Source organism: Odontesthes bonariensis, chromosome 3 (assembly GCF_027942865.1).
Source record: "Odontesthes bonariensis isolate fOdoBon6 chromosome 3, fOdoBon6.hap1, whole genome shotgun sequence".
In the NCBI taxonomy this organism is placed as follows: Eukaryota; Metazoa; Chordata; class Actinopteri; order Atheriniformes; family Atherinopsidae; genus Odontesthes; species Odontesthes bonariensis.
Window position 1 is genome coordinate 7,843,439 of NC_134508.1, and position 576,716 is coordinate 8,420,154.

The following is a 576,716-nucleotide window of genomic DNA, read 5'->3' on the forward strand; positions in this document are numbered from 1 at the left end:
CAATGGGAATTACATCATCTACTGCATGATTTACCAAGTTGTGACATAATACGTACATCAGAGCTGCGATGAATGCTGTGGAGACGGTATTTCACAAAAATGTCATACTTGTAAATAAGAATGACCAAAAGTAAGTAAACAAAACTATCAAATGCATTTATTTCTGTGTTATTAGGGTTAGGATTAGCTGGATACTGAGTCATATAAGAAAACAGTCTAGTTTTCAGCAGAGTTTTAACATTCTATGGAGAAGATGACTAATGTTTAACAACTGTGAATGTTCTCATTGGGTGTTTGGCCAAAATATGCTGTTTAAAGCTGCAGTCTGCAACTCTTTTTCAAGCATAATGCCTGGAACTGTCCGGGGATTCTGAAAGTAGTACATTAAATACCCCAATAAAAAAAAAGAGTTCTCTAGGTCACCTATATGTCCGCTAGGTCCCTCCAAAGCCAGCAGGTTTGTTTACAAAATTGCAGACCAGACCGGTAAAAGGTAACCAATCAGGTTACGAGCTGGGCTCTGCTGCCTGTCAATCACCGATTGTGCACGCGCGATACAAGGTAGGCTCGTCCCCACGCTTATTTATCTGGACTATTGAACTTCATTACGGGCTACTGTACTTACTGTGTCTTCCATGATCGCAAATGACAGGTGAGTTGATGAACGAGGAGTCGTGTACGCGCATCTGGCGTGCACGTAGACGTGCACGAGTTCTCATGTGTTTTGATGGGGCGGGACAGGAAGTTGAATAACTTTTTATTTTTCGGTTTAAAAATAAGCATTTCTTGCATTTTGGGACTACGGAGGTCACCGTTTTCAACTTCAAGCGTTCTGATAGATCATGTAAACCCTTAAAATGCCAAAAATTAGGACTTTACGTATGACAACAACAAATCCAGCAGACTGCAGCTTTAACTGGGACAACAATCTTGTTCCTGATGTGGCTTGTGTACCCCCAGTCTTTTATCCAAAGTGTGGCAGTGATCCATCTTTACCTTCAAGCTTTGGGAGATGTTTCTAACAATGCATCAAACACATCTCTCTTTCATATCATTGCACTGTGAAGATGGTATTTCACAAAAATGTCATACTTGTAAATAAGAATGACCAAAAGTAATTAAACAAAACTATCAAATGCATTTATTCCTGTGTTATTATGTAACAAAAATCCTCTCGTCTTTCATAAAAATATCTTAGAGACAGGGGCTGTATTACAGCTCACCAATGCCACATTTAGAGAAATGGTCTCCTTTGATTTAGAATAGAAATATCACATCTTACCTAAACAATTGTTAAAAAGCAAATCAGACAACATTGAATCATACCGAATCATCCATCCATCCATTTTCTATACCCGCTTAATCCGTCGGTCGGGTCGCGGGGGAGCTGGAGTCTATCCCAGCGGTCATCGGGCGAGAGGCGTGATGCACCCTGGACAGGTCGCCAGTCAATCACAGGGCCACTCAACCACACTCACACTCACTCCTAGGGATAATTTTAGAGACACCAATTAACCCAACATACATGTGACAGTGGGAGGAAGATAACCCACGTACACACGGGGAGAACATAGAAAGGCGTCACAGAAAGGCCCCAGCCGGGAGTTGAACCTGAAACCCTCTCATACCGAATCATTTTGTTTTAGAATGTGTTGTCTCAAATCATACAGCAGCACACTTAAATTCATCCGAACAGTTTCTTTATCCAAACCAGACCACTGGTTAATCCCACATTTGGGATTAAATGAGCAAGGTAATGTGTTTCTGTGTGTCTTTTGGTTTGTTTTGGTTGGTTTGTGACGGCTAATGTCAAAATATTGCGGCCCAAATGACCACCGTCCATGTGCATAAACAGAAACCTGTGGTCACCAGCAGTTTCATGAGCTACAAAGATGTTTTATATATCGAGGACACATAAAACTTTGGCAGCCCTTTAATTTAGCTGTGCTTAAACATGTTAAACTGACTCTGAATCTCAGAGGGATTACTGTGCAGTGTGCATGTTATGCATTGATGGTTTATAACCCATCACAGTGTCTTTTTCAATATGTTGACACGGTGATGAGTCTGCAGAGAAAGCTCATGTAAGATTCAAATTATTCAGATTCGTGTTAGCTCCCAAAAGCTGTTTTCAGCTCGCAACCCATGCTGGAGGGTCGCAGTTTTACTTCCACACAAAACACTGGGAGCACAACTGTGAGTTTTCTGTGCACATTTGCCTGCAGTCTTTGAGTTTTTAACGTAAAAAAAAAGTATTTATCACAGGGATCCAAGGTCATGACGTACTCTTGTTGTAAAGATAACAGATAGAGGAAGGAAGGAATGAGATATAACATGCAGAGTAGGAGATGTACTCCAAACTGCAAGCTGTTAATGCAAACATATTGCATATAACAGTCAAAATATGGCTACATATAATCATATTCTGCAGGAGTCAGGGGTAAACCAGAAAGAACAGAATGTGACTGAGACAGAAAAACAAGCAAATGAGGACCGATAAGCTGGATACTGAGTCATAGGTAAGAAAACAGTCTAATGTTTAACAACTGCGAATGTTCTCATTGGGTCTTTGGCCAAAATATGCTGTTTAACTGGGACAACAATGTTGTTCCTGATGTGGCTCGTGTACCCCAGTCTTTTATGCAAAGTATGGCAGGGATTCATCTTTACCTTCAAGCTTTGGGATACCTTTCTAACAATGCATCAAACACATCTCTCTTTCGTATCATTGCACTCTGTTAGAATGTGTCCGCTCTGCATAAGGTCAATGGGTTCATCGTTCTGTGGTGGAGGTGGTATGTCCCCACTGATTGGCTGAGATATACTGTGCTTAAATGACACAGCTTGGTGCAAGAAGGTGTGAAAAATCTGGGCTTTGCCCCAACATTCAAACAAGCAACAACTTATTTCATTAAAAAGTAACTAAAATACCAATATTCTGTATATTTTTGGTTACTTTAATACGTATTATGAAATATTTTTGCATTTGTACAAAACAGTAAAAGAGAAACCTTCGTCCTTATCTCCACCAAGTTGCTTTGACCTGTTGAGCCAGATTCCCGGGTAACTTTATCAACACATGGACGCTGCACATATGCTCTGAACAGATAAAGAACCATCATGGCACAGAGTGCGTGTCGTGCCACAAAGCATTAGTAGGTAGCAGTAGGCGTCGCCACATTAAACAACCCGATCTGGCCACGTCTATCGTTGATTGGTTGTTCACCTTCCGGCTCTGTTCCACTCCTCACAGTGAACGATGGCGACCGAGAGAGAAAGACTGTTGTTGGAGTTGGAGCTTGTTGATTTTGAAATGCAAATAATTTTGACCACCTACGGCATCGGCCAAAATTCCTACCTATCTATCCATCGAGGCGACGTAGACCGCAAGAGTTGTGATTGGTCGGCTAACATTTGGTCAAAATTATTTGCATTTCAAAATCAACAAGCTCCGACTCCAACAACAGTCTTTCTCTCTCGGTCGCCATCGTTCACTGTGAGGAGTGGAACGGAGCCGGAAGGTGAACAACCAATCAACCACTTTCACGATAGACGTCGCGAGATTGAAAGAGAGATCGTTTAACGTAGAGACGCCTACTGATCGGGAGGTGAATTGCCTTGCGTATCCAACATCCCGACGGAGAACTTTGAAAGGACGGAGAGTCTCTCCGTGACTACAGAGAACCATACCGAGGCCTATAGATAGGAATTTTGGCCGACGCACGCAAGCGACGGAGAGCGTCTCCGGGAGCGTCTCCGTAGCCTTTCCTGGTCGACCATAAATCAGGCTTAAATCACTGAATAATAATGGCATGGCAATGATTGTCTCGTCTTTTTTCTCTGATTCCTCTGAAGGATTCTGTGACCGTCCACTGAAACTATCAGTAAATTCCACATCCTAAACATTCAGATTTGCTTCCTCTTTCAGGTGTATGCTACAGCATGCCTCTGTATGCCTGAAGCTGTTATTCTCTGCCAGTCCCATGTATTGACCTCACTTTCTTCTTTGTGCCTCTCCAGACCACAGCACGCATCCGGGATGTTACTATCAGTCATTCCATAAAGCCAAGGTAAACAAAGTAGTAAGATAGGGTTTGAAAAAAGTGACGGGGGGATGTACCAGTCAAGGGCTCGTGATAAGAAGTTGGTATGAAGAGCTTTTGGGACAGAGGTTAACTCTTCTTAGGAATAATGATTTGCCTGTGCTTAAACACAACATTTCCTGTTATTGAGTATAATGCCTCGGCACAGAAAAGAAACATTTGCACATCTGTGTCACACTTCTGAGTAAATTTGGAAAACACCCACAATATCTGTACACATGACAAAGATTGGGTGACTGAGACAGTTTCTACTTCTGTAACACAATGAACAATAGAGCATTTGGGTTGTAAGGTAGTCGTTTTCCAGTATTTTGAATGTAGTTTCAGATATGTAAACAAGCCTCTGTCATTGTGCTTTGCTCTTCCCATCATCCGACATACTCTCAGTATTACTCAGTATTACTACTTTTGCCAGGTATTAAACCATTTTGATTGTTGTTTTCAATGGGTTATTTCGTTTTGACGTTTCCTTCTCCCGCTCTGTGACGTTTCCTTCTCCCGCTCTGTGACGTTTCCTTCTCCCGCTCTGTGACGTTTCCTTCTCCCGCTCTTTGACGTTTCCTTCTTCCGCCCCCTTCTCCCACTGTGACGTTTCCTTTTCCCACTCTGTAACGTTTCCTTCTTCCGCCCCCTTCTCCCACTGTGACGTTTCCTTCTCCCGCTCTGTAACGTTTCCTTCTCCCGCTCTGTGACGTTTCCTTCTCCCGCTCTGTGACGTTTCCTTCTCCCGCTCTGTGACGTTTCCTTCTCCCGCTCTGTGACGTTTCCTTCTCCCGCTCTGTGACGTTTCCTTCTTCCGCCCCCTTCTCCCACTGTGACGTTTCCTTCTCCCACTCTGTAACGTTTCCTTCTTCCGCCCCCTTCTCCCACTGTGACGTTTCCTTCTCCCGCTCTGTAACGTTTCCTTCTCCCGCTCTGTGACGTTTCCTTCTCCCGCTCTGTGACGTTTCCTTCTCCCGCTCTGTAACGTTTCCTTTTCCCACTCTGTAACGTTTCCTTCTTCCGCCCCCTTCTCCCACTGTGACGTTTCCTTCTCCCGCTCTGTAACGTTTCCTTCTCCCGCTCTGTGACGTTTCCTTCTCCCGCTCTGTGACGTTTCCTTCTCCCGCTCTGTGACGTTTCCTTCTTCCGCCCCCTTCTCCCACTGTGACGTTTCCTTCTCCCACTCTGTAACGTTTCCTTCTTCCGCCCCCTTCTCCCACTGTGACGTTTCCTTCTCCCGCTCTGTAACGTTTCCTTCTCCCGCTCTGTGACGTTTCCTTCTCCCGCTCTGTAACGTTTCCTTCTCCCGCTCTGTGACGTTTCCTTCTCCCGCTCTGTGACGTTTCCTTCTCCCGCTCTGTGACGTTTCCTTCTCCCGCTCTGTGACGTTTCCTTCTTCCGCCCCCTTCTCCCACTGTGACGTTTCCTTCTCCCACTCTGTAACGTTTCCTTCTCCCGCTCTGTGACGTTTCCTTCTCCCGCTCTGTGACGTTTCCTTCTCCCGCTCTGTGACGTTTCCTTCTCCCACTCTGTAACGTTTCCTTCTCCCGCTCTGTGACGTTTCCTTCTCCCACTGTGACGTTTCCTTCTCCCGCTCTGTGACGTTTCCTTCTCCCGCTCTGTAACGTTTCCTTCTCCCGCTCTGTGACGTTTCCTTCTCCCGCTCTGTGACGTTTCCTTCTCCCGCTCTGTGACGTTTCCTTCTCCCGCTCTGTGACGTTTCCTTCTCCCGCTCTGTGACGTTTCCTTCTTCCGCCCCCTTCTCCCACTGTGACGTTTCCTTCTCCCACTCTGTAACGTTTCCTTCTCCCGCTCTGTGACGTTTCCTTCTTCCGCCCCCTTCTCCCACTGTGACGTTTCCTTCTCCCACTCTGTAACGTTTCCTTCTCCCGCTCTGTGACGTTTCCTTCTTCCGCCCCCTTCTCCCACTGTGACGTTTCCTTCTCCCACTCTGTAACGTTTCCTTCTCCCACTCTGTAACGTTTCCTTCTCCCGCTCTGTGACGTTTCCTTCTCCCGCTCTGTGACGTTTCCTTCTCCCGCTCTGTGACGTTTCCTTCTCCCGCTCTGTGACGTTTCCTTCTCCCGCTCTGTGACGTTTCCTTCTCCCACTCTGTAACGTTTCCTTCTCCCGCTCTGTGACGTTTCCTTCTCCCACTGTGACGTTTCCTTCTCCCGCTCTGTGACGTTTCCTTCTCCCACTCTGTAACGTTTCCTTCTCCCGCTCTGTGACGTTTCCTTCTCCCACTGTGACGTTTCCTTCTCCCGCTCTGTGACGTTTCCTTCTCCCGCTCTGTGACGTTTCCTTCTCCCGCTCTGTGACGTTTCCTTCTCTCGCTCTGTGACGTTTCCTATGAAAATCATTAAGTCCATGAAGCAACATAAACAGAGTCTGCATAAGGATCCAAGATCAGCTACGCTCTACAGTCTCTACAGAAAAATATGAGCATTATGAGCAAACATCTCCACTTTGGTCTGGTCTGTCCAAAGGACATTGTTCCAGAAGTCTTGTGGTTTGTTCAGATGCAGCTTTGCAAACCTAAGCTGTGCTGCCATGTTCTTTTTAGAGAGAAGAGGCTTTCTCCTGCAGCCCTTCCACACAAGCCATACTTGTATACTTGTCCAGTCTGTTTCTAACTGTGCTGTCATGAACTTTAACCTTTAACATGCTAGCTGAGGCCTGCAGAGTCTGAGATGTAGCTCTTGGGTTTCTGACCTTGGGGTGACCTTGCTGGGACGTCCACTCCTGGGAAGATTGACAGCTGTCCTGAATGTTTTCCACTTGTGAATAATCTTTCTCTCTGTAGAACGATGGACTCCAGATAGTTTGGAAACGGCCTTATAACCCTTCCCAGATCGATGGGCAGCAACAGCTGCTTCTCTGAGATCATTGCTGATGTCTTTCCTCCTTGGCATCGTGTTAACACACACCTGAATGCTGCAGAGCAGCAAACTGACAAAAATCTGCTTTTATAGAGCTGCTCACACTGACTGATGATCAGTTAATCAGAGCATTAATCAGCAGCACCTGGCTGCTACTTACCTCTCTGGATTCCTATGGAAGCAGTCAGAGGAGTTAGCTGTTTTCACCCACTGCTCCTGCATTTTGGCTCACTTTTTGTTGAATAAAATACAAAGTTTAGTACATATTTTGTTGTTGTTCACCCAAGGTTTATTTTCCCAGTTTTAACACCTCATAAGGACAAAATGTGTTCTACGTTCTGATACATAAAACCATTTTTTGCACAACTGTATAACCAGAAGAGTCCACAAGGGGTGGATAAAAATAAATAAGAATAGATACCTGCATTCCAATAAGAACAAACTCTACTGATACTCTCAGGCATTTATCATGTTTTGGATTGCAGTGAGGTTGTGGAGTTGGAAATCATTTCGGAGCTTCTGAAGTGTTTTTGTTTTAATCTGTGGGTGTTAAAGGCAGTTGTTAAAGAATCTGACTGACAAAGAAAAAGAAAAAAAAGTCATTTCACGGTCTCTGTTTACTGTCACTGAGTCGTTGCCTTCATTCCATCAGCTTCCTGCGTGCTCTCCAACGCCTGCTGTCACGCGCATCAAGGGGGGCGTGGCCATATTTTTGGAGCGCGCCTGAGAATATGAGCGTGTGCACGCAGATAAGATGCTAACTGGGGGGGGGCGGGGGGGGGGGGGGGGGGGGCAGCCACTTTAATGCTCCTTAATGCTGCGTTCAGGTGCAGCTAGTAAATCTCGGACACTTTTTTTTGAAAATTGAAAAAAAAAAAAAAGGGATACCCGCGTGGCTTAGTTGGAGCCTTTAAGAGATTGTTGTTGGGGGATTAATGATCAAATGGCTCCCGGATTAGAGCTACGTGATGAGTGGAAAACGTGCACACGTAGCTTATTTCTGTTTCGGGGTTAAAAAATCGACATCAGATGATTTTAATGGATTTGACGCAAAGTTACGTCTTTGTATCTGTGCTGGAATAGAGCATTTCAATTAAAAACATGTCACTTTAGTGCGCATTTCTCCTATAAGCGCACACTTTTTTTTTTTTTTTTTTTTGAAGGTAAATATTCCGAGGTTACCGCCGCGTCCTGAAGGCATCAGAAACACAGCTCTCCTGTTGCTCTGAGAGGAGGCAGGCCGGTGATTTTCCACTGCCGCTGATGTCTCTGGTCCCCCCGTTTCAAGAGACAAAGGTCAGAAAGAGAAGCTTATAAATAGGCTAAAATATAGGCTCCCGACGCGTCCAGTCTTCAGTCGCTCACACGGACACCGGAGGACACGGACAAGGGACCGCGCGCAAAGGACATTAAAGGACAAAAATTAATATCAAAAATCACACCAACATAGCAGGTAAAGGAAAAACGACATCACATTTAAATGGGGCTCGTGGGGGGGATGGCTGTGCTGCTTTCATTCATTTTCTCCTGATGATTTCCTTCTTTAGAATTCTGATTTTTTTTTTTCTGCGTTTATTTGTATCTTAATGGTGTAAATGAGAATAGTTTCTTTGCGCTGAAACAAAAAGTTTATTTGCATGACTTTGTGGAATATCGGTGTTTTGTTGCGGGCTGTTTTAACGTGTGTTTTACTGCGTTTTGGATGTTTGAGTGCAGGATGTGTTTCCTTGTGAAAGCTTGATGGAGAAGCTGCGATGTAGATTTGGGTAAAGGTTGCTCCCTGTGGGCAATGATTCGTGCGCTCAGGAAGGATCCAGTGGATTTTGCATTTTCCTGGTGGCTTTATATTTAACTCTTATCAATTTTTAATCCTACAGCCTCTTATTTCTTCTCGTCTTTTGCATCTTTGTTCAGCATGGATGAGCGCGTTTGGTCGTCTTAAATCCTTTTAAGGATTTTCTTAAAAAAAAAACAAGAAAACATCAAGTTCTTTATTTGCCTCCTATCTAAAACGTTGCTTCTCAGTCTTATTAAGGACAACAACAACACAAAAACAGCCTTTTCCTAAGATTATTACATCTCCAGTTGCTCTTTTTTCTTTATGTCGTCCATGGCTGTTTTTTTTTAATTCATTTGGCTCGTCTTCCATCTGTTTGAATGTGTACGTTGTCCAAACAGAAAGGGGAGAGTGGTGTAGTTGCGCAGTTTTTGCTTCACTTGGATGACTTTGTTAAGTTTATTTCCGCTGGTGAGCCGCATCAGAAAGGGGAAGTGAGGCGCTCGGAGCGGTGAGAAGGCGGAGATGCTCGCCCGTCGCTCTGAAAGCATCGCGCGCTGCCTCTCCTCTCCTCACCTCCCTCTCTCTGTTTTCAGCCTCTCTACCTTTGTCTGCTTCCTGCTTTCTTTTAACTCCTTTCCTTTTTTTTGCGATGAGCTTTTTAAAAAGAGTACATTTTGCCAGTATTTGGGTACTTTTTACGCAACATACTCTTTGTTCTATGGTGGAACTTGGTGTGTGAATCGTCCTTTTTCACTATTTAGAACACATTAAACAAGTGGCTTATGATTTAATTGTTGCTATAATGGCTATTTAGCTACTCTTTGGTCTTTTAATGTTCATTGAGTGTGCAGGTATAGCTCCCAGATGTCTTGTAATGCCTGACAGAGAAGAAGGTAAAAAAAAAAGGTATAATGAGTGCCTCGAGACGGGTTGGGTTCCGATAGCAGGCAGTCTGCTCCATTTTGGATCAGTTTCAGTGTTGGAAAATTACCCGGAGTGTTTATCATTTGTGATGCATTTCTTTCACTTGCAAAGAAAAACGTGTACAAACATTCAGACAGACTTATTGAAATTAGAAAAAAATAGAGAATGATATTCAATCCTAAACGGGTTCAATGACCCAGTCCTGCTCAATGACAGAGTTTCAAGGTTATTATGGGCTTTTCAATAATTACACTTCGATTCTCATGCTCTTGTCACTTTTTGTTATTTTGTCCAAGGATTGGCAAAGGTTCAAGGATTTTCTCCCGCTGTTCTTTTTTGGCAGCAACATAGCTCCTAATTTGGTATTTGGACCAAAAAACGGTGAAGAATTGTCTTCCCAACACAGTCTGAAGAAGTTAACGTTGTGTCAGGATAGGATTTACAACCACGCTTTGAGAAAATAAAGAGAAACTAAATACAGGAATGAATCTCTGTTGTTGACAGCTGGGTGAAAAACTGCTACATAGGTGTGTCGCTCGGGACGCCGACTTCTCCCAGTTGGTGTGTGCGTTTGCTCTTGGCCCCCACATTTTAATCTAATCTCGACTGCTGTGGAGTCCTGGTCGGAATAACGTGTGCCACTCATTTGAATGGCTCAGAGAATAAGAGCCAACACATGCACAGAGGCACCTCACAGGACAGTGTGGTCTCTGTCCCTGTTTCCTGGGTGTTTATCTAACCTGAATACCGGAACACGTTTCTCTTCCCATCCTGACAAACGGAGTAAATATGTGATAGATTTCTGTCTGGCATCGACACACTTCCAAGACTCAAGCGATCCTTTGTGTTTGCGTCTCTTGTGACGTGCCCTGGGGCTGTTCAAGGGAAAAGTTTTTTAGCTGCACGCTCACAGATGCAAATGTTTCGGCTTTCATTTTGCACGATCGTGTTGTTCTGAACAGTCGCTGAAAACATACAGAAAGTCTAGTTTTTGAGTCGTTCCTGTTTGAGTTCCTGTTGGTCCGTCAAACCGGCTCTGAAAGCTTCCGTATTAACTGGAGACTTGCTGGCTGTTAAATGATTTATTAAGTCTGTAACCTGAGGTTTCTGGAGAGAGTGTGTGTGTGTGTGTGTGTGTGTGTGTGTGTGTGTGTGTGTGTTGGTCAAAACTCAACTATGAGCATGACAGCATTCCCGGAGTAGTTTCTACAAATGAAAGCTGAGAAATGTGGAGGGAACATTGCGCTGACACGGTGGATAAAAATGTCACTCAGTTGATTTGCATTGGATGCTGTTAAAACCTTTATCTCCATCCTTGGCTTGAGATCAGGCTGCACCTTAACTGCTGCTGTGTTTATCAACCAGCATGAACCACTGATCAACATAGACTTTCACTCACATATTAGAGCTGCGCCATTAATCTTGTACGATTTTGAATAACTGCGTTGTAGTTTGAACCACTATTTAACGCAGCTTGCATCTTTCATAGATTTTGTTTAACTTGGCAGCCGAACGTGGAAGCAGTAAAGATAGAAATTAACACCCAGAGTAAAGCATATTGTTGGAATCAGTTACTCTTGCAGCCTGATGTCAAGTGTGCTGCATTTGTATGCATCGATAGAATAAAGGAAGTCGTACAGTCTCTACGGGATGAGTGACGGACCAGCTCTCCCTTGTGGCCGGTGGGGCGAACATTCGATTTAAACATTTTGTGTGAAACAAATACAAAGTAATCAAATGTGCAGAAGCGTTTCTTCAGTGGCAGATTCCATTAAAAGCTGGAATGAATCATGATGGAATAATCAACTGGGGAAAAGAAAGTCTTTGTTTTGACAACTTGAAATTCAACATTAGGCTGTTAGTGGCAGTCAGCTGTGAAGTAGGAGCAGATCGGGTCTGTGTTCCCATCCTCCATTTCTCACTCCTGGATGTGTTGAGTTGCAGCTTTCCATTGCTTTTTCTGGGTTCTGACACAAACTTTTGAACATGTAGCTAAAAGTTTAAATGGCATTTAAAGGAAAGATTTCATCAGAAGTTTAAACGCCTAGATCCCACTCGGTTTGCTGGTGAGGACTTCTGCGATATGATGAATTTATTCAAGTCATCGTGGGAAAAAAATGCAAGAAATGTTTAGAAACATTGGAAATATCCATCCATCCATTATCATCTGCTTATTCGAGGTCGGGTCGCGGAGGCAACAGGTCCAGGAGAAAAACCCAGACATCCCTCTCCCCAGCGACTCTCCCCACCTCGCCCTGATTGGTCCAGAGGCGTTCCCAGGCCAGAAGGGATATATAATCCCTCCAGCGAGTTCTGGGTGTGCCCTGGGGCCACCTCCCACTTGGACATGCCCAAAAAACCTCCAAAGGTAGGCGCCAAAGTAGCATCCTAACAAGATGCCCAAACCACCTCAGCCGACTCCGTTCTATGCAGAGGAGCAGCGGCTCTACCTCCGAGCTCCCTTCAGATGGTCGATCTCTAAGGCCGAGCCCAGCCACCCTTCGAAGGAATCCTATTACTTATTTACTTGTTTCTTTACTTGTCTCAACAGCCTCATTCTTTCGGTCACTACCCAGATCTCATGACAACAGTTGAACGGTGGAATAAAGATGGACCAGTACTTTCATCTTCATCACAACTAACCAGAGCAGCGTCCTCATTACTGCTGACGAAGCCCCAATCCATCTGTCCATCTCTCGCTCCAACCCTCTGCTGTGAACCGCTCCAGTACATACCGAAGGTCATGGCTGGAAGAAGCCAACAGAACCACATCATCTGCAAAAAAGCAGAGCTGTAACGCCGAGCTTCCCAAACCAGATGCCCTCCGCTAGCCGATCCCGTCCATGAAAATCACAGACGGGATCGTTGACGAGGGGCAGCCCTGGAGGAGTCCAGCATGCTCTGTACAGGAGTGCAACCAAAGTGCCATGAATTGCTTTGGTTTTAAAGGGACCAAAAAGCCAGCAAAAGCGACTCCGGTACCTCATATTCCCACAGCACCCCACACAGAATCCCAGTGAGACACGGTCGTAAGCCTTCTCCAACTCCACAAAACACACAGACTGGATGGTCAAACAACGTGGGACTTTTGATTGAAAATCATCCCATTAAGACTACGCGTCAACTCAGACACTTAAATACTTTCCTGTCTGTCTCTCTGCTCTAATAAAATCCTGATTTTATAACCACAGCATCTTCTCAGGAGAGTAGTCCAATTAAATGGCCAGATCAAACTCTAACTGCAGCTTGGGGCAGACACACTTCGGCCAGCACATCAACTGCTCTCTCGTGTCTGTATTCTGGGATCAGTGGTCCAGGGAAACAGCTTAACTCAGTTAAAGCCGGAACTCAACCTAACTGTCCATGGAAACGTCCCCAATTAACCTAATAACCATGTGGGGGTGAAATGGTGAACAATTTTGCTGTATTGCTTTAAAAGATGACACCCAAAATGAAGGATTTTTGATTTTAGGATATGCTTTAAACGACATCTTGATTGCATCCCACCAACTTCCTGTTTCTACTTAAACACTCGATGTTTTTAATCCCTGTAGCAGCAAACAGGAGACGAAATATGTACGACTTCTGAAATGCTCCTGATTCGCCTGAAGCAAGGTCCAGATTTTTATTTTAAATTTATTTCTTGACATTGTGAGGAAATGCATTAGCTTGATGGCTGCCTGTTGGCTAGCCTCAAACAAAGGGCAGCTGTCAGCGAAGGTGGCAAGTTGTGCAGCAGAATGCACGGCATGAGGGAAATATTGTTACTTTAACATTCTGTTAACCGGAACCTCAAACTAAGATTTTAAATGTCTAATTCATCTTTCATCGTCGTTGCTGCGTATTCTCTGATTTGATTTGACTTTTCGCCGTGTGAGATTCCCAGTCGGCAGTCGGTCCTCCCCACATATTTGCCATGACATGAATGCAGGGCTTAGGTTAAAACCTGGTGCGCTGTTGCAACAAGTAAACAGCTTCTGGATAAGCAAAATGAAACTTGGCGATACTGCGGAATTGTATCTCTAAGTTGCAGATATGTGAATAAAAACATGCAAAGTCTAATAACAAACTTACCAAGAATCCACATTGATTGTTGACTCTGGTTAGATAACAGAGAAAGGCATGCACCTCCCTGTTCTGTGTTCATTTTTATACTTTTTTACTTCTTCGCAGTGTTTTCTTTCACACGCTTGCTGTGTTACTTGTAGTTACATTTGACTTTTTATTGTGTATGCTTGACATATATTTTTTAACACTTTCTGTATGCGCCTCACATTTTTTTCACCCTCTCTGGCGTGTTTACTCGCCAGAAACCAAAGCCTGCACGCACTTCCCTTTTTTCTTTCCTGCCTCTCTTTTAGTTCTCTCTTTTCTCTTTCTCCTTCTAAATTAATATTTAACAGCATTCTTACACTATTATCCATCTATTTCTTTTTCTCCCTTTCTGTTTTTTTCTTTTTGCAACTTTTACCCGACAGTTTCTATTAGGATTTTAGAAAAAAGGGCAGAATAAAGTCAGACAATAGGGTGCAAAGTGTGGTAGAAGGAAATAAAAAGAACAAAGGAGAAAATGGGAGGTAGAAAGAAAAGAGCAAGGGGAGGAAGGAGTTCTACCTTTGTGCACATCATGAATCATTATACTATAAGTTAAACTATGAAATATCAAAGATTATTTTCAGTCAACTCCAAATTTGCACGTCTGTCATCCTTAAGACTTGATTCCTGTGGTTCCGATCATTGCCTTTTAACCGACAAGATGGAGGGTCTGAAAGGCCCGTGTGCAACAATGAAATACACAACATTGATATGTGATTAAAACAAAAAAAGAGAGGAAAATAGAAAGATTGAAAGAGAAGGACAATAAATATGACAAGAAAAGGGGGGAAATATGGAACAAATCAGAGGAGGTGTGAAAGAAATGAAAAGCAGAAGTGAGGCGATAGATGATTGCATTTAATAGGCGGCCAGTCCAGTGGAAATGTACATGGTCTTAAAATAGGAAAGTGAGTTATGCAAGTGGTTAGAGAGTGAAGTAAGTATGTGTGGTTCTGCCTGTGTTGGTGAGAGACTCTTACGTTAACTGACTTTAGAGCCCAGAGAACAGCGAGTCTCTGTCCAACCTGCCCATTCTCACTGTGACGCTCACTGCAGGTCTATTTTTTTATTTTTAATTATGCAAATAAATCCAAAGGGAAGCCTCGAGCATCAGTTTTCTGAGATCTGGGTAAATGTCATCATGCTTTTCACCGAATAAAATTTTTTTTAAAGATTTCCTGAACCTAACCAAGTAGCTTTGGTGCCGAACCCCAAACCAAACCGAGTGAAATGGAAAACAAAGAAGTTAAAGAATGAAACGTTTCAAACTATTCTTTTTTTTTCATTTATCTTGCCCTGTCATGGGAACCATCATAAAAGTACACCCTTGGGAAGTATTCTAAATGTATATGTAGTGGCATGTGGCAGCTCATATGTGTTGCTCCCATATTAATTATCCATCTCTTTTTTGGGGGGTCTAAGAGCTTTCCAAAGTCAGACAGGATAAATATCCCCTTCAACACTTTCTTAGTCTAACCCAGGATTTCTAACCAGTTTATGTCCAGGAAGCATCCGCTTCTCAACAGTTTCTACTATGAACAACAGTCTCTGCTATGGATGTCTGAGCAAACCAGCCCATTTTGTGTTGTATCTGCAATCTCATTCGAGTTGCCACTGAAAAGAAGGCACTGCAAGAAACATTGTGACCTATGACTCTTCATGCATGCCCAGCTCAACCACAATTTGAACATACAAGAGGGCACATCTGGACTTGGTCCAGAACCGTCACTCCATGAACATACTCATTCCTCTTTCTCTGCATCATAAAACTGTGGTTTCATGATTAAAGCCAGTTGTCATTAAAGGCAGGGCTGATGCTGACAGTCCTGTCCAACAGTGTGACACCACAGGGAGATTTTAAAGTCTTCGCATTTCATGCCCATAGAGGAAGTCGCCCAGCCGTCTTTACTTTTTCTAAATCTCTGGCAAAACAGGTATGTTATGTACATACATTTGTCTCTAGTAATTGGTTTTAGACAATCAAACCCCCATGGAAACTGGTTTTGCGAAACTTGAGCCCTTTAAAGGCAAACATCCCAGTTTTACAAACAAGAAGCAGAGTCTTTGTCTAATGGACAGAATGGCAGTGTTTGCACGATTGTAGAGCATTATATGAACTCACGGTTCACTCAACAATACTTATAATTTGTCAACCTACGACTCAAATTTCCAGAAGAATAGGTAATAAAACAGAAAATACTTCCTCGTATGCTAATAGCTTAACTGATAGTGGAGAGTTAATGTGTCACACGGTTGTTAAAGGTTTTGCCAACTCAATAGATATTTACATGCATCTGTATCAGCGGTGGATCCTTTTGTTGAGGCACATTGACTCTTGAATATACTACTTTGGTCTGTCTCTTGTTCATTTTTACATTCACGTATATGCTGATGACATCCAGATGTATAGAGAAGACATTCTGTGTTCTTAACAGTTCAATTTACAAAAAGATTGTTCGGATTTTTGAGCAAAGCAATTACACTACATATATATAAATCTTTAACACATTATCAGAAATCCAATAATCTCATTGGGTCTAAAATTGATTAGAAATTCAATGCTTTTAATGATTTATTTAATTTAAGTGTTATTATGAATATTTGTTTTGTTGTCAGAGCATATTGAGAGTTAAGAGATTCCCTCTCGCATCTCAAATTTAGTAGCTAGTGTTCTTATTTTTATGAGTAAATTAGCTCATTAACAGCAGCCATATTGGAGTCCATCACCTCTTGAAGCAGGAAACACTTGTCTGGATCGCGAGCGTTTGTACACACATGCACACTTTCATTTTTCTTCATCAAGAAGTAAGCCACAGAAACGTGTGCATCACATACTATGAGATGGAAGGTTTGTACAGGATGCAGATTCTGCATCACACAGTTATACAATGGACCCAACTCTTCTTGGAAAAAGCTAATGTTATTGGAACTTAACTTCACTGAAATATACAAAAACCTTTTAATTTAATCAAACAGACCATTTGGACCAGGGAAGCATCTGAAACGTGGACGCAAAGAGAGGAGTTTAGGGCGCAGCAGTCTGGCAGATGGAAAGAGATAAGGACATGACATTTTCCACAGTCACAGACATGTGCTGACTGCTAAGTATGTCTGTCTCTCCTGCGGACTATCTCTCTGTCACGGTCATTGTCGGGTGGAAATTTACAGCTCTGGTTGTGTCACTGTGACCATGATCACTTTGCTTCTTACACGACCAATCGCAGAGTCAGGCTTGGGTTAACGAGGAAACGGGGAAGGAGGAAGAAGAGGGGTAGAAGTGAAAATGTCTTACTCACGTAAACAGAACTGCAGCTGCAGCTTCACTATAAACCAGTAAATGTTTTTTTCTAAAATGAGTTTAGTTTTTTTATTATCTCCCAAAGTAATTAAAACATTCGCTTAAAATTGTTACTGTTATTATTACGGTTTTTACCTTTCACAATAAAGGAAACTCTCACCCAATCAAGATTTCAATTCTAATCTTCTGCTATACTCCAACTGACATTCGGTTATCACCGTCTTAGCTCGATAACTTCCCCTTTGAATTTGTTTTTACGGATGACCACAGAAGAGAGGATTTTCAGATCCGTGCGCTCTGTAAAACTCAGAAGTGGCAGCGGAGAGCAGCAGGAGCCGATCTGGACTGATTCACAACCACAAAACAAGAACTCAAGCGCTTCCTAATTTCTGAAGAACACCGCAGAGGTCATTCATTTGTGCTCGTCTCGAAGCAAAGCAGAATAAGACTCATTGGGTTCAACTCAGTCACGCAAAGGAACAATGCATTAAGCTGCTTAATGTTCGGAAAGAAGACGAATACTAAAATCAAACCAAATTAAGATTTTAAAATGCAGTTTTACCAAATTCCAGTGCTGGTTCTAGAGCTGAGTTGATTCTATAAAGAGCCCGCTAAGAGGTTTCCCACTGCTACAGATGCACCACTTCCAGCTCATATTTAAACCTCCCACTGGAGTATTCTTCATTTCTACGGACGACCACAGTGCAGGAAAACATCAGTGTTTGTCTTGTTTTCTGCGTAAGCTTCATTTCACCAGCTTTAAACACTCCAACAACTGTTTTTCTGTTCAGCTGAAAAATGATCAATGCACCTCTGTGCGGCACATTGGCTGCACGTTAAGACATTAGAAAGCAGGAAAAAACTGTTTCAACTTCACAAACGTGTTAAAGCTCACTTTTTTTTTGTATGTTCTCTCTTCAAGTTAACATTTTCTGCACCTGGACCCGGAGTCTCCCCCTCAAATACAGACCATATTAAGTGTAATAAGAGTGGAATCATTTGAAGATAAACTAATGTCTTGGTTAAGTTTTACTTGTAGTTTCAGCCTTGGGGATGTTTTGTAATAACGATGACAAAAAAATGTATCTGTTCATCACTTTTGATTACAGATCGTATCGGTTTGTTTTGATGAAAAAGTCCCTGCAATGAGGCCAACAGTGTGGCTGCGTGTTCGGGTAATGACATGCAGTGTTATGACTCAAACTTTATCAGAATGAATCTGCGACTGTCAAAGAAGCCACGAGTCGAGAAGCTGATGGAGGGCTGACGGTGAAAAGGGAAATGATAAAACATGACACCATTTTCCAAACAAAGCATTTGGAGATACAAAATGGTCGTATAATTTTATGATGCGTCTCAGTCGGGGTGAAACAAACTACTACTGTTTTGGACCTGGTTTTGCATCAGTCCCACTGCCACGCTGCGCTTTCTGTCTATCTGCTGGAGAGCTCTGCAGTAGCAGGGATTTAAAAGATGAATAATTAAGTTACTTTGGCAACTCGTCACCACCAGGTGACTCGGTCAGAATTGGAAAATCCATGTAACTGTTCATTTATGGAACAGATTTTTGGGTTCTGTCATATAGCTACGGTACACCACCTTCCTGGACAAAAGACTCCAGGATGTGTTCATGTACAAACGTTTCATTTAAGGAATAAAATGGTTGCTTATGAAATCTCTGAGATATCCTTCTCAGTGCAAAGCAGTGTAAGTTCTGCCAAAGATGCAGCATATGTGCCATGACAACAAAGCAGTCTTTATACTTTCTTCTTCTTCTTTATTGTGTGTGTTTTATGTAACGTCTGTTTTGGAAGCCATGAAGAAATTCTTGTTATCCCAAATGCAGCCAAACAAAGTGTTGATTTAATTCCTGCTCGTTTCTTTCTCTGTTTCTCTGTTTCTTGTACAGAATGGCTCAAAAAGAGAAGCTCCAGTGTCTGAAGGACTTCCATAAGGACACTCTGAAGCCGTCTCCTGGTAAGAGCCCCGGTACTCGGCCCGAAGACGAGGCGGAGGGCAAACACCCCCAGCGGGAGAAGTGGGCCAGCAAGTTGGACTTTGTTCTGTCCGTGGCTGGTGGCTTTGTTGGTTTAGGGAACGTCTGGCGTTTCCCGTACCTCTGCTATAAGAATGGTGGAGGTAAGGCAGTCAATAATGCTCTATTCCGTTTCATTGTTCTACTTAGAATCCCTTCAAACTATAATGTCATGCCTATATTTCATCTTCCGTCTCCCGTTTAGGTGCGTTTCTCATCCCCTACTTCATTTTCCTGTTTGGCGGAGGTCTGCCAGTCTTCTTCCTGGAGGTCGCACTGGGCCAGTTCACCTCTGAGGGTGGCATCACCTGTTGGGAGAAGCTCTGCCCCATCTTTACTGGTGCGTTGCCTTTCATCAGACCCTTTATTGCTGAAATATCCAACTTGTTCTTGGGGAGGACTACATTTAAGACGTAAAATGTTAAATTGAAATTAGGTTTCGAGGCACTGGATGGAGTATTTACCCTACATATGTGTTGTCCCATGAGGGCTCTTTGCTTCTGGAAACTTACAACGTACCACCATGATAGCAGCTTAAAATGAGCTGAATTGATCTCTTTATTCTCTCTTCACCAAAGTTAAACTCACTACATTACATTACATTACGGTCATTTTGCAGACGCTTTCAACCAAAGCGACTTACAATAAGTGTCGATGGATGAAGATTTAAACTGACTAGTTTTAATTGTGGTAAAGCTGTACATATTTAGTGCACAGACATTTTGAGTGCTCAATTTCTCAGTCTATTTTAGGATTTTGAATCCAGAATTTATGTGCATTTATAAAATAAAACCATTTTGTTTGCCTTTGTGCGTGCATGTAGTACCACTAAAGCTTTATAATCAAAAGCCTTACTGGGTTCTGGTCACACGATCAGTATTATATACACATTTACATATAATCTTACACCTCAGAATCAGAATCAGAAAAGGTTTTATTGCCAAGAAATTTTTACATCACGAGGAATTTGGCCTGGTCTGTTTGGTGCCATAAAAACAAAAAAATATAATAATGTAAAAATATATGTACAAAGTGTTAGAAAGCTGAGGGCAGAAGAGATGCAGAAGATATCCAGTGTTGGTAATAACTGCGTTAGTAACGACATTATTTTTTTCAGTAACGAGTAATCTAATTAATTACTTTTCCCATCGTTGCCATTACTGAGAATGTGAAGTTGCGCATTACTAGTGTTGGTCATCTTACTTTAAAAAAGTAATTAGTTACAGTTACAAAAAAGTAATTGATTAGATTACTCGTTACTGAAAAAAATAATGCCTTTAGTAACGCCTTTATTACCAACACTGCGCGTTACTACAGTTTGGTTGAATGAAGCGCAAGCTGTCAGGTTTTGGCCACACATCAGCTGCCTGGAGAGAGCAGGATTCGGGATGATGACACCGATATAACAGTGATACTCACTATTGTTTTCACAAGAGCCACATTGGCAGAGCAAATTCAAAGGAAGAGCTACTTTTACGACAACATACTAAGTCAAGGTCTACATATAAAACGTCCCACAAAAAAAGAAACATCACAGCCAATACATTTTCAATTAAGACCAAATTTAACTTAATACTGGGATGAGCGGATGCTGGCGTGCATGTCCTTGACTTTCTTCATGTTGTATTTGTAGTTTGTTGTTGTAATCATAGTGAGACATTCAGGATGAGCATGGTTTTTGTGCTGGTTTTTGCCCTTTTTTAATCAAAAACCGATCCATTGTGCCTGCATCTCGCGCTGGCTAAAGGAGCTAGCATGCTCTGCGGTCAGGTGTGAGGGTGGTTTAAGCGGGCTGTGTTGCCAGGTTTAACAGAGCCCCCTTTAGGAAACACCGTTAAGCCTTAGTTAATACTAAATAAAAATGCTTAATACTGTGCAGTATTCGCTGTATGTTATTTGAAAAAATGTATTGTTATTGTTACCATATTGTTATAAGCTACTGTGCGAGCCGCCAACTAAAGCTTGAGGAGCCACACAATGAGTATCTCTGCTATTGAACGTAATAGCGGATAGAACATGAAAAATAGCGTCACAGTAACTAATTACTCTTACAATGAGATAACTGAGTTATTAAGTCCTTTGTAACTGTAACTAATTACCTTTTTAAACTAAAGCCAACACTGCCTGTATCATTTAAAGAACACATTTTCTATCTTTTGCAGTCAGCTCAACCAATAGCTTCACCCATAGCCCCACCCGTCGCCCCGCCCTTGTGAAATCTTGCTCATCTCCCAGAGCACAGCCTCATCACCGGGCCTTTTGTTGTCACATTAAAGGGTTTGAATTTTTCCAGACCTCTGCTGTTTTTCACAGAGGAATGGCTGCGTAACATAGGGCTGAGTCACAATAGACTCTCCTCCAATCACACGGCTGAGACCTTGCCCAGCAGCCGTTACCAGGCAACCGAGCCTGCGCTGGTACACCAACACACTGAGACCTCTATTCTGCTTTAACCTTCTCGAGCGCTCACCTTGTGTCCTTTAAAAAACCTCCTTTCATCCAAGAAAGCCCATTTAGAGTCGTTGGGTGTCTTTTCTGACATTCAGGTCGTTTTTGTCATCCATACTTCCACCACTCCTCCTTTTTTTGTACATCTTCCCGTCCTTCCTTTCTTCTCCGCCTGTTCACTACCAGCCGAATAAGGTTAATGTATTCATCCTGTTCCCAATAGGAATGTTTTCTTTCAGTTTTTTTCTTTTTTTAATATTTATGCTGGCTCTTCATCCTCAGCTATGCCATTTAATTTAGCTCTGTAATTTCATAATCACAACTGTATCTGGTCTCGGGATCTTGATTTAATTATTAACTTGTGATACCATTCTCGGTCTCGCATATACCGACGTCGTCTTTTTTCCTTTCAGACATATTATCCTCTTTCTGTCTGTCTTGCGCGCACACACACACACACATGCCGTCTCATCGGCATACAGAGTGTCCCAAATTGCACGTTGCTATGGCAACAGTGCACCAACACATCAGAAAAGGGAGACAGCGTGGATGAAAAAAAAGGCAGAGAGTAGTGAGATCGTTGGAACTGACAGATGGATTGATAAAGACGGGGGGGGGGGGGGATAAGAACGTGTGAATTTAGGTAAAGAAATGGAGCAGGGGGAAGAGGAAGAAGGAAATAAGTCAAAGAAGGATGGATAAAGATAAAAGAGAAGTCGGCGAGAGAGAAGAGGGGGAGTGAATTGTTGGACGGAGATGAAACGAGGAGAGAATGAAAGAATTGGAGCAAAGAGAGATGTGAGCAACGCTGTCTGTTTTTTGAGGTAGAAGCAGATACTTTGGGTGAGCTACTGTCATGAGACGAGAAAAGAAAATGCCGATTCGTCGCGTTATGGAACATCGAAACCGATGGCCACCTCCACCTTTTTGTCTTTCAAGAAAAAAAAACAAAGGTTTGTTCTGAAATCAGCCAAGCCACCCAGAGCTGTGTCGGTGGGATTATGAAAGGGCCGTATCTCTTTCTCGTGTTGGAGCCAGAATCCACTCCAAAGGAGGGGAAAAAGCACATAGTGCACTTTTGCTACAGGTTGAGCTGACCTGCACAAATAAAAACCCCAGCTCGTGTTTCAACTAAAGAGACTGACGCGCCGTGGTGGCCATCGCTGACTTTGTCAGGGCCGAGTCGAAGGAACGCAACGTGTGATTTAACGCTGAGACCTAAAATAAAATAAATTAGACAGAAAAACAGAAAAAATTACCCCGAAAAACAAACCAAAAAATAAATTAGAAAGAAAAACAGTTTTGTTTTTTTTAAGTGAATGCAATACGCTTCCGTAGAAAACACGAGGCAATAACGAAACTGAGGAAAAATGCTGAATTTAAACAGGATGGAAACATGAGATGACAAAGAGCTGTTCAGCAGCAGCAGTCGGTGACACCAACTGGCAGTAGCAAAAACCTCATCACTCTGACAGTAATTAATATCACAGATTCCTCCTTCTGCCAAGAGTCCCAGCAGATATCCGACATGTCACAACAGGAGAAGCATCACTGACGGGAAGCCGTCCGGCCCGCTTTTCTGGATGTGCAAAGTCAATAAATCTTTTATGAAAAGGATCTTTTTTTTGTTTTCAAATTGTTTCGTGTAACTGAGTCCATCTGGGGACAGGCTGGCTAAACACGTGACTGTTTTTACAAATAAACATTAGATGAACACATAAAAAAACAATCCTTTTGGAAGAGAAAAGTTTGCATATGCAAAACGAACTGAGCAGGGTCAGCCGGGGTCGGCAGATGAGCACAAGAAGTGACATCATGGAGGAGGACGCATCTGTTTGTTTGATCAGCACTGTACCATGTGATTTGGAGCGAGTGTGTTTAGAGATGCGCTTACAGTGTGTGGCAGCTGCTAATTAACCGAGTGATCAAAAGGACGCGAGGTGACGGTGGAACGGTTCACACGTTTATATGCGCGCTGAAGACGCACCGAGGGCGAAGGGAGCTGAGGAAGTTTCAGATCCATGCAGACAGTTCTGCACAGATGGCCGGTGACGCTGAAGGACATTCATTTGGATGAGTGGCTTCTGTCAGCTGTGCCCGCGCACACACACACACACACACACACAAAGCTCGGTGCAATATAATTATGATGGCCGCCAGTGGCAGCAGTCATTACGGGACCTCCAACACTCAAATCTAATCCGCTGTGATCCAAATCTCGGTTCCTACACCTGCTCTCATTTTGAGAGGGATTTTGTTGTGTGTTTATTTGCTGTGTAGAAGAAGAAGAACAGAAACGCACACAAAACGGCCTCGAACTTTATTACCACCGGTTCTGTGTCCATTTTGTTGTGTTTATTTGCTGTGCCGAAGAAGAAGAAGAAGAACAGAAACGCACACAAAACGGCCTCGAACTTTATTACCACCGGTTCTGTGTCCATTTTGTTGTGTTTATTTGCTGTGCCGAAGAAGAAGAAGAAGAACAGAAACGCACACAAAACGGCCTCGAACTTTATTACCACCGGTTCTGTGTCCATTTTGTTGTGTTTATTTGCTGTGCCGAAGAAGAAGAAGAAGAACAGAAACGCACACAAAACGGCCTCGAACTTTATTACCACCGGTTCTGTGTCCATTTTGTTGTGTTTATTTGCTGTGCCGAAGAAGAAGAAGAAGAACAGAAACGCACACAAAACGGCCTTGAACTTTATTACCACCAGTTCTGTGTCCAGACGAGAAACTCAGCTGATGGTTCTCTTAGACGGGTTAGACAAAGTTTTACGTCACTGAAGGTTAAAAAAAACTAAATCATAGCTCCTTTTTTATCTTTAACAGACTAAGATATACTGTACATTTTGATATTTATGAAGACAAACATTGGATACCACTGACCCTTCGCCATAAAAGCGAAACTGTGAGGAGTGATAAAGCAGAATGTCTGTTTGCCTCACCGTTTGACCCCATTTCTCATTTTTTTCATGCTGATACAAAGAGTAAGTCATCCCACCGCTCTCAGGGCTCAAGGGCTTAGTGTCTGAAAGTTTAGATTACCGTCCTCCCCCTCGATCAACAGCATGTACAACTGAAGGGTAGGAGGAAGAGCTGCTTTTGGGACTGGACATTCTAGCTAGCTTACAGTTTGTTCTCTATGTCAAGAGAATACTTTCTCTGACCATTTTAAGATAAAATAATAAATAGATGAATAACATTCGTACATTTCTGGGCACAAAATATTTGAACTGATGGCTCAATACACCAATTATATCTCCCGGTAGTTCAAATAAAGCCATGTTTTGTGGCTGCACCATTTTATCCACATTTATTTGATTTGTTTAAGAATTTTAAGCAAACTTAAAATAAACATTTGAATCAATAGACATAACCTAAACCTTAAGTTTCCATGTCAGAAATAATTTGATAATTGCTACTCAGTCTTTATCTCCTGCAAATCTGTGTGGACTTTGACTTTATTGAGATGTGACACTGTTTTCTGGCATTTACCACCTTCTTCTTACTCAAAATGTGGTGAAAACTCAAAGCTGGAGCAACAGAGACTGTGTTTAGGATTGAAAACAGATTTTAGTTTGTTGGTTCTCATATCATTAAATTCAAATTTTCCTCTCCAGGTATTGGTTACGCCTCCATTGTGATTGTGTCCCTGCTGAATATCTACTACATTGTCATCCTGGCCTGGGGCCTCTACTACCTATTCCAGGTAGGTTTTAAAGATGTTCATCACATAGGAAAAAAGAGGAATGTCTGTTTAGTAAGAGCTCCAGATTCTCGGGTAAACGGTTCAGCATTTGCCATTGACAAAACTGAACCAGTTTTTCTTACACATACATTAAAACGATGTCAGCCAACCTTGCTTTAAGTTCTGTTTAAAGTTGCATAAAGACTAGAAGATTTATGGAATACGGAGTTTTGAACTGCGTTAGCCTTGTGCCCTAACATAACTCTTTTTTAATCCATTTTTTTTTTTTTACCTCTCAGTGCTTTCAGCCGGAGCTCCCCTGGGCCAAGTGCAAGCAGCCCTGGAACACTGATCGCTGCATCGAGGACACCTACCGCAAGAACAAATCTCTTTGGGTGGCTGCCAACATCTCCAACTTCACCTCCCCCGTCACCGAGTTCTGGGAGTAAGTTACATAAAAACTGCTCTCTTACATAAGCGCACACACATTTGATGTCATTTGTTCGGTGAAATGTTCTTTTTTGATGCACATCTGACAGTTGAGATGGTAGCCTCCTAATTTCTGCAGGACAGATGAACACAGAGTCTTTTTTTTCTGTCGCAGACATAATGTACTGGGTATTACCAGTGGGATTGAGGACATCGGCCCTGTTAAATGGGACCTGGCCCTCTGTTTGCTGCTCGTCTGGGTCATCTGCTTCTTTTGCATCTGGAAGGGCGTCAAATCCACTGGAAAGGTAAAAAGATCTATGTGCTTGTTCTCCTTAATGGTTCCTCTGTTTTCTCAGAGGAAGAAGACTCTGTTCCCCCCTCAACTTGGTGGACTAAAAGAAAGACAATAATTGAATTGTCTTTTTTTAATTTATCATTGTTTTTGTACTGCATCACAGTCACAACTTAAAAAAACACGACAGGATGATGCTCATATGATTTTTTTATTATTTTTTTTTATCTCTGGTCTGACCTAGAGAACAATGCGGTCTGTGTCCTTTTCTGAAGGCCTGGGTGGGATTGAAAAATGAAGGCAGAACTTCGTAACTTGAATAATAATAACTTTTCTCCACATTTCCTCAAACTATACCCTGTAATACTGAAGACTTTATCGAAAAATCCAGTTCCTATTGGCTCATCCGAGTTGTTTTAATGAGGTTTTTAGTAATAATGAACAAGTCAGCAGAGATGGGACAAAGTCACACATGTGCAAGTCTCAAGTAAGTCCCAAGTCATTTTTTTTTGGGCAAGTCAAGTCAAAGTCAAAGTCCAGTCACCTTATTATTGCAATTTTACCCGCAGAATCTGCTCTTAATAAAGTGAAAAGACAAGATATAAGTAACTGTCCCCCACCCCCACCCCGTATCATATCAAACTAACATTAGCTAACTACCGACTAGGCTAACAGGATAATATTAGCTAATTTGACAAGCAATTACTGGTCAGAATGGATCTTCAAATGACGAACAAAGTTTGAAGTTGTATAGAAATTAAATAAAAGTTAACTGAATAACTGAAGAGAGACAGAAATCTGCAAAGTAACATTTTACTGCAGTACTGACGGCATTCCTGAGCCGTATGAGCTGTGCTTCAACGCCCGAAGAAAGACTCCAACACTATCCTCATCGTATTTAGCCGCTGTCGATTGCCTCTGCACTTTGCAACACGAATCCCTTAAATGTGTATTCTTTAAATAAAATATGTACAAAGGAGGATCTCGGCTCTACGTTTGCCATATTTGCATTATGCATGTGGCCTTTGTTAAATGCACAAATGCAACATTTCAGACCATTTTAAATTGTGTCTACAGTGGCAACGAAAACAGCTTAACCGAAGACCAGAGGTGATCAATCCCAGACTACTCTTTGCGTGGCCTCAACACTCAGTATTGATTGGTCTGGTCTGATATATGCTTTCTAGCTGTTCCAAGTTGTAATAAAATCACTCCGACAAGGCCATGTGTGGTCACCGCTCTCCGCAAAGCAGATGGTAATACACTGCTATTGATTTAAGGGGACAGCCTGTGGTCTGTCCCCTAAATCCGTCTCTATCTGTGTTAGTAATGATGCTAAAGTGCATTCCAGAGTTTGTTTATCTGTATTATTAGCTAAAGGGGTGAGAAAAAATGATGAGAAATGTTGAAACTGAAGCATGATGATCCATATATTGTGCTGTACATGACCTTGGTTCCCTGGTTCTGCTCTTTCCCTAGGTGGTCTACATCACAGCCACGTTCCCGTTTATCATGCTCATTGTACTGTTGATCCGTGGTGTAACACTGCCAGGTGCTTCTGAGGGCATCAAGTTCTACCTATATCCTGACCTCGAACGCCTGAAGGATCCAGAGGTAGGCAACACCCTGTGCTTCGGAAAAGGAAGCCTCTTCACCTCCACCAGCTTCGTCACATATCTGTTCAACCTCTGTGCTCAACATGTCGGGTCATACTAGCTGCTTAGAAAGCGTCCAAAGATTCAATTGGAACTTGCAAAAAAAAAGAATATCTAATTAGAACTAAACCTGGCCCAAAAGGTTAAAGAGAATTTGGTGACTTGAAGTTCCAAGTTTCAAGTCTTTTATTGTCAGATGCACAGAACAACAGAGTCGGACTGGGCACTGAAATTCTTAGGACAGGACACCGTACAGCAACTACCATAACAAGACATAACATGCCGTAACATGACATGACATAAGTACTCTAACAATAACAATAAATAGGCAATATGGATACTACAAAATATACATTTTACGCTAATTACTAGAGCTATACTGAACATATAATACACATAATAGCCTATGCTAATCTAAGACCTAGAGTATACTAACCTAGAAACATAAGATAAAAATACAATGTAGAAATAACGTATTCTCAGATCGGCTGAAATTGTGCCCCTCAAACATAAGACCGTCTAAGATTAAAATCAGGTTGCTCTAGGTCCTCTTTCTAATGAGAGTTTGCAGTAATCCACCATGTCTCTCTGAAAGCAACTAGTAAGAGCCACAAGGACTCCCTAAACAGTTGCGTAGGTCACTACATTTGCCAGCGCTGCTACTAGCTTGCATGTCGGCCTCTGCTGCAGCACAGCGGAGCGGGAGGATTTCGACACATTTTAAGCTCAAGTCCATCGTCTTCTCAAGGTCACCAAGTTCAGCTTTGAGTTAAAAAGTATTGCAAGAACAAACTCGTTATGTTTTTAAAGAGGTTTAGGACCTAAGATGGAAGCGAAAAAAGCAGCACAGTGAAAAAGGTTTAAGCTTCCCCTCATCAGCAGGCCTCAGCCTTTCTGTCCCCCACTCTTTTCCCCCCCAACTCGGCAGGTATGGATTGATGCAGGCACTCAGATCTTCTTCTCCTATGCCATCTGTTTGGGCGCCATGACATCCTTGGGGAGCTACAACAAGTACAAATACAACTGCTACAGGTGAGGCATCAGTTTTCAGGGAGGGGGTTAGCCGTAGGGGAGAGAGGGGGGTGAAGGGATCCTTGTGTGTTCATTAACAAATCCTCCTCATGACATATGTGTGACATAGGGACTGTTTGCTGCTGGGAGCCCTCAACAGTGGTACCAGTTTTGTGTCTGGCTTCGCAATATTTTCCGTCCTGGGCTTCATGGCACAAGAGCAAGGGGTGGACATTGCTGATGTGGCAGAGTCAGGTACGAGGGTTATGTAAAGGCAGCAGTGATGGTGGGCGCTGCTTCCTGGTTAATAAATTAAAAAGTAATTTCAAAGAAAAACAGCAACGAAACCCAAAAAAAAAAAAAGAGCCTTTATGTTCAATTTCGAACTGAGTTGTAATTTAGAACTGAATGGATCCCCTGATTTAAATGCAAATGACGGCATCAGAATATGGAAACTTCCGCAATCAAACACTCCTTGACAAAAGCAGAATCTGAGAAAATACGAACACAGTTGGTCGGTTTGTTTGCAATTTGAATAAAGCAGTTCGGCGCTAAGGGAGAGACCTCGAAAAATTGGACGGTTCTGCCGAAAAATGTATTTACGGTATGCAGTGCATCTTGTGCCAGTGTGGCTCCAAAATGCTATGATTTTTTTTGTTCTGAGATGTTCCCTTTTTGTACTTGACAACCTGACGTCACCATTGTTGTGGTTTCTACAAGTTGAGAGGCATTTGTAGTGAGGGATTGTTTCTGTTTTTTTTTAGAGTGTGATAGTTTTGGACACAACCTACAGATTCCACAGCTATCAGAATAACTAAATGATGACAATATTCACTTTTGCATCTAAAGGAAAAACAGGCTCTACCCAAGAGTTGTTGCATTTGTTTAGATAGCCATATTTTATTGGTCTTATGGAAAAAGTTTTAAGTGCCAACATCTTTTCCATGGACTTCACACAGTAGCCTGTACAGCATTGGTTGAGCCTCGTGGAAATAAGGAAGCCTAGTTTACTGAAGAAGTCAGGTCTGGTTTTCTGGCAGAATTGCACAAGGATTTTTATTTATGCTTGTTTTTTTTTTTTATCCCAAAGCAGATAAGCAATGATTGATGATTCATTCTGTGAACATGATGTGCTATCCTCAAACACCAGCCGCAAAGCGAGAGACATTTTCTCTAAGAATTGCCTTCGGAACTTGTTTAGAAAGGCTGATTTTTTTTTCCTATTTTCCGTCATAAAACCCTACAGTTACTTGCATAGGAAATACGCTCTCCTGTTTGACCTAAAAATGAGAAATGAACATGAATAAGGTCGTTTTCAGCATAAACAGCTTTTGTGAAACCAAAGCTTCATCCAACGTCCAAGATCAGTTGATTGCCCTGAAGCTAATCTAGTTTAGCACGATCTGCTAACTTCATAAACAGTCCTGCTGCCAGCCCAGTCGATGCAAGTATTGCACAATTCTGCAGCACGAACTTAATGGTGGAATTTGCAGAATTGGCCAATATCTGTGTTGTTTGGCGAGTGGGCTGATGATCCACAGGTAACTAGGACGGAAGTGTTGGTCAGAGGTGCTTTGACGGAGCCCAGCACAGCAGGTGATAAACATAGAGCTCAGTTACTAATGTAGAAGTAGAGTTATTCAGCCTGAAAATGTGTGTCTATGTGCTGTAACTCCTGTAAGAGAGTGCATTAAGTAGACAGCAGAATACAGTAAGTATTCAAACTCAAACTTTCAAGCCCAGCCAGGAAGGCAAGTTATTAAAAGGTCAGGAACAACAATTATGACCTTGGTGGCCTCTGATGTACACTATGGATCAGTGAACGGCTTCTATAGTGCAATGTCCGCACTCATGCTGTAGCTTTGGTTGACTGAAGAATGTGCTTAAAGAAAAAGTAATTCTTAAAATGTAATGTGTGTACAGTCAAGTCATTCTTAACACCCTGTTTTGATGAGTTTACATACTCTAGGTTTGCTTAATGCTCTGCGCATACGCTTCCTCTCAGGGATGGGAGGTCGGTGCTATTTTTGAGTCAACGTGGTGTTTGGTTGGATGCCTTGTCATAACTTGCTACAAAAATGGAACATAATCACATATTTTGCTATCAGCTGCAATGCTGTTATTGCTGTTGTGGCTGCTTTCTTGTTCCTTGATTTCTGTTTTCCCAGTTCCCAACGTAGCATCAGTGTCGAATCAGACCAGATTTAAAAACAAACAAAAAAGCCTTTGTTTTCTATTTGACCACTCAGTTTGCATCTGCTGCTGTTTTGAAAATGGTCATTTTGCATTCCTCGTAGAAAATGGGGCATGCTTTTCTCAGTCGGGGATGCAAAATGGCTCGAGTGATGTAGGCATTGATACACTGAAATCATTTGACAAACCGTGATGTGCCTGATTTAGCTTTTTTTTTTTTTGTAGCATTTGGAAGTTAGCTTAGCACACCCGAAGCAGGTTAGATATTCTTAATGCAGTGTATTCGCTGGTGTTTTTTTGGTAACACACATACTGAACACGCATCCATTTACAGAATGTTTCGCTCATAACTGACTTGCTTCCACAGAGATGCACAGAAAAACACATTTGATAACATGTTCTCTACTGAGCTTCCATTTTCCTGTTCCTATTACATTCTGAGATATCTCTGTCACATGCTTGTGTAAATGACATAAAACTGGGTCATGTGTGGAGTGCATACAGTTAGTAGTGTGCCATAAAATGTGCAACAACAAAGAGGTAAGTGAAGATGTGTAACACATAGAGTCGATAAGATTTAAAGACAGCACCTATCTTTATCCAAAAAATGTGTGACACATACAAACATATGTTCCCAGTGTTATTGCCAGTAGTTGATTATTTATTCACATCCTGTTCTGCGTCTCTATTATTTGTGGCTTGTTCCCCCACCACAGGGATGCAGATCAGATGATCTTATCATATGATTCTAACGTCGCTCCTCCCCGCACCCTTCTGTCTGCTCCCTCCCCACCTCCCTACTCCTCTGCAGGTCCAGGCCTGGCCTTCATCGCCTACCCCAAGGCTGTTACCATGATGCCTTTTCCGACAGTCTGGGCAATTCTCTTCTTCATTATGCTGCTGCTGCTTGGCCTCGACAGTCAGGTCAGCAGAGAAAGACGCATTTTTACACTCGGGTAGCCGCAGGAAGATAAAGCATTTGCAAGTGTTTTTTTGTACATCGGCCCGTTGGAAACCACAGTTTGACAGTTAACTGTTCGTTGGCCAAATGTAGAAGCATGTGATATGCCTGTGCACAATGTAAGGGATGTAAAAAAAAGAGTTATTGCAGCATATCTAACTGCTGAAGGTTTAAGTTTTAAGTTTAAGTTGAGCAAAGATTAGCCCCACCCCTAATCTACAGCTACAGACGTGTGCAGTCCTGAAAATGGGCACAGATCCCGACACAGCTGTGTGTAAAAGCAAAAGCACATGTCCTTAAAGCAGGCAAATAAAGCTCCCACAGCCAACTTCTCCAGGCAGTGCCAAAGAGTTGCACATTGTTCCTCAATGTGGAGGATTTCTAAGAACAATGAAATTCATCTGTTTAACAGCACAGGAGGGCTGCAATGTTGTTTCTAAATGAAATTAAAGGGATGGTGTCTAAGTCATGTTAACAGTGGACTGTGCCTCTGTGTCCCTCTGCAGTTTGTGGAGGTGGAAGGGCAGATCACATCACTGGTGGATCTGTATCCGTCCTTCCTAAGGAAGGGTTACCGCAGAGAGATCTTCATCGCTATCATCTGCTGCATCAGCTACCTGTTTGGACTGACTATGGTTACCAAGGTGACGACAACATAAACATAAACCTCACATTTACAGATTTTTCTCTAGTTAAAAATACAGTTCATTTTTGATTGTTTCATGTGTACACTATATACATATGCTGACCTTATTCCACACTGGAAAAAATGCCCCTCCAAAAATAAGTAAGAAAAACAACAAATAGGCCTACAAGACGGTTTTGCTTGAAATAAGCAAAAAAAATCTGCCAATGGAACTAGTGAAAATCGGCTTGTCGAGATTTCTTGAAATAAGATGTGATATTTGGGACTTTTGAGATAAAAGTGATCTTGAAATTAGCTTAAAAACCTCTTCAAATGTAAAAAAAAGCTTGTTTCATATGATGTGTGACTCAAAACAATTTGTTTTCAAGACTTTTTCATTTAACAAGATATTCCAGATGTATTGTCTTCAAACAAGTCCCTATATCTGGCTGAAATAGTGCTTGTTTGGCAGTTGTGTCTTATATTAAGTGTAATGAGATATTTTGACTAGAAATGAGAAAAATATACATGTTAAGACTTAGATTTTTTTCCAGTGCAGGCTCCACACACCAGGAAAAACAGTGCTCAGACAGCTATTAGTGACAATCCCATGAGAGATGATGGGGGGGCTATTTATACTGTCAAGTCATGAGAACTTCCCTTCCATCCTCTGGTATTTATAGTTGCAGTACAGTAGACCTGATTTAGATTTTCCAAATCATTTTGCTGCGCCTCCTTTTCCGTTTCAGTTTCCCTGCTGTTTATCGTGCCTCACTTTTTCTTTCTGCCTCCATCTCTGTTTGGGTGTTTTTGCAACTTCCAAGTTAAGCTAACTTAAGCTAACGACTAAAATGTCACATAGACGGACACAAGCAGGCGTCTTAAACACAGATTTTTCCAGAATGTTTCACCTAAAACGAGAAATAATGACTCGCTCAGTCACTTTACGTTAGAAATGCTGAGATATACGAAGCAGTTGGCATCAAAACTACCTTTTTATGAAATATCCGTAAGTCATTAGCTATGTTTACATGTGCAAATATTTCTTCAGTGTGATCAAAATCCGATTAAAGACTCAAAAGATCCCCCCCACCATGACTGTCTGTGCACTACTATGCAATTTGCACACTTAGCCATTACCAAACAGAACTGTTTTGCACCATTCCACTGCCTTCTTAATCCTCCATCCTACAATGCACTCTACTTACTTTAGATGCCTATTTAATGTTTAGCTTACATTACATTACATTACGGTCATTTTGCTGACGCTTTTATCTAAAGCGACTTACTGCGACTTAATGTGTTCCACATTGGTAGCTATGTGTAATTTTTTTAGCATATGTCTTTGTCTTCACCGTGGGATGGTGGGAAACGTAATTCCGATTGCTTCGTATGTCTTCTATGTAAAGAATTGACAATAAAGCTGAATTGAATTGAACTGAAATTGAAAAAATGCAGCTATTTTTCACTAGGATCCTCAATAAAAAGACGAGATAAATGTTGCACAAATTCATTAATCAGAATGAAACTCTAATCTAATCACTAATCTTTGAGAAATATGATAGAAGAATGAGAAAACAAAATATTTTTCTAGCTTTGTTGATAAAATTGCATTCACTTAGCAAAAGAAGGTGAGTATGGAGACGCACAGGTTCCAGCTAGTGATTTCTGCTCCTCCTACAGTAGCACATACATACAGCTGGCTTGTTTCTCCTGCCATCTGTAGAGGAATTAAAGGTGCATCATGCCCGGTTGCATGCTGGGATGAGGGCACTATCTTTTGAGGAGCACATTCACATTCATTCGTAATGTGTGCCTGCAGACGTTGTTACCTGGTTAGCTTTGGTTTAAAAGTGGGTAAAAATGGTCGGATTTGGCGAATAAGAGGAGAGATGAATACAAGGATGAGAGAATAAATTAACAAGGAACAAGATAAACAACACAGATCTATACACAGGAAGGGATTACTAACCATGGGGCTCTGTGTTTTTTTTGATTGAGTGGATGCACTTTGCGCGAGTTAAAATCAATGAAACTCAAAACCAGTTTTACTGTAACTGTGTGTAAGAAACGTGATTCCCTGCTAAATTCCAACCCCCCTTTTTGGACCATTAACATAATCAAAATAAACATGCATTCCCCTGTTTGTCTCATTATCGCCTGTTTATCTTCATTATCCACAAGCAGGCACTAAAAGTGGAGCTTTACAGCCTTTAAAGGTCACTCTGTTCTCCTGTAAGGAGCAGAAAGAGACTGTGGCTGAAAGGTTGAGCACTGGAAAAAATTGCCCTCCAAATATAAGTAAGAAAAACAACAAATAAAAGACGTGTTTGCTTGAAATAAGCAAATAAATCTGCCAATGGAACTAGTGAAAATCGGCTTGTCAAGATTTCTTGAAATAAGATGTGATATTTAGGACTTTTGGGATAAAAGTGATCTTGAAATTAGCTTAAAAACCTCTTCAAATGTTAAAAAAAAAGCTTGTTTCAATGTGATGTGTGACTCAAAACAATTTGTTTTCAAGACTTTTTCATTTAACAAGATATTCCAGATGTACTGTCTTCAAACAAGTACCTATATCTGGCTGAAATAGCACTTGTTAGGCAGTTGTGTCTTATATTAAGTGTGATGAGATATTTTGACTAGAAATGAGACAAATATACTTGGTAAGACTTTGATTTTTTCCAGTGAGGCCATGACTTATGATAGGGAAATTTATGAAAGATGTTTCTGAAAGGTTTAGCATGCGCCCATGTGGTCCGAACATGCACAAAAAGAACAACAATGTCGTGCTGATCAGATTTCTTCATCTTATTAAAAATGTATTCTGGTTGAGCCTTATGAGCCCGATCCGATGAGGTTTTCACTATAAATCTAATTATAAGCGGCCCCTTTAAATGCATCTTTTGTTGTCAAAATTCTTGTTATTTACGGCGAAGACAGTTTTCAGATCATCCGTTTTGTCATACGTCTCCACTTACTCTCACAACTCTCCCACTCTATGACTTCCACCTCCCATCGTCCCTCTTTCCGTCCTCCACGCTCACCCTCTCACCCTTCCATTCTTCTCTCACACAGCGTACAGCCATATCTCTGTTGTTCCCATGACAACATCTTTTTATGGCTGCTGTGGCCTGATTCAACTTTCAGATTCCCATGATTGCTAACAGTTTTAACACCGGGCTCCCGTGTGAGCACGAAGGCCAACGTACTGCACACTCGGAGTAGCCTTCTCACGTGTGAACATGTCAGATGCCCACGTTTAGGATTCTGAGTGAATATTTAAGGCGACTTAAAGAAAAAAAGCATCTGGTAGAAAGCTGTTACTTTGAAACCTAACTGTCTGTGTCTGTGTGTGTGTGTGTGTGTGTGTGTTTCTGCAGGGTGGCATGTTTGTTTTCCAGCTGTTCGACTTCTATGCAGCTAGCGGTGTGTGCCTTCTGTGGGTGGCATTCTTTGAATGTATAGCTGTTGCCTGGGTTTATGGTGAGTATCAAACAGCATAAATACAAATGCTAACAAAACGTTGTGTAAAGAACTCCTCAGGGCAACGTCACTGTGTGCTGGGCTGTAGATATGTTGTATTTGGACTAGGGCTGGGCAACGATTAAAATCTTAGTCTAATCTTAATCTAATCTAATCTTACAGCTGAATTTAATTTAATTTATTTATTTACTTAGTTTGTTTTGGTTTAGTTTACTTTTATCTATTCATCCATCATTTAAAATTATTATTATATACTTATATAAATTTTTATTCTAATTAATCACATGATTTCCCTGATTAATCACGATTAATCGCATTTGTACGCAAAATCCAAAAAATAATTCAAAAGTAGCGCATAGCTTTTAGCATTTAGTTTTATTTTAAATGTGCTGCCATATGAATGAAAGTGCCATAACATTTGTTGTGCAAACACACTTTTAACATCAGCATCTTTCTGTAGTTTTTATGTAGAAGCCTCGCTCCACTGTCTGTTTCCTTGAATGACTTGCTGCTATCAGTTGTGTGTTTTGCCTTTAAGTGATATTTTAGACTGGAACTACTACGCTGAGAAGACAATTCAACTTGGCTGTAAATGCAGGAGTTTTTTTATAAATTTATTTTGAAATACTTGCTTTTATGTTAAAACAAGTAAAACAGGAAGTAGCGCCGGTTAGCTCAGTGAGCTTCACACAGAGACCGAGGAGCACCTGTAGCTGTGATGTTACCTGCTAGTTTATTTTATTTTATTACTCCATGCTTCGAGGTGTTTGCTGTAACTGTGTGAATGTGATGCATTCAACAGACTTTTACAATAATAAAACCTGCGTTAATGCGGGATAAAATATTTATCGGCGTTAAATAATTAACAAATTAACGCAATGATAACGAGTTAACACAAGAGGAAGGGCAAGTGACCTGAAACGAAAGGGAGAGTTAATATTTCAAAATAAAACAGGAAGTGACGAGACAAAAAAAACCTACAGAATTCTGTTTTTTACGTGACATGGTACGGTCGGTACTGTAGCTTTTAGTTGTAGGCACACACACTTACACCAAGGAATAAAACTTTATGGCTCCAGTCATTCTGATCAGGGAGGAGATGTTTTAGTCGAGCATATGCATGGAGGAGGGATTTGACCCCCAATTGCATTGCTGTTTTTTTCATTATTTCAGTCAGATTAACATGTTTTGTGCATTTTTAAAGTTCAGTTTTGGTCAAACCAACAGAATATTCAGTTTTTTTTCTCATGGAAACATCCAGTCAGCAGGCAGCCATGGTCAGAGGTAGCTGTGTAGCCACAGCTTCACGCCAGCTGTCCAGGGGTTACCATTAACTGTACCGCACCATGTGATGGAAAAATGCCACGTGAGGGTCGTGCTGTCCGTTCAGTGATTTTTATTTTTATTTATTTATTTTTATCCCCCCCCCCCCCCCCCCCCCCTCATTTTTCTTCATCTTTTTTACGAATAATTGAATTCCGTTTTAATCATGTTTCTGTGTAACAAACTGAAACACACAGAATCCTGCCTTGCTTTTTGCTGCTGTGGGGAAGTACAGGCAGACTCTCTGAGATGTTTGCATCTTCTCTGTCTCTGCAGGCGTTGATAATTTTTATGATGCTATTGAGGACATGATTGGCTACAGACCAAATCCTTGGATGAAATGGAGTTGGACTGTTATCACTCCTTTACTGTGCATGGTAAGAGCTTCGTTGTGCTTTAGCGCACCTCAGGCTGCAGATTTACCCGCTTCCTGTTTTAAGTTTTCTGGTGTTACGTGCAACAGCTAAGCTGGAGGCGTCTTTCTCATCCACCGCAGGGCTGCTTTATCTTCTCGTTGGTCAAATACAAGCCATTGACGTACAACAAGGTGTACCGGTATCCCGACTGGGCCATTGGAATAGGCTGGACTTTGGCCTTGGCCTCCATGATCTGCATCCCCATGATGGTTGTGATCAAGATCATCCGATCTGATGGGCCCCTCATTGAGGTGGGTGGATTAGCCTTCTGGTTCTTTTGTTTTTTTAATTTACTGAAGCCAGTGTCTCATTCTACACTGGAAAAAATGCCCCTCCAAAAATAAGTAAGAAAAACAACAAATACAAGATGTTTTTGCTTGAAATATGCAGAAGAATCTGCCAATGGAACTAGTGAAAATCTTCTTGTCAAGATTTCTTGGAATAAGATGTGATATTTAGGACTTTTGAGATTAAAGTTATCTTGAAATTAGCTTAAAAACCTCTTCAAATGTCAAAAAATGTGAAATCCGACTCAAAACAAGATGTTTTCAAGACTTTTTCACTTAACAAGATATTCCAGATGCACTGGAAAAATCTAAATCTATGTATATTTTTCTCATTGAGTATCTTATTACACTTGATATAAGAAACAATTGCCTAACAAGTACTATTTCAGCCAGATATAGGGACTTATTTTAATACAATACATCTTGAATATCTTGTTAAGTGAAAAAGTCTTGAAAACAAATTGTTTTGAGTCGGATTTCACATGAAACAAGCTTTTTTTGACATTTGAAGAGGTTTTTAAGCTAATTTCAAGATCACTTTTATCTCAAAAGTCCTAAATATCAAATTTTATTCCAAGAAATCTTGACAAGCTGATTTTCACTAGTTCCATTGGCAGATTTCTTTGCTTATTTCAAGCAAAAACGTCTTGTATTTGTTTATTTTTGGAGGGGCATTTTTTTTCCAGTGTGTATTGTCTACAAACAAGTCCCTATATCTGGCTGAAATGGTACTTGTTAGGCAGTTGTGTCTTATATTAAGTGTAATGAGATATTTTGACTAGAAATGAGACGAATATACTTGGTAAGACTTTGATTTTTCCATCTTTATCTACCCCGTCCTGCAGAGGATTAAGGCGGTGGCAGCCCCGGTTCGTGGTGGGGCCAGCTCCCGTCCTGCGGACCACCGTGGCCCTCTCGCCTACCCGATGGACCCCAACGGGAACAAGGGTCTCCTGATGAAGGCCCCCACCCACACCATCGTAGAAACCATGATGTAAAGGAATGAGGCGGAGGCTCTCCATGAGATCGCTCTCCTCCCCTCTCGCGTCCTCTGAAAATGCTTCTAAAGCTAGCTTTAGCTTTACGTCTGTCTGTCTGTCTGTCTGTCTGTGTCTTTCTGGTGGACTGATAAGGGTTTTAAGGAAAAAAAAAAAAAAGTTCACATTTCAAATCTTTCAGGAATACTTTGGAAGTAGTTTGCTGTGGATGGGATTCTGAAGAGGGCAGTAATCACATTTCGAATTTATATCTGAACTACTCGCAAGCTGTTTTTCTTGTTCTCTATTAATAGTTTTCATGTGACTTCACGTCCCCGCGGTGCGATAGATTAGCAGCGGTCTCCGGTCATATGCTGGTAGCTGTCCTCTCATTCCACCAGCTACTTTTTTATAGATAATGAGTCATTGTTCTCAAATACGGAAAAAAGTTTTGGAATCAAACAGTTTTTTGTAGCGATGACATTAAAAAAAAAGAAGAAGAAGTTTTTTTAAGGAATATACTTTGAAGAGGTCGCACATTTCTGAAGGCGAGTGCCAAAGGGTTCAGCCTTGGCTTATAGCGTTCCACTGTGGAAAGGACGCTCGGGGACTACCGGTGATATTGGCTTTTATGTTTTTATTAGCTGCACTAAGCATTGCTTTAACAGCGAAATGTGACCAAATTCAATTTCTGGCTATAACTTGAAATATTTACCGACGATACAAATTTTAACATGCTGAATCTGGTCAAATCTTACTCCACTGTCAGGCTTGGGCAAAATGAACAAGCTAAAACTTGCTAAAAGTTTTGCCAGGCTGCAGCCACTACAGCCAAAGGCTCATTCCGCCGCTGCCTCCTCATCTCAGACTATCACGGATCCGCCAGACTGGTAACAATGAGGATGCTGAAAATTGGACAAAAACCTTACAATAAAAAAAAAAAAATCAGAGAAAAGTCGTTAACGCAAACCCCTTAACAAAACTAGAATAATGGTTTTTGAACGCACCTTAGGACAAACTATTCCCATCCTTCCTTATCATAGACTCTGGTCAAAGATAACGAGCACTGAGATGGCGCCGGGGGAACCCGTCCCGCCACCAACAGAGAGGTATCTGAAAGGATTTGAAGTGTGGAGGTTGAACCCTTGAGTGTGTTGTCTGTGGCGTACTGTACAGTAGTAGCTATCAGTCTATCTATATCTATCTCTTTATCTATCTTTCTCTGTCCTAGACCAGTTTACAGTACATTAGTGACTGCACTAGGCACTCTCGGCTTAAAGTTTTTTGGATTGAATTTGTTTTATTTTCTGCAGAGGAAGTTACATTATTATTATTAGTTTTTTCCTCTGTCAGTGTTTAGATTTTTTATTATTGTTATTGGTATTCACTATTGAATTGCTGTAGTTTTACAATAGAAGAAGGAACACTTCTTTCATCTTGTGAAAATACTAAGCTATTATACAAATCATACATTTTTACGGTGGCAGCCATTGTAGTACAGCCTTCATCGTGCAGTTCTTCATTCTTTGGTCCGACAAGTTTCACCATCAGTGTCACACGAGCAAACGATGCAACTGAATTACGCTTTTTTTTTCTCCACATATTATCTCGGAGGTGTGGGTCAATTCTTTCAGTGAGCAGTTTGATGTAAAAAGCCAAAAAATGGGAATTCTGCAGTGGCTCCATGTTTGCAGGTGTTGGGGTTTTATAGCTTTTTCCTCTTTTGTAAATAGCATTACGATTTGGTCACATTCAGCCAGACAGGGCAGTTAAAGCCAGTAGCTAACCATCACGTCACTAACTGTCGACTCATTTGAGTGTCAGACTGCTTTTCCAGACACTGTGAAATGTGGCATCTGGCTGCAGACGGATCGGTCGGGGGGGGGGGGCTGAAAGAGTTTGGTTTTTTCCACAGTCACCATGTTGCTTCTTCTTCTCTTAAAATGAGCACTGAAGGGAGCTCGAATATTGACCGCACAAATGAGTAGGTACAGGTTAAAAAAAAAAGATTCCAAAAATGTCTGTAATCGTGTAGGATTAGCGTAAGAATTGTCTGTCATAGCAGCAGTGAATAAAATGTCTATTTACAGCTTTCAAATACATTTTGCTTAAAGTCAAACTGAGGCTGTGTTCAAAACCGCTTACTACATACTTCCATACTGCATACACATCGATCAGACAGTATGCAGAGCGTTTACCCACAATGCATTTCACTCCCGCCCGAGCCGAAATCAGCCGACCTGAAGCTGATTTCGCTTAAGCTCTAAACTCTGTAAACTTTAGCAACATTTGAAATATTTTCAGGCGAGAAAGTAGTCGTTTAGATCCCCAACGTGTTGAAAATCTGACAAAATACCGGCTGTTTACAATTTTGTTCCCACGAATTCGGCACTACTAAAGCTAGCCGTAGTGAGCAACGCACTTCCGGTTATTTTCACAAAATAAAATACCCGTTGCCTTTTATCATAGGGAAAGCCATTACGATACAATTGGTGCTTTTGTTTTGAAAACAGGAAGTGAACCTACCCTCGTTGCAGCTAGCTTGAAACTGCCGTTTTGACAGGAAATGACGATCGGCGACGTCACGTTACGTTGCATCTTGGGTAGTTTGAGTGAGTAGTAACCTCATGATGCATACCCAACATTTCGGCGAATCTAGTATGCATCCGGGAAAAAAGTCAGTATGAGTAGTAGGAGTAGTAGGAGAAGTATGCGTTTTCGAACACAGCTTGAGACTTTGGAAGAACTAAAAAAAAAATGCTGCTCAGAGTTCAAATCAAATCCATCCAAAACCAAAAAATAAAAAGATCAGAAGTAAATTTAATGCACTTATAGCTTTGATTAAGTATAAGCTAACTTGTCATTTTTATTTATATATGCGTTTCTGAATTGGACATCTTGCCTTTTTTTTTTTTTATAGGTGGATATGATGGAACTTCCAAACTCTGTTAACGTAGTGTCAAGAGGTGCCGTGCGACGTGTTGGCTGTGTCCTCAACTCTGGCTGATTTTTAGCAGTCGTGACAAGAAAACTACGTTACATTCATAACAGTAACAAGGGGCCATAATACTGATGATGTGAACGGTTAACAACTGAGCGCGGTAGTCATTTTAAAACGTTTAAAACAAAGCGTTACCCGTGTGTGTGTGTGTGTGTGTGTGTGTGTGTGTGTGTGTGTGTGTGTGTGTGTGTTTGTGTGTCACCAGCGACCATCTGCTCAGGACCTTCCTTGTGCTGCTTTCGTCGGCTGCAAAGCTGCATGAAACCAGCGTCCAAAAAGATTCCCTTTCGATGTGTGAGGGACAAAGAGCTAAAACGTTTTCATCCGGCCATTGCAGATTGGGAAAAATCGCACCTAATCTGTCGATTCTACTTACAATCGAAGGCAAAAGTACAAAGAGAGAATCAAAGCTAGGATTTGTTTCGTAGTTATTTGTAAAAATTTGGATTTCTTTGTCCATCAAATGGGCCAAATGGGAAAACTTTTGACGGCTTCAGTCGAGGTTCTTGAGACCTTTTCCCAAAAAGATATATATTGATATATTCCATAGATCAAGGCCATTCATGCACACAAGTACACACAATTTGCAGTAATTTGACCAACGACTTCCCACAGGAGGTGGCATTGAGGTCAGGACCACATTTTACATTTAAGCTTTGATCATTTTTTAATTTAGTTTTTTTTTTTTTTCAAGTAGAATAAAGTAGATAATATCATTAAAAGGGATTTGCAAAACCAAATCCACAGCAGACATCTATTTTCATACAACTTTTCCTATACAGGTCGTGTTTGTACAGCTAAGCTGCCATTTAAATGCCGATATAAAGCTTCATTTTATTTGTTAACTTTTTGTACAGATCTATGGTTCTTGGTTCCGCTGAAGAATCTTTGCGCAAAGTCGAAAAGGAAAAAAAAAAGTGTCGGACTAGAACGTCTCTAAATTTGTGGCTCGTTGCAGATCGTTTCAAAGATTGCGAACGTAGCTCATCTTTTAAAAAAAAAAAACGTGTGTAGAAATAACTGTTTAGAAATACACGACGTCATCAGAGAGTCGAGACTTTACGTCTTTTTCCTTCTGCTGAGATCCTTCTTCTGTCAGGAACACACGAACCAGAGATGATATCTAATGCAGTCATTTATCAGTTTATTCAGCCTCTCATTGTGTATTTGCAGTATGTACCAGCCCCTCTGCCTTCTTACACTCCCTCTGTCGGTTAGCCTACGTAGTAAACCTTCCGTTGACTTCAGCTAACCAATTTTTATCAGAGATAATGAATTTGCAAGAGAACTGAAGCATTAGCAAATGCACAAGTTTTTACCGCCGAATGTTAAAATGTGAAAGTCACCTGCGGGTGAATGTTAAAAAAAAAAAAAAAAAAAGTTCTGAAGATTTATTTTTTAGCACAAATAAAAATGATTTGTTTCTTTTTACTTTTCTTGATCTTGTTTTAAGTTCAGCATTTTTATTTTTTATTTTTTTGCTTGTTTTTCTTTTGATTGTGTTTGTCACATTTGCCTTTTTGTATTTGAAACCTCTGTCATTGGAGTGACATGTAAAACTAACAATCAAAACACGAGAAGAAAAAAAAAAGCTAAGATTTGTCGCGTGCAATACTTTGTAGAAAACTTTCATTTTGTCTTTTTTTTTTCGAAGAGGTGGTACCAACTTTGGAATCGAGAAAACAACCTGTGAATTTTTTTTGAAGAAGGAACATTTCAGGGTCCAGATAAAATTTAAAAACCCGCCTCAAAATTCACTGTAATGTGGAAACGAAACCAAACTAAACCACTGTTCCATCAAAGATTGTGTGGTTTAAAATGCACTGAGAATTAATTGATTATTAAACTTTGTAAAACTGAATCAAAATGCTTTTTTTTTTTTTTTCTTTTGTGTCACAATAACACTGCCAGAAAGCCCACTGTTTAATCTGCTCAGCTTTTATTATTCTCTGCACAGCGGATTCAGATCAGGCAGCCAACCAAAACACCACAACCAAAGTTCTCATTTCTAACAAACCTCAATATCTGCTAAATCTAACTGGTACATTTCTAAGTTTTGTGAGTCCGATTCGATTGTTTTTAATGGAACAAATACTGTGGAAAGATCATTTTTGGGTGCTTTTGGCAAAGCTGTACCTCTTAAAAAGCCGCAAATCCAATAAAAAAGTATGTATCATATCAGATGCGGGCTTTTTTTAGACTGACTACATTAAAACTTCTGCGTCCTGCTTAACAAGACATTCTATTCTATCTAAATCACTCTGATTTATGCCAAAACCCTGGTGCATTAGCAAAGAAACTGAAACGTCTATACAGGAACAAAGAGCCTGTTGTCGACCTGTTAAAAACACCCAACATATCTGCAGGATTCACAATTATTAGACCAACACATGTGACTTTTAGGTGAGTTAAAGGTAAAGAAACATCTGTTTCATCACTAACTTCCTTCCTTTTGCTGGGCCCAAGTCCTGGTAACATCTGTAATGTAAGCAAATAGCTAAAAAATATCAAAATCCTCCTAAGATTTTCACCTCCAGCTCTCTAATCATATCAAAATGAATGTGATCTCTGTGCAGAGGTGTTCCGGAAACTGAGTCCGTCCCTCCTCCTCCGTCACCAGACTCATGTTCTCCAACTCTTTCTTTCATCGCACTGTATACCAGCCCTTCCTTTTTAAGAATGTACACGGGGGTAAAATGTCTTTTTAATTCTTGATTGAGAAAAAAAAAACGTTTTTAAAAGAATTTGAAAGGTTTTTATCTTTTATTTCTATCGCCAACCTGTAGGCTAGAAGAAGTAAAAAAACAAAAACAAATTGTGTGTGTGTTTGAACAGGTTTTACGAAGGTGTAAAACTTTTTTTTATTTCTTAATAAAAAATTTGTCTTCAGAAAATGAAGCCTGAGTTTCATTTGTCTGTCTGACAAAGTGCTCTCACACGCATGCACAGATCATTCCATCCGAGTGCAATTTCCCGACCCGTGGGGCCCGAGTGCCTAAATCCCCATGACAGCATAATGAATTATAATCCCTTAAAGTCTGTAATACAAGATTTGAGGTATTCAAGCCAACGCAGGAGGATGCATTCCAGCACTTTCACCTCTGCTAGTGTGCCTTAGCATATGAAAGCAATCGATGGCTTGGAAGGCTCTTTGTTGCAACAACAGCTCACCTTTAATCTAACTCGAATGAAAGTGTTCGTCATTCTTCTGTTCCCTTTTCACCGGTTCATCCTTTTCAGGCTCGGGGCTGGCAACTATGTGTGCGTTTCAGGGTCGACCCGAGAACCTACAGGCCTGAAAGCTGAGGAAAGGTTCCAGCCAGGAGACGCTTTCACGAGGAACAGCGTTACTGCACCATCGCACAACAAATCCCTTCGTTTTAAACGGCACGTCATATTTTGCAAGCTTGAAGTCTTGTTGTGCCATTATAAGCTGGATTCACGTAGAATCCCAGCCAGCATGTCCATGTGGGGCCCATAGGGTTTAAATTTGGGCTGCAAATAAGGGTCCCAAGAGGGTTTGTCCGCTGTTTCCACGGTGGCCTCACCTGTGTTTGACCATATGGGTTTCAAGTCTTTGTATGGCTTTGGTTGAACTTTGCATTTAGCCAATTTACTTTGTGTGATTGTGTTTATCTGTATTGCCTTTGGAATAATTTAAGGCTTAGGGTAACCCTAACCCCTAACCCTTCAAATTGCACTTTTGAAACCCATACGGGCAAACACAGGTGAGCCCACTGTGGAAACTGCGGACAAACCCACTTGGGACCCTTATCTGCAGCCCAAATTGAAACCCTATGGGCCCCACATGGACATGCTGGCTGGGATGCAGGTCAAATACATTTCATTTAAAGTGATTCAGATGACATTCGTTCATTGGAAACGATGAGTAATCACACATTACTTCATGTTCGTGCACAACATGTGAATACATTACATGTCCAAAGTCGGTCCTCGAGGGCCGCTGTCCTGCAGGTTTTAGATGTTTCCCTGCTTCAGCACACCTGATTCAGATGAAATGGATCTCTTCAAAAGATTGTTAAGTTCTGCACAAGCCTGCTAATGACGTATTGACCTGAAAGGAGGAAAATTATGTATAAAATACATAATATCCAGTGTCAACATATTTACATCAATGACAGTGGACAAACATGCTGAATGAGATATATTAAATCACTGGAAGATTGGAAGGGGATAAAGTCTTTTTGATCTTTTGGGATTTTGTTCATTTTTAGGGCTGGGCAATGATTAAAATTTTAATCTAATTAATCACATGATTTCCCTGATTAATCACATTTGTACGCAAAATCCAAAAATGAATCCAAAAGTAGTGTATAGCTTTTAGCGTTTAGTTTTATTTTAAATGTGCTGCCATATGAATGAAAGTGCCATAACATTTGTTGTGCAAACACACTTTTAACATCAGCATCTTTCTGTAGTTTTTATGTAGAAGCCTGGCTCCACTGTCTGTTTCCTTGAATGTCTTGCTGCTATCAGTTGTGTGTTTTGCCTTTAAGTGATATTTTAGACTGGAACTACTACGCTGAGAAGACAATTCAACTTGGCAGTGTTTACAGATGACTTTGGTTCTGTCGACTCCGCCGTCTGGAAGAACTTTAAAATGAAAATGGCCGAGTAAAAGTTCCGTACCATTCTCCATGTTTGGTGGATCCACCGATTACTTTCTTTTCCGGTTCAGCAGCAGACAGCAACAGACTTTTACAAAATAAAAGCCTGTGAGCAACAGACTTTTACAAAATAAAAGACTGTGAGCAACAGACTTTTACAATAATAGAATTAAATGAAATGTGAGAAATGCTAATGTTTTATTTGGTCACTTAGGCGCCACTGATGACATTAAAGGGGGACATACAGGATTATAAATAGGCGTGACTGAGGTCACCGACAACTAAAGAAATCCCCTTTGGTTCAGATTTGGCACACTCAGCTCAGAGTAGAAATATCAAACCTCTCCATCTTTGTCTGCGCCCAACTTCAACTGCAAATGTGCTGCAGTCGCTGTACCTTGGAAGTTGGAACTCTTCATTCACATCAGTAGTTATGCAGTCAAATCAAGGGAAAAATTAGCTAATAATGCCGTTGAGCACCTTATTCAACGTTTCATATCCTGGCCAGGAAATCTGGCTTCTGATTGTCATTCTTGATTCTTTTATTTAACTGGTAAAACTTTGTCAGTGTTACTAACCGGTAACACTTCATAATGTTCAGCCTCTGTTACATCCCAGCTCGGACATCTGGTGAGAGATGCGACATTAATAATCCCAGACAGTTTTGATGGTGATAAAGAAAAGGGGTTTATTTTGTTGGATTAAAAATTGGGCAGAAAACAAAGATAACGTCCTCCAAACAGGAGTGTGGCACATGAGAAACAACAAAAACTAATGAAAAACAAACTCCATACAAAACAAAACTGGGACTCAACTTAAAGCGAGGCCAAATGGCTCTGGAACACAAAAAAAAACTAATACTGAGAAAATCTAAATGCAACACAAAAATACCCAAAAAGGTAACAAGCCTAGCAAAAGCTACACAGCAACAAAGCTTAGAATCTGTGTCAAACCAACAGCAAGTGGGCAAACTGTTCACAGCTGCAGCAAGCAAAAGGAAGTGAGGGTTTAAATATGGCAGTCCTTCTCAGGGATAGGTGGAGCACTCAATTGCCCAGCCAGTCACAAAGTCCGTGGGCGACACCCAGGAAGGAGAGACGGGAAGGGCTGCATCCAATGGAGCCTGCTGGCGACTCAAGGGGACTGCATGATGAAGAGGGGGGAAGAAGAGAAACACACACACACCATAAGGCCACTGGCCGTAACAGCCTCTAACACGTGACCCACAGAGGTGTGGAACACAGTGAGACCCAAGGATTATGAAGACCATATGTGATGAAGAAATCCCGACATGACTTTCATTGAGTATAAATCTGCCGGCTTGTTCTTCCACTCTGTGATGCCGTTCCTAAATGAGGCATCGGCGCCAGCTGTCTGTGACCGAACTGCAGACATTTCAGAATAAAATCTTATTGATTAAAGTGTTTCTGATCTTCTGATCTCAATATAAAATCTACCGTATAGGTTGTTAACTTTTGTAAATGCTCCAGGTTGCCATGTGTTAGTGGCAAATAAAACCTTATTTCCTTTGAGTAATTTTGTTCCTCCTCTTGTAGACCTGTCAGACATGCTTGCTGTGATTTTGTATGATGTGTTCCTGTTCCTGCTCCTGGTTGGCTCCTGGTTGGCTCCTGGATGGCTCCTGGTTGGCTCAAGGTTGGCTCCTGGTTGGCTCCTGGTTGGGTCCTGGTTGGCTGCTGGTTGGCTCCTGGTTGGGTTCTGGTTGGGTCCTGGTTTGCTCCTGGTTGGGTCCTGGTTGGCTGCTGGTTGGGGCTGGTTGGCTCCTGGTTGGGTCCTGGTTGGCTGCTGGTTGGCTCCTGGTTGGCTCCTGGTTGGCTGCTGGTTGGCTGCTGGTTGGCTGCTGGTTGGCTCCTGGTTGGCTCCTGGTTGGGTGCTGGTTGGCTGCTGATTGCCTTCTGGTTGGGTCCTGGTTGGGTCCTGGTTGGGTCCTGGTTGGGTCCTGGTTGGGTCCTGGTTGGGTCCTGGTTGGGTCCTGGTTGGGTGCTGGTTAGCTGCTGGTTGGGTGCTGGTTGGCTGCTAGTTGGGTCCTGGTTGGGTCCTGGTTGGGTCCTGGTTGGCTGCTGGTTGGCTGCTGGTTGGCTCCTGGTTGGCTGCTGGTTGGCTGCTGATTGGCTCCTGGTTGGCTGCTGGTTGGGTCCTGGTTGGGTCCTGGTTGGCTCCTTGTTGGGTGCTGGTTGGGTCCTGGTTGGGTCCTGGTTGGGTCCTGATTGGCGGCTGGTTGGGTCCTGGTTGGCTGCTGGTTGGGTCCTGGTTGGGTCCTGGTTGGGTCCTGGTTGGTTCCTGGTTGGGTCCTGGTTGGGTCCTGGTTGGGTTCTGGTTGGCTCCTGGTTGGGTCCTGGTTGGGTCCTGGTTGGGTTCTGGTTGGGTCCTGGTTGGCTGCTGGTTGGCTCCTGGTTGGCTGCTGGTTGGCTGCTGGTTGGCTCCTGGTTGGCTCCTGGTTGGCTCCTGGTTGGCTCCTGGTTGGCTGCTGGTAGGCTCAAGGTTGGCTCCTGGTTGGCTCCTGGTTGGTTCCTCGTTGGCTCCTGGTTGGCTCCTGGTTGGCTCCTGGTTGGTTCCTCGTTGGCTCCTGGTTGGCTCCTGGTTGGCTCCTGGTTGGTTCCTCGTTGGCTGCTGGTTGGCTCCTGGTTGGTTCCTGGTTGGTTCCTGGTTGGCTGCTGGTTGGCTCCTGGTTGGCAGCTGCCAGCCTTAACTTCAGATTCAACAATTCAGCCTTTGTTGTCACTTTCAAGTTGTTATGCGGTAAATAATCTGATGAGAAGGTCTTTGAGAACCTGGAAACTGAGGTGAGTAATTGTCTTCACCACATAAAGAAGGTTTTTAGTCAAACTTAAAGGCTTGTTGTTAGCTCTACTGAGGCCACCCACACAAACGAATCAACCTTGTCTGTGATTACCCAACAAATACAGACCGAAACACTTAAATAAGCTTATTACTGATTACTACAAATAGGGGCAGAACAGTAGGAAAAAAAGCTAAAGCCCTCCAAAAGCTGAAGCTTGCTCTGAAACATTTGCAGAAAGCGCTGCTGTGGTGCTACAGGAAGCGGCTTCAGTTTATGGAATATTCTGACCCAAACATCCGCTGCTCTGCAGGGGGTAAAGACTCAGGCAGGCTGATGCTTAACAGAGGCTGGGTACTGAGCTCAGCTAATTTTCCCAGACTGTCATTTTTCCCTCAGTCTTTGTGGTTACATGAGTTTTTTTTTTTTTCCCCCCTGTTTTCTGCTTGTTATTGTTCTTAAAAAAATCAACCGACTATTCCCAGGGGATTTATATGAGGGCTATATAAAGCACAACTTTGAAATGTTTATGCTAAACAAGTAGTCTCTGATGAGAAAATACTGTTTCCGGGACAGTTTGGTTCCAACCACTGCTGCTCCATATTTCATATTGATGAATGTGATTGTTATGTTTTACTCCTCTCCTGTGACCCAACACAAGCACATCCATGCTTCTGAGCTTTTATATGTATATATAAACCAAAAAAAAAAACACACGCTCACATTTCAGCCAAACAGCTCGAGGAATAGATTCTTCTGTTGAGAATTTGTCTCCATTTCATCCTCAAAACGATTTGTTGGCATTCACGCTGAGACAAATCTGTGTTTTTTAAGAAAAGTGTTTCATGTTTCTTTAGCCTTTTGCTCCACAGTTTAAAAATAGACAGACAGGAAGTGGTGTGGCGGAGAAAGTTGGACGATGTGGAACATCAAATGCAGGCAGCTCTGATCCCAGGATAACGCAGCAGTTTGCTGTGAGACATGGAGACCTTGTCCATGTTCTTCTGCATTTGTTTTGGCAAACAGATTGATGATTTTTTCCAGCTGCAGCTCCTGTGAAGCACGTCTTATTATTAGTTGTATAAAATATACTTTAAATCTATCTTGGTTAGCTTTTTGGTGTATTTATTAAAGACTCATGTTTGTTATTGTTAGGGCTGGGCAACGATTAAAATGTTTAATCTAATTAATCACATGATTTCCCTGATTAATCACAATTAATCGCATTTGTACGCAAAATCCAAAAATGAATTCAAAAGTAGTGTATAGCTTTTAGCATTTAGTTTTATTTTAAATGTGCTGCCATATGAATGAAAGTGCCATAACATTTGTTGTGCAAACACACTTTTAACATCAGCATCTTTCTGTAGTTTTTCTGTAGAAGCCTCGCTCCACTGTCTGTTTCCTTGAATGACTTGCTGCTATCAGTTGTGTGTTTTGCCTTTAAGTGATATTTTAGACTGGAACTACTACGCTGAGAAGACAATTCAACTTGGCTGTGTTTACAGATGACTTTGGTTCTGTCGACTCCGCCGTCTGGAAGAACTTTAAAATGAAAATGGCCGAGTAAAAGTTCCGTACCCTTCTCCATGTTTAGTGGATCCGCCGATTACTTTCTTTTCCGGTTCCGCAGCAGACAGCAACAGACTTTTACAATAATAAAATAAATAATAACACAGGGGTGGTCCATGGCATAGTGGGTTGAGCAGGCGCCCCATGTACCAGAGGCTATAGTCCTCGCTGCAGCTGGCCGCGGCTGAGTCCCACATCGGACGGCCCTGTGCTGAGTGTCGTTAAATAATTAATGAGATAACGAGTTAACTCACCCAGTCCAAGTTATTGTGTAAATTATTGTTCATACGTGATGTAAGCGTCAGCGTTTAAATGGTGTATGACTGCAACAAAACCTTTTATAAGACGGTCACAAGGGATTTGATTTTACAAAAGGGTCAAATGTGAAATGGCAAAGTAATCAATAATTTGATTTGATTTAACAAGCAGAACAGCACTTTATACCGAGCCTTTGAGTTATCTGAGGTGGGCCTGTGTGCTGTAGGTTGATTTTATTCTTTTTAGGAAGACACAAAGATGCAAAACCTTTCCTGCTCTATGAAGGACACCAAACCTGCTCTTATTTTCACAGTTGCGGTAAGATGTGCATCATGTGTCTTTGGATCCAAACTCTTTATCTGCAGAAGTATCCTGCTAATGACCAAGAATGTTCAAGGTTTTCTCTCGGATCCTGAAACTAGATAAAAAAGCAGATTAAATAAATGCAAGGTTGCGTAATTGTTGGGGAAACTTAACCAGAATTGCATATAATGAGTATGAGTATGAGTGTCTTGAAATGAATTCAGTGAGCAGAAATGAGCATTTCCAGTGTCTGTTGAACATCAGCTTGGAGGAGTTTTGTCAGCACAGAGCTCCTTCCTTCCTTGAGCTGCTTGCTTGATGTTGCTTGCCAACATTTCTGGTGCATAGAGGTCAAGACTTTGGCTTAATCAAAGCCTTGTGTTCTCAGTGTTTGTTGCACGTTAGTCTTGTTCAGACAGATGGATGCTGGGATATTTTCCTTTGGAACACTTTGTCCCATCAAAGATGATGAGCTGTCCTGGCCCACATCTAGTAAAACGGGCTCAAACCATGATACGACCACTGCGTCTCAGATGCGATATGGCTCTCATGCTGGAATACAGTTCTTCTTTTTCTCAAAGTATTTAAATCATGAAGTTTAGACACATTTGTCCACAAAGTCCTCTTCCACTTACCTTCTGGACTGTCCGTATATTTTTTTAAACAACTGTGTATGGGCACAGAAGAGACCTGGAGCATCTCCACCATATAGGGATAAATTAACACCCATAAAAAGGACTTTCACCCTCTGAAAGGAGAGAGATTTCATTCGAACGACTGGGCTCATCTCTCCAGACTTGATGCATCTTTTCTGTAAATTCGAGACGGACCTGATGGATGCAATAAAGGTTTCTATGTTCGATTAAGTCCATGTCATCACTCATCTCCACATCTCCACATCGGCTCGGCGATCATCCCTGATTTTTATACTACACTGGCCTTTGTGCAGTGAAGCTGAGTTGCAAAAGGACGGCGGCAGGAGAGGTGAAGTGTCATCTACTGGACTGGCTTATTTATAGATTCCCCATTCATTAACCAAAACTGCCATTACTTGTAACGGCTTGCCCCGCTAAAAGGGGAAGAAAAAGATCCGAAGGGCCTTTAAAGCGATGCAGAGGTTGCTCTCTCTCTGTTGGACAGCTAATTATTTGTTTTGGATTTGTTATTTTCATGAAATATGTACAGGTTTGCCAACTTGGCTACTTTTGTAGCTCGCATTAGCCCAATGCTAACATTAGCTTCTTCTACGTGTTGTTTTTAGCCATGAGAAAGCGCTATCAACTTCCACGCCGTCGAAACACAGATTGATGAGACCTCTTCTTCCACCAACTAGTGTTTGCGCGTTCAAGTTTTGGGGGGGGGGGGGGGCTTTCGATGGTGCACTGACGGGGTGGGGGTGGAGCTTAGCGGAGGTGCCACTTTCAAATCTTGCTCGCTCTCCAGGATTACCAACCATGCCTTTAACTGAGGAAAGACACTTTGGGGCGGCTGTAGCTCAGGAAGAAGAGCAGTCAGAGAGGTCGGTGGTTCCACTCCGGCTTCCCCGGGTCATTTGTCGAAGCGTCCTTTGGCAAGATGCTGAACCTCATGTTGCCTACCGATGCATCCATCGGTGTGTGAATGTAGTAGGAAGCTGTATGAATGTGGCTTTGAGTGGTCAGCTAGACTAGAAAAGCTTTTGAAGTTGGACATTTTGATTTCCCATTTGTCACTGACTGCATGATCAGCACTAGTCACTGCCCTTATTAAAAATGCAAACATTGGTGAAATATTGGCCATAAAATCAACATTTCTTCTATTTCTTTTTAAATAAATCTAAGTATTTCTCTGTTTGTATGGTGTGTGGTAGTCTGAGCTCTCATATATCAACTTTCTCAAAGGGTTACTGAGTACGACAGATGTTGAAAGAGGCAGACTCTGAGGAAGAGTCGAGTCCAGTGGGTCACTCCAAAGCTCTAAAATGATCCTCCTGAATAGAGGTGGAAATCAATGGAAGAAAAAGCTGTACTGTTATTTTTTTTACCAACACTTCATTGAGACCTCGTAAAATTGTAAGTTTATTGGTGGAAAAAAGTTATGACTCCTTTTTAAGGAGTTTAAAACTTATGAGTTGCATCTTAAAGCTATGGTAGGTAATCCTAGAGAGCTAGCAAGAGAGCTAGCAAGATTCGAAAGTGTCCACTCCTCTAAGCTCCACCCCCCCCTCCCCATTCCGTCAGTGCTTCATCCAAAGCCGGTGGAACCGCATGCGCACATGGAGCAGGGAGCCGGCAGAGGGGGGCGTAGGCAGAAAGCAGAGGCATCTGATTGGTTTTTTGTAGGCGTCCCGCTGATCTCGGATTGGTCAGCTTTTTCTCAGTCCTGCAGCTGCCACAGAGGTCTGATTATTTTCGTCCCTTTTTCTAAATACATCTTGTATAGATTTCTCTCAGGATAGACGGACCATTTCACCCAGTATTACAAAATGTGTTTCTGAACAGGATTACCTACCATGTCTTTAAAGCTATGGTAGGTAATCCTAGAGAGCTAGCAAGAGAGCTAGCAAGATTCGAAAGTGTCCACTCCTCTAAGCTCCACCCCCCCCTCCCCATTCCGTCAGTGCTTCATCCAAAGCCGGTGGAACCGCATGCGCACATGGAGCAGGGAGCCGGCAGAGGGGGGCGTAGGCAGAAAGCAGAGGCATCTGATTGGTTTTTTGTAGGCGTCCCGCTGATCTCGGATTGGTCAGCTTTTTCTCAGTCCTGCAGCTGCCACAGAGGTCTGATTATTTTCGTCCCTTTTTCTAAATACATCTTGTATAGATTTCTCTCAGGATAGACGGACCATTTCACCCAGTATTACAAAATGTGTTTCTGAACAGGATTACCTACCATGTCTTTAAAGCTATGGTAGGTAATCCTAGAGAGCTAGCAAGAGAGCTAGCAAGATTCGAAAGTGTCCACTCCTCTAAGCTCCACCCCCCCCTCCCCATTCCGTCAGTGCTTCATCCAAAGCCGGTGGAACCGCATGCGCACATGGAGCAGGGAGCCGGCAAAGGGGGGCGTAGGCAGAAAGCAGAGGCATCTGATTGGTTTTTTGTAGGCGACCAATCCGAGATCAGCGTCCCGCTGATCTCGGATTGGTCAGCTTTTTCTCAGTCCTGCAGCTGCCACAGAGGTCTGATTATTTTCGTCCCTTTTTCTAAATACATCTTGTATAGATTTCTCTCAGGATAGACGGACCATTTCACCCAGTATTACAAAATGTGTTTCTGATCAGGATTACCTACTATGTCTTTAACTTGTTTTGTATGTCAAAGCCTGTAAAACTGCATTCAAGCACACTTTGAATGGCCAAAAAAAATCCTATTTTAAAATGGCTTTCAGAATTTTTCTTTATTCAAATAAATGTTACTTTTTCTTCTGTCATGTAGACATCAAATATTAAAGCAGGGTTTAAAATAAGCACAAATGTATTTGATGTGACAGTGTTGCTATAAAAGCAGAGAAGAAGTGATATTTAAACCAATTAAAAGAAGAAAGATGAGCTTCCAGGGGGTGCGGTGTGTGTAATTGAAAAAATGTGGGGATTTTTTCAGTCGCAGTGACGCTTGTTAAGAAAGCGTCTCACATGCACAGTCACGTGCACAGTCACATGGACAGCCGCTGCTGCTGGTGGTGTCGGATGTTATGATTGGAGCATCTGTTTTGATGCATAGTTCAGCTCGTGTGTGTTCTGGCCTCAACTCTTTAAAGGACACTCAAATACTTGAAAAATGTCAACCTTTGAATGTTCTTGGTGACTATTTAAAGACTTTTATTTACTTTCTACTGTGGATTTCTTACTTTGACTGCTTCTGGCTCATTCCTGATTGGTCAGAACCTGTGACATCACCTATTGTGAAGTAGTCTGACCCTTCCTGCTTGACTTGAGAAAGTCACGCGACTCTCCAGTGTGGAACCCTTAAGTGACAAAATGCACTTCAGGGTAAGACTTCAGAGCATCCAGTTTGGTCTGTTTTTCAGATGAATATTCCTTTCAGTTCTACACTGGAAAAAAATGCCCCTCCAAAAATAAGTAAAAAAACAACAAATACAAGACGTTTTTGCTTGAAATAAGCAAAAAAAAAATCTGCCAATGGAACTAGTGAAAATCGGCTTGTCGAGATTTCTTGACATAAAATGTGATATTTAGGATTTTTGAGTTAAAAGTGATCTTGAAATTAGCTTAAAAACCTCTTCAAATGAAAGAAAAAGCTTGTTTCATGTGAAATATGACTCAAAACAAGATGTTTTCAAGACTTTTTCACTTAACAAGATATTCAAAATGTATTGAATTATCTTGCTGAAATGGTACTTGTTAGGCAGTGGTGTCTTATATGAAGTGTAATGAGATACTCATTGAGAAAAATATACTTGGTAAGACTTAGATTTTTTTCCAGTGTACACATGAACTCTGTAACTAAACAGCTTAAATGATGCTTCCTCCACCTGCAGCTTGTGCCATAATCTGTTCAGATGTTTAACACTTTCTTCTGCTGCTGAGGAGACACAAAGGGGGAGAAAAACCATCTTTAACGCCAGTCATTTAGAGGTGTGTCCAGGCTTGTTCGGGTTATTTTCCACCACTGTGTTATGTTTCCATCACTTCCATTAGCGTCCATGTACGCGTGACTGATTCTCTTGACAGAATTTCAAGTTTCATATTAGATTTATTTGTGTACATACAGTCCTGTGAGCGGGGTTTTAAAGTAACTCCACATGTGTGACTGCATTGGCTGTTTGTGAGGGTGTGAGATTTATACGTGCCGTGTGTGTCGGACTTGTTGCATAACGGTATACTCACGGGGATAATTAAGTCTGCAGCAGCTAAATGTACAGTACACACACACACCAAAAATAGACTTATTTGGCAAAGTCGACGGGGGAAAAAAAAGATCACATGTACACACTTGCACAAATGCAGTACAGGAAAATACATGTAGTACTCAGAAACATTTATAAGCTGCCCTCCCTGCTCAACACCTCCATTTTTATTGTCCCACTTTCAGTATTTTACGGCTCTCTCTGCTATGTTTTGTTGCAAACAGCCTTCCTGTTTACTTGTGCAGCTATCTTTTTGAGCACCAGGTTTCATTTTGGCTCTCGTGAAGTCATTTTTGAAAATGTAGGAGGTTTTTGGTCGGTCTCTGCTCGCATTTGCTTTCAGGGTAAAAGTAAGAGCTGGGGTTGGGTGTTTGAACACCTTTAGTGTTCAAGCTATCATCTTCTCAAATTGAGCCAAATGATTGTAAATAATGTAAAAATGGCTGCAGTGCTTACCACGACCATAGTTTGGCACTTCTGCACTGGAAAAAATCTAAATCTTACCAAGTATATTTGTCTCATTGAGTATCTCATTACACTTAATATCAGACACAATTGCCTAACAAATACCATTTCATGCAGCCAGATATAGGGACTTGTTTTAATACAATACATCTTGAATATCTTGTTAAGTAAAAAAGTCTTGAAAACATCTTGTTTTGAGTCATATTTCACATGAAACAAGCTTTTTTTTTCATTTGAAGAGGTTTTTAAGCTAATTTCAAGATCACTTTTAACCCATAAGTCCTAAATATCACATTTATCATATATCATATCACTAGTTCCATTGGCAGATTTTTTTGCTTATTTCAAGCAAAATGTCTTGTATTTGTTGTTTTTTTTTCTTATTTTTGGAGGGGCATTTTTTCCAGTGTGGGCAAAGTTTCTCTCCTCAAATCAGAAGAGCTAGCATTGCATCCAGACCAACAATTATTTCCTTCTGCTATTGAAGAAGTTTCAGACCTTTTTAATTTGACAAAACTGGACAGCAAAACCCTATTTACATTGGTATTCAAAGTAAAATCAAATCAAATCAAATTTATTTGTATAGCACATTTCATGTACAAACAGTTCAAAGTGCTTTACATAAAATAAAAGCATTGCAGCAGGGAGTGCAAAAAGCATTAAAAATACATAAAAGAATATACAAAGAAAAAAATAAAATCATTTAAATGAATTTAAAAACAGGCAACAGTCTAGATAAGTTAAAAGATATTTCATGCATAGACACATGAGAACAGAAATGTCTTTAAGCTGGATTTAAAATGTCTCCATTTGGTGAAAGTTTAATCTCCACTGGCAGTTTGTTCCACTTGTTTGCAGCATAACAGCTAAATGCTGCTTCTCCATGTTTAGTCTGGACTCTGGACTGGACCAGTCCAGAGAAAAGGACTTTTCCAGTACTTGCATCTCTGAGTATTCCTGGAAATGCTCCTAAAAACTGGATTTCCCTTCCTTTTTTTACATAATTTTCTCAAATTCTCACAAACATTCAAGCTTTATCAGCTTCGATGAGGAGTATCACTTTATGGTATGGGAATTTTACAGTTTGCCTAAGAGATGCTGTTCTGGATTCTAACTTAAATATGTAAAAAATAGGGCTGGGCGAGTTAACTCATTGTTATCGCGTTAACTCAATTATTTAACGCCGATAAATATTTTATCGCGCATTAGCGCAGGTTTTATTATTTCTTTTATTATTGTAAAAGTTTGTTGCTCAGAGGCTTTTATTTTGTAAAAGTCTGTTGCTGTCTGCTGCAGAACCGGAAAAGAAAGTAATCGGCGGATCCACTAAACATGGAGAAGGGTACGGAACTTTTACTCAGCCATTTTCATTTTAAAGTTCTTCCAGACGGCGGAGTCGACAGAACCAAAGTCATCTGTAAACACTGCCAAGTTGAATTGTCTTCTCAGCGTAGTAGTTCCAGTCTAAAATATCACTTAAAGGCAAAACACACAACTGATAGCAGCAAGTCATTCAAGGAAACAGACAGTGGAGCGAGGCTTCTACATAAAAACTACAGAAAGATGCTGATGTTAAAAGTGTGTTTGCACAACAAATGTTATGGCACTTTCATTCATATGGCAGCACATTTAAAGTAAAACTAAATGCTAAAAGCTATACAATACTTTTGGATTAATTTTTGGATTCTGCGTACAAATGCGATTAATCGCGATTAATCAGGGAAATCATGTGATTAATTAGATTAAAAATTTGAATCGTTGCCCAGCCCTAGTAAAAACCCATTCTCCTTCACACAAACTGATATTCATTAAGGGAGGCTGTGCACACCTCACGCTCAGGAGACCGTCAGAACTGATGCCTCGTATGAAAAAATGTGACCATTTAAAATAAAACCTTTCCTACACAATGGCAACTTTAGTTTGAGTTTTTCCTGATATATTATTTAATCATGGGTGCAATGAAGCAGCTGTGTGTTATGTTGTTACTTAATGATCGTGGAAGACCTTGCAAATAACACTTTTAAAGGAGACGATATGACCTTATGACCCACTGTTCTCCGCTCTTTCCAGATCTGTAGTGCTTAAACTCCTGGAGCTCATTATTATGCTATGAGAGAATAAAGTAAACAACCTGAGAGCTCGGACCACAAAACAAACTGTTTGACTTTTTCATTCTTAAATACTTACAATTCCCTTGTCTGCAGTTGGACCATGGACAGCTGGCTGGCTTCTAATCATCTTTTAGGTACATCTCTTTGCGAGTTGAGTTGAAGTGGCCCAAAGTGGTTCAAACCCAGAATGCTAATATTTGCAGGCTGGTTAATGATACTGTTGAGAACTGGAGTCATAACTCCTCCGTTGCATATCTGCCTCCCTGTTGTGGGTTAGGGTTACTGTTCAATGTATGGCCAATATTTAACCAAAGTTTTTTTTGGTAACTTTGCTGTTACTGACGTTGCATTCAGAGGTGAATGGGGAAAATCGGAATTTCCATCTTCTGACTCACTTAGAAAAAGAAAAAAAAAGTCAGTTGGAAGTCAGTTTGTTGTTGGTGTATAAAACATTAAAGTGCAGGTCCAGCTGTATTGCCTCATTTATTTCTTAATTTCAGTGAACTATATCCCTACTGATGAGATTTAATGTTGATATCAAAGCAGGAATCAAGATTAAAAGGATTTCAACTTCACTTTAAAGGTACAGTGAATGTAGGATTGTCTGCAGTTGAGCAGAGATGCACAGGGAGGAGGTTGATTGACCTTGTAAAGCTTCCCCTGTATCTAATCTAATTTAGCAGTTGTGTTCTAATCATGAAGCTACAGTGTTATACATCTGGCCTAAGGAGCTTTTTTTTCCCCCAAAGGCATTCTTGCAGTGTTAGTTTATACCTGTAAGCTATAAGTTGTAACTGTTGGGTTCTTTATCACTTCTCTGATGTCGTCATGACTTGGATTGGCTGGGCAGCCAGATTTAGGAACTCTGCTGTTTGTTCCAAACCTCATTGATTTTTAGCATGATGGAGATTATTGTGATTTTGGGCTCTTAAAATGCTGTAGACATCTTCTTGCCTTAATGAAATCCTGTCTTGAAGACCCAGAGACCACTCTTTGATCCTCCGATCCAAAATCTACTTTCTTTTTTGTAGTCTTATTAAAAATTGTTCCCCACAGACTTTCTACAAAGGATGCACTCTATGTGAATTTCTGGGCCAGTAATGGTGTAATAATTTGGCCGATGACTGATACAGATTGCTTTCTTCATTTTATTTTTCCTTTAATGTCAGAAAAATGATTAAATATGTGTTATGATAATAGAACTCCCAGCCCTTTGTCAAACTATCTTTGAGCACAAATATGCCAGTGTTTTTCTCTCTTGTAAGATCTTTGTGAAGCCGGAGTGGTAAGTCGACCGGAGTGGTAAGTCGATCTTCCTTGACCCAAGGTGTTTATTCACAAATGCATGTTCCAACACACAAAAAAAACTTAAAAAACATCTTAACTGAAAGCTTAATTTAGTCAACGAAATATAATTAGATTCTAACCACATGCACATGGTAACAGTCCCTCTTATGACCAATAGTCCAGCCTTAAATACCCCTCTACTTGGTCTCTTCCATGATGTCATTAAAGGGGAAGTTTATTTTTTTTAAACCTGGACCTTATTTCTGGCATAAAATATGTTCATCTACTCACCGATAACAGTTTGGTGAAAGTCGGCGTCCTTCGGAAGATATTTAGATCACTGTAGATCTGCGTATATCCATACAACGGGAGAGAACATGCAGGGCAGAGACAATACAGCCTCTAAATAAGGCATCTGTCTTTATTTCACCAATACGTTATCGACGCGCGCCGCCGCTGCAGCAGCATCTTCACACAGAATTTGCTACTGCTGCTGGTAACATGGTTCGTTATTGCGTATTTCCAAATTGCTGTGTTGCACAAAACTAGCAGCAGCAAACTCTGTGTGAAGTTAGCCGACCGTCTCAGAGCACGGAGTAAATGAGCTGTGCTGCAGCGGTGCGCGTCGATGACGTCATCCCAGTAGACGCGTGTGTCGAAAGCGCGCGATAGCAACAACACGGCAGCTCTGAGCTAACAGTGCAATAGTACGCGTTCATGCATTCATTCATCTCAAAGTATTGGTGAAATAAAGACAGATAATGTCTTATTTAGAGGCTGTCTTGTCTCTGCCCTGCTCTATCCCGTTATATGGATATACGCGGATATCGAATGATCGAAATATCGTCCGAAGGACGCCGACTTTCACCAAACTGTTATCGGTGAGTAGATGAACATATATTAATGCCAGAAATAAGGTCCAGGTTTAAAAAAAAAAACTAACTTCCACTTTAAATCAAGACAGACTTAGGTTTAATGCCTTTGGTGACAAATGGTGCCACTCCCTGCTGCTGTCATACTGTGGATTTCCCCACCGTGGGACTAATGAAAGCCTATCTTATAAGTTTATCTAAACCCTTATTATAACCTTTAACAGAACAGGATCCCATCAGCTTAAAAACAAAACAAAAAACCGTCTTTAAAGATGAGACAAAATTCTACCATCAGAGTTGTTGTGAAAACTGAGGAACAACTTTTAAAAGTTTAAATGCCTCCGTAAATGCAATCCTGTTGCCTTGTTCTGTCATTTTCCTGCGGTATTCATGTTTAATGTCACTTTTTAAAAAACTTTTTGTTCGTATTTAGCTATAGAAGAGTTTCTTTTTTGCTGGTTGAAAACATAAAGTCCCCTGATATGCATGCATGAATAAAACAGGCCACTCATCCAACGTAAAGTTAAACGTTTTATTTTTCTTGCTTTTAATCTTTCCCTCTCTCAAAAAGAGAAGCATAGCAGTACACTCATTTAATAGAAAATGAGAATGACAACAACAAAGTATACACTTCATGTTTCTGTTCTTTTTATTTATTTTTTTTTTCTTCCCATCTTCCGGAAGAGTAATGTTGTCATACAAAAATACTATATTACATAGAATATACCTTTACACAATTTGAAAAAAATACACAATATCAACACATGTACCATTAACAGCCCAATCCGGAATCGCATCAAGAATTTACATGTAAACTTGTTAAAAACAGAAAACATAGAAATGTTACGAGCTTTATACAAAAAGTTACCATGTAATCATAGGAAACGTGTAGAATGATTAGACGTGCTGCTTTAAAATAATTTCCCCACGTAGAGTCACAGCTACAGCTGGCTAGAAATCCAGAGATGAGTGTTTTCATGTTTACAGGAATGGCGACAGGCTTGTAAGATATCTGAAGCACGAGTTAAATCAATAGCTGGCAAGCTGCTGACATTATGCAGCAATTCTGCTAGTGTGCAACAAACTGAATGGAAATACAAAGAAGCAGCAAGCTAGCTAACTAGCTGAACTAGCTAACAGTTAGCTAACAGAGGAATTCTGACTTTGTTTGACTTAATGTTTATTCACCATTAGCTTCATTGTGGATCAGTAGCTTTTGGTGCAAAATACAGGTACTTTATTTGTTAACCTGACTGTTTGTTCTCTGAAATACAGATTTAGACTTTAATAGTATTGCTTCCTACAGAGGGTGTGCTCCCATGTCATTGTATCTAGAAACTCTTAAGAGTGCTTGAACTGATGAATATTCTGAATATTCAACATGGGTAAAAGGGGGGAAAAAGCTAATTCTCGGCTGCGATAATGTGACAGAAAGTGAGCCCCCAAAACTCTCACAACTGTGCTAACATGGGTTTTCTATTACAAATGTGTCCATATACAACCAGAAGGTTCATTTAGGATTTTTACCACTTTAATTGTTTTTATTTATTTCCCCTTCGAGGAGGATGATGAATGGTTTACTGGTTGTGGGCTTGTGAGTAAATATAAAATAACATAGACCTTGGTTAAATAGTTGCTTCATAAATGTACATCTGTGATGCAGAAAGCGTGCTTTTGAGACACAGATGAGCAAAGACGATTTTGTCTTATCGGTCTGGAGAAAAACCCACAAAAAAAGTTCACTTTAACGCAGCTAATGTTGTGATAAATATGATTTAGATGTCAATGTAATGTATTTCACTGATTTAAGGTGGGTAATGACGACCAGCCAGTGCAATAAAACACAGTATACTGTCATAAAAGCTGAAGACTTTGTAATTGTAACATTTCTACCCCTCCCCAAAGAAAATCCTTCTATTGTAACTTGGATATGAATTACAAGATCGGAGACATCAGTGTCACAGTTCTGAATCACCTGTAAAAGTGCAATAAATAACGCATCGCTGGGATGATAAATGTACATTTGTAAACTTCACCTAACCAGTGGACTCACGGTTCTGGATTGGGCTTTAAACAAACCCAGAATGCATAGGGAGGATGGATGACCACACACGCATAAATCAAAATAAAAAACAAAACACATTTCTGGGAGGCTTTTCTCAGCATCATTTTTTTTTTCTTGCTTTACAAAAGTTTTTCTTTGTTTTCTTTTGGCTACTTGCATTTAAAAAGCACTCAGACAAGTTTGTTCAGTCGTACATGAAAAATATTACAGTGTATGATATTCAACAGTGTGCTTCTTATTTTGTCCTCAGTGCTTGTAGAGAAATGAGTCTTCTTCTTTTTTTTCTCGATTATTTTTTTTTTTTCATGTGCATTGAACTCATCTGGGTTTCAGACAGGAGTGAAACCATCCTGAAAACATCACCACTGTACAATGAAATGTACACCACCTAAATCTCTTCCACACACACACACCGGAAAAAAGAAAAGAAAACGAAAACTTTAGGCCCATACATTGCCTCACAGAAATACAAATCACTTCAGCAGAGTTGCATACACTCTGCTTTTCTCACCCATTTTTTTCCCTCAAAGGGAGCAACTGTATTCAAACTCTATTATGTAACATCAGGAAAAAGTGAGACTGTGAAGGGAACAGAGGTTGTAATTGTTCCTTTTTAAACCCTCTAATCCTTCACAGAACAAAGATCGCTCTGTCATCTCCAACACAAATATTCTTACATTATTCATGCGTTGTATGAATCAAAACTCACCATTGTGGTATCTATAGTGTTCACACACTACTGTGTAAAAGCTTTATTAGCTTTAAACATTTATCTCGGATGGATCTTATACGTGGATAAAGTTTTCCATTGAGATGTTGGCATGTTAAATATAATGTCTGCTCTGAAAGGGAGACACTTGGACGTATCGTAAGAAGCTGCCCAAAGGCTATTGACAATGGTGGCTCTCCACAACACAGTACTGACAGTTAATGTCTCGGGACGAGCAGCTAAAGTTTCCAGTACACATTGCATAGCAAGGCTGAGACTGAAAACTGCCAAAGAGACTGAGAGCAGCAGAGGACGGATACATGAAGCTAGATAATTCTTTAAAGCTGGAAGATGTCCAGTAGAAGGCAGGTAAGCCTGTGTGACTGTAGCAGAAGCCTCAAGAAGCCTGTTCAAAAGCTGCTAAAATAGTTTTTTTTTTGTTTGTTTTTCTGTGACGATGAAGCCAAGCGACAGAATTTTCAGGAGCAAAAACTGAGATCTGCCTCGTAGTTTTTTCTATCTGACGGTAACGCTTGCCAGCAAAGATGGATTAGGTTCTTATTCCTGCACCAATCGACCTTTAGTCAATCGACAACCCTGTACTTTTTGGTGGAGGTAATTTACTTGCGACACGCCTCTTCTAGTCATGAGTTTCACGCAGGTGGGATTCAGATCTGACCTGCAAGATTCTTTTGATCTTTCACAAATGGAGACTGTCCTCCCACGAGCCCGTGGATTGTTTGTTCGTGCAGGCGATTTCGGCGTATCATGCGACATCTAGTGGCAGCGAGAGTAACTGCATGTGAAGTGTAAAGGGTGATTTATGGTCGGCTACGGAGAGCCCTCCCGGAGACGCTCTCCGTCGGCCAAAGTTCCTATCTATCTATCCGTCGAGGCAACGAAGACTCGCGGAGACCGCAAGGGTAGTGATTGGTCGGCTAACAACATAATTTCCGGAATCACTTTTCCGGTTTAGCTCCTTCCTCTCAGAACAACAACACCGCCATTTTTGAAAGAGTTTACTGTGTGCCGGTCAACATTTGGTCAAAATTATTTGCATTTCAAAATCAATAAGCTGCAACAGTCTGTCTCTCTCGGTCGCCATCGTTCACTGTGAGGAGTGGAACGGAGCCGGAAGGTGAACAATCAATCAACGACTTTCACGATAGATGTGGCGAGATTAGGTCGTCTAACGTAGCGACGCCTACTGATCGGGAGGTGAACTGCCTTGCGTATCCGACATCCCGACGGAGAACTTCGAAAGGACGGAGAGCCTCTCCGTGACCACGGAGACGGATTAACGGATAGTGACGGAGAAGCATACTGAGGCCTAACGGGTATCTACTATGGTGGCATAGAACAAATGGCACATCTTAGTCCTAACCAGGTTTAATCCTCTAGTAAATTTTGATTTCTTACCCTAAACAAGTGTTACTGCCTAATTCAGAAGATGAAGCGTGGCCGTAACGTGTTACGAGGATGGGTCATCGAAGCAATATGACATCCATTATGATGAGGGTGGCAATGTAAAAAAAAGAACGTACTATAGTAGAGAGCATTGTTTTCAAAACCTAAAAGTGTTGCTTATGTATTTCTCTTCATGACTTTCAAGATTAGTGCTTCCTGTGAAGAGGGAATATGGGCTGAAGTGTTGGCTAATAAAGCGGCCCGTGAGCTCCTATTGGTCGTATTTAGGCATATGAACAATCTGTGGTGGTTTTTGACAAATGTCAGTGATAGTGTTGTGATCATGGTGGAAGTAGCATGCTGAGAACAGAAGGCTGTAGTCCACAAAGGAGCTGTTGTACAGTCTCATAGGGGATTTGGAATAAAACTCAGACTTGGACAAAACTGGTGCAGTTCGGAGAGAAAATGGTGGCATCATCAAGCACTGATTTAGGTTTTATTTTTCCCATTTGTTGAACCGCGTATTATATAAGTATGTAGGTAAAAACCTTTTGGCATCCTTTCATTTCGGCATTTTTGCACAGTACATGAATATATAAAAATATTGCCTTCTGCTCTGTACACACTTCTTCACTTTGTCACACTCAGACTTTTGCCAAGTACAACAGCCAGTTTCTTTTTGGCTTATCCGAGACTACTTGAGCAAAGACATTTTGGCAGGAATCTGAGAAAAATCATGAAAAACAGGAGGTGAAGGAAGTGGAAGGAATGTCTGCTGTTATAAAACAGGAGATGAGTTTCAAGCTTGTATGCCGTAAAGTTGAAAGATCTATGCGAGGAGCTTTAAATAGTCTGACAGAAATTTCCATGAAAGACTGTCTGCATTGGTTTAGAAGTGTGTATTTGTGGCTCACTTTGCGGCCTCATCTATCTTGTTTGCATTAGCTTTGAGGCGATGTGTACCCAAAGAGTTTTAAAGTTTATACAGTTCTTTGCTACCACCAGGCTTCAGCGGTTTGTTTGCCAGATTGAAAGGCTAACTCCCCATGTTAGATGCACGCTCATGGTTAGACCTGTTCATAGTCTGCATCCTGACATTAGAGGTCATTAACCTCCATTTATACTCTTTGTGCCGTCTTTCCCTACAAAAACCGCACAGAAGCAGCGATCCATCAATGTTATAAAAAGGTTCTGTGTGTGGCGTTACAGCTGCCAACTCATTAGTCATAAGTTGTTGCAAATGAACTGGTTTCAACACCAGATGCCTTCTGACTACTTCCATTTATGCGTTAAATCTCAACAGAGATGGCAAATGTGGTGAAGTGCAGGGAACCCTCAACAGAACGTGCTTTTCTCCAGTCTACGCGGCCAACTTTCCATTTAAGTTCAACGCTGCACGTTTAATGGCAAAGCTAGGTGTAGGTGATCGTGCTGAACTTTAAAGCTAATCGTGGTTTCTTTGTTAAAGGCATTCAATACAGTAGGCGCTACAACTCTGACCCTGCAGGCCAGAATGAGCCGAGATGACGGGATCCCAGGGCTCTTCAAGTACAGCTCCCTGCAAAATGGATTCAGGCATTTCTTTTTTTTTTTTTTTTAAATCAGTGGGTGTTTGATTGGAAAATGTGACTGCCAAACTGGACCTGAAGGTTACATGTGCTGCTCAGACTCCCTCAACAGCTTGTTTTTCCAAAGCTCTGGTGACAAATCACTGCAAATATGTTGTGCTTAACTCGGCGAGCAGTGCTTTTGTCAGCTGTGCTTAAAGAAAAAGTCTGGATTTAATAAAGCAGAAGCCTCGCAGTATTTTAAAAGTGACTGTTGGTGGCGAGCTAATCTTATCGGGCAATCACAACTTCACTGGTTTAGCTGTCTGGCGACAGACAAATATGTGACTGAAAGCAGCTTTAATGGAAATAGATTTCTATCGAAATACACAATCTGTAATCTGAGAGTAGGAAAGCTGCAAAGAAATGCAAATTAATAATTAGTGCATTAAGTCATGTAGCAACATTTTAGCTTCTATTCACACCTTATAGAAGCCGGTCCAGTAACAGTTTTATTCTCTGTATAGGTTTGCAAAGGCTCTATCTGAGAAAGAGGAGAAGCTTTGCTGTGTGCCAGTTCCCATGCAGAGAAGTTAGATCAAGCAATGAGTGATTTTTGGCCAATCACGACCTGCGATTGAAAAACGCCCCCCACCTTCTGCAGACCCCTTACTCGGGCTCTTGAGCAGCTATAAATGACCAATTTGGCAACATCTCGGCATTTGGCACGAAAAAAAAAAATGGAAACTGGTCATTAACTTCTCAATGTTGTAGGTAGATGTTTTTATGTTGGCAGCATAATTTTACTCTGATGTAACATGCACACTTGCCCGTTCTGTTTCAGCCCAAAATCAACTCAATTTAAAATGCCCTTCAAAAATAGAAAGTATAAAAAAAATAAATAAATCACACCCATGCCTCCTTTTTCCCCCTTTTTCATTGTATAAAACAAACACGGTTGTGATGACATCATTCTTCTGATGTGATGATGGCACTTATTTTCTTCATTGTGATTTACTAACCAACATAAGTCTGCATTTTAACAGCTGAACAAAAAAAAAAAACTGGACTCCATCTGTACAAACCATAATCAGACATCTTCTTTACAAACTGAGCAAGACAATTTTCCCCTTTTGTAATATCTTACATTTCCTAAATTCACTTGCATTGTTTAATAAGGCAGATCAGTCTGGTTACACAAACATTTTAGATTCATGTGAACCTATGTTCTTCAGCTGAAACTACCTTATTTATTTTTATTTTTTTATTTTTTTAGGTTTTCATTGAATTCCTTAAAAATCAGAATCGGTAGAAATGACTCCTTGCAATGCCACTAAAGTGTGTGCTGATGTTGGAACAACAGTGAGACCACCATGCAAATTGGCAGGAGAGTTTTTGGTGTTTTTTTCCCCGCTTTGTGGTAATGTTTCCATAAAGAATAAACTGTATAACAGCAGTACAACTCTGTGTAATAGGGATGAGGTGACTGTGCATGCAAATGTTAGGATGTGTGTGTATATTTGGGCCAGTTCCACTCATTATGTATACAATTCATAACTTGACACGTCTCCTGCCTTTAACAAGACTGAATGTGCATGGGTAGAGATTCATCTGTCTGTGTGTGAGGGTTACAGATCCAATGGATGGTCTAAGGTGTTGTTGTTGTCTTCTGGATCATCGTTGGCCAGCGGGTTGCGGCTGATGACCAGCTCCAGTCTGTCTCCGGCCTCTGTGATGAGGGGAACCGCCAGGCAGCAGTCAAAGTCCCTTGTCCGTACATGGTTCACCTGAACAGAGAGAAAGGTAATGGCTGCTCTAATTCATGGTAATTCTAAGAGCTTGAATAAGGGCAACTGGACGTCTTTACGTCTGAAGTAATAGGTGAGGAGTGTACGCACAGTGGAGGGGTTGGTCATTATGGTCGTATGTCACTCAGATAATTGGTTAAATTTCAATAAGACTGAGTTATTAAGTGCATGTAGACACCTTAATCTGACAAGAAATTGGGTCGAATCGAGTTACTCGCGATCGGATTAAGACCCCGAGATAACTCGGTTGAAAGTCAAAATAAGCCTGCTTTTACACGCTGAAGCACGTGGTGAATTAGACTTTGCGTTCTGCGCATGCTTGAGATTTTTTCCCGGGGTTGTGAACCAGAAGTCAAAGGAGACGATATTACTGCTGTTGTCGCCGTCAGAAAGAAAGAAACAACGCGATGGAGAATGCTCCGTTGTGCATCGAGTTTGTGCAACAAGCAGCTCATCACAGACCGAATGTAGAGGGACGTAGCTTCATCTTGCTCTTCGTTCTCCGTCTTTCTCCAATGCCTGAGTTTGTTGTTGTTGTTGGTGGTGAAGAGGTCAACAGGAATTTGCTCTATTAGCAATAGTTAAAATGGGTACAGCGCCACCTATCATACCGGGGTATGACACGCTTTGTGCCTATGATCCGATTCATTCACCGCCATATATTCAAGGAGAATTACCCTTGCTCAACTCATTCTTATTGTAATTTAGCCAATAATCCGATCCTTTCTGTGCCATGTGACCCCACTGAGTGTGGCGAAGCACTGAGCTCATACAAAGGAACAATACCAAGCTACTGGTTCAGTGGAGGCTTTCATTGAGCACATCAACTTGGTGGACAGCTTCTGTGCACAGTGAGGTGAAGGGAAGTCTCAAAACTGAGGTTTACCTGAAACCTACACACAGATCAGTACCTGTTTTTTAAAATCCCATCATCCACTAGAAGACGAACTAGCTGTCATCAGAACATGAGATCACCGGGCTGAGAGTGTACCCACCAAGGCCGAGGGAACACAAAAGAAAAGCCAACACCTCAAGAAAGCACTTCAAACCTCCACAGGAGGTTTGACACCTTGGATCCTGAGACCAAAACATGCCCTCTACTACTTAAGGCTCTAGCATGGTTGCCGCGTCTGCTAGCGCGAGCGGTGTTGATGACGTCACAATTTCGTGCCCGCAATATATAGTGGCGCAAATCGATGCGCCAGTAATTGCAATTTTCTCCGTCACAGAGGTGTCGCTGCTACGTGAAGGTTACCGCTACTCTACAACCACGAAAGTGGAGAAGAAAACAATGACGAGCAGGAACACTGTCATTAAAGCGGCACAATGCAACTTTTTCATGGTCATAAAATTGCTTGGCAATCATCAGATTGCTTGGCTGACCCGTTCTGATGAAAACGGTGACATTTCCATCTCCATCTGGTGGCCCTAGACCGAAACAGCGCTTGCAACTTGCCTGTGGCGCCGCGTGCTTTGTTTACCTCTGGAAGTCTTGCGACACACGAGAGCCGAGAACTACTGCTTCACGGCACATCGTAAAGGGCTCTGAGCCGAGCCAGGGAGCCTGATAAGACACACCCCCTCTCCATTAGCTGTCGACGGCTCTCCAACTCTCTGCCAGTGTCTTGAAAAATAAACCGTAAATTGCCTCTGGTGGGTTTACGACAGTCTGGCTAGACTGTCGCCTTATTTTCTACGGAGCTCCCCCTACAGCTTTGGGGTGTGTATCGCATGGTAAACAAACCCCGTGTTACTGAAAGTTGCATAGCGCCGCTTTAATTATACTGCTGCTGCTCGGATAATTTGAATTTTTTAATTCAGTTAAAAGAGGTGAAGATCTGAAGCCCCCGGCATCACCACTTGGAGTCTCTGCCCTCTTCTTTGCCTTCACGTATCTGTCCCGTAGCTTCTGCCACACATTCTTACAGAACTCTCCCTTTTTCCCCAAAGTTCTGCCAATCTCTGTCCACCAGTTTTGGGAGTTTACGTGCTCCCTGTGCTGTTTCACTGCAGTTTTGTACAGGTGCCTGTACAAACGCACCTCCTGACTGAGCCTGCTCTCACATTGGTCCATCCGGTTTGTCGTTCTCGGCGCAGCCAAGTTACAAAAATTGACTGGTGCACGACAACGCGCTGCGCCGTCTTTTCAAGACAAGCGCCAGGCCTGAAACTTCATTTTGACGTCACGGTCCACCACCGCCGTGAGCGACGAGTCAACTGTAAATCCAGCTTAAGCCAATACTCCACCAACTAGTTCAGACCTGAAGATGCCTTTTGGAACATCTTCAAGAAGTTCAGTTGCCCTTATTCAACCTGTTAGCATTGAAACAAACAGTTGTTTAAGATTGATATAACTCCTAATTACAACTTTAAATCTAATCTCTACTTCAATAATAACACTGTAATATACAGATCAATGGTGGCAGTGTAGACTGTAAATAAAAGCTGAATGCAATGATTAATAAATCTCAAACATATCAAATATTAAAAGTGAGACTTTCTTATAACAAATATTAGCTCATCTTGAATTGAAAACATGAAAACATGAAAACACTAAGTGGGCAAAGCTCTACTTTCAAAGACCAACAAAGGTCTAATTTCCTCGGGCATGTCCTACAGTCTGCACATGTGTACTGGCTAGTCCATCTTTAAAGGGTGTACAACATCCTGGCAGAGCAGTTGCACAGCACAACCCTGCAACCCCAGCAATTCAGGACATTTACACAACGGGGTGACTTAGAAAAGACAAAGCCTCAACAAATCTCACTGGTGCTTTTAGCCTTTCTGCCCTCTGGTTAGCTGCAGAATAATCTGCACACAAACAAGCATGTCCCAGTTTCTCTTTAGGGAGCCCTAAGGACTATCGGTTTCCATCTGTCTGCAGTTTATTAGTCATATTTTTCTACACTAGTTATACATGATCACCTGTAGGATCCGGTCGAATGGTCTGAGCCCAGCTCGGTCCGCTGGCCCATCGGACCGAATCATGTTCACATAAACGCCTTTCTCCAAGAAACCGTCTGATACGCTGAAGCCAAAGTCATCGCACTCTGGGTCCTTTACGACTGTTACCTGTAAAAGGACAACACAATGATGTAAGACTGGTTTACGTTTCTGTAAAACGATGGTTGTAGCTTGTGCTCCTAATGCAGAAAACATGGCTAAGAGACACAAGTTTACCCCTCAGTTGTGTTAGTGTTGATGGACCCAACGTGTATTTTTACCACATGCTTACATGTAAAAGTGTTTGCCAAAATTTGAACTAAACTCAGATTCTGCACATGAAGCCCTACATAACTCTTCTGTTACTTCCACATCTTCCGGCCTAATGTACCTAACTTTAAAGGGATAGTTTGCCTCTTTTGACATGAAGCTGTATGACATCCCATATTAGCAATATCATTTATTAAATTTGATTTACCCCCTGCTGCGTTCTATGAGCCGAGTTCCAGCCTCGTTTTGGCGTTGACGAAGGTAGCGCCAAGCGATTGTGAGGTCTGACTTTTTTTGGTGGACGATTTTGTGATGCAAATGTATTACTCTTTTGAACGCATATTGTTTTGAGAAGCAAAACGCTTTATTTTTTAAGCCCCAGCCAACTAGCCGGACTACCTTTGTCAACGCCAAAACGAGGTTGGAACTCGGCTCACAGGACGCAGCAGGGGGTAAGAAAATGTTCATAAATAATATTGCTAGTATGGGATGTCATACAGCTTCATGTGAAAAGAGGCAAACTATGCCTTTAATACATCCTGGCTCAGAGCAGACCCTGAACTTCGACAGAATTCTAAGAAAAAAGGGTTTGAGCTCACTTTGTGCAGCTCCAGAGGCGTCGGGGATAAGATTCCCTGCATCTCCTCTTTGATCCGGCGGGACTCCCACGTTCTTTCCGATACTCTCAATGACGCCTTGGACTTGGACTCGTGGTGCAGAAGAGGGGACTGGCCGTCATGGTGAATATGGGCCCCCTGGTGCAGGTGCGCCTCCTGGTTGAAATGGGCCTCCTCGTTCAGGTGGGTGTCTGGATGCAGGTTTTACAGATTTTTAAACAAACAACCCCTTTTTACATGCTAACAAATTAATTTAAATCCATTCAAATTAAAGAGGCACTCCATTAAATGTTGCCAACTCAGCAAGTGAAACTTTAAGAGAGCCAGCCCTAGTTCTGTTCCATTTGGCCCCGACCTTGGTGGTGGTGGTGGGCCTCCTCGTGTAGATGGGCCTCCTCGTGCAGGTGGACGCCCTGATGGAGGTGTGCACTCTGGTGGAGCAGGTTTCCCTGATGGAGGAGGGAATTTCTCCTCAACGGGCTCATCCTGCTGTGGCTCAGCATGGACTCGGGTGGAGGCTTGTTGACACCATCGACACCCAGACTGATGGCTGTGCCCGTCATGATGGATGCCTGGAAAAGAGTTTAACATCTGTCCCGTCTTTGTGTATCTTTAAATATAAAGTTTTAATAGTTACGGTGGTGTCACAGTTCTTCTGATAATGCTGGATTTATCCTTCCATGACGAGGTTAAGGTGTAAATTCATAGTTGCAGCTTCATCATATGTGGTCTGCTTTAGGATCGCTCTACATCCCAAAGTAAAAGAACTGAGATATTCTGGCTGATGGAGCCTAAAACATCTCACCAACACATGGGTGAGATACAATTACTAATAAACTATGGCAAGACTGTTGTGCATCACATAATACTCCAATTGAATAAATAATATAGATCTGGGCATGTCTGCATCATTTTTACTGGATCTTTAACTTAAACATTCACTTTATCCTTCCCTGACCATTTTTCAGAAGAACGACTTTGGATTATTTTCTCTTTAGATTCCGTTCAAACACATTTATTAAACTTTTCCTGCAGAATTGATTGTGTAATCAATGACTGCAAGCATTCCCGGCCCAGGCCCACACCAGAACAGTACCATGACCATGCTGCGTGGATGGGGGGTGGGTCTTCCTGTCTCCAAACCTAACACATTGAATTCGATTCTACCCTCGTTAAAACTTGCTCACGTTCTCTTAAAAGTGTAGACGGGCTGCAGTGTTCTTTTTGGGCAGTGACCTGTTCGGTGCTCTCCTGATGCTGGGTTCCTTTGTCACTATGAGGGCGATTACTGATCTTTGTTGGTCGATTACTCCTGATCAACTTCAACTTCATCAGGAAATTTGTTGTGCAGGCAGATAAAACATTAAAAACTTACAGAAATTAAAACACAATCACACACGTACAGGGGCAACACTGGAAAGGGGGGGTAAAAGCACTATAGGACCATAAAACATGAGGGGCAACTATTTCAAATTCTGGTTTAGCTGGCTGATGGCTTGTGGTACACATGAGTTCTTCATCCTGTTTATTTTGGTCCTTGGCACATCTCCTGCCTCGGCACATCTCCTGCCTGAGGACAGGAGCTCAAACTCACGATAGAGTGGATGGTGAGGACACTGTATGATGTCCTGGGCTTTGGAGTATAGTCTCCTACCAAAGGTCGTTGAGAGAATTGGTAAATTCACTCCGACAATCTTACTTGAGACTTTTACAATGTGTTCTAACCTTTTTTTGTCACCTATTGTAAGGCTGCCGAACCAGGTGATGATGGCAAAGGTCAAGATGGATCCAATCAAGGAGTAATAAAACATTTCCATGAGTTTTTTGCACACTCCAAACCGGTTGAGCATCCGGAGGAAGTGCAGTCGCTGCTGAGATTTTTTTATACACTGCATCAGTGTTGTCACTGAAAGACAATTTGTCATGTATAACCACACCCAAATAAGAGTGATCTGGAATTTCCTCTATTTGTCCACAATCTAACGGTCAGTGGGGTTACATGGCACTGAAAGGATCAGATAATTGGCTAAATTACAATAAGACTGAGTTATTAAGTTCATGTAGACACCTTAATCTGACAAGAAATTGTATCGGATCGGGTTACTCGCGATCGGATTAAGACCCCGAGATAACTCGGTTCAAAGTCACACTAAACCTGCTTGTAGACGTTGAAGCACGTGGTGAATTGGACTTTGCGTTCTGCTTATGCTCAAGATTTTTTCCCGGGTTCGTGACCCTGAAGTCAAAGGAGACGATATTACTGTTGTTGTCGCCGTCAGAAAGAAAGAAACAATGCGATGGAGAATGCTCCGTTGGGCATCGAGTTTGTGCAACAAGCAGCTCATCACAGACCAAATGTAGAGGGACGTAGCTTCATCTTGCTCTGCGTTCGTCATCTTTCTCCAATGCCTGAGTTTGTTGTTGTTGTTGGTGGTGAAGAGGTCAACAGGAAGTGGCTCTATTAGCAACAGTTGGAATGGGTACAGTGCCACTTATCATACCGGGGTATGACATGCTTTGTGCCTATGATCCGATTCATTCACCGCCATATATCCAAGGAGAATTACCCTTGCTCAAATAAGGAGCATAACCCAACTATAGCTATGATCGAATTAATCTCATCATGTAGACCCACTGAGTGAAATGGTGAAATCCAAACCTGTTAAATATGGCTTTTTAAACCGGCCTGATTATTATACCCAGTAACTTTTTCTCAGGTTGTCAAAAACCTCATCATACACTTCTATAAAACCTGTGCTGTGATAACTCTGACAGGTCCCTGTTATATAAATACACCAGCACCCACTTACACCCCGCTGTCGTCCCATTTAATGACACCTGACTCTAATTACACCTTCAAATGAACTAATTGCATACATTTGCTCCACACGTATGATGCTGTACCATGTTTTTGGACCTGTCATCTATGCAGAAAGAAACATTTTCAAGCACCACGTGCATTCGTAGGCTGCTTAATGCTAACGACCTGCGCTTCGAGTTAGACGCTCACTGACCTCTATCTCTCGGAGTAGTTCAGACTGTCCACAGGTCTCCAGGTCCTCCAGTGCCTGACACCAGTAGCTGTCGTCGGGATCCAACAGAATACCGTCTGGCTGCTGGCTGATAAATCTGTCACAGACACAAAAGAGAACTATTCTCATCTACTTCCATCTGTGTTCATCACTGAATGAATAAATAAATTTTTAAGCCACCGAACAAGGCAAGATATTTGGGTTCCATCTCAGTAGATCTTCCTCATAGTTACAGATGGTAAAGCCATAATATTGTGTCATCTGTGTGAGGAGAGGAGCAGGGAAACATGCGTTGTGCCCCAGTAAAAATTCCCACATACATCCTTCAGACTACTACAACTGATGTGCCAAGGAAGGATAACATAGGCAAGATTTTCCCTATTTCAACCACGTAACCTACTTTATGCTGCACAGGTCTACCAAAGAGTGAAGTGAAGAGGTTGTATTCGCAGGCGTTGGGTGCGTCTGTGTCTGTTCAGCGAATGGAAGGCACGATACTGCGGCCCGCACGTCATATTTATCAGCGGATAGTAGCCCACACATTTTACATTACATTACATTACATTACGGTCATTTTGCAGACGCTTTTATCCAAAGCGGCTTACAAGAAGTGGGTTCCACATCGGTAGACAAAAGAACTTCAGGTCACAAGAAATCACAAGTGCATTTCCTTCCAAAACCAAACAGCTAAGAGCATAACTAGTGCTAGAGTAAGTGCGGTAAGTTAGGTACCGAGACAAATAGGAAGACAATTTAGAAAACAAAGACCATTTAGGAAACAAATAAGTGTGTAAGGAGCTGGGACGAAACAGGTGATGTCCTAAGAGGGCGGATCAGGGTAGTGTTTCCTGAAGAGATGGGTTTCAGCCTGCGGCGAAAGATGGGCAGCGACTCAGCTGTCCTGACATCAGTCGGGAATTTTACCAATCGAAGTGTAGTAGGCTACATGAACATCTACACATTGATGGATTGCCGTCATCGTGGTCGTGGACATAAGGAAATTCTCACAGAGGAGAGTCAGAAGCAACAAGGAAACTGAGAGTGAAGTGGAGGGAGGTGAGAGATTTGTTTTCTCTGTTGTGTGGACGCTCATGCCTACCTGTAGGCCACTGTCATTTCTTACGCCAAATACACAACGTTTGCATTTAGGCTGAAACAGTGTCTGGTTCCATGGCAGATGAAAAACGGGAGAGAATATCCTATTCTTCCTTTTATAGCCTATTTACTAAACTACCTTAGGCATAATAAATGGATAAAATGTGGGTAGGCTAGTTTAAAAGGCAACTCAATCAGTGGAATAACTTATAGGAACACATCAGGTACTCTTAATTTAAGATTTTGACTTTTTATTTTGCAATATTCCCTCTTGTAAAAGTATTTATTGACTGTGCTACAGCAAGATTAAAAAATGTTCAGTACCTGGACTGAAATATTGTTCATTATTTTGTATCTGTAATGTTTTTTGTTAATTTTGCCTCTTGTAAAAGACTTATTTGATTATGTTTGATGAGCTACAGAAGGAGGATTTGAAAAGCTAATGGCTGAACTCAAAAGTGTTTTTATTTGCTTATTTGCTTAGATAGCCTCTAGCTCTGTTAAACCTGTTGAGGTTCATGAAAAATTTTAATAAATGTTCTTATACATCCAGTACAGGCTCATTTTCTGCATATGTACAGCTGGATGCCGAGCAACGTCCCTGCCGAGGAGAGCGAGATGGAGTTCAGTTCAGCATGAAGAGAAGATGTTACATCCTGATGGAAACTTATTGTGAAAAGGCCATCGGTATAAAGGTCTCCCCACCTCATCTGTCATGGTTCATTCAATAGTTAAACATTTTACTCAGTTTTACAAGGGCACAAATAAGAAATTAGAGACACCAGTATCAGATTAATTCATCCATCTTTAAAATTCAGTATTCATTTCTCTTTCTAACAACAACAAACCAACAAAACATCCAGAATTTCTTCTTTTATGGTAGTTCAGCCGGTAAAAGGGTTGTTAGCAGGAGAAGTTATTGGGCTTATTTACTTAGTATACAACACACTCATGGTTTTGCATGTAGTCCTCGTACAGACATGATGGAATTAATGATGAATTGCATCATGAAGCCAGATTTAAATTTGAGAATCGGCTGATAAACCATTTGCAGGCCTCCTCTCTGTTTATAGAACCAGGTTTAACCTTTTGGTTGGATCTTAGATGTTTTTCTTTCTTTCTAAGCAGCATGTGTATTATATCCATAGCTCCTTATAGCTGTCCTTTAGTCTGTAAAGTCAATATATCCACTGAGCATTTATTTTTATTTCATTTTTTAATCTAAAAAGACATGAATAAGACATCCAGGCTAAAATTAGGCTAAATTAAGTTCAAAGGTGAAAGTTTTTTCAGTGTTTTATGAAGACATTGACTGATGGTTTCCAGCATTGGCAGTTTAAATAAACTTGAGCCCTTTACCTTTACCCTTTAACTGCTGATCGCTAGAAGCACACCGAAATATGGAACCATACAAGATAACATCAACACATTTGGTGTTGATAACATCTTCCTGTAGACCCCGCTTTATAAAATATCTCCAAATGAATTAATCCTGTAAAAACAAAATGTGTTTTCACACATTGATGCTCTAACCGACGTTTCAGCGACTGTAAAGTGGGCGATTAAAAGGTCTTAGATGTTCAGACTGAGAGTTGAACGATTTTCAGCTAAAAATCAATGTTGGAGTCTAGGTTGGTGTTCACTAGGATTTTAGCATGATCCACAGACTTAACTTGCACAGTTTGTGTATTTATATTTGTTTGAGTGATATTACAAGTAATACATAAGGAGTGAACTGCTTGAGCTAAATTAATGGGTGATATTCATGGCTAAATGAGGGTTAGGATCAGAGGTGGGTTGTAACGAGTTACATTTACTCCGTTACATTTAGTAAGTTTTTTAAAACATTGTACTTCTAGGAGTCGTTTTAAATCCCTATACTTTTTACTTTTACTTGAGTAGATGTGTGCAGCAGAAACTGTCCTCTTACTCCGCTACATTAGGCTACAATGAGCTGGTTACTTTTCTTCTTACCTCTTTGGTATTCTACGCCTCATTATTTTTACCCCCCCGCGTACGCCTCATTTTAATGTTTTATTCTGACAGAGAGAGAGACTTCCGCCAAAGGCTCTACCACCTGACTGTGTTTCACCAATCAGACGCAGCCGTGCAGTCTGGTCACGTGACCATACTCAATCTCAGCGGCGGGACGGGTTAGCTTTACAGTTTACAGTCGTAGCAAATAAACAAAGAAACAGATGAAAAATGTCAGAATCAACGGTGGGAAATGAAGACGCAGACGAGGCCTCATACTGAAAGCATGTTTACCTTACAAAGAGTGAGAAACAGCAGCTACATTATGTGTCTTCTGTGTCAACCAAAACAAACGCACATTTCAGCAGAAACTCAACATCTAACTTGAGGAAACATGTAGCGGTAAGTTTCCTAAATTGGTTTTTATTTCCCCATGGATAGATGAACGTTTGTTTTTTAGGTTACATATGGGTTACATGTTATAAACATTTCCTAAGTCTCTTTTATTTTTTATTGAAGTTCTTGAATTTACCTGGATTATTTCAATTTAAGCTATTTTGTAATTAATTCATTCATTTTAATTTATTTTATCGATTGGATGAACTCTAATTTGCCTAAAGATGATTATTTAGTATTTTTGTCTGTCTGATTGAATGCTTGTGTTAACAAATAAATCAGACATTACTCAACAGTTACTCAGTACTTGAGTAGTTTTTTCACCGAGCACTTTTTTACTCTTACTCAAGTAATTATTTGGATGACTATTTTTAACTTTTACTTGAGTCATATTATTCTGAAGTAACAGTACTTTTAATTGAGTACAATTTTTGGCTGCTCTACCCACCTCTGGTTAGCACGAGATGCAATGCTGAAATGTCTCGTGCTATAAGATTTCCTCCACAACTGATCAGCTGCATATGAGCAGTTTAAAGAGCATCAGTAAATTGTAGAATCTACTTGTACCCTAATCACATACCATTAAACTCCAGCCACAGAAAATAACTTTGGTTGCACTCTCCATCAATAAAGCCGATAAAGCCGTGCCGCAGAGTCTGTACGGGACAAGGCTATTTGTTCTGGTTAAATCCAACATGAGTAATCTTTTAACACCGAATGTTCCTGACTGACAAGATTAATTCACTTTAACTGTACAGTTTATTTATTTATTATCTCCCTCCTGTGTTTCTCTCCACCCCCAGCAGTGTTATATAACCCCAGTGAACGTTACTATCCTCACAAGGCTTAACCTCCTGACTCACCGCTATAAACACACAGAGGCTCCAGATACTCGGCTCATCGCACTTTATGACTCAACCTCCGCACAGAAACGTGCGCTTCGCCGGCTCTTGGTTCTGACACTGGCAGAGCCAATCTGAGAATAAAATGATGAGATACCTGCTCGCAGAATGTCACACAGATATGCAGTTAGAAGTGAAACATAGAGCGTAGAAACCCTATCGTTCATTAACAGAGCGACGGGAGCCACGTTCGGCCTAAATTTAGAGCAGTGGTCCCCAGACTTTTTCTAAAGAGGGCCGGAGGATGGAGATTTTCCATGTAAATTACAGTAAATATGCCTGCTGCAGATCTATCTTAGCTGAATTTTAGCCCAGTCAATGTAGATTATTGTTATTATTTATGTCAGGCTGCTATCATGTTAAATTGATACAGCATAGTCTCAAATGGAAATGGCTGAAATAAGAAAATAAGAATAATAACATTAATAATGTTAGATAAAAGCCTGTTTAAGCATTTTTAAAAATCCTATTTCATTCCAACATTTTTGAACTCACACAGTTCTGTTTGGCATAAAAAACTTCCAAGAGTGAAGAACAATGAAGAACATTTTAATGCCAAATAAAACCACGGCTTCTTTCACATTGTTAATCAATAAATCAATAGGGCTACATATTGCAAAACTTATTTGGCAAATAATAAGTCTAATTCACTATTACTCAGCCTATTTAAAAACACAATGCATTCAAACATTTTGCAATGTATGTTATAATAAAAATCTTTTTTTTAAAAAAGCTTTTATTTTGACTCTGTGAGGAGGATATTCTTGACACACAATACTGAGGTGAGAGCAGTGTGAACGTTATGTAATAATGACTGCATAGGGTTCTGAATATGGTGGCCTTAAGAGGACAAAAATGTGTTTATGTTATTACATTTGCAGCATTCGATAAATGGGCCAGTCTCTGAAAAAGGCTGTGCAACAGCGCCAAAACATACCAGTGGCCAAAAAAGGGATTACACATGCACTCGCCATAGAGAATGAACAGGGAGAAATAAGATTGACGGTGTTGAAGGGAGGGATGGAATACATTACGGACATATTTTGGAGGGGCTATAAAAAATGACGAGGTGGGTAGTTTAGGGACCATGGATTTAGAGCAACATGGAGGCAAACGGCTTCAAACTGTATATAGAACCAATTCAGGACTGTGTCATAATAAGGTATGAATTTCTGGCTATTAACATAAAATTTTTTGACGTTTAAAACGCTGCATTCAGTCCATTGAGCCTCGTTATAAAACATACAATTGTCAAATCTACTCTACAAGCCAACTGGCTGTAATTAACTCATTTCAGTGAGATACAGTAATAGACTTGTGTTGATCTATTTAGCAGATGTTCAGCCAAGGTGACTTATAGGTGAGGAGCACACTGAGTGCAGGGGTTCAGTATATGTCCCAAAGACACTTTGATATGTGAGATTTCTACTTCCTGATCCAGCCTACCTAAACCTGCCCCGTCAATGATAATTAAACAAACTGTGTAATCATCGTACATACCTTTAGGAAGCTCATTTACACCTGTATATAACTGTTATAAACACACGAGACGACCTCTGAGAGGGAGGAAGAAATTGATCATTTAAGACCAAATGTTGTCATTGAGAAGGCTGGAAACATTCCCAGGTGGATTTTGATTTCCAAACTTTACCCAAAGATAAATGTGGTTACATTTGTGTGCACCTTAAGGTGTGTTATGCTTTATAACGATAGCTTTTTCAGCATTTTATATCACCTTAAAGAGGTACGTCAGTGCATACACCTTTCAAACTGATCTTCAAAAAGCCAAAGCAGATTTGATGTTCAGTGATGGATTATCTGAAGGAAATTTGGATCATCAGATTTTTGTGGAACACGACATTAACCGCAGCCGGTGAAACTCTAATTTCTAATCGTAGAGAATGCACTAAAACGACTCGCCGCGAACATGAAGAAGATATAATATGGAGATAAAAAAAGATGGAGGAAAGTTCAAGTCCTACCCCGGAGGTTTGTCCCAGTCGTCCTCGCTGAAGCCTCCATCACTGAACGGGTAGTTCTTCCGTCGTCCAGGAGGAGGCGTGGTGCTGCGCTGCTGCTTGGTGCTGCGCCACTCGTGCGGGTGGAGGGCGATACCCACTGCCTGATGGCTGTATGTGCCTACGGCAGAGAAACCATTACAGGTCACCACAGAGCTTCAATCTATGCACCTAGAAACTACCAACCGGGCCAGAAATCTGGGCGTAGAGATGGACTCAGACCTAAGGTTGGAAAAACACATTAAGGCAATAACAAAGTCAGCCTACTACAGTGATACTCACTGTTTTTTTCACAAGAGCCACATTGGCAGAGCAAAATCAAGGGAAGAGCCACTTTTACGACAACGTACTAAGTCCCCTTTTGCAAATATGCATTTCTACATATAAAACATCCCACAAAAAAAGAAACAACACAGCCAATACATTTTTAATTAAAACCATATTTACCTTAATACTGGGATGAGCGGAAGCTGGCATGCATGTCCTTGACTTTCTTCATGTTGTATTTGTAGTTTGTTGTTGTAATCATAGTGAGACATTCAGGATGAGCATGGTTTTTGTGCTGGTTTTTGCCCTTTTTTAATTAAAAACCGATCCATTGTGCCTGCATCTCGTGCTGGCTAAAGGAGCTAGCATGCTCTGCGGTCAAGTGTGACGGTGGTTTAAGTTTTTTAGTAAACACCATTAAGCCTTAATTAATACTTAATAAAAATACTTAATACTACAAAAACCCAAACTTAATAAAAATACTTAATACTGTGCAGTATTCGCTGCATGTTATTTGAAAAAATGTATTGTTATTGTTACCATATTGTTATAAGCTACTATGCGAGTGCGAGCCGCCAATTAAAGCTTGAGGAGCCGCGCAATGAGTATCTCTGGCCTACTATCAGTTTAAGAATATATCAAGGTTAAATGATCTGATGTCAGCAGGACCTGGAAAAACTAGTCCATGCATTCATCTTCAGTCGGCTTGATTACTGTAACAGCATCTTTACAGGTCTACCTAAAAAGACAACTGCAGCTCATTCACAACTCTGCTGCTCGAGTCCTCACTGAGACCAAAGAAGTGGAGCACATCAGTCCAGCTCTGAGGTCTTTACACCGGCTGCCTGTCCATCAGAGGATAGACTTTAAAGTTCTGATGCTGCTCTATAAAGCTCTGAATGGTCCAGGACCAGAACACATCAGTGACCTCCTGACCCAGTATGAACCTTCCAGACCCCTCAGGTCATCTGGATCCGGTCTTCTATCAGTTCCCAGAGTCAGAACCAGACATGGAGAAGCTGCATTCAGCTTCTATGCTCCACATGTCTGGAACAAACTCCCAGAAAGCCTCAGATCAGCTGAAACACTCAGTGTGTTTAGGTCCAGGCTGAAGACACACCTATTTTCAGCTGCGTTTGAATAAAGCTCCAAATCTGAAGCTTGAGTTTCAAAAAACTTAATCACATTTTAAATACCGATTTATCTATTGTTCTTATTTCTTTCGTTTTTGTTTAAAATTTAAATCATGCTTTTTATTTCTACTGTTTTAATGTAACTGTAAATCACTTTGAATCACCTTGCTGTTGAATTGTGCTGTACAAATAAACTTGTCTTGAAAACCACATTAAACCATTCTGAAAAAGGGTTTCCAACAGACACAACAATATGAATTATGTCCAGTTTTTTGGTGAAAGATCACAATGAAAATGTTTTTGTGAAGTGGGCAGCCATGCACATCCTCCACCTGAGAGCTTACCCTGGCTGCCGTAGCCTGCATCCAGCCCGGAGCCGTCCCAGGACTCCATGGCAGAGTCCACGCTGGGTATAGTTGTGGAGTAAAGTTCTGAGAGCTTATTGGTCTGTTGGCTGTCCGTCAAATCGTCCTCCTCAGGGTCGCTGATCTCGTTCTCCGTCGTGTCCTCTCCTTCTCCTGCCTTCCTCTCCTCTAAATCTTGAAGAGAAAAAAAAAAAGGTTTTAATCAACAACGGGCATCTTCAGACGAGTCTTCTCGCTTGTTTGGTAAAATCCAGCTTGCCTATGTCGCACCGAGAGACGTACAAAGACATGGCAAAGTGCGGTGATTCCATCAAAGAATAAAATCTAGTTTTCATGATTTGTTTGTATGAGGTGTCCTCCAAACAACAGCAGCCTAAGAATCAGAGTATCAGATATTATAGTAAAAGCATTTCTTCATGTCTACACTGGAGGAGATATTCACCAAATTGGCATCTGACCATAATAGAATACCTTTAATATTTGCGAGAGCCCCAAGAACTTCACGAAATAAGTTTTCTGGGGATTTCGTGTCTTTTTTTAATTCGTTTTTTCTTGTTTCTGTGTTTTACGGTCAGTCAAACAGTCCACGGTCACGGAGCCAGCTGTGTCTTGGGTGTGCTTTTGAATGGCCATTGTGTTGCAAGTAGTGTTGTGAGCAATTTCCTCCAAGGTCTTCCCAAGTTTTCTGATTCGTGTGTATTTCTGCATCGTTTACCCTTGGCCTGTGTGTCTTATGTTTGGTTTTATTTGTGCGGCACTTTGTCAGCCTTGCTGTTGTTTTGAAAGTGATTTATAATTAAAGGTGTTTTGATATTCTGATGACCTGGGGGCAGTTTAAAGCAAGACTTATGACATGATTGTGCCTAAAAGTGGGATTGCTTCCAACTGTCAAAACTGTTTTCTACCAGTTTGATGTGCGAGTTCTCAGGCTGGATACTGTATGCTCTCTCACATAACAATCTGTTTTTAAGCTTATCAAGTTGGATTTGTGTCAAAATGTATGGATGGATGGTCAACTATAGCTCCTGATCTCTCCCAACTAACCACTAAAACTGAATGCTATGAACACAGCTGTAAACTCAAGGCAGAAAGAGAGCTGTTGTACTGTCTCTCTGTGGTATGTTGACTGAAACTTATCACACTTTTCATTAGGACCAGTGTTGGTCAAGTTACTTTGAAATAGTAATTTGTTACTGATTACTTCTCAAAGAAAGTAATCCAGCTACTTTACTGATTACTTAGTTACTTTTCAAAAACATGATGCACAACCCGAGTACGCTATAAAGCAGTAGACTTTTAGGCCTAATTCTATTCTTTCTACATATTCCATCACATAGAATTGAATCAAATGAAACACCTGTCGCTCTTAAGGCAGCAGTCATGTCAGTGGGGGGGTTTCTCAATGAGTTTCACATTCCTGTGCCGGCTCGCTAGGTGCTTGCTCAGATTTGAGGCGGAATTTTTCGCTGTAGATAAAAATTTTCTCCCCATGCAGAGTGTACAGCGCACGCTAATGTTTTTGTCACTTTTTACCAAGTCAAACTCAAAGTAATGTCGGTACTGCAACGCACTGACGTCGCAGCGCTCACACGTGATCATCATGAGATCTCGCAAACAAAATCATGGTTTAGTAACACAGTCTGCTTGCGGGAAAGTAACGGTAATCTAATTACTGTTTATGCAATTGTAATCCCTTACTTTACTCGTTACTTGAAAAAAAAAGGTCACCGTATTAACACGTTACTGCCCATCACTGTTTAGGACATCATTAAATTTCACATAAAGGGCATAAAATGGCATCAACAAAACAGGTTGTCCATCCCAAGATAGTCATGTCACAAAGCGTAGCTCATGAAAAAATGATGTGATTGAATTCTGTGAGTGCCACGAGATATTTATACTCACTGTCGAGCTGTTTTTTGATCTTGAGGGTGACCGTCTCTCCGGCCATCTGCAGCAGGTGGATGGCTTCGCTCAGCGGCTTTCCTTTCAGACTGACACTGTTGATGGCCAAGATTCGATCCCCGACATGAATAGCCCCTGTCCTGGAGACGTATAAAAGCACACAAACATGTAGCCCTCAGAGCACTTATATACATACAGAAAAATATTGTGCCTAAACTTAGGGATGGGAATTGTTAAGAATTAAGCAATTTTGGTTCCATTATCGATATATCGCTTATAAATTCGGTTCCTTGACGGTTCTGTTATCGATTCTCATCCAGTTATATATATTTCAAATATAGTACAAATGACTTTGGTTGCAGTAACACTTTTATTTCAAGTATTCACCAACATTTTATCTAATTTCTCCTCAGGCAGTTTACTTTTTCCTGCCTCGATAAAAGGGGGAGCTGCAGGTATGCGGGAGCCTGCCTCTGCCTCTGCCTCTGCCTCTGCCTCTGCCTCTGACTCTGCCTCTGCCTCTGACTCTGCCTCTGCCTCTGACTCTGCCTCTGACTCTGCCTCTGACTCTGCCTCTGACTCTGCCTCTGACTCTGCCTCTGACTCTGCCTCTGACTCTGCCTCTGACTCTGCCTCTGACTCTGACTCTGACTCTGACTCTGCCTCTGCCTCTGACTCTGCCTCTGACTCTGCCTCTGACTCTGACTCTGACTCTGCCTCTGCCTCTGACTCTGAGCCTGCCCCTGAACCTGCCTCTGAACCTGCCTCTGATCCTGCCCCTGAGCCTGCCTCTGAGCCTGCCTCTGAGCCTGCCTCTGAGCCTGCCCCTGAGCCTGCCTCTGAGCCTGCCTCTGAGCCTGCATGTTGGAGGTATTTGATGTGATCACAGCTCTGCACGTGTTGCAACTGGCCCTAATATTGGCGCAAATGCGTCAGCAGAACCTGTGAACGGGATCATTAGGCAGGCGGATTAACGATTCCACGGAATCGAACTACCGGGAGCCGGTTCTCGATTTCCATCCCTACCTAAACTAGAAATGAGAGATATCATTTTGAGTTGAGATAATTATAAATGTCATTACCTTTTTAATGAGTAGATTAACAAAGCGTTAGAGAGCACAGACATAATATAAAATGATTGTGCTGCAGTGCCATTTAACTTCATTCATATTCAAACATCCTCGTAACAAACCTAAGGTCCCAACAGAGTGACTGAGAAGGGAAACAGCTGTTCCTTTTCATTTCACTATCACTGACCACAGTATTAAAGCAGTTATGAAATGCAAAACAACCCTTTATTGCTGTCAGTGTGACACAAGATATCATTCAGTACCAAGTGTTGTCTGACATGCGCGCATATATCACATTTGTTTGAGTTTAAATGTACGAATACAGGCAATTAAAGTTGGATATCTGTGTGTCTGAGACAGCAGCTTTGGGTTTCTGCACTCTTTATAGGATTTGTTTCCATGGTTCAACAAAATAAAAGCACTGAAAAAGGCTTAAAGAAAAAAAAGAGAAATAATAATCGGGTCAGCGTGAACTTTTCCCACCGGTCACAGATGCATTGATGTTGATCTAATCTGTTCTCCCACATTTTCTTCTGTGTCAAGCTGCTCCGAGTTTATTCATAGAGTGCTTTTAGAAAACAGGTCTGAGGCAAAGTGCTTCATTGACAACCGTTTTGAGTTTAGATATGGAACAATTACATCACAAACTCCAAAAAAATGGGTCACAATGTGTGTGTGAGCAGGTCAAACAGCCGCCCACTGTGTCTCTGTATGTAAGATGACATTTTATAGTGAAGCAGGTGTGTGTGGTCGCCTGCATGTAAGTAGAATTCATTCAGCTCTGTGGTTGTTTATGACTCAGGGAAGCCATTATGTCATTGTCTGCTCAGTGTTGCCGCGGACACTGGCTGCTAACCCAGCTCACATTTCTCTTTATCTCATCTGTCATCCCAACGTGTCAAATGGCACCTGCTGCACACCCGGCTGCTAATGGGAATCAGGGCCACAGAAGAATCAATCTTCTCCATTTAAAATGACTAAAACTTTGAAAATTTCACAGTGGTTTAAGGAAGCCTACATACTGTGAACTATAAACCAATGTTTGCAGCATACAGTGGAAAAATGCATGTGATACACAGTGAAACAACACTGCATGCATGGTGGCTGTGTAGCTTTCTGCTGATCAGCTGAGTCCATCAGGAGGAGGCAGACTTGGTGGATAGCTTAGTGCTGGTCATTAGATTTTAAAAATGGTATTTTCAGACTTTTCATTCATTTTTACTGTCTTGTAGTTGATATTTAGGGCTGGGTGAGTTAACTCGTTATTATCGCGTTAACTCGCTAATTATTTAACGCCGATAAATATTTTATCACGCATTAACGCTTTTTTTTGGGGGGGGGGGCTTTTGTGCCTTTAATGGATAGGAAAGTTCAGAGAGACAGGAAGCAGGGAGCAGAGAGAGGGGGAACAACACGCAGCACAGGGCCGTCCGATCACACCACCACCTATCACACCGGGGTATGACATGCTTTGTGCCTCTGATTCTATTCATTCACCGCCATATATCCAAGGAGAATTACCCTTGCTCAACTCATTCTTATTGTAATGTAGCCAACTATCCGATCCTTTCAGTGCCATGTGAATCCACTGAGTGTGTTAGAAAAACAAAATGGGCACCTAGATTTTCAAGCAGAGTATATGTGTGTGTGTGTGTGTGTGTGTGTGTGATCATGTACCTCTCTGCAAGCCCTCTCTTGGTCAGACCGGATATGGTGATGGGGTCAAAAGGCTCCTCGGTGCCCGAGATGGTGATACCCAGGGGGCCTCCATACCGCTTCAGTTCTACTGTGTAGATGATGCTGCCCGACGTCTCCTGCTCATCTGAGACACACACACACACACACACACACACACACACACACACACACACACACACACACACACACAAACACACACAGGTCATTCTAAAGTTTCAGCTCAGAGGATGCTGTCGGATGTACGTTCCTCGTCTGTTACACAAACAAACACCTCAGGTTCACTGGGTGTCACGTTACTTGCTCACTTGAAACGTGCACACACACACACACACACACACACACACACACACACACACACACACACACACACACACACAAACACACACACACTTCAGAAGTAGGTCAAAACTCTTCTAAGAACCACACTGGCAATGAAGATTCAGTTTCCATGGGAACCAGGGAAAAGACTGCCTTGTCATCACACATCAGCTGTGCGCATTAATCCCTGAATTCTGTGAGTTCAGCCTCAGTGTGTGAGTGTGCACTTGTGTGTTGTTGCCTCCGCCAAACAAAGCGATGTGTTTGGCACAGTTGATCTGTTTGTTGTTGGGATCTATCAGATGGTGGTGGGGACTCACCCAACTTCAAACACGATGGGCAGCTGCACGATGGGTAACACTGAACTCACCGTCTGTTCTTTATGTCCTACTGTGTGATATCCTTCTCCTGTTTTTCACTGGATGAACTGTTTCAGCAGGTTCTGCTTCCTAATTGATCGGTCTCTCTGTTTGTTCGGTGGAACCGTTTCACAGTCACAGCAAGCGGCGATCAACAGCTCCACCCTGTGGTCAGACACTGGTAGCGCAGCTCTCTTTACATTTATGTTGAATGAATAAATCAAATCGATGCAAACTCCCATTTCTGGAGATGTGTAATTTGTTCTTTTCTTTAAACCTTTATCTATTTATTTCTAGCCTCTTCACTGAAACCAAATCCAAATTCTGATGCAGCAACACACTCGGGAAAGCTGTTCTGTAGTCATGTTTCCCATCGTGTTCCATCAGCTTCCTTTTTACGACACTTTTTAACGCTTTGGGAACTGAGGATACTGATTGTTGCGGTTTTTCAGAGGAATCTGGGTCCATTCCTGCTGAATCCAAGATTCCAGCTGCTCAGCAGTTGTTGTTGCATGATTCTCATCTTCACGATGCTCCATACGACCTGTCCTCTATGACTAAGTTTGGCCCAAAGTGCTGAGCCATGACTTGTCCCTGTTTGTAAAGACCAAGCATTGGATTGATATCCAATCCCAACGCCCAAATCTGCTGATTGTGGAATCTTCAAGAATGCCGTTATTTTTCATTTTCTATAAACCTTTCTGTCTTTCTTTGCCTCTATCCCAACTTATTGGGGTGAGTCGCTGGCAACAAGTTTCAGATTTGTTTATATTTACTAAGTAAATGAAGTTGGTCAGTGAAAACTGTCAAATAACAGCCTCAAACACATTTACAGACTTTGGATTTTTTTTCTTCTTCTCAGGAAATAGGGGTAACTAATCACAGAAGTCACAGAATAGATTTTAAAAGCCTGCTGATGGTTAACAAATCCCAGAACGGTTTAGGCCCAAAATACATCTGTGATATGTTCAGAGAATATAAAGCCAGCAGAGCTCTTAGATCCAAGGACTCAGGTCAGCTGGTCCAGTCCAGAGTCCAGACTAAACATGGAGAAGCAGCATTTAGCTGTTATGCTGCAAACAAGTGGAACAAACTGCCAGTGGAGATTAAACTTTCACCAAATGGAGACATTTTTAAATCCAGGTTAAAAACATTTCTTTTCTCATGTGTCTATGCATGAAATCTGCACGATATCTTTGAATTTATCTAAACTTTTAATCATTTTAATTATTTAATTTGTTTCTCTTTATATTCTTTTATGTATTTTTAATGCTTCTCCCGCTCCCTGCTGCAATGCTTTTATTTTATGGAAAGCACTTTGAACTGTTTTGTACATGAAATGTGCTATACAAATAAATTTGACTTGACCCAACTGGAAAGAAAACCCGAAAAATTAACTGTGGTGGATCGCCAAAAAAAAAGGGAAAATGGTGAAATTTGCTTTTTTTCTTTGGAAATATGTAAAAATATGTAAAATATGTAAAGCACTTTGAATTGTTTTGTACATGAAATGTGCTACACAAATAAATTTGATTTGATTTGAAGTAGCTCAGGTTCATGACTCCATTCACATAAATACCCGAGTTGTCTTCGTCTTTGCGGATCTTTAGTTTGACCAGCTCCTCACACTGCTGAAGGATCTGATCTGCGTCATCTTTAGAACAATTCTCCAGCCGGATGTTGTCGATGGCCAGCAGCTTATCACCAGGCTCCAGTGTTCCTGTTCTGAATGAGAGTGACGGGGAGACGGAGAACAAAGCAGAAGATCAAACCGGCTCCGTCGTGGTCGTACTGCTGCTTCACATTTCTTCCAGGAAAGAAAACTGACCAACTGAGTGAATTTCAACTACATAAAAAAAGAGGATCACGCCAAATATGTGGCGGCACCTCAATTTAGCAAGTATACAAGTAAACAACATTGTGAGGTTTGTTCTAAAGTGTTCAGTATATGACGTGTTCTTAACCTCCAGAGATTAACTTTCATTAATAATTACCGTATTCCAGACTATAAGCCGCTACTTTTTTCCCAGGCTTTGAGCACCCCGGCTTATAATACGGTGCAGCTAATATATGTTTTTGTTTCTTTTTTTTTTTTCATGCCGCCAGAAACATTTTGCCTCGTAACATTAGACCAATAAAATTAACGAATAGTCCACAGTGGTCCAATGAAACTGTACGATAAATCACACACACTTACACTACTAAATTATTGTAAATCAGTCATTTGTACACACAAATTAAAGGCAATCAATCTGGCTGAACAAGATGAAGATTTTTTTTTTTTACCAGCCATGTTACAGGCACTGTTCAAAAAAAAAAAAAAAAACATTTACGTGTTTGTGCGTTACCAATAGGTATTTAAGTTAAAACCATCGGTGTTACAGGCACTGTTCGGGGAAAAAAAGCAATTGCAGTATGTATTTTTTCATGTTACCTTTAGCATTTAATTAAATGTTTAAAAATCCTCATGTGTCACATCTTTCTGTGTAAATATCTCACATTACAATGTGGACACCCGCGGCTTATAATCCAGTGTGGCCTATATAAGCACAAAAATGGATTTTCTTTTTAAAAATTAGAGGGTGCGGCTTATATTCAGGTGCGCTCTATAGTTCGGAATTTACGGTACAAGAGAGAGAGATGACTGTGTGAGATACCTGTGAGCCATGCTGCCCTTTTTTATGTCCGAAATGATGAGGGGCTCTCCTGACTTCTTACTGGCTGTGGACGAAAATGACATCACAAAAACAATGAGCAGCAACCACAGCAAAGTTCAACACCGCTGTAGCACAGACCTGCTGTCACCGATCAATTGGAATCATGGGAATCTGTAGTTGGAACTGTGACGTAGCCCGACAGGTGGTGCTGCTTCAATACCATCAACACTGGCAAAAATAAAATGATTTCAATGGAAGAAAGTCAGAAATGATTCTTAATGATAAATAATTCGTACTCATCGTAAAATAAATGCATGGAAAGGCTAAAAATGGTCACAATGAGGAATGAATTGATGAAAAAAATGCTTTTATTGCTCAGCAGATGGCAGCATTGCTCCATTTCTCCGTCTCAGAGACTAATACAGAACAACTTGTCATATATTACAGTGCAGAGGTTTCCAATGAATGAGAAAGTTTGGAAAACAGGCCCCATACTAACCTTTTTGCTTAGTTTTGCTATAATTTATGAGTTCCTTCTGTTTCTCCAAGAACTATTGTATCCGAACTTTCACGTCCCATCCCAAACATTTATATCTTCTTGTAATTACTAATGACGTATTTCCTGGCTTCCATTCATTGAGCCCCTTTAAAACTCCTCCCACTTTAAAGGCCACTGGTTTGCTAATATACAGTAACAACGCTCGTCGTCCATCATGTGCTCTCTGACTCACACACCTGCCATTCCTCACTCGGAGTAGCGAGGAAATTACGCGCCCATTTAAGATGATTAACAAACTTTCCTTTGCATAGAGCCATCCATTATGCAGGGCACCGCTGCATAATCAGACAATGCAGAATCAGGGGATTGATGAAGCAGGTGAGGGCGCTTAATCTGTTACATGACAGTTCTTCAATAATCAGACAAATGGCTCCAGGGAAGGTGTTCATCTTACAAAAGGTGGTTAAATGAGTTTTCCCGCATTTTGCTGCAAACAGCTTAACCACAAGGGACGCGCTGCAGGGAAGTTCTGGTCTTGAGTGTGAAACCTTTCTTTGTGAAGTAGGGGTGCCGCAAAATACCAATACTAAAAATAATAAAGCATTAAATATCAATACAGTGTTAAAAATATACATGTGAAAACATTCCAACTTGATCTCATTGGGTGTTTACCTCCCAATCAAAAAGGTTCATTTGTGTGACAGAAACATCTTTACTTTCAAGGTTTCTATGAATATGTCCATGAATACTGTTAATATGCGAGTGTAACAAGGGTTAATTTGACACGTTTATAATTCCACAAAATTATTGTTTTTAACCTGACATTTATAAGACTAGTCAGGTGGAACTTTTGTTTTATTTTTCTGTTTCTGTACATTCTTTTATGGGGGAGCAACATCCGCGACACAAGACACGGGCTGTGTTCGAAACCGCCTACTTCTCCTACTTCTCCTACTAACTTTTAGAGTTAGTATGCGAGTTTGAGTGAGTGAGAAGTTCCCGGATGCAGACTAGATTCTCCGAAATGTTGGGTATGCATCATGAGGTTACTACTCACTCAAACTACCCAAGATGCAACGTAACGTGACGTCGCCGATCGTCATTTCCTGTCAAAACGGCAGTTTCAAGCTAGCTACAACGAGGGTAGGTTCACTTCCTGTTTTCAAAACAAAAGCACCAATTGTATCGTAATGGCTTTCCCTTTGATAAAAGGCAACGGGTATTTTATTTTGTGAAAATAACCGGATGTGCGTTGCTCACTGCGGCTAGCTTTAGTAGCGCCGAATTCGTCGGAACAAAATTGTAAATAGCCGGTATTTTGTCAGGTTTTCAACACATTGGCGATCTAAACGACTACTTTCTCACCTGAAAACGTTTCAAATGTTGCTAAAGTTTACAGAGTTTAGAGCTTAAGCGAAATCAGCTTCAGGCCGGCTGATTTCGGCTCGGGCAGGAGCGAAATGCATTGTGGGTAAACGCTCTGCATACTGTCTGATCGATGAGTATGCAGTATGCAGTACGGAAGTATGCAGTTTGCAAGTATGTAGTATGCGGTTTCGAACACAGCCACGGTCCCGCCTAAAGTCTTCTTCTTTTTTCTAATGTTCGGTGAGGAAAGGTTGAGGAAAATAAAGACCTTCGAAAGAGCAGCAGTGTGGTCTCCATTCGTACAACAGTTAACACAACGCAGAGGTTTCATGCCAGTTACACGAGCACACACGTCTCTTAGTTTTAGCACTCAAGGGGAAGTTTTAAGGAGTTTTTTTTTTTAAACCTGTACCTTATTTCTGGCATAAAATACGTTCATCTACTCGCTGATAACAGTTTGGTGAAAGTCGGTGTCCTTCGGTAAGATATTTCGATCACTGGAGATCGGTGTATATCCATATAACGGGAGACAATACAGCCTCTAAATAAGACATTATTTGTCTTTATTTCACCAATACTTTGAGACGAATGAATGAATGAACGCGTACTATTGCACTGTTAGCTCAGAGCTGCTGTGTTGTTGTTATCAGGCGCTTTCTACACACGCGTCTACTGGGATGACGTCATCAACCCGCGCCGCTGCAGCACAGCTCATTTACTCTGTGCTCTGAGACGGTCGGCTAACTTCACACGGAGTTTGCTACTGCTAGTTTTGTGCAACATGGCAGGATATTTATCAGATTTTGACGACGTGGACGATGACTTTGAGTATGATGGACGTCCTTACCGTTTTGAGCCAGAGTATACGGATGAGGAGCTCCTGGAAAGGAGGTTGCAGAGGCGGCGCGCATTGATGAACACCAAACTGTTATCGGTGAGTAGATGAACGTATTTTATGCCAGAAATATGGTCCAGGTTTTAAAAAAAAAAAAACAACTTCCCCTTTAAATGCTTTGAAGAAACTGTGCGAGTGATCTCAGGCAGCCGGAGGATTCTGCTGGTCTTTAACATTATTTGTTGATCTTTGAATTCTTACTCAGGTATTTTCTTTTTAACGTTTGGATTCTACTGCATTGTAAGTTTAACAAGCAAATAAATTTGCAATATGACGTGTTTGTTGACAGGAAATGTCAAAAAGGTCCTGAAAAGCAGACAGGAACGCTCACGCCGGATGTTTACCTTCTTTTATTAATATGATGGAGAAATAGAGAAACACCATTTACTGCAACTAACAGTCCCATTTCCTTAAAAACATTTCCTCCTTGGATTCTAATAGAAATGAGTCTTCTTTTGAATGCAGAGTAAACAACTGAATGTTCGAGCTAAGAGCATTGAAACTCTGAAACCAGCATTTAGAAAGAGCTTTTCACTTATGAGACCGAAGAAAAAAAAATGGCTGACACCCCCCCTTACTGAATTTGTCAATAAAAATGCAATGAAGCAAATGTCACCAAGATATTAATAGTTTGGATTCTAGACACTGAACGTATCACACCCTCCTGAAAAGGTTAAATAAAAAAAACACGCAGTCTGCTTGTGCCAACCCAAACTCCCTGGTTCCAATGGGGAATTGGCTTTAAGAGTTTTCTTCCAAATATTAAGAAAAAGATGTCAGATTTAACAGCGACCTGTCACTGGGAAGATGCTCGTTGAAGTGATAAAGTACACTGGGGCACAGGATTAAATACACATTTCAGAATAAGGATAAACAATGAATGTGGGTCGTTCCCACGGAGGAGCATGTGATGGATTCCTTAAATTAACTTCTGCTGGAACAGCCTCCACTGTTAGGATTTGAAACTTGGCTGTAGGGATTTAATCCGAATCTCAGCAGAAGACCTGTAATAGATGTTTGGTCACATGTCTGAAACGTATTAATGACACAATCCAAGATTAAAAACTTTGTAAGGTGGCATCGTATCGCAAGGTTGTTGTTTCCTGCAGGGCATCGCCCACATGACAAGACTGAGCTGGGGAAGGGCTGCCCGTTCCGAGACCTGGCCATCACCATGGAGGACTCCCTGGTGACGTCAACACGGACTGCGAGGAATCTCGCCGATTCCACCTCTATAACATCCGGAGGATTCGCCCCTTCCTTACTGACAAGGCAGCGCAGGTGCTCATCCAGGCTCTGGTCATCTCCCGCCTGGACTACTGCAACTCCCTCCTTGCTGGCGCCCCGGCTTCTGCCATCAAACCTCTGGAGCTCGTTCAGAAAGCTGCTGCTCGTCTGGTGTTCAACCTCCCCAAGTTCTCCCACACGACTCCCCTTCTCCGCTCTCTACACCGGCTCCCTGTAGCTGCTCACATCCAGTTTAAGACTCTGGTGCTGGCCTACAGGGCAGTGGAAGAAACAGCTCCTTCATACCTCCAGGCTGTGGTCGAGCCCTACACCCCCGCCCGACCGCTTCGCTCTGCGGCCTCCAGGCGGCCGGCTGCCCTGTCACTCAAGGGTCACTGCGCACCATCGACACGGTCATGGCTTTTCTCTGTTCTGGCACCCCGATGGTGGAACGATCTCCCGACTGATATCAGGACAGCTGAGTCGCTGCCCATCTTGGCCGCAGGCTGAAACCCATCTCTTCAGGAAACACTACCCAGATCCGCCCTCTTAGGACATCACCTGTTTCGTTCCAGCTCCTTACACACTTATTTGTTTCCTAAATTGTCTTCGTTTTCTAAATTGTCTTCCCATTTGTCTCGGTACCTAACTTACCGCACTTACTCTAGCACTAGTGATGCTCTTAGCTGTTTGATTTTGGAAGGAAATGCACTTATGATTTCTTGTGACCTGAAGTTCTTTCGCCTACCGATGTGGAACACAATTATTGTGAGTCGCTTTGGATAAAAGCGTCTGCAAAATGACCGTGATGTAATGTAACGTAATGACACACAGGGAAATGCAACCAATGAGCACCAAAACGTGTGACCCCCGAATCCTGTGTCTTTATTCTAACCCTGACCATGTGCTCTGAACTCCTCATGTTTAAACAAAGAGAGAAATAAAAGGTGAAAGAACCGTGAAATAACTTGAACTTGCTGCGTCTTTGTGCTCAAATCAACTGTGTTGAACATGTAGCAAGAAGATCAACAAACATCTTTTATGAAGACGTTAAAGGTGAACATGATGACATACTGAGACCTAAAAAAACATATCTGTATGGAGCAGTGTCAGGAAAACATAATGAATGTATAATTTTGGGAGCCCTATGTGGACCAGTGCTGCTATCGAGTGTTCGTTCATGGGACTGGGTCGGGCCAATATATTATTAATTGTGCACTGATGTAGGAAATATGGGACAGCTGATGGAAAGCGTTCTCATAGTGGTGGGGTAGAAGTTTTCCCCCGACAAACAAGCAAAGCATTTTTCACTATTTATTTAGGGTACATTGCTGAGAAAAGAAATCTCCAAACTGCTGCCACAAAGTTTGAAGCTTTGTATTGTCAGAGAAAGTGACGCTGCATAGTTTTCTTTTCCTGCTTTGACCATGCGATGCTAAAACAGACTGAAAGCTAACTAAGAAAACACAGCTGCCCTCATACTGTACAGCCAGTGGCATCAGAATGAAAAACTGTGACCATAACACTTCATAAACACAGGCCACGTTTGAAGCTGAGCTTCCCTGCAGGATGGGGGACCATGAAGAAGATATGTGCGTGTCTAAGATGAAGCACAGGAAGTTCTGCTGGGATGTAAACACTCTGCCAGCAGCAGCTCTAAACAAAAAATAGATCACATGTTTGGAAGAATGTGTCTCTTTGTACCACTGATGGTGAGTCCCAGCTCCACTCCTCTTTTCTTCGGCAACTTGACATGAAAAGTACCACTGCTAGGCACCACCGACTCTGAAACAGAAACACAGACGCAGTGTTAAACATAGAAATGTGAAGCTGGATGGAAGTGCTTATTTGTTGCTTTTTATATTGTGTTTTATATTGCTAATTACAATGCATTTAGCTCTTGCTCATATCTGCTGTGAAATGCTGTCCTCTGGGGCAAACAATGCTCACTGTTCGCCTGCAAAACCAATAATGCTGATAATAAGCTTTAATTGTAATGCCATTTTTTGAAAAACAAGTTAAAAAAGGGACTTTGTATATAGAAAGAGAAACAATATGCATTCCATAAAATAGAGTAAAAACAAAGGAAAAAAACAACAGCAATTAATTGCAATGTGCAAGAACCAACTGTAATAAAACCCATCCAAAATGTGAAACAAAAAAAAGATTAGAAGGTGGAAGCTTTGGTAATTCTTAGTGGAAGATTATTCTACAGTTTTGGGGCTCTAACAGCAAATGCTTTACCACCCTCTGTCTCCAGCCTCGCCCTGGGGACAGAGAGCAGCAGCTGGTCTGCAGATGTAAGAGCACAAACTGGGGTGTAATGGGTGAGAAGGTCAAAAGGGTAGAATGGGGGCACGGCCGGTTAATGGCTTAAAAATGAGCCATCAAATAAGTCTTAATACCACTGGTAACCAATGCAGTGAGGGTGAAATATGAGAAATATCTGAATATTTTCAGCTGACAGTAATCTAAACGAGTGAAGAAGCTGAAAAAGATCAATTATCTGTCAGAAGGTAGCAGTTTTGGTCGTGTGACTGAAATGTAGGGATAAATTAAGGTTGGAATCAAACAAAATACGCACGTTTTTTTGCCAAGAGACGTCCAAAGACCATCATTTTGATCTCATCAGCATTTAACAATTAAAAGATTTTATGTCGATAAAAACATGCTGAGAAAAAACGAGGTAATGTCAGTTGTATTTACTGATAAATCTGTGTCATCTGCATATAATTTAACATTTTCTTTTTGCTGTTACCCCGACCAAGTGTTAACGTGTATATGGAAAATAATAGGAACATTAAAGTAACATTAAAGGTAAATGTTTGCCAAACTGGAGCTGGAATCCCCAACAGAAACAGTAGAAGCTCTGTAGCTCAAATAAGACGATCCCATTCACACTTACAGAGTTTTCCAGCCTTTATATTAGAATACCACGACTGACTGTATCAAATTCTGCAGAGAGATCCAATAGCATGAGGACAGCCGGCATCAGAATTCATCCCAATATCATTTATGACATTTAATAGTTCAGTTTCTGTACGACTTCTGAAGTCAGACTAAGACTTTTCAAAAAGTGAGAGGTATTTATCCATAAATAAACTACTTTCTCATATCCTCTCACAGAGCCGGCTTTCTAAATAAACTGAATATTAGCTGTCAACAGATTCTCTTAAAAAAAAAAAAAAAACACTGCACCAACTCTGCTTTTCCATCATAGGAAAAAAAACTTAATCAGGTTATGAGTTTAGCTTTTTTCAGACTTTCCTCATACACAGAAATCAGGGGAGAAGAAAATAATACACTCATAATTCCACAGGGTTAAAAGCATGTTGATGGGGCTACTGCCCTGCAAGGGAAAAGCCGCAATTATGCTGTCCACCCCTGCCCCCTGCAGCCGAGTACGACCCGGTTATCCAAACCCTGCAAATACATTTACAGTGTAGGTGAATAGAACCCCAAGCACATGTTTCCAACCTTCGTAGATGGACAGGAAGCTTGAATCAAGTCAGATACATGCAGAATGGAGTAAACTTTGTTTATTCTACAAACCTGCGACATCGAATTCTATCTCCAGCGAGACCTTATTGGTCAGTGCCGCATCTCGGAGAAGCTGATTGGCTTCCTCAAGCGTTCCGTCTTCTGTAGGGATTCCGTTGATTGACAGGAGGCGGTCTCCAACCTGCAGCAGGCCACACCTGCAACAACAGTTACCACGGTGACGTCAGCAACGCTGGAAGTAAAACAAAATCTAGTGAAGGGTAAAGTGCTGGAGGCCTGATGCCCAAACCGTCCTTCTCTGTTTGTGTAACTACGGTCTGTACATCGTCATGAAGGGTTGAATAAACCATGTCACTTCGTGTAAATATGTTCCCTGTCTGTGGTTAGTTCTTAGTATTAGTAAGTTTTATTTGTCAAAACCTCTTTGCTGGCTCAGCTGTGATCACGTTTGCCCCAACATCAGGGTACAAAAATGCAGACTAAAGCATGAGCTTTTGAAATGAGAACGATAACCGTAGAGAAAGAGCAGGTTTACTGTAAATCATCGCGCTATCAGGGTTTATGGATCCATGATGGAGCAGTTCAACATTCTGAGCTTCGTTGGTGAGTAGTGAAAGGAAGGGGGTTTCAACAAATGTCCAAACAGGATCATCAGTTTTCCCAAACGTGTTCATGTGCACTTAGTATCCTGTACACACCCCTCATACCTCGCTCCTATCGGAGGTATATTGGTCTGTGTGGCGGTTTGCGGCGCCTCATAAGAGATGTTTTATTAGTTCTGCTTTCCTAACCTAAAGTTGGAGTGCAGGACTCTCTCTGTATATATAAATGATAATCTGTTTTACACAATGCTAAATTAGCCAATTGGTATCAGGTAAATCTGTTTCATGTTTCATTAAGTCAAGGGCTGTGTTCGAAACCGCATACTTCTCCTACTACTCATACTAACTTTTTGAGTTAGTATGTGAGTTTGAGTAAGCGAGAAGTTCCCGGATGCATACTAGATTCACTGAAATGTTGGGTATGCATCACAAGGTTACTACTCATACTCAAACTACCCAAGATGCAACGTAACATGACGTCGCCGATCGTCATTTCCTGTCAAAACGGCAGTTTCAAGCTAGCTACAACGAGGGTAGGTTCACTTCCTGTTTTCAAAACAAAAGCACCAATTGTATCGTAATGGCTTTCCCTTTGATAAAAGGCAACGGGTATTTTATTTTGTGAAAATAACCAGCAGGAGCTTTAGTCGCGCCGAAGTCGTCGGAACAAAATTGTAAATAGCCGGTATTTTGTCAGGTTTTCACACGTTGGGGATCTAAACGACTACTTTCTCGCCTGAAAATGTTTCAAATGTTGCTAAAGTTTATAGAGTTTAGAGCTTAAGCGAAATCAGCCGGCCTGAAGCAGATTTCGGCTCGGGCAGGAGCGAAATGCATTGTGGGTAAACGCTCTGCATACTGTCTGATCGATGAGTATGCAGTATGGAAGTATGCAGTATGCGTTTTTGAACACAGCCATGATCTGTCTTCATAAGATTAGACGAATAAAACGTTTGGTAAAGATTTTGATTGGCTCAGGTGACCAGATGCCTGTGGAGGCTCACCAATGATGCACCAAAGCCCTTTCTTCTCCTCTCCTCTCCACTCTACTGTGATTTAAAGCCACCATCTTAGTCTTTCCCTCCCCTTTAGGCTGCATATTTCTAATCTGTGGTTGCTGGCCAGGCCATTTTATTAAGTGTTTGTTTCATGTTCACGTCCTTCTCATGTCGTCGTCCATTCACCACACAAGACCAGATGCACAAAAACATTCTCGTCTTTAAAGGATAAGACCGTTTTTTTTACATTGGGCCCTTGATTTCACATTATAACATGATGTTCTACTCACCCCTGCTTGTTGTTGGTCATTTGGAGCTGTTCCGAAGATATTCGCGAGGCGTCTGGCTGCTCTCTTGAGATATTCGGCCATGAAACGGTTTCCTATGGGCAAGCTTATACAGGCACAAACTATGCTGTTTATAATTTATTAATTACTGTACATTAGCACTGATAACGTGGAGGTGCGTCGCTTACTTAAAAAAATCCGGGTTACTAATTTTGAATTTTAGCCGAATGAATAAATAGGCAGCAGGTCTGTGGGCTGTCTGTGGCAGTAGCACGACGATGACGTCAGTAACACCCACTTTACGACAAAAAAATCAAAATTACAATAACCCGGATTTTTTTAAGTAAGCGACGCACCTCCACGTTATCAGTGCTAATGTACAGTAATTAATAAATTATAAACAGCATAGTTTGTGCCTGTATAAGCTTGCCCATAGGAAACCGTTTCATGGCCGAATATCTCAAGAGAGCAGCCAGACGCCTCGCGAATATCTTCGGAACAGCTCCAAATGACCAACAACAAGCAGGGGTGAGTAGAACATCATGTTATAATGTGAAATCAAGGGCCCAATGTCAAAAAACCGATCTTATCCTTTAAGGCAAACAACACTTCAGTGATTCACTGAACTGAAATACAAGCCTTGTTACTCTCTGGTACTGAATAATCAGAGTAGTGCTCCTCTTGCTCAAAAGAGACATCTGCCGGGAGAAATTAAGGATGAAGCAATTTGTCTGCCTCTGAACGAGTCCTCACCAACATGCAGTTATTGTCCCTGGATTATCGCTTGTTTTAAAACAAACACATAACTGCTGAAGCTTCCGTTAAGTTATGAGTGGGTGATCTGCATCAATGTACAGTCAGACATCTTCATTTTGAGCCACTGAGGAATAAAAGGCCTGCCAAGGCTCTATTCTCCATCTCTTTCCTTTCTTTTGCAATATTTCTTTGGTAATCAAGAGTTCTACTTTTTCCTTATTATCTCAATCTGTTCTTTTTAAAAACATATTTGCTTTTTTGTGCTTTATTCAAGATTGTGCCATGCGTGGGGTGGTCGGTAGCGTAGTTGGTTGTGCATTAATATTCATTCAATATTCACAACAAGGCACAATGTGTAATTAGGACAAGTGTTATGGCTCTGCTCTCCCACAGCGGCCCATATACAGAGGCTACAATCCTCGCTGGTTCCAGTCCCAAATTGGACGGCTCTTTGCTGCATATTGTTCCCCCTCTCTGCTCCCTGCTTCCTGTCTCTCTTCAACTGTCCTAACCATTAAAGGCATAAAATCCCCAAAAAATAATTAAAAAAAGATTGTGCCATGTGGTTTTGCAGTTTGAACTTTGACAAATTTAACTAGTAGCTAGGGATGGGAATTGTTAAGAATTTAGTAATTCCGGTTCCATTATCGATTCAGTTCCTTATCGATTCTCTTTTCGATTCTCATCTTGTTATTTATAGTTAAAATGGCTTTAGTTGCATAACACTTAGATTTCAAGTAAGCACCAAATTTTATCTATTTACCTCATTTTACTTTTCCCTGCCTCGATGAAATGGGGAGCTACAGGTATGCGGTAGCCCGACTCTGAGGCCGACTCTGAGCCTGCATCACTCTTGCAGTCCTCATCAACTAAATGTTAATATCAGATGGGAATTATTCATACAGCATGTCGCTAACATTATAACAATCAACAGGACCTGGAAGTTTTACGTTACCTGGGACTTTAGAGACTGAAGACGCTGCGCCACAAGCTCCCCCGCGAGAGTCGCTGCCATCGCTTAGCAGCGTGTCAAAGGCTGTGTTCGAAACCGCCTACTACATACTACATACTTGAAAACGGCATACTGATCGATCAGACAGCATGCAGAGCGTTTACACACAGTGCACTTCACTCCTGCCCGAGCCGAAATCAGCAGGCCTGAAAAGCTGATTTCGCTTAAGCTCTAAACTCTGTAAATATATAACTTTAGCAGCATAGGAAACATTTTCAGGCGAGAAAGTAGTCATTTAGACCCACAAGGTGTTGAAAATCTGACAAAATACCGGCTATTTACAATTTTGTTCCCGCGAATTCGGCGCTAAAGCTAGCCGCAGTGAGCAACGCACTTCCGGTTATGCCGTTTTGACTGCTCTCGTCCCGTTAACGGAATTTGACCGTTCAAATGGCGATGGGCGACGTCACGTTACGTTGCATCTTGGGTAGTTTGAGTGTGACAAGTAACCTTATGATGAATACTCAACATTTCGGCGAATTTAGTATGCATCTAGTGTACATCCGGGAACTTAAAAAAGTATGACTAGTAGGAATAGTAGGAGAAGTAGGCGGTTTCGAACACAGCCAAAGACTTTACATTTGTGCAAAGTAACTGCATGCTGTGTGGTCACATGTTTCAGCATGTTGGAGGTATTTCCCCCTTTGATGTGATCACAGCTCTGCACGTGTTGCAACTGGCCCTAGTTTTGTTCCTTTTTGGTGAAATATAACCAAACTTTGGAGCGCTTCTGCCTCGAGCCATGTTGGAAACATTCTGAGCCAAAATACGGAGCGTGCACATGACATCATCGCGCAGAAGCGTCAGGCGTTAGCAGAACCTATAAACGGGATCGTTAGGCAGCCGGATTAACAATTCCACGTGAATAAATTAGTGGGAGCCGGTTCTCCATTCCCATCCCTACTAGTGGCACATATATTTGTACTTTGTAAAGGGTTGGTTTCATCCCTGCTCACATTTGGCAAACCTTGGTGTTGCAGGGGACATTTGTGTCATCTGCGCAGGAAGATATACACAGGTTTAAGGGTAACATACGGTCCCATCCAGATAACATGTTTTTTTTTTAGAGAAGGCCTTGCATATTTCAGCAATACAATGCACAATGCATGGCTTTTAAGTAGAAGACAGAAGTTCTGAGTTTTCACTAATTGAAAACACAAAATACAACAAAGAAGACCCAGGACTGCTGAGCAGCTGGAATCCAACGTCAGACAAGAATGGAACAACATTCCTCTCCCAGAGGTCCGGCTACTGCTATCTTCAATTTCCAGATGTTTACAGACCGTTGTCAAAAGAAAAGCGGATGAAGCACAGTGTCCCAACTTTTCAGACATGCCGCTGCCGTACATGGTAATTCACACTCTCACACTCATAGGGCATATTTTAACCCTTTCCTCACATGTAGAAAAGAACATCTCTGACCAAAGATCACCTGATGGAGTCATGCAGTTTTTCCTATCCCACCATGAGCATTTCTTCTGTTACTTTGCTGTATTTCTGATCATATGACAAAGAACTGAATGAAGAAAACAAAGAACACTCTCAATATTTTCTTTTTTCTAAGTAGCGCCACAGAAAAATGTGTTTAAATTACACTAAATGCTGTAAGTTGTACTGGAAGCAAATTCAGTGCAGCGTGATGGTGATAATTTGGATTCAAACTGTCGAGCAGAGAGAAAAGTATGCACTGATTCCTCTGTAGTGGGCGAGGGGGAAGCTAATTAATCAGTGTTGTTAGTGTGGGCGCTAATGGTAAAAGGAGGGTGGCCTCAGGGCGCAGAAACACACCTAGCACTCAGAAAAGCTGTTAATATGATGGAGACGTCAGGCAGTGGACACATGAACATACACACATGATGCACACACAATTAACGATTTACACAATGAGGCTTAGATGAAGTTTTGAGGAACAGAGTAATAAGTGACTTTAACAGGCAGATGCACTTGGACATCAATATTTAGAAAACCCTTTCTAAACTTAGGCACATGCTCATGCACCCATGCATGACGCAGAGCCAGGGAAAGCTGTTCATACACCGAAACATCAGCATAGCTGCAGAACAAGAGCCAAATACGTCACTCAGACACAATAATTCTGTCTATCAGTTAGCACACATACAGCTACTACACTGCAGTTGTGATGTTCTCTGCCTGCCACCACAGAGACATCACAAGGGGTCCGGAATCCCCCCATTTCCAGGGATAAAGACTGAATCCCCCCTCAACATTTCATCAAAAACAGTACGCATATATAATTTGACACAATATGCACTGAAAGTTTTTCTGTTTTCCATGCAAATCAAAGCCTTTGAGAATTTTGCAAACTTCATCTGGCTCTGCTATAAAAACCAAACGATTTTCAGAAATCATTCAGTTCGCTTGATAGAATAAAAGAAACTAGCAAAAGTCTTCTAAATGAATCTTGTCTAAGCTGCCTTTTAGGTCAGTTAAAGTTTAGCGTTTCAGTCCGAGTTTGGAAAAATGTAAAGGGAATGTACCTTTAAATACCTTTAAATACAGTGGAAACTCACCGGCAAAGCATTTCCATGTTTATCAGAGTCAACTCGGCACAAATAAAGCAACACCAGAGAAGTCTGTGAACCTTAAGCCATGTGCTTCTGACTGGTTTGGAAGTACAATGACCTTTGTTGTGCACACTGACCGGCCTGAATTGCCCTGGAGCACTCTTGTGCTGAGAGACAACAATTCATTACTTTGGTTTCCACTCCTGCACCACACTTTTTGGCCTCTTTAAGGTGACAACAAATTCATGCGTATGGCTGTGCATGTGCAGGGCTCACAGGGAGATTTGCTTTTATGACAGTAATGTTTCATCATGCAACTGTAGGAGCAGCTGAAGAGCAATGTTAGATTAGACGCATAGTAGCTTATAACAATATGGTAACAATAAAAATCATTTTGCACGCTAGCTCCTTTAGCCAGCGTGAGGTGCAGGCACCATGTTTCGGTTTTTAATTAAAAAAGGGCAAAAACCAGCACAAAAAACAAACAAAAATTTGCATGAAGACGCCAGAGAGGGGACGAGCAGGCAAAAACCATGCTCATCTTGAATGTCTCACTATGATTAAAACAACAAACTACAAATACAACATAAAGAAAGTCAAGGACATGCATGCCAGCTTCCGCTCATCCCAGTATTAAGGTAAATGTGGTCTTAATTGAAAATGTATTGGCTGCGTTGTTTCTTTTTTTGTGGGATGTTTTATATGTAGAAATGCATATTTGCAAAAGGAGACTTTAGTATGTTGTGGTAAAAGTGGCTCTTTCCTGGATTTTGCTCTGCCAATGTGGCTCTTGTGAAATAAATAGTGAGTATCACTGATCTAATCTATCACTTTTATGTTTTCTTATTTAAATTACTAATCCCATCCAACTTCTGAGTGACATTTCTGCTTCCAGCTGCCAACCTTGAACTATAGTCTGGCTTCTGTTCTCCAATTTAAGCACCATTTATTTGCAAACGTCCCATAGCGTCCTATACTGTCGGATTATGTAAGATTTTAATTGAATTTCCAAAACATGTGTACGACTTCAACATTTTTAATTAAGGATCTTATTTTTTTAACCCAACTGCAGCGTTTGCTTAAGAACATTAAGGGAGAAAACAAGCAAAGCTCTGAAGAAGCCGACGTGTTTTGGAATTGAAGAACCAAAAAATTAAAACTTCTGTAAAAATGTAAAAAGCTTGCATCCTTTTTTTTTAACTGTCAATATTGTAAATCAAATCAAATCAAATTTATTTGTAGCACATTTCATGTACAAAACAGTTCAAAGTGCTTTACATAAAATAAAAGCATTGCAGCAGGGAGTGGAAGAAGCATTAAAAATACATAAAAGAATAGAAAGAGAAACAAATAAAATAATTTAAATGAATTTAAAAACAAGCAACAGTCCAGATAAATGAAAAGATATCGTGCAGATTTCATGCATAGACACATGAGAAAAGAAATGTTTTTAACCTGGATTTAAAAATGCAATTGTAGTGAAAAGACTACACATTAAACACACGTTTTATAGATTTAATGCATCCATAAGAGTACAAATGTGTCTCTGTGAGCTCACCTCTCTGCTGAGCTGTCGGGCTCTATGAATCGGATAAGTGGCGGTGCGGAGAGTGTTTCTGTAGCGAATATTCCTCCTTGCAGCTGCACACCAAAGCCATTAAGTGGATCTCCGTTTAAGACGACCTCGCTGGTCTCCACGTGAACCACCTGACCACCCGGACCAACCGAACTGGACGCCAGGGACACTGAACACAGACATAAGCACATTTATCAGGCTGATTGCCATCCCCTCAGAGAAATGTGCAGATTTCCACTGAACTCACAGGAACTCTTGTGCTCTTTCTTCCTCTGCCGTCGCTTGAGCAGCGAGTTTCGAGGACTCATGGGAACTGTGGGCCTGGGCAGCGTGCTGGAGCTCTGACTGCTGGGGCCTGACGTGGTGGTAGAGCCCGGAGAGAAACTGGCAGATACTAGGGCTGCAAAAAGAGAAAAATATAATGTTTGTGGTTCCAACACAGCAATGAGTAGAAAGAAAAAGAGTGATGTCACTGCAGGTGTGAAAAGGGAAAAAAATAAAAGGCTCATACGGCACGAGATGAATGCAACAAACATAAGTATGACTGTAAAAAAACTAGGGCTGGGCAACGATTAAAATTTTTAATCTAATTAATCACATGATTTCCCTGATTAATCACGATTAATCGCATTTGTACGCAAAATCCAAAAATGAATTCAAAGGTAGTGTATAGCTTTTAGCATTTAGTTTTATTTTAAATGTGCTGCCATATGAATGAAAGTGCCATAACATTTGTTGTGCAATCACACTTTTAACATCAGCATCTTTCTGTAGTTTTTATGTAGAAGCCTCGCTCCACTGTCTGTTTCCTTGAATGACTTGCTGCTATCAGTTGTGTGTTTTGCCTTTAAGTGATATTTTAGACTGGAACTACTACGCTGAGAAGACAATTCAACTTGGCAGTGTTTACAGATGACTTTGGTTCTGTCGACTCCGCCGTCTGAAAGAACTTTAAAATGAAAATGGCCGAGTAAAAGTTCCGTACCCTTCTCCATGTTTGGTGGATCCGCCGATTACTTTCTTTTCCGGTTCCGACAGCAGATAGCAACAGACTTTTACAATAATAAAATAAGTAATAAAATGTACAGAGGCTATAGTCCTCGCTGCAGCTGGCCCCGGTTCAAGTCTTGCATCGGACGGCCCTGTGCTGCGTGTTGTTCCCCCTCTCTCTAACCCTGAACTTTCCTATACATTAAAGGCACAAAAGCTCCCCCCAAAAAATATTTTTAAAAATTATTATTTTTTTAAAATAAATAAATATAACCTGTGCGATAAAATATTTATCGGCATTAAATAATTAACGAGTTAACGCGATAATAACGAGTTAACTCACCCAGCCCTAAAAGAAAAGATTTACCACTTTTCCCATTTACTGGCAACTTTGAAGGATTTTACCCTGCTGGCTGGCTGACAGGATTATGCTCTTACACTTGCAGTAGTCCAGACTGTTGATTGTGTTGTTGTTGGAGGCGGCCCACGATTTGTTGAGCGTGGAACTTGTGTTGCACTGGGTGGAGTTTGGAGGGTGACAGTAGTTCACACAGGGGTCCCAGGAGTGGGGATGGTCTGACTTCTGGACCTTCACTGGAACACACACAAGTCAATTTGTTAATTAGGTCCTTGCCACGCTTGGATTAAGCTCTTAACCCTGAGGAGTTAGACATGTCCCTTACTGCTATATCTGCTTATAATCACCTTTTAAGGCACTTCATATTATGATGTGTTGCATATCAAAATGTGCAGAATGAACCAAAGATCCGTCCAAGTTGGTGCATGCTGACTTTGCGGACCGATTAATTTCAGTAAATCTCAAAACCCACCGCATACACGACAGACTTATTTTACACGAAAAGAAATACGTGACTTGATGTGAAAATTTATTCTGTGCGTGACGGCACAGACTCCTAAGAGTTAAAGGTGCAATGTACGACTCCAGAAGACCACCAGGTGTCACTGTAGAGCAGCAGCGTTGGTCCAAAACAGACCTAAGCAAGGTTCAAGATTCAAGATAGTTTTGTTTGTCACATACACAATCGTACACAGTACAATGTGCAGTTTGCAGATTTAGTTTTCCTCGGGAAACCGTCCACTTTAAGGAATCTCATCTGAGGGCATTCTTCAGACAAAAACATTCTTTCAGTGAATATACATCCTCTAATATCTTGACAAACAATTGCTTCTCTACTGGACTGAGGTTTAAAACATTGTATATTCAACCCTTGCCTACCTAAATCTAACCCAGTTATAATTCTAACCTTAATCATAAAAAAGAATGCATTCAAAATGAATGGTCAGCTAATATACTGTGAAAGTAACCAATAGGACACGAGTATGATACGATGCATAACTGGATCTTCATGACTTTCTTCACAGTTAAATGTATCAAGAAAGATGTTAAAGTATCTTTATATGATCATTTTGTAAGTGTTCTGTGGGGTATTTTGGAAATTGTAACCCCATGTAATTCATTCTAAATGCTTCTGGCTTCTCCTGCACTCAGAAGCATGTACCAACTTGTACCAACTCTGTATCCAATGGAGTGGTCCATGGCATGGTGGGTTGAGCAGGCGCCCCATGTACAGAGGCTACAGTCCTCGCTGCAGCTGGCCCCGGTTCAAGTCCCGCATTGGACAGCCCTTTGCTGCATGTCTTTCCCCCTCTCTCTGCTTCCTGTCTCTCTTGAACTGTCCTGCCCTTTAAAGGTAGGGTAGAAGATCCTGGATTTTGAGTCCAGCGAAGCTGCATTTTGAAAATACACAGGTAAAAAGTCCCAACCCTTTTCTTCACTTTCCCCCCGAAGGCACGCCTCTAGAGTACATGAACACGCACGAGCACGAATGTGCACGAGCGCTGTTCTGACAGCAAGCATCGATCGTTGCCGTATTTAGTATATGATAACTATACGTTTAATAATGCTAGGTGCTAGCCAAGCTGGCTCTAGTTTAGCTTCCTGCCAAGCTTCTGGACGCGTAATTCGTTCATGGAGCAGGGTACGCGCACAGGGGGGGAGGAGGGGGAGGGAGGGAGGGGGAGGGAGGAGCAGATTGCAGTTTGATAGACGGCATCAGAATCCAATCATTATGAACGGACCGTTCACAATGATTGGATAGTGTTTTTCCTAGATTGTACGTTCTAGAGGCCACTAAAACTTTTCATATTTGTGTCAAAACTTTTAATTAATTGGTTGGAATGAGGGTGTGAAGAGTATTTCAAGCAATATGTAAAAAAATGTAAAAAAAAAGATCCCCTACCCCACCTTTAAAGGCATAAAAGTCCCAAAAAATGATTAACAAAAACTTCTGAATGAAACTTTTGCTCAAGCAAAACGGTGCGTGGAGCCTTATCAGGCCGCTAGAGCTGACCAGTCAGAGCAGACTGTGACTTTCTGTTTACCACATGTTTCCATGCATGGTTCAGTTGAACTACGGTTACAGCTCAACTACGTCATCTAACTGGGCAACTGTCCTCGTTCCAGCTTTAAAGCAGCTGAATTTATTTATCGACTAAAGTAAGTCCGGCTCCGCTAAAACAGAATGTGGCGATATGCACCTTTCAGTTTGTTGATGTTGGGCTTGCTCTGGCTGTCCTATTACATTCTGGACAAAACCAATTTAGCTAGTGGCAAGGTATTACCAAGCTGACAGGTAATACATGGTTTATCTGTATGCTTTATGCATTTATTCATTTATTCATTACAAATCAGATGCACACTACTGTCCTTATTCTCTGTTTCATCTTCTTCCTTCTTCTGTTGCTTACAGGTCAAAGCCCAGGGCAGGAAGAGTGGCGCATTATCCGAACATCCAGCAGGTTTAGTTTCACTTCCAATCGCATTGTTGGGGTGTGTCAGTCAGAATTTGGAAAATTTGATTTGGTATGATTTCGTCTGACTAACATGGTTCCACGTACTTTAAAAGTCTGGTTTCAGTCAGATATAGACTCATAATTCCTGTAAAACTGACAGGAATCATGAAAATATGCTGAAGCAAATTCATGGGATTTCTGTAATAGCTGATAAGCTTTCATCATTCTACCATTGTAAGACACTAACACTAATTCAGAGTTCACATTAAGTGCACTTATCGTCACCAATGGTCATTTAAACCACAGTCTGAACAGAACTGTACTGAGGTCCAGCCTGCTGCTTGGCCTAACGATAATCTCTATTATCGGCTCTATTTAGTTCCAGACGCTTATAGCGTGCCGTCTCTTTGGGGAACAATTTTATTTGTAACTGTTAGTTGTCTTGCAGGCTACAAAGTGGTGTGTTGTTAAGCACCATCACCTCACAGCAAGAGAGTTCCCGGTTCAAATCTCGACTGGGGCCCTTTCTGCCTTGAGTTTGCATTTTACTCAACCTCTGACAGATGGTACCACTGCTGCTAAATATTTATATGTACCTAATAAAGCAGGTCCCTTCGGAGATCATTACTGAAGTTTATTGGAGTCTTTCTCTAATTAAAGTTGATGGATTTGTATTGATAATACTTGATTCAAGTAACAGTTTCATTTCTCCAGTTTTAGCAGAGCACTTCGCTCTCAGGCTGCAGGTTTACTTGAGGTTCCCAGAGTTTCTAAAAGCAAAATGGGAGGCAGAGCCTTCAGTTATCAGGCCCCTCTCTGTGGAGCCAGCTGCCAGTTTGGGAGGCAGAGCCTTCAGTTATCCGGCCCCTCTATGTGGAGCCAGCTGCCAGTTTGGGAGGCAGAGCCTTCAGTTATCAGGCCCCTCTCTGTGGAACCAGCTGCCAGTTTGGGAGGCAGAGCCTTCAGTTATCAGGCCCCTCTCTGTGGAACCAGCTGCCAGTTTGGCTTCAGGAAGCAGACACCCTCTCTACCTTTAAGATCAGGCTTAAAACTTTCCTTCCTCTTTTTCAGCAGGTATCCCTGGCCTGGTGTTATAGTGCTTGTTGTCCCCTCTTTCCTGTCCTTTCAACCCCCAGCCGGTCGCGGCAGATGGCCGCATGTTTGAGACAGGTGGTTGAATCGAAGAAAAAATTCAATTCAATCCATTTGTTTCCTAAGCCAAGCAACTTTGTATCAATTGGCATTATATGAATTGTAGTGGTTTGGATTTATATAAATTGATTTAATTGGATTATCCAGAATTTAACTGAATGAAATTAAAAAAACAACGAAAAAAAAAACTTTGAGGTTATTATTTCATTACTTATCAAATAGATTTGTAATAAGATCAGTCATCCTTTTGTGACTTATCTGCAACAGAGTGGCTACAAATGCAACCCTGGAAGAAGAAAAACTGTGCTGGGCTGTGCCATCTGTTAAAAAGTCGCATTTCCTCAGATGTTGGGGGAGAACATCCTCTGGGGAAACTCCCACTGAGAGCATCAGTATACAATCAAGGCTGCAGTCTGGCAACCTACACAGCTCCATGTGTAATTCCTCACCACACATACCCCTCTGAACTCTGAAGCTGATCCAAAGCTGCAATGTGTTGCTGCTCCCATCCAGCCGAGACTTATCCAAACCACCGTGGTGGAGGGAAGTCTGAGGGGCAGAACTGTTGGGCAACTTCAGGGTGAATTCTGAGAAATGTGGGAACAATGTCCCATCTAATCCTTACCGAGTAGAAAAAAACAGAGTTATGATCAGGTGTGGAGAAGCAGATCTGCTGACAGCAAACGGCTGCAGAGCCGCACTGTGGCAGACAAGGATGCACAAAAGAAAGTCATTTGCAGACTTACACGTGATGAATGGATGTGAGAAGACACGGACTGATCAAGCCACTATGTGCATCGCTAACACACACAAACACACAACGGCAAAACCTTTAATCAAAGCGTCTATTAATAAAGCAGCGGCGAGCTGGCTGCAGGGTCTGCTGGAAGGCCATCAGTATCCTAATGAGCCATGTTCGTCTCTCAACATACAAACGCTGGAACGGCAGGCACACAAACACGATTACAAGGAAGAAAAGCGTGAATTATGCTTCCACGGGACAAACGAAGGAGATTTCAGACGAGATGGAGGGCAGCTTTTAAATGTGCGCGATTGCTCACATGAATAACTTCAAGGCCTTCATTCAAATTGTAGCTTTTTGCCTCTCTAAAAAAAAAAATATATATATAAATATATATAATAAAAGAGAGCAGAGAAGAAGGAAAATAAAAGGAGTATAATAAGAAAATAAATCAAGGTGAAAAAGGAATTTTCTGTGAAGGAAGGAGGAGAGGAGATTAAAAAAAGGACGGCGGAGAGGACAAAGCAGCAGGCTGGAAGCAGTTTCTGACAGCTGTAAGAGAGGTACAGTGACTTTAATTAAATACCATCCTGCTTCTACATTACCTGTCACTCCACTGGATTACTCAGCTGCCCATCACTTCACCCAACACAGCCTCGTCCTGGTCTTTTAATGCTGCGAATAAAGTCCTATCCCACACATTTGGGCTGAATTCAACTGAAGAAGAGGTTTAAGTTCAGTTCAAAGGAGACGTGAGGAAAAGGAAAAGTGTTGCTTTGTTTGGGGCCTCGTTGGTGTGACATTTTTTTCATATTTTCAATCCCTAAACTGTTCAGATTTCTACGTCACCCTTCCAGCTCAGAGCAGAATAATCCAGCCTTTATTCTTTATTTCCAACAAACGTTTAAATCAGGCTGCATTCACCGTACCTTGGAAATATGAAGTTGAAACTCTGATTACTTTGATATCAGCAATGAATTAGCAGTTATACAGTTCATCTAAAAAGTAATAATAATCTCCAATACCTTATATCCCAATGAGGAAATCTGATTTGTAATTGGTGTTTTCATTGATTGGAAGCTGGATATTCATTTTCCTTTTGTCCCTGAATGCACCAACAGGAGCAAAACTATTGTCAGTATAAATAATAGATGACAGGTTTCTGCTTCCTCTTACTGTCTTTGGGGAAAAATTCATTTGAAGTGCACTTTAATATTGTGTGAGTCTGTTCCATCCATTGATATGGGGGGGGGTTATTAACTATACTGCAGCCAGTAAGGGAGGGCAATCTACATGTTTTGGTTTTTTTTTTTTTTTTATTTGGCTTGGTTTCAAATCCATTAGAAAAAAAAGAAAACACTGATGAAAAGTTACCCTGAGAACGATTAAAATTTTTAATCTAATTAATCACATGATTTCCCTGATTAATCATGATTAATCGCATTTGTACGCAAAATCCAAAAATGAATCCAAAAGTAGCGTATAGCTTTTAGCATTTAGCTTTATTTTAAATGTGCTGCCATATGAATGAAAGTGACATAACATTTGTTGTGCAAACACACTTTTAATATCAGCATCTTTCTGTAGTTTTTATGTAGAAGCCTCGCTCCACTGTCTGTTTCCTTGAATGACTTGCTGCTATCAGTTGTGTGTTTTGGCTTTAAGTGATATTTTAGATTGGAACTACTACGCTGAGAAGACAATTCAACTTGGCAGTGTTTACAGATGACTTTGGTTCTGTCGACTCCGCCGTCTGGAAGAATTTTAAAAGGAAAATGGCCGAGTAAAAGTTCCGTACCCTTCTCCATGTTTGGTGGATCCGCCGATTACTTTCTTTTCCGGTTCCGCAGCAGACGGCAACAGACTTTTATAAAATAAAAGCCTGTGAGCAACAGAGTTTTACAATAATAAAATAAATAATAAAACAGGTGGTCCGTGGCGTAGTGGGTAGAGCAGGCGAGTCCCACATCGGACAGCCCTGTGCTGCGTGTCGTTCCCCCTCTCTCTGCTTCCTGCTTCCTGTCTCTCTGAAATTTCCTATCCATTAAAGGCCCAAAAGCCCTCAATTTTTTATTTTTTATTTTTTATAAAAAAAAAAAAACATGCGTTAATGTGCGATAAAATATCTATTGGCGTTAAATAATTAATGCGTTAACGCGATAATAATTAATTCGCACAGCCCTACATATAAGCAATAATGTTTTCAGTCTGATGTATGCTAGTTTGAGTTCTCAGTGTGCTTACTGCATGCACTCTCATATGGTAGTAAATATGGTAGCTTCAGGGGTTATTAAGTGTAACTGTATTCAGATTTAAGTTTGCATGGTCATACAAAACTGTATGACCACTATTAAATAAAGCCCACCCTAAGGAGGCGAGTCGAATAGCTCCATCCACCCTCAAAAACCTGCTGCTGTGAACGGAGCTGTGAAGATGTGATGAGAAGAGAGCTGTGGACCTATTTTGACAAAGTAGTGTCAGACATTTTATCAAAACCTTAAAAAAAAAAAGGGGGGGGGATAATTGGTGTAGAATTCCTCATTTTTATTTGTAGCGTTTTAGCCCTCGTTGCCTCATCTCTCTCATCCTCTCTGATGTGCGTCTTAATCAGGTCAACAGAAATGCAGTGCAGAATATTCCCACCAAACCCAAAGAAAAGAGTAGGTGTGGGCACATTTACATGCCTGAGAGGAAAAGACAAAATAAATTCATGCGTTTTAAAGCTTAACGCTACTGCACTGGAGGCTTTATCACAGGCTCTGTGTGAGTGATTATCTGCCTTTCCACTTGCGTACATGTCTCATTTATGAATGTGCACATTTGTCTCACTTGAGCCCCTCAGCTTTAAGCATTAACCCAGGATAATAAAGCAGTGTCTGGAATCAGCATTCTCCTTGTAAACCAGAGGGCATTAATTCTGTAACAGACGAAAGGCCATCGTCTGGCCACGGGTGAAAAAAAAAAAAAAAGCTCCTCCAACTCATTAGGCAAAGAGTTGCCACCGAAGATGAAAACATTCCTTTGTGTTGAAGAGTGGGTTGAAAGACACGAGAGGAAGGTGACTGTGTTTTACTGGGATCTGCCAGATTAGGGCGACCTAATCGACTCTAAATAAATCTTTTTTGCCATTTTAACTCTTCTTTGATTCCACATTCCTGTAAAAAGTGATCAGGAACTCAGCACAAAAACATGCAACTGTAACTGCTGACCACATGTTCTCTAATAAAGGTAGGAGGTCCTGATGCTGTGCACCATCCACCCATCCATTTTCTATACCCGCTGAGGCTGGAGCCTATACCAGCTGTCATTGGGCGAGAGACCGGTACCGGCCCGTGGGTCGTTTGGTACCAGGCCGCACAGAAAGAATAAATAACTTACATTATTTCCGTTTTATTTATTATCCGAGTCTGAACTATCATTTATTTTGAAAAATGAGCGAATTCTCTCTGTTACATCCGTCTATGACTCACTCTTGACACGTGTCAAGATGCTTGTCTCGGTCACGTGATACATTAACGCTAATATTAAACCCACAAGCCAGCAAACTAAGTAAAAACGATTCCAAAGTACACGATAAGTCCTAATATGGTGATGAATTTTGTCTAAAATCTCCCAAAAATCGATTTCTGAAGTCTATTTTCCCCGTTGTGGGATGAATAAAGTATAATCTAAACTAATCTATAAGGTTATCTTCACTAAAGTGAAGCCGATCTGTGCGCTGAAATGTGATGCAGAGGAGGTCCTGACCAGAAGTGCACAAGTTCTAAGTCTAGATGAAGGTTTTGAAACAGATTACTGAGGAGCCTCTATTTCACGCCACATGGCAGTGGCTCAAACTTCATGCACACTAAAGTAGCCACATAATAAAAGCTAAAAAAAAAACAACTAAAAAGTCTCTGTGTAGGTTTAGTTAATGGTTCGTTTAAGAATCCTGTTAGTTTTGAGGTAAACAGCAGTGCAAATGGAAAAATATAGCCATTATAAATTTAAATGGCAGCTTGCTTTACACAGCAATAAACAGTATCTGAAAGGGGCAAAGAGGTTGTTGAGTCAGTGACAGTATGTGGGCAGATAAGCTGTGGGTTTTATGATCTAAAAAAAATGCAGGTTCCATTTACATTTCATTATACTTTATATATATATATATATATATATATATATATATATATATATATATATATATATATACATATATACATACATGTATATCTATAAAGAAAATGTCCATTTGTCTGTGCTTGTATGCATATATTTTACCACCTATATGTGACTTCCATCTGGAAAACTGTGACAGTGTAACACAACCTTCGTACTTCGTCAGGGCTGTTTAAGACCGTAAATATGTCAGTGAGCTGTTCAAATTAGCGGCCAGCTCAGACTTCCCTGTCCGGTCAGAGTGATGGAGCGAGCTTTGATTAGAACTACTCTGTTGTCACCTGCAGAGCAGCACCCATCATAGCAGCAACCCCCAGCTTCGGAGTGTATGACAGGCCTGTGGAGAGACTATTTTTCAGGGCAATGTTCAGCAACGGTCAGCAAAAAACTGTTTTTTTTTTTAAATTCATAGCCTGACTTATTCTTTTTTTAACCAAATTTCTTTAATAAAAAAAAAAAAAACGAGGACACCGCCTAAATTAATGCTAAAGCAAAGGTGCAGATGTTGATAATTAACTGTGTTTCCAATCCTGTGTCGATGATACCTCCAGAAAGGTTCAGCAAGGATAGTTCTTTTAAAGGAAAATGAGAACCTTCCATGTTTCCTCTGAGATGATGACTCTTTTACAGAAGTTTTATCGAATCTGTTTTAACCTTTTGTATTGTTGCATGCTTTGGAAACCTGAACTTGTCTGATAAGAATCCGTCTTGTTAAAACTGCTGGAAAAATCTCGGTGTCATGCCCATTTATAGCAGACAGGTCCTGAGGAAGGCTGATGCTGTTCTGGATTGTCCTAATCATCCGCTTCTAAACGAGTTTGACCTTTTGCCCTCAGGTCGTCGTTTTCCTATAAGCAGGATTAAAAGACTTCAGCTTTCATTCATTTACTTAATGCTCATGTTTGCACTGGTGTGGCTTATTTGCACACCTGTACATTTGCACTTTTCATAATTCTTGGTAGTAATTCCCATTTTTGGTAGAAGCTCTGGACTGAACATTTGCTGGTGATTTTCTATATGTGTATGGTGCTCCTTATATTGTGTTGTTTCTATTATGACTTTTATTATTGACTTTTAATTGGGTTTTATTCATATTGCCGGTACTATCAATGTGTACCTTGTCTTTTGTGTGCTCCTGCTGCAACACTAATTTCCCTTCGTGGGACAATAAAGAGAGAAAAAAACAGCTTTAAATGAGAGAAATGTTGAGAAATTGGGCTTTTTTGATGTATAAATTACAGGCTACAAAATATCCAAGCCTGAATGAGAACAGCTTTATATTTATATATCTTTTGTTGACTGTTGCATTTGTATTCATACAAACATTTTTTAAGATTCCTGTATGAGTACTAATGATGAAAAGTGGAGGGTTTCTATTGTTGGAAGTCCACTAGAAAACGACAAATACATCTGTTTACTCCCTGAGCACAGCTTGCATGCTGAGATGCGTCAGAGCTTTACAGATCAATACGACGCCATGATGCTGTGCAAAGAAATGCATTTTAAGTTGGTTAAAAAGAGGACGAGATTCAAGATGTCCAAGCTTGTGCACGTACCATCCAAAGTGCACCTCAAACATGTTTGAGCTTATGTTGACGCTTATGATACTAGACTCGTAGACTGTAAAAAAACGACACAGAATCACTTGTAAAATCAACAATCATTGCTGGATTCAGTAATTATGAAAGTGATATCACAAAAGGCTCATGACAACAAATTGAGCAGTTTTTACTCAGATTAAACTGCCAGAATGTTTTTATTCGCTGCCTTGTGAAGTTCTGTTACATGCAACTAGACAATGCCACATTCTTCAAATCTAAAAACTTACTTATTTAGGATTGCTTTTAATACCCAGTAGTATGATGACACTTTTATCTTATTTTATCTTATTTGATTTTGTTGTATTCTCTTTATTTATTACCTGCTGTAAAGCACTTTGGTACATCGTAATGATTGTCTGTAAAAGGCTGTATAAATAAAATACATTTACATACGGATTGTTAATCTTGGGGGATTTGACCCACCTGTGTCGTGCTGTTTCCCAGTTAGCCTTGTTTGATGTGAGGGAAGTATTTCTAACTTGACCAGTTCAGTTGTGCTGGCCAGCAGCTGAGTCGCCTCCAGGACTGTACAGTGCTCTGTCGATGTCCCGTCTATGGACAGCAGGTGATCCCCAGTGTGCAACGCTCCACATCTGCTTCATCAGGAAGAAAGGAAGAAGAAGAAGAAGAAGAAGGACTGAATGATAACAGTACAGATTCTGCTGATGGCCTTCTTTTTGTTACTTTGCCATCCAAAGCTGAGGTCAGATTAAAAAAATTCAGCTAACCTGTTCAGCTGACCGAGTTTATTCTAGTTCAAATGCTTTATGCATATTTTATAGCCGGACTGAGGCTCAGCTCGGGGAAACATCCTCTCTCTACCGTCTGTGTCAGCTATATGGCTGGACACCGGCTTTGTGTCTTTCTGGGTGTTTTTGTGTGTGTGCAAGCGGATGTAAAGTACATAAATGCAACCCCTGCATATCTGTAACCCTGCAGTGTAGGACTGGCTTCAGAGCAGGGTGTAATGTGATGTTCATAGATGTTTATACAAGTCGTATCTGCCAGCAGAAAGTACATCCTCATTCAAATTCAAGGTTTAATGTATCAGGATATAATAAAAAAGGAATAAAAAAAATTTGTTTGAAACATATTATACCATGTCACGTTTTACAAATATTAAGCCAGAAGTCCATCCTTACACCTTCCGTAGGATTTAAAAGGTTAAAAGGATAGTTCGCCTCTTTTGACATGAAGCTGTATAACATCCCATACTAGCAATATCATTTATGAACATTTTCTTACCCCCTGCTGCGTCCTGTGAGCCGAGTTCCAGCTGAGTTTTGGCGTTGATGAAGGTATGCAAATGTATTACTCTTTTTAAGGCATATTGTTTTGAGAAGCAAAACACTTTATTTTTTAAACCCCAGCCAACTAGCCGGACTACCTTCATCAAAGCCAAAACGAGGCTGGAACTCGTCTCACAGGACGCAGCAGGGGGTAAGAAAATGTTCATAAATAATATTGCTAGTATGGGATGTCATACAGCTTCATGTCAAAAGAGGCGAACTATCCCTTTAAGAAGCAGCCGGGTGCAGTAAGCAACTCTATAAAGGCAGAAGGTTTGTCAGTTTGCAAAGTGTTCTAGAGTCAGATGTGAGGCCGTCTGTCCGACAGCTGAAGCTGGGCTGAAACTGGCTCATCAACAGGACAATGATCCCAAACACAGCAGCAGATCTACAGCAGAATGTGTGAAGAAGAGAAGAATCGAGGTGTTGCAACGGTCCAGTCAGAGTCCAGACCTCAGCCTGACTGAGATGCTGGAAAGAAGAGTGGACCAAGATTCCTCCAGAACCATGAGAGAGACTGATAACGTCCCACAGGAAATGATAACTTAAAAGTCTTTCCTGCGATAGGTGATTCTATAAGCTGCTGAATCACGGGGTGGACTTTATTTCATTTCTTTATTTTGGATTAGTTTAAAGACACAATGTAATACGTCATGTGCTTTTGTTCATCCGAGGTTGTATTTACCTGGAAAAGACCAGATGATTCAGTGTAAACCAGGATAAAGATAAAGCCATGACACGCATGTAGCTTTGACAGTATGTTCATGTTTGATGACACAGACACTGTTTCCAGGTAAAGCTGAGTGTGTGAGACTGTGCGTACACACCTGTCCACCACGCTGCCAGGTTTAACCCGGTCGAGGACAATAACCTGCTTGTTTCGATGACTGGCTGATGTCAGCGTGATCCCCAGCGTTGCCCCTGGTGACTTGGCGATCTCCACCAATAGTGGACCAGAGGCATTCGTCACTGTGTCTGATTTGGAAAAAAAAAAAAGGACTTTAGTTTTTATTTTTGCTCTTTCATGCAACGACACAGCAAAGGACCTTTCCTTTCTTTATAGTTTTAACAAACACTGGGAGATAAGTCTGAGATATAAATGTACTTGAAATATAAGCCGACAGATTTTTTGGTGATTACAAACTAATCACTTTGTTTCACTTCAGTTGCATTTGAGAGAAATCGAAGTCAGTTTTGCTGCAGGCTTATATGTTTCGTGTGTATGTGTGGCGTCTCACCCATGATAGTGACATCATATTCGATCTGGAACAGGGCTTCCTGGCCACACTGAGCCAGCACACTGAGGGCGTCACTGTGGTTGGCGCTGTGCAGCGGCACACCATCCACACTCAGGAGACGATCACCGGGACGCAGCGTGCCTTCTCTGAGTACACAAACAGGTAAAAAACAGATGTAGAGGATTTGTTGCAAAGTCTGTTGTCTCATTGCTGGGTGTAAGCAGACAGAGTGTGAGGAAAATAGTGAAGGAAGTGTCAGATGAGGCAGTAAAGTCCAGTCAGTGGATTTGGATTAGAAGAAACAATAGCAGCTGGGGGCCCAGCAGGGGAAGCACTTAGGGTAAACAGACTTTTGGGAGAAGCAAAGAAGAAGTTCAAGATATTTAAGTGGAGGGTGTGGCCCATGTGAGCCTTTTGAAACCAGGCGGCCATTTTAGGTGAGTTGGCTTTGAGTGAGTTGTATGCTTTGTATTTGCTGGCATTTTTAGTGATTGTAGGACTGTTTAGGTGAGTTTGTCTGCTGAATCTGCTAGTGTGTCATGTCCTGCCTCCACCTCTGGCACCCTCTATACTTTCATTACCCCCTACCCGAACCAGGGTTTGAATCCCATTCCTACTTATCTTTAACTCTTCTATCGCTACCCCCTACCCGAACCAGGGTTTGTATCCCCACCCCACTGTGACTGGTGTGCAGTGGCTCTAAAAAAAAGATGGTTGTTGTGGTGGGAGGAGCAGTGTTGGCTGGCATTAGGGGAGTGACTCTGGGACAGTGATCACTGTCTAGCCTCCTGGAGGTGTCGTGGTTCCCACCTGATGACCCCAATGACATGTTAGTCAGCACTGCTCACTGATCTATAGGGAGTTATTCACTGAGTCTGGTCCATTTTTATTTTTATTTTTTTTCCTTTAGCACAAGTTTCTTGTGTTTACCTTGAAAAAACATGGCATCAGGTGGCCAAACTGTTGACCCTTGGGTCACACTGGTTCTCCAGTGCGATTATTTGATAAATAACCACTAATACGACATATAAAACATGAGTGAAGCTGAAGACTTTTTCATTGCATCCGTTTTTTTCCTCTGTGGTGAATATCGGCTACAACATGCCTATTAAGTTAGTCACTTCTGCTTTTCCACGCTTGTCAAAAAAAATGACATCCTGCATTTCCACATCACTGATCTCTTCTAATATTTTTGCAGTTTCTTGGCCCCGATCAGCTCACAGTCTTGTTCTTTAAATATCACTGCAATCTCGTCCCTCTTCCTCCTGATTTTCTCTCTCACTACGATTCTCAACCATCTGTAATTTCTTAAATCCAGCACCATCAATGTCTAGATTTGGGGGCATCTTCAGTTCTGTGATGGACTGGTGGCCTGTCCAGGGAGTACCCAGCTTCTCACCCGACGGTAACTGGGATAGGTTCCAGCCCCCCCCCCCATGACCCTGAATTGGATTAAGTGGGTATAGACAATGGATCCTTTACGATACATATCAGTGACTTTTTTTCTGCTTCATCATCCAACTTAAATGCAACATTGTTTTCAAATTGAAATGGGCAAAAATCCTTCTAAACTCTGGAATCTAACCTTGGAAGCTACTCGTTATCACTCCACTTTCTGAAGCCAGTGTTGCAGAAGTTAAGCTTTTCCTAAAAAGGTTCAGAATGCAGCAGCTCGTCTTTTAACTGGCCAGAAAAGGCTTGAAGGCATAACTCGAATACCGGCATCTCCTCACTGGCTGCCTGTCCGTTTCAGGATTGATTTTAAATGGACTGGCACCATCTTATTTAATAGATCTCCTTCACATACACACTTCTGAAAGTGCACTGCGGTCACCCAGCCTGATGTTCTGATATCCAGACTGAAACGTAGAGGAGATTGAGCTCCTTTCCTGACCCTGTGGCAGTCTACTTCCCCAGCAATCTACCACTCATATTTAAATGACTTCTTCTCCTTGGTTTCTGACTGAAATAATACTGCGCTACTTTTATCTTTAATTGCTGACATGTTCTAATTCATCATGATTTTATATTTTAGTGCCTCTTATTGCTGTTATTTTAGTAAATTTATCTGGATGCAAAGCATTTGGGTCACCTCTGTTGTTTTCAAATGTGCCCTAGAAATAAATTTCACATTGATTGGAATCAAGGTTGCTCTACAGCCTCTCAAGCGTCTCCTCAGGAGAGGAGCACTTCTTTTTTTTAATTTATTTTTTAATCTATACACCTGTGTTAGAAAGGAGATTGACAGAGACCCACTTCAGCCAGGGCGGCGATGTCAAACTGTCCTCAAGGGCCGCCGTGCTGCAAGTTTTAAGACGTTTCCCTGCTTCAACACACCTGATTCAGATTAAATGGAGCTCTTCAAAGGATTGTTCAATTCTGCACAAACCAGCTAATGAGCCATCGACCTAAATCACTGAGCTAGGGTGCGAGTGAGTGAGCGTTTGTGAAAAGTAGCTTTTGAAAAATTGTTATTTTAACCAGATAATTTACAGTTATTTACTACTTTTTTAAGGTAGTTAATAGTCGTTGAAAGAAAGTGCTAAAGATAAAAAAAAAAGGACCACACTCTGTCCACGTACACCCAGCTCCCTCAACAATGAGACAACAGATTTTGCAACAAATCCTCTACATCCTATTTCCACAAGACAGATCCTAACTTTCCATCCTTGCTGCTCCTCTTCTGCATACTCTACATACCTAAGCTTTTTCATATGCTTCTGTTACTAATTCCTCCCAAGGAACAGTCAGCTCTATGAAATATACTCTCATTCTACTCCTAGACCACAAAACTATATCAGGCCTTAGATTTGTAGAGGCTATTTCCTGGGGAACAACAAGCTTATTTCCTAAATCTACCTGCATCTCCCAATCACAAGCGTCCTCCAAGCTGCCTTTCCTCCTTATCGTCTTATTAACCCCCCCCCCATGAACAAACTGAATTGCCATTAATATAGAAAGATACTGTCTTAAATCTACCAATGGCTTATCCCCCCCCTTTCCTCTCCCCCCAAATCTTTCTGAGACTTACAGTTAAATTTCACACTGATTTCAACCTGCAGACTCAGTGGAAACCTCTAAGATTTCAGGCTTTTCAGCTGCGTTTCCCAGTATTGAAAATGTCAGTCAGTGTTTTTACAGACAGAACCTCTAAATGTTTTCAGTTTTAGGTAGTTATCCATTTCCACAAACATTTTTAATGCAGCGTCCTGCGTTAGAGAGCTGATAGACGCTTTACGCAGGCAGCCAGAACGGGGGGGGATACAGAGCTGTCACCATCTCAGCCTGAAGTTTTAAAATATGACGCTCACAGTCCTGAAGCCTTTTAACAACACGATGCAAGCTCAGCTGAGACCAAGGGGCCTTTTTACAGCAGGAACTGGGTCACATAATGGAAGTATTTTGAGAGTTTTACATTTCTTCCTGGTGTGCAGTGATGTCTCCACATACAGGACCAGCAGAAACCAGTTTTCCACACACTTATTAAGAAAGCGCATTAAAATCACATCGAATGTACACCACCCACAGCGGTAAATCTAAGAGCCTGGGAGGATTTAAACTGTGTTTACACTTAAGTGTGGGAGATTGCTCTAATACAAATGACCGGATGAAACGCACACTCTTAAGGACGGCACTGACATGTTGGGTGCTTCAGGACCTGCAGGCTCTCTGTTTCTGATGATGCAGTGAAAACTGCTTCTTTGTGGCCCCGAGTAAAAGCTCTGTGGTACTCAGAGGCTCTCAGTCGGTGCTTTAATTCCCACCGGGTAATGCTAAAAAAAATGTAGGGATTCCTGGGACTGTATGGTGTTGTGGATTAAGTTTCTGCACTTGGCATATAATTGGTATATAAAGTGGCATGAATATCTCATCGGTTTCCCTGGACTGACCCACATTTTGCAGATGAGCCTCTGAGCAAAACAAATCAGAATTAAGAATGTGAAAGAAGTGTATAAATACGAGTGGTTTCATTACTGGAAATTAGGACATCTAAAGATGATAATTCATAAAAGCTAATCGCTAATAGGCCTGCAATTCACCTTAAGAAGGCTGGATTCTACTTGAAAGTCCTCTCACAGGCCCTGAAAATGTTCAAGGAGGTATTAAATCACCTCATCAGAGAGGAAATAATAAAGTAGTTACTTTCATGAAGTTAATCTGCATCTGCCTCATTGCTGCTCTCTTCTCACAAATAGATGTCGGCAGATAACATTTTCTGGCTCTGAAGTCTAGCATGAAATGACTGAAGCTGCTGAGTGACCAGGGGGTTACATTTCGTTTCTCCAGTCTCTTTCTGTCTCAGCTGTGGATAAAGTGCAGGAAAAGCTGAGTCGAGCATGTTCTACAAGCTGGCTTTTCTGAACACAGAGATCTGTGTTACAAAGGATAGGAAACCGCCACTTAATAATCTCTCACTTTACCACAGGTTTGTAGGCCAGTTCACAAAAAAATGAGATGCATTTTTAATCCCATATTCGTTATTTTTCAAAGACTGAGGTACACTGAACCAAAGTCTCAGTCATACATACTTGCTGAACTTAATTTTTAAGGTGATTTCATAAAAGAAAAGTTCAAAATCAAAAACTTTATTTGGTAAAAACTAGGGCTGGGCGAGTTAACTCGTTATTATCGCATTAACTTGTTAATTATTTAACGCTGATAAATATTTTATTGCGCATTAACGCAGATTTTATTATTGTAAAAGTCTGTTGAATGCATCACATTCACACAGTTACAGCAAACATCTCGAAGCATGGAGGAATAAAATAAAAATAAACTAGCAGGTAACATCACTGTTACAGGTGCTCCTCGGTCTCTGTGTGAAGCTCACGGAGCTAACCGGCGCTACTTCCTGTTTTACTTGTTTCAACATAAAAGCACGTATTTCAAGAAAAAACTCCTGCATTTACAGCCAAGTTGAATTGTCTTCTCAGCGTAGTAGTTCCAGTCTAAAATATCACTTAAAGGCAAAACACACAACTGATAGCAGCAAGTCATTCAAGGAAACAGACAGTGGAGCGAGGCTTCTACATAAAAACTACAGAAAGATGCTGATGTTAAAAGTGTGTTTACACAACAAATGTTATGGCACTTTCATTCATATGGCAGCACATTTAAAATAAAACTAAATGCTAAAGGCTATACACTACTTTTGGATTCATTTTTGGGATTTTGCGTACAAATGCGATTAATCACGATTAATCAGGGAAGTCACGCGATTAATTCGATTAAAAATTTTAATCGTTGCCCAGCCCTTGTAAAAACTACACAGAGTTTACATCTTCCACACCCTGTTTACAATATCCGACTTGCTGCTAATGGCACATTTTTTCTCTGGAAATGTAAACTGGACAAGAAAAACATCAATTTCTAAAGCTTTGTTCTCATTCCAGGATGATATTTCCACTGGAGAACCTCACGGTTTGTGAGTCTGAGAGACTTCCTGCGCGGGATGTGTTGAATCATCACTGGATTACAGCAGTGCAACCATTGGAAAAACCTGACGTTTATATGAAAATGTCAGGGATTATTACTTGAACTTGAAGGCAGAGGCAGACACATGATGACAGCATTAAAGTGATACAGGTGATTCATGCTGGTGCAGCTGTGAGTGACGCATAACTGTCAAGATGCCAGTGATGGTCACAGGAAATGACACCATAATCTTTGGGTTTATTCCTCTGAAGGCACAGTCAAATCGACCAGACTGGAAATGTAATACTTGACAGAAGCAACTGCTTTCATGGCTTATTTTTCCTGTAGACATCAGATTTCTTTGGGAAGATTTTGCCCCTTTAACCCACAACCACTACCAGCAAAAAAAGGAAAAATAATCCCCGTCTCAGGCTGCTCAAAATGCTCAAATGTCTCAGAATAATAAGTGTTAAAGCATGTATGGATATGGGAGTTCTACCTGTCTGCAGGGCCTCCTGGCCTGACATAGGTGACAACGAGGGGCCGTGACTTGTGCCAGTCTTCATGGGTACCACCTTAAAGGGGAGCAGAAAGAAGATGTTCACACTAAATCTTTGACAGAAATTAGCAGAATGAACACTCAAACAGACAAAAAGACAAAACATTATCTGTGCTTCGTGTTTTAAGAACCATATGTTCCACCCCAACATTGAACAAAGTAGTTTAAAACAATTGTCACATATTTTAAGTAGAATCTTATAAAATGTTCATTTTTACATTGCTTATACTCCACCTGTGTTCTTTTAGGTATTTATAAAAATCTCCATCTTGCTCCATTTTTTGCCATTTATCCCACAAATGTATCATTTTAATTTTGAAAATATTAATTTGACACGACAGGCCACTTTCAACTCCGTCTTATTCCCACAACTAGTCTGATAATTTGAGCCAAATTAACCAAATTACCTTGAGCCTTGTGGACCAAAAAACACACGCCTTGCATAAGCAAAATGCAACTTTAAAAAGGTGACATATTGCACACTTTTTTTCACAAGTTTACACAATTTTCTTCTTTTTTTAATGAAATGACTGTGACATGCTTTGGTTTAAGATGTCACACAGGGCGGTATCACAGCACTCTTCTCAACCATTTCTATACAGCTCTTTTCATAGTCGATGCTTTAATACTCCATTCCTGTCTTCTTGGCAATGTGCCTCATTTATAGAGTTCCACACAACCATGAAAAAAGAAAATCTGGACATATATCCTGTAACATAGCTATCAAAGCGTGTTATTAGTGTACAGTATGAGTGAGCATACAGTAGCCTAAAAGCTCACACTAGCACACATCAAACAGAAAATTTAGATTTCTCTCGTCTGAAGTTTGATTTGCAGACGATTTACACATTTATCTACCATTGAAGCCAAATAGTAACAGTGCACAATGTTCTTTGTTTAATTGTATTGCTGATATTAACCAGTGGTTGGCCCAAAATTTTCTTCTTTTAAATGACAAAACTGAATTCATTGTGTTTGGGGACACTGTGACGGCTGGCTTTGGCACCTTGTCTTCAAAGCTTAGTTCAACTGTCAGAAATCTGGGAGTGACCTTTGACCTTTGACAGTCATCTGAGGTTGGACAAACAAATTAACAATGTTGTCAGGACTAGTTTTTTCCAGTTACGTCTCCTGGCCAAAGTTAAAATGTTTTTAAGTCGTCATGACCTTGAGAAAGCCATCCATGCCCTAATAAGTTCAAGGTCAGACTATTACAATGCGCTTTATGTCGGCGTCTCCCAGTGTTCTCTCAGTCGCCTTCAGCTGGTGCAGAACGCTGCTGCCCGTCTTTTAACCAACACCAACAGACGTGTGCACATCACTCCTGTTCTTAACTCCCTCCATTGGCTTCCTGTCCTTCATAGAACTGATTTTAAACTTTTAATGTTTGTTTTTAAAGCTCTTAACGGCCTCGCCCCGTCGTATTTATCTGAGCTTTTAACAGTCCTGGTAGAACTCTGAGGTCAACAGATCGGTTTCTGCTGGAAGTGCCCAGGTCAGAATACAAACCCTGGGGTGAGCGAGCCTTTTCCCAAAGCTGCCCCCAGGCTCTGGAATAAGCCCCCCGTCCAGCTGTGTCTTATTTCTGACCTGGGCCTCTTCAGATCTAGGCTAAAAACCTACTTATTTAGGATGGCTTTTAATACCCGGTAGCATGATGACATTTATCTTATTTGATTTTGTTGTATTTTATTACTTTCCATGTTCTTTTATTGTTTTTATTTGTTTTTACTTATTCTTCTCTTTATTTATTACCTGCTGTAAAGCACTTTGGTACATCGTAAGGATTGTCTGTAAAGGGCTGTATAAATAAAGTACATTTACATTTACACAGAAAGCGGAAACCAATCCACCTCTTGGGCAAGATTGAAGCAAGTCATGCACTGAACTGGCTCATGCTGGTAAAACTTAAGAGTTAAGTTATATACCAGTCAACCGGCATAACACACCTATCCTAAATCTGAAACTACCACACTGACGACCACTGGAATACACCAAAGCAAAGACATTTATCCCCAACAACAACGCAATTATCAAAAGGTTTCGTAAACAACAACAACCCAGAACAGGCAGCATACCGACATGAATCCCTGCTGTGAGATATCTTTAAATGAAATTTACATTTATGCATTTACCTCTCATGACGAAACCAAAGCTGGTCCCTTCTTTGTGCAAACAGATATCGATTGTCTTTGATATAACCCCTGAGGTGCTGTCTGGTGCTTTGAGAGGGAGGAGATACACAGGACATGTGTGAGAAACGGGCAGAAAGAGGTATAAATCTACAGTAATGTGCTTCTGTGGCTGCCGCAATGAAGCACGAGTAATAACTGGACATGCGATCTAAAAAACTGTTTGGGTAAAGGATCCACAAGTTTCAAGATCACAGCAACAGTCATTTATCCCTTTATGATTGAAAGGAACAGAGTCAGGAGTTCCCATCATGCAGTGCAGTGCTATGTTTTTCTTCCCCAGCCCTATGCATCGACCCCCCCACTGTGCCTGCAGCTGTATTACTGAAATGAAAATGAGTTTGCATTTTCCCATGGAAATACATTCATTTCTGAATGATTCTGCATGTCGTGATTTATATTCAGAAGCAATTTCCCGTACTGAAGATGTAACATCCAACATATATATATATATATATATATGGAAAGTAAGTGTGTGGAGATTTTTTCCAATAATATGACTCCAGAGTTGATGTGCCTCATGCACAGATACTGTATTGCAGTAATTTGATATCAGATGTAAGAAAAAAAAGCCCACATTCTCAGCGAATGCAAGCTTACTGGAGCTACGTGGAGCTGAACCATTATGTACCTGTAGGCGGCAGCTCATACTCCACCTCCAGCAGAACTCGCTCCCCTACGTTCTTCAATAAGCTGATGATCTCTTCGTGCCGCAGTTTGGTCAAATTGATGCCATTCACCGACTTGATGTAGTCGCCGACGTTCAGCTGGTCGCTCCTGCACAGAGAAGGAATCCGAACATGTCAAAGCATAAACGAGAAGGATTTCAAATACAGGAAACTAGGGCTGGGCGAGTTAACTCGTTATTATCGCGTTAACTCGTCGATAATTTAACGGCATTTAATATTTTATCGCGCATTAGCGCAGGTTTTATGTTATTTTTATTTATTTAAAAAAAATAAATAAATAAATTTAAAAAAAAAATTTAGGGGCTTTTGTGCCTTTAATGGATAAGAAAGTTCAGAGGGACAGGAAGCAGGGGGCAGAGAGAGGGGGAACAACACGCAGCACAGGGCCGTCCAATACGGGACTTGAACCGGGGCCAGCTAAACCCACTATGCCAAGGACCACCCCTGATTTATTATTTATTTTATTATTGTAAAAGTCTGTTGGTGTCTGATGCGGAACCGGAAAAAGAAAGTAATCGGCGGATCCACCAAACATGGAGAAGGGTACGGAACCTTTACTCGGCCATTTTCATTTTAAAGTTCTTCCAGACGGCGGAGTCGACAGAACCAAAGTCATCTGTAAACACTGCCAAGTTGAATTGTCTTCTCAGCGTAGTAGTTCCAGTCTAAAATATCACTTAAAGGCAACTGATAGCAGCAAGTCATTCAAGGAAACAGACAGTGGAGCGAGGCTTCTACATAAAGTCAGATCTGAGTCTATCAACACAGCTACAGCTACAATTTCTACTGACTTTACAGAGTTTTAGCCTCGTTTACTGCTACCTTCTGGCAACAGCCAAGTTAATTCCTTTCAAACAACGTGTCTGATTCACATTTCTTTTGCATGGCTTCTCAAAAGATAGCTCTGGATTTGCTTTTCTAATGAACGGAGACTCAGTTATGAAAGACTTTTATTTTTTTAGAGCTAGTAAATAAACACCAACCATGCCCTCTAATTGGATACTTTGATTTAAGACAGAGTTGTCACTGTTCGGTTTGTTTTGCACAGTGTGCAAACTTTAGGTGCTAAGTGTTATATTCAGTTTTATGCTTTTTATCTGTGTTGCTTTTATAATCTTCTTCTTATCTTTGCAACAACTCAAGTTATTTTTGACACACACAAAGTGTTCCCCCTCTCTCTGCAGGGGGCAGAGAGAGGGGGAACGACATGCAGCACAGGGCTGTTCGATGCAGGACTAGAACCGGGGACAGAATCAGAATCAGCTTTATTGGCCAGGTTTGTGTAAACAAACAAGTAATTTGACTCCAGTTAAACTTCACTCTCAAAGTACAACACTCAACAAAAACATAAAAGAATAAAATTAGAAATAGAAATAAGCTGCAGTGAGGACTATAGCCTCTTGTACATGGGGCCCCTGCTCAACCCACTACGCCACGGACCACCTGTTTTTTTTTTATCGTAAAAGTCTGTTGCTCACAGGCTTTTATTTTGTAAAAGTCTGTTGCTGTCTGCTGCGGAACCGGAAAAAGAAAGTAATCGGCGGATCCACCAAACATGGAGAAGGATACGGAACTTTTACTCGGCCATTTTCATTTTAAAGTTCTTCCAGACGGCGGAGTCGACAGAACCAAAGTCATCTGTAAACACTGCCAAGTTGAATTGTCTTCTCAGCGTAGTAGTTCCAGTCTAAAATATCACTTAAAGGCAAAACACACAACTGATAGCAGCAAGTCATTCAAGGAAACAGACAGTGGAGCGAGGCTTCTACATAAAAACTACAGAAAGATGCTGATGTTAAAAGTGTGTTTGCACAACAAATGTTATGGCATTTTCATTCATATGGCAGCACATTTAAAATAAAACTAAATGCTAAAAGCTATACACTACTTTTGAATTAATTTTGGGATTTTGCGTACAAATGCGATTAATCGTGATTAATTAAATTATACATTTTAATCGTTGCCCACCCCTGGTTTTTTTTACAGTCATACTTATGTTTGTTACATTCATCTTGTGCCGTCTGAAACTTTTATTTCTCTTCCCTTTTCACACCTGCAGTAACATCACTCTTTTTCTTTCTACTCATTGCTGTGTTGGAACCACAAACATTATATTTTTCTCTTTTTGCAGCCCTAGTATCTGCCAGTTTCTCTCCGGGCTCTACCACCACGTCAGGCCCCAGCAGTCAGAGCTCCAGCACGCTGCCCAGGCCCACAGTTCCCATGAGTCCTCGAAACTCGCTGCTCAAGCGACGGCAGAGGAAGAAAGAGCACAAGAGTTCCTGTGAGTTCAGTGGAAATCTGCACATTTCTCTGAGGGGATGGCAGTCAGCCTGATAATCGTGATTAATTAGATAAAAAATTTGATTCGTTGCCCAGCCCTACAGAAAATCAGATTCTTTTGAATGCGTTTTCTTCCTGAGCTTCACCCACCTGGCTGCCAGTCCTCCGGGCCGTAGGTTTGATACCCGCGGTTTCCCATCCTTGTCGGTTCCTCCTGAGATGGTGAGTCCGAGCGTGCTGCCTTCTTTCTTCACCAGCTCCACCATGGTCACCCCCCGCAGAGCTTCTAACCAAAAACATACAAGACACACACACAGATCACGACAATACGCACACAAAGAAACGGACACAAAGACACAAAATGCAGCAGTTAAACAGGTTGTTAATGGCTGCTGTGTTCACTCCCATTTCCAGATTAAAGCAAAGCTGAGACTCTGATCTCCTGACACGACCAGATATAAGATTCAAATAAGATAAGCCTTAACTACTGAGAATGAACACCTTTTTTCATCCAGGGGAGGAGTTTCTGACAAGGGCAAAGATTTCTATGAAAGTTAAAACAAATAATGTGTAAAAGCAATTCTATACGTAGAAGTCAACATTTTTTAGAGCAAACCGTGACGTTCTGTGACAGGTGAGGCAGAAAGAAAACAACATACAGCAAAAGTTTTAGACCAAATACTGAGGAAATGAGAGGCGGTCTGAGCTCCTTTATTCTCCAACACAGCCTGAAGCCTCTCAGACGAGCTTTCTGTCCTTTCTTTAAGGAGTCTTCAGGAATAGTTCTCCAGGCTTCTTGAAGGACATCCCAAAGCTCTTCTTTGGATATTGGCTCCCTTTTGTTCCGTTCTCTGCCAACATGACCCCACACTGCTTCAGTAATGTTGAGCTCCGGGCTCTGGGGAGGATTCATCCCTCCATCAGACCTGCTGCCACTGATTTTCAGTCCACTTCTTGTGTCATTTCAACCCAGTCTCACAGCAAAACGTGTAATAGCTACGTTGGTCCACAAGGGAAAAAATGGTATTGTCACAATTTGGCCCCCAAAAATTGAGACAATACCACATTTTATTTGGCCTATTCATTTACATTGCTCCATAGCAACCACCTTAACAACGGTACAAAACATTTTATTGTTACGTTTTTTTCTAGGAGATACTAAAATCTTTGGCGAAACTAATAAACGAAAGATCATCTACATTCTCTGAACGAATATCATGAAAATATTATGCATAGTTCTCGCTAGAAATGCCATCAAAATGCATACAGATGCTTTCTTAAAATGTTATGTCGACAGTCGGCCATTTTTTTTTTTTTAGTTGAGGGAAACTTGATAGTCAAGTGACCTGGTTGCGAAGCGATGTAAATGAATAGGCCAAATAAAACGTGGTATTGTCCCAATTTTAGGGGCAAAATTGGGACAATACCACGTTTTGCTGTGAGACTGAGTTGGTCATTTGGCACAGCTCAGCCTTTTCTCCCTGTTTCCCTTCCTTAAGAACGGCTTCCTGACAGCCACCCTTCCATGGAGCCCATTTCTGATGAGGCTTGGGCCAACAGCAGATGGATCAGCTGAAGGTCCAGATGCATCTCTCAGCTCCTGTGTCAGGGCTTTGCTGGATTTTTTCCTCTTTCTTAAGGACATCACTTTGAGATCCTGTTCATCTGCTGTAGATAGTTCTTTAGGCCTGACACTTCTTCTTCTGTCCTCCACTTGTCCAGTTTCCTCAAATGTTTTAAGGACACACTGCACACCATGCTGAGATATGCCAAGCTTTCAGCTAACAGCTCTTTGGGAATCACCTTGTTGCTGCAGAAATCCTGTTTTCTGTCTGTCACACTGTGTTATTTTTGCTGTTTTTCATAGATGCAGCTGAACAAAAGGAAAGAGAAGTATGCACCTAAAGATACAATTTGAGATTGCAATGATGCATGTTGTACAGTATATCTTAACGGGTAGTTACTGTAGTCACTGTATTAACAGTGAATTTTGAAGTGAAATGACAGTATGTGGAAGTATTTGATGTGGATTTGCTATTGTACTCAGGGAGGGATGACATTTGAGTGCATGTTGGCCTTTACTCCACTTGACTGCAGAATGATGCTTAATACAAAGTACCTCTGGAGGGTGAAAGTTGAACTCTGGATGAAGTCATTTTCAAGTTGAAAATGAGTTTTTCCCTTTACTGCGTTAGCCGTCCTTTTTCGGAGACCCGAGTTACAGACCACGAAATCGACCGTCTTCGTGGAGTTTTATTGGATTTTTTTCAGTGTGAGATTGGAAACTCAGAGTTCCCGGCTGCCATCAAATGCTACATAACTGTGGGTTTTTTCAAGGGAGCGAGAGAAATGTTGTAGTTTTGTTGTAATCTGCAGATTTTATGAGAAAGTCTGTGTGTGTGTGAAGCCATTTTATTGTGTACACAACAGTCCTCACATTTTGGAGAGATGTCCCGGGAGGGGCAGCATGTAAGAACCAAAATGTCCACAACCTTTGCTCTGGACTGTCGGGCCCCCCAGTAAAAATCTCAGCACATCAAATTTACCCCTGAAAGTGCCACATACCTGGTATACTGTGTCTTCTCAAAGCCATGGTGTGTTCTGGTCCAGAGATGTCCTTAGTTTTTCCATATGGCCCATCATCTAGGACGACAAGAAAAGAAAAACTTAATAAACCTTCAGTGTTCTTTATGGTGTTCGTTTGTTTCTGTTTGTCTGGCTGTGTTGTCCTTCCGGTTCAAAGGTTGGAACCAGTTGAAGTTTTTTTAAAAATAGAACATTTCTGAAGAAATTTTGATGGGTGCCAATCTACTGCCCGCCCTATCAACAAACCCTCTAGTTCAGTTGAAGTTGAGAGTCTCCTGTCACATATAAACTTTGAATGAGGCCTCTGGGATGTCGTATGGCTGAGTTATGAGGCCTCCAAAATAAGGCAGTTTTTGGCATTTTTGGCTCGTTAAGTGCTTTTCAATCGATTTTCCCATAAGACAAGTCTGCTAAAGACAGTTATATCATTTTTTTCAAGGTCCTGTTTAAAATACAGCTTTTATGGCATTTTCAAAATGCAATTTTTTGGCTCGTTAAGTGCTTTTCAATCGATTTTCCCATTGAAATCTAAATCTAAATTTTCTATTTGAACCAGTCCAATCAGCGACGATCCATCTCAAATCACAATGTCCCTTTTTTTCCCCCAGAAAATGATGTAAGTGTATCCAACCGTATAGTGAGATTAGTGTATTGCTACAGCCCTAAATTACATACAATGTCGACATTCCTTTTACAGTATTTTTCATTGCTTTTTGGACACAACTGGGAAGGGGGGGAGTGATAACTCTAAAGTTTACTTAAAGAGAGCAGTTTGAATTCTATGGGAACATTCAGGGTGTCAGTCCTGCTGTTTTGGTGCTTCTTCTTCTTTGGTTATATAAACACTGTTAAATGAGTTTAAAAAATATCCACGGTACACCGATAATGTTCACACTAACATGGGTGGAGGGTGGATGACGGCGCACAGAAGGTAAATAAAAAGGTGAGTTCTGACACGTTGGAAGACAGTTTCAGGGCATTTTCCTCTGTAGGACAGTAATAACGACGGGTTGAAAAGTTTCTCTTGATGTTGCACTCCTTGAACACAGTGACACACACCTTCCCATAGCAAATGTAGCTGCTGTCCTCACTAACGTTAGTGAGGACAGCAGCTCTGATGGAAAGTTATTTAGTTTTCACTTGAAGCCGTTAGGGGATTGCAGTGATCTACAGGCTGCTACTGGATGGCCCACAGGCCATATGTTTATGTTTATGTTGATGCATTTAGCAGACGTTTTCATCCAAAGCGACTCACAGACAAGGATATAACATTACAGCTAATGTCTAATCTAAGTGTTCCAGAAGCATCTTCTGATGCACAACCTCGGGACACGTCATCAGTGTTGTTTCCTGGATTCACCGGATGTTTCGGGTCTTACAACAGACACCCCACCGAGGCTGATCAGACCCCAGCCTGTGTCCAAGTGGCATTCTTCAACCAGAGCCGTCTGGATGCTTTTTCTGCTGCCTCCACGTTGTTTATGTTTATGCATTTGGCAGACGCTTTTATCCAAAGCGACTTACAGGTAGGCAGGTAGGGTAACGGGGGTCTTGCCTGAGGACCCCCACCCCTACTGGAGGTACTACCTTTCACGCAGGGGATTTGAACCCAGGTCACCCACATGAAAGGTGGCAATCTTACCACTACACTATCCAGACGTTGTTGCTTATGGTTGGCACCTGTAATGCCCAGTGTGCCACAGGCCTTATTCAGAGAATGGCGGGCAAATCCCCGACAGCCCACTTCCACTGGCATCCGCCTGGTCATCCACCTGCTCTTGGTATTTCTCCCCCTTTCCCTCCCGAGCCTCCTCCATCCTTTCCTCCCGGGGCACTGTTAGCTCCAGCAAGATTGTCTTGTGGCCTCCGGGACCAAGATGATGTCAGGTCTTATACTGGACCGGGTGATGTGGGGTGGATGTGGGTTTCAGCTGCCTTTCCAGGTCAACTGTCATCGCCCAGTGTCGTGCCATGGAGAGCAAACCAACAGAGCAGTTCTTCAGTGCCCTCTCTGGCCTTTGTCCTTCCTCAACGAAGTGAATGGCCTTGGCCGAAGCTTGGTAGTATCGGCCGTCCTAGATCCATTAAAAAGGAACGGCGAAGAAACAGATCCAGGATGTCCCTGATTTTCTAAAATTTTATTCACCTTATTTTATCATTTAACACTTGTAAAACTTATAAAAGTGCCACAGTGTTATAAAGTAAGGCCAGTAATGTGCTTTAACTGCACTCCTAATTCTTACTCTCCTCCTCTGGCTTCACAGAAGGAAATGTACGTTTTTCTTGATGAAAACCAACATCTCTACCTTGTCAGGTTTCAGCCTGTTCCTGTTCTCATCAAGGATGTTAGCCATGTCCTCGCCACTTCTTGAGATCCCAAGTTTGCATTCCTCACAGTTTGCAATCGCAGCGTTTTTTTCGTCCACTTTAAAATACCTCCACACCGCGGACATTCGGCCCCAAGCTTCAAGCTGCTGCCGTGTTCTGCTTCGCTTTACGGCAGCAAAGTGACGTCATGCCGCATGCATTGTTTCTGTGTGGAGTTGAGACCATAGATGTAAAAATTCTGAGAGTTATGATTATTGTAGTTGGGGATATACACCTTCCTCAGTCGAAATAAATGTAATGTGGAGGTATTGGAGACCCATCCAAGATGGCGGCCTCGCTGATACGTCAGCTCCAATAGGCAGCGTCAGTCTATGAGGCGTCTACGTATATTATTTCTATGATTGAGGTCTGACTCTGTACCACCACATAACAGTAAATACTAAGCTATTATCACGTGATCGGATCGGGACATCTCTAGCAAGCATAGAGGGAAGTACAGGGTAGGTGCTAAGATAGGAGATGCTCTCTGAAGATCTGGGTCTTTGATAGACTGTAGCTTATCTGAACTCCCTGGCTTTAGATGCTGTGTTATTTTTGGCTGAACTCTATCAGCTGCTGCAACACACCATAAAACTGCTTAGTTAAGGATGATCATAAAAACTTTGATCTGGACTTTGCTCATAAGGGTAGATACTGTTGCATAAATTAGTGTATCCAGGAAGTGCTTGGGGCCAACGCACAGTCAGTCATTTTCACCCTTTGATGACACGAACGTATTACTTTGTTCTTCTGTGGCCACTAATCTGTAACCCACCAGCTTAAAAGTTAGAGGAAAACGTCAGGCTTGGGTTTGCAGCCTGACAAACTCCTGATGTTACATTTCAGTGATCCGTGTCAGACAATATATGGATCATATTTTACACCCAATAAGTTTTCTCGAAAAGCTTTCTTACATGACTTTTTCCTCCTCTCACTCATTCATAATATACTTACAACACATGCAATTGCATCCGTTTTGTACTTACACCCACGTAAGAAGATTTTCCTGGTACCTACAGTGTTATTGTACTCCCAGAAGGTTGATACTCTGGTAAATACCCACAGAGGGAGTTTGTGAAGAGTTGATGAGGGAAGCTTCTCGCTAGTTTGGAATAATGAAACAGAGGCCATCACTGATGCAGGCCACTTACACGGGGACAGATGCCCCTGCTTTATAGTCTCTGGCAAAGACGTACAAAGGTTTTAAAAATTTGATAGGTTATCATTTCCCATCTGTTACAATTACCCCCACGTGTGTAAAGCTGGAGTTTTAAGCTGCTGAATCAATGCACACGATGGAGAGCAACATTTCACTACTTTAATCCGCCACTGTTACATCACCCACAACAAATCAATGAGCAAAGCAATTAATTAATCAATCTGGGACAGTTTGGAAGATGGACAGAGGCACGTTAGATAAGTAAAATGGTTGGTGGAATACAAACTTTAAAGGATATCAAAGCAAATAGCAGCACAGATATGGATATCATATCTAATATTATATTTCAGGGATGTCACTTTTTCCCTGAAGTTTGATTTTACTAAATTTCTATGTGTGTTGGTAAGTGTTTCAGATCATAAGCTGCATGGACTGATGCATAAAAATATTTTTTTTCTGGTATCTGCCTGACCGAATGCCACATGAGGTGACCTCACGATAAAATGTTTGCCATGTTGCTACAAAAAAGGAAGAAAATTAACCAGCAAAAGCCATCCTAAGATCACAATCACAAAACCAATTTATGTGAAAAGCGGTATTTGAAAGTAGTTCGGATTCAACACCATAAACAGCAAAGGAAAAACGAGGTAATTTTTAAATTTTGTGCACAGCACCTGTCTTTTTCTACACTCACATGCTAGCTTTACACCTAAGTGAGGCAACAGAGGCAAATAAGCTAGTCAGCATTGGGTGTTCAACATCATTCGACTGCCTGCTGTTTGGCACAGCCAGCTACAGTCAAAGGCTTTTAAAACCATCACCAATGAGACAGCAGGAGTTATATGCAAAGATACCATACCCATTGGGATTGTTTAGGGAGAGGATTTTCAGGAAGTTATTATGGAACTGTTTATGTTTATGCATTTAGCAGACGCTTTTATCCAAAGCGACTTACAATTGGAAAAATATATTAAAGCTGCAAACAGCCTTGAGCCATTTTACTCCGCGCCCACACACGATACCCTTTACATAAGTACGAGGTCGTCAGACTGGACGTGTGTGCCAAGGTTCATGACATTGCGATGATGATAAGGCTTTTAAACCACAAACGCCATCACATGATTTCCACTGCCTGGCCACGCCCACACCGTTCAGAGTTTGGAAAAGTTTCTCCATGATTTTTTTCCCCCCATGTCTTAAGAGTAACCTGGCCACGTTTGGAGCTGTTACCATTAAATATGTAGGAAGAGTTTGTTCAAATGCGAGGTGTGAAAAAAAAAAGCCGTTTCCAACCACCAGTAGGTGGCGCTATAGGTGGATCTCACTATTATATGTGCGCGTTCAGGCTGGGTCCAGAATTCACCGTATGAAGTTTGGGACTGATTGGATAATGTATGTGGGAGTTATAAGCGTCTTCATTTTTGTGGCGAGTGATGGCGAGTCATCGAACTTTGAGGCATCGCCACGGCCACGCCCTTTGAGGTTTGAAAAAGTTTCTCCATGATTCCCCCCCCCATGTCTTAAGAGTAACCTGGCCAAGTTTGAAGCCTGTAGCATTAAATCTGTAGGACCAGTTTGATCATATGCAAGGCGTGGAATCGATCAAAAATGGCACCAAAACGCACTTTCCATCCAAAATGACCGCCTTCCTGTGGACGTGGGACCATGGCGGCACGAGACTTTTTTGTGCGTCTGGGCATGATGAAGGAGAGTACCGAATTTCGTCGTCCCACGCGAAACTAATCCTATTGCGGGGATCATTTTAAAGCATTGTAGGGGGCGCTACAGAGTCAAGCAGTGACTCCCAAAAAAAGGAAGTCCATACAGTGTAGAGATAGAGTGCAGGCATAGAGGGAGGTACAGAAAGCCAGAACTGGAGGCATGATAGAAAATTCCAAGTGCAAATTTATTTCACAAATCACAGCCATAAGACGCACACCTGTTCACATCTGTTCATGTTGCAAAAAGCACTGGCAGCTTTGACTGGATGAATGTCACACAACCCGTGACATGGTGTTGGTCATCATCACAAACTACGTGGGACACGTTCAAACACACTTTGCATGCTCTTTGAAACTTTTGGAATAAGTGACAACCATGTGGCTCAAATATTTGGGATTTCTTCAACTGACAACATGAAATCTGAGGTGGTGAAATTCCATTTTAATATGGCTGAAATGACAAAATAACACAAATTATTAAGGATTATTCAAAGGAAACACGAACAACGGGCGCAGACTACATTCGTTTACAGAGGCTGAATAAGAAAAAGCAAACCCTGGATCCATATGTTGACGTATGGGATAAACCTCTGCATGAACTTCCAGTTCATTTCCCACAGCAGGTGAATGTGGAAATATGGAAAACTGCTCTGGTGTTTTTAGGTTTTAGGTGTCCAGTTTTAGTTTTAAAGGAGTTTATCGATGATCACATTGTGATTGATGTACACATTATAAGCTCATCAATGATACATGAAGGATATTAAGTATTTTGCTCTTTCCCCGAGTTCGACAGCCGTAACGGGAGCTGAGGCTATTGTTGAGACTCTGAGGGGAAAGGACTTAACAACTCTACTTTACAACCTCTGCTTCATCAGAGGGGTGAGATAACTTTAACAATGCATAAGCCACTTCTCATCAACTTCCACACCAAGCTCCAGGAGTGTCATTAAGGGATGTTACAATCATCTCTGCTAAACTTGCTGAGTAAATTGATATATTTTACATGAATTTTCAGCCCGTAAAGCAACATTTTAAACCAGCTTACAAACACAAAGACAGAAAAAGGCCCCTCGCTACTTTAAAGAAACTGAAAAAGTTAGCAGAAGATAGCTTTGTGCACTGCTGACATAATGTTTGATTCTGTCAAAGGGTTTTAATTTGTATTTACACTGACATAGTTGTCCCTTCTGTAAATGCGTTATCAAATAATATTGCTGATGAATATTTCCATCTTGAAAAAGAGCCGTTACTGGACACCGGAGAGGTGTTGAATGGAGCTGGAATAAATTAGCCGATCCAGTTTAGGGCAACAGAATCCTTTGGTAGGGTGAGAAACGGATCGGGGCTGGTGTTAGACTTCACTCCACATGCTTAAAAACTCGATTAATGAAGTCATTTTCCTCTCAGGTTTTACAGGTGTGTGCTGCATGTTCTATCCAAGGACTTAAAGCAATTCTATGTAACTTCTCAAAAAGCCCATTATGGAGCTCCCCCTACAGGCTTGGAGGTAATGTATGGTTAAGACACTGTCGTAAATCTCTTTTTATCTTCCTTGTTTCATCAGTCAACGTCTTCTTCTGTTTCTTCGGTGCCTCTGCCATGATGATCGTACTGACAATGTTGCGCTAGCTTAGCCTTATACCTGGGAGCGTGAGAGGGGTCCATTTGTTTTTGCGGTAGGTGTGCCAGAAAGCAAGTCGAAGTACTTCCGCTCAGCTCCCGGGCCGGTCCAGCAAAGTTACATAGCGCAGTTTTTCCAACTCAGACCCCCGAAGGGCATAGGAGACAGGCCAATCGTAATATTAAAACTCATTCTAGCCGCATAATTTTTTTCAAGCTGTTATTTTAAGGAAGAAATGGTACATAGTATTGCTTTAAATCTGTGGGGATGGATCTGGCCTCTTTTCCAGGTGGGCACCCAGTCCCACCCAGAGAGGATAAAGTGGGTCCAGCTAACTGGCAGAAAAACTAGACAAGCCGTTTTACGGATGCAGGTCACTGCCACACTCGCTGAACTTTCGGATCTTTGAGAACTCTGAACTTGAGAGTTCTGAGCAGGTGGAGAACGATGAAACAGTTTTCTTCCATGCAGACTGTGGTGGAAACATTTTTAAGCGTTGACTCAGAGTTTTTTCACTGTGCTAATCAAGAGTGGATTTGGCAACTAAAGCAGAATTTAATCTTTGATCAAATACATTTAAGAGCAACTCAGGTCAGAGGAAAGCACCTCTGTAAAATTTATTGAGTATTTCTAGTGACTCTTTAATGCAGTGGTCCCCAAACCTTTTCTAAAGAGGGCCGGCTCGCTCTGCTTGGCTTTACATGGAGATTTTTCCATGTAAATTACAGTAAACGTGCCTACTGTATACAGCAGATCTATCTTAGCTGAATTTTAGCCCATTCATTGTAGGCTATTGTTATTATTTAAAATGATACAGCATAGTCTTAAATGGAAATAGCTGAAATCACAAAATAAGAATAATAACATTAATAATGTTAGATAAAAGCATGTTTAAGCATTTTTAAAAAATTATATTTCATTCCGACATTTTTGAACTCACACAATTCTGTTTGGTATAAAAAACTTCCGAGGGTGAAGAACAATAAAGAACATTTTAATGCCAAATAAAACCACGGCTTAGATTTGGGGGGAAATTTTACTCGGTGAGGAGGATATTCTTGACACACAAATCTGAGGTGAGAGCAGTGTGAGCGTTATGTAATGATGAGTACATACGGTTCTGAATATGGTGGCCATAAGAGGACAAAAATGCGTTTATGTTATTACATTTGCAGCATTCGATAAATAGACCAGAGAAAAAGGCTGCACAACAGCGCCAAAACTGCCAGTGGCCAAAAACGGAATTACACATGCACTCGCCATAGAGAATGAACAGGGAGAAATAAGACATGATGGTGTTGAAGTCCAGTGTGGGAGGGATTGAAATTGAATACATTACGGACATATTTTGGAGGACCATAAAAAAATGACGAGGCGGGCGGTAGTTTGGGGACCATTGCTTTAATGTGTTTAGATGAAATAGTTAAATAATATCACAATGTAAAGCTTTTTCCTGCCGCATACTTTCATACAAAGGGTTTCACCATTAAAAATTTCCAATCGTGACATATTTTTCTGCCCTCTAAAATATACATCACTTCCCCAGTGGTAATATTTCGAAATCAGGTCTTTTCCCCAGAGGTGACGGCGGTAAAAGAGGCCATTGTTGTTGTGTCTCAGAGTTTAGCGATCTCCTCAGAGGTGTAATAAGTTCAATAATTCACACGTTGTGGATTCCGTTTGGCTTCAAACCACATTCATAAGTTATCTGGATGACTGCTTTCCTGCTGTGGGGCTGTCGCAGTCGAAATGGACCCCAGAGGATGCTCATCAGCACACAAACACATAGTCTGGCTCAAACTGACAGCGATGCTAACACAAAAAGGAGCACCACTTGTACACCTGCATACACTGAAAAAAAGAACTTCCACAGATACTCACACAGACATTAAGGATGCTTCAGGCAGATTTGTCATCTCTGTCCTGCTGACTGGATGCGAGACAAACGCTTTTATTCACACATCTTTCCTCTAAGCAGTATGAATCCTCAATTCTCATCCTTCAAACCCACAAATCTTTCACGTCAGCTTTTCTAACTCGGGTGTTATTCATCACAACAAGCATTTGAAAGCGTTGCACTGGATCAGTTAGTACAACTAGTCTTCTATCATCCTCACAGTGATCCTTAAGTTGTCCTTCCACTGCCTTCCCTCTCGGTTCCCATCTCTGTCTGATAAATGAATGTGTCCTCGTGAATAATTTGAATGCGATTAGGCTAATGACTGCTGGCACTGTCAGGTTACCGAGCAGGTTGAGCTACAGAGGAAGCGTCAGGCCAGATTTCGTTCCTGTGGCAGGCATAATACTTACGGCACGTGCATATTTTCAGGCTGAGACAGTAATGGCTTTAGCTCGGACAGTCTCACAGATTAAACGATGCATGTTATCAGAAAAAATGTGGAAAAATGTAGATAATTTTCTCTACAACAGGAACGATTCTGTTGCCGAGTAATTTTTCAGAGTGCAGTAAAACATATCTGCTGTACAAATATACCGCATTGCTAAAAATGTGACAAATCCACCGTTTCACATCATAAGTTGTACTTACATGAACGTTTGATCCATTTTCAATGATCTAGAAATGGATCGGGATTTGGTTTATTTCTTAATTTGCTGTAATATCTAAACTGGCATTCTTAACAGCTCGATGAGAATAAAAACTTTTCAAAAAGATAATCAGATGATTATCTTATCAGATTATCAGATTCTGATGATTGCCTGCGGTGTGCAGCAAGAAAAACTGAATACACAAATATTCAAGGCAAAGTTAAGAAAAATACTTCTATGACCATCTATGAATATGTACTGTATCTCTTGAAGTCTGAGTAAAGCAGAACTAAATGTGTTCTGGGCAGAGGTGGGTAGTAACGAGTTACATTTACTTGAGTAAGTTTTTGAAAAAATTATACTTCTCGGAGTAGTTTTAAATCACTATACTTTTTACTTTTACTTGAGTAGATGTGTGCAGCAGAAACTGTCCTCTTACTCCGCTACATTAGGCTACAATGAGCTGGTTACTTTTCTTCTTACCTCTTTGGTATTCTACGCCTCATTATTTTTACCCCCCGCGTACGCCTCATTTTAATGTTTTATTCTGACAGAGAGAGAGACTTCCGCCAAAGGCTCTACCACCTGACTGTGTTCCACCAATCAGACGTAGCCGTGCAGTCTGGTCACGTGACCATACTCAATCTCAGCGGCGGGACGGGTTAGCTTTACAGTTTACAGTCGTAGCAAACAAACAAAGAAACAGATGAAAAATGTCAGAACCAACGGTGGGAAATGAAGACGCAGACGAGGCCTCATACTGAAAGCATGTTTACCTTACAAAGAGTGAGAAACAGCAGCTACATTATGTGTCTTCTGTGTCAACCAAAACAAACGCACATTTCAGCAGAAACTCAACATCTAACTTGAGGAAACATGTAGCGGTAAGTTTCCTAAATTAGTTTTTTTCCCCCATGGATAGGTGAATGTTTGTTTTTTAGGTTACATATGGGTTACATATGTTTTAAACATTTCCTAAGTCCCTCTTATTTTTTATTGAAGTACTTGAATTTACCTGGATTATTTTAAGCTATTTTGTAATTTATTTATTTATTCATTAATTTTAATTTATTTTATCACTTGGATGAACTCTAATTTGCCTAAAGATGATTATTTAGTATTTTTGTCCGTCTGATTGAATGCTTGTGTTAACAAATAAATCAGACGTTACTCAACAGTTACTCAGTACTTGAGTAGTTTTTTACTCTTACTCAAGTAATTATTTGGATGACTACTTTTTACTTTTACTTGAGTCATATTATTCTGAAGTAACAGTACTTTTACTTGAGTAAACTTTTTGGCTACTCTACCCACCTCTGCACACAGCACCAAAGTGTCACCAAATACAAATGCGATGTCTGGAAGTCTTTTGGTCTGCAAATCGAGGTAGTTTGCGCATCAAAATGCTGAATTTGAATCTGCAAGCAGTACTGTGAGAGCCATCAGCGCCACATGAATCAAGCTGTGGACTGGTGTGAAAAAACCTGGGAATAAGGCATTAGGCTTCAAAAAGTTTTGGGTAAAACAACACTCCAATATTCTTCTAACCTGACAACGCAGAAAGGCAATGTTTAGATTTTTTGACAACCATGAACAGAAACATAAAATAGAACAAGTAAATTTCCCAAAAAGATGGAATAATCTTTGTTTTTCCCTTCAGGTCCACAGCACATTTACCTAAAAAGTTCTCTTCAGCTTCATCTGAGTTTGTTCGAACACTCATAAACAGAAACATCGACTTGCATATTTATAAAGTTATTTCACATCCCACCTCAAGGTTACCAAAAAGCTATTAGACAAGGAATGGCTCAGACAGACAGACGGACCTCGAGGTCGTCAACAATATGCCCAAACATGAACATCCTTTCGCACACAAAACACAGCAGAGAGTTTTTGTTTCCGTTTTTCTCCTGAAACAATCACACACACACAAAAACACTTGTATTAATTAGTTTGCCAGAAGGCCCTGCGGTGCTCGAAGCTCCTGCTGTGACATTACCTACGAGGACTCAAATACATCTTCATGCAAAAGTATGCAAAGTATATACAGAGGCCATCTCAGCTGGTGGAATGCAATCATTACTTCACAGGTGCAAACACATACGCAGGCACACACATGTTGAACTGTGAAGACTGTTGATTTAAAAAGAGGCTGCCTACCTTTTTAGTTTAGCTTACAGCTGAATTTTATTTCATTTATTTATTTACTTTGTTTTAGGGCTGGGCAACGATTAAAATTTTTAATCTAATTAATCACATGATTTCCCTGATTAATCACGATTAATCGCATTTGTACGCAAAATCCAAAAATGAATTCAAAAGTAGTGTATAGCTTTTAGCATTTAGTTTTATTTTAAATGTGCTGCCATATGAATGAAAGTGCCATAACATTTGTTGTGCAAACACACTTTTAACGTCAGCATCTTTCTGTAGTTTTTATGTAGAAGCCTCGCTCCACTGTCTGTTTCCTTGAATGACTTGCTGCTATCAGTTGTGTGTTTTGCCTTTAAGTGATATTTTAGAAAGGAACTACAACGGTGATAACGGCCCTGTGCTGTGTGTCATTCCCCCTCTCTCTTTGTTTGATATTGGATTTTCGACAGATATTCACAATGAGGAAATAAGTCTTTTTTTTCAAACCAATATCAAACCAACTTGAGCACGGTCTTAAAGGGGAACTCCGGGGCATTTGAAGCGTGTTTCCATTGCTAGAGGTTGTCAAATAATGATAGTAGGACACAGAGAGGACAACAATACATGCCCAGTAATATTCTTGTAATGTTTTAAATACTTGAACGTAGTTTTTCTAGAGGATATAATTGTTTTGTATATGGGATTATTCTCCATCGACTATTTTGGGCTTTCACATGCGCGAGCCTACAACCAGCCGGTGAGTTACATGCTGTTTATAAAGTTGTTTTGTAACGTCCCCATGCCAGTAATGTGAGAACCATGCATATGGTTTTGATGGTAAGGCTTGTGACTTTATTGTCAGATGGTTTATAAAGTGGTGTGACGTTTCTGCAGTGTGCAAGTTGTTGTTTTACGTGGAAGGGTTAGCGCTTGCCCCTTAGCCACCACGTATTAGCCTCGCATGACATGCTGTGCGGACAGAGCGATCTCCACACAGGGAGCGCAGATACGCACCTCTCTGTGTCCTACTATCAGTATTTGACAACCTCTAGCAATGGAAACACGCTTCAAATGCCCCGGAGTTCCCCTTTAAGCGGCAGCTGCAGCAGCAACATTTCCGGAAAGGTCCTGGCTTGATTAAATTCATTCTGGACTCTATATCCGACCACATGAAGACCTCGGGACACTTTGGTTTGGCTTTAGGGACCCTCTACTCACTACCACGTAAGTGTTATGTTGTGTGGAGCTGTAGAAGAGGTATAAAAATAGCGTTTTGTAGCGGCGATACTCGATACCCTCATCACTTCCAGGCTAACGACTTTTGGCTAACAACGGTCAAATCGAAATTCTCAAAACACATCCGAATGACATGATTTTGATGTCAACTCAACGTATGTACTCCCAACATCCCGTAAATTCATCTAAAGTGCATTTTACGCCGGATTATCCCTTTAATGCGCGATAAAATATTTATCGGCGTTAAATAATTAACGAGTTAACGTGATAATAACGCGTCAACTTTCCCAGCCCTAATGCTCATTTATCCATTATGTGTGCAGTGTGGTTGTCGGTGTGAGTTTATGCATGAATTGATTTCATTATTGATTTTATTATGTAAAGCACTTTGTGCTGCTTTTTTGTATGAAAAGTGCTTTATAAATAAAGTTTTGAAGTTGAAGAGATTTCTCCTAATCTGTCAGGGATGTAAATATATATACACGGGGAAACCTGCATGATGATCAAAGTTTCAGCTCGTTGTGTTAAATGTCTCACACACACACCAGAAGTTCTAGTGGGAGTAAGTCAGTGCCACTCTGGATTAGCCCTGTGTGCGTGTTTGGGAACATGAATTTGGCAGAGCCATGTGTGATGCTGCAGAGAAGTCACGGTAGAGGTTTTATAATCTTCCAGAGCTCTGCGAAATGTTAACCTGGAAGTCCTTCAACAGGGCTTCCAGAGCGGTGCGATATGAGGAGCAGCACTGAAATCCTGATTATCAGGTGAGGTTTGAGTTTTCATTTAAAGAAATAACTTTCTGTCTCCGTTTAAGTGAGCAAGTCATCTAAAACCATGCATTTAATGACTTTCAAGTAGCTCCCAACAGTAACCATAGCAAATAACCAGTTAAATAATGGAGTGTGTTGAGGTTCAAGCTGAAGAACATAATTACGAAGCCTTGTCACAGTCGCATTATTTTACAATTTGTAGGAGAGACGGTAACAAGCAAGGTTTTTAAAAGATGTCACTTTAAACAAACAGCATCTGGTGTTTGTTTAAAGTGGCCTGTAGGCCACTGTCATTTCTAATTTCTTCAATATCCTTTTCTGCCTATTATAGCCTATTTACTAAACTACCTCAGGCATAATAAATGGATAAAATGTGGGTAGGCTAGTTTAAAAGGCAACTCAATCAGGAGAATAACCTATCAGAACATATCAGGTACTCTTAATTTAAGATTTTGACTTTTTACTTTGCAATATTCCCTTATGTAGACGTATTTATTGACTGTGCTGCAGTTAGATTAAAACATGTTCAGTACCTGGACTTAAATATTGTTCATTATTTTGTATCTGTAATGTTTTTTAGTAATAAGACTTATTTGATTATGTTTGATGAGCTACAGAAGGAGGAATTGAAAAGCTAAATGGCTGAACTCAAAGTGTTTTTATTTGCTTAGATAAACCTCTGTTAAACCTCTGTTAAACCTCTGTTAAACCTGTTGAGGTTCATGCAAATTTCAATAAATGTAGCAGTTTGTCACCCAGATAAGATCAGATATCTATTTTTCACATGCACAGTTCCGTGTACAGTGAAATGTCTTTTATATCTGCAACCAACAGCAATGAGAGAAGACAGAATAAAATAAAATAAATATATAAAGAGATAAAAATATCCGCATCGAGAGGAGCCAGATGAGGTGGCTCGGGCATCTGGTTAGGATGCCTCCCTGGTGCGGTGTTCCGGGCCCGTCCCACTGGGAGGAGACCCCGGGGGAGACACAGGACACGTTGGAGAGACTATGGCTGTGTTCAAAACCGCATACTCCTCCTACTACTCATACTAACTTTTTGAGTTAGTATGCGAGAAGTTCCCGGATGCATACTAGATTCTCCGAAATGTTGGGTATGCATCATGAGGTTACTACTCATACTCAAACTACCCAAGATGCAACGTAACGTGACGTCGCCGATCGTCAGTTCCTGTCAAAACGGCAGTTTCAAGCTAGCTACAACGAGGGTAGGTCCACTTCCTGTTTTCAAAACAAAAGCACCAATTGTATCGTAATGGCTTTCCCTATGATAAAAGGCAACGGGTATTTTATTTTGTGAAAATAACCGGAAGTGCGTTGCTCACTGCGGCTAGCTTTAGTAGCGCCGAATTCATGGGAACAAAATTGTAAATAGCCGGTATTTTTTCAGGTTTTCAACACTTTGAGGATCTAAACGACTACTTTCTCGCCTGAAAATGTTTGAAATGTTGCTAAAGTTTACAGAGTTTAGAGCTTAAGTGAAATTAGCTTCAGGTCGGCTGAAGCGGTAGATGATGGATGGATGGATGGATGGAAAATCAGAATAAGGACAGTGCAAACCAGCACATTTCTGAACATAGGAAGCCAAGACTGCATCCCAGATAAGTTGGAAGAAATGTTTTAACAGCTGACTTGAAAATGCAGGATAGTGAAAACTATTTAAAAGGATTTCAAACTGCAGTTTTGAGCAAAGTGTCTCCCAGGCTGTTTTTTTTTTCTTCTCTGTCGTAGAAACACTGATGCAACAACAAGACTCCTTCCATACTCATGAGAATTTAGAAGTGTGATTCATCTTTGAGAAAAACATGCCTTGAACTACTATGAAAATTATTCATGAAAACAGAACACTGAATGAAACTATTCCCACGTGTGGAAGAGCTAATGAATGTCCAGAATGCACACACACACACACTGTATACATCTATTTATGATATGTCATTGCCTCATTTAATAGGAAAAATACACTTGAATGAGCTATAATTACACGCGTGTTCTGTTTGTGCAATGAGCAGCGAAGAGGTGCCAATGATTGTAACGCAACTGAAACGGGCAGCTGCAGAGATAGAGCAACAATAATCAGCAAAGCTTCGCAGAGGACATAAAAGAAAGAAAAGATGATGCAGTTGAAAAGAACCAAACCAAACACAGTAACCCATTCAGCCTATTCTTTCTTTTTATTTATTAGAATGAGGCTTTTAAGCCTACACGCCATTATAATCAAGTCGCTATTCACCAAACCACCAAGTAGGTGTGACAGAACAAAGGAGCCGGTGTGCCGGTGTGCTTCAGATAAAGGCAGACAACTGTCCACACGGCACAGCAACAACACGTCACTTCGGGAGATTTTCTCTGACTTTATTGCCAAATTTCACCTGTGATAAACAGCAACTTTCAGCTTCTATAAATGTTCTAATATTTCCAAAATGGACACCTTCAATAGAGCCAGATCTGCAGGTAATTACTGTTTGTTGTGCATCTAATCGTTATTCCTTTTTAGCAGCAATAGCAGACACATTGTGGAGCTGTTTCCACCAAACCTATTACCCTGTCAAAGTGACCAAATAAGCAGGTTACTTTGACCTTCCTGTTGACCACCAATTTCTTTGAAGCATTATGCAAATGCCTGTACGGCGCCTGGTTTTTAAATTACCCAATTAAACTGTCTTTCATACCAGTTCCCTCCTCTAACATGTAATTAAAACTCAAACAAAGTTGGCCCAAGAAAACGCCACTTAGTTTTTAAGATGTGCAGATTTTTTATGGTCACACTAAATTCTTTTCAGAAGTTAAGAGTAAACATTTGCCACCATTGTAGGTCAGAGTTCCTTAAGATATAGATGTATTATTTTCTCAGATAATATTAGTGTACTCTCTAGTTATTTGTTTGCTTCTGATTCCTATCAGTCGATATCGATATATATTGGGTCCATAACTTGTAGCATCTGCTTGAACCCCTTGTTTTCCTCTGTGCTTATTGGCAGCATGTCTTTAGCAACACAATAAGCTGCATTTGTCTCTCAGACTTTTTTGTCATACGGCGCTGGATAAAGCAGACTCTGTGGTCTTCTGCTGCTGCACAGGCGCTGTTATCGGGGAAAGATTAGAACTGGTTCCGGACTGTGTTGGTAAAAGTTTGCATTTTCCGTGCTCAAATGGGTGGCGCTGCTTCAGGTGATGAAACAGATTACCATATTTTCCAGACTATAAGTATGTATAGATGTATAGGTGTATAGATGTATAGATAGATAGATGTATAGATAGATGTATAGATAGATGTATAGATGTATAGATAGATAGATAGATAGATAGATAGATAGATAGATAGATAGATAGATAGATAGATAGATAGATAGATAGAGCGGATATTCAGAGACAACACGGGACGCCGGACAGCCTCTCCCATTCTCTGGCGAAATTGCTACGTCTTCAATGTTAAATTGACAATAAAACAGTTATTCACAAAACACAAGATATGCCCAATACTGCATTTACTTTCATAGCTACAACATGTTGTCCTGTAGCTTAATGAAGTGATTTGTTCTGAAATCGCCGCCGTTCACTGAGGAAATCATGTTATGAAGCCGGCACTAACAGCCGGGCTTCCGAGCCGAGGGCTGCCCGGCTTCAGGAGGGAGCGGGAGAGTCAAGTTTTTTTCTACAAATCTAAGTCATCATTGGCTAAATCGACAAAAACTCATCACTTCCGAGGCTGCTCGGCGTCTCTGGGGGTAGATTAGACCTGGGCGTGTCAATATGAGGGGCCGTCTCGTGATGATTGGCATTAGTGTTTGTCCATCATGAGAGATTCTTTGGCAGCCGAATTTTTAAGCGGGGAGAAGCACGCTGGAACTTCAGTCCCAAAGCGGATACGAAAGAGACTGGTTGTCTGTGAAAGTGCTGTCGAAGTTTCACTCATTTCCCATCGTTTCCATTTCCATCCTCACACACATACACTTTTGTAAATATTACACTGTAAATAATAATAATGTAATAATGTAATACTTACCACCACCATCAAACTCTAAGTTTTCATTATGACAGGGAAAAATGCTCCACAGATTCTGATCCAGCCACAGATCCAGCCATTTACAGGCCTTAGATTCGATCATACTTGATTTCGGCCTTGCTGTGTGAATTTTCAAAGTCTATACCTTCTTTCTGTGTATTTGCTGGGCATACTTGTCATACTAGACGCAGCTATGTTATACCTAATTCTTTTGAACTTTGCTATCTTCTGCTTTGGGATGGCACGAGCCTGGGGCTGGGCGATATATCGATATTTAAGATATATCGATATATTTTTAAATAAGATATGGAATTAGACCATATCGCATATATCGATATAGTTCAAATATCGGAAACAGGTAATCTCAAGCTGATGTTTAAAAACGTTTTTCTTAAACTGAGCACTTTATTATGTTATCTCTTTATATATAAATGCTGCCCTCAGAAAAAGATTTACCTATTTCATTTTATAGGCCAATTTTATTTAGGATATTTCTTTTATTTAAATGTGCACCTTACGGAGCTTTGTTATACAGTGTTTATGTTTACATTTTAAAGTGAGTTTTCAATAAATCTACTCATATTTGGCTTTGACTTTGACTGAGAATTTCATTTCACAGCTCTCACTTCGCATAAAAAATATTGGGATATATATCGTATATCGATATTCAACCTAAATATATCGGGATATGACTTTTGGTCCATATCGCCCAGCCCTACGCGAGCCACTACAACCCTGAACGCGTAATATGGGCTTCCCCTGTTTTAAAAGTCAGCAGCTGCCACTGATAGATAGATATATAAACATATATAAGTCGGAGGACCAGCTAAACTATGAAAAAAAGTGCGACTTATACTCCAGAAAATACGGTAGCAGTGTGTGAGATTGGACCGAAAAACAAAAAGTTTTCAGTGCAATCTGTTGGTTTTCTTAGCTAGGAAATTGTTTTTGAATTGGCTCTATATGAACGAATTGGATTATTTTATGAATTATGATTATTATTAATTAATTGAATTCCAATTGGCTTGAATTGGACTTACTATCTAAGTGCCTTGAGATGACATTTGTTGTTTTTGGCGCTATATAAATAAAAATGAATTGAATTGAAATTCCCCGTCTTTGTCGGAACATGTGCTCGACATAATTAGCAGTGCACGCTTCTTTGTTTTGTGTCGGACTTCAAAAAACCAAAATACCTCCACACCACCGAACTTTTCGGGCCCTTCTTATCAATGATGTCATCAACGATGTCATCCCTTCAGCTTTGGCTGCGTCTTCTGTCGTTTCTTCCGAGGGAGCACTCATTTTCTGTCTTTATACGGCTGCAGCAGCACAAACAAACGCGCCACGGCCAGCTGCTGGCATAGCTCTATTCCAGCCACGTGATTGGTTCAGCGCGACGCAACTCTCGTTGTCATTGGCTGTTGGTATCGTCTGTCAAAAGATGAACCAATGAAATCTATGGAAAAGTATATTGACCGTGTTTCATATCTCTTTCGAGGAAAAGTTATGCTCATCACAGCAAATCAAGGTAAAATGAAGGGTGGCTGCAAATCTTCCTGAGCAGTGAAGTGAGTGGAGTAAACACAACCGTTTCGCCCCTTCCTCACCGACAAGGCAGCACAGGTGCTCATCCAGGCTCTTGTCATCTCCCGCCTGGACTACTGCAACTCCCTCCTTGCTGGCGCCCCAGCTTCTGCCATCAGACCTCTGGAGCTGGTTCAGAAAGCTGCTGCTCGTCTGGTGTTCAACCTCCCCAAGTTCTCCCACACCACTCCCCTTCTCCGCTCTCTACACTGGCTCCCTGTAGCTGCTCGCATCCAGTTTAAGACTCTGGTGCTGGCCTACAGGGCAGTGGAAGGAACAGCTCCTTCATACCTCCAGGCTGTGGTCGAGCCCTACACCCCCGCCCGACCACTTTGCTCTGCGGCCACCAGGCGGCCGGCTGCCCCGTCACTCAGGGGTCCCTGCGCACGATCGACACGGTCACGGCTTTTCTCTGTTCTGGCACCCCGATGGTGGAACGATCTCCCGACTGATATCAGGACAGCTGAGTCGCTGCCCATCTTTCACCGCAGGCTGAAAACCCACCTCTTCAGGAAACACTACCCTGATCCGCCCTCTTAGGACATCACCTGCTCCGTCCTAGTTCCTTACGCACTTATTGTTTCCTCCACTACTGGCACCCTCTATATTTTCATTACCCCCTACCCGAACCAGGGTTTGAATCCCATTCCTGCTTTTCTTACCTCTTTTATTTCTTCCCCTACCCGAACCAGGGTTTGCATCCCCACCCCGCTGTGACTGGTGTGCAGTTGGTGAGAGGCTGAGGTAGATTATGGTGGTTGTGGTGTTGGCTGGCATTAGGGGGTGACTCTGGGACGCCAGTGATCACTGTCTAGCCTCCTGGAGGTGTCGTGGGCCCAACTAGACGAAACACTGATGGAAGGAGGTTCCCACCTGATGACCCCAATGATATGTTGGACAGCACTGCTCACTGATCTATATAATAGGGAGTGTAGGGAATTATTCACTGAGTCTGGTCCTTTATTTTATTTTATTATTTTTTTTCTTTAGCACAAGTTTCTTGTGTTTATATTGAATCCTAAATTGTCTTTGTTTTCTAAATTGTCTTCCCATCTGTCTAGGTACCTGACTTATCGCACTTACTCTAGCACTAGTTTTGCTCTTAGCTGTTTGGTTTTGGAAGGAAATGCACTTATGATTTCTTGTGACCTGAAGTTCTTTTGCCTACCGATGTTGAACGCACTTATTGTAAGTCGCTTTGGTTAAAAGCGTCTGCAAAATGACCGTAATGTAATGTAATGTCAGCCGGCACGCTGATTTTTCCCAGTGGTCACTCGTGGTATTGCAACAAAAAAATCCCCTGTGGCCCAAAAAGCATTTTTCCCCATAGACGGCGATAGTAAACGAGATGCCTGTAAAACTGTTCACAGGACGCCTCCAGCTGTAACCGCTCTTATTTTCCAATCTTTGTATTCTATATTTTTAAGTCATGGACTTTTTAATTCGTCACAAAGTTTTCTAACGGCCAGAAAAGGCCCAGAAATGTCTCTTTTCCCAGCGTGACGTCACAGCTGTGTACGTGCACTGTGATGTGTACGTACGTGCACGTCCTCATCGTGCATGATGGGAGGCCCAAAAGCATCTACTGCGCATGCTCTATGGGCTCTATGGGCGGCTGAGGCTCAGTGGTTAGAGTCGGTCATCCAATAACCGGAAGGTTGGTGATTCGATTCCCACTCTCGCAACTCAAAAAAGATTGGTGGAACTGATAGCTGGAGGGGTGAGGTCACAGCTGAGGTGCCCTTGAGCAAGGCACTGTACCCCCCCATGCTCCCTGGGCGCTTCATGGCTGCCCACCGCTCCAGGTTGGCATCTGTCTCTGAGTGTGTGACCCTGTGCATGTGCATGTGTGTGTCAACCTGGATGGGTTAAAAGCAGATGACAAATTTTGTGTGTATGCATGACCAATAAATCAGATCTTAATAATGCGGAGGTAAACCCGTCAGAAACTTTTTCGGCGAGCAACTCCATTGAAATCCACGGCGGCCATTTTGTGGTCCCTTATCCAGTTAACATTATACATCAGTGGTTCTGCACGATGGCAGATCCAGGCCTAGGGCTGGAAGGATAGTGGGCGACCCATCACACCCAGTTTACTCCCTGTTTACAACCCTCCCATCAGGCCACAGGTTCAGGTCCACCAAGACCAAAACCACCAGACAACCTGAACAGTTTTTTCCCCTCAGGCCATCACCCTCCTAAACAAACCATCCGAGTCTGAATATTAAACACAAGAACGTAGACTCACAGCTCATTTTCTCAATGTTGTCTTGTGAGTTGACACAGAGAGCACACACTAACAGGCAGGACGGATCATTAACTGTGTTTCTCTGAATGTGGTTGAAAATTACAGACTCTTTGTCCATCACTCCGACACATCGAAGCAGATTCACTAAGCCGGAGAAAGGAGAATGTAGTCGTAAATCATAAAAAGTGCCGATGGGAGGGTCCATTTCTACAAAACACAGAAGCAACAGGCTCATTTTAATCCCCAACCGGTATTTAAATGTTGTCTAAACATAGCCCTCATTGATCCATGAAGACGTCTGATTAAATCTGACTAAACCCAGGCAGTTTAGTCCTTATGTTTTAATTAACTGAGGTCTGTAAATCCAGCTAAAATCCCAGAGAAAACCCCAACTGGGGTTTCTATGTTGAGTTTTCTTTCAAATTGGTTAACCCTTTACCTCCACACACTTTTCAGTTACCGAACATGTAGTTTTAACACAATCACTTTGTTCAGTTGAGAGGTGAAAGAGGGACAATATATGTTAATATGGAGATATTTTTCCATTCTCATTGGTCACTGCTGGATAAAACGCATTTAATATGTTAAGTGTTTTAAAAATGGAATTATTCAAGCTGCCAACAAGATTCCCACTGCGCCTTTTTGACAACAACAAAACAAGCTCTGTGGCAGGTGCAAAGACACACTGAAAACTGGGCCATTATCTTTAGAGCTGTGCATTAAACAAAGCCGTTGGTTTAAGTTAAAGTAGTCTAAAGTAGTCTGTCTTTTCAAGTTATTATTCATTTCTGTCTGACATTTCTAATACACCAGATAGAAGTGCTATGGCTACAAACTGGTGGGACTGCAAATAGACGTGGCAAGGCAATCTTATCCATTAAGTAAATGTTTGGTACTTTGTTGGAATTGTTCAATTTTAATGATTACATTCAGAGAATTGTGAATAGCAATCATCATGCTTAATGAGCAAAATTCATGGCATTCAGGCGTTTACTGGCGACCAATGTAGGGTGTACTCCGCTTCTTACTTTATAGCTTTTTACCATCTAAAAAACTTTGCCAGAATCAAAGGAATAGTGTCTAAACCAGACTTAGAGAGACTAATCCATGCGTTTGTCTCCAGCAGGTTAGACTGCTGTAACGGCCTGCTCACTGGGCTCTAAACGGGCTGTAAGACAGCTGCAGTACATCCAGAACGCTGCTGCTCGAGTCCTGACTAGAACCAGGAAATACGACCATATTAGTCCAGTGCTCAGGTCTCTGCACTGGCTTCCTGTCCCTCGGAGAATAGACTTTAAAACAGCTCTGCTTGTGTACAAGTCTCTTCATGGTCTAGCGCCAAAGTACATCTCTGACATGTTAGAGCCATATGAACCAACTCGGGCTCTGAGAACCTCAGGGAGGGGTCTCCTGCTGGTGCCCAGAGTCAGGACGAAACAAGGTGAGGCTGCGTTTCAGTTTTATGCTCCTAAAATCTGGAACAGTCTTCCAGAAGATGCTAGACAGGCCTCAGCTCTGACAATGTTTAAATCCAGGCTGAAAACAGTTCTATTTAGCTGTGCATATGGCACCTGAAAGTATTTTATCTGCACTCTTTGCTTTTAATTTAATTAATTAATGATTAATTTGATGTTTTAATTAGGGCTGGGCAACGATTCAAATTTTTTAATCTAATTAATCACATGATTTCCCTGATTAATCGCATTTGTACACAAAATCCAAAAATTAGTTTTATTTTTAATGTGCTGCCATATGAATGAAAGTGCCATAACATTTGTTGTGTAAACACACTTTTAACATCAGCATCTTTCTGTAGTTTTTATGTAGAAGCCTCGCTCCACTGTCTGTTTCCTTGAATGACTTGCTGCTATCAGTTGTGTGTTTTGCCTTTAAGTGATATTTTAGACTGGAACTACTACGCTGAGAAGACAATTCAACTTGGCTGTAAATGCAGGATTTTTTTCTTAGATTTATTTTTTAAATACGTGCTTTTATGTTGAAACAAGTAAAACAGGAAGTAGCGCCGGTTAGCTCTGTGAGCTTCACACAGAGACCGAGGAGCACCTGTAGCAGTGATGTTACCTGCTAGTTTATCTTTATTTTATTACTCCATGCTTTGTGGTGTTTGCTGTAACTGTGTGAATTTGATGCATTCAACAGACTTTTACAATAATAAAAGCTGCGTTAATGCACAATAAAATATTTATCGGCGTTAAATAATTTACAAGTTAACGCAATAATAACGAGTTAACTCGCCCAGCCCTAGTTTTAATGATTTAATTTGCCTTCTTGTGATTTTATGTAGCTGTAAAGCACTTTGAATTGTGCTCTACAAATGAACCTGCCTTGCCTATTGCAGCTCCGACAGGCTTCATCACCTCCGTGACCCTGAACAGATACAGAAGATGGATGGATATTTAAAATACTTCCTGATTTTTCTTTAGTCTAGATGATCATGTCGAGCCATTCCTGTGGTTTTATTTTCCTGCCCTGATCCATTTAATTGATGCACACTATTCATGAAAAACAGAGACCCCTGCTAATTATGCATCTTTCCATATTTTCTAGCCCCCATACCTGTGTGTGTGTGTGTGGCAACTTAAACACAATGTATATGAGTAACTAAAAACCAAGGCGTATGATTGCAGCCATTATGATGCTGCAGCTGCTGAAGAAGTATAATTAGCCATTGTGTGCAATGGTGCTGGAGAACAGTTTGACTGTAGCTATCCAACATAGGATGTGAAGAATACATGCTCATCCTGATCCATACACGTACAAAACCCATCCACACTTTTTTTAAACATCCTCCCCCACCAACCACACATACAGATCTCACCCACACATTCTGAGCATCTATGGAAGGAACAAGCAGTAATTAGGATGGTTAATGGCTTGTCTGTTGTGGTTAATTGCAGCCTGTATAGATCTGTTTTGAGGGTGAGAAAGGGGGTGGACGGCGGACAGAAGACGGGCCTGATCACCGCTTCAGTTCGAATGATCTCATGTTTTAGTTTTCTCTGCATCAGCCCCTTTCTTTCCAAGCAGTAGACTTTGTTTGTGCAAAACTTTTTCAAACTCAAGACAGAAAGAACGGACACTTGGGCGTACGATTAAATGGCTTTTTCCTGCCTGCCCAATGGCTCGAAAAATGTGAATAATTTTCTGACTAAATGTCCAGTATTATGCACTCTGACGCCAGTGTTTGGTCACTCATCAAGGAGGTTGCAGCTGTTGGCACCACCTGTAATCTGGAGCCTCTGATTCCCAGTCTGTGGAACTGCAGATGTGGTGGATGTAGAGGTGAAGTTACCTTTTCCCTGTGATGGATTATTAACACCACCACGTCATTTGTTTGCATACTTCAGGGAGGATCAATTTGTTAAGAAAGTCAACCGTTTTTTTTTTTCACTGGAATGCAGGCTACCTCCGCTATCACCACCGTAGACACATTTTCTCCAGACAAATTGGAATAAGAGGGCATTTAACTGTTAAATTATAGCATAGACTGTATGCTAGATAAGAAAGTGTAAGCGTGAAATGCACCAGTCGACATTGAGAAATGTGTGCATCCCCAATCTAAAAAGATACAAATTAGCCAACTAGAAAAATCGAACTATATCAAACTTTTGCATCTTTCAGACCAAGTTAAATTGCTTTCATGGATTTTTAAAACATTTGATCAAATAGCCAAATGCAGACGAGTCTCTGCCTTAAGAAAACTCAAACGCATTGTGGGACAAGACGACAAGAGCAGCTCCATTATGATCCATGTTGGGGAACAGTTGTGGAGCTGCTGGGTTGGGAAAGACTATTGGTAACATTTAGAAAATGGCAAACAGAGTTCTAACAGGAAGCAAAAACCTGTCCTCCTGCATCCAATCAGATGGTTAACATTCATTCAACCCTCTAAAATCCATTCATTCCACTATTTTCTTGCACTAGGATTGAATGTCGACATTGGGTGTTAACAATAACTGGATTGAAATGCCTGCTAGTAACACTACAGACATTACATAAAGTGTTGTCCAGTCCAAGGTTTGATTTTACCATCACAAGAAAAAAAAAAGAAGCTCTATTTTTATCTGAAAGAGAAGAAATACTCAAATCCTCAGAAAATATTGACTGGGCATCATTCGGTCATTCAGTCCAATGACAAAAAGTACAGAAAGATTCAGTTTTTCTGATGAATTTAGCTTTTTTTTTTTTTTTTTTTTAAGTGTTGGAGGCAAAGCTTTGCTGAAACACACCAAAAGGAGAGCTGGTTCGTCTCAGAAACAAAGAAGCATCTCTCAGCTGCAGAGAAGCGCGTGAAGCAAAAAGATTGGCAGTAGTAGGTCAGGGAAAAAACACAAAACAAATCATCAAAAACTCCTGTGCAGCTGCACTTTACTTTCTTCCTGCCAACGTGTCTATGCCACATATCCGACATGACGCCCTGTTAACTCTGCTGACGGGTTCACGAGAGGGCCGGCGACAGGATACCAAAGAAGAATGAAAAATATAAAAAGAGGTACAGAAAGCAGTGCATCATTAATAATCTGCATGGTTTGATGCCAACACACTCTGCTGTGTTGTGCCTGCAATGGTTGTAAGCTTGTTGAGGTAAGAACACCATCTAACTGCTTAAAAATGTAAATTACCCACACACTCAATGGGGTCACATGGCACTGAAAGGATCAGATTTTTGGCTAAATTACAATAAGAATGAGTTGGGCAAGGGTAATTATCCTTGGCTATATTGCTAATAGAGCCACTTCCTGTTGCCCTCTTCAACAGCATACTCAGGCATTCAAGAAAATGGCGAACGAAGAGCCAGATGAAGCTACGTCCCTCTACATTTGGTCTGTGATGAGCTGCTTGTTGCACAAACGCGATGCACAACGGCGCATTCTCCATCGCGTTGTTTGTTTCTTTCTGACGGCGACAACAACAGGAATATCGTCAGAGATAGGAACAAATCACACATGTGCAAGTCTCAAGTAATTTTTTCTTAGGCAAGTCAAGTCACCTTATTATTCTAATTTTACCTGCAGAATCTGATCTTAATAAAGTGAAAAGACAAGATATAAGTAACTGTCAGTAAACATCATTGGCCAATGTGTCCAACTTGTCCTTTCCGTATCAAATCTAGCTAACGTTAGCTAACTACCGACTAGGCTAACAGGATAATATTAGCCAATTTGACAAGCACTTACTGGTCAGAATGGATCTTCAAATGACGAACAAAGTTCGAAGTTATGTTAGATGCTTAACACTCAAGTCATTCAAGTCATCGTGTCTCAAGTCAAGTCAAGTGCCGAGTCTTTAACTTCCAAGTCCGAGTCGAGTATCAAGTCTTTTATTTTTTGTCAAGTCAAGTCACAAGTCATCAAAACAGCAACTCGAATCGACTTGAGTCCAAGTCACAGTGACTTGAGTCCCCATCTCTGAATATCGTCTCTTCCGACTTCCGGTTCCCGACCCCGGCAACAAATATCTCGAGCATGCGCAGATGCAAAGTCCAATTCACCGTCTACAAGCACATTTAAGTTATCTCGGGGTACTAATCCGACTGCGAGTAACCCGATCCGATCCAGCTTCTTTTCAGATTAAGGTGTCTACATGCAGTTAATAACTCAGTCTTATTGTAATTTAGCCAATAATCTGATCCTTTCAGTGCCATGTGACCCCACACTGTCACCAGGGACATTCAAGAATCTGTCAATGAGCACAATGTAGTATATAGTCAAGTGTAACCTACTGTTTAAATATAAACAATCCTAGGTTGTCATCATGGATGCACAATGAGCCCCCATCTTTGTACGTTATGAGGCTGCATCCTCATCGAGCTCACAGAACAGACGCCCTGCTGAAAGATTACAGTTGCAACAAGCTGAGGAAAATGGAGTTTGCAGGGAACAGCAGAGAAAACTGCACGCATCATGCACAGCTGACGATAACACCCGGCACGCTCAGTGCCTCGCAGACCCCCGCTAGATTTTTGGTTCGGTCAGCTCTGTAATGCTCGGAAAATGAAGTGGATCAACCGGAGCAGTCGGCAGAAAGCCAAAGCAGTGATAAACCTCTCATCACTCATTTATTGTCCATTTCTCCTCCATTGGCATTTTATGTGCTCATCTCTTCAGCAGTAATGAACAGATTAAATCAATCCCCCAAAAAATACTGCAAGCAGCACGATTCATCCATCGAGTTAACGGCAAACTACATAAACAGAAGGAGAAGCGGGGGGAGAAAATGACATGTTCTTTAAAATAATCCTCCCAACTTTTCCTTTTCAATCCCTCATAACAATGAAGACAAATTAAAGAGGTTCGACAAGGCATGTGCTGAAATGTGAAACCTCTGAAGTGCATGTATCTACATAAAATTACAAATAAAATGAAAACAGCTTCGTCGGGCTCCAGCATCCCCACACTGTTATCAGCTAAGTCTCTGAGGCCACTGCAGAGAACATCGTCCCCACTATGCTCATCGGTGCATGAAATAGGATGGCGCTCACCTTATTAATATCCCTGATGCATGTGGTTAACTCTATCGTAGTAATGCACTCTGTATCAGGAAGACTTGAAAGAGTGCAATCATGTTTGCTAGTTTTGGATCTTGGCCATGATAGGGTGTGTAATTCAGTGAGTGCTGTGCAAATGTTCGACCTACGGACATCATTTGCTGCTTGGTGCCAATGGGGACTGTAGTGGCGATTGTTTGTCAAACCAAACATCCTATAAGTTCAAACAAGCCACCACTGAACTGGGGTTGGGTTTCGTACGCAGGCAAAAAAGAAGTCCAATGACCAATACCTGAAGATTGCATTTTGACGGTATATTTTTACAGCTGGCAAGCAAATAATACAGATCCAACTTTTCTTTGTTGGATTGTTGCTGCTTCTCCTGCTCTGGTAAAAAAAAACCATAGGCCCCACCCCGATCCATCCTGGTCCTATACCAGTCCCTATATTTATAAGAAATGGACCCACAGTTCTTCCTGTCTAACTTAAAACAAAGAAACAAAAATGAACAATTATTAACCTACAAATAAACTCTGTAAATAACCCCCTAAAATATAAAGTAACCCAAGAATAAATCTGAACAAAATTCAAAGTAATGAAGATAAGGAATAAAAAGCTCCAACAGTGCCAATGGTGACACTTCAACTTCAGCAAACCTTCCCCATCTTCCCAAAGTCCAGTCCAATGAGGTGACAATTCTGGGCATTTCAAACTCACTTCAACAGTTTAATTGCTCAGCCCAACATCTTTGTGGGTGGCAACAAAAACAAAACCAGAATTTATTTGGTTGAAATATGTAGGCTGCAGGTAAGTGCATTCATTCATCTACGGTGGGTTTGAACAGCTGATCTCTATCAATAAGTATTCTGTTCATTTCTATTTAACTCAGTCTGATATATTCAGGTCTGTCGTGGAGTTGACAGCAGATCACCCAGAGTACTCCTCTGGGGGTGTTAGGGGGGCATTATGGACCAACATGCTCTAACGCCTAACTCGTCACAAACTGGACCAGTGTCAAGACCCTTGGTGTCACATTTCAATGTCAAATGTAGTTCAACAGGACTCAGAAGTTACTAAAGCCCCGTTTCCACTATGCAGTCCGGTATGGGTCGGTTCAGAACGGTTCGCTTATTTCAGTGTTTTCACTACCATGAAAGCGTACCGGTCCCATGGAACCCGTTCCCATGTCTGTAGTCCTTCTGCTTGGGGTACCGAGCACACAGGACCGGTTCCAGGCTCTGCTCTCCGTTGTTGGTGAGGAGGCTGTGCAGCGGGAGCTCGATGTGCCAAACCAAAAAGTTTTCCAGCTGATTGCCGCAAAAATGGCAGAGAGTGGTTTCAACCGGACCGCGAGCCAGTGTCGCATTAAGCTGAAGAAGCTTGGAGGTGGTTCCAAATTATGGATGCTTTTTAGTAAATAGTATTTACGCTTCGGCACGCACTCCGTACACCCCTGAGGGTCCCCTTTGTACAGTGGGAACGCAAAGCTGACCCCAAAGAGACCCGACCCGTATCGATACGAAGTGACCTGAACCGTACTGACAGTGGAAACGAGACATATACATCTGAAATCGATACCAGCAGACCATCTAAATTAGTTCCGCTAAGGAATAGAATATAAGGACTTTGGGAGATAATCATTTTCTGCACATTAACAAGTCATTTTGTTGCCTAAACCAAAACAAACAGCCAGTCCAATCCTAAAGTAATTGTTTTTGAGCAGCAATATTCAATGTTCAAGGCTCTACATCTTTCATTCTCTCAAGCCTGCACATCTGCTTGTGTTGTTAGCAGCTGAGGTGGGATATCACAACATGGGAAGCTAGAAAATATTTCGAGCATGCTCTAGCACCCCTTAATACTTTAAGGGGTTTAGTTTTATTTAAACCTAAATGTGTCTTATATGCACAAGTTAAAAACTATTAGAAAAAATACAATAACTTTTCATTGCCATGATGCTCAAGTAAATCACCATCTTGTTGCTGAAAAGTATCTTCGAAAGTTGTAGCAGATATACTTAAACTGCTATAAGAAGGGTTATTAGCCGAGTTTCAGTGCACAACGAGCTGGGAGATGGAACAGATGGCTGTTGGGGCACGATTAATCTCGACGAAATGTTTTGTTGCCCTTTTTTGTTTGCTTTTTTACTGGAAGCTTTAAGATCTGCTGTAATTGTGTGTTAGCTGGTAAACTAAAGCATGTTTTACACGTGCATCGCAGCCGACGACATAACCGAATGGTGGTGCACGAAAAAGAAAATGTCCGCAACATTTTTCTGGATTTCTTGGACAGATATTTCCAAAATCTGTGAAAGACCGCTTATTGAATGTAGCAGTTTATCTTCCAGACATATGTAGCCCTCAAGTCACTCAAATATATCGTGGATATGTTCAAATTTCAGTAGCATTAGACAAATAAACATGCAAAAGTAGTCTCCTATTTTTAGATCAGAGATTTGGACAACAGTTTGCCCTAAACAGAGATGTTCTAATGAAAAATTGTACGTAAAAGTACAAAATTAATACGCAAAGTAACACCATAACACCTTTCCCAAGAAAAATAAAACAAAAATCTTAAACAAGACATTACTGGTTTGTATTAAGAAAAATTAATAAATAAATAAAAATAAAAAATAAATAAATCAGACAAAGAAAACAGCACCACCTGCAGGACATTAACCATATTGCATGAACATCCCAAGCAATTTTTGAATGGCACAGGAGTTCTGAGAAAAGTAGTTTAAAAAAAAAAGAATAAATCCCAACAACACTGGCCCCAAATAATTTAACACAATGCCTCTCTCTTTAGTTACCAACTCACCAACGCTGGCTGCCCCAACGTCCCTTCTCAAACCGCAAAACATGACCGCAGACATCGACTTTCCCTTATTAGAGTAACATCCACAGCAGAGCAGAGAGAGACACTGACGGGGAAGAGGAGGAGAAGGGAAGAGACAGAGGGAGAGATGTGGACTGCCGAGCGCTCGGGGAACACAGTGGCGATGATAAGAGATGACTGGCGCTTACGTTACAACCACTCAACCCCCAAGAGAGAGAAGGGGGAGGAGGGAGGGTAGGCTGAGGCTTGAAGAGAGAAAGTGTGTAGTAATTGGTGAAAAGAAAAATGGAGATGTGGGAGTGAGAGCAACAAAGAGATAAAATGAGAAGGATGAAACAGAGAGGAAAAGCAGTGTTCATTTTTAGAAGAGAAGCAACATAGAAAGGATGTTCAGTCATTTTTGTTTGCCAATTCATCCATGTCTATTTTAAAGAGGGTTGATGGAAAAATCCTGTTTCAGACCCATTTCTCTCAGTTTGTGTGTTTCCATGTATCACATTTTATAGGAAAAGCTGAATTTCACATGCAGGGATGGATAGTATCCGATTATAGACTGCAAAGCTGGTGGACCGCCACTTTAAAAATCATGAGTTTGATATTTTGGCTTTTTTTTTCTATCTTTATGATATTTAAACTGGAAAAATCATCAGAAAAGCATCAGCTAAATGACCAAATGGGAATGTTCATGTAAACCAGGCAAGAATCGGGGAAAAAAAACAGTGGAAACCACACACAATAATAAGGTGGGAACCTTTTAACGCAATCTCCCGACCAAAAGCAAAGCTTGCTTTGTCATGTTTTACAATAAATGGCACCAAAATGAAGAGCTTAGCATTTTATAGAAGAGAGAATCGAGCCCTTGAGCTGTCACCTTACCGTGGTGGGGGGGTTTGCGTGCCCCAATGAGTCTGGGAGCTATGTTGTCTGGGGCTTTAAGCCCCTGGTAGGGTCACCCATGGCAAACAGATCCTAGATGAGGGACCAGACAAAGAACAGCTCACAAGAACCCTTATGATGAGTGATACTTTTGGACGCCGTGTTCCCTTGCCCGGACGCGGGTCACCGGGGCCTCCCCCTGGAGCCAGGCCCAGGGGTGGGGCCCGCCGGCGAGCGCCTGGTGGCCGGGTCTGTGCCCGTGGGGCTCGGTCGGGCACAGCCCGAAGAAACGACACGGGTCCCCCTTCCTACGGGCTCACCACCCGTGGGAGGGGCCATGGGGGTCGGGTGCAGTGTGAGCTGGGCGGCAGCCGAAGGCAGGGACCTTGGCGGTCTGATCCTCGGCTACTGAAGCTGGCTCTTGGGACGTGGAACGTCACCTCTCTGCTGGGGAAGGAGCCTGAGCTGGTGCGCGAGGCTGAGCGGTTCCGGCTAGATATAGTCGGACTCACCTCGACGCATGGCTTGGGCTCCGGAACCAGCCTCCTCGAGAGGGGTTGGACTCTCTTCCACTCTGGAGTTGCCCGCGGTGAGAGGCGTAGAGCAGGTGTGGGCATACTTATTGCCCCCCGGCTGTGCGCCTGTACATTGGGGTTCACCCCGGTAGACGAGAGGGTAGCCTCCCTCCGCCTTAGGGTGGGGGGACGGGTCCTGACTGTTGTTTGTGCTTATGCACCGAACGGCAGTTCAGAGTACCCACCCTTTTTGGAGTCCCTGGAGGAGGCACTGGAGAGTGCTCCTCCGGGAGACTCCCTCGTCCTGCTGGGGGACTTCAATGCTCACGTGGGCAATGACAGTGAGACCTGGAGGGGCGTGATTGGGAGGAACGGCCCCCCCGATCTGAATCAGAGTGGTGTTTTGTTGTTGGACTTCTGTGCTCGTCACGGATTGTCCATAACGAACACCATGTTCAGGCATAAGGGTGTCCATATGTGCACTTGGCACCAGGACACCCTAGGCCGCAGCTCGATGATCGACTTTGTAGTCGTATCATCGGACTTGCGGCCGTATGTCCTGGACACTCGGGTGAAGAGAGGGGCGGAGCTGTCAACTGATCACCACCTGGTGGTGAGTTGGCTCCGCTGGTGGGGGAAGAAGCCGGTCAGACCTGGCAGGCCCAAACGTATTGTGAGGGTCTGCTGGGAACGGCTGGCGGAATCCCCTGTAAGGAGGAGTTTCAACTCCCACCTCCGGCAGAGCTTCAACCATGTCCCGGGGGAGGTGGGGGACATTGAGCCCGAATGGGCCATGTTCCGTGCCTCCATTGTTGAGGCGGCCGACCGGAGCTGTGGCCGCAAGGTGGTCGGTGCCTGTCGTGGCGGCAATCCCCGAACCCGCTGGTGGACCCCAGTGGTGAGGGAGGCCGTCAAGCTGAAGAAGGAGTCCTATCGGGCCTTTTTGGCCAGTGGGACTCTGGAAGCAGCTGATGGGTACCGACAGGCCAAGCGGAACGCAGCCTCGGCGGTTGCTGAGGCAAAAACTCGGGCTTGGGAGGAGTTCGGGGAGGCCATGGAGAACGATTTCCGGACGGCCTCGAGGAGATTCTGGTCCACCATCCGGCGGCTCAGGGGGGGGAAGCGGTGCACCGTCAACACCGTGTATGGTGAGGGCGGGGCTCTGCTGACTTCAACTAGGGACGTCGTGAGTCGGTGGGGGGAATACTTCGAGGGCCTCCTCAATCCTACCGACACGCCTTCCGATGAGGAAGCAGAGTTGGGGAGCTCGGACGTGGGACCTCCCATTTCTGGGGCTGAGGTTGCCGAGGTGGTCAAAAAACTCCTCGGTGGCAAGGCCCCGGGAGTGGATGAGGTCCGTCCTGAGTTCCTCAGGGCTCTGGATGTTGTGGGGCTGTCTTGGTTGACACGTCTCTGCAGCATCGCGTGGACATCGGGGGCAGTGCCTCTGGACTGGCAGATCGGGGTGGTGGTCCCCCTCTTTAAAAAGGGGGACCGGAGGGTGTGTTCCAACTATAGGGGGATCACACTCCTCAGCCTCCCTGGTAAGGTCTTTTCGGGGGTACTGGAGAGGAGGATCCGCCGGATAGTCGAATCTCGGATCCAGGAGGTGCAGTGTGGTTTTCGTCCTGGCCGTGGAACAGTGGACCAGCTCTATACCCTCCGCAGGATCCTGGAGGGTGCATGGGAGTTCGCCCAACCGGTCTACATGTGTTTTGTGGACTTGGAGAAGGCGTTCGACCGTGTCCCTCGGGGACTCTTGTGGGGGGTGCTCCGGGAGTATGGAGTGCCGGACTCCTTGATATGGGCTGTTCGGTCCCTGTATGACCGGTGTCAGAGTTTGGTCCGCATTGCCGGCAGTAAGTCGGACATGTTTCCTGTGAGGGTTGGACTCCGTCAGGGCTGCCCTTTGTCACCGATTCTGTTCATAATTTTTATGGACAGAATTTCTAGGCGCAGCCAGGGCGTTGAGGGGGTCCGGTTTGGCGACCTCAGAGTCGGGTCTCTGCTTTTTGCGGACGATTTGGTTCTGTTGGCGTCGTCAGGCCGTGACCTTCAGCTCTCACTGGAGCGGTTCGCAGCCGAGTGTGAAGCGGCTGGGATGACCATCAGCACCTCCAAATCTGAGACCATGGTCTTCGGCCGGAAAAGGGTGGAATGCTCTCTCCGGGTCGGGAATGAGATCCTTCCCCAAGTGGAGGAGTTCAAGTATCTCGGGGTCTTGTTCACGAGTGAGGGACGAATGGAACAGGAGATTGACAGACGGATCGGTGCGGCGTCTGCAGTGATGCGGGCTCTGCATCGGCCCGTCGTGGTGAAGAAGGAGCTGAGCCAGAAGGCGAAGCTCTCGATTTACCGGTCAATCTATGTTCCTACCCTCACCTATGGTCACGAGCTGTGGGTAGTGACCGAAAGAACGAGATCGCGAATACAAGCGGCCGAAATGAGTTTCCTCCGCAGGGTGGCTGGGCTCTCCCTTAGAGATAGGGTGAGAAGCTCGGTCATCCGGGAGGGGCTCGGAGTAGAACCGCTGCTCCTCCGCATCGAGAGGAGTCAGATGAGGTGGCTCGGGCATCTGGTGAGAATGCCTCCTGGACGCCTCCCCGGTGAGGTGTTCCGGGCCCGTCCCACTGGGAGGAGGCCCCGGGGAAGACCCAGGACACGTTGGAGAGACTATGTCTCTCGGCTGGCCTGGGAACGCCTCGGGGTCCCCCCAGAAGAGCTGGAGGAAGTGGCCGGGGACAGGGACGTCTGGGTCTCTTTGCTCAAGCTGCTGCCCCCGCGACCCGATCCCCGGACCAGCGGAAGATAATGGATGGATGGATGGATGGAATCGAGCTATGGACCGGTTTCTCGATTACAAAACATCACTGGATGCATCCCGGTGCAAAACTGGTTCGAAGAATTTCTAAATTGAACATATTCAAAATAAACACAGTTCCTCAAATGTGTACGGATGTCATGGCTTTGCCTGCTGGTTTCATCAATCAAATCAAAAACAATAGAGGACATAAAAGTGAGGATTAGGCCGAGCTGATACTAGACTAAATCTGAATCACAAGAAAAACTACTTCTAAAGATCTGATTAACCCGTTTTTACAACCTTTTTTATAACCTTTGGTCTAAAGCGCTTCCAGACTGAGGCACTGACATTCGTTCAAATATCCAAAATTCAAAGAATAAGCAGCAGCTCTCATCCACAGTGCAGCGTTGTCAGATAAACCTGTGGGAAATGTAAGTGGAGATGAGCTTACTTACTTTTTACCTTGGATTAAAGCGGTGACGTTAGTTTTATTGGGCTTGATGAGGACAAAGGTCCATGTCAAGGCTACTTTCCAATCTGCCACTTCTAACAAAAATAATACCAACTGTAAACAACTGAGACGGCAGCTACGGCTAACCAAGTCTGGGAAAATGGCTAGCACGGTTTACGTTTTTAAGTTTAGGCTTGTTCATAGTCTTATATACAATTTAATGTCTTTAAGCCTCGACTTTTAGCATCACCATTTGCTTTGCTGAGTACATTTCTATATTTTCTAATAAATCAAAATGCTTGAAATCAGCTAAAATATCAGCAAGCTGAAAGTATGAATGGGGAAAACTTACTGTTGCACTTGATTTCTAAGGGCAGGACATAAATGAAATATCTTATACAATTATTTGCAATTAGAAAGTATTCAAAAAGAGAGCATTTATATCCGTTTTTTTTTTATTTTGAAGTGGAATTGTGTTAATTACTTGTGCTCTCAGTTTTGGAGAAGCAGAAACTTTCCCCAACAGTTTTTTAAAAGCTTTTCACAACATGGCCACCGGAAAAGCTGTTTTTACACAATCTGAACCACCTAAAACCTTCAATGTTTCAGGGCAGCCCGACCTCGCCACATGATGATGCAACCCAGACCGTTCTTGAATGCATCCCACACAGCTTTACTGCAGGAGGAATACATTTTAAATTTTTTTTAGTTTGTTACAATTTCAACCCGTGTGTACATGACTTTAGATAGAAATGACAAAGTTGGGTTATCATGCCATAATAGTTTAGTTTTTGACTAATGTTCCCTATATTCAAACAACCTTGTCTCCACAATTTCTGACTAAACTATTCGTTCACTTATAAAAACTAAAAAATAAATAAATAAATAAAAAAGGTAGTCCCAATTTAACCAGTTTTTTCACCACTAGAGGGGGCAGAAGGCCCTTGGAAGAACGCCAATGCTGGACAGGACAAAGGAAAAAATTAATAAAATAAATTTTTAAAAAAAACACAGACGATATGGATCGGCCCATTGTCACAGATGTCCGATCCAAATATCGGATCGGTGCATCCCAACACAAATGTAAAAACTTTGTTTCACAATGAGCCCGAGTTATTTCACTGAATATGATATTATTCAAATTTCTACCGTTTTGCTTACAAATGAAAAATGGTCTCTATTTTTTTTTTACACTGAGGGGGAAACTTTCAGGCTTCTCTCCATCATTCCTAACTGGCTTCATCTCCTCTGTACTCTCTGCTGAAATTACTTCTTTTTTGTTCTGAAGCACCATTTTCTTTCTCTCATTATTCCATATCCATTTCTCTCCCCTCACTGGAAGGTATCTGCTTCAGACATCATTCCTCTCCCACTGTCTAAAATAATCAAAGAAAAATAAATAAAAAGAGAGAAATATATAGTAAATATATGCATACAGTATCTAACATGGTTGCACATGCAGAAATGCTTTGATAGCACAAATATGAAGCCTTATCCGTCTGTTGGCTGGCTGAGGGAGCAGAGAGACAAATAACCCTATTACACTCTCTCTCTGCCTCATGGCCTGTTCCTTGTGAAGGTCGCTCGCCCTGTGCAGTCTGACCTAAATTCATCCGAACAGCTCACCCCCACATCTGTGCATCTGCAGACGTTCTGAGTTACACTACAGTCTAGTCTACATACACAAGACACAAATAAGACCAAATTACAGCGTGAATGAGCAACACTTAAGACATCTCAAGAGGGTAAAAAGCTGGTCCAGATCCTGCTTTCATAACCTCTCACTGGATCTAAGGTTCAACAGTCATTCAGACCCTCTTTTCTGTCTCTGACCCACATGACACAGCAGATTTTGGGCTGAAATAACAGTGTCTTGAACCTCCGGCAGAGAAATCTCATCCACAGCTGGCACCTCATCGCTGTGGTTTCAATGCAAAAAATATTACAGTTTTACAATAAAACTAAGAAAAAAATCCATCTGTGCCTACTAGGGCTGGGCAACGATTAAAATGTTTAATTTAATTAATCACATGATTTCCCTAATTAATCACGATTAATCGCATTTGTACGCAAAATCCAAAAAATGAATTCAAAAGTAGTGTATAGCTTTTAGCATTTAGTTTTATTTTAAATGTTTTTTTTTTTATTTATTTTGAAATACGTGCTTTTATGTTGAAACAAGTAAAACAGGAAGTAGCGCCGGTTAGCTCCATGAGCTTCACACACAGACCGAGGAGCACCTGTAGCGGTGATGTCCAACTTAAAAATGAAAATGGCCGAGCAAAAGTTCCGTACCCTTCTCCATGTTTGGTGGTTCCGCAGCAGAAAGCAACAGACTTTTACAATAATAAAACCTGCGTTAATGCGCGATAAAATATTTATCGCCGTTAAATAATTAACAAGTTAACGCGATAATAACGAGTTAACTCGCCCAGCCCTAGTGCCTAATAAGGTGCAGCTTATGTGATGAAGTTTAGCTTAAATTTCCACCCAAATTCACCTGCAGTGACGTGCTACAACACACTGTTGCTCACTATTCATTTGATCACTTACAACAGCGGTCCCCAACCCCCGGGCCGCACAGAAAGAATAAATAACTTACAATATTTCCACTTTATTTACTATCCGAGTCTGAACAATGATTTTATTTTAAAAAAATAACCGAATTCTCTCCGTTACATCCGTCTATGACACTCTTGACACGGGTCAAGATGCTTGTCTCGGTCACGTGAAACATTAACGCTAATATTAAACTCACAAGCTAGCAAAATGAGTGAAAAACAGACGTCTTTGGAAAGTTTCTTTGCAAAGGGGAAAAGGCCCAGTGAGGAGACAGAAGAAGAGCCTATGACCACTAAGAAAAGGAAAGCTGCATTAAAACAACGCACATCAGTCTGTGTCAGGCAGTCCAGCAGCTGACATTTATTTCAACTGAGACAAAAAGAGGCATTTTTTAAAGTTTACAGTTACAAAATGCATTGAAATGTCAACACAGCACAAATGTGGGCTAGTTTTAACATAACTTAATGTAATGAATTGATTAAGTTTTTCTGGACACAGATATGACGTAATATAAAGAAATATAAAGCTGGTTTATAAAGCTCTGAATGGTCCAGGACCAGAATACATCAGTGACCTCCTGACCCAGTATGAACCTTCCAGACCCCTCAGCTCATCTGGATCCGGTCTTCTATCAGTTCCCAGAGTCAGAACCAGACATGGAGGAGCTGCGTTCAGCTTCTATGCTCCACATGTCTGGAACAAACTCCCAGAAAGCCTCAGATCAGCTGAAACACTCAGTGTGTTTAAGTCCAGGCTGAAGACACACCTATTTTCAGCTGCATTTGAATAAAGCTCCAAATCTGAAGCTTGAGTTTCAAAACTTAATCACATTTTAACTCCTGATTTTATCTGATTTTATCTATTGTTCTTACTTCTTTCTTTTTTGTTTAAAATTTAAATCATGCTTTTTATTTCTACTGTTTAAATGTCTCTGTAAAGCACTTTGAATCACCTTGTTGTTGAATTGTGCTGTACAAATAAACCTGCCTGTAATCGATTCCGGGGAGAAAAATCAATTTTAAAAATCATCCCATAAAAAAAAAAAATGTAGATGAATCAATTTTTTTCGCCCAGCCCTGCTAGCACAGAACTAACAGGAGCTAGAATAACGAGAATATTTGAAACAGGACTGTTGTATGTTGCACATTTGAACATCCTCAGAGGACCGTGTGCCTGGCAACAGAGTGCAATCAGGCTGTAAATTCTGTGTCTCTCGCATCCCAAACAAGCTTCTGAGGACGTGAGCATCACATGTAGACGGATACCGCCGACCTGTTCGCACTACCAGGGAATCAAACACCGCCATTTTGACAAAAAGCACAAACTATCAGCCGTAAGAAATGATGACTGCGTCAATATAAGTTGCAATTTTAAGTCTTAATTAGAGCTGGGCAACGATTAAAATGTTTAATCTAATTAATCACATGATTTCCCTGATTAATCACGATTAAAAGATTAAAATTCAAAAGTAGTGTATAGCCTTTAGCATTTTAAATGTGCTGCCATGTGAATGAAAGTGCCATAACATTTGTTGTGCAAACACACTTTTAACATCAGCATCTTTCTGTAGTTTTTATGTAGAAGCCTCGCTCCACTGTCTGTTTCCTTGAATGACTTGCTGCTATCAGTTGTGTGTTTTGCCTTTAAGTGATATTTTAGACTGGAACTACTACGCTGAGAAGACAATTCAACTTGGCAGTGTTTACAGATGACTTTGGTTCTGTCGACTCCGCCGTCTGGAAGAACTTTAAAATGAAAATGGCCGAGTAAAAGTTCCGTACCCTTCTCCATGTTTGGTGGATCCGCCGATTACTTTCTTTTCCGGTTCCGCAGCAGACGGCAACAGACTTTTACAAAATAAAAGCCTGTGAGCAACAGACTTTTACAATAAAAAAAACAGGTGGTCCGTGGCGTAGTGGGTTGAGCAGGGGCCCCATGTACAAGAGGCTATAGTCCTCACTGCAGCTTATTTCTATTTCTAATTTTATTCTTTTATGTTTTTGTTGAGTGTTGTACTTTGAGAGTGAAGTTTAACTGGAGTCAAATTACTTGTTTGTTTACACAAACCTGGCCAATAAAGCTGATTCTGATTCTGTCCCCGGTTCTAGTCCTGCATCGAACAGCCCTGTGCTGCATGTCGTTCCCCCTCTCTCTGCCCCCTGTTTCCTGTCTCTCTGAACTTTCCTATCCATTAAAGGCCCAAAAGTCCCCCGAAATTTCTTTTTCTCTTTCAAAGAAATAGAAATAAAACATCCGTTAAAATATGAAACAGATAAAATATTAATCAGCGTTAAATAATCGATGCGTTAACGCGTTAATAACAACTTAACTCGCCCAGCCCAGCTAATCTTAATATTGTCTTAATATGAGACTACTGCTTTTCATCTTAGATTTTGGGTTAACTGTAGCCACCGAAAGCACTTGGGTCAGGGAAGGCTCGGCTTAAAGCAATACAATGTAACTTTTCAAAAAGCCCATTATGGAGCTCCCCCTACAGGCTTGGAGGTAATGTACGGTTACACTGTCGTAAATACAACACCCTTTCGCTTTCACGTTTCACGTTTGTTGACGAACCGGCGAGGAGTCAGAAGGTGCAAGCTATGTCGACCGAGAAGGTAAGAGTAATCAAATGTACCTGGGAGCGTGAGAGGGGTCTATTTGTTTTTGCGGTAGGTGTGTCAGAAAGCAAGTCGAAGTACTTCCGCTCAGCTCCCGGGCCGGTCCAGCAAAGTTACATAGCGCAGTTTTTCCCAACTCAGACCCCCGAAGGGCATAGGAGACAGGCCAATCGTAATATTAAAACTCATTCTAGCCGCACAATTTTTTTCAAGCTGTTATTTTATGGTAGAAATGTTACATAGTATTTATTTAAAAGAAAAGATAAGAAAAAAATAGACCCACACTTAATGATTCTGTAGGTTGAAAATGAACAAAGAGAACCCAATTCCAAGGATCTGATTAGGTGGGGGTGAGAGCTTTCCTCAAGCAATGCAAAAAAAAAGCTAATATGAAGGAAGAGGAAAAAACGGACGGAAGGAGGCAAAGTGAGCAGTCAGGGAAAATGAGTCATGTCAGCTCGCTCCTCCACGCGCTCACACATCAACCGACTGTGCATCTTGTGCTGCGTGTGGTCAGTTTCCTCCTCTCGTTTGTGTCTCTGTGTCACCGCTTCCCTCCTTCTCTCTCAATCTGTGGGTTTCAAGTGCAAATGAATCCACACTGAGGATTATGGGTAAGTACTTTGAAGTGGCAGATGATGGCCTCCTGTGGCTCGATGCAGGAAAAAACACGTGAGCGTGCGTAAGCGTCCGCGCGCTCTTTTCCGTGCTCGTGCACTCGTGCGCTTCCACACACAGATCGAGCCTTTAATTCACACCAACACACATCGTAGCAGGCAGCTGATTCCGTGCGAGCAGACGAGGAAAGGCAAAGCAAAGACACACGGGCACACGCACAAAGTCAGCTATCTGATCTGCACCTCAGGCTTTGATTGAAATTAACTTTAATTAGATCAAACCCGTCTGGAAATTTATTTTTTAAAAGAATCCAGCAAAGATAAACTAGATAAATAGGAAAAAAAAGTTGTTTTTCTGCAGATCATACACAGAAAGTCAGAGTAACGATTATAAAAGAAGAAATATGTTAAATTATATTATCATGATAAGAATGATCTAAAAATCGTGAACAATTTGTAAACTAGATATTCAGTGTTTGACCGCGAGCTTTAATTACGACAAATTTTAGTGTTTTTTTCTACCCAGAAACTGAATGATGAATATAATTGTAAATGTATTTTATTTATACAGCCCTTTACAGACAATCCTTACGAATTACGAATTAAAAAGCTAATTAATTAGTTAATTAAAAATATAGATCAGATTATCCACAATAAGATTGTTTTTTTTACCTTCTAATGTTCAAATAATTCCAGAGTTTGTTATTTTAACTAAAGCTTTGTCGACCTGCGAATTAAACTTTCACTTTGTGTGCATCAAAAATAACTTGAGTTGTTGCAAAGATAAGAAGAAGATTACAAAAGCAACACAGATTAAAAGCATAAAACTGAACATAATACTTAGCACCTAAAGTTTGCACACTGTGCAAAACAAACCGAACAGTGACAACTCTGTCTTAAATCAAAGTATCCAATTAGAGGGCTTGGTTGGTGTTTATTTACTAGCTCTAAAAAATAAAAGTCTTTCATAACTGAGTCTCCGTTCATTAGAAAACCAAATCCAGAGCCAACTTTTGGGAAGCCAAAAGCAGCCACATCAAAGCTGTCACCAAGGCAGCTTTTTACCATCTCAGAAACATCAACAGAATTAAAGGTTTCCTCTCCCAAACAGACCAGGAGAAACTCATCCATGCATTCATCTCCAGTAGACTCGATTACTGTAACGCTCTTTTAACTGGACTTCCCAAAAAGAGCATTAAACATCTGCAGCTCATCCAGAACGCTGCTGCTAGAGTTTTAACCCGGACTAAGAGATCTGAACACATCACAGCAGCTTTAGAATCTTTACACTGGCTTCCAGTCAGTCACAGAATAGATTTTAAAAGCCTGCTGATGGTTTACAAATCCCAGAACGGTTTAGTCTGTCACATCTGTGATCTGTTCAGAGAATATAAAGCCAGCAGAGCTCTTAGATCCAAGGACTCAGGTCAGCTGGTCCAGTCCAGAGTCCAGACTAAACATGGAGAAGCAGCATTTAGCTGTTACGCTGCAAACAAGTGGAACAAACTGCCAGTGGAGATTAAACTTTCACCAAATGTAGACATTTTTAAATCCAGGTTAAAAACATTTCTTTTCTCATGTGTCTATGCATGAAATCTGCTTGTTTTTAGTAATTTTAATAATTTTATTTGTTTCTCTTTATATTCTTTTATGTATTTTTAATACTTCTACCACTCCCCGCTGCAATGCTTTTATTTTATATAAAGCACTTTGAACTGTTTTGTACATTGAAATGTGCTACAAATAAACTTGACTTTGACCCAACTGGAAAGAAAACCCGAAAAATTAACTGTGATGGATTGCCAAAAAAAAAGGGAAAATGGTGAAATTTGCTTTAATCTTTGGAAATATGTAAAATATTAAATAAACTCTAAGAAGATGTCGACCAGTCACTTGACTGGTGAGTTTAACTTTTGCCTATTCAGACCAAAACCAGCTGGTGAGTCATTATTTCAATCTCTGCCATGTCAGAGGTGCAACATATCCAGGTCAGAGCTGGTTTTAACGCCTCAATACAGCAATACTGGTTGTAAAAACAGATTTTCTTTTAAGTGTTTGTTGGAGCCAGAAAAACAAGGACTAAACCAAGTCCCTCATGGAAAAAAAAGACTGATTTTTTTATATTTTTACTCCTTTCTAAACCTTTTCTTGTCTTGCAAATGTGAATCAAAAACAGTGACAGAAACCCAGCTATTGACTCTTAATGTGAGCCCACACAACACCTACAGGACTCACCCACCATCGCTCCAGAGAAGAGCAGCATGAATCTGCATTGCAGCAAATTACTGTCTGAAAACGGAGCCATCCGGAAACCCAGAGATCCCATCTTTATATCAGTCATTAAAGCTCAATTATTGAATGTGTCCATGTGAGAACTCTGGATATCGTAACTTCATCCTGAATATCTCAATAAGCTTTATTCACTCAACCTTTTCCTCCATCTTCATATTTTTACGTTTCACTGTGGCGTTAAGATAAAAACTCGTCTTTCTCCATCTGTTGTCCCACTTTTACGGCACTTTTTGTAGCTCTACCTCCTTTTTTACTTTCTCAAACTCCCCCTCAGCCTCTCTTCGAGTCTCGATCTCCCCCTGCTGAGCATCTTCATTCTCCCACTCTAATGGCACTTTGCACTGCAGGACACAAATGAGGACAGATGGAGACTAAAAAACTGCCTGAGAGCAACACATGAGATGAAAAACTGAGGCAAACATACGATGGGTAAATACAGAGGGGGAAGTGGGAGTGAGATGGAGATGGAGACAAAACCAGCAAACAGAAAGAATAAATGATGCAGCAGAAAGGAGAAATTAGTAATAAGAGATAGATTTGAATGTTCACGGTTTTCCTATAATGAAAAGGAGGTCGGGAATCACTTCATTCTAACCTAAGTGGACACTTCAGTCTGTACAACTGCACTGTGGGTTAATATATCACCATTCAAAGCACTTTATCACATTGACTTGTTCATATGGTAGCACATTCAATACTGACTCATTCTGCTGCTCAGTTCAGTAGAAAACTAGCAAACAACCACAGTAAACAGCGTCAGGGTCAGCAGCTTTGTTACGACTGAGCCGTGAGATCAGGACTTCTGCTCATTATTATGCCTTTAATGAGGGAGAAATACACTGTGAACATGAAGCTGTCAAAGGTTCTTAATTTAGTCAGCGATGGTGACTTATTGCAGAAAGCTCACTTTCAAATTTCATTGATAAAAATTTGATCCCTAGTTTACGTCCTTAGAAAACGTTTCACTAATGAAACAAATTAGAAGAATAAACTAATATTAACCAGTGAAATATATCGAAATCTCCTTTTAATCCAGCTCTACATGTGGTTTTAAAAAATAGTTTTATTTTCTTCCGATCAAATAAATTATAATGAAGCTCCGGTAAACTGTTACCATCTATAAATGCAGCACTTCAAACTAAGCACTTCCTTCCCTTTGCTGCAGAGGAGGGCCGCGCGATAAAACGAGATATGAAACACGGTCCATATACTTTGATAGATTACGTTCATCCATCTTTGGACAGGCGACACTAACAGCCAATGACAACGAGAGTTGCGCCACTCTGAACCAATCAGGTGGCTGGAATAGAGCCATGCCAGCAGCTGGCCGTGGCGTGTTTGTTTGTGCTGCTGCAGCCGTATAAAACAGAAAACGAGTGCTCCCTCTGAAGAAACGACGGAAGACGCAGCCCAAGGCGTAAGGGATGACATCGTTGATGACACTTGATAAGAAGGGCCCGAAAAGTTCGGTGGTCTGGAGGTATTTCGTTCTTTTTGAAGTCCGACACCAAACAGAGTAGCGTGCGCTGCGAATTATGTCGAGCACATGTTCCGACAAAGACGGGGAACACCGCTACCGTATTTTCTGGAGTCACACTTTTTTTCACAGTTTGGCTGGTCCTCCGACTTATATATGTTGTCTTTTTTCTTTTTCATGACGTATTTTTTGACTGATGCAACTTATTGTCCGGAAAATACGGAAATCTGTTTCATCACCTGAAGCAGCGCCACCCGTCTGAGCACGGAGAATGTGCATATGACTTTTTCGGATATCGCCCAGCTCTAACTGACATGTTTGTTTGACAGCCGGTTACAACAGCGTATTTTCTGTGGAAAGATTTATTGAGAAGGGTTTCCCTCAGGGAGCCGGTCATATGAAGGGGGTTCCCTCACACTCTTTAACGTTCAACTTCAAGATCTATTTTGTAAAAAACGTAGTTTAGGTTTAAGATGATTCTGGTTTAGAGATGGTTAAGGGGTTCAAGTGGATGCTAAAAGTTCTGGACCCGATACATATCGAAATCATGATGTAAAAATATATATATATGTATCGTTATATGATTTTTTCCCATATCGCCCAGCCCTACTACAGAGTAACGCAACACTTAATGTACACAGGAACTGGGAACTCTAAATCGCGTCATTTCCGACCTCAAGCTTAAAATTTCTACGAATAAATATATGAAACTTTTTGTTTCCCGTCTAAGATTTAAAACATACTTACAGACAAGAAAAATCAGACTTACGAGGTATTTGTCATATTTTCATGTCACAAACTGAAACCTTATGATCGAAATGGTCATAAATGCAGCATAAAAATGAGACAGACTGTGGTTAGTCACTGAATAAAGTCATAAAGAGGACTATTCAAACATCATTTTACCAATTGTTTCACATTAGTTACGTTGTAAAGCACGATGAATAATTGACAGATTTTACGTGAAAGTTCACGTTCTGCCTCAAACTCTTTGTTTGTCTGCAACAGGGGAGACGGCCAAAAAAGATCCGCATGGACACAAATACCTGCAGAGTTGGCAAATCTACTGAAAAAAAAAATACACCAACACTGGTGCACTTCTACTGGACCACAAGGCAAGACTGACTCATACAGTACGAGTCCAATTCCTTTTACTTCCCCCTCTGTTATCTATTCATTTAAAACATTCAGAAGAAGTTATAATATAACAATGAGTTTAACCAGTGACCACCAATAGTGTCCAGTTCTGAAATAAAGACGGCAGATAAAAAACAATTAAGTAAGCAGAAAAAGACGATGAATAATCATCGAGAGGAATGGTTTCAACTACAGTAGACCAGAAAAATTGTGAAAATTGAGGTGGAACGAGAAGAGTGGTGTGCAAATCAGCACTTTTTTGGCTACGCAACTTGGAAGTCAGCTCAGTTTGAAATGTAAATTAATCCCAAATCTGTTTTCCACTCTCCCTTTGTGGAATCGCAGCTCTCTGCTGTGCCAGCTACCCTACCTGTCAGTCTTCTCTTGTTCACTCTTGTTTTTCCCTTTGCTTTTTCCTCTGTTAAATTAGCCGTTTCTCTTGCTTTACTCACTCCACTTCCTGTAAGGATGGATGTTACACCCACAAAGTAGAAACATGTGCATTTTATGGATCTGGAAATTTTTTTTCATATCTAGTTGCCAGCTGACCTCTTTACAATCTCTGCTGTAATAATGAGAAATTTATTCTATTTATGCCACGTGAACCATAAGTGTACACTGCTTTACAAATCACCAGACTTAAGATAAAACAGCTATTTACTATTTACTGGTTGCACATTCATTTCAAAGACGGGCAATCCCCCACTTCTGGAAAAAAATAAACTGCTCTTGTAATCTAAAAAGGCAACGACAGCACTCATTGGGGTCGTATTGTTAAGAAGTGGTTCAGGGACCATTAAACATAACTTTTAAAGATCTATTAAACCCACAGAGTCCAGGCCTTAACCCTATTTAAAATATCAGGGATATTCTTCAGATGACTTTACACATAACTCTGACACTTGCATCATGAATACAAGATTCTTGAGAAAAATAATTCAAGCCAGAGGCAGGCCGACAAAATATCTTCTTTTTTTCTTTGGTCAAGGCAGTGTATTTCTCCCATTTCTACTGTCAGACAGCAAAATACGTCCAAAATTGTTATAGAAAAGTACCCCATGGAGACCCATGTGTCAGGCTTTGGTCACTATCACAGCATTTCAAGTAGTAGTATCAGGATTAGTAGTAGTATCGGTACCGATATTAGAACCGCATCGGTACCGGTAGTAGGATCGCACCGGCATTGATAGTAGGACCGCATCGGTACCGACAGCAGGATCGTATCGGCATCGATAGCAGGATCGTATCGGCACCGATGGCAGGATCGAATCGGCAGAGATAGTAGGATCGTATCGGTACCGATAGCAAGATTGTATCGGCATCGATAGCAGGATTGTATCGGCAGCGATAGCAGCATCGTATCGGCAGCGATAATAGGATCCTATCGGCACCGATAGCAGGATCGAATCGGCAGAGATAGTAGGATCGTATCGGTACCGATAACAAGATTGTATCGGCATCGACAGCAGGAGCGTACCGGCACCGATGGCAGGATCGTATCGGTAGCGATAATAGGATCGCATTGGTATTGATACCATGTGTGTGTACTCGTACTCAGTATTCATTAATGCTACAGAACTGATACCAGTGTGGCAGGAGCTTAATTTTCCTGCAATGTGTTTGTGAAAGTTTGTGTTATATGACTAAAATGCACAAAGTGCAGCATTTGGGTTCAATATGCCTAAAGAAAAGAAAATGTGTTTAATTGTATGAACTGTAATGGCCTTGATTAGTACTCATATCGGTACTCTGTATCGTCAATTTCAAAAGGTAAATACTTGTACTCGGTTTTTAAAACATGTGGTAACGGTGCATTCCCTGATTTCAAGGCCGTTGCTCTGCTCTGACAAAAATCACCATCCATTCAGGTTAATGACATCAGTGCAATAGACGAGATTTAAATGTACGATGATCTCCCAGAAAGAAAGTGACCGTTAACAACCTAACGCAGCACAAACACACCGCCGTGTATGTGCAAGCAGCCAACAGGTGCAGCCACCATCGACCGAGCAGAGCCAGAGTGAGGAGAGACTTTGCTCCTGTGGGTAAGTGTTGGGGATGTTTGTCCTAAATGCCACTAAATATTTTAGAAAAAAGGTCAATGAGTGAGGGTTTGAAAAGGTGAGTTATAATGCGACACATCAGCTGTGGATTTGTTTTTCATTGCATGTGAAAATGGTGCGTGCGAGGCATGATATGAACACATCATTTTCCACATTTATTGGCCTCTTTGACCCCCATCATCATCTCTCTCAGCAGGCTCATATCATCCTAAATATTTCTCTCTCCGTCTTTCTTCTCCCATTTCCCCACTCTTAACTGGCCGTTGACATAATGAGGCCAAACCAGCAAAAAAAGAAAAAAAAGTGAGACCTCGGTCTCTGTTCCTTTGTCCCTCTCTTCTGCTCTTTCCATTTGTTGGCTGTACTTATTTCAGCTCATTGTGCTCACTGACAGCAGACTAAGGCTGCTGAGAGAGGCCCAACAGTTTTTGAAAAGATTTCTGAAAGCTCCTCGAAGAAAACGTCAGCCCATGGCCTTATCTGCACCCAACAACACTGACACTTTTCACTGCCTTCGTTCTATAACCCAACATGAAACACCAACCGCCATCGCTTCCTCACATTCTCTCTCTCCAGCTCATCATTTCTGTCTTATTTGGTTTCTCCTTCTCATCTCCTCTTGGCTTTATTGCCTCTCCTAAAAAAAAACAAACAAAAAAAAAAAACTTTGTACAGCTCATACCCCTCTTTTCCTGTTCCTCTGGCTTTAAAGCCCCTTTTCCTCATCAGCATCTTCTATATTTCTAGATATATTACTAGAATGATTGTTGGTCCAATAAACCTTTGGGATGGCCAAAGTCGGTCCTCGAGGGCCGCTGTCCTGCAGGTTTTAGATGTTTCCCTGCTTCAGCACACCTGATTCAGATTAAATGGATCTCTTCAACAGATTGTTAAGTTCTGCACAAGCCTGTTAATGAGGTCTTGATCTGAATTAAGTGTGTTGAAGCAGGGCAACATCTATAACCTGCACGACAGCGGCCCTCGAGGACCGACTTTGGATATCCCTGCCATAAACGATGCACATCAGTCTATGTCAGTCAGTCCAGTGTCACACCACGGTGAGGTCAAGGGGGTTCTTTGTCTCGTCTCCATGTCGTGTCTCGTCATTTTATTTTGAAAGATTAACTTGTTTCAGGTCACTTGCCCGTCCTCTTGTGTCTCGGTCTGATTGCCGAATGAATCAGTGGGGTCACATGGCACTGAAAGGATCGGAATATTGGCTAAATTACAATAAGACTGAGTTGAGCAAGGGTAATTATCCTTGGATATATGGCGGTGAATGAATCGGATCATAGGCACAAAGCATTTCATACCCCGGTATGATAGGTGGCGCTGTACCCATTCCAACTATTGCTAATAGAGCCACTTCCTGTTGACCTCTTCACCAACAACAACAACAACAAACTCAGGCATTGGAGAAAGATGAAGAACGCAGAGCAAGATGAAGCTACGTCCCTCTACATTTGGTCTGTGATGAGCTGCTTGTTGCACAAACTCGATGCCCAACGGAGCATTCTCCATCGAGTTGTTTGTTTCTTTCTGACGGCGACAACAACAGGAATATCGTCTCCTTTAACTTCAGGGTCACGACCCCGGGAAAACATCTCGAGCATGCGCAGAACGCAAAGTCTAATTCACCACGTGCTTCAGCGTCTACAAGCAGGTTTAGTGTGACTTTCAACCGAGTTATCTCAGGGTCTTAATCCGATTGCGAGTAACCCGATTCGATCCGATTTCTTGTCAGATTAAGGTGTCTACATGAACTTAATAACTCAGTCTTATTGTAATTTAGCCAATAATCCGATTCTTTCAGTGCCATGTAACCCCACTCAATGATTCCACCTGTCCCCTGTTAACCCTGTGTATAAGAGTCATTTGTCTTGTGCCAGTGTGTCGTATTTGTCAGCCTCAACGTGCTTTCACTCCAGTCGTTCCAAGTCCTTGTCACAGCCTCGATCATAGCAACCTGTGTGCTTTGTTGAGTCCTGTTTAAGTGAGTTTTTTTGTTTCTTGTAATTTTTTTGATACCATATATTTGCTATTTGTATATTATATATTCAAATTTTGGTTTATTTCGTTCCGTAGGTGTTTTGGGGATCTTTCCTCCATAGCAGGAGTGATTTTGTGTTAATGATACATTTTGATAGTCTTCTGTGTTTTTCCTGCTTGTAGTGGAGCGATTATAATTTTGATATTTTTTTTAAAATCATCCCATAAAAAAAAAAAAATCGCAATATGTACATGAATCAATTTTTTGCACCCAGCCCCTAGCAGACAGCACATCTGATTATATACATATAACATAACACATTTTCTGTCATGTTAGAATACGATTTATGGGCAAAAATAAACACGATAAGGTATGATTTAAAAGTTCGGTCAGCACCAGCATGCATTTGAGTTGACCAGATGTGTTGCACAAAAATAAACAACTTTAATATCAAAATTTCAATCCTGATATCAAACAGGTTCCCTGACTGAAACGGACTGTTTTAGCTCAATCTCCAGCATATAATAAGCATCATTTTGCGGCCGCACCTGGATGGGAGCTCCAACTCCCCGATGATGCAGCTGAAAGCGGCATATTGGACAGCAGGCCAGCGCTCAGAGGGTTGCATCATTCCAGTTGCTATGCAACAGCTTTACAGAAACTTTTCAACATGATGCAACAATGCAGACATGAAGTTTTTTTTTTTTTTTAATTTTAAAAAAAATGGACCAAAACAATGCTAATTTCTCTGCTTTCGGACAAGTTAAAGAAACTAAAATGTACCGTAGCTGCTAAAGCTAACTAAACGATACTCTGAGGTGTGCTGGGACCATTAGCCCGTCTGACACTGGTGTGAAAAATGATTCATATGTAAATGTAAATGTACTTTATTTATGCAGCCCTTTACAGACAATCCTTACGATGTACCAAAGTGCTTTACAGCAGGTAATAAATAAAGAGAAGTAAAAACAATAAAAGAATAGTGAAAGCAATAAAATACAAAAAAATACAACAAAATCGAATAAGATCAAAGTGTCATCATACTACTGGGTATTAAAAGCAATCCTAAATAAGTAGGTTTTTAGCCTAGATTTGAAGAGGTATGTGGTCCACGATCAGATATGAAACACAGGAAAGCACTGAAGAGTAAAGGGGAAATCTCGTAAATCAAGTGTGAACTCTTTCTCACCTCTTTATTGTAAAAAAAAAGAAAAAAAAAAAAAAGAGAAAAATATTTTACAGATTAAATTACATCTAACAACAAATTAATAATGAAGTGTTCTTTTTCACACGTTTGTCTCGGTGCCAACGGGCTCGAAGGGATTTGCTGGCAGAATCTGCTCAGTTTTAGGTTTAATTTCTCCTGTTCCTGGACTTATTTTTCCATGTCTTTTGACGGTCCTCTACATAAGCTTCTTTATCTTTCTTATTCCTCCTCTCACTCTCCAATTGCAACCCAGTCTCATTACCGAAATGCGTCATAATGGTCCTACTCTGCTTTCAAGATTCTTTGAACCGAACCACGATTAATACCTAAAGCTTCACAGCCACATTAGGACTTACCGTTGTTGTCGGCTGGTATTTGGTTAGGTTGCTTCATACAGATTCTTTAACAATGCTCAGCACACGGCTCCATTTTAAACTCTCTTGATGATTAAACTTCCTCGAACCAAAGCCTTTACCGAACAAATGTTTTATTTTGATGCAAGACTTGAGTTGCCCTGTCTCTGACCTCCATCTTTGCCTTTTTCCCCTAGTTTTACATCATAAATTCTCTTTTACCGTCTCACTCCATTTCATTTCTTCTCCCGCACCCTTTGATCTTACTCTATCCTCTCGTTTTTCCACACATTTATCGTACCTCTTGTGGCCACGGTAAAATATAAAATTCTAAGTTATATTTTGTCAGAAAACAAACTTAGAACTTGTTTTATGTTTAACATTTAGCTACTGGAGCATTTTACTGACACTAAGATCGCTGCTTTGCATTTTTGGCCTATTTTGCTGTTCAGTTTGTCCTCTTTAATTCTCATCTCAAATTCTCAAATTTATTTGTAGCACATTTCATGTACAAAACAATTCAAAGTGCTTTACATAAAATGAAAGCATTGCAGCAGGGAGTGGAAGAAGCATTAAAAATACATAAAATAATATAAAGAGAAACAAATAAAATCATTTAAATGCATTTAAAAACAAGCAACAGTCCAGATATTTATGTACGATAATCCCATATTTGAGACAATCTTTTCCTGTTTTTCCTCTCATCTTTCCCCTTTACTTATTGTCTGTTTGACTCCATCTCACCATGTTAGTCTTTTCCCGGCTCCATCTCACCCCGAGTCTCTTGCTCCCTCTTTTCTGGCTCTTCCTCTTCTCCTCATCCCCTCTTTTGCTTTTTTTTCCTCTCTTTGCTGGAGGTGTAAATAGGGCTCCTAATAAAGTCTTAATTAATCTCTGGTGACAAAATCAAAGAAAGCACATCTGCATTGCTGAGAGGAGAGAGGAGGGGAGGAAGAGGGGCAGACAGGAAGGGGGGAGCAAGTCAGGATAAAGAAGAGAAAAATGCAGATGAGAGACAAATGAGTAAAAAGTTGGAGGATACAGGGACAGAGCAAGAGATTTAGGCAAAAGCTTTCAAGGTTTACATGATATCTTTCGGGAAGCTTTGATTCAAAATAATGTTCTGAATGATAAGGATTATATATTCAATAATCAACAAAAAAAAAAAAAAAAAAGGAATTACCCAGGAAGCTTCTGTCACCTAATGCTTTGATCAGTTTTCATGGATTTATCCGACAGTAGTGGATGTAAAACCTGCATTTTTAAACTGAATCTATGGAGGCAAGTCTACGGGAGTCAGTCTGATTTCATTTAATTTGGTCAAACTCTCATATTCACAACACATTTACTGAGGAGCGTGGAAAAAGTTGAGTTGACACTCGTCAGACTGGAATAGCTTTAAATTAGAGCTGGGCAACGATTCAAATGTTTAATCTAATTAATCACATGATTTTCCTGATTAATCTCGATTAATCGCATTTGTACGCAAAATCCAAAAAATAAATTAATAAGTAGTGTATAGCCTTTAGCATTTAGTTTTATTTTAAATGTGCTGCCATATGAATGAAAGTGCCATAACATTTGTTAAGCAAACACACTTTTAACATCAGCATCTTTCTGTAGTTTTTATGTAGAAGCCTCGCTCCACTGTCTGTTTCCTTGAATGACTTGCTGCTATCAGTTGTGTGTTTTGCCTTTAAGTGATATTTTAGACTGGAACTACTACGCTGAGAAGACAATTCAACTTGGCAGTGTTTACAGATGACTTTGGTTCTGTCGACTCCGCCGTCTGGAAGAAGTTTAAAATGAAAATGGCCGAGTAAAAGTTCCGTACCCTTCTCCATGTTTGGTGGATCCGCCGATTACTTTCTTTTCCGGTTCCGCAGCAGACAGCAACAGACTTTTACAAAATAAAAGCCTGTGAGCAACAGACTTTTGCAAAATAAAAGCCAAAATAAAAATCTGGCCCCGGTTCGAGTCCCGCATCAGACAGCCCTGTGCTGCGTGTCGTTCCCCCTCTCTCAGCCCCCTGCTTCCTGTCTCTCTGAACTTTCCTATCCATTAAAGGCACAGAGGCCTTTAAAATGTTTTCAATTTTTTTTTTTTTTTTCAAATTTAAAAAAAATAATTGTGCAAATAATGCACAAAAGCCCTCAAAATAAATTTCTAGCTTTTTTTTTAAGAAAAAAAAAATAAAACATGCGTTGAAGGGAAACAAGGTAGTTTAGCGGCAGTATATCGATCTCTATTGGTCAACCTGAAATTCTACACTGTCGTAAAAATGCCCACTTTTGTATTATACACATCCACAGTCTTAGTTCTGCTGGACCTGAGTGCTGCCTTTGACACAGTTGACCATGCAATCTTATTACAGAGGTTAGAAGACTGGGTGGGAATCTCTGGTCGTGCTTTAAACTGGTTCAAGTCCTATCTGGAGGACAGGAAATATTTTGTTGAAATTGGTAACTGTGTCTCAGACCAAATGGTTTTATTGCCTTCTTGTGATTTTATGTAGCTGTGAAGCACTTTGAATTGCCCTGTGTATGAATTGTGCTCTATAAATAAAATTGCCTTGCCTTGCCTAACTAACCATCGTGGCGAATGCTGCCGTTGTGTTATTTAGTCAGTGCAGTTAGGTCATCTGATTCACAAGTGTAGACTGCCCACGTAAGATACTATAATCAGAGATTTTCTGAAGAGAGAACTCAAGATAATATGCTATAATCCTGTTGCTGGAGGAAGTGGCCGGGGACAGCTCGTCTGGGTTTCTCTGCTCAGGCTGCTGCCCCCGCGACCCGATCCCCGGACAAGCGGCACATAATGGATGTATGGATGGACTGTTGCTGATCTTGAATGGGATTCTTCCCTCATCATGGTGTATTCGTGGAGTGATTTCTTTGTATTAGCAGACACTTACAAAAGTTACATCTTAGACATGCAATAAACGCAGACTAGCTCTACACTATTCCGATTACAATCATAATCCGAAAAAATTAATCCATTTTCATGTGTAGATAACAATTTTTGTTCGGATCAAAACGCTATTCTTATTCTAATCAGGTCAGTCCGTGTATTTCTGAAGCTAGGCTACGTCTCGAACTCAGGAGGAATTAGAGCACCGTCATCACCTGTCTCTTTACGATCTAAAACGCAGATCACTATGGTAGATGAACAAGATCACGCTTGGAGAAATTTCACAAAGATGGGAAGTGCCAACATCGAACGTTTCATATTCAGTCTGTGAAAGGCAGAATATGAAACGCTTGGTGTTGGCTCTTCAACGCAAGCGAACACATAGCCTACAAGTACAGCTAGCATACAGGACCTAGCTAATTGGCGTAAACACAAACGACTCTTCTCGCGCATCGCGAGACTTCAGAAGCGGGTCGCTCCTGTCGAAGTTACATTTGGGATTTTCAGCATACAGACCCCTGTTGGGAGCGAGACAGGCTTCATTCGCTTACCATTGACTTGTTTAACCTTTGGTAAACTCCTGAAGGCTATAATTTTAGGTGAAAATGCTACCTAGTGCCCCTTTAATGCGCGATAAAATATTTATTGATGTTAAATAATTAATACGTTAACGCGACAATAACGATAATGAGTTAACTCGCCCAGCCTTACTTTAGCTCTGGACTCCACCGGTCGATCCACAGATTGTGTGTGAACAGTTAATGCTGCAAGACGGGCTGTCCCACAACACACTGATCACAAAGGGAATCAGTAACGATTAAAAGGTACAAACTTGCACCGCTCACGTTGAGGATTTTGTCAGTAAATAAATGACCAAGTCAAATATTTTCCACTTTTTTTTTTCTTCCCCCTGGACTCTGTCTACTTTGAGGACTGGTGTAACAATCCGAGGAACGTTTGGGTCCAACAGGCAAAGGAAATTCAAAGGAAGGCTGTATGTGGGTAATGAGAAGAACCTGTGATATGAAGGCGGTGAAAGATGGGATGGAACCAGCAGAGGCAGATTTAGACTCGTGTTGAGGATTTAAAAAGGATACAAAAAGTGGTGCATAAATCTTAGCGCCATTAATCGTCTTAGTTTCAGTACGTGGGACACTCTGCTCGGTCCTCAGTCAGCTCATGTCTGCTGCTGCATTATTCAAACGGCTCACCTGAGGTCTAATCACTGCAAATTCTACTTTTCTTAACCATTCTGTATGAGGTGTCTCTTGAATGCCATGAACAAAGCAAAGCAACACAGACACAAGCTAAACAACTGCTTCAGCAGCACTTTAACAGATTTTGAAAAAGTCTCATAAAGCCAAAGTCTTTGAAACTGTTGCCAGAAGTCCAGTTCAGGCCCGCATGGTTCTGCCCATTTGTTTTTGACAGATTGGGGAATCATCTTAGACCTTAAAAGAAATGAAACTACATTTTTTACAAAATAGATCTTCAAGTTAAACGTTAGGAAACCCTTGTCGGTAAATCTTTCCACAGAACCGGCTGTCAAACAAAGAAAAAAGACCAAACAAGCAACACTGGGATGTGAAAGAAAAAGTCCACAAAGTTTCATGTCTGACTACGACACAGATGATGAAGACATCCCTTTTACCACAGAGCTAAAGGGATATCTTTATGAACCAGAATATACAGACGCCGAACTTCACCAGATGGAGTTAGAATGGGCAGAGAGAGAGAGAGGAGGGACAGAGAAGTGGTCCCAGCTGAAGTTGGAGCCACAGCTGCGAGACACAGGGTGACCGACAAATGGTGGTGCACTTGTTCGAAGCGCCCAGTAATGCCAACGGAGGTGGAGAGCTACTGCTGCCACGAATGGGAACTCATCACAGATGCAATACCTTTCAATTGATGAAGAGGCCAGTGTACCAGCTTCTGTCTGCATCATAAAGACTTCCCCGCAATCCTGAATGCTGGACATTTTTCCACGTTCCCAAAATTAACTGGAAGAAGCGACCCAGGCCAGCTACGTTAACTTTCCGAGCAGTAAACACCGAGAAACAGGCGCAGCTGTCGGCAGCGCGCATTGATACTGCAACCTAGTGCCAAGCGATTGTGAGGTGTAACTTTTTCGGAAGATACTATTTTGTGATGCAAATGTATTACTCTTTTGAATGCATATTCTTTTCAGAAGCAAAACGCTTTATTTGTGAAACCCCAGCCAACTAGCCGGACTACTTACTTCACCGCCAAAACGAGGCTGTAACTCAGCTCAAAGGATGCAGCGGGGGGTAAGAAAATGTTCATAAATAATATTACTAGTATGGGATGTCGTACAGCTTCATGTCAAAAGAGGCGAACTATCCCTTTAAGGTATGTAGAGAGGGCACGACTGACTCACAGGATAATGATCCAATCATGACGCCATTCTCAGCCTGCGCTCCTACCGGGTAATCTATATTATTTTTTTAATTAATTTATTAATTTTAGATTCAAACTGAAAACATGAACTGAATAACACTCAAGTCATTCAAGTCATTGTAAGTCAAGTCAAGTCCCGAACTTCCAAGTCTGAGTCGAGTCTCAAGTCTTTTATTTTTAGTCAAGTCAAGTCACAAGTCATCAAAACAGCGACTCGAGTCGACTAGAGTCCAAGTCCCAGTGACTTGAGTCCCCATCTCTGCTCGATAGTTGTCGTTTTATCGCTCAGCCCTAATGTCAGCGTAAAGAAAAATCAGAGGACGGCTAAAATGCAAATGGCTTAATCAGGTGAAAGATTTCACTCCTGAGCTCATCACGATCCATTAAAGCCATATAAAGTGGATCATGACCGCACACACTATTAGCCACAAAGAACACACCTGTAGTGATGCACCCAATGCTTGAGCACACGCACACACACACAAACCACATGTAGCTAAAATTAGATTCCTGAATGCGAATATGAATCCCCAAGAGAAAAATTCAAATCATCTCATGAGACTCGAATGAAACTTGCATGAGTTCAGAGAGAAAGATCCGTTTCCTCAAATCTGCCCTCATCCCAGAGAGTACAGACAACTCCGGCTGTCAAAGAGTCCTCGTTATCAATTCTGAGGTCAACCTTCTGGTTCAGTAAAACCCTGTTTTTTTTTTTCCTGAACCAGTCTTTAAAAGTCGGTCTCATCCTATCGTTCTTCCTTCCACACAAGCCTCCTCCTCTCAATCCTGCCTCAGTAACCCTCTTCCTCTAAATTCTAGATGCACATCTTGTCTCCTTCCTGTGCTCGGGATACAACTCTGCCTCAGAAAAATTCTTCATCAAAGACGGAACTCCTATAGTCTGAATGAAAACCATGTTTTAGTTCAGCAGGATGTAAAACAGACAATCCGTGTCTGGTTGAAACAGCCAGGAAGAGCCAAGAAGTTAATAACTACAGTTACTGTTGTTTCTGCTTTCTGCCTGCATGTTAGGTCAGCCTCCCCTGCAGAAAACTGACGCTGGAGGCAGAGCTTAAAGGGATAGTTAGCCTCTTTTGACATGAAGCTGTATGAAATCCCATACTAGTGTAACGGACTTAAGGTGCAGTGTGATTCCACTTGCCATAAAAAAAACTCTTCACACAACACACAAACTAAGTCCTATGGTACTTAAATGCAGCACCCCTGGAGGTTAAGGTTGTGCCCCCCGGGGGTAAACAGCAGTCGGACCTCGCTGTCTCCCTGGTAGGTGCACGAGTTATGAGCTCAACTATTTTTTTATATTAATTACTTTAACTGTATTACTAAAGCGTGGTTTAAGTTGTATTTTATAAACCTATAGCTCCCAAACGGTTGAGCACGTTCTTTATCATAAATGTTGACGGTATTTTTGTCTTTTTTGTTTATAAAATAGCTATAAAAAGTGCTGCATGTCGTTAGCTAACCTGGACTTTCATTTCACATTTTTCAGATGTGTGTACTGTGTGTGTGTGTGTGTGTGAGGAAACTGGGACTGACTGTCTTAATTCCCCACCAGATGTCTGAGATAAAAAGGATAGTTTGCCAACAGTGACTGTCTTCTTCTGTGATATACACAACGCAAGAGAGAGCAAAAAGCCGCTACACTAGCAATATCATTTATGAACATCTTCTTACCCCCTGCTGCGTCCTGTGAGCCGAGTTCCAGCCTCGTTATGGCGTTGACGAAGGTAGTCCGGCTAGTTGGCTGGGGCCACAAAAATAAATTTGCTTCTCAAAACAATATGAGTTCAAAACAGTAATACATTTGTATCGCAGAATCGTTCTCCAGGAAAAAGTCAAACCTCACAATCGCTTGGCGCTATTTTCTCTCTCCCTTCGTATCACTGCGTGCTGTGTAGACCGAGCAGTCCCCTGCTTCCGAGCAGCAAACACCGTGATAGGCGCGGCTGTCGGCAGGCGGCAGCAGGCAGTGATACGAAGGGAGAGAAAATAGTGCCAAGCTCGTCAGAATTGTCCAAATTGTCCCTGCACCTACTTCCCGTTGTCTTGGCAAAAAGTAACGAAATGAAGGGTATCTTAAGTGTTTTTGTATTCAACTGCAGAACCCTGAAGAATAGTAAAAGATTTAGGGGGTTACGCACGTGAACAGATGGCCGGCGTAAATATCCGTCGGACCGATTCTGCAGCTGCTCATTTTCTTGCTGCGTTTATTAAACGAGTTTCTGTTCCTGATGCAGCCCAGGCGGGGTGGCTTTGAACTTTAGCCTTTTCACTATAATCTCACTGACCACCGACATTAAAGCTTATTATCCTCACACACTGACACCCTATGATATCATCCTATGAACAGTCACAACCCCAGCTCGTTGTTTTACTCTCATCGTGATAGAAAATAACAGCTGCAGATGTTTTCGCTGCGCGCTGACTGACCCAATAAAATATCAGCTCTGCGCCCCTCGACTGTCAGAACTAACACAATGCTTCGGTTTCAGCTGAGAGCCTCACAGCTTCAGATGCTCGCTGATACAGTGGAACTGTGTCAGAGTAATCTCCACAGTATCATTAACACCAGATAGACACAGGAAATGTGACAGTGATTTATCTGCTGCACATTGCAGCAATCTGACCAACTTTAGCTCTTATTTCCGCTGGGGAATTCAAATTGTTGTGATGAGGGTGACCCCAGGGTGGGCAGCGCTCCCCCGACAGGCCGATAGGGGGCGTTTATTGTCCCTATTTGCCTCTCTTTCCACCGCATCTCCAGGCTTCACTTCAAAGCATCACATCTCTAAACTCATAAATAAATCAGTCGGAGAGGGAAAGAGAGAATCGCTTGTGTCATTCCAACAAAAACGACAGACAGCGGCGACAAAAAGGCGCGCGCGCACGTACGTTATAATGAGAGCATAAAGACACTGTGAGAGAAAATGTGGATGAAAGCGCCTTGTAATGAATGACAGGAGCAACGTAAAACGTTCAAAGATCACTTTAAATGTGATAATTAAGCGTCACTGCCACGCACAGCCCCGTTAAACGTGATTAGGCCGCGCATTGCTCCTTTACCTGACTTATTGCATTAACTGGACGAGCCAAGTTATTACATAACTTTAAATTCATTAAACACCCACCTTAAGTTGTATATTAGGTGTGATGCTCAATAAATATAATACAAACACATTGAAGGGGCAGTGCGGTGTTTAGTATATTCTCCATATCTGCAAGTAGGCTGCGGACGCGGGGATCGAACCAGCGACCTTCGATCGAGGGATGCCGCTTGTGTTGTATAAAATTCCGACATAAGGACCTTTATTAGCCTCGATGTATTGAGAAGCCATCGCTAAAAAAAACGTGCAATCAGTATCAAAATGCTACACCTGCTCGTTCTGAAGCTTAAGTTTAAAAACTTGCAGTAAAGAGCGAATAATGGTTCATTTAATCTAAGAAATATCGTCGGGCACGGAGAACATTCTAATGGTCATCAGTCCGACAACTCAAGTTTTCAACATTTTAATCTTTCAGAATCACAAACATTAAGCACAAAACCTGGAAAACACACGGTATCAGCAGCCAAAACCCCGCAGATAACTAACCCAACATATACATGTGATATTAATCCTTATGTTGTGCAGCCTGTGCTTGGAGGAGGATGCAGGATATTGAACCCTATTTTCGGAGGTGATAAAGTTCATCTAGCCGGTGACCCTGAAGTCGAACTCACCAGTTAGGAATAAAGGCACCTGGTGGATAAATATTCAACTGTTTCCATCAAGTCCAAACGTGTCCGAACCGCGAGCCGCCGACGCGCGCTGTGGAAACTTGGGAGTTGCATCAACAAGCTCAGAAAAAGTGAACAAATGAGGGAAAAGCTGCATAAAAAGAAGATTTTTTTTTTTACCTTTCTGCAGCAGCCTTCTCTTTAATATAGCCTGGAGAAAGAGCATGTTTCCCCCCACACTGAGTCCACACCGGATGGGTAAAGCTCTCCTCGTGGAGGAGCAGAGGAGGAAGAGGGAGGCTGAGCTTCAGTCCTCTTCCTCCGTTTACTCTCTCAAAGGGACGCCCTCCTTATTGACAGCAGCTGAGCTGTGCGTGTGCGTGTGTGTGTGTGTGTGTTTTCCTCACTTCAATCAGCCCTACTCTGACTCTGTTGCTTCCAGTCTGGTTCCGACAGGGCTGATCCGTGTTCTTACCCTCATTTTCTTTATGCGCTAATTTAATTACTGCATTCTCACTCTCTTTTTCCCCTCTTCCTGCTTAAATTTCTCTCCTGATTATGCAAAACAAGAAAAAAAAAATTGTAGCTCAAAGCCTTCGGGACTTCAGATGACCTAGTTTTTTTTCTTTTTTCCCTCTTTCTCTCTCTGTGTCTTGTGAGCTTGCGTGCGTAGCAGGTCTGCGTGAGAGTCTGTGCGTCTGAGGCCATCCAAAGTGTAGCCAAAAGATGAAAGCTCCCACCACTGAAAGCCATCAGATCGTGACTCATTTCTTGGCTCGGTTTTTGTCGGTTTGTGATCACAAGGTGAGCATAGTACCTTGAAGTGACAAAAAAAGTCTCTTTGCTCAGAGCTTTTTTTTCCATCTTCATTACCAAAGATTCCTGATGAGTCCCACAAAGAGGGGCCGAACAAATATCACAGCGCGCGTGAAACACCCTGCCATCACTGCAGGACTTCAATAATACATTTCTGTGTGCTTTAGCAGTCTCAATTATGGAACAATTCAATGGGATAAAGTGTCTTTGGACACCACACTGTACGGCACCGGCTCATTTCTCATTCACCAGCAGCAGATTTAGCCACACGGTGTGTTTACTTTAAAAGCATCCAGGCCGTTTTCTTTCATTTGACACACAATAAGGATTTTGGGGGTTGAAATGCTGACGCAGCTTTAATCTGAGTGTTTGCATCCACAATGAATGAACAGTGTAGAAATGACAGCAATCCTTAGTACAGTACATATCGACAACTGTAAAAACTCCTGCAAGCCTTTAAGTTGTTGTGCCATTATGCAAGTCAGCAGTTTAACCTCACAGTCATGAACATTATTTAAGAGGTTTGTGCTGGAGTGAGGTCTCTGCAGGGCCGGCCCAAGCCTTTATGGGGCCTTAAGCAGAATTTCATTTGGGGCCCCCCTACCATCACCTCAGCTCCAGATGCCTCATTATTATATAGGCAACACTGTTATGTGTGTAACGGACCCACAATCATTAGCATTATTTGTAATCATCTTACATTATACAGGTGTCATTCTTGTTTTTAACCTTAAAGGGATAGAAAACTCATAAATATGGTTTAATTAACTTCTACATAAAGAGTGATGTATAAGTATGGCTCATTAATTAACTATTTGAAAGTAACATCAGCAGGCTGGAGACTGACTTTATAGTAAACACGTTAAATAGTTTAATTTCTTTCAGATGTGCAATGGTGTGCAAAATGTTCAAAATACAAATACAAAATAGAATTGAATGACATTTACATTATCTTACAGAAAAATGAAGTCGTAATCAAAATTAAATACTTAAATAATAAATACAATACTTAAATAATTTTGCCCAACGGTGGCAGCAGCCAGCAGGAGGCATAAATTAACCTAGTATTAGTATTTTGTCAAAATTATTATTATTTTTTTCTGGTGTAATACAATTTCATTTAAATTATTCAATGTTATTTTAATTTCATGTAAATATTTACTTTTTTAATCACAACGTCTCGGTGCTCTCTGGGGCCCCCTGGTGGCGTGGGGGCCCTAAGCGACCGCGTAGTTGGCATATGCCTTGGGCCGGCTCTGGGTCTCTGTAATGGGAAAATATAACTCGTCCAGTTCTTAAAACCCCAAATAAGAGCAAGTTTGGTCGGTGTGTAAAGTGCTATTTGAAATAAATGCAGAGATTGATACACTACAATGAATTGCTGTATATTTACGGTGGATCTACAACAGCATCCGACTGTATTTTACAATAATTGTAAAATACTCAAAATATTCATCCCTCACTTGTGAATTAACACATTGACTCCCAAGTCACGTAAAACTACGTTTTTACTGCCCATGCGTTGGCTCCCACATGGTAAAAATACGTTTTTACGTTTTTTTTATGGATTCTGAATCTATACATTCTGTGTGATTTTTGTAATTATGTGATGAACAGAACTGACATAGATGGCAGTCATAAACTGGTGTCATCATCTGGACATTTTGATCATTACGCCAATGGCTTTGCGTCAACTCAAGAACAATTTTGATAGCGCTGCATTGATTGTTGTGCATTTCCGCATTTTGTCCAATCGCACGTGTCGGTTTCCAGAGGGTGACGGTAAAGTAACATAAACAAACAACAAGAAGGAGAAGAAGACACGCGACAAGTCTAAGGAGGCGGTCTTATGAACAGGTTAGCTTTGCAACATGCCACACGACGCAAATCCTCTGACCCGGATAGTATCTAAAGTGCGACAGGCTGAAAGAGCGCACGTTTCACAAAAGCCCCGATATCTCAGTTTGTTGTTGATTATGGTGGATATCCGCCTTGGTTTAGCTAAGGATAGCTCGCTAATGGCGGCACCTAGAGACACGCAGTTTTGACCCACAAAGAGTTTAAAGTGTCAGCTTTCAAACGAGCCATAACATGTTTCAGTGGCACTATCACATAATATGCTGTGACTGTACAAATAACGTCAAAAAATGGTTTAGAACGCTGGGAGTCTACGACATAATTCCGTAAACAATGCCGGTATTCAATGTGTTAACAGTTAAATCAGTCATTTAACAATACCAGTAGATAACTGTAATTTAACAGCATAAAACAGTATTTGTAATAAATTGATGTCCAAATCCAAAATACGTTATTATACTGTTTGATAAATAACAGTAGCTGGACTGTAAAATAACAGTAAAATATCAGTATTGCCAGTATTTTACTGTTATTTTACAGGGAAATTCTTTACAGTGTATATTTACTGGGACCGTTACAGTTAGCATGCACTCAAGATGTTTCATGTTTAGTCGCATCAACTTGACTTCATTGGTTTATAAATTTCCATTTTACACATGAAACACTGATGCAAAAGCTGAATCCATTAAAGGCAGAGTCTCTGAGAAGCAACGACAGGCACAAGATGTTTCTAATACATACACACATACATGAGAAAACCATTGGACTGTTTAAAAACAACGTTCGGCAAAAAGAAAGATTAAAAGGGATTTGCATATTTCATCCTCGGGAGTGCGGAATGTTCAAGGAACCTGGACGAATGTCAATGCATTAAGGACAGCGGCACAAAGTGGACACCTGGGATCTCTGGTCCCTCAGACAGAACTGCATCACATTACTGTGGGTTGTGTCAGAACACATCTTTTCCAGGGATGTCCACTTTTCAACAAGACAAAGTAAAGAATCCATCACAAAATGACTCGACTGCAGTCCTGACCGGTACCGAACTGAGAATGTTGGAGAACAATGAAAGAAAAAATGGGTAACGACCCCTCACTGTTGCACGCCTTAGAACGTGTTTGCAGGAAGAATGGGACTAAATAAAAACCGGAAACTGCTCATTATTTATCAAACTCAATGCCAAACAGCTTTTATGTGTTATGAGGAATGGAAAAATTACCCAATAAAATCTTTACTGTCACACATTTTTTTTAGGGCTGGGCGAGTAAACTTGTTATTATCGCATTAACTCGTTAATTATTTAACACAGATAAATATTTTATTGCACATTAATGCACGTTTTATTTATTTTTGGGGGGCTTTTGTGCCTTTAATGGATCGGAAAGTTCAGAGAAACAGGAAGCAGAGAGAGGGGGAACGACACGCAGCACAGGGCCGTCCGATGTGGGACTCGAACCAGCTGCAGCGAGGACTATAGCCTCTGTACATGGGGCGCCTGCTCAACCCACTACGCCACGGACCACCCCTGTTTAATTATCGGGGGGTAAAAAAATGTTCATAAATGATATTGCAAGTATGGGATGTCAAACATATTCATGTCAAAAGAGGCGAACTATCCCTTTAACTCAGTGAAATAGTTGGTAACCTAAATACGTTACATACTGTATGAAACCTGCTGAGCTGCACAGTATCTTTGCAGTTACAGTGAAACAGATATAGCGACACTCCTCCTCTCTGATATTAGATCAAAGACCCGTTACAAAATGCGTTTCGAAATATTCAATCAATTCCACTAAGAGTTGGTCTGACACCGGGATCATTTCCACAAAAGGTTATGTTGTGGAGACGTAAATGATTAACGATGAGACAGGAGACGGTGTATTCTTCACGTTTCCATCCACACAATCGCACCTGGTCATGAATGAAGTGTTTTGTGTGGAAAATACATCCAATAATACGTAAAAATGTCCTTTTTTTTTATGAGCTTGCGCTGATTTTGAAGAGAAAAGCCTGGGTTGACAGAGATCAAAACTACCACATCTGAGGGAAGCTTGGGGTTCAGACAAGCAGCAAATTACCTCTTCCGTGTCATATTTTCAAGTTTATTTTGTTTTCCGAATGATTTATTACACCAGTCGAACTTCCATTAGTATCTGTCAGCCCTTGAAAAGTCCAGTTAGACCTTTTATGTGTTACTTGTTCAACACAAAGAGCCTAGAAAAGCTGATAAAAGAGGTACGTTTCCATCGAGCAGCTCATATTTCTTTGTGCGTTCAGGGCTTAATGGAGACCAAAGCATCAGATATTTGCATTTACATGTGGCCGGGTCACGTTGCTGCGGTGAGGAAAAGTTTTCGTGACTACATGAAATAAGCACGAGGACGGCTTGTTTTATTTCTGCTTGCACTGATGCTGCATCGGCAGTTTCAGTTTGAGTCGTGTCTCAGGTCGCTCATTTCTCTGAAGAAATGTGGCATCACAGTCAGAGAGAATCTTTGAAAACTGTGACAGCATCGAGATAAAGTGGACGTGTTGATACTGTAGTAAATATGTGGGATGGTCGCCGAGCCGATGTGGAGATGAGTGATGAAGAACTCTGCTGACACGGACTTAACCCTCCTGTTTGTCTTGTGGGTCAAAAGTGACCCACTACCATGTTTAGCTGTAGAAAAAATACCTTAAACTGTCTTTTTCCAACTTGAAATTGTATGAATTTTCCTAAAGGGACCCCATCATTAGAAAAAGTCATACTTTATTTTTGTTTATGTTTCCATGTGGGCTGTACACCACTAGGGTACAAAGATTGTCTTATGGGTCATTTTTGACCCGTGAATTATAAAAACATTTAAACACCAGAAAAAAGTTCACTGTTTTTTCCCTTTCAATATAATTAATTCAGAAGTAATTACTTCACATTTATATAATAGCAATAATAAACCTTTATTATGTAAAAGAAAACTGAGAAAACAAGAAAACTGTTGGTCCAACTGACAGTTGGTTTGTGGTAAAAAAAACAAAAAATGGATATACAAATAGATAAATAACAAGGGTTTCATCATGCAAAATAGATTTTGGATTTAAAATTCAATTAAGTTGCTTTATTTTGGGGCTTTGGTAGGGCGGGTCATTTTTGACCCATAGGACAAGAGGAGTAAACAGAATGTTAAGACCGCACAAGGGTTAATCGAACATAGAAACCTTTATTGCATCCATCAGGCCCGTCTCGAATTTACAGAAAAGATGCATCAAGTCTGGAGAGAGTAGCTCAATTGTTGTCTTTCAGAGGGGTGAAACTTCTTTTTATTGGAGATGCTCAAGGTCTCTTCTTCTCCAGGCATCTAGCCAAGAGACAATGTCCATGGACTTCACGCCTTTGGAATGTATTTTCCTCCAAATCTCCTTATTTGACTATATGCCATCTCTGGTTGGAACACATGCACTTAGTGGCCTTCATCAGTGACGTGTTTAGAGCATATGCACTCAGTGACCTTAGAGATGGTCCTTTTCAACTGTTCTCTTGAGTATCAGACACTTCAATACCCAGATTTTTTTTTTTTTTTTTTTAATAATTCACATGGTTTTCTGGGGATTGTCTTAATGACCAGTGAGAAGATGACAGAATATTTTGGGAGAGACACTGACGTTGACAGCGACACGACAGGTTTGCTTGCCAGTTAAAATCCTCCTGATCAAGGCTGAGAATAATGAGGTAAAACAGAGGCTCCGTGCGTGTTCAGCTGCACAAAGATGAGATTAAGGACCACTGAGGAGAAAATGAGAATGCTGTTCAAGGTTAAAGAGGAGGTTTTTCTAGTACGCTGTTTCTATGTCCACATGCCGCTCTCCTGCAGGTTTCAGATGTTTCCCTGCTCCAGCACACCTGATTCAGATCAATGCGTCATTAGCAGGCTTGTGCAGAACTTTACAATCTTTTGAAGAGATCCATTTCATCTGAATCAGGTGTGTTGAAGCAGGGAAACATCCAGGCCCTCCAGGACCGACTTTGGACATCCCTTCCCTATAATGGCAAATAACTAGGGCTGGGCAATGATTAAAATCTAATTAATCACATGATTTCCCTGATTAATCACGATTAATCGCATTTGTATGCAAAATCCAAAAATGAATTCAAAAGTAGTGTATAGCTTTTACCATTTAGTTTTATTTTAAATGTGCTGCCATATGAATGAAAGTGCCATAACATTTGTTGTGCAAACACACTTTTAACATCAGCATCTTTCTGTAGTTTTTATGTAGAAGCCTCGCTCCACTGTCTGTTTCCTTGAATGACTTGCTGCTATCAGTTGTGTGTTTTGCCTTTAAGTGATATTTTAGACTGGAACTACTACGCTGAGAAGACAATTCAACTTGGCAGTGTTTACAGATGACTTTGGTTCTGTCGACTCCGCCGTCTGGAAGAACTTTAAAATGAAAATGGCCGAGTAAAAGTTCCGTACCCTTCTCCATGTTTGGTGGATCCGCCGATTACTTTCTTTTCCGGTTCCGCAGCAGACACCAACAGACTTTTACAAAATAAAAGCCATCTGGCCCCGGTTCGAGTCCCTCATCGGACGGTCCTGTGCTGCGTGTTGTTCCCCCTCTCTGCTCCCTGCTTCCTGTCTCTTTGAACTTTCCTATCCATTAAAGGCACAAAAGCCCCCAAAAAACTGCGTTAATGCGCATTAAAAATATTTATTAGCGTTAAATAATTAACTCACCCAGCCCTACAAATAACAAATGAAAAGATCTTAATGTGCTCAAAAGTGGGACAGAAAAGAAAATCCTGCATTTTGAGGTCATGGTCTTTTTTACAAGGTGAGTGATGGAATAAAAAAAACAAAGCAGGAGTGAGAACAAGGACACTTCTACATCCTCTCTCTCAAAAAGGATGCCCACTTCAGATCATGCACTGCTGACTGAGTGAAAGATAAAAAAGACCCGGTGGAAGGTGGTGAAAACTTTCCCAACACTGCTCTGGGTGACAGAGCCTCTGACTCCGGCTAAAAGTTAAAAAGAATTCTCTCAAAATCACTTGTTTCTTAATGAACAGAGATGGGGGGGGGATGAAATGAAAACAAGGTCGTCTGCTCAGGACACTGATGAGTAAAAAGAACTGATTGCATCACTCAGGATGAATAAGTCATGATTTTGTCAGTCAAATCACACAACTGACAACTAATGCAACCTAATGCAATATCAGTGCAACAAATATTACCTCTGAGACGGCTGTAATGATCTCGTTAAGACTGAGACGTGTTGTGATGGAGCTGAAGTCTGTTCGATCAGTTCTGTGAGCTATAAACCATGAGATGGATATTTATGAATAACATGTATTCGTTTAAAAAGGAGGCTGAAAATAGTTGCGACTTCTCACATCTGCCTTATTTACAGTCTTTTAAATGAAATTTTCCAGTGTTTTTATTGCCTAAGCACCATATTGTTGGTGTGCATATATTACTTTGGTTATTCAGAGCCAGGTGGAACCGCGTTACAGGTCTGGCGCCTCGTTAAAGGGATAGTTCGCCTCTTTTGACATGAAGCTGTATGACATCCCATATCAGTAATATCATTTATGAACATTTTCTTACCCCCTGCTGCGTCCTGTGAGCCGAGTTCCAGCCTCGTTTTGGTGTTAAGGTAGTCCGGCTAGTTGGCTGGGGCCACAAAAATAAAGCGTTTTGCTTCTCACAATATGCGTTCAAAAGAGTAATACATTTGCATCACAAAATCGTCCGTCCAGAAAAAGTCAGACCTCACAATCGCTTGGCGCTATTTTTGCCTCCCTTCATATCAATACGTTCAGCCACCTAGCGATAGCCGCACCTGTTACGGTGTTTACTGCTCGGTCTGCACTTTGGTCTGCAAGGTTTACACAGCACGTAGTGATACGAAGGGAGAGAAAATAGGGCCAAGCTTGTTAAAAAGATGAAAAATGTCCGTTACCATTTGCTGCGACGGTTATAGATATATATATGGTGTCCTTGGAGGGCAGTGGTGCATATCATGATGCACATGTTACCTCTGCTGTTGTTCTCACCTCCAGATATTTCCCAGCTGACACCATAAGAACATGAAAAGCTTTTCTCCCTGACACACAAATGTCTCCGTGACAGTTCACAGCCAATTGCTGCAGCGCCGCAGAAGGCAGTGGTTGTTTTTGTTGAGTTTATTTTAATCTTCATGTTACCCAGGTGAGTTTGGTGGGGAACGCTTGTTGTCAGCAGTGCCCTGATTTTTTTTTAGTGTCACATTCCTGAAAGCGGCCTCGTGTGAAACATGGAGACGCAGTGGGACAAAGCTGCTGTTTGACTGCCTGGAGGACAGAAAAGTGAACCGTTTCTGGTCCGGTTGGTTGCGGAGGCAGCACATTCTGAGTTTTAGGTATTTCGTGTTTTTGTGTAGATGCCATGTTGTGAGGCTTTTTCTTTAATGCACAGAGCCTGCATGCTATTAGGAATACTTTGGTGCATATTGTCAGTCATCCAGACCATCGGTAATCCTAAGAGCTTGAGTAAGGGCGATTTACAAACTATTTGGTCTGGAGTATCAGCATATAAGTCGTACAACGGAACCCTCTGCTACTTTTAGTTTCAACAATTTTTATTGATTTTTCACAATGAATTATCGAACAGACACACGGACAGCAATAACAATAATGAAATAAAATAAGTAAGAAATAAGTACATTCAGATATCTTAAGAAATATACATATACAGTATATATTTAAAAAGGATAAATAAAATAAATAAATGTGTAATAACAATAGTAGTAATAAAAATGATAATAAGGGTAAAATAGAATAAAGTAAGATTAATTAAAAGATAAAATAACTAAATAAATGAATATGTAAATAAATAAAATAAAGTAAATAATAATAAGAATAGTTTGAAGAGGGAAGGGGGGGGGGGATTCCGTTCTCAATTCTGTATTGGTGTCTTAATCCTCATTTAACGGAGTTTGTAAGCTTTTGTAATATTCTAGAAAGGGGGTCCAGGTAAAGGAGCCTTTAAGAGTATATCTGATTTTCCTCTGCTACTTTTAAGAAGAAGTCCAGTTGGCCTTATTCAAGCTCTTAGGATCGTCCTTAAGAATCTTCTCACACTGCAGGACGAACCCTTAAGTTCATATTTCAGTCTAATTCTAAAAGAATGAATAATTGAACTTACAAAAGCAGTGGATTCTACAGAGATTCTGCATTTGGCCTGAGGTAGAATGAAAGAAGAATGCTGAATTAGCTTCACAACAGTAAGTATGTTTACATAAACACAATTCACTGTGGTTGTCTGGACTAAAACTGGAATTTTTAGATGCTCGTAAGCATGTAAGTCTGACAGAAATAATGTGAAGGCGACAGTAAAATCCGGACTAAGACACCCCGATAACTGTCAGCCTACTGATCACTGGCTCTGACACTACAATTCCCAGGATTCCTCTGTTCATGTCATCATCGTCTGCACCTGTGTCCTGTCATTACCCTCATGTGTTGCACCTGTCTTATGTCAGACTGAAACAACACTTGCTGGACACAAGCGCCGGCGTTCTTCAAAGGGTTTATTCCCACGGTAAAGACTTGAGACATCACATAACAAGACTACATAAGGAAGTTGAGACTAGCATGTCAAAAGTTACATCATTTTTGCATTTTTTTTTTTTTAAATCAAAACAGTGTGTATTAAATCCAATAAAGCTGCTCTCCTTCACGTCGTTTTTGTGTTTCTTTTGTAAAACAGCTGAATCTGTCAGAAACTGGGACTGAAGATCAGCACATTGTCAGTGAGGGTGGGTGTGAGGAGAAAGGATGCGGATGCAGATCCTTGGAAATTAAAACTTAATTTATTTCACAAAAGGTTTTAACAGAAAGCGCGGCTGTGCCGGATATAAAAAAACTAAATGAGACTGAAAACAAAACAAAGGACTTGACATGGAAATACTTAGCTGGCTGTGACATGGACCATAGATGACGGAGAAGGATCTGACAATAAACATGGAAAGACCTGGGGACTAAATACTGTGGCGGGTGATTAATGATAAGAGTGCAGCTGATGGGGAAAACACAGGTGAGGGACGTGAGGCTGATGGCAGGGCATGACATGGAAAAAACTAAACACAGGACCTGAACCTAAAACATGAGAAAACTAAGAACTTAAGCAGAAACTAAAAACATGGCAAAAACCCACAGACATGACACACATTAAGACTTTAAGCAGCAAAATATCTTAAATATTTTCCTCACACAGTCTACAGTGTTTCAGCATCGAACATATTTAAGTTAGATAAACTTGTACAATGATGGTGGTACAGATAAATGGCCCAGTTGACCTGTAACCCGTAACTTGAGTCAACTCTTAATGTTAATGTGCCGAGTGTCTTCAGACAGAGGCTACTGCGGCTATTAGGAGTGGTTCAGAAGGTCATTTGCTCTAAATTCTCTGTTGGGGACTCAGTTGTAATGATGGAGCTATATATACTGTATCTCACTTGGTTGTGTCCCCACACCCTTCTTTGGCTTTGTGATTTAATTTATCTCTCATATTTCTCTTTCCTTCTCCGTCAGATTTGACCCTGTTGACTTTTTAGCCAAACAAAACCACAGCACGGCACTCTGATGCTGGTTAATGCCAGGATGCGTGTCTATATATATATATATATATATATATATATATATATATATATATATATATATATATGAAAAAAGAAGATCTAATCCAGTCTTCCAACATCCACACCAGAGCCTGTCAGCACTGACTGTGCTGTGGCAACATTTTAAGCCCTCTGTGGGCTCAGCGGGAGATTTTCTTCACATCAGGTTAAGGCCCTGTGTAATAACCACTTATTGGACTGGAAACCTTTCTTCTCCCTGACAGTGCATGATGGGATAAAGAGTTTTCAGTCCTTTCTGACAGTAAGTAGCATGAAACAGGTGATGCAAATGATTAGTAGTCACTATCCGTGGGTCTGAAGTTCAGCTTTTCGCCCCATTGTTTAGTGAACCATAAGTCAGCTAATCATAGATGCATTTTTTATTCATATATTTAAAGTCCTAGTCTTGTGGAAGCTGATTCGTGTGCCAGGTGGCTCATTTCAAATTGAATTGGCACTTTTCTGTGGAGTCCAGTCATCTTTAACTCTCTGCAGCTTTGTGCCTGAAAGCCAAAATTTTGTTAAATTGTTTGCACAATGCTGCCTCATAGGAGGAAGGTCCTGAGAATGAATCGGTGCAAATTGTTGCATGTCATGGTTTTGGTTCAAAACCCAAACTAACGAGTGTTTGTTCTGACTCGGATCCATCAAACTTTTAGAAACGCTAAAGCCAGTAGAGTGCAGAATATCATGTATAACCCTAAATTAGGTTAAAGGGATAGTTCGCCTCTTTTGACATGAAACTGTATGACATCCCATATTAGCAATATCATTTATGAAAATTGACTTATCCCTGCTGCGTCCTGTGAGCCGAGTTCCAGCCTCGTTTTGGCTTTGATGAAGGTAGTCCGGCTAGTTGGCTGGGGTCACAAAAATAAAGCGTTTTGCTTCTCAAAACAATATGCGTTCAAAAGAGTAATACATTTGCATCACAAAATCGTTGTCCAGGAAAAAGTCAGACCTCCCATCGCTTGCCGCTATTTTTGCCTCCCTTGATATCAATGCATCCAATGTAAACTGTGCAGACCGAAGTGCAGACCGAGCAGTAAACACCATAACAGGTGCGGCTATCGCTAGGTGGCTGGACGCATTGATATCAAGGGAGGCAAAAATAGCGGCAAGCGATGTGAGGTCTGACTTTTTCCTGGACAACGATTTTGTGATGCAAATGTATTACTCTTTTGAACGCACATTGTTTTGAGAAGCAAAAAGTTTTACTTTTTAAACCCCAGCCAACTAGCCGGGCTACCTTCGTCAACGCCAAAACGAGGCTGGAACTCGGCTCACAGGACGCAGCAGGGGGTAAGTCAAATTTAATAAATGATGTTGCTAGTATGGGATGTCATACAGCTTCATGTCAAAAGAGGCGAACTATCCCTTTAATACTAAAAAGATCTTGTTTATTATGGTTAAATTTCACTATTAAAAAGCCAACATTTGAAAGGCATCTAAATTCAATTACTTTAATCGTGACTTAAATTATTATCGGTCACTTATTTGACAACATTTATACAACGATTATCTAGCGTTTTCGAAGTGGTTATAATTTTGGAAATCAGTATAGATTTAATCTCTCTGCATGACAACATTTTCATTTTGTTTCCGTCTGATTTCACTGGCTTGGAAGTCATCAGGAACAGATGATTTTACCTGAAACTACATATAAACCGTAGATTCTGACTCAGGATGCTTAAATAAGACACTTATTAGTGCACACTCCTGGTGACAGTTTTCTCTGAGGATGAATCTTACTGCGACACTTCCTGTGAGACCACAAGCCGAATCAAACTGAACTGTTTCTCTGCTGCTAACCGTCAGTCAAAAGTGCTAAATGTTGACGTTTGTGGCTTCATCCGTGGACTTTTTACCTTGGATAGGTGCTGAGCTCTGGCTGTTACAGCCTTTCTGTATTCACCCGGAGACGCAGGGCCATCGAATGAGTCACAGCGTGATTCAGGAGCAGATTTTCTTATCTAATTTTTCTTTTTCTTCTCATGCACATTAAATCAATGAGAGCATCCCCAGTATTTTCTGTCCACGCTCCATTCCCTCTCTCTGTTATATTTCTGATTCCAGCATGTTTTTTCCTGATAAATTCAAATTAAAAGACTCCATAGGACTGTTTTCTCCCTGCTGGGTCGGGTCGGGGGGGCCACGTCTATTCCAAAAGGTGCGTCGGGTTGATCTAATCACATAACAGCTGTATCTGAATACACCAGCTGACAGGAGCTCAGTGTTAATCAAACACAGAGTGAAAATAAACAGGACTAACTTACCCAGACAGGTCCCAGCCATTCTATTCTCAGACAATCAGGCACTACTGATAAAGTCTTACAGGACAAGTGAGGCTCTACTTATTATGTAACTCGGCTGCTTGTTGTCAGCAAACTGAGGTATGAATCAGAACGGTTGTTTGTCAAAGTGTGCTTCAATAACAGCAGTTTTTCTTTCTAGGAATCTGCTGTCGGAGCAACACATCCGCAAAGTTGGAGCTGCTCCAAAGGCAGGTTTGCCTAATGTAAACCGGATCAGATGACAGACTTCAGAACATCGACCCAATCATCCAAACGGTGTAATGATGAGAAAACGGTTCCTGCAAGCAGATTTGTTTTAACCCAGTTATGACCTGGAGAGACGTATGTGTGATTTTTACATTTCATGTCTGGAGTAATGCACACGTCACATCGACATTTTCAAAATTAAAAAAAAAAAAAAAAAAAAAAAAGTTGATAAACATGAAGACAAGCTAATTCATTCTTTTTTTTTTTTAAATGAAGTTTTAGCCACTCAAACGTTTCCTTATGTCTTTAGAGGCTGAGAAATTTAAGATTATCAAAAAAAAAAAAAAAACGTTCTTTTAATTAAGCCTGTACAGTAAATACTCCCAGATACTTTTATGCTTGCACTCTCACTGAATACACAGAGCCCTGCATAATGTTTGAGACATTCAAGGTAAACACAAGAAACTTGTGCTAAAGGAAAAAAAAATAATGGACCAGACCCAGTGAATAATTCCCTATACTCCCCATAATATAGATCAGTGAGCAGTGCTCACCAACATGTCATTGGGGTCATCAGGTGGGAACCTCCTTTCATCTGTGTTTCGTCTAGTTGGGCCCACGACACCTCCAGGAGGCTAGACGGTGATCACTGGCGTCCCAGAGTCACTCCCCTAATGCCGGCCATCACTGCTCCTCACACCACAACAACCATCTTTTACAACCACAAGCTACCCCAGCCTCTCACCAACTGCACACCAGTCACAGCGGGGTGGGGATGCAAACCCTGGTTCGGGTATGGGGTAGAAATAAAAGAGGTAAAGATAAGTAGGAATGGGATTCAAACCCTGGTTCGGGTAGGGGGTAGTGAAAATATAGAGAGGGCCAGAGGTGGAGGCAGGACAAAACACACTATCAGATTCAGCAGACAAACTCACCTAAACAGTCCTACAGTCACTAAGAATGCCAGCAAAAACAAAGCCATACAACTCACTCTCACCAACTGCACACCAGTCACAGCGGGGTGGGGATGCAAACCCTTTATTTGAGCTCTGGTGTGCCTGTCAGAGACGACCATCCACAGAGGACTTCATGAACAGAAATACAGAGGCTACGCTGCAACATGCTAACCAATGATTAGCCCCAAAAAACAGGATGGACTCATTACAGTTTGCCAAAATGTTCTTAAAGGAGCTGCAGGTGTTCTGGACAGACGAGACCAAGATGAACACGTTTTAGAGTGATGGCAGGAAGAAAGTGTGGAGACCAACAGGAAGTACCCAAGATCCAAAGCATAGCAGCTCCTCTGTTAGACACGGAGGTGGGGGTGTTATGGTGTGGGCTGCCACAGGTACCGGCTCACTTATCTTCACTGATGATGGAGCTGCTGATGACAGCTGCACAGTGAATTCTGAGCTGGATAGAAACATCTCTGAGTCAGCTTCATTAACTGCGCAATCTTAGGGTTGTTGTAATATAACTGCTTCTTTTTCACATCATACAAAGTTATTAATATCACCAGGAGGATCATTACTGACAGGACATGTGACCTTTTAACACCCCTACTTTCTCATATTCACCGTATTACCTTTAGAACAAGCCATCTGCCGGTATGAATGTCACACATTTACCAATCCAACTCTCATGTGGGCTCTAAGAACCAAACAAACCAAACTAAGACTTGTTCTCAGGGCCTAATATCACCACGACCGGTGCACTGAAGCCAAAAGGTTTATTGTGCAAATTTCACTTCAAAAGGGCCTAGGGGCTTTAATAGTGTCAGGTTAGGGTGTTGGCAGGACACGGATGCGGACTCCAGAGGTGTAAAGCAAACTGGGTTTACTCACAAAACAGGGTTTAACAAAAGCCGGATGACAACACAAAACTGCTGGATCAAAAACATGAATAGAACTGAGACAAGAAAAACAAAAGACTTGGCATGAAAAAACACTTGTCTGAAGGCATGGCGTGGCAAGAAGGGAATGGTTAAATTGGGGCAAGAAATCAAACTGAAAGGGGAGCCTGGAAACTAAATACTGAACTGGGAGTGATTGACAAATGAGTGCAGCTGGGGACAATGAATACAGGTGACGTGAGTGAAACTAATGAACAGAACATGGGAAGTGAGGGAAAAACAATGGCAAAACTAAAACAAAACATGAACTCGAAAACAAAGGCTGTGTTCGAAAACCGCATACTTCTCCTACTATTTCCACTACTCATACTAACTTTTTGAGTTAGTAAGCGAGTTTGAGTAAGCGAGAAATTCCCGGATGCATACTAGATTCTCCGAAATGTTGGGTATGCATCATGAGGTTACTACTCATACTCAAACTACCCAAGATGCAACGTAACATCGCCGATCGTCATTTCCTGTCAAAACGGCAGTTTCAAGCTAGCTACAACAAGGGTTGGTTAACTTCCTCTTTTCAAAACAAAAGCACCAATTGTATCGTAATGGCTTTCCCTATGATAAAAGGCAACGGGTATTTTATTTTGTGAAAATAACCAGAAGTGCGTTGTTCACTGCGGCTAGCTTTAGTAGCGCCAAATTCGTGGGAGAAAAATTGTAAATATCCGGTATTTTGTCAGATTTTCAAAACGTTGGGGATCTAAACGACTACTTTCTCGCCTGAAAATGTTTCAAATGTTGCTAAAGTTTAGAGTTTAGAGCTCAAGCGAAATCGGCTTCAGGCCGGCTGATTTTGGCCTGGGCAAGAGTGAAATGCATTGTGGGTAAACGCTCTGCATACTGTCTGATCGATGAGTATGCAGTATGGAAGTATGTAGTATGTAGTTTTGAACACAGCCTAAGACATGAAACAACCTAAAACATGATAAAACAAAATTAAAAACATGGGGAAAACCCCATGGACGTGACAGATAGAACGGCCGTGGGAGCTGGTTGGGTGGATGGATGGGCAAAACCTGGGACTTTTACATGGAAGTGCCCATTTGTTTCCTTTTTTAAAAATCAACACTATTCAATTTAACCACAACTGGCCTTTGAACATACTGTGACACAGCTGAACATTTCGCACATGAACAGGTGTGAAAAGGCTCCGACTCATTCTAATATCTTATCTAAGAAAATATGTGAAAGATTTTCAACCTCGGATCCACACATCTAAACTTCCTCTGACTCATGTGTAAGCATGGAGGCCTGGATGCGGTTCCCCTGCTCCTCCACATCTTCCCCAGAAGGCTCCGAAGACCACCTGCTGTCTCTGCAAACAGCCCCAGTAACATATTACAGAGAACAGATACTTCAGAAGATTACGGTTAACTCACGAGCTTCATAAAAGATTGAGTAGTTCAAACTATTCTCCCCCCCTCGTCAGATTTTTGTAGCTCTTTTCTGTTCTTTTAATCGTTCCCCTCTTTTTTTTTTGCTTGATTTTGACTGGGACAGTCATTTAGGCGTGAATAAAATCATCATAATTAAGCAGGATCATCTCTAATATAGAGAAATTAAACTAGCTTTTGTCTCTGCAATAGAGAGGATTATAGTAGACTGAGTCTAAAAATGTAAAAATCTCCACTGACTGCCACTTTGAATAATGGATAAAAGCTTTGCTGACTTAAAGGTGTGACGTGGCTCTTGAGGAGTGTGTGTGTGTATGTATATATATATATATATATATATGACTGCAGTCAAATCTTCAAGCCAAGAAGGCTTAATTTTACTGATTTTGATTTAAAGTCAGGTTTTCTAATCTTCCTCTACACTGAAAAAAACAACTCATAAGATTTACTTAAAAACCCTTTGTAAGTATTTGCATTCAAATGATTAAAGTAATGTTTAATTCTGCAATATCAAGTAAATGTTACTTACCATAAAACATAACAGTTTTGAAGATATTTAGTAACATTTACTTAATTACATCTAAGTTTTAAGTTATATTTATTTAAACAAATTAATTAAAGTCTACTTGTATTTGATAGGCAGGAACATCATTTTACTCAAAATCTTAAGTAAATTTTATATATCTGTAGTATTTGCTGTTATGAAGTAACTTAGTAGATTTTAACGACACACTTTCAGAGTAAAGTTTATGTAGTATTTCTAGGTTTATGTACATACAACTATTAAACATTTAAATTGTATGAGGAAACCTAAATAAAACTTACTCTTCTCCCATAATTCATGTATTACGTTAATAAAATGTTTAATTTTACTAAAGAAGCTCTAGTTCTTACTGAATCTTAAAAATACAAGGTAGAAATTATGACAGTTACTCTAATAGAGTTTACTTCAACAAAAAGTCACTTTTTTCAGGAAACACATGTTTGCTGTTTAAACAAGTTTAACTGTTAATTTAATTTATCTATAATGAATCTCGTCCAGTGTTTTTAGAGCATCTCTTCCGAGCTTTGTATGTTAATCATTCGATTTCTACTGTGACGTTTGCTTCTTTTTAACCATGAAAGCACGAATCCGCAGCAGATGATGGATATTTTCATGTTCTTTCCTCGGCTGTGTGCTCTTAACCTTTCCTCTTTGTTGTAGCCTCGTTTCGTTCTTTCAAGTCTTTTCTGTTTATTTCACCAGAAGCACCGTCCTGTTTGTCCACAGATGCACCGATGTGTGCAGGCAAAAGTTCTGCCACAGTTAATAGGCATCCCATTGACGCTCACACGCACAGATTTGCACACACAGGAAAAAGGAATTCCAAGTGAGTTCTGCTCCAGTTAATTAAGATCCTGGTTGCACACACAGAGCTATGCCACACTTAATAAAGCATGCTGGATAAGACACATGGGGCTCGTTATTTTCGGTTTTAATGGAAAAAAAAAAAAAAAAATTAGAACATTTTTAATATTAAGAAGCAGCTCATGTCGAGGTGCATAATAGTCAATGACAGCAAAGGTTAGATTATGAAAACAAAATTAGCATTTTGCAGGTTTACTTTAATCTGAAGCATGATTGCTTTTTTTTTTTACTTCTATCCAGCTTAAACTTCTCATCACAAGAGAAGAATTGTTGTCTTTTACTGCTATGAAGGGTGTCCACTCACACACAGCTGCTAAGTTTGTCTTTGGTAAAAAAAAAAAAAATAAAAAAAAAGAACATTAAATGTGTAATTTCTGTTGTGAGAATCAGTTTTAAACGAGTGAAACGAGATAACATGGTACACAAAAGTTACAGAAGTAGCAGCCAGCGGGTTTTTTGCTCCTATGCGCTGCGAACAGTGGACGATCCTGATGGTAATGTTAAAGGTCTTAAACAATTTTTGGGCTCAAGTCTTATTGATACTGAGATTTGATAGTGTTTAATTTTTGGTTCAGGGTTTACGTTCACACTCCATATTATTTTCAGTTTTAATTGAACATGTTTTAGTTGATTATTTAAGTTTTCTTTAACAATTTTGTGTTAATTATGGGGTGGTGATAGGTTAGGTTTTTAGGTTAGATTTTTACTTTATTAAATCTCTGATAAGTGATTCAAACCATTTAGAGAACACATGTGCACAGAGACAAACACAAGACAAAAACTCACACAGAATTTTTGGGAAAACTTAAGTTTTAGTAAACCATGATTAATTGTTTTATCATCCACCCCCCTGACGTGACTTAGTCAGTGGGGTTACATGGCACTCCGCCAAGGAGGTTATGTGATCGCCCGAGTTTGTCTGTTTGTCTGGATGTTCGTTCGTCTGTTCATGCTGCAATCTTGCGACCTGCCACAAGGTGGCGCGACCTCAAGGTGCCAAAGCCAAACAGAATGCATAGTGCGCGAATTTACTTGCACGGCAAGCCAGTGTGCATAACTGCAAATAGCGTAATAACGGCAAACACTGCTTCCCGACAGAACACTGCTTCCCGACAAAACATTATTATAATAATAATATTAATAATAATAATAATAATTAATAATAATAACGGCAAACACTGCTGTTCAATAATGAATAGGGAGAAGGGAATGCCTCTTCTGCTGACAGCGCCAAAGAACAAGTAGGCCACATCAGGAACGTATGTCCATACATGGCTCGCTATCCTCAAGTAGGCCACACCTTCGCAGGCATCTGTGATTGTTTCAGACCATTCACGACAATATATGGGTGGATAAAAAAAAAAGCGCTTATAAAACAAAGCTTCCTTGGCGGAGGTCTGCACTCTCTGAGTGCATTTCTAGTTAAGTTCATGTATCCACCTTAATCTGACAAGAAATTGGTGCTTTGTTCCGTTCTGTCGAGATGATCCCACACTGCTTCGGTAATGCTGAGATCCGGGCTCTGGGGAGGCCAGACCATGCCTGACAGTGCGTGTTTTCCTATTTAGATTTGCTTTAACTGCATCGGCAGAAAGTTTTGACCAAGAAAACTACTGCTCAGCGCCCTTTTAAAAGATTACAAGAAAGACTGGCTATGTGGAAGAAAAACAACCGTTTGCACATCCTCAAAAGTGACGCTAAGCATCCACAACATGTGATGCAACCATCTTACATCCCTGTTTTAGGGGCCTTAAATGCTGGCTGCGTTACCACAGCAGTCATGTTTTCTGCCATGATACCAATCTCCTTTACTGTCCCCATGTTCATGGTTTTCCATCCAGCGAATCCAGAAGTTCTGTACGGTCTGAGTTTGCTGGTGCGCCCCCCTGTGGACACTTCTGGAAACAGGCTCAGTACGCCTGCAAGTCTGTCAACAACAACATCTGCAAAGGACGTGGGTGCCCATGTGAGCGCAAAGACAAAAAGCAAGTATTTCTGGAATTATTTAGGTTCCACAAATATGTGTTTCATTCACTTTCACACCTTTTTTAAATGATAGCTTATTTTTTTTTTAAATCAATCAATGTCAAAACAAGCTAAATGTAACTCGCACGATTACAAAAAATGCACAAAAAAAGGTCACATGAATTCTTTATGAAAGTCTGAAACGGTTATTTGTTGATGCATTTTGTTCTTCTGAACTCTGCATATAACACATCTGTGATTTCTGAACACACTAGGAGCGAGGATTGAGTAAGCACACACACCGGAGGCAGATAATACACGTCTGGAGCGGTGGGCAACCACAGGTGCAGCTACAGGGAGGCAGTGAGGAGTGGAGCAGGACAAGACCAACAACCTTCGGATCTTAATCCTCTTTTCTTGGAAGCACAAAAGCTTGAAAAGAGTGTTTTTTACCTCCAATCTTTCATCAAAGCAACTTTAACAGAAAATCCCCATTTAAAGGAAATCTGAAACCACAGTGACAGCTAACTGTGCACGAGGTACAAGTGGTCCACACCTATTTTCCAAAGCACTTGTATTGACAATCAAATCATATTTGTTGTTCTCCCCTCAACTGCCAAACAGTAGTAAGCAAACAGCTTTTCTGGCAGCACTTGTTGTTGCTTGCCCCTCGATGTGCTGGTGAAGCAGCTCAGAGAGCTTTCTCTCATTATTCTGCAGCTACAACCACTTCATTTGCATCATTTTTCACCAGCTTGAGCCCTGATCAGGTCTTACCCAGGATGGGTAACACTGGTTGCGGGTCGTGACATTTTGATGCAACTGTTCTACACTATATATTCAGTGAGTTAATGTACAGTCATGTGTAAACATCTAAAAAGCTCTATGAACAAGATTAGCACCGACACCGTTTTGCTAGCATCTGCTGTTTCCTTCCCAACAAATGAGGGATCAGCACACATTCTTACTTCAATCAAGAGGAAAGTAGCCGGCAGTCTGACGTGGTAAACCAAAGTAAACGTTGCTACCCTGTCCACACCAACACTGGAAACTTAGTTTTCAAAGTTCCTCACCCTGGCCACAGATTTTAGAATAGATTTTCTGGTTCAGGTAGGGGGTAGAAATAGAAAAGGTAAAGATAAGTAGGAATGGGATTCAAACCCTGGTTCGGGTAGGGGGTAATGAAAGTATAGAGGGTGTCAGAGGTGGAGGCAATACAAGACACACGAGCAGATTCAGCAGACAAACTCACCTTAACAGTCCTACAATCACTAAGAATGCCAGCAAAAACAAAGCCATACAGGCCAACTCACCTAAAATGGCCGCCTGGTTTCAAAAGGCTCACATGGGCCACACCCTCCACTTAAATACATCCTGGATTTCTTCCTTGCTTCTCCCAAGAGTCTGTTTACCCTAAGTGCTCCCCCTACTGGGCCCCCAGCTGCTATTGCTTCTTCTAATCCAAATCCACTGACTGGACTTTACTGCCTCATCTGACACTTCTGACATGAAACCTAACGTCTGGAAAATATCTGGATTTTTTAAGAAGGAAGGAACGTTGGACAAAACTGACAGATTTGAGTACTGGTGAGATGTCCTGATGGATCCCCGGATGGTAATACAGAACAACAACAACACAAAAGATAAAGGCAAAGATACTGAAGACCTTTTCCAACCACTTAGTCACAGCTTGGAAAGGCATTTACAGCATCTGATTTATTGTTAAAGATTCACATTCCTCCAGTTGAAAATTTAAAAAGCAGCAGCTTTAGTAAAATGATACTGTGCACAAACTCAAGCTGAAAAAAATGTGTGCACGTCAGAGTAAACAATGAGGTAAAACAATGGATTTTTTTCCTGAGAGGAAACAAAAATGCTGTGATTCCCTTGACGTTTATTTAATCACATCTGTCTGAGGGTAGATAACCAAAGCCAAAAGCAAAGCTGAACAGAAACAGTAAAAAGGCAAAATAAAGATAAACCCCACAGCTTGTAAACTATCCCCCTCCAGAACCCCCAGCAATGATCCCATGACAAGGTTAAAAAAAGAAAAAGAAACAAGCTTCAACTACCCAAGTGTGCGTTTCAAACCATTTATGTGAGCTATTAAAAGGGAAAGCACCCAACATTAATATGTTGTATTTTGATAGATGAAAAAATCACTTTTTTACAACTGGATTTTCACTGCCATTTAGCTGAAGATTTAGCAACTTCACAGTGTTTCAGAACAATCCTCGTTAGTAAAATAAAGAAATGATTCATTGAAAAACTGAGGGATTAATATTCTTTCTTGGTGAGGTCGTCTTACTGAAAAATGGCGGCTTTAGGGAACTATCTGTAATGACATGTGGATCTGTTTAGTTGTGTAAAATGTGAAGATGTTCTCAACGATCAATCAATTGTGAAATGTTCTATAAAGATTTTTTGGCCACTTCATTGATAAAAAGGTCACAAAAGAGTGTTTTCAAGCTAAATTTGGTAGCAAATTAAAACTCCTAAAATATCAGAGTCAGTAAAGCGTCCGCACAGAGAAACTGGATCTGCAGGAGTGTGTTTGAAGTTCAAAGGTCACAGCGAGGCCTTCGTGATCCTCCGGTGCAGATACAAAAGAAACAGGCTAACAGCTGACTGTTTTTCTTTTTCAGAGCAAACGTTCAGACTCCAAAAATATATCGCGCATCTTCGAGGAAGAAGCCCTTGAATAGCTTTGGGAGAGTCTCTGAATTTCTTGACTGATGTTTCTGCTCTCTCTGTTCAAAGTTACGGAATCAAAATAAACCAGAATTACTCTGATGAGTATTGAACATTTTCCCACTTATAGAAAGATCGTTTTTAACACCTGATTAAAGGACTGACAGACTGCTGCTGCCCTCTTTCTCATTTTTATCCGCTCGTCTTCAGTCTTTCTATCATTTCCTTATCCGTGTTCAGCTTTGCAGAGCTCATCATTCCCTCTCCGGTGTTTCTTTTATTCTTTCCTCTTATTTCTTATAATTACGCCTTGCCACAACTATCTGCCTATCTATCCATCCATCTGTCCTCCCCCTCGTCTTTTCATTCCTCATCCGTCTCTCACCTTCCTTTTCCTCTAATGAGCAAAGTGTCTGTTTCTGCTCCAGATATGTCATAAATCCCCCATGACACAATCAAACATTCATCACAAACACACACACACACACACAGCAGGCTGTTTCTCAGCTCAACTGAGGCTTCTGAGGATAGTTTGATAGTCTGATCATGACATTAAAAAAAGGAGTGCTCTCTCCTGTTTCCTGTATATTTAGGTAACGCTGTGTTTGAAACGACATGCCATACCTCGCATCCATTGTAACAGTGTTTCAGTGATCTTTAACGTACATCCGGATGTTGCAGATTAGAACAGATTGATGTAAAAGGCAAAGATGAAAAGAAGATCATTCCAGAGAAGGTTTTGTTTTTCCATTATTAAAAAGTTAAACATAAACACATAAAGCCAATAAACATGGCCGACACTCGGCACCATGATAAAAATCATTTTGCAACTTAGCTTTTTACCTGCCTCCTGTGTTTCTTTCACAGATTTCTGAGTTCTAGATCTAAATATGAAGGTGTTTGCTTAGTTCTTCATCCCTTATATTTAAGATTGTCCATCCCTCCATCTATTTTCTATACCTGCTTAATCCAGTTCAGGGTTGCAGCTGGGATATCTTTCTATCAGTCAGTCCATCACAGGGACACACAGAGGCAAAAGAGACAAAGAACCCTAACCCATTTAGAATCATCAATTAACCTAACATGCATGTTTTTGGACGGTGGGAGGAAGCCGGCAGAGGTGGGGAGAGTAGCCAAAAATTGTCCTCAAGTAAAAGTACTGTTACTTCAGAATAATATGACTCGAGAAAAAGTAGTCTTGAGTAAGAGTAAAAAAGTGCTCGGTGAAAAAACTACTCAAGTACTCAGTAACTGTTGGGTAACGTCTGATTTATTTGTTAACACAAGCATTCAATCAGACAGACAAAAATACTAAATAATCATCTTTAGGCAAATTAGAGTTCATCCAATCGATAAAATAAATAAATTAATTAGTTGATTACAAAATAGCTTAAATTAAAATAATCCAGGTAAATGCAAGAACTTCAATAAAAAATAAAAGAGACTTAGGAAATGTTTAAAACATATGTAACCCATATGTAACCTGAAAAACAAACATTCGCCTATCCATGGGGGAAAAAAAAAAGTTTAGGAAACTTACCGCTACATGTTTCCTCAAGTTAGATGTTGAGTTTCTGCTGAAATGTGCGTTTGTTTTGGTTGACACAGAAGACACATAATGTAGCTGCTGTTTCTCACTCTTTGTAAGGTAAACATGCTTTCAGTATGAGGCCTCGTCTGCGTCTTCATTTCCCACCGTTGATTCTGACATTTTTCATCTGTTTCTTTGTTTGTTTGCTACGACTGCTAATGCTAAAGCTAACCCGTCCCGCCACTGAGATTGAGTATGGTCACGTGACCAGACTGCACAGCTGCGTTTGATTGGTGGAACACAGTCAGGTGGTAGAGCCTTTGGTGGAAGTCTCTCTCTCTGTCAGAATAAAACATTAAAATGAGGCGTACGCGGGGGGATAAAGATAATGAGGCGTAGAAAACCAAAGAGGTAAGAAGAAAAGTAACCAGCTCATTGTAGCCTAATGTAGCGGAGTAAGAGGACAGTTTCTGCTGCACACATCTACTCAAGTAAAAGTAAAAAGTATAGGGATTTAAAACTACTCCTAGAGGTATAATTTTTTCAAAAACATACTCAAGTAAATGTAACGGAGTAAATGTAACTTGTTACTACCCACCTCTGGAAGCCGGAGTACCCAGAAGGAGAAGCCCCGCATGTACAGGGAGGCTCACACAAAGATTTGAACCAGACATATTTGGTGTTGCTCATAACATAATCCTTCAGTGCATTAGAGATGGGGTGGTGCAGGGAGGGATATGTTTATTCTTTTTACTGTTTTTTTGCATTTGCCTTCTGGTCTTAGTACAAAGTGCTTTGCAGTCTTGTATGAAAAAGTTAAATAAACAAATTCGGATTAATTGGTTGATTAGTATCTTTTCGATTTTCTCGTACACAGCCAAGAGGTCAAATTTCAGTTGTGTTCTTCCTCTAAGATTAGTTCCCAGTTAGCGAGACCACTGTGTTTATTAAAGGCTTTGCATAATGTAGCAAATTAGAACGATACACATCTACTTTCAGGGCTGATCAAGCCAGCGACCAGCTGTCAGGAATGTCGGTGAATATCTGGCAGTCTTTTGATGTGCAACGCACCAAAGGGACCATTGGACTCCTTTTGATGCTTTTTTTTTCAGCCATTTCAGCATTTTGAAACATTACTTTGTTTGTGAAAATAGTTTTTATTTACTGTACTTTATTGAATAATGTATAAACTCCTGCTACCCTCTCTGTAATGCAAAGTCGTGTCCTCTTGCACAGCATATGGGCATCTCACTGAGCAGTGTGGAGGAAACTATTTCATTCTAAAACCAAGGAGATGATCATTAACTTATCATAATCAGCCCACACGCTCCCCTTTACATACACGGGGAGCTGGTAGAAATAATAGAAAATTGTTGAACCAGCTGACATGGTTCCAGCTCTTTAAATAAGCCCAACAGAGACTCTTCCTCCTCAGGAAACTCAAATAGGACAAAATTACTTCCGAAACTGCCTCTCAGCTTTCACAGGAGTCCATTCTGACCACCAGCGCCACTGTGAAGGCATCCCAGGGACAGAAGTTCCTGATCAAAACACTGTTTGAAACAAAAGACTGAATAAGTCACAGTGAAGCTGGGTGTGGATCTTTGGGATGTGTAGATTTTGGTTCATTTCCACAAAAACTTCCAAATTTCTGACACTTTTCATTGAAAATGGTTCATTTGAAGATAACTTTACAATCCAAAGTGGAACTTTTTCTTTTCCTTCTGCCTTTTTTGTTTATATTATGACTAAATACACTGATAACTGTGCCAATCAAGCCCATTTGATACAGTTTTCTGTAAACTTGTGTTTATTTTTCTTTGTGTGTGGCTGTTTTAGGGATGAGGTAATGAGGTTTTGTTTGGATGGTGTAACTCTTTGACTTGGTCATGTGGTGTCACTTTTAAACGAAACATTAAATTTGCTTTGACTTGTCGAACAGGAACAACCTCAAACTGGGACTCTCTAATGTCTATAAACTTTGGTAAACTGCCTCCATATTTACCAACAAAAGCGAAATAGGTTTGTTGTGTTATGTTACCAACAGCGATGCTCTATTATATCCTGTCGTTGCTCGTTTATCACGACAATGTGATAACCTATGACTAGGGCTGGGCGAGTTAACTCGTTACTATCGCGTTAACTTGTTAATTATTTAACGCCGATAAATATTTTATCGCGCATTAACACAGGTTTTATTATTGTAAAAGTCTGTTGAATGCATTACATTCACACAGTTACAGCAAACACCACGAAGCATGGAGGAATAAAATAAAGATAAACTAGCAGGTAACATCACCGTTACAGGTGCTCCTCGGTCTCTGTGTGAAGCTCACGGAGCTAACGGGCGCTACTTCCTGTTTTACTTGTTTCAACATAAAAGCACGTATTTCAAAATAAATTTTAAAAAAACTCCTGCATTTACAGCCAAGTTGAATCGTCTTCTCAGCGTAGTAGTTCCAGTCTAAAATATCACTTAAAGGCAAAACACACAACTGATAGCAGCAAGTCATTCAAGGAAACAGACAGTGGAGCGAGGCTTCTACATAAAAACTACAGAAAGATGCTGATGTTAAAAGTGTGTTTGCGCAACAAATGTTATGGCACTTTCATTCATATGGCAGCACATTTGAAATAAAACTAAATGCTAAAAGCTATACACTACTTTTAAATTCATTTTTGGATTTTGCGTACAAATGCGATTAATCGTGATTAATCAGGGAAATCATGTGATTAATTAGATTAAAAATTTTAATCGTTGCCCAGCCCTAGTTAAAATAAAATGATATTTCATTATTTTCTTCGTCGCTCAAAATATGCGTCACACTCGCCGTCACACTCGTGCATTTATCGAGACTTTCAACCCCAGGTAGGCCAAGTATGGAGAAATGTAAGAAAAGAAAAAATATCTGAAGAAAAAAGAACATTTAATAATGCCTGGGCAGAATAATTTGCATTTACCTCTGACGAGAATGGCTTACCAGCATGACTAATATGTGGTAAGAAGGAGACCTTCAACTTGTGTTCATTACATAAATAAAATTTCATTTTCTCTGTAGCACTTAATGGATTTCGTAAGAAACACACTGTAGTTGTTTATAAAAAAAAAGCGTAAAGGTAAAAAAACAATATCTTTATTTTAGATCTCAAAAAGTATTTGCGGCTCCCAGTGTTTTTTTGTCCGTGGAAACCGGGTCCAAATGGCTCTTTGAGTGTCAAAGGTTGCCGAACTCTGGTATAGAGTGATCCAAAAGTGATGTAGGTTATCTTACACATTGCTATAAGGGCTCTTGTACTCAAACTGTGAAAAAAAAAAGTATGCAGAGAACTCCTTTCTCTTAAATAATGATTATCAGGTGGTCTTCAGTTTGTTTGGGACAAATGAAGAAGACTAATGGGAAGAATTTGCGTTTGCCATGTCGAGTTAGCTGCTGGCCTTCGGATGTCTCTGCTGTCTCTTCAGTACACCAAACAGCCAATCAAACTGACTGGCGCGGCTGAAAAAAAGACAGCGGCTAAGACAGATGTTCTGACACTGCAGATGTGACCAACAGCAGACTGTTGGCTCGGTGTGAAAGGCCTCTTATAAGCGGTGTCGTTGTTGCCAACAAAACTCAAAACTCAAATCAAAGAGGACCCAAACAAAACCTGTCACCTGGGAAATAAAACTGGAGAATTCCTTTGAATTGGGTATATCATAGTAAATCTTTCATGTCAGTGAATATTTTTCACGTTTATTTGTTATTAGGGTGATTAGTCAAGTAACTGGGCAGCACGGTGGTGGGGTGGCTAGCACCAATGCCTCACAGCGAGAGGGTTCCAGGTTCAACTCCCGGCTGGGGAGTTCTACCTGTGGGCTCTCTAAACGGGCTGTAAGACAGCTGCGGTACATCCAGAATGCTGCTGCTTGAGTCCTGACTAGAACCAGGAAATATTAGTCCAGTGCTCAGGTCTCTGCACTGGCTTCCTGTCGCTCAGAGAATAGACTTTAAAACAGCACTGCTCGGGTTTGAGTCTCTTCATGGTCAAGCACCAAAGTACATCTCTGACATGTTAGAGCCACATGAACCAACTCGGGCTCTGAGAACCTCAGGGAGGGGTCTCCTGCTGGTGCCCAGAGTCAGGACTAAACAAGGTGAGGCTGCGTTTCAGTTTTATGCCCCTAACATCTGGAACAGTCTTCCAGAAGATGTGAGACAGGCCTCAACTCTGACAATGTTTAAATCCAGGCTGAAAACAGTTCTATTTAGCTGTGCATATGGCACCTGAAAGTGTTTTATCTGCACTCTTCACTTTTACATTAATTAATTAATGATTATTTTTCATGTCTTTTTAGAATGATTTTATGTAGCTGTAAAGCACTTTGAATTGCCTTGTGTACGAATTGTGCTCTATAAATAAAATTGCCTTGCCTTGCCTATGCATGGGTTCTCTCCGGGTACTCCGGCTTCCTCCCACTGTCCAGAAACATGCATGTTAGGTTAACTGGTGTCTCTAAAATTGTCCTCAGGAGTGAGTGTGAGTGTGTTTGTGGTTGTTTTTCTCTGTGATGGACTGGCGGCCTGTCCAGGTTGCACCCCGCCTCTCGCCCAATGACAGCTGGGATAGGCTCCAGCCCCCCCACGGCCCAACCGACAGATATAGAAAATGGATGGATGGATAGTCAAGTAACACTTTAGCGATGGTATTAATGAGTTGTTGTAGTCATTTTATATCTCTTCTATTGTGCATATATTTTCTAAAGACTTGTCTCAAACAAATATAAAAACTTATTTTTCTTTATTTTTTTTTTTAAATTTGCCATTTTCTGTCAATCTTTTCTTTAGCGCAACAACAGTGGAAGCCCACAACTGGTAAGTAACACATGCTTGTTGAAGACAAGAAAAACAGCTCAGGAATAAAAATGCAAGATATGATGCGTGGGATCATTGAGTGTGCTGATTTTTGTAGACATTTCTAACGTTGTTCCACAGGAAAGGAGGTAATGAACGGGTTCCCATCTTTAGTGCATTTTGTGCCCTTTGACAGCAGCTCCCAACACTTGAGCATAGATTAACATATTGAGAGTGTTACATTGCATTCTTTTCTTTACTTTGCTATATAAACTGTAGCCACAAGTGGCCTTTAGAATTTAGCTCCTTTATTTGCTGCAACAGGCAACAAATTCTGTTGTCATCATGGCCAACACTGACTTGGACTTGCTGACCCCATTTTATATCTCCATCAGCTCTCAGTCCTGATGTGTAATTGTATCTCTGAACTACCCACAACCACAATTTATATTTCCTCTAATCGCTGCTGGATCTCCGCCTGTGGGATGAGCCATTGACTCAGCTCAGCAGAAAGGTTCTGTGTGATAAGAAAGGATTAGAAAGCAGCTCATAAACTTAGCAGCAACATGTTACAGCAACAGTCATAGGCTGTGTTCGAAACCGCATACTTCTCCAACTACTCGCACTACTCCTACTAACTTTTTGAGTTAGTATGCGAGTTTGAGTAAGTGAGAAGTTCCCGGATGCATAATGATTCGCCAAAATATTGGGTATGCATCATGAGGTTACTACTCATACTCAAACTACCCAAGATGCAACGTAACGTGACATCGCCGATCGTCAGTTCCGGTCAAAACAGCAGTTTCAAGCTAGCTACAACGAGGGTAGGTTCACTTCCTGTTTTCAAAACAAAAGCACCAATTGTATCGTAATGGCTTTCCCTCTGATAAAAGGCAACGGGTATTTTATTTTGTGAAAATAACCGGAAGTGCGTTGCTCACTGCGGCTAGCTTTAGTAGTGCCGAATTCGTGGGAGAAAAATTGTAAATAGCCGGTATTTTGTCAGATTTTCAACACGTTGGGGATCTAAACGACTACTTTCTCGCCTGAAAATGTTTCAAATGTTGCTAAAGTTTACAGAGTTTAGAGCTCAAGCGAAATCAGCTTCAGGCCGGCTGATTTTGGCTCGGGCAAGAGCGAAATGCATTGTGGGTAAACGGTCTGCATACTGTCTGATCGATGAGTATGCAGTATGGAAGTATGCGGTTTCGAACACAGCCATAGTTTGTTTTTCTTTGTGGTCTTGTGACGGCCGTTTCGGTCTAAAGACACAGACACTGAGATTAAGACTTTATTGTCATGTAGATACACGAAATTGAACCCATCCAGGTTTGGACACACACATGCACAGGGTCACACACTCATGGAGACAGATGCCGTATACACTGGAGCGGTGGGCAGCCAATCACAGCGCCCGTTGTTGATTGACAGATTCGAAACTGTAGAAACCACCATAAGTAAAAATGCTTATGAGATTGTTTTCTGAATGATGCAACAGTAAGGTGGAAATGATCTGAAGAAGTAGAGAAGGTAAAAGGCACCGAAGAATGAGACTGATCAGACGAAGGGATCCTGCTACTTGTGCTCTGTGTGACGTTTGGGTAAAAGGTCTTTCCCACACGGGCTCAACCTCTTCATGGTGATGTGAAGCTGCCAAATATCAGCAGAGGGCACTAATGACACAGAAAGTGGATGAAAGAAGGAGATGAAACAGGAAGGGGTATGAGTGGGGTGAAATAAAAAGCACAAAAGGACGGGAAAAGGATTTGAGAAAAGGAGATGAGATGAATGGAAGGGAAAGAGATGCGTAGAGTATTAAAGATGAAAGCTAAAGAGGAAGAAAATCAGATGGAAATAAGGAAAGGAAAGAATGGAAATGACTGGATATCTTTTACTCTGTAAAGCACTTTGCAGTCGCATGTGTGTTTAAAAAGTGCCAAATAAATAAAGTCATGCTGAGTTGAACTGGGCCGAGGGGAAAACGAGAATAAAGGCAAGAAAGAAAGATTAAAGTAGCAGAGAAGAGGGAGGAGAAGGAGGAGCCTGTTAAGCTTTATAAAAGGGGATAGATCACTGGGGATGTTCTCACTTTTATTTTACCAATCAGAGATAAATTGTGCATCAGTTCATGATCTCAGTGAGGCAGCGAGGCTCTAATATTCTAAATGGGATTGCTCTCCATTCGCCAGGACAGAATAACGACCAAAATCCAGAGTTAGTTTTCACGCCAAAGCCAATCATAAGAGAGCAGTGAGACAGGGAAATTTACCAGGGAAGGGAAAGGCAAAAGTCAAAGTCCATCCACGGTCCTATCATCCAGCAGAGACATAAGGAATAAAAGCAGTTATAGTAGTTGAGAATCTGTGAGGAACATAGAACCGGTAGAAAGTACACACGATACTGGATGGTTATGATTAATCTTTAACCGCAGAAACAAGGTGGGAAGAAAAAACTTGTAATAGGTTGTGACTAAACCATGACAAAGACTGTTATAATGTTGCATTTACCTCCAGAGTGTGATGTCATTACTCCAGAGACACGTATGTGTGATACACTTCCATAAATTCTACAGCACAGTGTTCCTGAGCTGATACTATAGCTCAGGGGTCTCAAACTGCTCTGTGAAAGGGCCGGTGCTGCTGCAGGTTTTTGTTCCAACCCTGCAGCAGCACAGCTGACTTGTTTCATTCAATCAACTGAACTGGTTAAAACCAAGGCTGTGTTCGAAACCGCATACTACAAACTTGCAAACTGCATACTTCCATTCTGCATACTCATCGATCAGACAGTATGCAGAGCGTTTACCCACAATGCATTTCGCTCCTGCCCGAGCCGAAATCAGCCGGCCTGAAGCTGATTTCCCTTAAGCTCTAAACTCTGTCAACTTTAGCAACATTTGAAACATATTCAGGCGAGAAAATAGTCGTTTAGTTCCCCAACGTGTTGAAAACCTGACAAAATACCGGCTATTTACAATTTTGCTCCCACGAATTTGGCACTACTAAAGCTAGCCGCAGTGAGCAACGCACTTCCGGTTATTTTCACAAAATAAAATATCTGTTGCCCTTTATCATAGGGAAAGCCATTACGATACAATTGGTGCTTTTGTTTTGAAAACAGGAAGTGAACCTACCCTCGTTGTAGCTAGCTTGAAACTGCCGTTTTGACAGGAAATGACGATCGGCGACGTCACATTACATTGCATCTTGGGTAGTTTGAGTATGAGTAGTAACCTCATGATGCATACCCAACATTTTGGTGAATCTAGTATGCATCCGGGAACTTCTCGCATACTCAAACTCGCATACTAACTCAAAAAGTTAGTATGAGTAGTAGGAGAAGTATGCGGTTTCGAACACAGCCCTTCAGTGCAGGCAGTTCAGTTGATTGAATGAAACGGGTCAGCTGTGCTGCTGCAGGGTTGGAACAAAAACCTGCAGCCACACCGGCCCTTTCACGGATCAGTTTAAGACCACTGATCAAGCTGAGCTGTAAGGTAAAACTGGCTCCTTCACAGTGAAAGAGCCAGTTGAGCTGATTCGGCTCAGCATGCCTCCAGGAAGTCTCTTAGGGGAGATGTTTGGGACTTTATACACACACACACACACACACACACATGATGATATGATTCGATGCGATAGAAGTATCCACAGCCTGTTGTTTTAATCAAATAATGGCTGGTACACTGCAAGACAGTCACACAGCTACTGTGGCTCTCTGGATAAAAACAGTACTTTATCATCATCTTCCCTTTTGCTGCTTATCTGGGAGGCAGCAGTCTGACCTGAGATGTCCCAGCTGAGAGATATATTCTGTTCAGCAAGACCTGGGTCTGCCCTGAGGCCTCATCCCAATGTCCAAAAACACCTTCCCTGGAAGGACTCCTGACCATGTGCTCAAACCACCTCCACACAGAGCAAACAGCAAATCTACTCTGAGCCCAGAAAAGTACCATTTGTTCATGGCTTATTTGTCTACTTGATTAATCACCTTTTAACATAAATAGTTTTTTTATCTGCTTCAACAGATAATCAATATCAGCATCAATCTGACCCATTTTTGAGTCGGTGTTCTTTCCCATTTTTCATTTTAATTGCTTCTCCTGTTCTTGTACGTCTCATTCCTGTTCAATTGTTGTTGGTGAGAGGTTTGTGCACAAAATAGGACAAATAAATTGAATATAAATGTAAAGATCTAACTTTCATCCAATGGTCTTTCTTCACCGAACAGTTTGTTCTATCTGTCTTACATGGCTAACAAGCAGTCGAGCACAAATTCCAACATTCGTCTTTGAATGGATGTGAATTTTCTTGTGTTCTGTGACAGTCTCGTCTTTTGGTTGTGTGAGTACAAATCTTAAGACTAATGTCAGCTCCTCCTGGGGAAATTATGTAAGCACTGGACTCAAACTTGCACCTTTATGCTGTTGGTACGAGTGGTGGTGTAAAGCAAACAAACTGAGGCTTTATCTTTGCATGTTCTTTCTTTCTTTCAGAAAAAAACAAACAAATTAAATGTACAATTTAGCAAAAACATCAAGAAACATATTGTTCTTCTTGCTCTCTTCACTCCCTGTGGAATAAAGGCTCCCCGCCACCTCGAGCAAACAAATAAAGTGTGCCTACAAATTAGAAACGGAAATGGTAATTATACAAACACATAAAGATAAGTCTGTATTACTGTCTGTCTCGTGCTCAGCTGAAGTCACATAATGACTTTTTACTTAATGTAGAAAATGAATTACCCCCGACTCTCAACACACAAACACCAAGTATACAAATTGTGCATATTTATGATGTAATCACACACATACAATGATGAAGTTGGCTTGTAACTACAGTCTGTCTTCCGCTCATAATTCCCCACTGTGAAAAGACTCGGGCTGCCACGATTAGTCGACTATCATAATCGTTTGTGGCATCCCTGCACAAGAGCCCATACTGACACACATACATATATATATATATATATATACATATATATATATATATATATATATATATATATATATATATGTATGTATGACACTACCATAAACTACAGCAGCAAACACTAATATAATGTTTCTCATGTCTTATCTTGACTGGACTCTGCACTGTAATTGCAGAATACCTTTACAATAGACATAGTGTAATAGGAATGTAAAGTTTAATACCAATTCCATGAAAATGAAACTTCTACATTTCAATTGCATTATGCTTTTTGTAGGAAGTTTGCATCATTTACACACCTGAAACATATGTTTATCCCTGATATCAATCTAAGTAATTGGAGCTCGAGTTTCAAAACGATATAGACCAAGAGTTTAAAGACCAACCATTAAAGTTGTTCGTATGAATGCCATGTTTATGCTTGACTCCTCAGTGGGTCTGTAACCCACTGTGCAGTGAGGCTGAGCTATGGCGTCAGGGCAGACATCAGAATTCCAGATGTGAACACATGTTACATCAGATCCAAGCGTATAGTCTCTAAAACATGATGGTAACCCAGATCCTCAACCACAGGGATGGGCTGGATGTGCTTGAGCGACATATGGAGTCTGCGTTTTTGTAATAAAAGACATGAGGATACTTAACTCTTGGCTTAAAAACACGTTTTGTGATGTCAAAAAGCAACGTTGACTTTGATCACCAACATCTAATCAGTACATCTCTGAGTCCAAATGGATGTTTGTGACTCATCTAAACTCCAGAGGCGTTCCTGAGGTTTCACATTCATGCTAATTGGAGGGAGAGATTCCCGAACCAAAGACGCCTCCGACTGCGACTGTCACAGAATCAAAGCCACACCTGAGTCACAGCAACAGAACGACCGAGGTTTGGAGACAGGTTTGTTAGCTGAGAAGAGGAAGGAAAAGGAAGGAAGAGACCCACACTTTCTGAATTTCAAACAATAAGAAAACAGGGAATGTGTTGTATCCCACTCAAAAACTTTTAGTGCGTGCACATCAGATGGAGGATCCAGAGCTGCTGCAGCAGGCAGCCCTTTTAAAATGAATTGAGATTAATTAAACCTTTTACCCCCAGTTATTCCAGCAGAATATTCTCGATTCAGCCACATCTGCTTTAATGATCGGATATAAACTGGTCTTCAACACGCGTGCATGCTAATGCATAGATATCATATATTATGACAACAGTCGGCATCCTGGCGTGTGGATGATGCTTGTCACAGGTCATAAAACTATGAATAAAATACAATGGGAGCTGCACACTGCAGTGACATCATGAATAATTTATGGTGTGAACTGCTCAGCGCCTGTGTGTGCGTTTGCTGTGATATTATGTATAATGTACTAAGCCCCGGCAGAAGACGTGTGATGCTCAGGTGTTACTGAGCAGAAGCACCCACAGTGAAAAGCCTCGGTAGCAGACTTTAAGGTGCTCAGTGCTCATAGTTTAAGAAGGCTAAGCTCTCCTGACATTGCGTGGGCTGCAAACCTGCGTTTTAACACACAAAAGCACAGTCGAGTCTTAAATACGTGCTGGAAAACACACCCACTGTCTTCCACTTCATCTCAACAGGGGAAAACACTCCTTACAGCCTCTACCTGCTTTAGTATCCTTGTCTTGCAGAAAGGGGAACTATATTTGAGTATAACAAACATGCACTTTCTGATATATTACTGATATGAAAGGAAACTATTGTGCTAGCTTGTGGTACATATATTTGCAATATTCTGCAGACACACCTAAGAAAACTGATAAAAAACTGATAAAAATTCACAATATTGCTCATTAATTCTTCAGAAAGGTTAAGTTCCAGCTACAATCTGTGACCACACCAAGCAGATGTAGCCTGTGTGCCTTGTTTTGTCACCCCAGTCATTGTTCGAGTTGCTGCAGTGGTTGTACAGCAGCTCCTCTTTACTGCTTTTTAGATGAGAAAGCTTTTCCAAAATGTAACTGTAAAGATTTCATCTCAATGCTAAAGCAGCAAAAGTCGAGAGAAGAAATATTTTAAGCTGTGAAATAAAGAAAAAAAAGCTAAATATTACCAAGAAGCCTGGAAAATCTCACACGGTATGTGCTGCAGGGCTGCAAGTAATGAAAGAAAAACCTCATGTGAGCACAACAACGGCCATTAAGCCAAATAAGGAGCCTCAGGTGGACCGAGGGGAAGCTGCAATGTGCCCCTTCCTATTTTTTTCTGCTGACAGTAATATCGCAGGTTATGAAGGCGTCAGCAACGTTGCGTTTAAGCAGCTTCCCTCGGCCTTTTGACTTAATGTGTACGAGTAAAACAAGAAGAAGACGTATGATAGCTGTGAGGAGAGAGTCGGTGAGAACAAACTTCACCCACTCAACGAAGCCTCTGACTTTTAACAGGCGTGCGTGTGCTGAATCTGAGGCATCGTGAAGAGCCTTGAGAAAGATGACCACACCACTGTGTTCTTTTTCACTGGATGCAGTACAGCCGAACCTCTGTAGTTATGGTAAACATGTACAAAATTAAATCTTAAGTTCAAAAGTGATCAAAATTTCACATAAGCTGTTTAGATGCTGCATCACCCACACATGTAACCCAAGTCAGCAGCAAGTCAGCAGCAGTTTAACTTGATTTTACCGACACTAAGATAGTGTTCGAAACCTCATACTACATACTGTATACTACATACTTCCATACTGCATACTCATCGATCAGACAGCATGCAGAGCGTTTACCCACAATGCATTTCGCTCCTGCCCGAGCCGAAATCAGCCGGCCTGAGCGGATTTCGCTTAAGCTCTAAACTCTGTAAACTTTAGCAACATTTAAAACATTTTCAGGTAAGAAAGTAGTCGTTTAGATCCCCAACGTGTTGAAAACCTGACAAAATACCGGCTATTTACAATTTTGTTCCCACGAATTTGGCGCTACTAAAGCTAGCCGCAGTGAGCAACGCACTTCCGGTTATTTTCACAAAATAAAATATCTGTTGCCTTTTATCATAGGGAAAGCCATTACCATACAATTGGTGCTTTTGTTTTGAAAACAGGAAGTGAACCTACCCTCGTTGTAGCTAGCTTGAAACTGCCGTTTAGACAGGAAATGACGATCGGCGACGTCACGTTACGTTGCATCTTGGGTAGTTTCAGTATGAGTAGTAACCTCATGATGCATACCCAACATTTCGGCGAATCTAGTATGCATCCGGGAACTTCTCGCATAGTAACTTAAAAAGTTAGTATGAGTAGTAGAAGTATTAGGAGAAGTATGCGGTTTCGAACACAACCTAAGTTTCATCCAAAAATAATTTTTCAGAAGTTTGAAAACTGGATCTCTTAGGCTGACAAACTGACTGTAAAGTTCTCTACAGGATGGCACACTACAGAAGACAGAAACACACAAAAATTCAAGTTAAACAGAGCAGATATTGAGCTCGAGTCTAGCTAACGAACTAGATTCAAGATTCAAAGTTTTTATCGTCATATGCACAGTAGAAACCCGTTTCCCTGTACAGTGAAAAACTTACTCTGCTGTCTGCAAGGACGCCAGTCAAAGGAGTAAAAAATACTACATACAGTAAAAAAATGCTATAATCAAAATACAAATAAACAGAAAATAATAATATAAATACATATATACTGAATAGTGCAAAAATCAAGTGTAAACAGGCAATTTGTCAGCTGTTATGGAGTCTGATGGCAGTGGGGAAAAAAGAGTTCTTGAGCATTTCACACTTCTGTACCTCCGGCCTGAGGGGAGAAGTGTGAGCAGTCCATCAGTGGGGTTACATGAGTATTTGCTATATTTAGCTCTGGTGTCACTGATTGTCCCACCTGCTGTTCATTTGTGATTTACTCCCTCAGTATTTATCTTCCCGGTTTTTCCTTTCTGCTTTGCCAGATTATTCTCTGCTGTTTGTTGCTGTCAGTTTTTTGTTCTCATCCCTCTTGTGATTTTCTTGTTGTTTATGTAAATCAGTCAGTTTGTCCTCTTTTGTTCCATTTAGTTTGTTTTTTATTCCCGCTTTGGCAGCTCCTTCAGTTTAGTTTTCATTAAAGCCTTTGTTTTTCTCTCCATCACCAGTCCTGCTTTTACGAGATCCCTGACACCGAGACTATTTCAGCACATTAAAGCTGGTGGATTTCAGATGTCCAGCATTCATGTGTCAGTACAAAAACGGGATGTTTGAGTACCTTAAAAGAGATTAAAGAAATATTAGTGTCAAAATATCATTAAAAACCAAGGAATTTTAGCATGTTTTGCTGAGTGTCCATTAACTCTAATCCTGCTCTTGTCATCTGCATTAATACGCGTCTTCTGGGGATGGCGCTGAGTGAATCCTCCGGTGGCTTCACGCTATGTTTGAAAGACGTCATCTGAAAAGGGCCTCAGGGTGGAATTAAGTTGAGCTGTGACAAATGAAATCGGCCTGAAACAGGGAGGCAGTGATGTATCCCTCAGCCAAACACGGAGGCATCAAACCCATAAATACAATACAAGACTCGCCCATGACGAAAGCTGCTCAAAACAACGAAGACACTGTGGTCGTCAGCCTTGGAGAACTGCGACAAAAACACAGTGAAGTTCGCTCAATGCTGAAATTACGATACTTTAGACACACTGTGACGTGTTTTTAATGCTGTTACAAGTCTCCATCTTTAAAATTTAAGAGAAACTGCAGAAAACAAGTCACATTTGAGGTCGACACACTGAAATTAAGCTTACGTTTTTTCTCTCAGAGCTACAACAGTTCGGGAAACACAATGGATTATAAAAATCGAATAGGAGGGACTGAAAAAAGTTGGTGTAGTGTTTCAAAATTGAACAGATCAAGCCGGTGACGATCCAACATCGTCTTCTTTTAATAACATTCTCTCTTAAACACAAGCAGTGAAAACTCTGCACTGCAATCTTCTGCAAAGATGTAAATATGAGTTGCAGCTTAGATAAAATCCTCTCGAATCCACGAACAAGCTGACAGAAAACACACTCCAGGAGCTGCTTTATTAGACTCATAACTCTAATCCAACTGAGCATCAACACGAGAACCCTCAGGGCTCTCCTCCAGAGAGAGACTCTGTGGCTCCAGCGCACCTGAAGTGTGGAGAATAAATCTGTAACACCGACATGGTTACAGATACAACTCCCTTAAGAGTCAACAAGGGTAAACAAAGGCAGTGCTTGGGGTAAGAGCATCTGCACGAATTATGTTGAAGGCAAAAGCAGCCTTTCAGACTCGGCTCTTTCTCTTTATCACCGTCAAAATTACAATACTGTTGACTAGGAGATCAGAGATGAAGAAAGGATTGTTTTTTTGGGGGGGAAACTTACAAATTACTGACCAGAATGTCCAACCATTGTATTTTTTCTTCCCCCAACAGTTCCCAGTTGCCAATGAATGTATGTAACAACCACAGTAAGCATGTTTAGATGACAAAAGGGAAGCTAATTGTGTTGGACTGACACATGTAAACATTCTAGTCCAAACAAAATGGCCTCTTAAAGCCAGACGAACACACCCAGATAATGTGGTTGGGTTTGAATAACTAGACTCAAATGGGCCTAGGCACTCTGCACATGGTCCAAAGTTAACTCGTTAAATCTTAAGTGTATTTTGATATAACTGAATTCCCAATTCAGCTGCTCTCATTCACATATTTTTCAGTTTATTTTGTCAGACAGCTAAAGATGTTGGAAATTGTTAGGGGTGGGAATCTTTGGGCACCTCAAAACTCATTTAATATTCAGGGGCTTATAAAACGATTATTGATGGGTCTTTGATTAATATTGATGCACTTTTTCACAACATTTCTTTTTGTCTCACTGAATAAACATTCATAACTTGCAATTTTGAAAAACAGTTGCATTTGTAGTAAGAAACAAGAGTTGAATTAATTTCCATTATATTTTAGTAAACTAATGGAAATGTGTGCAAACTGGAAAGTTACGTCAGGTGGAATCGAGTTAACCCCTAAAGTCCACCGGATGCATCTGCGCTCCAGCACGCCAGCGGAGCTGATTCGTTTAAATTCTAACCAATGACTGTGCTTCCACCGGCTCCGTCACAGCGGCGGCGCGCCGCAGCCTCCGCAGCCTCCGCAGCCTCCGCAGCAGATATATAAAAATAAAAGACAACGGCTGTGTGCGAAACCGCATACTTCTATACTTCATACTGCATACTCATCGATCAGACAGTATGCAGAGCGTTTACCCACAATGCATTTCGCTCCTGCCCGAGCCGAAACAGCCGGTCTGAACCTGATTTCGCTTAAGCTCTAAACTCTGTAAACTTTAGCAACATTTGAAACATTTTCAGGTGAGAAAGTAGTCGTTTAGATCCCCAACGTGTTGAAAATCTGACAAAATACCGGCTATTTACAATTTTGTTCCCACGAATTCAGCGCTACTAAAGCTAGCCGTAGTGAGCAACACACTTCCGGTAATTTTCTCAAAATAAAATACCCGTTGCCTTTTATCATAGGGAAAGCCATTACGATACAATCGGTGCTTTTGTTTTGAAAACAGGAAGTGAACCTACCCTCGTTGTAGCTAGCTTGAAACTGTCACTTTACGTTGCATCTTGGGTAGTTTGAGTATGAGTAGTAACCTCATGATGCATACCCAACATTTCGGCGAATCTAGTATGCATCCGGGAACTTCTCACTTACTAAAACTTAGTAGGAAGAGTATGCGGCTTCGAACACAGCCAACGTGTTCACGGAGGATCATATTTCCCTGCACTGCACCGTGGAAACGTCATAATAACGTGGCTCTTGTCCAGTTCGCTTCCGCAGCCAACGTTGTAGAAGCCGAAGTTTTTCCTCAAGTCTGCTTTTCAATTAGAAGGAGCTGTTCGGATCTCACGGCAAGGTGGGTAGCTGCGGTCAGCCATGTTTGTGTTCCACATTTTAGAACCGTCTGAATTACTTTATTTAAATAATCGAAATTTGGACGTTTGTGAATCGATTTAGAATCGTCCACGTCCCAATAACGATGCGTCTAAGAATCGGAAATTTCCCCAAACCCCTAGAAATTGTAACTGAAAATGTTGTGAACATTGGAGGTACTTCCCATCATAACTAGATTCCCCACCTGTATACTGGGACAAGGATTTTTGGTCCACTGAAATTGCCAAGTCAGCTGTAACCAGACAACCCCTGCAGTTATAAAATCAGGATTTCATCAGAGCAGAGTGACAGTCTGGAGACGCTTTAAGCATCTGCGAGTTGACACGTAGTCTTAATGGGGTGATTTTCCATCATTTTCTGACGTGTTTCGCCGTCTGACGAAAGAAGCTGAAAAATATGGGAATGACAGCAGCTTTTTTGGGGAATTCTGCTGCACTAATATATACATACACTTGTAAAACTTTACTGTTTTAATAAAATATTGGACTTTTGAGGATGTGTGGAGCAACTAGGTCCATTTAAATCTAGTTGTGTACACATGAAGGAGTGAATCAATCCCAAACCATAGGTAATACGGATTTGAGAGCTTTGAGTTTTCAGTGATACTAACATCCATCCATCCATCCATCCATCCATTTTCTATACCCGCTGAATCCGTCGGTCGGGTGGCGGGGGGGCTGGAGCCTATCCCAACAGTCTGATACTAACATATTAACATGAATTTCAAAAGATTTTGGACTAAAACCATAATTAATTTCTTTTTAGTGCCATGTAAACCAGCTTATTGAAAGACATCAGACTGTAAACAGGTGAATGATGATTAAATCATGAAGCCAGCGATGACTCACAGCTCCGGTTGATGGGGAGCTCTCAAGTTGAGCCTGGCAGCTAAATGAAAGTATGTCACAGCATCAAGTGTAACTCTGGGAAAAAAGTTTCTGCTTCTTCAGCATCAACTAATTCTCCCAGACTCCGATTCAATGACAGTTCATTAGAGTGAGTGAAAACTTCGGAGGCAAGACACTGATTGACTGAAAGGCGAGCAGCGTTTTCCACCCTTGAGGCCTAAAGGTTTAAAGAACAAGCACATCATTAAAGATTGATTGTCTTTACAGGTGTACACAGGAATATGTGGGATTCTGTTCAAACATTTGCTCTATGACTTTTTTTTTTTTTTTAATATTTAATGAGCTGAGAAGGCAAGGCTGGAAAGTTGGAGCGAATAAAAGCGCCTTTATGCAAATCACTTCCAGACTGTGAATTTTTAATGCATCACACGCCGCATCTTGTTCACTCACTCCTCATTTAACCTCCGTGTTGATGTGCCCGGGGGGGGGAGGGTGACTGTGGTGTGAGAGGACGTCACTTGAACAGTCTGCTCAAGTAAGAGCTGCAACTTGTTTGTCTAGCACCTCCTCTGCATTAAGCAGCTCAGTTTGTAGCTCCAGGGGCCTGCTGAGATATGGGAGGGTTTCACTAATGAATGACCACATTTGTGAGCCACAGACTGGAATATACACCGATCAATACATCAGTGTCACACTGGTAATGGAAGCTGCTTTTTTTTTTTAACCTCACTACACCAGAGAGCCCTCCATCTTCTGATACGTCTAGTTCAAGTTAGGCAAGTTAGGCAAGGCATCTTTATTTATATAGCGCATTTCATACCACAGGCAACTCAATGTGCTTTACATAAAGACAAGGCGTTTAAAAGAACAGCATAAAGCAGCAAAAAAACAAGCAATTTAGAGAGAATAAAAAAATAGAATAAAAATTAAAACACAGTTAAAAGCAATCAAAGAATCTGTGTGTCATCTGCATAGCTGTGGTAGTTGACTTTAGAGTTCTTCAGAATTTGACCCAGAGGCAGCATGTATAGAGTGAACAGAAGGGGTCCAAGAACTGACCCCTGAGGAACTCCACATGTCAAAGCCACTCGATCAGATTGATTACTTCCAATCGTCACAAAAAGTTAGGAATGCTCTCCAGACACAAAGTGAATGGCAAAGAATGGCGTGACAAACTCAAACATCTTGTTCCAGCAGAGTTTTCAACAACCTCACTCAGTAGGGTTACATGGCACTGAAAGGATCGGATTATTGGCTAAATTACAATAAGACTGAGCTGAGCAAGGGTAATTCTCCTTGGATATATGTCGGTGAATGAATCGGATCATAAGCACAAAGCGTGTCATACCCCAGTATGATAGGTGGCGCTGTACCCATTCCAACTGTTGCTAATAGAGCCACTTCCTGTTGACCTCTGCACCACCAACAACAACAACAAACTCAGGCATTGGAGAAAGATGGAGAACGCAGAGCAAGATGAAGCTACGTCCCTCTACATTTGGTCTGTGATGAGCTGCTTGTTGCACAAACGCGATGCACAACGGAGCATTCTCCATCGCGTTGTTTGTTTCTTTCTGACGGCGACAACAACAGTAATATCGTCTACTTTGACTTCCGGGTCACGACCTCGGGTAAAAATCTCGAGCATGTGCAGAACCCAAAGTCCAATTCACCACGTGCTTCAGCGTCTACAAGCAGGTTTAGTGTGACTTTCAACTGAGTTTATCGGGGTCTTAATCCGATCCGATCCAATTTCTTGTCAGATTAAGGTGTCTACATGAACTTAATAACTCCATTTTATTGTAATTTAGCCAATTATCCGATCCTTTCAGTGCCACGTGACCCTACTGACTGTTTCAGTCACCTTGAAAAACTTATTCTAAATATCTATTTATGGCTAAGGCATCTTATTGCTCAGCTGCATATAACACGTTCTGTTGCTTACTGAACACACCGCAACATTTTCAAGTGGATGAAAAGCAACATACAGGCTCCACATCCACATAGATATATCATTTCAGGGCAGCCAACTCTTCATTTGAATGGCTGGAAATTCTTAATTATTTATTGTAGTTGTTGATGCTTCTTGAAGACCAAAACATGCTCTGAAGTTCAGCACACAAATGGTAAATGGACTGTACTTGTACAGCGCTTTTCTAGTCTGGCTGACCATTCAAAGTGCTTCTAACACCACACGCCACATTCATACACCGATGGATGAATGAAAGGATGGATGCTCTCAATTAGTTTTTCTGTATGCAGAGGATCCTTGTCTTGTACACCACACTTCAAATTCATCTTTATTTACTGGACAGATGTCTTTACATTATCTTATTGCTGAATAGACCGACCCTGTCCTTTGCATAATGAGGCAGAAATGCATTCAAGAATCCTTGTAGATGGTATTTGTTGGGATTTGGCGCTATATAGATAAACTAAATTGAATTGAATAAAATGTAAGAACTGGGACAGAGAGTTATAAAAAGAATACATGGAAATAAATGCATTGGGTTAGAAAGAAACTCTTAACAGAGATATATACAAATATTCACCCTCAAACAAAGAAAGAAATGAAAAACATCCAGATGAATAAATAAAACTAAACATTTAATGGCAAAGTTTACAAGTAGGGGTATTAGCCCAAAGTTAACTGGGTGCAGTTGAAAACGAAAGCAGCTCATTTTATTATTTAGTATCCAATACATTATTCATGTATTCTTATTTAATTTTTAGTTGCATTCACTGACTTTGTTTTCCCTCTGAACAAAACAACCAGAGATCATTACATTAAAGGATTAAACAAACCAAAAACATCAGCATAATCTGCAGCACACTGGACGTACTGGATTCAACATACTCCTGGAAACTGATCTCTCATTATCTAATGCACAATACAATAAAAGCTCTAACTTCTGGGTAAATTCTAATTGTAAATATGAAACTTTAAAGGTTAAAAATGCAGGTTAAATCGTTTAAATGAATAAAAACAATGTTTTTACACATAAATCTCTTTCAGCTATCAGGGATGCCTCATACTCTGATCCCCGTTATAGGTCTAAATTAGGGCTGGGCAACGATTAAAATGTTTAATCTAATTAATCACATGATTTCCCTGATTAATCTCGATCAATCGCTTTTGTACGCAAAATCCAAAAAATTAATTCAAAAGTAGTGTACAGCTTTTAGCATTTAGCTTTATTTTAAATGTGCTGCCATATGAATGAAAGTGCCATAACATTTGTTGTGCAAACACACTTTTAACATCAGCATCTTTCTGTAGTTTTTATGTAGAAGCCTCGCTCCACTGTCTGTTTCCTTGAATGACTTGCTGCTATCAGTTGTGTGTTTTGCCTTTAAGTGATATTTTAGACTGGAACTACTACGCTGAGAAGACAATTCAACTTGGCAGAGTTTACAGATGACTTTGGTTCTGTCGACTCCGCCGTCTGGAAGAACTTTAAAATGAAAATGGCCGAGTAAAAGTTCCGTACCCTTCTCCATGTTTGGTGGATCCGCCGATTACTTTCTTTTTCCGGTTCCGCAGCAGACAGCAACAGACTTTTACAGAATAAAAGCCTGAGAGCAACAGACTTTTACAATAACAAAACAAATTATAAAACCTGCGCTAATGCGCAATAAAATATTTGTCGCCGTTAAATAATGAACGAGTTAATGCGATAATAACGAGTTAACTCGCCCAGCCCTAGCATAAATGTATATAATTGTGCTACATGGAGCCTGACAGGCATCTGAGGAGGCCCCCACATTAAATGACTCTGTTTGGTTCTGGCAGAAGAAGACTACATCGTCTGTGATCCTGACAATTTTCTTTTAAAGACCAGGATTCTTTATTGATTCTGCTGCTAATTTATTTGCAGTGCCCTGATACAAAAGAACACTGCAATGAGTGAGTTGGCAGACGCTTCATTCTGTTGCCTGAGGACATTTTGTTGGCTGTTGTCTTGGTCAGTTTAACCGAGTGGCCAATCTTTTCACGCAGTGTCGCCTAAAACAAATGTCGCAGCCTAACAAAAGAAACAAAAGACTTAGGATCCCTCAGTATTCTACTAAAACAGTTGTGATTGTACAGACTTTTTAGATGAAAGGCTGAAAAAAATGTTAATTACTTATTACTGAAGCATTTTTAAGGATGTTTACGACCTACAGTGTGTATCCTCCTCATTGATCATCAATGAGTAAACGTGTCAATGAGTAAAAGTAGACAATCCCTAAAAGTGGTAGAAATATTGTTGTGTGTCAGATTGTATGATTTAATTCCCTTGAGGTGAATAAAAAGAACACGTCCCTACAAAGATAAAAGAAGCATCACATTATTTTCACAGCAACCAGCAAGGCGTAGCTCTAACATCTTGCTATTTGTTGCTTAGCTGCTCTTTATGAACTTATTCATGGAAAAAATTATCCACACATTACCAATTACCAAGCAATTGTAGCTTATGGAGGTCTAAGAAGCTATGAGGGTGCGTCTCTAATTTGCTATAGCAGGAGATCACAGCTGTGAAACACAAAACACTTAAGGCGATCTAATCCGTGACATTTTCATTTCGCCAGGATCAAAATGACTGATTACGCTGCAATTAATCCACTGGTGAGGGTCAACCCACTGCTTTACAGAAATTCAGCTTGAAATGTTGTGTTGTTGAGCGAAAGAACCCTCCAGTATGATGACTAAATAGTTGTTGTTGTTTTTTAAATTTTTTAATTACTATTGTTTTTTATTATTATTGTTTTTACTTCTTTTTTTATTGTTATTGTTGTTTGTTTATTTTTGTCTTCGATCGTGGCATTGCAGCATCTGCTTGTGCACCATCCCTTCTTTTTTTTTTTTTTGTTCTCTCATGGGATGTGTGCTCATTGCCGTATTGGTGTTTGTGTGTGTTAAAATGTGTCCACAGCTGTATCTTTGCCTTAATAAAAAATGTTGATTAAAAAAAAATGTTGTTGAGCGAATATACTGTTTAAGTTTAAGTTGAGGTTGAAGTTACATTCTCCTTCAAAACCTGACAAACAGGTGCATACACTGAATAATACACCCTATACCACAGAGCCTCTGAAGGCCAGAGATCAGCACCAGGGACAGTTCCACAGTGGGAAATCTAAGCCTTGAGTGGCAGAGAATCTATTTTCCTGGGCAGGCTCTCCGGTTTATTGGATCATGGACCTGGAGACACAGCTGACTGAACAGTAATCAGCAACAGGGACTTTTAATCCAGTCACACTAACAGGGGGAGATTCTGCTCAGGGGAAGAAAAAAAAACCACTCAAACAGCAGGTTGGTTCCACAGAGGAGCAAAGGAAGTCTGACTCAATAAAACAGAGAAGTCTTGGGGTCACCATACTCTTTTTTTTTTTACCCCACAGCAGAGCAAAATCACTATCACCTGTGACTAATCAATCACATCCATGTTGCTATCCCCTCTTCTGTAAGACCCATGAATGTCAGAGTGACTGATGTGAACATATTGTGTCTAAGTTAACTGTGGAAACAATGGATCCCAGTTGACATCTACTGCTCTATATGTGTTACTATAGTTTATTAGATTGTGACAGCTTCTTTAGATTACCTTTCCTCTTTGGTTAATGCGTATGTTCACATATTGTCTGGTAGTTTTCTTCGGTTCAGTTTTAGTAACACTTTGGGAGCAGTAAAATCATAATACGTTATATTAGATGATGTCATGCGTTTCTTCTAAGAATAAATACGAGTTAATAACTGTATTATGTTCTGTTTTCTATCAGCTATTTAAAAGATTTTCTATCTACTTCAAATAACCATATTGCTGATGTAATGTCTTCCCAGTGGTTGGGGCTGAAAACAGCACTGATGTAACTTTTTCACTCCCTTGTTGTGTTCAGTGTTGCAGCCTGCTGGTGCGATCAATAACCTACGGGATCCTTACCTCCGACTGTTAGCAGTGTGATCTACAGTCTGCATACATTACTGGTATTTATGGCATAACCAGGCAGGAACACTCCAGGGATGAAGGTTCAGACGCCATTCATCTCATCTTTGTGTGAACAAAGTACAGCAGGAGCAGATGTTGTCAAATAAAAGTCATTCATTATAGCTCTTTACATTATTCCTCAATCTGCCTTGTTGCTCAAAGGAAATGAGACAGAGTGACAAAATGTCTGCGAGACACAGTTTTACAAGTTTAGGCTGTGATATTACAGAAAACCATGTACGAATACACCATCTGATTCAGCTGAAGGATGAAGTCCTGGCTCCAGCTTTAATTTCTGGTGAAATATCATCTCCTACACAGAGCGATGAATCACTAAAAGAACTCCCTTTCACCAAAAACAAAGTATTATGCTTAAAAATGTGGCTCCTGTACATGCCTAAGAGATCATCATATCTACTCCACCCACTGCTGGCTAAAAAAAGAATCAGAAATGTACAAAAAGGAAGATCCATTTTTCCAAATCTACTTAGACCAGAATTTCTGTGTTCTGATATAATGATGCTATTTTTCAGGTGAATATAAATATGGAAACTCTCCCAGCCAACTCTTTTCTCCTCTTCAGCAGCAGATAAATCTTATAATACCATCTTTACACCTGCACCTTCCAGCCAAACGGTGTGCAATCACACATGCCTATGACTGTGAAATTATCATATATGAATGAGAAGTATGATGAATAACAAGGAGCTTGGCAGGATGCTCATTTAGATTAATCGCTTCAGCCCTCTTTACATGTTCGCCTCTTATCTAAAGGACCAAGGAACACCTCTGCTCCATTGATTTCCTGCACCTACAACTAAGTAAGGACACATAAGTGAGCTCTCACAGCCTTAAAGACGTGTTTTACACAGGAAAATGTGTCAGAAATGCAGAACCTTTCTCTTATTTCAGCACCAATTTACCTTCACTGTTTGCCACATAAACACTTTTCAAACACACAAACTCACAGTGTGAACAGTGGCCTCATTATTAAAGGGATAGTTCGCCTCTTTTGACATGAAGCTGTATGACATCCCATACTAGCAATATCATTTATGAACATTTTCTTACCCCCTGCTGCGTCCTGTGAGCCGAGTTCCAGCCTCGTTTTGGCGTTGATGAAGGTAGTCCGGCTAGTTGAAGTTTGCGACCAAGTTAGCGCCAAGCAATTGTGAGGTCTGACTTTTTCTGGATGAACGATTTTGTGATGCAAATGTATTACTCTTTTGAACGCATATTGTTTTGAGAAGCAAAACGCTTTATATTTTAAACCCCAGCCAACTAGCCGGACTACCTTCATCAACGCCAAAACGAGGCTGGAACTCTGCTCACAGGACGCAGCAGGGGGTAAGAAAATGTTCATAAATGATATTGCTAATATGGGATGTCATACAGCTTCATGTCAAAAGAGGCGAACTATCCCTTTAAGGAAACGTCCCTCTTGCCTGCATTCAACACTTCAAGGCCCTGTAACGTAAAACTTCCAGGTCCTGTTGATTGTAATAATGTTTGTGACATGCTGTATGAATAACTTCTATCTGATATTAACATTTAGTGGACGAGGACTGCAAAACTGAAGCAAAGTTAGATATATACAGTTATATATTCTACTATATTTGTATTATTTAACTAGATGAGAATCGATAAGAGAACCGGAATTGCTAAATTCTTAACAACTCCCATCCCTGAGTGTCGAGTCTCTCACCGCTTCTCATCCACTATAGAAGGCCTCTGTTTTCAACCAGGTGGAACGTGGTGGCTGCTGTTGCAGCAGGTTTTCCTCAGTGAAAACAACCTACAAGGCCTCCTTATCCACCAGACAAACGCTATCACGCCAGTCTTCTCAGGCAGCTCAACAGACCAGACATCTGGGGAAATGTTGAGGAAAGACAAAGGGTGCTTGTTCTGTGATTCCTGGTCACAATTTACTGGCCTCTCAAAACCTTAACCTCAACAAAGTCCCACAGTTTTACCCAAAATCACTGCTGTGTAACACCCTCACCATGACTGACCAACCATATTGGGTTCATTTAGAGGGTTGCGATCTTATTTGCTTATTCTACTAGCACAGGTTTGCATGCTTTAATGTTCTAACGACACATTATTTTCTCATACTACACATTGCTGCTCTCTTTTAAGCTACTGACTGCAACGCACATTTCCAGCTCTTCTCCCTTTAAGCCCCAGTCTGCTCAGTTTGGTCAGCTAATTAGTCAAAACGTAGTGGAATGCAAGGCTGCAGCTCCCACTTTCTTTAAAGCTTACCTAACTACCCACTAGGTGGTAATTATGTAAACTCGCCTTAGGATGAGGCAGACAAATGACGAAAGAAAAGCCTAAGGAATAAAAGAATAACACCCTTTGGTTTGGACTGTGCAACTCTGCAGGGCTTTTAGAAACACTAAAAAGCAAACTTTAAAGTTCAAGTTCAAGGTCGCAGGAGAGATGGATATCTATCCTCTCCTTCCTCCTTTCGACCTCCGCACATACTTCTGTGTTACTTGTTTGCAACCCAGAGCTATAGAAAGACATTTTCCTGTCGCTGTTTGCTTAGCATCGAAGAAGGATAACCGGCAATGTTCCCCATTCGTTGCATTATTAGATGTAGGTATGTGATGAGTTGGAAATGAGAAAGTGTTGGAGATAGCGGCTGAGCAATTTAGGCAACCAGGGCTGCAAACAATGCATACAGAGCTGGAGGAATAAAGAGTCGGGTGAATAAAGTGTCAACCCAACACGCTGGATTATTTCAGAACAACTGTGAGCAGCAACACTTGCTTCAATTTGGTCTAATGGTGCGTAAGGGATTATGGTGTAGTCAGAGAATTTAGTTTATGATAAAAAATAAAGACATCGAGGTACCCAAAAGAAAAATAACTTACTAATAATGAGAACAAGATCAGATGGAACAGAACAGATAGATGGAACTAACCACCTGATGGAAACAAAGGCTGGAGACGTCAACGAACTGGCAAAAGGAAAACCGACAGAATGTAAACTGGGGGGAAAATTACAACCAGGTCTGACAAGGAAGCTGTAAAACCAACAGAAGAGAACAAAAGAACAGGATCTACCAAAATAAAACTGGAAATAACGAGAAACCCAGAACATCCAAAGCACATAAAACTCATGAACCATGAGACTTTAAGTGAATCTGTTGACTAAATTATCCCAAATGCTCCAGTCAGAAGCATTTATAAACCTGTTCTGATCCAAGAAGTGGTTCTTACTCACACACACAGTTACCATTATGAGCATAACTTTCCATCACAAGCATTCCTCGTTAAGTAAAATGTAAACTTCTAATAGCTCAATTACTTCCCTTTAAGAAAATATTAACTTCTAAAGTATTTAGATTAGATTAGATTCAACTTTATTGTCATTACACTGTACAGGTACAGAGCAACGAAATGCTCTTTAACATCTAACCAGAGGAGCAATAAGCAGTGAGTGTATGCAGCATGAAAAGGTTGTATATATATAGTATATATATTGTATATAGTATGTTTGTGTCAATAAGACGAACCTGAGAGAGGCTGATACAAACTTCTAACTGTTTATTAATCTCTACGAAAAGACCGTGTAGGGTAGCTTAAAGTTAGAACAGTAATCTCTTTGCATCACATCATATACAAAAAGGTTTACAGGTTCAGAGAGATCTGACTTACGGAAGCCCGGAGCGGACGTGGTACGTATAAACATTTTTTTTGATGAGATGACTATCTTTTCTTGAATGCTCATGATCAGTTTCTCCGTGTTCTTAAAGCCTTTCCAAGAACGAACTCAAGCTGAAAATGTCAGATTTTGGAGAACCCGACATAGATCAACGCGTCAGATTTTACTTCTGTCGAGGTCTAACAGGCTGAAACTGCAATTTGTTTGTCTTGTAGAGATAACTTTCATATCAGCCGGCGTCATTTAAGGACACGGCCGGCTCGACTGCAGCTCAGCAGGTGTTTACACCTCAGTGATCCCGTTGATCAACTTCATCAGTGACCAGCTGAGGGGACCAGGCCGTCTCCATGGTTACCGAATGATGCACGAGAGGTGCCGTTATCGTTTAACGAGTTATTGGTGTGTGTTAAACCTGATTCCATTCTTCAAATGCTCGTCACCCCAGCAGGATTTGCTTTGTGCATTTTCACAGCAGAATTGTTACCCAAACGCTCCACTTTCCATGTTTGATTCATAGGCTACTTTATTCAGTTTTCAATGAAAGGGGGTAAAAATGGGTACACCTTTGTCAGAAATACATATAAACACATGGAAACAGGGGCGGACTGGGGAGAAAAACTGGCCTCGAAAACCATCGGTGAATTAACTCGTTATCTCGAGAAAACCATAAAAAAAAAGTTTATATGTACCACGTCCACTCTGGGCTTCCGTACTGACTCCCCTCATGAGAAACAGATTGATAGTTCACGACTTAGAAAAAAGGTATTATTGTCTTTTTTTTAAGTGGGGTTGTGTGCATTTAAACTGGGAACGACTGAGCATCATATGAATAAAGTGAATGTTTTCTTTATCTAATTTTACCACCATAGACATGAGATGAAGTAAGATGATAAATCCGACTTTCTATGTGCATCTAAGAATCTAAGGCCATCGCATAGAACCAGTGAAGAAGCCATAGAGTTGTTCTTCTTTAAAAGGGAAATTTCTTTTAGGCTCCCTCAGCCGGGTGTCATTTCCTGGTTTCATAAAAGTAAAATTTTGAATAAAGCTGTTCTACATCAGTTCAAGCAAACGATAACCCACAACACATGCTCAAAAGAAGATTTTCCAAAGAATTTCTATGTGGCTCAAATTCTTTCCAAACAGCCAAAAAAAGCAACCTGTTGAGATACTGATAACGCAGCTCAATGCAAAGTAGTTTCTGTCCCTGAACACCTGCAGCGACACTTTACTTTCCCTCAACACAAAGCTCGTTCAGTTTGTGCGGCTTCCTGCGTTCACACCAGAGGGTCAAAAAAGTCAAGAAGAAGAAGAAGAAGAAGAAGGAAAGCAGGACAGATGAGAAAATCACATCAGCAGGAGGAAAACATTGAGCCATCCACACACAGAAATACACTTCAGACTCACAGAGGTGCAAAAACACACAAACATTTCCACCGGCATGGACTCAAACTAACTACTCGTGTGTTTAAGATCACGCACATCCAACACATGAGCGAATCACCATGTAAAGCACTCACGCACACACAGAGCCGGCATCATAGTTAACAGTGGTCTCCTGTCTGACACATGCACAAACACACACACTGTACCCTTGTTTCGGCGTCTGATGACCCCTAACCGGCACTTCAGCGAAACAGAGAACATCCTTTCCCTCTTTTTTTGTCTCTTTATCTTCTGCCTGTCCCTCCTCCTCCTCCTCCTCCTCCTCCTCTTCCTCCTCAGTCAGACATAGTGTGAGCCGAACGAAGGATGGAAAAGACAGGCAGAGAGTGAAAGAGAGCGGTATTGGAGCTCCGGCCGGTCACATGGCAAAGAGAGAAAAGAGAAACGGAGAGAGAGCTTCTCTCTAACAGGGATAAGTGAATACATACACCCCCCCTTCTGTCTTCATCTTTCACCTCTTATTGTTGTTCTTCACTCTCTCTGTGTGGGAAGTACCGTTAAACTGAGCTGCCTCCTTCCCATCGCTCTCTCAGTCACTTTGACGTTACTTCTTCTCCTCTTTCCCTTCCCATCTTCACGCAGTCGGATCTTTTTTTAATTCACATTTTCAGTCTTCGTAAATGTCCTTCTAAAGCGAAAAAAGTAGGAAGTCCTGACACTACAAGAAATTCGTGCAAAAAAGTGACATTCGGTGGTCGTGTGGAAAAGTGCAAGCAAAATCTCACTTTTCCGGGCAACCAGAGTATCAGCAAGCTGAGTTTTTTTTATTGTGCTTTAAATGTTACATGTTGTGAAACAGTGTAGTTTAAGCTACCGAGTATTTTTGCCACCTAGACCAAGCAGCAACCTACCTAACACATCAGATGGGCTGTCAAACAGAGCCACCTGGCAAATTCCTCAGTGGGAACTGATTTAAAAAGGGAATCAGTTGGAATCAAGCATCCGTCTTCCATCAATCAGATTAATGAAACATGAGAAGTGAAGCCTGAAGCCGCACAACTTGGCCGTTTTCACACCCGAAACTAACCTGTAGGTGTTAGAATGAAAAGCTGGTTGGTCTGAATTTTTGTCCTTTGGTCACCAATGGAATCTTGGCAAAATAAATGAATTTATGATCTCACAAATCTTGGGAAAATTCAGCAACCCTGCGTAAAATTTGAAAAAAAAAAAAAAAAAACGGCATCCCTCCAGGACTGAAAATTGAAACTCAAACTCAAAAGCATCTTGAGGCCGGCTCCGACAACAACATGTAACGATGTATGGTTGAATTATGACACGTCACATCCATTTAACTTCGAGATGCAGCGAAACCACTTTTTTTTCAAACCGATACGATACCGATACTTGGATCTGAGTACTTGCCGATACCGAGTACCGATGCCGATACTTCTACCACAAAAATTTTTTTTGAACATTCTGTTTATTGGATTTTTCTGTACTCAAGACAAGTATTTGAATAACTCATTGTGAACATATTTTCAACCCAAGCCCCCCTCCAACTCCCTCCCCCCATTTCCCATTACTGGTATATATGTCTACAGAAATATACTTAAATACAAATTATAATACAATAGGATCATTACATAAAATAGGCATACAAAAACAAAAAAAGTAGATAAATAAATAATATAATAAAACACATGAAGAGAAGTACATAGTGAAAATACATAGATAAATATATAAGAGAAAAGCCAAATAAAATTTTAATAGTTTCTCTAGTCAGCAGCTATATCTAGTTTTGGTGTGGCCCTTCAATCAACTATGTCTGCTGTGTTCAGATACTCAATTAGATTACCCCATATTCCCTCAAATTTATCTGGTCTTTGTTTTAGATTGTACATTATTTTCTTGTTAGGGATACAAGAGGTCAGTTCACTAAGCCAAAAGGAGGGTGGGGGTGGTTATTCACTCTTCCATTTAAGAGCTATGCATTTGTTGGCTATTCTCAAAGCTATCCTTGGAAATCTGATTTTGTTGTCTCTTACAGGCAGCATTGTTGTGTCCCCTAATAGTATCGGTTAACTTTAACGAGTACGAGTATATTAGAATCGGTATATTAGTATCGGCCCGATACCCGATACCCGATACCAGTATCAGTATCGGTCATCCTTAATTTAACTACCAATTCTAATATCAAAGACTGAATAAAATCTGTTCAAATCTGGCCGATGGCCTGGTTCTACCATTTGATTCTGACTAATTAAGGCTTAGCCAGTCAAAACAAGACTTCTCTGTCAACTCAAAAGTAAACGTAAGAGTGGAGATATACCAGCACACACTTCAGTTTCCATTGTTTATACCCACTTAATCCAATTCAGGGTTGCGGGGGGGGGGGGGGGGGAGAGAGTATACGCCCACCATCATGACTTACAAGGTAAACCCTAAACAAGTCTGATTACCATCACTGATGCAGTTTAAAGTGCACCATGAAATCAGCAGGCTGGTAATCATTTGGGTTTCATATACAGGAGGGAACACAACTCTCTAGAGCTTTTGTGTGCAGTCGCACGAGACTAGTTTCACCCGACGAGTCTGTCGGTATTGAGCAACGAGATTCAGGTGTCTGGAACAACCTGTAACGTCTGTGTGGAGAGGGAAACCACAAAGGAAGCAGCGACACTGACAGCAGCAATATCACGCCTGAAGGCAGATATGTGGCAGCATTTGGGAAATAGAAAGTATTCAAACTGAGAGGAGTTTGACTAAAGTAACACTTTTAATAATCTACCTATTCAGGAAATAAGCAGGAAAAAAGAATCAGATGATTGATCAGCAGACGCTTTTGGTCTCAAATTAGTCTCAATACCAACATAAGTGTGAGAGAAAACAAAGATGAAGGTTGTGTCACAGTGTGAAGCCAAGTGACTCACATGGTCTGTGAGATTGGAAGACTTGGAAACTTTACATTTTAAGTTTTGAGTGACTCTAAGTCTGGACATTCAGCACAGATGTTCATAGCCAGCAGAAGCAGGAGTTTTAGTCTTTTCTACAACAAGAATTCAATTATGTAATATTATTATGTACAGTACTCCTCCTGTATATCTCCTCTGAGCTGTGGTGTACCCCAAGGGTCGATATTAGAGCCTGTTCTTTTTTACCCTGTACATGATTTTTAATAAGCACAAAGTCCTTATTCACTGCTTTGCAGACGATGTTCAAATCTATCTGCCTGTAACCACCAATGACAGGCAGTCCGCAGTAAAAATGCTGCAGGATTGTCTTGGGGAAGTACAGGCATGGTTGAAATTGAACTTTCTGAACCTAAATAAAGATAAAACTGAGATTCTGGTGTTCAGAAAAAGGAATCCCCTGCATGGAAATGACAGTGTGATTAGTCTTCTGTCCTCCTCCTGCCGTCCTTTTGTTAGGAATCTGGGTGTGATGGTTGACCCTCTGTTTAAATTTGATAAGTACATCAGCGCTGTCATCAAGGCCAGCTTTTTCCAGCTGAGGACTCTTGCAAAGATTCAATCTATCTTCCTCGGGCTGACTTTGAAAGAACAATCCATGCATTAATGACATCGCGTTTGGATTACTGTAATTCTTCATATATAGGGTTGGACTAGGGTTCCCTGCAGCGTCTACGGAGCGTCCAAAACACTGCAGCCCGCCTGCTGACCAGAAACAAAGAGGCGTGAATCCATCACCCCAGTCTTGTGCACCCTTCATTGAGTCCCTGTCGGCTTTCGGGTGAAATTTACGGTTTTATTGATTGTTTTTAAGTGTTTAAACTCTAAGTGAGCTGTTGCAGCCCTACACTCCACCCAGAGCCCTGAGGTCAGCCGACCAGCTCTTGTTGGCTGTTCCCAAAGCTAAAGGCCAGAGGTGATGGATCCCATAGTTAAGCTGCTATAGGCCCAGACTGCTGGGGGGCTCATCTGTCACACCTTTCCTCACTTTACTCTCTTTTTCCCCTATTTAATTTCTCAAATGATCATATACATGTGACATTAATGTGGTCATTAACTCGTGTTTCCCTGTTCCAACAGATATCCTTTGAATGGTGTTACAGTGTTTGTTGTCCCCTCTCTTTCTGTCTTCTCAAACCCCAGCTGGTGGAGGCGGATGGCCACCCTTCCTGGTTCTGGTTCTGCCAGAGGTTTCTTCCTGTTCAAAGGGAGTCGTTTCTCTCCACAGTCGCCTCAGGCACGCTCAGGACGGGAGATTGGACTGAAGACAAGTTTCGGTGCAATCTGTTGGTTTCCTTAGCTAGGAAAGTGTTTTTGAATGGGCTCTATATGAATGAATTGGATTATTTTATAAATAATTATGATTACAATGAATTAAATTCCAATTGGCTTGAATTGGACTTTATTATTTAAGTGCCTTGAGATGACATTTGCTGTATTTGGTGCTATATAAATAAAACTGAATTGAATTGATTTGAATGGAGCCTTCTCTGTGGCAGCACTCAGACTGTGGAACAGCATCCCATTGTCTGTCAGCTCCTCTCAGTCTTTAGTCTTCAGTTCAAATCCAGACTGAAAACATACCTCTTTTCCCTGGCCTTCCACTAGCTGAAATGGAGTTTACCTTGGCTTGCTACTTTTATTGTTACTTTTACTGTTATTTTATTGCTAATTTTATTGCAAATTGTATATGTGACGCAGTTATTCTTATTGCTATTTTATTGACTTTCTTAATATGTGATGCAGTTGCTGTTGTATTACATTTAATTAACTTTTTGTTCCTCGACCTCTCTCTGTTTCCACATTTTTGTCCCAACCCAAACACTAATCTTCTCAGTCAGCTTTTTCTTCCCAGTTTAACCTCTCAAATCATCGTCTGTGAGGCTCAAAGTCTTATGATCCACCACTTTCTCTCTCTCACCATCTTCACTGTATTCCAGAAAGGTCTTTCTATCTCTCTTACTGTCATGGTAACAGAGTTGAGGGGGTGGAGTTTTTTTTTTTTTAAATAAAAATGACAGAGAGATCAAAGCTGCAAATGCCTGGGCTCAGCAGAGGAAGAGAAGAATGGGAGGATGAAGAAGTGGAGAAGCAGGATGGGAAGGTGGATGGGATGTTGAAAGAGTGGCAAGGAGGCGAGAGGTGGAGGGGGAAATTAGGACATCAGTGATGAGGCAGGAAGCAGGAAAGATGAAGATAAATGCGGACAACGGTTGACAGGATACGTGAGGGAAGAACAAGGTTGGGGATAAAAGAAGAATGAAGAGGTGGAATGAGGAGAGGGCAAAAGTAAAGCAAAGAAAAAAAGCTGTTTGGTTTGGGTGTCATTGCAGAGGAGACAGATTACAGTCCACAGAGGAAAGAAGGATGAAAAGGAGGCTCAGAGAGGTGGGAAAGAAGATGACAGGAAACAGCTAATGAGTGAGCTGGAGGATAAGTGAGGAGTGATGAGGAAATATGAAGAGAAGTGGAATGTAAGAAAGAGACATGCCAAACTCATTTAATCCACTGATTCATTATGTTCTGGAAAATAATGCCCAGAAACCAACTGACGAATGGATCGTCTCTGGTTTGACAGTCTTTGGGGGGGAGCCTCGACATTGAAAAGTGAAGACTGAAGGAGTCAGCTCAATTTTAAACTGAGTAGACCTCCACCCACGTAGCAACGGTCTACTTCAGGAACAGTCTTTTTTTAAGCCTGGTTGATATATCTTTGGGTGTGAGCTACGCAACAAGAAAAAAAATCCTTACGTCATTGGGAATTTGAGTTTTTAGTTGTCACTTTTTACATTAGCCAAGCAAAAACAAAAGCAGATGAGAATTGTTCCTACTTTAGAAATTGTGGATCCTAATCACCTAAGTATGTCACTGCCTCACAGCCGTTCTGCTTCCTTTGAGCTCTTTGGTACCAGTACTGGCGGGCTGCATATCTTTGCATGTAAATCTTGCTGCCTTGTCAGTGATGGTATTTTACAAACCTCTGGCAAGAGGCCTGGCGTAGCGGACTGTGCTGAATGAAGACATTACATTACATTACATTACATTACGGTAATTTTGCAGACGCTTTTATCCAAAGCGACTTACAATAAGTGTGTTCCACATCGGTAGGCAAAAGAACTTCGGGTCACAAGTAATAATAAGTGCATTTCCTTCCAAAAGCAAACAGCTAAGAGCATAACTAGTGCTAGAGTAAGTGCGGTAAGTTAGGTACCGAGACAAATGGGAAGGCAATTTAGAAAACAAAGACAATTTAGGAAACAAATAAGTGCGTAAGGAGCTGGGACGAAACAGGTGATGTCCTAAAAGGTCGGATCAGGGTAGTGTTTCCTGAAGAGATGGGTTTTCCGCCTGCGACAACACTGAACACCTGACGCTGACTCACGTATATGTGGTGCTTCCACTGCCTCACCTGGGTGGCAAGCTGACACCCCGTCCTGCGGGCAAAACTGACGCAAAACGACGACGAAATTTTGCGACGGTGTCCTCATATGCAGCGTGACGATTTTGTCACAAGTGATTCTATCGGTTCACTTGAAACAAAGAGTTCTCTGGCGATTGCCGCCCATGCGGCCTCCCTTCGGTTCAGATCTTTGTGGTACGGGTGTTTGGGGTCATAAACCATCGGGTGCTGTTCCACGGTAAAGATCAGCTTCTCCTCGTCCATTATTCCCTGAGTGATGCTGACCTGTTGCTAACTAGCTTGTCAACAGGAAGCAGCGTGTTCATTTCAACCAATAAGAAGTGTTTAGGGGCGGGCCGCCGCCGCGAAATGTCGCATAAGGGGTCGGCATCACCGCTGGACGGAGCGACATCGCTGGACGGAGCGACATCGCTTGCGGTTCGCATTCTAATCACTTTTTATCGCTCGCTCACTTTCAGTCAGGACGGGGTGTAACAGTTGAGCCAGCAGATTTTGCTGTTGCAAAGTGAGACAGCTGCTTTGTTTACGGTCGATAAATGTCCTTTTATTTGTTTTTTAACAACATACCATTTATAATGCATTATCCAAAGTACTTCCAAACACTGTTTCTCGCATTATTTGGTGCCGTGACTGTCCTCTTAGGAGGGCTTTGCTCACTAGCTTTCTCCATTTTCGTAGCAAAGTTAGTAAACGACAATAGCTTATTTACCGTAGAGCTGATTGAGGTAAGCATATGGTCAAACTGACACTAGATCACCTTCTGCTTGATCTTATGGAAGTTTACATTTGATTCGTGTTGATAGTGATAGGGACAAGTCACCAGGTCTAACCAGGTCATCTGTTGCAAAATGTTTAGAGAATCACCACAAGAAATTATTCACACACGACACATTCAGCTACCACCAGATTCATTGAAAGCATTGCATGTCTGAAAGGGCTATATCTTTTGTATAACCCATACGTTTATATTTTTATTGCAATCTAAATGAGAAGGAATGGAAAGTATGAGAGCTACATGCTTCAACTGTGAGTTAAATGAAACGTTGTGTAGCTACAAAGAAACAAACAAACAGGCCCTGATTAAGATGGGCAAATTCAAATGAGGGGGTCAGATACTAAGCTTAAACAATCGGGAAGAGGGAATAATGACATTTTTAAGTTTATTACTCACTGCTTCCACATTTATTTGCCATCAAAATTACCCAAAAAAACACTTTACACTGTCACTTGACTTTTGGCTTACTGCAATTTAGTTAATCACAAGTTAAAGGTCTGTTACAGAAACAGGGAAGAGGAACACCAGTGCAAACCTTTAGCAGGTCATTCCAGGACCATGTGCCACAAATCTGACCTCTACAAGCTACATGCATGATAACAGATTATACTTTCCCCACAGAATTTAATGAGAGCTATGATTGTGTCTAAAAAACAAACAATCCCCACAATGACCAGACAAACAGACCGGTAGGAGTTCCCAGCAGCAGCAGCCCAAGGGAGATCCAAGTGTTTGGCAATTCCAAACAGCAGAATCTCAGCCATGGCCCACAGCGTTCTGACTTGACAGCCTACACCCACAGATGATGTGTGATAATAAACACTTAAAATATTATTTTCAGGCTGCATTTGGTGCCAAAAACTATATAAGTTATGATCGATTTTAATATCTCTTTGGTTTGCTGTAATGCAGCAGGGACGGAGGGCACAGCTGTGACAACAAAAATGTTTCTTTGGGATGCTGCGTGTTAACTTTGTCAACAATCATGGTACAATATTGTATTGATTCAATGGACAATGATTCAATGTTTGCCAATATCACAAATTCTGCCATAAGATTCAATTTCATTCTATTCAGTCGGCAGATTCATCGATTATGTGACAATATGCTGATTTAAAACAATCCTTTTCATTCAAACTAAATCACGAAAAGCAACTGAAATATAATTTGACGTCGGCAGGTTTTCAAAATTGCGAGTCTAAAGTCGGAAAATTCGAACTGATACAACTTTCAGGTCCCTCCCCCAACCTCTAACAAGCTCCAAACCGCCCCCCAAACCCCTCCCCCTCTGTGGACCAGGTTGTGCACATGAGTTCACAGCTTGTGTGCGCAAGCTGGGGCAGACTCACGCTCAGCAGCGTGTGCACAAGCTGTGATTGACAGGTAGGATTCCTCCACCCTAACTTGATTGGTTAAAAACAGCCGGGAGCGCTCGGTTTTTGCGAGCATGATTACAGGCTTCAGAGGGAGCTACAGATTTCGTTATTTTTCCTAAACAGCCTATTTAATATTCTACTTCCAGAATCCCATGACAGTTCAAGTTAATATGACTAAAAAAAAGTTGCCGACGGCACCTTTAATCGATAGAGATCAATGTATTGTAACACCCCCCGGTGTGTATGTGTTTGCATATATTTTGAATCTTTTATATTAAACTAGCTCCGAGTCTGACGCTACCTTGAATGGAGGCCAGGATGTGTGCCATCTTTTTAAAAAGGTAGGAAACTGATGGTTTAACAGTTACCCCTGCTGATGCTTTGAGGTCTAAACCGGGGCTTTTAGAGCCAGAATCAATGACAAGCACTGTGTTTTTCTTATGAAACAAAGGCAAGGCATCTTTATTTATATAGCGCATTTCATACCACAGGCAACTCAATGTGCTTTACATAAAGACAAGGCATTTAAAAGAACAGCATAAAGCAGCATAAAAACAAGCAATTTAAAGAGAATAAAAATTAAAACACAGTTAAAAGCAATCAAAGAAGAGGGGAAAAAGAAAAATATAAAACAATTAAGAGGATTTATGGCATTATGCTTTAAAATGATTTAAAGGAACTCAACCATAAGCACACCGAAAGAGAAATGTTTTTAACCTGGATTTAAAAGTGCTTACAGTTGGGGCTGATTTCAGTTCTGCTGGTAGTTTGTTCCAGTTGTGAGCAGCATAACAGCTAAAAGCTGCTTCACCGTGTCCAGTTTGAACTCTGGGCTCCACTATCTGACCTGAGTCAGCAGATCTCAGAGCTCTGCTGGGTTTATACTCTACCAGCATGTCATTCATGTATTCTGGACATAAACCATTCTGTGATTTGTAGACGAGTAGCAGAACTTTAAAATCTATTCTGTATCTGACCGGGAGCCGATGTAAAGACTTGAGAACTGGGGTGATGTGATCTGATCTCTTTATTCTGGTTAAAACTCGGGCTGCAGCGTTCTGAATGAGCTGCAGCTGTTTGAGACTCTTTTGGGGGAGTCCAGTCAGAAGACCGTTACAGTAGTCCAGTCTGCTGGAGATGAAAGCATGAATCAGCTTCTCCTGATCTGTTTGGGACATGAAACCCTTCATTCTGGATATGTTCTTAAGTTGATAAAAGGCTGATTTGGTGACTGATTTGATATGATTGTTGAAGGTCAGGTCTGAGTCTATCAGCACGCCGAGGTTCCGGACTTCGTCTTTAGTTTCTAGAGACAGTGACTCAAAACTCAAAACATCTCGGGTTACCAGTGGCTAGAACACGTTTCGGTTTTATCTGTTAGCATGCATTGCTCTCCAAGAGTAGCTTACTGGTCCCAGTTTAATCTAGAAGAATCTCCAGTCAGTGATGAAGACCTTTGATTGGCTCTGCCCATCAGGTTCTTCTTCTATGACTGAACATTTTGGGGGAAAAGACCCTTGAAATGGAAAAATAAAAGTCCCAATCCACAGATTTTGGGTTGCATGTGTGACCAAATTGGTGGTACTTTGAAGCACTGCAACATTATAGGTTCAAAAACAGCAGGTAGCATTTGATTAAACAAGCTATCCTGTACTAGCCTGGGTGCCAGCCGAACTTAGCCCCGCCCATAAAAGTTTTGGTCGGGAAGTTCGGTCTGGCTCTGCTCAGTTGGGAAATCATTATGCCCGACCAAGAATTGGTCGGACCAATCAGATTGCCAGGGCGGGCTTTATACGTTGATGGACAGATGATCAACAGGGACATTATCGACTAAGTCACTAAAGAGCTGAACACGGCTGCCGCTGGAGAGCTAGGGTGTGTAGATTCTGCCATCGAGTCTGTTCTACAGGATCTCCACATTGCATTCATTTTGAAAGACGAACAGAGGAACGTGATAAAGGCTTTTATCGATAGAAAAGATGTTTTTGCCGTCCTTCCTACAAAAAGTGTGTGTTGCTTAATCTACGTCACACACTACGTTGCTCTGATTGGTTGTAGGTCTGTCCAATTGAGCGAAGAGGCATTTTTTCTCCTGGTTCGGTTGAAACACGCCCCATACCCAAATCTCTATTGAGCGGTATCAGACTCACATTCTGACTAGAATCGTGAGTATGACGTAGTCAGGCTAATCCTGTACCGCTCTTATAAAGAAATTTGTCATGTTTAATTCCAGCTTTGATTAGAATTTGCGAGACATTGAGGGTAAAACACAGATTACTACCAATTTACAGGAGAAGAAAGGGTTACAGAGAAATGTTTAAGTAAGAGATGCAGACAAAGCTTTGCAAAATGCAACCACATCATTTTCTGGTCTCTTGTGTGTGTGTTCAGCAGAGTTATTAATCACAGTGCTGCTGCGTAGCAAGTAAACTTCACCACCTTTCAAAGTTGGAGTGCAGACGTACAGAGCAGCAAGTGTAACACCAAACCTGTTTAACTATTTAGTCCATAATGAAAGTGAAGAGAGATTAATAAAGAAGTACGTTGCCTCAAGCGAAGATATAAAAAAAGCTATAAGAATATAGACGATTCCAAATAATATGGATGATTTCAGAGACAACTCACAGTGTGAAGCAGTTGTAACTTTTTCTCCAATAATATGGCGAAATAATTGCAATGCAGCACAATATATATATATTTAAAAAAACTTTCCCTCAGATGAGACCTGTGAAGGCAGGAGCAGCATGAACAATGCAGATGAGCAGGGCGGGAACCAACAGTCCAAAGCTCGTTCAATAAATCATCACAGCTGTCTGCAGAGTTCTGCAAGAAGCCAAAATGGCTGCTCACCTCAGCTCACACAGCAACTCAGTTCAGTGTGAAGACGCAGATCTGCGCAGGGGGGAATTAAATGTGCAATGTTTGAATAAATCACTCTTTGTTTTGGTGGATTTTACACCTAAAGTTCAATGGGACTGTTTTAAAATGAGCTAAAACATTGTATGTATGTTACAAGTTACCCAATCTAATATTTCTGACATTATTAGACTTTAGAGTTTGGGTTTAGGGTTTAAACTGACACATGTGGCAATAATGTGCCAAAAAAACCCTTCCTCCTGTAATGTTGAGTCTGAGCTTGTTTGGTGCTGCTGCTGTGAGCTGTCCACAGCAGGGTTTATGCAGCACACAGAGAGTAAAATGATTGATTTTTAGCAGGGTGAGAAATGTCCTTGGTATGAGCAGCCAAACTGACAATTTTATGAAAGTTATATTAAGATGGATTCTGGCAGCTAACCAGCTAGCAGCTCCTGTTCTGCGCTTACAGCCACAGCTGTGAGTGTGCCAGGTACGGATGAAAAAAAAAAGAAAACAGAAACTGGTGAAATCTAAATTTATGGCAGATCTGTAGCCACGAGCGTTTTCTGTCATCCGTTCATTCGTGACGGCGATCGGCACCGAGCTCGCCACAGATATAAAGAAGAAAATTGCGGAAACACAACAGCAGAAATGTAGCTGATTCTCACGGGCTTAAAAAGGCTCCCTTTACAATCTATTCTGGTGGATTCTAATTAAAACTGGGTGTCCCCTTTACAGCTTGTTATTATTACACTCGTCCACGAATCCAGCACACACACATGCACAAAAGACCAAATGTGTGAGGTCTATACATCAGGGTGCACTGTGGCAGGATTAATACTGTTCTGCCCTCATTAGCTTAATCTTCTGCAGGAAAACACACACACACACAGGAATATAGGATCTCCATAGACACACATATTCACCGGCAGCTGAGTCTTAATCCAGAGTTTAGAACAGTTACATTTGTCCACAGTGACAAAACACAGCAGTGTAACAATAAAGGCTTAAAAACGATGAAATGGTTGTTTTGTTTAGCCGATTCTTTGGTGTCAGGAAGCGTTACGTGATGCCAACCAAGTGTTTTTCTTCTTCTTTTTTTATGTCTAACACTAACCATTTATTTGTTGATACTGAAACCAAGTGTTTCGGGGCATCTTAACAGTTAAAAATATTCCTACGGTGAAGTGCTTCCATCTTTTCTTGGTTCTTGATGCCAACTCCTCCAAATATTGATTGTTTTTGTCCCATCAAATGCTTGTGGCCTGTTGACATTTGCATTCAGGATGAATCTAATCAACATGGCAACATTCAGTCGTGGTTCAGGACGTATTCCGTCCTCTGGTCCAGTACGCAACAGACGTTCCCTGCATATAAGGATGTACGTATCTGCCAACAAAACCCCCAACAACGATGCCCTGAATTGCATGTAAACATCAAGAATATCATTAGGCATGAGAGGGAATACGTGAAGATTGGGCACAGCCATTGACTCATTTATATGACGCAAGAGCAATCCGTGGGAATATATATAGAAGAATTAATTTTTTGTGTTATAAGTTTTACTGAACTGGGTTGTTGAGACCCTGGTCAATGAAAAAGGACAATATTCATCAGGAAAATATTGTTCTGCGGATTATAAGGAGGCTGATTGTACCCACTGTGGTCACTCAGTGGGTCTACATGGTGAGATTAATTCGATCATAGCTATAGTTGGGTTATACTCCTTATTTGAGCAAGGGTAATTATCCTTGGATATATGGTGGTGAATGAATCGGATCAGAGGCACAAAGCGTGTCATACCTCTGTATGATAGGTGGCGCTGTACCCATTCCAACTATTGCTAATAGAGCCACTTCCTGTTGACCTCTTCACCACCACCAACAGGCATTGGAGAAAGACGGAGAACGCAGAGCAAGATGAAGCTACGTCCCTCTACATTTGGTCTGTGATGAGCTGCTTGTTGCACAAACGCGATGCCCAACGGAGCATTCTCCATCGCGTTGTTTGTTTCTTTCTGACGGCGACAACAACAGGAATATCGTCTCCTTTGACTTCAGGGTCATGACCCCGGGAAAAAATCTGGAGCATGCGCAGAACACAAAGTCTGATTCACCACGTGCTTCAGCGTCTACAAGCAGGTTTAGTGTGACTTTCAACCGAGTTATCTCGGGGTCTTAATCCAATCCGATCCAATTTCTTGTCAGATTAAAGGGATAGTACCCAATAGCAATATCAATATCATTTATGAACATTTTCTTACCCCCTGCTGCATCCTGTGAGCTGAGTTCCAGCCTCGTTTTGGCGTCGACGAAGGTAGCCCGGCTAGTTGGCTGGGGCTTAAAAAATAAAGCGTTTTGCTTCTCAAAATATGCGTTCAAAAGAGTAATACATTTGCATCACAAAATCGTTCTCCAGGAAAAAGTCAGACCTCACAATCGCTTGGCTCTATTTTCTCTCCCTTCATATCACTGCCTGCTGTGTAGACCGTGCAGACCGAAGTGCAGACCGAGCAGCAAACACCGTAACAGGCTGTCGGCAGGCGGCAGCACGCAGTGATACGAAGGGAGAGAAAATAGAGTATATTCTATAATAGAGAATGAGGTCTGACTTTTTCCTGGAGAATGATTTTGTGATGCAAATGTATTACTCTTTTGAACGCATATTGTTTTGAGAAGCAAAACGCTTTATTTTTAAGCCCCAGCCAACTAGCCGGACTACCTTCATCAACGCCAAAACGAGGCTGGAACTCGGCTCACAGGACACAGCAGGGGGAAGAAGATGTTCATAAATGATGTTGCTGATATGGGATGTCATACAGCTTCATGTCAAAAGAGGCAAACTATCCCTTTAAGGTGTCTACATGAACTTAATAACTCAGTCTGATTGTAATTTAGCCAATAATCCGATTTTTACAGTTCCAAAGTGTTTTGCATCAGTCAAAGCAAGAATCTTCTGTGTGCATATAATCCTTCAAAGCACTTAATACAGTAGGGTTGTGTAGAAAACAGCTGATGGCCCAACAGTGAGCCGTCAGTATTTAAGATGTTAGCAGCTTCTGTGGGAGTGTCTGTCAGCAGAGGTGATCTGAAACTGAGCTCTCAAATAATCTGTCACATGCTTCTTTGCCTCTCTCATCTGACTTGGTGCTCAGGTGACAGCAGATTGTGAGATATAGATGGCATTTTATGAGTCCACAGAGCAGCCAACTGAGATACGATCACGAGATGTCACTCATATGTGTGGGGAACCCACGTGTTTGTGATTGGATCACCCAGTACACATGACCACCCAGGCTTTATTAGCCTGAAACTCCCCTCCAGCTTGAACTGAACAAGCCTTTCAGATGAGAAACTAAACATTTTCAACAACAGAAAAAGACGTCCAGTTGCCTTCTTTTCGAACTCTTTTCACCATGACCTGCATGATGAAGAATCTACACCAAATTTTCAGCAGTTTTCGGGAAACTGCTGTGTTTTGTGTTGTGGATGAACAGAGCTTTCCGACTGAGACTGCGTTTGTGTCGTTCACTTATACTGAAGAACATTCTCCCTTTCAGCACATTCAAATATTATTTTGGTGCAGTCGTCATTTTAGACTTCCACACTTCACTGACTGTTGACTTCTCGTTTCGGGGGAAAAAGGCCATTTTTACTTTGTCAGCCGGCATCCATTCATTCCTTCCAGGACAAAAAACAGTAAAACAGACATTTCTGCGTGGAGCAATCCAAATAATTAGGTCATTTGTCTCAACTCAACTCAACTCAACTCAACTTTATTTATAAAGCCCTTTAAAACAGCCGTGGCTGATAACAAAGTGCTATACATGAGTAACATATAAAACATAAGAACAATGTAAAAACAATAATAAACAATAACGATATTAAGAAAATAAAACAATAACAGAAACAGAGTCTCGTGCTGGGTTAAAAGCCAGGGAATAAAAATGGGTTTTAAGACCCCATGAAAGCATGCATATGTCTGTCTGAATAATCACGTATTTTTGGTATATGACCAAATTTAGTATTTCCCTTTTGTGCCCGCATCTCTTCTTCTGTGTTTGCGGCTGTTTTCTTCCACCCCTGCTTTTCCTCTTCTGTTTTGTTGGTGTTAATCTTAGAACTGGGAGTAAATGCTGCTCTCAGAGAACCCTGTGTCTGTGACTTACTACTCACAGCCACCAACAAAGGTGAAAGCACTCAAAGCTTTCCACCCACCTTGTATGTGTGAGGTTTATCTACTTATTTTTTCTCTTTGTGCCTTTGTGTGCTCCGTCTCTCTGGGCGCTCTTGAGGGTTCGGTTGTTCATACCCTTATCCTGTCTGTCTGTGTGTGTGTTTACACGCATGCCGGGCTTCTGCATGTCTTTTTTTTTATGTCTGCTCTGCTTTTGTGTGCTCCACATGTCATGTGTGCACCTTCAATCTAGGCCACGTCTTCAGATCTTTACACTGGCTTCACATTATTGTTGCATTTTTGGAATCTCAAAGCAGATCAGCCGCCATGGGGGAGCGGTGGTGATGAAATGAGCACAACCCCAACTTGTGACATCATGACATCAGTCACACATCGAGACAGCAATGACGCTGGCTTTGCAGCATATAAAGAATAATCACTGATTCATGAGAATGCAACATGTGGGGAGAAATAAGCAGAACAAGTTTTCTTTTTGAGCCAAAGCAGGGCTCCAACTTTTATTTGCTCCGGCAGTCTTCCTTACTAATTTGTAGCAGTATCAACCAGACAAAAGTGATATTCTTTTCTAAACGCCAAATTTCAGTACAACTCTTCCTGTACTTCTACAGGGAGACGTTGCACAATTAGTGCAGGGCTAAAGAGGTCTTAAGACAACCATAATAAGGGAAAGCTGCCGTTACATTTTTAATATTCCGCAGTGAGGGCGATAATGAAGAGAAATGGAAAGAGAGTGCAAAAAAGTTCAAATGTGTGTGTACCTACACAAATGAGAGAGGCAAATGTTGTCTATATTTCTCTCCCTCTCACACCCTCCGGTGGTAATTGTTAAAATGAAACTGTAGCACGAAAAAAGATGACACTCACGACACAGATCCGTGGAAAAAGGAAGGCCCTGGAATTTCAGCCTAAAGTGCAACCCGTGAGGCATGGTGGCATGTTCATTTCCCGCCTGTTTTAGTGTGTAAAATCTAATAAGATTAGGGCTGGGCAACGATTAAAATGTTTTATCTAATTAATCGCATGATTTGTACGCAAAATCCAAAAATGAATTCAAAAGTAGTGTGTAGCTTTTAGCATTTAGTTTTATTTGAAATGTGCTGCCATATGAATGAAAGTGCCATAACATTTGTTGTGCAAACACACTTTTAACATCAGCATCTTTCTGTAGTTTTTATGTAGAAGCCTCGCTCCACTGTCTGTTTCCTTGAATGACTTGCTGCTATCAGTTGTGTGTTTTGCCTTTAAGTGATATTTTAGACTGGAACTACTACGCTGAGAAGACAATTCAACTTAGCTGTAAATGCAGGAGTTTTTTCAAATAAATTTTGAAATACGTGCTTTTATGTTGAAACCATTAAAACAGGAAGTAGCGCCGGTAAGCGCCGTGAGCTAATGTTACCTGCTAGTTTATCTTTATTTTATTCCTCCATGCTTCGTGGTGTTTGCTGTAACTGTGTGAATGTGATGCAGAGGAGAAGTGGAAGTTAAAGAATCCTAGTTTTGACCCTGAAGATTGCCTCTGGGGAATGACTCTGCCGTTGGTTGAGAAGCTAAAGGCTAAAGTGGCCAGTGTTACTTTGATTATTTATTGGTACCAGCGACAATGCTAAGAATGCTATTTCTTTACTGATTTACAACAACTAATGATGTCTTTTACTTTGTTTACTGGAACATTTAGTTCTACGGTGTTGATGTGGCGTTAATAAACATCTGTGAAAAGAACCGGAGTCTCGCATCCAATCAATGGGCGGCAAATTGGCAGCCTGAATTAGTGTATTCCGCATTTTGACCACATTTACATGTAATTTCATCAGCATTACATGTGTCAACATCCTTCATCAAAGATTAAAAAGTCACAATAAAACCCACGTAAGAGTAAAAATGACTTACTTTAAATGTTTTTTCTGATGGCCAAGTGTAATGTTTATTTGGTTTTAAGGCTCGCTAACGAAACGTCTGACCTGGTCACACCCATGAGAGGTTCTTGTAGCGAAAAAATGAGCTAATGTTGGTAAGAAACTGCTCTCTGTGACTCCAAAAAGCCTAAAGCAATATCGCCTGAGTCAGAAGCCCCTGAGGACTACGTGCTTGAAAATGCCTGGAGTTACCAGAATAATGAAGCCTGCTTCTCATCCTCTGGGAAGCAAAACACCTCCATTTCTGACAGAGATGTTGGTTCAGTTTAATATGTTTTTTTAAGTATGGATGAACATGAGGAGAACGATGACACTTTACCATAAAAGCCGAAGATTTATGCCCTCAGATGGTTTTAAACCATTTCTCTATCTGCTTCAGAAGTCGAGAAATTAAGATGTTATTGTCATTTTCTGTTCACTTTTCAGAATTTTCTTTTAAAACTCTTAGATCTCTCTCTCTCTCTAGAGTACACATTCTATTCGAAATGTCTTCAAATACTTGAAAAAATGGTCATTAAAAGACACAATTGGGACAAAAGTTACGCAATGTTCAGTCTTATAATCCAACAAAACTCTCACAGAAATAAAAGAATAAATACCACACTCACTCATTTATTAGTAAAACTTTTCTACAGTCTGAGTAAGACACAAATATGTGGTGAGGCAAACATGGAAATATGAATATCAACAGACACATCATGACACAGCTACATGTTTTCAAGCAAGCACCAAATTTTATTTGAAAAACTGGAGCTGTTAGAATTCCCATCGAGTCCCATTCAAGTCTTCCTTTCTCTTCCTCTTGGCAGTGAATTGATTTGTTCTTTCCCTCTTTTCTTTGTCCTCCACTGTATTCCCCTCATTCATTCCTTGTCTTCTAAATGTGAAACATCCTGTCCATCCATCGTGCCCTTTGTCCATATGTTCTTCTTCCTTCTCTTTGAAACCTTTTCCTCAGTCTCTTCCTCTTCTTTTCTCTTCTTTCCCATTTTAATCCATGCATCTACCTTTCCCTCCTTCATCTTTATCCCTTTATCAAACTCACTTTGATATGCTCTCGTGTTTCTTCCTCTTCCATAGATCCCAGACCCACTCTTCTTCTTCTTTTCCCTGAGTCCAACTCTGGTTGTTTCTCCAGATCTTTCCTTTTCTTGTATTCCCTCTTTCCCGCCCACCTGTCTTTCCCCATTTCTCCTGTGTTCACTAAACACTTCTCTGCTTTTTTTTTAAAGTAACTGATGCAACCAGAAGCAACAGCACCCACTGCTGCTTCAATCCCACAATGCAACAGCACACCAGCGCGTCCTTTGGGCTTGTAATGCCAGAAAAAACAAGACGCCAGTGGCTGTGTTGCTCCCACGGTGGCGAGTGTACAGAGTCTGAGGCTGTTTCTTGTGCTCCCGTACTGGTTTATATGTAAAAAATGTTTAGGCATAAACACACGCTTTGAAACACAGTCCACTAAACTAATATTACAAACCTGCGGCATACTTCATTTTGAAAGGACGATCAGCTACATCATAAGTAAAATATCCATCTATCTTCTCACACACTGTGTCTTAGAGCAGCTGAATACCAACAAAAAACAGCCAACGGAGGAATTACATATGCAATAGTGTCTAAAACACAGCTCATTAAGCTGCTAAAATCCTGCTTTTATAGGCGCACCGTCAGACAGAAACACGTCTGAGCTGTTTATGCCATATTTAAAGTGTAATTCAAACAATCAAACCACGGAGAGGATGTTGAAAAAGACTGAGCAAACTGCCTCCAACTACAAAACTGCAACATGTTCGTGCAGCGCAATCGCAACAAGAACAGTGTTAAAAATTACTGGTGTATGGGGCTGGGCGATATGGTCAAAAACAAATATCTTAATATTTTTGGGCCATATCGTGATGAAAGACATACATATATTGAAATATAGATCACTGTATCTAAATCACTGTATTAATGTTGAATTAAACTCTATGATGGCTTCAGTATGACTGTGCCAGCAGAGGGCGCTTAGTGTTGTATTGCATCAGTTAGTCAGCAGTACGCTCCTGTAACCTGTTATTTTCTGTGGTCTTGCAGGTAAGCTGGGTTATAAATAATATATAAGTGATACACGACAGTAGCAATAGAGCATAAGGGCCTTACGATGTAATAGATGCCAAGCTAAAGAGTGAATTTGCAAGTGTAAGAGCGTGTACAGATGATTAGCTGCAGTGTGTGGTTAAAATGGCAGACTCATTGTCCGTGGCGATCACGGTAATGAACCACAGAACTGTTTCATGTCTTCGTGAGCTAAAAGGATATAAGCTAACTACTAAAATATGTACACAGGGTCAGTAAACGTGTGAGTTTATGGCCAAAAACCTATGTTGAGCAGAGTAAATGTGTTGTGTTACTGAGCTAAGTGTAGAGTAAAGTTAAGCTAGTTAATGCTAAGCTAAAGGCTAAGCTATCGAACACACAGGCGGACATGTATCTGTGCTAGTCAAGTTTTTAGGCCGTCATGAGAGTCTGTATTGTCCATGTACAGGTATTTTTGGCTTAGACCTGCATTATATATTTAACAGCAAATAACAAATAACATCCATAATTTGGAAGCACCTCCAAGCTTCTTAAGCTTAATGCGACACTGGCTCGCGGTCCGGTTGAAACCACTCTCTGCCATTTTTGCGGCATCAGCTGGAAAACTTTATGGTTTGGCACAGCGCCATCGAGCTCCCGCTGCACAGCCTCCTCACCAACAACAGAGAGCAGAGCCTGGAGCCGGTCCTGTGTGCTCGGTACCCCAAGCAGAAGGGTTACAGACATGGTAACGGGTTCCATGGGACCGGTACGCTTTCATGGTAGTGGAAACACTGAAATAAGCGAACCGTTCTGAACCAACCCGTACCGGACTGCAAAGTGGAAACGAGGCTTTAGTGGTACGGGTGTTTGGGGTCATAAACCATCGGGTGCTGTTCCACAGTAAAGATCAGCTTTTCCTCGTCCATTATTCCCTGAGTGATGCTGACCTGTTGCTAACTAGCTTGTCAACAGGAAGCAGCGTGTTCATTTCAACCAATAAGAAGTGTTTAGGGGCGGGCCCCGGTTCGAGTCCCGCATCTGCTCTGTGCTGCGTGTTGTTCCCCCTCTCTCTGCCCCCTGCTTCCTGTCTCTCTGAACTTTAAAAATAAATTAAAAAAATAAAACCTGCGTTAATGCGCGATAAAATATTTATCGGCGTTAAATAATCAATGAGTTAACGCGATAATAACGAGTTAACCTATCCAGCCCTAATTTTTATCAATCGCTCGCTCACTCGTGTTCAGTCAGGATGAGGTCTAGCACAATCAACACTCATCGTGGTAGATGTGTCATTTCTGCTATCAGAATATAAACAGAAACTTCACAAAACTAATCAGTGCTATAAAAGAGAGACTCTCAGTGGACACACATGAGAGGAATCTCAACCAGGTCACTGAGAGCCACCCAACACTGATTTCTACCCTTCCAGCTCAATTCACAAGTATCTCTGGAAGTGTCTTTGTCCCCTCAGCCTTTGCGGTATGTGCCACCTTCTGTACATTAATCTCTATGATGGACAAAAAGATACGAAGGAAAAGAGAGACGGAATATATTTTCTGCCTCTTTCCCTCGAAAACTCCTCCACAAAAATCTTCCCACTATACTCTCCTGTGTTCACCTTCTTCATATTTCCTTTTATCTCCCTTTGTGTCAGCGCTGAGAGTAGATTTTAAAAAAAAGAAAGACTCGCATTGCAGATGAATGATGGAAAGAAACATGAAGAGCTCTTTTACTGAGCTGCCGCCTATTCAAATCATTTTAGCTATCGTAATAGCACTTTGAGAGTCAGATTCCACATTTCAAAACCTTGAGATGATGATGCAATTTAAGTAATGATTCACTTTCCTTTTTCTCAAGACTGAGTTGAGGAAAAATGCCTTTTCTCTAAGAGCTACATACTTTAAAAGGCCAAAGTCTGATGAAGATGTTGAGATTCTTTTTCACACCATTTACATCAGTGAGCCAATATATCATCTTCCATAGTCAGCTGGTTTTTCCACATTTGACCGACCAGAGCGTGGACTGCACAGTGAGAGTCCTGTGCTATCAGGCATCGAGACAGATACCGACAAGCATGTTTAAGTAGTTCTTTCAAATACAGCCATACCTGCAACAACAAGCAGATTAAAGCCCCTCCAATGGCATGCAGCAGGTTTAACATCAGTGCTCTGAGGGCTACAACTTACCAGTATACCTCTACATGCCATATAACAGACTCAAGACAGAAGTTGTTGAGGTAAACTCCCACTTTCTCCTCATTTAGAAGGGGAGCAAAACAGAAAAATCACCAGAAGCTGCTTGTGTTGTGTATACTGTGGTGTTAATGATGAGAGAGAGGCTGTATTCGAAACTGCATACTTCTCCTACTACTCCTACTAACTTTTTGAGTTAGTAAGCGAGTTTGAGTAAGCGAGAAGTTCCCGGATGCATACTAGATTCGCCAAAATGTTGGGTATGCATCATGAGGTTACTACTCGTACTCAAACTACCCAAGATGCAACGTAACATGGCGTCGCCGATCGTCATTTCCTGTCAAAACGGCAGTTTCAAGCTAGCTACAACGAGGGTAGGTTCACTTCCTGTTTTCAAAACAAAAGCACCAATTGTATCGTAATGGCTTTCCCTATAATAAAAGACAACGGGTATTTTATTTTGTGAAAATAACCGGAAGTGCGTTGCTCACTGCAGCTAGCTTTCATTGCGCCGAATTCGTGGGAACAAAATTGTAAATAGCCGGTATTTTGTCAGATTTTCAACACGTTGGGGATCGAAATGACTACTTTCTCGTCTGAAAATGTTTCAAATGTTGCTAAAGTTTACAGAGTTTAGAGCTTAAAGGCGGGGTAGGGGATCTTTTTCTGGAACATTTTTTACATATTGCTTGAAATACTCTTCACACCCCCATTGCAACCAATTAATTAAAAATTTTGACACAAATATAAAAAGTTTTAGTGGCCTCTAGAACGTACAATCTAGGAAAAACACTATCCAATCATACTGAACGGACCGTTAACAATGATTGGATTCTGATGCCGTCTATCAAACTGCAATCTCCTCCTCCTTCCCCCTATGTGCGTACCCTGCTCCGTAAACGAATTACGCGTCCAGAAGCTTGGCAGGAAGCTAAACTAGAGCCAGCTTGGCTAGCACCTAGCATTATTAAACGTATAGTTAGCATATACTAAATACTAAATACGGCAACGATCGATGCTTGCGGTCAGAACAACGCTCGTGCGGGTTCATGTACTCTAGAGGCGTGCCTTCGGGGGAAAAGTGAAGAAAAGGGTTGGGACTTTTGACCGATGTATTTTCAAAATGCAGCTTCGCTGGACTCAAAATCCAGGATCTCTTACCCTTCCTTTAAGTGAAATCAGCTTCAGGCCGGCTGATTTCGGCTCGGGCAGGAGCGAAATGCATTGTGGGTAAACGCTCTGCATTACAGTCTGATTGATGAGTATGCGGTATGGAAGTATGCAGTATGTAGTTATGTAGTATGTAGTATGCAGTATGTAGTATGTAGTATGTAGTTATGTAGTATGCAGTATGTAGTATGTAGTATGTAGTATGTAGTATGTAGTATGTAGTATGCAGTATGTAGTATGCGGTTTCGAACACAGCCAGAGACTTGTCGGCATGACGGCTGTACGTGCTTGACATCAGGGGTTCAGTCCGGCCTCATGGTGACGGCGTAAAGTCGGTGAATTATGACATGTTGTTGTGAGAGAACTGTCCCTCTATGAGGACTTTGGTGATATACAGTAGTTCATTTAATGTTCCATTTGACACACTCTGTAGCTCTTTGTCACTTTTACGGGCACATGTCTGAGTGAAGCTGTGGGGAACATCGATGCAAAAATGTCAAATGTCTAAAAGACTAAAGTAAGCGAAGTGCCATCACTTAAACAGACTCGTGTGCAAAAGCTCGATGAAGAAAATTTGATGTTATCCTGTAAAATAGTGCTGTGCGATATGGACAACATTTTATATCCAGATGATGATATATCCCTACATAGTATTTTTTTCTTAATATTAATGGCGTTTGCGGGACTGCTTGTCATCGGGTATGCCTTTGGTCGACGATTCGTTGAGGCTCGTTTGGTGTGTTTTTTTCTTCGTTTGTGGTTTCGAGGTAGTTTGTCGCATCTTCACACCATCTCTGTACTGTTCTTCATGTCGTGTCTTTAAGTGATAGAACAGATTAGACGTGTTCGAGTCGCTAGCAACGACTTGTTGGCGGCAGGTTTTGCAGATTACCGTTGTATGGTGGGTGTCTGACTTTTTAAATCCAAACCAAGTTCAAGTTCAAGTTGACTTTATTAGTACCCGTAGGTAGATTTGTTCTGCAGAAAATAGGAAAAGGCATCTCACACACCTTATTAACAGACATTAATTTGAGAGAGGACAGATCCAGAGGACAGGTCAAGACAGTACAAAGACAGACATGGCAGGTACTCCCAATGCTCACTGTACAGGATAAAAGTAGATATTGCCCACAAGGCAAGGAACAACAAATAAAAGTTGAAACCAGGGTCAGGGTTTCTAATAAATAGAATTAAGTAATAAATAAATTGTAAAATAGACCTCAGCAGTAAAGTGCGTTAGGTTTTATTTAAAAGAGCGACAGAAGCTGTTCCTATAGCGTGTGGTCCTAGTTCTCAGGACTATAAATCTGTGTCCTGACGGCAGCAGCTGGAACTCGCTCGCTAAGGGATGGGAGGCATCATTCAAGATGGAGCTGGCAAGCTGCTGCATCTGCTTCATGTACAGCAACTCCAAGCCAAAACCACACTATGGACTTCCGGTTCCCTCTTTTCGGCACTAATTCCTCTCTGGGTTCTGATTCCATTGTGTTTTCCATCGTACTCTCGCCAAACTCTCGGCCTCTGCAATGTTGTTTGTATCCATGCATACTCCCCTAGCACTCCCGTAAATGAATCTTTGTGGGTGCTACTGCAAAGGAGTACCGTTGCTGCAGTTACATTTAGCCTTCATTCATTGTTCATACAACGAGTAATTTTAGTTTTTTTAAAAAACGATATAAACAATAGAGGGCTATATCGTACGGTAGACATTTTTATATCGCACTACGACATGTATCGTCATATCGCACAGCCACCACTAGGGCTGTAGTGATACACTAATCTCACGATACGATACACGATATTCAGCCAACGATACGATTCGAAACAATACGATACGATTCGATACACTTACATCATTTTCTGGGGGTAAAAAAAGGGACAGTGTGATTTGCCATGTATCGTCGCTGATTGGACTGGTGGTCCAACCTTTGAACCAGAAGGACAACACAGCCAGACAAACGGAAACAAACGAACATGTCACAAACGTGAGAGCTGTGCACTTTATGCAACATTTTTATGAACTAATTTATCACTCTTTTGTATAATGTGACCCTCTGGCCCTGGCATTGCTTTGTATTATATAAATGTTCTGTGTTTTCACTAATTGTAACATCTGACTTTTCAATAAAGTTTACTTTAAGAAAATAAAATGAAAAAATAAATAAAAAATTGATACTTTATCTTGAAACGAAATATCGATATATATCACAGTATCAATAAAATTGCTCAGCCAGAGCCACTACTGTAAAACACTGAAATTAATCTGTAACCCTGACGCAGTGGGCGCCACACTTCGTGTTCAAATAAACAATTTGAATGTCGCAACAACATTATTTATCACACAAGGCTTTGTCTGCCAACTGTAACCTTGGAGGTTTATGGCTGATGAGGGATCATTGGGGCTTGTTTTTGTTTTCAACGCATTTAACAGCTGCACTGCTACGGTGGTATAAATTCAGACGAGATAAACCAATATGAGCCCAACTGTCCGAAAGAGGTGCATTTGATTTATGGAAATTTATGGCAACTCGTGAAAAATAGGCCAAAGCCATTATGAGACTGAGTATCACTGTGGCTGTGGTTAGCTGCAGGAAGAATAGCTGTGAGCTCTGTGGACAGTTTGGAGCTCAAGAGGAGAGCGTTTGATTTGTATCTCGTCTGTAAATGGACAGACACATCGACAGATGAGAGGATGTGTTAAATCACCAATACATTTATCCTATCCGCCACCTACTTTCTGTGAATCACTCAGCATCCTTCTTTAAAACCAGGAAACTACTCATTTTAAATTCATGCCTCATTACTTATTGATATGGCTCACTTTGATCACTGGCTGGCAGTTAGAGGTTACAGTTAAATAATCATTTATGGAATAAAATAAAACCCGAAGAGAAAAAAGATGTAACAGCTCTGTACTGAGGGTCTCCGTTACGTGTAGCATCATATCTGCATATGATGAATTGCTCTTGATAGTGTTCAGTGAGGTAAGAAATGATGTCGCCAAACAAATTGATATTTTATTGGAAATGAAGATGTTTTGATGGCTCCCTCTTCAGCTGGAACTGAAGAGACTTGTACTGTTGGAAGCACAGAATGTTTGGTTGAATTAACAATTCTCTGGGAAATGAGGGATGATTGAATTTCCAGGGTAAGTCTCTTAGCTCTTCTGTTTTCTGTTCCAGGGTGTTCGGGCTAAAAGAGTCTCTCTGTACCAGAACACCCTTTTATGGTTCCGTGTGAAACCATGGCTGTGTTCGAAACCGCATACTACATACTTCCATACTGCATACTCATTGATCAGACAGTATGCAGAGCATTTACCCACAATGCATTTCACTCCTGCCCGAGCCGAAATCAGCCGGCCTGAAGCTGATTTCTCTTAAGCTCTAAACTCTGTAAACTTTAGCAACATTTGAAACATTTTCAGGAGAGAAAGTAGTCGTTTAGATCCCCAACGTGTTGAAAATCTGACAAAATACCGTCTATTTACAGATTTGTTCCCACGAATTCAGCGCTACTAAAGCTAGCCGTAGCGAGCAACGCACTTCTGGTTATTTTCACAAAATAAAATACCCGTTGCCTTTTATCATAGGGAAAGCCATTACAATACAATTGGTGCTTTTGTTTTGAAAACAGGAAGTGAACCTACCCTCGTTGTAGCTAGCTTGAAACTGCCGTTTTGACAGGAAATGACGATTGGCGACGCCATGTTACGTTGCATCTTGGGTAGTTTGAGTATGAGTAGTAACCTCATGATGCATACCCAACAAATCTAGTATGCATCCGGGAACTTCTCGCTTACTAAAACTCGCATACTAACTCAAAAAGTTAGTGGGAGTAGTAGGAGAAGTAAGCGATTTCAAACACAGCCATGGGGGACGGACATGTTAGGGATTTTAGAGTGCAAGACATGTTATGCAGTTGTGTTAAAGCCTTTTTTTGATTGTCAAATGTTTGTTTCCAAGATGTTTGTTTGTTATGATTTGGTGTATTTCCTTGTTGGGGGTTTTGTAACAAAAGGACTGTTCTCTCTTTAGTTGGTAGGCCTGGGGGAGGCTTTAAAAGGCAGTCAGTTAAGATCAGAAGCTGGGCAGGCTGCTATGATCCTGGGCTCCAAGCCCTGCAGAGGGTGGCAGTGCACGGGTTCCTGTCATTTGGATGTCTGTTAGTGAATAAAAACCTGGTTGGTCTGCACTGACTCTCTGCTTCAATTGGTCATCTTAACAAGCACACTAAACAACTGATGAGCTCTGTCCTCATCAATGTCAGATTGTTCCCAAAATGTTTGGTACATTAACAATGAAAAACAAGTCAGCTGTTTCAAACAAAAACAACAATGTCATCTCATCAATGGCTACATGACAGGCAGCGTAGTGAAGCAGAAAAGGCAATTAGGTTTTAGCACACTGAAAAAGTCAGCTTTTTATAAGCTATGCATGTTTGCAACAAAGTTATGTCAATCCGCTGCTCCCGGGAGCTCCATCCGCTGAAATTCAGCTCATAAAAGATTAACAAGCCAAACTCAAATAAGAAGTTTTAGAAGAATCAGTAAACCCAGGCAGACCCTTTATGTGAGAAATTAAAAACACTTCTGTCAGTGCGTTTTTCATTCCGTAAGCTACCATATAAACATCCGACCTGACGTTTTCTTTGTTCGACACCTGAAACAAAACACTTAGAAATAGGACACCAACCTTCATAAAACCCTTCCCATCATCCCACTGACAAAAAAACCCCAGACATGTTAACTCTGCAACTTTTGCAAATAAATAAATCAATAAGCCCCAGTAATAAAATAACAAAATATGAAGTCCAATTCATTGAAAGAGGTTGAGTGACACAAACGTTTCTCGCCAGCGGCTGCATGGGTAGATGTAAAAGCTCAAAGAGAAAACACAATGTTCCTCCTGCTTCCAAAAAACGTCAATAACAACAGGAGAAGAGGAGGGGGTTGTTTTCAGTTTTTCCCTGAAAACTCTTCATCCTCACCAGCAGAACGAGGTTTAAACAGGCGGAGCATTTCTCCTTTCTGCTGCCATCCTACAGATTCCTGCCTCTGACTCAACACTACACTCTGACATGACGCCATGGAGGGCTGGTGTTAGTCCAGCCACGCAAAACCCTGTTCATGCTCTGCTAAATGCAGCTTTGGTGTGCAAATTAGAGTTCAACAGGACAGAAAGACTGGCTTTGAAATATTAACGCTTCTCAAACCTGATTTTCATCTCAGTACCGTGACTGAAACCTGTCACCAAGGCAACCTTCAGAATAAGAATGCTGCTCAGGACACGCGTAACTTTCCTCAACCCGGAGTGTTGTTGTGTAGACCTGAGAACTGTGGGGATCAAAGCGGAAAAAGGAAAACTATGAGCTCACATAGCAATCACATTCAGTTCTCTGAGACGAGTCTAGGGACTTAAAGGGATAGTTCGCCTCTTTTGACATGAAGCTGTATGACATCCCATATTAGCAACATCATTTATGAACATCTTCTTACCCCCCACTGCTTCCTGTGAGCCGAGTTCCAGCCTCGTTTTGGTGTTGATGAAAGTAGTCCGGCTAGTTGGCTGGGGCTTAAAAAATGAAGAGTTTTGCTTCTCAAAACAAAATGCGTTCAAAAGAGTAATACATTTCCATCACAAAATCGTTCTCCAGGAAAAAGTAAGACCTCACAATCGCTTGGCCCTATTTTCTCTCCCTTCGTATCACTGCCTGCTGCTGACAGCCGCGCCTATTACGGCGTTTGCTGCACGGAAGCAGGGGACTGCTCGGTCTGCACTTCGGTCTTCACAGCACGCAATGATACGAAGGGTTAGACCTGAATTATATATAATTCTGGGTGATCAGAGGAAGTGTAAAATACTTTCTGTTCATTTTATTAAGATTGAATATGTTAAAAAGCATTTATCTGGGTCAAATTCTGAAGAACTCTAAAGTCAACTACCACAGCTATGCAGATGACACACAGATATATCTCGCACTGTCTCCGGATGACTGCAGTCCTATAGAGTCATTGTGCGACTGCTTAGAGCAAGTCAAAAAGTGGATGAACCAAAATTTCTTTCAGTTAAATCAAGAAAAAACTGAGGTCATTGTGTTTGGCAACAAAGAGAAGAGGTTTGCTGTCAGTAAACATCTTGAGTCACTGTCTCTAGACCAAGTCTGGAACCTCGGCGTGCTGATAGACTCAGACCTGACCTTCAACAATCATATCAAATCAGTCACCAAATCAGCCTTTTATCAACTTAAGAACATATCCAGAATGAAGGGTTTCATGTCCCAAACAGATCAGGAGAAGCTGATTCATGCTTTCATCTCCAGCAGACTTGACTACTGTAACGGTCTTCTGACTGGACTCCCCCAAAAGAGTCTCAAACAGCTGCAGCTCATTCAGAACGCTGCAGCCCGAGTTTTAACCAGAACAAAGAGATCACATCACATTACCCAGGTTCTCAAGTCTTTACATTGGCTCCCGGTCAGATACAGAATAGATTTTAAAGTTCTGCTGCTACAAATCACGGAACGGTTTAGGTCCAGAATACATGAATGACATGCTGGGAGAGTATAAACCCAACAGAGCTCTGAGATCTGCTGACTCAGGTCAGATAGTGGAGCACAGAGTTCAAACTGGACACGGTGAAGCAGCTTTTAGCTGTTATGCTGCACACAACTAGAACAAACTACCAGCAGAACTGAAATCAGCCCCAACTGTGAGCACTTTTAAATCCAGGTTAAAAACATTTCTCTTTCCGTGTGCGTATGGTTGAGTTTATATCTTTCTTTTTCTCCTCTTCTTTGATTGATTTTAACTGTGTTTTTAATTTTTATTCTATTTTTGTTTCTCTTTAAATTGCTGCTTTATGCTGTTCTTTTAAATGCCTTGTCTTTATGTAAAGCACATTGAGTTGCCTGTGGTATGAAATGCGCTATATAAATAAAGATGCCTTGCCTTGCCTTATTTAAAAAGGGTTTAGTTTGATAAATGCATTTCATAAGCGATAAAATTGATAACAAGGATAACAAGGATAAAATAGTGGTTAGAAACTTTCTTAAAAGCACTATAAAAGTGTAATCCGAGTTCATTATGGGATTTGATTTGTTCAAACAGTAAAATGCATTTTTTTTATTTAGTCAGTTCAAGAAAGTGATGTGTGTGGATATAAAACTGTATAAATATGGAGAAAGTAATGCCATTGGTTATAATAGGAACTGTTTCAGTACTACTGTGGTATTGGGTTTTACAGTACAAATATATGGTGTTATTGTTATTGTAAAACGGCAGAAGAAGTCACAGGGCGCTCACACCAAAAGCGAGCGTCTTCGTATCACTGCGTACGAAGGGAGAGAAAATAGCACCAAGCGATTGTGAGGTCTGATTTTTCCTGTTGAACGATTTTGTGATGCAAATGTATTACTCTTTTGAACGCATATTGTTTTGAGAAGCAAGACGCTTTATTTTTTAAACCCCAGCCAACTAGCCGGACTACCTTCATCAACACCAAAACGAGGCTGGAACTCTGCTCACAGGAAGCAGCAGGGGGTAAGAAGATGTTCATAAATGATGTTGCTAATATGGGATGTCATACAACTTCATGTCAAAAGAGGCGAACTATCCCTTTAAAACCCTGCCGTCCTCCCACCTCCACCTGTGGGCTTGTTGGCCAACTTACAAAGCAGATGATGCAGTTCATGTCTGTGGTTCCCGAGTTTGTAATTTTTGCTTTGGTTTAGCCCAACTTCAAGAACTTCAATGAACTGATGCAACAGGTCTGTTTTTCCCCTCATATCTACCCGTGATCATAGAAGAAGAATATCAAGGTTCTCTCTTCTCTGTTTTGCAACTCTCGTCTCATCTTCTCAACTGATGTTTGTTTATGAAAGCGCCTGCAGCATTTCAGCATCGGGCAGCAGCAAACAGAAGTAGTGAGGAGTCGGAGATGATAAGAAAACCGCTCATAATGTGGCCAAAGCAGAGATCTCTGACGATATTTGAGTTAAAAAAAATGCACTTTAAACATCTCCACTTTTTAAGTAAATGTTTAAAAATCAAGGTTTAGTACATTTTGTTTGTGTTGTTATTCAAACAAAGCTAAACATTTACCTGCACCTTTATTTCTTTACTCCTTTATAGTAATTTACCAATGAGTATGGGAGATGGTAAACCCTTAAGATGTATTACTGTGGGGCTAAAAATCTGGGTTTACTTGAAATTTAGTGGTCTGTACTCTGGATATGTGGTCCAACGTCAGTCTGTGACCGTGCGTGCTCGTGTTCTACATCCCCTAATCATCCAGATGTGAGGAGGCTGAAACTTGGACTGATAGCTGGTCAAGATGACTGACAGGCTGTAAAGTAAGAATCTGAAAAAGTGAGGGGTGCAAGGCTCGGAGCAACAATACAACCCTGCCTCAAGGTGAAAAGATTGAGTTTAACGTCATTTTGTTTCCTGCGCAGGGAGATATAAATGTTAAGAGTAGTCGTAGATCTTTGTCTGGTTAATTTCAAATATTAATGCAGCATTATGGTTAATCTTTTTTAGGATACACCTAACCCTTGATTTCCCTTTTTCTGTTTGTGTATCTTCTCTAAAAGCTAAAATAGATTTGACCCTGAGTGGGTGAGAGCTGAGTGGGTGGAAAACATAACATTCAACACAGAAAAATGGACTGAAGGAACTATAAAGAGTAAAAAAATGCTGTAATAACTGCAATGCTGTTACTATTAAACCCACACGCTGTATTTCCTGTATGTCCAGAACTGCTGGACCAGACTGGACTGAGCCCTTGTGACACTCACATTTCTAATTTTCAGTTTGGATGGTGCTGATGGTAAATAAATAAATATAGAGATTAGGGCTGGGCAACGATTAAAATTTTTAATGTAATTAATCACATGATTTGCCTGATTAATCACGATTAATCGCATTTGTACGCAAAATCCCAAAAATTAATTCAAAAGTAGTGTATAGCTTTTAGCATTTAGTTTTATTTTAAATGTGCTGCCATATGAATGAAAGTGCCATAACATTTGTTGTGCAAACACACTTTTAACATCAGCATCTTTCTGTAGTTTTTATGTAGAAGCCTCGCTCCACTGTCTGTTTCCTTGAATGACTTGCTGCTATCAGTTGTGTGTTTTGCCTTTAAGTGATATTTTAGACTGGAACTACTACGGTGAGAAGACAATTCAACTTGGCAGTGTTTACAGATGACTTTGGATCTGTCGACTCCGCCGTCTGGAAGAACTTTAAAATGAAAATGGCCGAGTAAAAGTTCCGTACCCTTCTCCATGTTTGGTGGATCCGCCGATTACTTTCTTTTCCGGTTTCGCAGCAGACAGCAACAGACTTTTACAAAATAAAAGCCTGTGAGCAACAGACTTTTACAATAATAAAACAAATAATAAAACAGGGATGGTCCATGGTGTAGTGGGTTGAGCAGGCGCCCCATGTACAAGAGGCTATAGTCCTCGCTGCAGCTGGCCCCAGTTCAAGTCCCGCATCGGACGTCCCTGTGCTGCATGTAGTTCCCCCTCTCTCTGCCCCCTGCTTCCTGTCTCTCTGAACTTTCATATCCATTAAAGGCACAAAAGCCCCCAAACAAAAAAAAAAGTGTGATAAAATATTTCTCGGTGTTAAAGCACAGCCCTAAATATCAACAACGAGACAGTAAAAATAAATGAAAAAAATGTGGTAAAATTTTTTGTACTTAAAAAAAATATATATATTTTAAAAAAAAACTGCGTTAATGCACGATAAAATATTTGATCTGATACTACTGACTGCTCCTCCTAGAGGGCTGCCTCTTAACATCCCTCCCCAACCTCTGTGACTGTCATCCGGGATGCGGCCCACATGCAGTCGACTCCCATCGAGCCAACCCAACATCCAGCTTAGGTAACAGACACCAGACCCACTCAACTTCCAAGTCTCCCAGCTGCTCCTCTCAGACAGTTCAGTTAATTTAGTGTGGCCCAACTCCATCAGCCCGAGCACAGGGGGAGCAATGAATCGACCTCTCCGGTCACACAAGAGGCAAATTGCCAATTTCTACTGACGGATCAAATGAGAGAGGTCAGACTGTATTAAAGAAAGCAGATCGTGGATCTCCAATGTACCAAATAGAATCTCTCTGATTGAAAAGGTGTGAGTAAAGCATTTTAAATTGACTTTTAAAATGACGAATTACAAAATGTTTCAGTGTTATAAGCTGGCTCTGCTGTGCAAATATGGCTTTGTTCGGTCCCATGCCCACAGGCCGGCTATTTGTGTTGCACGGCTTGGTTATCTTCGCTTTATCATGGGTGTCTGCCGGCCAATCTGCCTTTTGACCCAGACAATTAAGAGTGGAAGCCAATTGCCAGTTTAGTTGCCGGAGCCTGCTGAGCCAGCTGGACCCTCTCTAAAGTGATTGCTGTCTTTTTTTTTCCCCCTAACTGCCCACAGTCACTGTTCAGCCTCCACAGGCTCATCAAGGACCCATCCAGACAAGTGGCCTTTCCATCAGTCAGCTAAGGGCTCACGGTGAGGGGTTAATTGAATGAGAAATCCGGCAGAAAAACATTCGGCAGAGGCAGAAGGAGCTGCTGGTGATGTAACCATCATGTTGTAATTCCAGAGCAGCCTCTGAAGTTTATGTGGCTGTGCTGAATGACACCGCAGAACATATATATTAAAATCATATTAAAAGTATTACAAGTTGTTGAAGCACATGTTCAGATAACATTTGATTGGCTCACCTAAGTCATGTTTAAGGTATCTAACCGTAGCCTGTGCTCACCTCTGATGAACTTGGCTCTGCCTCAAGCTTCCAGCAGCTCCCACCACTAAAAGTGGTTGAATAACAGAGCCAACAGCCTTTGGGAATTTCTTGGCTATGGATGTTAAAATTAGTAAACGGATCTCATGATAGAACATGAAATAGATGTGTTGGTTCACAGTGCAAAGCGTTGCAGATTCACAATTAAAAAAATGCATAATTTCTACATCTTCCCAACAAAAATGCAGCTTAAGTTGCTCTAGATGGCTGTGTTCGAAACTATATACTACATACTTCCATTCTGCATGCATACTCATCAATCAGACGGTATGCAGAGCGTTTACCCACAATGCATTTCACTCCTGCCCGAGCCGAAATCAGCCAGCCTGAAGCTGATTTCACTTAAGCTCTAAACTCTGTAAACTTTAGCAACATTTGAAACATTTTCAGGTGAGAAAGTAGTCGTTTAGATCCCCAACGTGTTGAAAACCTGACAAAATACCGGCTATTTACAATTTTGTTCCCACGAATTCGGCGCTACTAAAGCTAGCCGCAGTGAGCAACGCACTTCCGGTTATTTTCACAAAATAAAATACCCGTTGCCTTTTATCATAGGGAAAGCCCTTACGATACAATTGGTGCTTTTGTTTTGAAAACAGGAAGTGAACCTACCCACGTTGTAGCTAGCTTGAAACTGCCGTTTTGACAGGAAATGACGATTAGCGACGCCATGTCACGTTGCATCTTGGGTAGTTTGAGTATGTGTAGTAACCTCATGATGCATACCCAACATTTCAGAGAATCTAGTATGCATCCGGGAACTTCTCGCTTACTCAAACTCGCTTACTAACTCAAAAAGTTAGTATGAGTAGTAGGAGAAGTATGCGGTTTCAAACACCGCCAATGTCTTCATGCCCCTCACTTCTAAGGAAGAAGGAGGAGATCATGGAAGGTGCTAATCATCGAGCCTTTTGCCTAAACACTCATTGTACATTTCTACCTCCCGCCCTCTAGAATCCTTACTTTTCTCACCTTCAAATGTTTAGAGTTTGGTAGATTAAAACTACATACGGTTACAAAATAGGTGTTTACTAAATGTTATGGCTTACGTATTTACTATGTGACCTATAACATGTTTTCTGATGTGAGTTGGCTGATGTTGGTCTGTAAATGCCACTATTTGCCATAACCAAAGTCAACTGAAGTCTTGGGTTTTTTCATTTCTCTTTAATTAAGATGATTTAGTTTAGCCCTGTATGACAGACAAAGAATCAGACTGTTTTTATTATTCCCTGGAAGGACCATGGAGCTGGAATGCACAGTCACAAGTCAAAATGTAACGCTAAACAGCGGAAGCCTCTAACATTTTGGGCACGTCTCTTCTTTTTTTAAATGACACCAGTGCACCAGAGTTTGATTTCCAACATTCACCATGCTGTGATGCTGTGAAACATGCACAGAAAAGGAAATAGGCAGGTGGGAAGATTGATTACACTGAGCGTAGGAGATCTGGATGATACGTGAATCAGTGACAGGAGGGGAAATGAGTTTTGACCTGTGACAGAAAACAAGAGGATGTGCTGCAGAAAACTGTCACTCACAGACTCTTCAGGCAGAGTGGTGTTTTCGAGAGGATCTAAGTTTATTTTCATTGATGATTGTTTTTATGTTGGAATGTTGACAGATTTTGATAAGAAAACGCAGCTTTTTGCTAGTTCCAGGGCTGCTGATCATGAAACTTTCAGAGCAGTTTTAGTCATAAGGTTTACCACCTTATCATTATGAGGCCAATTAAGTGTTTTCCATGCATCCATTTTCTCAGGGACAGTTTTTTCTATGGGCGAAATGGGCAATCGCCCAGGGTGCAATCTGTGAAAGGGCATCATATCATGTTGCTTAAGACTATGGGTCATTAACACGAGACGACAGTAGTCTTGGAACATTTTTGAGATCGACTAGTTTGTCTGTCAGTAGTTTCACTAATCTGAGAACATTTTTACATTTACGATTTCTATCAAACGAACTTCCACTGTTATTGTGGAACGCAATCCACAGATCTAAGCTTGGTTTATGCTTCAACGTCAGATAGATACAGATCCATGTGAGCATTTGTACAGTTTGTGTCTGCATCTGTTTACAGTTTCAGCTCTTACAGCTCCAGTGGGCGTCCGGTGGGGTTTCTGATGCTGCTTTATTCAATATTTCACCAAAGTTTACTAAAGTAACTGCATGCAGTCATCACGTTTGTGAGGAAAACTGTCAAAAAACACAGATTTTGACTGAAACTACACCAACGCAGACGGGGTGAAGATGCTGAAGGAGACGGCATGCACCAACATTCAGCAGAGTTTTTACACAGAGCTTTTAAAATGAGAAAAATAGCTGCTGGCAGAACGCTGGCATTTATATCCCATAATGAGTAAACCTGAGCCAATTGCTAGATTTTTATATTCGTGCCCCACGGGGCTGTGGTACTTTAGCAAAGCAGTGTTCCATGTAAACACTCACAGAGTGGACCAATCACAGCTGTTCGGGCTGCGTGGCTGCGACTTGTTACATTTCTGGGGAAGTCAACATCGGGCATCAGTGAGCCTACGCCATTCAGTCCACCGCCGAGGCTGAAGCATAAATCCTGCTTTATACTACTTATATTACAACTCCCAGAGGTCAGCATAAAGAAGATAAGTGCACAAGACACATTTCTTATTTTACTCCTTTCTTTTTGAAAGTACACCTCTGATTTTTAAATCAGGATCCGGCTGGATAATGACTTCATGTGTAATCAATACAGGGATGTAGCGTCTCAAAACGTATGCAGGGATACAAATAGAGTACACATACTTTCAGAAATCTAATGTGCATTTCCCCGCGAGCAGACTTTGACAACAATAGAGGCATCACAAATCCACAAGAACAGAAGTAAAGACATGAACACAGCTGGAACAAAGCCAGATGTCAGATTGGCTGGATCTGCTATGTTACCGTCTGAGATTAGCGACAGAGTGTTCGGCTGAAACTAAAAGCTGGAGGAAGAAGATCAACTTTTCAAATAAATCTATGTACATGATTACGGAATAATAGAGGAACTTTATTTTTAAGTAGGGCTGGACGAGTTAACTCATTGTTATCGCATTAACTCTGTAATTATTTAACGCTGATAAATATTTTATCGCGCATTAACGCAGGTTTTATTATTTATTTTATTTTGTAAAAGTCTGTTGCTCACAGGCTTTTATTTTGTAAAAGTCTGTTGCTGTCTGCTGCGGAACCGGAAAAAGAAAGGAATCGGCGGATCCACCAAACATGGAGAAGGGTACGGAACTTTTACTCGGCCATTTTCATTTTAAAGTTCTTTCAGACGGCGGAGTCGACAGAACCAAAGTCATCTGTAAACACTGCCAAGTTGAATTGTCTTCTCAGCGTAGTAGTTCCAGTCTAAAATATCACTTAAAGGCAAAACACACAACTGATAGCAGCAAGTCATTCAAGGAAACAGACAGTGGAGCGAGGCTTCTACATAAAAACTACAGAAAGATGCTGATGTTAAAAGTGTGTTTGCACAACAAATGTTATGGCACTTTCATTCATATGGCAGCACATTTAAAATAAAAACTAAATGCTAAAAGCTAAACACTACTTTTGAATTCATTTTTGGATTTTGCGTATAAATGCGATTAATCGCGATTAATCAGGGAAATCATGTGATTATTTAGATTACAAATTTTAATCGTTGCCAAGCCCTAATTTTAAGATTAATACATTACATGATGTATGAACCGCATCGATTATATTGATAATGTGCATCTCACTCATCAAAAAGCTCCAAATCAGCAGCAGTGGGATTATTACAGATGGAGCTGCAGTGAGTTATAGCAGCTTAGAAGGTTTTGGTGGTGGAGGGAGAGAGAGGAAGGACTGAAACATCCACCCACTCATGTCTGTAGTTTCGCCCAGAGAGGGAAAAAAAAAAAGAGATTGAGGGCAAAGTAAATGAGAATGAACGAGACAGAAAGAGTGCCGGGGGTGGAGAGATGAGAGAGCAAAAGAAAAGAAGGATTTAACACCTAAATTTAGCCGCTAAATATGTCTCATGAGGGCACATACAGACACAGGAGCTATAGCATCCACTATCCAGAACTGAGTAAACCGAAGATTTCTTAATCTAAAACCACTGACACATTTATCAACTCCACAATGATCTATAGTTCCTGTCAATTGGGGGGAAAAAAACAAAAAAACTGGTGTTTAAATTACAGAGGATTTTTAAATAGGCTCAGATTGTGCCAAGGTTATCTTTAAGACAATACTGAAAGTATCGTATATAAATTTTAAGTTATTACTCTTCTTTGTCGCCGCTGGCGTCAACTAAATTCCCTCAGAAAGTGTTCTCAATCCATCTTACATCATTATTCTGTGAAAATATGACTTTCAGAACTCTTTTAGAACAATATGAGCTTTCCTCAGAATGAGTTGTATAAGTTCTCTAACTGTGAAATTGCGTCATATCCTTCTATAGAGCAATTACAAACAAAATGGGAATGTAAAAAGGAAACATACACACCTGTGCTCCACCTTGATTGCCCCATTAGTTTAAATACCTGGGGTAGGTTCACTTCCTGTTTTCAAAACAAAAGCACCAATTGTATCGTAATGGCTTTCCCTATAATAAAAGGCAACGGGTATTTTATTTTGTGAAAATAACCGGAAGTGCGTTGCTCACTGCGGCTAGCTTTAGTAGCGCCGAATTCGTGGGAACAAAATTGTAAATAGCCGGTATTTTGTCAGGTTTTCAACACGTTGGGGATCTAAACGACTACTTTCTCGCCTGAAAATGTTTCAAATGTTGCTAAAGTTTACAGAGTTTAGAGCTTAAGTGAAATCAGCTTCGGGCCGGCTGATTTCGGCTCGGGCAGGAGCGAAATGCATTGTGGGTAAACGCTCTGCATACTGTCTGATCGATGAGTATGCAGTATGGAAGTATGTAGTATGCTGTTTCGACACAGCCATGGTCTTCTCTGCCATTCCTCTCCAGCGTGTTCATGATTTTTGCGAAGCATTTTCGGCTAATAACCTGGACCTTGACCTCTAGTGTTTTTTGTTTCCTGTGGATTATTGTCGGTACTTGGAGTACCCATGGTTTTTGTGCCGCCATCCTGCTGGCCGACTCATCTGCTCACCAGGCCAGATTTGTTTGAACTGAATTTTTGCTTGTCCTGACACTTCAGTAGTGTGACCAGTACAAGAAGATGATGCTGGAACTTTAGTTTGGTGCAGGTCAAATGAAACGTAGAAAGATGACTGCCTGAAGAAAACAAGCATATTACCACAATCATTGATGATATGGGGTTGATGTCGGGCAACGGACCTGGGGAGATGGCAGCCATTACCTGTACAGTAAATGCACAGGATTTGTTTAAGATGATAGTGCATCTTGCCACAAAGCAAAGAGCTTAACGAGACTAAAGATTTATAGTGGAAACAGACGAAAAGGGTCCTAGAAAGGGCACCATCCTGCAAAGCTGATCTGTCAACTACTATATGAGGAAGTTCAGGGTGTCCTACACAATATATATATATATATATATATATATATATATTCTGGCCATGGGCGCAGCCATGTTCAGCCACATCCGGGCATATTTTACGTCAGAAATGCAATTCTACTTGTGCAGCGGAAATAAAATTCTACTTGTGTGGCGGGAGTGTGCTCTAACAAAGTGTAGAGTGTAACTTGGAAATACACAATGATTGAATACTACCTGTATAAAGTAGAATTAGAAATTATTTTTATTTCAACATGTATGTTCACATATATCTGTAGTGATAGTCTACAACTGCCTCGTCGGCGTGAAGGAAACCCTTGTAGGTCCCGTCCTGCGACTCATATTTATCCCTGATCGCCCACACCGCACAGGAGGGAATCACTCTTCGGAAGCGCTTCCCGAGTCTGTGCTGAGCAGTTTGTTACCACAACTCGCTCATCTAGTCAACATCTCACTCCAGACTGGAACATTTCCAAAGGCCTTAAAAACTGCTGTCATTAAGCCTCTTCTAAAGAAGAGCAATCTTGATGCCACAGTACTGAACAACTACCGGCCCATAGCAAACCTGCCATTCTTAGGCAAAGTCCTTGAAAAAGTTGTATACCAACAGCTTAGTGACTTTCTCCTGTCTAACAATGCTTTTGATACTTTCCAATCAGGCTTTAGGCCCCACCACAGCACTGAGACAGCTCTGATCAGCTTGACACAGTTGACCATGCGATCTTATTACAGAGGTTAGAAGACTGGGTGGGAATCTCTGGTCGTGCTTTAAACTGGTTCAAGTCCTATCTGGAGGACAGGAAATATTTTGTTGAAATTGGTAACTGTGTCTCAGACCAAATGGCTATGACCTGTGGGGTTCCCCAGGGGTCAATCCTGGGACCCGTATTGTTCAATCTGTACATGCTTCCACTAGGCCAGCTAATACACAGCTATAATGTGTCCTACCACAATTATGCAGATGACACTCAGATCTACGTGTCACTGACGGCAGGAGAACACGGGCCTGTAGATACACTGTGTCGCTGCATCGAACAGATCAGTGTGTGGATGCAAAACAATTTCCTCCAGCTAAACTCAGACAAAACTGAAATCATTGTCTGTGGCCCACAGAGACAAAGAGAAAGTGTTAGGACTGCAGCCAGGTGAGTTGGTGAGCAGGTAAGTTGTCCCAGCTGTAGGTAACTAGTTCTAATCAGCTGGGCTGCTTTAAAAGATGCTGGAAGACGCGCCAGGGGGGCCCAATGGGTCCAGCTATTGTTGGAGTGTGTTCCAATAGCTTGTGCAGGTTGTCGGAACCGTAACTCTTTCAGTGGAAAGAGGTTAACAGTTTGATATTGGGTTTTGTTGGTCTGTTAATCATTTAGGTTCTTGTTTGTCCTCAGCAGGTTCCGTTGGGTTTGTGTTTTTCTTCTAGGTTTTGGTTGAATAGTATTACTTTTCTTTTGCAATAAATGACCGTTTAAACATCAGCCATCCGTTGTCATTGTTTTATTTCCTCAGCTCGGAACACTTTATTGTTACCCCGTAACAATAAAGTGACCTCACCTTGAGACAGTCACCTTGAGACTCTCTCTCTAAAACCTAAATATCAAGTTGGAAATCTCGGGGTAATATTGGACTCAGACCTGAACTTTAACAGCCACATTAAATCTGTAACATCACCAGCTTTTTACCATCTAAAAAACATTGCCAGAATCAAAGGAATAGTGTCTAAACCAGACTTAGAGAGACTGATCCATGTGTTTGTCTCCAGCAGGTTAGACTACTGTAACGGCCTGCTCACTGGGCTCTCTAAACGGGCTGTAAGACAGCTGCAGTACATCCAGAACGCTGCTGCTCGAGTCCTGACTAGAACCAGGAAATACGACCATATTAGTCCAGTGCTCAGGTCTCTGCACTGGCTTCCTGTCGCTCAGAGAATAGACTTTAAAACAGCTCTGCTTGTGTACAAGTCTCTTCACGGTCAAGCGCCAAAGTACATCTCTGACATGTTAGAGCCATATGAACCAACTCGGGCTCTGAGAACTTCAGGGAGGAGTCTCCTGCTGGTACCCAGAGTCCGGACTAAACAAGGTGAGGCTGCGTTTCAGTTTATGCTCTTAAAACCTGGAACAGCCTTCCAGAATATGTGAGACAGGCCTCAACTCTGACAATGTTTAAATCCAGGCTGAAAACAGTTCTATTTAGCTGTGCATATGACACCTGAAAGTATTTTATCTGCACTCTTTAAGACTTTTTAATTAATTAATGATTATTTTAATGGGTTTTAAATTTCTGTCTTTTATTTTTTTAATTCCTTTTTAATGGTTTTATTGCCTTCTTGTGATTTTATGTAGCTGTAAAGCACTTTGAAGTGCCCTGTGTATGAATTGTGCTCTATAAATAAAATTGCCTTGCCTTGCCTTGCCTTGCCTTGCCATGGAGAAAGTAGGTCACCTGCCGGTAGGCCAGGAAACGGTACACAAGGTTGGGTATAGGGTCCGGAAACGCCTCACGGCTCGTGGATAAAACCGGTGAGTCGTTAGCATTTGGTGGCGGTGTCGCGGCTGCTGCGACAGCCACTTGTCCATCCTTATTTTTAGCCTTATCCGACCAGCTCGGCTGATGGCTATAAGCTAACATAACTTGGATCGAGAGGCTGATCATGATCTGACTCGGACTCAGGCGAAACTTCGCATTCTATCTCCGGGTCCGAATCAGACCAAGACAGTTCGTAAGTGTCTTCCATTGCTGTAGAAAAAATGTTTGCATTTCTGACGTCATGTTGAGTGAACATGGCGGCGCTAGGGAGGGAGAGCCAGAGCGGTACAACTTGAATTTCAAACATTTGCGAATGTTACTCTCTCGGGCTGACAAATGTAAACAAGGTGAGAAATTGATTTTGGGGAACATGTACCAGGGAAAATAGTAAATTTGAAACTTTCCGGCGTTTTCCTTTAAACTTCTTTTATACCCATAGCTTATTTCTTGAATTAAAAAGCAGCATCAAAGTAAACAAAATCAAACCTTTTATTACTTTCTGTGCTAAGATGTCTGTGCCGAGTGTTTCAGAGAAGGAAGACCTTATGTCAGTAGATGTATATATCGGTCATGCTCCAGATTTAGCAGCCGCTATTTTGATCAAGTAAATGTTCTGGCTGACCACTCAAAACACTGAACCAGGATAACGACGGCTTACAAGTGCAGGTGAAGTCTAATCAAATGCAGGTCGACTGGTTAGAATCTGATTCAATCCACACAAGATGGCCTTTATTAAGTAAAACATATGGAACTAACTGTTTTTTTTCCCCTTATGCAGCTCAAGAAAACTTCTACAGTATGTGTGAAGAAATCCTTAAAGCATAAAAATGACTCGTTCTTTTAGGAATGTAGTGAAGAATTTCAATTATCTTGGGAGAAAAGCTGTCCCTAAATATGGTGGTCTGACAGTTTACACCTCTTTATCACCTGCCAGATGGTGTGTTTTGTCTTTTATTATCTTTCATCAGTGTTGGCGATGCACTGTAGATGGGTACAGGCTTCTAGTCTGTGTAGTACACATCCTCACACCAGTTTATGAGGTTTCCAGTCGCAAACTTAATGATTTATCAAAGTTAACAAGAACCGGCCTCAGAAGTTTATATTTAAATAATGATCAGTCACAGAAAAAAGCTGAAATATATATGAACTGGTTATTGGCTTTTTTCTCCTTTTTAATAATTTTTCCCTTTGAAATGTGCAACAGACAAATAATAGACGAGGATGAGGAGACAGTAATTCAAACTGATCGGTACACAAGAAACTTGAGCTACAAAAGAAAAAGGACCAGACTCCATGAATAATTCCCTAAATTCAACAATTAACCTTCCAATACTGGCTCAGTACCTAATGAAGAATCTCCTGATCCCTATAATCCCTACAGACCAGTGAGCAGTGCTGACCAACATTGGGGTCATCAGGTGGGAACCTCCTTTCATCAGTGTTTCATCGAGTTGGGCCACCGACACCTCCAGGAGGCTAGACAGTGATCACTGGCATCCCAGAGTCACTCCCCTGATCCCAGCCAATTTTTTGGGATTCAAACCCTGGTTCGGGTAGAGGGTAATGAAAGTATAGAGGGTGCCAGAGGTGGAGGCAGGACAAGATACACTGGCAGTTTTAGCAGACAAACTCACCTAAACAGTCCTACAGTCACTAAAAATGCCAGCAAAAACAAAGCCATACAGGCCAACTCACCTAAAATGGCCGCCTGGTTTCAAAAAGCTCACATGGGCCACACCCTCCACTTAAATACATCCTGGATTTCTTCCTTGCTTCTTCCAAGAGTCTGTTTACCCTAAGTGCTCCCCCTGCTGGGCCCCCAGCTACTATTGCTTCTTCTAATCCAAATCCACTGACTGGACTTTACTGCCTCATCTGACACTTACTTCACTATTTTCCTCACACTCTGTCCACTTACACTCAGCTCCCTCAACAATGAGACAGCAGACTTTGCAAAAAATCCTCTACATCCTACTTCCACTGGACAGATCCTAACTTTCCATCCTCGCTGCTCTGCTTTTGCCCCTAACTCTACATACCTAAGCTTCTACTAATTCCTCCCAAGGAACAGTCAGCTCTATGAAATAGACTCTCATTCTACTCCTAGACCACAAGACTATATCAGGCCTTAGATTTGTTGAGGCTATTTCCTTGGGAACAACAAGTTTTCCGCCTAAATCTACCAGAATTCTCCCAATAACAAGCATCCTCTAAGCTGCCTTGCCTCCTTATTGTCCTACATTTTTACTATCCTCACAACAGAGCACTATCATTGGCTGGTGTATAATCACCCGCCGCCAAACGTTTGCAACCACAAACCTCCAAACTCTGCAAAATGAAAATGGAAAATAATAAAAATAAGGAAAATGAATGCAGACAAAAACACACGAAAAAACTTTTAGTGGGTGATAAGATATGATTAAGAGTCTAAACAAAGGCAGAAAATGCCTGCAGCCTCAAACAGAATTAGAATGTGAAAACATATAGGTAAGTTGTACCTTATACTAGAAATGATATCGCACATTGTAGGCACTTTGATAAAGCTTCGCAGCAGTGTTCTGTCTTCTCTCCAGTTAGATGTCGTGATAACAGTGTTGTTACTGATATGGCAGAGAAGATAAATAAGAAGATATGATGAGCTGTGTTGATCCCTGAGGCAAAACTGGGTCACTTCAGCTGCAAAATATAGCCCCCAAAAAAGGAAACGCACTGAAATATATCTAAGGCAAAGATGCAGGTTGCTGGTCTCTATCTTGTATCTGTCTCGTTATACGTATGCTGTCAATGGTTTAAGACGTCTACAGCAAATTCTACACGTTAAAAAAGCCATCTTCCATATCACCAACTACACAGGAAATGTGATGCAGATTTTTATTTTTTTTCTCCCCACCTCTAAAACAAACTAGAAACAGTTTTTGGTGCACCATCGTCTGATGGAGAGACAGCAGCCGTGTCTCACATTCAAATGTGTCCCTCTAGATTAGTCCTCAAAAGTTTAACATTTGAGTCTGTAAAACTGTGAGATAACACATTTTTGGGGGGAAATATTCACAACACATCATTCTGGTAATCAAGAAAATTTGAAAATGTGGAGTAGAGATGCATTGACTGCTTAGCTCATGACCAGAAATGAACGATTTTTAGCTTGATGATTAAGCATTGCATGTCTTTGATAAGGATGTTTTTACTTAGCGAGGTGGAACCAAAGCTACAATTTGTGAGAAATGTTAAAAATTATGTCAGGGAGGTGTAAGATACTGCTAAAAGAAAAAAGTTAGTTTTGACAGCACAGTTCAGAGAATGGAGATATGTAGCGTTCTGCTCAGTAATATAAACAGAGATTTCCATCAGCACCAGCTGCCACTTTCACAGCAGATTGCTTATTCAGCTGTTTGCTTTAGGACACTTATAGTGATTTCACAGGTTAGTAAAACATGCCGGCAGTTATGATGACTCACCACCACTTTAAAAAAGTAAATAAATAAAAGGTAAAATATGTGCAACATACATTTCGATGCCACCAACACATCCTGAGTCTGTATGAATCCTAACATCTGTGTCACTTCCAACATGATGGGGACGAACATCTGCAGAACAACTCCACACTAAGTTGATGTCCTGTGGGTGTGGGGATGGAAGTTTTGTTCCCACAGGTACAAAGGGATTTTAGGAGGTTAAAAATTGCTTTTAGGGTTAGGGTTAGCATTAGTTTATGGTTAGGTTTAGGGTTAGGGTTAGGGTTAGCATTAGTTTATCGTTAGGTTTAGGGTTAGCATTAGTTTATGGTTAGGTTTAGGGCTAGGGTTAGGGTTAGGGTTAGGGTTAGTTTATGGTTAGGTTTAGGGTTAGGTGTTAGGGTTAGGGTTAGCATTAACTGATAAAGCCTGCTAATGATGCATTGATCTGAATCAGGTGTCCTGAAGCAGGGAAACATCTAAAACCTACAGGGCAGAGGCCCTCGAGGAGGACCTTGCAGTTTTACCAACAGACCATTCTCTTAGACACATTACAAAGACAATACAATTCTTTCCAATAAAGGCCATGCTGAGACAATAAAGATACTAATGTAGTGTTGGCTCAGGTTTTATTTTTCTTATTTTGCAACTGATCTGACAAAAGGTCAAATAATCTACAATTGATCAATTGAATATAAAGAATTGGTATCATTGTATGGCCAAGCAAAGTGTGCAGTCAGTTTTTATGATGGGAAGTGGGATTAGAATAGAAATGTTGGGCTGTACAGACAAAAATCTCTTTCCTTTCAGGCTGCTGATTCATATCCTTGAGGAGAGATTTGCATGTATTAAATGAAATTAGGACTGAACAACCTAACAGTAGCTCTAACTTCTAATAGATCTTTTTTCCCCTTTTCATTTGATCTACTTTTTCTGAGCCAGCATGAGAAAATTTTAATGCTCACTGTTGCTTCTGTTGGAATTACTGTGTTCAGGAACCTAAAGAATATTTTTAGATTTTCAGTGAAAGCGATAGAAAGCCTCATATCAATCCTATAAAGCTGTGAAACCTATTTAATATAAAAAGTTATTTCTAATCAATGTTTTAAAATGATTAATATGATCAATTAAAAACAAACGATACATATATTAATTTTGTCTGTTGTCAATTCTACACAATAGAATCATAACTGATCCAAATCAGAATCTGTGACGAAAATTGCAGTCAGTGCATTTCTAAAATGAAGCTTTCTGGTGTGTTTTGATGCAAAAAGGTCTATTTGAAGCAAAGACATGATCATTTCCTAAACTAAAGTAGTGTTGGATTCTTAAACCAATCAAACAACATCAACAAGTTAAAAAATATAACAAAATTAGTGACAAAATGACAATATTACTAAAACATAAGAATTAGGGCTGGTATTTTAGCGTGTTAATTTCGATTAATTAACTACACACATATTAGCGCGTTAAAAAAAATCTAAAAATTTAATCGCACACTATATATATTTTTTTTTTTTCATTTTATTTTTAAATACAGACGGATGGAAGCGTCGACAAGAGCGTGGTTGTGTGCAGATTGTGCAACAAGGAATTCGCGTATCACCGCAGCGTATCAAGCCTTAAATATCACCTCAACGCTAAACATGTAGCAGCTAGCGTGGAAGCTGATTCAGATGAAATGGAGCTCTTCAACAGATTGTTAAGTTCTGCACAAGCCTGCTAATGACGCACTGATCTGAATCAGGTGTGTTGGAGCAGGGAAACGTCTAAAACCTGCAGGAGAACGGCCCTCAAGAACCAGATGTGGACACCCCTGATCCAGGGTCTCCGCACCTCAAATGAGGCATTGGTCAAAATATCTGTCGATTTCAAATGTATTACTGACTCATACATTTCAGTAAGACCTCAGGAAATGGTTTAGCTTGAACAACAAGATGGGACTAAAACACAAAGCCACACTCTTCTACCTTCAGAAGCAAGGTTTATGGCTTTTTTCTACCAGCAGAGAGTAAAAATCCTTAGACTGAAGTAATCACTGTCATGATAGCTTCTGTTGATATAAGACTGGATTTCCTCCACAGCCTCCTGCCGTCAGACACAGTAGCTACTATATTCTCACCTCCATTTGTCCTTCTCTCCCTCTTTTACACATCAGTTGCACCCCATACCAGTTTCTGTGTTCATGCCATGTTTTACGAGCACGTTTGCATGCAGTAACAACACTGTGTAAAAGTCCGATTTCAAGCAGAGTGAAGACAGACACTCTTTCTGATAAAAGAAAGAAATGCAAAGGTTTTAATTCCTCTCAGGGATGAGTTTTTTAAAATTCCTCAGTGAACTTAAAGTCTCCCTTCAATGATGAAGAGAAGCTAAACTTTTATCCAAAGTTCTCCAACTGATTTTAGTATGTTCTATAACTCCCCACAGCTATGACTTATCTTTACCTTTCATTCTATTCACCAAAGTAAATTTAGATTCAAATGCAACCTTGGAACTCGTCCTGTGAGTCGGCCTTTTGTTATTTGTAAAGCTTCCACTTTCACTGGGGCTGAGGGGGGTTTTTCATATATTTCACACATGCTCTGAGTCCTAAAATGTTCTAGAGAATGGCATATGTGGACATAAATGTGTCAGTATCTGCTCCGGACTACTTGAGAAGTTTTCCCACCCAAAATTAGCATGTGAGACAAAGTACAAACGTAGAAGCAAATCTTCCAAAGCATTTACTACCTGAATGGAAATCAGCGAGTGGTTGTGCTGCTTCATCCTCTTTACTGCTGACCTGCATGTTTCTGTCCACTAACTCACTCATTGTAGGTACATTAAGATACATGTGGCACCAATATAAACACAGCAATTTGTCTCGTTCATGGAGTTTTTTCCCATGTTTTTAGTCACGTCACGTCTTAGTTTTTAAGTTCATGTTTAGTTAAAGACAGAAGTTGGTTATATTATTGGGATTATTTAGACAAAGATAAAAAAACAACTTAACATTTATGATTTTTTCGTTTTGATGGTGCGGTTGTGGTTTTTATTGTTGTTTATTTATTGATATTTTATATCACATTGATGAATCTGCTTTACAGTGAGCAGGAGACATCGTATGTCGCTGGATTTTATTTTTTTCTTCGTGGTGTGAGTTGTTAAAGTTGTTAAATTGGCATTGAGGGTCCATCGGTTTAAGGAGGGATCAGCTTCTGAAGTGGCACTGAAAGCCAGTGAGTGGGTTTGACTGTGGAGTTAAAAAATAAAAAAAAGAATCAGTGTTTCCTCAGTATTGCATAAAGAAGGTTGTGGCTATCAGCATGATTTTATTCAAACTTCATAGCAGCTTTCTAATGTCAGTTATTTGCCCTTTGCTGAACTTTTTATGCCGATGCAGCCAATAAGCGAGTTCTAGGTGGTCGACCTTTGTGAGCTGCTTTCAGTAGATTGATTTAATTACGATTTCTGCCCCCCTGATGAAGTGCTTTTGGTGTTTCCCACTCTCTTTTCCGGTTAAAAGGTCTTTCAGGCACTTAAGCTGTTGTAAACAAGCCAGGAAACCAATATACTGCGTCTGCAGAAGCCAGTCAGTGTCAAAATTAATCAGCCAGATTCATTATCTTTCACAAAACAAGATGCCGTTTAGAATGAAAATGAACCGCCCAAAAACACAAATTGACACCAACATAACTGGTGGAGCATGAACACTCCAACGCCAGCTGAAAGGCATTCACCTCTAGAATAATGATGATTATGCATTGTAAGTTGCACCCTGCCGTTAGAGATATTTATGGAAGCTTAGCCTTTGGAAATTTTGTGGACTAATGCCAGTTTCCCACACTGCAAAGAACCTGTTAGAAACCAACAAAACATGTGTTATCTTATCGATCTAACAGACCCTTAAAGGTCCAGTGTGCCTAAGCTACAAATCTCAACCAAATGCATTCAAACCCATCTACAACCAGACCACTGTGGTCTTAAAAAGCAGGTATGGAGGAGGAACATGATGATGTTCGTCACTTGTTCTGAGATAATGAAAACAGGAAGGGTGGTGTATTCAAGCTGATCTAAGATATGTCAGCATCCTCTGCACACACCCCACCCACAGACTTAAAGCAGACAAAAATGCTTCTTTTAGAATATTTCAACCTTATTTTACTTGGTGATCGTTTCAATCAATTACATTTGGCTGAGGAGTTAAAAACATATTTACAGCAGATTCATTTCTGCTTTACCCAGACTGTTTAAGTTTGTGTCTTTGTCATAAGCAACTGAACAGTAAGTCTATGTTAGAAAACTGAATGGAATTCATCATTCTTTAAGCTCTTGTTTGAAATATATATTTTGGTTTTGGTCGCACCACCTTTCCATGAAGTTCAACATAAAAGATGGATAGATGCATATATAGATGGATAGATAGATAGATAGATAGATAGATAGATAGATAGATAGATAGATGGATATATGGATAGATAGATGGATGGATAGAGCTTTTTAAACATTTGAAAGTTTTATTGTCATTCACACAAGCACAAAATCTTCATGTTTTGAGACAGATATAATGGTCTAGACCAGCGGTCCCCAAGCGTTTTTGTGCCACGGACCAGTTTAATGTCAGACAATATTTTCACGGACCGGCCTTTAAGGTGTGCCGGATAAATACAACAAAGGAAAATGATACGACCAATCCTCAAATTATCAAATGATATGATCAATTCTTCACCAATAGTAAATGGCTTTTTAGCCTTAACAATACGGTTAGCCACCAAGTATGACGCTCTCAGTGCACTTGTTGATGTGGAGGCCCTCAGCAATTGCTTCTGTCCTTCTTGTTTTTTAATGCAGGGTACTTGATCTCGAAGTGGTGAAACAGTTTTGAAGGCTTCATTGCCTCACTGGAGAGCCGGTCGTCGCATATTATGCAGAGCGGGTCTAAGTAGGTCTCCTGTCTGTTAAATGCAGCTTTCTTTTTCTTAATGGTCATAGGCTCTTCTTCTGTCTCCTCACTGGGCCTTCTCCCCTTTGCAAAGAAACTTTCCAAAGACATCTGTTTTTTACTCCTTTTGCTAGCTTGTGGGTTTAATATTAGCGGTAATGTATCACGTGACTGAGACAAGCATCTTGACACGTGTCAAGAGCGAGTCATGGACGGATGTAACGGAGAGAATTCGGTCATTTTTCAAAATAAAACTCAGACTCGGACAATAAATAAAATGGAAATAATGTAAGTTATTTATTCTTTTTGTGCGGCCCGGTACCAAACGACCCATGGACCGGTCTAAATGTCCTAATTTTCCAGCATTCTCTTGTATTTTCCTTTATCTAGTAATTCTGCACACATTAGACTCAAAACTTTACATTCACATGTGCACACGCACATTGTTTAAAGACAATATATAAAGAGCTAATTTTTCCTCCTCTCACATAATTCACATTGTGACCGTCACCATCTGTTAGTTGCTGCACTTAGCAGAGTAGGAAGTTTGTCACATGAGCTGCGTTTAACAAGCAAGTTGGCCCGACAAAGTAGTCTTTGATTTATCGGGCTTCAAAAGACAGTAAGATATTTTTACTCCACAGATTCGCCAGTGCTTTGTGGAAATATTCACTGAATTTAAGGCTGACCTTTTTCATGCTTGTCAGTGTGGAAAAGCCTCTAAAACAATAGCTCTCCGTAGGATGCTGCTACAATTGTCCAGTTAAGCCACAAACAATTAGGAGGTCTTGGGCTGTCATTGTTCGTTCGAGGAATTGTTCACCTGGGAGGAATAAAAAAAATTCAAACAGCAAAGGAAAGCTACTAAAAACAGTAAAGTGTTCTGAAGTATACCGAAGCAGACCGTCTAAGATCGTTGGTTTTAGTTCCTTTGTGGTTTAAGCAGACAATTTTATGATCTGTTTTCTGTCACATGAAACGTTTTAGTCGGAAGCCAATTGAATTTCACCTCAGTTTAACCCTTTTCTCACCATGATTTGAACACTTCTTGGTAACTAACATGAAAAAGGAAGTTTAACAGCTGGGTTTGACTCTTTTGTTCCTGAGAATATGGCTATTATAACCTCATACTAAAGATAAACAGGTAAAGCAAAATACAGGTGGCTGTAGCATGACTAAAGTGAGAGATAAATGACAACTACTCTCCAGATTCATTGGTCTGCTTTCATACCAAGGGTAACATTTCATCCATTTTAAGTTGCTTTCATTTGATCTATTATCCTTATTATTTTGGTCGAGAAACCAATGTTATTCCTTTTACAACATTAGGGATGGGAATCGAGGTTCCCTGTAGTTTGATTCCGTGGAATTGTTAATCCGGCTGCCTAACGATCCCGTTTATAGGTTCTGCTAACGTCTGACACTTCTGCGCGATGATGTCATGTGCACGCTCTGTATTTTGGTCAGAATGTTTCCAACATGGCGTCAAGGCAGAAGCGCTCCAAAGTTTGGTTATATTTCACCAAAAAGGAACAAAACTAGGGCCAGTTGCAACACGTGCAGAGCTGTGATCACATCAAAGGGGGAATACCTCCAACATGCTGAAACATGTGACCACACAGCATGCAGTTACTTTGCACGAATGTAAAGTCTTTGACACGCTGCTAAGCGATGGCTGCGACTCTCGCGGGGGAGCTTGTGGCGCAGCGTCTTCCGTCTCATAAGTCCCAGGTAACGTAAAACTTCCAGGTCCTGTTGATTGTTATAATGTTAGCGACATACTGTATGAATAATTTCCATCTGATATTGCTAAGAGGCAGGTTCAGAGGCGGACTCAGAAGCGGACTCAGAGGTGGGCTCCTGCATACCTGTAGCTACGCCTTTCATCGAGGCAGGGAAAAGTAAAATGACAGAGGCGAAAATAGATAAAAATGTTGGTGCTTACTTGAAATAAAAGTGTTGGTGCATACTTAAAATAAAAGTGTTACTGCAATCAAAGCCATTTGTACTATATTTGAACTATAAATAACTGGATGAGAATCGATAAGAGAATCGATAAGGAACCGAATCGATAAGGAACCGAATCGATAAGCGATATCGATAATGGAACCGGAATTGCTAAATTCTTAACAATTCCCATCCCGAGTTATTATTGTGGAAGAGGCCATAGGAAGAGTTCTGCTCATTCTAAAGTGTCAATAAAAACCACAAAGTCACTGGTTTTCCTTCCTAACGATAACCATTTCTAAAGTTCTTTTTGCAACCGCGCGACTGTCACGCGATAAACACTAAAAAGAGATTTCTGCCAAAGGCAGACGCCAACATAATGCCCATCACTTTTAGTTGGTATGCTTTATCGTGTTGGTCTAAGAAGCTTGAAAGCTTTCATTTGCTGTTGTTGGTGCATTCTTGAAATTAAAGTGTTACTGCAACCAAAGCCATCTGTACTATATTTGAACTATATATAACTGGATGAGAATCGATAAGAGAATCGATAATGGAACCGGAATTGCTAAATTCTTAACAATTCCCTTCCCTATACAACATTGGATCATCCAATGTAAAGGGAATACACATAACGTTTTTGGTTAGACCCACAAAGTGGCAAAATTACACTTTTCTTAAAGACTGCAAACTGTTTGACCAGTGCAATAAAACAGAAAACACACCTAAAACGACAGTAACTAACTGTACCAACGATTTTAATGGAGAAGTCTGGGTTTCCTTTCATCAAACTTTCAAGAAGGAAAGGGAATTTCTGCAATTCATAAAGACAACTGGTATTCGGGCCCTTAAATGTGAATTTAAGCCAGGTCTGTTAGGTATTTGGGTGAAAGTCATAATTTTACACAAGTTCTGACCAGATCAGCTCTTTAAAATCTTTGTTTATTGTCCCTCCTTGCAATTTCTTTCTGGCTGTGTCTTCAAAGTAGCTGAATTTGCTTTGAAAGGGCACTACTGGCTTACAGCTTTCCTAACAATAGTTTAAATAACATAAAGTGCTTGTATGAACGTGTCCATTTATAAAATGATTATCCAATGGGGTCTTTGTCACCTTCATTTGACTGATGAATACCTCTTTGATTAGGCACCCAGGTTGTTATATGCCCTCAGGCTTTGCTTTGTGAATTTCAGTGCAGAAGGAGGTGCATGTAATTATCAGGCAAGATGTTAAAGTCTGCGGTCCTCGGTAGGTCGCATGGATGCCTGTCAAGACCAACAGCCTTTCATTTGATATGAAATTCCCTTGTTAAGCTTTTAATTGACTTGGTGTTTATGTTGTATTCAATTATGTTTTACTTGGTTATGACACGTTTCACTTTTATTTCTTTGTGCTTCGTTGTGAAAAATACTGACTTACTTTACTCCCAATGCTACAGAGCAGCCAGATGGCACCATAACGTAGACACATTCACTCTACAGTAAACTGGTAATGCCACACAGAGATATTATTGTTCCACCCTGGCAAACGCTGAGGTTGGACATATGGGATTTGTACCATTTGTTTTTTGATACAAAGACAAATTTCAGAGCCGGGCCATGTGCAAAGGAGGAACCCATAAAATGTTTAATCTAACTTAGCAAACATTAACCTTCAGATGTCGTGGTAAAATCTATATTTTAAAGCAACGTTTGCACCCAAACAGAGGCCTAACTTTGGAAGTTTACCCCGATATGCCCAAATCCCCTCGTGTTTTCAAGGTGACCTTTCCCCGCCTGCAGTAATGTTTGTTTCTCTGGTGGTTGTTTGATGCTGTTTGAAGTTTGCCTGCTGCAGTTTTCTGCCGAGTGATTAGAAAGATTGTTTGATGAAAGAATATATAGTAGGGGGAGAGAAAATAGGAAAACTCTATGTCTGTGTCCGTGAATTTCATCCCACACTCAGCCTCTGTTTCTTTTATCACTGAGCTCTTTGTGCACGATCAAAGCAAGTTAGAAAATAAAGTCTTTGAAGAACATGAGGTGAGTCGTAAACTGCAGCTTCAACACTAAACCAGTTTAGAGGTAATTAAATGGTTAAAATGATTAATTAAGCCAATAATGTAGAAAGAGTCTTTTTTTTGTCCCTGCATAATAAAATGTGTGTCGACCATCCCTTATTTGAAGAAAACACTCCATTAAGAATATTTCAGGCCAGCAAAGCTGACAGAAGTGTAATGTTCATGTGGTTCAAAGTTGATGAGGTTAAGACTGGGAAACAGATGAAAACATGGCTGCTAAGACGAAGTTTGAGAGGGAGACTGTGACGGAGAGAAAGTCTACGAACAGAAAAGAGACCAAACAAAGAGCCAATTCCGCTGATCACAAGCACATACGACGATCAACCACTGACTCTGAATATTATTCAGAATTCATCACCTATTTTTGTTGTGACCATGAAGGGTTTTGTGCTAATTGCGTCAGTGCACTAAATACAAAAACCAGGACATTCAAGTTTAGCCAAACTACCAAAGCACGCATCCATTGATGAGAGAGAAAGTGGTACATATTTGGTGGACATAAACCCAGGAGTCCAACATACATCCAGTGACCAGTGCGCCTGGCACAAACAGGCTGATACTTTTAACTGAAAACCATGTATGAAAATCACCCGATGAGTAGGAGAGTGTTTTATTTACTGCTGGGAGAGTTAGCTCGTTATTATCGCGTTAACACATTAATTATTTGACTGTGACAAATATTTTATCGCGCATTAACGCAGGTTTTATTATTTATTTTATTATTGTAAAAGTCTGTTGCTCACAGGCTTTTATTTTGTAAAAGTCTGTTGCTGTCTGCTGCGGAACCGGAAAAGAAAGTAATCGGCGGATCCACCAAACATGGAGAAGGGTACGGAACTTTTACTCGGCCATTTTCATTTTAAAGTTCTTCCAGGCGGCGGAGTGGACAGAACCAAAGTCATCTGTAAACACTGCCAAGTTGAATTGTCTTCTCAGCGTAGTAGTTCCAGTTAGAGCCCTGCACTCCCGCGGGACACATTTTGAAAGCTCAGTGCGGGAGCGGGCGGGAGCGGTGATAAGCTGCAGTCCCGCAAACTAAAAACGTGTTTAATATAAAAGCTATAATGATCTCCTGCTGCTGAAAACAACTGAGAAGAAATAAAGCCTAACTAAAAGAAGTTCAAAAGCGCGATCCATCTCTCCTTTTATTCAGGAGATGCGCATTGGACAACGACGAGGGACAGGGCATGGTTAACCTACTTAACCCATTGACGCCGGTTGTTGCGTAGCGCAACATTGTTCATTTATCATTATTTTCAAGGCGCATGTAATGCACAATGATTGGTATTTGTTTGGAGAGGATGAGGACGAGGACGAGGAATTTTTTGGCTTTCAAGTAGACTGGCAGTCCGCTGGATTTCGCCCCCGACGTCAACAAAAGTTTACTTGTACACCGGGGCTGAAGGTGCCAATATCTGAAGATGCAAGTCCTTTAGATGTGTTCTCGCATATTTTCACTGATGAAGTTTGGGATATGTTGGTGACACAGACAAACTTATATGCGGATCAGGCGCGCGGCCACACACCACCCAACTCGAAGTGGAGCCCCGTGTCAAAGCAGGAGATGAAATCTTTCATCGGTATCTGCCTAACTTTTGGAATAATCAAACTACTAACTCGCCGGAATTACTGGAGGCAGAGCAAGTGGCTGTATCAGACAAATGTCGCCCGAGTGATGGCACGAGATCGTTTTGACATGATCTGAAGGTAATTATTTATTCTTGCGCTGCATTCTGACGACTTCTCATTCTTATTTGAGTGGCGTTGCCCTTATGTAAAAAAAAAAGAGAGAGCCCGGTGCGAATTACTGCAGTATAACTATGATGTTTTAGAAGTCGTGTCACTGAAGTATACAGTATAACTGCACAATGCAAGATATATTGCAGTTTCTTTTTATCATTCATTATTATTGCTGATATTATAATTTTGCAATGACGTCTCTATCATGGCCAGAAATGTAGCTGAAGTGGTGCCTACATTTACTACTAATACTAATAATAATAATGATGATAATAATAGTAATGATGATTAGTTATAGTATAGTAATAGTAGTATAATAAATAGCAGCATTGGGTATTATCCTGAATCATGTGTGTGTCTGTGTGTGTGTTTGTGTGTGTATTGACTCATCTTTTTCATTTTTTTTTAATGAAAATGTGTTGGTGTTAATGCTGAATGAACATGACGGAATAAAAGCAGAGAATTTAACCTTTAAAATGCAAATTATTTCATGTCTTTATGTGTTTCAGAGGCTGAGACTATTGAATTGTTCTTAAGTGTTTTCAATTAATTGTTTTTAGTTAAAAAAAAAAACCTCAGGCATTGGGGACCTTTTCTAAAAACTGGCTTAGGCATTGAGCAGCTTTTTTTGCATGTGCTTTAGGCGCCAATGGGTTAAATAATAATTGGATTACATGTTACATTTTCAACATTCTGGGTTTAGAAAAGGTAGGGTAATTAATAACACATTGTTTTCATTCCACTTGTTTGCATTTAAATCAATGTAACGTGAGCTTAGATATTTATGCTCAAATCCACTCAAAGTAGGGGGCGGGGCTCCATCACGCTGTTTAAAATCATATTAACTAAAAATATATACTTTTACTTCCAAGAATGGAAATGTGAGGAGTGGCAAATAACATATGTACAATGTATTATTCTTAATATTCACGGTAGATTTTGGTAGGTATGTTGGGTAGGCTTATTGCTGTAAAGCCTCAGCTGCTTGTGCCATCTGATGCGCTCCTGCACTATGTGCCCCACGTAAAGGATCGGACAGTGGTGTGCGCAGCTAAGATCATGTTTCTTTCCTCAAGCCAATGACAAGAACTTCCGTGAGAAGTAACGCGAATGTCTGAATCATGCGGGAATTGCGGGCGGGAGCGGAACAAAATATGACAGGTGCGGGCGGGAGTGGGACTAAAAATCCTATCTTTTTGCGGGAGCGGGCGGGAGCGGGAGTGCACAATGCGGGAGCGGGCGGGCGCGGGACTGTAAATTCTGTCCCGCGCAGGCCTCTAGTTCCAGTCTAAAATATCACTTAAAGGCAAAACACACAACTGATAGCAGCAAGTCATTCAAGGAAACAGACAGTGGAGCGAGGCTTCTACATAAAAACTACAGAAAGATGCTGATGTTAAAAGTGTGTTTGCACAACAAATGTTATGGCACTTTCATTCATATGGCAGCACATTTAAAATAAAACTAAATGCTAAAAGCTATACACTACTTTTGAATTCATTTTTGGATTTTGCGTACAAATGCGATTCATCGTGATTAATCAGGGAAATCATGTGATTAATTTGATAAAAATTTTAATCGTTTCCCAGCCCTAGTTTTTTTTTTTTCTTCTTCCCAGCAGGGCTGAAACCAGGAGGTATGAGTTATCTGTCAGTGTCTTGCGAGTAACATCGGGAAGCTCCAAGCAAGTGAAATTACACATTTTAATTGGGGCAAGCCATTTTTTTTTAAAGGTTAGAACAATGTTTCTACTGTTGAACACTGTTAGATGTATGTGTAACATCTAAGACTCTGAGATATGGCTGTTATCCATGGCTCATTCCTTAGAGAAGTAGCTCTCCAAGAATAGATTGTGTAATTTTTCTTGGTTGACTTGCTGTCATTGTTTTGCCATAAAGAACAACACAGGGGCACCTCTTTTTGTTCGATCCAAACGCATTTGTGCAGCGCATGCTGGTGTAACACATCAATAAGTCTTCAGATCAAAATAGTGAGCTCATTTGTTCATATCCTTAAATAAGACAAATAGGAGCCTCCTTTAAATTGCTGCCCTACAGCTGGAAGGAGGGAAATATGAGTTGTATATCAGTGTTTCCACATCACAAGTCACAAAAATCTCATGGTTAAGATTAGAATACAGGCTTTGAACATGTCAAAATGTGTCCCCTTTGTAGTCACCATTTTTCACAGTTCATAAACAGTTGCTCTCATGACCATCATAGTCATATATTCCTTGAGTGAATAAGTGAATGCGGCATTTACCATTTAATGCCAGCATGAATAACCACTGGGTATTTTTAGACGGAGGACAGTACACACATACGTCCAGGTGGCAAACATGAACGGGCCTCAGCTGCGAAAGTATGGACATTCTGTAATGTAACCCAGACTTTCTGAAACGTAACCCAGACGTTCTGATACCTAACCCAGACGTTCTGAAACGTAACCCAGACTTTCTGAAACGTAACCCAGACTTTCTGAAACGTAACCCAGATTTTCTGAAAGATAACTCAGACATTCTGAAACGTAACCCAAACGTTCTGAAACGTAACCCAGACGTTCTGAAACGTAACCCAGACGTTCTGAAACGTAACCCAGACTTTCTGAAACGTAACCCAGATTTTCTGAAAGATAACTCAGACATTCTGAAACGTAAACCAAACGTTCTGAAACCTAACCCAGACGTTCTGAAACGTAACCCAGACTTTCTGAAACGTAACCCAGACTTTCTGAAACGTAACCCAGACGTTCTGAAACGTTCTGAAACGTAACCCAAACGTTCTGAAACCTAACCCGGACGTTCTGAAACGTAACCCAAACGTTCTGAAATGTAACCCAGACGTTCTGAAACGTAACCCAGACTTTCTGAAACGTAACCCAGATTTTCTGAAAGATAACTCAGACATTCTGAAACGTAACCCAAACGTTCTGAAACGTAACCCAGACGTTCTGAAACGTAACCCAGACTTTCTGAAACGTAATTCAGACATTCTGAAATGTAACCCAGACTTTCTGAAACGTAACCCAGACTTTCTGAAACGTAACCCAGACGTTCTGAAACGTTCTGAAACGTAACCCAAACGTTCTGAAACCTAACCCGGACGTTCTGAAACGTAACCCAAACGTTCTGAAACGTAACTCAGACATTCTGAAAAGTAACCGAGACGTTCTGAAACCTAACCCAGACGTTCTGAAACCTAACCCAGACGTTCTGAAACGTAACCCAGACGTTCTGAAACCTAACCCAGACGTTCTGAAACGTAACCCAGACTTTCTGAAACGTAACCCAGACTTTCTGAAAGATAACTCAGACATTCTGAAACGTAACCCAAACGTTCTGAAACGTAATCCAGACTTTCTGAAACGTAACCCAGATCTTCTGAAAGATAACTCAGACATTCTGAAACGTAACCCAGACGTTCTGAAACGTAACCCAGACTTTCTGAAACGTAACCCAGACGTTCTGAAACGTAACTCAGACATTCATAAACCTAACCCAGACGTTCAGAAACGTAACCCAAACGTTCTGAAACGTAACCCAGACGTTCTGAAACCTTACCCAGACGTTCTGAAACCTAACTCAGACGTTCTGAAACCTAACCCAGACGTTCTGAAATGTAACCCAGACGTTCTGAAACGTAACCCAGACGTTCTGAAACCTAACCCAGACGTTCTGAAACCTAACCCAGACGTTCTGAAACGTAACTCAGACATTCTGATACGTAACCCAGACTTTCTGAAACGTAACCCAGACGTTCTGAAACCTAACCCAGACTTTCTGAAACTTAATCCAGACATTCTGAAACGTAACCCAGACGTTCTGAAACGTAACCCAGACGTTCTGAAACGTAACCCAAACGTTCTGAAACGTAACCCAGACGTTCTGAAACCTTACCCAGACGTTCTGAAACCTAACTCAGACGTTCTGAAACCTAACCCAGACGTTCTGAAATGTAACCCAGACGTTCTGAAACGTAACCCAGACGTTCTGAAACCTAACTAAGACGTCCTGAAACGTAACCCAGACGTTCTGAAATGTAACCCAGACGTTCTGAAACGTAACCCAGACGTTTTGAAATGTAACCCAGACGTTCTGAAACCTAACCCAGACATTCTGAAACCAAACCCAGACGTTCTGAAATGTAAGCCAGACGTTCTGAAATGTAACCCAGACATTCTGAAACCTAATCCAGACATTCTGAAACCTAACCCAGACGTTCTGAAATGTAACCCAGACGTTCTGAAATGTAACCCAGACGTTCTGAAACGTAACCCAGACGTTCTGAAATGTAACCCAGACATTCTGAAACCTAACCCAGACGTTCTGAAATGTAACTCAGACGTTCTGAAACCTAACCCAGACGTTCTGAAATGTAACCTAGACGTTCTGAAATGTAACCCAGACGTTCGGAAACCTAACCCAGACGTTCTGAAACGTAACCCAGACTTTCTGAAACGTAACCCAGACTTTCTGAAAGATAACTCAGACATTCTGAAACGTAACCCAAACGTTCTGAAACGTAATCCAGACTTTCTGAAACGTAACCCAGATCTTCTGAAAGATAACTCAGACATTCTGAAACGTAACCCAGACGTTCTGAAACGTAACCCAGACTTTCTGAAACGTAACCCAGACGTTCTGAAACGTAACTCAGACATTCATAAACCTAACCCAGACGTTCAGAAACGTAACCCAGACGTTCTGAAACCTAACCCAGACGTTCTGAAACGTAACTCAGACATTCTGATACGTAACCCAGACTTTCTGAAACGTAACCCAGACGTTCTGAAACCTAACCCAGACTTTCTGAAACTTAATCCAGACATTCTGAAACGTAACCCAGACGTTCTGAAACGTAACCCAGACGTTCTGAAACGTAACCCAAACGTTCTGAAACGTAACCCAGACGTTCTGAAACCTTACCCAGACGTTCTGAAACCTAACTCAGACGTTCTGAAACCTAACCCAGACGTTCTGAAATGTAACCCAGACGTTCTGAAACGTAACCCAGACGTTCTGAAACCTAACTAAGACGTCCTGAAACGTAACCCAGACGTTCTGAAATGTAACCCAGACGTTCTGAAACGTAACCCAGACGTTTTGAAATGTAACCCAGACATTCTGAAACCAAACCCAGACGTTCTGAAATGTAAGCCAGACGTTCTGAAATGTAACCCAGACATTCTGAAACCTAATCCAGACATTCTGAAACCTAACCCAGACGTTCTGAAATGTAACCCAGACGTTCTGAAATGTAACCCAGACGTTCTGAAACGTAACCCAGACGTTCTGAAATGTAACCCAGACGTTCTGAAACCTAACCCAGACGTTCTGAAATGTAACTCAGACGTTCTGAAACCTAACCCAGACGTTCTGAAATGTAACCTAGACGTTCTGAAATGTAACCCAGACGTTCGGAAACCTAACCCAGACGTTCTGAAATGTAACCCAGACGTTCTGAAACCTAACCCAGACGTTCTGAAATGTAACCCAGACGTTCTGAAACGTAACCCAGATGTTCTGAAACGTAACCCAGACGTTCTGAAACGTAACCCAGACGTTCTGAAATGTAACTCAGACTTTCTGAAACCTTACCCAGACGTTCTGAAATGTAACCCAGACGTTCTGAAATGTAACCCAGACGTTCTGAAACCTAACCCAGACGTTCTGAAACGTAACTCAGACGTTCTGAAACGTAACTCAGACGTTCTGAAATGTAACTCAGACGTTCTGAAACGTAACCCAGACTTTCTGAAACCTAACCCAAACGTTCTGAAACGTAACCCAGACGTTCTGAAACCTAACCCAGACGTTCTGAAACCTAACCCAGACGTTCTGAAACCTAACCCAGACGTTCTGAAACGTAACTCAGACGTTCTGAAATGTAACCCAGACTTTCTGAAACCTAACCCAGACGTTCTGAAATGTAACTCAGACATTCTGAAACCTAACTCAGACGTTCTGAAACGTAACTCAGACGTTCTGAAACGTAACTCAGACGTTCTGAAACGTAACTCAGACGTTCTGAAACGTAACTCAGACGTTCTGAAACGTAACCCAGACGTTCTGAAACGTAACCCAGACGTTCTGAAACGTAACTCAGACGTTCTGAAACGTAACTCAGACGTTCTGAAATGTCACTCAGACGTTCTGAAACGTCACCCAGACGTTCTGAAATGTAACTCAGACGTTCTGAAATGTAACTCAGACGTTCTGAAATGTAACTCAGACGTTCTGAAACGTAACTCAGACGTTCTGAAACGTAACCCAGACGTTCTGAAATGTAACTCAGACTTTCTGAAACCTTACCCAGACGTTCTGAAATGTAACCCAGACGTTCTGAAATGTAACCCAGACGTTCTGAAACCTAACCCAGACGTTCTGAAACGTAACTCAGACGTTCTGAAACGTAACTCAGACGTTCTGAAATGTAACTCAGACGTTCTGAAACGTAACTCAGACGTTCTGAAATGTAACTCAGACGTTCTGAAACGTAACCCAGACTTTCTGAAACCTAACCCAAACGTTCTGAAACGTAACCCAGACGTTCTGAAACCTAACCCAGACGTTCTGAAACCTAACCCAGACGTTCTGAAACCTAACCCAGACGTTCTGAAACCTAACCCAGACGTTCTGAAACGTAACTCAGACGTTCTGAAATGTAACCCAGACTTTCTGAAACCTAACCCAGACGTTCTGAAATGTAACTCAGACATTCTGAAACCTAACTCAGACGTTCTGAAACCTAACTCAGACGTTCTGAAACGTAACTCAGACGTTCTGAAACGTAACTCAGACGTTCTGAAACGTAACTCAGACGTTCTGAAACGTAACCCAGACGTTCTGAAACGTAACCCAGACGTTCTGAAACGTAACTCAGACGTTCTGAAACGTAACTCAGACGTTCTGAAATGTCACTCAGACGTTCTGAAACGTCACCCAGACGTTCTGAAATGTAACTCAGACGTTCTGAAATGTAACTCAGACGTTCTGAAATGTAACTCAGACGTTCTGAAACGTAACTCAGACGTTCTGAAACGTAACCCAGACGTTCTGAAACGTAACCCACACGTTCTGAAACGTAACCCAGACGTTCTGAAACGTAACTCAGACGTTCTGAAACGTAACCCAGACGTTCTAAAAAGTAACTCAGACATTCGGAAACCTAGCCCAGACGTTCTGAAACGTAACCCAGACGTTCTGAAACGTAACCCAGACGTTCTGAAACGTAACCCAGACATTCTGAAACGTAACCCAGACGTTCTGAAACGTAACTCAGACGTTCTGAAACCTAACCCAGACGTTCTGAAACCTAACCCAGACGTTCTGAAACGTAACTCAGACGTTCTGAAATGTAACCCAGACGTTCTGAAACCTAACCCAGACGTTCTGAAACCTAACCCAGACGTTCTGAAACCTAACCCAGACGTTCTGAAACCTAACCCAGACGTTCTGAAACGTAACCCAGACGTTCTGAAATGTAACTCAGACGTTCTGAAACGTAACTCAGACGTTCTGAAATGTAACCCAGACGTTCTGAAACGTAACTCAGACGTTCTGAAATGTAACCCAGACGTTCTGAAACGTAACACAGACGTTCTGAAACGTAACCCAGACGTTCTGAAATGTAACCCAGACGTTCTGAAACGTAACCCAGACTTTCTGAAACGTAACCCAGACTTTCTGAAACGTAACCCAGACATTCTGAAACGTAACCCAGACGTTCTGAAACCTAACTCAGACGTTCTGAAACCTAATCCAGACTTTCTGAAACGTAACCCAGACGTTCTGAAACCTAACTCAGACGTTCTGAAACGTAACCCAGACGTTCTGAAACCTAACCCAGACGTTCTGAAACGTAACTCAGACGTTCTGAAATGTAAGCCAGACATTCTGAAACGTAACCCAGACTTTCTGAAACCTAACCCAGACGTTCTGAAACGTAACTCAGACGTTCTGAAATGTAACCCAGACGTTCTGAAATGTAAGCCAGACATTCTGAAACGTAACCCAGACGTTCTGAAACCTAACTCAGACGTTCTGAAATGTAACCCAGACATTCTGAAACGTAACTCAGACGTTCTGAAACGTAACTCAGACTTTCTGAAACCTAACTCAGACGTTCTGAAATGTAACCCAGACATTCTGAAACGTAACTCAGACGTTCTGAAACCTAACCCAGACGTTCTGAAACGTAACCCAGACGTTCTGAAACGTAACCCAGACTTTCTGAAACGTAACCCAGACTTTCTGAAATGTAACCCAGACATTCTGAAACGTAACCCAGACTTTCTGAAATGTAACCCAGACATTCTGAAACGTAACCCAGACGTTCTGAAACCTAACTCAGACGTCCTGAAACCTAACCCAGACTTTCTGAAACGTAACCCAGACGTTCTGAAACCTAACTCAGACGTTCTGAAACGTAACCCAGACGTTCTGAAACGTAACCCAGACTTTCTGAAATGTAACTCAGACGTTCTGAAACCTAACTCAGACGTTCTGAAACCTAACCCAGACTTTCTGAAACGTAACCCAGACGTTCTGAAACCTAACTCAGACGTTCTGAAACGTAACCCAGACGTTCTGAAACCTAACTCAGACGTTCTGAAATGTAAGCCAGACATTCTGAAACGTAACCCAGACGTTCTGAAACCTAACTCAGACGTTCTGAAATGTAACCCAGACATTCTGAAACGTAACTCAGACGTTCTGAAACGTAACTCAGACTTTCTGAAACCTAACTCAGACGTTCTGAAATGTAACCCAGACATTCTGAAACGTAACTCAGACGTTCTGAAACGTAACCCAGACGTTCTGAAATGTAACCCAGATGTTCTGAAATGTAACTCAGACATTCTGAAACGTAACCCAGACGTTCTGAAACCTAACCCAGACGTTCTGAAACGTAACCCAGACGTTCTGAAATGTAACCCAGACGTTCTGAAACGTAACCCAGACAAGGAGCCACTGCATGTCCCATCAGCTCAGCAACTCATCCAGACCGTTACTTCCTGAATTTCTTTGAGAAAAAATCTCTGACAGAAACATGTATTAACACACGAACCCACAAAGCACCATCTCACTGAGCAACAACCAACTTGACACACACACTCGTACAGACTCTCACCGGTGATACAGAGGTTGAAGCGGCACAGTTCATCACACAGAGTGTCTGGGCTTTCCAGCTCTCCTGGTCCTCCTCTTCCTCCCTCTCTCCTCTTCTTTCTTGGTGACATCCTCTTCACCATCTTCATCATCCGCTCCACTTTGTCCATCCTGGGTAACTAAGCTTCACCTGACAGTTGGAATCTTCAAACCTGGACTTCTTGCCTCTCCTCCTTTCTCTCTTCTGCTTTCATGGGGATTTTGCCACTTCCTTTTCTTTTCCAACTGTTTTGTTCAGAATGCTGATAAGTTTTGCAACCCTACCGAGTCGTTTCTCGTTCCTCTCCTCCCACGTATTTCCCAAAATCCCTCCTCTTCCTTTAAACAATCCAACCTCTTAAGTTTTTTTCTCCTTATCCAGTTCAGCACCAAACTGCTCAGATTTAGTTCAGCAAACACCTGGCTCATCATACATCTCTTCTTCTTTCTCAGTCCTCTCTTCGTTCCCCTTCTCTCTCCTCCCCCACCTTAAGCTCTCAGAGATCTGATGACCGAAACGACGAGAGAAGTGAGGCACTGAGGAAAAGAGAGGAGGGAGAGAAAGGCAGAGGCTGCACATCTACTCCCCCCCCCCCCTCCTTTCCTTTTCTCTTCCTTTTCATGCACAGCAGCCCACCTTCCCACCCCACCACCTCCACATCGAACCTCAAAAACTCTCAGCTGGCGCTTTGCTTTGTCAGTCGTTTCCCTGAAGGGGGAAAAAAAATACTAAATGAAACGCAAGACAGTGCAATGCACGTCTCTCTTTATGTCTAATCCCACCCTATGAATGCCTAAAGACACCACAACTTCCATGAACAGGTTTTTGGGTAGTTTCTAAATGTCATGCCATGGACTCATGACATGTGTTTTATGTTTTAGATCATGTTTGGTTTTTAGATAATGTCTTTAGTTCTTAGTTTAGATCATGTTTTTGGTTCAGGTCTTGATTAGTTTCATTTACGTCACCCTCCATGCCACACCACGCCACAGCTAAGTTTTTTTTCCTATGATATGCCAAGTGTTTTATTTTGTTATACCTTTTTCCACAGTCAGGTTTTTCTATCCGGCTCAGCCGCGCTTTCCTTTTGATACTTTGTTTTTGTTAATAAATCTACTTTGCTTTTGAAAATCCGCATCCGTGTCCTCCCTTAAAACTCCTATACTGACACTAAACTTATCCAAACCCAAACCCAAACCGAAAGCTTAACTCAGAACTGCTTCAGTAAACTTAAAGGGATAGTTTGCCTCTTTTGACATGAAGCTGTATGACATCCCATATTAGCAATACACTGGAAAAAATGCCCCTCCAAAAATAAGTAAGAAAAACAACAAATACAAGATGTCTTTTCTTGAAATAAGCAAAAAATCTGCCAATGGAACTAGTGAAAATTGGCTTGTCAAGATTTCTTGAAATAAGATGTGATATTTAGGACTTTTGAGATCAAAGTGATCTCGAAATTAGCTTAAAAACCTCTTTAAATGTCAAAACAAGCTTGTTTCATATGACATGTGACTCAAAACAATTTGTTTTCAAGACTTTTTCATTTAACATTATATTAAAGATGTATTGTCTTCAACGAAGTGAGAGAAAATAGGGCCAAGCGATTGTGAGGTCTGACTTTTTTTGGTGAACGATTTTGTGATGCAAATGTATGACTCTTTTGAACGCATATTGTTTTGAGAAGCAAAACGCTTTATTTTTTAAGCCCCAGCCAACAAGCCGGACTACCTTCATCAACACCAAAACGAGGCTGGAACTCTGCTCACAGGACGCAGCAGGGGGTAAGAAAATGTTCATAAATGATGTTGCTAATATGGGATGTCATACAGCTTCATGTCAAAAGAGGCGAACTATCCCTTTAACTGCTTCAGTAAACTTAAACTTTAACAGTGACTGAAGCTTATAATGAGGCAACAGATGAGGAAATGAGGAAATGTAAATGGTGATAGCAGCCTGAGATATCAACTAAATGTAATGTAGTCATTTGTAATATCTCTGAGAACAGGTTGAATCTCCTCTCTTAACAGCTCCATCTCATTTGACTCCTTTAGTTTCCCTCTCGTTGTCCCACCTCTTCCTTTGCCTTCATCTCCCCGTCTCTGCCGGTTCTCATCTGCTGTTTAATCTCTGTTTCGTGTCCCTCCATAATAAGCTCATCATTTACTCTGGAGAAGAGGTCACACACACACACACACAGTTTGTACACACTTTCATGTAATCTTTTTTGCAATGTGCACATTTCTCCTCAGCTATCTCATGTGCAAAATTAAACAAAGGTCACAAAGAAAGCAAATACCTCCTCTTTACAGTCACTCAGAAACACACAAAGGAAGGAAAGCATGAGGGAAAACTCACTTCAGGAGTTCAGGACATGCTTTTTACTCACTGACCTGAAACTATCCATACATAGAAGAAGTTTTCATTCTCTGAAAAGTACGAGACGTGACAAAACTGATCACTGACAGGGAGTTAAAAGTCACTCCGGCGCCTTGAGCAAGCTGCCTCTGCGAGACCTTTTAAGGAATTGATTATCTGTGGAATTTTGCCATTATTAAAACGGGCATCTATGACAGCCCGTCTAATTTAATGATCCCTATACTGCACAGATTCACAACAGAAAGTGATCTCAGGGTGCTGTACACAGGGAGAAACACTGGACAACAGTCCAGGGTTATATGGTTACACTGAGAGGATCGGATTATTGGCTAAATTACAATAAGACTGAGTTGAGCAAGGATAATTCTCCTTGGATATATGGCGGTGAATGAATCGGATCATAGGCACAAAGCATGTCATACCCCGGTATGATAGGTGGCGCTGTACCCATTCCAACTGTTGCTAATAGAGCCACTTCCTGTTGACCTCTTCACCACCAACAACAACAACAAACTCAGGCATTGGAGAAAGATGGAGAACGCAGAGCAAGATGAAGCTACGTCCCTCTACATTTGGTCTGTGATGAGCTGCTTGTTGCACAAACTCGATGCCCAACGGAGCATTCTCCATCGCGTTGTTTGTTTCTTTGCGACGGCGACAACAACAGTAATATCGTCTCCTTTGACTTCCGGGTCACGACCCCGGGAAAAAATCTCGAGCATGCGCAGAACCCAAAGTCTGATTCACCACGTGCTTCAGCGTCTACAAGCAGGTTTAGTGTGACTTTCAACCCAGTTATCTCGGGGTCTTAATCTGATCCAATTTCTTGTCAGATTAAGGTGTCTATGGCTGTGTTCGAAACCGCATACTACATACTACATACTACATACTGCATACTCATCGATCAGACAGTATGCAGAGCGTTTACCCACAATGCATTTAGCTCCTGCCCGAGCCGAAATCAGCCGACCTGAAGCTGATTTCGCTTAAGCTCTAAACTCTGTAAACTTTAGCAACATTTGAAACATTTTCAGTAGTCGTTTAGATCCCCAACGTGTTGAAAACCTGACAAAATACCGGCTATTTACAATTTTGTTCCCACGAATTCGGCGCTACTAAAGCTAGCCGCAGTGAGCAATGCACTTCTGGTTATTTTCACAAAATAAAATACCCGTTGCCTTTTATCATAGGGAAAGCCATTACGATACAATTGGTGCTTTTGTTATGAAAACAGGAAGTGAACCTACCCTCGTTGTAGCTAGCTTGAAACTGCCGTTTTGACAGGAAATGACGATCAGCAACGTCACCTTACGTTGCATCTTGGGTAGTTTGAGTATGAGTAGTAACCTCATGATGCATACCCAACATTTCAGAGAATCTAGTATGCATCCGGGAAAAAAGTCAGTATGAGTAGTAGGAGTATGCGGTTTCGAACACAGCCTACATGAACTTAATAACTCAGTCTTATTGTCACGAACATGGGGTTTTTCGCCATGTTTTTAGTCCTTAGTTTTACCATGTTTTAGTTAGTCATGTCTTAATTTTCAAGTTCATGTTAAGTTCCTAGTCTTGCCATGTTTTAGTTTCCTCCCATGCCTTAGTTTCTTAGTTCATACCAGTATTTAGTTTTGCCATGTTTTCCCCACAGTTTATGTTGCTCATTCTTCACCTTCATTCACTTCACCTGTAGATTCCCATCAGCTGCACTCACTCACCTATCACCCAGTCAGTTTCCAGGTTTCCCCCATGCACTTCGGGAGATCCTTTCACCATTAACCCTTCATGCCACGCCACGCCACGCCAAATCAAGCTAAGGCCTTTGGTTTTTGTCTCAGTCATGATCATGTTTTGTTTTCAGTTTTGTTTTTTGTTCTTGTCATCCGGCTCAGGAGCGTTTTATGTTAACCTTGTTCTCTTTGCGAAAATAAATCAAGTCTTGTTTTTGAAGGACCGCATCCGTGTCCTTCCACGCCTCCCACCCACCATTGTAACACTTATTGTAATTTAGCCAATAATCCGATCCTTTCAGTGCCATGTAACCCCACTGAGTGAGGTCGGAGAGGAACAACTCTGAAATTCATTGAGTTAAAAGTTGTTAAATGATAAAGCCAGCTAAGGGTCACCAGAATGGCTTTGGGTCTGTCTGGTCTGCTGGGCTTCATTTGGCTGGTTAAGGCAGTGGTTCCTAAACCTTTCTTGAAGCCAACGCTACATATCAGTCCACATCTGATTCTAATAAAGGGTTTATGGCCGTAAAGAACTGAAAGTGTGAAAGACAAAGTTTCCCTCGCTAACAATTTAAATAGCTTTAAAAACCTACTTATTTAGGATTGCTTTTAATACCCAGTAGTATGATGACACTTTTATCTTATTCGATTTTGTTGTATTTTATTGCTTTCACTGTTCTTTTATTGTTTTCACTTGTTCTTCTCTTTATTTATTACCTGCTGTAAAGCACTGTGGTACACCGTAAGGATTGTCTGTAAAGGGCTGTATAAATAAAATACATTTACCTATAAAAATCAAACAGAAGCAGTATTTTTGTGAACATTTTTGATCAAATGACAACCCTGTCGTCAGGTGTCTGCTGCCGTGTGTGATGTCTGGTCCAGTCAGTGTAAGTATATGTCAACAGATTCCAAATAGCACCAATCATGAATATTTCCAAGACATGAAAATAAGCATCTGCAAATGTTGGCTGTGGAAATAACAGCTCCTAATGTTAGTGTTTAAAAAAGGAAACAAAACGCTTATATGTGCAGGAAACCACCGGTTATAAAACTAACAGAAAAGCCTTTTTAATGTGTGTTCTCTCCAGTATGCCTGTAACCTCCGGATGTCCCCCAAACTAGTACAAAACTACACCTAATGTTTTCACCAAGTCATTTCAAGATAAATGGCCATCTAACATTCAGAAACAAACACATAGACAGAGGTTTTAGTTTTATTCCAGCAGTTCCAGTTTCTTAATTGCTAGAAGTCTTTCTGAAAACCAAACTTTATTACTTCTCAACAAGAACTAGGGGGAAACTTAACTCAAACTGAGCGTGAAAAGGAGGTCAGCTGCAGACAGGCAGACATGTTGAGCAGCAGAGAGATGGTCCTCAGATTCTGCAGCAGCCAGAAACACAGAAATAGACTCAATTCACCAAGTAGCTTCGTCAGCAAATTCCAAGAACTAAAACCAGCTGTTACTTTCTGAACAGGTGAAATTGAAGCAGAGCAGCTCCATGAACCAAACAGCATTTTACATACTGACCAAACTATATCTTCCATTATCTCTTGCAAGAAAACTTACATGAAATGTGAAACAACAGAATCCATTTTCTAGGCAAGTATAAGGTGAAAACTGTTCTTTTACTGTGAAACAAATGCGACGGTCGTGTTGGAAAAACCGAAGGAAATAAGACTTCCATCTGATCAACAGCAGCTCTGTTTTAACTTTTAAATTGTTGCTAAATTTAGTTTGTTCAGAGGTAATTTCTTAAGGCGAGACACTACAGGTGAATAGGGTAATGTTTTAAAATAATAGATATCGCCATGAAACTTCCTCAGTTGATTACTTACACAAGTATGAAAAAGAAATGTATTACAAGTTTTAGAAATTTGTATGTTTAATTATGCAAATGAGGCATTATCTCATTAAATATGCGCAAATTTGCATATATTTCCGGAAGATAGATTTGAACATACGATAAAGCCAGGTGCAAAATTCTTTTTTCATTTTATTTACACACAAAATGAAAAGACAATTACAGAGGGATTTCAGGATATCTGCTTTCATTTCCTAGGAAATCAAAATATACTGTCCATAGCCTAAAAAACATCGATTTTTGCCATATTTTTTTATTATAATGTCACATAAATCAGGCCAGGAATGATTTATCAACAAATCCTTCTGTAAATATCTTCAGCATACTGCTAAGTGTATAACTGGAAAGTTTGGTGTTAGTAGGTGCTTCATAATCTGAGATATTGATACTGGAAAAATACAAAAAAACTGAATTTGAGAAAACGGCTTTTAAAGATTTAAATAGGGGAATTTAATACATTTGTATCGGAAACAATTGCTCAAAAACAGAATAAATGCTCAGGCCCTTAGTAATACTAATATTGAATAAAATAATCTTATTAATAAACAATACAAGCTCAATACAGTACAACAAAAGCTGGAACTAGACAGCACCCCTAACAAAGCAAGGTTTTACCTTCAAGGAGCGAGATCTCCTCAGTCAAAGCACTCTCCAAGTCCTGGTTATCCAAGGATAACCGCAATCCCAACAGGCTACTCCTGGGCCACAGTCCCAACAAACCCCCACAGAACCTTACAATAACCCTGGCTCCTAGTCTACTTATTTGATGTTCTTAAAAGAACCAAATAGCCTGCAGGTCACAGCAATATTAATATATTTCATTTTGATGGAGTTCTTTTTGGCTGGGATGCGGTTAATATAAAGTTATTACAGTTCAGGATCCCTGAAAATCACAGAATGTTTGCTATAATTAATTTTGAAAAATAAGAAAAAATAAAATAAAATTGTGATAATTGTGCACCAATATTTTGAATTAGAATTCACAAAATGATTATTTTTAAAATAAAATTGGGATACATTTAGCTGTAGCAGTAAGCATGGAGGTGCGCGTCAGATCTGATCTGATCGACAGTGAAACTCGAGCAGTGGGCTGGAAATGAGATATTTAAGGCATGATATTTATATTTTTATGTCCCATCTCAAAGTTGAACAACTTAAATATATTCCCAGGGGCACTACTCATAGATTTTATAAAGTTTGGCAACCATTTTTATCATATTTTGAGGACAAACTCCCTTCCCTTAATATAGTGTAGCCTAAGTACCCCCCCCCTTTATTGTTTTTTATTTTTTATCTTTTTATCTTTTTATTTTATTATTTTATTTTATTTGTGTTTATGTAACTCTGTATATGCAATCATGTGTGCATATGCATATATGTGTATGTGTGTATGCATAACTACTTTATGTATACCGAGTGATTTATCTGTTTTATTCTCCTGATTTTGTATTTACTTATTATTATCATTATTATTTATTTTCTTTTTTTTTCCCTCCGGTCTGGGGTACTGAGTACTAGTGTGAGTGTATAATGTGAAAATCAAAAAAAATTCTTATGATGGCTTATGCCCAAAGCTTTTTAATTCTCAGTAATTTGTCATTCATCTATTTTAGTCGATGTTTGCCAATTGGATCTGCCCTCTGCTCACCCAGAACACTCACAAGCACGACACAAACTTGTCTTTACTTCATTAATACACTTAGAGGGGATACTTTTCTGATGCCAGGAGGGTGTTGAAAGATTGATAACAAGATATGTGTGTGTGTGTGTGAGACAAAGTGAGCATCGTCGACACTCTACATGAACTTGTTACGAAACAGTCTCACCATGTGAGGGTGTGAATTAATCACTGCAGTTCCAACTTAAAATGACTTACATTTTGAATACACACACACACACCTGCATGGAAACACACACACATGGGTGACTCAGCCTTTAATAACTGATTAAAACTGAGGTGATTTAGATTCTTAGGTATCTGCAGCGTGTCAGAGGTGTTAAAGGTCCTCGGCCTCTCGAGATATACGCCTGCTGTACCTTTGTTCTTCAGCGCTGATTGCGCTGAAGAAGTAAAAAATAAAATAAAAAATAGTAATAGTAACAAATAGGGATGGGCGAGTTAACTCGTTATTATCACGTTAACTTGTTCATTATTTAACGTCGATAAACATTTTATCGCGCATTAACGCAGGTTTTAATATTGTGAAAGTCTGTTTCTCGCAGGCTTTTATTTTGTAAAAGTCTGTTGCTGTCTGCTGCGGAACCGGAAAAGTTCAGAGAGACAGGAAGCAGGGGGCAGAGAGAGGGGGAACAACATGCTGCACAGGGCCGTCCGATGCCAGCTGCAGAAAGGACTATAGCCTCTTGTACATGGGGCGCCTGCTCAACCCACTACGCCACAAACCACCTGTTTTATCATTTGTTTTATTATTGTACAAGTCTGTTGCTCACAGGCTTTTATTTTGTAAAAGTCTGTTGCTGTCTGCTGCGGAACCGGAAAAGAAAGTAATCGGCGGATCCACCAAACATGGAGAAGGGTACGAATCTTTTACTCGGCCATTTTCATTTTAAAGTTCTTTCATTGTACGAGACCTTCGTACGAAAAAAGTGAGAGAAATTTAGAATAAAAATGAGGCTCAATGTTTTGAGGGTGAAGTCTAAACAAACCTCTCTGACTCAAGAGTCAGAGGCTGGAATGTGAAGCTCTAAAATTCAGGATAATCTTTTCTTTGTGCTCCTCTGCAAATCCTAGAGTGTGCAAGTTTATTTATCTAATTGTGGGTAAGTCGACCAACGGGCACCTTCTAATTTACTTTGAATATGTGTTTTTATTTGATGGCATATTCACTTTTTATTTGGTTCAAAGCACTTGGGTGTGACACCCAGGGAAGCAGCCTCATCACAGCAGGCTGGTGTCACGTTGGCAACCCAGCTGAAACAAACTCATGACCTATTTTTGGTGTTGACTTTGCTCTGAATTCACCCAAGCTGTTTCACTGCTTGCCTTGGATGGAGGATTGACTGACTGGTTGATTACAGACTGGCAGGTCATTTGGCTGGGTGAGGACAACGCCAATCACCGGTGCCAACCTGAGACGTTGCACGCAGACACTCGGAAATGGAGGAGCCATTCCTCAGAGAGTTGAAAAACAGCAGAAAATGCAACTTCAGCGACTTGAACAAGACTTGTACCAAAGATTGTGTGTATAAAGAGATAAATGAGGACATCTAATAGCCAGCAGTTTTCCTTGATTAGTCAACTAAGCAGAAGCAACTGTGGTGAGGGGATAAAGTGAATCCCGCTTTTCTTAAATGTGCTGAGCGGTAGATTTAGTTAATCCTGGAACCATTTAAAATATTTAAGTCATTCATCAGAAAGTGTAAAGGGATTTTTAAATTCAGTGGTAGAAATATTAACTTTCCTTTACTCACAAATAATGTACCGTCACAGGATGACGGCTAAAACTGCCCTGTAAAAGAAGTCATTATTTTCAACCACGTAAACATGATGACAATCACTGCGCTGACCGTGTGAAAACATCTGCAAACATTACCTCAGTCAGTCGAATAAAATGTTGGCATGCTGTGTTTCTGCCAACTGTGGAGACATTTTTGAACTGAAACAATCACACAGAGGAGGGAAGCTGCTCAGTCTGTAGCTTACAGAGTCAAGGAGGCAAAGTGTACCACATCACTTAAAGGGGAACTCCGGTATTTTCAACATTAAGCCTCTTTTCTGAGTCGTCTGCAATGTTTTAGAACCCCCCTCACCGCTTTTTTTGATGTTTACTGTTGTCTCCGGTATTTGCCTAATTTTGATTAATCTCAACCTGCTTCAGAATGGCGAGTCATGCGCATGTCCTAAAAGGTCCGTAAAAGCACCATAAACGTCCGTTTTCAAAAAAATCAACTCACCGGAGTAGTTACTGGTGTGCACTGGTAATCCATATCAAATTTTGTGGCGAAAAGTTGCTTCTGTTGTGTTTTATTTGATATTTTGTACTGGATGTTCATTGATATTACTCCGCCACCGCTAAGAAAATAGTGCGAGCATGAACGAGCTGCCAAACTCAATTCAGTCCAATAAAACTTTATTAATCACAGAAGGGAAATCGCATCACTGCTGTATTAATTAACATCATAAATATGTTACCGTGATTGAACGATAATAAAATAGAATAAAACTCAATTGACGGAAGAGTAGAGTAGTAATATTCATACCACCTGCCCTTAACAAGCACCACAATCTTCTCTGTTAGGGTTCGGGTGCCTATCCATTGGTAGAGTATTTCTCATGACAGTCAAGGGGAGAAATGACTTAAAGCTCCTCCTCCCTTCCCCCAGCTCCGCCCCCATCTCGTCAACTCGTCTCACTTTGGGGTCTTATTCCAGGCATTACAGTGAACCCTCGCTATAACGCGGTTCAACTTTCACGGTCTCACTGCTTCACGGATTTGCATCGTGCATTGTGTTCTGCATTCTGATTGGCTAAACAGTCTCTCCGCTTCTACTTTACCTGTGTGTCAATAACGTTGTGGTTTAAAATATACACGTTCATTACTGTTCTCAAACATAATCGATGGTGGCATGTCGGTATATATAAATCTTTTTGCCCAGAAAAAAAAAGAGCGACAACAACTACCGATAACTATGTTCTTCTCTCAAAAAAACACACCTGCACCGCGGGCTTTAGAAGAAAAAAACGCTACAGAGCCGAGTCAGGATGCAGCAGCTCAGTCAGAAGAACAGTGAAATACACTATTTGTCCTACTGTTTGTCCTACTGTACTGTACTTTGTATTTTTTTTCAAAATCATTTTTCATTTTCTCCCGTTGTAATCCAATGACTCGGGTCGCGGTGAGGCGGCGCTGATCTCCGCAATTTGAAGCCTTCAGTTCGTATTGATGATGAAAATGATTATTTTACAGTAGGCTACAGTAGTTATTTGTAAAAAAAAATAAAAAATATATACAGTACTTTTATTTGTTAAACAAATGCTTGGGCCTGTAAAACGGTTTTGTTCTTTGGTTTCAATGCATTATGCAGTATTTCATTGTATAATAATTGTAAAAAAAAAAGGTTTCTACTTCACGGATTTTGCCTATCACGGGTTCTTTTTGGAACGTAACCCCCGCGAAAAACGAGGGTTCACTGTACTTGGGTATTGGAAAGCTCAATCAACTGCTCCCAGACAGGGAAAAACTAATTATTATTTGGACAGTTAAGTATTCTATCAATCATTCCATTGAATAATCAAGTAACCATATAAGAAATACTTTTTGCAATCATACTATTTAAAAGAGCTTCTTTCTGTTCTCTTTTAGCTTCCTTCTGTTCTCTGCTAGCTTCCTTCTGTTCTCTGCTAGCTTCCTTCTGTTCTCTGCTAGCTTCCTTCTGTTCTCTTTTAGCTTCCTTCTGTTCTCTGCTAGCTTCCTTCTGTTCTCTGCTAGCTTCCTTCTGTTCTCTGCTAGCTTCCTTCTGTTCTCTTTTAGCTTCCTTCTGTTCTCTGCTAGCTTCCTTCTGTTCTCTGCTAACTTCCTTCTGTTCTCTGCTAGCTTCCTTATTTTCTCTGCTAGCATCCTTCTGTTCTCTGCTAACTTCCTTCTGTTCTCTAATAGCTTCCTTCTTTTCTCTGCTAGCTTCCTTCTGTTCTCTGCTAGCTTCCTTCTGTTCTCTGCTAGCATCCTTCTGTTCTCTGCTAGCTTCCTTCTGTTCTCTGCTAGCATCCTTCTGTTCTCTGCTAGCTTCCTTCTGTTCTCTGCTAGCATCCTTCTCTTTTCTGCTAGCGTCCTTCTCAGTTTACTGCTAGCGTCCTTCTCAGCTAACAAGTCTACTGATTTCCATTGAAATACTAACGTGAAATGTTCCCTTGTGTTTGCCCCGTTCAGTGGACTCGATATGTGAACTGGCTGCTTTCTGCTGAGATGCTGTAGCATTGACGTTGTGCTATCGTGCTAAGCTAACTATTTTTTACAAGGGACACACAGTATTTTCTCTTTTCCCAAACTTTGGACATTTTTCCTCTTTTTCTCAGATTTTGCTCCCCATCATTTTGTCTAGTTTCCAGTATCGTACGCAGCAGGTTGTGTGGCAGTAATAACTGTCCGTGGGAAACAAGGCAACCACTGAGAAGAACACATTTGTGTGAATTGAATGACACATCGAAGCAAATAATTTGAATCAAGGATTTTTTTTGTAGTCGAGTTATTCAAGTCACTTGTGGAATCGTTTCAGCCCTACTCAAAGATGCAAACGCCTTTCCTGTTGGCATGATTATGCATCATAACAGATGGAAAAAAGGCGCCAAAATTGCCATCAGACTAGCTTTGAAACTGTTTTCGGTGAAAAGAACTAAAGAAAATACAAAGAAAGACACAATATGTTGAGAACTACTGCAACAGACATTGTAGAACAAATTTAAAATTTAATAATGACCTGAAAAACTAAATGATTGGTTACCTTTATTCAAGGCCTTCAAAAAGCCAGCAGCCTCAGGAGCATGTTGAGATTTTATGCGTCTGTTTTGCAGAAATGTAAAATGACGATGGCAGTGTTTGAGTGACAAACATCCAATCCAAGTGTTGCTAGCCTAAGCCAAGGCATCGAAATTCATTCTACCCTTTGTATTCTATGCTGCCCACTCTCCTAACCTAAAAGGCATCATTACATAAGGATTGGCAGAGGCTTAACTTTCTCTCGTGTCACTTTATTGAATCTAAATTCTTGTTTCCTCCCGTTCTTGTCCATCAGTCTCTCCTACTCAGTTCCTGGGCTTTGTTTTTCTCTTTCCTAGTCAAACAATGACTGAAGTCTAATTAGGATTGTGTCAAAGTCCTAAATTATAACGTACTGCAAAATGGAGTAAAGTGATGAACTGACAGGCTAAAGTGTTTCTTGACATCCTGGATAAATGAGTATGATGGTTCCTGGTAGTCGATCTCTATATGATGCAAAAAGGAAAATCTGTGGAGCTAATTCATGTCAAGCAGCTTATTTTCGGTGAACGTCTTGATGAGAAAGTGATTGATGACTCAGATGACTTAAAAAACTTACAGTGAGACTCTAAAGTTTGAATTTTGCATATTTCCGCATAAACAGAACCCATATTATCACATTTTCTCACAACTTAATGGTAGATAAAGAGCCCACTTCTAAACACTGATGCATTCAAATTCATTAAAAGAACTCGATGTTATGTAATGTGAGGGGTATTGGTGCCTATTTAGATGATCACTGCTGCTTTATGTCAAAAAGAAAAGGAAAGAAAGCTTTTCCTCTGCAAAAAAACAGAGGGATAGTGGGAACTTTAAGACCATTGTTTCACAGCTGCAGTTAGAGTTGATGATATGCAAAGATCATTCCCAGAGCAAAGTGTGTAATAGTCTGCAAGGTCTCACGAAAGTCCTCAGCGTCTTAAGCTCTCACTTTATTTTAATGTCCACCATTAGGAGACTTATGCTGCTGCTCTGCAAAAGACCATCCAAGAAAATTGATTTAGATGAGCCGGAAAGCTGTTGAAGCATTTTGTAGAGATTACTGGTTTGAATGAGAACCATTCCAGCATAAGAACCCCGGCCCGTCTGTGGCACATGACCAGAGGTGGGTAGTAACGAGTTACATTTACGTGAGCAGGTTTTTGAAAAAAAATGTACATCTAGGAGTATTTTTAAATCACTATACTTTTTACTTTTACTTGAGTAGATTTGTGCAGAAGAAACTGTCCTCTTACTCTGCTACATTAGGCTACAATGAGCTGGTTACTTTTCTTCTTACCTCTTTGGTATTCTACGCCTCATTATTTTTATCCCCCCGCGTACGCCTCATTTTAATGTTTTATTCTGACAGAGAGAGAGACTTCCGCCTGTTGCAGCTCTTGGTGTTTAAACCAAGCGCACCTCTCCAGCATCCCCAGCAGTTCTGCATGAACTGATTGCTGATGGGGGCGAGGCTAATTTTACAAATGTTTGTCAGTTGTGTTTTGATGTCTCTCGGTGAAAGCAAAGTAAAAACTCAGGAAAAAGAAAACCTGTTTGTGTTTCTTGAAATCCAACTTATGTCATGCAACACCGCCAAAGGCTCTACCACCTGACTGTGTTCCACCAATCAGACGTAGCCGTGCAGTCTGGTCACGTGACCATACTCAATCTCTGTGGCGGGACGGGTTAGCTTTAGCATTAGCAGTCGTAGCAAACAAAGAAACAGATGAAAAATGTCAGAATCAACGGTGGGAAATGAAGACACAGACGAGGCGTCATGCTGAAAGCATGTTTACCTTACAAAGAGTGAGAAACAGCAGCTACATTATGTGTCTTCTGTGTCAACCAAAACAAACGCACATTTCAGCAGAAACTCAGCATCTAACTTGAGGAAACATGTAGCGGTAAGTTTCCTAAACTCGGTTTTCCCCCCATGGATAGGTGAATGTTTGTTTTTTAGGTTACATATGGGTTACATATGTTTTAAACATTTCCTAAGTCTCTTTTATTTTTTATTGAAGTACTTGAATTTACCTGGATTATTTTAATTTAAGCTATTTTGTAATTAATTCATTCATTTTAATTTATTTTATCAATTGGATGAACTCTAATTTGCCTAAAGATGATTATTTAGTATTTTTGTCTGTCTGATTGAATGTTTGTGTTAACAAATAAATCAGACGTTACTCAACAGTTACTCAGTACTTGAGTAGTTTTTTCACCGAGCACTTTTTTACTCTTACTCAAGTAATTATTTGGATGACTCCTTTTTACTTTTACTTGTCATATTATTCTGAAGTAACAGTACTTTTACTTGAGTACATTTTTGGCTGCACATGATGGCAGTAGCATCATGGTTTGTGGCTCTTTTTCTGCATATGTGCCAGGATAGCCGGCCTTCATTAATGGAGCAATAAAATGTGAATCATACCAGAGAATTCATACGTGACATGTCTGACATCTGTGCCTGACTTGGATTCAAAAGGAAAGTGGGTCTTGTGGAAAGATGACAGAAAAAAGCTCAAAAGCACATAAAAAGACAGAGTCTTGATAATAAAATGGTAAAAAATAACAAACAGTCAATACTTCACAGGTAACTCACAATATATTGTAGAAGAAAAGGTTCACATAACTCTGTCTATAACTGGAGGCATACATTTCAAATGTCAAACAAACAGATATAACTGAGCAAGGGGTTTTGTTTCTTTCCTTTTAGACTTTTTAGTCTTTATTGTACCTGAAAGAGGCAGATCAAGACTTCCTGTCAACCCTTACATGTGTGACATAATTTGCACCTGTTGTTAACATTGTTCTGTTTTCTCTTTAGTGTCTGCTGCTCATGTTTTCTTCGGCGAGAAAGAGCTTGTTTGTTACCTTTTGCTAGACTGACCTGCAGTAAGAGGGACACTCTGGGTCAAATTTAGACCCTTTTTTGTGGGAAGAATGTGGCCAAAGTGTGCACATCCCCCCTTAAAACGTTCTCCTAAACATCTCCTTAAACATATTCTTATTTGGATCTAGAGACATTGGACATTGGTTTAATACCAATAATTTTTTAGTAGAATAGAAAAATACTTTATTCATCCCCCCAATGGGGGGAATTCAAATTAGTCAAGTAGCTCAAAAAATTATTAGTATTTACAATGTTTGTATATTAATAACAACAATAATAATACCAATTTAATAAAAATACTACTACTAACTAATAATAATAATAATAATAATAATAATAATAATAATAATAATAAATGACTAAATAAATAAATGAATAAATAAAAATAAATAAATAAACATTTTACATAGAGGAAGTAGAGGAACTAATTAGATTCCAGAGTAATGATTGTAATTGTACTTTTTTACTTGGCTGTTATAAAGCATGTTTAGCGTTGATTAATCAAATCATAACTAAAATTACATGCGCAAGAGTCTAACTCTAAAATGCATTGCTAAAAAGGAGAAACTATTGATCATAAGCACACACGCACACATTCAAAAAGAGGATTTTCTTTTACAATTAGAGGAACAGAAGCACAAAAAGAAGACAGGAACAGAGAATTATATGTGGAGGGAAAGTAAAGTGAAGAAGAACAAGAAGAAGAGGGGGAATGAGGGGGGAGGACAAATGATTGTGAGAACTGCAGAGCACACACTTTCCCTCTACCGTGCTCTCTAAAATCTTCTGGGTTACATACACAAACGCACGCTGCAAAATTTATTCCCTGAGAACATTTCTGAAGAGTTTCTGCCTCCTTTGGAGTCACACACACCAGCAAAATCTTGGAGAAATAAGAAAATACGCAGGATGTAAAATCCAGGCCATGTTCCAGAAATTTCTAAGTTTTCCTCTGCTCAGTGAGGCTCAAACTTCCACTGAGGGTATGTGGGGTATATGGGGGTTAGTGAAACCTGGAGGTGAGCAGGTTGTAAAGACAGAAACTAAAATAAGGATAGAAAGGAGCTTGAGAGAAATAAGGATCCAAGATAAGGGGAAGCACATAGAGAACCCCACACTTTGGAAAAGTGTTGAAATAATGTGAGAAATCTCTGGAAATCTGCCTTGATTTGAATATTCCCATCAACGAATTTACTGTGGGTTGGATCTATGGTATTGATCTGTTGTTTGTCATTCTTTGAATTTACTTCTGCTTCGGAAACACACCCCTTCAAGTTCTATCATTTCGCTGCCACTTAGGTGTAGTTTAGAAATATGTGGAACAATCCCAGCAGTAGGCTGCTCTTGGTTTCGTTCTTCCTGTTTTTGGTGCTTTTAAGTTTTCTCTGCTGTAGAAGAGATCAAATTCTGAGTGTACAGATATCTGTGAGACCACAGCCACAGAGGCACTGAAGTTCTGAAATGTTCTGGACATGTTCCGGGGCGTTTTCCGCTAGCTCCCTAGCTGTTGTGAATCCATTCAGATGCATACGGGACTCATATTAGATAGTAAGAAGCCTCAACTGCTATTCTCAACACGTTGTAAAGAAAACACAGCAACAAGCCTGTGGGAAAAGATCGGACCAAATTGTTCGTGCTTTCTCCTGAAAGTTCCCACGGTTTCTACTATCGCCGTCTGCAAAATGTTTAGATGCAATCTGCTGGTTTTCTTAGCCAGGCAACTTTTTTCTTCTTGAATTTGAATTGTATGTATTGGATTAATTGGGATTACAATGAACTGCTTTCTAATAGACCTTTTTCACACTTCCGCATTTTTTGACCTTGTCCTTAAATAAACATAACGCAGAGTTGAGGGGTTATTTGGTCTGCCCTATTACCGTGGAGTGAAGCAAGAATCGGTTACAATCTATGGTCAAACCTCTAGTTTGTGGGGTTCCTCATTCCTCTTCATGGATTTGAAGCATCTAGCCCTCACAAAAACCTGCCCGTCTAGTACATTTGATACTATGATCACACACAAACACACGTTACGAGAGAAAAATGTTAGCTGGTTAGCATTAGCATGTTAGCATTCGGCTAATATCATTGTCGCTACGTAGAAGACGTTCACTTGGACAACCATCAATACAACAATTTTATGCCATAATGCTTCATTTAAACCCGACTATGATGCTTTAGTATGGTCGGCTATATCATCTTATACTTTATACAATATATAAACTAGGTCTTACAGTAGACGCGCTAATGATTTATCATTTTAGCTAACAGTTCAGTAACAGTTAACCCAATATCGCTCTACTTACCTTGATAATTTAGATAGAAGCTGTAAGTTGGTCAAGTACAACCTTCCGGGATCCATTTTATTTCAATGTGTTCCCATCGTCTATGTATTTCCGGTTAGTGTGAAAATGGTCTATTGGCTTGAACTGAACTGTATGACATTTGTTGGGATTTGGCGCTTTACAAATGATCTCAATTGAAATAGAATTCAATTACATCTGTTGCTGTTGTTATTTATCATCTATGAACTAGGGATGCACCGATCCGATATTTGGATCGGATATCGGTACCAATATCGAAGAAAATTCGAGATTGGGTATCGTTACAATGGGCCGATTTTTTTTATTATTTATTTATTTTTTCATTTTTCCCCCTTGTCCTGTCCAGCGTTGGTATTCAGGCAAGGCAAGGCAAGGCAAGGCAATTTTATTTATAGAGCACAATTCATACACAGGGCAATTCAAAGTGCTTTACAGCTACATAAAATCACAAGAAGGCAATAAAACCATTAAAAAGGAATAAAAAAATAAAAAATAAAAGAAAGAAATTAAAAAAGAAAGAAATTTAAAACCCATTAAAATAATCATTAAGTAATTAAAAAGTGAAGAGTGCAGATAAATTACTTTCAGGTGTCATATGCACTGCTAAACAGAACTGTTTTCAGCCTGGATTTAAACATTGTCAGAGTTGAGGCCTGTGTCCCATCTTCTGGAAGACTGTTCCAGATTTTAGGAGCATAAAACTGAAACGCAGCCTCACCTTGTTTAGTCCGGACTCTGGGTACCAGCAGGAGACCCCTCCCTGAGGTTCTCAGAGCCCGAGTTGGTTCATATGGCTCTAACATGTCAGAGATGTACTTTGGCGCTTGACCGTGAAGAGACTTGTACACAAGCAGAGCTGTTTTAAAGTCTATTCTCTGAGTGACAGGAAGCCAGTGCAGAGACCTGAGCACTGGACTAATATGGTCGTATTTCCTGGTTCTAGTGGTTCAAGGAAGGGCCTTCTACCCCCACTAGTGGTGAAAAAACTTGTTAAGTTGGGACTACCAACTGATTTTCTAACATTTTCGATGAGTATGCACTATGCAAGTATGTAGTATGTAGTATGTAGTATGCGGTTTTGAACACAGCCAAATACTTGGCCCCTCTATGAATACTGTGGCCTCAGAATACAGATCTGAGATATCACCAGAATGTGTTGATAGATTGTATAAAATTGAAATTAGAGTAAAAATGCCACAGGTGAAAGAGAAGAGATTAAGAAGAGAGAGAGGATAAAGAAAACTGGTGTGGAAATTTGGTTAATCCTGCAACTAATACTGTAATACTGTGTGCAGACTAAAGCTGATGAGTTTGGCACTGAAAAGCTATGAAGCTGGCAGGCAACAAGAATTGTTTGCCAAAAACTGTATCCTCAGTATTACTTTTTAGTGTTATCATCCAAACAGAAACACACCAACCACTGAAATACCTGCTATGAATTTATATATAAAAAAAGTCAAATTGGATAGTTTTATCTATATTTCTGTTAATATGTTGGTTTGTAAATGTTATTTCCGTTTGCTTTTGTCTGAATTAACACAAACAAGCTTTATTGTGTAAAGAAATGGCAGAGTTAACTATCCATCCATCCATCCATTTTTTATACCCATGTAATCTAATTCAGGGTTGTGGGGAGCTGGAGCATATCCCAGCTGCCATTGGGCAAGAGGTGGGGTGCACCTTGGATAGCCTTTCACAGGGCCACACAGAGACAAACAAGACAACCTTCATGTTTACTCACTCCTAGGGTCAATTTAGAATCAAGAAGCATGTTTTTCGACAGTGGGAAGAAGCTGGAGTACTCGAGGAGAAGATGCTAACTGCACACAGAAGGCTCCATCCCGGGATTCAAACTTGGTCCCCTTTAGCTGTGATGCGACACGTCTCACCGCTGTGCAGCCGCAGAGTGAACTAAGCAGGCAAAACGTTTGCTGTCTGGATGAACCACCGGAGGGTCTGGTTTTAAAGACTTTGTAACTCCGTCAGTTTTGTGCTGTGGCCCAACCCAACCCGCCAGATGTTGGGTTGTTGCCCAACCCAACATCTGGGCCACAACATCATTAAAAAGCAAGATGTGTTGTTACACAGAACAACCAACACGCCAGATGTGTTATTACACAGAACAACCAACACGCCAGATGTGTTATTACACAGAACAACCAATACGCCAGATGTGCTGTTACACAGAACAACTCAACCTGCCAGATGTGTTGTTACACAGAACAACCAACACACCAGATGTGCTGTTACACAGAACAACTCAACCTGCCAGATGTGTTGTTACACAGAACAACCAACACACCAGATGTGCTGTTACACAGAACAACCAACACACCAGATGTGTTATTACACAGAACAACCAACACGCCAGATGTGTTATTACACAGAACAACCAATACGCCAGATGTGCTGTTACACAGAACAACTCAACCCGCCAGATGTGCTGTTACACAGAACAACTCAACCTGCCAGATGTGTTGTTACACAGAACAACCAACACACCAGATGTGCTGTTACACAGAACAACCAACACACCAGATGTGTTATTACACAGAACAACCAACACGCCAGATGTGTTATTACACAGAACAACCAATACGCCAGATGTGCTGTTACACAGAACAACTCAACCCGCCAGATGTGTTATTACACAGAACAACCAACACGCCAGATGTGTTATTACACAGAACAACCAACACACCAGATGTGCTGTTACACAGAACAACTCAACCTGCCAGATGTGTTGTTACACAGAACAACTCAACCCGCCAGATGTGCTGTTACACAGAACAACTCAACCCGCCAGATGTGCTGTTGCACAAATTAACTGTTAACATTGGTATCCTTTTAATTCTTATAAAGTTAATCAAATTGAACAAATAGTTGTTTTCCTTTTGTTTTCCTTTTAATTTGTGCAGGCCAGTTAAAGTTAATTAGTCTTACTCAGCCATGCCATGCAGTTTCTCTGCATACTGTGTATTATTCATTAGACTGGGCTCGTCCATTCATTAGACTCAGTCCATTCCTTTGTGTTTCTAGAGTACACAACTCTCCCTTTGGGTATTCAGCATGTGTGTGTGCATGTGTGTGTGCATGTGTGTGTGCATGTGTGTGACAGACAGCTCAACACTATCTCTGCTGCACACACCACTCTCTTCCTCTCATTCAACGTTCAACGTCTTCGGTGCAAGTGAACACGCATGAATCTGTGTCACTCAGAGAGTTTGAGTGGTCAAGTGATTATGGCGTGTTTTTTTCTTTTTGTATGCCATGTCTGATGTTTCCATCAGAATAATACTAAGTAGCTTTGTGACGGTGTAAAAAACAAAGTGTCAGCAGTCAAATTTTTATTCTAAGCAAAGACTGCCTTATTGTCAACTCATCATTCCTTTAAAGATTTCTAAGAAAGCAGAGCCTGACACTCAGAAGCTGAAATCACATCGGTGCTACAGTCATATGACGCCTCTTGCATCAAATTATAATGCTGCAGCCCACGACCTGACCACACTAATTGTGGGTTGTGGTGACTTTAATATAAGTTCCTTACTGTAATTGTACATTTTGTTTTTAACAGTGATGTTACATCGTCAAAAATGTAAGGCTACCTTTAACCAGGGCCTAAACTAGTTCCTTTTCTAGACGAGCAAAGGTATAATGGTGAAGGGTAACAGTTCCACAGAAAGGGTCTGTGGGATATATTCCGTGTTGACACATTTTAAGGATTTGAGGAAGAATCCACAATCTAGTGTTTTCTCACACTGCTATGACATCTTTGAGGTTTGAGTTGTTTTAGAAGGAGAAAATTCACTCTTCTGAAATCTTCCCTGATTCTGCTTTTAGAAAAAGTCACTGAGAGACAAACAAAAAACTGCACATGCAAAGAAATTGTTGAGTGAAGAACACAAGACTTCTTTGGTTCTAAGATCCAATTCCTGGGGAAAGAATTTGGAAACAATTCACAGTTAATAACTGCAGTGTAGTGTGTTTAAGGGCCTGTTTATGGTTGCATGTAGATATCCGTCTGCATCGCTCTCAGCCCCCGCAGAAGGCTTCTGGGTACTTTTTCCAACCCAAATGGAAAAACTGCATCCTACATACTTCCATACTGCATACTCATTGATCAGACAGTATGCAGAGCGTTTACCCACAATGCATTTCCCTCCTGCCCGAGCCGAAATCAGCCTGCCTGAAGCTGATATCACTTAAGCTCTAAGCTCTGTAAACTTTAGCAACATTTGAAACATTTTCAGGCGAGAAAGTAGTCGTTTAGATCCCCAACGTGTTGAAAACCTGACAAAATACCGGCTATTCACAATTTTGTTCTGACGAATTCGGCGCTACTAAAGCTAGCCGTAGTGAGCAACGCACTTCCGGTTATTTTCACAAAATTAAATACCCGTTGCCTTTTATCATAGGGAAAGCCATTACGATACAATTGGTGCTTTTGTTTTGAAAACAGGAAGTAAACCTACCCTCGTTGTAGCTAGCTTTAAACTGCCGTTTTGACAGGAAATGACAATCGGCGACGTCACGTTACGTTGCATCTTTGGTAGTTTGAGTATGAGTACTAACCTCATGATGCATACCCAACATTTCGGCGAATCTAGTATGCATCCGGGAACTTCTCGCTTACTCAAACTCGCTTACTAATTCAAAAAGTGAGTAGGAGAAGTAGGAGAAGTAGGAGAAGTATGCGGTTTCAGACACAGCCATTGTCCAACATCGTTCGAGATCTTTCAAATGTTCTTCTAATTCTGTAAGCTATATTCACGCTGAACATTACTATTTGGCTTATTAGCGCCACCGGTGTTTTGGCATGGAATTGCATCCACCTATAATCTGGTCACACCCCGGCGCCGCCTCTCAGCCGATTTTTCCCAGTGACCACTCGTGGTATTGCAACAAAAAAATCCCCTGTGGCCCAAAAATACTTTTTCCATAGACCGCAATAGTAAAAGAGATGCCTGTAAAACTGTTCACAGGACGCCTCCAGCTGAAACCGCTGTTATTTACTAATCGTTGTATTCTATATTCTTAAGTCATGGACTTTTTATCCGTCAAAAAGTTTTCTAACGACCAGAAAAGCCCCAGAAAAGTCTCTTTTCCCAGCGTGACGTCACAGCTGTGTACGTGCACTGTGATCTACGTACGTGCACTGTGATGTACGTACGTGCACGTCCTCATTGCCCCGGGCATGATGGGAGGCCCCAAAGTATCATGGGGGGTGACTCTACTGCGCATGCTCTATGGGCCGCATAACGCGGAAGTAAACCCGGAAGTCAGAAACCTTTTCGGGGTAAGCACCAGGCGAGCAACTCCATTGAAATCAACGGCGGCCATTTTGCGGTCTGTTATCCAGTTAATATAATACATCCATGAATCTGATCATCGCTCTCGGACAAAGGACAGATGAGTGACAAGACAGGGGCACTTCAGGGGACCAATCAGATTTCAGCTGGGGCCAATGCCCCTGTGGCCCCGCCCCTGCACGGTGCTGACTCATCGCTCCCGGGCACCGAAGCGGGGTTTTCAAAAGATATTTCATCTGATATAGGGTAGATGTACAGTAAACTGATTTGAGCATTGCAGCTCATTATCATTCAGAGCCATTAATGTTTTATTTAATTCAAAAGGAGGAGAATTTCCATGATAAGAATGCTATTATGTTGTGCCTTCCGACATCAAAGTAAACGTGGATAAATGACTCGGGTCTCAAAGGCGCTCTGTTTAACTCGATCAAATAAAGTAGGTTGAGCACTGAAGTCATCACAGTCTAATTTATGGAAATGACAGTATGACAAGATATGAGCAACTGTTCAAATGTCCATTGTGCTTATATTCCTGTACTTCATAACTCTAAGTAACAGCGAGTGAAGCACCCAAGGTACATTTTTTACCAATGTGTGAAACATTATTTACTTATACCGACACATTTTGGGCTGTAATAATTATAGTCTTGCATCAATACAGACATAATAGCAAAATAAACAAGCATTCCACCTTCTCTTTTGTATGTTTGTGTTTTTCTGCGGATATCAAATAAAACACTGTGGAGTAATTTAAATTAATTTAATTTAAAGTAATTTAAAGACGATTAATGGCGTTAAAATACATTAACAGCACATTGTGACAGCAGGTTTTTTTGTGTGCCTGCATCTTAGAGATTACCAAGAATGACAGTAATGGCTAAAGCTCGTGTAAAATATTCATTTAAAACCAAGAACAAGACATAGTTTCTTTCTGTTTCAGTGGGCAATTCTAGTACTTTTTCTTTTAAACCAAAGTGGGATACCAAATTCCTGCTAACCCGGAAAATTGGCCAACAGACACAGTGCAAAAATGCACCTGCATCCTTATCCCAATGGCATTGCTGTGTGTGTGTGTGTTGCATGAAAGAGGCTGAATACAGTCTGAGAAAACTGTGATCTGTGCAAATTTTCTAATTTGCTCCATGCTGGGTTGCTGTACTGGCTAATCAACACAGGACCTGAAGACTTAAAGTTAGGGCTGTGCGAGTTAACTCGTTATTATCGCGTTAACTCGTTAATTATTTAATGCCGATAAATATTTTATCGCGCATTACCGCATTTTTTTGTGGGGGGGGTATTTTAAAAAAATAATTCATTTGGGGGGGCTTTTGTGCCTTTAATGGATAGGAAAGTTCAGAGAGACAGAAAGCAGGGGACAGAGAGAGGGGGAACAACATGCAGCACAGGTCCGTCCGATGCGGGACTCAAACCGGGTTTTTATTTCAGCTTTTATTTTGTAAAAGTCTGTTGCTGTCTGCTGCGGAACCGGAAAAGAAAGTAATTGGTGGATCCACCAAACATGGAGAAGGGTACGGAACTTTTACTCGGCCATTTTCATTTTAAAGTTCTTCCAGACGGCGGAGTCGACAGAACCAAAGTCATCTGTAAACACTGCCAAGTTGAATTGTCTTCTCAGCGTAGTAGTTCCAGTCTAAAATATCACTTAAAGGCAAAACACACAACTGATAGCAGCAAGTCATTCAAGGAAACAGACAGTGGAGCGAGGCTTCTACATAAAAACTACAGAAAGATGCTGATGTTAAAAGTGTGTTTGCACAACAAATGTTATGGCACTTTCATTCATATGGCAGCACATTTAAAATAAAACTAAATGCTAAAAGCTATACACTACTTTTGAATTCATTTTTGGATTTTGCGTACAAATGCGATTAATCGTGATTAATCAGGGAAATCATGTGATTAATTAGATTAAACATTTTAATCGTTGCCCAGCCCTAGTTTTTTTTTTTTTTTTTACCGTTTCTGTGTCTGAGACTAACAAAGGGATGTTGAATCAACTAATCAACTGGTTTTTGTTGTGCATTGTGCTTCTGAGGCCTGTCAACTGCCAAAAGTTGCTTTTATTTCCCTGAAAACTGCTGCCCTACTTTTAAGCTGGGTGAAATCAAAGGAAGTCTCATCATTTTCAGAGCATAAATATCAATGTCATTATGATTTTGGTCCACACATAATGAAGGGAGAGCCAAAGAACTCTTGTAAACAACATTAATCATCCTGATGATTCTGAATTCCACAACAAGAGAAACTGCGTGTCCAGATGCTGTGTTTTTACCAGCTTCTGAGCAGACTCGTTCAATATCTTCAAAATGTTTCTGTTGCTGCAATGTTTCTCTGGAAGGAAAAATTCTGACTTCTTAAAATCAATAAATAACTCAACACAACTGAAATAAGTACCGTAGCTCCCCAAGGCAAAAAAAATCAAACAAATGGGTTCTCAGATTGGACCAGGAATAATCTGACATGTTGGATAGTTTGTTGTACTGAATCATCTGGGAAGCCGTTGGTAGAAACCGTTCGTAAAAGGACGAGTAAGCGTACTTATTAAGTCACTGCATGAACCATCATTCACCACCAATTAGATCAACACAACGGAAGCAACTAGGAAAAACAAATCCCTGCTGGAATCATTTGTGACATGAGCAGAATGATCTCTCCCAACAAGAAAAGGCTTGAGTGTCTCTCTTTGCCCTTTGTTCAGTACTGTATAACAAGTACAATGGCCCAACTGTAGCTGCCAGTATTAAACACTGATTGGTCTGAAACTACTGTGTCCTCCTGACCACATATGTATCGCTTGCCGCTTAGGCTGCAACTTATGATTGTGATCTTGAAGATTTCATGATAATACAAATAACTTGAAAGGCAAAGCCAATTACGATGTCTGGAATTTCTTGGAGAACAGACCTGTTGGATCATATATTGTATCAACACCAATGGGATCATCCTTAGAGCTTTTCTGGGCAAGAGTCAATGGGGTTACATGGCACTGAAAGGATCGGATTATTGGCTAAATTACAATCAGACTGAGTAGACACTTAAATCGGAAGAGAAATTGGATTGGATCTGATTAAGACATCACAAACGAAGTGTAGAGGGACGTAGCTTCATCTTGCTCTTCGTTCTCCATCTTTCTCCAATGCCTGAGTTTGTTGTTGTTGGTGGTGAAGAGGTCAACAGGAAGTGGCTCTATTAGCAATATTTGAAATGGGTACAGCGCCACCTATCATACCGGGGTATGACATGCTTTGTGCCTATGATTCGATTCATTCACCGCCATATATCCAAGGAGAATTACCCTTGCTCAAATAAGGAGCATAACCCAACTATAGCTGTAATCCAATTAATCTCACCATGTAGACCCACTGAGTGACAAGTTAGGATGGATTAAAAAGATTCAGACATAAACTTAGTTGCCTTTCAATTATTTTGAATGGAGTAATGTTTTGGGTGATTGAAGTGAATCTTGGGTCTGTTGCTTTGCTTTGCTAGCTTGCAGTGGAAAAGTAGAGAATAGTTCAGTTTTTTCAAACTGCAGCCCAGACACCAGGTAATCAAATCATCTGACTGATCTGATCCAATGACTGCTTGATGGCCCACCCACCATCAAGCGTTAAAGAATCCCATCAGTGCGAATCCGGCCTTACTGAGTTTTGGAATTAAAAGAAGTAAATGTCGGAATCAGTTTTACTATCAAGGCATCTTCATGCCAGAGTGTGAATCGTTGCCTGACGCTCAAAGAGCAAAGCCAAAAATTTTTTTGCTTATGAAATTCCAGGGCCACCAGACCTCCAGTATCGTCCTTAAACCTAACCCGCAATATACTGTGTTGTTGTAAATGTCACATCAGCCGGCCTGAAGCTGATTTCTCTTAAGCTCTAAACTCTGTAAACTTTAGCAACATTTGAAACATTTTTAGGCAAGAAAGTAGTCGTTTAGATCCCCAACGTGTTGAAAACCTGACAAAATACCGGCTATTTACAATTTTGTTCCCATGAATTCGGCACTACTAAAGCTAGCCGCAGTGAGCAACGCACTTCCGGTTATTTTCACAAAATAAAATACCGCTTGCCTTTTATCATAGGGAAAGCCATTATGATACAATTGGTGCTTTTGTTTTTAAAACAGGAAGTGAACCTACCCTCGTTGTAGCTAGCTTGAAACTGCCGTTTTGACAGGAAATGACGATCGGCGACGTCACGTTACGTTGCATCTTGGGTAGTTTGAGTATGAGTAGTAACCTCATGATGCATACCCAACATTTGGGCGAATCTAGTATGCATCCGGGAACTTCTCGCTTACTCAAACTCGAATACTAACTCAAAAAGTTAGTAGGAAAAGTAGGAGAAGTATGCGGTTTCGAACACAGTCGTAGTCTCTCCAACGTGTCCTGGGTCTTCCCCGGGGCCTCCTCCCAGTGGGACGGGCCCGGAACACCTCACCAGGGAGGCGTCCAGGAGGCATCCTAACCAGATGCCCGAGCCACCTCATCTGGCTCCTCTCGATGTGGAGGAGCAGCGGTTCTACTCTGAGCCCCTCCTGGATGACCGAGCTTCTCACCCCATCTCTAAGGGAGAGCCCAGACACCCTGCGGAGGAAACTCATTTCGGCCGCTTGTATTCGCGATCTCGTTCTTTCGGTCCCTACCCACAGCTCATGACCATAGGTGAGGGTAGGAACATAGATTGACCGGTAAATCGAGAGCTTCGCCTTCTGGCTCAGCTCCTTCTTCACCACGACGGGCCGGTGCAGAGCCCGCATCACTGCAGACGCCGCACCGGTCCGCCTGTCAATCTCCTGCTCCATTCGTCCCTCAGTCGTGAACAAGACCCCAAGATACTTGAACTCCTCCACTTGTGGAAGGATCTCATTCCCGACCCGGAGAGGGCATTCCATCCTTTTCCGGCCGAAGACCATGGTCTCAGATTTGGAGGTGATGATGGTCATCCCAGCCGCTTCACACTCGGCTGCGAACCGCTCCAGTGAGAGCTGAAGGTCACGGCCTGACGACGCCAACAGAACCACATCGTCCGCAAAAAGCAGAGACCCGATTCTGAGGTCGCCAAACCTCAATATGAAATATCAATATGAATTCACCAATTACACAAGAAATAATGCTGCACTTGGTTACGTTCAGATGAGTTTGGTCCCGTGTAAAGTTCTGGTAAAAGTAAAGTCTGAGCTGTTTAACAGTAGACATTTTAGGCAGTTAGATGAATGTTTTTCATAAAAAGCCTTCAACACAGCCAGCAAGGAGATCAAGAGCTGAATATTTAAAGTGCAGATATCAAAACAGAATCCATCCTGTAGCCTTATGACTAAAAATAGCTGTACCATGCACAGATATCCATCTAGGGTATCCTTATATGAAGCTGTGATTAAAACAAACCAGCCACTAATTGCAGCTTAGACTTTAAGCCTCTGACAGATTTTCAGTTTAATAGTTTTTCTGTTTGACAAGCAAAATAAAAATGAAAAACCTCCCCAACTGAATCTGGTTCCCAGACTCAATTTTCTGCTTTTTGCAGGGTACCATCAATTTGTCCTCATATATTATCCTCTGACAACAAGTTCAGTGTACAGACTCGTGCTGCAGCCATGAAATTTTTATTTTTTTTCATAAACAGCTGGTCCACTCTAGGTAAACAATGCCTTTTACAGTGGCATGACCTCAATCCACAGTTACCCTCGTTTAGTCCAAGGATAGTATTCCAAGGGAGTCCTGATCAAGCTGTGAAATGGCAGTGGAGAAGCTATTGGCCTTGGCAGGATACAGAAGACATAAAACAACACATTGTTAGAAAGATGCTAAATTATACACCCAACCATCTATTTTTGTAGAATTAGGTCGTTTATTTTTAAGTGTTCTGTGATGTAATGCCTACAGTTTTTATCCATCGTGAGACTTGTCCCGTCTGGCAGCCACCTACCCTCCCTCCCAACCTCACCCATGTCTCATTTTTCAGTCTCTTTTTCCATGTTACCCCTCCATTGCCTCCCTCCACTCCCGACTGCTCTGAGGAACCTCCAGCTGGCTCTGTGATCGCCTCGCCCTCATGTGGGTATCCCTTCAATAAGCTGTGTGCTCTTTTTGCTGTCCCGCTGAGATGATGATCACACACACCGGCTCTTGGCTTGACTCACCTCCCCTGAGAGACTATCATTCACACACACACACACACTCGTAAAAATATGCTCATTCCAAGGCTCCTCCGTTCACATTCGCCACCGCTCTCAGCTCGCCAGTCTGTGCTGTGATGATTAAGGCTAACTTAATTTCTGGAACACCATTCAATTTAGAGAGGAAATCCAGCAGAGGAAATGATTAAATTCCACAATGTGGACAGCATTATGTTAAAAATCTTTATTACATCAGTTCAGAATTTTTCCACGACAATCCCAAATGTAGCTACAACCAGTCTGTTTCACACTTTAGGGCTTCATCTGAGCTGAAAAACACTTACAAAGAAGACAGGATCAGCATTTTGGACCTGACCTGAGATGCTTTCTCATGCTGATATATTCTACCAGTCAGCAGCAAAGATCCAGGTGCAAACATCATTAGCATCAACTTGAAGATCTTTCCTAGACTTAATAATCCCCAGATCCTTAAAGGGGAAGTTCGTTTTTTTAAACCTGGACCTTGATTCTGGCATAAAATACGTTCATCTACTCACCGATAACAGTTTGGTGAAAGTCGGCGTCCTTCGGAAGATAATTTGGTTTACTCCGTGTATATCCATATAACGGGAAAGAACAGGGCAGAGACAATACAGCCTCTAAATAAGGCATTATTTGTCTTTATTTCATCAATACTTTAAGACGAATGAATGAATGAACGAGTACTGTTGCACTGTTAGCTCAGAGCTGCCGTGTTGTTGTTATCGGGGGCTATCGGGGGGCTTTCTAAACACGTCTACTAGGATGACATCATCGGATATCCAGTGATCAAAAATATCTTCCGAAGGACTTCGACTTTCACCAAACTGTTATCGGTGAGTAGATGGCGAGCATTCTCCATCGCGTTGTTTGTTTCTTTCTGACGGCGACAACAACAGTAATATCGTCTCCTTTGACTTCTGGTTCCCGACGCCGGGAAAAAATCTGGAGCATGTGCAGAACGCAAAGTCTGATTCACCACGTGCTTCAGCGTCTACAAACAGGTTTAGTGTGACTTTCAACCGAGTTATCTTGGGGTCTTAATCCGCGAGTAACCCGATCCGATCCAATTTCTTGTCAGATTAAGGTGTCTACATGAACTTAAGGCAAGGCATCTTTATTTATATAGCGCATTTCATACCACAGGCAACTCAATGTGCTTTAAATTATACTACAACCCCGGATAACAACAACAAAAAAAAAAAGCTCTGAGCTAAAAGTGCAATAGTACGCGTTCATTCATTCATTCTTCTAAAAGTGTTTGTGAAATAAAGACAGATATGACTTTTTTAGAGGCTGTATTGTCTCTGCCCTGTTCTCTCCCGTTATATGGATATACGCCGATTTCCAGTGATCTAAATATCTTCAGAAGGACGCCGACTTTCACCAAACTGTTATCGGTGAGTAGATGAACGTATTTTATGCCAGAAATAAGGTCCAGGATTTTACATCATTACTACATAAACTTAATAACTCAGTCTTATTGTAATTTAGCCAATAATCCGATCCTTTCAGTGTCATGTAAGGCCTTGAAAACTCAAACAGAACACAAGGAATAAAGCTCAAACAAAATATTAACCAAGAGCACAGAACAGACTAAAGCAAAGACTAAACCAAGGCACTGAGAAAAAAAACTAAAAACATTGAACCATGACATTAATGTTCTGTTGAGGCGGAAAATAATCATGACACACTCCTCAATAGATAGTCTAAAACAAACTCTTAAAGAGCTGCCAAACACTCGCATTATTCTGAGAAATCAGGTTCGTTCTATGGTATGAGTAACACCTGGAATTGGATTAAAATGGGTATTTCTGCATACAACATTTAAATAACCAGAAATGAGTCAAACCTTTTCAAATGTAAAAACTGTGATGTGACCCAGGCATGTCTCTTCTTAGTTCTGCACGTAACGCTACAAAATGAAGCTTCAGACTTATAAATAAGCACAAATCACTGGCAGTGCAAGCAGAACCAAGCAGCATTACAGGGTCAATCCAAACACAATAGATGTCTATCTCCAACGGAACAGCGCCCCCAAGTGGTCATGAAGTTTAGCTGAGGTGAATTAGAAGGAAGCTTATGCTGCAATGACAGCAAAAGTGTGCTTCTGTGTGTCAGCCCTCCGCCCAACGGTGACAACTGATGATTGCTTCCTCTGTGCTGACACGCAGAACATCCATAGGAGACACTGTGTCCAGGAACTGAAAAGAGACGGAGTACAATAACAGGTGAAAACCATCACCGAACTTTCTAGGGGAGGCGGAGAAGTTTCAAGAATCGTGGAATGAAAATATGACAAGATTGTTTTGTTGGGAGGGCAAACACAGCATTCCAGCCGGAGACAGCGTTGTCTGTTTGTTTGTGTCCTGTTCAGACAGCGTTCTACATCCTTTATACTTTTAATCTCACCGTCTGATCATTTAAAAGTGCGTTAATGATTCTAATTCTTCATCCTGCCCGCGCGGTGTTTCTGGTGTGTTTTGTTACCACTTTGGGACCAAATTAGGACCCCGAGATTTAGCTTTAAGGTTAAAATTGAGGTTACGGAAATGCTTGGTTTGTTAAAGAAACAGGGAAATAAAGGATACTTCCGTCTAATTAAACACTGAAAGGGGACATTTGAACAACTGTATTGAATTACATGTGGAACATCTTTGACAATATTCATGAATGAGGGACACATTCTAACAATTTAGATCAATCTGGGAGGAACCAGCTACCTGAGGTCTAGGACTTGGTTTTGGGCTTTAGAGTCAGGTGTTCCCTGTATTAGAAGCTAGGAGAAGAGCATTGTTGAGATGTCATGCTTTCCTCCCTTTCACCAAGTTAAATACGGAGAATACACTGATATCATTTAGAATTAATATGACTGATATTCACTGAAGCAGGAACGTATTCATAATAAGTACGACACTTCTATCCTGCTCCTTCTCTTTGTTTTTAAAACTCCTTTTCCCCTCATCCTTCTCTCACCCCCTCTGCTTCCATGATTCTGTATTCTGTCCTCCAGCTCCATCCTCTTATCTCCTCTGCCCTCAGACATGTTGTTATTACTCTTACTTAACTCCTTCCTCCCCTGCGTGTCACTTCTTTCCGTGCTCTCTTGCCTGGTTAAATTATTTTGGGATGGTGATGCCCTCTTGTGGTGATGTAAATTCGCTCCTTTGACCAGGCCGATACACTTTATTAGAATATCCCTGCTCAGAGAAACCAACAGTTAGAGTCAGGATGGGGAGCTGTATGAGTGATTTGTTCTGTTTGCTCGAGACGGAAATCCCAGAGAGAGATTACAAAGTTAAGACAAATACGTAAAAAGCTCAATAACATTTGGCAGGTGTAACTTCTTTTCTCTTTCAGAAACAAACACAAAAACAGCCATTATCAACTCCATCGTATATACTGAAAATAAACGGTTCATTCCTGCTATTAATGGACAGAAAGACGCTTGTTCTCTTTTTTAAGCTCAAGTTCTTATGTCATCAATATATTATAATTACAGCATTAGATAGATAGATAGATAGATAGATAGATAGATAGATAGATAGATAGATAGATAGATAGATAGATAGATAGATAGATAGACCCTGAAACATCCCATAGTTCTGCTGCTATAGGCCCAGCCGGCTGGTGGACGTCCCATGATGCACCTCTCCTCCCTCTGCTCTCTTTACTCTCCATGTACACATGACATCATTGTTGTCATTAATTAACGTGTGTTTCTCTTTCTCAGCAGGTGTCCCTTTTGGTTTTGATTCATTTGATGTGGTTGGATCATAATTGTTTTACAATTATTTATTCTATAATTGGCTTGACTTGGACTGTATTTTTAAGTGTCTTGAGATAACATTTGTTGCGATTTGGCGTTACTTATATAAATCTGAAGTGAACTGAATGTATTTCAAACAACCGGTAAAGTTTATTCTGATATTTATTCTAACTTATAAATGTGAGGCGAATGCAGATTGCTGTGAGAAAGACCCGAGAGCCCAGCGACTGTGTGCAATGGAAGGTTTTTTTTAGCAAAACAAATAAGGAGATGGATACAGGAACATTTCTAAATAGTTGAGTATACCTCTTTCAAAGATCGTGCCAATAAGTATTAAGATTAAAGTTGTAATGTACAACAAGATCTAGTCTCAACAAACATTCTAGACATTAAAAACTGCAAGGTTTGGTGGTGTAAATTAGATTTTGTGGGGATGTTTTCTTCTTGGGCATCTTGTCAGGAAGCCTGGCATAATAAAAGCTATCAAATACCAAGATTAATACCGAAAAAGCCTGTGCCATGGAGCTGAAATGGGCCCCGGCTGGACCGTCCAATGGGTCAACAGCCCCAAAGCACACATCATCTTCTGCCGCAGATTTGTTCTGCAACAGCCACCTGAACTAAATCCCCCGAACAAGGGAAGGAAAGCTCGAGAGTTCACAAGCATTAACCTCAGAATCTGAATGATCTGCAGTGCTTATGTGTTCAGGAATTGTCTCAGATGGGCCATATGTTCACAAGCAGCATCACGCATTAGAGAAGGCTCAGAGCTGTTAGCTTAGCAAAAAGGAGGCTGCACAAAATATCAAATGAAGTGGCGCCAACAACCGTGGCGTGCCTATACTAGAGACTTTTTCATTCTAAAAAAATATGATCAGAACATGGTTTCTTTCTTTGCCTTATGTCTGCAACAAAACAATAAAAACAGTGAAGGTCAAACTAACACAAACAGTAAAGTGCGGTTTGGCTGTAGATGTCGAAAAAGATTTGATTAGCAGCACCTGCCTGCTGCTCACTCTCTTAGCTTTTGTCCTTCTAGTTTTCCCACATGCTGCCTCTAACCTAAACTTTTGTTAGACAACGACACAGTGTAATATGTCATGTATTGTTCTTTAGAGGTTGCATTTACCTGATTAAGACCTGGTAAGGACAGCGCCACGACTGCATAATACGCTAAATCTATCAGTCAAAAATACAGCCGCTCTGTCGTATTTAACTGGAGTTACAGTATAACTACATCAAAGGTTTAAAAAAATATATACGTTTATATGTTTTCATTGTTGAAAATAGGCAGAGAGAGGCACAGGAAAAGGTTCCCTGGGGTTAGATGGAGAGCCTGGCAATCACAGCTCACTCCACCTGAGACCAAAACACACAGCTGTTTTCAGCAGCTCTCACTAATCAAACCGCTTAAAAATAAGTATGTTGTTTATGAAGACACAAAAAATGACCAAAATTGTAAGCTATTCCACAGTCCAGACACGTTTGAGTGGATCCACGTTTTTCACAATTAAAGAGTGTACAATTGTCTCCTTCTCATTTACTAAAGTGACTAAAGTAAATCTCATTATGTCTCCGTTTTTTGAAAATGATAAGATTTACTGCACAGTCCGTGTTTACTGACATGGCCTCAAAGATCAATTCAAACAGGTTTAGAAGACTTCTGCCTTGTAGCATGTTTCTTTTCATACATTCAAGATAAAACAGCAGCAGAGGGAGGATGAAATTGCAAAATTGATGGTGTCTTTGAAAAAACTCACCGGAGTTGAAAAGTCATCAAACGAACAAAAGATAGTCGATACAAACCCTTAAATTTCTGATTTGTTACAACAAGTTTTCGAAGAAGAAACTATACGTAACATTTTTGATGTAATTTAACTAAAATTTTAATACCCATTTTTAAACATCCACTGCAACCAACAATAAGCTGCATCTGTAACATCACGGTGTCTCTCAGACTTTGTGTCACACGGCGCTGGATAAATCAGACTCTGTGGTCTTCTGCTGCTGCTGCACAGGTGTTGTTATCGGGGGAAGATTAGCAGAGATGTTTGTTACTGAAAGATTTGTTTTATTAATTCTTCCAGTTGTAAATAATCTGTTAACTACAACACTGCAGAGATGGGGACTCGAGTCACTGTGACTTGGACTCGAGTCGACTCGAGTCGCTGTTTTGATGACTTGTGACTTTACTTGACAAAAAATAAAAGACTTGAGACTCGACTCGGACTTGGAAGTTAAAGACTTGGGACTTGACTTGACTTGAGACACGATGACTTGAATGACTTGAGTGTTATTCAGTTCATGTTTTGAATATAAAATTAATAAATTAATAAAAAAAATTATATCGATTACCCGGTAGGAGCGCAGGCTGAGAATGGCGTCATGATTGGATCACTACCCTGTCAATCAGTCATTAAAATACGGTCATTTTGCAGACGCTTTTATCCAAAGCGACTTACAATAAGTGTGTTCCACATCGGTAGGCAAAAGAACTTCAGGTCACAAGAAATCATAAGTGCATTTCCTTCCAAAACCAGAGTCGTGCCCTCTCTACATACCTTACGTGTTTATTGGAGAGAATAAACTCATATCAGATATGCATCAACATGTCAGCGGGAGGTACTGAGAGTCGTTGTCTTCGGCTTTTGTAATTACCATTTTGACAGCAAAAGACGAACAGCACAGTGCAAGACATGCGGCATCAACATCTCAGACAGCCAGACGACAACTTCCAACTTTGTTCGTCATTTGAAGATCCATTCTGACCAGTAAGTGCTTGTCAAATTAGCTAATATTATCCTGTTAGCCTAGTCGGTAGTTAGCTAACGTTAGCTTGATATGAAACGGGGTGGATTGGTTGGACACATTGGCCAATAATGTTTACTGACAGTTACTTATATCTTTGTCTTTTCACTTTATTAAGATCAGATTCTGCAGGTAAAATTACAATAATAAGGTGACTTGACTTTGACTTGACTTGACCTATTACAGGACTTGACTTGCCCAAGAAAAAATTACTTGGGACTTACTTGAGACTTGAAAGCTAAGACTTGAGACTTACTTGAGACTTGCACATGTGTGACTTGGTCCCATCTCTAAAGATTAGCACTTGTTCCGGGCTGTGTTTCTAAAAGTTAGCATTCTCCGTGCTCAAACGGGCGGCGCTGCTTCAGGTGATGACAAAGATTACTTTATTTTCTGGACTATAAGTCGCATCAGTCAAAAAATACGTCATCAAGAAGAAAAAAACAGCATATATAAGTCGGAGGACCAGCCAAACTATGAGAAAAAGTGTACTTATACTCCAGGAAAAACGGTAGAGGTGTTCCCCGTCTTTGTCGGAACATGTGCTCGACATAATTAGCAGTGCACGCTACTCTGTTTCGTGTCGGACTTCAAAAAAACAAAAAATACCTCCACAGCACCGAACTTTTCGGGCCCTTCTTATCAACGACGTCATCAACGATGTCATCCCTTACACTTTGAGCTGCGTCTTCCATCGTTTCTTAAGAGGGAGCACTCGTTTTCTGTTTTACACGGCTGCAGCAGCACAAACAAACACGGCTAGCTGCTAGCATGGCTCTATTCCAGCCACGTGATTGGTTCAGTGTGGCGCAACTCTCATTGTCATTGGCTGTTCGTATCGTCTGTCAAAAGTATATCGACCATGTTTCATATCTCTATCGAGGAAAAGTTGTTACTCGATAGCTATCGTTTCATCTATAACACAATCTGAAAGACTGACCCCTCATTTGCATAATGAAGCAGAAAAGCACACAGGAATGTAAAAACTGAGACAGGGACATGCAAAAACATGGAAATAAACAGTCTAGGCAATGAATGAAAAGCGGAAATGACAGAGAAGTAAATACATCTATAAATTAAATAAATTACAAAAATGAATTAAAATAATGTATGGTGGAATGAAAAATAAAGTAAAGAAAATAAATCTTTTGGTGGGACTTAATAGATCAATAATATGTAAAGGAAAGTAAGACAGTTGCAACAAATAAAGAAAGAAATGAAGTACTTTCCTTTTAAAACACCAAATTCAACGTAAAACTGAGTAAATGTAAATGAATAGCAACATTAACACAAGCTTAAATGAATATACTTTAATATTAAAAACAGAAACATGTATTTCTTTCACATTCCATATGATTTATTTTTGCCTATATCAATTTTTCATTTAACTTTAGTGACATTTATCATATCAAAAACGCATTAATTTAGCCATTTATATATTTCTGTACTTATTTCAGATTGTGGCAGTTTCAGTACTCCATTAAAAACTGGGAGAGATCGATTGCAAAGACGACTAAATGGCAAAAACCATAAACAAATCAGGCTGCAGTGACACACTGAATTAATCAATTATATAATTTTGTAAAGTTGTATCACATGTTTGTGTTTGTTATGACTTTTGTTGTCAGTCTCTCCCGGCTTCAGCTAACTTTCAACCAGTCAGCGTTAGACTTTCACACCTTTGTCTTTTTCCCCTACGTTCCCTTCACTCACCTTCCTGTGTCAGCTGACAACAGCAAAAAACAGAGTGCATACAACTAAAACAATGGCCCGTCCTCATTTTAATTTATTCCTATTATACCCCGAGGAAGGAGTTTAACCTGTTCTCTGTCTCTCTCACACACCTCATTAATCTGGAGAGAGGCTCTTAGTACACAGAAAGGTTTCCACTCCATTAGCCGGTGTCATTACCGCAGGTACTCTGACTGTAAATGGGAACGTGTGCATGTGCTTTCCGCCAGATAGTACAAACAGGTATGACCATTGAAAAAGAAATATGAATAGCTGAGAAAAGTACAATTTCTCAGGAGAACAACAAGGGGGATTGAAATAGAAGTGGGAGCACATATGTCCCCTCAGTAATGGTCTGTTTTCTGAATAAAGGTGGAAAAGGCAACATGTAATATGGGATCAGGATGAAGTGACTGCTATCACAAGTAAACACATTGTTCAACGGTCTGAAGTTCTTGAATTATTGTCCCCAGTTACTGAGAGAACATTAAATTTTCTAACTCATTGATCAATTAAGCAAATGGAAGCAAATCTGTACCATAATACAACTTAAAATGCAGTAACAGAAATGTTTTTTTTCATTTTCAGAATATAGCTGCATTTTTTTACTCATAAATAAAAATGAATAATAAATTATGCAAAACCGCATTTTCAGTTTCTTCTTCGCGGCTGCTCGTTTTGTTACTTAATTAAAATGATAAAGAAAAGGACATTTTCTTTTTTGTTTCCATGCCCGTGTTACACCTCCCCTTCCTTCAAAGGGGAAAAGTGAAGAACAGACACGAGACACGATGTTACTGTCGTCACGTCCAGTGTTGGAATGGAATTTTTCACAAGAACAATATTTTTAGCAACAAAGCATCATATCAAATGGTACAAGATATAGAAATATGACTAAATTACAACTATATATTAGTTGACAAAATCTCAATGCAATACACACAACACACTGTATTATTACAGCAATAACATTATAGTATTAACACAAGCTGCGCTGTGCATTTACAAACATTAGTGAAATATTCTTATATTCAACAGTTTTCATCTTTCCTGAGTGCTAAACATTGCACATACACAGTACATTCATGTCGACTGCACCGCTGCTCGCACCACGTGATTCAGCTAGCAAGAAAACTATGGCGAGTAAAACTTAAGTGACATAAAATATATTAATAAACAAAGAGTTTACCTTCAAAGGGGAATAGTGACGAACAGACTCAAGACATGATGTTACTGTCGTCACGTCCAGTGTTGTAACGGACGAGCAGTAGCAACACGTTTCCCCTTCGCTAACTCAGACATAATCAGCAGGTAAGACTCAAAACAAATTTTGAAGAAATCACTCTAAGAAAGCAATGTACAATGAAAAATAAACAAAATAATATTCAAGTATTGGCAGTTTAAACACGTTATTGTTCTAATGCATTTTTCTATTGCTTTGTAATTGCAAGACCAGAGTAGCTGATCATAGATCACTCAATTAGCAAATCAATGTGCTAACGCTATCACAAGTTCTCTCCTACAAAGACACAAATCACAATGTGTTCTTGCTTCTCTCCAGGCACCACCATGACCACCTTGTTTCCTCAAGTTAGATGTTGAGTTTCTGCTGAAATGTGCGTTTGTTTTGGTTGACACAGAAGACACATAATGTAGCTGCTGTTTCTCACTCTTTGTAAGGTAAACATGCTTTCAGTATGAGGCCTCATCTGCGTCTTCATTTCCCACCGTTGGTTCTGACATTTTTCATCTGTTTCTTTGTTTGTTTGCTACGACTGCTAATGCTAAAGCTAACCTGTCCCGCCGCTGAGATTGAGTATGGTCACGTGACCAGACTGCACGGCTGCGTCTGATTGGTGGAACACAGTCAGGTGGTAGAGCCTTTGGCGGAAGTCTCTCTCTCTGTCAGAATAAAACATTAAAATGAGGCGTACGCGGGGGGATAAAAATAATGAGGCGTAGAATACCAAAGAGGTAAGAAGAAAAGTAACCAGCTCATTGTAGCCTAATGTAGGGGAGTAAGAGGACAGTTTCTGCTGCACACATTTACTCAAGTAAAAGTAAAAAGTATAGGGATTTATAATTACTCCTAAAAGTATAATTTTTTCCAAAACATATTCAAGTAAATGTAACTCGTTACTACCCACCTCTGGTCCTGAATTAAGAAACAGATTTGCTTCCATAACATGCGGTCAGAAATAATAACACAGATATAAGAAGGACCTTCCTTTAAACGGAGGGAAATAATCCAAATGTAATGTCTTTATAAACAGGACACAGTTTGTATCTTCCCCTCTAAGACATTTGCAAGTCGCAGTGACAAAATACAATTTTTTTAGAGAGCGTTTGATCACATCTTTGCATTATCACTGAATGTTCAGCCAGTCGCTGTTGAGTGTAAAAGGGATATAAAATACCACCAGCAACACCACTCTGGCTCCCATTCAAAAAAAAAAAGAAAGAGATTATATACTATAAAGTCATTAAAGGTAGGGTAGGAGATTCTGGATTTTGAGTCCAGCGAAGCTGCATTTTGAAAATACACGGGTCAAAAGTCCCAACCCTTTTCTTCACTTTCCCCCCGAAGGCACGCCTCTAGAGTACATGAATGCGCACGAGCACGAAGGTGCACGAGCGCTGTTCTGACAGCAAGCATCGATCGTTGCCGTATTTAGTATTTAGTATTTAGTTTATGCTAACTATACGTTTAATAATGCTAGGTGGCTCTAGTTTAGCTTCCTGCCAAGCTTCGTTCACGGAGCAGGGTACGCGCACAGGGGGAAGGAGGGGGAGGGAGGAGCAGATTGCAGTTTGATAGACGGCAACAGAATCCAATCATTGTTAACGGTCCGTTCAGTATGATTGGATAGTGTGTTTCCTAGATTGTACGTTCTAGAGGCCACTAAAACTTTTCATATTTGTGTCAAAACTTTTAATTAATTGGTTGCAATGGGGGTGTGAAGAATATTTCAAGCAATATGTAAAAACATGTTCCAGAAAAAGATCCCCTACCCAACCTTTAAGATGGCATTAATTAGTTCCATCACCTCAGGTTAATTATTCCCTAATTTAATAGATATAAAATCTCAAAGAAACACACTTTTCCCCGATCAGCTTTAACAAATGACCCCTCAGCTCCAAACTCTCGTCCAAATATGGTCGACTCATGTTTCAGAAAGTCCAACATCATGAAATTACATAAGGTCTTTGGAGGTGATGGTTAAAATCTATAGGACTGGATATACTATATCTGCTTACCTAAACTTCCTCATCAACATCACACAACACGTACAATCATAATTCCTTCTGCCAAAAGGGGGCTGTCACTTCAATACTGACAAACTGAATGTTATCAGGCGCTGGCTGTGAGCAAATGCTGCTGTTTCTCTGAGTTGATGATGACAAAATTCAATATCTTTTTTTTTTCCCCATTCACACCATCCTCATTTTCTCTCCATATGTTGCCCACACTCACAGAGCTCAGTCACAGAAGCAGCCAGTGAGCCAATTCCAGGCCGGAGCGGAACCCAGGGACTCAGTCAGCGTTTGTAAAAGAGACAGCAAACTGCCAAATCAGACTCGAGTCAGCCCTTCAACATTAAACATGTCATTCCGTGTCAGTGGATATAAGACGCAGCGTACGCAGACTCACCTGCTGGCTCGCCACCTTATGTAAGCATTGAGTGTTTAATATCGTCTGCTCTCTGCTCGGCATGATCGGTTACAGCAGGCTTGTTGCTGGAGACGACCCCCGACAAGCTAATAAAATGTATATGTTACACAGCCTGTCGGTATTGTTTTGGGAGAAGTTATTGTGGAACTCACACTACAATGTAACCCAACACAGTGTAGCTGTAAAACTCCACACATTTTCACTAGGGCTGGGCAACGATTAAAATGTTTAATCTAATTAATCACATGATTAATCGCATTTGTACGCAAAATTCAAAAATGAATCCAAAAGTAGCGTATAGCTTTTAGCATTTAGTTTTATTTTAAATGTGCTGCCATATGAATGAAAGTGCCATAACATTTGTTGTGCAAACACACTTTTAACATCAGCATCTTTCTGTAGTTTTTATGTAGAAGCCTCGCTCCACTGTCTGTTTCCTTGAATGACTTGCTGCTATCAGTTGTGTGTTTTGCCTTTAAGTGATATTTTAGACTGGAACTACTACGCTGAGAAGACAATTCAACTTGGCTGTGTTTACAGATGACTTTGGTTCTGTCGACTCCGCCGTCTGGAAGAACTTTAAAATGAAAATGGCCGAGTAAAAGTTCCGTACCCTTCTCCATGTTTGGTGGATCTGCCAATTACTTTCTTTTCCGGTTCCGCAGCAGACAGCAACAGACTTTTACAGAATAAAAGCCTGTGAGCACCAGACTTTTACTATAATAAAATGAATAATAAAATCTGCGTTAATGCGCGATAAAATATTTATTGGCGTTAAATAATTAGCAAGTTATCGCAATAATAACGAGTTAACTCGCCCAGCCCTAATTTTCACATTAATACCACACTAATGGACACTAAACACTAACTACAGAAAGATGCATTTCGGTGTCAGCAAAGGCAAATATCTTCTTCTCTTCAGAACAACACTGAAAGGGAAGTTTGCTGAATTTATCCTCTTAAACAAATTGAACAATGTAAGAGCAGAAGTCTCCTTGCAAAAGAAGATTTTCAGCATTGTGGAAGATTCCATTTTATTTGAAAACTGTCACTTTATCAGACAGAAATAATTAGTTTAATTTAAAGAAAGTGTGCCACTGCAAATTTAAATCTGGATAACAAACCACTTCATAGACTATGAGTGCGATCACCGATTATACTTTAACAGGCTCGTAGTGGGCCTGACATATCCAAAATATTCACTTTTTGCTTATTCTGTAACATTAAATGTTGTTAGGTTTAATTCAGTGAAAGAAAGATATGCCGGTTGAATAAAAAGCATCTCAGAATCAGTGAAGTAGTCAAATGTAAAGTAAATGGAAGCGGAATGAATTTGCTACAGATGGAGTAGGAGGGTTTGAAAGCTCCTCTGCCCATTTCAGCTGGACCCCGGGGACAGAAAAAGTCAAAACAACTCCTTTGACCATGGAAAGCAATTTCTTTTTTTTTTCCTCCCAGAAGTAAAAGCGGATGAATAATGTGTGGCTGACATGAAAATGACTTTTTCATTCTTGGCGAAGGTTTACAGTTAAGTCACGTCACTGTTCTGGAAAACCCAAATTGTTCTCAGCCTCATGTTTACTGAATTGTTTTTTGAAGTTTTGAAAATAGCCCAGCTCCGGATTGATGTGAACTATTTTCTGCAGGACTTTAGGGTCACAAACACAGCGTAAGAGATGACGGGTGAATCTTTGGTACAGTTCCTACTACAGTTCACAAAAGAGAAAATGGGAACAAAAACAGAGTTAACTTTAAACGAATATCCGTTCATTGGATGGAAGTTCTGTTTTTAAAAAGGATCACAGGCCCTGTTCATAAAGTGGTATTAACCTGCCTGCTGGATGAACCAGGCACAACAAAACACAAGGGGGAAACTACTCATCATCCACATCAAAAACTAGTGAGTTTAAATCAATGGAGCAAGAAACGCAGGGTTGTGATCTCCAGAAGGGTCTCAAACCACTTTAGGAGACTTTGTCCACATCATCTGAAACGTTCAAAAAGGCATTGTTGGACTTTTGGATACAGCAACAGGGCGCAGAGCCTGCACTTTCAGACAAGGCTGTGTGCTTTTGTAGCCTAGCAACAACTTAAGGCCTCTGTATGCTTCTCCGTTGCTATGCGTCAATCTGACTCTGTGGTCACGCAGAGGCTATCAAACCTTTCGAATAGGGCTGGGTGAGCTAACTCGTTATTATCGCGTTAACGTGTTAATTATCATTAAGGCAGGTTTTATTATTGTAAAAGTCTGTTGCTCACAGGCTTTTATTTTGTAAAAGTCTGTTGCTGTCTGCTGTGGAACCGGAAAAGAAAGTAATCGGCAGATCCACCAAACATGGAGAAGGGTTCGGAACTTTTACTCGGCCGTTTTCATTTTAAAGTTCTTCCAGACGGCGGAGTCGACAGAACCAAAGTCATCTGTAAACACTGCCAAGTTGAATTGTCTTCTCAGCGTAGTAGTTCCAGTCTAAAATATCACTTAAAGGCAAAACACCCAACTGATAGCAGCAAGTCATTCAAGGAAACAGACAGTGGAGCGAGGCTTCTACATAAAAACTACAGAAAGATGCTGATGTTAAAAGTGTGTTTGCACAACAAATGTTATGGCACTTTCATTCATATGGCAGCACATTTAAAATAAAACTAAATGCTAAAAGCTATACACTACTTTTGAATTAATTTTTGGATTTTGCGTACAAATGCGATTAATCAGGGAAATCATGTGATTAATTAGATTAAAAATTTTAATTGTTGCCCAGTCCTACTTTCGAAGTTCTCCGTCGGGATGTCTGATACGCAAGGCAGTTCACCTCCCGATCAGTAGGCGTCGCTACGTTAAACGACCCAATCTCGCCACGTTTATCGTGAAAGTGGTTGATTGAGTCCACTCACAGTGAACGATGGCGACCGAGAGAGAAAGACTGTTGTTGGAGTTGGAGCTTATTGGTATTGAAATGCAAATCATTTTGACCAAATGTTGACCGGCACACAGTAAACTCTTTCAAAAATGGCGGTGTTGTTGTTCTGAGAGGAAGGAGTTAACCGGAAAAGGGTTTCCGGAAATGATGTTTTAAGCCGACCAATCACAACCCTTGCGGTCTTTGCGAGTCTCCGTCGCCTCGACGGATAGATAGGAATGTTGGCCGATACATGCAAGCGATGGAGAGCGTCTCATGGAGGGTTCTCCATAGGCGACCATAAATCAGGCTTTAGCTGATGATGTCACATGGTGTCAGCAGGTAATGACAGAAACTCACAGCCAACAGTTCAACATCTGGGGTCTCAGTGACATGTCCGGGATTACACCGTCTATTGTTAACAAGCTCTGTGATCCTCCTCCTTTACTGCTACCGCTCTGTCTGCAGTCTCTAGCCCCTTTCACACACTTCCAAATTGCACCTTCGACCTGCGTCGAGCAATGTGAACACTTGGCGTGTTGGTGACCCGTGTCGCCTGAAGCCGAGTTCAGGGGGCGTTGCCTAGTGGCAGAGCGTCACACGAAACACAGAAAATGCTGGGCGTGCACAATGACGTAGGCACAAGCCATGCGTCGGAGGTAGGGTTAAATACACCTTGAGGACTCGTTTTTGCAATTGTATATGCAGTTCATGGAGATGTTATTTTACGGGGTGTGGATGGTTACAACGTGGGATGCCGCCGAAGAACATATGCGGAGAATACAAGAGCACTATAGTCCCCGAAATGTAGCGGTAAATAACGTCCTCTGCTCGGAGGCTGAGGAGCTCGCGGACCTCCTTGTCTTCCCAGTTGGCCATCTTCAAAAATGTCTCGAACTTGATGTAGGCTAAAACAGAGTGAAACTTCTCCTCACCTGTCGCTGTTGTTCAGCTGTCCATTCTGTCTTTTAAACTCCTCACATCACGCCAACGTCCGACCCGCGTCGATTGCGTTCACACCAAACTCGGCTCGGCAAAAAGACTAGGGTCCGACGCGTGTCGAAAGGCGAGTCGAGTTGACACGGTAGCCCGGGTTGGCAGTGTGAACGCAACAGCGGACACGCTAAATTCGCGGATTAAACGCGGGTTATTCCTCAGTGTGAAAGGGGCTTCTGTCTGCCTGTGTAGTCCTAAAGCTGAGCAGAGAGCTGTTCCTGCAGCCAGGTCTCGGAAAAAGACGTATTATTTTTGTCCAGGCGAACGAGCCGACTGATTTCCATTGAAATGCTAACGTGAAACGTTCCCAGTGGACTCTGCTGAGATGCTGTGGCATTGACGTTGTGCTATCATGCTAAGCTAACTGGCTTTCACAATGGACACACTGTGCAGTATTTTCTCTTTTCCTTTGCTCGAAATGGTCCTAAACTTTCAACATTTTTCCTCTTTTTCTTAGATTTTGCGGCATCAAATCGAGCTGCTGCAAACGCAGCAGGATAACAACACTGATAACGGCTTTACTTTCTGGCTACTGATATAAATCAAAGATGGCAGTGGTGGTGGTTTGTGGCTAGCTGTGTTTAATTTCAGCCGCTTTGCCTTTTTATCTTCATTAAATCGATTGTGCCCAGTTGGACGGTGCGATCATACTTAGGTAGGCCAATTAGGGGCCAAACAAAAAGGAAAAAAAGGAAAACTCAAAAAACACAATTTGCTGTAGAACACAGTTGCAGAACATTTCCAACAGGTGTTGTGAGCCATTTGTGGCATGCTCCAGAGAAGAGCTTTATGTGACACGGACAACTTTGCCACCATCTGCCAGGTTTAAAAAAAAAAAAAACACTTCCCAACTCCTTCATGTCAGCAGGACTGTGAAGAATAAAGGGAGAAAGATGTGGACATATCTGGAGAAAGAAGGATTAGAAGGAGTGAGATAAAGAAAGGGTGGGAGTCTTCTTAAGAGAACAAGAGGAGGAGGAAAGAAGGAAGAAAGGGCAGAGTGTGGCATAAAAATCAATTCAAATAGGAAGCTCTATTTTTGCTGCAGTCTTAATCACCGTTTCAGCATGGGGCACGTGCACACGCACATGCACATACACACACACATACACACGCACGGGGGAATTATAATTACATCCTGCTTTCAGAAAAAGCTCTCACTCACTGAACCATTTACCAAACCCACCAACAGCACAGAGCACCAGGGACCAATACTTATGACTACACACTGGGCGTAAGACATCGAGCAGGCGTAATGATAACAGAGAGCGAGCGTGAGACGCTGTGGTACAGGGAAGGAAAGTCACAGCATTCCTGACCTTTATTTGAAAGTCACATTTTCAAAAGTCTTAACTTTTCTTCTGTGTGTTAAATGAAGAAGACACACGGAAACTACAGCCCACCTTAGGGGGGTGGAGACAACTTTTAAAGCATTATAATCAGGAACAATGCTTTTCTGGCATTAGCCTTCACATGTATTTGTATGGTTATGATGTCTCTGTGAGGACTCAGCTCAGGGAGTCACAGCTGAAGACACAAGGGGTCGCATGTTTTCACCAAACTTAAAAGGAAATTGTGTTGTCTTCGTGACTACTACCTGTCGTAGTTTTGATTCCCTTCCAAAAGTATGCATAAAAAGTAGGGCTGGGCGAGTTAACTCGTTATTATCGCGTTAACTTCTTAATTATTTAATGCCGATAAATATTTTATCGCGCATTAACGCAGGTTTTATTATTGTAAAAGTCTGTTGCTCACAGTCTTTTGCTGTCTGCTGTGGAACCGTAAAAGAAAGTAATCGGCGGATCCACCAAACACGGAGAAGGGTACGGAACTTTTACTCGGCCGTTTTCATTTTAAAGTTCTTCCAGACAGCGGAGTCGACAGAACCAGTCATCTGTAAACTCTGCCAATATGCCGCCCATTGATTGGATGCGAGACTCCGGTTCTTTTCACAGATGTTTATTAACGCCACTTCAACACCGTAGAACTAAATGTTAAAGTAAACAAAGTAAAAGACAACATTAGTTGTTGTAATCATTAAAGAAATAGCATTCGTAGCATTGTCGCTGGTACCCATAAATAATCAAAGTAATACTGGCCACTTTAGCCTGCTTTCAAAATAAATAAATTAAAAAAAACTCCTGCATTTACAGCCAAGTTGATTTGTCTTCTCAGCGTAGTAGTTCCAGTCTAAAATATCACTTAAAGGCAAAACACACAACTGATAGCAGCAAGTCATTCGAGGAAACAGACAGTGGAGCGAGGCTTCTACATAAAAACTACAGAAAGATGCTGATGTTAAAAGTGTGTTTGCACAACAAATGTTATGGTACTTTCATTCATATGGCAGCACATTTAAAATAAAACTAAATGCTAAAAGCTATACACTACTTTTGGATTCATTTTTGGATTTTGCATACAAATGCGATTAATCGAGATTAATCAGGGAAATCATGCGATTAATTATATTAAAAATTTTAATCGTTGCCCAGCCCTAATAAATAGATAATTCAGCATCCCTTTAACCCCTGTGTGACGGCTGGAACAGCTTGGTTCTTGTCATGAACATTTCGACGAAGCAGTACCCAGAGATTCCATTTGTTTTTCTCACCCGTGTGTAGAAATGAATTGATAGTTTTTCTCTACGGCTTCTCTTTCAGGTCTGCCGTGGTGTTGCACGTTGGAAATACCAAAGAGGTGCGGGTGTTTACCAAATTCTGCTCAATTTATCAAGCCGACAAGCTGCTAATCTCTGCAGCCGTGTTGTCATCCAACGGCCAAACAAAGCTTCAAAGGTCGCTGAACGTAAAAGTTGCCCATCTTTGTTACTTTGATTACTACTTTAGAGTGAATAAACCAGCATAAATAATGTAGTTAGCAGGTGAGGATGCATTCTAATAGCAATAGGAATTCTTGTTTTCCTCCCTTGCTTCAAGAAAAACCCCGAGTGAAATTCGGCCGTAGGCGAGTGGATAATGGGTGGGACTAGGCTAATTTGCATATCCATAGATCCGCATATAGTTACATTTTTTATAGCATAAAAAGATCAATTGAGAAAAAGATGTTTCTAAATGTAAAATTTCATAAAACAGAGAATTATTTTAAACGTTAAATTTCACTTAAATGTATAACGTACATGTATATACAAAATATGGGATTGATAATACTACTCCTTGATATGGGCTGTTCGGTCTCTGTATGACCGGTGTCAGAGTTTGGTCCGCATTGCCGGCAGTAAGTCGGACATGTTTCCTGTGAGGGTTGGACTCCGTCAGGGCTGCCCTTTGTCACCGATTCTGTTCAGAATTTTATTGGACAGAATTTCTAGGCGCAGCCAGAGCGTTGAGGGGGTCCGTTTTGGCGACCTCAGAATCGGGTCTCTGCTTTTTGCGGACGATGTGGTTCTGTTGGCGTCGTCGGGCCGTGACCTTCAGCTCTCACTGGAGCGGTTCGCAGCCGAGTGTGAAGCGGCTGGGATGAGAATCAGCACCTCCAAATCCGAGACCATGGTCCTCGGCCGGAAAAGGGTGGAATGCCCTCTCCGGGTCGGGAATGAGATCCTTCCCCAAGTGGAGGAGTACAAGTATCTCGGGGTCTTGTTCACGAGTGAGGGACGAATGGAGCAGGAGATTGACAGGCGGATCGGTGCGGCGTCTGCAGTGATGCGGGCTCTGCACCGGCCCGTCGTGGTGAAGAAGGAGCTGAGCCAGAAGGCGAAGCTCTCGATTTACCGGTGAATCTATGTTCCTATCCTCACCTATGGTCACGAGCTGTGGGTAGTGACCGCAAGAACGAGATCGCGAATACAAGCGGCCGAAATGAGTTTCCTCCGCAGGGTGTCTGGGCTCTCCCTTAGAGATAGGGTGAGAAGCTCGGTCATCCGGGAGGGGCTCGGAGTAGAACCGCTGCTCCTCCGCATCCAGAGGAGTCAGATGAGGTGGCTCGGGCATCTGGTGAGAATGCCTCCTGGACGCCTCCCTGGTGAGGTGTTCTGGGCCCGTCCCACTGGGAGGAGGCCCCGGGGAAGACCCAGGACACGTTGGAGAGACTATGTTTCTCGGTTGGCCTGGGAACGCCTCAGGGTCCCCCCAGAAGAGCTGGAGGAAGTGGCCGGGGACAGGGACGCCAGGGTCTCTTTGCTCAAGCTGCTGCCCCCGCGACCCGATCCCCGGACCAGCGGAAGATGATGGATGGATTGATGAAGTATGTTATAAGTCGCAAAATGATCAAAAATCACCCAAAATTTTCCCTTTTTATCAAAATTAGTATTAATCTTTTTAGCACAAATCAATGATCACAAGCTGCAGCTCTGCCGTGAACAAACTGCTTATGTGCTTTTAGGTTTGTCTTTATGTTTGATGCATGTTCCCAGCAGGTGGGCTGGAAGCAGACTGATTTGGAGCACTTAAAGATTCCCCAGAGACAAACAGACAGCAGTCTTTCTGCTGGATGAACTCTGCTGCTGCCTGTTCAGACTGTATCTCTGTTCCCTCGCTGTGACGTACAGTTTGGCCCTTTGGGTTCGACACGGACATCCTATTTCATCATATTTCATCCCTCTTTGCTTCCTGTTTATCCAACCTGAATTATCCCAACATCCTCTGCTTTTTTAATTTCCTCTCTCCTCATCTTCTCTCCTCTCTTGACCTTCATCTGTCACCTTTATTATCTATTCTTCCTCTGTTTACTTTTGCTCTCTTTAACCCTCCTCCCGACACTGAATTCCTCTCCCATCCTCCTTCTCTATATTTCTCCTACACTCAATTCTCTCGTTTCATGGTTTTCTTCTTTTTTCTTTCTTCATCAGGATGACACACAACCTGAAGCTAAATTCAACCTCAACTTTCTTTGAACTTTCTTTTCGCCACCCTCCGTCCTGTTTGGGTACTTCTTTCCATTTTTCCACCAATTTTTCCTTCCCTCCTTCTAAAACAAAAAGCTTTTAAATCGTGAACGACAAACACTACAACACAGTTACAGACCGACCGACAGAGTCTGGCGTGTGTGCATGGGCGCAGATGAATCTGGGGATGGGGGGGACATGACCCAGTAAATTTCAGTGGAGACTAAAACGCGGAAAAATTCAGACACATGCCGAAACAATCATGCCAAACCAGCAGATGGCAATAAAGTCTACACATCAAAATACAAGAGAGTGAATATTCTGAGCGTAGCCAGTGAGCTGATTCCCTTTGGGCAAAACCTTAAAAACCCAAAACAGTAGTTTGTGCCGATCGATTGTTTGGACTCACCACGAAGAACAGAGTCTTTTAATTTATTAATTATGGGCTGTGTTCCAAACCGCATACTTCTCCTACTACTACTACTACTCATACAAACTTTTTGAGTTAGTATGCGAGTTTTAGTAGGCGAGAAGTTCCCGGATGCATACTAGATTCGCCGAAATGTTGGGTATGCATCACGAGGTTACTACTCATACTCAAACTACCCAAGATGCAACGTAACGTGACATCGCCGATCGTCATTTCCTGTCAAAACGGCAGTTTCAAGCTAGCTACAGCGAGGGTAGGTTCACTTCCTGTTTTTAAAACAAAAGCACCAATTGTATGGTAATGGCTTTCCCTATGATAAAAGGCAACGGGTATTTTATTTTGTGAAAATAACCGGAAGTGCGTTGCTCACTGCGGCTAGCTTTAGTAGCGCCGAATTTGTCGGAACAAAATTGTAAATAGCCGGTATTTTGTCAGATTTTCAACACGTTGGGGATCTAAACGACTACTTTCTCGCCTGAAAATGTTTCAAATGTTGCTAAAGTTTACAGAGTTTAGAGCTTAAGTGAAATCAGCTTCAGGCCGGCTGATTTCGGCTCGGGCAGGAGCGAAATACATTGTGGGTAAACGCTCTGCATACTGTCTGATCGATGAGTATGCAGTATGCATTTTCTTTTTAAATCTGAAATTTGGAGAAAACCTCAGTTTTTCTGACTAAAAACATTGTGCAAATGCACATTACATTACATTACGGTCATTTTGCAGACGCTTTTATCCAAAGCAACTTACAATAAGTGTGTTCCACATCGGTAGGCAAAAGAACTTCAGGTCACAAGAAATCATAAGTGCATTTCCTTCCAAAACCAAACAGCTAAGAGCAAAACTAGTGCTAGAGTAAGTGTGGTAAGTTAGGTACCGAGACAAATGGGAAGACAATTTAGAAAACAAAGATAATTTAGGAAACAAAAAAGTTAAAAACACACTGAGCTAACACACTACTAAAAAGAACTTGGATCATGCAGACCCCTCCCACAGATTGACAGGCAAATTGGCCACTCTTGGCTGAAATGGGGGCTGTTATCACACAGGGAAACTAAGGCTGCGGCTTCACGAAAACGTTTTTCACTGTAAACGATACTTTTTCTCATCGTTTCGGCCACACGGAGCCGGCGTTCCCACTACCCCAAAACGATAGATTTTGAAAACGGGTTCCAGAGTGGGAAAGTTTGAAAACGGCCTCGTTTCGTTTCCATTGTTACAGCGAAAACGTTTTTGCGTCAGTCAAACGTTGACGCTGTGAGCCAATTTTAACACTTCTCTATTGTCTCAGCGTGGCGTGACACAGTGGCGTGTGTACTGCATCGTTTCATCGTTTTCGTCTGGACCTGGGTCTTTACAGCAGCGTGTTGCCGTGTGGTCGCAAGAATTTTCGTAACCGTTTTAAAAAAAAACCTTGTTTTGTTTTCGTGTAGCCGTAGTCTAAATCAGCAGCAAGCCTACTTAGCAGTCAAAGTGTAGCAAAAAGCAGTCTGGTACATAAAAAAAAAGTTTACTTACTTATTCTGGGTGAATCAAGGAGTTCACAGTCCCTCCAAAAGTTAAAACACACACGCAGAATAAAAAGTTGATTTTGCCAATTATCGATGTTAGTGTGGACACAGATCGTGCAACTGTTTAAACCAGCTTACAGTCTGTTTCTGTTTTTGTTTTTTTAAATCATCACAGCTCTCAAACTGGTTTCTCCATGTGGCTATAAATCATTGATTGACCAGTTACAGTAGAGTAATTCCTGGATTATTATTCAGCCTTAGAAAAAACACTATGTATCACACTAAAGCAGCAGACTAACTCCAAAAAAATGTACTAAACACTTAACTTGGAGGTAAAAGAAAAACACTTTTAAACCCATTTCTTTATCCATCTGTATGGAGTCAGATCGTATCGCTCTCCAAAAAAAAGATGTGTTATTAAGTTGGGGAAAAACGGAAACTTTGCTTGCTTTGGAAGAACCATGCATGCACAAAAAAGCATGTGTTGGACATTTAAGAGGAGCAAATACAAGGCTTGGTGAGAGAGAAAGGATGCACGCTCTGATATGAGTCAAAAGGTCTTTCAGTACCTGCCTTTAAAACTCTTTACAACCTTTTCCCCTCAAAAAAAAAAATCTCCTGCACCTCTACAATACTATAACTATCCTGCAACCAAACAGAGTGCATCAGATTTCTTTTTCTTAATGAAGTGGGGGCACATTTGCCATTAATTATTTATCGAGTTTACATCAAAGCGCAGATTGCCTTATGAGATCGAACACAAACCTAAACACCTTCTGTCTTCAAAACATTGGCATTCATTAAGGCGACGGAGCGCACGGCTCATTGCTCAGGGTATCCAAAATTAATGGAACAATCTGTATGTCTACATCAAACTGTTTAGTCACTCACAAGAAAGATGGTAAACTAACCTTTTAATGCAACAGAGGGATGGCGTAACAGATTCCAAACTGACTTCATTAATTGAGTAATCAAAGTACACTGGATTGCTGTTCAAATATGCAGCTCATAACACAATTAAGGTCCAAACAACGCACAGCAAAGTTTGATTTGCTTTTATTCTTCCATCATGAGTCGTTTTTAATAAGATAAAAACTAGGGCTGGGCAACGATTAAAAATTTTAATCTAATTAATCACATGATTTCCCTGATTAATCACGATTAATCGCATTTGTACGCAAAATCCAAAAATGAATCCAAAAGTAGTGTATAGCTTTTAGCATTTAGTTTTATTTTAAATGTGCTGCCATATGAATGAAAGTGCCATAACATTTGTTGTGCAAACACACTTTTAACATCAGCATCTTTCTGTAGTTTTTATGTAGAAGCCTCGCTCCACTGTCTGTTTCCTTGAATGACTTGCTGCTATCAGTTGTGTGTTTTGCCTTTAAGTGATATTTTAGACTGGAACTACTACGCTGAGAAGACAATTCAACTTGGCTGTGTTTACAGATGACTTTGGTTCTGTCGACTCCGCCGTCTGGAAGAACTTTAAAATGAAAATGGCCGAGTAAAAGTTCCATACCCTTCTCCATGTTTGGTGGATCCACCGATTACTTTCTTTTTCCGGTTCCACAGCAGACAGCAACAGACTTTTACAAAATAAAAGCCTGTGAGCAACAGACTTTTACAATAATAAAATAAAAAATAAAACAGGGGTGGTTTATGGCGTAGTGGGTTGAGCAGGCGCCCTATGTACAGAGGCTTTTTAAAATAAAAAATAAATAAAAAAAATAAAAACCTGCGTTAATGTGCGATAAAATATTTGTCGGCGTTAAATAATTAACGAGTCAACGCGATAACAACGAGTTAACTCGCCCTGGAACTACTAATAAAAACGTCTTTATCCTCCAATAAGAGGAGCTGTGCAATTTCAGCATCATTGAGTCTAAGCCTGTAGTGCTGTAGAACTCCACTCCTATACGGAAACATTTACAAGAACTGCCCTGTGATTGGTGACAAATACGGACACAGATGCACAGATTCTTTGGTCTGACCTACTGATTCTATATTTTTTTTTTTTTAAACTCTCTTTATTGAATTTTCTCTTTTTGAACACACAACAGAACAGTCATACAGACACCATACACATTTACACATACACATTTACATATAAAAGTAATTTAAGTAATATTGGCTTACACATCTCATCAATTTAGAAATAAGATTATACATATTTATATATATCCAATCATATATACACAAAACAAAATAATAATAATAATAATAATAATAATAGCAATAGTAATAAAGGAATCTGATGAAAGAAAATAATTAAATAAATTAACATAACATAAATAAAAAATAAATAAAAATTCTTTCCTTCTATTGGGGTTTAAGAGCACATCAAAAGCTTGCTGTCAGACTATGTGTTGTGGTTAAAATAGTCAATAAACGGCTGCCAAATTCTGTAGAACTTTCTTTCCTGATTTTTCAGTGAGAATCTGATTTTCTCCAGCTCTAAATGTCTCATAACATCTGTCATAAGATTTGAATAAGTTGGGGGTGTCTTATATTTCCAGTTGAGTAGTATCAGTCTTCGTGCAAGTAAACTGACAAAAGAAACCATACTATGTTCTATACTGTTTTTCGCCATACTTGAATCAATAATTCCTAGAACCGCCACTAAAGGATCTTTATTAATAGGTCTACGTAATATATTTGATAGCATCTGAAAAATATTGTCCCAGTAATTTGACAGCTTTTGGCAGCTCCAGAACATATGACCCAGTGTTGCAGGTCCAAGTCCACATCTGTCACATGAAGGATCTACTGAGGGAAATATTTTATGAAGTTTTTGTTTTGACCAGTGTAAACGGTGCATAATTTTAAATTGCAGGAGACCATGTCTTGCACATATTGAAGAACTATGAGTTTGTGCTAGGGCTAACTGCCATTGTTCTTCCGTGATCCCCTTCCCAAGGTCATCCTGCCAAGCTATCTTCAGATGATCCATAGTAGGTTTACCTGCCAGGTTTGACAAACTTTCGTATATATTGGATATCCCTCTCTTTTTAACAGGGTCTTGCATAAGTATCAAGTCCATTGAGGATTGGTTGGGAGAATTTGGATATGATGGATTATTCTGAATAACAAAACTCCTTAGTTGTAGATATTTATAAAACTGTGATTTTTGAATATTGTATTTTTTCTGTAACTGTTCAAATGTTGGAAAAACTTGATCTATGAATATGTCCAGGAAGGAATGAATTCCTTTTTCGAACCAATCTTTAAATACCATGTTAGTAAATGAAGGTGCGAAGGCGTGGTTCTCTATGAGAGGGCTATGAAGCGAACAAGACTGCCAACCATAAAATTTTCGAATTTGAGACCAAATCTTGAGTGAATGGGAGACAACTGGATTAGTTAATGAGTCAGGGTTCACAGTGGGCAGAGCTGAAAGCAACATGGCTGGAAGAGACGAGGGTTGACAACAGGCATTTTCTATACTAAACCATAGTGGAGGCTTTTTTTGTAGCCAATAGGTCATCATTTTAATGTTACTTGCCCAATAATAAAATTTAAAGTTTGGTAACCCCATACCTCCTACTGATTTTGGTCTCTGTAGGAAGACCATCCTCAACCTAGGTTTTTTCCCATTCCAAATGAATTCTGTGATTATTTTATCTGTGCTATGAAAAAACCCCTTTTTGATATAGATGGGAATGCACTGATATAAAAAAAGAAATTTAGGGAGGATGGTCATTTTGATTATGTTGATTCGGCCTGCTAATGTAATGGGAATATGGGACCATCTCTGCAGGTCTTCTGTTATAGTGTCTAGTAATTTTTTAAAATTCTCGTCGTAGAGATCTACAAAGGTTTTGGTAATGTTAATACCTAAATATTTAAACTGAGTTGAGATCCTAAAAGGCAATTTGTCTAAGAGTTGTTGGTCGTTTATGGTCTTTATTGGAAATAATATACTTTTGTTAGTATTTATTTTATATCCTGATGTTTGACCAAATTTGTTCAAAATCGAGATTATTGCGGGGACTGAGTTAGAAGGGTCCGAGATGTATACTAATAAGTCATCCGCAAACAGTGAAACCTTGTGTTCCTTGCCTCCTCTACGAATCCCACTGTATTCTTTTGAAGCCCGCAAAGAGATCGCTAGAGGTTCTATTGCCAGTGCAAAGAGCAGCGGGGATAGTGGACATCCCTGCCTAGTGGAACGTGTTAACCTGAAGTATTCAGATTTGATCTTATTTGTTTGTACTGAAGCCATTGGAGATGCATAAAGGAGTTTGATCCATGAAATATACTTTGAGCCAAAACCAAACCTTGACAGGGCCGCGAAGAGATAGTCCCACTCGACCCTGTCAAAGGCCTTCTCTGCGTCCAGTGATAATAATATTTCAGAGAGCGAATTAGAGTTGGATGTATATATTATATTGAATAGTCTACGGATATTGTGGGTCAGTTGTCTGTTTTTAATAAAACCTGTTTGATCTTCATGAATTATTGTTGGGAGTACATTTTCTAGTCTAATTGCTAAAATTTTCGCTAGGATTTTGGTGTCTACATTCAATAGACTCACTGGTCTGTAAGATGCTGCTTCCAGTGGGTCTCTTCCTTTCTTGTGTATTAGAGAGATTGTCGCCTGATAAAATGTTGTTGGAAGGAAGCCAGTTTCAGATGACTCATTAAAAACATTCAAAAGAAGAGGTGCAACCTCTGTAGCAAAAGTCTTATAAAATTCGGGTGTATACCCATCTGGGCCTGGTGCTTTCGAGCTTTGTAAACTGCGTATTGCTAAGGTAACCTCCTCTATAGTTATTGGCTCGTCCAACAAACACCTATCTTCCTGACAGATAGAAGGGATCTCCAAGTTATCGAAGAACTCTTGTGTAGTTCCAGAGTTACTTGCTGTTTCTGTTGTATATAGTTTAGAATAAAATTGTTTAAATTCTTGATTTATTTCTGATTGGTCTTTTGTTGTATTTCCAGAACAGGTGCGAATTTCAGTTATATGCCTGGACGCCTCAGATATTCTTATCTGATGAGCCAGTTGCCTCCCTATCTTCTCCCCATGTTCATAGTATTTATGCCTGGAACGATTAATTAATTTAGCTGTCTCAGCTGTGGAGAGTAGGTTGAACTCTGTTTGCAGGGTTGTCCTCCTATCAAGCAGGTCAGGAGTAGGAGACACTGCATACTGTTTATCCAATTCAACAATTTGTTCTGATATATATTTTCTTCTCTGATTTTGTGTTTTGACTATCTGAGCGGAGTACGAAATAATTTGTCCTCGCACATATGCTTTTAGAGCCTCCCATAAAATACTTTTAGAGATATCTGGAGTCTCATTGGTTTGCATATATAAGGTTATTTGGGATCTGATAAACTCCAAATGGGTTTCATTAGTTAGTAAACTGTTATCCATGCGCCATGTTCTGGCTGAATGTCTACAGGGAAAGTTAAGTTGCAGTTTTACTGGGGCATGATCTGATAGAACAATGGCTTCATAGTCAATATATTTTACTGCTGTAAGTAGTTTTGAATCTATGAAGAAATAGTCAATCCTGGAGAATGATTGATGCGGCTGAGAGAAAAATGAATATCTTCGTTGGTTCCGGTTCATATATCTCCATACATCTATTACATTAACCGACTTTAAAAAACCTTGCAACAGTTTTGCTGATTTACCCAAAGAGTGTTGTTTGTTCGACGATCTATCAAGCACTGGATCCATTACAAAGTTAAAATCGCCAGCTAGAATCAGGTTGTGGGTGTGGAGATTAGGCAAGGAAGCTAGTACTGAACCTATAAACCTTTCATCATCAAAATTGGGGGCGTAAACATTAGCCAGAATTATTGGAGTATTATAAATTTCCCCAGTTACTATTACATATCTGCCATTTGCATCAGAGATTATATCTGATGTAGTAAAGGGAATATTTTTATTGATTATAATAGCAGTACCACGCGATTTGGAATTGAAGCTAGAATGAAACACCTGTCCCACCCAATTCTTATGCAGTTGTTTATGTGAGTGATTTTTGAGATGCGTTTCCTGTAAGAAGGCTACGCCGGCCCCCAGTCTCTGCAAATGTGCCAGTACATTACCGCGCTTAACAGCTCCATTCAACCCTTTGCAGTTCCAGGTAATAAACTTCACCACACCTTCCTCATCATTCATCAAGGATCTCTTTGGGTTCCTATCCATGGTCTAATCTAGAAAAGATTATGATGGCAACATAGATGTTATGCATCCACACAGAGGAAAGAAAAGAAAAAAAAAACAAAAAAAAAAAAAAACACACACACAACAAGATAAAAGCAGACAAACAAAAATGCATGTGTATGTGTATTAACTTCTAACATTTTGAACGTTACATCTGCCCAACCCACCCCCCCACCCTTCCCAAACAAGTGGTGGGGGAAAAAATGGCTCATCAAGATCCAAAGGCACCTTGCCATTTAACAAACCTCTAAAGAGGGAGAAAAAAAAAAAAAAAATCGAGAGAAGAAAAAAATTCTTGATCTCTAAGCTCCATTTGAATATGTTTTCGTTTTAAACCTCCAAACTCTTGTTTCGTCGTACTTAACACCGAGGAGGGGCAAATAACAATAGTGACAGTAACAGACCCATAAGTGAAGTGATTCATTCATCTCTCAAGGAAAACAATAACCGTATAGCTTGTGTCTCCTAAAGCTTATGTTATTGGTTTAAGAATGTATACCCCAACGCTTAGGCATAAAAGCGACATAAAGGTGAGTACAATGTCGATGAGAGAGATTAATAAAAAGGAAAAAATCAAATGTAAGACACGTTATTTCAGTTATTTCCATAAAAGTCCTGAGATATCCACTATAGTTACCACAAGTTTTAACACATAGGACATCAAACTCAGATCACTATTGTTACTTGCGTTCATGGGGATTAGTTCATCTTGGCGATCTTCTGGTCGTAGAAATCCTCAGCCGCTTTCGGGGAATCAAAGGAGTGTCTGATGCCATCCACATTGATAGCGAGCCTGGCTGGGTAGAACAGGCCGTACGTGACATTGGCCTCCCGGAGTTTCCTCTTCACTGAGTTGAAGGCGGCGCGTTGTTTGCTGACCTCCGGGCTCATGTCCGGAAAGATGTACACCTGGTCTCCGTTGTATGTCAGTCGCCCTTTAGCTTTGCCCAGATCCAGTATCTTCTGCTTGTCCGTGTAGTAGTGGAGGCGGACAAGAATGGCCCTCGGTCTCTCCCCGTTGGTCGGCCGCGAGGCAAGTGTGCGATGTGCCCGGTCTATAACCACCGGGGAGCTGAAGTTGTCGGCTCCGAGCACAGCGGGGAAGAAATCCGCGAGGAATTTGATCATGTTGCCTCCTTCGGCTCCCTCCGTAATACCGACCAGTCGTAGATAGAGCTGTAACAAAATCCGGGTTATCCGGTTTTCAACCCGGATAAATACGTCACCCGGGCAGACCGGATGGTGGCATGCATTTGATCCGCCTTAAAAAAAAAATTTAAAAAAAAAAAAAAAATATATATATATATATATATATATGTGTGTGTGTTCCCTCTTTAGTTGCCTACTAGGCTACGGTCTTTCTCAAGCATGGTGTTCAGTCACGAACACAGTCACAGACACACTGAGTGAAACGAAACCTAACTCCCGCCCCGTTTGTCACGAGCCGGTTAAGTGAGCCATGCCCCCTACTGATCCGTCCGGACTTGCGATCCATCCGGACTTGCGATCCGTCCGGACGGGACGAATCCCCACTGACTCGTAACTGCTCGAACGGCTCACTCTGCTCGCGCTCGGCTCTATCTCTCTGCTTGCTCGCAACTCTTAGTTGTATAAATGAGCCACACCACCACTTATGTTCCAACTTCGTAGCGTTGCATTTTTTTCTCTAGTTAAGCCAGACTCTCTTGAGCCACTTTGACGGATCCTTGCTCGGTCAGATCGTATATTGAGTTGTTTCTGTGTGGAAGCGGGTGCCTGAGTCTGGCGAATCATGCCGGCTCTGGGTGACTCACGGCCAGACGAGTCACGCGGCAGAATCGAAACTTAAAATGATCCGAGTTGGCACGGATCCGCTACTTGCCCGTCTGACCCGCTGAGTCACCCAGAGCCCGCGATTCAGCGGTCAGACGGGCAAGTAGCGGATCCATGCCAACTCGGATCTTTTTAAGTTTCGATTCTGCCGGCAGCAAGGATTGTCGACTCGTCAACCCATCTGACTGCTGAAGCCTTTGTAGCTCGCTACAGGCTCGGTTAGCGTGGCTTCATGCATCTTGTACAGCCGTTGAAAAAGAATCATTTAGTGATATAGGGAGGGCAAGATCATTCCATGTTGTTTACTTGTAGGTCTAAACTCAGCATTGCCTCACCTAATGCTACCACATGTGTCGCTGTGTAAATGCACACACTAGCTGTTGTGTCTGGCTTTCAGATAAAATGGCATTGAATTATTACTTGACAAAAATAAATTAATGAAATTGTAGCCGTAGGCTGCTCTTTGATTTATCAAAATGAATTGATAAATGGGACAAAAAAAAAGGCGAGGCGCATAGCCACTAAACGGCAGAAAGGGTTTTTTTTTTTTTTTTTTTTTTTAATACGTGACTCAAGTGATTCAAGTGATCCGTATAACTCGGATCCCCTCCTCGAAATGATCCGATCAGCCCGGATCACCCAAAAGATTCGAGTTAAGCATCTCTAGTCGTAGATTCTGTCTCCTGCTTCTGTTTTCTAGGTCTTGACATTTGTCCTGCATTTTCTTACATTCCTTACTCATTAGTTGTTGTGACTTCTCCAGCGCAGTTACTCTGTCCATCGTTTCACTAAGAGCGGTCCCCATCTCTTTGTATTCGTTAGCTGCCTCAGCCTGTGCCGAGCGGAGCCGTGTTAACTCACCGGCGAGCTCGTCTCGTATGGCCCGTATGTCGGCTTTTGTCTCTTCGCGGAGAGAAACAATGTCCGTTTTAATTTCTTTAAACGATGTTGCTATCTCAGCTTTTATCCGAGCCAGCACCGCTTCTCTGGATGTCTGTAGCTCCTCTCGAAGCATCCGTAGGGAAAGCGTGGTCTCGGGCGCGGTCTCAGGTGTTTTCTCCGGCGTGTTCACCGCTGCGCTTTCAGCCATTTTTGCGCTGCCACGTGTAAATGGAGTTATCGTTTTCTGTATTCGCTTTCCTTGCTGTTTCCCTGTGCGTGAGCTCTTCTTCATATCAGGAGTTCTGTTACAAAATGGTTAAAATTGAGGTTACCCTCAGTTTTTTTTTGGTTTTGGAGGTTTAAACTTGTTTAATAAGTGTTCATTTGTCGGAGCTCTTCTCGTCTGCTGCCTACTCCATCAAGCCGAGACCCAGAATCCTACTGATTCTATATTTGGTTGATTGAATTTTTTTTCCTTGAGCTATAATCAACTTATTCTAACAAAATTCTTTGATCATTGATCATGAATAACTTACATTTTCTCCTAAACTGAACGTTGCTACAGGGCCTCTGAAATTAAAATCCAGTGCATTCACATTAATGGCTGGCCGGCTTGTGTCTGTGACTGTGAATAATGAGTCAGTGGGATGACTCAGTGCCATGCACACATGCATGTGATGCATTTATTTTACGGGGGACAAAAAAAACTATAGAAAAAAAGAAAAATTGGGGAGTTTAAAAGAAAAAGTGAATTCAGCCAATCGTCGGTCAGAGAGTTGATGCTGTAATCCTTTCAATTATAGGAATCTGACGTGTGCATCCCTGATAGCATAAGCAAAGATCATGTTTTATCTTCAGTATTTTATTTTAACTTTGTTTCGACAGAATGGACAAAAAAAAACTGAAAACATCCACTTTGAAAGAGGCTTAAAATGTAGAGATGACACTCAAAATTGTCCAAAACTTTGGCATTATAGAATCAAAGAGTCCGATTTTTTAAAATAAATTACCTGAAAACTTAATCTGCACATTTAAGAGTGCAGAACCACTTCATCCGATTCAGGAACTGGTTCACGGAAATGTTTCTGACACTAAACGTCATCCTAGGAACAAAACAAACGAAATTATCGATTCTGGGAGCTTAACAGGGGTTCCCCAGTCCTCTGCTCAGCATCAGAAAGCCATTAGAGCTGTTTGGTTTCTGCAGGATCCACCCCACAGATCATTTTTCTTTGGAAGCAAACTGTTAAACAAATGTTCAAAGTAGTTTAAGCTGCGATAATTTGCAAAAAATTGCATCTGGCGTAAAACATGTGCCAAATCAATGATGCGAGATCGACTCGCTTTGGTGACCCCTGATAAAGGGAGAGGCCGAAAGAAGAAGAAGAAGAAGAAGAAGAAGAAGAAGAAGAAGAAGAAGAAGAAGAAGAAGAAGATATTAAAGAGGGCTGCATTCCACTGCTTTAACTAGATTACACAGTTACAGAAGTGCAATGCAGCCCATGTTAATACCGCCAAATTAGCACTAGTTTAAATATCATCATTATCTTCAGTATTAAACAATGATATTACATATTGCACGTTTGTCCTAATATCATGCACTCCTGATACAGAAGAGTTACATTCCAGTTTTGGGCGATTTATTTATTTTTCATCAGCACTTCCACAGAGACCAGCCTCCACTTTGTTGTGGCTTTCTATCATCCTGTGGTTGCATTTTTGAACCAGTAAAGGGTACAAAGAGGCAGCTATGTCTGCGGTGCTCAGATCACTGGTTGGATGTGTTTGATATGAGGATGAGAACAAATAGCAACACGTTGAGATGGAAACGGAGACAGAAGGATCCGTTTTACAGTGACACAATGATCTTTTTTGCCATATTCTTCTCAAATTGATTGATTGATTTTATTTATTTAATTTTTGTTTGTTTTATTTATTTTTTATTTAGTCATTTATTATTATTATTATTATTATTATTATTATTATTATCATTATTATTATTAGTTAGTAGTAGTATTTTTATTAGAATTGGTATTATTATTGTTGTTGTTTAATATACAATTATTTGTAAATATTAATCTTTTTTTTTGAGCTACTAGACTAATTTGAATTTCTATTTTTCTATTCTATTCTATCTATGTGAGTAAAACAAATGTATGTAAAAATCAAAACAAAATGAATGAAAAGAAAAGCAGAGTCCTTCCTGGATTAATGAACTAGTTTGAAAGTCTTTCAGGCTGTTCGTGGACATCTGGTGGATGAATCAGACATGTTGTGGAGAACAAACTTTAATAATTCACCAAAGAAATCCAACTGTTGCAGTTTTAAGAATTAGAATCGTCTCTGCTTTGCATTGAGTTTCATTACTTTGGTCATTGAGGTTTTTGTATTTCACCTCCTGACTCCCCTTTATCACCTAAATTCTGGCTGAAAGGACTGTTGTCCAGGGGAAAACTCATCCTCAGTCTTTTGTTGGTGATGCTGCTGCATGTTTAGTGGCTTTGCATTTTAGTAAGGAGCCTATTTTTCTGTCTGTTTTTAATATTCTGCACCAGGTTGTGGTAACTTTCACGGTTTTGCATGTAAATGACATGTCAGCCTCTCCACGCGGTGATGAGGGACGTGTTCCAAAGGGAAAAGTTACTCCCTAATTCTGTCTTTTCCTCTCAATCCGCTTATTTCCTCATGGCAGAATGGCATTTTTCTACCTTATTGAGGTTACAGTCTGTTTGGTGGTTTGCATTTCAATTAGACGAACCTTTTTTTTTTTTTAATCCTCCTGTCTTCTTTCTCTTGGTGATCAAAGACTCATAACCCAAGAACACATTTATCACATCACCATTCCCTCTCTATCCTAATATAAGATAATATGCCAACTGGCGGGAACTTTTATCTGAGGGGACTAAACTTCCTTTGAGGCCCGTATGGGCAGAACCACCAGGGAACAGTGTCCTGCTATCCTGCTCCAGCTACATGGAAAAGAGGGGAATTAAGTCTTAAAGTGAGAGAAGCAAACCTCTGAAATCTGAAGAGCATCTCAAGAGATATAAAACATTTATTCAGCTGGTAAAACAAATATCTTTGTGTCCAACATACGGAAGCCCAGAGCGGACGTAGTACGTATAAACTTCTTTTTTATGGTTTTCTCGAGATAATGAGTTAATTTACCGATGGTTTTCAAGGCCACTTTTTCTCTCCAGTCCGCCCCTGGAAAAAATGCCCCTCCAAAAATAAGTAAAAAAAACAACAAATACAAGAAGTTTTTGCTTGAAATAAGCGAAAAGAACCGCCAATGGAACTAGGGAAAATTGTCTTGTCAAGATTTCTTGAAATAAGATGTGAGATTTAGGACTTTTGAGTTAAAAGTGATCTTGAAATTAGCTTAAAAACCTCTTCAAATGAAAAAAAAGCTTGTTTCATGTGAAATATGACTCAAAAGAAGATGTTTTCAAGACTTTTTCACTGAACAAGATATTCAAGATGTATTGTATTAAAACAAGTCCCTGTATCCGGCTGAAATGGTATTTGTTAGGCAGTTGTGTCTTATATTAAGTGTAATGAGATACTCAATGAGACAAATATACTTGGTAAGATTTAGATTTTTTCCAGTGTATGTTTATATGTGTTCGCAATTTGTTTGTCTTGTAGAGATAACTTTCATATCAGCCCGCGTCATTTAAGGAGACGGCCGGCTTGACTGCAGCTCAAACAGGTGTTTACACCTCAGTGATCCTGCTGATATAGTCGACTTCATCAGTGACCAGCTGAGGGGACCAGGCCGTCTCCATGGTTACATAATGATGCACGAGAGGTGCCGTTATTGTTATAACTCGTTATCTCCAGAAAACGAAATGCTTGTCACACCAGCAGGATTTGCTTTGTGCATTTTCAAACAAAATTGTTACACAAACGCTCCACATTCCATGTTTGATTCATAGGCTACTTTATTCAGTTTTCAATGAAAGGGGGTAAAAATGGGTACACCTTTGCCAGAAATACATAAACACATATAAACAGGGGCAGACTGGGGAGAAAAAGTGGCCTCGAAAACCATCGGTAAATTAACTCGTTATCTCGAGAAAACCATCAAAAAAAAGTTTATACGTACCACGTCCGCTCAGGGCTTCCATAATGAAGGATTGCTGCTCAAGAATCCATTTATTCTGCAAATACTTGAACTTTTTAAAGGGCTCCTGACAGGGGTCATATAGTGGAGAGATGCAAGTTTTAAGTAGTGGTGGATAAATACATATCAGTGCTTCTTCTTATTGTTATTTATTTATTTTCTGTTAAAGCTGCAGTCGGCAGGTTTTCAAAATTGCGAGTCTAAAGTCGGAAAATTCGAAATGATACAACTTTCAGGTCCCTCCCCCAACCTCTAACAAGCTCCGAATCGCCCCCCAAACCCCTCCCCCTCTGTGGACGAGGTTGTGCACGTGAGTTCACACCAGTGAGAGCGCACACAAGCTGGGGCAGACTCACGCTCAGCAGCGTGTGCACAAGCTGTGATTGACAGGTAGGATTCCTCCACCCTAACGTGATTGGTTAAAAACAGCCGGGAGCGCTCGGTTTTTGCAAGCATGATTACAGGCTTCAGAGGAAGCTACAGATTTCGTTATTTTCCCTAAACAGCCTATTTAATATTCTACTTCCAGAATCCCATGCCAGTTCAAGCTAATATGACTAAAAAAAAGTTGCCGACCGCAGCTTTAACCAATTATTTCTCTGACGTAGCGCTTATTTTACTAATTTGATGTATCGACCTTGTTTGGAGCTATTTTCTGTGTCTAATTTTGTTATAGTTCATTTATGTGTCGTCTACATTGATGCAAATAGTGCAGCTACATGAAGGAGCACAGTAGTAGATGTTGGTAACCAAAAAGGGATCAGCATGGATGGTGGTGGCTTGGGAGGGGTTTGTTTGCTGGGGGGTGGGGTTACTGTTGTTATTGTATTGTTGAAATAATGAAAACAAAAAATGTTAACCACAAAAAAGAATCCACTTATTCTGAAAAAGAGTCACAACTTTAACCACCGGTGACTTTGCAAAGCTTGTTTTTCCCCTCTCAACATGATCCACAACTCGATCAATTCAGTCATTTACCAAGTGGCATTTGGTGCAGATGTTTTATATGAAAAGTCAGGGTCCTCTCCCTGTGCCTCCCTCCCTCCCTCAGCCTGATTATCCATCCAGGGGGAAAGAGTGATTTTCTGCTGGGGAAAGTGTTCACGGTAAGTTTCCCTCAGAAGAGCTTTCCATTTCCAGGGGCTTTGTAGAGATATTACCACAACTAATCCTAAAGGCAGACCTCTCTTTATTGCTGCATACTCTGCATGCATGCATGCGTGTGTGTGTGTGTGTGTGTGTGTGTGTGTGATCATTTATGCCTATAGAAGAATCTTTCTTGCATCCTATTTCAGTGTATTCAGACGCTCACTTTTAATTATAAGTGTGATTATGTGTTTGTATCACAACAGAGAATAAGCCTGACATCAGCACCCCGATACTGCAGCAGTGTTTCTGTGTGTGTGTGTGTGTGTGTGTGTGTGTGTGTTAGTGACAATGACAAAATGAGGGAGGAATTCAGTTAAAACACAGAAATGGGGAATGTGTAGAGAAGGTTTTTGTCTGCGTCAGGATGTGTGTTTGTGATAAGCCCCGATTCACCGAATCCCATTCAGGAGAGTACGGCGGGAGGTTATCCCTCCACTGCAGAGGCTGCACACTCTCCTCCATGCTCCCCTCCATTCATTTCTTTTACGGCTTTCTTGTCCGAATTTGGACTCACCTGCTTCTTTGTTACCGACAGACACAAACAAAGCCCTGCTTCATTTTTCCTCTCCCTACTTTTTGTCTTTCACTTTGCCAACATTACTTTCTCTTTGAGTTTTCTTTGTGCGTGTGAGAGAGACAGAGTGAAAACCTGACTGCTGCAGTAACCAGGACGCTTAAGTCAAGAGTTGGTTGCAAAGACGGGCACGTGACCGCACTCACGTGCACACGCAGAGAGGCCGGCAGGGCCACTGCAGCACTGGGTGCAGTGGAGGAAGCTAACAATATGATTACCTGAAGGTGATCCTGCTATTTCACCCTCCAACGACCAACGTGGCAACGCCAGCAGCCCGGACAGAAAGCAGCGCACAACATCAAATCTCACAAAATGCAGACACACGCGCAGATAAACAGAGGCCGACACGTGTAAGCCGAGAGACTGTCCATTCTACATCCAAGAAAAAAGAAGGGTATATACTGTAAAAGAAGGTTGTTTTCCATGTTAGTTTGTGCGACTCAGGCCCAAGGAGAATACGCTTTCAGCAAACCATGCTTAGGTACAATGTCAACGCTTCTCATAGAATAGAATAGAAAATAGAATAGAAAAATACTTTATTCATCCCCCAATGGGGGGAATTCAAATTAGTCAAGTAGTTCAAAAAAATTATTAATATTTACAATGGTTGTACAACAACAACAACAACAACAACAATAATACCAATTCTAATAAAAAATACTACTAATAATAATAATACATGACTAACTAACTAAATTAATTAATTACTTAAAATTAAAATAAATAAATAACAAAAAAGACTAAATAAATTAAAATTAAAATAAAAAAATAAATAAAAAAGACTAACTAAATAAATAAATAAAATAAATCAATCAATCAATTTGAGAAGAACTCAGCAGTCACTGTTAAAAAGCGTTATGGCTGAGGGAACAAAGGACCTCCTGAACCTCTCAGTCCTGCAGCTGCTCCTCTGTCCTGCCAGGACGCTGTGGAAAGGGTGTTCATTATTCTCCAAAGCAGAATACAATTTCCTCCTCACCCATTGCTTCACCACAGCGCTGAGACGGTCCAGCCTTCTGCCTACAACAGAACCAGCCTTTTTCATCAGCGCCTACAGTTTTTGTCTGTAGTGCAACTCCCCCAGCAGACAGCAGCATAGAACAGTGCACTCTCAATGATAGTGTGATAAAACATGCACATCATTTCACTGTAGACATTGAAGGACCTGAGCCTATACTCTACCTTTACTCATGTAGCTATTTATAAATTAAATTTTAGTTTGTTTTTGAAACGTGCAAAAGCAACTTAGATCTTTTTTTTTAGACACAAGCACAACGCCATCTTTATCAATCAACAAATGCACATTCATTTATCTGATCGGCCTCCTGGAAACCGTAGTTTACCATCTGATGTCTGTCTGTCATGTTGAAAATAAATCAGGTAAAGGTAAAACTTAACTTATTCAAGCAAATTTTCTTTTAATAATGAAGCAAACAACAGTGAGGAAACTTAAAGAAAACAAAATAAATGCCAACAGTTATGGCGATTTTCCTAAAAGCATTTTTTCTTATGTTAATTTGTACCAGTTCAGGTCACACTGGACTGTGCTATGCTTAGGGATGGGAATCGAGAACCAGCTCCCAGTAGTTAACCTGCCTCCCTAATGATCCCGTTTATAGGTTCTGCGAACGTCTGACGCATCCGTGCAATGACGTCATGTGCATGCTTCGTATTTTGGCTCAGAATGTTTCCAACATGGCGTCGAGGCAGAATCGCTCCAAAGTTTGGTTATATTTCACCAAAAAGGACTCAACTAGGGCCAGTTGCAACAGCTGCAGAGCTGTGATCACATCAAAGGGGGAAATACCTCTAACATGCTGAAACATGTGACCACACACCATGCAGTTACTTTGCACGAATGTAAAGTCTTTGACACGCTGCTAAGCGATGGCGGCGATGGTCCCAGGTAACATAAAACTTCCAGGTCCTGTTGATTGTAATAATGTTGGCGACATACTTATCTCCCCGCGTACGCCTCATTTTAATGTTTTATTCTGACAGAGAGAGAGACTTCTGCCAAAGGCTCTACCACCTGACTGTGTTCCACCAATCAGACGTAGCCGTGCAGTCTGGTCACGTGACCATACTCAATCTCAGCGGCGGGACGGGTTAGCTTTACAGTTTACAGTCGTAGCAAACAAACAAAGAAACAGATGAAAAATGTCAGAATCAACAGTGGGAAATGAAGACACAGACGAGGCCTCATACTGAAAGCATGTTTACCTTACAAAGAGTGAGAAACAGCAGCTACATTATGTGTCTTCTGTGTCAACCAAAACAAACGCACATTTCTGCAGAAACTCATGAAAATGTTTTAAACATTTCCTAAGTCTCTTTTATTTTTTATTGAAGTACTTGAATTCACCTGGATTATTTTAATTTAAGTTATTTTGTAATTAATTAATTCATTTGAATTTATTTGATCAATTGGATGAACTCTAATTTGCTTAATGATGATTATTTAGTATTTTTGTCTGTCTGATTGAATGCTTGTGTTAACAAATAAATCAGACGTTACTCAACAGTTACAGTTACTTTTTTCACCAAGGACTTTTTTACTCTTACTCAAGTAATTATTTGGATGACTACTTTTTACTTTTACTTTACTCTACCAACCTCTGGTAATAAGAATAAGTCCTGAAAAGGCAAACATGCTCATTTTTCTGCACAAATACTGTTAATGTGCAAAAGTTGATCATTGCCATTGTATTTTATGTTGCGGTTCATTTGAAAAAGTTCCTGTCTTTCAGCTTAAGCTTTGATTTAGTTGAAGTTGAGTGCAAAATGTTGGTGCATAATTGAAATTAAAGTTTTACTGTAACCAAAGCCATTTGTACTATATATAACTGGATGAGAATCGATAATAGAACCGATAATGGAACCAGAATTGTTAAATTCTTAACCATTCCCATCCCTAGCTATGCTGCAGACCAAAGCTCAACTAAAGGTGTTTTTTAAAACTATTCCAGACTACAACTGTTAGATCCTGTGCAGCAGAAGTTAGAAAATGAGGAAACGGAGATAGAAAGATCCAATAGGCCTTCGCCCCACCTTCGGTGCTCTGACTTAAATATTAATTATGTCCAGAAGCCTGTAAAACCTAATATATCAAGTTTCATTACGTGGAGCCAAAAGCATTCTCAGGCAATGGCATAAAAATAGAACATTAAACCATCTTATTGTTATACAAATAACATTTGTTATAGCAGAACCTGCAGGTAAAAACTGGAGAAGAGATGAAAACAAAACGCATTTCTCTTAAAAGTGTCTAAATAAATCTATCACACATCGTCTGGCATCTTAGCTAACTCCTCTATCTATCAAACTGGATCTCAGGAAGAGAGGAAGATGAAGATGATGATGATGATGATGTGACAGTTCTGTACTCTCAATACGACGTTGCAAAATGTGCTCTTTAAAACATGACATTGAAACATTGAGTTGCCAGTTAATGGAAAGCAGAGCAGTTCTGAAAGGGGATTCAATTTAGTGGAATTAGCAATAATAGCAATAGTGTCAAGACAAAAAAAACAACATTTTATGAAATAATGGAGTTCTCTTTTAGTTGTGTGCATGCAGACTTTGGCCCCGTGTTTCACTATGTGTGCGCATGTTTGTGTCAAGGTCTGTAACTGCTAATGACTGTTGATGTGTTTTCCCGTCAAAGTGAGGCTCCGCATGTGTGTGCTGACGTCTCTGTGTGTGCACGGGAGTGAAGCTACGTATGTCAAAGTGCGTTAAAGTGTCTGCGCTTGTGTGTGTGTGGTGGGTCGAGTCTGAGCTGCAGGCTCTGAGCCAAAGCTTCCTTGGCAGAGTAAAGATACTAACAGAGACAGACAGGCTGCCATTTCTCCCAGCTGCTTGGATATCGCACAAAAACACACAAGCGTACAAGTTATAGATTGGCAAGTCAGACGTGCAAAAATACCCTGAATTACAGGGCCTCACATCAGCCCCCCCGCACTCTCACACACGGCAGAGCGCTAACGTCAGCAGGAAGAAAATGTCCATTGACAGAGAACGAGGGAAAAAATCTTTGCTGACTCCTTGAAACCAAGTTAATTGTTATCAGAGTGGTCCTGTGGTTCGCCAGAAAGAACATCAGAGAGGGGGGGGGGCACGATAAAAGAACGGAATAAGGTGAAGATGCAGAAATTACAGCAGGTGATGGTAGATTTTTAAAAGTACAGTGTGGAAGAATAACAAAGATCTGTGAAGAAAAATATATGGTTAGAAGGAAAATGAAGCTGCACGTTATATAAGGGTTGTCATGGTGATGTACGTGCCTGGGGTCCAAAGTTTTTAGCATGTGGATAAACCCCCGACTTTTCGACAGTTTAAGGCTGTGTTCGAAACCGCATACTTCTCCTACTACTCATACTAACTTTTTGAGTTAGTAAGCGAGTTTGAGTAGGCGAGAAGTTCCCGGATGCATACTAGATTCGCCGAAATGTTGGGTATGCATCATGAGGTTACTACTCATACTCAAACTACCCAAGATGCAACGTAACGTGACCTCGCCGATCGTCATTTCCTGTCAAAACAACAGTTTCAAGCTAGCTACAACGAGGGTAGGTTCACTTCCTGTTTTCAAAACAAAAGCACCAATTGTATCGTAATGGCTTTCCCTATGATAAAAGGCAACGGGTATTTTATTTTGTGAAAATAACCGGAAGTGCGTTGCTCACTACGGCTAGCTTTAGTGGGCGCCGAATTCGTCAGAACAAAATTGTAAACAGCCGGTATTTTGTCAGATTTTCAACACGTTGGGGATCTAAACGACTACTTTCTCGTCTGAAAATGTTTCAAATGTTGCTAAAGTTTACAGAGTTTAGAGCTTAAGTGAAATCAGCTTCAGGCCGGCTGATTAGCACAGGCTATTATGCGTATTATATGTTCAGTACAGCTCTTGTAATTAGCGTTAAAATGTATATTGTATATTGTAGTATCCACATTGCCTATCTATTGTTACTGTCTTGTAAATATTTTTGGTAGAGTGACATGTTACGGCATGTTATGTCTTGTTATGGTAGCTGCTGTACGGTGTCCTGTCCTAAGAATTTCAGTGCCCAGTCCGACTCTGTTGTTCTGTGTATCTGACAATAAAAGACTTGACTTGACTTGATTTCGGCTCGGGCAGGAGCGAAATGCATTGTGGGTAAACGCTCTGCATACTGTCTGATCGATGAGTATGCAGTATGCAAGTATGTAGTATGTAGTATGCGGTTTCGAACACAGCTTAAGTGTCCAACGTATCCTTAAGGCTGATTTATGGTCGCCTACTGAGGGCTCTCCGTCGCTTTCGTGCGTTGGCCAAAATTCCTATCTATCCGTCGAGGCGACGGAGACCACAAGGGTTGTGATTGGTTGGCGAACAACATCCTTTCCGGAATCACTTCTCCGGTTTAGCTCCTTCCTCTCAGAACAACAACACCGCCATTTTTGAAAGAGTTTACTGTGTGCCGGTCAACATTTGGTCAAAATTATTTGCATTTCAAAATCAACAGGCTCCAACTCCAACAACAGTCTTTCTCTCTCGGTCGCCATCGTTCACTGTGAGGAGTGGAACGGAGCCGGAAGGTGAACAACCAATCAACCACTTTCACGATAGATGTCACGAGAAGCAAAACGCTTTATTTTTGTGGCCCCAGCCAACTAGCCGGACTACCTTCATCAACACCAAAACGAGGCTGGAACAGACGCAGCAGGGGGTAAGAAAATGTTCATAAATGATGTTGCTAATATGGGATGTCATTAGAGCCTGGCTCGGGCCGGATTTTTCTGTCCGAGCCCGGCCCGCAACCGACAGAAAAGTGCTCAAATCCGACCCGAGCCCGACATTAATTAAAATATTTGTGTCCGAGCCCGCCCAAAGCCCGAGACCAGTGACCAACGCAAGACGGCGCCCCCTAATCAGTAAATACACATTGGTGACAGCGCACCATTATCCACCATAATCCATTATAAAACATACACATTAATGGCGGTGCACCATAACAAATGCACAAGCACTCTTCGACCAGAATAAACACCCATTAAACTCAATACAGAGAGAGAAAGAAGTTGACTAATAAAACAGTAGAAACTCGAGTGACCAGAACAGTAGCCCAACTGTGCTAACCAGAGCTAAATGCAAACCAACATGGAGCGAAGATAGGCTACTGTAAAATATCAGCAAGACCAGTAGTCAATTCAATAACATATTACTGAGTTACAAAGTTAGAAATCACTACAGCAGCCCTGTCATAAATTACCACCAGATCAAAAGGTTTGCATACCGTGAAATGTGCGCATTGTCTCTTTCGAAAGCCAGACTAGCCAGAGACATAACTGTAGTGTTACGATAGTAAAAGTGACAACAATAAAACACTACGCGAAGGACATGACATGATATCAAAATGATGCCACGGCGGACATAATGATTAAATTAAACCTCTATGCCCCTACCTTGTTTTCTTCGTAGCGTCTGTGTGTGCATCATATCTTCTTGGTGCTGCTTTCCTCCAAAGTTTGTCACCATATTGTGCTCTTCTTGCTAGCCCATGCTGCAATGCATTACTTGGCGAATGCAGTGATTAAACTTCGTAATTTTATATTCTGACTTCAAGAAAGCCTAGAAGGCATACTACAACATACATTCAAAGACCGCGCTTTCACTGGCAACTGATACTTTGGCTATTATTAAGAAAACAAGGTAGGTTGGCTCACAGCATCTTCCGTGCTGATTCTGAATCGGCTGGTTCGGAGAGTCGGCGTTCAAACGTTGCCACTGGCAACTCGCTCATGCACACACCACAGATGCACATAGATGCATGCTGCACGGCATGAGGCACGAGTAGCCTACCAACATTTTCATTTATGCATATTCAATTATTTATGTTTATCACAAAAACTGATGTTTGCAATGAACTGAAACCTGTCCTCTGGCTGTTTATAATTTTCACGATGTCTGCTTGCTTTCGAGCCCGACCCGAGTCCGACAAGACATTCTAATTTTTTGTCCGAGTCCGACCCGGCCCGTCGGGTTCCGACCGGGCCCGTCGGGCTTCGGTCGGGTTGCCATACTCTAGATGTCTTCATGTCAAAAGAGGCAAACTATCCCTTTAATCTCCGAAAAACTTAACTAGACTTAAGAAGTTCCCAATGGTTACAATGTTCAACTCGTAAAACCTATATGTATTAGGGATGTGCGCCACTAATCGATGCACAAGGTCAACTACTTTTTTTGTGAGTCGACTCATTTTTGTTTGGGTCAAGTTGTGACTTAGACCTCATCCTGACTACAAGCGAGCGAAACTGACGCGATACGACGACGAAATTTCGCGAGTGTGTCCTGATATGCAGTGTGAAGATTTTGTCAGGAGTGATTCTATTGGTTCAGAAAGTACTCACTTGAAACACCGAGTTCTCTGGCTCCCTTCGATTCAGATCTTTGTAGTACGGGTGTTTGGGGTCGTAAACCATGGGGTGCTGTTCCACGGCAAAGATCAGCTTTTCCTCGTCCATTATTCCCTGAGTGATGCTGACCTGTTGCTAACTAGCTTGTCAACAGGAAGCAGCGTGTTCATTTCAACCAATAAAAAATTGTTTAGGGGCGGGACGCCGCCGCGAAATGTCGTCCAAATAGAGACAGCGGGTCGGCGTCATCGCTGGACGGAGCGACATCGCTCGCGGCATCTCAGGACAGGCTGATTGAAAAGGACGCATTCTAATCACTTTTTATCAATCGCTCACTCGCGTTCAGTCAGGAAGGGGAGTTATGTTTCACTAAGTAATGTTTACCGTGCCGTTTCTACCTAAAAAGGAAGCAACAAATGTCGGCAACGGCAACAAGATGGCAGTATTTCACTCAACTGGACAACAAAGAGGAAATGCACATTATGTGGGCTGAACCTAGCTTAGCACGGTCCTGCTAGCTTAGCATGGTCCAACCAGCTCGGTTTGTCACAAAAACATTTGCACTTCAGGAGCAAAAACACCAGATGGAAACACAATGAATATATTGTACATTCCCATTTTTTTAAAGGGAAGATGACCAAACGTTAGTGTTACAATGCGCTCGTGAGTGAGATCAGTGTTCAGTAAAATCATGGCTGCAATGACAAGAGCGACAAAATAGAATCGAGTCGACAAAATGACACCTCATTTTGTCTTTAAATGGTCATCTTCTCCACCACTCCTCTCTCTGTCCTTTTGCCTTTTTCCCGTCGAAGCTTTGCAGAGTAACAGCACAAAGACTATTGACGCAGAGCAAAGCTGTGACCAAATTACAGTTATTAAGCGAGAATTACAAGCTGAGCGGACTCTGATCTGCTCGGAGAAAGACACCCACAGAGGCGCTCTAACATTTAAATTAGTTCAAAAAGTCAGAAAATTATTTATATAGCGAGCAGGGTTTTCTCAGTGTTGTTTGCAGGCTGTGTCCAGTTCCTGAACATAGCTTGTAAATTAAAAAACAGCAATTTAGTAAAACACAAGCATTGAACTGCATGTGGTCTTCACTGATAAAAGATTAGATAATTGTGTGTTGTTTTAATCCTTTAGGATAATTGTATTAATATGCATTATTTATGCTTTGTGAGCAAATAATGAGAAGTGACGATGTAAGGACTATCTGTGGCCCCCGAGTAGAGAGGAGTGGGGGAGGATGAGCCAGTGGGTAAGACCTTTTTTGTCATGTGACCATTTCTTTTAAACAGTGGCGTGCACACACTTTTTGAAGGGCACGTATAGCGCGTCCTCACCACTGTAGAGGGCACTTTAGACACGTTTTATATGTCATACAAATGGCACATTATGTAGCCTTAAAACACACTAACAAGACAGACTGCTCAGGTTAGTTTGATGTTATGATCAGCATCCATGAGAACTGTGTGGAGTTCAGCGTTGGACCGTGAAGAACAGGAGGGCACTTTAGCACGCAGGGTACTTTTTGAGTGGGAATCGAACCGCCAAATTTCTGGTTATTGGACGACCGACTCTAACCACTGAGCCACGGCCGCCCCACATGACATGACAATATTTAATTCAATCTAAGCTCTTTAACAACTTAATTAAAAACTTTTATTGTGCGGTAACTGTATTTTGTATAATTTCATTCATGTTTTTTATTGATTAATTTGTTTATTGATATTTTGTAATCATATTTGGACGAGAACTTGATAAGACATCAGGCTGTTTCCAGATAAATGATCCCAATCAAGGATTTAAGGTTGACATCACACCACACTTAATACTAAGTTTGCTTATGCACCATATAATAAGGATCCAACCACTCGTGTTTTTATGTACGTACTGAGACACTAACCTCTTAAATCATGTTAATCCATTTCAACTTGATAGAAGATGAATGGTAAACACATCTGTGCAGCTTAAAGGATAAGACCGGTTTTTTGACATTGGGCCCTTGATTTCACATTATAACATGATGTTCTACTCACCCCTGCTTGTTGTTGGTCATTTGGAGCTGTTCCGAAGATATTCGCGAGGCGACTGGCTGCTCTCTTGAGATATTCGGCCATGAAACGGTTTCCTATGGGCAAGCTTATACAGGCACAAACTATGCTGTTTATAATTTATTAATTACTCTACACTAGCACTGATAACGTGGAGGTGCGTCGCTTACTTAAAAAAATCCGGGTTACTGTAATTTTGATTTTTTTGTCGTAAAGTGGGTGTTACTGACGTCATCGTCGTGCTACTGCCACAGACAGCCCACAGACCTGCTGCCTATTTATTCATTCGGCTAAAATTCAAAATTAGTAACCCGGATTTTTTTAAGTAAGCGACGCACCTCCACGTTATCAGTGCTAGTGTAGAGTAATTAATAAATTATAAACAGCATAGTTTGTGCCTGTATAAGCTTGCCCATAGGAAACCGTTTCATGGCCGAATATCTCAAGAGAGCAGCCAGACGCCTCGCGAATATCTTCGGAACAGCTCCAAATGACCAACAACAAGCAGGGGTGAGTAGAACATCATGTTATAATGTGAAATCAAGGGCCCAATGTCAAAAAAACGGTCTTATCCTTTAAGTTTAAAAAAAAGTAGGGCTGGGCGAGTTAACTCGTTATTATTGCGTTAACTCATTAATCATTTAACGCCCATAAATATTTTATCGCGCATTAACGCATGTTTTGTTGGGGGGGATTATCATTTTTTATTTTTTATTTTAAAAAACAAAATTTTTGGAGGGCTTTTGTGCCTTTAATGGATAGGAAAGTTCAGAGAGACAGGAAAAGAAAGTAATGGGCGGATCCACCAAACATGGAGAAGGGTACGGAACTTTTACTCGGCCATTTTCATTTTAAAGTTCTTCCAGACGGCGAAGTCGACAGAACCAAAGTCATCTGTAAACACTGCCAAGTTGAATTGTCTTCTCACCGTAGTAGTTCCAGTCTAAAATATCACTTAAAGGCAAAACACACAACTGATAGCAGCAAGTCATTCAAGGAAACAGACCGTGGAGCGAGGCTTCTACATAAAAACTACAGAAAGATGCTGATGTTAAAAGTGTGTTTGCACAACAAATGTTATGGCACTTTCATTCATATGGCAGCACATTTAAAATAAAACTAAATGCTAAAAGCTATACACTACCTTTGAATTCATTTTTGGATTTTGCGTACAAATGCGATTAAACGCGATTAATCAGGGAAATCATGTGATTAATTAGATTAAACATTTTAATCGTTGGCCCTGCGATGGACTGGCGGCCTGTCCAGGGTGTACCCCGCCTCTCGCCCATTGACTGCTGGGATAGGCTCCAGCCCGCCCGCGACCCGATCGACGGATTCAGCGGGATGGATGGATTTTAATCGTTGCCCAGCCTTAAAAAAAAGATTTTTTAGAGTAAATCTTTGATAAGAATATAGTGACTCGTAACATCCACTGACTTACAGGTACATATAATGGATACATTATGTTTGCAGGAAAGCAGCTCGTTAATCAGCCGATCTTACACGCAGTAGCTTCAAAAGTGCTTCTGAGCTTTTAAACTTTTCTCTGTCCGGGTGGAGGTTGAGAACCTCGCTCATTCATCCAGTCCTGTCCTAACATGCCTGACATTCCCTCATATCCTCTATAAATAATATTATCAACGTAACAGAAACGGCGGTGACGGGGGGGTGAAAAATGGCACCGGTCTGAAGGTTTGATATGATATGAATTGATTAACATCCTCAATTATTATTTGTGAACTTAATTAGTTCAGTGTAAAAGGAAAAGAACAATTAATGGCTTGGTTTCACTAGTAAATCAAAGTGACAGATTCATCTGATCTAATTAGAGCTCCTGCAGTTAATCAGTACAGCCACATTAATGAATTCCCGATCAAAGAAACTTTGAAAAGAACAATGTGTCAGATGCAGTGACATCTTGCTACTAACCTGCAGATTACAATTCATAGAATACACCCAAAGAGATGTGGAAAAGAAAAAAAAGAGCTCAAAGAGCCTGCGTTTGATTTGTTCGTGATGGGTTACTGTAGAAACATGGTGCTGCAACAAAGTCAACTCCATGGCAGTGAACCTGCACCCCCTGCAGATCCAGATAATTTATTCTACTTTAAAGAAAACTGAAGTTTTGCATTCATGTGATTCTTCATTGTTATGTCCATTACAATGCATTTCTGCCGGCAGATCCCATTAAATGTAATCCTGTAAAAACTGGAATGGAAAAAAACAGGTATTTTTTTTGTATCAAATTACACTAAACTGCAAATGTGAGTTTGATAAATTAGTATTTATCATAAAACTACACTGCTGAGCCGGAGTGGTTCACAGCTAAAGTGGAATCCGGTAAGTTCCTTTATCACTCAGTGGGGTCACATGGCACTGAAAGGATCGGATTAAGGGCTAAATTACAATAAGAGTGAGTTACTAAGTGCATGTAGACACCTTAGTTTGACTAAAAATTGGATCGGATCGGGTTAAGACCCTGAGATAACTCGGTTGAAAGTCACACTAAACCTGCTTGTAGACGGTGAAGCACGTGGTGAATTAGACTTTGCGTTCTGTGCATGCTCGAGATTTTTTCCCGGAGTCGTGAACCGGAAGTCAAAGGAGACGATATTACTAGCCGCATTCGGACAGAACAGTTCTGAGAACGGTCCTCCTCGAATCTCGTTCGGATAACTGTCCTTCCCCAGGGGAACTGTTTCAGTTTGCATTCCCACATGAGTTGGGACCTTGAACTAGGGCCGTGGTCCCTAGTTCCTGTATGTCTGAATGTGGGAAAAAACGTCCCCGTTCCTGAAAAGGTTAAAGGAACTGCAGAAGGTTCCTACAGTGGGAATGAGGAATATATTGTGTTCGCCGTCAGAAAGAAACAAACAAGGCGATGGAGAATGCTCCGTTGGGCATCGCGTTTGTGCAACAAGCAGCTCATCACAGACCAAATGTAGAGGGACGTAGCTTCATCTTGCTCTGCGTTCGTCATCTTTCTCCAATGCCTGAGTTTGTTGTTGTTGTTGGTGGTGAAGAGGTCAACAGGAAGTGGCTCTATTAGCAACAGTTGGAATGGGTACAGCACCACCTATCATACCGGGGAATGACATGCTTTGTACCTATGATTCCATTCATTCACCACCATATATCCAAGGAGAATTACCCTCGATCAAATAAGGAGTATAACCCAACTATAGCTATGAACGAATTAATCTCACCATGTAGACCCACTGAGTGATATTGTAAGCAACCCGTTTTAAGAAGCTCATGGCTCTTATTTGACCCCTGACGCTTGCGAAACCTTGTGTATCCCCCTCCTTCTCTCTCGGCCCAGGGCCCAGAGTAAAATGTTACAATTTCATAGGTGTAAACATGTGTCATCTCACTATCTCCAGGCTATGGATGAGTATACTCTCAACATTACTCATTTAAAGCAACCGGAATCATCTCCCAACTCATCCCAAATGAGATGCTTTTGTAATAGCATGCAGGGCTTTGAAAAGCTTCATTTTAAATGTCAAGGCATGGCATTTTATCTTTTCACCATGTGCTGTTTCCTTTTCCTAAGTAGAAAATAAGTTCCAGGTTTATCTATAAAAAAAAGATCAAATGAAGAACAGTGGTCTTATACAGTTAAAAGTGAAATAAAGTGAATAGACACAAGCCATTTCCATCGAAATGTAGTTCAAACTGGACCAAAGTTTTAAAGAATTATGGGGCAAAGACGGACGCATCAGATCCGTAACTTCTACATGTTATTGTGCAATATGTAGAACTGCATTTGAATTGGTGAAAACAAGCACAAGTGCAAATAAATCCACTTAATTTGTTCTACAGGTCAAAACAGATTGGATCGAATCCGCAGGTGTGAAAATACAATTTAAGTCTTTTGCTCATGAATGTTGGCAGATTGTTTGCTAAGAACTCTTTAGATTTAATGTATTCATGGTTGGGAGAATCATAAAATGGCTACGTGACAAACATTAACATAATGCTTACCGGCAGAGGTGTAAGATGACTTTTCTCTGGTGGATTGGATTGTGTCTCTATGTAAATCAATTCAATCACATTCTGAGCATTAACCCACCGACAGTTCAAGACTCCGGTGCGCTGCTCTCCAATCTATTAAAATGCTAATCAATTCATTACTGAGAACATCATCATGCTTTCATTGCAGTCCACTGCGAATCATGTCAATCTGTGCAAACATCCTTGAGCAGGACGGAAAAAAGCGGGTGAGAGAAGAAGGGATGAGGGGGAAAAAAGAAGAGTACACTGGAAAAAATGCCCCTCCAAAAATAAGTAAGAAACAACAAAAACAAGACGTTTTTGCTTGAAATAAGCAAAAAATCTGCCAATGGAACTAGTGAAAAATCGGCTTGTCAAGATTTCTTGAAATAAGATGTGAGATTTAGGACTTTTGAGTTAAAAGTGATCTTGAAATTAGCTTAAAAACCTCTTCAAATGAAAAAAAAAAGCTTGTTTCATGTGAAATATGACTCAAAACAAGACTTTTTCACTTAACAAGATATTCCAGATGTATTGTATTAAAACAAGTCCCTATATCTTGCTGAAATGGTACTTGTTAGGCAATTGTGTCTAATATTAAGTGTACTTATCTTGACTGTTGCTTGTTTTTAAATTCATTTAAATTATTTTATTTGTTTCTCTTTATACTCTTTTATGTATTTTAATGCTTCTTCCACTCCCTGCTGCAATGCTTTTATTTTATGTAAAGCACTTTGAATTGTTTGTACATGAAATGTGCTGTACAAATAAATTTGATTTGATTTAATGAGATACTCAATGAGACAAATATACTTGGTAAGATTTAGATTTTTTCCAGTGTAACATTGTGGTTTCAGAATGAGTTCTGATTGAATTCTCACTCTCAGTTTCATAATCAAAGTTTTCCCGTCCAACATCCATCCTCCCCTCGGCCCTCTTGCACCATCCGCTCCGTCACTCCAGTCAATCGGTGCATGTAATGAAGCGGTGAGGAGAGGTATGTGCACACGTGCACGCTCGCACGGGCCGATAACCGTCCATATAGGACTCTGGGAGAAATTAGCTCTCTGTTAATTCATTCCTATTGTCTAAATGCATTGTCATTTCTTAGATGGGTGGAGAGGTGGGGAGCTGTGTGTTCAGAGTGAAACATCAAAACCAACTGCAGCAATATAGGAACAAACGGTGAATTACAGCCCTGCTTTAATTATTATGCTAATCAAGCTGCCCGAGGGGCTCAGAGAAGTGATGTAACACAGAGAAATAAATATATAAATGCACTTTTAACACTGTTTCAGTCCATTTTGAGTGTATTAGGATGTCATTCTTCTCACCTCGTTAGATTATTGTTTTCACTTTGCTTGTTATTACCAAGACAGCAGGGAGCTGAGACGGCAAGGAGGGCTGCGAGGGAGGTTTTCCACTCATAACTGGAGAGGAAATGATGGTTTTTTTTGTGACTGAAAGATGTGTTTTATTAATTCTTCCAGTTGTAAATAATCTGTTAACTACAACGTTGCAGAGATGGGGACTCGAGTCGACTCGAGTCGCTGTTTTGATGACTTGTGACTTGACTTGACAAAAAAATAAAAGACTTGAGACTCGACTCGGACTTGGAAGTTAAAGACTCGGCACTTGACTTGACTTGAGGCTGAGAATAGCGTCATGATTGGATCGCTATCCTGTCAATCAGTCATCCCCTCTCTACATACCTTAAAGGATAAGACCGTTTTTTTGACATTGGGCCCTTGATTTCACATTATAACATGATGTTCTACTCACCCCTGCTTGTTGTTGGTCATTTGGAGCTGTTCCGAAGATATTCGAGAGGCGTCTGGCTGCTCTCTTGAGATATTCGGCCATGAAACGGTTTCCTATGGGCAAGCTTATACAGGCACAAACTATGCTGTTTATAATTTATTAATTACTCTACATTAGCACTGATAACGTGGAGGTGCGTCGCTTACTTAAAAAAATCCGGGTTACTAATTTTGAATTTTAGCCGAATGAATAAACAGGCAGCAGGTCTGTGGGCTGTCTGTGGCAGTAGCACGACGATGACGTCAGTAACACCCACTTTACGACAAAAAAATCAAAATTACAGTAACCCGGATTTTTTTAAGTAAGCGACGCACCTCCACGTTATCAGTGCTAGTGTACAGTAATTAATAAATTATAAACAGCATAGTTTGTGCCTGTATAAGCTTGCCCATAGGAAACCGTTTCATGGCCGAATATCTCAAGAGAGCAGCCAGACGCCTCGCGAATATCTTCGGAACAGCTCCAAATGACCAACAACAAACAGAGGTGAGTAGAACATCATGTTATAATGTGAAATCAAGGGCCCAATGTCGAAAAACCAGTCTTGTCCTTTAAGTGTAAACTCATATCAGATATGCATCAACATGTCAGCGGGAGGGGGACATTGTCTTCGGCTTTTGTAATTACCATTTTGACGGCAAAAGACGAACAGCACAGTGCCAGACATGCGGCATCAACATCTTGGACAGCCAGACGACAACTTTGAACTTTGTTCGTCATTTGAAGATCCATTCTGACCAGTAAGTGCTGTCAAATTAGCTAATATTATCCTGTTAGCCTAGCCGGTAGTTAGCTAACGTTAGCTTGATATGATACAGGGTGGACAGGTTGGACACATTGGCCAATGATGTTTACTGACAGTTAGTCCCAAGCTCGTAATATGTAGACAAAATAATGTCTGCTGTGGAATTTAGTAATAATGAAGGAGACTCCAGTTTTGAGATGAATGTTACATGAGTTAGGCCTGTTAATGTATTCTTAAAAAGAGAGAGAAATGTTACTTGTTTAGGTTAGATAACAAAGGTATATTATTTTGATTTAGTATTTATGCTATTTTGGTTAATTATTTATATTTCAAGAAAATGTTTTTATTCTTATGTTGAATTCAACTGAGGTTAAAAAAAAGAGAGAGAGAAAGCCTGAGAATTTTATGTTCAAGTGAAGGATATTAAATCAAATGATTTTCATGTAATAACCACTGTGTTGCTCTACTTTTGGAGAATCATCGCACGCGTTGTATGTGTGAGGGGGTACTCGTGGTGTGACAAGAAGGCTCAGGGGGTACTCAGGCCAAAAAAGGTAGGGAAACACTGTATTAGTGGACTGATGATGTATACGTAGAATTCCGCCATGTTTTAATGGCTGAAACATCATAAATCAGGAGTTAACAGCCACATTTCGAAATCTCTCCTGTAGGATGTCACATTTTCCAGATGTCCAGAGCGGGCCGGCTGCTCCTGTCGTCATTACGCCTGCTGACCAAAGCAGCCACTCTGTAATTGGAACATAATGAGTAAACTGAGCTGAGAAGCAGATAGTGCTGCAAGAGGGGTTTTTAGACGCATCCAGGGAAAATTTGATGCTGTATTTGCTGGAAAAACTCAACCAGAATCCATCCGAACAGTTTAGAGGTGACGGAGTCGGGCTTCATATTCTGCCGTTTTGTCAGTTAACCCATTCAGGCCTAAGACGCCTGGAAAAGAATGCCTGGAAAACCTATGGGCGTTTTCAGAAAGACCCCCTAAAACCTGAAGTTTTTCTGGAAATTCAGCAATTGTGTCAACGCCTACTAAATGATTGATTTCTCAGCCTCTGTAGCAGATAGAAACAAAATTTCAAAAAGTATTTGAGAGCTTACACTTGTGGCTTTCTTTGGAAATTGAGTTTATTTACATACACCTTCACGAAAATAGAAAATGTAAAAAGTAAAGTGCAGGAACAGCACTATTTTCAATAAAAAACCCAGTAATAAAATAAAATAAAAAGTCAAGTGCAGGAACAGCGCTATTTTCAATTAGAAAACAGTAATAAAATAAAATAAAATTTTATTTTATATTTAAATTATTTATTTATCTATTTATTTTATTGCCAGTAACCTCTTCGTACTGGCAGCACAAGGAGTCCCATGCTCAGACACATTCCAATAAACGTTTTCATCTCCGGCACAGTTACGTGTGACCACCTTGCCATCTTTGCTCGAGCTGGAGTCTGAAGTACCTGCTCACTGTATCTATTCATCTCAGAAACGAGATGCGCCCAAAGCTCCTCAGTAAAAATATGATTAAATGCCTGCAACGGTGTGGCATCTGCAGGTAAACCGACTTTCACCGCTGGTGTGCGGTTGAAATCTCTCCGTCGATTACGGTGGTAATTGTCAGTCTTCCACTCACATTCAAACCCTTCAAAATCATCTTCAAACATATGTGCTAGCCATAAATCTCCATCAATTGGGTCAGCACGTTCTTCAGCATCATCAGAGCCAAGAAACTCCTCACAATCGCTCCCGTCTGAAATGTCTTCCCACTGAAAGTCCTCCATGCTTGGTCGATGTAACTTAACTTCAAAACAATGACACGAGGAACATGACGACACTCTCACGTGTCTATTATAATGCATTTAATTGGCGCAGAGGTCAATAATTGGTGCAAAACAACCTTATACATGAAAAAAGACGTGTACGCTTTCCCGGCCTTAAAGGTAGAATAACGCAACAGCGCCCCCGGCTTTAAAGGTAGAAATGCGGCAATGCTTTCCCGGCCTCAATGGGTTAAACGTAGGGAAATGCTGTGAAGCGGCGTCTTTGAAAATCCTAAAACTAATCAGGAAATTTCACAGCAGGCGAAAGACTGTGTGAACCCAAAGTAAACAGTGAATAAATTAAAACGATGATATGAAAACTGTCCCAGGGCAGGTGCCAGGTACTGTGACAGAAGCAGACTGCTCGTTGGATAAGTTGTTTAAAGCTTGTAGAAAGCTTCTTTAGACACAGAATTGAGGTAAAATAACCCCCTGTTGACACTGGGAAAGATGTTAGAGCCGTGTTTACTCGTGCTGTGATGCGCCGCAGCTGACCGTGTTGCACTCACGCAGGCGTTCCACAGAGATTATCAGCTGTGGTGTGCACAGGCATGAAAATACCAGCCATTTTGATGTTGTGACCGCTTTTTGCAGGTGTTATCTGCAAACTCGCTCATCACACCGTACAAATAGACCTGTAGGTACACACTGTGCCTCCTGCCTCCTGCCACCTGACCAGGAAGCCGTGTTGCCTTACTTTAAAGGGGTAGTTCACTTCTTTTGACATAAAGCTGTATTTCATCCCATACTAGCAATATCATTTAATAAATTTGACTCCTTCCCTCAAGTTCCCTCAAAGATCTCATTATTTGATATTTTCCTAACAAAGCACTTTGCTCTCAGACTGCAGGTTTACTTGAGGTTCCCATAGTTTCTAAAAGCAGAATGGGAGGCAGAGCCTTCAGTTATCCGGCCCCTCTCTGTGGAACCAGCTGCCAGTTTGGGAGGCAGAGCCTTCAGTTATCAGGCCCCTCTCTGTGGAACCAGCTGCCAGTTTGGGAGGCAGAGCCTTCAGTTATCAGGCCCCTCTCTGTGGAACCAGCTGCCAGTTTGGGAGGCAGAGCCTTCAGTTATCAGGCCCCTCTCTGTGGAACCAGCTGCCAGTTTGGGAGGCAGAGCCTTCAGTTATCAGGCCCCTCTCTGTGGAACCAGCTGCCAGTAAATGTCCACCCTTTCCACTTTTAGTACCAGGCTTAAAACTTTCCTTTTTGATAAAGCTTATAGTTAGGGATGGCTCAGGTGATCCTGAAACATCCCATAGTTAAGCTGCTATAGGCCCAGCCTGCTGGGGGGCCTCATCTGTCACACCTTTCTTCACTTTACTCTCTTTTTCCCCCGTTTAATTTCTCAAATGATATTATGTACATGTGACATTATTGTGGTCATTTCCCCTCTTTTCTGCCTTCTCAAACCCCAGCTGGTGGAGGACATTTGTTGTAATTTGGCGCTATATGAATAAACTGAATTGAATTGAAAGTTGTGGCTGAAACCCTGAAACTCTCTGCCCACCACTGATCATCAACCCTCTGTGCAAATAAAACTGTTTTCTCTAAAACTACTCCTGTGTGTGGCTGAATTTCCGGGTCCTCGCTGTTACACAATAGAAGGCAGATGTATTCTGTAGCACAATTAAACAACAAGGTGAGTCCAAGTGCTTTACAGAGAATGCAAATGCAATGAATAACAACGTTTACAAAAGTAAAACAGAGAGGACTATTCTAAAATGACTTCTTTGATAAATGTGTAGAAACCTCAGAACTGGAGTGAAATGATCCACTTTTCTGGTCTTGGTGAGGAGACTCTGTGGTTAGTTCAGATAAACAGCTCATAATGACATCTGCTCCATCAATATGAATGAGAGGGAACAACCTGCTGGGAGGCAGAGTAGGTACATGCTGGCCCATTCTGCTTGGATGGGAAGAATGAAAGCTGATAACACTCAGAACTGTGAGGCAACAAGACCAGGAGAAAAGTCTAAATTATTCCTTTACTTTTATCACTAATTCTGTTTCTGTTTTGTACAGAGTGCCCGTTCTCAGCACTCATATACGCGACAGGATTTGTTAAGAGGGCCTGTTTCTGGTCTCTTATGGTGCGTATCAAAGTACGGTCGATAATGGTACTTTACAGTGTTAATGATGAGAGTGCGGTGATTTAAAAACTAGGGCTGGGCGAGTTAACTTGTTATTACCGCGTTAACTTTTTTTTAAATTTGGGGGCTTTAGTGCTTTTAATGGATTGGAAAGTTCAGAGAGACAGGAAGCAGGGGGCAGAGAGAGGGGGAACGACATGCAGCACAGGGCCGTCTGATGCGGGACTCGAACCGGGGCCAGCTGCAGCAAGGACTATAGCCTCTTGTACATTTTATTACTTATTTTATTATTGTAAAAGTCTGTTGCTCACAGGCTATATTTTGTAAAAGTTGCTGTTGCTGTCTGCTGCGGAACAGGAAAAGAAAGTAATCGGTAGATCCACCAAACATGGAGAAGGGTACGGAACTTTTACTCGGCCATTTTCATTTTAAAGTTCTTCCAGACGGCGAAGTCGACAGAACCAAAGTCATCTGTAAACACTGCCAAGTTGAATTGTCTTCTCAGCGTAGTAGTTCCAGTCTAAAATATCACTTAAAGGCAAAACACACAACTGATAGCAGCAAGTCATTCAAGGAAACAGACAGTGGAGCGAGGCTTCTACATAAAAACTACAGAAAGATGCTGATGTTAAAAGTGTGTTTGCACTACAAATGTTATGGCACTTTGATTCATATGGCAGCACATTTAAAATAAAACTAAATGCTAAAAGCTATACACTACTTTTGGATTCATTTTTGGATTTTGCGTACAAATGCGATTAAACGCGATTAATCAGGGAAATCATGTGATTAATTAGATTAAACATTTGAATCGTTGCCCAGCCCTAATAAAAACATGTACCTAAAAGAAGATTTCAACATGAGCAGATTCAGTTAAAGCCTTCAGAGCTATTCCGCTCTAAATAGAGTTGTTTCCAGAACAGAGGTTTGCGTCTCCTGCACTCACTGCGCTCACCGTGCTTATCTCAGGATGCACACAGACGTCAGATTTGGGCCAAATTCAGAAATGTCAGTCGCAAATATTGGATCCAAGCAAAAGGTGAAATTGAGTGGAACTTCGTAGCCCTTAGAGGTGTGGGAGCCAGCGGCCCCCCTTTGAATTCGGTTAAAGCGGAGTCACATTTCAGTGTCTGGCAGAGCGCGAGTCGCTGCCAATCATTCTCCTGTGGAGCAGAGCGAGGGAAAGGTGCTCTGCCCCTGTGCTTTATGCAAATGAAACGGCGGCGCCCGTCAGCAATGCAGCAGCCACTGTATGCGCCTATATGTGCACCGGGCGTCTCTGTGCAGGGCCGTGGCCGCCTTTCTGCAACATGACACTCTCTGCATGTCTGTATGTGTTGGAAAATTGTGTAAATTGTGAGTGTAAATGTATTTCATGATGCTTTTTCAGCACAATGCTGTCCAGCTCTGACTAACCCAAAGTGTCATTACTGCATCCTACAGTGCAGTCAGCAGTGGAGATGGGCAGATAAGTGTTCACAGGCCACATACGTCCTCTTTCTTTCATTTATTTCTGTGTTTTAAGTGCTTTCCTGATCAGAGCACAGCATTATGTTCTAAATTTAAAGTTTAGTTCAATTTGAACACATTAAATTAACCAAAAAATGAGCAGAATTTGATCAAGAATAGTCTGTTTCGAGGGCAAACTGATTGAATGAAGCCAATTTCTATTTAAAAGCAATGGTTTCTGTTCTTATTCAACATTCCAAAAGCTCATTATCATTAATCTATTTGCTTTCATGGATGTTCAACAGGTAACACAAAGGTAAATCTATCCATACCCACTTTATCTTTTAGCCTAACCCAGCTGCTATTGGGAAAAAGTACTGGGCAAAACCAGAACACCTGGAGAAAAGTTCAGTTAATTCACACTTGTAAAAGCGAATTGTTAAATACCGTCGATGTCAAAAGTTGTCAAGCTTCTTTCAACCAGTCCCTAGCTGCTTAATCCATTGATGGTAGGAAAAAACTGTGACAAAAAGCAACAGAAAGCATCAGAATTTACATACTGATGGCCAAAAAAGGCAATTCTATTACGCTGGTCACATGATGAAGAGCTTTAAGCAAATTCCTCAATTAGAGCAAAACGTGTTCATTGATGGCAAAACTCATGTTAAAGCAGTTGTTTCAAACCTTTTACACCTTTAACTCAGTTTACGTGTCACTGAACGGTGTGCTTCAAAGTCATTATCTCCGGTATCTCAGTCTCCAGGCTCTCAAGGGCAGTTTCAGGCCCAGGAATGTGCATAACAAAGGCAGAAGGACGTCGCTTTCAGCATCACAAACTTCTCTGGTGTTGCTCTTATACTGCATTATGTAATGGCGTGTAAAGTGTTGAAATACCATGCAAAAACTACTGAAACAATCTGAAAGGAAAGTAAGTTAGCAGCTTTCTTCTGGACTCACAAATTCCTTGATAAAGGTCAGGAAATATATAGTAATTATAAATACTGATAAGTCTGCTTTTACACATAGGGGACGACGGCATGGCTCAAACTGTCACCAATGAAACTGGGTTTAGATCCCTCATCATTTAGTTGTTTTTTTAGACCTATACTTTCTTTTTTGGTTCGGTTTGGTCTCATATAATGCAGAATAAGACACCAGGTTGGGTCACATTTTAAATCACATACCATGCTGTGTGAACAGATGACAGATGACATCTCGCTCTGCACTTTTGTGCATTCTCAAAATGCATAGAAATTAAAAACGGTCCACGCAGTCATATTAGAGCCTTGCTCCCGGCATCACTCGTTAACCTTTTTCCAGCTGTTCTGCACCAACACTGCACACCTTTCTCTGTGTTGAGGATAAAATCCTTGTCCACTTCCTCCAGCTCTTCCGGGGGGACCCCGAGGCGTTCCCAGGTCAGCCGAGGCTGTGTTCCAAACCGCATACTTCTCCTACTGCTCATAATAACTTTTTGAGTTAGTAAGCGAGAAGTTACCGAATGCAAACCAGATTCCCCGAAATGTTGGTTATGCATCATGAGGTTACTACTCATACTCAAACTACCCAAGATGCAACGTAACGTGACGTTGCCGATCGTCATTTCCTGTCAAAACGTCAGTTTCAAGCTAGCTACAACGAGGGTAGGTTCACTTCCTGTTTTCAAAACAAAAGCACCAATTGTATCGTAATGGCTTTCCCTATGATAAAAGGCAACGGGTATTTTATTTTGTGAAAATAACAGGAAGTGCGTTGCTCACTGCGGCTAGCTTTAGTGGCGCCGAATTCGTGGGAACAAAATTGTAAACAGCCGGTATTTTGTCAGGTTTTCAACACGTTGGGGATCTAAACGACTACTTTCTCACCTAAAAATGTTTCAAACATTGCTAAAGTTTACAGAGTTTAGAGCTTAAGTGAAATCAGCTTCAGGCCGGCTGATTTCGGCTCGGGCAGGAGCAAAATGCATTGTGGGTAAACGCTCTGCATACTGTCTGATCGATGAGTATGCAGTATGGAAGTATGTAGTATGCGGTTTCGAACACAGCCATAGTCTCTCCAACCTGTCCCGAGTCTTCCGGGAGCACCTCACCAGGGAGGCGTCCAGGAGGCATCCTAACCAGATGCCCGATCCACCTCATCCGGCTCCTCTCGATGCGGAGGAGCAGCGGTTCTACTCCGAGCTCCTCCAGGATGGCTGAGCTTCTCACCCTATCTCTAAGGGAGAACCCACTGTAAAAACCGAATCTAACACCACAATCCACAATGTAACGAATGGGAGGCTGCATCACGTCACCATCTTGGCTGTTGAAAGGGATCAGCTTGGTAAAGTCAGTCACAGTGAAGTCATTGATCGTTTTGCCGAAATGAAGAGCAGGCGGTACAGTTTGATGCTTAAAAAGTTATAAAAACTTATATAAGTTAGAGAAAGATAAATGGGTAAAATGTGGGTAGGCTAGTTTAAAAGGCTACTCAATCAGGGGAATAACTTGTCAGATATATCATAGAGTACCATATCAGGTACTCTTAATTTAAGATTTTGACTTTTTATTTTGCAATATTCCCTCTTTTAGAAGTATTTATTGACTGTGCTGCAGTTATATCAAAACATATTCAGAACTTGAACTGAAATATTGTTCATTATTTTGTATCTGTAATGTTTTTTAGTAATATTGCCTCATGTTAAAGGCTTACTTGATTATGTTTGATGAGCTACAGAAGGAGGAATTAAAAAGCTAAATGGCTGAACTCAAAAGTGTTTTTATTTGCTTAGATAACCTATAGCTCTGTTAAAACTGTTGAGGTTCATGCACATTTGGGCATAGACTGATCCCAGGCCACAACACAAACCGCTTCCAATCCAAATAAACTGTATTTCATTCCTAAAATTAACACAGACCCATATACCTTCAGGTAATTAACTGGGTTATGTGAAAAATAAAAAAAAAAATATATAAAAATCTGTGCAGTCATCTACGGGAATTTGTTTACGTCACGTGACTCCGGTTGATTTGCAATATTGAAAATATTATTTATAAATATTAATATTATATAATATTGAAAAGCAGTCAAGCAACATCCCTGACCTCACTTTTCAAAGATGACAACAAATGGCACAAACATGTGCCCTGAAAGGACACACAGGCCTGTTTACTGATGGCAGTTTTGGCAGATAATGACAAGCTGTCCACACTTTCTATTGACTAAACTGTCCCCGCTGACATGGAGGAGCTTATGAAAAATTCAGTGTGGGACAACAACCATCAGCATCTGCAGGCTGCAAGAAAATGACACTTGAAGAGTATTATTTCATTATTTCAGTGCTCCGAACTGTAAGATCATTAAGCTTCATACTTACTTATACTAAATTCAATTCAATTACAGAAATATAATATTTGTTGGGGGGGGGTGCAATCTGCTGGTTTCCTTAGCTAGGCAAGCTTTTTGAACTGAACTCATTTAGAGTTTAATGAATTGGATTTGATTGGATTATGATGGTATTACCGTGAAATGGATCGTAATTGGCTTGAATTGGACTGTATCTCTGAAGCACCTTGAGATGACTTTTGTTGTGATTCGGTGCCACATAAATAAAACTGTACTGAAGTGAAGTGAATGGAATAAAAGGAGACAGAAAATATTAAGGAAAAAATAACTTAAATGAATACAGAGATTAAAGTAAATGAAGGATGAAGTGGAAAATAACTGATTGGATAAATAAACGGATAAAAAATTCAAATTCAAAGGGCAGAAAGAATAAATGAGGATATTAACACAAAGTTGAATTAATCAAGTAAAAAATGTAAATTTCATTATTACATAAAGTTATTTATCATTTCATTTTAGCACCTCAGCATATCTATTGAGCCATTTATGTATTTATGTATTTATGACAGAAAACAGGATTTCCGCAGCAACAAGGTGATTCCCAAAGAGCTGTTAGCTGAAAACTTGGCATATCTCAGCATGGTGTGCAGTGTGTCCTTAAAACATTAGAGGAAACTGGACGAGTGGAGGACAGAAGAAGAAGTGTCAGGCCTAAAGAACTATCTACAGCAGATGAACAGGATCTGAAAGTGATGTCCTTAAGAAAGAGGAAAAAATCCAGCAAAGACCTGACACAGGAGCTGAGAGATGCATCTGGACCTTCAGCTGATCCATCTGCTGTTGGCCCAAGCCTCATCAGAAATGGGCTCCATGGAAGGGTGGCTGTCAAGAAGCCGTTCTTAAGGAAGGGAAACAGGGAGAAAAGGCTGAGCTGTGCCAAAGGACACAAGAAGTGGGCTGAAAATCAGTGGCAGCAGGTCTGATGGAGGGATGAATCCTCCCCAGAGCCCGGAGCTCAACATTACTGAAGCAGTGTGGGATCATGTTGGCAGAGAACGGAACAAAAGGCAGCCGACATCCAAAGAAGAGCTTTGGGATGTCCTTCAAGAAGCCTGGAGAGCAATTCCTGAAGACTCTTTAAAGAAAGGACAGAAAGCTCGTCTGAGAGGCTTCAGGCTGTGCTGGAGAATAAAGGAGCTCAGAGCAGATATTCACATTAAAGCTGGGTCCCTATTGTATCTGTAAGGTTTATTCTTCTTCTTCTCCCGTCTTCTTATTCTTTGCAAAAGGTATGCGAAATCTCAGGAAATTTTGCGAGCACCACCTGCCAGTCGATGACATGAAAGAATCTAAACTTTATATTTTTGGGAGTCCCTCATTGACTCTGTAGCGCCCCCTACAATGCTTAAAAATGGTCTCCGCATGGGGATTAGTTTTGTGTGGGACGACAAATTTCGGTACACTCATCATGCCCAGACGCACAAAAAAGTCTCATGCCGCCAATGTGCCACGCCCATAGGAAGGCAGCCATTTTGGATGGAAAGTGAGTTTTTGTGCCGTTTTTGACCGATTCCACGCCTTGCATATGATCGAACTTGTCCCACAGATTTCATGCTACAGACTTCAAACTTGCCCAGGTTATTTCTATTTATGTTTGCATGTTTCAATAAATCGCTAATTTCCCATTTCCTGTTTTTTTTTTAGCAATCTAAAAAGAAATACAGATAGTACTGTATACACCAACCTCCTGGTTTAATTTGTTCAGTGCCAGATCCTGGCTTTAAATTGGACAGAACGCTCTGCACCATTTTTTGGATTATTCTGTGAATTTCACTTTGGACTTTGCCTTCTGTTGGGTTTGTCATCCAATCATCCTCTAATTCTTCACCTGCCGACCCTCTGCTCTTGGTCTGCGTTTGAATTAATCTCGGACATGATGCTGCCTCGAGCTTTACCTCTTAGCATGTGAGAGTGTCATCTCCGGACGCGGTTTATTTCCCAGCGACTTTAATCGCAGCACGTGGGTTTAGCAACGAAGGTTAAAGTGCTAATAAATTGCGAAGCCATGTCATTTTTGGAAGAGAATGGCAATAAAAGCACCCGTTAGCAGGAACAAAACAGGCTCATCACTGCTTCTTAATTAGTTGCATGAGAGTGTGTACGAGTGTGTGCCACTTTCAGCTTAAACCAAATGTCCCCTGAGGCGTTTTTCTGGGGTCAAGGATTGGATTAAGGTTCGGGTTATGTTCAGGGTGTGTGGGTTTTATCATGTACGTAGGGTTTTAGTTTAGATTTTGTTTGTGTCTTTTAGTCTTTTGGTTTCCAGTGTTATGCCCACTTTAGTTATCATTATCATCATTGCTTTGGTTTTTGTTCTGGTTTGGTCTCTGTTCTGTGTTTTGGTTCAGTTCCTCTTTATTAGATTCTTCTGTCAGACTTTGTTTTCTCCCTGTGTCCTGTTGAGTTTCTCACTTATCATTGTTTTTTTATCACTTGTTCTCAGAGGTGGGTAGTAACGAGTTACATTTTCTTGAGTAAGTTTTTGAAAACATTATACTTCTAGGAGTAGTTTTAAATCCCTATACTTTTTACTTTGACTTGAGTAGATGTGTGCAGCAGAAACTGTCCTCTTACTCCGCTACATTAGGCTACAATGAGCTGGTTACTTCTCTTCTTACCTCTTTGGTTTTCTACGCCTCATTATTTTTATCCTCCCGCGTACGCCTCATTTTAATGTTTTATTCTGACAGAGAGAGAGACTTCCGCCAAAGGCTCTACCACCTGACTGTGTTTCACCAATCAGACGTAGCCGTGCAGTCTGGTCACGTGACCGTACTCAATCTCAGCGGCGGGACGGGTTGGCTTTAGCATTAGCAGTCGTAGCAAACAAACAAAGAAACAGATGAAAAATGTCAGAATCAACGGTGGGAAATGAAGACGCAGACGAGGCGTCATACTGAAAGCATGTTTACCTTACAAAGAGTGAGAAACAGCAGCTACATTATGTGTCTTCTGTGTCAACCAAAACAAACGCACATTTCAGCAGAAACTCAACATCTAACTTGAGGAAACATGTAGCGGTAAGTTTCCTAAACTCGTTTTTCCCCCCATGGATAGATGAACGTTTGTTTTTTAGGTTACATATGGGTTACATATGTTTTAAACATTTCCTAAGTCTCTTTTATTTTTTATTGAAGTTCTTGTATTTACCTGGATTATTTTAATTTAAGCTATTTTGTAATTAATTCATTCATTTTAATTTATTTTATCAATTGGATGAACTCTAATTTGCCTAAAGATGATTATTTAGTATTTTTGTCTGATTGAATGCTTGTGTTAACAAATAAATCAGACGTTACTCAACAGTTACTCAGTACTTGAGTAGTTTTTTCACCAAGCACTTTTTTACTCATACCCAAGTAATTATTTGGATGACTACTTTTTACTTTTACTTGAGTCATATTATTCTGAAGTAACAGTACTTTTACTTGAGTACAATTTTGGCTGCTCTACCCACCTCTGCTTGTTCTGCAGCAGCCTTGGTTTGATTAAATAAAGATGTGTTCGCTTCACCATTTGTTAGGTCCACTATAATCTCCTCTTCCATGGATCACAGCAGTCTGGCTAGATGTCAATGCGATTGTCCCAATAAAGATGCAAGCTTGTGTGTGAGTGGAAGATAAAGAGAGGCAGTAAAAGTTACAGAGCATGAAGGTGGCCCGACTGTAATGTTTATGAGGAGTCCCTTCTTCATGTTAACATCTGTCTCCCTTTTCTTTTACTCACATACATTCACATCGTGCACATGAAGACTGTTGCGTCATAGTTGCATCATTTTCCATCCATCCATCCATCCATCCATCCGTCCATCCATCCGTCCATCCATCCATCCATCCATCCATCCACCCATGCATCCATTATCTTTCGCTGGTCCGGGGATCGGGTCGCGGGGGCAGCAGCTTGAGCAGAGAGACCCAGATGTCTCTGTCCCCGGCCACTTCCTCCAGCTCTTCTGGGGGGGACCCTGAGGCGTTCCCAGGCCAGCCGAGAAACATAGTCTCTCCAACGTGTCCTGGGTCTTCCCCGGGGCCTCCTCCCAGTGGGACGGGCCCGGAACACCTCACCGGGGAGGTGTCCAGGAGGCATCCTAACCAGATGCCCGATACCCACAGCTCGTGACCATAGGTGAGGGTAGGAACGTAGATTGACCGGTAAATCGAGAGCTTCGCCTTCTGGCTCAGCTCCTTCTTCACCACGACGGGCCGGTGCAGAGCCCGCATCACTGCAGACGCCGCACCGATCCGCCTGTCAACCTCCTGTTCCATTCGTCCCTCACTCGTGAACATGACCCCGAGATACTTGAACTCCTCCACTTGGGGAAGGATCTCATTCCCGACCCGGAGAGGGCATTCCACCCTTTTCCGGCCGAAGACCATGGTCTCGGATTTGGAGGTGCATCATTTTCCTTCTGTGTTAAATAGGTTTCTCATCAAAATGGACATCCGGCAGCTTAAAGCTGCGACACAGACCGATAAAACTATGTCTGACATCAAAGTGCAACTCTCAGAGGATTCTCAATGAAGTTTTTCCTCTTATGTCTTCCCCGGTTCCTCCTTAAAGATTTCAAATAGCGAGGGAGGTCTGGCTTTGAAAAGCTTGTTTCTCACAGAGGCAGAGCTGTGCTTAGTGAGGGGATAATTGTTTCATCCACCTCACAAATCTAATGACTTATGTATACAAAGTATTTCTGCCCTAATCGCAGCCCAACTATAAGTCTAAACATCTTGTAAATACTTTGCCAAAGAGGATGCAACTGGCAAAATGTTTAACGTCCTTTTAATTGTTGATTTTCCCAAAGCCTCCTCTTGTCTTTCCCCTTTACTCATCATTGCTCCCAAACTCATCAGATCCCCATTATCATTCTATCTGCCTTCCTCTTGTCTATTTCCTCCTCTCCACTGATGTTATTTTCTCTTCTTCTCTTCTGCAAGACAAGTTCAATTTATTCCTTAAGTGCTTTTATCACACAGGTTTGTCACAAAGTGCTTTACAAAGATCAGAGAAGAACTATTACAGATAAAAGAGAAATGGAAGGAAGTAGGACATCGCAAATAACAAGATAAGACCAGTAGATTGTGTGTGTGTGTTTGCTCAGCAATGTCGTGGAAGCTGATAATGTCATAACTGTCATATGAAGTAAGACCTTTCATAAAGTTATGAAATATCGCTCTCTTAAAGGGGAAGTTCGTCTTTTTTAAACCTGGACCTTATTTCTAGCATAAATTACGTTCATCTACTCGCCGATAACAGTTTGGTGAAAGTCGGCATCCTTCGGAAGATATTTAGATCACTGGAGATCGGCGTATATCCATGTAACGGGAGAGAACAGGGCAGAGACACAATAGCCTCTAAATAAGACATTATCTGTCTTTATTTCACCAATACTTTAAGACCAATGAATGAATGAACGTGTACTATTGCACTGTTAACTCAGAGCTGCCGTGTTGTTGTTATCGGGGGCTATCGGGGGGCTTTCTATGCGTCCAGTGGGATTACGTCATCGCTACAGCACCGCTCATTCACTCTTCTACTTGTTAATTATTTAACGCCGATAAATATTTTATCGTGCATTAACGCAGGTTTTATTATTGTAAAAGTCTGTTGAATGCATCACATTCACACAGTTACAGCAAACACCACGAAGCATGGAGGAATAAAATAAAAATAAACTAGCAGGTAACATCACGTTACAGGTGCTCCTCGGTCTCTGTGTGAAGCTCACGGAGCTAACCGGCGCTACTTCCTGTTTTACTCGTTTCAACATAAAAGCACGTATTTCAAAATAAATAAATAAAAAAAACTCCTGCATTTACAGCCAAGTTGAATTGTCTTCTCAGCGTAGTAGTTCCAGTCTAAAATATCACTTAAAGGCAAAACACACAACTGATAGCAGCAAGTCATTCAAGGAAACAGACAGTGGAGCGAGGCTTCTACATAAAAACTACAGAAAGATGCTGATGTTAAAAGTGTGTTTGCACAACAAATGTTATGGCACTTTCATTCATATGGCAGCACATTTAAAATAAAACTAAATGCTAAAAGCTATACACTACTTTTGGATTCATTTTTGGATTTTGCGTACAAATGCGATTAATCGCGATTAATCAGGGAAATCGTGTGATTGATTAGATAAAAAATTTTAGTCGTTGCCCAGCCCTAATTTTTTGTTATGTTGTTGAGGCTGCAAAGACGCCATGAAATGCCCAAAGAAATATCAAGCGACCCTAAAGCAAAAACAGTGTGGTGCAGGGCTGGATCCAGGCCTGGGATTGTGCTTAGCAAGAGAAAAATGCACTTCAAAACAAGTCATAAGCACATAGTATTCAGGTTCACACACTTCTCTGGTGTTGCTTTAATTCACTCAAGGTCTGTTTTCTGCACTGGGTACATTTTACAAGACTTTGATAACATGTCTCTGAGATAGATTTTGTCGGTCTTGGCTGCTCTTTTACCACAGTTGCATCATGTTGTTGCCATTTGCTTGTAAACACCATAACCCTGGCCTCAGGTGCACCTAAAGCTACGATGCTAACCTTTACAAATAGGTGAGCACGCCGACTCTAAAACATTTATTTTAGAAAACACAAGGATAGCTAGAGTAACAGTAATAATCTTAATCTCGTCTCTTTTTTTTTATCCATCTTTCCCCCTTTTTTTCTCGTTCTCAGTCGTTTCCTTTGCCCCTCTCGTGCTATACTCTTTGTACCAATTCAATTCAATTCATTTTTATTTATACAGCGCCAAATAAAACGAATGTCGTCTCAAGGCACTTAAATAATAAAGTCCAATTCAAGCCAATTGGAATTCAATTCAATTCACTGGACTTTTTGGTCTTTTTCTCTCTCTCTTCTGTTTGTCAGCATTCTCTGAAAAAAGTCTGAGAGCTTTTCCAGTTCCCCTTTGCTCTTCATCCTCTGTCTCTCTGCCTCCCCTTGCCTTGCCTTTGCAGCTTCTGTCACGCCGTTGTTTGTTAATGTCATCACAGATTAAAACATAGAGGCAACCATGTGTGTGCGTGAGCCTGAGTGTGTGTGTGTGTGTGTGTGTGTGTGAGTTTGTGCACTTGGCTTTTCTTGGTTACTGGAGTGTGCGCGCATGTGTTTACAGTCGCATGTCATCTGTCATCATCTGAGTGTGTGTCTGAATCTGTATGTATGTTTATGGCTCTATTTGCATGTGTGTCTCTCAGGGCCCTGCAGCTGCGTGCTCATGCATGACTGCCACTGGAATCTGCCTGCTACTGCCACTGAAAGCTTTAATCCCACTGTTCAGGACAAACACACAAATCCATGCACGCTCCTTCTTATCAGGCACGATAATCAGTGTCAGGCGCGCACCTTTAGGTGCTGGTTTTATGTTCAGTTAATCAATTTGTTAACAATTAGGTTGTAAACGACGCAAACCTAAACTATGCTGCGTTTTATATAGATACAGACGGGTTCTGGTCAGTTATTATCAACAAGTGAAGTTCCCCACTGAAAATGATAGCAAAGGAAAAATAATTCAATCTTTTATCCTTTAAAAGCAGTCAGTGGGGTCACATGGCACTGAAAGGATCGGATTATTGGCTAAATTACAATAAGAATGAGTTTAGAAAGGGTAATTATCCTTGGATATATGACGGTGAATGAATGGATAGGCACAAAGCGTGTCATACCCCGGTATGATAGGTGGCGCTGTACCCATTTCAACTATTGCTAATAGAGCCACTTCCTGTTGACCTCTTCACCACTGTTAGTTCGATTCTTTCATTGGAAGCTCAAGAACAAGTCGGAGAAATCTCTAGTTAAATAAAGTATTTATTGGTGGTCACAGGTGAAGTATAGCAGCGCTGGACTCGGAGGGACAGAGCTCTCACTGGACATCCGTCAGACCGAGCCCCGATTTCCGGAAACATTTCATATTTATATGAACCTTTATTTCCCAGAGGATGAACTTACACTCGACAGAGTATAATTGGACATGAGCATAAGTCTTCTCTCAGTCGCCTTCAGCTGGTGCAGAACGCTGCTGCCCGTCTTTTAACCAACACCAACAGACGTGTGCACATCACTCCTGTTCTTAACTCCCTCCACTGGCTTCCTGTCCTTCATAGAACTGATTTTAAACTTTTAATGTTTGTTTTTAAAGCTCTTAAAGGCCTCGCCCCATCGTATTTATCTGAGCTTTTAACAGTCCTGGTAGAGCTCTGAGGTCAACAGATCAGTTTCTGCTGGAGGTGCCCAGGTCAGAATACAAACCCTGGGGTGAACGAGCCTTTTCCCAAAGCTGCCCCCAGGCTCTGGAATAAGCCCCCCGTCCAGCTGCGTCTTATTTCTGACCTGGGCCTCTTCAGATCTAAGCTAAAAACCTACTAATTTAGGATCCCAACAAATTTAACATAAACCCCTGAAGTTGTATTTCTCCTCCTGTATTGAGAAGCACTTTTGTACACTCTGATCAATGGTTTATGGTTTATGTTTGGGCTTTTCCAGTCCCATTGTTCTATATGTCTGCTGTTTATTTCTGCCACAAAACTGCTGCTGTGACTCAGCAGAACAAGTGCTCATCTCCCAATTGGAAGATTGGTGGTTATGAGTGTGTGCGGTTATAAAAACACTCTGAGTAGTTTCCTAGACTAGAAAAAGAGTACAGCGTGTCAAGCTCATCCAAACATGATTCATTCTTTCTATGTCGGACAAGCATTCGTGTCATATTTACACTCATTTCACTGGGAAAACAGATCCTGCTTAAAAGCATTCCCATTTGTTAGTTTATGTTCCTTTTCTGCAATGTTTTCCCAGCTAATCTTTAACCAAACGTGCATATTTAATTGCATATTATAATCGGGAAAATACACACTCCTTACTCTGGCTCTTTTGATGAGGTAAACATCCTGCACGGAGCAGTCCTCCAGTGTTAAAGAGTGCTCCTCAGGTGGAGCGTTTCTGTCTGTGTGGCCCACAGAGAAACTGTGCAGCTGTCCACTTGACTTTTTCACCCCACTTGTGATGTGACAGGGCATTATGGGAAAAGGCTAAGACAACCTGACCACAACTTTTGTGTGTACGTGTGTGTGGCCGAGTACAGTCCACTGAAAATAATGCAGCGGGTCATTTCTATGCTTTGCGGTCAGTGTCGATAAGTGCTTTTGTGCTTCTTGTTGTGTTTGTCAGCCAGTAGTCACATATAATAACTGCATGCTCAGTCCTCATGGATTTCCATTAGCTCAGCATGCCTTTAGTGCGGTCGCAGGGAATGTTCTGTCATCAGCATCATTAACTTAAAAATGCTGCCTGAAAAAAAGTTAGCGATACCCTGATCCGAGTGTTTCAACAGCACATTTATCCCATAAAACTCATTTTTACTGCAGTACTGCTGCAGTGAATTTGTTTGTTGGGACTCGCTTACATCCCGTGCCACAATACAAGATTATTGTGGTAAAAATACACTTAATTCAAGTAAGCTTTTATTTGACAGGTAATATGTTTCTCTTAACAGTCATGTTCTTGTTGATGTAAAAGGAGGACCAAAAGATAAAGAATCGAATGAAGGGTTGTATGGTGAAAATGCGCTGGTAATGAGTAAAAATGGTGTGAAATCAACACACGGTCGAGTATAAATGGAGACGCACGTGAATAGAAAAAGAGAAACAAATGGAGGTTGAATCTATGAAATAGTTTATTGAGCAGTTCAAACAGAGAGAGCTGAAAAGACGAGCAGAAATGGCTGAAAGATGGGAGATGTGTTGAGGTGAAGAATCACTTTTTTATTGACCACATCTGAAAATGGCAGCTGGGAGACTTAATGATAATTGAGGTTGTTTTATCTGAAATCAAACTGCATGTGCGTGCATGTGTGCGCACGCACAATTTCTCCCGCAGTCTTTATGGAGCAATCTCAATCCAGCATCGACACAGTTTAATTTCTATCTGTAGCAACCGCCCGTTTTTTTTCTCCTTCTGTGCAGTTTTTCACTCATCAGCCACTATTTTATATAATAATTCACAATGACTAATGAGAGACAGTGATGAAATATTCATTATAAGTTTTTAGAATACTGGTTGAACAAGCAAGAAATGTAGTGCTGTCAGTGAAACTCGCAGCAACTCACACGATCTGATGAATAAATCACTAAAATAAAATGTCGTATCTTTACAATTTCTAACTTATCAACTGAGTCAGACTCATTGATGTATAAGGGCAGACAGCTGTTTGTATAAAATATGTTCATGGTTAACCTCTTTAAACAATTATGCAGCAGATATTTCCGTAATTGTTGGCCAGAACATCGGCTCCAAATTCATGTGGACTTCATCTTTGCTCATTTTGGATAAACTGTAAACAGTGAGCTTTACATGTAACTAAGTGACTTTGAGTTAAGACTTTTTAACACAAATCTGTGCACAGATTTATGTGTTATTTACAACTGATTTTGCCTATGGACTGGAAGAGAAAGTGATGTTTGAACACAGGTTACATTAACATTAGCCACGGAGGGGGTGCAGGTTTGCAAATATTACTGATAAAACTACGTATTCATTCATAATGAGGACACTATCCTTATTTTCTTACATCACAAAACCACAATTTCAAAGTGATAACATGTAGTTTTTTTTTTTAAATAAGGTCAATTATTTGCCAATAAGCATTTATTTACTCAGATTGTTATTCAAGTCACCATATCTGATGGATATCAGAAAATAAAACCTTTTTTAAAATTTCAGAAGAGTTGTATCCTAGAGAAATAAGTAAAGCACAGTTTTAATTGCTTTTTTTATGTGTTCCTCCTCAGAATTAATGATCTCATTAGAAAAGGATTCTCAAACAGAGAGGACTATAAAACAGGTTCCCTTCGTTTTCACAGGTTTCTCCCCCCTAAAATCGGCCCTAATCCAGATAGGATGTCTTGAATGGAGAGAGTGAGGCTGACAGATAAAGAAGAAAGTTCTTCTTTTCCTTTGATGAACAGCCTCTGCACCTGCAGGTTGGTGAGATTTATGTTGTTGAATGGGGAGAGAGTTCTGATTTCAACCCAAAAAATCCTCAGCAGTGCAGGCTGAATGTTTAAAGGTTGGAACTGGCCACGTTTGTTTCGAAAAGCTGGGTAAACAGAATTAGACCATTTTGATTTAATATTACATTTAATATACAGGTTAAAGTTTCAGTTTTAGTTTCATTTCTTAAATTCTATTAATTTTTCAGACGTGGCCAGGAGTCGTGGAGCAGAAGATAAGAAATGCAAACAGAATAACCAAGCACACTCCAGAGGGCTTGTTAAACATTTGAAAAGATGAAAAGAACATCATGTTCTTTGAATCCTGGGTTGGGAGAGACTCTGTGTACAATGAAATATTGGCTTCAACAAAGCAATGACAAATTCTTACACAAGTAGATACACTTACCCTGGGGTTTATCCTGCTATGTGTTTGGTATCGTTTAGATTATGAATTCTGTTTTATAAGAAAACAGAGCAGTAAAACAGTTTTCGGTCGCCTCACTGAGCATCGAAAACAAATCAGTGACCAAAGACCTGTAATTATTTGATCGTGCTTTCAATGGTCACAGCAGAGCAGCTTTGATTGATTTCAAAGGAAGCATGTCTGCTGTGACTGAGAGCTTTAGGGGAGCCCGGTGGTAAGTCGCTGTGGATAAAAGCTGCAGCTAAAATTACTGTAATGCACAAAGGAAGCTCACAATGGCCAAGTTCAGGTGGAGGTGACCACTCCTCTCAGCTGAAGTCCAATTCCCTGCTGATCCGGATCTTTGAAGTCTGGAGGAAATGGGACTGGATGCTGTTTAGCCGACACACTGGCGTATTATGTTCTCTCTCGCCTACTCCGTCCTTTTTGTGTTTTAGGTGTTGTTCACACGTGCATCCGAGGGCTTTAAATTGCTCTTAAACCAAACATTTAGAAATGTTTCAGTGTGACATTCCCCTTTCATGTGTTCATCTAGGCTCTGCCTCCCATCTACATCGGCGCAGCCAGGATGCATCAGTGGTTTTGTGATGTGGTTTTCAGATGCAGTCTGTAGTGAATCTGAAATGGATGTTTTTTTTTTATTTTGAATAATACCTGTGTTCATGCAGACCATCTGTTAAAAAAACCTCAAAGTAGATTACTACATGTCCAGTTAGCTTAAATCATCCAGGACCCGGCAGGTCTAACCTCAGCCAAGCTTTGATGGTCATACAAGAATGGCATTTCTGCTGTTTGAAAATAAACACGTTTTTATGTAATATTTAACAATTAGGCCAATAATATACTTGCCTTTATGTATCATGGATTTGTGTGGCTAACTCGTGTATTTTGCATTTTCTAAGAACTTGAATGGACTTATTTTCCATGATTCTGAAGGATCTTTCTTCTCTCGTTCAAAATGTGGAACGTGGCAAATATCATCTAGTAATTAGTAGAAAGGCCGTTCCCACTTGGCGAGATGTTAAGGCCACATGTGTGTCCTGTGTGACTCACTCGTGTGGGTCATTTCATTTGTTCTCACCTGTGAGTTGCTTTGGTCACAGGATCCAATGTGTGAATGATTATGAAACTGCCTGGGGAGGAGAGTCCAGGCTGCTTTTCAGGTGATACCTGAGACCACCTCCACTATTAAAAGCTGTTTTTCCTGTTTTATTGATCACTCTCTTGCACCATCTGTTAAGAATGTCTACATTAATATCCTCAAAAGAGTTTCCCTTATCCTTAAAGGAGCAGTTTCTTTGTTTTTTTTAAACCTGGATCTTATTTCTGGCATAAAATATGTTCATTTACTCACCGATAACAGTTTGGTGAAAGTCGGCGTCCTTCGGAAGATATTTAGATCACTGGAGATCGGCGTACATCCATATAACGGGAGAGAACAGGGCAGAGACAATACAGCCTCTAAATAAGGCATTATCTGTCTTTATTTCACCAATACTTTAAGACCAATGAATGAATGAACGCGTACTATCTGTTAACTCAGAGCTGCCGTGTTGTTGTTATTGGGGGCTATTGGGAGGCTTATAGGAAGCTTTCTACACACGTGTATACTGGGATGACGTCATCGAAATCATCAAAATCATCAAAATCTGATAAATATTCTGCCATATTGCACAAAACTAGCAGTAGCAAACTCCGTGTGAAGCCCCCCTATATTCCCCAATGACAACAACACGGCAGCTGTGAGCTAACACTGCAATCCAGATCTTTGCATTAGAGTTCTCAACGGGTCGGGTCGACCCGAAAAACCAGACGGGACCCGCGGGTTCGGGTCGGTCCTCGGGCTTAAATCTTTTCCGCCCAGTGAAAAAAAAAAAAAATGTATTAATCATCGCTGCTGTTTACCGTGAATCATGCAGACAAAAGTCTGCATGGAGCGGGGACAGACAAGACACCGCTGCGTGCACGCCTTTAGCGGAGAAGAAGATGGAGTTGGTGAAGAGCAAACTTGCTGCAGGTGAATTCACCGTCGCTACAGGAGTGGGAAAATCAGAGGTCTGGAAAGTGTTTGGAGTGGTGCTGGATTCTGATGGAAATTCCACAGGTTATGTGCAATGCTCAAAATGCAAGGTGCTGTTAAAATATGACAGCAAAAAAACAGGGACGCCCAGCCTGAGCCGCCATACAGTAAACTGTGGGCATTCGGACACCACCACGACGCAGCAGCAGCCAATGACGAAGTTCATGGCCCAAAATGTCCCGTGGATGAGAGAAAAATGGGCGATAACACATAAGTGACGAAAGTAACGACCCACAGCCCGTCAGTCTCCATAGGATAACATGGGAAAACTCGACCCCCGGCGTCAGGCGTCGGGCCGGGTTCGGGTCGATAATTCATATTGATGTGTCAGGTTACATCGGGCTCGGGCTTTGAAAGCCACGGGCCGGGTCGGGTCGGGTTGTAATTTTCAGGCCCGTTGAGAACTCTACTTTGTATGACCAGAGATGACCAGTAAAGGCAGTGTAGGGGTAAACATTTATGCTGGCAACAAGTAGGTTGCCTACATGAGTATGAGGTCAAAAAGCAAGTATAACCCTGGCCATAGAGGAATATGTTGTTAGCAGCAGCAAAAAGAAAAACACAGAACCATCAGACACAAGTAAATGCCCACAGCTGAATTCCTTGTTACTGTTTTTTTGGTCACATCCTTGAAGCCATCTCGTTCAAACACAAATGAGGTGATTACCCCTCAGCTCTCTCAGTTTGCCAACTTAATTACCTCTCTGTATTCTTTGCTCTCTTTCAAGACTGTCCTCCCACAATTCAAGTGATAAACCCCTCTAACAGCAGAGGTAATTCAGATGAGAGCCAAGGACGGCAGCTAAGTAGCTGGATGGATGATGTTGTAATCATGATGGGCACCATGAAAAACAACTTATTTTCACCCAAACGAGACCCTTTCCTAAACCAAATCATCAGTCTGATCATAGAATAGGGCTGACTGATCTGTAATCTTCTTTAGAGTTGGGAATCTTTTAGTCTCATAATTTGATTTGGTTTTTATTTAGCTCTGAATTAATTTTCAATTAAAAGCAAATAAAATGAAAAGAAGCCACTGTACTATTTATATTATTTCTCTATGTGTAGAATGATGAACACTATTGCTTGCTCATGAAGCTGCAGTTAGCTCATAACCGACTGATGACACAGCTGGTTTTGATGTGGGGTAATTGTCTATGTTTTGAACATATCTATGAAGGTTCAACTCGTTTTAATTCTCAAATACTGCTGTTTTTGTCTCTGAAATACCCACAAGGTGTCCTTTGGTGTTGGTTCATGACCCGCTGGTGAGGACAATATTACACGCCAACAGCAAAAACTGCAAATGTCATTGTAAGCTGAGTGTTCAAAAAGAAACAACAAGATCCTCATCAGGCAGCTGGAGGGGAGGGCAGGCAAAGTCAGTGGGTTCTACAAACAAGAGACATGAGTCTGAGTCTGTCTTTGGATGGTTATTTATTCACTTACTGTAGTTGTTCTCATTCATTTCTGTTTACCACAGTATCTGCATCCAAACTGAATCCCTATCTCTTGCTCCATCAAAGGTAGCTGGAAACTTGGGTGTCATGATTGATGACCAACTGACCTTTAAAGATCACGTTGTCTCCGTTGCTTGATCATTGCTAAACATAAGAAAGATCAGGACCTAACCCAACACGCCACCCAGCTCCCGGTGCAGACTGTGGTCATCTCCCGCCTTAACCTCTGCAACGCTCTCCTAACTGGCCTCCCAGCCTGTGCTGTGAACAGTGTTGGTCAAGTTACTTTTAAAAAGTAATTAGTTACAGTTACTAGTTACTGCTCCCAAAAAGTAATTGAGTTAGTAACTCAGTTACCACATTGTAAAAGTAATTAGTTACTCAGCAAAGTAACTGTGGCGTTATTTTTTTATGTTCTATAACGCTGTTAAGTTCTATAACATCTTTAACATCAAATATGTTTATATTAACTGATTGAAGAATAAAAACACTATATACAGTAATTTAGAACATTCGGTATTTATTTGAACTCAATAGATTGCAGTCTGCCATTTGATGCATAGAAATAAAAACATAAATATTAAATATAAAATGAGATGGTGGTCACCTGTTTCTCACCCGAAAAATGGAGTGTTGTTTGTTTTCGAGTGGCTCCGTCTCCTTCGCTGGGGCTCACGCTAGCTGCATTTGGATGTGCATGTGATTTGGAGTTTGCAGCGCGTATGCTCCGGTCGTTTTTGTGATTGCCACATTTTTCTCTTGCTGCGTTTTACTGTTGGATTTGTTTTTCCGTTTGCAGAGCGTTTGCACGTGTCGGCCACCGTATCCGCCCACCCAGCCAATCATCATCGCATTTGCAACGGTGCCCGATAACGGCGTTGTAACGATGGGAAAAGTAATTAATTAGATTACTCCGTTACTGGAAAAATAACGCCGTTAGTAACACCGTTATACTTAAACGCCGTTACACTTAAACGCTGTTACTCCCAACACTGGCTGTGAAACCTCTGCAGATGGTCCAGAACGCTAGCCTGACTACGTCATACTCACGATTCTAGTCAGAATGTGAGTCTGATACCGCTCAATAGAGATTTGAGTATGGGGCGTGTTTCAACCGAACCAGGAGAAAAAGTGCCTCTTCGCTCAATTGGATAGACCTACAACCAATCAGAGCAACGTAGTATGTGACGTAGATTAAGCGACACACACTTGTTGTAGGAAAGACGGCAAAAACATCTTTTCTATCGATAAAAGCCTTTATTGCGTTCCTCTGTTCATCTTTCAAAATGAATGCAATGTGGAGATCCTATAGAACAGACTCGATGGCAGAATCTACACACCCTAGCTCTCCAGCAGCAGCCATGTTCAGCTCTTTAGTGACGTACTCGATAATGTCCCTGTTGATCATCTGTCCATCATCGTATAAAGCCCGCCCTGGCAATCTGATTGGGTCGACCGATTCTTGGTCGGGCATAATGATTTCCCAACTGAGCAGAGCCAGACCAAACTTCCCGACCAAATCTTTTATGGGCGGGGCTAAGTTCGGCTGGCTCCCAGGCTACCAGAAGGCGGCGTCGCGTCTGGTCTTCGGTCAGCCTCACAGAGCACCCGTCACCCCTCTGTTCACTGAGCTCCACTGGCTACCCTTAGGCCTGATTTATGGTCGTCTATGGAGAGCGACGCAGACCCTCTCGGAGACGCTCTCCATCGCTTGCGTGCATCGGCCAACATTCCTATCTATCCGTCGAGGCGACGGAGACTCGCGGAGACCGCAAGGCTTGTGATTGGTCGGCTAACAACATCATTTCCGGAATCACTTTTCTGGTTTAGCTCCTTCCTCTCAGAACAACAACACCGCCATTTTTGAAAGAGTTTACTGTGTGCCGGTCAACATTTGGTCAAAATTATTTGCATTTCAAAATCAACAAGCTCCAACTCCAACAACAGTCTTTCTCTCTCGGTCGCCATCGTTCACTGTGAGGAGTGGAACGGAGCCAGAAGGTGAACAATCAATCAACCACTTTCACAATAGACGTGGCGAGATTGGGTCGTTCAACGTAGCGACGCCTACTGATCGGGAGGTGAACTGCCTTGCGTGTCCGACATCCCGACGGAGAACTTCGAAAGGTTTAATAGCCTCTGCGTGACTACGTATTGTCGGATTGACGGATAGCGATGAAGAAGGATACCGAGGCCTTTAGCCGCCCGTATCTAATTCAAGTCACTGATGTTAGCCTACAGAGTCCTTAATGGAATGGCTCCCACCTGAATGCCTGAATGCTCTCGCAAAGACTTACGTCATGACTTGGTCATTCTGGTCGTCACAGGATTGTCGTCTAGCAGTGCCTACACCACGCTGAAGACAATCCAGACTCTTCTCATGTGTCATTCCACGATGGTGGAATGACCTGCCGAGCGCAACCAGAACAGGGGCGTCCCTGAATATCTTCAAGAAGCTCTTGAAGACCCAGCTCTTCAGAGAGCATCTCTTATCCTAGAACTTACCCTGTACTTCCCTCTATGTCTGCACTCTATCTCTACCCTGTCACCTCTGACAGAGCCTGACTGACTGGTGGTCGAGGTAGTTTATTGTTAGCTTTGATGTTATATCCTCATTTGTAAGTCATCTGGATAAAAGCGTTTGCTAAATGCATAAACATAAACATTCACTTTGCAGTTTTGCTTGGCGTTTGGTTAGGCTCAGGAGAAGATCACAGTCTTTACAATGTTAACCGAGCATATCAATTGGAAATACAGAAAATACGACCTCCCATTGCACATTAGACAAGCCCCTTCACTGTCCATTTTTAAAACCCGTCTTAAAACCCCTTTTTATTCCCTGGCTTTTAACCCAACATGAGACTCTGTTTCTGTTATTGTTTTTATTGTTTTAATATTGTTATTGTTTATTATTGTTTTTACATTGTTCTTATGTTTTATGCCTTATATTTCATGTTGTTATTCATGTACAGCACTTTGTTTCAGCCACGGCTGTTTTAAAGGGCTTTATAAACAAAGTTGAGTTGAGTTGAGACACAGCGAGGCTACCTGTGTGTTCACCTGTGTGAGGTTAAAGTCTACCTTCTAAGTTTTTAAGTGAAATCAGGGGCACTGAAGAAATATGTTACAGAGTATGTTATGAGCCGTGTTCTTCAAATGTTCCCCTGCAGCATTATGTCAGATGAGGAAGTCCTCTCAGCCTCAACGCTACTTAGCAACTGTGATTGAGTAAGTTTATCTTATATCATCTTGATTTTTTCCTGTGTGTGCAGGTTGCTCAGTAAAGTGCACATTTTTTTTCAAATCTAATGGAGCTAACTTTATGTTAGCTTGTTTAATGTGGCAGTTAATGTTGGCCGAAGACGTCAGTAAAAAGCAGTTTGTACCTGGAGATTTGACAGCTGGTCCGGTTCTGTCTGCACAGAGGTCCTCTGGTCATGCTGCTGGTGGGAGCAAAGGTCACAGATCGGTGGGAGTTTTCACTCATTGATAATAGGAACTGTTATCGTAACTGTTTAATAGTTAATCTTTAATATCTCTGCTGATTTATTCCCTTGCCCCCCCCCTAATGTCTCTGACATTTTAAACGTAGCGTCACTTTTTGCTAAATATCCTGCATTGTGACTAATAGCCTGCCATGTCTTCCTCACATCCTGTTTAGGTATTAAGACTCTTGTAGTTAATGGCCACCTCGTTTTCTTCTCCACTGATATGTGATGAAAAACTTTACAGTCCCGTGAACACAACATTAAGAACCGACACCGAGCGGGCTTCTAATAATAAAGCTGTCATCTAAATTCAGGTCTTAATGCCGTGCTTCTTTTTTTTTAGGCTGTCATCGTAAGTGCATCGGCTACAACTCTTCTACCGTTCAGGTTAAAGGTCTTCCTGTTTCCCTTTTCTCTTTTCCCTCTCCCACTCACCAGCCCTTCTTGTTCCATTTCACTCTTTTTTTTTTTTTTTTTCTTATCTCACATTCTCCTTCTGCTCCTTCGGGTTAGGTTCTCAGAGCTTCATCACATGAATGATGCATGAGCAGCAAGTGTCCAAATAAAGTTGTCATGAAAAATGTGTGTCCATGCTTCAGTACACAGGTGAGCTGTCACACGGAAGGCAGATAGAGAGTTGAACTGGAACAGATGCACACACACACAGATCTGCCCACAGGCACAAATGAACACGCTCACACATGAACAAGCAAACATAGACAGCTACAAATACAGACATATACACCGTCCTCCAGTTCACTGCCTTTCTGCTCGTTCACACAAACACACAGTAATAGCTCGTATCTGTTCAGACCCACTGACATATGGGGTTGGAATTGCTTGGACACGTGTTCAATGATAAAAACCAAATTCAAATATGTGCAAGCTTCTTAAATGTCAGTATGTATCGCTAACAAATCACTCGTGAAATGTCTGCTCATCAACCATTGAACTATAATATTAGAGAATAAAACGTACAGCTTCACACTGCTTCATGCTAACTGATATCAGGGAGACGATAATGTACCTGTGAGGTAACAATCGCAGTTCATTCTAATAATTCTCCTGTACATAATTATTACTGAAACAGCTCTGGTCAAAGTGTTAAACGACATCAGGTTGAACACTGATTGTGGTAATGTTTCAGTCCTGGTTCTGTTGGACCTCAGCGCTGCGTTTGATACTGTAGATCATAGAATCCTGTTGCACAGGTTGGAAAACTGGGTTGGACTTTCTGGAGCAGTACATAACTGGTTCAGGTCCTACTTAGAAGGCTGGAGTTATTTTGTTACAATTGGCAGCTTTGAATCTGAGCGAGTGGCCATGACTTGTGGAGTCCCCCAGGGGTCAATTCTTGGAATCTGGAAATTTTCTACAATTAAATGAAGACAAAACTGAGATCATTCTGTTTGGTAGCAAAGAGAAGAGGGTCAGCGTTGGTAAATATCTTGAGACTAGGGCCCTTACAATCACTGACAAACAATTTGCAGTTTCAGCCTGTTAGACCTCGACAGAAGTCAAATCTGATGCGTTGATCTATGTCGGGTTCTCCAAAATCTGACATTTTCAGCTTGAGTCTGTTCTTGGAAAGGCTTTAAGAACACTGAGAAACTGATCATGAGCATTCAAGAAAAGATAGTCATCTCGTTATCTCGAGAAAACCATCAGAAAAAAGTTTATACGTACCACGTCCGCTCTGGGCTTCCGTAAAAGTGTCCAAAGACAGGAAAACGGTTTCATTACTTGTTCTCCAAACTGGGAGCGCTCCGCCTGATTCAGCTAAGACACTGACTAATCAGCACTTCACACGGCCTCACCCGATAAGAGACAAAATATCAATTTAAAAGGTTTAATTTGCACTTATCTCACATGCAGCAGGAAGGCGCTCGTTCATACTACAACAGGGCAGAGCTGTCAGCTACTTACCGATAAACCTTCAACAAGGAAAGCATCATAACCCCTCAGCTGGAGGAGTGAACGTCGGTTGTTTTTCTACCAGCTCAGCAAGTGTGTCAAACTTTCACCTTCAACAAGCATGAAACAAGTATGTCGGCTGCTTCATCTCCCACTCCCACTTCACATCATATACGGGCCGAGCGTATCAGACTATCACTTGGTTGAGAGCGAGGACACGTGCTCCAAGTAAACTCAGATCAAGGACCTGAACAGATGGATCAGAGTGAGCCGCCTTGTACTACATCTTTCCTGGCTTTTTCTCTCAATATTTGCATCTCATTCAGATCTGTAGGAAAATGCAAAGTAACAAACATTTGCGTGCATCAGATTGCTTTTTTTAAGGAGTCCTCTTGGTCAAGAAAACAGTCAGGCGTGCTAACAGTTTCACTTTTAGCAGATTCCTGATGTCAGTGTCTCAATAATCTCTGAGATTCAGCAGGTGCCATTTAGAATGACTTCCATCCTTTTCCTTTCCTTGTGGACACAATAAGCATGCCAAGAAAACAACAAATTATTGCATTTGTTCAACCAAAATTGGACCAAAATCATACAAAATTTAAGTTGTGACAGCCGTAATAATGTGGTTGGAGACTGAACTGAATCACACTCAATTAGACTCAAATGTTCAGCCCATTTAAAGTGTTTCTAGACTGTTGTTCTGCTCTAGTAAAATCCTGATTTAATAAGAGCAGTCATGTGACAAAATCCCCACTCAGGTAACTTAAAGACGACGCCCGTACAGTGAATTCAGCTGTACTTACATGTGCTATGATCTTCCAAAGAGGAAGGTAGAAGCTGCAGAATGTCTTGAACTGTTTCTCACATGGCGGACATAATCAGGTTAATGACTCGATTCCTCTCCCCTGCACGTGTGCGAGGTCACAAACTGAAGTCCAGAGCTGGATTAAATATGAAGCCACAGCACATTCCACTGCAGATGAAACTGTCTTGTGTCCCTGTGTGCTTTTAAACACATACTCTGCTCCGATCTGCTCATCAATATGCAGCAATGTGAGCGTTCTTTGATATGAAATAAAGTCTCATTTCATAGAGTTAGTGTTGACGGTTACTCTTGAAAGGAATCATGTGTTGGACCTCTACATTTCCAGTGTTGAGGATGCACAATATCTCAGATCTTAAGCACAACAATAAAACTGTTGGGGGAAGAGTCACTCAGCTCTTTAGGCTGAACAAAAAAAGAAAGAAAATAATGACGTTTTAGTTGATCCCTCTGGAATAATCCCTTTCAGTATCCTAGTTTTTATGAAATTTTGCCCAAGGACCAATGTCCCAAGACTCAGTTCTCGATCTGGCCAACTGCGAGGCACTGTGCCAGCAGAGTTTGCTCAACCCATGCCACGTTTCTGCCCACAGATTTTGTTGGATAACAACTCTCAGATAATTGGGGGAGGCACAGACAACAGATGAACAATATCATTTTTTCTTTGTCCATAAGTTGTCGCTGTAAGTTTCTGTGAGATGTCCCGTTCTGTAAAGTTGTGTTTCTGTGAGTCTTGTAGCTCCGACTGCAGCAACCTCATTGAAAATGAACACATGCACCTGGGTGTTGTGTCTCCATCAGTCTGAGCCAATAAAAACCTTTGTCATCTGACAAGGGAGTAAATGCCGAAAAACTAAAAGAAAAAATGTCAAATTGCACTCAAAAGCCATACGTCAGTGCAATTGCAGATTTCCTGACCAGTGTAAAAAGTAGGGCTGGGCAACAATTAAATTTTTTAATCTAATTAATCACATGATTTCCCTGATTAATCACGATTAATCGCATTTGTGCGCAAAATTCAAAAATGAAAAAGTAGTGTATAGCTTTTAGCATTTAGCTTTATTTTAAATGTGCTGCCATATGAATGAAAGTGCCATAACATTTGTTGTGCAAACACACTTTTAACATCAGCATCTTTCTGTAGTTTTTATGTAGAAGCCTCGCTCCACTGTCTGTTTCCTTGAATGACTTGCTGCTATCAGTTGTGTGTTTTGCCTTTAAGTGATATTTTAGACTGGAACTACTACGCTGAGAAGACAATTCAACTTGGCTGTAAATGCAGGAGTTTTTTTCATTTATTTATTTTGAAATACGTGCTTTTATGTTGAAACAAGTAAAACAGGAAGTAGCGCCGGTTAGCTCCGTGAGCTTCACACAGAGACTGAGGAGCACCTGTAGCGGTGATGTTACCTGCTAGTTTATTTTTATTTTATTACTCCATGCTTCGTGGTGTTTGCTGTAACTGTGTGAATGTGATGCATTCAAGAGACTTTTACAATAATAAAACCTGCATTAATGCGCGATAAAATATTTTTCATCGTTAAATAATTAACAAGTTAACGCGATAATAACGAGTTAACTCGCCCAGCCCTAATATTTAGGTTTTTTATTTTTCAGGTAGCCTAATTTAGAGTGTAGAAGTGTTGCAGCAAATCACCCAGCCCTAGTAAAAAGGGCTAATGACACTGTTAGAACTGAAAGCAGATAAAGGGTAATTGAACATCTCAAGAGAGTACTGAGTAGACTTCTTGAAGGGCTCTAATTGTGCGAAAATGGAGGATCTATATCTCTCTCACTGCCATAGCATCTGTTTTGAAAAACTTTGGCCACTCGTGTTTGCCTCCTCTCATGGAAGTCCAATCATGATGGATCAGATCATCCGATCAGGCATCTGCTATTATAATAAATCATCAGACAAGCCATAGCTGCTGCCAGGAAAACAGAGATGCAAATCCAGACCTGTGTCCCCTTAAAATCATAGACCAAGGCTGTGTTCGAAACCGCATACTTCTCCTATTACTCCTACTAACTTTTTGAGTTAGTATGCGAGTTTGAGTAAGTGAGAAGTTCCCGGATGCATACTAGATTCTCCTAAATGTTGGGTATGCATCATGAGGTTACTACTCGTACTCAAACTACCCAAGATGCAACGTAACGTGACGTCGTCGATCGTCATTTCCTGTCAAAACGGCAGTTTCAAGCTAGCTACAACGAGGGTAGGTTCACTTCCTGTTTTCAAAACAAAAGCACCAATTGTATCGTAATGGCTTTCCCTATGATAAAAGGCAACGGGTATTTTATTTTGTGAAAATATCCTGAATTGCGTTGCTCACTGCGGCTAGCTTTAGTAGCGCCGAATTCGTCAGAACAAAATTGTTCCGACGAACAACACGTTGGGGATCTAAACGACTACTTTCTCACCTGAAAAGGTTTCAAATGTTGCTAAAGTTTACAGAGTTTAGAGCTTAAGTGAAATCAGCTTCAGGCCGGCTGATTTCGGCTCGGACAGGAGCGAAATGCATTGTGGGTAAACACTCTACATATTGTCTGATTGATGAGGATGGAAGTATGCGGTAAGTAGTATGTAGTATGCTATATATGCTATATATTTTTTGAATTTTCCCCATTGGGGGATGAATAAAGTATTTTTCTATTCTATTTCTATTCTATTCTATGCGGTTTCGAATACAGCCCAAGTTGTGCAGAACGACTACTACAGGTGTAAGATAATATCTAGTTCAGTCGGTCCTCAAGGGCCGCTGTCCTGCAGGTTTTAGATGTTCAACACACCTGATTCAGATGAAATGGATCTCTTCAAAAGGTTGAAAAGTTCTGCACAAGCCTGCTGATGATGCATTGATCTGAAGCCGGGAAACATCTAAAACCTGCAGGACAGCGGCCCTCCAGGACCGGATGTGGATGCCCCTGATCTCGCCACACACATACAGTATATGTACAACATGTACTAACACCTCTGTATGCACATTCGGATGCATTATCACAATCCTCTGGGATTGTGTGGAGTTCAATGCAAAGGAAGCTGAGGTTCATGTGAAAATGCTTCAGAAGCTGACACATTTGCAGGAGTTCTAATCCCCGTGAATGAAAGTGTCGGTGAATAGCCGTCAAGCATCTGATGCTGATAGTGTGCTAAGTTTCTTTTAAATTCTTCTCTCATCCTGAGAAAAACTCACCGAGCACCTCTCCCTCAGGCATCAACCTCGTATTCACTCCTGAAGAAAGACACCGTTTTACCTCAGTTTCCCACTAAAAACACTCTTCTTCTGTGGACAACGTGGGGAAAGTGTTCGAGGGAATCTTCATGTCTGTGCAAAACAAAGTTAGTTTTATTTACTGCCTAATATATGCTACATTTAAATAAGAACAAGTAGATTAGGAAACTTTACATCGACTAGAACTAGCACTTTCCACTTATCATTTATGACCATAAAAGTATCCAGAGGAGTCGATAACAGACACGCATTAATCACGGTTAACAGTAGGTTAGTCGGAGAAAGAAAACTACCTGGTTGCACACAGAGAAACGCTCTGGTAACAGTAAATTGAAGCAGACATTCATTTTAGAAGGAAACTCAGTGCAAGCCACAGTCTATCTTGTCAAAGCCAAGCTATCTTTTAACCTGTTGATCCAACGTGACCTCCTCCAAAAGAGTTTTTTTTGCAGCACCATAACAGGGTCATGCACCTTTTCTTCTCCAAAAATCCAACCGTTCTTCCTCTCAACACAGGTTGCTTCTCAAAAAAACATAATTTCATATAGACCTATGAACATATATACATAAATATATATACACATTTACTACAGGCGAGCAAAAGCTGAAAGCTACTCAGAACGGTCCCGCTAGAAAAGCTCATTTTTCGCCGTCTAAAACAATTCAAGTCTCCAAAATCTAAAAGCGGTTCAAGAGAATTGTGGATACAGTTTGCTAATGCGCTGTGAAGTTTAAACAACTGTCCAAGGCAGAATATTATGGTGTAAATACCCACAATGTAGCTCTTGCTTAAATCTCAATTACAAAAAATGTTTGAGCTGTTTTAGATGGCAAAATGTTACTCTTCTTGTGGCCCGTTTTTGAGTAGCTTTTAACTTTAGCTTTAGCTTTTAGCTTTAGCTTCTAATTCTCCAAACCAAGAGCGCTTTGACCACTTAGACTTAGACTCAACTTTATTGATCCCTTTGGGATGACTTCCACAAGGAAATTCAATCTCCAGCAGCTTATACAATAAGCTAACTTAAAACTTGTTTACTGGAAGGAAGAAACTCGCTACTCACAAGTACTTAACACAACCCCACTTTAAATAAATCTAAATATTTCTTTAAGGCTTACGGAAGCCCTAAACGGTCATACATACATACATTTTATTCCATCTGTTTTCCCGTGATAACGAGATAATTTTCCTCCATTTTCTCGTAATAACGAAATAATTAATTCGAGATCTCGAGAAAACAAAACGATAGACTAGTCTATTAAATCATTGCAGGAAACATAATTTAGTGTAGCAATGTCAGAGGAGCAGGAGAATGTCGATCACAGCATCACTTATCTCTTCAATAAAGGCCTGACACAGGCTGAAATAGCTTTATGCCTTGCTATTACAGATAATGTACACATTGTGCCTCATCTGAGAAGACGGTTAGCAAGGCTTCAGCTTTATCGGAGGCGCAATCTAACTGAGCCCGATGTCGCCATTAACTACATAGTTGACCAGCTGAATTTTGAGACAAAACAAGAACAAATACTTCAATGATACACTAAAGGTGTGCGCTGTGTAATGAGATGTTGTGATGTTGTGGAATGAAAAAAAAAAAATCACACAGAGGAAATATTTTTGTATTTTATTTTTGCATTCAACTGATTTTAAAATTGAATTATGATGTTAATCTTATTATTTCACAGTCAAATCCTATTTGGTGAGAGAATACTGATTTCCGGTGGTGGACAAGAGAAGCTACTTATAGCAAAAACTCAGTCTTACCAAGCATATGTGACTTTTTTCTCATCAAAAGTAGTAATTAGTAATAAGATTTTTTTGACAAGAAATAAGAATTATTCTTGGTAAGATTTTGAGCTTTTGCAGTGCACATGAGCAGTGTTGTAGTTTTATGTTGTTGCGTGACTATTAAAGTGTGAATTGTGGGTCTCTATGGTAAATAACTGGCTGTAACTTGTGCTCTTTTAGTAGTCGCTCAACTTCATAACCACATACAGGAGTAATCAATCACCGAACACCTGGAGTGTCACAGTCATAAACAGTCGAGCACCGAGTGCTCGATCAGCTATACCACAAGCAGACAAATGAATTATCTCGTTATCACGAGAAAACGGATGGAATAAAATGTATGTATGTATGACCGCTTCCATAAAGGCCCTTTGTATGACCACTTGTTTTTTACTTTCCCATTCAGCATCTATTCACTAAACAAACACTTTATTTCTAAGTTTATTATGTAACGGAATTAGCAGCCCATCCTCACATACAGTTTGTCACATACTGACACTGTCAGGAGCCCTGCAACTCGTCTTTCAGTGTACCGGGTGCCTCTTTGCTCCAGCACACAGAGCACACAGCTGCTGTTCAGCTGCATTTGGTCAGTTTTCCTTTTGCAGTCATAACTAATGCAGCAGCTGCAGCAATATTAAATGCAAACAGGAAACGCTGAAAACGTGCCTCTACAATGCTCTGTTATTCACAGGTAAAAAACCTGCTGCGGCTCGATGTTCTGCTTCGTGTGGGACTGCAATGCATTTTTTAATCTGTTGTCATACGAACTGATAATGTTTGTTGATTCCAAGAATCAATTCTGCTGAACAGATTACATTTAAGATTTGGCTGACGTCCACTGGCTGCGAAGAAAGAAGGGAAGGCTGTCAACACAGGGGCTGTATTTAATTGAATTCAAACTGCGTTCATGTTGGTCGAGTGAAGGTAAAAATGTCCCTGTTTTTGCTGCCTAGTTCCATCAAACAGGAAAAATGTGGCAAAACCATATGGTCGCAACTTTAAACCGTGCAAATTCCAGCTGAATATCGTCAAAACTTCCAAACAGATAAGGAAATGCATCTACAACAAAGTCTGGGAAACTACGGGAAACCAGGGGAAACCAGGGGATTTTTGTCTGTAAATTTTAAGTTAAAAAATGTAAAGTTTCTCACAGGAGATGTGGGGCTCAAAAAGAGACATGCATGGATGTAGGCATGCTGAAACCCAAGAAGTGGTTGCCAGACAGAAATTAGATAAAATAAACATTGATCACACTGTACATCAGCAATCACACAGGTCAGCAAACTGCCTTCCGTACACAAGACAGCTTTGTAAAAACTTAAAGAAGATTTCTAAAAGACTAACTCCTCAGCCCCTCTCACACCTAAAGACTACGCCTCTGTTCGAAAACGCATACTACATATTATATACTACATACTTGCATACTGCATTCTCATCGATCAGACAGTATGCAGAGCGCTTACCCACAATGCATTTCGCTCCTGCCCGAGCCGAAATCAGCCGGCCTGAAGCTGATTTCGCTTAAGCTCTAAACTCTGTAAACTTTAGCAACATTTGAAACATTTTCAGGCGAGAAAGTAGTCGTTTAGATCCCCAACGTGTTGAAAATCTGACAAAATACCGGCTATTTACAATTTTGTTCCCACGAATTCGGCGCTACTAAAGTTAGCCGCAGTGAGCAACGCACTTCCGGTTATTTTCACTAAATAAAATACCTGTTGCTTTTTATCATCCAATCCAATCCAATCCACTTTATTCATAAAGCACAGTTTAAATAAACACAAAGGTTTCCAAAGTGCTGTACAATAAAATAAATACAATAAAACATAAGAAATAAATTACTGTCCACCCCACCCCAAATAAAATATCTGTGAACATAAAATCAACAGCCTACGTAGGATTAAAAGCCAAGGAAAAGGGAAAGCCATTACGATACAATTGGTACTTTTGTTTTGAAAACAGGAAGTGAACCTACCCTCGTTGTTGCTAGCTTGAAACAGGAAATGAGGATCGGCGGCGTCACGTTACGTTGCATCTTGGGTAGTTTGAGTACGAGTAGTAACCTCATGATGCATAACCAACATTTCGGCGAATCTAGTATGCATCCGGGAACTTCTCGCTTACTCAGACTCGCATACTAACTCAAAAAGTTAGTATGAGTAGTAGGAGAAGAATGCGGTTTCGAACACAGCCAATGTTCCTGAGTTTTAAGTTTCAGTCTGAAGATTGGAGATCTTGCAGGGTCCCTATTTGCAACAACAATGAAGTCGACTGACAAGCTTTTAGCCACAGCTGCATTTTGATGTGCAGATGAAACGTAGACATTAGTGCTGCTGCTATGATGCAATTAGCTGTACATATAGGTTGAAAACGCAGACATGAAACGAGATTAAAGATTCAAGCTGATATTAAACATGTTAGATTTTGTTTTAACCCCAAAGATGTGAGAAATACCGCCTTAAAACTGCCTGGATTGAACATGGGACTCGAGTTTAGTTCCACTTTTGAGACTGTTGTTTTTCAAATCCTTCTTTTCCATTAATTCATTCTACAACCAATCTGTTAAAAGTAAAACATTAGGTTCTGACCGAGCTTTAGAGAGACTGATGTGGTGGAAATTTTAGTAAGGCACAGAGTCAGTTATTTTATGAGGAGATAAGATTCTTTTAATAATATCTTGCAAGAGAGAACGACACAGTACAGAGTACAGAGCTGCTCTGACCACCTGGGCAAAAACAATTCAGTTATAATACAGATTATTACGTCATCGCTCCTTTGATATGTTCAAGCGTTTTTATCTATTTTCCCTCCCTTCCTGCAGCCAAGGCTACCTTGACACCGTATCATCTTTCCCACCATCCTCCTTAAAGTTGTTTAATCATATAACGAGCACACAATGGCCTCATTGAAAGGAAGAGAGAAAAACAGGTTGGTTATTACAGGTTATACACAGTAACACTCAATACAATGCATATAGGAATTAATTTTCCCTTACACTGAGAATGGACCTCAGCCTGTATATCGTTAAGTTCTTTAATAAGAACGTAAAGATTTCGGCTTTAGGACACTCCTCATTCAGTTAACCACCGACTTACTTTGCTCTTTCTATAAGTTTCACCCAAAGCATCAGTATTTATTTAGCTATCATTCTATGCAATTCCAAAGTATTATGGGATATCATGAATCCTGCAACCAACAAAATAAAACTAGCAATTGAGCGCCTGGTCAGAAATGTAGGCCACTTGCACATCCACTGTTTTGCCTGGAAATCATTAAATAAATACTCAGACAAATGTCATTTCCCATTCAACAGCATGAAAATATTAGTTTGAAAGCCTATGGAGGGGCAGCCAGTGAGACACGCTGCTGCATGGATGTGGGTGCGTTCCCCATTTTCATAGCCCACGATCAGTTTAGCCTATAATTGACTTATAAGCTGCATGTGGGTGTGCAATTAACTGAAACCTAATTAAGGAGCTGCCTGAAATCTGCATAGGCAGCTAAGCCAACCCAGCAACAAGCCACCTTCCACAATAAATGCTTCTGTTTTTAGACATTCGGTTAAACAAATACATGGCTTTTTGAATAATTAAGCTCTTTAGCTGAACCTGCTTATGATCAACTCCATTTATGGTGGCATTAACCGGAGAGCGGGGTATTTTCATCCCCGCATATCTCTTCCTTCCCAGCTGTAATCCTTAAATACTGAATATTATCCGTGAATTTGAGGGGATTTTTTGTACAGATAAGAGTTCTTGACATGCTTCTGATACGGTAGTTCACTGTCAACTGCGCTCATATTTGATCGAAATGTTAAACGTTCAGAAAATGAAGAGGATGCTTTCAGGATCAGGAAACAGCTGTATTACAAGAGGAAGTGCTTTACGAGCTGGTCGTAATGCAACTTACTACAGCCTGAACAGATCGCCGGTTTGTATTAGAACTGTGCTGTCCTCCAACATCATAACTACATTTTCTAAGAGCCGTTTACTTTGAATGTTACAAACCAAGCCTTACAGATACCTATAGATTCCTGTATCAATTCAAATCAAATCAAATCTATTTGTATAGCACATTTCATGTACAAAACAATTCAAAGTGCTTTACATAAAAATAAAAGCATTGCAGCAGGGAGTGGAAGAAGCATTAAAATACATAAAATAATAGAAAGAGAAACAAATAAAATTATTTAAATGAATTTAAAAACAAACAACAGTCCAGATAAATTAAAAGATATCGTGCAGATTTCATGCATAGACACATGAGAACAGAAATGTTTTTAACCTGGATTTAAAAATGTCTCCATTTGGTGAAAGTTTAATCTCCACTGGCAGTTTGTTCCACTTGTTGGCAGCATAACAGCTAAATGCTGCTTCTCCATGTTTAGTCTGGACTCTGGACTGGACCAGCTGACCTGAGTCCTTGGATCTAAGAGCTCTGCTGGCTTTATATTCTCTGAACAGATCACAGATGTAAACCATCAGCAGGCTTTTAAAATCTATTCTGTGACTGTAGAGGGGAAAATAATGAAAAGGATACAGTAAGAATGTAAGAAGAACAATAAAGAGGATCAAACTTTCTGCCAAGACTATCCGATGCTGCAACTGCAGAAAAGCACCATCTGAGACAAGAATTTAAGAGAAAACGTGTCGACATCAATGAAAACAGCATCACAGAAACTGTGTTAGCCCGAGGCCGCGTTCTTTAGAAATACTGCCAGCACGGATTCCAACACGGGTGAAAAAATGGTTCAAGCTGTCCATAAAATTCAACAAAACAAGTACAGTGAGTGATATGGGGAGTTGAATGCATCGCCACAAAGTGGTTGGAGGCACCCGAGGAGTGAAAAATAATATTTTTTTCAGCACATTCAGAGCTCACTGTGCCTTATGTTGCTCTGGTTTGTGGGAGTCAAACCGCGGCGACTTTATGCACAACACATGAGTCACAGCAGAGACTGTAGGACGAGAAGGCCAATCAGTATTCACCGTGCAGATAGTAAACAATTTTTTTTTTCTGAAGTTCACACACACGCATCCTGATCATGAATGTCACGGCGATATTTGGCTTGCAGAGATTTCTCTGAGCTCCTCCTTTTGAGGAGATGCACGACTGGGCAACGGGCATTCTCAGACGAAATAAAACAAGGTGGATGAGTGGATTGTATACGATTTATTTAGGGGTTTTCTGAAATAAACAGTTTGATTTTATACATCTTAATACACCAGCCTTGATTATTAAGTCAGAGATGACAAAATGTCTTTTGATTTGCCGTAATGTTTTGCATGTGATTATGATTGACTACAGCTGGTAGCAATCTCTTTACACACTGCTCATGTGCACATATACAGCAATATTGATTACAATCTAAATAAGACAGTTTTCCAATTATGTTCTGTGCATGACCTGCAGATGGGATATATTCCCATCTTATTTCCTTTTACATGTCACAGGGATTAGTCTGATTAATGATTCATGCCCTCATTACATCCTACACAGTTGCAATGTTTGCACCTCTCCAAAGCCCCTCATTATCCTCACATCCTTTAAACCATGGAGCGTGGTTCTCTCCCTCACCCCCACCGTGTCTTTGACACTTTTTTGTTTTTTCTTTCTCTGACATAGATATTAGTTTTATCTCAAAGATGAATAAACACGTAGTAATAAACAAACACAGAGTGAGTCACACAGATTACACAAACATTTAGACCCAGTCGAACAGGAACGAGCACAAAACACACAACAAAGGCATACGGTAGCACATCCACCCTGTCGGGCATTAAAGGGATAGTTCGCCTCTTTTGACATGAAGCTGTATGACATCCCATATTAGCAATATCATTTATGAACATTTTCTTACCCCCTGCTGCGTCCTGTGAGTTCCAGCCTCGTTTTGGTGTTGACGAAGGTAGTCCGGCTAGTTGGCTGGGGTTTAAAAAATAAAGCGTTTTGCTTCTCAAAACAATATGTGTTCAAAAGAGTAATACACTTGCATCACAGAATCGTTCTCCAGGAAAAAGTCAGACCTCACAATCGCTTGGCGCTATTTTCTCTCCCTTCGTATCAATGCATAAAGTTCATAGTTTCATTTCATCGTAAAAATGTTAGATATATATAAAAATGTATGTAATTAATAGGAGGTTTGTAACGATTGGTCTGAGCCAATAAAACCAAATATCTGGACATGAGGAATGTGGAAACTGGTCTGTGTGTTGAAGCCTCTCGCTGTAGAGGGAGAGCTGCAGCACAGCAGAGAGGGAGGGACCATCTCTAAACTCTGTAAACTTTAGCAACATTTGAAACATTTTTAGGCGAGAAAGTAGTCGTTTAGATCCCCAACGTGTTGAAAACCTGACAAAATACCGGCTAATTACAATCTTGTTCCCACGAATTCGGCGCTACTAAAGCTAGCCGCAGTGAGCAACGCACTTCCGGTTATTTTCACAAAATAAAATACCCGTTACCTTTTATCATAGGGAAAGCCATTACGATACAATTGGTGCTTTTGTTTTGAAAACAGGAAGTGAACCTACCCTCGTTGCAGCTAGCTTGAAACTGCCGTTTTGACAGGAAATGACGATCGGTGACGTCACGTTGCGTTGTATCTTGGGTAGTTTGAGTATGAGTAGTAACCTCATGATGCATACTCAACATTTCAGAGAATCTAGTTTGCATCCGAGAACTTCTCGCAGACCTCACAATCGCTTGGCCCTATTTTCTCTCCCTTCATATCACTGCATGCTGCCGCCTGCCGACAGCTGTCTGTTCCAGTGTTTACTGCTCGGTCTGCAGTTCGGTCTACACAACACGCAGTGATACGAAGGGAGAGAAAATAGGGCCAAGCGATTGTGAGGTCTGACTTTTTCCTGGAGAACGATTTTGTGATGCAAATGTATTACTCTTTTGAACGCATATTGTTTTGAGAAGCAAAACGCTTTATTTTTTAAACCCCAGCCAACTAGCCGGACTACCTTCGTCAACACCAAAACGAGGCTGGAACTCGGCTCACAGGACACAGCAGGGGGTAAGAAAATGTTCATAAACGATATTGCTAGTATGGGATGTCATACAGCTTCATGTCAAAAGAGGCGAACTATCCCTTTAACACAAGCTTACACTCATATATACACTCGCAGACAAGACACTAAATCATGTACAGCCACACAAACACACATGCAGTGTTGCAGAAGAGGCCAAAAGGCAGAACTCTCCACAGAGCTGCCCGGCCTGTAGGTCAACAAGCGCCAACTGCAGACCAGAAGGGACCACACAGACCATCCAGTCCACACAAAAAACACACAGGAGCACGTGCTCTCACTCCCTCTATCACACTTTGGCATCCAAAGAAAGCAACACCCATATGCATGCACACTCACACATGAGCCAGTGCCGCTTATAGTCACAGAGGACATTTAAGGATACAAATGCTCATCCACACGGCTTGGCTGCAGCAAATGCTCAGCAGACTGCAAAGAATCAACATTCAGGAAATACGCACCAACGTGACATGATTAATTCAACTTGGGACTCCGGGTTTCAAGGTTAAAATCAAATCAGTCTGAGATTTTAAATCTGTATTTCAACTTCACTGGAAATAAAATGCATAAATGCACTTTATGCAGTAATTCATTTGTGATATTAACCTTGGTGAAAAACGCCATCGATGCAGCGTCCGTCCCTTTAGACCTCATAAGTATCATAATAACTTATAAATGTGTTTACCTCTCAAATGAAAGTATGAATCATGGCGAACATTACCTGAATTTAAATTCATCTTTCCTGCGAGTAATACATTTCTCTGAGGCTTTCCATTCATCTTGTGGATGTATGGTTTCTAACTGACAGAGAATCGGTTCATTCACAATCTCACCAAAGTCATGCTTTATTTTTCCACCAACTTCACTTGACACCGGGATTGAAAATATTACACTTCCTTGCGTCTCCCTGCTTTTCTTCGTCTCTTCCAATTTATGTTCTCTTGTGTTCTTCCGTTGTTTTCTTTGTCTTCGCCAAGGGAAAACAGGCTGATGTAATTCTTCTTTAAGAGTTTTTCTGATCCAGACAAGGTCTCCGGAGTAAATTGAACCTGCACAATTTCGGGACAAAAGGCTTTCTTTTTTAGAAATGTGGCCGTGTCTACATCAGCTCTCAGAGGCTTTTGCAGTAAACTGGGAGAAGTTGTTTGAAAGCCGATGAAGAAATGTAAATTGAACTCTCCACTTAACAGTTTGAAAGTACAGACGATTATCATACGGTGTTGTAAAAAGGACATATTTAATTTTATTGTTTATTACAGTATTTTCAACTATATCTCATTCCTTCAGGCATTCAGAACTTGCTCATAAAGTTCATAGTTTAATTTCATCGTAACAATGTTAGATATATATAAAAATGTATGTAGTTAATAAGAGGTTTGTAACGATTGGTCTGAGCCAAGAAAACCAAATATCTGGACATGAAGAATGTGGAAACTGGCCTGTGTGTTGAAGCCTCTCGCTGTAGAGGGAGAGCTGAAGCACAGCAGAGAGGGAGGGACCATCTCAAATCTATGGCTGTGTTCGAAACCGCATACTACATACTTCCATTCTGCATACTGCATACTCATCGATTAGACAGTATGCAGAGCGTTTACCCACAATGCATTTCGCTTAAGCTCCAAACTCTGTAAACTTTAGCAACATTTGAAACATTTTCAGGCGAGAAAGTAGTCGTTTAGATCCCCCAATTCCAGGTTGACTCGTTCTCATCCACGTTTAGCTGCCCAAGTTAAAACGTAATATAGGTTACAATTTCTTCAGTCATTTGAGACTTGAGACTTGACTTGTTATTGATCCTCAAAGACTTGAGACTTGACTTTTTATTGATCCTCAAAGACTTGAGACTTCACTTGGACTCAAACACAAAGACTTGAGACTTCACTTGGACTCAAACACAAAGACTTGAGACTTCACTTGGACTTGGAAAAAATGATTTCTGAACATGTCTGCCAAAAGCCCACAGAAATGACGACCGACTGTAAAGCAAAATTGTGTGGTGCAGGGCTGGAAACCAAAGGCCGAAAAATGTGCCTAACTAAAGTCAATGTTCTCCAAAATTAGTCAGAATAACATAGTTTTAAGGTTCACAAACTTCTCTAGTGCTCCTTTAAATATGCCTTAGTGAGTATTAACAGTAGCAGACCTCAGGTTTAATACTGTTCAACTTTATCTAAATGTGTTGTCCAAAGTTGGCACTGGTCCAGTTCCCTGCAACCTATAATCATTATAGTCCGCATAATGAGATAATTTAAAATGTGAAATTGCCTTTTTTTTTATAATCATTTTCTGTACTGATGAATCTAGTTATTTACTAGTTATTATAGCATCATCATCATCAATTATGAATTTTTTCCAAGTTCTATAAGAGTTCTTTCAAGGGCTATCAAGGACTTGTTCCACACAATTTTTTGCTACTCTGAATAACAAACAACCAAACTCTGAAGTTATAAACTGGCTCTCTCTTTTCCAAGTGTTGACAACAAACAGCTTCCCATTAAATTATTTTTTTCCTGATGGACGCTATCAGCGCATATTCACAGGCACCATGTCTGTTGCTAAGGAGGCAGATAGAACACCAGCTCCCTTCATCTTTCTCTTTCGCTAATGTGAAATCATTTGGTTTTCTGTTCTGTTTTTATTTCAGGTGTTTCTTTGCAGTTGTTTCCCGTCCTTATCGAGCTGTTTTGTTGCATTAAAATGCCGCTGTATCAAATCGATCAATAAAATGGCATCTTAAAATTCAATTATCTTTTTTTTTTCCCCTCTTTTTGTTCTCATACCCACTCCTTTATGGTTTTCTTTCCCTCTGTCTGGAGCTCCTTGCATTTCCCTTTTCCGCCCCTATCTTTCCCACCAGCACTATATTTCACATAGATACTCATTTCTCTTATCTCCTATGATATTGCTGAGCTTTAGATTATGCAGTGGAATATGCAGCTGGAATTTTAGGTCACAACAGAGACTGTTAAATATAACCGTGATAAATATATCAAATGTAGCAGAAAATACTGGAGGGATTTGCAAACTCTCATTTTACATTAAATTCAAATAAAAGGAGTTTTTAAGTAAGAAACCTTTCATCCGGCAGCTGTTTTGCAGGACATTAAGAAGGGCTGAAATGGTTGATGTGCAGAGAATAATCAGGAATTGCAGAGTACAGCAGGGGTACAGTAGGGTAGAAGGTCTCCTCCTGTCAGTAATACCCCCAATGGTTAGGGTTAGGGGTACAGTAGGGTAGAAGGTCTCCTCCTGTCACAGTAATACCACCGATGGTTTAGGTTAGGGGTCCAGTAGGGTGGAAGGTCTCCTCCTATCACAGTAATACCACCAATGGTTAGCGTTAGGGGTATGGTAGGGTGGAGGGTCTCCTCCTATCACAGTAATACCACCGATAGTTAGCGTTAGGGGTATGGTAGGGTGGAGGGTCTCCTCCTATCACAGTAATACCACCGATGGTTAGGGTTAGGGGTAGAGTAGGGTGCAGGGTCTCCTCCTATCACAATAATACAACCAATGGTTTGGGTTAGGGGTACAGTAGGGTGGTCTCTTCCTATCACAGTAATACCACCGATGGTTTGGGTTAGGGTACAGTAGGCTGGAGGGTCTCCTCCTATCACAGTAATACCATCCATGGTTTAGGTTAGGGGTACAGTAGGGTGGAAGGTCTCCTCCTATCACAGTAATACCACAGATGGTTAGGGTTAGGGGTACAGTAGGGTGGAGGGTCTCCTCCTATCACAGTACTACCACAGATGGTTAGGGTTAGGGGTACAGTAGGGTGGAGGGTCTCCTCCTATTACAGTAATACCTCCGATGGTTAGGGTTAGGGGTACAGTAGAGTGGAGTGTCTCCTCCTATCACAGTAATACCACCGATGGTTAGGGTTAGGGGTACAGTAGGGTGGAGGGTCTCCTCCTATCACAGTAATACCACCAATGGTTAGGGTTAGGGGTACAGTAGGGTGGAAGGTCTCCTCCTATCACAGTAATATCACAGATGGTTAGGGTTAGGGGTACAGTAGGGTGGAGGGTCTCCTCCTATCACAGTAATACCTCCGATGGTTAGGGTTAGGGGTACAGTAGGGTGGAGTGTCTCCTCCTATCACAGTAATACCATCGATGGTTAGGGTTAGGGGTACAGTAGGGTGGAGGGTCTCCTCCTATCACAGTAATACCACCGATGGTTAGGGTTAGGGGTACAGTAGGGTGGAAGGTCTCCTCCTATCACAGTAATACCACAGATGGTTAGGGTTAGGGGTACAGTAGGGTGGAGGGTCTCCTCCTATCACAGTAATACCTCCGATGGTTAGGGTTAGGGGTACAGTAGTGTGGAGTGTCTCCTCCTATCACAGTAATACATCCATGGTCTAGGTTAGGGGTACAGTAGGGTGGAGGGTCTCCTCCTATCACAGTAATACCACCGATGGTTAGGGTTAGGGGTACAGTAGGGTGGAGGGTCTCCTCCTGTCACAGTAATACCACCAATGGTTAGGGTAAGGGGTACAGTAGGGTGGAAGGTCTCCTCCTATCACAGTAATACCACCAATGGTTAGGGTTAGGGGTACAGTAGGGTGGAAGGTCTCCTCCTATCACAGTAATACCACAGATGGTTAGGGTTAGGGGTACAGTAGGGTGGAGGGTCTCCTCCTATCAGAGTAATACCTCCGATGGTTAGGGTTAGGGGTACAGTAGGGTGGAGTGTCTCCTCCTATCACAGTAATACCACCGATGGTTAGGGTTAGGGGTACAGTAGGGTGGAGGGTCTCCTCCTATCACAGTAATACCTCCGATGGTTTGGGTTAGGGGTACAGTAGGGTGGAGTGTCTCCTCCTATCACAGTAATACCACCGATCGTAAGGGTTAGGGGTACAGTAAGGTGGAAGGTCTCCTCCTATCACAGTAATACCACCGATGGTTAGGGTACAGAAAGTTGAGGGTTATACCAGTCATCAATATGAGATTAAAGGGTGGACAGAAAGATGTAGCTGTCCACAGCAGGACTGAAAACTGGATGTAATTTATAAGTACTTTTGTTTCTTTTGAGATTTCCGTGTTTAAAATTGGTACATTTTGATCTGCCCATACATGCATTCATTAAACTCTGCAGTACTCAGCTTTGTTAAACACTCACCATCCTTAATTTAGCATGCAACAACCACCATGTATCAGTTAATAACTTGTCAAACAGCCTTCATTTAACGTGCCGCACTTTCGTAACCAGGGGATTTTGCTGTCCAAAGGCTAATGTGCAGTCGAGTGTTTCAGGGTTCAGGGAAGGAAGGCAGGCTGCTGCATGAAGGGCATGTTTTTAAAGATTTATAACAGAAATCAAAGGTATATCAGACAAATTTTAGGGTGCAGAAGCAAATGGACACGCCGGAAAGCATTGCAGATGCTGCAGAATATGCTATAAAACAGAGAAGACACACAGTAATGTATGTCAGCCAATGCTTGGTGGTGTAGCATGCAGCCATTTGAAATTAGGATTCAGTGAAGACAAATGAACAGAGGTGCAGATAAAACACCCTGCTCAACCCCTTTGCTAGCCGATGACAGCAGAGATGTGGATAGGATAGAAAAGCACACGGATATACAGTGCATCAGAGAGCAATGCATTGAATGTGTGAAACAGAGGGAGATGAGCACAAACTAGATAGAAAATACCAGAGTAATGGACGGGGGATGTGAAAGATGGAGCAGAAGTGGACGGGTACAGCCTCTATGACAAAGAAGTCAGATTTATTGATGTGTTTTGATGGCCAGCCAGTCACGTGGTGAAATCACATCGCCCTGAAGTCTCGGGTTGGAGTTTGGTCACAAACTTATTGCTGCTTTTATCTGTCACCACAAAAGCAGGGAATAAAAGAGGAGTAAGTGAGACCGATAGGCTGATTACCTTAGGATTATGGTGAAGGGGGAACTTCTACAACCTGCACTTTGCACCATTACAAGATGTGAGAAATTAAGAGAGTGTCACGTCCATGGGGTTTTTGCCATGGTTTTAGTTCCTGTTTAGTTTTAGGTTGTTTATGTTTTGGTTTTTGAGTTCATGTTTTAGCCATGTCTTGTATTTAGTTTACCATTGTCTTCCCCACAGTTTCTGTTAGCTCATTAGTTGTCACTCACGTCACCTGTTTGTTATTACCAGCTGCACTCAGTCACCTATCACTCCCAGTTTCCTATTTAGTTTCCAGGTTTCCTCATTGTGTTTTCCAGATCCTACCCGTCAATATCATTCATGCCAGGCCAAGTTAAGTATCTTATGTCAAGTCATAGTCCTGTTCATGTATTTATTCCACAGTTTAGTCATGTTACCGGGCTCAGCCGCGCTTTTTGTTTTGTCTTAAGTTAATAATAAACTCAGTTTTGCTTTTTACATCTCTGAGTCTGCATCCGTGTCCTACCTACCCACCCGTTGTGACAGAGAGAATGCTGAAACCAGGTTTTCTCCTTCAGGAATCCTTTGTAATGGAACAATGTTTCACACTGCTCTTGAAATTTGCCATCTGGGTCGCGTGCTGACAAGAGATTTCATTTCCAGGCTCATAAACCTTCCCGTCCGCGGGGAGATTGCTAATCTCAATTTGGCAACAGAAACTACAAAACCTCTGCTAGAAGAACTTTGCTTTCTACGAATAAAAAAAAAATAAGAATAGTAAACTTGCCAACATCAATAGGTTTGTGAGATTCAACAACATGACTCTGATAACTTTAAAGGGGTTCGTAGATCATGAATCAAATCGGGCCAACTCAATCCCACACAGTGTTGGCTCAGTGAGCAATCAGCTCAGGACAAGCGCAGCAGATTTTAATCAAGAGCCGGGCAGAAAGACAGACAGAAGGTCAGCTGCAGTGTTACATTCACTGAGCAAGAATAAACAATCTAAAGTGGCCGAAGTTGCTGTAAAAGATGTTTGGAAGCTGCCCTCAGTCTCTACAGCTCGTTGGTTACTACATTAGAAGTCAGATATACATTTCTTAAGTCTATTAGCCTATTTTTTATTGAAGTACTTGAATTTACCTGGATTATTTTTAATTTAAGATATTTTGTAATTAATTAATCCATTTTAATTTATTTTATCAATTGGATGAACTCTAATTTGCCTAAAGATGATTATTTAGTATTTTTGTCTGTCTGATTGAATGCTTGTGTTAACAAATAAATCAGACGTTACTCAACAGTTACTCAGGACTCGAGTAGTTTTTTCACCAAGAACTTTTTTACTCTTACTCAAGTAATTCTTTGGATGACTACTTTTTACTTTTACTTGAGTCATATTATTCTGAAGTAACAGTACTTTTACTTGAGTACAATTTTTGGCTACTCTACTCACCTCTGGTCATTGTTATATGGAAGAAATATGATTGTGTCAGAAAGTGTTTCGGTCTGGATTTGCTCAGTGCCTGGTAGCCTGGTTCAAGACCTCTTTATAAACAGCAACATGTTCACGGTTTGTTCAGCATTTCAGATACTTGTGTAACGCTGGTTGATGGTCGTTTCTCTTGGTTACAGAAAGATGCAACCAGTTAAAACTATGTAGGTGGGATTAGGATATAAGGAGGCAATCTTCCTATCCATGAATAATCAAACTGGCAACAGAAGAGGATGGAACTGTCATAATAAGGTAATCCCTCTGAATCCTGCAGATGAAGGCCATGAGATATGGCTGACAGCTTTCCAGAATCTCTTTGTCATACTCATGCATCCAAATAATCTGGGAGTTTTTAATGTAAGCAGAGCAGCACAAAGAAGAAACTGAAGCCAGGTGCCTTGAATCTACATTGTAACTTGTCAACAGGAAAAGCAGTTACAGAGAGAATGTCATGTCAGAGCTGTTGGTTTACAAAAACTATCTCCCCAAAGTTTGGGGAGGATGTAGTAAGGGAGGCAGAGCAGTTATCTGCCTCAGTGGTTCACTTCCCTGGCTTGGGCATGACATTAAGCATAATTTTTTGGCAATATTTATAAAGAAGTCAGACAAAATAAGCTACAACATAAGCTTTATAAGTAAAACCAAGCAGAATGCGTGGAAGAAAAGAAGAAGGCAAAGTAACACAACTACAGGCAATTAGATGGGATGCGAGAGGCAATGGTGCACAATACGACATCAAAAGACAGATGAGGAGGTGGGGAGATGATAAAAAGAGAGAATCAACAAAAAAAGAGAAGAATCGAGGGATTATTTTTTGCTACTTTGCTACCATGCACAGTCGCACTCGTTATAATACAAATTTCACTGCTGGTGTACGTCCACAGCTGCATGTGACAAATAAAAGATTCCCGATTCTTAATTCCTGATACCATAAAAGAAGTGAAGGAGAGAGAGAGACTGAGATTAAATGGTGTAGAAGAGGAATAGAAGATAAAGAGGGAGGGAAGAGGAGAGTGTTTGTTGTTTCTGCTGTGCATGAGTCATCGTCAGATCCTATTATGACTGAAGCAGCAATCCTGCTCTCGCCCACTGCTAACCTACGGCTACATGCCTTCAACACGCATCACACACACACACACACACACATATAGGTTGCCACAGCTATTTTTATGGAGACATCACAAAATGCAAAGGTAACAGCTTTTCTTTCAAGGTCCACAAAACACACTGAGAAGATTACAATACAGATATACCTACAACAAGTAAGACTCAAAAGAAATCTGGCTGTTAAGCCCCTGACACATAAAACCGCACTTCATATTCCACATGCATTGGTTTTCTAACCCTTTAACCCGACGATTTGATCAATATCTGTCAATAGAGTAGAGTATAGGTGCAGTAGCAGGAATGAGCTCTGTTTGCAGCTGTGGAGACAACCGGTGAGTAATTTTAGGATCAAATTATATGTTGTGTGTCTGTTAAACCTGTACACAGTGGGGATTTGTTCTGCAATATAAATGCATCAGAACCAATAACAGACACGGAATGTGATCCGAATCTGCTTAGAAACACTGGAAAAGACCTTCAACAGAAAAGTAACAATGATCTGTTTTTGAAGTACCACAAATTACACAACGAAGGTCAATGTTATCATCATGGAGATTACGACTGTGTATGCAGAGCGTTTACCCACAATGCATTTCGCTCCCGCCCGAGCCGAAATCAGCCGGCCTGAACCTGATTTCGCTTAAGCTCTAAACTCTGTAAACTTTTGCAACATTTGAAACATTTTCAGGTGAGAAAGTAGTCGTTTAGATCCCCAACGTGCTGAAAATCTGACAAAATACCGGCTATTTACAATTTAGTTCCCACGAATTCGGTTCTACTAAAGCTAGCCGTAGTGAGCAACGCACTTCCGGTTATTTTCACAAAATAAATTACCCGTTGCCTTTTATCATAGGGAAAGCCATTACGGTACAATTGGTGCTTTTGTTTTGAAAATAGGAAGTGAACCTACCCTCGTTGTAGCTAGCTTGAAACTGCCGTTTTGACAGGAAATGAGGATCGGCGACGTCACGTTACGTTGCATCTTGGGTAGTTTGAGTATGAGTAGTAACCTCATGATGCATACCCAACATTTCGGCGAATCTAGTATGCATCCGGGAACTTCTCGCTTACTCAAACTCGCATACCAACTCATAAAGTAAGTATGAGTAGTAGGAGAAGTAGGAGAAGTAGGAGAAGTATGCGGTTTTCGAACACAGACTACGACTCAGCTGGAGGCCTGCTGCTTCTCGCCGATTAGCTTGCAGGGGGTGACAGACAGGGAGACGTCCCTGTTACTGCCCCGCCACCGGGAGTCGTTCCAGGATTAAAGGAGCGAAACGTTGGTGAATGGAGGTTCCTGGCTTATGACCCTGCAGCTGACCCACGGGCACCGGAGGAGGTGTGACAGGCAGCAATGCCCATCAGGTGATTGCATCTACTCTCCTGTAAAAGGTGTCCCGCAGGGGTTGGTTTTAGGACCAACAATGCTTCAAGTCAGTCTTATATCAGCAAGAGCACATTATTCCAATTTTAGCCTCCTTGCAAAGGCTCCTTGTATGTTCTCGAACTGATTTTATGATCTGACTATTGACTTTTAAAGCCTTCTATGGCAGCAGTCCCCAACCCGGTACCGGTCCATGGCTCGTTTGGTACCGGGCCGCACAGAAAGAATAAATAACTTACATTATTTCCGTTTTGTTTTATTTATTATCCGTGTCTGAACAATGTTTTATTCTCTCCGTTACATCCGTCATTAGTTGTTTTCACACTGAGATCCGCTACCATCGCAGGTCCAAATTGCCACTTCATCCCGCATCGAGCAATGTGAAAGCGTGGCGTATTAGGTGATCCGTGCCGCCTGAAGCCGAGTTCCGGGGGCGTTGCCTAGTGGCAGAGCGTCACACACGAAATACATAAAATGCTGGGCGTGTACAATGACGTAGTGAACCCATGCGGACCCATGCGTCGGAGGTAGGCCTAAATACACCTGTCTGCATCAAATTTTTCAAACCAACGATGGCGGAAACCTTGAGGACTTGTTTTTGTTGCTGGTAGTTTGTTCGGTCACGCAAGTGTATATGCAGTTCATGGAGATGTTATTTTACGGGGTGTGGATGGTCACAACGTGGGATGCCGCCGAAGAACATATGCCTCCTTGTCTCCCCAGTTGGCCATCTTGCAAAATGTCTCGAACTTGCAGAGTAGAACTTGAAGTGAAACTTGTTCTCACCTGTTGCTGTTGTTCTGATCAGCTGTCCATCCTGTCTTTTAAACTCCTCACGCCACGCCCACGTCCACGTCAATTACTTTCACATCAAATTCGGCTCGGCAAAAAGACTAGGGTCCGACGTGGGTCGAATGGCGAATCGAGTTGACACCCCAGCCCGGATCGTCAGTGTGAAAGGAACAGCGGACACACTAAATTCGCGAATTAAACGTGGGTTCTTCCTCAGTGTGAAAGGGGCTAATGACTCACTCTTGACACGTGTCAAGATGCTTGTCTCGGTCACGTGATACATTAACGCTAATATTAAACCCACAAGCTAGCAAAATTAGTAAAAAACAGTCTTTGGAAAGTTTCTTTGCAAAGGGGAAAAGGCCCAGTGGGGAGACATAAGAAGAGCCTATGACCACTAAGAAAAAAAAGGCTGCATTTAACAGACAGTACCAGATACCTACTTAAAATATGGATTTATGGCGACAGGTGATTCCCACGCACCAAGCCCACGGCGACCGGCTCTCCAATGAGGCAACGAAGCCTTCAAAACAAAAAGTTACATAGAAGTACACAGTGCATTCACATTTATTATCATATTTACAAAATACCACAGTTTTTGTGTTGGTCGTATCATTTTACTTTGTTGTATTTATCCGACACACCTTATTGTTTGACATTAAACTGGTCCGTGGCGCTAAAACGGTTGGGGAACGCTGCTCTATAGCCTTTCACCTACTTATTTATCCATCCATTTTCTATACCCGCTGAATTCATCGGTCGGGTCGCCGCGGGGGGCTGGAGCCTATCCCAGCAGTCATCGGCCGAGAGGCGGGGTACACCCTGGACAGGCTGCCACAGAGACAAACGCACACGATCACACTCACTCCTAGGACCATTTTTAGAGACACCAATTAACTTAACATGCATGTTTTTGGAAAGTGAGAGGAAGCCGGAGTACCCAGAGAGAACCCACACATGCACGGGGAGAACATGCCAACTCCACACAGAAAGGCCCCAGCCGAGAGTTGAACCTGGAACCCTCTCGCTGTGAGGCGACAGTGCTAACCCCTACTTATATATATCAAATCAAATTAAACTTTCAGTTCAATGTCAATTATCCGAGCTGAATGCACCACTGGATGATGTCACTGACCCAGACACGACGGTGTGTGCGTTTCAGACGAATCTCGGACTGCCACAGCAGGTACAAGGACGCGATGGTACTTATATCAGCCATGGCTCGTTTTTTACTCGCGCGAATAAGAAGAGTAAATTCAATTTAAACCCGCGGCAATACTCGCGCGAGTAAGGCGGTGAGAATACATGAAGACATGAAGACATGATTTTATCCGCCAACTTTCACAAATTCACAGCAATGATTGCCAATCGTTGCAGTGCAGCAAGAAACTCCGGGCACAGTTCAAACATAGCGCGCTGCGGGCTGGCAGTGGCACAGCTCAGCTGGAGGTCTAGGGGGTGTGCCCCGTGACGTTTTTTTTTTTAGAAACCAATCAGAGGTGCCTTATTGTCACGTCACGGATATTCATGAGGAAAACCGGAAAAGCCAGTCGTTTGCCACACAGGCCAATTCTAGCTCACACAAAACAGCTTGAAACAAGGAGACAAGGACGATATTTTTGACAGAAACGATGCACAATGCATTCAATCATAGTGGTGACCACAGTAATATGTATATTTGTAAATTAAATAACGATGGAAGTGGATCTTTAAACGTTTGTGTGTGAACTCAGAAGTGGAAACCACGACATATTTTTATAAAATAAAAATAAGTTGCATACTGTCAATGAAACTCACATTTTAAATGACATTAGAGGTACTATTAGGAATTCCCTATAATCCAGCCAAACACATTTATTTTCTATAAGCAAACTTAATGAAGGATCCAAAAAAAATCTCTTCTCCTTTCATAACCCTGTGGAGCAACCCGTTCCTCTTTAGGACCCTGGGGAGAGGCGGTGGTCCCTTTGGTGCGTTCATTTACATTAGCCACATTCGGACAGAGCAGTTCTAAGAACGGTCCACCTCGAATTTCGTTCTGATAACTGTCCTTCTCCAGGGGAACCGTTTCAGTTTGAATTCCCACATGAGTCGGGACCTTGATAGGGACTGATGCGACGTGCTACTTTATTACATTCAACAACAAAACGGAACAAAACAAAACCCGCGAAAAGTAAAGACAGAAGAAAAAAAAGGTTGTGTCCGTGTCGTATGAGGAAACATTTCAGCCGTTATTCTACTGTTTGGGTTGAGCAGATCAGGAATATGAAGAAGAGGCGTAAATCTGACAAGGGGCGTAGCTACCAACCATAGGTGGCGCTGTACCCATTCCAACTATTGCTAATAGAGCCACTTCCTGTTGACCTCTTCACCACCAACAACAACAACAAACTCAGGCATTGGAGAAAGATGGAGAACACAGAGCAAGATGAAGCTACGTCCCTCTACATTTGGTCTGTGATGAGCTGCTTGTTGCACAAACTCGATGCCCAACGGAGCATTCTCCATCATGTTGTTTGTTTCTTTCTGACGGCGACAACAACAGGAATATCGTCTCCTTTGACTTCAGGGTCACGACCCCGGGAAAAAATCTCGAGCATGCGCAGAAGTTCAATTCATCATGTGTTTCACCGTCTGCAAGCAGGTTTAGTGTGACTTTCAACCGAGTTATCTCGGGGTCTTAACCCGATCCGATCCAATTTTTTGTCAGATTAAGGTGTCTACATGCACTTAATAACTCAGTCTTATTGTAATTTCGCACCTTAATCCGATTTTTGAGTGTCGCTGATCCTTTTGGTCTTTTGTCCTTTTTATCCAAAAAAAGATCACGAATACTGATTGGTCTGACCACAACACAAGTCATGGGTAGCTATCTTAGGCCCATGCTCTGGCTCCTAATGCACAGAAATATTTGAATCCTTCAATTTTCCTTCAAGGAACATGAAGGGCAGAGCTACCGATCACCAAACACCGCCGTCAGATGTATTGCTATGGAACGCAGGAAAGACCCAGCCTCGGAGAAGGAGCTAAATGGTTCCAGGAACTGAGGGCCGTGGTCCCTAGTTCCTGTATGTCTGAATGCGGGGAAAAACGGCCCCGTTCCTGAAAAGGTTATAGGAACTGCCAAAGGTTCCTACAGTGGGAATGCACCTCATGAAACTCGGAACTTGGAGCTCGGAACAATGTGAGCCCAATGAAAAATTAAACTTACAGTGGTCAATGGAGGATGTTTAGAACAAGCTAGGTGGGAATTCCATTAGACTAAACAAAATGTCAATGTGAGCAGTGATGGAAATTTATTTGCCGCTAGAAGAATCAGAGACAAGTGACTTTAGCAGCAAAATGTACTAAACTTCATGGTATATGGTTAAGAAATGTACCACACTGGATCGTTCTGATGCTGATATAGAGGAGTTAAGTGGGAGCAAATACACAGTGTCGGCCAAAAGGATCAGTATGTTTGTCAGGGAGCCTGGAACCATGCCATTCAATAAACAACAGCGAAATGAAGAAACATATAAATGAATAATAAAAAGAGAACGGCACCCCAAAGAAAAGTCAAAGGGACACAGTTTTAAGAGAATCCCTAATGAGTATTGATTCAGTACCAGACGGCAACAAAGCATCTGCTGACTGTGATGCAAAAGGAAAAAAAAACTAAAATTAAAGGCTGACCTTCGTATTTCAGTCGCTTTAATCAGCACACGTCGAGCTTCTGGTTATGTTTCTGACTGTAATTACGGCACGCTGTGCACGTGCCGCCAGAAGAGCTCAAAATCCTCGCTAATGAAGAGCATCCTCTCCAGAAGTCAATGAGAGAGGCAGCAATTAGTCTCACACGAGAACCTGGAGCTGCTCTGACATTTTTGCTTGATAAATTATGTAAATGATTCAGCACTTATTGATGTTGATTAACGACGTTCGATAAGGTATAAGACGAATTGACCAATTTGGCAAAACAGATGAAAAATTGAGTCTAATGAATCATGTTACATTTTCATTAGCTGTTCGTGCTTCTGTTTCGGCGAGAGAATCATTTCTTCATTCTCGATTCGTTCGTAGAGAGTCATTAAACTGCTCGTGGAGCGACACAGCTGCCATCCGAGGTTAAATCCGAGGTCAAATCTCAACAGTCGTAGTCGATAAAGAACTTGTTTCTGATTGGTGTAGTTTTGGTTTTCCTTCCTGTATTGAATAGGCTGGTAATTCAGCTGTTTTTCCTCACTAATTGTCTCATTAATGACCGTATATACACTTACTAATGGCGTGCTGATCTGAAATAACGCCTGTAGCAATCTGCTCCTTGTCGCACTCTTCTGCCCTCTTCATCTACTCCGGATTACTCGTGGATAACACAGTTATCTTTTTGTTAAAAGTTTGTCTTTTTTTTTTGGGCCTCTGGAGCTCAGTCGCACACTAAAGTTTTTCGCACACACACAGCTGGAGGCTTGCTCTCCACCAGCCGGCACATTATTTGATCTTCTGGTTTCCTGATTAATGGGACATCCTCTTTCAGCTGATAAGGGATAGAAACCAGCCTTCTATCTTTCCCCTTCAAACTCTCTCCTCTGTTTTTATCCGTTTTACTCTTGTGACTCCCTGTCAGGTCTTTTCCGCCTCCCTTTTCATTTGCCTTTTTGTCGCTCTCGTTCTCTCTCAGTCCCCGCCATCTCGCATGCAGATCACGCAGGCCATTATTATTTTTGAACCCTCAGATTTCTCCCCATCGTCTCCATGATGGATGAGTGGAGCACTCGCAGTCCTTTCTTCTGTCTGGCGCACACAAACGCACTCATTCACGCTGGCTTGCTTATCCATAATCTGTCCTTCAACAGGGGAATGAGATGTTTTGATCAAACAATTGTAACATGATGGTGGGCGAAGCTACTTAGAAATGCATTACACAGTGGCCAGTTCCATCCAACTGCAAGCATGCACACATGCCCTCGCTCTCCTGCAACAAACAATACGACCTGCTCATGTTGTAGAAGTGAACGAGGGATTTCAAGGTTTCCATCGATGACTGTACGGTTTCTCCCCCACCTGCCCACTGCTTTCACCCACTGCGCAGCTTATTACCATCCAGGACATTTGTTCCTCCCTCAGATATAGAATAGAATAGAAAATAGAATAGAAAAATACTTTATTCATCCCCCAAAGGGGGAAATTCAAATTAGTCAAGTAGCTCAAAAAAATTATTAATATTTACAATGATTGTATATGAACAACAACAATAATAATACCAATTCTAATAAAAATACTACTACTAACTAATAATAACAAATGACTAAATGAATTTAAAAAAATAAATAAATGAAAAAGCTGTGACTTGTGCACAAATTTCTCCTCAAGTGCTTCTTTTATCGAGCCACAAAGAAGAACCATGTGTGGAGAACTGAACGAACTAAATAAATAAGTTTATCTGATGCTAAATGCTAAATAAATACATTTTTCTGCTTTAATTTTAAACAGCATTGATTTAATCCTGTGTTAATATTGTTATTTATTTACTTATTCTCACTTTCATTTGTTATTCTAATTGGAATATATTTAATTTATTTCTTTGGTTATTTATTACACCTGTATTTATTTTTGTATTACTTTCCTTTACATCGTGTTGATCTATTATATTATATTATATGATATATCCATTAAAATTTTTAATTGTTTTTGTATTTATTCTATTTATGGAAGTATTTATTTTTCTGTTACATCTACAGGAAATACAAGAAATTACTCCTTTTTATTTTAACCCATCCAGGTCGGCACCTGTTGAACACACACATGCACAGGCAGGGGCGCCGCCGGGGATATTTTTGGCCCCATGAAAATTTGTGATGCTATTTTACATAAAACTATGCATTTTGGTGGTATTTTTGACTATCATTCCCATTTTTGAAAAGAAAAACATGGCAGTCGACAGGTAGGTAAGCACCGAGCACTCTGAATACGATGGAATTCATTTAGACTCATTGATTTGCTGCAACTGGCGGCCTGTCCAGGGTGTACCCCGCCTCTCACCCAATGACCGCTGGGATAGGCTCCAGCCTCCCCGTGACCCGACCGACGGATTCAGCGGTATGGATGGATGGATGGATGGATGGATGGATGGATGGATGGATGGATGATTTGCTGCAACACTTCTACACTCTAAATTAGGCTACCTGAAAAATACAAAACCTAAATATTAGGGCTGGGTGAGTTAACTTGTTAATTATTTAATAGTAATAGTAATAAATATTTTATCGCGCATTAACGCAGGTTTTATTATTGTAAAAGTCTGTTGAATGCATCACATTCACACAGTTACACCAAACACCACGAAGCATGGAGTAATAAAATAAAGATAAACTAGCAGGTAACATCTCCGTTACAGGTGCTCCTCAGTCTCTGTGTGAAGCTCACGGAGCTAACCGGCGCTACTTCCTGTTTTACTTGTTTCAACATAAAAGCAAGTATTTCAAAATAAATTTAAAAAAAACTCCTGCATTTACAGCCAAGTTGAATTGTCTTCTCAGCGTAGTAGTTCCAGTCTAAAATATCACTTAAAGGCAAAACACACAACTGATAGCAGCAAGTCATTCAAGGAAACAGACAGTGGAGCGGGGCTTCTACATAAAAACTACAGAAAGATGCTGATGTTAAAAGTGTGTTTGCACAACAAATTATTAAGTTATGGCACTTTCATTCATATGGCAGCACATTTAAAATAAAACTAAATGCTAAAAGCTATACACTACTTTTGAATTCATTTTTGGATTTCGCGTACAAATGCGATTAATCGTGATTAATCAGGGAAATCATGTGATTAATTAGATTAAAAAAAAATATCAATAGCAATTATCATCTGTTGAGAACACCAATAAAATCTCAGCCAAAAAAACCCCTTCCTTTCCTATTATGATTTCTCATCATTTTAACATCATCATCTATAGAATGACACAACAAGCAGAAGAATAACATCAGCAGCAGATGTTAGTCGGCTCATACAGAAGAACACAACAGGACTTTGCAGGGTATAGCCCATCGTATGACAGTGAACTGAATATAATAAGGTCACCAGTAGCCCACAGTGTGCATTGTTTTCTGTTCTTATCTGACATTTGAGACTGTAATAAAGTTTATCATTATTATTAATTCAACACACAGCTGCTCACCTCCCTCCTCATGTGGGGGCACTGGGGCTGTTTCAGGGGCAGGTGGAGCTGGCGGCCTGACTGACAGCTGCTGCACTTGACCTATCTATTCGGAGCGAGGCATCATTTTGACAGACGGGATGTCAACTGACTGAATATGAACTGCTTGCTAAACGTTTGACTGCATTAATTGTTCAACTATAAACAACCGTGAAATGTAAAAATACAAAGTTTTCTTCACAAAATATGAGCTAACATAGGGAGAAAAGTGAGCAAGCTTATAGACCATGGACCAACTTTCCACCACATGAACCAAGTATTGGGTGACATACTGTCGACCCTTTGATTCCTTCTCCTCTCTTTCTTTCCTTTCTTTTCATTTTTTGGCAACCTGCCTTCTTACCCGCTGCGGCGCTGCAGCTGATCCAGTCGGACTGAACCATTTTACGTTAATAGAGAGGTGGGGCCTTAATGTTTCCAAAACAAATAAAGTTATTGCTAGCTTGTTAGTTAATAACTTAGTGTCACTTTATTTTTTGTCATTACTATCATTTTATTTGGGGCCTCTCTGGGCCCCTCTTAATCACGGGTCCCTAGAATCCTTCTCCTTTTTGGCACCCCAATGCACAGGGTCACACAGGGGGTACAGTGCCTTGCTCAAGGGCACCTCTGCCGTGGCAAGGAGGTGGACTAACACTGTTAGTTCACCAATCATTGAGTGGTGAGAGTGGGAATTGACCCACCAACCTTCCGGTTATTGGACAACCCACTGTAACCACTGAGCCACGAGTGATATTAGGTTCCACCTCTGTAGGGGGAGCCAAAGAGAAGAATAGTTGCCAAATTCCCTTGTCTGAAACGCTTTTACCATCAAGCTACTTGGTTATGGTGTGGAAATATTCATCCATGTGTGTCTGCTGGATGTCTGGCTGCTGTTCAGATGTACGTTTTACTAACAGCAGCTTCCACTGCATCTGAACACGACCTAATTGGTCAACTGATGTTTTAAACACTGACTCTTCATTAAGGATTAATTATATGAGTCCTTGCATGTTCACAGGTTTTTGGATTAATTGTGTGGCTCAAAACTGCTTATTCATCACATTCAAATAAGAGGGATTATAGTAATAAACAGATAAAGATATTTAAATCATCAAGTTCTCTGAAATACAAGGAAAACATTTTGTTATTTTTTTTGTTGTTTTTTTAGCATGAGGACATATACAGTCTATCATCATCCATCAGGCATTAAAAGCTCATTATAGCCCTAATAAGTCAGGTCAGGATCCAGTCCTCAGTCTCTGATCTCAAATCTTTATTTGTCATTAGTGGAAGAATTATTCAGAGGCTTTAATGAAGCAAAAGTACAAAAACAACACTGTACAGGTAGTTATTCAAACATAATGCAACGAAACCTGTGGTTATAACACTGTAACATCATTACATTATGCAACAAAACCTGTGGTTATAACACTGTAACGTCATTACATTAGGCAACGAAACCTGTGGTTATAACACTGTAACGTCATTACATTAGGCAACGAAACCTGTGGTTATAACACTGTAACGTCATTACATTAGGCAACGAAACCTGTGGTTATAACACTGTAACGTCATTACATTAGGCAACGAAACCTGTGGTTATAACACTGTAACGTCACTACATTACGCAACGAAACCTGTGGTTATAACACTGTAACGTCATTACATTAGGCAACTAAACCTGTGGTTATAACATTGTAACATCATTACATTAGGCAACGAAACCTGTGGTTATAACACTGTAACCTCATTACATTAGGCAACGAAACCTGTGGTTATAACACTGTAACGTCATTACATTAGGCAACGAAACCTGTGGTTATAACACTGTAACGTCACTACATTAGGCAACGAAACCTGTGGTTATAACACTGTAACATCATTACATTAGGCAACTAAACCTGTGGTTATAACACTGTAACGTCATTACATTACGCAACGAAACCTGTGGTTATAACACTGTAACGTCATTACATTAGGCAACTTAACCTGTGGTTATAACACTGTAACGTCATTACATTAGGCAACGAAACCTGTGGTTATAACACTGTAACGTCATTACATTACGCAACTAAACCTGTGGTTATAACACTGTAACGTCATTACATTAGGCAACGAAACCTGTGGTTATAACACTGTAACGTCATTACATTAGGCAACTAAACCTGTGGTTATAACATTGTAACGTCACTACATTAGGCAACAAAACCTGTGGTTATAACACTGTAACGTCATTACATTAGGCAACGAAACCTGTGGTTATAACACTGTAACGTCATTACATTAGGCAACGAAACCTGTGGTTATAACACTGTAACGTCATTACATTAGGCAACGAAACCTGTGGTTATAACACTGTAACGTCATTACATTACGCAACGAAACCTGTGGTTATAACACTGTAACGTCATTACATTAGGCAACTAAACCTGTGGTTATAACATTGTAACGTCACTACATTAGGCAACAAAACCTGTGGTTATAACACTGTAACGTCATTACATTAGGCAACGAAACCTGTGGTTATAACACTGTAACGTCATTACATTAGGCAACGAAACCTGTGGTTATAACACTGTAACGTCATTACATTACGCAACGAAACCTGTGGTTATAACACTGTAACGTCATTACATTAGGCAACTAAACCTGTGGTTATAACACTGTAACGTCATTACATTACGCAACTAAACCTGTGGTTATAACACTGTAACGTCACTACATTAGGCAACGAAACCTGTGGTTATAACATTGTAACGTCATTACATTAGGCAACGAAACCTGTGGTTATAACACTGTAACATCATTACATTAGGCAACGAAACCTGTGGTTATAACACTGTAACATCATTACATTAGGTAACGAAACCTGTGGTTATAACACGGTAACATCATTACATTATGCATTTATTGATGTTAATGTGAGACGTTAATTATTTCGCTGCTGTAATTTGTGACAATGGAGCTCCACATATCAGACAGCAACCACCGCAGTGCTTGTTTCTACCAACACAAAAGCAACGTCACAACGCTTATAAAAGAAATTCACACATTTGTGCAGCTATGGAAATACATTTACACTTAACTGAAAGTAATACAATTATTTAATTGCATTCTGACAATTTTTCTTCCCAAAATCCCGAAGAAATCTCAGTTTAAGGACTTTTTTTTCCATCTTATCATGGTGGAGCGTGACCTTTTACGGTTTCACAGTTTTATGCTTTGCTGCTTCGGTCAACCACCAGTTATTACCTGCATGATTAAATTTGTTATGGGAGGAGGGCAGTTACTGTGCTTTGCATCTTCTTTATGCACTCTAAATGAAGTTGAAACTAAACAACATGTTTGCCAGCGGATTCATCCTGATCATACCAAAAGATTAGAGCACCTTTTCTTCTGCAGCTCACTTATCTTTACCGTAAATTTACTTAACTAGTGGAAGAATATTTAATATCCAACACCTCTTACAGCCTCTGTCTAGTATTGTTATTTCCAACTTTGTTGATGTTTATAAAGCATAATTAGCTTGATGCAGTTTTGATTTATTTAGTTAAGGAAGGTTTACAGATTATTTAGATTAAATTGTATGTTTTCTTCCACTCAGATGGAAATCTTGGTGGTTCAGTGCCTTGCTCAAGAGCATCTATGTATCTTAATAAAGGAGAGGAAGTTTTATAAGGTATATTAGTATGAAGTGTCCCCTATAAATAATAAATAATAAAATTGTCGACTGGTCCATAAGGTTGTTTTCATTGGACAGCAAACACAAACTGAGCAAACTGCGTTCTCACACCTTTCCTTACACAATTCTCCTATTCACACACACAAATACGCACACACTGGCATCCATCCTGAACGTCTATTCTCACTTAACCGCCCACTAAACTGCTCTCGCACTCACACAGATGGATTAAGTAAAACAATCAGAGGATTTCCAGTCACCAGATGAATATGCATGCAGGGTTAGAGGGTTCCCTGCATTAGGTTGACTGTTCCAGTAAAGGTATCAGCTCCTGTCGCTCACGCAGGCGAAACATTCGGTGTGATTGTTTAAAAATCTCATTCTAAAATCATAGACTGCCACATGAGACTCTTTTAATGTGTGGATGCTTTTCACCAGATTGTGAAACGCAGATTTGCTGTCATTGGGCCAAGATACCGCGAATGAGGTCAGCTCCTGATGGGCAATAAAGCCCAGCTTGTGGAGTGCATTTCAATTCATTAGGAATGTGTTTGACGCTTCCATCTGTTTGTGTACCTGGTGCTTTGCAAAGGGAGAGCTGATGCGACCCGGCTCCCAGGCTGCAACATCACATGGAGAGTGAGACAATTCATAAAAATAAGGGTTTTTACTTTAAAGGGATAGTTCACCTCTTTTGACATGAAGCTGTATGACATCCCATATCAGCAACATCATTTATGAACATTTTCTTACCCCCCGCTGCGTCCTGTGAGCCGAGTTCCAGCCTCGTTTTGGCGTTGATTAAAGCTGCAGTCTGCAACTCTTTTTCAAGCATAATGCCTGGAACTGTCCGGGGATTCTGAAAGTAGTACATTAAATACCCCAATACAAAAAAAAAAGAGTTCTCTAGGTCCCCTATATGTCCCGCTAGGTCCCTCCAAAGCCAGCAGGTTTGTTTACAAAATTGCAGACCGGACCGGTAAAAGGTAACCAATCAGGTTACGAGCTGGGCTCTGCTGCCTGTCAATCACCGATTGTGCACGCGCGATACAAGGTAGGCTCGTCCCCACGCTTATTTATCTGGACTATTGAACTTCATTACGGGCTAGTCTACTTACTGTGTCTTCCATGATCGCAGGGGACTGCTCGGTCTACACAGCACGCAGTGATACGAAGGGAGAGAAAATAGGGCCAAGCGTTTGTGAGGTCTGACTTTTCCTGGTGAATGATTTTGTGATGCAAATGTATTACTCTTTTGAACGCATATTGTTTTGAGAAGCAAAACGCTTTATTTTTTAAGCCCCAGCCAACTAGCCGGACTACTTTCATAAACGCCAAAATGAGGCTGGAACTCGGCTCACAGGACGCAGCAGGGGGTAAGAAAATGTTCATAAATAATATTGCTAATATAGGATGTCATACAGATTCATGTCAAAAGAGGCGAACTATCCCTTTAAAGCCCTGCCCAAGCCTATTTCAGTTGGTTCCCCTTGGATGGAACTGCCAAAATCATGAGAAATCTACTCAAATTTCAAAGCACATTCGCTGACACCAGTGTCCATATCAACTGGTGTCTTGTAAACTTGGATGTGGGCTCCCTTTTGTTCCGTTCTCTGCCAACATGATCCCACACTGCTTCAGTAATGTTGAGCTCCGGGCTCTGGGGAGGATTCATCCCTCCATCAGACCTGCTGCCACTGATTTTCAGCCCACTTCTTGTGTCCTTTGGCACAGCTCAGCCTTTTCTCCCTGTTTCCCTTCCTTAAGAACGGCTTCCTGACAGCCACCCTTCCATGGAGCCCATTTCTGATGAGGCTTGGGCCAACAGCAGATGGATCAGCTGAAGGTCCAGATGCATCTCTCAGCTCCTGTATCAGGGCTTTGCTGGATGTTTTCCTCTTTCTTAAGGACATCACTTTCAGATCCTGTTCAGCTGCTGTAGATAGTTCTTTAGGCCTGACACTTCTTCTTTTGTCCTCCACTTGTCCAGTTTCCTCAAATGTTTTAAGGACACACTGCACACCATGCTGAGATATGCCAAGTTTTCAGCTAACAGCTCTTTGGGAATCACCTTGTTGCTGCAGAAATCCTGTTTTCTGTCTGTCACACTGTGTTATCTTTGCTGTTTTTCATAGATGCAGCTAAAGAAATGGGAACAAATCTTAAGTCCAGTCTAAAACCCACAAAGAGCTTCTAGATTATTCATTTCTGGTGGCATAAAACAGTTTAATCATTTAATTTATATTAATTGTTCCATAATTATTAATTAGATTATATCTTATATTCCTTTTTTAAGCTTTAAATTGAATCTTATTTACTTTTTAATTTAATACGATTCTTATTATTGTCTGTGTTTTTCCTACTTTCCTACTTTTAGACGTGATAACGTTAATTTTTTTGGGTATTAGGATTTTTTTTAAACTGAATTTCATGTATTAATTTGACTCTTTTGGTAACTGAAAGCAGTTTTAACGTAAATGTAGAAAAGAGTTGAAACTATGAAGCTGTTTTTTATAGATGCAGCTAAAGAAATGGGAAGAAATGATGCGTCTCTGTGACAGGCTGCTGGGAACAAAGTGCCTAAAGATCCAGTTTAAAATGGCTTCTTTGCTAAGTTGTCTGTTCTGTGTGGACACAACACTGCTTCATCCCTTCAACTAAGCGGCAAAATGAATCCGGAGGTTTTCTTTATTAATTTATTCATTATCAAAGCTAAATTTCACATGCACAAATGCAAATTTTTGAAAAGAAAACCAAATTTCTATGTCTTTTTGATTGATTTAAAGCAATACTTGCTTACATTTAAACCTTCAACTAATCATAAAGCAAAAACAACAATATGGGCTTGTTCCCAACTTGGGATTATGGACAAACTGTTATCCTAAATCTTTGTTTTATTTGTTTTTTTTTTACACGAGACTCCTTGGTACATATGTCAGTTTGTTCAATAGTTTGACTTTTGTGACTGTCATTCTCTTATTATTATTCTTACCCTTATGCTCCCCTTGCCTGGATTTTTTTGACGTTATGTACACATTTATATGTAGTTATTCTGCTTTGTTGCAAATAAAGTTCTTAAAAAAAACGAAAAAAAAAACACTGGTTCATCCCTTGAGTTAGGAGTCTTTTTTCTGCCTGAATGGTTCATAGTTCAGAGTTAAGTGGCTTAACAAAGAAAGAAAACATTTCTCTGAAAGGTGACTGGACAGAAAATGAGTAAAAAAGCATAAAAATGTCCAAAGAAAAAACTTTATTGACCTTCAGAAAGCTGAAGAACGTATTGCTAAAGACCACTTTAAAAGATTTAAATGAAGTCTGGCTGCTTGGAAGCAAAAGTAGAAAGAAACGCGGGCTGGAGTGAGACGTCTGCTCTGTACTGTAGATCAGTTTCATATTTGCATAAAAGTTTCGGGTGAATCTCGAACAGTTTAACTGTGATGTTTTTCACCTTAAAAACAAAGTGAATGAGCTTCCGGGGCAGAAAAACTCTCCTCCTCGCGCCTGTGTCAACACCATTCCGCGTCTCTGTCACATGCGACACGGAGGCTGCTCTCTCATCTGCGCGCATTCACAAATGATCACTATCTCGCACGCGCGTGCACAATGTAGCTGACCAACACCATCACTGTCTGCCGCCCCCTGTGTTCATGCTGCAGGACCAACACGCACTCTCTGTAACGCTGACACACGCGCCTACGCGCGCGCAGAGGCACCCTGACCTGCCAGCATTATAGCCTCGCGCAATCTGCGCTGAAGCGGTGGAACAAACCCGCGGTGACACGTGTGCGCACAGCGCGCGGCTACAAACAGACCGAGCGTGTCCGTGTCACAGACACACGCGCGTACGCTCACACGCGCACACAATTAGCGGAAGCTGCAGGTGCTTCTCAATCAGCCACAGAACACACACACACGCAAGCGAGGAGCGCGCGCGCGCACACACACACTTCCAGCGATCCAGAAAACTCTGAGCACGCGAGGCAGAAAGGCTCAAAGTGCCCCTGAAACCAGCTGCTCACATCCCAGCTCAGAGTAAAACAGCAAGACCCCCGTGTTAACCCACACACGCACACACACGCGCGCGCGCAGTCGCGTTCACGTGCTTGCGCAAACACAAGCGCCACATATAATTTGTTTTCCTACCTTCCTCGTGCATGCGTTGCAGGCAAAAAGTGAGGTTCCGCCGCCAGCCCGGCATGTTGCTGAGGAAGAGGAGGAGAGGTCCGGGTGATGAAGGTGGGGTGAAGATGAGGAGGAGGGACGGTGATGAGGGGCAGTAGATCCTGTCCGGTGGAGGTGGCGGCGGGCTGCGGGCTGCAGCTCCTGGAGGTTCAGTCCAACGTTTCCCCCTGTTTCTTCTTCTTCTTCTTCTTTCTCTCTCCCTCTCCTACTTTCTCCTCCTGGGTTTCCACTCCCGGCTGGTCCGTCGCACAGGGCGCGCGGCTGCTGCTCTCTGAGGCAAAGACCCCGCTGACAGTCCGTGTGACAGACAGTCGGTCCCGCTGCGGCACCAACGCGCTCTCTCTCTGAATCCACTCACTTCTCTTTCATTCATTCATTCTTTCCGCCTCTCCATACTCTCCTCTTCCTGTATCCTAGTGCTCCTCCGTCTCTCCTTCCATGCCTCCTTGTTTCCTTGTCCCCTTAGCATCCTTCTCTGTCTCCCATTATCTTTTCTTCTCTGGTTCATTTAATCTCCTCACAGAGAGTTCATCAAGTAACTTTTAATTCCTTACAGCACATTTAGCCGGGCTGAGACTACAGATACAGCCCACATTGAGATTCCACACACTAATGTACACCACACAACTATAGCTCATATAAAGCCCTAAAAGCTGCAACCGCTGTTTTTGCTGCTAGAGGATTTCCTTCCCCGTCTCCTTTTAATTCTGCTGGAGTTCCCAAAGTTCCCAATTATGTCAAATGTGTCAGGCTAAATTCTGAGGGATATGTGGAACGAAGCACAAGAAGACAGAACAGAATGACTTCAGGAGGTGATTTGGTATCACAGTTAAGTGTGACAAAGTCATTTCAGAAACCTTGAAGCGACTCTGAGGGGATGAGAAAAAGGGAGATATGACTATTCAAGTCCACACTGAAAAAAACAACTCATAAGATTTACTTAAAAAACCCTTTGTAAGTATTTGCACTCATATGATTAAAGTAATATTTAATGCTGCAATATCAAGTAAATGTTACTTACCATAAAACATAACAGTTTTGAAGATATTAAGTAACATTAACTTAATTACATCTAAGTTTTAAGTTGTATTTATTTAAACAAATTAAGTAAACTTGTTTTTCATAGGCAGCAACATCATTTTACTCAACATTTTAAGTAAATTTTATATATCTGTAGTATTTGCTGTTTAAAAAGTAACTTAGTAGATTTTAACGATACACTTTCAGAGTAAAGTTTATGTAGTATTTCTAGGTTTATGTACATACAACTATTAAACATTTAAATTGTACGAGGAAACCTAAGTAAAACTTACTCTTCCCCCATAATTCATGTGTTACGTTAATAAAATGTTTAATTTTACTAAAGAAGCTCTAGTTCTTACTGAATCTTAAAAATACAAGGTAGAAATGATGACAGTTACTCTAATAGAGTTTACTTCAACATAAAGTCTCTTTTTTCAACACTGAACACCCACAGTTCAAAGCAGAAAGTTTCCTACTATTATTGTTTCTTATGGCAACAATATAACTAAACAACATAGCTTTACAGAACCCCATCAAAAGTTATTGATCTCCTGTAGATGACAGGTTGAAAAATGGCATCAGCAACCCTCTCCAGATTGTCAGAGATAGAAGATAGAGTGCCACAAATGGCAGATTTACCCTTGAATCAACCTGCAATGCCTCAAAACCTAAAAGAAACTGCATTTGATTTCAAAAGGCATCAGATTTTTGGGGGCCCTTAATGATCAAAGTTGGATATCACCAATCTTTGCCACCATGTGGTCACACTTATCCAGTCCTCATGTCGTCTGGATGTCCTCGTAGATCCTGTTTAGGTTTAAGGCGAGACACTACAGGTGAATAGGGGAATATTTTAAAATAATAGATATCACCATGAAACTTCCTCAGTTGATTACTTGCACAAGTATGAAAAAAAAATGTATTACAAGCTTTATAAATTTGTATGTTTAATTATGCAAATTAGGCATTATCTAATTAAATATGCGCGCATTTGCATATATTTCCGGAAGATAGATCTGAACATACGATAAAGCCAGGTGCAAAATTCTTTTTTCATTTTGTTTACACACAAAATGAAAAGACAATTACAGAGGGATTTCAGGATATCTGCTTTCATTTCCTAGGAAATCAAAATAGCCTAAAAAACATCAATTTTCGCCATATTGCAAACGCGCTGTAAACGGTGAAACGAATCCAACAGTAAAACGCTGCAAGAGAAAAATGCGGCAATCACAAAAACGACCGGAGCACACGCGCTGCAAACCCCAAAATCTGAAACCTGCAGGACGTCGGCGCTCGAGGACCGGATTTGGGTAGCCCTGCCCTAGAGAGACAGAGTCTCTCAGAAGTAAAGAGGGTCTGAGGTTCAGCACTCTGTAAAAAAACTGTTTCTGCATGGAAAATCTAACTTAAATGGTGATTTTTATAGTTACTTTGACAGCTTTGCAGCCAGTATGAATCCGGGATAGTTAAAGTTTTTTTTCTCATTATGTTTCAAGTGGAATACTGATTGTTGTGACCATAACAGATGTTTCCACTGTGCGATGCTCCATCCCAGATGCCTCCGAGCCCAGAGAAGTGGACGCTGCCTCTGGACAAGGTTAGCATAAGGCTTCTTTTCTGCACAGTAAAGGGGCATTTGTGAAGGTAACAGTTATGATTACAGTTAATTGAATTCCAATTGGCTTGAATTGGACTTTATTATCTAAGTGCCTTGAGATGACATTTGTTGTATTTGGCGCTAGATAAATAAAAATTAATTGAAGTTATGCAGCGCGGTCTGAGGGATCAGACTTAGGTCCAGCTTGGGGCTGGAGGGAATCCTCCAGATTCCTTTAATGCTTTATTCTGCACTGCAGAGGCAGAAATGCAAATCCCTTCCAATCTTTCTTTGAGGAACATTGGGCCTTTTTTTTTTTAAGCCATTTTCATATCAAACCATTTCTTTTTTATTTCGGTGACATTACAAACTGCAGGTGACACGGAATTAACAGCACTCGTAATTGCTTCCCATTTCTTCGCTTTAGCAGGTCCCGTAATTCCACTGCTGACACTGCTAAAAATGACAGATTTTCATTTTTGGATCTCTGAAAGCAGAACTTCAGTCTCAGAGCCCCTAAAGTTGTTCTTTTTGCGCCTTGATGCCATTCTCATGACTCAACACTTCCTGCCACAGGAGCGAGGAAGCACAGCTCCTGATATGGTATGATTTTGGGCGTGGAGTATGCAAATCTACTATCCTCAGGCATGTGAACTTAGATACGCACGGGTGGCATTCATCATTTACTCAGGTCATTTACACACTTTTTTTCCGAAGTTAAGAGTGTTTGTTAAATCTGACGTGGCGTGTTCGTACGAGACCGTAAGAAATTTAGAATAAAAACAATCGGACCGCCAAGGTCTCCACCTTCGGCTGCTGCCCAACTCACACTGTACCCGACCCCCTTGGCCCCTCGTTGGTGAGTCCATCGGAAAGGGGACCCACGTCATCTCTTTGGGCCCAACCGGGACACCAGGTGCTCGCTGCTGGGCGAGACTCTGTCTCTAGTGATGGTCATCTAAATGTAATGCATGAGAAGGCATTCATTTAACGTTAACCGTTACTAATAGCAGGTTTTACAATGAGGCAAATGGCGCTAACATGATAGGCAGTGTTTGTTAGTTAGTTAGTTAGTTAGTTACCTGCAGTGTTAGTCGAGGACATGCTAACGTTGCTAACGTTGCAAACGTTGCTGCTGCTGCTGGGTTCAGATTCACCAACGTTAGTCCGGAGCGGATCGAAAACGCGACATTCATTCATAGTTATTGCATGTTGGTAGTATTTCCTCCCTTTGGTGAAATATTCACTTTGCAAGTTGCCATGTTGTCGTCTTTTTTAGGGAAGTGTAACCAAACTTTCGAGCGTTTGTACCGCGGCATGTTTACTGTTGACTGCTGGCTGCACTGGACGCCATTCGCGCCCACTGGAATCGATAAGGGAATCGTTTGCAAAATTGCAAGGAATTCCAAGGAATTGAAACACTGGGAACCGGTTCTCAACAAGAACCGGTTTTCGATTCCCATCCCTAGTCATATATTGTGTGCATCGTGGAAAAGTACAGAGACTATTTAATATGCATTTATAATGCCTAGGAACAAAGCCAATTTTAACAATTGCTCCCAGAATCATTGGGATACACAAAACCCTCATCTAGGATCTGTTTGCCTTGGGTGACCCTACCAGGGGCTTAAAGCCCCCGCAACCCAACCCTCAGAGAAGCGGCAGATAATGGATGGATGGATGTTTTTCAATGATTTTCTCACACATTTGTTAATCAGCTTGAGATCCTCTGCTCCTCTTTGCTCCATAAATACGCAGCCTTTCACGATGCAACGTCTCTACCAAATCATCTCCGCAACTACATGTTGACGTCACTCATAGAGTTGTTTTTACCCTAAACTGCCCCAGAGCCAACTTTTTGGGGGGAATATTTTGCAGACCTTGAATTAAAAAAAGGAAGTTCCTCAGGTTTCTTCTGTCTGCAATCAAATCGACGTTATTGTAGAATCACTGTGTGTGTGTGTGTTTCCTTCATTCTTCATGCCATCCCAACCTTTTCTGATTCGGGGTTGTACAAGTTCATCCGTCTCTGTGATGGAGGTAGTGAGGACAGTGACAAGTGGTGTATTGATGTATTGATGGGACTTTTTCAGTAAGCTGGGGGAGATGCACCAAGGCCCGACAGTGTCAGTTATGGATGGAGCTATTATTCCTGGCTGTAAGGTACCATCTGGTTCTTTAACCCATTCAGCTCTGAAGAGTTTCTGAAACCCGAAAAAACCTCCACAAATCCATCAGTAGCAGCTCCACCACTGAAGATCCCTAGGCTGTGATGACAAGAGACACATAGGGGAATTTTTAAGTACAGTAAAGCTTCCAATCCTCATCACTAGCCTGGAATAATGTTGTTCCCACAGAACTCAGCAGGTGGGAGGCAGGCAGATGTCAGAGCTAACACTTCATCCTAAAATAAACAAAAGGTGCCGCAGACATATAGGCAGGGTTACAGAAAAACTGCTCGGCGCAGACCGTTGCCGTGATTTGGCCTTAAATATATCAATAAAAAGCAACTTAAGACAATGCTGTGGGATGTATAGTGGCGTGAGACAAAGGCAGGTTGGTATCTTTAAGGGTAATTTGGCTTTAACAAAGAGAAAAAATAAAAAAAACTTGTGACACGTTAGAGAGGATATCACTCATAATGGTGGCCCCGCAACGATAAAATTCACAGGCCGTGCAGTAAAGTTCGGGGTTGTTTTCATCCTTTTTTAGCATCTTTTCTTTCTTTGCACCTAGTTTTTCACCCTTCTTTGGTGTATTTTCCCAAAACACTTTGTTTCATATCCTAATTTCTTATACCATATGTAACAAACACAGAACCTGACAGAGTATGAGAGGTCACTGAAAACAATATTAATTTGTGGCTTAAGTGTTTTTTTTTTCCATTTAGTGTTGAAAATTAAAACTGTGTCACGAAAAATCGGCCCCAGTTCTTCACGCTCCCTCAGCGGCAGATCCCTTAATTTAGTTCCTGTGGAGCTCCGTTGTTCTCGTTATTACATCACAGATGAGTAGATGGAACATGCACTTCTCCTGCATTTAGTAACTGAAGATTGATGAGAGCTTTCGAGAGGATAAGCTTAACTGCCCCGAGGCACAGGAAGAGCAGATTTGAATGCAAATTTTCCTTTTAAAAGTTTCAGCTGTGGGTTTACAGACTTAAAGTGACAAACGAGACACACTTCCAAACACTAATACGATCTCAGTCCCCAATAATATATGATATCTTTAACGGCACCAGAGCCTCAGTCTTCTCTTTTTTTTGGTGCTTAAATCCAGAGATTTCAATTTAAGAATTATTCATCACAAAGTTCACTCACATGGCTTTTTAAGCATTTGGATCAAATCGACATCAGATATTGATTGTTAATTAAGGTAACCAACAAGCAAATACAGAGAAGATGCATCTGTGACTGAGACTCAGGAAGCTCATTTTCCTCTGTCACAAAGATAAGAAACCTCCTGAACTTGTCTTTTTGCCGTCGTTGTTGTTGGTTCTTTTGTTTGTTGACAGAACTTCACTCAGTGGGGTCACATGGCACTGAAAGGATTGGATTATTGGCTAAATTACAATAAGATTGAGTTATTAAGTGCATGTAGACACCTTAGTCTGACAAGAAATTGGATCGGATCGGATTAAGACCCCGAGATAACTGGGTTGAAAGTCACACTAAACCTGCTTGTAGACGGTGAATCAGACTTTGTGTTCTGCACATGCTCGAGATTTTTTCCCGGGGTCGTGACCCGGAAGTCAAAGGAGACGATATTCCTGTTGTTGTCGCCATCAGAAAGAAACAAACAACGCGATGGAGAATGCTGTTGGGCATCGTGTTTGTGCAACAAGCAGCTCATCACAGACCAAATGTAGAGGGACGTAGCTTCATCTTGCTCTTCGTTCGCCATCTTTCTCCAATGCCTGAGTTTGATCCGATTCATTCACCGCCATATATCCAAGGATAATTACCCTTGCTCAACTCAGTCTTATTGTAATTTAGCCAATTATCTGATCCTTTCAGTGCCATGTAACCCCACTGAGTGATACTAGCCAAGGTTTCTGGCATTTCTTTAAAGAAAAGAGACTTTCCTCACTTCAGGATTCAATTTAAAGGGGTCACAAATTAGTCAATGCATGTTCTGTCTAAGCATGCAAGGTTCCTCTCGGGGAATTTCGACTACCTACCACAATCCAAAAAGAGGCTTTTTAGGTTAAGTGGTGATTGTGAATTAACCCTAGGAGTGAATGTGAGTTGACTGGCAAACCATCCTGGGTGTACCCCACCTTTTGCTCAATGGCAGTTGGAATAGTTTCCAGCCCTTGCGACCCTGACTGTCAGGATCCGTGTTTAACTTGAGGTTTGGACCCAAACGCAGGACTACCAGAGACAGGAGGTGACCATAAATGATTGCTTTATTAAAAAGAAACCAAAGGCACTGCCAAGGCAGGAGTAATGAATACCAAACTAAACTCAAATGGAACAAAGAATGGACAAGCTGAGCAACTCACTGATCAACAAGGAAACCACAAGAAGGATGACAGCAACGAACAACAACGATCTGCAAAATGACTGAGGTGACCGGAGAGATGCAAGGGCTGGGAAGGTTGATGAGCTGAGTGACAACAGCTGATTGATTATCAGGAGATGGGTGTGAATTAGACGAGGGGGACAAAACCAAGATAACTGAGGACTGTGAGGAGTAATGACAAGGACCTAGAATACAGCAGAATCTAACTCTGAGAACTGAAGACTAAAACAAAATACAAGGAATAAAGCTGAGACAAAACACCAACCAAGAAGACAGAACAGAGACTAAAGAAAGGCACTAAGAAATAACTAAACCAGGTATGAGTGAGAAACCAAAGGACTGAAAACCAATACCCCAAAACCATGGACCATAACTGTTGACATGAATTGGCTTAAGCAGGTATAGAAAATGGATGGATGGATGGAAGAATGGATGGAAGAATGAGTGGAAGAATGGATGGATGGATGGATGGATATGCCGAGACCCACTGGAGCAATAAACAACCTGATGACATCACAGAACATGAAATGGACACATCAGCACAGTCTCTGTAAAACATGAACATCTGTCTACATGTCCAATTCTGAGTAGTTTCACAATCCAGGGTTAAAAAGTATTGTAAAAATGTACTTAACATTTAGTTAATTGTATGCTGGGCAGCATCATGTCATGTGATAGAAACTGCAGTCAATGAGTGTAAAATTTCATAGTCTGAGACCATTTATTTTTCTAACCTCACCTTGTTGGTTTAAACATGTAAACCTAGCCATGTACATCAATTGAAAGCCTCACCTTGTACTGTTAACTACTAACTGTGACCATTAAAAGGCAGGAGTGTAAAAGTAACAGGAACTTCAGTACCATTTTCTTACTGAATATGGGGCAAATTCCAAATCTTTTCTCCCCCGCTTGATAATTTAGACCACAATCGATGAGAAAACGTGGCCCTTTTCTCAATTCTCCTTAAACTAATCATTTAAAATGGATTTAACACAGGGTTATTTAATGAACAGAGAGGAAAACCATTCAACTTTACTGTCTGACATGAATGTTTGTTCATTAACGTCCCCCAGAAAATGACACAGAAACACACACATACAATATCTGCATGAGGCAAAACATGCAAAGCAAAGGAAGCTGTGGATTGTTTGATGGAGTGTGACCTCTGCTGGTCAGTCCAGTGTACTGCAGGTTGTCCCATCTGCATTTTAATTTAACAGGAGTCACTCATCATCAGCCTACCTGTTTGACAAAGCACTGAATTAATTAAATGAAGACAAATACAGTTTGAAACTAATTCCCTTTGCTGCTGTGTTGATTCTACAGATTGCATCATAAAGACGCTGTTCTATATTAAATCTCTCTGTTTCCTTTGGCTCTGCGAACACACGCATATGCGCACTGGTTATCTGAGAGGATAATCACTGACATAACACTTTCCCTTAGAGTCAATAGAGGCTGAAATTTAGCTTGGTCACCACAAGCATGGCAGGCAAACACAGATAAACAGATACACTTTTCTTTGTTCTGCAGCTCTCTTTCTGACGTTGCTGCCCAGAAAAACCAGATGTTACAAACTGAAAGTACAGGAGTGGTAAAAAAAAAAAGAGGATAAACTCACAGAATAGATACACACATGCTTACAGCTCAGATATGGTTAGGCCACAATAAAGCAAAGGTTTCAAAAAGAGCGTTGTGCCGATAAGCAGCATTTCTTTTATCTTGAGCAAGAACTACAGCATAGATGCAGAGTGGGCAAAATACACAAAGAAGTATGTTTTATGCATTTGGTAATTATCATGTGAGGATATAACATTACAGCTAAGGGCAAAGCCAACAATAAGCTACATAGAAGGAAAACCACTGGTCAGGCTCTGACAGAGGTGGCTGTGTAGAGATAGAGTGCAGTAGAGGGGGTAGGGATGTACAGGCTAAGGGCTAGTAGGCTAACATATACGGTTTGATTCTTGTGCTCAAGAAGATAAGAAGAAGGAACTCAACAAATGACCGAATCAGAAGTATATTTTGAGGGCTTTGCAAGTGTTTATCTATCGGAGAAAGTCAGCAAAGAAGCAAAACAAGAAAAGCAAAAATCAAAAAGGCTGACGTTTGAAAACTAAGACAAAATGCAGACTGCGAAAAACTAAGTGAACCCCTGATCCAGCAGCTGGTTTCCTGTGGGACGTCATCAGTCTCCCTCATGGTTCTGGAGGAATCTTGTTCCCACTCTTCTCTCCAGCGCTGCTTCAGCTCATTGAGGTTTGCAGCTCTGGTTTCTGCTCAACTCTCTGAAGGTCCCACCACAGCATCTCAGTCAGGCTGAGGTCTGGACTCTGACTGGACCGTTGCAACACCTCGATTCTTCTCTTCTTCACACATTCTGCTGTAGATCTGCTGCTGTGTTTGGGATCTTTGTCCTGTTGATGAGCCAGTTTCAGCCCAGCTTCAGCTGTCGGACAGACGGCCTCACATCTGACTCTAGAACACTTTGGTATCCAGAGGAGTTCATGGTGGACTCAGTGACTGCAAGGTGCCCAGGTCCTGTGGCTGCAGAACCAGCCCAGAGCATCAGCCCTCCACCACCGTGCTTGACAGCTGGTGTGAGGTGTTTGTGCTGATATGCTGTGTTTGGTTTCCTCCAAACGTGCTGCTGTGCATTATGAGCAAACATCTCCACTTTGGTCTGGTCTGTCCAAAGGACATTGTTCCAGAAGTCTTGTGGTTTGTTCAGATGCAGCTTTGCAAACCTAAGCTGTGCTGCCATGTTCTTTTTAGAGAGAAGAGGCTTTCTCCTGCAGCCCTTCCACACAAGCCGTACTTGTGTAACCGGTATGAAACCTCTGCGTTGTGTTAAGGTTAGAACGAATGGAGACCACACCGCTGCTCTTTCGAAGGTCTTTATTTTCCAACCTTTCCTCACCGAACATCAGAAAAAAGAGCCGCGATTACAATGACGCAAACATTAGTTAGGCAGGGAAACATTAGCACAAAAAAGTAAAACATGGAGAATACCTGACAAACTAAAATACCAAATATAAAAGACAAAATGGGATCTCACCTTTCCTCACCGAACATCACAAAAAAAGAGGAAGAGTTTCGGCGGAACCGTGTCTTTTGTCACAAATGTTGCTCCCCCATAAAAGAATGTACAGAAACAGAAAAAGAAAACAAATGTTCCACCTGACTAGTCTTGTCAGGTTAAAAAACAATAATTTTGTGGAATTATACACAAGCCAAATTAACCCTTGTTACACTTGTTCAGTCTGTTTCTAACTGTGCTGTCATGAACTTTAAAGGCCTACAGAAAGCTGACACTACACCCAATACATAATGATAATACATACACAGAGGAACAATAATGATCATTGGACTCTACACCAAAACATTTCATAAACGAATGAAATTTGCGATTTTGAATTTGCCGCTTGGATATCCTTCCTGGAATTCCAAACTGGGGGCGGGGCTTCCGTGTGACGTCACAGGTGCCATGGGTTTTCCTGGCTGCCGCTATTAGTATGCTTGTTCAGTGGTGAAGGCAATAAAACGTTGGGTTCAGTGCAGTTTTTATTGCGAGTAGATGTACGAAGTGCTGTGGGTGCGTGTGTTGCCCTCAGCAGCTCACACCACCGGGGACAGAGGAAGCAGAGAGACCCGCGGTCTTGTGTCTGTGTCTCCCTGTCCGCCTGCCTCCTCTCTGGTGAAATCAGCCGGAGCCATCCCGCCGTGTTCAGCTCCCTGCGGCCACTCCTGGGAAGATTGACAGCTGTCCTGAATGTTTTCCACTATGAATAATCTTTCTCTCTGTAGAACGATGGACTCCAGATAGTTTAGAAACGGCCTTATAACCCTTCCCAGATCGATGAGCAGCTTCTCTAAGATCACTGCTGATGTCTTTCCTCCTTGGCATCATGTTAACACACACTGACAGAACTTCTGCTTTTATAGAGCTGCTCACACTGACTGATGATCAGTTAATCAGAGCATTGATCGGCAGCAGCTGGCTGCCTCTTAATCCCTGTGGAAGCAGTGAGGGTGGACTTAGCTTTTTACGAACCGCTTCTGTGTTGTCTTAGTTTTTGTTTGTCACCATAAGAGCCAGTGAGGTCAGATCGTGTTTTTATGATGTTTTTTGTTTGTTTGTTTATTAGGAGCTGCCGCTGTTCTTCCTGGGGACCTCATCAAAATACATTACAAATAAAGCACTTTACAAAAATAATTTCATGCACTGTAAAACCTAACAGTACATGTTAATAAAAGAAAAAAGTTAACGTAACTCAAACTCTGAAAAAAGTTACAGTCACTCATTTCCATGAATTAATGTAACTCAAAAATGAAATGTTGTTGCAACAACTCAGTTGGTTTGGGTGCACTTAAAGTTTGGGATCATTTAAGTATTGGTGATGTAATTCCGTTTCATTCCAGTAACTCATTTTCTATAAGTTGTGTTTATTATTATTAGCCATTTAGCATAATTCATTCTATTGTCATTTTGGTTCAGAAATCAGTTTATTGTCAGTAAATAAATAAATACATTAATTAATATTTATATATTTTAGAAACGTGGGCAGCTAGCTGAAGTTTTTTCAGTTGTAGTTTTTTTCACTCTGAAAGGTGAAGCGTTTGCACTCGGCACTGACGCCTCTCCGTCACCTGCAGGCAGCTTTTTTTTTTTTGGTCCTGTGCTGCAGACGGAGCGGGAAAAACTGCGCCGCTACGTCGCTCACGAGGCTATCTGTAATATCTGCTGCCTCCATGACTGCACATGTGTCTCCCCTCCTGAGGAACATACGAAGTAACGTTGTTGGGGCATTTTCTTGGTGGTTTTGTTCGAGTTTTCCATATTTTCTTCGGCAAGCTGTTTTTTAACGGACTTCTTGGATTGAAAAAGTTGAACGTGAGCGCTGGAGTGAGGGTAAGTTAACGTTAGCTACACTTTTCAAATGTTATGCACTAACGGCTAATTAGCTAGCACGCAGCGGGGTTAAAAAAAATAACCGTCGTGCTTTTTATTTGTTGCTGTTAAATTTGGCTGCTGAGTCTGTGTATATCTGTTCAAGTGCTTGAAAATACAACCTTGATGTTAGTTTTCAGGCTTCCTGTGTAGCTACCGTGAACTTAATTAAGCGGGAGCCTCGACGCCATTTGGCGTTTTAGGTAGCGTCTCTGCTCTGCTGGCTGATAACTGCCAAATAAAAAAAAAAAAAAGTCACTTCATTTGGTCAGTGAGAAAAGTACATTCTGCATTAGACAGAAAAACGTGTTCATCGAGCAGACTTGTAGAAAAACGTAATTATTTGATGAAAATATGTGGAAATGTAAATTATGTGAGTTTTCTAGTTGCTTGAAAACACAGTTATTGAGACATTACAGGCTCTATCATGGCCAGTATTCTACGGTTTCCCCTTTGCCTTGCCTGTATACCAGTTGCATGTGCACATTTACTACGTTTAATTCACTGAAGGTTCATTTGTCCAGAAATCATTCTGCTAGAAGAGTGGTAGGTGGTGACGGTCATGTTTTGAATATTGACCGGGCATTTCATTGCCCTGTTTGTGAATTTAAACAGCCATTTGTTGAGAGGGAAATGTACAATCATCTAAGGGGACATTTAAGAAAGAAGGAAACTGTGCCATGTCCATTTGAGGCCTGTGAGTTTAAAACAAATGTTTACTCCACATACAATGCACACAAATGCAGAGAACATCAGAATGCATCAGAGTATGATGTAGCAGTTGTAGTGAAAAACGTTCCAGATGTTTCCCAGGAAAGTGACATTGAACATGACTCAGTGGAGCTATCACATGAGGATGAAACTGCCCCAGTAGCAGGCACTAGCACTGAGGAATTAGCAGAGCAGTTACAGTACAATCTGGCTGCTTTCTTTCTGAAAATGCAAACTATTCTCCATGTATCACAGAGGGCAATACAGGAAATTATTGAACACATTGATCAGTTGTTTTCACTGTCTGAACCTTTTGTCAGAGAATCTGTTATCAATATACTGAAAAAACATGACTGTTCCTTCGCTGACACACTTGTAAGTGAGATTGTCAAGGCGGTTTCAGAGAGTAATGTTTTGCATAAGTCTGTTACCTCTGAGGGACCACTCTCAACAGCTAAGAGGAGAAAATCTTATTTTGAGGAGAAGTTTCCATATGTTAAGCCTGTGGAATACTTAATTGAGTCATCACAACGCACCTACATGTATGTGCCTATTCTCACATCTTTACAACAGTTGTTGCTAAAACCTGATGTACTTGAGAAAGTCAAAGAACCAACATCACATATGCCTGGACAGTATTTATCATATCGCGATGGCTCCTACTATCAGGAAAATTTGCTTCTTTCTGATGAGGGTGAGAAATTATCAATAATTCTTTATGTTGATGATTTTGAAATTGCAAATCCTCTAGGGACATCGAGAAAAATTCACAAAGTATGTGGAGTGTACTGGACATTAGCTAACATACCAGTTAAGTATCGCTCAGTCCTCCACTCTGCCCAGTTGGCCCTTTTATGCAACGCAAATGATGTACGACAGTTTGGATATGAGAAGCTTTTTGCACCTCTCTTGGCTGATCTTAAAATACTTGAAGAAGTTGGTGTCTACATTGAAACATTTGGTGAGTGTCTCAAAGGCACAGTCTACTCTGTTGTGGCAGATAACCTCGCAGCCCATGGGCTCGCTGGTTTCAGTGAGAGTTTCAGGGCTACATATTTCTGCAGATTCTGCCTTGCCACCCAGACAGAAATGCAGAAATCAGATGCTGTGACCGGTGGTTTTGAAATGAGAAAAAAAGATTCACATGATACCCTAGTTCAGGAGATACAGACAAATGAAACTGTGGAGAATTATGGTGTAAAACAGAGTTGTGCTCTATCTGATCATCTCTCCTATTTCCATCCCATTACAGGATTCCCGCCGGATGTCCTCCACGACCTGTTTGAGGGAGTGGTCCCTGTGGAGCTGGCACACTGTTTGAAAGGTTTGATATCAAAAAAATATTTCACATTGGAGGAGCTGAATAAAGCAATCCTGTGTTTTCCCTACCAGCATTCTGACAAGGTTGACCGCCCTCACTCAGTTCCTCAAAACTTTTCTAGTCGAGGAACAATTGGTGGGAATGGGCACGAAAACCACACTCTTCTGAGACTGCTACCTCTTTTCATCGGGTCCAGAGTGCCCGAGGGGGACAAAATATGGGAGATCCTAATGGAATTGAAGGATATAGTTGAGCTTGCAGTTTCTCATAGTTTTACAGATAGTACCATTCAGTACATGGCGAGCAAGATTTTAGATCACAGGCAACTCCTTCAGGAAGTCTTCCCCAACTTAAGACTGCGACCAAAGCATCACTATATAGAACACTATCCGTTTCTCATCAAGTGCTTTGGTCCTCTGGTGCATCTCTGGACAATGAGATTTGAGGGGAAGCACAAGGTTTTTAAGAAGATTGTTCGTGACACTCACAACTACAAAAATGTATTGAAAACATTGGCCGAGAGACACCAAAACATGATGGCATTCTATCTGTCGTCACAAAGTTTTTTCAAGCCACCAGTACAGACTTCAACTGTGGAGTCTGTCTTTGTTGAAACATTGCCTGTTGATACACATCCAGTAGTGTCAAGCATCACAAACAGCAGCAGTGTATATGGCACAAAACAGGCAACCATTCAAGGCACAACTTTTGCGGTAGGCATGTTTGTATGTACTGGGACACGTGCTGCCTTGCCTGAGTTTCAAGAGATCAGAAACATATTGCTCATTGGAAGAGATATCTTTTTTCTGTTAAAAGACTATGAGACCTGGTATCTTGAGCATTTGCGGTCATATGAGCTAACAGAACATACAAGCAAGAGCCATTCTGTGAAATCTCTGAGTCAACTAACTGACCAAATGCCACAGATTGCCTACAAAGTTTCAGGCAGGCTAATTCTGACAACTAAACATTTCATTTCAGTGTCTGAATAAAGGATTGTTTAGTAAGCATCCTAATGTCTGAAAACTATTACCTGGACTACATGTGTGTTGAACCTGCTGCACACCAATAAAAAATAAAAATGTACATGTGAATATATTGAGTATATTGTGTTTAGAAGGAAAGGAGTTCATTGACGTGTTTCTTTCTGTCTTTCTCTTTTTGTATGTTTCAGGCTTCCCCAACACAACAGTAATGGCAACTGATGTCCTCAAATTAAGAGTCATCCTCGATGACGTCAATGCAGAGAGGGTCATTCTGCCCTCTCGTCCTGAGACTGTGCAAGCCCTCATAACCAAAATGAAAGATAAGTTAAATCTGACATATGACTTCCGGCTTCAATTTGAAGACCCCGAGTTTAACAATGCCCTCAACAACTTGGTCAACATGGAAGACCTACCAGCTAAGGCAACCATTAAGGTAGTCAGAGTTATTGAGTCAGATCTCAGTTCCACAAGCACAGATGACACTGTGTTATTATCAGACAACACAGAGTCACCGGAACGATTGTGCCGATGGACAGACATCTTTGTCATTCCGACGTTCTCATACGAGGTGGAGTATATGCTAAGAGAGAGCAACTCTGCCCTGGGAGAGGGAAAAACTGTCAGGTTGACCAGGGATCAAAAGCATAACATTTTAGATGTTATGGCTGCTGAAATATATAAGCACAAAGCATATCCAAGTACCAAACAGATTGGCTTAGCTGCAGAGGCTCTTGTGAGCAAGCACCCTTGTCTTAAAGAAAATGGATCCAAAAAAGGATATGAGGGCTGGCAGAACAGTTTGCGCTTCAAGATGGGCAACTACAGGACCAAACTTAGCAAGGCTGGCATTAAAGATGTGGCTGTTAATGCGGGAAAGCGTAGCAGGACCAATCCAGAGGGTGCAGCATCCAGAGCCAGCATCAAAAGACCCAGAAGAGGAGAAATTAATTTCCTTCCCAACTACCCTCATGGTGAAACAAGGCAGACACTGGAGATGCAGAGGCTTGCAATGGTCGAGCAGTTCAAGAGGACATCAATGGAAAGAGACATGATATCCATCCATCAACATATGCAACGTACCTTTGCACTCAGACGTGAAGAAATTGTGGATTTAGCCCCTCCAGTCGTTGAACTGAAGGACAGATGGCCTGCACTCTTTTGTGAAGCCCAGGTGAGTAAAAACTACAAATAATATTTAAAAATACTGTATGCATCCCTTGTGGCTGGTGCTGTACTCCACACTGTCTAAAATGTTCAAAAAGCTCTATGAATAATAATATAAAAAAAAAAAAACAGAATGAAAATTCCGTTATGTATGTATCACCAAATTAATTTTGAGTGGTTTTATTTGTTATTATGTCTTATGTCTGAAAAGCCCACTTTCACAATAATATCACATTACTTAGGTTGTTTTGTTTTTTTTCTTGTCTGTACACAACATCTATGGGCTCTATGCACAGCTTCACTACTTCTGAATTTAAGGCAGTTCTTTATTTCCTGTCTTACATTATTGGACAAATTGATTAATCCAGGTGTGTCTGAGTAGTCATTATGGTCAGACACACCTGGATTAATCAGTTAGTCCAATAATGTAAGACAGGAAATGAAGAAGTGCCTTAAATTCAGGAAGTAGTGAAGCTGTGCATAGAGCCCATTGAACATCTGTCTGTCCTGTGTGAAGGATCCCTCCTCTGTCTCACCCTGATGTTTCTCCTGTTTTTTCTTGTTTTTCCTCAGTAGATGGGTCAAAGGGCAGAGGATGAGAGAGAGACAAATTGTTTTTAAAGGAGCTACTAAACTTTCTTTTCTTTTGTCTTTTTCTCCCCATGCAGCTCTACAGTGAATTCCACAGGATCACAAATCTGAATCTGTCATCAACATTCTATGCTTCACTCGACAAGTACACACCTCGGCTGCTACAGCTCTACAAAAAGAGGAAGACGGGCCCTTTTGGACAGACGCTTGAAGCGATTATGATGGCATTTGAGGAACAGGTAATCTTTTATTTTTATTTCATGTGTTACATCATGAATGTGAACAGTGAACACTAACATCCCTTGCATATGCTCTTTGTGCAACAGGACAAAAATTATATCTGTGCAGCTCGAACAGCAGCCCTGGCCGGCCTACCACACTACTTGAAGGAGGATTCATCAGAAGTCTTCAGAACATGCAAGGTATTTGTGGGTTCTGCTTCTCAATGCAATTAACATCTGAGCATGAGAGGATCACTTTTCTTTTTTAACATGTGGTTCAAATTAGGTCTCATCATGCACATGAAGATTAATTGAACAGATTATCTGCTTCCATATCTGGAAAAGAATTTTAGCGACTGCTAGTTTCACTTTCTTGGTGCTAAATTCTGATTTATTGCTCATCAAAATGTGAACATTATATTTTTAACCCTCACACCGGATTACAAAACAACTTAATGTCACCAATGTCATGCCCTCCACTTGGAGGCTTACATTCTGCTCCTTGGGCTGCTGATTCAGGCCATCTACAGAATCCATAATGTTATTGGTGTTCATCATCAGACAAATAAGCTTGATTTGTAGAATTATACTTAGACGTTCCTTTCTCTTTATTTTTTTTAGGATGACTCAGAAGCCGGCCAGGAGGGAATAGTGGCTCTGGTGGCAGTGGTGAATGAGGAGGAGGTGCTTCAGGTTCCCTTCGAAACACAGCATGTGTCCATTGTTCTTGAAGATATGGTTGTCATGTCACATAGATCATGGACTGATTCGCTGGTGATTTTGTTTGCATTGGTGTATGCACTGCATTTGAAGTACCCAGAAAAGCTCAGTGGCTTCTTCGAGTTCATTCAGGTTATCCTCCTTGACCTGGATGATGGGAGGAAGCAGCTTAGACCTAAACTACAGGCCTTAAAAAATGAGCTGGAGTGAAGTTCTAACACAAACTTGCATTTGTTGTCAGCAGTTTCTAAACAAAATACCATGTGGCTGGCCAGTTGATTTATTGAAAGTGTTAAGTGTAGTTATGGTTAATCATTTTACTGTACATATTTGTATGGTGTCACCAGTTCTATTGGGATGATACTGTACCGTGAGCCCCAGAGAGGCTTAATAATTTTATGCGTCACCATTTTCCACTGTTAAGATAAGGTGATTGATCTGAGCCCCAGAGGCATGTCTGTTTTTATTGTATTTTGGGTGTTAAGCATTCAATTTAATAAAACTTTTAAGTTACACATTTTGAGTTTGTTTTATGTTAATAGAACTCAGATTATTCAAGGCAATCGGTTTCCTCAAATGAAATGAGTTGTCAGAACTAGAATGTAGTAATACATGTAGTGAGTAGTTTCAACTTAAAGGGTAACATTTAATAAAAAAAGAGCCATTTAAGTTACTAGTATTTAATTCTGATCAATTCAATTAACACATTTTAAATTACTTTGTAGAACTGTTACATATAAGTGAAATATAATAATTAGTTTTAAGTTCATTGAACTGAGTAAACTGGTAATTATAACTTAATTTACCCAAGGTAAAGTAACAATAGATACTTGAGTTACTTGAACTTAAAAAATTCAACTACAGAAAAATATTTCATTTAAGTTTGCCAACTTAAATGGTTCAAGGCAATCGGTTTCCTCAAATGGTTTGAGTTCAACTAACTCATCGGGTTTTACAGTGTGGCATTGAGTACATTATATAATGCATCAATCGCAATTCACAATTCCATAACAAATGACATGAAATCCAGAACATAAATACACAGTTTCAGCTGTACGTGCAGGAGAGACAAACTGTCTGAATGGATGATTTGGGTCTTTGAGTGTTAATGATTATTCCCTGCATGGCTCATCCATGTCATTAAAGTCTCAAAACCACATATTTACATTAAAAACTGCCCAGTTTAATCATCCATAGAACATTTTATTATTTTTTTTGTCAAAGGCACATTAAACCCCTGCACGGTGTTTTCTGGGAGCAGGAAACGCCCACTGTTAATGGGAAGCTGGAACATTCCGCCGGCACCTGTGTAGGCAAAGACGGCGTCTGACACTGGTCGCGCGCTGCCTTTAGTGACGCGCTTCCGTGGATGAAAGTCACGCACGTGACTGATTTGATGCTCTTGAGCAGACGCCAGGAGGTCGGCAGACACAGACATCAGAGTACCGCGAGGGAAGACGACCATCCTCAGTCACTCAGCATCACCCACCAGAAGGCTGCATCCCGGCTCGGATCGTTATTCTCTTATTTCTGCGCCTCTTATTGTTATTATTTGGACTTTGTTATTTCCAAAGCTTTGATAAAAACTGTAGTTCTTATTATAACTGTCTATCCCGAGTCTGTGGACCCAGCTGGTACGTTTGGTGCTCATAGTTCTGCCCGGAGTTTGGGATGCGTCGGTGGGTTGCAGCGGTGCTCGCGGTCATGACCGCCAGCCTCTGGGACGGCCCGCCGGGGCGCGCGGCGGGGCTCAGCCATCAGCTCAACATCCGTCCGATCATCGGTAAGAGACGAACATACTTCTGCATGTTAAAAGGTTGGATGCACGCGTTTAGCTGGGACAGCTGTTATGTAATTCTCGGGGAATGTTCCAGAAAAGGTGCGCGTGTTGCAAGGGAGAGTGTGTCTTTAAACCATGTGGGTGCGTTAATGCCACACAGTCTAATGCAAATATTGTCTTTGAACTGGTTCCAATTGGTTTTCTTTGTTGGCTTGACAGTGCACCTCTTTAATCTTTAATGCGTCTCTGTGTTGTTCAACTTAATTTGACCAAAGCCAGAGCTTATTAATATTTGTCTCCATGTTTTCCAAAGTCACTTTTTGCTTTGAGCCCCCCCCCCCCCCCCCCAGCTCCTCAGGTTAACATTTAAAATCAAACAATTCAGACGTGATGCACATTCCAGACTTTAATTTAAAGTAATTTTCATACATTTCGGTTGCACCATTTAGAAAAGACAACACTTTTAAACACAGCAATTCACCTACATCTTAAGGAGAACGGACACTATTTTGAGGACAGTAATGTCCCCATTCTGGCCAGAGAATGGTTTGAGAAAGGAGTCTAAAGAAACCATCTATGCTAAACTGGAAAAAAAAAACACTTTAAACAAAGGACTCAGGATTGTCTCTCCTGCCCAGGAGGTTTCACATCATTCACACTTACAGGTGAGAATGACTTAACAACCCACACACTGGTCGAGTGGTTTTGGTGACACACGATCATAACGACCACCCAAGCTGGAATGGCCCCCCGCTACCACGTATAAGCTGATACTCCCACCTACTAGTTTAGAACTGGAGAAGGTGAGGAGCCTTCAATATCCAAGAAGAATGTATATATTATATTAGTGTAACTTTAAACTGGGGAACAGCTCATCTATACAGGGACACGTTCCCCAATAAAAGGGGTCTAGCAATGCCTATGGCAGCCAACCTCAACTCATGCTTGTTTTTAAATCAGCTGACTGGCTCGGCTATTCAGGAATGCTCTGAGAAACTCTGGTGCTGCCTCAGCAGGATGTTTGGGATCATTTTCTTGAAGCTCCGTCCAATGAGTTTGGAGGCTTTTACTGGAACTGGAGCAGATCAGATGTTTCTATCCAGCTCAGAATTCATTGTGCAGCTCCATCAGCAGCTCCATCATCAGTGAAGATAAGTGTGCAGCCACACAGGCCCATAAAGGCTCTAGCATGGTTGCCGCGTCTGCTAGCGCGAGCGGTGTTGATGACGTCACGATTTCGTGCCAGATATATGTATAGTGGCGCAAGTCGATGCGCCAGTAGTTACAATTTTCTCCGTCACAGAGGTGGCGCTACGTGAAGGTTACTACTACTCTACAACCACGAAAGTGGAGAAGAAAACAATGAAGAGCAGGAATACTGTAATCAATGATGCTGCTGCAGTATTCGGATCATTTTAATTTTTTAATTCAGTCAATACAGGTGAAGGTCTGAAGCCCCCGGCATCACCACTCTGAGTCTCTGCCCTCTTCTTTGCCTTCACGTATCTGTCCCGTAGCTTCTTCCACACATTCTTACAGAACTCTCCCTCTTTCCCCAAAGTTCTGCCCATCTCTGTGCACCAGTTTTGGGAGTTTACGTGCTCCCTGTGCTGTTTCACTGCAGTTTCATACAGCTGCCTGTACAAACGCACCTCCTGACTGAACCTGGCCTCACATTGGTCCATCCGGTCTGTCGTTGGTGGCGCCGCCAAGTTACAAAAACCGACTGGTGCACGACAACGCGCTGCGCCGTCTTTTCAAGGGAAGCGCCAGGCCTGAAACGCCATTTTGACGTCACGGGCCGCCACCTCCGTGACAGACGCGTCAACTGTAACTCCAGCTTCACACCCCCACCACCGTGTTTATCAGAGGAGCTGCTATGCTTTGGATCTTGGAAACTTCCTGTTGGTCTCCACACTTTCTTCCTGCCATCACTCAGGTTCAGGTTCATCAGAACACGTTTTTCCAGAACTCTGCAGCTCCTTTAATGACTTTTTGGCAAACTGTGACGTGTCCATCCTGTTTCTGTGGCTAACTAGCGGTTAGCATGTAGCAGTGTAGCCTCTGTGTTTCTGCTCATGAAGTCTTCTGTGGATATTCGTTTCTAACAAACGCACACCTGCCTCCTGAAGACTGGTTCAGATCTGTTGGACGGGCCTTTTTGAGGATGCTTCTTTACCACAGTGAGGATTCTTCTGTCTTCCTCGGCCTACCAGAGCATTCTTTCTTCTTAATGATCTTCCAGACATCTGATGCTGGTAACCCTAAGGTTTGACCCATGTCTCAGGTGGTTTTACTCTCGTTTTTAAGCCTCATAGCAGCTTCTCTCCTCATGTTGAACAACACCAGACTCCAAACTGTAGAAACAAGCTGAGGTATCAGGTGAAACACACCTGAGTGATCACACACACCTGGAAGCCACCTCTCCCAAGCCCCGAAATGAGGTGTAAAAAGTGTTGTCATTTCTACGTGTTGGAACTGAACTATATGAAAATGACTTTCTTTAGATCCGAATCTGGAATGTGCACTTTAATCACGTCTGAATTGTTTGATTTTAGAATTTTATACTGAGGAACAGAGGGGGAACAAAAAGGCAACTTTGTCCCAAACATTGAGGGCTCTGAATATTGCAGCACATTGTACAGCTGTTGATTTAATTTGAACTGTGATGCCAGTGTTTGCTGCTCTGCCACCCTTTAACCTCATTATTTAACTAACCCACCTGCAGCTTTTTCCTAACATTTCATTTAAGTGTGGCTTTTTCAGCATCATGAGAATTGTGTAAAACTAGTAGAATCATTGTGGTCATGACTCAGACTGAACGGTAATGAATAGAGAAGGAAGTGTATGAGACTTGCAATGCCTCGTCATACTGAGGGCTCAGTGTGTCGCTGAGCTTGGGCGTGGGTGGCATCCTACCATAGAAGGATTACAACTTGTTTCTTCAACTCTTCGATGACCTGACATCTCTTCAGAATGGTCAATGTAAAACATTTTATATTGTAGCATATGTGCATGAACGCTAAGAGGAATACTAAGGATACTCTGGCTTTTTATTGCTTTTTAAAAGGACTTGATGCCGTCAGCTCCTCCTGACACACATCTTGGTATAGTTTGGCACCCGGATCATTTTGTTTAACTAAAGTACCCGTCAAATGTTTGGGTACATCTGCTTATTCAAACTTAATGGGTTGGTGTCCAAACTTTTAGTAGTTATTCTGTCACTTAGCATCCAATGTGAAACTTAGGCAGAAATCCAACCATCCGTTTCCTATTCCTGACGAACCCAACTCGTACCAATGATATATCCATTCTCTTGATTCTTCAGCTTCCTTTGTCATGTTACCCATGAGTGGTGTACACTTCAACTTTTTTTCAACTTTTTGGGCATTTCCATCTTGGTTCATTGGTGGAGAGTTGCAGAAACTTAACGCACCCATTGGATAGTGGCTTGTCAATCATGGTGTAGCTCCGCCCCATGGCATTACCCTGCTGTTTTACTCTTTTGTTTATAAGATGGTGTATTAAAAATTAGCCTGGTGATTTAGGACAGTATTTACTGAATTAATAAAGGAACATAGAAGTAGAGCCACTGTGTTCTTTTTTCCAAATGCAGGAAGTTGAAGTCAGTGAATAGAATGCAGGTTTAAAGGGATAGTTCGCCTCTTTTGACATGAAGCTGTATGACATCCCATATTAGCAACATCATTTATGAACATTTTCTTACCCCCTGCTGTGTCCTGTGAGCAGAGTTTTGGCGTTGACGAAGGTAGTCCGGCTAGTTGGCTGAGGTCCCAAAAATAAAGCGTTTTACTTCTCAAAACAATATGCGTTCAAAAGAGTAATACATTTGCATCACAAAATCATTCTCCAGGAAAAAGTCAGACCTCACAATCGCTTGGCGCTATTTTCTGTGTAGCCCGTGCTGACCGAGCAGTAAACACCGTAACAGGCGCGGCAGGCGGCAGCACGCATTGATACGAAGGGAGAGAAAATGTACTGACATATCAGTGCATCATCAGCAGGCTTGTGCAGAACTTTACAACCTTTTGAAGAGATCCATTTCATCTGAATCAGGTGTGTTGAAGCAGGGAAACATCTAAAACATGCAGGACAGCGGCCCCCCGAGGGCCGACTTTGGACATCCCTGAACTAAAGGAAAATAAAACCCATTCTGTTAGCAACTCAACCAAAATGTCAACAAATTAATAGCATGTGCAGCATTAATTACTCTTAAAAGCCAAAAAAAAAACACTGTAATCATGGATCATTTCAACAATGTTTGCAGAACAAATCTAACACGATCTCAACTGAGACCAGAATGAGTGAGAAATGAAGCTTAAAGAAAAGGAACATGGCCTAAAACAGTGATGGTCACCACACAGGAGGCAGAACCGAGTCTAAAGCACTTTTTGTAGAATATTTGCATTGCTTTCACGTCGTATTCAACCAGTTTAGGGTGAACGGAGATCTCACCGGGAGGATTTTAACTACATACCAGCCGGAGGAGTTTGTGTTCTTTTGTGTCACATTTACCTTTTTTTTTTTTTTCTTCTTTTTTTTTAAGAATGTGGTTGAAATTTAATTGGATATTGAGCAAATTATATGTGCAGTTGTTTAACTTGATGAGTCTACCTCCGTTTTTAGGTATATTAGCACAAGAAAATCTTCCAGGGGACCCGTTTGCTTATGGCTCCTCGTACATCGCGGCCTCTTATGTCAAATACGTGGAGGGCGCCGGCGCCAGGGTGGTACCCATCAGGTAAGATAACTGAATAAGTAAGACTTAAACTCTAGATCATATCTCCCGAGGTAGAGATTGATTTGCTCCATTGCAAAGAAGCATAGGCCTCCATCCCCTCCCCGTCTTTTATGCGTTTGCTGTTCAGAATCAGAGTCTTAAACAATAGATAAACACACACTGACCGATCTGGTTTTTGGATCCTTAATAACGGAACAGAGCAGGTTAAAAAATGAAAAAGCATTCTGATTTGAACTTAAACAGGAAGTGATGACACAAAGTCATGCAAACACTCTTTGGAAAATATCTTTTTACAACTTTCAACAGGAAAATAAGTCAATCTTTGACAAAGTAATTTGCCAAAATACATAAATTACAATTACTTTACAGTCTGCAGTAAGTTTAAATGTCTTATCCCTAAGAGCATTCTGAAATAAAATCAATGAGAACTATCTAAAAAGTTTGGTTTTCCTCATTTAAAACACTTTGAACGATGAACTTGTAAAAAGGAAATTACATTTGATTTGATTTTTAGTTTGGATAAACTAACTTTTTCTCTCTCAGAATACCAGTTTTGTTTTCTAACCTTTAAATTAAGCAGATGTATTACACAAAAACAGTTGTTTGAAGATGTAATCCTTCCAAAGCCGATGATAATTACCACTTTAACACAAAATGTCATGGCTACTTCGAGAACTATTTCAGAGAGGCAGTTTTTAAAACGGATTGTACTTCCTGTGGCATCTGTTTGAGTCTGCATTAAGAGAGAAATGGCAGTCGCTGCTTTTTCTGGTAAGAAAAGCTCCATCCTGATGTAAGTGTGTGATAGTTGAGCGTGATGGACTCAGAACACCGGTGACACAGAAGTAAAAGGTCATAAATGGATTTAATAGAATTCAAAGTGAAGAGAGGAGTTCAGGAACTATTGAGCAGGATCCAACAGGGGGACAGCAGGAGTAAAAGATGGATGATTCGAAAACATCCAGGGACCCGGTGGAGAGGAAGGAAGCCGAAGGTGTGCAGGACCAAAGGCCAGTGGGAGAGGGGATTTAGCCAAGCGGTGATCAAGTTACTGGGGTAAACAGGATCAGGATCCAAACAAGGTTGATCCACCAAAAATGTAAGGGTAAACAGGTGACAGAATAAAAATAAAACAAACGGGGATCAGGCTCAGGTTCAGAACAGGAACAATAAACTGGAGTCAGGTATCGGCTACAGAATGCTGGAGCTGGAGAGCTGCTAACTGGGGCCAGAATAACAGACAAGCTGGCATCGATCCAGGCTGGCAGACCTGCTGAAGAAGGCAGAGGAACAGGTGAGGCTGATCAGTGATTAGTGGCTGACGCAGAGAGCAGGAAACGAGCAAACAAGAACTGATAGGCTGGTAATTGTAACAAAATGACCATATGGTTGGGTCTTCATATTTACCAATGCAATTCATTCTGCAATAATTATTTCTTGTGCAACAGCCACTTCTTCTTTTTCAAGTGTGCAATTTTTGCAAACGTCCTCCTTTTATAGTTTAAGGGCTCTTTTTATAACGGTTTATACTGTTTTCCTGCTCTGGTCTGTCGGTGATACACTTAAATTTCCCCGTTTTGGGATCAATAAAGTTCTGATCTTATCTTAAACCTCAGAGGGTTTGCGTGATTGACAGCAGATGTAAGTCAGTTACCCACCAAGTTAATCTAAGCAGCCAATCAGGCGCCTCTATCAGCCTGATGCCTTGCTCAAATGTAGCAGCTCAAGCGGCACACACGCCCATCTCCATCGTATGGTTCATATGAAGACGACGAGATAAGCAACGAGGTAATCTTCTGCTGGATATAATAAAAAATAATAATACATTTTATTTATAACGCACTTTACATTTACAACAAAATCTCAAAGTGCTACAGTGGGATAAAAGACAAATATTAAGATCAACAGCAGGGACAGTAAAATGCAAATAAAATACACAAATAAAAGTAGTGAGTCCTTTAAATGCAAAAAGAAATAAAAACAGGACAGCATTTAAAGCGAGATCATTAAAAACATTGGGTAAAAAGAAAGGTTTTCAGGCCTGTTTTAAAGTGTTTCACATATGAAATGATATGAATGAGGATATGATTTGTTCCAGTCCACAGTGCATTAACCAGCAAGCCATTAGTCATTTTCTTCTGTGGCACACTTATAAGAACAAATAAATTCATTAGAAGATGCTGCACAGGTCTTCTCCAATAGGTTTAGACAAATGTGTATTTTCTCCCTTTGTTTTTCAACTCTTCACATAAATCCAGTCTTTTTTTTTCTGCATTTAAGTTCTAAAAATTTTACTTTGCAGCTCACTCTCAAGCTTCATAACAATACCCCTTAGGTGAGGATATTCTGCAGAAAAACCCAGCTAAGATGCTAACAGCTGGATTCCCTGCATTTCCTTTACAAATTCATTGATTGTCACCTTGGATGTTACTGACCGTGCATGAGCACTCACTCGTGGTGCAACGAGTCTCCGCCCACAAATCAAGGACCGTCCAATTATTTTAATGCTTGTTTAAAAAAAAACAACAACACTTAATTGTAAACTATAAAATGCAGAAACAACAAAATTCATAGCTTTTAAAATAGCTTAAACTGCAGGAGCTGCAGAAGGCTGACTCAGCATTCACACTATTACTACTATGAACCGACAAACCTTAAATGCTTTGACAGTTTGTCCCCTTTTTAAGTTAAACATTTTACCTCCATTTCGGAGATACGCCCCTCCAACATTCTGAGGGTGGAGCCTCTAACGACAGCACTTCAGCTCACTTCTCTACTTCCTGCCTTTTTAAGTAACATACACGTGTCTTAAATGAAGAGATCTGTTTCGTCGGGATATTATTTACATGCATGTAGAGAATCTATCTCACAGTGGATGCTTTATGGGAGATATAATACTTTGATTTTATTTTAAACAGTTTCAGAGGGATCCCCTTTATGAGAATCCTGCTAGAAAATAATCTTAAGAGCATTGATCCTGCTGGCTAATCGTTTCCATTCAGTCTTCCCTATCTGACCGACAGGAGCATCAGTCACGGTGCTCCATGTGGATGGATGTGGGCGGAGCCTCTGCAAATGGGATGGAATCACTTCTTTCATCATTTTATAGCCTTTCTACTTCTTTTTTCGACTTTATTTAAGTATTTCATGGAATAAACCGAAGATGTAAATGTAAAATGTAAATGTATTTTATTTATACAGCCCTTTACAGACAATCCTTACGATGTACCAAAGTGCTTTACAGCAAGTAATAAATAAAGAGAAGAATAAGTAAAAACAATAAAAGAACAGTGAAAGCAATAAAATACAACAAAATCAAATAAGATGAAATAAGATAAAAGTGTCATCCTACTACTGGGTATTAAAAGCAATCCTAAATAAGTAGGTTTTTAGCCTAGTTTTTTTTAGCCTAGAGCGAAATGCATTGTGGGTAAACGCTCTGCATACTGTCTGATCGATGAGTATGGAAGTATGGTTTCGAACACAGCCTTTGACTAATTTAGACTTAATTAAAAGCTCTTTTTGTGCCTTTTTTCTTTAACAGGATCAACTGCACAGAAGAAGAATATGCCAAGATATTCAACTCAATAAATGGGTGAGTCTCAGCTGTTCAGCTCTTCTCTACATATGATAGATTTATTGGGTTTTCTATTGGCTGGTGGACTAACGAATAAAGCAGAACTTGGTAACCTGGAGAGGAAAATGGACTTAGCTTGATAAAGTGAATGAATAACATGTTGGTTAGCAGCCACACTGTTGATATTCTGTATTTTACAAACTATTTTTGGTCAAAGTTGCAGAGCAGTGTCAGATAAATAGAGACATAGACAGTTGATCTGGTACCCATGTTGTTTGATAGGAATATTTCTCATGTATTTTCAGTCATTTCCACATATTCTGTAAAATCAAAGCATATTTGTTTCACTCTAACACTGAATTGTTTCCTCAGGTTGCTGCTGCCAGGAGGAGACGTGGACCTTCAGACATCACAGTTCAGTCGAGCTGCCAGGATCTTTTACAACTTGGCTCTGAGGGTACGGCATCTGACACGCACAAGTGAAGTAACACCCAGGGTTTCATTTGGACAGCCTTCCTTGCTAAGCTTCAGTAGTGGGACGGGGGGGGATTTACTACCTACATACATTGATGTTTCATTCCTTACTCTCTCTGATACTCTGTAGGCCAATGAGGCTGGGGACTACTTCCCAATCTGGGGAACTTGCCAGGGCTTCCAGCAGCTCTCCGTCCTCACCGCCAACAAAAACCTGCTCACGCTCACCGACACCAAGGCCGTTGCTCTGCCTCTCACACTCACAACAGGTATTTATCCTAAACTATTCCTCCTCAGGAAACGCACATCTTCTGCTCGTCTCTTTGCATTGATATGGGTCTGAGCCTACAGCCCTTTAAAGCCCTTTAAATTGAAATGTAGAGATCACCAGTCTAAAGACTGCAAGAATTTAATAAAGTTGGTATTACATATATATTTTTAGCAATTTAGTTTGGCTCTTGGGTTATAGCTCACCGTGGATCTTACTGACCGTGCACGAGCACTCACTCATGGTGCAACGAGTCTCCGCCCACAAATCAAGGATTGTCCAATTATTTTAGTGCTTTAAGTTTAAAAAAAAAAACGCTTAATTGAAAACTATTAAATGCAGAAACAACACTATTCATAGCTTTTTCTATTTTACAATTTGTTTTTATCTCCTACTTTATATGTATATATATATATATATATATATATATATATATATATATATATATATATATATATATATATATATATATATATATATATATGATGTGTTTTATTTTGTTTTATTTTAAACAGTTTCAGAGGGATCCCCTTTATGGGAATCCTGCTAGAAAATAATCTTAAGAGCATTGTTCCTGCTGGCTAATCGTTTCCATTCAGTCTTCCCTATCTGACCGACAGGAGCATCAGTCACGGTGCTCCATGTGTATGGATGTGGGCGGAGCCTCTGCAAATGGGAGGGAATCGCTCCTTTCAGGATTTTATAGCCTTTTTATACTTATTTTTTCGACTTTATTGAAGTATTTCATGGAATATTATTTTGTAGCCTGATTAACATCGACTTTCAAATCTCTTCGAGATTCTGGTCTGACCAAGATCATAACGAATACGATTCGAAATGGCCTGGTCAACCCGCCTCCCTCGGGTTGCTACTGGTTGTGGCCAGAAAAGGCTGTGCCTAAGCTTAAGCCAATCACACCACTCTTTCCTCTGACGTATGATTTAGCTACCAGCGGGGCTAACTGGTAGATTAAACTCTTACCAAAGCCAGTAGGGAGCAAGGCGAAAACGTCTTTCCTGTCAAGAAATGATTCAAGGGCTGTTCTTTGCTCGATTTTTAACGAGAATCTCCCGTCGAACACTTTCATTACAGCATCTACAGCAGTGTCAAAAGCTTGACGCTGCTCCATGTTGATATTGAATGAAGCGCTTCCGTGTACAATCCATGGGTTGAGTGGCAGTTCAACCATGTCACTACCTTGAACACGCCTCTACCCTGGGCCGTTGGCGCTGCTCAAAGTTGATTGCTTCCCGACAAAGTGGGTGGAGTTCCCATTTTTTCGGGAACTCGAATCCACCTGAATGAGCAGTTTGCCTGAGTAAGTGTAGCAGAGCCGAAGGTTTTGCGTCACTGCGAGGGCGGAGCCTGGGTAATTATTTTGGCTCTTGGGTTATTTAGGTTGAATAACCGGCAGATGGTTATTACCTAGATGTCTTGCTCGTGTAGCAAAGCTTTCACGTAAGAGGGGCAAAGCTGTTAATTGCATTGAGGACCCATGAATGTGGGTCCAATGGAGACGTTTCATGGCTAAATGGCACAAAAATAGATACGCTTTAGGAGAAAACATGTGAGTTTATGTGAAACTAAAGCTGAATATGTCAACTCAAATTACAGTTAAACTTGAGCTTTTTTCTTCTTTTATGACTCAGTATTATAAGGAATAAGATATTGTAGTATTATAGGATAGATAGCTTTCAATTAGGAATGTGGGTCCCTACATCTGCAACGTCTTATAACTTAAAGGGGAAACTCGTTTTTTTTAAACCTGGACCTTATTTCTGACATCAAATACGTTCATCTACTCACCGATAACAGTTTGGTGAAAGTCGGCGTCCTTCGGAAGATATTTAGATCCCTGGAGATCCGCGTATATCCATATAACGGGAGAGAACAGGGCACAGACAATACAGCCTCTAAAGAAGACATTATTTGTCTTTTGTGGGAGCAGTTTGTAAAGTTTTTGGTTCTAGTTGTAAATTTCATTTGCTAATTATAAGTAACTTTATTTGGTTAATTTCAGTGCTTTATTTAGATTGGATTTTTTGCTAATATTCTTTGTTAGTTATTTGTATTTTGAATATTTAGAATATTTTGGTGATTGGGTCACACTGGGCACCTGAAGCTATTTGTGTAGGTAGGCACCTGGAGTACCAGCATGCATCTGGGTGGGCCAATGGTTTTCTTTGTTCTTTTGTTTGTTTTATTGTTTTGAAATAAATCATCAGAAAACGTAAGAATTCATCTTGGACATTCATCTTCTTTTACCTGCGTTAAACCACATCCCCCATGGTGCATCAGTGGTCTTTTGATTTTGTTTGGTTTAAGTTTTAATTTGTAGTGGCCATTTATCCATAAAAAACAGTCTTTATTTCACCAATACTTTAAGAAGAATGAATGAATTAACGCGTATTATTGCACTGTTAGCTCAGAGCTGCCGTGTTGTTGTTATCGGGGGGCTTATAGGAAGCTTTCTACACACCTGTCACACCCGGATAACAACAACACAGCAGCTCTGAGCTAACAGTGCAATAGTACACGTTCATTCATTCATTGGTCTTAAAGTATTGGTGAAATAAAGACACCAAACTGTTATCGGTGAGTAGATGAACGTATTTTATGCCAGAAATAAGGTCCAGGCTTAAAAAAGACGAACTTCTCCTTTAAATTGGGTGTTGGTGGATCAATCCAAATACCGATTGCATCAACACCAACACTGGTTTTTGGTAAAGGATCAAAGCTAGCATGATGGGATCGATACTTCATGCTCCAGTTTGTCTTTTTTACAGGATAGGATCCCAAAAAATGGTACCTTTAGGGAATATTGGCTTGGAAACAAAAGGACGTTGGTGGTAAAAGTTAAAAGCATGAGCAGCTAATATCACAAATCTGTCCATCCTGTAGCCGCGCAGTCCAGCCGTTTGTTCGGGAGTTTCCCCAAAGATCTGCTGCAGTCTCTGGCTGATGAAAACATCACCTCCAACTTTCACAGCTGGAGTCTTTCAATGCAGGTATGTATTGCTCCTTTTTTCTTTTCTTCCTCTCCTGCCCCCTTCTCGGAGCATTATCTTTTGTCATAACTACAGGCCCTTAGCGATGTGGGTGTTTTCCAAATAAAGGCATCGCTGTTGCTCAGACATGAGCTTGCTGAATTGTCATTGCTCAATACATGCTGGAACTGAGAGAGACTTGTCACTTTTCACACAACCTAAGAAGTGCTCCACTTTTTGTAGAGACTGTCTAATGGCATTTTTTTTCTGTTGTGACTTGAATAAGAAATGTTTCTGACTTTCTACCTCGGTGTTCTGGTATGATTATGTGCCTTCACCTCAGCGGGGTTTATAGAGTAGCTGCAAATCAATGACACAGAGAAAAACAGCATTTATGGTCCTTAGATTGTTTGAAACCAAACTAAAAATAGGGTAACATATATAGCAGTGAGTTCGCCACGGAAAAAGCTTGAAATTGCCATCATTTGGATTCATAATTCACATTCATAATGTATAATTCGGAAATGAACAGATTCAAATAATTAAAATAGACCCACTGGTAATTAGTTTTTTTTGTTTTTTAATAAAGAAAGGAAAAAAATGATAATAATTGTACTCCTTACCCATCCCCCTTTAAGGACTACAGATGGAAAATAGCACTCCTACTAAATCCGATGTAACCATCTTGTTGTTCATGAAATGGCAATGATTTATGGTATTGCATGCAGTCCTTTAAATAAGCTCATTCATTCATTCATAACAGAACTCAGTTTTTTCTGCTCTATATGGATCATAGTTCCAAGGCATGGATGGGGATTGAAACCATGATCTTTGCTTTACAAGACCAACACCTTTCCACTTGGCCACCATGAGAGTTTGCTGTATTTCATCCCACCGCTGAATGAAGAGATGCAAAACATCATAGCAGGGACCTCCAGGACAAACTGGATGTTTGGATGTTTTAAATGGCATGGATCACGCTGCAGGATCAGGCTTTTAAAAATGTACAGAATAATAATAATAATTAGGAAAGCCTGCATGTGCCGAATGAGCACTTTATTTCATACTTAAATTCTTAAGTTTGCTCAATGACAATAAGATGAATTTCTGATGACTATGAAAGTCACCAAACCAAAGCTTGCCCAGTCATTTTCCTGCTTTATTTATCATCTTTATTGACCTTTATGGTTTTGAAAGCAAATTCAAAAAGTTAAACGTATAAATATTAATGTTGAGAGACTTGAAGAAAAAAGACGCACAAATAGTGTTTTTAGCAAACAAACTGAAAACAGTGATGCAGATATGATATTCCTGATCCGGCTTCTCTTTATGTACCTGTTAATACAAAAGATTATTGCAGTCAGGTGATTATATAACAACTGTGACAGGCCTCGGCTAGTAGTTATGAAAGAGGAAGCATATGTGATCGACAGAATTCCCAACTATACAGTTACAAAGATGATTTGTCCAAGCAAAACTTTGCAGTTCACTTTATATTCAGTGGGGACGACTTGTTATATGCGTACTGTATGTGTACTATTTAATGTTATGTTACAGTACATTTTAATGTTTAATGTGGGTATCTTATGTCTATTGATTTACTTGTGTTAGGAAATCTGTTTTGTGAGCCTAAAATCTTTATAATCCCAGTGAATGAATTGCTGGATGCCAACGTGTGGAGTTATATCTGAAAATCGTCCAAACTGTGGCTGAGGCTACGGCTACACGGAAACGAAACGATTTTTTTTTTTTTTTTTTAAACGGGTACGAAAATTCTTGCAACCACACGGCAACGCTGCTGTAAAGACTCAGGTCCAGACGAAAACGGATGAAAACGATGAAACGATGCAGTACACACGCCACTGTGTCACGCCACGCTGTGAGACAATAGAGAAGTCTCACAGCGTCAACGTTTGACTGACGCAAAAACGTTTTCGCTGTAATAATGGAACCGAAACGACCTCGTTTTCAAACTTTCCCACTCAAGAACCCGTTCTCAAAAACTATCGTTTTGGGGTAGTGGGAACGCCGGCTCCGTGTGGCCGCGACAGCGAAACGATAAGAAAAAGTATCGTTTACAGTGAAAAACGTTTTCGTGTAGCCGCAGCCTGATTGTCTGGCTTTCAAGCAGCCTAAAATGAGTCATGTCACTTCAGTTTTCATTACTACTCTTGCCATTTTTCCCCCATGCAGAAGGAGAAGTTTTCCTTCGAGGGCTGCAAGATTCAACTCAGTGTAAAATTTGTCTTTTAACAGAACTTCAGCCGAAACGCCAGGCTGAGGAGGTTTTACAAAGTCTTGTCCACTAACAGCGATGGAAAGAAACAATTCATCTCCACCATGGAAGGTACCATCCTTCAGAAGTTAATGTTCTCACTTACATATGCAACAATATTCCTTTTAGAAAACTGCCCACTAGAGGGCGCACCGTCTCACAATTAGAAACATTGGCTGTGTTTGAAACCGCATACTTCTCCTACTACTCATACTAACTTTTTGAGTTAGTATGCGAGTTTGAGTAAGCGAGAAGTTCCCGGATGCATACTAGATTCTCCAAAATGTTGGGTATGCATCATGAGGTTACTACTCATACTCAAACTACCCAAGATGCAACGTAACGTAACCAATCGTCATTTCCTGTCAAAACAACAGTTTCAAGCTAGCTACAACGAGGGTAGGTTCACTTCCTGTTTTCAAAACAAAAGCACCAATTGTATTGTAATGGCTTTCCCTATGATAAAAGGCAACGGGTATTTTAATTTGTGAAAATAACCGGAAGTGCATTGCTCACTACGGCTAGCTTTAGTAGCTCTGAATTCGTGGGAACAAAATTGTAAATAGCCGGTATTTTGTCAGATTTTCAACACGTTGGGGATCTAAACGACTACTTTCTCGCCTGAAAATGTTTCAAATGTTGCTAAAGTTTACAGAGTTTAGGGCTTAAGCAAAATCAGCTTCAGGCCACAAATGCATTGTGGGTAAACGCTCTGCATACTGTCTGATCGATGAGTATGCAGTATGGAAGTATGCAGTTTCTAAGTATGTAGTATGCGGTTTCGAACACAGTCTGAAAATGACTTTTGGTGACGTTTTTGGTTTTATTTTCGGGGGTTTTCCATAATATTTAATGATAAAGATTCTGGTTTATACAGTCCATGTCATTTTAAAGTAAGATGAGACGGCACATGAGGGAGTTTTTACCTGCTGACAGTGTTTCTGGTTTTCCTCAGCCCACCGATACCCATTTTATGCCGTGCAGTGGCATCCAGAAAAAAGCCCCTTTGAGTGGATAGAGAAGTCAGGAATGGTTCACACCATCAACTCTGTGAGAGCCAGCTTCTACACTGCCAGCTTCTTTGTCTCTGAAGGTAAAAACACAACACTTCTGACTGTTATTACCTCTGTCAGGTTGTCTATGTTTGCCGTAGGAAATGGTGCAGCAATAGGCCGTAAGTCATCAGACATCTTGACTCAGTTTGGCCATTAATAAAGAAGATTACATCACAGCTTTTTTCCTGCTTGAATGATTTATTATCTACACTTCCTTAAACCAATTTTCAAAGTTCGTTCCTCTCACCTGGAGCTTTTGATTAAATAACAGGATATTTAATCAAATTAGCATTTTCCCTGTGGCTAATTAACAGTAAATGTTCAAACTCTCATTTTGTTCCATCCATTCTGAGGTCTTCTTGTGATTTATGGCCTCAAAGTTAGAAATATATGGCTGGCAATTATATATCAGACTCAGACTTAACTTTTGAGCTCTTAGTTCTGTTGGATCCTGTAATTATTTTTTTTATCTGTTACAGACGGTATAGCAGTGTGATTGGTTGAAATAGCTACAACTCACGGGTCATCTTTGTAGAAATTATTATCAGATGAAATTATAGAATGAGTAAGATTCAGTGCAATTACATCCTGATCTAAAATAGTCACGTTACCAGAACTCTTTTGGTTTGATGACTCCTTCAAGAGTAGAGATGTAACATTTTTACCAAGATACTAATTATATAAGGATATAAATCTGTCCTAAATAATACAGCATTCCTAACTGGTATCACGTCGTGTTCGTGGTGTGTTCATGGAACAAAATGTGTTGAACATGTAGTTTTAACTATCCCACTTCAGAAAATGTCCTTCAGATTGTGGGACAGCATACTTTGGGTAACTTTGGACATCATTAAAGGTCTTTAAATAAGGGGAAAAAGCACTCGCCTTTGAAGTTGCAAAGGCCTCCACTCAAATAATATAAGGTAAAAGAACAGTTTGTGGAATCAATAGTCCTAATTTTCAACGGAAGTTGAACTGAATAACCAAATTAATCGTCGGTTGATCTGCTTTCTGCTTGCTGTTGTTTGAATTTATAGTTGATTTTTAAAGTATGTGAGTACATTTATGCTTTTTTTTAAAAATAATTAACACGTTAAAAGTGTTAGTCTTCATAAGGGATTTCAAGGCCTTTAAGGAATTGTTCCCGATAAGATCGGTGTGAAAGCTTCCTTTCATTTCTGGTATTTACAAAGGTGTGGTATGTCTCTTCTGGGCAAGATGTATACAATCTAACATGTTGGACAGATTAAAATGAGCTGTAGGGGTCAAAGCTGCAAAAAAAGGGCCCCAGATGACCTGAATTCACCTTAATATACAGTGGAAATGACACTGGAATCTCCAAAAAGATAATAAGACAAAGTACAAGGGGTATCATTGTGGAAAGAAAATCTTTTTTCTGTTTTTTTTTAACATTTGAATAAGAAATGTCCAAAATGATGCATCTGCTTCTCAATAATCAGGGGAAAAGCCTTTATTGTCGTTTCCAGCAATCAAACGCTTCTTATAGTTGCTTTTTGCATGCATCCACTGGTAATTTTGACCATTCATCTTCTGTGATCACCATAACCTTTAGCTCCCCACACAGCCAAAACATGCTGAAATGTCCAGTGTTGCCCAAGTTTCTCTACAGGCTGCCTGATGTTGTTGTTAGGGTTAGCCATTCCCAAAGCATGATGTTCCCACCACCATGCTTCACTGTGGGGATGGTATCCTCAGGGTTTTAAAGCTAAATGCTAAATGAAGGCTACATCATTGTGGCCAAACAATTCCATTATTTGTTCCACCTGGCCACAAAATAGAAGACCAGAAATCTTCTTCTTTGTCCAGATGAGATTTTTCTTAAAGGCGAAGCCCGGCTTTTGTGTCGATTATTTAGATAATCAAGCCGTATGCAGTGTCCGTTGGTCTGTCTACCTTGAGACGTTGCCCAGATTCTTTTTCACCTCTTGCACCATCATCCTTGCCAGTGTCACCTTGAACTTCCTACCGTGTCCTCAGAGATTTTCCACAGAGTGGAATTTCTTTTATTTTTTTTTAATAATATGGAACTTGACAACATTTAGCTATGAGCTTATAGCCCTTTCCTGAGTTACGAGCAGCCTCAGGTCCTCACTGAGCTCTTTTTGTTCCCATTAATCGGGCTAATTAGGATGCTTAATGTCTACAATTGAGGAAGTTTTTCCTTCGCCTCAGATATAACGATAATGAAAGTTTTATTGGGAACAGATATTCTGCTTCCCACCTGTTTTTGACCTTTGGTTTGGACGCGGCCGGTGGCCCGATGCTACAGGTAGCATGAGGTCACTAAAGGATGTCAACAGAGGAGGGCGCGCTTGTGGGTCCTGATTGAGCTGAGCATTCTGGGATTTGTAGTATTAGCGGTGCATGTGCTGTCCACCGGCAGGCCTGCTCTTGTAGACATTTGCTGAGTTTGACAGCTGTGGTATAGAGGCTTGAATTTTCCCACAGACTGTGACAATTTTTAATGGGTATGAATCATGTCAGACGCGCTATATTCCATAAAAATGTTAGCCAAACATAGAAATTGCTTCTTTTTTCACTCGAAATCTATGGCACGTCCAGAGGTGGGGAGAGTAGCCAAAAATTTTACTCAAGTAAAAGTACCGTTACTTTAAAATAATATAACTCAAGTAAAAGTAAAAAGTAGTCATCCAAATAATTACTTGAGTAATAGTAAAAAAGTGCTTGGTGAAAAAACTACTCAAGTACTGAGTAACTGTTGAGTAACGTCTGATTTATTTGTTAACACAAGCATTCAATCAGACAGACAAAAATACTAAATAATCATCTTTAGGCAAATTAGAGTTCATCCAATTGATAAAATAAATTAAAAATGAATGAATTAATTACAAAATAGCTTAAATTAAAATAATCCAGGTAAATTCAAGTACTTCAATAAAAAATAAAAGAGACTTAGGAAATGTTTAAAACATAGGCTATGTAACCCATATGTAACCTAAAAAACAAACGTTCACCTATCCATGGGGGAAAAAACTAATTTAGGAAACTTACCGCTACATGTTTCCTCAAGTTAGATGTTGAGTTTCTGCAGAAATGTGCGTTTGTTTTGGTTGCCACAGAAGACACATAATGTAGCTGCTGTTTCTCACTCTTTGTAAGGTAAACATGCTTTCAGTATGAGGCCTCGTCTGCGTCTTCATTTCCCACCGTTGGTTCTGACATTTTTCATCTGTTTCTTTGTTTGTTTGCTACGACCGCTAATGCTAAAGCTAACCCGTCCCGCCGCTGAGATTGAGTATGGTCACGTGACCAGACTGCACGGCTGCGTCTGATTGGTGGAACACAGTCAGGTGGTAGAGCCTTTGGTGGAAGTCTCTCTCTCTGTCAGAATAAAACATTAAAATGAGGCGTACGCGGGGGGGTAAAAATAATGAGGCGTAGAATACCAAAGAGGTAAGAAGAAAAGTAACCAGCTCATTGTAGCCTAATGTAGCGGAGTAAGAGGACAGTTTCTGCTGCACACATCTACTCAAGTAAAAGTAAAAAGTATAGGGATTTAAAACTACTCCTAGAAGTATAATTTTTTTCAAAAACTTACTCAAGTAAATGTAACTCGTTACTACCCACCTCTGGGCATGTCATAGTATCATATTTTGACACACATCTATATACCCTAAATATCAATCTGCCAGGGGTATGGATCATTTGGTTAGCCTAATAGCCTAATAGCATAATTGATGATAATAATGTAATTTTTTGGCCAAATTACGATTTTGAGCTTAACTGTATATTCTTCAAAAAACATTGAATAACATCATCAAATTACGACGACCGCCTGGAAACAAACAAACGTGTTCTTGATGCAGAGCTCTGATTAAAGTATTGAATTGTGTTAGTAAGCTGCAGATCTTTTCATTTAAAGTGTTATGTTTGGGAATAAAGTCCCAATTAGAGTACTCGGAGTGCTGCATCCTTTGGCCACACTCCAATTCTCCACCTACTTTCATAAAATCCATTTTTCTTTCGTAATATTTAGTGTGTTTTATGAAGGGAAGAACAGCTCCGTTACTGTGTTATTTCAGCCATATTCAGCTGTATCCTTCTCTCCTCAGCCATGAAGAACCATCACTGTTTCTCCAGTCCTGCTGAGGAAGACAGAGCTCTCATTTACAACTTCTCCCCCATCTACAGAGGCATCAAGGCGGTCTTTGTGCAGAACTATTACTTTGATTGATGAACACCGCTGAGGATGAGGCAGACCCGGGTCTCAGTCTATTCAGAATATGTCTTTCTCATCTCTGGCGGCCTGAAACGTGCCAAAACCTGAAGTCATTTAGGAAATGTAGATAGATAAAAGAAGAAAATTACAGAAAATATTAAAGCAAAATGAAAAGACAAAGATCTATATATATAAACAACAAAGCAATAAAGTGTCAATGTGAGTAGACGATACATTTAGATTTAGGTTCCAGTGTTCACTTGACACATCAACCCAGTTAGTAATAAGGATAATCACAAGCCAGGATAACCTCGTTAGAGAATGCTGGTAAAAGATAAGTAGGAGACAGAAAACATGTTTCAATCTGATGGCCGTTGTCACTTCAGTTACACTTAAATCACGTCTGATTTGCGTTAAGCTCATGATATTCTCCCCCTCCTTTCAACACTGTTGTCCTGCAGAGCTCAATAAACTGGAAGGTCGTGCTTTTTAACGGTTAAACCAGTTTTATACGGCCCGTATTTGACTTCCTGAATGTTGTAACATGATCATTTTGGTTATAAAACAAGAACATACTGATTGAATTCTCTCTAAATGTCTCGTTTGATGTCTTTGTGGTTGGAGTATATGCACCTGCAACAGCCTTATCAGACCAAACAGCTGGCGTTCTCATCTCTGTTTGGCGTTCGCCTCGTTTAACCAACATTTAAGTGACATTTTTTCTCCTCAACTCCAAAATGTTGGGACACTGTAAATTGTAAATAACAGCAAATCTCACAAGTTGATCATTTAATTTGCAATAGGAAACGTATCAAATGTTGAAAGTGAGACACTGTTTTACTATTTCATGAAAGATGATGGCTCATAACTATCTCATAAAAGTTGGGACAGGTCCATGTTTCCCAGTGTGTAGCATCCCCTCTTCTTCTAACAACATCTGTAAACATCTGGAACTGAGGAGACCAGCTGCTGGACCTTTGGCAGAGGAATGTTGTCCCTCATTCCTGTGTGATTTTTAGATGTTTTCCGGTGGGGAAACATCTGGACTGCAGTCCACAGTCCAGCACTGAAGCCGTGCTGTTGGAATAGATACAGGATGTGGTTTAACTTAGTCCTGCTGAAATGTGCAAGGCCTTCCCTGAAGAAGACGACATCTGGATGGGAGCAGATGTTTATACCTTTCAGCATTGATGGGGCCTTTCCAGATGTGCAGGTTTCCACTTCCATTGGGCACGATAATGCATCAACTGTAGATGATGACGAAAGATAATCTGCAGTTGTTCCACAATTTGAATAAGTAGTTGTTTTTTTTTAAGATTTTTGAAGAACTTTAGTCCAGCTTTACGTCTGAGGGACTCTGCCTCTGTAAGGTCCTCTTTTTTTTTTATTTTTTATTATGCCCAATCATGTTCCTGACCTTTTGATAATTAACCTAATTAGTTGTTTCTCCACCTACTTTTCTGTCCCAACTTCAAATTCAAGATGAGCTGATGCTTTTCATGACATCTAAAGATTTAATGGATCATTTATGCCAACGGGAAACGGTAAAAAAATGTCTGACTTTAAACATTTGATATGTGAATTAAAACACGTTAATCTGCTTTTATTTACATTTGAAACAACTCTTTTGGAATTGAGGTGACACTTCCCTAAAAAAAAAACGCCATTTCTGTTCATTTGCTCCTAAACAGCTAACTTAGGCTACGGCTACACGAAAACGAAACGAGGTTTTTTTTGAAAACGGGTACGAAAATTCTTGCGACCACACGGAAACGCGCTGCTGTCCAGACGAAAACGATGAAACGATACAGTACACACGCCACTGTGTCACGCCACGCTGTGAGACAATAGAGAAGTGTTAAAATTGGCTCACAGCGTCAACGTGTGACTGACGCAAAAACGTTTTAGCTGTAACAATGGAAACGAAACGAGGCCGTTTTCAAACTTTCCCACTCTGGAACCCGTTTTCAAAAACTATCGTTTTGGGGTAGTGGGAACGCCGGCTCCGTGTGGCCGCGACAGCGAAACGATAAGAAAAAGTATCGTTTACAGTGAAAAACGTTTCCGTGTAGCCGCAGCCTTAGTCTTTATGTAGCTTTTGTTCCATTATGCAGTAACAATAACAAACTGAGTACAAATAGCCCTTTAACAACTACTCTGTGTGTTGCAGGCTTTAAGTAGAATTTCACAAGGCTGCATGTGGAGGGATTCTGAGACTTACTCTAGCATGGTTGCTGCGTCTGCTCGCGCGAGCGGTGTTGATGACGTCACGAGTTCGTGCCCGCAATATATAGTGGCGCAAGTCGACAGTAGTTGCAATTTTCTCCGTCACTGAGGTGGCGCTGCTATGTGAAGGTTACCGCTACTCTACAACCACGAAAGTGGAGAAGAAAACAATGAAGAGCAGGAATACTGTCATTAATGGTACTGCTGCAGTATTCGGATAATTTTAATTTTTTAATTCAGTTAAAAGAGATGAAGGTCTGAAGCCCCCGGCATCACCACTCTGAGTCTCTGCCCTCTTCTTTGCCTTCACGTATCTGTCCCGTAGCTTATTCCACACTTTCTTACAGAACTCTCCCTCTTTCCCCAAAGTTCTGCCAATCTCTGTGCACCAGTTTTGGGAGTTTACGTGCTCCCTGCGCTGTTTCACTGCAGTTTCGTACAGCTGCCTGTACAAACGCACCTCCTGACTGAGCCTGGTCTCACAACGGTCCATCCGGTTTTTCGCTGGTGGCGCCGCCAAGTTACAAAAACCGACTGGTGCACGACACCGCGCTGCGCCGTCTTTTCAAGGCAAAGCGCCAGGCCTGAAACGCCATTTTGACGTCACGGGCCGCCACCGCCGTGACAGACGCGTCAACCATGCTAGCGCCTTTAATCTATTAATATGGATGCAACGCGTGCGTGCGTCTCCCTTTCTTCTTTAGTTCTGCTCGCTCGTTAAAGGGAGCTTCAGGTCTTAATGGGTTGAGGTTCGGATGGTCGTAAAGAACAGGAAGCCTGATAAAGACTGTGTAAACCAGCCGTAAAACTTGGATAATCACTCCAACACATAATTACCCACGTTGAGCCTGATCCTCAATAAAAGACGAGGCTCCAAGGCTCATTGTGCAGAAAGTTAATGCTCCAAAATAAGTGAGAACTAATGAATGTAACACTCTGTGGAAATGGAGAAATATTTTACAATCTGTGTCATCTGTTCAATTTTGATGAAGTGACTTACATAAAAAACTAATATATTTATGAAATTATCAAAAAACGGATGAAGCTCCACTGATGATTGTATTTTCATGTGCTTTATTGCAATATTTGTATAACATCCGCTTTCAATAGATAACCCCCCCCCCCGGCTTTAAGACTAGTATGCCAAATCATTAGCCTTTTTGGTTTTAACTATTTTCTCAGGCAGTCGTTCTTTCACCCATTTTAGCTGCAGAAGGCCCATAAAGTCCTCTAATAAGAGATTAAGGCTGTGTTCGAAACCGCATACTACATACTGCATACTCATTGATCAGACAGTATGCAGAGCGTTTACCCACAGTGCATTTCGCTCCTGTCCGAGCCGAAATCAGCCGGCCTGAAGCTGATTTCACTTAAGCTCTAAACTCTGTAAACTTTAGCAACATTTGAAACATTTTCAGGTGAGAAAGTAGTCGTTTAGATCCCCAACGTGTTGAAAATCTGACAAAATACCGGCTATTTACAATTTTGTTCCTATGAATTCGGCGCTACTAAAGCTAGCCATAGTGAGCAATGCACTTCTGGTTATTTTCACAAAATAAAATCCCTGTTGCCTTTTATCATAGGGAAAGCCATTACGATACAATTGGTGCTTTTGTTTTGAAAACAGGAAGTGAACCTACCCTCGTTGTAGCTAGCTTAAAACTGCCGTTTTGACAGGAAATGACGATCGGCGACGTCACGTTACGTTGCATCTTGGGTAGTTTGAGTATGAGTAGTAACCTCATGATGCATACCCAACATTTCAGAGAATCTAGTATGCACCCGGGAACTTCTCACATACTCAAACTCGCATACTAACTCAAAAAGTTAGTAGGAGAAGTATGTGGTTTCGAACACAGCCTAAGACTTTATTGTCATGTAGATACATGAAATTACTCCTCCGCATTTAACCCATCCAGGTTGGCACCTGTTGAACATGCACAGGGTCACACACTCATAGAGACAGATGCCAGGCACACTGGAGCGGTGGGCAGCCAATCACAGCGCACGGGGAGCATGGGGGTACGGTGCCTTGCTCAAGGCACCCCCCTCCAGCTGTCAGTTTCACCAATCTTTGAGCAGTGAGAGTGGGAATTGAACCGCCAACCTTCAGGTTACTGGACGACCCACTGAGCCACGGCCGCCAATGAAAACAAAGAAAATCGACCAAAGTTGAAAAAAATAAACGATGTTTCTATTCTGTGCTTTGTTTATGAAATCAAAAATATTACTTTGCAACATTTTACATTGAATGTACAAAAGTATGCGCCCTCATTGGATGTGTATACATGCATTAAATGCACAAATGACTATACAAGATGTTGTCCTATTGTACAACTTTGTGTCAGACAGTCGGATAATAAAGGAAATCACGCCAACATTCGTGGAGCATTATTTTTCTTTACAGAACAACAAACATGATGAGTTTTCATTCTCTCACGGTCTCATTTGTAACAAGACTTCTTAAACTGTAAAATCTGTTACTACTCTCTCGTCATTTTTGAACCTCAATAAATGCAAGGTTCAGTCAACCGACAAGTTAAAATTATAGGTCAAGCTGGCCCTGGTATCTAAATGAACATCACAAATATGGGTTAAACTTTCTGCCTCCTGACAGATTCATTGCATTCTTTTTCAGTCTTCACAAGAAAAAAGCTTTAGGAATGATTTGTGGTGAGTTAAACACCCAAAACACAACTTCAGACTGTGGTTCAAATGTTATTTGAAACCACTGATGCAGGAACGAGCTACTTGTAGAGGTTAAAGGTTTCTGTAGCTTTTCATTATAATTTGCTTTGAACGTATAGACTTGTCTGTGTTTGTGAAATATCCATAGCTGCGCACGCAACTCAATTAAACAGAAGTTTATATTTGCAGAAAGAGCCAGAACATCTCCGGAGAAGAAATCAGCAGAAGTAAAGGTGTCCAAAATCCCAGTATGATGAAGAAAAAGAAGAAAAATACAATGAAACTGCATTTTACATGCAAACACCGTATAAAATAGCTCTAAAAATAACAAAAAAGGGTAATGAACATACTGAATATACTGGATAAAGTGCATTGCATAGTGCAGCAGCATGACGGCAGTAAACTTTTGACTTCAGGCTTTTTTTAACAATGGCTGTTACAGTAAGGGTGTATGGACACAAATCCCCACTAGATGGCAGCATAACACCACACATTGTCAACTGACAAAGAGAGGAGATGATGTTTGCATGCTTGATTTCTTTCGGTAAAAAATTAGCCCAATAGCACAAAATACAGTATAAATCATAGTAATGGAGAAATGAATCTTCTCTTTCTTCTCCTCGTGGAGAAGATAAAGCTTCCTCACCTGCCCCAACCAATAATCCATCCATCGAGTCCAGATTGTACACAGCTCAGCCACCGGCCTTTGAAGAAGAACCAACAGAAGGGAGCTCATCACACCTGTTCATGCCTGCTCACACTGCCTCTCAGTGTCTTTTAGAAATGATTAGAATTTACTTTTAATACTCTTTGCGGCCTCTCGTCATCTTTTAGTACCATATGTAGGCTGAGCTCCTTAAGTAGAGTACTTTAATTTATTCTAGAGGCACTGGTGAAGACCCTGGGTTGACAGCGTTTGCAGTTCAAGGGTCCTAAAACGTGAAACAAGCTGCCTGAAGAAGCCAATAAATTCACCTGTGCAGGTTTGCCAGAGGGTGGCGGTATAGACCACTTTGCCAGTACCTCAGGGAGGGAAACACAGCAACAACAATTTCAGTGGACATCCACAAGAAGACAAAGGATCTCCTTCAGGAAATAATCTAATCTCCGGAAATATCTGGGATAATATGATGTATCTGGGAAGAAACTATGACATACATGTATTGAGCTCCTCACCCTATCCTTAAGGGCAGTGTTGGGGGTAACGCCTTACAAAAGTTACAAAAGTAACGCGTTACCGTTATATACTACGTTTAGGCAGTAACAGAGTAATATAAAGCGTTACTAACTATATTTGGGTAATATTATTACAGTTACTGAGTCCGGTTACAATCCGAGCTGTCGCACAGTCGGAGGTTTAAAAGAAAAAACAGCCGGAAATTAAGAGGAGAAGAAGACGGTTTTAAATCAACAGAAGAAGAAGAAGGTTGTAAACCAACAGAAGAAGAAGAAGAAGAAGAAGGTTTTAAAACAACAGAAGAAGAAGAAGAAGAAGAAGGTTTTAAACCAACAGAAGAAGAAGGTTTTAAAAACAACAGAAGAAGAAGAAAATGAAGGTTTTAAAACAACAGAAGAAGAAGAAGATGGTGGCAAAATGGCAACAACAACTGATAATTCAACGTTTTCTAAGTGGTTATACTTGCACTATTTTGAATTTGTCACATAAATGGATAAGAACCTCACAGTAAGGTGCACTTTATCTGCTAAGAAAACGTTCATAAATGATATTGCTGATATGGGATGTCATACAGCTTCATGTCAAAAGAGGCGAACTATCCCTTTAAGGGTGAGTCCAGCAACCCTTTGGAGGAAGCTCATTTCTGCTGCTTGTATCTCATTCTTTCAGTCACGGACCGCAGCTTGTGTTGGAATGTAGATCGATGAACAGGTAAATCGTCTTCTCTACAACATCTGCATTGCTGCCCGAATCCGCCTGTTATTGTCCCACTTCTTCCACAACCCCGACTCGTGAATAAGACCCCGAGGAATTTAAAACTCCTTCACTTAAAGCAGCGACTCACCCCCAACCTGATGTGGATAATCTACCCTTTAAGATATCCATTGATGTGTTTTTGGCTTCCTTAGAAAAATAGCAGCACCTGTTCATTTCTGTTACCTAATGACAATCTCTCCATATATTTCTAATCAGAAACATTCATGATTATAATCCCTGTTGTTCAGTGAGTTTCACTTTATGTAGAAACTTCTTTACTCAACTCAACTAAAAACGCAACGCTGAATATTTTTCACTGAGACGTGGACAGAGTTATTCAGACGGGAGGATTTTTTTTTTTTTTTGTCACTGCTGTTTTATACATTATACATGAAGCAGCTTTGGCCATTGATCCTCAGATACACCATGTGCATTACTGAGTGCTCATGTGTCTGTATATCTCTCTGGATTTAAAAGTTCTCACACTCAAGAGCTGCCCAGAGTGAGCGTAAAGCTGATCTTCTGTCTAGACCAAAAATACTTTCATATCTGAATAGCAAGTAGTCGCACACAAACACACACACACATACACACACGGCCATTTTCTTTCATCTTAATGCTCTGAAACTCCAAAGGTCTTCAGACAAATATTTTCTAAATGTCTCGAGCGAGAAAGGGAGGATACGTAGACTAAAGGGAAAGAAAAGTTGATTTGTGGAGAGGGTTAGGGGGCAAAAAGAGGTTGTAAAGGAAGACATGGGGAGGGGATGAGTAGTGTAGTGTATTCAGCTCAAACATGTACCCACTTAACTGTACACTGGAGAAAATGCCCCTCCAAAAATAAGAAAAAAACAACAAATACAAGACATTTTTGCTTGAAATAAGAAAAAAAATCTGCCAATGGAACTAGTGAAAATTGGCTTGTCAAGATTTCTTGAAATAAAATGTGATATTTGACACTTTTGAGATAAAAGTCATCTTGAAATTAGCTTAAAAACCTCTTCAAATGTAAAAAAAAGCTTGTTTCATATGATATGTGACTCAAAACAATTTGTTTTCAAGACTTTTTCATTTAACAAGATATTCCTGATGTATTGTCTTCAAACAAGTCCCTATATCTGGCTGAAATGGTACTTGTTAGGCAGTTGTGTCTTATATTAAGTGTAATGAGATATTTTGACTAGAAATTTAGACAAATATACATGGTAAGACTTTGATTTTTTCCAGTGTGGTCTGCATGATGGTGATATTAATCATGGACGATCACATCGGGCGTCTGACATGGAGGCTGGCAGAGCTCACAGAGAGAGTCAGGAGACGAAGGATGGAGCGCAGGCCATACTTCTTGGTTTCATGAAGGAAGGAGAGCAGAGCGCCGCAGACAAAGGAGACCACGTGGAGGTTTAACTTATTAAACACGCCAAGGTTGTGTTTGTGTCGTATGAGGAAACATTTCAGCCTGACAACATGACAAGGGGCGGAGCTACTGACCACCAAACACCTCTGACAGATGTGTTCCTATGGAAACCAGAATAGACCCAGCTGAGGAGAAGGAGCTGAAATGGTTCCAGGAACTGAGGGCCGCGGTCCCGAGTTCCTGTATGTGCGAATGCGGGAAAAAACGGCCCCGTTCCTGAAAAGGTTATAGGAACTGCAGAAGGTTCCTACAGTGGGAATGTGGCTAATGTCTTAATGTGTGTGCCGACTACCTGCTGCCTCAGCTTTGGTGCTCCTTTACATCGATTCCTCACATTCTCCTCGTGGTGTTCGGGTGCTGTGTAACACGTCAGTTCAAGATCTCCCATCCAGCTGTGATCTGATGACAGTGAAGGCAACACGTGATTCACATCATTTTCACACTCAGTCGCGCTTTACCCCGCTATGGACGAGAGTATCGTCATCCTGGATGAGACCAGTCCCAACAGCAAGGAAATGTTTGATCAGGATAAAGGTGATTGGTATTGATTAGCGTCGTGGTTTCTGCTGAAACATCCCAACATTCGTGCTCAAACACGTGCTTTAACATCTGTTTCTTTTTGTATTTCTGTTAAACTGTCCTGACTCTGCACAGCAGACAGGAATACTTTTGTAAAAGTGACTCGTGTCATCCTTTTAGTATCTGCTTTGGGTGAGGAGAAGAGGATCAAACTAAACGAGGAGACAGGCTCGAGACGACAGATTAACACGGGGTGTAGCTACCAACCACCAAACACCTACGTCAGGTGTGTTCCTATGGAAACCAGAACAGACCCAGCTGAGGAGAAGGAGCTAAAATGGTTCCAGGAACTGAGGGCCGTGGTCCCGAGTTCCTGTATGTGCGAATGAGGGGAAAAAACGGCCCCGTTCCTGAAAAGGTTATAGGAACTATCAAAGGTTCCTACAGTGGGAATGCGGCTTTAGCCACCCTTAAATATGTTGATGTGGGGTATATGGCTGTATTTTTTTATACCATTGGCTCCGTATTGGTTGCCAGAGTTGAAGTGTGGCTCAATAATCTTTACACTCAGCGCTGTTTGTGTCAGTTATGTTGCCTAATTCAGTTGTAATATGTGTGTCAAAACTGGGTCTCAAATGGGGTAGCAGCATACTGCTGGGGTTAAAGATTCCCAGGCTACAGTGGCAACATTTGAATTATTACAACCTCTTTCAAAGTGCACTCTTTGCTGTTTAAAAAGTTAATGATGAATGACGACTAGGCTCAGCTGTATCTTATGTTGTCGTTATGGGTTTTATTCAATAAGCAAACTGACTAATTGTATCTGTGTGGCAACTTTTAACCAGATCAAAGGAATTCAAAGTGCTTAATAAATGACCCACAGACTCATAGAAGCCAGTGTACTGTATATCGTATAACATTCATTCACTTAGCCACCTTTATCCAACATGGATTTACATCAGAATACGTTAACAGAGAAAAATATCCTTACATAATCAAGAAAAAAGAATGAAATTAAAGAACGACATTGACACCATTTGATGAATACATGTACCAATAACAGACAGTTGATAGAATAGTCAATTAGAAGAATAAACTACTCAAATGCAGTGATGCAGTAAATTGTTGAAATAAGACGATCCAATCAGAAATAATCCAAAGAGGAGGTTTTAAATGTTAATTTGAAAGAGTAACACTCTCATGTTCCTGTGTGGATTGATTCATAAACACAGAGCATGAGAAATAAGAGCTGCTTTACCAGAGGTTTCATCAGCTCTGTGGAGGACCTGCAGGTCTGTGCCAGAGGGCCCGAGGAGTAAATAATAGTAGCCCAAAGGCTCATTGCATTATTAAGACCACAGCTGCTTTGAGTGGCTCCAAAAACACGAGAAGGCTTCTCCCAAATGATAAACTCAGTGCTTCAGTGGAGGATGTAAAGGCACACCCGCAGTTCTGTGTAAAAATGTCAATTAAAACAGAACACAATGATTTGTAAATATCATAAACCAATTATCTATTGACAGTAAGAAAAGTGGGACTTTTTACTTATTGATGAAAAATATGAGCTCATCTTGATTTTTGACGGCATGAACTAGGGCTGTAGTGATACACTAATCTCACGATACAATACACGATATTCAGCCAACGATACGATTCGATACGATACGATTCGATTCACTTACATCATTTTCTGGGGGGAAAAAGGGACAGTGTAATTGGACATGAATCGTAGCTGATTGGACCGGTGGTCCGACCTTTGAACCGGAAGGACAACACAGCCAGACAAACAGAAACAAACGAACATGTCACAAACGTGAGAGCTGTGCACTTTATAACATTTTTATGAACTAATTTATCACTGTTTTGTATGTGACCCCCTGGCATTGTATTGTATTATATAAATGTTCTGTGTTTTCACTAATTGTAACGTCTGACTTTTCAATAAAGTTTAAAATAAGTTAAAAAATGAATAAATCATACTTTATCGGGAAACGAAATATCGGTATATATCGCAGTATCGATAAAATTGCTCAGCCCGAGTTGGAACTAATCATGTTAAAAAGCAACATGTCAGTAACATGATTGGGTATGAAAAGAGCACCTTAGAGAGAGATCTGTTATGCTTTCTATGTTCTATCGTTAATGAAATATGGATTTTCTGATGTTTTTTTTTTTCCATTTTACAGAGCATAACAACTATTTTTATTTATTTAAATAGGGTCATGTCCACTATTATAGTTACTTTGTTTGGCTAAAAAAGTTATCAAAATCCTCAAATATCTCATGAAGAAGGGAAAGTGTGGACAGAGGTTTTCGGACAGTATAAGCATGATCCATAATATAGATCCATATGTTGGATGGATGACCGACTCTGATACATTTACCTCTTCTCACATCGCTCTGAAACTGACGTCAGGTGTGTTTGACATGATACACCTCTGTGCAGTACAGACTTCTCCTGATGCACGTAATGTTTGGTTGTTAGAGCTCCTCCAGAGTGGAAGGTAAATGCTTTGATCTTCTTCAGGGGACCATGCACAAGAGTTATACGTTTCAGGAAAAAGCAGGACAATCCAGTTTGGTTCAAGAGTTACTGTTCTTTTAGAGGTTTAGGGAATTAAGGTAGTGTCGAGTCTGCAGTTTTCAATAAAACAGACAGTATGAATGAAAACGATCTTTAAAAAATGTCTATCCTGTTAGGTTTGTTGTTTTGAGCTGAGTCGCATCAGAAAAGTGTACCTGACTGTCTTTCTAAAATGTGACGTTGCCAAAAAACAGATCTGGGTTGACAATCTGAACCAAACCGAAGTGTCTTTTTATATTTTTTAAGTTTTAGACCGGCTCCCTCGATGAGCCAGTACTGCACCGGCTTGCACTTTGAGTACCCAAACTATCTGCACACCTGGTCTCCATTAGCTCTATGGTGCTTTGAAATGTACAGATGGCAGTTTGTGTATCCCAGAGTTTTAATTCCCCCAGTTGACAAGGAGTTCATCAGATAACGTATCCACATAAAGATCAAATGTGGACACCAGGTGTTAATAGGTCCAAAAAAACCCTATTAGGAGTGTTTTGACAAAGAAAACTACTTTATTTTTATTGGAATAAGTTATTTTTGGCTGGATGGTTCTGTTCTGAGAGCACTGACAACAACAGCAATGACCTCCAGGAGCAGAGAGCAGAGCAGGCGTCAATGACAGACGTGATATTGATCAAGTCAGAGAGATCCTGAAAGAGGAACCGCAGTGAAGGTAGCCGACAAAGAGGCCTGCAGAGGAGGCAGCAGTCGGTGGCAGACGGGCTGAAAGCAGCGACACGCTCTGCCAAATTAGACATCTTATGATTCCACTGATTCCACTTATAAATCCACAAGCAGCGCAGATTCCAAGCTTCATTCCGACATAATAAGTAGGCTTTATGAGCTGATGGGCTGAAAAACTATCGAGTTTGTTCATATTTTAGTCGGTTACATTTAGTTTTCTCCATGCTGCATCCGTCTTGACGTCGCCATGGTTTGTGCTGGAGGATGCATCGCACAGATACGGCTTTTGCTGCTGCAACTCAACAGAATTGCCTTCTTTTTATGAATTCCGCGATCATTTTTTTTGTCCTATTTGGCTCCATTTCCATCTAAAATGTTCTGGTTTGTGGCGCCAGTGGCGCATTGATCGACACGTCATTCGTAAATCTATCGATTTGGATCCCAGCAGCAGACGCACTGCAGGAGATGTAGCTCTTGGGTTTCTGACCTTGGGGTGACCTTTAACCTTTAACATGCTAACTGAGGCCTGCAGAGTCTGAGATGTAGCTCTTGGGTTTCTGACCTTGGGGTGACCTTGCTGGGACGTCCACTCCTGGGAAGATTAACAGCTGTCCTGAATGTTTTCCACTATGAATAATCTTTCTCTGTAGCATGATGGACTCCAGATAGTTTGGAAATGGCCTTATAACCCTTCCCAGATCGATGGGCAGCAACAGTTGCCATGGTTTGCGTTGGAGGATGCATCACACAGATACGGCTTTTGCTGCAGCAACTCAACAGAATTGGCTTATTTTTTATGAATTCCACAATCATTTTTTTGTCTTATTTGGCTCCATTTCCATCCAAACTGTTCTGGTTTGTTGCGCCAGTGTCGCATTGATTGACACATCATTCGTAAATCTATCGATTTTTAGATCCCAGACGCACTGCAGGATGATCATCCTAAACAATTACAAGACTGTTAGAAAGACGGTCTTTGAGACTTTCTCACTGAAAGAGCACTGTTTTTTAGCCACAATTGAAGATATCCTCACCTTTCTTTTACGTTGGTCTTATTGCTTAGGATATCCTGATAATTGCAAGGCGTTTATCGGGGCTTTAGGGAGCTTAAATAACACGTTCTGTTTGAAATTTGCCAACTAGATGCTTTGAAAGAAATCAGCCAACGCTCTACCTAAGTGTTACTGCATGGCCTGCCTGAAATAAATGCTAATAAATACTAATTAGTCCTCCTGACTGTTGTTCTCACACAGATGCCTTGCCTGCCTGCAGGTTAACTGTATGTTTTCCGCAGGCTGACACACCATCTTATGTGTTTAAACTAAACTCAAAACACCTTCAGATGTATGCTGTAATAGCAATTTCATCCTGGGACCCAGTAAGCCAATAATACTCTTGGTTGTAATGTCAAACTGTCCCCTCTGGGTCAGAAATTGCCTTCAAGACTTTGAATTCAGTAAAAAATAAAAGAATAAAATTAAAAACTGTGCATGAGCTGAACAAATCCCAATGCAATTACATGATTGGATTTGCACTTGTATTCATGCTGCTTGTGAAGCATCTTTAATGACCAATTTTGCAGCAAAATCACACCAGTACTCTATCATCCCAAACCTCTGACCCCTAAGTTGCAATTTATGAAGGATTTTTACTAAATATTAAAGTTGAGTGGAAATAAACTGCAGACATGGCAAAAGGCGTAATCCTCGCTGTCTAATTTAAAGCTGGATGTCCTCCACCTCCCTCCTCTGCTACGCTATCTATGAGGCATGTTTTTCCGCACAAATGCAATACAATGTTTTTTTGATGAATTATCCTGACTGTTTTTAATTAAATGGTGGATCAGAGGAAGGGCCGCGACCATTTTCATATTTGTTCCCCGAGAACCATTAATTACGCAGAGCTTTCTTCTAATCAATTCATGAAATAACTCAATTCCGTTCTGCATTGCGGAGGCACAAAGAGACACTGGATCCAATCAGAAGGTTCAGAGTTTATTAAACGTGTGTGCTGGGTTGGGATGGTACCGTAAGAGGGGTCGTTTTCGTTCTTTATGAGTTACTGAGCAACTTCTCTGAGCCCACAGCTTAGCTCCCGAGTCAACACATATACTGCAAGTATATCACGAGCCTCATGGCAGTGATTCAACAGCAGGAACATCCATCTTTACACCTAATTAACCAAGAGACAAGAATGTCAGGGTCATCCGATTGCACAGAAGATGACTCTGACACGTCCTCTCTTTCTATTAATAAGTTAAATGTAGCAAAACATGATTAAAGAAATGATCTTTCCATGAGGTAAACTCAACCTCAACACGTTACACTGTGTCATTATTTACTAAATCAAAACTAAGACAAAACACAGAAGCAGTGTGTGAAAAACTAAGTGAACCCCCTGATCCAGCAGCAGCTTCAGCAGCAGTAAGCTGAAGTAATGGTTTCCTGTGGGACGTTATCAGTCTCTCTCATGGTTGTGGAGGAATCTTGGCCCACTATTCTTTCCAGCGTTGGGGTTTGCAGGATTTGGATTAGAAGAAGCAATAGTAGCTGGGGGCCCAGCAGGGGGAGCACTTGGGGAAAACACACTCTTTGAAGAAGCAAAGAAGAAATATCTAAGGATATTTAAGTGGAGGGTGTGGCCCATGTGAGCCTTTTGAAACCAGGCGGCCATTTTAGGTGAGTTGGCCTGTATGGCTTTGTTTTTGCTGGTATTCTTAGTGACTGTAGGACTGTTTAGGTGAGTTTGTCTGCTGAATCTGCCAGTGTGTCTTGTCCTGCACCCTCTATACTTTCATTACCTCCTACTCGAACCAGGGTTTGAATCCCCACCCCGCTATGACTGGTGTGCAGTTGGTGAGAGGCTGGGGTAGCTTGTGGTTGTGGGGAGGGAGAAAAAAAAAGATGGTTGTTGTGGTGTGAGGAGCAGTGATGGCTGGCATTAGGGGAGTGACTCTGGGACGCCAGTGATCGCTGTCTAGCCTCCTGGAGGTGTCGTGGGCCCAACTAGACGAAACACTGATGAAAGGAGGTTCCCACCTGATGACCCCAATGCCATGTTGGTCAGCACAGCTCACTGATCTATATTATAGGGATCAGGAGATTCTTCATTAGGTACTGAGCCAGTATTAGAAGGTTAATTGTTGAATTTAGGGAATTATTCACTGAGTCTGGTCCATTTTTTCTTTAGCACAAGTTTCTTGTGTTTACCTTAAATCCAACATTGCTTCAGCTCATTGAGGTTTGCAGCTCTGGTATCTGACTCTAGAACACTTTGGTATCCAGAGGAGTTCATGGTGGACTCAGTGGCTGCGAGGTGCCCAGGTCCTGTGGCTGCAGAACCAGCCCAGATCATCAGCCCTCCACCACCGTGCTTGACAGCTGGTGTGAGGTGTTTGTGCTGATATGCTGTGTTTGGTTTCCTGTAAACGTGCTGCTGTGCATTATGAGCAAACATCTCCACTTTGGTCTGGTCTGTCCAAAGGACATTGTTCCAGAAGTCTTGTGGTTTGTTCAGATGCAGCTTTGCAAACCTAAGCTGTGCTGCCATGTTCTTTTTAGAGAGAAGAGGCTTTCTCCTGCAGCCCTTCCACACAAGCCATACCTGTTAAGTCTGTTTCTAACTGTGCTGTCATGAACTTTAACCTTTAACTGAGGCCTGCAGAGTCTGAGATGTAGCTCTTGGGTTTCTGACCTTGGGGTGACCTTGCTGGGACGTCCACTCCTGGGAAGATTGACAGCTGTCCTGAATGTTTTCAGCTTGTGAATATTCTCTCTCTCTCTCTGTAGAACGATGGACTCCAGATAGTTTGGAAACGGCCTTATAACCCTTCCCAGATCGATGGGCAGCAACAGCTGCTTCTCTGAGATCATTGCTGATGTCTTTCCTCCTTGGCATCGTGTTAACACACACCTGAATGCTGCAGAGCAGCAAACTGACAAAAATCTGCTTTAATAGAGCTGCTCACACTGACTGATGATCAGTTAATCAGAGCGTTGATCAACAATTGATTAACTTTAAGAGCTGGTAATGAGCAGATATTTTTATGTCCCAAAATATAAAAAACTATGATTAAAAGTGTACTTCTTTCATTTTCAGATGACTTTGCTTTCACTCCACCTCCAACACAGATGCACATACAGTTTGTTGACAGTTTTAATCACGGGCAGCAGGGTAAAGATCCAGTTTGTCCAGACGTGTTGTTGATCTGTCAAAATCATTTTGAAAGACAGCAAAAAAACAAAGAGGGGACAAAGTGTATATATCATTTTTCTTATGTGTAAAAGGAAGATACACCAGTCGGCTGTCAATAATAATAATAATGATATTCATCATGTGTGCACTTAAATGTAAGTGTTTGGAACTTGCTGCTCTTAAAGGCAGCAGAAATGTGAGGAAGCAGAGCATATTTTTAGAGCCATCTATCAGGTGTAGTGATTAATTCTCATTTTATTGCTTGGCTTCAGGTTGTAATGTGGCTCCACACAGTAGCTCATCCTCCTCTGACAGGAAGAAGAGTGGCTGTTGTTATGATTTTATTATGAAATATAATGAAGTTATGACCAAATGCTGGCTATATTTCTTCCTCAATTAACATTATATGATACCTTGCATTAATACTGCGGTATGTCACTTTGTTTTTGCTGCTTCCTTTTGGTGTTTAGCATATTAAGGATGAAATAAGACTTGAAAACACTGAGATTTGTGCTTATTTGCAGGTTTTCTTTGGCCTACTCTTACTCCTCTTAGCTCTCTCCTCTAAGTTTTATATTTTTTAATGTTAAGTTTTAACTCGTGTGATTAAAGTGAAAAGATATGAAGAGCAACTTTATATTCAATACACAGAAGACGGTCCACAAAGTCAGTGCACTGATGTATGCAGCCCTTATTAATGGTGTAGAAAATGTAAAAAAAAAAAAAAGAGGAGCCCGCTCTTGTTTCTCATTAATTCGTTTCAGATCCCAAAAACAAACAAGACTTAAATCTGTATTTGAAATACCACAACCATGTGATTCTGAAGCATAGAAATGATGGAGCCAATCTGGTGGAGAATCTAATGGATAAATGCTGCCATCTTGACTTGCTGTGGAAACCAGGCCCCGAATCTTGAGCGTTGCAGGATGGCGACGTCTTGGGTCGCCTCAAGTGGAGCCTGACGAGGGCTGGGCTGCTGCAGGAGAGCAATGGTCCACGTTAAAGCTATGATTAAACATTATCAAAATCAAAAATCGAATCAAATTTATTTGTATGGCACATTTCATGTAAAAAACGATTTAAAGGGCTTTACATAAAATAAAAGCATTGCAGCGGGGAGTGTAAGAAGCATTAAAAACACATAAAATAATATAAAGAGAAACAAATAAAATGATTTAAATGAATTTAAGAACAAGCAACAGTCCAGATAAATTAAAAGATATCATACAGATTTCATGCATAGACACATGAGAAAAGAAATGTTTTAAACCTGGATTTAAAAATGTCTCCATTTGGTGAACGATTAGCTGACCAGTTTGTTTCCCATTCCCTAGAGTTTCAGCTACTTTTGTGAGTTTACTCAGAATATTTACATTAGTCCAATCCAAACTGGACTAAACTGCACGGAGCTCTCAAAACTGAACAAATGCATCCAGATAATACAGCTGGGGATCCACTCAACTCAACTCAAATGATCTCAGGCGCTCAAAAGCTGTATTTATTTTGCATTTCTTTTGTTGAGCGTAAACGTTGTTCCAGCCAAATTCTCAACAAAGATACCAACATTCACATATTTTTCTGTTTCTTTTGTCAGACAGCTTAACACATCAGATTGGGGCTAAAAATCAGCCCATTAGGATTGTACGTCAACTCGTGGTCACTTAGAGAGTTTCCAGACTGTTGCTCTGCTCTAATATAATATATAATATACTATATATTTATAACCACAGTCTCATCTGAGAAAATCACCATTCAAGGAGCTTAAAAACAAAGTCTGTGCAGTGAATTCAGCTGTACTTAGATGCCATGATCTCCCAAAGTTGAGGACGATAAAGCTGCTAAAATTCCACATTTGAACACATCCAGACTGGCGATATTGTCACACACACGTATGTATATACTAGGGCTGGGCGAGTTAACTCGTTAATTATTTAATGCCGATAAATATTTTATCGCGCATTAACGCAGGTTTCATTTTTTTTTCTTTATTTTTGTTATTTAAAAAATAAACAAATAAATTTTAAAAAAATTGGGGGCTTTTGTGCCTTTAATTCTACGAAAATTCAGAGAGACAGGAAGCAGGGGGAACAACACGCAGCACAGGGCCGTCCGATGCGGGACTCGAACCGGGGCCAGCTGCAGTGAGGACTATAGCCTCTGTACATGGGGCGCCTGTTCAACCACTACACCACAGACCACCCCTGTTTTATTATTTATTTTATTTTGTAAAAGGCTTTTATTTTGTAAAAGTCTGTTGCTGTCTGCTGCAGAACCGGAAAAGAAAGTAATCGGCGGATCCACCAAACATGGAGAAGGGTACGGAACTTTTACTCGGCCATTTTCATTTTAAAGTTCTTCCAGACGGCGGAGTCGACAGAACCAAAGTCATCTGTAAACACTGCCAAGTTGAATTGTCTTCTCAGCGTAGTAGTTCCAGTCTAAAATATCACTTAAAGGCAAAACACACAAGTGATAGCAGCAAGTCATTCAAGGAAACAGACAGTGGAGCGAGGCTTCTACATAAAAACTACAGAAAGATGCTGATGTTAAAAGTGTGTTTGCACAACAAATGTTATGGCACTTTCATTCATATGGCAGCACATTTCAAATAAAACTAAATGCTAAAAGCTATACACTACTTTTGGATTCATTTTTGGGATTTTGCGTACAAATATGATTAATCGTGATTAATCAGGGAAATCATGTGATTAATTAGATTAAAAATTTTAATCGTTGCCCAGCCCCAGTATATACGTATGAATAAAAAGCATCCCGTTCGTCCTGGTTAAGTCTGGAAGAGAGCAGACAGTCCAGTTCCCGTCTCAGCTGTGAAGTGATGAAACGCTTGTGTTTGTTGTGGAGTAGACTGAGAGAGAAAAGCCAGCCTGTAAGTCTCTTTAATCTGAACCAGACTGAGATCTGAAGATAAAAAATACACCACCTGGAAAACAGCGAACCCTCTCACAGTCCCACGGCATCAGGTGCTGCTGCTCTGTCCAAGCCAGTAGCTTCAAAACTTCTTTTTTTCAGTCCCCTTTTGCACAGGTTTAGGCAACACAAAAAGTTGGATTAAGCCACCAAAACTCCTGATATGGTTCAGGGAAGAGAGCTCTACTACAAAGCAAGTTAATTTCTTTGTGTTATCTGGCACTACAAAACCCAGATATCCACTCAGAGGCAACTCCGACCGACAGTGATTGTAGCTTCTCTTTGTCAGGGCAGGATTTATCCTCAGGCTCTGTGCACGCTCACATAATCGCCATGATTTACGCATCATCTGATGCTTCTTCTGCACAAACTACTCTAATCACCCGACACTTCATTCATAAGAACAGCGCAGGGAAAAAAAACACAAGTTCCTGCAATTAAGGCAGTTAATCGAATAACTGCTTCCAGAAAATTGTAAATGGTGAAAATGATTAGTTATTGTTGTGGAGAAAAATGAGTCGGACGCGCCGTGGTCAGCCTCTTATGGGGAATTTATTGAACAGACCGTCACAGAGACATGTACATTTCAGAATGCCGGAAATTCCCTTTGACCTCAGTTTGTGACAATCTTTTATACGCCATTATCTAGACAGAGCTCATCCTAACCTCAAACAATATGCATGATTCGGACAACAACAAGGCACACTGTAATTAGGACAAAGTGTCATGGTGAGCTCTGCTCTCCCACATAATCCCCCCTGATATCACTTATCAGTGATTTAATAAAGAAATAATCTAATCTAAAATGAAAAAAAAACAATCATCACACATAATTAACACTAAATTATTCTAATAATTCTAAATAAAATGGAACATATTGTGTGCTGCTTTAAAATGTTAACAATGTAAAGTTAAATAAGTTTATAGTTGAGAAGGTAAGAAGTTTAAAAGGTCTATATTCCTTGGTTATGTCAAACCTTGCATAGGTGTGAGTGCTCTGTTCTTTAAAGGAAAACGTCGGAAAATTTCAATTTTCCTATTTTCCCTGACACCTGTCCCCCAAAATCGATTTCTCACACTGTTTTACATTATTCAACCCATAACCGTTAGCATTTGGCGGCGGTGTCGCGGCTGCTGCGACAGCCACTTGTCCATCCTTATTTTTAGCCTTATCCGACCATCTCGGCTGATGGCTATAAGCTAACATAACTTGGATCGAGAGGCTGATCATGATCTGACTCGGACTCAGGCGAAACTTCGCATTCTATCTCCGGGTCCGAGTCAGACCAAGACAGTTCGTAAGTGTCTTCCATTGCTGTAGAAAAAATGTTTGCATTTCTGACGTCATGTTGAGTGAACATGGCGGCGCTAGGGAGGGAGAGCCAGAGCGGTACAACTTGAATTTCAAACATTCGCGAATGTTACTCTCTCGGGCTGACAAATGTAAACAAGGTGAGAAATCGATTTTGGGGAACATGTACCAGGGAAAATAGTAAATTTGAAACTTTCCAGCATTTTCCTTTAACATATAGCTATGTCTGTGGTGAGCAAAGAGGAGCAAAGCAGACAGCTAAAACATATTGTTGACGTGTTTTCAACGCTTTTACCTTGGAGAATATTTATCTTGTAAGTACTGCTGTAAATGATGGAGACTTAATTTGTTATGGTGGCAAAAAAATGTATTCTGCTAGTTTTCAGTAGATGCTAAGTTGTTTAATTTTCATTGATCTTGGTTGCTAATCGAAACTTAGTTATACAACGCTTTGCTTGTACAGTGTCAGAGCATGTGAACGGAGGGGAGTACAGCGCAATTCCTGCTCCCCGCTCAAAGTTGCGCCAGGACGCTCCGCGCTCACCTTAATTTTCCTGCTGCTCAGGCGAAATCGCTCCAGGCTCGCTCAAATTTTCAGGAGAAGGAATTTTCTGACATTTTTACTTCATGTAATTATGACAGGGCCCTGGGACACACGGTGTTTGATTTAATGATGTGACCGGTGTATTGTCTTATTTAACTGGCTGTTAAATTATCGCCACTCTGACGTACAAAAAATAATGTTTAGAAAATGTTGGGCGCCAGGTAGAAAACTACCACATCAGGACGAAGCCCACCAGATTACTCAGCTTAAATATGCATCACACGACACAGCAAAGAGAGAGCCCAGGCTGGGCTAGGCAGGAGGAGGGAGAGGCGTGCGTGTGCGTGTGCGTGTGCGTGCGTGTGCGTGCGTGTGCGTGTGTGTGTGTGTGTGTGTGTGTGTGCGTGTGTGTGTGTGTGTGTGTGTGGCCGCGAGAGCATCAGCAGAAACGGAAGCAAAGCAGAGGAAACAAGGGTCACGGTTAGAACTAGCACCTGAGCAGTCAGCTTAATTCAGACAATCAGAAAGGGGAATATGTCACTCCAGACAAAATACACAATCCACGCTCGTTTGTAGGCCCTACAGTTCGGCCGTTTCCCTGTTTATTATTTGCACTCTCTCTGCAGCTAATGCTAGCTCCGCCACACATAGAACACACCGTTGCGCCCTCGACTTGAATTGCTCACTTCCTCATTTACTACGGGTGACAAGGCCCGCGTGGCTGCTTGTCCCCAGCTGTGAACGTAAAGTCTGATTCATACTCGGCGCAAACGCGCAACTGTTCTGGCTCGAGAATTATTAATGACGTCATCGAAAGCGCCAGCCCCTTCACAGTTCCTTCGGCTCAGTTTGCGCCGAGAATGCGTCACATTTGCAGTTCTCTCCAGACCAGCGAGCGTCACTGTTGAGGAAACAAGCTGAAAAGCATAGGAAGAAAGCATACACAATGCCACCTGTGGTGTCACGTCAGCAGAGGCTGGCACATCTTTGCTGGCACCGTTTGCGCCATTTGCGACCAGCTAGTAAGAGCGAGGTCGCGCCGAGTATGAATCAGCCTTTACATCTCGCTCCATTCATGTTGCCCCGCGTTTCCTATTTAATTATTAATTTATTACACTAGACTACATTAAATCAAAAATGTTATTTTACAAATTTTATAATCCGACATTTTTAATTGACGTTGTGAGCGCATCGGAGCGAACTGGAGCGGAGCGAAATCCTCGCTCCGGCTTTTGAATTGAAAACCGCTCTGCGCTCTCACCATATTTCACCGCTCCGCTCCACCGTCCGCTCCACGCTCCGCTCCGTTCACATGCTCTGTACAGTGTTTAACAGTTGTGTTTCTGTCTGTAATTATTTTCAGTTTACAAAAAACAAATGAGAAAGAAGACAAGAGGACTTCATTAAAATACAGGAAAAGTCAAGCCTTGTGGTTTATTGAAGGACTTTTAATTGTTAGCTGGCTGTCTAGCTGTGCACAAGCATACGCACTGCGAGGACAGCACATATTGAATAAATGAAAATACTGCAAAAAAAAAGGAAGATATATGTACCAAATCACCTTAAATGATACTGAATTCAACAATCATTTAAATCTTTTAACATTACCATCACACGTGTCCACTGTTCGCAGTGGATAAGACCGAAAAACCCACTGGCTGCTACTTTCGTACCTCATGTTCTTATTCTTGGGAAAACTCTCCTATGGCCAACCACTTAATTACTCTTTCAGTACCAAAGGTCGCACTCCGAACAGTTGACTGACACAACTGGCAATGGACATATGAGTCATTAGTTATGACTGATAATAAACATAGAATGATAAGTTAATAGATGCCTTATTTGTATCACGCCAGTTATGGGTCTCTTTCCAGCACAGATTTCTATTTGTTCAGTGGGGCAGACTGAAAGCTCCGTTGGAGAGCTCTGATGTCCTGGGATGTCCTGTAAAACTCCACGTATGCTCTGAGTGTGCACACACACATAAAACACACAAAAGAAAAGACAATAAAACTTTGCAAAGGTTAGAGCAGACTAAATTCTGAGTGTGGATGTCCACTGTGATCCGATGGCACTTGATACCTGGAGCTCTCAAAGTAAACGGTTTAGAGGGAGGTTCCTCACCTAATAATAACAAGGATACAATTACACAAATATTAACAACTACAGCTACTAACAGATGGATACATTTGATTAGATTATTAGATAAATCTACATGAAAAGGAGCTTCTAGATGTCTGGTACAGCAAATGTGTTGTACACTGTCCTCAAAAAGTAAACAAAATATCATTTAAAAAAAAACTGAACCGATTTATCCTCAAAATGGTGGTAATGTTATATCAAAATCTCAGTTTTTCATTCAACTTTAGCCACCTTCCTTAATAATTTACTGTTCAGTAATGTGTTTAATATCATTTCTCATCATACCATCATATAGGAGCACATAGTAAAACGATGCAAATAGACTGTCTATCCATCTACAAAACACTGTACTACCAAGCAATGTTTTGACTGAGGCACTCTTCAAAGATTCAACGAGTAAAATAGGTTCTGCCTATTTTACAGATTCATAGCTTTAATAATGCCATGTAGTAGTTATACCAACACTACAGGAAATGCCATCACAGTTGTTCTCACACAGCTCTCTGGACGCCAAATCTTCATCCATATCCCCTTGGATAAAGTAGTTGGGGTAGTACGCACCAGCAATGACCACCTTGAACACATAGGATGATTCATAATCAAATTATGCTCTTAAAGCTTTTAAAAGTTATAAATTGATAAGAAGTGTATTTAACTTTGACACCAACCCAGTCACTAATTTAACGAAAGCAAAATTTTATTGATAAAATATGTTCTGATATATATAAATAAGCCTAAACTAATGGTATCATAGATCAGATATAAGCAGTGAGCTATAGAATAGCTTTTTTTTGGTGAATCAGGACAAGATGTAAAATGCATGGTTCCCATAGTAACGCAACACTCAACCTACACGTTGTTTTACTATCTCGCAGGCTGAGAATCAGTGTTGTTTTTGACAACCATCTTAGATTTAGTCTTAGTCTTAGTCTTTTGGACTAAAATGCTTATTAGTTTTAGTCACATTTTAGTCACTTCTATAGGTGATAGTTTTAGTCGGCGAAAAGTCAAAAAGGTTTTAGTCTAGTTTTAGTAAAAAAAAAACGTGTTAAGAAAATAGTATGGTCTTAACTAACAAACAAGCAGAACAAAAATACAGAGCTTATTAACTGACCCTGTACTAAAGCTTTCTGATTTTTCATTCTGTACTGTGCGTGTGTCCCAACTTTACTGTAAGCGCACTAAACGCACAGGTCCTGGTTAGGGCTGCACAACATCACTTGTGGCTTTTAGGCTAAAGCTAGCAGACTCTACGTATAACAGTAACTCGACCTGTTTAACATATCAAGTTACGTGCTGACAGAACGTACACACAAAGAGATAACCACACCGTCACTGAATGTAAACATGCTGCTAAACATGCTGCTAAAGTAACACACACATAATGAATTGACGTTAGCGTAACAAAAGCTAACTTTAGCCTGAAGTTAGCAGCCCATTTGCACCAGGAGTATGTGGAAAACGTACTAATGTATTAGCTTACTATGAAATTTATCGATTATGTTAACAGCATTTGTAACTCACCTTCGAAAAAATATCCCTGTGGCGAGCCTTAAGGTGCCGCAGCAGATACGTTTTAGGTTTTAATTGACACACACAATAAGCAGAAATGTCATGCATTTTAAACGTCTGACAGATCACCCACTAAGATTTCCGTCCATTCTCGTCTCGTCAACGAAAACTCACACACGTCTCGTCATGTTTTCGTCATCAGAGAGCTATGTTTATCTCGTCACCGTCTCGTTATTGTCATGAAAAAAAGTGGCGTCAACGAAATGATTTCGTCATCGTCATCGTTGACGAAAACAACACTGCTGAGAATCTACAGACAGTTTAACCCAGTATCTGCCTCGGCTGTGCATTAGTGTTCTTATGTTTGCAGCCCACAGCGTGGGCAGTTACCAGCTCCTCTGTGGTCAAAGCAGTGGCCTCTAAAGTGGGACTAATTGTATTCAGAACCTCTTGATGAATGCCTTGAAACTGAGCTGAGGGAGCCAGAGTTTTTCCCATGCATCAAACAAGGCCCAAATCAAGGAATTAAGTACCTGTACCCGTATTTTAGAGGGAGCTTTTAATTAATTCATAAGGGGGCTCTGCTCACACCTTTTTTATGCTTATTGTAAGTATCATCCAGCTGTTCTTATTTCGAGTTACTAGACTCTGCCACCTTGGTCAGATGACTCAGTACCGTGACATTTTCCACCATCATTATACTATGACTGGATCGGTAGTTTTCATTTTCTTCCTTTTACTGCACTATTCTTTATAACCTCACAAAGTTTTGAGTTCTTCTGCGGTGTACAGGTGGACATGCTAAATGTCTAAGAACGATGGAAGGAGGATGGAGAAAGTGATGAAATAAAAGAAAGGGAGAAGAGAGAGGATTATTGGTCAATTAAATCCTAAAGGGGGTAAAAGATTAGAGCTCTCCTTTTTCATTTATGTGGTCGACACCTGGGAGTGATAGAGACTGAGGTAAAGAAGGGAAAGACTGAGAGAAATGGAAAAGAGAGAAAAGTGTGAGACGACTGGATAGAGGGAGTGAAAAGAGTGATCTGCAAATATTCCACTTTTCTACAACTCATTTTTCTTCATAATCGAACTGTCAAACCAATGTGGAGCTTAATGACAAACTGCACTCCTGCCTCTCATTCTCTTTTACTCTCCATATTTTTTATTATTTCTCTTTTTTCCCCAGACTGACTTCCCTTTCGCTCGTAACCTACAGTCAGTCTGTTCTTTATTATTTCCATGAAACTTATTTAATCAGGTACGTAATCTTTTGATTATCTAAATTTCGTTTTTATGTCTAATCGTTTCCCTACATCTTCCATCCTTGCCCTTTCTCCACTCCTCTCTTTCTGTTTTGGCCTCCATGAACAAAGTCATTTTCCTTTTCTTTCTGTAATGTCCTACTTTAAGGTATTTAGATTCAGTCTAAAAAGCTCTGAACTTAAACAGCAATGGCTGCTTGGGTTCTAGATATTTTGTGGAATATACGTTCTTATTTCATGCATCAGATTTAAAGCTGCAGTCTGCAACTCTTTTTCAAGCGTAATGCCTGGAACTGTCCGGGGATTCTGAAAGTAGTACATTAAATACCCCAATACAAAAAAAAAAGAGTTCTCTAGGTCCCCTATATGTCCCGCTAGGTCCCTCCAAAGCCAGCAGGTTTGTTTACAAAATTGCAGACCGGACCGGTAAAAGGTAACCAATCAGGTTACGAGCTGGGCTCTGCTGCCTGTCAATCACCGATTGTGCACGCGCGATACAAGGTAGGCTCGTCCCCACGCTTATTTATCTGGACTATTGAACTTCATTACGGGCTAGTCTACTTACTGTGTCTTCCATGATCGCAAATGACAGGTGAGTTGATGAATGAGGAGTCGTGTATCGCGCATCTGGCGTGCACGTAGAAGTGCACGAGTTCTCATGTGTTTTGATGGGGCGGGACAGGAAGTTGAATAACTTTTTATTTTTCGGTTAAAAATAAGCATTTCTTGCATTTTGCGACTACGGAGGTCACCGTTTTCAACTTCAAGCGTTCTGATAGATCATGTAAACTCTTAAAATGCCAAAAATTAGGACTTTACGTATGACAACAACAAATCCTGCAGACTGCAGCTTTAAATGGAAAGACTTCACCGCAATGGAAAAGACTTTTTAACTAAACAGAATTGTTAAAGGAGAAGTTTTTTGTTGTTTTTTAAACCTGGACCTTATTTCTGGCATAAAATACGTTCATCGACTCACCGATAACAGTTTGGTGAAAGTCGGTGTCCTTCGGAAGATATTTGGATCCCTCAAGATCGGCGTCTATCCATATAACGGGAGAGAACACATGCTATGCTAACATGTTATGTTAACTTTAAATTAACTACAGTGACATATCTTGCGTCAAACTACATGCGGACTTATATATTATCACAAATTTAAAACAGAACAGTAATAACTTACCTCTGAAATGAATTGTTTGTGCTCCACCTCGCTCTGTGATCCTGCATCTAACGTATGGATGAGCGCCAATCCTGTTGTACTGTGCGCATGCGTCGTGCATGCGTTTCAAAACGCTACACTTTCAGAGTGAACTTTATGTAGTATTTCTAGGTTTGTGTACGTACAACTATTGAACATTTAAATTGTAGGAGGAAACCCAAGTAAAACTTACTCTTCCCCCATAATTCATGTATTACGTTAATAAAATGTTTAATTTTACTTTAGAAACTCTAGTTCTTACTGAATCTTAAAAATACATGGTGTAAATTATGACAGTTACTCTAATAGAGTTTACTTCACCAAAAAGTCACTTTTTTTAGTGCAGGGCAGAGACAATACAGCCTCTAAATAAGACAATATCTGTCTTTATTTCACTAATACTTTAAGACGAATGAATGAACGCGTACCATTGCACTGTTAGCTCAGAGCTGCCATGTTGTTGTTATCAGGCGCTTTCTACACACGCGTCTACTGGGATGACATGATCAACCCGCGCCGCTGCAGCACAGCTCATTCACTCCGTGCTCTGTGACGGTCGGCTAACTTCACACGGAGTTTGCTGCTGCTAGTTATGTGCAACATGGCAGGATATTTATCAGATTTCGACGACGACTTTGAGTACGATGGACGTCATTACTGGAGTGAATGAGCTGTGCTGCAGCGGCGCCTGTCGATGACGTCATCCCAGTGTATTATTAACAGGTAATAGTTGTAACACTTTTAACACTATATTAAGCGTTTGTTAACCATTTACAAAGCATTACAAACATCAGTCGCAACTTTACAATAATCATCTAAGTAATGTTTATAATGGTTTAAAAACCAAATATTAACCATTTACAGTGTGCAACAAATAGGTCTAACTTACATTAATATTAGGGCTGGGTGAGTTAACTCGTTATTATCGCGTTAACTTGTTAATTATTTAACGCCGATAAATATTTTATCGCGCATTAACGCAAGTCTGTTGCTTTCTGCTGCGGATCCACCAAACATGGAGAAGGGTACAGAACTTTTACTCGGCCATTTTCATTTTAAAGTTGGACATCACCGCTACAGGTGCTCCTCGGTCTCTGTGTGAAGCTCACGGAGCTAACCGGCGCTACTTCCTGTTTTACTTGTTTCAACATAAAAGCACGTATTTCAAATTAATTTAAAAAAACTCAGGCAAATACAGCCAAGTTGAATTGTCTTCTCAACGTAGTAGTTCCAGTCTAAAATATCACTTAAAGGCAAAACACACAACTGATAGCAGCAAATCATTCAAGGAAACAGACAGTGGAGCGAGGCTTCTACATAAAAACTACAGAAAGATGCTGATGTTAAAAGTGTGTTTGCACAACAAATGTTATGGCACTTTCATTCATATGGCAGCACATTTAAAATAAAACTAAATGCTAAAAGCTATACACTACTTTTGAATTAATTTTTGGATTTTGCGTACAAATGCGATTAATCAGGGAAATCATGTGATTTATTAGATAAAAAATTTTAATCGTTGCCCAGCCCTAATTAATATATTATCTATTTACCATTTATAAATGATGGTTATTGTAAAGTGTTACCGGCGTCATTCATAAACGAAAGCATGTAAGCTTCTGCTGGGGAAACGGAACAGGCTTTGGTTAAACATGGCTGAGAACACCTCTGCCTCTCTTTGACGTTTCCAGCCTGCAGTATGAAGCAGTGGAGAGAAACTGCCATTCATCTTGAAAACATGTGAGCAAAACAGATTGGATGACCGGGAGCTGCAATTTATCATGTTGTAATGTAAAGGATGATGCCACAGAGATTCCAAAAATTCCCAAACAAATTAGAAAATTAACAACACAATGATCTGGCTTTACTCTTCTTCTGTGCTCTCTACTTGTAAGTGTTTAGGGTTAGAATTGATGGAAGTACAGCTACCAAAATTTACAGATTTTTATGTTCCCATCATTTCACACCAAAGCTCAACAACCACGGATGGGACAAGTGGACGAATGTAGCCATTAAATATTTTCTGCTGAAACTGGTGCTGCCATGACCTCTCAGGTAAAGGACATTTTTTCTCCGGGCTAAAACAGTCCTGCTAAGATGATGAGACCGGGAGGAATGGGATCCTCCCATCACAGCTCCCTGCTCCTTCTTTTTCAATTCCTCTCTCTGTGGGTCTGTTCGGTACAAATACTGTGAGCAGGTTCACACAGGGAGAATGATTTGTTTCTCTTTCTCTCGCCATTAGTTTTCACTGTGGGCTGGCAAAATAAAAATGCTACAGAGGACTGTTCTTCATTTTTCACCTCTTGCCGTCCCTCCTTTTTCCATTCCTATATCTTCAAGTAACCTCTAAAAGACAAATAGTGCTCAGTAAGTTCTCCATCCGTGGGGGTCTTTATCAGCCTTCTGCAGAGCTTAAAGAGCTGAACAGCTCCATTTGGAGATCGATCTGGACACAGGTAGGTAGGAGTCTCAGTCTGCACAGTTACAGATATTTTGGCTGCAGAGGGACCCACAAAAGACCAAATATTCCTCATTTCAAGTTTTAGACAATAATGACGACACATCACTGACACACGGGCTAATCTTTCCTCACACTAACCGGAAACACTGATGAGATGGCACGGGACTGGTGAAAGGACTTAAGGACTCTCAGATAAGCTTCATACATCTGTGTTGCCCTTTCAGTTTATTGTGTATTTGTTGCCCCTCCTGTTACCCTGCAGGGAAAGCGCTTATCTCAGGTCACTGTAGTATTTATACTGGAGTACTTAAGCTTAGGTGGGCTACTACTTTCTTGTTATGTTTAAGCACTCATCTGCTTAGTTACATTTTTTTATTCGAGTACATTTTTACGCTCTCAATTTGTTGTTGGACTGGCTTCATCTTTTCTTTTGCTAAAGGAATAAGTTTATGTTAATGCATTTGGCAGATGCTTTTATCCAAAGCGACTTACAGGTAGGTTAAGGGGGTCTTGCCTAAGGACCCCTACTTGGAGGTATTATCTTTCATGCAGGCTATTTGAACCCAGGTCAGCCACATGAAAGGTGGCAATCTTACCACTACACTATCCAGTCCTCCTTTGCATGTTTATAGTAACCGGGCAAAAATAAAAGCAGGTGTGTGCCTGTGTCTGTTCCCATTTTGAATTTAAAAGATATATATATATATATAAATATGCTCCAAGAGAGGGACCTGAGGATCAGATCTGGAAAGAGGTTGCTCATTTTTATTGTAGTATTGGAATTACAGAGAGGGAAAAAAAAGAGTTGGGAGGCAGGAATGTGCTGAAAAAGAAAGAAGATGGAGGAGAAGAAATGAGTGTAGATAATTCAGGATGTGGTTGTGAAAAAGACAAGGCAAAGGAGATTATGGACAATACTTAAAGGAGGGAGTGGGAGTGAGAAATGACAAGCCAAGAAATCCGTGGTGTGTCTATCCATGAATCCTAAAACTTTTCCTTTGATGTGGTTAACTTCCTTGTCCCTATTCACAAGATTTGCATGCAGGGTGACTGAGGGCTGGTTCATGGTGATACTTTGGGATTCATCTGTGTTGATCTCAACCCCAACAAAGAGTGGATTTGAAGTATTCGACCAGTGCAGATGGGCCAGCGTGTCGTCCTACAACAACTTAACCCCTCAGAGTGCCCTAAAAACAGCCAATTCCATCAACGAGAGGACGAAGCAGCAAAGACTATAAAGAACGAAGAAGCTGCACAGGAAAGTCTTCTTTATTTTCACTATTAGTTTCACTCCACCACCGAGTGGGCCTTTGTCCACTTTAAGCAGGTTTTCATCCATAGTTAAAACAAATTGAAGCAAGTGTAGTGTTATTAGAGGGTGGTGGTACAGGCTGTGCTGTTTGTGGTTGTAACTCGGTGGAGAAAAAACAACAACTGTGGTGGACATCCACAGGAGGAACATGGAGAGGTCTCCTTCAGGAATAACTTAAACTGTTGGAATATCAGGGGAGTCACTTGTGTTTATCGTTCGTGGGCTCAGACTAACTACAGCTGACGAGTCCCACAGTTTGAATCTGTGTCAGGTTGGATGAGTTTTAAAGATTTGTTTTAGTCCCCCTAATGCATATGAAGTGTTTTATGTTTATGTTTTTTTGGCAGACGTTTTTTTCCAAAGCAACTTACAGATAGGTTAAGGGGGTCTTGCCTAAGGACCCCTACTGGAGGTAGTAACTTTCAAGCAGAGGATTTGAACCCAGGTCACCCACACAAAGGTAAGCAATCTTACCACTACACTACACTATTTAGTGTTCTTTGAAACAAGCCAAAGTCACCTTAGGCAAGCCTATACAAACAGGAAATTTGTTTTTCAAAGTTTCCATGTCAGGGGAACGCAGTCTCTGGAGCAGCACTGAGATTAATGGGGATATATTCAAGAACGTTCAGTTCTAAATATAATATGATATTTTGTGTTAAAACCTCTAAAGCCTCGTTTCCACTACGCAGTCCGGTACGGGTCGGTTCAGAACGGTTGGATTATTTCAGTGTTTCCACTACCACGAAAGCGTACCGGTCCCATGGAACCCGTTACCATTTTTGAAACCCTTCTGCTTGGGGTACCCAGCACACAGGACCGGTTCCAGGCTCTGCTCTCCATTGCTGGGGTCTGGATAGTGTAGTGGTAAGATTGCCACCTTTCATGTGGGTGACCTGGGTTCAAATCCCCTGCATGAAAGGTACTACTTCCTGTAGGTGTCCTCAGGCAAGACCCCCGTTACCCTACCTGCGTACCTGTACCAGTAGGGGTTCTCAGGCAAGACTGCTGAAGAAGCTTGGAGGTGGTTTGAAATTATAGATCTTATTTGCTATTTACGCTTCGGCACGCACTCAACCCACCCCCGAGGGTCCCCTTTGTACATTGGGAACGCAAGCTGACCCCAAAGAGACCCGACCCGACCCGTACCGGACTGCATAGTGGAAACGAGGCTTTACCGTCCACATCAAACTAACCTGTTTCTTCCCATAAGTTTTTTGTTGTTGTTTCCTGGTGAAACACATTGCAGATGACTGAATGATATACGAGCACAGCAGAGATCACACCCTGACAAACCAAGCATGTGCTCTCACAGGCATTAGATGTTAGAGCAGAGCAGCAGCGTTAATGTCATCCATCAACTCTCTCTGAAACCGACTGGCCATGTCGTTCTGCTGAAGTGCACGTAATGACCTATGGCCGTCCGTTAATGACCCCGAGTGTCTCTTTCAATTCTTCTCTCTGCCTCAGTTTTCATAAATCGTCACTTTGGATGCATGCGATACTGTAGTTTACTCTTTATAACATGGCTGTCCCCTAATCCTGTCGCATGCTTTCGTATGATAAGCAGTGGTTACAACATTAACAGATACATATAATGAATTAAACCTCAAATACATTTAGTCTTTGGTGTTGAAGCTCTGATTTCATGTGGACACGTGTGAGTTTAACCTGAAATATTTTGAAGGAGATGATACCACAGAGGAGTTTTATGTCATCGTGCAAAACTGTAAGAAACGAGCGATCAATTTACAACTCGGCCTTATTCTCCAAATCACCTTCCCTCCTCCCCCTGACAAACCTCTTCACAGATCATTAAAGGGAAGGATGGATTAAAGGATGGGAAGATAGGTGGATGGATGGGTTGAAGAATGAGAGAAGACAAACATAAAAAACACACCAGTGAACACGCCTCCTCTTCCTTTAAATCATTCCTCTGTCACAGCAGGTGGAATCTTTATCTTTTTCTGTTTGTGTGAAGAGGTGTTTGCATGTGTATTTCTTTTGTAAATGTATTCAAATTTGATAAGATGTGTGTAAACTTAAATCAGCCTCATCTGTTTATACATCTTTAAGGTTACAGAAAGACCAGTGGAGCCTATTTCTATTTGCCGTGACATTTTCCTGGGAAACACGAGGCTGAAAGTAGCTGTAAAAAGCCGTTTAACCCGCGGTCATATGCATGCATTTCAATTCATCACAGTTAAAGCAGGAAATTAGGCTATCCTCGCAAGTGATTGAGTTCAATGTGGGTTTGTTATCTGTAGTTTTCTTTCAGCTGCTGCCCCACCATCGCAGTCGCAGTACCTGGACAATTCTTGTGGGAGTGTGGAGGAGCTGGAGCGGCCAGTTGTAGATTACACCACCCCTGTTGCTGCGGTGCAAAGCACAAATGGAGGGCAGGAGGAGATTTTCCACGTTTAAAGCCCAATCTAAAACTTTCAATATTACATTTTCACGATTGCTTAATTCCATTAAACTAAAAGAAAGGAAGGGGTGGTCTGTGGCACAGTCCGTGTTTGGGGACACTGTGACGGCTGGCTTTGGCAATTTGTCTTCAAAGCTTAGTTCAACCATCAGAAATCTGGGAGTGACCTTTGACCTTTGACAGTCATCTGAGGTTGGACAAACAAATTAACAATGTCGTCAGGACTAGTTTTTTCCAGTTGCGTCTCCTGGCCAAAGTTAAAATGTTTTTAAATCGTCATGACCTTGAGAAAGCCATCCGTGACCTAATACGTTTTATGTTTTATGTCGGCGTCTCCCGCCTCCATTGGCTTCCTGTCCTTTTATAGAACTGATTTTAAACTTTTAATTTTTGTTTTTAAAGCTCTTAACGGCCTCGCCCCATCGTATTTATCTGAGCTTTTAACAGTCCTGGTAGAGCTCTGAGGTCAACAGATCAGTTTCTGCTGGAAGTGCCCAGGTCAGAACACAAACCCTGGGGTGACCGAGCCTTTTCCCAAAGCTGCCCCCAGGCTCTGGAATAAGCCCCCCGTCCAGCTGCGTCTTATTTCTGACCCGGGCCTCTTCAGATCCAGGCTAAAAACCTATTTATTTAGGATGGCTTTTAATACCCAGTAGTATGATGACACTTTTATCTTATTTTATCTTATTCGATTTTGTTGTATTTTATTGCTTTCACTATTCTTTTATTGTTTTTACTTATTCTTCTCTTTATTTATTACCTGCTGTAAAGCACTTTGGTACACCGTAAGGACTGTCTGTAAAGGGCTGTATAAATAAAATACATTTACATTTACATCGACTATAGGCCCATGTACATGAGACTATAGTCCTCGCTGCAGCTGGCCCCGGTTCAAGTCCCGCATCGGACGGCCCTTTGCTGCATGTTGTTCCCCCTCTCTCTGCCCCCTGCTTTCTGTCTCTCTCCACTGTCCTATCCAATAAAGGCATAAAAAGCCCCAAAAATACTAATAATAAAAGAAAGGAAAATATAAAGGTAGAAATGTAAGAAACTAACTTTGGTAAAAAAGAATTTGCCTGCAGTCAGAAGTGGAACAGTGTTTATGAATGCAGTGACCACTTTGTTAGCGGTAGCAGCGTGTCTGGCTGCTTTCTGACTGCACTGTTCAAGCTGCTGTCACTTTTCCTGGGAAGAACCCCAAAGAGTGTTTCTAAAAATAATCTCTTGGAAAACTGGGGCACGCTGAAGTTGTGGCTATCAGTGATAGAAATGGATGTCAACACTCATGTCTGCATGCTGCACCTTGCGCACCTTCATGTTTGCAGGAAATATTTTGACTGGATTACTACTTCCAGTCAAATAGGAGAAGAAATGCTACTTTAAACCAACTCTTCCGGAAGAGGTTTTTTCTCCCTCTAGCCTCTTTTTTAACTTGTGTCATTTTTTTTATTGTGTTTTTAATGTGTTGTAAAGTGTCCTTGAGCGTTGAGAAAGGCGCTTTTTTAAAATTAAATGTATTATTATTATAAGAGAAATGTGGTTCTTATATTGCTGCAAGCTGAGTGGATGACATTTTATTCGCACTCTGTCCTCGATATATTGATCCTCTCTATAACTTCTTCTTCTGTATATTCAAGATTAAATGAATATGGATATCGAGCAGATTAACATGCCCTATCCTCTGAAAAGGAAGGTAATCAGTCAGAAGAGGCTGGCTCCTTGGTATAATTCACAGCTGCGCGCTTTAAAGCAGACTGCAAGAAAGCTGGAGAGACAGTGGCATTCCTCTAATTTAGAAGAGTCTCAGTTAGTCTGGAAAGATAGTTTAACAATGTATAAGAAAGCCCTTCGTAAAGCTAGAACTGCTTATTATTCATCATTGATAGAAGAGAATAAGAATAATCCCAGGTTTCTTTTCAGCACTGTAGCCAGTCTGACTAAGAGTCTGAGCTCTGCTGAGCCAGGTATTCCTTTAACTCTCAGCAGTGATGATTTCATGAGCTTCTTCTTCTATCAGACAGAAGATTGATGGAGTCCTTCCCACTATTATCACTGATGTATCATCAAGTACAGCAGCTTTAGAAGTATCTTTAGAACCTGATTTATATTTAGACGGCTTCTGCCCAGTTGATCTCTCTGAACTAACGACAGCAATAGTGTCTTCTAAACCATCAACTTGTGTTTTAGACCCAATCCCAACCAGACTGTTCAAGGAGGTTTTCCCATTAATTGACACTTCCATATTGGATTTGATTAATCTGTCTTTGTTGACAGGATATGTACCTCAGACTTTTAAGGTTGCTGTAATTAAACCTTTACTTAAAAAACCTACTCTTGATTCAGAAGTGTTGGCTCATTATAGACCTATATCCAATCTTCCTTTTATGTCTAAAGTTCTTGAAAAAATAGTTGCAGCTCAGCTTTGTGATCACTTACACAGAAATAATCTGTTTGAAGAGTTTCAGTCAGGATTCAGAGTGCATCATAGCACAGAAACTGCACTGCTGAAAGTTACCAATGATCTCCTCTTAGCCTCTGATAGCGGACTTGTGTCTGTGCTTGTCCTGTTGGATCTCAGTGCTGCATTTGATACGGTCGATCACAGTATCTTATTACACAGACTTGAACATGTTATTGGGATTAAAGGAACTGCATTAGGCTGGTTTAAGTCATATTTATCTGATAGATTTCAGTTTGTTCTTGTAAATGAAGAATCTTCCTCACACACCAGAGTAAGTCATGGAGTTCCCCAGGGTTCTGTGCTTGGACCGATTCTTTTCACTTTATACATGCTTCCATTAGGTAACATTATTAGACAGCATGGCATAAATTTCCATTGCTATGCTGATGATACTCAGCTGTACTTATCTATAAAACCAGATGAACCCAATAGGTTGGTCAGACTACAAGCATGTCTTAAAGACATAAAGACCTGGATGACTCAGAACTGTCTGCTGCTAAATTCAGACAAAACTGAAGTCGTTATCTTTGGACCTGAGCGTTTCAGGGAGAAATTGTCTAGCTATATAGTTACTCTAGATGGTATTTCCTTGGCTTCTAGTTCTACAGTGAGGAACCTTGGAGTTATTTTTGACCAGAACTTATCATTTGACTCGCATATAAAACGGGTTTCTAGGACTGCCTTCTTTCATCTTCGTAATATTGTTAAAATCAGGAACATCTTGTCTCAGAGTGATGCAGAAAAACTAGTCCATGCATTTGTTACTTCAAGATTGGACTACTGTAATTCTTTATTATTGGTGTAGCGTTGACACGTTATTAATTAATATTTACCTCGAAAATAGCAGGGGCACCACCTCTTTATTTTAATTTGTTACGTTACAGTCCAAAGAGGAAGACTGTTTAAAATCTTGCAATCCTAGTATGTTATATTAATACTCAATTAATAATCAATCTCATTCTGAGTCGTGCGTCCTGTTTGGAGTGGTAATCGGCTTTAGTAACTGTCTGTGACGCTCTTAAATGGGTTAATACAAACATTTATTCAACATTGCACAGGTATATAGGTGTATAAACAATTGATAAAGAGACAGAAATTAGAATTATTGGGGACACTCAAAGGGGATAATAGGGAAGAAAGGAGCAGGCCACTAACAGGGTTACCTATCAAAAATGTGACTAAATCTGGTTCATAACACGGATATTGTGCCAACAGTCTTCTGCCCGCGGAGGTCTGCTCATTCGTCGCTTTCAGAGAAAGTTTTCACTTTATCCACGGTTTCAAAGATCTCAAACCAGCACCTTACTTTGTCGTAGCAGCGTAAGGGATTCCGTGGTTCTTTCCTTCTGATGAGTTGGTGTCGAAGCGGTGTTCCCGTGGTAACCAGCGGGATGACGTAGAATCAACTTCTCCTTTATTCTTCGTCCTTGGATGAAGAGTGGCGGCTTGGCTGGGCTGTATAAATTGGCACACACTCGCGTGTGTTGGACCAGACTTTTATATAAAAGAGAAGGGGAAGTCTAAAAAAATTGGGAATTAATAGTTACGGAGCAAAAGACAAAGGCTGAGATAAGAGGGCTGAGCGCAAGAGGATAAGAGCAAGGCCAGAGGCTGATTTCCTGCGCGCCTCTCTTTTAAGCTGGAGATCACATGTCAGCTTTCGTCCAATCAGAGTTCAGCTGGCTTTTGACCCAAGGGAAAAAGGGGGGTTGACCACGCTGAATTCATGAGACAAAAAGGGGGCTTTCTGCTCCTTTCTTATACCGTATTTAACCCATATGACAGTGATTTTAGACAATATAATGTTCTTAACAGACAATAATGTTGCATACAAGCAGGCATAAACACCCATATGAGCATTGACAGTTATCAGCATACAATACTTCATATTTATCATGATAGAAATGGTATGACACTTTTTGGTTAATATTAACTAGAATAATCTGCAGCTCTTTGGTCAAATACCTGTGGAATTAACACACTATTAGGTTATGCATTGCACATAATGAGAACATTAAACATCCGTAGTTGAAATTGTCCATGGTTGTTTAGGCTGACATAGTGAAAAGTGTCCGTTATCCATGTCCTTTGGGGGGCACTGTGGCTCCACGAGAGGGATTCCTTTTAAATCCAATTTTCATAACTTGGTAATTAATGAAGGTAAAAGAATGGCGAATGTTTCAAAATGATCTGTAGATTTGTCCAGTAATGATTTTCACACTTTCAGTCTACGGAAAGTGAGGTTTATAGTGGAATTTTCACTCTCTGAAAATGGGGAAGTGTGGCATTCTTTAGGGTTGGTCCAGCAGGGGAGTTGAGCTTACATCTGCTTCCCTTATCAGGAGGTGTCCTACATAATTTATTATTCGTAGCTGGTCTGGGGGAGAGAAGACTCGGAAACAAAGAACCCCATTTGGTTGGTCTCACATCTGGCTCCGTTATCTCCTTTGAGCTGATCCGTTGAGAGGGTCGTAAAGAGGGTACGTTTCTTGATGTCAAGAAAGGTTGGATCTTTATGTAAACATCTCCGTGCTCTGTCTTTCCTGAGAGCACGCTACATTGGGCTGTCCCACATATTCTCTGAAAAGCCTTCAGTTGATCCAAAATGCTGCTGCCAGAGTTTTGATGAGAACTAACAGGAGAGATCATATTTCTCCAGTGTTAGCTTCTCTTCATTGGCTCCCTGTTAAATTCAGAATAGAATTTAAGATTCTTCTCCTTACATATAAAGCTCTTAATGACCGAGCTCCATCATATCTTAAAGATCTCATTGTAAGATATTTTCCTCACAGAGCACTTCGTTCCCAAACTGCAGGTTTACTTGAGGTTCCCAGAGTTTCTAAAAGTAGAATGGGAGGCAGAGCCTTCAGTTATCAGGCCCCTCTATTGTGGAATAAGCTGCCAGTAAATGTCCGGGAAGCAGACACCCTTTCCACTTTTAAGACCAGGCTTAAAACTTTCCTTTTTTATAAAGCTTATAGTTAGGTCTGTTGAATCTGATAGTGTGTCTGCTAGTGTGTCTTGTTCTGCCTCCACCTCTGGCACCCTCTATACTTTCATTACCCCCTACCCGAACCAGGGTTTGAATCCCATTCCCGCTTATCTTACCTCTTTTATTTCTCCCCCTACCCAAACCAGGGTTTGCATCCCCACCCCGCTGTGACTGGTGTGCAGTTGGTGAGAGGCTGAGGTAGCTTGTGGCTGTAAAAAGATGGTTGTTGTGGTGTGAGGAGCAGCTCTATATAGGGAGTATAGGGAATTACTCTTTGAGTCTGGTCCTTTATTTATTTATTTATTTATTTATTTATTTATTTATTTATTTATTTATTCGTTAGCACAAGTTTCTTGTGTTTACCTTGAATAGGTAACCAGTAGCTGGTCATGGCATTCAAACTCACAATAAGGTTTTTGTAAAAGTCTTCATTCAGCCTTCATTTCTTTGTACTCTCTTCAGAGCAGCCCGACTTTCTTGTAATCTTTTAAAGTGGTCTTGAGCAATAGCTCTCCAGGCTTTTTGAAGGTCTGTCAAAGCTTTTCATTGGACATTGACAGCTTTTTCACTCATTTTAAGTCCAGGCCTTGAACGTTTTCAGAGGAATGTATATAATTTTGTGTTGAAGCTTTTAAACCACTCAACTCTGACCTACGAATCACTTAAGCATGAAAGAACACCCCTGATTCCCCCCACCCAAAAATGCCGCTGGCGGGTTTTAAACTCCAGAGTGTTAATGACAACACTGCAAAGACGTCAGAGGTGGTTCAAGACGTTTGTGTCGTCTGATTGCAAAGATATTTCAATTAAATTCAATTCAGTTTTATTTATATAGCGCCAAATACAACAAATGTCATCTCAAGGCACTTAAATAATAAAGTCCAATTCAAGCCAATTGGAATTCAATTCATTGTAATGATAATTATTTATAAAATAATCCAATTCATTCATATAGAGCCAATTCAAAAACAATTTCACACCTAAGGAAACCAACAGATTGCACCGAAACTTGTCTTCAGTCCAATCTCCCGTCCTGAGCATGCCTGAGGGGACTGTGGAAAGGAACGACTCCCTTTTAACAGGAAGAAACCTCTGGCAGAACCAGAACCAGGAAGGGTGGCCATCCGCCTCCACCAGCTGGGGTTTGAGAAGACAGAAAGAGAGGGGAAAACACTGTAACACCATTCAAAGGATATCTGTTGGAACAGGGAAACACGAGTTAATGACCACAGTAATGCCATTTGTACATAATATCATTTGAGAAATTAAACGGGGGAAAAAGCGAGTAAAGTGAGGAAAGGTGTGACAGATTTGGCCCCCCAGCAGTCTGGGCCTATAGCAGCTTAACTATGGGATGTTTCAGGCTCACTGAATATTTATGAATATCATCAAGGGAAAGTTGGTAAAACAGAATTTTACTTTACCCAAATCATTCTTAGTTTACATCCTTTGGATTATATCTTTGATTTTCTTGTGTGATATAATTTTGTCCCAATCCATTTCAATGTGGAAGTGCATTCAGCGATGGCATTGATCCGATAACACTGCTACAGACTTTCAGACAAGTCCTTGCTTCAGTACAAAAACTCTTTTGCCTCTCAGTGCAACTATTCATGCAAACCGAACAAAAGGAAGTCTGAATCTTTTGACCTTTTCTGATTATGCTTCCTTTATATCAAATTATGCATTTAAAAACGTTCAAGCATTCAAAGTGTACTAACGTATGGGAAATGACAAAGACGTTCCTGAGCTTTCTGTTTCTGTAGAAGTTTTTATGTCATATGAGGGTGAAACATCAAATTATTTCCCAATCACAGATCATTAATCTGAGGATTAATTACTCTAACAGCCTTCCTTTCCTTTAGAAGTCTCTCAAGAGTCGAGAGCCGCTGCTTGAGCCTTAAGGATGACAAAGTTGAGCTTGTTGCACAGATTCTCAGGTCTCAGCACTTGCTGCCTGAGTGTCCTTTAAGCTGCTCCTTCTTAATAACTTCAGTTGCAAAGACCAGCATGAATTTCTGTTCTTTGCTGTTGGAGGCGGCTCGCCTGAAGAAAATCAAAACTGACATTTTGCAGAAATGTGTAATGGAATTCACTGTCCTATCAGATATTACACTTGAGTTTTTTTTTTCCCCCAGTGGTTGAGATCTCATATTGGAACACAGCTTTTTAAATCAAATCCATACGCTTTTCAGTCTGCCTCTGTAAATGGCAGGTGTATCCATCCATTAGTGTGAGCATTACAAATGAAATTGTGGACCCGATTATCAAAGAGCCCTGATTCAGCACTACAGTCAGAAAAATCCACTGCCTCAGGTTATATCTCTACAGATCTGTGCGGCAGGTTTCACGTTATAATGACCATCAAGATATTTCTCCATGCAGTGAGTGGCAGCTGTGTGTCTGACTGTGCACAAATCACATTTGCCAGTTTTGCAGCTGTGTGCCGAACGAGTTTCGCTGTCAGTTTCATATTAAACTCTTGAGTTCTGCTCAATGACGACAATAATGATATTTGTATGAATAGTGATGAGATGGAGTTTATAAAGCTCAGAAAGTGTCCCTCTGGAATGAGATAAGGATTCATCTCCTCTGGCCTCGCTTCACCCTCTTTTTCTCTTCTTTCCTCTCATTTCAAATTCTCAAATATTGTGCACTTTTATTGGGGGAGGTGGAGCAGGGTGTATCTACTTTTCAAAATTTTTCTGTTAATTAATGTAATTTTACTGCAAATGATTGTGTCATTGATGTGAGTAAAAGGTAATGAGTGTCTTAATTTCCACTACTGTTGTCTGGGTGTAACGAAGGTTAGAGTTCACAAAACCAACTTTGCAGAGAGGGAAAGCAGTGTTTTGATTTCGTATTTTTTATTTGATTGTATTTCATACCACCCTCAAAATGGTAAAATTAATGCTGTGTTCTGTCTGAGGACAGTCGGGGAATAAAATAACCCACAAAACTACTTCTTTGTGTGCGGTCCTCTCTTATGACTTGGCCACACACGTGTAGCATGTTTGAGAAATCAGCCATCACTCTCACTAATGATTTAAGCACAAACAAAGACTGAAACACCATCAGCAGCATTGTCATTAAAATCAAATTTTATTGGCAAATTGATCATTATTTCATGTCAGTTTATGTAGAAAGTTAACTTTGTATTTTATACCCATATTTACTTCTGAGAGACTCTGCCTCTCTAAGGTGCTGTTTTTATACTTAATCACGATGCAACATTGTTGTGTCGCTCCTTTTTAGTACCTTCTAGTAATCAATATTACCGGATACATAGAGCAACACGGACCACTTCTTACTGGTTCAATGGTGGTTTATTATTCAACTAAGGTTGCCTAGGTTACATCGAATGCCCTAGTGGCAGTATGCCCTCGCGTGGTAATCCTTGGTATGGTCATACATAACATATCTCCTTCCCACTAAGATTTGTTGTCAATTACAAAAACATTCTTCTGAAGCAATCTTACTGTATATTCAGTTTAAACTGATTATATAATGAATACATTAGCAATATAATTTACAACAGTGTATTCCCTTTAAAACTACATAAGGTTATGTAATAAATACATTAACAATTTAAACTGTATAATATATAAATATATCTTTAAACAATACCTGAGATTACTTCTGACTTACTTCTCCATAACATTAATAGGAAACAGACAAATATATTACTCATATAAATATATATATTACTTAAATTATTTATAATCACTGCAGAGTTCCAAAACTCAATCATTAAACAACATTTCTGCACAAGCAAACATCTTAAAGCATTCTTCAACATTTTTCAAAGTTTTCTTTCTTTCTTTTTTTTTTTTTTTTTTTTTAGAAGTTCATTCATGTCCATAACAAAAAGTTCATTCATGTCCATAACAAAAAGTTCATTCATGTCCATAACGTACTGGCGGATGGGTGATCCTCACAGGATACCGTCGTACAGTCCCTGTTGTCTCTGAATGTTCTGCGTGTGTCATTTCTATGGACTGTGGTGGTGTCTTGGGTGTTTTGGGTGATGCATGTGGTGTGTGTGTAACTGTATCAGCATCCTCCTTCTGTTGAGGTGTATTTGTGTCAGGTGTGGTACCAGGTGTGGTTGTCTGTGATGGTGTAACTGAAAAACTCACAGACTCTGGTGGATCTGACTCGGGCCGAGCCAGCATCTGGTCTACATGACGCTTCCAGACCCCTTGTGTTCCCACATTTACCTTGTAGGACACTGGTCCGGTCTTCTCGATCACCACAGCAGGCATCCACTTATCCTCCCCCCTCCTATAATCGCGCACGAGCACTGGCTCGCCAACTGCAAACTGTCTCTGCTTGGAGTGTAGCTCGCGTCGTTGTTGTTGAGCCTGCTGTGACTGGTGCACTGCTCCAGCCACACTGGGTTTCAGGAAATCCAGTCGTGAACGCAGCTTGCGTCTGATGAAGAGCATTGCAGGGCTCTCCTTGGTTGTTGCATGAGGGGTGTTGCGGTAGGTCAGGAGGAATGTATCTAGGCGCTGTTGCACTGGCTTAGTTCCTCTGGAAGATTTCAGAGCGTGCTTGAAGGTTTGTACAAAGCGCTCTGCCAAGCCATTTGAAGCAGGGTGGTACGGTGCTGAGCGAATGTGCTTGACTCCATTGGCTTTCAGGAACGTGCTGAAGTCTTCAGAGCAAAACTGCGGGCCGTTGTCGCTTACCAGGCTGAATGGAATGCCATAGCGACTAAAAAGTCCTCTAAGCACTTGGATAGTCTTACTAGATGTGGTGCTGTCCATGATGTGTACCTCAGGCCATTTGGAGTGGGCGTCCACTACGACCAGGTACATGTGCCCTTCAAATGGGCCGGCAAAGTCCACATGTATCCGTTCCCAGGGACTGGATGGCCATATCCACGGGTGTAAAGGTGCTGGGCCAGGGTCTTTCTGTACTCGTGGGCATGAGTGGCATGACTTTGCTTGGTCTTCGATCTGGGAGTCAACGCCAGGCCACCATACGTAGCTGCGAGCTAAGCTCTTCATCCTCACTACACCTGGGTGTGCTGAGTGTAGTTCTGACAGTACCCAGGGGCGCAGTTTGGATGGCACAATCACTCTCAGACCCCACATGAGGCATCCTTGCTGCACAGTGAGTTCATGGCGGCGCTGGAGGTAGGGTGACAGTTCGTCTCCAGTGGCCTTTGCAGTGGGAAAACGGCCAGTTGTGACCATCTCCATGACACGGGACAGGGTGGAGTCAGACATGGTGTGACGCTTGATCTCTGCGTTGCTGACTGGTAGTGTGTCCAACTGTGAAGTGTAGAACACCTCCACTGCACCTTGTGTCTCACTGGGGGCATGAGGGAGCGGTAACCTCGACAGTCCATCAGCATTGGCGTGTAGGGGCCCTTTTCTGTACTCTATGGTGTAATTGTGAGCAGACAGCAGGAGCGCCCAGCGTTGCATGCGAGCTGCAGCCATGGATGGTGTACTTTTGACTGGACTGAGGATGGTTGTAAGCGGGCGATGGTCAGTGAGTAGAGTAAATGTATTGCCATACAGATACTGGTGGAACTTTCGTACTCCAAAGACGATCGATAACGCTTCCCTCTCGATCTGTGCATAGTTCTGTTCTGCTTTGCTGAGTGTTCTGGATGCATAAGCGATGGGTTTTTCTTCGCCATCCGGCATGATGTGAGACAGAACAGCTCCGACCCCATAGGGTGAAGCGTCGCAGGCAAGGCGGAGAGGCAGCTCAGGGTTGTAGTGTGTGAGCACCTCTTGTGACACCAGGAGTGCTTTGGCTTTCTGGAACGCTGCTGCACATGCTGACGTCCACTGCCACTTCTTTTCTTTGTTCAGCAGTTCGTTCAGTGGCTTAAGCACAGTGGAAAGGTCAGGGATGAAGCGTCCATAGTAGTTGAGCATTCCTAGGAAAGAGCGCAGTTGACTCACATCGCCTGGTGCTGGGGCGTCCATGATGGCGCGGACCTTCTCCGGTGACTTGTGGAGACCAGCGGCGTCGATGATGTGGCCCAGGTATTCCACGGACTCCTGGAAGAAGAGACATTTCTCTTTCTTGAGATGCAGGCCGTATTCCTCTAACCTGCTGAGTACTGCATCCAGGGTTTTCAGATGTGACTGCTCGTCAGGACCACTGACAAGAATGTCGTCCAGGTAGCAGTGTGTGTTTGGCAGTCCGAGGAGTACCTGGTCCATGGCCTTTTGGAACAAGGCGGGCGATGACGCTACACCAAATGGCAAGCGGTTGAAGGTGAAAAGTCCTTTCTGCGTTGAGATGGTCAGCAGCTTCCTGGAGCTCTCTTCCACTTCCATCTGCAGGTATGCATTGGAAAGATCCAGCTTACTGAAGCGTTGACCACCAGCGAGGGAAGCGAACAAGTCCTCAATGCGTGGAATAGGGTACTTGTCGATGCACAGAGCTTGGTTGAGGGTGACTTTGAAGTCCCCGCAGAGTCTCACGGCGCCGTCCTTTTTGCTCACAGGCACCACTGGCGTCGCCCAGTCACTGTGTGCGACAGGTGAGATGACCCCAAGCTCAGTGAGGCGTTTCAGCTCGGCTTCCACTCGCGGTCGGAGGGCATATGGCACATTGCGTGGCTGGCAGAATTTGGGGACACTGTTTGGTCTGAGAGTGAGCCTGGCTTTCACTCCCTTCATGGTGCCTAACTGATCGGAGAAAACAGCTGAATGTCTCTTTAACACAGTCTCTAAGCTGTCTGTCTGTGTGTGTTCAATAGCATGCACAGTCTTTAAGTCTCTCCAATTCAGTTGGATGGCTCTCAGCCACTCCCTGCCAAACAATGGTGGAGCATCCACCTTCACCACATACAATGGCAAGACAGCCTGTTGCTTGTTAAGTGCCACTTTAACTCTAATGAGTCCTTCTGGTGCCAAAGCCTCTCCTGTGTATGTCTTTAACACAATGTCCGTGGGTTGCAGTGGTAATTTGTGCAGTTTTCTTTTGTACAGTTCATAAGGAATCAATGACACTGCAGCCCCTGTATCCAATTCCATCTCTAATTTCTTCCCGTTGACTTTTGGCACTACTGTTATGCGTGAATATTTTCCCTTCTCTGACACTGCATACAGTCCCAAGTCATTGTCACTCTCCGATTTCGTGCATTCACTTTCACTCGCATCTACGTGATGTATCCTTTTCTTTCTGTCTCTCTCGCTGCGTTTGTGTGTGTGGCTTTTCCGTTCAGGCTTTCCCTCTCTGTGTTGTTTACGTTCTGTTTCGTGACTGCTTTTCCCCCTGCACATTCGTTTGGTGTGGCCTTTCCTCCCGCACTGGTGACAATCGCGGTCTTTGTACCAGCAGTGATCATCACTGTGATTTCCCTTTCCACAGCGGCGGCACATTTCACTTTGCGACAACACTGCGTGCACTTTCAGGGAATTACTCAGCTGCTGTACGTCGCGTGCGGCTGTTTCTGCTGACACTGCTATTTCCACTGCTTTCTTGAACGTGAGCTTATCCTCAGTCAAAAGACGTTTCTGCACAGCTTCGCACTTTAATCCGCACACAAAACGATCTCTCAGAGCATCCTCTAGGTAAGCTCCGAATTCACAGTGTTCTGATAGCTTCTTTAGCACCGCTACATATTGTGCTATCGCTTCACCTTCCCCCTGGTTACGCTTGTGAAATCTAAACCTTTCGGCGATAACAAGCGGTTTCGGCGTAAAGTGATCCTTCAGCACAGTCACAACTTCATCATAAGTTTTAGAGCCAGGTGTCACGGGAGCCACTAAACTACGAAGCAGTCCATACGTTTTTGATCCCATAACACTGAAGAGTATGGAGACTTTCTTAGCTTCCAGAATGTCATTAGCCACCACATAGTGCTCAAAACGTTCAATATACGTAGCCCATTGCTCACCCGACTCATCGAAACTGTCCATATGTCCATATATTCCAGCCATTATACGTCTTCCTGTATTTACTTGTACTGTAGATGAACTTGAAACAGTTGTTGATGCCGTTGAATCAGTTGCGTCAGCTGTTCTCGAGACATCAGCTGTTGACGGTTGGCTCACAGTTGGTTAGCACATTAGCTTATCCAGATACGCGGGTTTCATTTCGGTCTAAACTCACTTAAATTTTAACTACACGTTCACTGTCATTCAGTGAAAACGACTCCGAAATACACGACTCGTCGCCAATTTATGTTGTGTCGCTCCTTTTTAGTACCTTCTAGTAATCAATATTACCGGATACATAGAGCAACACGGACCACTTCTTACTGGTTCAATGGTGGTTTATTATTCAACTAAGGTTGCCTAGGTTACATCGAATGCCCTAGTGGCAGTATGCCCTCGCGTGGTAATCCTTGGTATGGTCATACATAACAAACATGTTCTTCTATTGGCTAATTTTCCAGCCTTTTGCTGCCGCCATCCCAACTCTTTTGAGACATGTTGCTGTCACCAAATTCAAGATGACTTTGTGAAATGTCTCACTTTAAACATTTGAAATATTTCTATATTCTATGATGAATGAAATATTGGTTTACACACGGTGGTGTAGTGGTTAGTACTGTCACCCTATTATAACCCTAGAGGGTTCCAGGTTCGATTCCCAGCTGGGGCCTTTCTGTGTGGAGTTTGCATGTTCGTATATTCGTGGGTTCTCTGGGTACTCCAGCTTCCTCCCACCCCCCAAAAACATGCATGTTAGGTTAATTGGTGACTCTAAATCGTCCCAAGGAGTGAGTGTGAGCATGTATGGTTGTTTGTCTATGTGTGGCCCTGTGATGGACTGGCAACCTGTCCAGGGTGTACCCTGCCTCTCACCCAATGACAGCTCGGATAGGCTCCAGCCCCCCCGCGACCCTGAATTGGATTAAACCGTTATAGAAAATGGATGAATGGATGGATTTTACTCTGTGCCCCCATTTTTTATGTTATGTTATGATGTTATGTTAAAAATTTACTGTCTCCATCAAGGAAATCTCTTTTAGCTCTTTATACAACATTTAAAAACATTTTCTCTTTATATCAAGTGCAACACTTAGAAATAGAAGAGATAGATAAACTATCATTCCTTGAGGGACTATTAAGCAATGCAGTGGAGCATTTGATTCGCTACACTCTTATTGGATGAAAGTCCGCCATAGATTCACCACATAAGGTTTTACCAGCAGTGATCAATGCTACCCACGATTCAAAATTCAAGACCAAAGTAAAACAAAGATAAATATTCCTAAAAATACAAAGCTGCTGTTGCTTCTTTCTCAGAATTACCAGCACCCAGTGAATGCATTTAGGGCTCATGCATGTTAAAGGATAACTGTGGTATTTTCAACATTAAGCCTCTTTTCTGAGTCGTCTGCAATGTTTTAGAACCCCCCTCACCGCTTTTTTGATGTTTACTGCTGTCTCCGGTATTTGCCTAATTTTGATTCATCTCAACCTGCTTCAGAACGGCGAGTCATGCGCATGTCCAAAAAGGTCCGTAAAAGCAAAATAAACGTCCGTTTTCAAAATAATCAACTCACCGGAGTGGTTACTGGTGTGCACTGGTAGTCCAAATCAAATTTCGTGGCGAAAAGTTGCTTCTGTCGTGTTTTATTTGGCAGCTCGTTCATGCTCGCACTATTTTCTTAGCGGTGGCGGAGTAATATCAACGAACATCCAGTTCAAAATGCCGTTCTGAAGCAGGTTGAGAAGAATCAAAATTAGGCAAATACCGGAGACAGCAGTAAACATCAAAAAAGCGGTGAGGGGGGTTCTAAAACATTGCAGACGACTCAGAAAAGAGGCTTAATGTTGAAAATACCGCAGTTCCCCTTTAAGGCTTCCAGCCAATTACACTACACATATGCATAATATTACAGTTCATCTTGCAGCCCAGGAACATGAAGAACATCCTGGGTTGACACCTGAGTTGCATTCAGTTACCATTTCATAACATTTTGACACCTTTAATTGTTTATTTTTAAACCATTACTTGAATTCCAGCCTCATTTTTTTGTGCTTCATTTCTTTTTGCATACATTTGCATCGTTTGAGTACCCCTCTAAATTCTAACTTTCCCCTTCGAGGCCTGTTTGTTCTTATGTTCGACAACTAGTTTACCTGCCGAGTGGCAACATTTAACTTTATTCACCAAGCCAGTGTGCACATGTCTACGAAGGCCTTCAGGGCACAAGTGATAATTCAAGGCGGACGGCGTTCATTATTGCTGTGTGAAACCTTTTCACACATGTGGGGGGGACACATGCTGGTATACTGTTGGGCTGTTATATGATCATACAAACGATCGCGCAATAAAAGTTATTCAGCGTCTGACACAGCTTGTTATGTTTACACAGTTGTACACATTCCCACACATTTGCATCACGCTGCGCTTTTGTATGAAACATAAACACACAATTAGGGGGAGGCCTCCTGTTGTTGCTCGTATTTGTTACGTTTCCTCTCTGAACTGCAGAACTGGGCCTAAAATCTAATGATCACACAAGCACACAGCGGTGGGGATCGTCTCTCACATATCGCTGACAGTTATTACGATGCAATTAGAGGGAACAGAAGCTGATTCAAATGGCGTTTTAACATAATAGAGTGGATGCTGGGGCTGTGGACACAGATCTGAAGTAACACAACAATATAATATGCTTCCCAAAATCTTTTGGGGGTTCCCTTTTTAATTCCTTTTTCCATCTAATACTTGAACACAAAAGTTTGTGAATGTGGGTATTTACAGAGCTGCCGAGGCCCTGATTTGATCAAAGTCTTTGAGGACAACAAATGAGCCACAATTTCAATTTTGAACAGGTTCTATAAATAATGCTTCAGTTCTGCAGGTTAAAACTTCAGCAAAAATACTGTATGGTGGTGCAGTCATTCGTATTACTGCATCTTCCATCCATCCATTCTCTATACCCACTTAATGCAACTGTCAGGTCGGGGTGGGGGGAGCTGGAGCTTATCCCAGCTGTCATTGGACGAGAGGCGGGGTACACCCTGGGCAGGTCGCCAGTCCATCACAGAGACAAACACTACTGCATCTTGAATATCAATTTAAAAGGTTTAATTAAAATCATCCCAGCAGCTAAGTAGCAGCTCACTTTAACCAGAAAATAATCAGACCATCTGGTTGGAGATTTGTGACAAATGTGTCAAAGAAAACAAAATAAAACTGAACTATGTCACAGAGGACAATGTTAATTATGTGATTAACCCGCTTCTTTGTTGTTGTTGACAGCGCTGCACCGAGCAGCTTAAGTCAGCCTTATCAGGCCAACTTGTAGACTTAGCTACAGCGAAACCAAATTAGTAATCAGATTATGTCACTATTCATCAAGCAAGTTATCATTTAAAATGCAGCTTTCGTTATTTATAAGAAGTATTCCACTTTACTTTACTTCTGGAATGATAAAAAAAAAAAAGATAAGCAGCTTCTAAGTCATGTTATTCACATGATATATGGTGTGAATGTGTTGGAAGTTGCTAATCAATTTAATTTGTGACAAAAGTGCAGAAATGACAGCGCCCGGGGAGCACGGTACCTTGCTCAAGGGCACCTCGGGCCGTGGCAAGGAGGTGGACTGACAGCTGGAGGGTTGGCAGTCCACCAACCAATTATTGAGCAGCGAGAGTGAGAATCAAACTATCAACCTTCCGGTTGTTGGACGACCCACTCTAACCCAAGTTTAATCATGATTAATGCTTAATATTTAAACTCGTCACACTGAGCTCCGTCGTTATCGGTTACAACAGTGAAGTATTTCATCATCACATTCACATCATGGTGTGCACAATGTAACAACATAAAAAGTGAAAAACACTCAAAGTCTTTGTGAATTAAAATTTTGAATTAAAGCTGCAAGCAGCCTTGAGCGGGACCGAGATGTGCGCACGTTGGGGGCACGTGCTGGACGCCCACACGCACGATACCCTCTGCGTACGTACGAGCACATAACAACCCCAATGCGGAGGGGTTTTTGAAAATTTCTAGGGGGCGCCACTGAGCCATTTTGCTCCACCCACACACGATACCCTTTACATACGTACGAAGTCTTCAGGGTGGACGTGTGTGCCAAGTTTCATGACCTTGCGATGATGATAAGGCTTTCAAATCACAAACGCCATCACACGATTTTCACCGCCTGGCCACGCCCACACCGTTCAGAGTTTGGAAAAGTTTGTCAAGATTTTTTTTCCCCCATGTCTTAAGAGTAACCTGGACAAGTTTGAAGTCTGCAGCATTAAATCTGTAGGAGGAGTTTGATCATATGCAAGGCGTGGAATCGGTCAAAAATGGCACCAAAACGCACTTTCCATCCAAAATGGCCGCCTTCTTGTGGACGTGGGACCATGGCGGCATGAGACTTTTTTGTGCGTCTGGGCATGATGAAGGAGAGTACCGAATTTCATCGTCCCACGCGAAACTAACCCCAATGCGTGGACCATTTTTAAGCATTATAGGGGGCGCTACAGAGTCAATGAGCTACTCCCAAAAATATAAAGTTAAGATTTTTTCATATCGTCGACTGGCAGGTGGCGCTTGCAAAATTTCATGAGTTTTCGAGTACCTTTTGCAAAGAAGAAGAAGAAGAAAGAAAGAAAGAAAGAAAGAAAGAAAGAAAGAAAGAAAGAAAGAAAGAAAGAAAGAAGAACTCCTACAGATACAATAGGGTCCTTGCAGTTTCACTGCTCGGCCCCTAATCATGACTTACCCGACAAGTGGTGCAGACAACAGTCACCGTCTGCTGCCTTAGACTCTGTGCACAGCTCTCAGACTCTGCCCTCAGACTTCTTATTGCTCAGAGAACGTGAGGATGATGCATTGATCCTGGTGTCCTGTCACATTAACAAAGTCCTTGTGGAAAATCTGAATGTGTCCGATCCAGAGCTCTGTCAGTCAGCATCACAAGAACCTGCAAAGATGCCTGTAATCTATTTCAACAGGGAAAGAGTGCTTCAGTGCTGGGTCAAAATACCAGTTGACCATTCACAAAAACGGATAACTTTAGGCTTCTGTGTGCAGAAGCCATGAATGTAACACTCACACACTTTAGTTGCTGTTATTTATTTATTTATTTATCAAGCATTCCCAACAGGCAACACACTGAACTCCTGCCTGCTCGTGACTTTGAAGCAGCGGCGCAGCAATAAATCTTCGAGGTGAAATGCTAACTCAACCTCACACCAGTATTTTTGACCATGCCTGAAGGGAAATGTGTGCGTCAGTATGTGTGTACCCTCCAGATGGACCCGACTGCCTGCATGGCAGCTGCTGCTGCCAGAGGTGCTGGATAAGGACAGAGTACAAAAGCTCTCACAGCCTGACACCTGCTCGAATATTACAAGGCCATGTCAGGTGTCCGGGCATTTGGTGGTTTTGTGTCTGTTACAGACGGAGTATGATGTAGTTCAGGGAAATTATGGTTCCATAAATTGGTGATTCTTTGTCAGAAATGCGAGTATTTCAGCAAAAGCCTCTGGAATCTGGTTTGCTGTTGGATAGTTTCTATGTTTGAGAAACTTTTTTACTTATTGGATCATGGTTCAAGAACCCTAATGTAGCAATGTGGTTGTTCAGCGGGATTTCAAACGAGCATTGTACTCGCTTCTGCAGTTATAAAGGACCTTCTTAATTACAAAGATGGGTTACTTTACATCTCACTCAGTTAAGTCTAAATGGTCGTCACGACTCCCCTTCTCCACTCTCTACACCGGCTCCCTGTAGCTGCAGCATCCAGTTTCAGACTCTGGTGCTGGCCTACAGGGCAGTGGAAGGAGCAGCTCCTTTATACCTCCAGGCTATGGTCGAGCCCTACACCCCCGCCCGACCGCTTCGCTCTGCGGCCTCCAGGCGGCCGGCTGCCCCGTCACTCAGCGGTCCCTGCGCACCATCCACACGGTCACGGCTTTTCTCTGTTCTGGCGCCCCGATGGTGGAACGATCTCCCGACGATCAGGACAGCTGAGTCGCTGCCCATCTTTGGCCGCAGGCTGAAAACCCATCTCTTCAGGAAACACTACCCAGATTCGCCCTCTTAGGATATCACCTGTTTCGTTCCAGCTCCTTACACACTTATTTGTTTCCTAAATTGTTTTTGTTTTCTAAATTGCCTTCCCATTTGTCTCGGTACCTAACTTACCGCACTTACTCTAGCACTAGTTATGCTCTCAGCTGTTTGCTTTCGGAAGGAAATGCACTTCTGATTTCTTGTGACCTGAAGTTCTTTTGCCTACCGATGTGGAACACACTTATTGTAAGTCGCTTTGGATAAAAGCGTCTGCAAAATGACCGTAATGTCGTCTGTTTCAACCTACAGAAGATCTCAACAACTTACTTATGTTAGCAGAAGCGCTTAAGCAAAGTTCTAACAAGTAAAGCCTACTTGAATCCAACAAATGCATTTAACTCAACATACTGCATTGCTTTGGAGGTTTGCCAGCCCAGCCATTAGGGACAAGCATCAGAAAAGCTGTCCTTTATCCTCGTCCTTTATCAAGCATCTGTTGGTTCAATAAAGTAAAATGCCACCATAAATGGCTTAAATGTCTGCTTTGGTCCAGACCAGAAAAAAAAACAAATCAAACTACAAGTGTGAACACCAAGCCTTTTATTTGACAGATCAAAGACCATAAAATGTCATCGTGTCTCATTGTAAATACTGAAAAAGAACCTATGTTTGTGTCAGAAATGGCAGGGAAAAAAAGAGGTTTCCCACACAAGGTAGATGTATTAAAATGATCTATTTTAAGGTAGAATAACAGCTCAGGTCTCCTGGTAAATTGTCATGTGTGTGTACTGCCATACTCCAGCCTCCAAATATTGACTTTTTTGGCAGTTAAACTGGTAAAAAATTATGTTCATGACAGTGTTACAAAATACAGTGAGGCTATATTTTTGTGTCATTATACACAGCAAAAAGAAAAAGTTGTCCAAGAAAACAAACCAATAGATTTTGTTACTTTTTAACGACTGTTTATGACGTTCCATCAACCACTGTGAGACAGTGTTGAAGCTGCAGTGCTCCATCCAACTGTCTTTGAGGGGCTGAATCCAGTTTTCAGCCCTGAGAGCTGCTTCGATTGCTCTGAGGATTCAGGCAAAGAGGAGATGCCAGCTCAAGGGAGTGGAGTTGCCCTGTTTTTCATGCTGATACAGGAAAGTAACATTTTACTTCCAACCTCTCTACTGGCTTAAATTTTGTTTCCACAAAGTCCGTCCTTTAACTCCGCCATAACTCCAAGAAACTCGTCTCTTTTTCTGAATTCTTGTTATCAAGTGATGATAAATTTCTAGACTTCGATCTTACATGGACTTATAGATTAGACGATGCATGCTAGCTGCTGCTGCTTCCATGCTTACCTCGTCATGTTATTGTTCTGCACATGTTGGTCAGATTGGGCTTTCATCCACAAACCAACGTGGGAGAGCCCCAAGACGCATGTGCCAGACGCACAGAGGCATGCGTAAAACGCCTGTTTTCACCTCTTCATGATGTTTAGTTGCTTTTTTAGTTAGATTTTTGTGCATGTCATGGAGCCGTTTTGGTCCACGTTTGTAAGCCTTTTTTTCCTGGATTCAATTTTAAAGTTGCAACAAGTGGCATCGGAGTGTGTGATTGAAAACCACCACGGTCTGCTTCCCGTTCAAGGCATCTCCTCCTTCGGATGCCGAGAATTTGTGTTTTTAATTACGCTTTTAAAGACCGAATCACATCTGTACCCGTCTTTAAACATGTAAAATGCATGAACAGAAAGAAGGGACTTACCTGTTGAGTAATGCACATTTCCTTATATGGAAAGCCTTGTTGGACTGGTGGGACGTTTGCATGTCGGGATGGTGGGATGTCGGATTGGCGGGATGGCGAACTGGTGGGATGTTGGAATGGGGGTTTTGCTTTCACTAGTCCCATAAAATGTCCCATAAGATCATTTGTAAAGCCAAAAAAAAACATAAAATTCGGCTTTAAGTCTTTAGGTATGAAGTCATTCAGACATGCTATTATTAGATATACCGGCGTTTGTTGGAGCCCTATTTAAAGATTTGGCCCTGGATAAAATCTTTAAGACTGTCACTGAATTCAAGGACATGAGTGCAATATAAGCCCCAGTGTTTTAACCCGACTGATATGAGGAAGACGTAAAGTAGTCCCTGTTTCAGTTAAATGTGCATCAGTATATAACTGACTACACTTTGTCTTAATATTGTAGCTGCTGCTGCTGTGCAGCACATCTGAACTCGTGCCTGCTGTCACATCATGTTCGCTTGTGCTGTATTTCAGCTCTCTTTTGTGTTTCTTCAAAGCCTCGTTGGTCCTGAGCTTTGAAGCCAAATTTGATATACTCTCATAATCTCTGAACAGCAAGGAGTAGGTGTGTCAAAAGGATTAATGTTACACCAACTATGTCAACGCATACAGCTGAGAAGCATTACATGTTGGTAAAGAATGCAGTGAGTAGGAGGCTAATTGTGAGTGTATTGAGGTTTGCAGGGTCTTAAAACTGCCAGAGCTCACAAGGGGGGTCCAGATTATGCTGCAATTTATACAGTATGTGCTAAAAGGCAATGCATATAACCTGAACTCTTCAGCTAGAGACCACAGCTAAAGTCTTACTGAGGGCTTTATGAAGCTTCAAACACCCACCTACACAAATAAGAATAGGGAATCTATTGTATGTTAATATGACTGTCACAGCTGGGGTCTCTACTTATAGCCTCTTTCAAATATGCACCCGTTTTCATTAATAATAAAGCAACTGAACATGTCAGCTTCATGTTTGAGTAACCTACAACATTTACGCATCACGCTGAACGGGACGCAGATCTGACTTAATTCACATTAACAGTTACACACAGTTATGGAGGATGGATTGACTTGTGATCTGCTTTTAGTACAACACAAAGTTGCTGCACCCCCTACTGCTCAGAGACCGCATGGGGGGCAGGCCAATGACCCTACCTAAAGGAGGAGCGTGACAGGGTGTTCCACCTGAAAAGGACCTGTTGGAGCTCTATTCCTGTGGCGGCTCCTGTTCTTCAGCCGGTGACATCATTTGATGTAAGTAAGAATAGTCGGTTAGTCCCGGTGTTTTCGTGACACTGAGGTGGTCGTTTGAACGAATAGCTTCAGCTCTGCGTTGGCCACGGGATGCGTGGGCCTTTAGAATAGAATAGAATGCCTTTTATTGTCACTATACACAGTACAATGAGATTGTACATATCAGCATCATAGTGCAAAGATATGTGCAACATAAAAACTGCTCGTGCAGAGAAATATGCAGTTTGTATTTCGGTATTGTACAAAAGTTTTTATATACAGAATTGCACAGTGATGGGTAGAAGAAGTCTGGGGGTTTGAGGGGGTTCAGCTGAGAAATCAGTGCATGTGTGAGTTCAGAGTGGTTGTGGCTTTTGGGAAGAAGCTGTTCCTGAGTCTGTTGGTCTTTGTTCTGATGCACCTGTAACGCCTCCCTGAGGGCAACAGGTCAAACAGATCAAAGCCAGGGTGGGAGATGTTCTTTGGGATGGTTTCTGCTCTGCTGAGGCAGCGGGAGGTGGGAGGTGTAAATGTCCATCAGGGAGGGGAAAGGGCAGCCAATGATCCTCAGCCAATGATACTGTGACACAGTACAAAAGCAGGCTCTCAGTGGATGAGTGGTAGAAGGTCAGCAGCAGGTTTGAGTCCAGGGTTGAGTCCAGATTGTGCTTCCTGAGGACTCTCAGGAACTGTAGCTGCTGCTCAGCCTTCTTGATGACCGCTGAGATGTTGTCTGTCCAGGACATTCTGCTGCAATGCAAGCTTGTAGGTGAGGCTCGAAAGTTTGTTCGTCACTGTCAACTGAGGATAGTTTGGACTATGATAAGCATAAGTGCTATTGTTCTGGCCCATGAACTGCTTTCTGGAGGCTTATAGGCAGCGTTTCCGGAGTTTGAAGAGGACACAGGGTCAATCCTACCTTGATTTTGCGAGGGAGAAGGGTACCCTTTTTGATCGGCGGTGTATGGCCTGTAAAGGCTCTAGCATGGTTGCTGCGTCTGCTAGCGTGAGCGGTGTTGATGACGTCAAGATTTCGTGCCCACAATATATAGTGGCGCAAGTCGTTGCGCCAGTAGTTGCAATCTTCTCCGTCACAGAGGTGGCGCTGCCACGTTAAGGTTACCACTATTCTACAACCACGAAAGTTCGAGAAGAAAACAATGAAGAGCAGGAATACTGTAATTAATGATACTGCTGCAGTATTCGGATCATTTTAATTTTTCAATTCAGTTAAAAGAGGTGAAGGTCTGAAGCCCCCGGCATCACCACTTGGAGTCTCTGCCCTCTTCTTTGCCTTCACGTATCTGTCCCGTAGCTTCTTCCACACATTCTTACAGAACTCTCCCTCTTTCCCCAAAGTTCTGCCAATCTCTGTGCACCAGTTTTGGGAGTTTACGTGCTCCCTGTGCTGTTTCACTGCAGTTTCGTACAGCTGCCTGTACAAACGCACCTCCTGACTGAGCCTGGTCTCAAATTGGTCCATCCGGTCTGTCGTTGGTGGCGCCGCCAAGTTACAAAAACCGACTGGTGCACAACACCGCACTGCGCTGTCTTTTCAAGGCAAGCGCCAGGCCTGAAACGTCATTTTGACGTCACGGGCCGCCACCGCCGTGACAGAAGCGTCAACTGTAGCTCCAGCTTTAGGCTACCGCTCTAGCCTCAGTGCGGGAATTGTTGCTTGTTGAAGAATTTAAGAACTGAATTTCAGAGCGCATCGCAGTATACACCTTTGCACTTCTGGTTGGATGCTAACTGCATTTCATTGGCTTGTACCTGTACTTGGTCTTTGACAATAAAGTTGAATCTAATCTAAACTAATCTATATCTTAAAGAGCAGAAGGTCTCCTCTCTCCAGCAGGCTGCAACACTGGCTGATGAGTTTGCCCTAACCCATAAAACCAGCATCATTCAGCATGACCCAGGTGTTTTCCCAGGAAGGTGCAGCCATGTGCTGCATTGTTTTATCTTTTAATTTATTAACTGTGCTGTGTGAATGTTCCTCTGCTTTTCCTGTCATTACTGTAGCTGCACCCAACGTTTCTTTTGTTTGTTTGAGCCAAGTGAAAGTTCCCCACCTGTGATGATTCATAGCAGATGAGGGGGACTCAAAGAGAGGTGGTCGAATTAGTCTAAAGGTTTTTATTAAACATACCAACAAACTAAAGACTGAACACATTCAGGACACCAGACTGAATAACTATGAGAGAAGAGACCATGACAAGAGCTATAAATACTCAGAGGGTTAATCAGTAGAGTGACAACAGGCGAGTGATTAACTGGGAACTGACACTAAGACCGAGACAGCTGAGGAAATCAAGGGGTGATGACAAGAATCGAGGGTAATTCGACAAATTCAAAGACTGAAAATAAACAGAACACAAATGGAATAAAAACTGTAATTTCACAATCGAATAAAGAGGACTGAAAAATGGAACACACAAGGAATAAAGCTCAAACAAAATACCACAGCTCAAATAGAACTGAGCCAGAAGGCAGAACAGAGACTAAACCAAAGCACTAAGAATAACTAAACAAGAGCATAGAACAAAAAACTGAAGCATTGGTGTTAGAAACTACCGTGGAACACACATGGAAAAGCAAGAGAAACCAGTCAGCTAAAACACAATGAACATAACAAAACCCTCAAACCTTTGCACCACCGCACCTCCGGCTGAAGCCTAAAGGGCGGATTATAGTTCTGCGTCTATCGTCTTGACGTGTTGCTTTGCTCTGGTCGCGAACGACTTTTCATGTTATGGTTCTGCAACCTCGGTCTGGAATTTCTCGGGACGCACAGCAGTTTCCCCTCGCGAGAATTTCGGTGGGCGGTGACGAGAACTTTCGGCGGCGCCGGCGGAAGTGTTTATCTTTCAAAAAAAAAAAGTGTATGCAAGATATGGATCTGGAGTTGCTCGACATCGAAGAAGAACAGCTTCTTTTATTGGAGTTGGCGAAAATGCAAAGGAGGAAGCCACATAGACAACCGGAAAGGCACACCGAGGACCAATCACAGCCGCTTTTGTCTGCGCACTTCCGTTGGTGGTCTGCGTGCGTCCGACGTGTAGTCAGGATTTTTCTGAGGTGTACGACAACGCGCGCAGAGCCTCTGCGTGGGGGAGTGGTCAAGATTTTGACGCTCGCAGAGGCTCTGCGTCCGAGCGTCAGAGGCTTTGCGTCTGAAGCATAAATCAGGCTTAACTCACTGGACATGCACTTGGGCAGCAGCAGAGAGAAATTCCTGCTTTCAAAATAAGTGCTTGTTCGAGAACCACATGAATTCTTATGTCAATGTAACACTCCGGTTTCAAGGACATGGCGTTATCACGTGAGTAAAATTGATGTAAAAATGATCTATTTCATGCTATAAGTAACGTTAATCTTAGATAATCTGTCAGTTAAACCTTTCGGTTTGTATATGTCATGTCTGAAAAGGGCTTTTTACTGTATATTCATTGGTTTTGCTTAATCAGAATCTCGATCCAGCCCTATTTCCTTTATATTTTCTTCAACGAGTTAACTCGCCCAGCCCTAATAATGATGCATTCAACAACTTGATTTAACAACTGAATTTATTTGACAGTCCAGCTTGAGATCAGTATCCACTTTTACCCCAAAGTTTGCGGCAGTTGGGTTAATGAACTGGGCCAAGGAGCCCAGATCTACAAGGGGGACCCCAGCAGGGGGGGGGGGGGGGGGCTCAAGACTTTTTCACAGTCCTGCATACTAAGAGATCTGGGTTTTATTAAAGCTCCAGAAAGGAAGGCTCAAGGACAACGGAAATAATCACAAGAAATTCATTCAAACACAGTGCGAGAAGGATTTACCACCAAGAAAAGCACTAAAGTAACTAAATGTATTAAACACAGCTTTGTAAGTGAAAGGGACAGATGTAAGTTTGCAAAACAAATGTTAAATCAGCACATCATTCTGCATGAAATCTGAACAAGAGCTCTACAGAAGGCTGTCTGGGAGAGATAAAAGATATTTCTTATCCGAGTCTCCATCTGTATTTTTATTTTTTATTTGAATGAAAATATCTGCCAGCAGAGTGAGAAAATCCCTTTTGTCCTCTTAGTGTTTTTCTTTTTGAATTATTTATTAGCTGCAGCGTCATAAAAGTATCCAAGAAGAAAATGTAAGTGTGTACAAATATAAAAATAATAGTTAAAAAGTCACACGTCAAAGAGATGAGTCATTTCTTTTATTATCATGATTAGATGGAGTTGTTTCCCCTTCTCATTTCCTCACAGGTGGCCAGGAAAACCTAGTTTTCAAAGTTCATCTCTATAGATAAATTAAGCCAGTGTTTTCTCTTTCTTTTTTTTTTTGCTGTTCTAATTGAAATGAATCCTCCAGGTTAATTTTTTTATGGAGTAGCAGCAGATGTTAATTTAAAATATAAAAGGCTGAATGAGGGAGGCAGAGTCCCTGAGAGCTCACAGAAACAGCTCGTCTGTGTGTGCTTGGATGAGGCAGAAAGCATCCAGATGCACCACGTTTTATTTCATTTTACTAAACCTGAATGTTAAGACTCATCAAAAAGGAAAAAAAATGCATAATCACTGTCATTATAATAAGAAATGTTGCATGTTCCAACCATAGATTGGATATAAATAATGGACATAGCAATAGTCACAGATGCTTGTTGACTTTTTGGGGGTTTACAGTCTCAACTTCAGCATTTAGCCGTCAACTTTTTGGGTTTTTTTGGCCAGCAGTGAAGCAAAATAAATGGATTAAATATTAAAGATGTGCCTAAATATCATAAAAACTGACCTCAAACAGGAAAAGGATCATCAATCAATACAAGTTAAAGTGCTGAAATAATTAGTACAAGTAGTATCAACCAAGTTTGTGTGTGGATGTGTGAGAGACGGTGCATGTTTATCAAGTAAATAGTCCAAAAGCAGCGATTTGTGTTCCCACTCATGTGATAAAAGGCTTCACGGTGCAGTGAAATACACTGTTAGTCTCCCATAATGTCGGCTGGCCCCCAGGCCAACATGCACAGCCGATGTACAAGCAGGCAAACAAACACACACACAAATATTAATGTTTGTGGCTTGTCCCATTTCCAGACGCCTTCAAACTGTCCACCCATGGGTTCTTGTCCAAACTGGCTCCCGCTGTCCACATGCATCTTCTTGAACAGTCTGTTTAGCCGCCCGTCTGTTCTGCCATTTGGAGTTCTGCCTGTGTCTGTACCAAAGTCTTTATAGTGTCTGGTGTAGGCTGGCATCCCAACACACAGAGTTGCACTGCGGTCCAGGGACACGCATCCTGAAACCACATGGACTCTTTCCTGCAGAAACACTCACAGATTCACCATCTCGTTGCCAGTCTGAGCTCTTAGTCCTTTCTGGACACGAGCACATCAGCAGGGAGTGTGTTTTCATCGTGGAACCCACTTAACCTCCAGTGAACCAACTTGTCGGCAGCCTCCGGACCGAAACATTGACTGGAAAAATTCTGGAATTATGTTGTTTAATTTAAACAGAAACAGTTTTTTTTATTGACTGTGTCCATGTGGAAAGCCTGACCTTCAATTCCGGTTGTTTTGTGCTCGAGATTCGGTGCATTTAGTCATGAATCTGACTGCTCCTTTTAAAAGCTTCTTAACCTTGTAGCACATTTTGGCTCTTCTTGCATCATTTTGGGTGGGAATAAACCAATATGTTTGGAATTTTTGGAATTGGGCTATTTTTGATCATTTTAGGCATTGTTGCATATTTGCAACTGTGGGCTTTCCTGATTAATTTTGTTCACAAAACCAAGTCATTCTCTGCAGATCGTTTGGCAAAAAAGGTATAGTGAAAGTTCACCAGTAACTGCTGCTACCACAATAAAATGTATATAATAGACCTTTATTGAACATTCTTAATACAAAGTGCAGAACGCAACCATCATAAACTTTCCTTTCATCAACAAATCAAACAGATTTCACAGATCTTTGTTGTGAAAAAGTGAAGCACATATAAAATGCAAAAAATGTAATGTAAATAAAAAATGTGCACATGAAGCTAATAAAAAAATGCAAAAAAATAATCATAATAATACAATTTGGAGACCTGACCTCCCATTACCGCTGTGAAAGGTGGACAAAGCAGACCACACCAAACGAGAGCAGAACGAACTAGAACAGATTACAGAGTGTAATTCACTGACCCAAGAAAATGATTGCTGTGACACACATAAACACATAAAATGTAATGTAAAAAAAATTACACATGAATGTAAATAATGTATGTAAATTTAAAAAATCAAATAATGTAATGTAAATAAAAATATAGATAAAAATATAATGTAAATAAATAATGTAAATAAATTAAAAGCTTGTTGCATATCTGCAACTGTGGGTTAAAGTCAACTTACCAAAGTACTTATTTCAGTATCGATTATGAAATCACCGCTTTGGTCCAGTGTTCTTCCTGCTTCCTTTCTCTCTCCCAGCCAATCAGCTTCTCCTCCATTATTTTTTTTTTAAATCTCCCTTCTGCTGTAATTGAATATTCCTCCTTGATGCTCGTCCTACCTTCTCCCTAACTCCACCCTCCCCTCCAGCATAAGTTAGAGCCTCACCCAATGACCACCACCATCATAGACTCTGGGCTTTCCTATTATGCATCGTGTCACATCCACCTTGTTGCTGCACTGGAGTTTAACCGCCAAAAACGTCATTCTAATTGTCTGTGTGTCAATCTTTCATCGTTGTACATGTAATAAATTGGTGTTTCATTTGAGCTTTCCTCATTGCAATGCTTTATCGATGCTTTTGTCACTTCATGAAACGGTGAGTTATCTCCAAGTGATTCCCAACAGTTTGCCTTTGGCGTCGTCTCTGCCTTAATTACTTCTCTGGTCGGTCTCGTAGGTCGTCAACCCTTCATTCTGAACACAATGTGCTGAAATGTGGTCTTTCCCTGATGATTACCTCAATTTATTCACATTGTAACGAGACAGAGGATATATCAAAGATAGAAAATCTAGGAGAGACGTCACACCTGTCTCTCTTGGTGTTATTGTAGCGTACATCATCCGAGCAGTCGGGCAGTTGTAGAGGTTGGCGTCCACCTGGCTCTGTGCCTGGTGACAGAGTAATGCCAGCCAAGATTCTTTCAGTGTGTGTGTGCATGTCCATGCCAGATCTGAACAATGGCAGGCGGGTTGAGAGAGACCTCTGACAGTGACACGACACTGCTCATTAATCTGATCAACGCACACCTTTTCATGGCCTTTTGGGTTTAGACATTAATGTTCTTTCTACATTACCTTTTAGAAGCTGCTCGATCCCTCTTGTACCACAAAGAGGAGGCTGGTGTGTGTGTATGTGACCTAGCAGCAGTGTGGATGCATAATATGCATGTGTATCCATTAACCACCAACGGTGGTTACAGGGCAGAGGTGGGTAGTAACAAGTTACATTCACTTGAATAAGTTTTTGAAAAAAATTATACTTCTAGGAGTAGTTTTATATCACTATACCTTTTACTTTTACTTGAGTAGATGTGTGCAGCAGAAACTGTCCTCTTACTCCGCTACATTAGGCTACAATGCGCTGGTTACTTTTCTTCTTACCTCTTTGGTATTCTACGCCTCATTATTTTTATCCCCCCGCGTACGCCTCATTTTAATGTTTTATTCTGACAGAGACAGAGACTTCCGCCAAAGGCTCTACCACCTGACTGTGTTCCACCAATCAGACGTAGCCGTGCAGTCTGGTCACGTGACCATACTCAATCTCAGCGGCGGGACGGGTTAGCTTTAGCATTAGCAGTCGTAGCAAACAAACAAAGAAACAGATGAAAAATGTCAGAATCAACGGTGGGAAATGAAGACGCAAACGAGGCCTCATACTGAAAACATGTTTACCTTACAAAGAGTGAGAAACAGCAGCTACATTATGTGTCTTCTGTGTCAACCAAAACAAACGCACATTTCAGCAGAAACTCAACATCTAACTCGAGGAAACATGTAGCGGTAAGTTTCCTAAATTCATTTTTCCCCCCATGGATAGGTGAATGTTTGTTTTTTAGGTTACATATGGGTTACATATGTTTTAAACATTTCTTAAGTTTCTTTTATTGTTTATTGAAGTTCTTGAATTTACCTGGATTATTTTAATTTAAGCTATTTTGTAATTAATTAATTCATTTTAATTTATTTTATCAATTGGATGAACTCTAATTTGCCTAAAGATGATTATTTAGTATTTTTGTCTGTCTGATTGAATGCTTGTGTTAACAAATAAATCAGACGTTACTCAACAGTTACTCAGTACTTGAGTAGTTTTTTTCACCAAGCACTTTTTTACTCTTACTCAAGTAATTATTTGGATGACTACTTTTTACTTTTACTTGAGTCATATTATTCTGAAGTAACGGTACTTTTACTTGAGTAAAATTTTTGGCTAGTCTACCCACCTCTGGTTACAGGTCAGAAAGATGCGTTTGTGAGAACTCAGCACAAGTAATCTCAGCTTTGAGGCTAATTCTAACACCTCACAATAACTGTTTGATAAGCCCGCCTTAGAATTAGCATCACAATGAATGTCCTCTAAATTTTTATTGTCCAAAATAGTCCTCCTTTTGCTCTCACTTTTGTTACTCACTTTCTGCCAGCACCTCTCGAGCTTGAGAACATCTCTTGTTGCTCGTCGTGACTTTAAGGATTGGTGTGATGGTCAAGTTGATTTGCTTCAAGCAACTTCGTGTGCAGTAATTATTGAACAGTAATGTATATTTCTGCCACAATCTCCTTAATAGTTCAGTTGGTTTTCCCTTTGGTTCATTTTGCTGTTTAATCTATTGAGGAAAAGTCTTTTTAACTTTGGAAATTTTTTATATATTTAATGTATTCCTTTATATATAGCGGTCTAGTTCCAGTTTTTCTGGGTTCAAGTTGTTGAACATCGTTTGGTCACAAACTTAAAGTGAATTTAGTGAGTGAAACTGCAAATTGCAACAAACTGTGTAACATCACCTTCCTCCAAACCACCGCTGCAGTGAAAAAACAAAGCACGCGCACCAGAGAGAGATGGTGTTTGATTTGTTTCTCTGGGCTGCAGAAATAAGCCAACATGGGGCAAGAGGGAGAAACATTTGTGTTTTTTATGTATATTGCAGATTACAAGGTTAAATAAACATAATTTTTCTTTTTGATGTAATTCTACATTATTGAAAACGTAGCTTTTTAATTTTTGGATCCATTTTTCTGCCAATAGGTTTTCCTAAATGTTAACTCTGTTGATCTTCAGGCTGGGGAAATTCATTTTATTCTCTTTCAAACACACAAACACACCATACAAGTGTCAGCATATTCACACTCTTGTACATGTGCTTTACAAGCACGCACCCCCCCCCCCCCCCCCCCCACACACACACACACAAAAACACACTCTGTGGGACTGATGGGGGGCTTCATTAGTCCTGGTTAATAAAGTGGAAAGGATTTTCATTAGTGCTGACAAACCAGCTGGCTGAGTACAGAACTGACTGGCAAGAGGTCAGAGAGGAGGTGGGAAATGATTGATCAAGGGGTGGATGAAGGAGAGGGGAAAGAAAAGTCATAAAGAGTCAAGTTTGTTCACGGAGCGTTTAAAAAAAACACGATTTTTACTCAAAGAAGAGCATAGCATCAAAGGAGTAAAGACTATGGAGGTAAATTTGGGGAGTAAAACACGAGACTATTGGGGGATTTAAGCATCCAAGAAGAGAGGAATGGTTAAGAAATGATGAAGGGTACTAATAGAAACAGAAAAGGAGAAGGATGAATTAAACACAGTAAGGGAAGGAGGGGAACAGGTGAAGGTGGGATCAGTTAGGGTCCACCCCAAAAAAAATGGGGAGAAAAAAGGTCAAAACAAGGTTTAAGAGGAGAGGGCAGAACGCTTTGAGTAAAGTCAAAGTCAGCTTTTATAAAACACAGAACAAGTAGGTTAAAACCCGAATCTATGTGCTTTAATCTGGTTTAAAGATGGTCCCCAAGTCGGCGATAAGGTCTTTAGGCCACCACTAAAACTTGTTTTAAACTAGAACAACAGAATCAAAAGCAAACTGAGACTAAATCTAAATTTAACAGATAAGAGTTCAAAGGAAATGGTTTTCAGTGTCTTCGCAGACCGATTTTATTGTTTGGAAGATGTGAACAAAGCAAGAATGTGATGCCTGTAACAAGCAAAAAGTTTGGACAGACAAAGAAAGACTGGAACGTATAACTAAGGTTCAAGTAACAGCATTCTGGTTTGAAATTTAGAGGTTAGGGTGTCAGGATTGGGTATAAAAGAAATGTCTTACGGTGCATTCACACCAAACGCGATCGGGCGACGCGATTACATACAAAGTCAATGCAAAGACGCGATTAGACACGGATTCGAGCCGGCGGCGCGATGAGGTGCGGTGGGGCGGCGTGGTGAGGAGCGGTGACAGCCTATCAGCGTTGAGATTCTGGACGACAGTGACGTGGAGACAGATGGACAGGCGCTCCGCAGCTGAAATGGAGTTGTGTCTGTGACATGCAGATGGAAATTAGGAAATTAGCTTCTAAGCTACAATCTGGTGCAGGTCATCTCTTTACTTTGTAATTAATGTACTTTGCACATGGTCCCTGACTAAATAAAATAAAAAAATTAAATCACCGCCTTCTCCAGGAGTTCCGTCTGGATGACGGCCGCCTCCAGCGGCACCCCAGGCCCACCAGGACCCAGCCCGACAACCCGCTCGGGAGGACCGGCGGCGCGATCTCTCGGCAGGACACCATGTCACAGGCGCCCCGCAGCTGAAATGGAGCCGTGGCCCAGCTGTGGAGCGCCTGCAGACGGCGTCCCGCCGAGAGATCACGGCACTGATCCTCCAGTGGCGGCCGCTTCCAGCGGTGTTTCGGGCTCGCCGGGACCCAGTTTGGTGGCCTCCTGCTTGGTGTGAATGCACCGTTAGTCTAAAACTAGTTTTGTCTGTGGGTTTTTGTTTTCTGTCTCTTGGTTTCTTAGTTCTTCTTTTCCCTGGTTTCGCCTCTTGTCTTGTGTTTTGATTCAGTTCCTGTTTGCTTTTGCTTTTTTTCCTTTGCTTTTGCTTATCCCGCAATTAGGGATTGTTAAAAATTTAGCAATGTAGAAAATTTAGCAACGTAGTAACGTGACGTCGCCGATCGTCATTTCCTGTCAAAACGGCCGTTTCAAGCTAGCTACAATGAGAGTAGGTTCACTTCCTGTTTTCAAAACAAAAGCACCAATTGTATGATAATGGCTTTCCCTATGATAAAAGGCAACGGATATGTTATTTTGTGAAAATAACCGGAAGTGCGTTGCTCACTGCGGCTAGCTTTAGTAGCGCCAAATTCGCCGGAACAAAATTGTAAATAGCCGGTATTTTGTCAGGTTTTCAACACGTTGGGGATCTAAACGACTACTTTCTCGCCTGAAAATGTTTCAAATGTTGCTAAAGTTTACAGAGTTTAGAACTTAAGCGAAATCAGCTTCAGGCCGGCTGATTTCAGCTCGGGCAGGAGCGAAATGCATTGTGGGTAAACGCTCTGCATACTGTCTGATCGATGAGTATGCAGAATGGAAGTATGTAGTATGTAGTATGCGGTTTCGAACACAGCCTAACAGTTTTTTTTGCAGAAAAATTAGCATGTTTGCCTTTTCAGGAGGATACGAGACCTTTCAGGACTTAAGGTGTCTCCAGCTGTGGAGAACACCCTCTCAGATGGGGGATGCTTGGACACAGAGATACTTCTCAGCTAAAGATGATAACATTGGCAATGTGTCCCTCTTCATCCTCCACCAGAGGGTGGCGCTGTCCTTGGTTGGTAAGGGAGGATAACTTCTATACAGTTGGACAGTTGGATCCAGTCTTTGTGCTACAAAGACGGGAGGCTGCAAAAGCTCACTGCCCTCTTCTTCACAAAGTCTTTTTTTTTTGCTGCTTTATGGGTGGTGTCTGAGATTATACACATAACCACAACTTGTGATCCACAAGGTTTGCAACTGGCCCTAGTATTGTGCTTTTTGGTGAAATATAACCAAACTTTGTAGCGCTTCTGCCTCAACGCCATGTTGGAAACATTCTGAGCCAAAATACGAAGCGTGAACATGACGTCAGACGTTAGCAGAACCTATTAACGTGATCGTTAGGCTTAACGACTCCACGAAATCCAACTACTGGGAGCCAGTTCTCGGTTCCCATCCCTACCCACAATAATCAATTTTCATCTTCTGCAGCTGTACTAAGAGGTTTGATTTCCAGCTGTACCTCATTTTTGACAGCATCCTTCCACACACAACGGAAGCCCTGGAAGCCTTCGCCACTCCCAAATCTGTATTCCCAACCCAGCCGTTGGTCCTCTGCTGTGTCAAACTGCGCCCCTTAAAAGAAGGAAGAATCTGCAAATAACAGCTCGCTATGCGACAAACAGAGCCTTGAATCGATGCTTTGACCTCGGTGTCTTTGTGGTCTAAGCATTCATTTCATCGTAAAGCTCTCTGTCTTCCTTAATTGGTCCAGCGGTACCTGATAGAAAAACACAGTGACTTGTTAATATGTTCCCAAATGTGGCCGGACCCACTGCTGGAGACAGAATTGCATAGGTGTCAGAGATAGGAGAAAGCTGGCAAAAACAAATAACACTTTCTCACTGAATGCATACATAAAATAATTGCTATCCTTTCTCTGACATTTCTTCATCACTGTCGTGTCACTTGCTAGCTGCTTCAAAGTAGATCGTGTGTCAGGGCTTTTCTTTTTAATGCCCTGGTTTAATAACTTTAGTATTTTTTCCCCCATCTGTTTTTGACTCAAGCATTTATCTGACAGTTGCCTAATGTCCATGAGGGCAGTGCTTACACTGGTGTATGTGCAGCTGAACTCAACTCTTCAGTCACAGGCCTCTTACTGTAGTTGCTTTCAGACACATTTTATTAAAATAGATTTATTTTTCTTGAGGTAGGCTCCTCACATTTCCAGTCAGCTGCCAGCTAACGATAAATATTGATTAAAGTATGTCTGACACTGCGATTCTGTGGACTAAGAAAAAAACATTAAAGACATTCTGCTGCCTCTAACTTTTTCTGCAGGGGTCCATTGTACATAAAACTATAGCTTAATTCACTACAGACGCCGTCTTTAAGTTACTTGAATGGTGGTTTAATCGGATGAGGCTGCGATTATAAAACAAGGATTTTGTTAGACCAGAATGACAGTCTGAAAATTGAGTTGATACATGGTCTTAATGGGCTGATTTTCAGTCCCAGTTTCGGATGTGTTTAGCTGTCTGACAAAAGAAACGTAAAAATAAGTGAATGAGAGCAGTTTTATCAGAGGCCATATTTTTAAGTGAGTAACTGCGTAGCCTGATAACACAAAGAAAAATCTGCATGCAAGTGAACCATTAGCTGCATAGATGTAAATATATTTAAGTGGAGGGTGTGGCCCATGTGAGCCTTTTGAAACCAGGCGGCCATTTTGGGTGAGTTGGCTTTGAGTGAGTTGTATGGCTTTGTTTTTGCTGGCATTTTTTAATGACTGTAGGACTGTTTAGGTGAGTTTGTCTGCTGAATCTGCTAGTGTATCTGTCCTGCCTCCACCTCTGGCAGCCTCTATACATTCATTACCCCCTACCCGAACCAGGGTTTGAATCCCATTCCTACTTATCTTTACCTCTTCTATTTCTCCCCCTACCCGAACCAGGGTTTGAATCCCCACCCCGCTGTGACTGGTGTGCAGTTGGTGAGAGGCTGGGGTAGCTTGTGGCTGTAAAAAGATGGTTGTTGTGGTGTGAGGAGCAGTGATGGCTGGCATTAGGGGGGTGACTCTGGGACGCCAGTGATCACTGTCTAGCCTCCTGGAGGTGTCGTGGGCCCAACTAGACGAAACGCTGATGAAAGGAGGTTCCCACCTGATGACCCCATTGATATGTTGGTCAGCACTGCTCACTAATCTATATTATAGGGAGTATAGGTAATTATTCACTGAGTCTGGTCCATTGTTTTTTTTTTTTTTTAGCACAAGTTTCTTGTGTTTACCTTGAATCTCTCCCAAATTTCAAGAGATGAGTCTTATGACATCAGAGTTTTGCATTTTGAGACGTGAAGTAAGCACTGCGGAGACTTTGTTACCTTTTAGGACTTGTGGGAACTCAGTTTGCCCTTTCACTGGCCTAGATCCACAATCTCCTTCTGCTCTTGCCAAAGGGCTACGATGCCCTGAGAATACTAAATCATTTCCATCCATCTTTAAAGTTAAAGTTAACGTCCTTGTCATCTCCGTTTAGTAGCTTGAATGCGAAAAAAAGTGGGTTAAACATTGCTTTCCCCCCCCTTTGGAGTGCACATACCTCTGTGTTCCAGCCACAGGAGCGACTCTGTGCGTTGGCCGGAGCCAAGATCTGTGCTGCTACGGTATCCTTAAATCTAGACTTAGAGGCTTTCAGTCTCCAATGACGAACTAAACCAAGCTCAATCCAACAATGTAACGCTCAATAAATTCTGCTTCACAATGATGGGAAGAGCCGACCTCGAAGGATCAAATAGTGGAGAACGTTTGGCTCCCACAAGCCAGTTAACCTCGTGGTAACTTTTCTGACACATCCTGCTTAAAATCCAAAAGGTCAGAAGGATTGTGAGGCCATTTTCATGGTCTGTATTCAGGCAAAATGTTACCCTTCTGCTCCACAGGAGGTTTCTGTCCTCTCTGAGCTCTCTTGGGCTGGCCTCACCAGGTGACTGATGAAACCATGATAAAAATAGGACACACACAAACACACTCGCTTGCCAGCTTTGGACTCCGTGACCAACTCGCCAGATTACCAAAACTAACGAGAGAAAACTCTGCTTGAAAAAAATCCTTCGGAAACTCTGAGATATACATCAGTTCTAATGAACCTGTTGACTTTCTACTCCTCAGTCTCTGCCCTGCGACAGTCAGTGGGTCTACATCAGGGCTACCCAAATCCGGTCCTCGAGAGCCGACGTCCTGCAGGTTTTGGATGTTTCCCTGCTCCATCACACCTGATTCAGATCGATACTTCATCAGCTGGTTTAACAACCTTTTGAAGAGCTCCATTTCATCTAAATCAGCTGTGTTGAAGCAGGGAAACATCTGAAACCTGCAGGACGTCGGTCCTCGAGGACCAGATTTGGGTAGCCCTGGTCTACATGGTGAGATTAATTGGATTATAGCTGTAGTTGGGTTATGCTCCTTATTTGAGCAAGGGTAATTCTCCTTGGATATATGGCCGTGAATGAATCGGATCAGAGGCACAAAGCGTGTCATACCCCGGTATGATAGGTGGCGCTGTACCCATTCCAGCTGTTGCTAATAGAGCCACTTCCTGTTGACCTCTTCACCACCAACAACAACAACAAACTCAGGCATTGGAGAAAGATGGAGAACGAAGAGCAAGATGAAGCTACGTCCCTCTACATTTGGTCTGTGATGAGCTGCTTGTTGCACAAACGCGATGCACAACGGAGCATTCTCCATCGCGTTGTTTGTTTCTTTCTGACGGCGACAACAACAGGAATATCGTCTCCTTTGACTTCCAGTTCACGACCCCGGGAAAAAATCTCGAGCATAAGCAGAACGCAAAGTCTAATTCACCACGTGCTTCAGCGTCTACAAGCAGGTTTAGTGTGACTTTCAACCGAGTTATCTCAGGGTCTTAATTAGGGCTGTAGCGATATACTAATCTCACGATACGATACGATTCGAAACACTTACATCACTTTCTGGGGCAAAAAAAGGGACAGTGTGATTTGACATGAATCATCGCTGATTGGACTGGTTCAAATGAAAAATTTAGATTTAGATTTCAATGGGAAAATCAATTGAAAAGCACTTAACAAGCCCCAAAATACATTTTAAAAATGCCATAAAAGCTGTATTTTAAATGACATAACTGTCTTCAGCAGACTTGTCTTATGGGAAAATCAATTGAAAAGCACTTAACGAGCCAAAAATGCCAAAAACTGCCCGATTTTGGAGGCCTCATAACTCAGCCATACGACATCACAGAGGCCTCGTTCAAAGTTTATATGTGACAGGAGAATCTCAACTTCAACTGAACTAAAGGGTTTGTTGATAGGGTGGGCAGTAGATTGGCACCCATCAAAATTTCTTCAGAAATTTTCTATTTTTAAAAAAGTTCAACTGGTTCCAACCTTTGAACCGGAAGGACAACACAGCCAGACAAACATGTCACAATCGTGAGAGCTGTGCACTTAATATAACATTTTTATGAACTAATTTATCACTGTTTTGTATAATGTGACCCTCTGGTATTGTATTGTATTATATTAATGTTCAGTGTTTTCACCAATTGTAATGTCTAACTTTTCAATAAAGTTCGCTTTAAAAAAAAATAAATAAATTAAAAAAAATCAATACTTGCGGCTGAAAACTTGATACTTTATGGGGAAACGAAATATCGATATATATCGCAGTATCGATAAAATTGCTCAGCCCAAGTCTTAATCCTGATCCGATCCAATTTCTTGTCCGATTAAGTTGTCTACATGAACTTAATAACTCATTAAGTCTGATTGTAATTCAGCCAATAATCCGATCCTTTCAGTGCCATGTAACCCCACTGACTGTGTTAGCAGGGCTGAGAATGACACAACAGTAATATTCCATATTTGTTTTTACAGGTTTTTTTCCACGTTAGGTTCCACTGAATGAATGCAAAGTTTATAAAGGCGACAGTCTCAAATAAACTAGATAGAATAGAGAGAAGGCATCAAGTCTCTGTGCTACAAAAATACATCAACATGTCTTGGCTTTAAACTGGTCACCTTATATTCATCGTAAATCCAGACTGAAAGGAGAAATAAACAAAGAAGTGAACAATAGGACAAGTGTGTCGCTGCCCTGTGAGCGCAGACGGTAAAAAAGTAGGAGGTGTGTGTGTGTTTTATTCGGTTTGACAGTTTGTCCTTCGAGATCCAGACAGGCAGCAGTCTGACCAAAGTCCCCTCCTCTTGAGCTCTGACAGCCCTGTTCGTCCTTGTGTGTGCGCTCATCTCTGCTTTGTGTTCATCTCTTTCCCTGTGTGCTAAATGCCAGAAATTATCCACACAGTGAGGCATCACACATCTAAGGTTGCAATGCAAGATCCCAAAATCTGCAATCAGAGTCGAGTGGAAAACATAATGAAGACAAAAAGATAATTAAAGCAAACATTAGAAAAACCGCTTCGCAGCTGCTGCCTCAAATCTCGATTCGCACTAATCTTTTCTGGGATCTTCTCAGGGAAAATATCCTGTGAGTAAAATCCACTGTGCGAGTTCTCCAGTGATTTACAACAACAAAAAAAAATAACCCAGCTCTCCTTCCGTGTGCATTTTATGGCCTCAGCTCCTCCGTCTTGCTTTTGATCTGTGGAAAGAGTTTATGCATTTTTAACGATCGTCCTAATGAAACTTTCACTTTGTGATTGCTTGCTGTCAGTTTTTCTCTCCTGGCTCTTAAACACACTTTGCCGAACAAAAACAACAAAAAAATGTTTCCTCTGTAACACTGTTTGATCCCTAAACTAGAAATTAGGGCTGGGCGAGTTAACTCGTTATTATCGCGTTAACGCATTCATTATTTACAGCCGTTAAATATTGCAGTCTTGGACTGGACCAAGTAAGAAGACAAAAACATATCACTTTCATACAGAATGGGAGGTGGACTTTTTTTTTCCACGATGTCATTTTCCTAGTGCGTTTGCCTCATCGGCCAGTCTACCATCGCAATACCAAAGAAGGGAAATGTGGAGCGGCGTTTTCGGACTATTCGTGGCAAATACGACACCGACTTCCCGCCGAAAAGCGAGCTGAGAAAGAGAAAGGTTAATGAACTAAAATCCCAGTTGTCCGGACAGCAGTCATTTTTCACACATC

General features: G+C 41.1%; 3 protein-coding genes across 7 annotated transcripts; 2 read left to right on the forward strand and 1 right to left on the reverse strand.

Moving 5' to 3' along the window:
• Window positions 1–8,188: 8,188 nt before the first annotated feature.
• Window positions 8,189–44,791, forward strand: LOC142376707 (sodium- and chloride-dependent taurine transporter-like). Its single transcript, XM_075460176.1, has 15 exons — window positions 8,189–8,420; window positions 18,974–19,203; window positions 19,305–19,439; window positions 25,171–25,259; window positions 25,538–25,683; window positions 25,843–25,975; window positions 27,442–27,576; window positions 28,546–28,649; window positions 28,759–28,883; window positions 31,633–31,745; window positions 32,289–32,426; window positions 35,791–35,893; window positions 37,493–37,593; window positions 37,713–37,883; window positions 38,765–44,791. The coding sequence occupies exons 2-15, from the start codon at window positions 18,975–18,977 to the stop codon at window positions 38,915–38,917; spliced, it is 1,875 nt and encodes a 624-aa protein (XP_075316291.1). The 5' UTR covers window positions 8,189–8,420; window position 18,974; the 3' UTR covers window positions 38,918–44,791.
• Window positions 44,792–61,573: 16,782 nt separating this feature from the next.
• Window positions 61,574–463,890, reverse strand: LOC142376708 (glutamate receptor-interacting protein 2-like). 5 transcript variants are annotated; one of them, XM_075460179.1, is made up of 25 exons: window positions 463,814–463,890; window positions 134,523–134,600; window positions 132,108–132,243; window positions 129,617–129,762; window positions 128,929–129,015; window positions 126,734–126,809; window positions 120,820–120,965; window positions 120,409–120,556; window positions 118,716–118,885; window positions 108,267–108,422; window positions 107,086–107,238; window positions 106,821–107,007; window positions 99,134–99,279; window positions 97,286–97,366; window positions 91,593–91,656; window positions 90,515–90,660; window positions 88,238–88,382; window positions 85,491–85,630; window positions 83,565–83,759; window positions 81,785–81,941; window positions 75,418–75,532; window positions 72,759–72,975; window positions 72,386–72,594; window positions 71,499–71,645; window positions 61,574–68,552 (listed from the first exon to the last, which is right to left on the reverse strand). In XM_075460179.1, exons 1-25 carry the CDS (start codon window positions 463,866–463,868, stop codon window positions 68,394–68,396), a joined length of 3,459 nt encoding a protein of 1,152 aa, XP_075316294.1. In that variant the 5' UTR covers window positions 463,869–463,890; the 3' UTR covers window positions 61,574–68,393. The 5 variants fall into 5 exon arrangements, with proteins under 5 accessions (XP_075316294.1, XP_075316295.1, XP_075316292.1 ...); XM_075460180.1 differs by lacking the exon at window positions 463,814–463,890 and adding an exon at window positions 248,798–248,867 and having other exon boundaries at window positions 132,108–132,240; XM_075460177.1 differs by lacking the exon at window positions 463,814–463,890 and adding an exon at window positions 248,798–248,867.
• Window positions 463,891–483,308: 19,418 nt separating this feature from the next.
• LOC142376710 (gamma-glutamyl hydrolase) lies at window positions 483,309–507,647 on the forward strand. The gene is made up of 9 exons (XM_075460182.1): window positions 483,309–483,447; window positions 488,092–488,206; window positions 491,751–491,801; window positions 492,156–492,240; window positions 492,388–492,526; window positions 495,427–495,533; window positions 497,769–497,859; window positions 498,743–498,880; window positions 502,937–507,647. Exons 1-9 carry the CDS (start codon window positions 483,336–483,338, stop codon window positions 503,056–503,058), a joined length of 960 nt encoding a protein of 319 aa, XP_075316297.1. The 5' UTR covers window positions 483,309–483,335; the 3' UTR covers window positions 503,059–507,647.
• Window positions 507,648–576,716: the final 69,069 nt, after the last annotated feature.

Excerpts from the sequence above, each read along its gene's own strand:
- LOC142376708 (XM_075460179.1), bottom strand. The coding sequence starts at position 463,868 with ATGCCGGGCTGGCGGCGGAACCTCACTTTTTGCCTGCAACGCATGCAC. Across the intron at positions 75,533-81,784 it reads GACTGGGACAAACCTCCGGG|ATTTATCAGCCAGCAGCCAG; the intron begins GTAGGACTTGAA and ends TGTCTGTGACAG. Across the intron at positions 71,646-72,385 it reads CGCCTCTGGAGCTGCACAAA|GTAACAGTCGTAAAGGACCC; the intron begins GTGAGCTCAAAC and ends GTCCTTTTACAG.
- LOC142376710 (XM_075460182.1), top strand. The coding sequence starts at position 483,336 with ATGCGTCGGTGGGTTGCAGCGGTGCTCGCGGTCATGACCGCCAGCCTC. Across the intron at positions 483,448-488,091 it reads CAACATCCGTCCGATCATCG|GTATATTAGCACAAGAAAAT; the intron begins GTAAGAGACGAA and ends CTCCGTTTTTAG. Across the intron at positions 492,527-495,426 it reads GCCTCTCACACTCACAACAG|CCGCGCAGTCCAGCCGTTTG; the intron begins GTATTTATCCTA and ends TCCATCCTGTAG.
- LOC142376707 (XM_075460176.1), top strand. The coding sequence starts at position 18,975 with ATGGCTCAAAAAGAGAAGCTCCAGTGTCTGAAGGACTTCCATAAGGAC. Across the intron at positions 25,260-25,537 it reads GCCTCTACTACCTATTCCAG|TGCTTTCAGCCGGAGCTCCC; the intron begins GTAGGTTTTAAA and ends TTTACCTCTCAG. Across the intron at positions 25,976-27,441 it reads GCGTCAAATCCACTGGAAAG|GTGGTCTACATCACAGCCAC; the intron begins GTAAAAAGATCT and ends CTCTTTCCCTAG.